At 42.1% G+C, this 555868-nt stretch overlaps 4 protein-coding genes and 3 long non-coding RNA genes across 17 annotated transcripts; 4 read left to right on the top strand and 3 right to left on the bottom strand.

The window, feature by feature from the left end:
* Nucleotides 1-57954: 57954 nt before the first annotated feature.
* LOC120368636 lies at nucleotides 57955-110334 on the bottom strand. The gene is made up of 3 exons (XR_005582701.1): nucleotides 110126-110334; nucleotides 61967-62024; nucleotides 57955-59766 (listed from the first exon to the last, which is right to left on the bottom strand). It is a non-coding gene; the product is annotated as an uncharacterized LOC120368636 (long non-coding RNA).
* Nucleotides 110335-119295: 8961 nt separating this feature from the next.
* On the top strand, nucleotides 119296-126065 carry LOC120368635 (histone-lysine N-methyltransferase SETMAR). Its single transcript, XM_039480908.1, has 2 exons — nucleotides 119296-119443; nucleotides 124246-126065. Exons 1-2 carry the CDS (start codon nucleotides 119360-119362, stop codon nucleotides 125062-125064), a joined length of 903 nt encoding a protein of 300 aa, XP_039336842.1. The 5' UTR covers nucleotides 119296-119359; the 3' UTR covers nucleotides 125065-126065.
* Nucleotides 126066-133268: 7203 nt separating this feature from the next.
* LOC120369262 lies at nucleotides 133269-144525 on the top strand. Its single transcript, XR_005583021.1, has 3 exons — nucleotides 133269-133324; nucleotides 143216-143294; nucleotides 144483-144525. It is a non-coding gene; the product is annotated as an uncharacterized LOC120369262 (long non-coding RNA).
* SUMF1 (sulfatase modifying factor 1) lies at nucleotides 133865-215047 on the bottom strand. Of its 3 annotated transcripts, none has more exons than XM_039482342.1 (9): nucleotides 214785-215047; nucleotides 201340-201513; nucleotides 195012-195086; nucleotides 178415-178497; nucleotides 176094-176216; nucleotides 174979-175093; nucleotides 173589-173702; nucleotides 149548-149607; nucleotides 133865-136333 (listed from the first exon to the last, which is right to left on the bottom strand). In XM_039482342.1, the coding sequence occupies exons 1-9, from the start codon at nucleotides 215040-215042 to the stop codon at nucleotides 136223-136225; spliced, it is 1113 nt and encodes a 370-aa protein (XP_039338276.1). In that variant the 5' UTR covers nucleotides 215043-215047; the 3' UTR covers nucleotides 133865-136222. The 3 variants fall into 3 exon arrangements, with proteins under 3 accessions (XP_039338276.1, XP_039338277.1, XP_039338278.1); XM_039482343.1 differs by lacking the exon at nucleotides 133865-136333 and adding an exon at nucleotides 140136-140549; XM_039482344.1 differs by lacking the exons at nucleotides 133865-136333; nucleotides 149548-149607 and adding an exon at nucleotides 165736-165921.
* A 6710-nt stretch (nucleotides 215048-221757) lies between these two features.
* On the top strand, nucleotides 221758-466560 carry ITPR1 (inositol 1,4,5-trisphosphate receptor type 1). 5 transcript variants are annotated; one of them, XM_039546362.1, is made up of 64 exons: nucleotides 221758-222067; nucleotides 239271-239365; nucleotides 239885-239992; nucleotides 241491-241532; nucleotides 242870-242947; nucleotides 243697-243767; nucleotides 296131-296246; nucleotides 299664-299750; nucleotides 302028-302186; nucleotides 303684-303782; nucleotides 305431-305514; nucleotides 305609-305755; nucleotides 307465-307560; nucleotides 313118-313272; nucleotides 315843-315942; nucleotides 316427-316587; nucleotides 320382-320523; nucleotides 321021-321179; nucleotides 321692-321864; nucleotides 322140-322259; nucleotides 324377-324571; nucleotides 326490-326741; nucleotides 327973-328114; nucleotides 330394-330547; nucleotides 330903-331090; nucleotides 333465-333603; nucleotides 335602-335674; nucleotides 336735-336900; nucleotides 336994-337164; nucleotides 341602-341667; nucleotides 342291-342428; nucleotides 344738-344863; nucleotides 345214-345414; nucleotides 348292-348543; nucleotides 349065-349190; nucleotides 349873-350001; nucleotides 353936-353962; nucleotides 354888-355008; nucleotides 355766-355950; nucleotides 360394-360542; nucleotides 361313-361424; nucleotides 367315-367347; nucleotides 377703-377738; nucleotides 379424-379471; nucleotides 384120-384252; nucleotides 385079-385269; nucleotides 403992-404172; nucleotides 404808-405061; nucleotides 412014-412214; nucleotides 414875-414985; nucleotides 416551-416646; nucleotides 417927-418049; nucleotides 419296-419400; nucleotides 420262-420454; nucleotides 424345-424467; nucleotides 431927-432102; nucleotides 433344-433508; nucleotides 435625-435820; nucleotides 437261-437362; nucleotides 439150-439292; nucleotides 443503-443668; nucleotides 444595-444755; nucleotides 457646-457807; nucleotides 465187-466560. In XM_039546362.1, exons 3-64 carry the CDS (start codon nucleotides 239901-239903, stop codon nucleotides 465271-465273), a joined length of 8379 nt encoding a protein of 2792 aa, XP_039402296.1. In that variant the 5' UTR covers nucleotides 221758-222067; nucleotides 239271-239365; nucleotides 239885-239900; the 3' UTR covers nucleotides 465274-466560. The 5 variants fall into 5 exon arrangements, with proteins under 5 accessions (XP_039402296.1, XP_039402299.1, XP_039402297.1 ...); XM_039546365.1 differs by lacking the exons at nucleotides 239271-239365; nucleotides 241491-241532; nucleotides 242870-242947; nucleotides 353936-353962 and having other exon boundaries at nucleotides 221759-222067; XM_039546363.1 differs by lacking the exons at nucleotides 239271-239365; nucleotides 367315-367347; nucleotides 377703-377738; nucleotides 379424-379471 and having other exon boundaries at nucleotides 221759-222067.
* LOC120409031 lies at nucleotides 443731-471010 on the bottom strand. Its single transcript, XR_005601061.1, has 3 exons — nucleotides 470641-471010; nucleotides 453845-454008; nucleotides 443731-444165 (listed from the first exon to the last, which is right to left on the bottom strand). It is a non-coding gene; the product is annotated as an uncharacterized LOC120409031 (long non-coding RNA).
* An 11390-nt stretch (nucleotides 471011-482400) lies between these two features.
* BHLHE40 (basic helix-loop-helix family member e40) lies at nucleotides 482401-536231 on the top strand. Of its 5 annotated transcripts, XM_039481130.1 has the most exons (7): nucleotides 482401-482511; nucleotides 523744-523996; nucleotides 530324-530616; nucleotides 530835-530904; nucleotides 531380-531487; nucleotides 532541-532664; nucleotides 533727-536231. In XM_039481130.1, exons 3-7 carry the CDS (start codon nucleotides 530537-530539, stop codon nucleotides 534584-534586), a joined length of 1242 nt encoding a protein of 413 aa, XP_039337064.1. In that variant the 5' UTR covers nucleotides 482401-482511; nucleotides 523744-523996; nucleotides 530324-530536; the 3' UTR covers nucleotides 534587-536231. The 5 variants fall into 5 exon arrangements, with proteins under 5 accessions (XP_039337064.1, XP_039337062.1, XP_039337065.1 ...); XM_039481128.1 differs by lacking the exons at nucleotides 482401-482511; nucleotides 523744-523996 and adding an exon at nucleotides 529333-529463; XM_039481131.1 differs by lacking the exons at nucleotides 482401-482511; nucleotides 523744-523996 and adding an exon at nucleotides 529338-529463 and having other exon boundaries at nucleotides 530339-530616.
* Nucleotides 536232-555868: the final 19637 nt, after the last annotated feature.

Here is a 555868-nt window from a genome sequence, read left to right as displayed (position 1 = left end):
CATAGATACCCTCCATTAATTTGACCTGAAGATGAGTTTCTTGCCACTATTGAGAAGAATCCAAGGAAACAGAACAGACCAGCCAATATCATCCACTAGAAGATAGTTCATAGAATCATAGACTATTAGGGTTGGAAGAGACCTCAGGAGGACATCTAGTCCAACCCCCTCCTCAAAGCAGGACCAACACCAAGTTCAAAGGTTGCCCCTACTTGAGTGCCTGATTCATCTCTTCAGTATGGCCCCAGCTTAATTTCTAATCACTAGGGATGTACCCTGAAACAGGTGCTCATTATAGGAACCTAACACTTCAATAATACCATGGTACCTAATAGCTAGAACCATTATCGTGCACACATTTGAGGTGACTGCATAAGCAAATTCAGTAATTGTGACCACCTGTTCATACAATCAGCCATATGTAGCACTGGAAAGATTAGATTTATCATCCGTATGTGTCAATTGCACTGTACACACATGCACTCTATTTTCATCAATAATCTAAAGTTACAATTAGGCAAAGAAAGAAAGGAGCTTCTGGAGAAGAGTCTCATTCAAAGTTTTAGCCTTAATATACAGTACATGATGTTGATTATTGGCGTTTTAACAGACATAAAGCTTGAACTTTTTGAATCAACTTTCACTGTCATTACATAAATTGTCTGACTCCCCCATGGTCTTACCTCCCCACCATTATTTCCTGCAACTGTGAATATTTAAAATCCATAAAAATAGGGAGAAAATGCTTTAAAATAAACATTGACCTCTGTCAAAATTATAACATAATAAAAATTTTAATTTTATCAAGCCTAGCCATATGTATGGAATCACCCAACTTGTGTACACAGGTATAATAATTACACACACACTAGGTGAACAACTGCATGCGTACTTGGTGAGTGCAAGCATGTATACAATCTCTGGTCCTAAGAATCTCAAGTCAGAATTCACTGGGCTCAGATACATTACCAGACAGCATTAAAAGGACTGTTGCAAAGGCAATGTGTTTATTAATAGTACACGTATTCAGTAGCACCCAGTGACTCTAATCAGGAACAGGACCTCTTGGATCTAGGCTAACACATGCAATGAAAAATGATCCTGTAGCAGAGTGCAGCAGCACCCCCTTGGCTCCTGCGTCTGCTAAGTCCACAGTCACTCTAAGACCCCGGGGTTAGTATCCACCGGTGCAGTTTATTCACAGGTTTGTTCCCACCACTGTTTCACCGTGTAGTTGGCCCTTCACTGTCTGCAGGCAGGGGGGGAGGGAAGCTTTCCTGCTTCCACTCCCTGCCTTTCCCCTCTCCCTCCCGGTGAGGCTTTTATACAGCCCCAGGCTAATTAGGCAGCAGCTGTCTTTGCTTCCCCAATTAGGGCCAGGTTATCTATCCCCCTAAATGGGAGCTGGCATGACCGAGGACTGAATCAGCAACCCTTTGCCCAGCACCCTGTCACAGGTCCCCACACCAAAGAGCTTGCCATCGAAAGCCCTGTCACTGCAGAGACTCATGCCTAAGTTTATGCAGAGACGACCATCTCACAGTGCATAAAGCTAAGCACATGTTTATATCTTTGCAGGATCTGGGCCTCAGTATGTGATGACAAGAAAATAAACATCTGGAAAGAGTAAAAAGCAACAGCAGCAAAGAATCCTGTGGCACCTTATAGACTAACAGACGTTTTGCAGCATGAGAGTGGACATTTCCAGGGGCAGGTGTATAAAAAGCAACAGTGAGAAAAAGAGCTACCTCACACGGCAAACACATTACACTGGAAATAGAACAAGCCAGAGAAACTAAATAAAAACGAGGCGATTTCACATATTTTTACCACTTTATGAGCAAAGATTTTATTTTGAGTATTTCTCTTGGGATGTTTATGACAGCTCCTCTGGGTTGTCCCAATAATGACCAAGTGTCACCTATTGATCAAGGGATCAATGTATTCCAGCAAGTCAAATTTACCATCAGACTGACAGCTCCACAAGGTTCTCTTACACAAATGCAAAAACAAAAAACAGGTTTTTGCTTGGCAGGAGGAGGAGAGGGGATGATTAAGAACAAGAAAGTGATCTTCAGGTTTGGGGGGACAGGCGGTGGAGAAGATGCAAAAAGCAATGAAAAGGCCGAAGAAACTATTTAAGTGTAGCTCTTTTTCCTACATCTGTACTGTGTGGATAAAAGGTCTATATTAGAGCCACAGTATATGTTCTACTCTGTGCAGCTGGAGAGTGGGACAACTCAAAGTCATTCCTGTACTGTCTCACAGAAAATACTCTGTCCTCTTCCCATATTTGGCATCAGGGTCTTTAACAAAGCACAGCAGTTGCTGGCACTCCTATGAATCAGCCTTCTGTGTACAGCTGTCTCTCTGAGCTTCGGGATGTTGGGCTCCAACACATTCAGACATTCACTGAATTTTCAACTACTCCACAACACCAAGTGAAAAATAAAAATAAAAATATAAAAAAGTCAAGCCAGGGTTTATGCTATTTCCGGTTCAGCCGATGGCCCGAGAGGGACAGGCAGCACTCCTGATCCCAGTGCAGCTTCTGTATACAAGGGAAAGATGAATCGTTCAGGAAGCATTTCCATAGCATGGCATTGCAAATTGTGAATTATGCCAGGATCATTATTAGCAACATTTCAGCTGAAAATATCCTAGCTTCATGCATAAAGCCCACATATTGGAGATCCTGATTAGCCATGTGGTATCCATTCTGGAGATACAGATCATTTATTCTGTATAAATTTTAGATTATTGTGGGAACTGAACTTATTCTTTTTATGAATAGATCTGTCTTCATCTTACTAGTGATAGTGATTATCTTTGGAGCCTTACTTAAAATCTCTCCCCCTTGCAAATCTGTACAATTCTGCACCAGAGAGATATAATAGGATTCAAAGAAAGTGCCTATTGATTGAAAAGACCTTTCAAATGGTTAATGAGGTTCAGATCCCAGTGCAGTGTGATGCCCTAGAGCTCTCTCCATGGAGAGCTGAAAGGAAAACGGTCCTTAAATGTAAAAAGTTGTCGTCCATGCCTCATAATTTGGATCACTGGAGACATTTCCATATTAGACAAGAGAGTTTAAGTGGTAAAGGTGAAGGCAGCAGCAAGACATATATTAAGGAGCTGAAAGGAAGGACATATCCTGCGACTGGAAAACCTCTATTTCTCCATTATAACTTTTCACTATAACAAATAAGATTTTGTTAGATGGAAACAGCATTTGTAAAGCTCTTTTCATTTTGGCTGATCTTGAGGAACTATCCAGGCTGGCCACATTTTTAAGAACCTGACTGTCTAAAAAGTAGACACCTAAATTCACATTTAGATACCAATCCAGCAATCAGATCAGCACGGGCAGAGTTTCTCGCACTCATGCAGACCCTCAATGATTTCAGTGGCAATCCGTGTAGATATAAAAGTATTCTCACATTCATCTGATGGCAGGATCACAACCTTAACAGTCAGCATCTCTGGTAGAGCTAGGCAAATTTTTTTTAGCACGTAGTAAATTTGCCAAAAAGTGCATTTTTCTGGGCACCAGAAACTATTTGCAAATTCAGCAAATAGTTTTGGCTGAACAAAATGAAGAGCTTCAGGAATGTCAAAGAGGGTTTCATTTCCTGCATTTTTTGGTTTACACACCCACACCCTAAATCTCTGTCAAGGAAACAAAAAAAGGACACTTTAGTTGCCTAATTATGGATTTAAGTATCCAGATCCAGAAACCCTGTCTAAGGGTGACATGTCACTTGAAAAGAGAACAGGGTCCAGTGAACCTGTGACTGATCATCTGCTGACCAAATGGTTTTAAGGGAAGGCACTTGGGACTTAAAGGAAGAGAGGAGAATTGCTTCTGAAAAGGCCCAGGAAGGAAGCAGCTGGAGGAGCAGGCTGAGAGTGCAGAAAACATAGCCCCAAGAACGGGGCCTGTGCAACCCTCCGACTTTATGGGGAGAGACTGAGTCAGCATAGCTTGGGAAGGGCTGATAATTGTGCTTAACAAAGAGGCTTAGAACCAGACAGTGTGACAGATTTCTGTTACCAATCTGCCCGGGGCGTCAGGTGATCAGGCTGAGGCCGCAGGATCTTTAGGGGAGGAGATGGAGGAGCACACCAAGTGACTGAATTTTAAAGCTTTATTCATAAAATAATAAAACAACAGCAGAGAATGCTGGGGATCCCCCACATCACTCAGAGGAAGGAAAAAAGCAAAGCATTAGTTCCTCAAGCCCTAACCCACTTTCATACTCACACCTGCACTACCTGAGGCTGGCCAAGCCTGGGTGTAACGTAAGAAGAAGGGGAGGGGTGGACGGGATTTCTTGTCCCATGCACGAGTCGTCCAGGGTCCACTGTTGATCTCCAACTTGCTTTGGCTCTTGGGAGGGTTTTTAAGTCCTGGATTCTTTTGGAGGTGTTTTGTTCAAGGACCCCTGCTCCTGGTGCTCTTTGTACCAGTCCAAACCAGCTTTCCCAAAACACACCGGCTCCAGGGACACGAAACCTTGTTCCCCTCCATCCCCTTGGCCTTTGCCGTCTTACTTGTTTTTGCACTCTTTGCAGTTCTGCTCAGCTTAGTTCTCCTGGCTGGCTGGGGTTGGGTAAAATGTGAATGCAGCTGCAGATTTCTCGCTGTGACCTTGGACCGGCACCCGCATCTTATCTTCAGACTAAGCTGAAGTGTCTCTTCCTCCCTCTCCCTTTGGCCTCTCACAACCTGCCAAAGAATCTTCCACTCCACAGTCTCCTCTTTAATCCTTCCCAAAATGCCTCGCGATGCTTGCAACAGCATTAGCAACATACAATGCTGACCTGTCTAAGGGAGGAGGCCATTGGGTTGTGACAACAGGGAGGCCTCAGGGAAGAGGTACTGTGCTCAGTGAGAGACGGGGGAAGAGACTATTTTGAAAAACTGGGAACCAGACAGACCTCGGAAGTGGGGCAGCTGCCCAGAGGGTGACAGGGGCAGAAGAGACTTTACTTTGGTTTATTAACATAAAATAAGCCCAAAGTAACATCAACACAGAAGTGGGGTTATTATTGGACATAAGCATCTATGGATTATTCCTAGGAATCGAGGCAGGATGCCACAGAGTTGCATCTAGCCAGCAGGGGGCACTACACGGAAAGCATGCCTTTGACATATCCACATTTGAATATCTTGGCGGGTGTATATACTGTATGTATAGGGATCTCTCACTCATAGCCAAAATATAGACATTTCTTGGGTGGTGGTCTTAGGTTATGTGCAACGCGCCTCAGGTGGCACACGACCAGGATTCATCACTGAATTGGGCTTGCTGGTTGGATCATTCGCGTCCCCGGCTCGGGCCGGGTACTGATGGGGAGTGTGATGTGAACACTGATCTACCAGTTATCCTGTCTCAACAACACTACACACATTTTTCAAAGAGAAGAATTAAAGAAATTTCTCCAATTGAAACGAGGTGGTGGGGGGGGAAGAAGGACAGATAATGTAGTATTCAGAATGTAAATTACTCCAAGGTTAACATCCATACTTATGCAAAAAGTTCCATGGGATCTTGATGACTAAGTACCCACGGGCTTCAGATATGCTCCATTAGAAAAATAACCTCGAACAAAACAGTATCTCCAAACATGAGTCTGGAACACCGGACTAAATAGAGAAAAAGTCTTATGCATTGAATCCCCAGTACCACTTCCTGAAACATCCTGGATCTTTTTTCCATAATCAGTCTGCCATACAAGGGGTCAAACCAAACCCAGGCTTGGTTATCTCAGAAACTCCAACAAAATTACCTTTTAGCTTTTACAACAGCAAGCATAAATTATTAAACGTCCCTTAAAGCCAATGGAAGGACAAGGAAGGGAATGAAAAAGAATGTCTTGAAACGATCTCTCTTCTTAAGAAACCTTTGTTTAGAGTGTGTGAAATGGAGCAAGTATGTATCAATCCTAATATGATGGTACAGCTGAAGAAAATGTCTTCTGATGCCATTAAAATACCAACCTGTAGAACAAGTGGCTCAGATCTCTATAATTTTCATGCTTACCAAAAGAACTTGTAGAGTTGCCAATATGGTGACTGATAGCAATATGGTGTAGATTAACACCAGTCTATAATATATCTGTGTAATTCTCTGGCACGTAGATTTCTTCCTGACTTAGTTTTCCTCATCATGAATGAGATCAGTTGACTTAAACACCGCATTTAGAAATGTATGGCCAAAACCTTGAAAACAACCACATGATTTTGGGTGCCCAACTAGGTGGCCACTAAAAGGGATTTTCAGAAGGTTGTAGTGTAACACTTCCTGAAAGTCAAGGCCTGTTTAATGCAACTCAAATTGGGGACCCCCCAAAAAAAATCACTAATCGCTCTGGAGAATCTTGGCCTACAGTTGTGCCCTTGACTGGCCAATCAGGAGGATAATAGATGTTGGATGAAAGAGCTACATATATGTAAACAATCACAATAGAAACCTTCCCATCCGTCCCACACACCCACACCCAAAGAGAAAAGGAGAAGCATTCAGGCTCTATACACACTAATTATAATATCAAACAAACAATAACCTTGTCCTGAACACTGCTAACCACCTGAAATCCCCTGTGAAGTCAGCAGCAGTTGTGGGTGCTCAGAAGCCCTCATGATCAGACCCTACAGTGAGCTAAAGTGTTCTGAGATCATCAAAAACTAACATGAAAGATGAGCAGGAAAATCAGAAGAAATACAGATTAACTGGTGGGGAGGAGGGAGGAGATGAAACCAGTCTGGTGGCTTTACCACAATGTTTACAAAACCACACTCCAAGACAACAAAATTTAAAAAGAGTCCCATCCTACCATTTTCCAAATGTTTTCCAATCATTGATCCTGACTTAGCACTCAACACCCTGAATTCTCACTCACCCGATCCCGCTCAAGTCAGTGGCTAAGCTCCCACTCAGTTCACTGGGAGTTGAAGGCTGTGAGTACAACAGCATAAAAATAAAAAGGTGGAGAGCCTGATTCTCTTCTCACGTACACTCATTTTATACTGAAGTAATCTCATTGACCTCATTGATTTGCTTTGAGGGAAGAGAGGATTAGACCCTAAATACTGGGAAACGTATGAGTGTTATCAATTTCCTTGATGCAATGCTTCTAACAAACAGAATGACACAAAAAACAGAGATCAAAGGTGTCCAAATACCCAGAAGTCTTATCCAACCAACTCTATAGGTTGGGTAACAAATGTAATGCAGACCATGGAGAATGTCATGCATTTTGCACTGTTTCACTTGTGCAGGACAGCAGTGATATCTCAATGTCTTCATCACAGGAAGTTTACAACATAGGCAACCACTTCTTCTGTGTGGTAACATTGTTTTGGAAATTGATCTAGCAAACACTGATTTTGTGGAGAAAAGCAGCCAATAGCAATAAAAGCAAAGGATTAAAAAAAAACAATAAAAAGACTGATTGTACCAATCACAGCAGCAACAAAGCATTACCTTGAAAGATGACAAGATTTATTAAATGGACAATATGTAAGGTATGTAACTTAACCAAATGGCATAGATTGATAAAGATAAAGACAGGATATGAACTTAATATGAACTTAAATGCCCTGAGTAAATCTCTAAGCAATTTTTTGTTGCTTATAGACATGAACACAGAGAAATACAGCTTCAATTTGAAGAATTAACAGGATTGATAAAAGCTTCCAAACTGTCAATAAAATTGTCCCCAAACCAGTAAAAGATCCATAGGATCATGTACCTATACATTTGCTTTGAATGGAAAAGTGCAGTGCAAATCATCATCCTGGAAAAAGAAATCAACTTCCTGTTATTTTCTGAAAGCATTTTCCCATATCAATGTTTCGTTTGCAGTTATTGCAAAGGCAGAAGCACATGCTTCATTTTACACCGTGGGCTGTCCCATTGAGGAAAGAGAAACTACTCCACAGTGCATAATATTAAAAAAAAGTGTGTGTGTAAAGCTTTGCAGGACTGGAGCTGTAGAGAACTAAGCACTCTCTGAAATCAAGAGGAACTATGGGATCTCTGCCTCTCTCATCGGGAGCTCAGCATCACTCAGTCATGCAAACAAAATATTGGGTCACAGGCTCAGATGGTGGAAATTGATGTAAAGTGTAAATACTTCCATCAAAGTAAACAGTGCTACAGGGATTTACAGCAGTAGTGGAGCTAGCCAATAATATAGCAATTTGTCAGTCTTCAGAGGGAGTCTACAATTCCTTATTCCAACATCACATGAGTCTACGTGGCATAGCTCTCTTATGCCACTACCAGTGCTACTGCAGCTTGCTATTTACATACAATAAGAGCTAACACAAGAAGGAGAATCACAATGTAACTGTTGTATCCTTTCAGTGCCAAATTATATGGTTATATTTTACTGAGCTCATTCTATTAAACTAACAATGGGTTCTAAAATGCATAGTAGATTCCACCAGCCCCCTCCCCCAAACAAAAGTATCTTGGATGTAGTTTCAAAACCAGTCATTTGTCCACTGTTGTAATTTAAAGATTTGTGATGAGAATGTGACACTCACAGCTGTGCTGGTAAAAGTTATTTCCAGGCTCCAGTCACAGGACATGGATGGAGTTTACAGAAAATTATACACCCCCATCATATGGAAGGAATCAGTATCCACTGACTTCGATGGTTAGCTCTTTCATTCAAGGGCTGATCTCAGAAACATTCTTGCTGGTGAAACTGCTTGTTAACCAATTAAACTGATTGGCTGCTTAACAGCATTCAGATCAAAGTGTAAGTCACATTTTTCCAATTAAAAAAAAACCTTCCTCCAGAATCAGTTTTTGAGACAGAGAGAGAAACAAACACTTTCTGACCCAGAAAAATATAAAGCTCTCAAGATAAACACCTTTCATTTATTCTGGACAGTTATGTAAAAAACCTTAGCTCTCAAGTTAATACTTCTCTTTCCTACATTCTTTTGTAACTTGTCCATTTTATTAAACCATGCAAAAGTTCACATCAGGTCACATCACAGCATAAAACTCCACGCTTGCAATATGTATATTGCAAATTTAGAGGCACTTTTGTTTGATGGACTTTGATGTGGATGTTTATCAATATCTGTACTCTTGTCAGCTGGACACACATCACTGGGAAAATGTCAATAATGCATATATCAAAAATAATTGATTTTAGAAGCAGCCTCTCAACAAAATACAATTTATAAAGTGTCACACAGAAATACTCCGGCTCTCGCAGGTCAGAACAACCACTCATGCCTGGCAAACTCCCACCCCTCCCTCACCCAAAGCAGATACTGTATACTCATTTTCTCTTAATGTGATACAAAGTGTGACACTGACCTAGAAGGGTTTAAGCACTAGCATACTAGGAGACAATGGATTGTATTTTTTGTGTGTTTACATATATATTGTTACAGGTTAACAATGTAACCAAACAGTTCCTATCTGTTTCTGTATTCTTTTAATTCAGAAATCAAAAGGAGATGTTAACATTTGTGAATGTAGTAATATCATGGTCTTGATTTGTCTTTGAAGTATGTAGTAAACTACCTGTAAGTGGCAGGAGATGGGCAGTTGCCTTATGCTAATCCATGCAACTAATTACAATGCTTAGGAAATAGAAGGTTTTACTGCAAAGCCGCAATGCTTCACCCAAGGAAGGGCTGCTCCCAAGAGGCTGCCAGAGAACTATAAAAAGAACTCTAGGGCCCTGATCCTGTTATCTCAGATCTGCTTGAAGCGTCATCAGGGGAAGTTTGAGTCACAAGCCTGAGGTCACCAGCTCCAGTCTGGATCACTCTGATATTGGACATTGGTCTATAACCTATGGAACTACTTCTGGAAAGGACTCTTTGCAACTCTAAAGCTCACCATTTCTACTATAAAAAGAACAGGAGGACTTGTGGCACCTTAGAGACTAACAAATTTGTTTGAGCATAAGCTTTTGTGGGCTACAGCCCACTTCATCAGATGCATAGAATGGAACATATAGTAAGAAGATATATATACATACGGAGAACATGAAAAAGTGGAAGTAGCCATATCAACTGTAAAGAGGCTAATTAATTAAAAATGAGCTATTAGCAGGAGGAAAAAAAACCTTTTGTAGTGATAATCAAGATGGCCCGTTTTAGACAGTTTGACAAGAAGGTGTGAGAATACTTAACATGGGGAAATAGATTTAATATGTGTAATGACCCAGCTACTCCCAGTCTCTATTCAAACCCAAGTTAATGGTATCTAGTTTGCATATTAATTCAAGCTCAGCAGTTTCTCGTTGGAGTCTGTTTTTGAAACTTTTCTGTTGCAAAATTGCCACTTTAAGTCTGTTACTGAGTGACCAGGGAGGTTGACGTGTTCTCCTACTGGTTTTTGAATATTATGATTCCTGATGTCAGATTTGTGTCCATTTATCCTTATGCGTAGAGACTGTCCAGTTTGGCCAATGTACATGGCAGAGGGGCATTGCTGGCACATCCTGGCCGCCGCTTCCCACAGCCCCATTGGCCTGGAGCGGTGCGCCACGGCCAGTGGGAGCCGCGATCGGCCGAACTTGCGGATGTGGCAGGTAAACAAACCAGCCCGCCCCGCCAGGGTTCTTACCCTGGCAAGCTGCATGCCAAAGGTTGCTGATCCCTGCTTTAAGGGACCTATGGTTTTGGCTTCTGGGTAACCTGTAAGGTATTGTAGAAGCTGTTTTGTTGCTGGCTTGGTGAATTTAAGTATTAGAATAACTGCCAGTTTTGGGGGTTGTCTGCCCCATTCTTTGCCGTTTGCCCTGATTAAGCAATCTCAGTGTGGCCCCTCAGGACCAGGTCACACAAGGGAACCACTAGCAATGCATGTGATGGGTTGCCCGGAGTAGAGCCTGGGAATGTGGGACCACTGTGCCCCCTTAACTCTCTCCAGCCTGAGCTGTCTCTCACAATGCTTTGCTAGTGACCAGCAGCAAACCCCTCCAGGCACTGTGATCACTCAGCACAACGGCACAGAGAGCCCCCACACCCAGCTAGATTGCATGAAAGCTTCCAGAGCCTCTCATGAATCACACAGAGAAAGGCACCAGAGCCAAATCCCCCCAGCTTCCAGCCTTGTACCTCAGGAACATACTGTCTTGCACTGCACTTGCCACACGCTTCATACAAACTCACTGGTAAAGATAAACAGTAAAAGAAGTTTATTGACTACAAAAGATAGATTTTAAGTGATATTAAGTAATAGGCAAAAAATCAGTTAGTTACAAAAAGAAAAGAAAATATAAGCACTCAGTCTAAACTCTCAACCCTATTAGACTTGGCAACATCTAGATTAAGCAGTTGCTCTCACCCGACATGATATTGCAGCCCATAGCTTACAGATTTCACCCTTGAAATCTGGGCCAGTCCCCTCAGTTGGAGTGTTCAGAGTGTCCTTGTTGCTTGCAGCATAGGTGGATGAAGGGGAAAAGGGCCCAGCATGTGGCCACTGTGTCTGTTTTATACCCTCAGTCCTATGTGCTTGGAAAACACAAGTCCAGGCATGTCTGGGTGGGCATTGCTGAGTCCCCAGGCAAGGTTGAGCAATTCCCCTGGTGTGGCCTCATGCAGGTGAGTCATTGAATTGTAGCTCCCTTGCTGGACAATGGCTGTTGATGGGTTGTTTCACACCCCACCTGGGCGTTGGTTACTTTCCTTGTGGTTTCCTCTGGGGGAGTTAATATCTGGCTAAATCCCCAACTTACAATACGTTTTAGTGACAACCATACAACACAATTCTCATAACTTAATATGTGTTAATGCTTTACATATATGGATAGAGAAATGACTTTCAGCAGATCATAACCTTTCCCCTGATACCTTACAAGGCATGCTTTATATGCAAGATCACAATCATATATAAATGAGGAATATGGCGGTTACAGGAGGCTCCTCCAAGGTACAGCATGTCACAATGTACACAAGTGTTCATTCCAGTAATTAATTTTAAATGATAAGATGACTATAATGCAGGGAGGAAGATGAGTCACACGGTAATATCAGCTCATGAGTCCATCTGTCACTATTATTCATTAACATTTACATTTCTAAGGCTATATCTACACTGCAGTTAGGCACCCACAGTTGGCCAGTGCCAGCTAACTCAGACTTGTGGGGCGTGGGCTGCAGGGCTGTTTAACTTCAGTGCAGACTTCCAGGCTTGGGCTGAAGGCCGGGCTCTAAGACCCTGTGAGGTGGAAGAGTCCCAGAGCCTGGAAGTCTTCACTGCAATTCAATAGCCCTGCAGTCCAAGCCCCGCAAGTCTGAGTCAGCTAGCATGGGCCGACTCTGGGTATCTAACAGCAGTGTAGTCATACCCTAAGAGCCCTCTAAGTTTCTGGTGGCCACAGTCTACAGCTAACATAACATGATTTTTCTCTGGAGACTACTGTGAGTACTTATGTTTTGGGAAATCAGTTTTCATTTCCTTGGCTGTTATTGATGGCAATCAATAGTACAAGGATGAGTAAGTGATCACCTAAAGTATATTCATTGATGGGAGTGCAATAGTAAATGCATCATTCCTGAAGGATTTGAGACCTTATTCCGAACAGAGGAATTATTTTTCAATCACTGAAATATTCATGAGACAGTTCTAGCCATTTAAAGCGTCCTTCCATTATTTCTCCATGCCCCATTTCCTTTAAGCATGGCAAATGCACAAGTTGATCACCTGTTCATGGCAGCCCAAAGAAAAAAAAACATTACTGTATCATCATACATTCTGGCCACATTTCATAATCTCAATGAAAAGAAGATTTAAGCAATTCTCAGCCTGCTCTGAAATGGGAAACTAGGTTTAGCATGTTCCACCCTTGGCCTGTATGAGTTACAAAAGGGGAGTCCAAAATAATAATCTCTCTTTAACAGGGTTGTGTGACAAAACATTAAAATGTATTCCATTGTACTGGACAGTTTTTAAATGACCATTTAAAAGGTTGGAGGCATAAATTCACGAAGATGCTAATTTACAGCACTTTTAGATTATTTAGCTCCAATGGCTGTTACAAGACATGTCAGTATGGCTATACCCAAGGAGAACTGGTTGTGATGTTACACCCCATATTCTTCATAGAAATATTGTTGTGATATGAATATGGCATAACTAAGATATGTCTTATGCAAGATTGGTCATGTGAAGTATCACTGAAAAGGTTATGATCTACTGAATGTGTTTATCCAATTCGTATACATGTATCATTTCTGTATCTGAAGATACGAATATTGACTATGTAACAATTACAACTGTGCGTGTACTGTCTGGTGGGAGAGTGCCAACCAGACAGTAGGCAATTAGCCTGAATGACCCATTTCAGAAGGACAATACAACTTTGAACATACTAATCTCCCACCATCCTGAGAGCTTCCTGGGATGTTGCTTTGACATTGCAGGGTCATCTGATGATGTCACCTGGTACGGAGTACGACCTTGAACATTGCTAGTATTTTTCCACTGGAAACAAAGGGTTCCTGCCTTATGCAGATTCTATTTAATGCTAGGGAATAAATCAATCAGCACTCTTCTCCATTGTTTTCTGGCCCAAGAAGGAAGGTTGCTAAAATCACCTGATGGGAAAGGCAGAGGCTGAGTCCAGGCGGAGAAATAACTGGAACTCGATGCTACAGAAACTGTGCAACCTGCCTAAAACAACACGCAAGGTGAGAAATTACATTTTGTAACCTGTTTCTTGAGTGTATTAGGCTTAGTTTTGGTTGATTTGCTCAGTCATCTGCTTTGTTCTGGTTGCTATCCCTTATAATCACTTAAAATTTACCTTTTGTAGTTAATAAATTTATTTCTTCTTTATTTCAGAACCTAGTTTGTGCCATTCATGGAAAGCTGTGCATGTCTCTCTCCACATTGAGGGAGAGGGTGAATTTTTAGGAGCTTGCACTGTGCAGAACTTTCTATACAGTGCAAGACCTTCTTCTTCTTCTTGGGTAGGCCATGGAGGAGAGTCCCATTTGCCCTCCTCCGGCCCTTAAATAAGATTTACATAATGCGGGAAACCTTTTGTTTCCCAAACTTGATCTCCCCCTCGTGAGAGTGGAAAATTACTAGAAGTTCAAAATAGTGTTTAGTACCAGATGTCAGGACCACCTGACCTAGTAGTGTCAGAGCTAGTCTCAGGATGACTCTCAGAAAGGAGAGAGATTAGTATCTTCACAGTCTCGTTGTTTCTTCCTAATGGGCCATCAGCCCTGTCTGACTTTTTCATTGTTATACCTGAAGGACTAGTTGTGGGTGACACCCAAAGTAGCACATTTGAAATACACATACATGGTCAATATTCCTAACTTCAGATATGATACAATGACACAAATTGGATAATTACATTCAGTAAATCATAACCTTTCCAATGATCTTACATAAGCCATCTTGCGTAAAGTAGATCTCAGTTATGTCATATCCATATCATCAGCATATTTGCATAAAGAATATGGAGCGTATCATCACAGTATTTACCTTCAATGTGTGACAGCCTTTAGGTTCACCTACAAGAATGAGTGGGATTCCCCATTCACTTAGAATTAGGCATGTGTTTAAATACCTTGATGTATCACACCTTTTATTTCCTTGTTGTATAAATCACGCAATGCAAAGGCCATCGATGAAAAAAGACAGACAACAAAGACTATGTCTTTGTAAATGCCTTAAGCAAGGGAATCATTTACTACATTATGCATCCACTTAACACATTTATTATGATGAGGCACAAAGAGAATAGCAAGCAGAAAATACTAAGCGAATTATTTGCATACCGTATATTGTAGCTATAATTACTGAAACCAGCGGGTTAATAAAACCTGTTTCGCAGTAATGGGAAACTAGTCTTTTATGGAAAAGGTCTGTAGAACACAATAGAAAGCGTTAGCTTTTCTATAGCCTATTTTTAAAGCATACTATAGACCTTAATACAAAATTGTACCCTGGCTATAGAATTAGGTTAGACAACCATATAGAAGGTATCGTTTTTGAGTAACATTCTACAGGTTTTGAGAGTTATTTTCTATAGAAAAGTTTTCATCCCTATTAAATTCTACAGGATTTCCCCCACAGAGATATTCATAAAATGGCAGCCTTCACATGGGTAAACATGGAGATCCAATACCCACCAGATTGCCTATAATCACAACAATCAGCTCAAATGTGTTCTTTATTATTATCATGCATAGCACCAAGTAACAGCAGCTGACAGCATCAGCAGGCAGCCAGACCATGTAACTGTGAAAGATTCATTGATATTGGGAATGCAGCCGAGAATCCTGGGAGAGATAAACCATAACTAGAGGTAAATCTGAGGGCATGAGGAAAAAAGAACACTCGCCTGCCTCAGATGTGAGTATTACACCACTTACACAATATCTAATAGTGCAGTAAGTGAGGTTTCAATTCCCATGCATGCCTCACAGCCCTGCAATGGTGTTTTCATTAAATGCTGAGTGTAATTACCCTGCTCTGAACACTCCTCCTGAAGCACCTGGTATCAGCCACAGTTGGAGACAGGACACTGGGCTAGAAGAACCATTGGTTTGACCTACTGTGACAGTTCTTATGTCCTTAAGCAGCACCACATCACAAGACAGGAGTCCCTTACACCCACATGCATTATCAACTTCTTTTTTCATCCTAATCAAAAGTGAGTCATACACGCTACCTGTCACCAACCCAACCTGTATATCCTGGAAAGAGAAATACCATCATTCAACCCGAAATCCAACATTTGCCGCACTCCCATTTGTGGAATTAAATCTCTCTCTAGTTGACAAGATGCTTTTGCCACAGGTTTCATAAATAACTGAATCAAAAGAAAAGAAATATAGCCAGTGACAAGCAAAAATAAATAAAAAATGGGACCCAAATGAAAGCAGTAAAAGTAGTAAGAAAGAGCTGAATAAGCTCTGATACACATTACTCTGATTTTTAGACAGCAGTTTTTGTTTTCACGGAAAGTAGGAATACAGGCAGCTAAATAATTCTAACCATTAATCTAATGCCTCCATACAAGGCAGTCAAATTTTGTTACTAGCTTTTATACTATACTTAACTTTCAATTTGTTGAAATGTCAATCTGGGAGGATTTGTTGGAAGCAATGAGGTGAGATGACTCCAGCAATTACCAGCAATAATGGATTACTGCATCTGACAAACCTGTAAACTAAAAATGCTTTTCTTTTCATTAGGAGAATGAGCTTTAGAGAAAACAATGCCCCAGTGACTAAATATCAGAGAAGCAAGTCATTCCTAATACCTATGGAAAATTTAAACAGCAGTCTTTCTGAAAGCCTGTGAAATAATCCCCCAACATGCATTGGTTAAAACAACTAGTCTACACAACTCCTTTCTAAAACAGATTTCATTCTATGCCCATGGAATTGTCTTTACGCACAGCTGGGTAAACAATTCACAAAGAATAAACCCAATTCATTTTACCTCTTCCTGTTCATGAATTGTCTATGAGTAGATGACAAGCTTCTCAAAGGTTTTCATTAGCTGACACCACTGTGTGAATCAGCTTGAATTAGCTCTTTTCTGAGCAGCTGGCTGGAAGGATTCAATATTTGAGATTATGCAGCCTGAGCAAAAACTGTTACAATCAGGTTTTTGGTGTGATTATTATTTATTTGCATTACAATAGTGCCTAGAAGCCTCAGCCAAGCTGAGGTCTGATCATGCTAGATAGATGCTTTACAGCTATATAGTGACAGTTCCCCCCCCCCCCCCCCCGCCCCGACAGTACAAATTCAGAATTTGTTTTCTGAAAGTATTCTACAATATTCACTTAAAATGTTGGTCATGGGGCAGCATTCCTATCCACAAGTTCATTTGCTAGATTCTAGTCACAGAAAGTTAACGCAAGAGAGGGGCGCAAAAACAGTCCAAGCAAATTTGTCTAAAAATGTAAACAGATACATACAGAAGTGGAGTGTGAGGAGGGGTTGTTTGTCTTGTTGGTTTAGTCTCACACTCCTCAGTATTTGCCATCACTGAGCTCCAGTCTTTCATAGCCTCAGTAGCCTTGCTTAAAACTAATACAATTCAGGGCTGAGACCGCTGGATAGCAAGATATTCCTCAAAACCTCTACTTATTTCTAAATCTCAAATTGATAAGATTTGCTTGGTGACAGATATGGCAATGTCCTGGACAAACCTTATTGAATCAAGTTAAACCTTGTTGATTTAAGTTTAAGTATCTCAGGAGCTCATTGTATTAAAAATGCAAATATTTATGTATGATTGTGGGATTCTGTGCACTGCTTCATTTGTGCCAGGGATTGCTGGGGCTGACCCCAGTACCTACAGGCTTGGCAGTTCATTGCCCTGGCACTTCTGGGCTCCTGGCCAGCAGCAGTACAAAAGTAAGGGTAGCAATACCATACTATACCACCCTTACTTCTGCCCTGCTGCTGGCAGCAGCGCTGCCTTCAAAGCTGGGTGCCCACCCAGCAGCGGGTGCTCTCCAGCTGCCCTGCCAGTGCTTAATTTGTGCCAGGTTTAGCCCCAGCAACTCTTTCATTCCAGATTGAGCACTGAGTATATGTAACATCTCTAGGGGGAAGACCTGACTAATGTAAACCCTGGGAAGTGTTATGAGCTTCAAAGGACTATTTGAAACAATGTGAACTTTTAAAGTTAAGGGGATTTCCCAGGAAAACTCTAGGGGAAGTGTATGCAAATACAACTCCTTCAGTTATGCAAAAACCAAGCCTTTTGATGCTATGCCTAGAGGAGAAACCCATTGTCTGTGAATTACCAATTCCCAGATCAAAGACCCAGGCTGTATAAAGGAGGAACTAAACTTTTCATGAAAGTTCTTGTTCTGATCTAACAGCTGCCATAACTTTGTGACCATAAAAAACCAGATGTGGGGTTTGTTCATCAGCCAGAGCCTTTGCTGGAGTTAGGGTGATCTCTGGTAAGCCTACTAACATGCACGTAGGTTCTTTTATTGTTTTTAATATGTTTTCACTTTAAGAATAAATGTGCTTGCTTAGAAAGAGCGGCGAAGTAGCTTAACTGTGGGCAGTTACACTGTTTATAGTCTCTGAGGAAGGCAGGCAAAGCAGGCCTGCGGAGGTAGTCTGAATTGCTGTGGAGTTCCCAGAGTAGGCAGGAAACTGTGCAGCCTGGAAATACCCCAGTCAGGAGGGAGAGAGAGACATGTCTACACCCAAAAAGAAGTGACATCTGGGGATCCAGAAGACTATGAGTGGGTGGCTCTGGTGACCCACAGAGGGGGAATACAGGTGCCCTGAACTATGACAATGCTATTGTAGTAAGAGAAGTAGTAGAAGGTAAAACCGTAAGTATTGCTGTACTACAGCAGAGCAGACATCCACCTAGTCCCATATCCTTTGCCTGAAGTGGTCAGCACCAGATGCTTCAGAGGAACGTGGAAGAAAATCCTGTGGCAGGTAACGACAAAATAACCTGCATTTAACCCACATCAGCAAGTGGTTCTCTTATGTCCTGATGCATGACGATTTGTGGACTTGATGCTACAGGGTGTTGAGCTCTCAGGCCCTGATCCAGCAAAGCACATGCTTAACTTCAACCCACTGACCACATTAACAACATATGCCAGTACAGTATCCTGAGTCACCTCCTTTTCACCCAAAAGAGAAATAACCTGGCTCCTGGAATCCAGGTCCTTCTGGACTACCTGAACGCAGGCCACTGTAGTTTGGGGTTATCCTAGCGCATTAGACTTCTCAAGTCCTACTGTGCACCCATAGAATCTGGTTAGGCATTACTACAGCTAGTCTATAAAGAATATGCAAGTCTAACTTTTTATGTGATGAGGCAAGAACAGGGTCTGTATCTGTTATTTCTTTAAGAGCAAAAAGGCTGTGCACTGGGGATGACCCTATAAATCCTTTTAAGTCACTCTGTGGCAGCCTCAAAAGCCCCACAGCTTCTGCACCCTTGCTATGCAGAAGATGGCAAATGGCTATGCACAGCCATGGAGATCCATTGCTCCTGTCCCATTCCCAGACACCCCTTTGGATCCACATGGCTCACGGAGGCATGCACTGCTGCACAGGACCCACATTCCACCAGAGGAATCCTGTTCGACTGCTGTTGAGGATTTGGGAAGTCAGGGTGGGAGGCAGGATTTCCACATTTTTATTTTCTTTCAAAGTGACCAAACCTGTTTGGAAAAAACAGCAAGTTTTAACTTGTCGGAAGTCCAATAAAGGAGCGTATTCTATCACAAATGGCTGAGTTTCATTAAAATCAGTGGAGTAAGTGGAATTAAACAAGAAAGAAGGGACTTTAATGGTCACTTGTCACATTTAAAATGGAAAAATGATGGTGCTTTACGGGCCGCAGAGCTTATATTCCATAAGCTTCCCTAATTTTTTTATTTATAGTCCACCAAGCAACTGTAGCATAGCAAAAAAAAAAAAAAATCTAGTATTCAGTGTAACCAGCTACCATTGCACCTTCATTTCCCTGTGCTAATAGACAACACAAATTCAGTGGAGCAATCATTTGAAGTCTAATTTATTCTGAAAAAGTTAGTTTTTTTAAACAAATATTTGCATTTTACCTTTTCTACTAATAAAATAGCCCTACAACTTCTCCCCCGTCCCATGCTCCAACATCACTTCTTCTATACAGAAACATGAGGAATGCAATCGTAATCATTGGAATTTATTTTAAAAGATTTAAACAAACAGAAGCACAGATGCCCACAACTGCACTGGGAAAATGTATCGTGTCAGAAGACTTGTTAGTATCCAGCATAAACAGGGATGTCATGTTTGAAAACACATTAGCTTGTCACAGGCAACCCCATTTAACATGTTTTTTAAATGTGATGGGCCTTGTTCTAATGCCAAAATTGTGTTGAACGTTATCTTAAGAAACATTATTAGCTACCAGGATGTGTTACTTCAGGACACAAGACTACTGAGATATCTGAATTCCTACTGAGCTACTTGTTTTTATGCAGTGGTATTGTAGCCTTACTGGTCCCAGGATATTTTAGAGATAAGGTGGGAGAGGTAATATCTTTTATTGTGAAAGAGACAAGCTCCCAAGCTTACATAGAGTTTACAGCTCTCTTTGCAGCCCAGGCTCCAGCCCAAGTGTCTACACCACAATTTTACAGTCCAAGCCGTGCAAGCCCAAGTCAGCTGACAGGTTTAACTGCAGTGTAGACATACCCAAAGTCTCACTCCTTCCGGGGGTTTCGCTTTGTTAACAAAGAAACTAACTTCACAACAAAGTTCAGCTCAAGACTTTTCCCCAGGCTTCCTCCTTCAGGACTGCTTGCTCCACAACCCTAGATCTATTCATTACCTTCCTTATATCCAGGTGGGGTAGCAGGCCACTTGGTTCAGTGAGTCAACACAATCCATTTAACCTTTTGCCAGTGGGATCACCACCTAATCACAGGAGTGCAATGTTTTCAGGTAAACAACTGCCAGTCAGTTATGGACACCTGTTCAGTAACTGCTAAACTTCAATAATATTTTACAAACCAGCAAATTACAATCCTCTGCCTTTGTTCTTAGATGCAAAGTTTTTCTAATCAATCCCACAGCTGGGCACAAAGCAGCCTACATGATTATTTCTCTGCATGCCCCAGGGAACCTATAATCTAATCTATAAACATCAGTTCAGCTACTAGAAGTTGCATTTGTGCTCCTTATAGAGCCAACAGTCAAGATTACAGGGTTTCCTTACTCATTACATTTCTTTTTACTCCTCTCACAAAACTAAGCTATACAAGGCACCTGATTTTTTTTATTGTAAGTTATCTTTGCACTTGAGTTCAACATGCGTAAGTTGTGTGAACAGCTTCCTAGGTCAAATAGGGTCAAACTTTCAAAAGTGGCCTCAGTGTCTTACCCATGATCACAATGAATAAATGGCAGAGGGTAGAATAGATTTGCTGACTTCCAGCAGGCTCTGAGGGGCCAACCTTGAATGAGAGAGCCTTCAGTTCCACTTGTAAAATTGGTCAAAAATACCTGTGTACAAAATTGTTAAGATTTTTCAGCCAGATGGAAAACTGGCTGTGGTGGTGCTGGGCTGTTTGCTAGTCTTTTGAAGTTTATACCAACATCTGAGTGCAATTTTTTCTTAGTTATGTGTATTAGCAGGTCGGTACTCAAAACAGCTTCACAATAGTTTAAGGAGACTGACATTTTTTGCGAGTGACTGAGAGAGAGAGAGAGAAAGAGAGAGAGAGAGAGTTTGTCACACAAATAAACCCCCACCAGAGACCAAACAGTTGGTAAATGTATTTAAATAGCTTGAATAGTATTTCTATAATTTTATAGTCTGATGATTACTGTCTGCAAAAATTCTTTTTTCAGCCAGTTTTTAAAGGTAGTGACCTAAAGTAATCCAGTATATCTTCCACTAACTCCCTCTTTTTCCATAATAAAAAATATAATTACCAGCAGTATTTTATGCTTGAGTACCTATAGTACCACTGCTCCTATGTTTATTTCCTGCCTTTATTTTCCTGTATGTATCATTAATCTGGTGGTTCTAAATAGAAATAATCCAGCCAGCAAACTCTAAAATCCATATCGGCATGTTGTTCTATATAAGCACTTAATCGATGCCATTTTAATATGCACTATAAACCTTTAAAACCAAGTTACCAAAGAAGTGGAGTGCTCGAATATGTGGAAAGATATAGAGGAGCGGTGAAGGACATTATCAGGTAAAGAACAAAAAAAAAATTCTGAATATAACTGGCAGGGAGACCCCACTGGAAAAAAAAATCTTTTTTTTTTTACTTTTAAAAATATTTTGATTTTATGTAAAATCCACTTCCATCTTAGGTCCCAAACCGCTTGTGATTTGAATAACTCCACTGACTCAATTTTCATTTCACACCTGCCTAATTACTCCTGATTTACCACTTTTGTATGTGCATTCGGAAACTGACCCACTGACTTTATTGTGATGGCTTCCGTAAGCAAGAATTTCTTACAGGATAATACCAAAGTCTCTAAATGCAGTGCTCAGACAAATGACTGTGATTCACCCCCTCAAATGGAGATGAATGAGGAGTTCAGTTATTACTTCAAAAATAGTGGCTTTTAAACTTGCTTTGGCTGATAAAAGATGGGAACATTAAAGAAAGTCGGTATACCCTTTAGAGATGGCATTTGAGCTATTGCCTTGTCCTTTCGCCAAGGCACGTATTATTAAAAATCACTGGCATCTGAAGGCTTCCAAAAGTTCATCAATCCAACACACACACAAAAATCTCGATTGTCACAACTCAGCCCCAAGTGTGAAATGTCCTATTTAAGGTTTATCAGGATGCATTAGCAGTGCTGCAGTTTGCTTTATATCATGTGAATGTTAACAACTGGCATGGGAATAAAATACAGAAAAATCTATATCCCCTCATTTCTTGCACTGTCATCTCTGATCTTTTGCCATAAAAGCTATTTGATTTAGATCCTTTTTCCTTTGAACACAGTTCTACCAAAAGAAAAATAAATAAAGGCTTGAGGAAAACGCATTGATCTTTTAGTGTCCAATCCTGCATGATGCCAAGTTGTTCCTGGTTGGCGCCCTCACCAGTCATTTAACTAAATTCCACCTAGCTCCTTGGGAGCTCTCCATACCTTGCAAGGATCTAGAGACAATTCCCAGAAAAGGAACCACACGAAGTGTCACTCATTGTTGGAGCCAAATTTGAGGCACGCTTTAAAGGTGCTGGATGTTCAGATGTTTATTTTCCCCCATATCAAATTTCTGGCCACCATATTAAAGAGATGTTTGGGGTTTCATCAGAGAATCTTTTACAGCAGGGTTCTATCCCAATATTTCAGATGAAAAGAGGTTTGGACAATCAGCATAAAAACATCCAAACTGAACCAGAACCTCAACTCTGAACCTCAAACTAATGCCCCAATCCAGCAGTGAGCTCCATGTGAGAGGAAAACTCTTTCCCCCTCACACAGCCTCATCTACTACATTGGGGTTTGACATGGGCATAAGGGTCTGCCACACAGAATTCAGTTCAAGATCAGGGCCTGAATGTGGTAACTACAATACACAAATCATGCATGCAAATACCCACCCATTCTTCTTCTAACATACAGACCTGCCTATTAGGACAGTTTAAATATGAAAATAGCAGAGCCAATGGTGTATAAAACAGATGGCTGCAAGATTTAGAAAACAGAAACAAAAGGAAACTAGCTATGGTGATCAAAACCAAACTGGAAATCCAACACACTAATACCTGGGTACTCTTTTTTAAAAGTTGGCAGCAAGTAGGTATAAAGGGTTGGGGAGAATTCTAAGAAGGAAAGAAGCTTTAAGAGTAAAGAGTTTTATTTATTTTATTACAGCTTTTTTAACCAATGAAAGGAAACAACTCTCTGTTCTTCAGCTTGTTTCCAACCCTAGTTCAACTGCTGTATAATCCTAGCAATGGTAGTCATACAACAGCCTTAGTGAAACCCATGGCACTGACTCTGTGGGTGCTCCGGGGCTGTAGCACCCCCAGGTAAAAAATGGTGGGTGCTAAACACCACCGGCAGCCCCCACATCTGCTCCCCCTACCTCCCCCAGCACCTCCCACCCACCAGTGGGCCCCACAGATCAGCACCTCCCCCTCCCTCTCTGTGCCTCCTGCCCACCACAATCAGCTATTTCGCAGCATGCAGGAGGGGAGTTGAAAAGGGGGGGGGGGAGCAAGGACGCAGCGTAACTGGGTGAGAAGAGGCAGGGGTCTTTGGGGGAAGGAGTGGAGTGGGGGCAGGGCCTAGGGCAGAGCCGGAGGTCAAGCAACCCCGGCATTTTGGAAAGTAGGTGCCTGTGGTGAAAACAGATTTTTCTGTAGAAAAGAATCCTAACATCTATCCGAAGTAGAGTTGGCTGGAAAATAGAAATCCCTTCCCATGAAACATTTTATTTCTGGAAAAAAAAAAATTGTCCAAAAAAATTCACAGGAAGGGACTTCAAGAAAAATTCTATTTTAGGAGTCATGGAAGGCTTTTGTTAATATTATTTTCTGCTTTCAGGCAGGCAGGCAGTCGACAGCTTGATTTTCCTAACAGAAAATCCAGGTTTGGGCAAAGCTCATTTTCCACAGGCAAATTCCCATTTGGTGAAAAGGGCATTTTCCATCAGAAATTCATTCCACTGAAAAATGTACTACGCGGGAGTTGACACCTTTGGGATTTCATATTCTGAATGCATCAAATGGACAAAAAACTCTCCTCTAATCCAGAAGATGACCAGATCTAGATAAGTGGTGAAATCAGTGACTTGTCTAGTCATTTGTAATATCCATTTTAATTATCATCTTTTGTTGTCAAATAATTCTTGTCATCCTGTGGCCCAGACATCTCCACATGCATCCTGCTGAAGTCCTCATGCTCCCGGATGCTATGCAGACAGGCCACTTCCTCCTGCAGCTCTCTTACCTACTTGTGTGTAGCAGTAGGAATGCATGGAGTTTTAAGAATAACACCGTTTTCCTTAATCTAATTAAGTTCCTTGTTCAGTGTTAGAACAAAGCAACACTTTTTTCAGATTCTAAACCCCAAGGGGAGCATTGTGATCATCTAGTCTGACCTTCTGTATAACTAAGGCCATAGGACTTCCCTGAATTCATTCCTCTTTGAACTGGAGTTGATCTTTTAGAAAAATATCCAGTCTGCATTTAATGTATATGGAGAAATGGGGAGGGGGAAGGGAGTGGGGAAAATGGAAAATTACCAACAACCCCTGGTCAAATCCAGTGGTTAATAACGTTCGCTGGTACATATGTGCACCTTATTTCCAAGTCTGAGTTGTCTAGCTTTAACTTCTAGTAGACAAAGGTATAACAAGGTCCAATAGCTAGAAGAGCCCTCTATTTCTATCACCGCTTTATGTGATTCTTTACCATTGCCATAGGAGAACACAAGTCAGGATTTTAAAGAGTTTGCTATGAGGGGCCTTACCTCTTTGACGAGACAGCCAACTGTATTCATTAAATGATTTCCAGGGGATAATTAGCCAGACCTCCTAATATGTGATGTCTCAGCAAGAATATTGGAGAATGAAATCACCCTGAAAGAACTTCAGAGAATCATTAAATGCCTCCAGGCAAATAAAACCCTAGTCCTGATGGTTTCTCTCTATTAATTTTTATCGATGTGTTTCTTAAAGAGCAGTTGTAATGTTAAGGAATATATTCAGTGAGATGACCACACTGCCAAACCATACATCAGCCCGTAACACCTACAAAGGGCCAAAAAGTGATATAGCTAAACATCCAGCATCTAGAGGGCAGTCTAACACCCATGCAGTCTCACCCTGGCAAGTCTAAAGAACATATCTAGTTAGACATATGTATTATGTTTATTGGGTTAGTGCCTTGTGACAACGGAGAATGGAGCCTCATTGTGCCAGGCACTGTACATGCAGAGTAGTAGACAGTCCATGGCCTGCAGAATTTATAATCTGGACAGAACAGACACAGGGGAAGAGAAAGAGATGGAACACAAGCAAAGTGAACAATGCACGGGCAGCATATGGCATATCAGTGCCAATTTTTAAAGAAAATCTTTCAGTGGGGCTTTGAGAAAAAAAAATTCACTAGAATGGAGTGAGTAAGGGTGCAGGGCAGGCAGGGCCGGCTCGACCCCAACGCGCCAAGCACGTGCTTGGGGTGGCACGCCGCGGGGGGTGCTCTGCCTGTCGCCGGGAGGGCGGCAGGCGGCTCTGGTGGACCTCCCACAGGCGTGCCTGCGGAGGGTCCGCTGGTCCTGCGACTTCAATGGAGCATCCGCAGGCATGCCTGCGGGAGATCCACCAGAGCCGCGGGACCAGCGGACCCTCCACAGGCATGTTTGCAGGAGGTCCACCGGAGCCGCGGGACCGGCGACCGCCCCCCACGGCGTGCCGCCGTGCTTGGGGCGGCGAAATTCCTAGAGCCGCCCCTGAGGGCGGGGGAGAAGAGGAGCAAGGGTGAGGTGAAGTGACTCTGAAAAGAGTGGGATGGGGGCGAAGCAAACATCTCACCAGCCCAGAAGAGAAAAACTCCACTCAAAACTGGAGCAGTCTCATGACATTAGCATCCACCGATTCCTATTGCAGAATTTGCTGAGGCTGTTTAGGGGTCTGCTCTTGCTGGCTTTGGTTTCTATGGCCCCTGGGACTGGCTTCTCCCTGGAATGTCTGTCTTCACAAAACTCATATGGCTCAGGAGTGGCACTTGGCACTGAATGGGTCTTAAAACCTCCATAGAGAAGGGTGCGGTCACCCTTCCCTATGCTGACTCATAGTAAAAGGCTAAGTGTCTAACATGCCTGGCATAATTACAGTTGCACCATTCTAGTGTCATCAAGAAGCCAGGAGACAGATAAGAATTAACCCAACCATCCCATTCAGAAGTCACAGCAGAACACAGCCACCTTTCATCACAGCATATAGGAGGGGAGAAACAACTTTAGCACCAGGCAGGATAAGTAGCACATACAGGAAGGGGTGCAGCAAAGTAAGGTTTTCTTATTCTTGAAGACAGGTTAGGGTGTGTTAAGTTGCAAGGGATTTCCACAATAGTGGAAACAGGTTGGTTGAAGAAACTACAGAAGGACTCTGCTCAAAGAGTGAAAAGCTCAGGCTTCTGAAATCATCTCTTTCACATTAGAAATGCTCCCAGACATTTCCACTGTCACTCCAATAGTAGCACTACAAGATAACTCCCCCTTGCAGAAAAAAGATCTGGTAAGAATTGGAGGAGATTCTTTAGCACGCAATCTAATGTAGAAAGGGAAGTCTCAGTGCATCAGGATGAGCTGACAGACTATGGTAGGTAAAGAATGAAGGCAAATGATTGGGGCATGGAAGGGGAGCCTTGATTTAGAGAGGGATGGGGCAATGAGGAGATCTTGTGGAATGTGGCATAATAGAAAGACAGCTTGAGAGATTGTTAGAGAGGGCTGAAAGAAGACATGAAAGATCAGTTTTGTTCTGCTGCAGTAAAGAATTGTCTGCTTTAGGGGAGCAAATGGGACATTTTGGTCTGTTATGAAATATTCGTACGTGTTTTTTTTCCAATACTGAGCTTCAGAGAGTTTTATTCGTATTTCGCCAGTTCGAGAGGGGAAAATTGTAAAATAATAATAATAATAATAATTTGACCTCCACTTAATTCATCTCAGGACACAGGTGATGATAAACCCAAAAGGACAAAAATGAAACCTGTACAGAAAATTAGCACAAACTTAACATTTATCCAATAAACACCTCACATTTCTAAATTAGAAGGTCAAAATCTTTAGCGGAAGAAATGAAACAATCATAATGAGCAGCCAAATTGCATTTTATACTCCAGTGATAATTCCCAGAAAAGTCAGCCATTACTAGCAATTACTGATCATTTATTTTTGTTAACAGACTGGGGAAAAAGAGAAATTGCAAATCAAGAGCCTGATTTAAAAAAAAATGTGGTGATAAAAAAAGTTTTCCAACAGATCTTGATAAGCAGAAGAAAGTCTGCATTTGACACCTAACTTGAAAGAAAAACGAGGACACTTCACAGGTGCTGGTACTGCAGATAAGCAAAGTATCGCATAAGATATCCCAAGGCTCTCTGTTTCTGTTTGAACTGCAATTATATACAATATGCACATGCAGCATATTGTGGCAAAGTCCCGTCTCAGTCTCCCCAGCCTCTGCTGTTTTTAGCTCTGGTGAGACTGGCTAGGGTAATGCAGTCCCCCTTAGGACTCAGGGGAAGTCTGTCCCCTGTCTTCTCACCAGTCTTAATTAAAGTATTTTTACCCTGTCTTGTAGGAGAGTGTCCTGCCGCTCTGCCTGGGAAGGCTTGCTGCTTCAATACTCCTGGTAGCCAGGCTCCTTCTCTCTCTGCTTTCGCCCCCCCTTCCTTCCTCCCAGGAAGGGGTTTAAAAAGGTCTCAGGCAGCTCCAAGTTGTAACCAGCTGATCCTAATTACCCTCAGGTAGCTCCCCTCAGCTGATTCTAATTTGCTACCTGGGTAACGCTTTCTCAGCTGAACCTGCTTGACCTGTGGTTGCTTCAGTTGATAAGGAGGAGGGCCTTTTAACCCTCTGGGACTGACTCCTCCCCCCCCTCTGGCAACTGTCTGTCCTGAGTTTATCACACATCCCCCCCCCCTGCTCAACACTACAGGGTTGGGCTACTTGGGTCGGCAAAACAGTGTACCCTTGAAAGGCCATCCGCGTTGCCATGCTTGATTCCAGACCTATGTTGTACTCTGAAGTGGAAGGGTTGTAGTGACAGGAACCACCTGGTCACTCTCGCATTTTTCTCTTTGTTTTGGTGCATCCACTTCAGGGGAGCATGGTCCGTGACAAGGGTAAACTTCCGTCCGAGTAGGTAATAGCGAAGACTTTCAATGGCCCACTTTACGGCCAGGCATTCCTTTTCAACTACGGCATATTTCCGTTCCTGGGCAGGAGTTTCCTACTGAGGAACAGGACGGGGTGTTCTTCCGCTCCAACCAGTTGTGAAAGTACCGCTCCCAACCCAACTTCTGAGGCATCCGTTTGCAAGATAAACTCCTTCTCCCAGTCTGGAGCTACCAGCACTGGGTCAGTGCAGAGCGCGGTCCGCAGATCTGCAAATGCCTCCTCAGCCGCGCTAGACCATTTCACTATATCTGGGCCACGGGCTTTCGTTAGGTCAGTTAGCGGGCATGCCCTGGTGGCGAAGTGGGGGATGAACCGCCTGTAGTACCCCACCAGCCCCAGGAATGCTCTGACCTGTTTCTTCCGGACAGGTCGGGGCCAATTCTGTATTGCCTCTAACTTGTTGAGTTGGGGCTTTACCACACCTCTCCCCACTATATATCCAAGGTATTTGGCTTCTGCTAGCCCAATTGCGCATTTGGAGGGATTTGCAGTCAGCCCTGCCTTCCTCAAGGTGTCCAGGACTGCTTCCACCTTCCCCAAGTGCGTCTCCCAATCCGGACTATGTATAATGACGTCATCAAGATAGGCAGCCGCATACCTGCCATGTGGGCGTAACAGTTTGTCCATGAGTCGTTGGAAGGTGGCAGGAGCCCCATGTAAACCGAACGGGAGAACAGTGTATTGATACAGTCCCTCTGGAGTTGAAAAGGCTGTCTTCTCTTTGTCGGCCCTAGCCAAGGGAATTTGCCAATAACCCTTAGTCAGGTCAAGGGTGGACAAAAATCGTGCTTTCCCCAGTCGGTCAATTAGCTCATCTATCCGGGTATAAGTACGCATCAAATTGGGACACCTCATTCAGTTTCCGGAAGTCATTGCAAAACCTCATACTGCCATCCGGCTTAGGTACTAGGACCACTGGGCTTGACCATTGGCTATGAGACTCTTCAATGACCCTAGCTTCAACATTTTCCTGACTTCTGACTTGATCTCTTCTCTTTTCGCCTCCGGGATCCGGTATGGCTTTACATTCACCTTCACTCCAGGCTCTGTGAGGATGTGATGGTGAACCTCAGTAGTCCGGCCTGGCTTTTCTGAGAACACGTCCTGGTTGCGTTCAATCATGTGGATCACCTCCGCTCGTTGGTCAGAGGTCAATTCGGGGGATATTCCCACTTGGCCAGGCAGGTTGCTCTCGGGAGGGTGACCCTATAGTGACCACATGCGCTTCTCTGTCTTGCCAAGGTTTCAACAGGTTCACATGATAGATTTGTTCCAGCTTCGGCGTCCGGGCTGTCGGACTTTGTAATCGACCTCTCCAACGGCTTCTATTACCTCGTATGGCCCCTGCCATCTGGCCAGGAGCTTGCTCTCTGCTGTGGGTACGAGTACCATCACCCGATCTCCCACCTGGAATTTTCGGGTCGTCGCCTGGCGATTGTAATATGTTTGTTGGGCCCCTTGTGCTCTCTCCATGTGTTCCCGCACTATGGGAGTGACTTGGGCTATCCTGTCTTTCATCTGCAACACATGCTCGATGACGTTTCTCCTGGGTTCGGCTGTTCTTCCCAACTTTCTTTGGCAATGTCCAATATGCCGCGGGGGTGGCGACCAAATAACAGTTCGGACGGGGAAAACCCCGTCGTAGTCTGAGGCCCCTCCCGGATCGCAAACATTAGGTACGGTAGCAGGGTGTCCCAGTTCCTCCCATCCCGGCTCACCACCTTCGTATCATGTTCTTCAACGTCCTATTAAACGCTCGGCGAGGCCATCGGTCTGCGGATGATAGACTGATGTCCTTAGTGTACTTTTGTGGAGCTTTGCACATTGATCCTTCATTAATTTAGACACAAAGGAGTTCCTTGATCTGTCAGGATCTCTTTGGGTATTCCCACTCTAGCGAAAATTTGGATTAATTCTTTAGCTATGGTCTTGGACGTAGTGTTCCGTAGGGGAATGGCCTCGGGGTATCGGGTGGCGTAATCTAGCACCACCAGTATGTGCTGATGGCCCCGGGCTGATCTTTCTAATGGCCCTACTAGGTCCATAGCTATCCGCTCAAAGGGGACTTCAATAATCGGGAGAGGTACCAAAGGTGCCCTTAGCGGGTCGGGGCCCGTGTAACTGGCATTCTGGACAGGAGGCACAATACCGTCGGACCGCTGCATATATTCCGGGCCAAAAAAACCTCTGTAGAATTCGGTCCAGGGTTTTATCTACCCCTAGATGTCCCCCGAACAAATGGCTGTGAGCTAGCTCCATCACGCCCCTCTGATGTTTCTGTGGTACTAGGAGCTGTTCCACGACTTGCTCTTGGATACGGACAACACGGTACAGCAGATCCTTCTTGATCATATAATACGGCCCGGGGCCCTTGGCTCTCCCTTCCACAGGGACCCCATTCACCTCCACTACTTCTTTGCGAATGTTCTGGTATACTGGATCATTGGCCTGATCCTGTCCAAAATTCTCTAGTGAAGTTCCAAGTTGCCCAAACTCAGAGGGTTCTATCTCCCCCTCCTCTTCAAGGGAGGTCCCTGGGAACTGGGCCCGGCTACTGGCTCCCCAACCTCCTGCCTAGTCCCCTCGTCTGTTGGGCCAACTCTCTCCCCTACAGTATAGGCTTCTGATTCTGGGCCAAGATGCTCGTTCCCTCCTCTTATCTGCCCTCCTTTCTCGCCGAGTCTTCCTGGTTTTCCCAGGGGCGAGAATAAGTCCTGGGCAAATTCTTGGAAGGCTGGGGTTGCTAACTATTGAGGCCACCCCATTGCTCTCTGGAGTGTTATCTACTTCTGACTCCTCTCCAGGAAGTAGACTGCCAAACCCTGGGAAGTCTCGTCCTATGAGGACTGGGTAGGGAGTTTGGGACCACCCCGCCATCACCTTAGTGGGGTTTCCTTGGACCTCTATTTTCACTCGGATGGTCGGATAGTAATTTACATCCCCATGGACACAGGATATCCTGTGCGCTTGGCCCGGGATAGTTGATCATACCCGACCAGCTTTCCCGAGACCAGCGTGACTGCACTTCCTGAGTCTACTAACGCGGTGGTCTTTATACCATTCATTTTAACTTGCCTAGTATATCTATGAGGACCATCGCTACTCCTACTAGGCTTATCAGGTCACATGACTCTTCTAGATTTCCCAGGTCGCATTGCATGGGCTCCTCTAGGTTTGGGCATTGGGCAGCTATATGCCCTATCTCTCCACATGCATAGCATCGGTACCCTCCTCGGGCAGCCCCTTAATTTTTGGGCTGTGGGGCCTTACCCCAGTCTCTCTCTCCCAGTCCCCAGGTCCCTCCGAGTACTTTGGCTGCTCTTCGTTCTCCTTCTTCCCTGCCATAGTTCGGCCTGGAGCTATGGCAACTCGGGCCCTTGGTACATAGCCTTGCCTCCTATCCTGGCGCCTCCCTTCCCCAGTGGTCCGAGAGAGTTCCTGTGCTGCTAGATGTCTCTCTACAAGGGCAACTAGCTCATCATAGGAGGAGGGATCATTTTGACTGACCCATCCTCGTATGTCCGGCGGTAGCCCTCTCATGTACCTGTCCACAACTAGGGTTTCCACGACTTCCTCCGGCCGGCGGGTCTCGGGGCACAGCCACTTCCGGGCCAGATGGATCAGGTCAAACAGCTGGGACCTCGGGGCTTTGTTGGCTCGGTATTTCCACTCATGGAACCTCTGCGCCCTTATAGCTGTCGTCACGCCAGACCTTGCCAGGATCTCCGCCTTTAGCTGGGAGTAATCGGAAGCTGCTTCTGTTGCCATATCAAAATACGCTTTCTGTGCCTCCCCACACAGAAAAGGTGCCAGGATACTGGCCCACTGGTCTTGGGGCCAGGCCTCCCGCCGGGCCGTCCTCTCAAACGCAAGGAGATACGCCTCCACGTCATCATCCACTGTCATCTTCTGTAAGTAGCGGCTGGCGTGCAGGGGCCGAGTCCCCTGGGGGCCGTGCGTTAGGGTGGTCAGGGCCTTTAGCTGGTTCACAACCTCCTGCAAGGTGGCTCGATCCTGAGCCGCTTGGCTCATCAGGAGTTGATTTGTCTCCTGCTGCATTCGTACCGCCTCCTGCTGGGCAGCCATCTGCACCCTGGTAGCTTCTTGCTGAGCCGCAGTGGCCTGCACCAGTGCCTTCACTACATCTTCCATTTTTTTTTTTTTTTTTTTTTTTTTTTGGGGGGTGCTTTTACCCTGCCCCGAGACGGTTTGCCGCAAAGTCTCACTCACATCCCACTTCTGACACCACGTGTGGCAAAGTCCCGTCTCAGTCTCCCCAGCCTCTGCTGTTTTTAGCTCTGGTGAGACTGGCTAGGGTAATGCAGTCCCCCTTAGGACTCAGGGGAAGTCTGTCCCCTGTCTTCTCACCAGTCTTAATTAAAGTATTTTTACCCTGTCTTGTAGGAGAGTGTCCTGCCGCTCTGCCTGGGAAGGCTTGCTGCTTCAATACTCCTGGTAGCCAGGCTCCTTCTCTCTCTGCTTTCGCCCCCCCTTCCTTCCTCCCAGGAAGGGGTTTAAAAAGGTCTCAGGCAGCTCCAAGTTGTAACCAGCTGATCCTAATTACCCTCAGGTAGCTCCCCTCAGCTGATTCTAATTTGCTACCTGGGTAACGCTTTCTCAGCTGAACCTGCTTGACCTGTGGTTGCTTCAGTTGATAAGGAGGAGGGCCTTTTAACCCTCTGGGACTGACTCCTCCCCCCCCTCTGGCAACTGTCTGTCCTGAGTTTATCACAATATATACTCCCACATCCGCACAGAGGAATACTGTGTCTAGCCAGGTGCTTTTATAGCCCTCATCACCACAGCACTCGAGTGCCTACAAGAAGTTAAAAATTCACCAATGCACTGACAACACCACCAAGAGGCAAACTTAGAGGTTTTGGTGGCATTGGGGTTTCTGTTTCTTAATGAACATGTGCGAGAGGGGTACCCACTGCAGAAATACTTGGGCCAGGGGTGGCCAACCTGTGGCTCCAGAGCCGCATGCGGCTCTTCAAAAGTTAATATGCGGCTCCTTGTATAGGCACCGACTCCGGGGCTGGAGCTACAGGTGCCAACCTTCCAATGATCACTGTTCAACCCCTGCCTCTGCCACAGGCCCTGCCTCCACTTCACCCCTTCCCCCAAGGTCCTGTCCCTTCCCACCCCCCCTTCCCCGAGCCCGCCATGCCCTCACTCTCTCCTCACCCACCAGAGCCTCCTGTATGTGGCACAGGGATGGAGGGGAGGCGCTGATCAGCAGGGCGGCTGGCAGGCAGAGTGGGGAAGCTGATGGGCACTGCTGATGTAATAGTGTGGCTCTTCGGCAATGTACATTGGCAAATTCCAACTCCTTCTCAGGCACAGGTTGGCCACCTCTGACTTGGGCTAAAAGGCCAGTCTTGGCTTTAGCTGAATGCAGTGAGGCTACATCAGGGCTGGGTCTAATGATCTAATGGTCAGAGCTGGAGTTGAGAGTCTGGCCAAGAGTCAGAGCTGGATTCAGAGGCCAGGGGCAAGGATCAGGAACAAGACAGGGAAATTAGGAGTCAGGCAAGAAGACAGGTTCTAATGTATCAGCTACAGCCAGGTGAAGCTCAGCTGTGGACAACTTCCTATGCCTCTCTTTGCATTTAAATAGGAAGCCCTGACCAATCAGAATTCACAGTGCTCCTCTAAACGCAAATGTGTGGTAGTGCCAACATAAAAAATGAAGGGGCAAAAAAATGACACGCTAAAGTTTAACGTTTGTAGAAGTAAACATCTTTCTAGGATGATCTGTAGATGTGAATAGTGACGTACGTTCCTAAATGTTATATGCTTTCAGTTTTATAAACTTATACAAAAATTTACAAAATGTATAAAAAAATAAATTTTAAAAATGTACAGAAAAATCTTAACTTTAAATGAACAAAAAAGTACTGTATTTTTTCACATTGTGAATATCAGGTCTAAAGAAGACCTCCCTTATTTAACTTTGGGTTTTATGGTCTCTCCTGCCCGGTTGGTTAGCAGCAAGCCGCTAGGGGGCAACTAGGAACAGTGTAGAAGTTCAAGATCCTCGGGGTCATGGCAGGCTGGTGGTTAATCATTTCTTCCTGACAAAGTTCCTTACCCTTAGTCCCTCTTTATTCCCTTCAACAGTTTTTGTGTTTGCAAGAGATACAGATGGCATGCATGTGTGCACCGCATGCCTGACACTAGATGATAAGATGATTCATTGTTCTTGAATACTTAGACAACAGACACAGTAAAATCCAATGTAATTTTTGGGACATAGAAGTAAAGCCACAGTGCCGGACACCTCTGCTATCGTGTAGCAAGGCTTTGTAGAAGGGCTGTATTTTGAAGCAATACAATGTTTTTAATGAGGCCCATCCACTGATTTTACAGTAGGAAGATCTCCCCATTTTCCAAACTGAACAAAAAAGGAAATAATTTTTCACAGTAATGAGTGACCTGTTGCTGTCTGGCAGTGATCCAATACACCAGGAGTTTAGTATTCATAGAAAAAAAAGTATTTGTAATAAAAGGATGGATCTGTAAAGGAATAAGCTTCAGGGAAATCTGGGTATTATACACTAGAAGCAACCAGATAGTGAGGGAAGATATGATTGACGTGCTTGTGCTTTTTAATTGTTTCATGACTTCTAAATGGCATCATTGCATCCTATCTGCATTATTTTGCACACTACAATATTACCTAAGATCAAATACAATTGCAAACGGAGGGGGATATAGGAGAAAGTATTTGCTATTCAATTTAATCTGGGTCAACCGAAGAAGGGGAGGAGGAAGTGAAAATCCTTCTATTCGCATTTTGCTTGGTTAGGCTCTAGTAAACAGTAAAATTCTTATAGGGAAACTGCTAAGAAGGGGCGTAGTGCTTTTTGTGACCCATGGAAATCTCAGTGGTTTGTGCCGTGCATATTTAGAAATGTGCCTCATACTGTCCAGCTGCAGATTGTGTTGGGGGAAAATTCTGAAAGGGATTTGAACCTGGTCTCTGTATCACAATGATTTGGTGCACACAGGATCCAACATATTCAAAGTGGATAGGCCTCTCTTTAGTCCCCAGACGGGTACAGCATGGACAGCAGCGACGCAACCTTCCCCTCGCTCTACATCTGATGTAGCTAAACTTTGACCCAAATGACCCACCGTCAGCAGTTTAATTGCCATGCCCATTTAATGTACAGCCTTCCTGCTCAGTCACCAACGAGGCCAATACGCTCTTATCATGATGGTGATTTTTAAGCTGAGGACGCCAGCCCACTGGAAAGTAGATTGAGCCCACCAACTTGTTTCTCATAGGCCACTGAGCATGGTCTTTGTTTTTCTTTCTTTAAATAGGCTCATTTTGTTATACAATGACACAACTGTATCTAATTTTTTACTCAGTCATTTTACTTAAACACCTAATTGCTGCAGAAGAGTGACCTAGTGGTGAAATAATCTATCCCTTTATCAGCGTGTGACCCCTCCCAGGGGTACCAGGGCTGTGAAGCACCTCGCTACCACCAGCTCTTAACATGAGGGAGCCTTGTCTGTGCCTGGCAGGGGTCAGCTCTCCCAGTAAGTCACGCAGGCAACACACTCCCCTCTCAGCCACTGCAGACTTCAATCTCCCCCATGAAAGCTAGTAATAGGCACTTGCGAACCCGAGTCCTCCTAATGTCCCCCTGTGGTGTCCAGCCCCGGGCCCACTGGACACTCACAGAATTACCAGGCACGCTGTTCCCAAAGGAACAACACACCACAGTTTAGTAGTTCACCTTAGAACACAGCTCCGCTTAACACACAGCACTTGGCTTTGTTTAGAGAGAAAACGAGCATAAAGTTTCGTTAACAAAAAACAGAGCAAACCAAATGATAGCAAACAAATACCGGAAACAAAAGGATTTGATTTTATATGTAACCCTCACATGCATTCTAGAGTCTAAATTCAACCAACTTGTCTAATAAGTTACCCCTACATCCTTCTCATAGCGTTCTTCAACCGGGAAGGCTGAGACCTTTCTTTCATGAAGCCAACCCTGCTGGCAGCTTGTCTCCCCTGGTGGAAGATAACTGTGGGGAGGGGGTTCAGCTGCACCCCAGATATGGTTCCAAAAGTCCTGTTCAGGTGTAAAGAGAATGAACAACCTCTGGTGTTATTGTTTTCTCCTTCAGCCTCCCCAGCACAACCTATTGATTAGCATTTTGCTCCGATAGTAACTGAGCATCCATTGTGAAGCACACAATGCTCAATTTGCACATGATCAGCCCAACAAAGAGAAGCATCACTTTCCCCCTGCCTGGCAGGAGTATGTGGTGTCCTGCCTTATATCACAGACCTAGAGAACTCCTCATTTTCCATACATACATCTCACAATGATTATGATGACCCATGTGATGCTGCCCTTCCCTTAGAGACCTTACGTGACATTCTTTGACTAACTAGTATGTAGTATTCAGACCCGGGGATCTCTGAAACCCTGATCACCCCGGGCCCTCTGCCAATTGGCACAAAGAAGTCCCTGTGTCACACAGTCCCCAAAGCCCGCTTTTCTTCCTCACAAAGCCATATAAATAGCAAAGGCCCTTGACTCAGCTGACTAGAGTCAGCACCAAACATTGTTACTGATTTCTTGGATGGCCATGTCAGGAACAGAGATGCTATAAGAATCAGGTTTAAACTGTCACAATATCAAAGGAGAGGAAGAGGCTTGAAAGCAGGTTTAAACAGAAGTAATCTAAGCAGCTAAAGGAACAGGATCAGTACCTAAGGCAATGGGGGGGAAGGAAGTAAAGCAAACAGTGTGCTCACTAGTCAACCGTACATCATAGACCTTAGGCTAACCAATAATACAGCTAATGACTGAGATTTTTGAACACGGGAGCATAAAGACAGTCCATGGGAATCTGTGTTTGGGCATATAAATAACCAACCTGATTTTCAAAACAGATGAGTACCTAACAACTCCCACCACAGTTAACAGTAGTCATTCCCCTGGGGGAAAAACCTACAGAATTTGGTATACAGACTGACCAATCTATGTTCTTACATAGGTTATTGAGTTGTGGAGATTCCAAATTCAAAGTCATTTCACAGCTACAGGATGTGATTAACAAAGAAATAGGCTCTAGACAGATGTATGCCTGAGTGGACAAACTAGCAAGGTCTGAAAGGCATCCAGGATGTGACAGAGATGCTGGACCACATATACCAGGTGACTTTTCAGTGGTATTTGTTTTTCAGCCCTCATGGTGAAGCACTAGAATGGGTTACCTACGGAGGTGGTGGAATCTGCTTCCTTAGAGGTTTTTAAGGTCAGGATGACAAAGCCCTGGCTGGGATAATTTAGTTGGAGGTTGGTCCTGCTTTGAGCAGGGGGTTGGACTAGATGACCTCCTGAGGTCCCTTCCAACCCTGATATTCTATAAAATACATACACCAGTTGAAGTTCCCAGGACTGTAAATATGATTTTGTTTGCAGTGCAACAGGACATTTCCCTATCATCATAATAATGGGGATTGTAGGAGCATATATCCCTGAAAGAACTCATGCATTAATATTCTGAAGATCAGATACAGGAAGGGAAGTGTTTTAATTTGGGATTTATCTCTCAGGTTATATGGGAGCTTCTCAAATCAAGACACTGAGGCATAAAATAGGTACAGAAAATAGGAACTTTATTGAGCATGTCTGTACTGCATGACTATTCTCAGAGCACAGATTAAGATCCCCATGACTCATGGGCTCATTTTAAATCCTGGGCTAAATTTTTAGGGGGCAGTCTCCTTCCGGTCTGTACTTCATTGCAAAGCACTGATGAGGAACTTGGAAAGAAAAACCCCAGCAATCATTCCGGAATAAAATGCTCTCTTTTTGCAATATCTAGCTTAATATTGGCAAGAATCTTTGTGGGAGGGGATGAGTGGGGGGTAAAATAGGCAACTCTTCCTAATCTTCTGTTGAGTAAATAGGGTAATAGCAAGTCTAAAGATCACATAAGAATGGCCATATTCATAGTTCCTCCTATGGAACCTCCTCCAATAGCTGCAAAGTAAAAGGAATGGTCTCTTTTCTTTTCTGGTGAGTGGAAGTAAATTGCTTATTTATGTCAAGAATAACTCTGTCAGTAATTCTGCACTTGATCTGTAATATCACCACATGCACCAGGGGAATTAATGTACAATAGAAGCACATACAGCACAGTAGCAAAGAATGATTTAGTGAAATCATTAGTGGAACGAATGTATTTAAGGGCCTGCTGTACCTCCCTCTTCCCCCGCACGCTTTCTGTAAAGTCTTTCAAATGCTAGATAAAGTGGAGTGTTGTGAATCTGGACACAAACTGAAAATCCTACGTAGCTTATCTTCAAATTCAGTCAGATTCTGCAAACTCCAAGTAAGTAAACAGACACAGAGGCAAGCATGGTTTCCGTTCTATTATAATTTCCTGGAATTACTGACTTATGATACAAATGTTTGCCCACAAGTGTAAGAAACAGCAGTCCTCCCCGTACTGCAAGTGCTTCTGACTAATGAAGACCTGCCATGGGAATCGACAGCATGGAGTGAAAATGACTATTACTCAGCTATGTTTCCATTTTTCTGTAATAACACTACATAAAAACAACATTTTTTAGCTGCTAGAACAGGTGGCATAAGAAGAAAACTAATTTAAGATCTTATTCATATGAATATTTGTAGTCCCTTTCTGCAATGATCTTCATTTCATATTAATGGAATGGATAATAAGTTGTGCTATTTTCCTATCCAAGTCCCCTGTTGTGTCTCAGAGGCACTCATACAGAGGGATAGGTATTCCTCACTCATTCTGGAATTCAAAGCACCAGGGGTGACTGTCAGATAAGTTCACTGACCACTGGGTTCCTCAAAAAGCAAGGGACTTAGATGTGGTCTCTGAAGATGCCTTTCAGCAGTGAATTTATGGCATGTATTTCAAGCTCCAAATGGCTCTTTGTAAACCTGTATATAGTTCCCTTCTCGGGTTTGGATAAGGAGTCCTGCAATAAGAGTAGGTGCCCTGGGAATATGAATGGCAATTAAATAAAAACAAAAATCTGTACAAAACAATGCCACTTAAACCAGACTGAACTGACCTGGAAACTGGATTGAATTGTATTTGCTTTAGCAGCCACATACAATGGGGGAAAAGTTAAAAATATATCCTTGGATCTTGACCCATTGGCCAGAGACTGCAGCAGTCCTCCTAGCAGCTGCTCCCTTCCTCTGAAGTCAATGTATTGCATGGACTGCACAGAAATCAGTGGCAATACAGCTGGGATGAATTTTGCCTGCTGAGTCTCAGGGAAAGGTTAGGCAAACCTCTCATGTATTCTTACAAGGCCAACCAGCAGGACTCACCCCAAAAGGCTCTCCACAATTATCTTCATTTCTCGGTGCACAAGAAGGAAACATTATTTCTTTCCAAGGCCAGCTCTGATCTGTGCACGCCCTGACTGCAGCCCTTCAGCGGAGGAAGGAACACATTCAAAATTATGCTTTTAATAAGTATGTCTACGTTTTTAATTACAGAAGAAAAATGACCCTGCAGTCTCAGAAGATATAGAAATATAAGCATTCCATCGTCGGAACTTTATTTTCACTTGGGCTGAAGATACCCAAAGGCAAAATAAGTAAGTTTTGTATATGTTGCATCTTTTGCTTTTTACCCAACAAAATATCTAGAAACCACATGGGGGCTCCAAAGAATCAGGCTTACTAAACATACACAAGCATGGAAGGCTTAACTCTGTATACAAATTATTCTGCCCTTTCTAAAGCAGAACCCAGTAAGCGCCACTAGAGGACTCAACTATTTAAAGGAATACTACACAATTTCTATACATCATAGTAAGCACCAGTTTAAACATTTGGATCCTGATTCTCCATTCTGATACTGAGCCTTGGTGCCAGTCTCTCAGTGGAAAGTGTCAAGGTTTAAGGCCAGAAGGGATCACCCAATCATCTAGTCTGACCTCCTGTGACTGGAAACCCAGTAGATCTGGCCAACTGGGAATGTTTCCTAGTTCAGGAAGAATTCTCAGGTGGCCTAGAGCTACTGTGCCCCAACCCCCCTGTAGCTTTTGGAATAGGGAGTAATGCAAATAGAATGGGGTACAGCTGTAATGTCTACATGGTCTATTCCTGGTGGCTGGAATAGCTGCTGGAGGCCTAGGGCACCTGGCTATAACATAAAAGCCACAGGCTGCTCTAACTTATACTAGGGGTTGAACCTACCTCCAACAAATCCAGAAGAGAGCCACAAAAGATAGCATAAAGCCAGATTAACACACCTCTCCTTCCATCCCCCAACCTCAGATTCTTCTCTGAGCACAACTGGACCAGACCCAAGGATCAAGATTTTTTTTTTTTAAATAAACACTAAAAACTAAATGTTACATACAAAATTACATTTATAATCCATAGTTTTTGTCCAAGGGTATGAGTCACAAAGCCAAGTTCATTCTTCATTCAATACTCTGCCCATCTCAGAAAAAAAGTTTACCCTTCTCAAATCCAGTTTCCTATTCTGACCATAATACTATATGTAATAGAAGATGACAAAAAGCCTTTGAGTGTAACTCTGAGGACTTTTCTGATAAAAGGACTAAATGTGGGAATTTGTTGTTAAAGACAGAAGTGTCTCTCTTTCTCACACACACACACACACACACACACACCCCAGTAAAGAGCCCAGCATTGCAGTTTCACTTATCTTATGGACCATTACCATAGAATACTCTGTGGTACACTTTTAAAAGGGAATTCAGGCATACCGCTCCTCACTAAACTAGGTTTCTTTACCCTGGCTTTTATTAGCAAGAGTAAAGAAATTACCCCACTGATTTCAGGTTGCTACTCTTCTGTCTATGGGTGGGAAGTCAGATCTACACATTTTTAATAACTGGAGTATGGCTAAAAAGCAAGAGGGTTTGAAGGGGAGGGGGGACATTGAAAATATTCACTTGTTGAAAATGTGAAATGGAAAACAGCATGAGAAGCAGATACAGAGCACTACAAAAAGAAAAGTGGTTTGGTGAAACACCGGTCAAAAAGGTTTTGATACAGAGAACCAAATTGCATAAAAAAACCATCCATTTGGCCAGTCCAGAAAGTGTTTAAATTATGCACTGATGCATGCAACACGGATCTCGGAGCTGTGGTTAGATTGAGATTTTCAACTCCAGCCTCCAAATCTATATGCCAAATTTTACACATTCAACTAGTTGTGCCTGCAAACTACACAATCATTTTGCGTATGCACTCAGCAAGTTGCCATCCTGACGACTTCATGAGCAGGGAATGCACGTGGACAGAGATATTTTGCACCACTTCTCAATTCCTGTTTGTGACTATTGCTGCCCAGTTGACATTTGTTATATCATGACAAACGTAGTGAAAAGGTGCTGTGTATCGTCTGGCCATCACTGTAGCACTGAACAGGTAAGTATTTGAGCATTGAACATGTAAATGAGATCCGTTGCAGGTGGCTATAGAAAGAATTATGGAATACTTTTTTTTTTTTTGCAGTATTGAAGCTTTTGATAGCAAGTGAGAGGATTCTCAGAGTAAGCAGCATATTACAAACTGTTTTTTGGGTGACTACATGCTACCAAAGCTGTAGTGTACTTCAGCAATCAAATCCAGATGAGACATGCAATTAACTTCACCAAGAAGAAAACCAAATATCAGAAAACTGCAATCTCTGCTCACACACTGTTCTAGTCACTTGTGATCGCTCCTACAGCAAATTTGAATAAAATTACATTCTCATTTATATAAGTAGCTTGCACTGAATTTTACTTCATTACTTTTAGTTAATCATCAGTATGACTTCTGTTACAAATAAAGGGACAACAAGGATTAGCATATTCTGTTCATTGTTTTAGATCTTCCTGAGAACACATGTTGTATTATGTCCATGACTGCTGGATGTTGCAACTAAATATTCAAGTCAGCTGTACATGTAAAAACAAAAAAAGCAGAAAGACCCCTAAACAGTGCTGTAATGAGCGTGTATTAGGCACAAGAAGTTTGTGCAGCCACATCCAATCTATATACGAGTTCAAGAATCTAAAATTCCACCTCGATGTTCTGAGGACATGAACAAAATCACCCAAGTTTTGGTTACATTGTAACAACTGTTTACCACTATTTTGTCCAGCTTGTAGTTAGTGGAGTCCTCTATTCCTGGTTATTAACTGCAACATCAGAGAATAAAAATAGTTATATTATCTACAGAATTATTTTCAATCCCTGTAGAAATTGTCTTTGGTCCCCCTGGTATGTTAATACCATAATTTATGGTCTTGGTGCAGGAACAGTGATTGTAACTTTCACTGGGTGAAATTCTATGGTGTTTGTTATGCAGGAGGTCAGACTAAAGTGATCATAATGGTCCCTTCTGGCCTTGAAAAGAAATTGATTACTGTTTACATTAAATAAAAACAAAGCATGCTGAATCTGGCAGAGACAATAACCACCTTCAATACAAAGAGCAGAATGGCTGAAAAATAGTGAACATTTTTCACAAAAGATTATCAACATTTTGACTAACCTCAAGCAACTCTAGTCGGTATGTTATGATTAGGACAGGTTCAACTTTTCATATCAGACAACGAGAACACAATAAAAGGTAACAAACGAGCTTAAAGGAAAGCAGGGAAAATTTAGATTAAGCATTAGGAAAGATAATAGGGGAACAGTTGGGCAAAGGGACAAGAAGCCTAGGAGAGTGGTTGAATCAGAAGCCTAGGAGAGTGGTTGAACCATCACCACCACAAAGCCAAACTAAGCAATTGTCTATAAGGACTGTTGAGAAATAATTGAATCCTGTATGGTGACCCAGTAGCAATCCCTTCCAACACAAACAATTCTGCGAAGAATCAAATGTGCATAGCAATAATAAAGCTCAGCACGTCATGAAAGTATTTTGCAAACTTTAACTATTTAGTGCTACCATCATCACCCCATGTGAGGCGGTAACAGTAGAAGCTATTACAAGGCAACATCCACAAACCAATACTATTCTGTTACCACACCTGTCTCCTTTGCTACATGTGTACAGTATGAGCACACCACTGTTTCTTCTTGATATATCTGTGTGGTAAGAAAAGGAGACAGTGTCAAGATTAGCAACCTCCTCTATTGTTAAAGACTACTAAGCCACACCTTCTTCTATACATAAGACAGACCAACTAATATTTGGATATCTCTGAGACAAACCATTTATATTTCTAATTGTGAGGGAAGCAGCTTCAGTGAAGATTATGTAATATATTATGATGTTTGGTTGCAGCATAAAGAAATCTTTCAATCTAGGTTTTTTGTTTTTTTGTTGTTGTTTTTTTAGGGGAGGTTAGAATCTATTTTATCTATGTGAATGTAAATGCCATCAAATGCCAGAAACCTTGATGCTGTTAGAGATAATCTACAATCTAGTGACCTTAAAATGATTTCTTTTGAAAGTATGGAAAATGAAATGGAAGATAGAATCCTTAAACATTCCCTTTTTGCAAACTACACCACAAATAATGAAAGCATTAAGGTAGAAAACATCAAAAGCCTTGTTCAGAACCATTCAAGGGGAAACATTTATGTGTTTTCACCACTGAAGGGAGGCACTGGTTTTGTTAAGCTAAAATGAGATCAGGCTGGCAGCTAACACTAAACGTTGGCGTTTTACCAACTGCCAGGAGTAGATCAATATTCAACTGATCACCTTAAATCTTAAATTAAAGCAAAAGAGCCTCAAAAGCGATTGCCAGTGACCTGAAATACGGCAGCAGGATACAAGAGTGAAACATTGTTCAAATACCAGGACTATAAAGTAGCCAGGGTGTCCTCCAGATGTCTAACATCACAGAACATATTTTGTTTTTAAATCCAACATGTTGTATTTTCATTGGGGTACCAGTGGAAAATAGCCAGGCCTTAGGGCTGTAGACTAGAATTTGGGAGACCTGGTGTCTATCTACTCATGACCCTGTACGTGGCAAGTCTTTTCACCTCTCTATACTTCATTTCCCCTCCAATCAGTGAAACAGAGACAATGACACGCGCATCCTCTGTAAAACACTTCACAATCTATGGATGAAAAGTGCAGTATAAGAGCTAGCTATTATGAATACACTAAAACAAGGTCAGAATTGTATTCCCTGTTTGCTCTACCAAGAAAGAGGAGATCTGATTAAAGTGCTGTATTACATTTTATAAAATTAACACACCATATCAGGAGTCGATGCAGTCACCAGTGTTTGCTGACAGACATTTGGTTTTTTTAAAGAATTGGTTTACTATTTACAATTGTATGAACCCCCCCCCTTTTTTTTTTAAAGCAAATTTCAGCTGATGGTCTGCTGGTACCTCATAGGCTATGGGAGGCTTGTTACAGATATTCATTTGGTATTGTTTCGTATTTGGTGGCGGAGTACTGCCCACCAGTTTGGAGTCGATCGTCACACACCAAACTGGTGGATATGCAGTTACATGCCACCATGCGCATCATCTCTGGCACCCTGCGTCCAACTCCACTCCCGTGGCTTCCCGTTCTGAGCAATATCACTCCTCCTCATATCAGAGGAGAGGCTGCCATTGGCAAGTTGCTGGAGAAAGTCCGCACCAAGTCAAGCCAGATGCTGCATAATGATCGTTTTAAACCACCAGTTGCACGTTTGCCATCACGTTGCCCATTATGGTCTAATCCAGCACACCAGGACATTAGGGCGGAAACACTCTGGCGAGAGGAATGGATCTGTTATAATCCCCAACCAGTCCCTCATCGCCGACCCCACAATTTGCCCACCTGGTTTTGACCTGCCCTGTCGCCAATGTTGCCCACTGAACAGGTTCCAGACAGGGCAAGGTCTCTGTGCAGCCAACCAGTATCGCTGGCGCCTTCGTGACAGTCCTTTGTGCAGCTGGGGTGCAACACAGATGATGCACATTGTCGATGAATGCCTGCTGACTCGGTTCGGCGGTGGCCTAGAAGAACTGCATCACACCACTAAAGATGCCATCGCTTGGCTAGACAACTACGCACAGGCTAAATAAATACATAAATTTGGTATCAGCTCGTACTTGATCTGAGCTGTGCGACTGGTCATGGAAGTCACGGTATTTCTTCTGCTCCCTTTTGGATGATGGTAAGTTTCATAACTCCTGAATTCAGAATCAAACACTTAGGTAATTACATGAGCAGAACTTTCCCCAAATGTTAACATGAACAAACCTGTGACTACCCATATGTCTCCAAGCATGGATAGTGGAGTCATGAATACCATTGTGTCAAATTCACTCGTGTTATTCACACAAACATTTGCAGATATTTTTCTACAGTATTCACTCAGCTCTGCCACCATCTGTGTTAACAGTCTGGCAAGCAATCTCAACAGAGCCAACGGATTTCCAAGGTAGGTAGTTTTATGCTGTCTCAACTCGTTATCAAAATTGACTTTGAGTTAGGTTCTTTGCTGTATGTACTATTTTGTTATAACAACAACACTTGTCCCTTTTTGTATGTTGCTGATTATTTCCTGAGGTCACCTACCTTTACACACAAATCACATTAGCCCTACCTAGCCTCAGGCCTATGAATATTTATAGCAAAATGCACAAGACCTAGTTGAAGGCACTGTAGCATTCTTGACGTGCTCTTGGCACAAAAAATTACTGAGTTAGACTGGAACGGTAGAGTTAGTTACTTTAATAAATATGGCTGACTTCTGTTAAAATCACTGTACCATGCGTACTTTTTAGCTAGTTATGATTATTTTGCCTGAGGTTCATGCAGCAAGCAGAGCAAAGAGAGGTTTGCTATTTGTGCTGACCTCCTTAGTTTATCCACATGTTGATGTATGCTCCCTCACCAACACTTTCCAGCTGGATACACTTCCGGGGAATTGTTTTCACTGATGCTTGTGCAATTAGAGTAAAAGCAGCTGGGCTGTGCAAGGTAAGAGCGCAAGCAGGTCTGTGCAAACTGGGAATCACACAACTAGTGCCAAGGGCAGACATAGCCTTAAAGAACTCTACCTTCAGGGAGTGCTTGCACAAGTGAAAATAGACAGTGAATAGACAGTGTAGCAGCTATACAGTCTATTCTAATAGAGTCAGCCTTAAACCATGCAGAAAAGCAGCAGCAGCATCTCCCATGCTTAAAAGCCCAGAAGTTACGCGGAAGAAAAACACCAGTGCAAGAACATGCCCCAGAAGAGGCTATATTAGAAGAGACACTTACTGTAGATCTGATGCAAGGCAGCAATTGTTACCATTGACTATCTGCAGGCTACTTCCCTAACATCACTCAGATCAGTGGTTCTCAACCCACAGCCTGTGGTCCACTTGTGGCCCAATCAGCACACAGCTGCGGCCCATGTGACATCCTCAAGGCCATACAGGTAGTGTGGGTGTGTGCAGAGCCCACATTACACAGAGCTGCATATGCAACCCACAATGGTAAATAGTTTGAGAACCTCTGATTCAGATCCTTTCTTAAAGTTCATTTTTTCCTAAATGCCTACAAGAGACTCTAAAGACCATGTTAAAGAAGTGGTCATTGGACCACTAGACGTGACTATAATTGCTAACAGCCATGAGACTGTACTACTGTAGCCATCAGTCTTCCTCACCTGTTCCTACTGCTACTTGTCATATAGTATTAACAATGAAACTGAAGCCTTGTCAGGGAAAAGACAGGCTCTTTATCTGTTTTGTAAAGCACCTAGCAGACTGTTGTGTGCCACAGTATAACAAACACACACAATGGTTATATTTTGGATGCATCTCCACAACAGTGCTTGGAGGTGCAGTGCAACAGGGCAGTAAAAGGCTGTCTAAAGCAATATACAGAGGGGTCCACACTAAGAAAAGAGGAAGGCAGAAAGGTAATAAAGCACCCAAGCGGTCACATGGACCATACCCTTGCAGAAGAGAAGAGTTTTAATAGGTCGGAAGGAGCTGAACATGGATGACAGGAGGGTAGGGACAGAAGGGGTGGTAAATTCCACATCCAGGGGCCTACCACTGCAGAAGGGCCATTGCCTGAAAAATTAAGGTGATTGGTAGGATCCCTAGCAGGTGGGTGCTTTGTGAATACACCAAAAGAGTCTTTCGGAGGAAGTACTAAATGTCGCCGGGGTAAATTGCAAAAGGTTTTTCAAAGCAGTCATGTAGTAGTGGTTCTGCTTCCTCATTTGATGATCAACTTAAAAAAAACAGGAGGCTAACAGAAAATAAACAGCCAGCCAAGAGCATCTGGTACAGATTTTTGGCTGAACCATCATTCATGCTAAAAGCCCCAAGACATCTGGAATTTGCGATCATTTTCACAAATAAACCAGCTGTCGTCCAAATACTCACGAATGATAAATTATATCACTTCCCATGCATAACTCTCCATAGTCATTTGCAAAGTCACTGACTAATCACCTTTTGTACTAGCTCTAAAGACTAGTGCATAATTCTGAATAATTGTAGTAGATTCTTTGCATTTGAGAGCCTGTGAAAAAATGCGTCCAAAATGAAAACATAGCTTCATAGATTTGCTTAATATTTTTGTTTATATTGTTTCAGTTGACTGGATAGTGGAATGATTTGTCCCATTGTTCATTTTATTTCTCTGTCCAAATTAATAAAGAGCTTTATGATACAATGCATGTAAGGCCAAACAGATAAGCCATTTATGACGTTGTACAACAATGGATTGTGGCTCTCTCTTTAGTACACACTTCACCTTACATAGTGAGTTGCTCTTATCAGTCTACTTAAATAGAGACTTGATTCATCCATGGATTATCTAAAAAGCAGGACTGCGTAAAGCTCTTTTAAAGAGACAAGATAGGTGAGGTCATCTCTTTTATTGGACACCTTCTGTTGGTGAGAGAGACAAGCTTTCGAGCTTACACAGAGCTCTTCTTCAGGTCTATCCAACCGAAGCTGGTTCCAATAAAAGATATTACCTCACCCACCTTGTCTCTCTAAAAGAGCTTTACACAGTCCTACTTTTCAGATAACCCATGGATGACATAGCTACAACACCACTGCATAAAGCTGCCTTTGTCATTAGATCAATGATCCCAAGAAAGAATAGGACAGAAAGGAGTTGGGGGAACTCAGTATGAAGGTGCTGAGGAAACAAGCAAATCATCGATCAGTTACATCCAGATGATATTTCTTCTCCTCTTCCTCTAAAGTTTACTTTCAGTTCTTGCAAATTAAGAAGACACCTCTCAAAAAGTGTCACCTTTCTCTACCACTAGCTGTTCTTGCATCTAAACCTTTAGCACAGGCTATCCATCAGATTGAGAGCATCCATCAGGCAGTGACGTAAGAGAAAAGCCCGTGTCTAAGCAATTCCAGTGCTCACACAAAATGGTAAAAGTGAGCCATATGCAAGAGCAACAGTGACCCACACCAGTCAGAGGGGCGTTTTGGATATTTTGGTACTTGATTAGTCTCCTTTAGCCATGCTAGTGATTCAGCAGCTGAGCCAGCCCAACCTATTTAAAAGTGTGAATGTCATCCTTGTAGAGATGACAACTCTTAACTCCTCCACCTTCTCTTCTAGTCCTCTTCCACAAGGTTCCAGACAGTCTAATTCTTTTCATCTCCACCCTATTTAAAAACCATGGTGCTTTGGCTAACAAGAGGGCACAGCAACAGGCATTTCTCTTCATAGTCCAAGACTCTGTTCACACACAGTGGTATAAAGCCAAACAGGAGGTCTGACCCCAACGAGGTAACATGCAGTTAGAAAAGCCCGGTGCATCCCAATTCTAAGGCAGCAATCCCAGAATGGTAAATGCAAGCTTCCCTCAGCAAGCAGGGACTTGCATCCTGAAACTAGCTTCCTGCTGAGATGGATCATGAGAACTCTTACCCACACAATCACCCTGCAAACTCCACATGCCTTCATTACATTTTTCCCCTTCAAGACTGATGTTCAAGAGCTCAACTTTGCACCTACAATTCATCCCAACTCCACAAGAAAGCAGGAGCAGGAGGGAGGTAGAATTCCAAGCGTACAGGTCACTAGGAAAGGGGAGAACAGGAGTTTTGAAAGATTGCCCTTATTTCACGAGTGAACTACTCATTGGTTTAGAGGGAATGGGGAGGGAGGGCTAAGAAACTGGAAAGGAAGCCAGAGACTGCTAGGGAGTGGGGGCTGGGAAAAGATGATTGGCTGGTGACGAGGACCTTAATATGTTTAAACTTTTTAAAAGAAAAGAAAAAAACACTTAGAAGTGCTAAGCTGCATCCCTATCATCACCCTGATCACACTGTCTGTATGATGCATCCTTTCCCCCACCCTCCATCAGTCATTTTAAATTATACCTTCCTTGGGGCCTGAACTGTCTGGAAAGCACCTAGAATATTTTGCACACTACCACAGTGCTACTATGTACATCAGCAGCAAAAAGTGGTGGATGGTTAATTTGATTTGAACCATAGTCTGGATTGGCCAGTTTTAGTCTACTGTGCTCATTTACTACTAGCAAAATGCTGTTTGCTTTTTAAAACATTTTTAATTGTATGGGGGTTTTTTCCTGTAAATTTTGTATTACAAACCAAAAAAAAACACAACCCCATTTGTTGTTCAAATCATTTGACACTGTCCCTTTAAAATTTAAGGACTAGGAAATACTTGGAATTAAGAACGTTTGTGCCCTAGACCAAATTGAACTTTTGCTTGATCTATCATTTTTTAAATAAGTTGTCCTTCCCAAGAACAGTTCCTTGTGTTATTGCCAAAAAGATCTGTTCTACAATTAACTCCAAGGTTATACTTCCCTCTGAAACCTCCAATAAAGCCAGAAGGAAAAGTAAATGGTTTAATTCCAAAACTTGAGTACCAAACATTACACCAAATCCTAATGCCTAGATCAGGGGTCAGCAACCTATCGGAAGTGGTGTGCCGAGTCTTAAATTCACTCTAATTTAAGGTTTCGCGTGCCAGTCATACATTTTAACGTTTTTAGAAGGTCTCTTTCTCTGAGTCTATAATATATAACTAAACTATTGTTGAATGTAAAGCAAATAAGGTTTTTAAAATGTTAAAGAAGCTTCATTTAAAGTTAAATTAAAATGCAGAGCCCCCTGGACCGGTGGCCAGGACCCAGGCAGTGTTAGTGCCACCGGTTGCCTACCCCTGGCCTAGTTCATAAAGAACAGAGCTAAGATATCAGGTAAAAGAAATGCATCTCCCAGCCTAAGACCGCTACAGAACAAATGTTGAGGTGCTGGACAAAGGAGGTTTTCTAAAAGATAAGGATTATTGCATGAAGTATCGTCAGGTATCCAAAACAAGGTCTGAGTAATGCCCAACAGCTCATAGGTACAAGGAAAACTAGATTATTAGTTTGGGCCATTTGCATAATGAAAGATCCAACAAAGCTTATCTTGGTAAAGAGCAACCTGTATGACTTTCCTCATGAGTGTTTTCAGAAATACCATTTGCGTTAGATCTGCAAGTTTTTCTAATCAAAAATAAAAAATTTCAACAGTCAATCTTGGTTTTTAGTGCCTTTAACATGCAAGTTTTATTGTTATAACTAAAATGCTTTAATAATAATAAAAAAATAAATACTTTGCTAAAATTAAGGGACTTGGTAACCTGCCAGGGGTTACTATGATAACTTTAGAATTATTTCTCAGTGGGTTATGTGTTTTGTTTAAGTCAGCTATAAAAAAAATTAGGCAAAAGTATATACGTTGGAGCAGTCCAAGAAAGCTTTTCTTTGGGCAAGGAGCTGACACCCCAAACTCCCCAGCAGGAAAGCAATTGGCTATCAACGACCTGCTGTAATTTACTCAAAACCATTTCAGACTTCCGTAATGATGTCTTGGAATGCTCTGAGCCCATTGCTAGAACACACACATATATAATGTGTGTGTGTGTGCGCACGCTTGAAACTAAACAAAAAGTAGTTTTAGGTAAAAGCACTCTGCTTTATATCAATCATATATCAGACAAAAAAAGCAGTGTCCCCGTTAATTTATCCCTGACACCGCCTTAAAAAAAAAAAAAAAAAAGCTATGTTACAACTGCTTTGGGTTCTAAAACCTTGGGTTACAGCAGCTCAGCTTTATAACAACTCTGTGAAGTACGTAAATATTATTACACCATTTACATGAGGAGACACAAAGTTACATGACTTGCCCAAGGTCACCCACTTATTGCAGGGGCTAGAACTACAACTCCCAATCCTTGGATCCAGACCAGTGTTCAAACCACTAGGCCACACTGCACCTCTAGTGTACGGTGCCATAAGTACGGACTGTGCCTCTTGTAGCATATGCCACATTGCCAAAATGACATAAATATCTGGGCAGAGGAAAAGAAAATATGATCGATGCCTATGCACAATGCACGCTGGTATATACTACAGTAAGCACATCTGAGTAACAGTTGTAGGAGAAATGTGACAATCTGTAGAAAAATTTTGAATATACAAACTGGTAAAACGCTATGTAGCTACAATCTCAAATCACTTCCACTTCACTCTGTAGTTAGGTGACACTATAAAATAGACCTTTATCTCCAGACTTAACTATCACTTGGATATCTCAAGCCATGTAGCTCAAAGATAAAATCCTGGGAGTTGACCACAGAGAACAGTGACAAGGAGGAATACACAAGGAATAACGAGGAGACCAGTCCATCTAAACCAGACATAGAATAAAGCTGCAGCATAAAGAATCAAGATGATCCCAGAGAGAACAAGAAGAGCACACTGCAGGTTTTGGATGCTAGATTGTTAGAAAATTTGAATGTTAGAATGCGGTGATATAATGTATATATTTTATGCTAGAGATTAATGCTCCTATCTAGTTTTTTAATTAAATAGAGATAGTAAATGCTTTCAAGATGAAAGATACTGCATACCTATATTATAATAATGATATTGTCTAAATGTTTGCATCTTAATCAGTTTCCAGTATATTTTTCATATAAATAATTCATATTATTTGACCACAAAAATATACAGTTGACTGAAACAAGAAGCGCTCAAAACACATTTGAAACCTACAAACATTTAAGTCTCAATCTATGCTGCACTGGTTAATATTCAGAATGAAAATCAGGAATGCTTGGGGGAGGGAGGCATGGGACAATTCTTTTTTTTACTATTGCATACTCCCCACAATGCCCTCTAATTAGTTTTTTTTGTCACAACAACCCTAACTACTGAGCTATTCCAGGCATTTTAATTATCTGGAACAAAAAAGGGGGCTACCTTGAAATGCACAGTGGAAACAGAAAAATGATGTTGGATACAATATTTGTATCATGAGGCTTTAGGGATGAACAATTCAAAAGAAAAAGAAGAGTAAACATATGTAATGGGGAGCAAGGTTATTTAAATGGGAAAGGATGTAAGTGGATAGATTTCCAAGGAAGGATCTGAATGAAGGAGTGAAAGAGAACACAAGGTTAGGTGCAAACAGTGGTAAGCAGAACAGGGGAAAAAAGGGTCAAAGTAACATCTGCACAACAGGGATGTGGCATTGCTATTGTCTACCCTGCAGCTGGCAGCATGCCTCCCAGCCCAGGTAGCCAAACATGCACTAACTCAGCTCAAACGAGCATGCTAAAGATAGCACTGTCGGCACTGCAGCCTGGGCTGTGAAACAGGCTAGCCAGCAGAGTACAAGCCTGCTCAGCTCCCTGGGTCCATACTTAGGGGTGTGTCTATGTTGTAACACTGGTGGTAACATGGGCTAGCCACCTAAATCCCATCTACACCATAACTATCATGGAGTTCTTCAGTTGTCACATCACACTAGCTTGAGTGTTGATGGTACCTAATATTTCCTCTCTAAACAAATTCACCAATCCCCACATTTCAGGCAACAGCAAGTTGAGCTAATTTACGGTTAGTCCAGGAGTTTGGATCATTGCTAATAGATTAGAAAATACAAATACTGACCCTTTCCTTTCATAAGTACTCACTTTCATCTATATATTTATCATTTTTGTCCACTGCCAGAGTCCACTTTTATTTTAGCAGATTTAATACAGGATTTCCGGATGAATTCTGTTATTAATGCAACTACAGAGACAGTAACTCATATTTCCCTTGGACAGGTGTCCAGTTTTCACAAGCTAGCATTCTGCTCCTTCCATTTTGCATCTTCCATTTGTTTGACTTCCAAGGTACTGGAATTCGTTAAGATGACTGAAAGTGTGTATATTCTTATAGGTCTTATACCATCATCCTCACAGACACGTTGAAGAGGATCAGGCTGTAATGAATCTAAGTACAGCAGACAACAGACACAATTATTAGATAGCAAAGAATCCTGTGGCACCTTATAGACTAACAGACGTTTTGCAGCATGAGCTTTCGTGGGTGAATACTTGCATGCTTGCATCCGAAGAAGTGGGTATTCACCCACGAAAGCTCATGCTGCAAAACGTCTGTTAGTCTATAAGGTGCCACAGGATTCTTTGCTGCTTCTACAGAACCAGACTAACACGGCTACCCCTCTGATAATTATTAGATAAATCACACAAACGCGGGGAGCTGGGACTAGAGCTCTAGCCCATTTGTTCTCAAAACACAGGCCTTCCTGCCACATTAAGTAACAATGGGTAATTACATAGAATAGCATGGTCCCAAACGCTTCTGGCCACAAGAGACCCCACCATACTTCGCATAAGAAGTGCTAACCTTCAGCCTGGCCAAATTTCAGCTCCAGTAATTATTTTCTGCCTGCTGTAAATTTCTCCCAATGGTTTCAACTTCCTGTCCACGACTGTTGCATTGCTTTGTACAGTTTCTTCAGCTACTATTAGAGTTCCTGAGAGGGTGTCAGGGGACAGCTGAGGTGCATCTGCTGCAGATTAGGGGAAGCATTGTTGGGAATAGCAGCCACACTCATGTATCTGCTATGGTTCTTGTCTCATCTCATTGATGTTTCATGGCCACATCCCAGCACTGAAGGTAGAGTCTGTAAAGACTCGTTCCAAAGTAATGCACTCGTGATGGTACCATGAACAGACCTAGTATTTGGGCTCATTTGTGTGAATGAGCAGAAGGTGTTTTAGAGGTGTGGAGGATGCTAAGTGCTGCAAGCAATTACTTTTTGCTCATGTTTAAGTATTTTGTCAATGTGCAACACTTAAGTCACCTCTGAACTGGGCCAAAACCATCTATTTCCCATTCCCTAAATTTCAGTAAAATGACTCCTTAAATAGCAATGCAATGTTTTAAAAATTCATCTAACCTGGTGTCTTGTTTTCAAGAATCTACATCATCTTCACCATTTTCAGACAAATTTAATTGACGCAACAGCTGTCCAAGTGGATTTCTTCCCAACACACTTGTCAGATACAATACAGCCATAGATAGCTTTGTTTTGTTCTTTTCCAGAAGGCTTCTAAAGCAGTGCTAAACCCTCGAACCTAATGAATAAAAGCGCTGAAAGGCAGATATCTAATCTTTATCTTATTAAACTCCCAGCAAAGAATACAGATTTCCCTCTTGGAAGCGAACTCATTCTTTGGCCTCAATCACGAGGATGTAAACACCTCAGATCTGTCTTTAAATCCCTAAATAGATGGAATTCTGAAGCTCATCAAGTGACTTATGACCATGAGCTCCCTTTTATTTAGAAAGCGAGTTAGGAAAATGTAGTCTGCAAAGACTGAAAGGTGCACATGTACACTGATTTAAGATCAGGGACAAACTTTGCAGCAATCCATTTTGTGCACATGGAAAGTGTATACTTGCCAGTGTGACACACCAGCAAAGGGTGGGTTCGCAAGAGGATAACAGCCCACCAGTGCCGCCAGCTGACAGAGATAGGTCTTTAGCTTGAGTAGTGGAGCTGCAGATCTCACATTCAAACCTTGCTGATGACCCATGTCAAAAGAGAGTCAATGCACAGGCAGGTAGATGAAAGTACCAATCAGATAGCCATGCACCTAATTGCCCAATTTACACATAATCACCTGTTTAATAAGTAAAGATACATGTTTTTTGCACACAAATCTGTGCATTGACAAAAGACAGGCCAGTTGACAAATTAGCTCATTGAAAGGGGTTAAGGTCCAGATTTTTAAGAGGTATTTAAGCAGTGTGGCAGTCAGCACTGCATCACCTAACTCTGTTAGGATCCCAAATCTCTTTTTCAAAGGGATTTAGGCATTTTAGGAGCCAAAATCCCATTGACCTTCAGTGAATTTTCCAACCATTAATTCTATCATATATTGTACAACATGAAAGAGTTAGAGCAAGAATAAGAGCTAAGTGCCTGCCTGGGTAATTCTCACCATGTCCACATACAGCACTTGCATGCTAAAGGGGAAGGAGCATTAGAAGTGCCAGTAGGTAAAGGTAAGATAGAACCTATGGTACACATTTGCTTTCTTTAAGGAGTTTAGAATGATTCCCCCTACTTGGGTAGTTTATACCTCTCTGGTCGCATACTTTGTGATTTACATATTGCAATACACATCTTTTTGTTACTCAACTGTTCTGCTAGAAGTGAGAGATGGAACTAGCTAACAAGATTGTAGACCAAATAGGGACACAGACTGTGAAGGAAGCCACTGTATGCCTACAGTGATCCGAAAAAAATGCTGAAGAACTTCACTTTTCAGTGGCACAGTGGAGAAGAGATAAGTGGCTAATGCTAGCCTTCCATTCCTGAAGGTCTGCCTTTAAATCCTGTTTAACCTAACAAGAAATTAGGGTTATTGTCGTTTTAGCCTAGTCCCAAGTGAATATCTGTCTGCATCTCTTTGCTACCACGTACTGTAACACAATAGGCAATCGATAGCCAAGCACCTTATGCCTGTTCTAGGTCTCTGTCTACATTACAGAGCCTGTGCTGGCATAGCTATGCCACCATAGCCCCACTAGTGTGGCAGAGCGAAGGCAGCGGGAGGATTTGTTCTGCCTGTGTAAGAACACCACCTCGCCGAATGACATTAGCTATACCAACAGCAGCACTCTTCTGTCGCCATAGCTGCACCTGCAGAGGGGCTTTTGTCAGCATTGCTATGTCAGTAGGGGCCGACCAGAGGCTGCTCAAGCCAATCTGCCGCTGCAGGCAAAACTTCAGTGGGCTGCCCCCACTCCAGAGAATCTGTATTGTGGGACAGAGAGGGTAGCCAGAGGATCCCCTTCTCCTGGGACCTGCAGGGGAGTGGGGCGGAGAGGAAACCACCACAGGCAGGGGTCCTGTCCGGTTGTGGCTTAGGCTGCTCTACGGTTTTGGCGGGAGGGGAATCTTCCCTGAGCTGCTGAGGTCCAGAGACTGTGAAAGGGGAGGGGGACCATAAAAGCAGAGCTGAACCCCTCCTTCCCCCCTGACAGGAGAGGGATAGCCCAGCCAGCTAAACCGGTAACACTGGGGAGAGCAAAGGCAGGGCATTGGGGGGTATCTGGGAGATGTGGGGTTGGCTCTAGATGCCTGCAGGAGGTCAAGTGGGATGTGCACAGGTCGGCGCTCGGTGCCTGCATAGAGGTTTACTCTCACCCCCTCCCATGCACATGTCTGTCAAGAGCAGGTACCAGGTGCCCAGCTGCCCATCGGAGACTCCACCCCACTGCTGCTTCCCTCCATCAAACTGGCCTCCCTACAACGCTCATCTGCAGGGGCCTCTCCAAGCAAAGCTTCGCTGCAGCCAGTGTGACCTGGACCTATCGCACCAACAGAGCACACTAGCAGGGTTTACACGGAGCAGTTAGAGCACTACATGTTAAAGCATTCTGCAAATCACACCCCGTAGACCAAGTCTGCAGCACTGTGTACAGTTGCTTCTCCCAGAAATCTGCCACTATAGGAAGTTACCTAGCTGCCTATAGCTAGAGTGGCTTCTGCCCCTGACAGACATAATACATGTACCAGCATAGCTAAGACCGAGAGGCCAGGCCAGGCCAAGAGACGGGTGTTAGCATAACTACGGGGAAGATGCTTGCAAAGCACTTACTCACACTACAGCATTTCTGGCTCCAAATAGTATTTTTGCTGCAGATTTCATGAGCACCAAATTCATGCTAATGTATCTGTCTAAACTTAAACTGGAATGGTGCATTTATAAATGTATATACATGTATCTGCCATATTAAAATTAGTCCTTTAGTGACTATCTTAATTAACATCTTACCTTGGTAAAACCAAATGTGCAAAGTTAAATCTAGAGGGTGCAGGCTCTTGCTTCATTGAAATGAACGTGAGTTGGGCCATTTATTTCTTCAAGAGCAGGATCACACTTTCATTGGTAAATGAATACATTTTCTTCCCCAATAGTAGTGAGCGAGAAACTCCATACAGTACCTGAATGCATCAATACATTTTTTTTTTTACTGCCACAGCAAATAATAATTGGTGTAACCAGAAGCAAGAATGATACATTTATCATGCTCACTGATGATATTGTTTGTAAAACTTTGGTTTATGCTGCAGGGTTCCCGCCCTCCCCCCCCCCCGCCCACACACACACACACACACACACACACACACACCAATTAAACTAAAAATGATAGTTAGGTTAAAATATTTTTATCGTTTATTCCTAATTTTAGGATAGTGCACCTTGGAATTTACATTTTAATGATGCTTTTACTACAGTTTGAGTGCTAATTCTCCATTTTTATTACTGTTTACTGCTTTTTAGTGATGTCCTCACAAAAACTTTTCTGGCTAAGAAATGCAGTTAATGCACAGTAAATGATGCAATGTGCATGTTAAAATTACAGGAAAACAAGCTAATCCTTTAGTTGATGAAGAAGAATATATTTATTCTACATTATAATCACCTTATTTATTAAATTCTTATTAATGTGCTAGGCATTTAAGTCCTGAGCAAGAGTATTTTTAATTCAAGACGCTATAAATGCATTTTCCATCTAAACAGAAAGTGGCAATTCAGTACAAAACTGCACTTGCATCATTTCTAATGGCATCTAACTTAATGTATCATTTAAACATGTGCAATACCCAACAGTGCCCCTTTTGTCCCAGTATCATGGCAGTAACAAAAATCAGATTAAGGTGCAGAGGGTCACATTTAGTGTTTTGGGCCAGGTAGTGATTCTAAGCGGGTTTCCAACAGTTGCCTGCAGGAGACAAGATGACAAATTTGCTCCCATTTTCTCTTTATAGTAATTGTCTTAAGGAGATTATTTTTCGGTCATGTTCTACTCATGCACGAAAAGCAGTTCCTATTCTACTAAGTCAATACCTGCAGCAGCTTGTTTAAAACACCGTAAAACCTGGCACTGCCTTTGAACGGCAACGAAGGCAAAGAATTTGGGAGCATAAGTAGTTATGTGTAGAATTCTGGTATGAGCAAAAGTTGAGAACCCTCAGTACTACAGATAAACTAATTTATATTAACGTAATGAACTGGCCACACACACAAAACTTTGTGATCGGTAGCCTTGACTCCATGGATTTAACTGTCATTTACGCAGATTGAAATCAGGACCTTTGACTCCTGAAGCGCAAGTCTCTGCCGCTTGAGCTAAAGGAGAATCTCTTTTCATTGTAATAGCGTACGGTATGGTGGCTTTTATCCACTGAATGCTGTGCTCATTAGACAGAGACATTATATAATCCTCTATCCAAGCACATTTGACTTTTTTACCCAGCAGGGGCAGTGGCGACACAATCTAATAAATTCCCAATTTCTCATCTTGTGACATTTTCCAAGCAGTTTCCTGTTTCACAGTAAGACATACCTCAGAAATTTGCTTTGAAGTCTGCAACATTTGCAGAGAAAGCCAACAACATTATTAGTGACCTGTAAAAAGATTAAGGCCAGCCAAGAATTTCAGTAGCAAATCAAAGGATCTCAAACCTCACAACTTCACCACCACACTTTTACTTGCTAAGGGAGAGAAGTTCCTGTTAAATACACTCCCTGATTCTCTTTCTTGTTTCATTGTTGTGTATGGCTTGAGAGGTTCCTAATGAGCTTTCTTTTATGTCCTCTGTTATAAGTCTAGGCCACGGTAGTCACAAGGATATTTTCATTTGGCATTATTTTATATTTCCTGTCACAAGCTTTGCAGCATGAGTGCAGGACAGTATCACATTGCAATGCATGATGCCTCTCATGAGACACTCCAGTGGAGTGCTGCTGGTACGACCTTTTCAATCTTTTCATTTTTTAAATGGGTATCATTCTATCCCTTTCTGCAGAACAAAGGTTAGTTAGGATGTGACCAAAGGCTCAGAGTGGGTAGAATATGTGAAATGTCAAAAATTCAGACTTTTCCTTTTCAGGGAGACCACCAACTTGAAAAGCCGAGCTTCTCCCTACTCCTGTCTTCACAGGGTTCCTCTGAGATAGGAAGAACAGTGAAGAGTTTGAAGCTTGCAGGGTAAACTCCATTGTACAGCACTATGTTACTGATAATACAAAAAAGGGAGATTTTTGTTAGAGCTCCAGGACCATATCATCATGACTTTTGTGTATCCTTCTTTGACAGGGCTGAGCGGCCTTGCACTGGTACCGCAGGGGTTAACCTTTCCTTCCTAGCAGAGGAAGCCATGCCCTGAAAGCTCTACTGGGCATGCTCCAACTGGAGAAGAGGTATAAAAGCCTGCAGAGCTGCTCAGTCTGGGCTGACCGCCAGAGGGGAAGGAGGTATGCTGCCAACTCCTGAGGAGGGACAGACGGTGCACCAGGATCCAGAGGCAAGTCAAGCTGGGATGCACCCTGATGTCCAGATGGAGTACGTCACAGGAGGGGAACAGACTGGAGGACCCCGTGAAGTGGAGAACCTGGCGTTTATGGTAGGAAGTGACCTAGGGGAACTTTAGAGGCAAACAGTGTTAGAGCCACACCTATGCTCAGCATGTTGCGGGTGGATCCCTGCTTAGCTGGTGGCAAGGGGAATTTGCCACTACCAAGGCCCTGTGTCAGGACCCAGTGGAGAGGGTGGGCCAAGGTCCCCTTACCACCTCCCTGCACACACCCCGGGAGTCCTATGGACTCAGGCTAATAGGCCACACTACCCTGCCTGAAAGGGGGTTTAGATGAGTGCTGGCCATTGGGCCACACTGCCCTGATACTTGGGGCGAGCTGCAAGGACTCCAGCCGCTAGGCTGTACAACCCAACTTGTGAGGGGGATTGCACAGACTCTGGCCATTAGGCCACACTGCTTCAATGTGGTGAGTGATTTATATGGACCCTGGCCATTGGGCCACACTGCCCTGACACTTGGGATGGGTTACTGGGACTCTGGCCGCACTACCCCCCCTGCAGGGGGGTGGTTATGGACTCTAGCCATTGGGCTGTACTGCTCCAATGCTGGGAGCGATTTACAGGACCTCTAGCTGTTAGGGCCCAGAAGCAGGCCATTAGGCCACATCAGGCCACCCACAGAGAGGAGAGCGCAAGAACTTGTGAGTGGCGAGGTTCTGACACCCCATCCCACCTCTGCCACAAAGGGGCGGGGCAGTGCCAGCTTGCCACACCTTCACATTAGTTATTCATTTATACTGCTTTTTGTGCTGGGCAGATATAGGATACATTTGTCAGCCTAGTCACACACTATGTGCAAATTACTCCTTAAGAATAGTCTCAAAAAGTCCCAACAAAACATTGATATTTATACAGCCAGAAATTAATGAAAACAGAAAATACCAATTTAGTGTAGTGGAGTGATGGGTGTTCGTCTCACCAGATAACCGTGTAGTTTTATGTTTTTACTGTAAAACATCACTTTAAAAAGTGATCTGGGAAACTTCAGCCATTCTGCATCAGACTAGGCTGACTTACCCACAGGGCGAGAGAGAGAGAGAGAGAAAGAAAGATTCCATAATGTTCCTGTTGTGCAACTTCTGCATCTGTTTTCAGGATTCATTTATTCCACCAGACAGGTGTGACACATCTCAGAGCCCTTTGAATACTTTGCATTCTGTAATCCTCTGCCTAAAACTGCCAACATACATATTTCACCTGAGGATATTCAACTGCTTCAAGGAACTGAAAATAGCCAGAAAGCTTTGCAAGAATTGTAAGAAAAGCCAAGACTCTGTTTTCTATTCCTGTTACACACACTGTGCATTTAAATAAGTGTAACCAAGAGTGGCACCAAGCGGATAAGAGAGCTTGTAGTCAGAGTGCATCTCATTTATCTCCACGATACCGAGGGAGATCATTGGTTGTTTGTTTTTTTAAATGCTTTAGTTTCTCTATGAATTCATGCAACACAGAACTAGTTTAGACCTTTAAGGTTTCAACAAAAGGTTCAACTTATCTATGTTTTTGTTTTTTATTCCTCTCCCTTAGCATCTCAAAAAACAGGCTCATAATTATCTTATCTAATAAGTCCCAGTATCGGAGAAGAAAATAGTTGCATAACAAGAGATAATTTCCCCCTTCCTCATGCTCAACTTCAGTGGCTTACAATTAGGTCCACTGAATATAACAGCTAAACAGGAGAGATGCCTAATGACATTCTTTCACCTTAAAATAAAGCTGTTCCACCCTATGTTAGGAAATCTCACTCAGCTTTGTGCAAAGAAACTGAAGTCAGGTAAAATATAAGCCTCTTGCAGCACATTAAAAATCAAGAATATTTTAACTAAATTTAATCTTACCGTTGGATATTCTTTTTTGGCAGGTAGCCTCAGCCCCCAGCTTCTCTTCTGAGCCATCCTTTAAAAAAAAATCAATCAGAAATATGTTAACAGGAAGTAGTAATAGTAAAATTTAGCCTCAGATAAGCAAATAAATGCTTTTAAGAAGGGACTCTAGTACAAAACAGATTGTTTTGGGATTTTAGTTTTGTTTTTTATTATCATAATTATATACAGCAGGGGGTTCTCAAATTTAATTGCACCGCGACTCCCTTCTGACAACAAAAATTGCTACATGACCCCGGGCGGGGGGGACACACCAAAGCCTGAGCAGCCCAAGGCCTGCCACCCTGAGGGGAGGAGTCAAAGACAAAGCCCCACTGCACCCCGGTGTGGGGAGCTGAAGCCCTCAGGCTTCGGCCCCAGACGGTGGGGCTTGGGCTTTGGCTTAGCCAGCTCTTGCAACCCCATTAAAACAGGGTTGCGACCCACTTTGGGGTCCCGACCCACAGTTTGAGAACCACTGATATACAGTGTTTCTCACCCAGGAGAATGCCCAATTTGCTTTTTTAAAAGTGTTTACGTTACTCTCATTTGAGGCAACGTTTGCTCATTGCCAAGCTTAACAACAAGTGCGTACACACTATATCACTTCAGAACAGGTGTCTATTAACAAATCATTATTGCATAATTAACTGCTACTGGGGGGGTGGTTTGTTTATTTATTTTTTGTTACTAGCACAAAAACTAGAAGTGATCTGGGGGACTTGAAAACTCCATCAATAGATCATTCTTCTTGGTCTATCATTTAAGGTTAGTTTCAGAGCGTTGAAATACAGGGTTAATTTAAGAGCAGTGGTTAATGTGCACCATACTGCAACCAGTTTTCAATTTTCATAAAACAGACACCAAATGTTACAGATTATTACTCTGGCTGTCTGTGTAAGAGACACAATCAAGATAAAGGCTGACAGAATACTTTGGCAGGAGAATACACAGAAGTTAACCTTATGCCTTCTTGCTCTATGGAAAAGTCCTGCAGTCTTCAACAGATGTAATAGGGTTCTATGAAATTTAACAGAAGCATTCTTTTCAATTGTTGAATTCTACAGGGCTTTCAATAAGGTTGATATACAGACACCAGGACTGAGAAATAAGTTTCTTGCATTTCCAAATCTTTTCAAGGTAAATTGTAATAAAAAGTAAATTAAGTGGAAATAAATGAATAAGATTGTATCAAAGTCACAAAATCATAGTTTAGAGATGGAATCTAGATACTTGTTAGTAGATCTAGTTGGAAAATGTTTTCTCCTTTCCAAAAAGACCTTTTTCTTTTTGACAAAATGAAAACAGTTGTCCAAAAATTGAAAAACTATTGAACGATATATAGATATATATGAATTTTTTGTAGGAAATTTTTTACAAAAAGTTTGATTTTTAGCAAACACACCAATTTCTGTCCAAAAATAGTTTTGATGGACCTTTTTTTTTTTGACCATCGCCACTTTTAATCCATCTCCTTGCCAGCACAGGATTGGTCCATTTATTAGGTGTTTTGTCCAATCTTGTTTAAAATGTGTCAAGCAGTGAGACTTCAGCTGCTCATAGGAAATTACTCCTCAGGATTCCACTAGGAAATTCTGCCTGTGTAGCAGAGCTTTTGTTAAACAAACAAACCAGTATTTCTGTACTGTAGCCCTAGTGTAGACATGGTGACACCTGCATAAGTGTCCTTTTGCCAGTAGAGTTTTTTTTGTTCAGGGAACCAGTAGAAACTTCACTGGCAAAACTTTTCTAGTGTTGACATGGCCTAATGGAGCTCACCCATCAAGAATATTTTCTTGATATCCAGCCTCAGTTATTGTTGTTTTTTTAAATCCCATTACTCATACTTGTACCACCTTTTTATAATAGCCAAATAATTCTTCTTCCTTCGAACTGTTCAGATATTTGGAAATTGTAAATTCCCTAGAGTGAGGAAGTGGGAATTGCCCATAATATTTTATGTCCCCCGAGTGTGCCCTGTATTTTGCATGGCAACCCAGTGTGGGGAGAGAAGGACTGTTTGCTCTCAGGCCAGGATAAGAGAATAGGCATGAATGTCATCTAGCTGTCTGAGCTTGAATGGGTCATTGAAAAAAAGACTGGTTGAGGCTGACCGCCTATCAGAGAGAGATGGATTTCCCCACCTCTCAGCAGGGAAGCCGAGCAAAAAAAATCCTAGCTTGAGAGCAAAGGACTGGGAAGAAGTGAGTGGGGTGGGGGGGGATGTGTGAAAGAGACAACTGCTACAAGGGAGTCATGGGCCCTCACCTGGGACCTGACCTAGGAGGTCGGACAGAACCCGAACATGGGCTTCGCTACAGTTGAGCAAGGCTCTCGGCTAACCAAAATGGCTTTGGATTATGCTTTAACGTTCATTTTTCTATGCTAATTTAAGGACTTCCTAGGCTGTGTTCCAGCTGACTGATAAACCTGACTGGTTTTGACAATGCTGTTTTGAGTGTCACTGCAAATGCTTGGTAACCCCTGAAGTGCCTACAGGCCTCTATCAGAAGTCGCTCTCAGTTGGACTCGCTGAACAGAGCTTCTGGTGTGAAGCAGAAATGTTGGCGCCCCAGAAGTTCAGCCTTAGGACGCTGTGAGGCCTACCCTGAAGGAAGAACGGGGCTCTGAAACACTGAAGGGGTTCCTCCTAGAGAGAGTGCCACAGCTGGGGGCATAGCACCAATCCTGTGCATCTGTGACACCTAGTTGTCATTTACTTAAACTATACATATTTGGCTCTTCTAATCATTCCCTGTAAGTCAGTCACCCAGTATCTCAACCATTCTTGTTGTTCTGTATTAAACTTCTTCCCAGTTTGTCACTCCTTCTGATCAGAACTGGAGTCCTGCACGAGATTTTTTTTTTTAAGCTCACTCCTATCCAGCCCTGCAATATCCACTCCCACAAGCCCCTGCATGGTTTCTTGCATTTTTATCCCACTCCCACCCCCAGAAACCTGAGATCCAACAAAACCCACAAGAAAGAGATTCTCCAGTGCTATTAAAAGGGTCCGTTTATGTAAGTATTTTTACAGGGCTTAAGCAAGATTTGTTTTATTCTTCTAGTGGTTAAAAACCAAATTCAGACCACTTTTACTACTAAAAGAATAAAACAAATCTTGCTTAAGCCCTGTAAAAATACTTCAATTCCTGTTATAATAAGCATCAAATCTCTCTTTCTATCCCTCGTTTAAATTTAAAGTTTTCCTGCAAATTAGCGCAGTCTGGTTTTTTTGCCCGCCCAATTCTGCCTGCAACCATGTACATTTTACCCACTCCCGCTATTGCGGCAGCAGGTCCCGCAGGGCCCGTGGGACACTAGTCCTGCTGCAGGGCTCTGCTCTGAACTAGAAACATTCCAGGCGGCATGGCCCCAAAACCGTGTAGAAAGGGCCCTAAATTCATTACCAGTTTTAAAGCATTGCATCTTCAGTGACAGATGGAGCTCGTTTACCTTTAGCAACAGCTCATGCAAAGTAAACATTTCTGTAATAATTTCAGAACACGAAGGAGGTCGACCAGCATTATAACTTATAAAATGAAGGCCAAGTCCTGTTCTCCTTTGCACTTTTGGAACTCCAGTGACTACAATAGGATTGCATTTTAAGAGGCCAGAATTTAACCTCAAATGTATTCACCAAGCATCCAATGGTTCAAATTCTCCCTTCTGACACACAATTAACTCCAATCAAAATCCATGAATGTTGCCCTCAAATAAGCAAGAGTGCAAGTTGGCTTGACTAATTAAAAACTAAGCTGTTTAAAAACTAAGAATAAAACCCAAAAGCATACAGAAAATAAGGTCTACATTCCAGCCTTCTGATTTCAGTGGAAGCCACGCACTTCCAAGAGCAGATTTTGGCTGCATGGTATTAGTTTTTAACTTGCTGAGCAGGTCTGTGAGAACAACCTTTGCCATCAAATCTAGACCCTGAAAGTCTGTTCTCCCTATGTTCATAGAATGCCCACTCATGTCAGAGTTCTGCCTTAAACTTGACTTATTGTAAGTTATTATATCTAATGACGCTCAGTGATTCCATTAAAGTATTGTGAAGATGGCAAGCAGTGATACATTCAGCGTGACTCACGCTGCACTTGGTTTAACAGCCAAACTTTCCCAAACAGCCAGCCATCAGCACACCGCAGCCATGAACTACTACCTCCCATCCCGCCAGTGTCCAACTCTACAATGGTCAGATAGGAGACATCTACAAAGGAAGCAAAGAAAGAGCTATAGGAGAGCTGGTTTCCTGAAATCTTGCCTCACAGTATCCCACTGTGGCCAGGAGGAGGAGTTGCAGCTTCTGCCTACTGCATGGGACACACAAGACTACATATAAAGTTCAAACAATTTAATTCAAGTAAATTAACTAAACAAAATTTACTTGTAAGATAAGTAATCACTCGAATCTTGACAGCCAGCCTTCAGAATTGCCATCGCTAGCTATGGACCAAGTTTACAGCCAGACTTAGACACTCAGTTCTTGGGATTCCTGGGTGTTTCTGCATAACACAAGAACATATTTGCACAGATAGCAAACAACAAGTGCACGCCGGGGTAATTGCACATGCTACTGACAATCCGCACAAACAGATTAGCATTTCTATCTGCAGTTCCCTGATCTGCAAATGTATATTTCAGCACAGAAATAGGCATATAAAGGCAAATTTCTAAAACTAGCAAACTGAATTCAACTTTCTTAGGGCTCAACTGACATTAATGGAGTTGGCATTGGTTAAACTGGAGTAGAAAGTTTGGTTAATAAAAGATGAAAAATAATCACAACACAGTAACATTTAACACTTTCTGTACCCTTTGAAGTGCAGTGGTTCTAAACCAGGGGTATGCATACCGCTGGGTATACGCGGAGATCTTCCAGGAGGTACATCAAGTCATCTAGATATTTGCCTAGTTTTACAACAGGCTACATAAAAAGCACTAGCAAAGTCAGTGCAACTAAAATTTCATACAGACAATAAACTTGTTTATACTGCGCTATATACTATACACTGAAATGTAAGTACAATATTTATATTCCAATTGATTTATTTTATAATTATATGGGGAAAATGCGAAAGGAAGCAATTTTTCAGTAATGGTGTGCTGTGACACTTGTCTTTTTATGTCTGATTTTGTAAGCAAGCAGTTTAAGTGAGGTTTAACTTGGAGGTGCGCAAGACAAATCAGACTCCTGAAAAGTGTATAGTAGTCTGGAAAGGTTGAGAGCCACTGCTGTACAATAGTCTCAGACAGACAGATCAAAATGCATTTGATTATCCAAAGTATCAAAAATGCTTCAGCCCACACAAGGATTCAGGAAATATCAGCAGAAGTTTGTTCTCCATGTGTTACGCTTCCACCATATTAGTTCATTTTGATGGAATACATGTCTCCCACCACCTCCCCCTGACCTCAGACTTTTTCAGGTTTTGTATTTGGTTCAGGTGTAGTCTCAAGAATGAGCAACATTTTGGATGGCTTCTTGTTTTAAGCTTAGCCCTTTCACCACTCCCTCATTACCAATCATTGTTCACCTTCACCTCCTCCTCTGTATTAATATTTAACTGTCATAAGAAAGGATTAACGTTTGGAAGTCTGCAAGCAGAAAACATATGTTAGCACCAACACTACTTGACACTTAGCTGATAACCAGGAGCTTGTGCAGCCAGACAGGCTCATGTAGCTGATTTGAAATTAAAGCACATTGGCCTGAAAACATTTCCTTCTGTATCCAAATGTCTCTCCCCTCTAGGACTTGTTTTAATTTTTTAAAATATCGAAGGATAACCCTTAGACACGTTTCATTAGTTACCCAAGAATTGTCTGCAGCACTTTTTAGTGCCTTTTTTACCCCCAAAGTACACTTTATCCTGCCAGCTACAAAATGAGTCAATAATTATATCCCTCTCAGGTATACAGTGCACATCACTGACACTTCTTAATTGCTTTGTGTGGAATCTTGTCATGAGAATAAATCACGCCAGCATAATTGGTTGCTTAGCAGCACAACCATCTCTCAACCAGTATCCTGCACCAGCTGCCTTTTCTCTCTTCTGAACATGCTACTTCATCATTTTGTGCTGACACACCACACTATGATGGGAATGGAGAGAGGCCTTGGGGCTCCTTGGACTCCATATCTGGAAACTCTCTCTTTCTCCACCTATGGTACAAGATTTATACTAGGAGAAAAAAGGAGGGTTTTTTTCTCCAAATAATTAATCCACTAACATGCAGAACAATATTGCAAAGCAGGGTTACTTTGAGCACCTTAGGCAAGGGACTACCTGCCTTCTTGAATGTCTAAGAAACATCTCATATGCTGTGGACACTTCCACAAATAGACAGATAGTTTGGGCAAGATTTCAGCAACATCCATGTGTATCAATTTCATACTGTAAAGGAACTTTTCCTTTTCTCTTTAAAATCATAACCATTCTCACCATTTTAACCACACTTGTCCAAAAAGCTATCAATGACCTAAAGATCTTCCTACACTATTATTTGTCCTCTAAAATATCACTGAAGATTTATATTGGCCCGTATAAACAGCAGCATGGATTAAATTCCTCTCTCTCTCAAGATCCTTTGTGTACAAGGTGCCTCTATGTAACTGTGCCTTTGCTCTCTAACCAAATTCCCAATAGTCCTGACACAGGGCTGGCTAAATCTATTAGAAATTAGCATCACTACGCTAATAGAAGTGTTATCCTGACGACTCCTGTTCTGTCCACTATTACTATATTCAGATGATCCAGAAAATATTTAACAGAGATTAAAACTCGATTGTTGTGTGCTAACTGATAAACTAAACAATACATCCTGTATGTATTTCTATTCCTGAAGCCAAGAGATTATAGGAGAGTAACGTGACATTAACCTTTGCAAAATCAGCTAATAGTAATGCAATATGCAATGACAATCTAATGGACAGTATTAAGTGTTGCACCATAGTTCCACACACTGCTTTTTGTATTTCATCCCATACCTCTACCACACTCATACGTTAGAAACACTGTACACTGCATAATAAAATTAAAAAGGAAGAAAACCCTGTGATGCACCAGAGAAAATGAAGACTTTCTAGATAGAAGTCAGCATTTGGTACTGCAGTCACAGCATGCTGAAGAATCAGAGAGAGCAGTGCAGAACAGGGAAGAAAACTGGCAGCATGTGACCTCCAGAAGAAGAAAGAGGAGAACCCATGTATCCCCAATGCAGAGAGATGTAAGAAACCATTTTCAGGCTCTCTGCACTGGTACTACAGTGGAGAATGGTTTGGAAGAGTCATATGAGGGAAGGGATCAGAAGGAGACCCTATTGACTGGAAGGCATGGGATGCATTGTCCTAGGTGGTTCCACAACCACCACTCCCAAGAGGAGGAGACAGGTGGTGGTGGTCGGGGACTCCCTCCTAAGGGGGACAGAGTTATCCATCTGCCGTCCAGACTGGGAAACTTGAGAAGTGTGCTGCTTGCCTGGAGCTAGAATTCAGAATGTGATGGAGTGTCTGCCAAGACTGAGCAAGCCCTCGGACCTCTACCCCTTCCTACTTCTCCACATAGGCACCAATGATATTGCCAAAAATGACATTGAGCAGGTCACTGGAGACCATGTGGCTCTGGGAAGAAGGATAAAGCAAGGTGCAAGTCGTGTTATCATCCATCCTCCCTGTTGAAGGAAAAGGGCCAGGTAGGGACCATCGAATTGTGGAGATAAATGCATGGTTACGCATGTGGTGTTGGAGAGAGGGCTTTGGATTCTTCGACCATGGGATGTTGTTCCAGGAAGAAGGATTGCTAGGAAGAAATGGGATCCACCTAACGAAGAGAGGGAAAATCATCTTTGCAGGCAGGCTTGCTAACCTAGTGCGGAGGGCTTTAAACTAGGTTTGCTGCGGGATGGTGACCTAAGCCCTGAGGTAACTGGGGAAGTGGGATACCATGAGGAAACACAAGGAGGAGGGTGCAACAGAGGAGACCTCCTGATTCATACTGAGAAACAAGGACAATCGGCTAGTTATCTTAGGTGCCTGTACATGAAGCCCGGGAAACAAGCAGAAGGAATTGGAAGTCCTGGCACAGTCAAGAAACAATGATGTGATTGGAATAACAGAGACTTGGTCAGATAACTCACATGACTGGAGCACTGTCATGGATGGGTATAAACCGTTCAGGAAGGACAGGTGAGGGAGAAAAGGTGGAGGAGTTGCACTGTATGTAAGAGAGCAGTATAATTACTCAGAGCTCCAGCATGAAACTGGAGAAAAACCTGCTGAGAGTCTTTAGGTTAAGTTTAGAGGCAAGAGCGACAAAGGTGGTGGACGTCTGCTATAGACCACGAGACCAGGAGGATGAGGTAGATGAGGCTGAGGCTTTCTTCAGACAACTAACAGAAGTTTCCAGATCACAGGCCCTGGTTCTCATGGGGGACTTCAATCACCGTGACATCTGCTGGGAGAGCAATACAGCAGTGCACAGACAATTCAGGAAGTTTTTGGAGAGTGTTGGGGACAACTCCCTGGTGCAAGTGCTGGAGGAACCAACTAGGGGCCATGTTCCTCTTGAACTGCTGATCACAAACAGGGAAGAATTGGTAGGGGAAGTAGAAATGGGTGGCAATCTGGGCAGCAGTGACCATGAGACGGTCGAGTTCAGGAGCCTGACAAAAGGAAGAAAGAAGAGCACCAGAATACGGACCCCTGACTTGAGAAAAGCAGACTTTGACTCCCTCAGAGAACTGATGGCAGGATCCCCTGGGAGGCTAATATGAAGGGGGAAGGAGTCCAGGAGAGCTGGCAGTATTTTACTGAGGACACAGGAACAAACCATCCCGATGTGCAGAAAGAATAGCAAATATGGCAGGTGACCAGCTTGATTTAACAGAGAAATCTTCGGTGAGCATAAAACACAAAAAGGAAGCTTACAAGAAGTGGAAACTCAGACAAATGATTGGAGAGGAGTATCAAAATATTGCTTGAGCATGCAGGGGTGTAATCAGGAAGGCCAAAGCACAACTGGAGTTGCAGCTAGCAAGGATGTGAAGGGTAACAAGGTGGCTTTCTACAGGTATATTAGCAACAAGGTGGTGGTGAGGGAAAAAGAGTGGGACCCTTATTGAACGGGGGAGGTAACCTAGTGACAGATGTGGAAAAAGCTGAAGTGCTCAATACTTTTTTTGCCTCTGTCTTCACAGACAAGGTCAGCTCCAAGACTGTTGCACTGGGCAGCACAGTATGGGGAGGAGGTGAGCAGCCCTCAGTGGTGAAAGAACAGGCTAAGGACTATTTAGAAAAGCTGGACATGCACAAGTCCATGGGGCCAGATGCAGTGTATCCAAGGGTGCTGAGGGAGTTGGCTGTTGTCAGTTGCAGAACCATTGGCCATTATCTTTGAAAGCTCGTGGCAATCGGGGGAGGTCCCGGATGACTGGAAAAAGGCAAATGTAGTGCCCATCTTTAGAAAAGGGAAGAAGAATCCAAGGAACTACAGACCAGTCAGCCTCACCTCAGTCCCTGGAAAAATCATGGAGCAGATCCTCAAGGACTCCATTTTGAAGCTCTTGGAGGAGAGAAAGGTGATCAGGGACAGTCAACATGGATTCACCAAGGGCAAGTCATGCCTGAGCAACCTGATTGCCTTCTGTGATGAGATAACTGGCTCTGTGGATATGGGGAAAGTGGTGGACGTGATATACCTTGACTTAAGCAAAGCTTTTGATATGGTCTCCCATCAGGCTTAACGGGTAGTGATCAACAGCTCGATGTCTCGTTGGCAGCCAGTATCAAGCAGAGTGCCCCAGGGGTCAGTCCTGGGGATAGTTTTGTTCAAAATTATCGTTAATGATCTGAATGATGGGATGGATTGCACCCTCAGCAAGTTCACGGATGACGCTAAGCTGGGGGGAAAGGTAGATACGCTGGAGGGTAGGGATAGGGTCCAGAGTGACCTAGACAAATTAGAGGATTGGGCCAAAAGAAATCTGAGATTCAACAAGGACAAGTGCAAAGTCCTGCACTTAGGATGGAAGAATCCCATGCACTGTTACCGGCTGAGGACTGACTGGCTAGGCAGCAGTTCTGCAGAAAAGGACCTAGGGGTTACAGTGGATGAGAAGCTGGATATGAGTCAACAGTGTGCCCTTGTTGCCAAGAAGTCTAACAGCATTTTGGGCTGCATTAGTAAGAGTATTGCCAGCAGGTCAAGAGAAGTGATTATTCCCTTCTGTTCGGCACTGGTGAGGCCACATCTGGAGCATTGCATCCAGTTTTGGGCACCCCTCCCCACTACAAAAAGGATGTGGACAAATTGGAGAGAGTCCAGCAGAGGGCAACGAAAATGATTAGGGGGCTGGGGCACATGACTTATGAGAAGAGGCTGAGGGAACTGGGCTTATTTAGTCTGCAGAAGAGAAGAGAGTGAGGCGGGATTTGATAGCAGCCTTCAATTACCTGAAGGTTCCAAAGAGGATGGAACTAGGCTGTTCTCAATGGTGGCAGATGACAGAACAAGGAGCAATGATCTCAAGTTGCAGCGGGGAAGGTCTAGGTTGGATATTAGGAAAACCCATTTCACTAGGAGGGTGGTGAAGCATTGGAATGGGTTACCTAGGGAGGTAGTGGAATTTCCATCCTTAGAGGTTTTTAAGGCCCGGCTTGACTTAGCCCTGGCTGGGATGATTTAGTTGGGGTTGGTCCTGCTTTGAGCAGGGGGTTGGACTAGATGACCTCCTGAGGTCTCTTCCAACCCTAATCTTCAATGATTCTATGAAAAATTGCATCTCTTGAGGCAAGCTTGCTGTAAGAACAAAAAAACAAAAATAAAACAAAACAGCTTATTGGCCAGGTCTCTCAGTTGTAATCAGCTTATATCTATTTTACTGACATTGTTGAGGGCAATAAATATATATCGTGTCATCTTTAAGAGATCAATGTTGTGTATTTGTTCATGTGGTGCTAATTCATCCTGCATGCAGTTTGAAAAGAAGTCATTAAACACTGTCAGGATCACAAGATACTTGATGGATAGCTTGAAGTTTGGCACTGAGTTGGGTATTGAGCCCATTGCACAAAGCCTAACATGTATCATGTCAAAGTGAAGGAGAAAGCAATAATGAACAGTGAGAAACTGCCACAAAAGCTTTGCAAATTCAAAGCATGCACAAAACTTGCTGCAGTAAAACAAGTTATTTTGCGGTTTCTCTAGCAGAAATTAAAATCATTAGAGCAATTTGGCTGCTGAAGTTACCTAATTCACAAATAAGAAAGCCTTGCCAGGTAAGCGTTCATGAACAAATGAGCACCATATGAAGCAGTGGCAGTTTCTGCCTACAGCACAAACAACAAATACTATGATGGATGAAAATGGAAAAGAATTCACAAAAAAATTAAAAGATATTCCCTCTCTGAAAACTCAATATAGCAATTTTCTTTCCCTATTGTCATCAAAATATACACATTGCCTTACAGGACATATAAAAATGTAAGATGCTTACCCTGGAGAGGTAACTCAGAGATATGATGCATATCACGGGTGTGAGGCTAGTGAATCAGTTCTTAGCACTATGCTATTTAACATTTTTATTAATGATCTGGGAAAAACATAAATCACTCAAAGTATGCAGATGACAGAAAAATTGTGGAAGTGGTAAATAACAAAGACGACAGGTCACTGATACAGAGCAATCTAGATCACTTGATAAACTGGGTGCAAGCAAACAATGTATGTTTTAATACAGCTAAACATAAATGTATACACCTAGGAACAAAGAATGTAGGCCATACTTACCGGATGGGAGACTATCTTGGGAAGCAGTGACTCTGAAAAAGAGTTGGGGATTGTGGATAATCAGCTGAATAGTGTGACGCTGTGGCCAAAAGGGCTAATGGGATCCTGGGATGGAGAGGTTATTTTACCTCTATATTTGGCACTGGGGTGACTGCTGCTGGAATACGGTGTCCAATTCTGGTGCCCACAATTCAAGAAGGATGTTGATAAATTGGAGAGGGTTTAGAGAAGAGCCACGAAAATGATTAAAGAACATGCCTTATAGTGATTTAGCTCTATCAATCTATGCAGTTTAAAGCTAAGGGGATGACTAGACTGCAGTCTAAGCACCTACCTGGGGAACAAATATTCAATAATGGGCTCTACAGTCTAGCAGAGAAAGGTGGGACACCATCCAGTGGCTGAAGCTAGATAAATTCAGACTAAAAATGTACACCTGATTTTCAACACTGAAAGTAATTTACAACTGGTACAATTTACCAGGGGCCATGGCAGATTCTCCATCCCTATTTCTAAATCAAGATTAGATTTTTGTTCTTCTAAAAGATATGATCTAGGAATTATTTTGGGGAAGTTCTATAGCCAGGGTTATACAAGAGGTCAGATTAGATGATCACAATGGTCCCTTCTGACCTTGGAATCTATGAATGTCAAAATCTGTGGTGAGATCTACAAGTGATGAGATCAGTGAAGGTAGTCTTAGAAAAGGATTTTAGTCCATTCAGGTTCTTATACTGAGCCCATCACTGCAGTAGCAGAGGTGAGAGGGGCAAAACATTTTCTATGAAGCTTCTCCCCCATTCTCTCTTGCAAAAAATGCAAATTCAGCAACACCAAAACGTTTCATGACTTTGTGTTGGTTTTGCCAAATAGGTTTGGTTGAAAAGAAAAAAAAATCCCCCAAAATCAAAAATGTTTTGTTTTGACATTAATTTTTACAGTTCAAAACAACCAATTCAAAAGTTTTTTTAAAATTTAATTTTAAAATAATTTTTTTTTAAAAATGCTTGAAATTAAAAACTGATTTTTTTATTTTTTACTTTCAGTTGTAGGCAAATCAAAAAAAGTTTTGGTTCAACCCAAATCTCCCCTGCCGCCCCTCCCTGTTTTTCAGAAGTGCCAATGCACTGACAAAAAAATCATCCTGTACCCAACTGCCTATATTTGAAGCAATATGAGGACATTTTTTGGTGCTTTTTGCAAAGAGAAAGGGAAGCTATTCCAAGTCTTAAGGTAGTATTAAAGAATGTGAAGCCAAGAATGGAAGGAGGGGGCACAAGGAGCTGTTGTAAGAAAATGCAGAGGAACAAGAGTGGGGGGAATAGCACTGGTAAACATTATCACCTCTGGAGTTATCTGCAACCAACAACACTGAGGGGTATTGGAGGTTGCTCAGCCACCACTGCATAAGGGTTTACGTGTACTACCCCATGGGCTCAAGAAAGAGGCAGAGACAATCAAGATGCACAGGGCTGCTTAGGAGAGGGCAATGACTTCGCTTGAGTTTCATACAGTTTCAATGAGGAAATTTTTTTAGGACAGTAGGAAAGGTCTGTCGGCTACCTGGGACGTATCCATGCCACTCATGGTCTGAAGGGCCAAAGCCCATTATTGAGACAATTATTGCTAGGTTACCAACTATCCTCAAATGTGTTATGGCATCATTCCTGCTCGAGAAGCCATTGTCTAACAGTAATCTAAAATAAGCAGGGGTTGTGTGTGTCAGAGGATAGTGGGCAGGAATATTTACACACTTCAGGTCCTATCAACAGGCCAGATAATGTATTAGTATGGGATGTGCAAGGCTCCCAAGTGTTGTGTAGGCTGCCTGCGTACAAAGCCAAGCAATCCAGAAGATGGTCAGCCTAGTGAACGGAGGATGAGGGAGTAAGGTAATCTACACCTGCTCCCTGATCAGATGTAGAGTTACTGAGGGGTGGGAAAGTCATGTCAATGAGCTATCCCACTCCCCCGGATGTTGTTACATGCATCCTGACCTCCTGCCCCAGAGAACGACCAGATGGGATGTCAGGGCAAAGAGAAAGAAACCTCAAACAGCTGCAGCCATGCCACATGTCTTATTTGTAGTGTAGATGTGCCGTAAGTGTTCTCTCCCTTTTGCCCTCTCAACACACATGCATGCACTCTAACCTGTATGGAAGCTTCTCAGATAATCTACATCTACCATTTCAACCCTCAGCAGCTACCAATGCTACCAACTAGTTCAATATACTTTCTTTCATCACCAGCATTCTGACACCTTTTTATGGATTACAGTACTATCCTGGAGAGACACCAGGTAACAAAGACTCTACACAATAACCCATTACCCTCCAAGAAGTCAGGGACTTACCAAAATAGGAAGGCCTTTCTCTCCTTCCACCATCCAAAGAACTTATTTTAAATTCCTTTTAGTCTTAGTCCCCTGAGACCCAGGAGAAAGTAGGAAGAAGCTCAGGGCACTGTCAGAGTCAAAGAACCCTAATCCTATTTATCTAGCTCGAGATTCCTGAGCTGGAACACAGTGGAGTGCATGGGCCTGGGTTCCCCTACCAACCCCCTGATAGACTTGGCAGTGAGAAAAGGGTTTTCAGACTCCTGAGAACCAGGAATGGACTGACAGCCCCACTAGCACCCTAGGGGCTGCACCACACTACACTGATGCCTCACAGGCTTATACAACTATTATAGGGAATTAGCCAGCCTTTCACTTCATCAGCTGGCATTACCACCCAGGGCCCTCAAAGGTTCTGGAACCTACCTTGCTTACAGACAGAAATGATCAATACACAAGTCAATTTTTCTTCAGAAACTAAGTGTTCCTGTTTGGGCAGTTCTATGGACCACCACTAGGTGGATCACAAAGATGCCTCTTAAATTTACTGTGAAGAATCATCAGAAGACAGTTATGCTAGTCTGGATGTGGTTAGCTTTCACAGAGCTGAGATTTTTTTTTCTGATCACAAATTCTCAAGAGGTCTGAAAGACAATAAAAACTTAGTTGCATGTAAATATCAGCCCATTGGTAGCTTTGGTGTGCCCACAGATAACATTGCTACTAGCAATGCATCCTTATTTCCCTTGTGCTTTCCTACTGCTTTCATTAGCTGTGTACTATAGCTTTCTTCAGCTAGCTGATTAGCGTCTAACTGTTTCTATGTTAATACTTGAATTCAGTTCATTTAAAAAAATCCAATAAGGAATCATGTTTCATTTTTTGAAATTGCGTAGTCTTCAGAGTCTGTGTGTTAATAGCAAACTTAATAATACTGTGTTGTAGAAGGAATTCTTGAAAAACACAAGTCTTTAAAAATATTTGCCTACCATATGTGCCAAAGTGAAATGGCACAGTTCCATGTCGTTCAAGACAATGGGCATCTGCTCAAACTGTATTAATTGCTTTTTAAAATGGAGGGTGAAGGAAGTGTCTTTGCACTTGCCTTTTTATAAATCACTCCTATATTGTTACCCAAAATGGTTCTCCATTCATAGCTGTGATCTCATCCAAGTTAGAGGCCTAGGACATGCTGGGAGAACTGGAAGTATTTTAGATGGCACCAGCAATCAAAAGATGATGCCAGGGGTTTGGAGGAGAATTACAGGCATAGCAGTGTTAAAAACCACACAACACATACTTGTATTATGGAAGAACTGGTGGAGAAAGATGGCTTTTACAGCTCTTAATGCCTTTGCCTGTTCTGGTGAAGAACTGTGTGAGGATCCAGCATATCAGTCAGTTCATCCTCTCCTGGGCTGTCCTCTCTGGACAGCTCCTTAGTAGCTTGCTATCAGGAGCTCCTTTCTCCAGCCTGCTCACTCCTCTTGTAGCTACCCCACCCATCTTCTTCCCAGCCCTTTTATCCTCCCAGCCTGTATTCACCCTTTGAGCGCTGGGGCAGCATGGGGTACATACAACTCACGGCAATGCCTCATGACTGCATCTAATGTTTCAAAGAGATGCACCAAAATGAGACATATAAGGGACTGAGGTAGATGAAGTGCTATTTTTGTATCCTATAATGTCCCCCCCCCATGCCCAGGAATGCAGTGGATACCCAGTGGGCATTTTCTTTTCAACATTACATTTTCCTATGACAACAACTTTATCCAAATGTTGTAGAATTAGAACATGGAAACCTGTTGCATTTGCAGTTTAGAAATACCCCAGTGAGGGAAGCTCCTGATAAAAATCTAGACCTGGAGTTGCCATAGTCAGATGAAAGTTTTAAGTGATCAGATTTGGAGGCTTTGAAGGTTGTCCCATAATGTTTCGTGAACCACCCAATGTATTAAGTGCACTTTGGCCAAGATTTTTTTTTTTTAATTAGTGCCTATATTTAGGCTCCAAAAATTGTGTCATGAAGGTTTCTTGGGCTGGGGATAGGAAGAGGAAGAGTTCCACCCCAAAATAACCAATAGCCCAGGGATTAGGAAATTTAGCTGGGTTGTGGGAGATTCAAGTCTCTGTTTTCCCTGATATTGGGGGTGGGAGCGTGGAAGATAGATGAGGGCTCAGTTTGGAATGCATCTATGTATACCATTAGCCAGCATTTCAAATATTCAGATGATAGTGCCTTTAGAAAAAGGATCACAACCTCCCAGTGTACAAATCCTTAGGATCTCCAAAATCAACACAGTAATAATCCTCAGAAAGGATTGTAGAAAGCTTGTAGAGTGGACAACATTGCTATTAGTCTAAGTTATTGCTACTACAACTTGGAAGATTATAGTTATTACTTTCTTCCGTTAGCCCCCATAACAACTAAGCTCGGAGTCCTCTTCCTCTGCTAATGTCTAATTATTGCCTAAGTGTCCCTTTTGGTGTCATTTGTACCAGACATGGTTAACAAACAGGATAGTTTCCAGAAATTACAAATTTTGGCCCATTCCACAGAAAGTTACAGCCATATCAAACCAAAAGAAGTGAAAATTGATTAAGCTTTAAGAACCTTCCCTTATAGCCTGGGTTTTGTTTTGATCATTTTTCCTCTTTACTGGCAACATGAACAGCCTGTAAATGTACAAAAATGAACCACTGTGCTGAGAGGTTGCTATTAAGAATTTAGTTTTTCAATTCTGTTAACTATATGAGCATGATTAGAAAAAACCCCAAATAGCAAAAACCACAACTGCATAATAGCTAGGATCCTGACAACCAGCTAACAAAAAGGACATATTTTTAATAAATATACCACCCTCCTGGCTCTGCCTTTTTTCTTGTATGCTCAGCTGTAGCAATTAGGAGACTAATCTATAGGAAGCCTATCCCAAAAGCCTCTCTCAGCTTTCTCCAGCTGTTTCCCCTCTTTTCATTGCCAGCAATCTCAAGCTCTGAAGACATGATTCGCCTCTGCAGGATTCCAAATGTCTGCTCTGGGGCCATCATCCTTGCTAGGTACTGGGAAATGGTCTTTATTTTTAAATAAATAAATAAATAATGGAGGCACTGGGACTAGGCTAAGCAAGCCTAGACTTTGCAGAATCCACATAATATGGGTCTGGTTTTAGTGACATTTCTAGACCTGGCTGATATTTTCCATTCAAAAATTTCATCCTCCTTCCTTAATCACCACTAATATTGCTTTACAGTTGCATAGGGCTTTCCAAATCAAGCATCTCACAGCACTTTTATAAGGGCAGGGAAACCTCTGCATCATTTTGGAAGTGAAGAAAGAAAGTGAGGACCCAGCACACAACACAACAAAACACCTATGAATTAGATTTCCTGACTCCCCCCCCTCCCTCCCAAGCCATGAATTTGCTCCACACAAGAAGAAGTTACACTGTGGATGGGGGGGGGGGGTGGGTTTGTGGCTGTGGATTCTGAGCTCTCTTTTCTACCATGGAAGGAAGTGTTCTCCAGCGATTAGGAGGGGGAGAAGGGGGGGGGTTATTCCCAAGTCTGGAGATGTCAGCTCAGTCTGCCTCTGCTGTGATGTATGGGAAATGGGGCACCTCACACCTCACTGGGATGGCCTTTAACTAAACTAATAAAGGGACAAATCACGTCTCCACTGCTGTGTTCACGACTGGTAGGGTTCTGATGTATGGGAGACAGGATTTGAAGATCCTGTGGAGATTAGCTATGGGGGTGGGGGGGTGGAACTGTGGAGGGGAGGGGAAAGTGTTGGAGACAGGACCAGGGTTCACAGTTTATACAGTTCTACCATCATAACATATGAGAGGGATGCTGCTCCACGGGGGAGTGGAGGAGGGGTGAGGGGGGGATAACTAATGTCCACTTGGGGAAAACCCAGATACTTGATTGCTGCAAAATCCACAGGGGAAGTGCGAAGTTATTATTATTGTCAGAAAAAGGAGCCTGCTGCCATACCTGTCAAGCTGCCCAAATGCAGGAGGCTGCATAGAAGAGACTCCCACAGTTACAACCATGCAACAGCTTTACATTGGTCTGGAATTCATTTGCTCAGCATAACATTTGTTTACAGTCTCAGCTTCATGAGTCAGCTTTTGAGAGTTAAAAACAGCAAATTTTTGTAGACTAGGAAGGGGTTGGCAGAAGGAATGGCCAGCTCCACAGTTACTGCTACCTCTTCCAGCCACAAGGAACAATAACCTAAGAACTGCAGAAAATACTGAGGAGTGCTTTTCTTGGTGTTCTGGACAGGGCAGCAAGCTACAGGCTTCTGTTATCAGAGGAAGACTAGTTTTTCAAATACTAACATAGGACACTTAATGAGCAAACAGGGCCCGGGTTCTGGGAAGCTCAGTCTGAATTTCATGAGCACCTAAATCCCATTTGGAATGGAGCCTCAACATTTGTCATGTTCATAAACAAAAGCAACAGAAGAGTACTTGAAAACAATCCATCCTTGTGACAAAGATTTCTTCAGTAGGAGAGCATGAGTTTGGAAATCAGTCCATTTCCATTGCATTTCCAATTGCTTACTAAACCGGAAAAGGGCCCCATGAAAGTGCTCTGGTCCACACAAAGGCATCATGACGAGTCTGCATATCAGGAGAATATGCAGAGCTAACATCAGGAAGAGGCCGTAGTCAAGGTTACTGTTTTGAGTGTCAGTGATTTTCCTCAGTATTAGGGCTGCATTTCATGCCTGTCAGAACCACAATCCAGTTTTTGCGCAGTTACAGTTGTGCAGACTGACCAAAGATCAGCAACATTAAAACAGCAAAAAGAGCTCACATGCAAATGTAACCCACACACCTCCTGGGGGTGGTGTTCTGTCCCATCTAGTGGCACCGAGACCACTTAGAGAGATAAAACGAGTCTGCTCTACAGCCTTAGCCAACAGCCAGTTGGCTTTTAGCTCATGTGGCAGAGGCTCATGTACTGAGGTCCCAAATTCGATCCCGCCCACCGACAACGTTACACAAACACAAAGGAAAACTTGTTGTATAAAAAGCAAACAATCCCTTTACACGTTGAGGCACACAAATAATCTTCACCTAAAGATGTCACGGGATGAGCTTACTTTCCCTTACAGGCCTTTTGTGTATTTATCACCTCAGATTACAAAACAAAGCCCATACACACAGAGAATGTATGTTATGATGCAGGAGATGCCCTACATCACATCTAAGTGTTTCACTACACAACGGATCGCTAGGCTAAAAAAAAAAAAAATTCCTTTCGGTGATCTAAAAATGTTTGTTTCACAGGTACAGAGTGCTTCTCTCTGCTCCTACGGTCTTCTGCTACTGTACTGATGTCAATATAAATGTTCACTGCTCTCTCACAGTCACTCTGCCAATGCTTGTAATAGCTTCCTTTGCCTCCTCTTGCTGAGATAACCAATCTTGTCACCACTCTGTAAGCAGCAGTGGTAAAACAGAGTGGAGCTCCAACATGCAAAGTCTCAGATTAGCAGCAGCTTGCAGCATATTAATATTACATGGAACAAAAGAGGGGAGGCAGGAGAGAGAGTGTGTGTGTTAGATTTGTTCAATTCCCTACATAGCTGTGGTCCATATAACAGGACATGAACCTACAAAGCTACGCTGCTGCTGTCTGTGTGTAATTCTGCCCAGACAGTAAGTCTTGATTAGAAAAGTACTTCACATTTTCTAATAAAGGAAATTGAGGAAAAAAGTCAGACCTATGCTTGTTCCGTATTTGTAAAGCACCTTACATAACACAGTCCTGGTCTGTGACTGGGCCTACTGCAAGACAAATACTAACATAATCCATTACTTTTAGACCTCCTGTGCTGAATCTGCAGTTCATAACAAGAGTCAACAAAGGCAACAAGTAACATTTTCCAACAGTGTCTAAGTGAGTGGGAAGCAGGGCCGGCTCCAGGCACCAGCTGAGCAAGCTCGTGCTTGGGGCGGCAGATTCCAAGGGGCAGCATTCTGGCCACCCTTTTTTTTTTTTTCTTTTTCTTTTTGGTTCCCTGCTCTGGCCGCCCTGTAGAGGGCAGCAACGCGGAGGAGGGGAGCACCCTGCAGCAAACTCAGCAGGACAGCCCCCCTTCTCTCTCTCCCCCTGCTCCATCCCCCTCTCTCTCCCCCTCCCCCCACTCGACCAGGCATGCACTTTGCTGCACCTCTGCAGCACAGGGAGTCCCCCTGCACCCTGGGTCCGGCCGCCCAGCAGGTTGGTTTTTTTTCCCCCCTGCTTTGCTGCTCTGGCTGCCCTGCGGGTTGTTGGTTTTTTGTTGTGGTTTTTTTTTTCCCCTCCTGCTTTGCCGCTCTGGCTGCCCCGAATTTATTTATTTTATTTTTTTTGCTTGGGACAGCAAAAAAGCCAGAGCCAGCCCTGGTGGGAGGTCTGAGGCCTATTGCTTTTCAACAGAATTTAGGCACTTTTGAAAAATTACCAAACCATGGCTGGGGAACAGTCAAAACACCTAGGCCCTATCTAACAGGACCTCAAAATGGGAAAAGCAAGATACCTTGAAAAAGTCTTGTCAGCAAACTGATTTGGTAATATAATTACTAAACTTCAAACAAAAGTCCCCTGATAACCCATTTTTGGAAAATAAAAGAATATGCTGTTGATAGAGCATTGGGTTCTCCATAACTTTCCTACTCAAATAAAAAATAAAGATTAATGAATAGTTTAGGATGACACACATGCAATGAACTATGGTACTAAAAGATGGAAAAACTATTAAAAATAATGGTAAAAATAAAGACAGAGTTTTGCTAAGTTAATGTTAATGGTTTGTGACAACGTATGTTGAACGGTGAAAGGATAATTGAGTTATGTTGATGCATTCCTACTGGTTTAACACAACACAAAATGGAGAATGAAAAACAAAGTTATGAAAGTTGAGGTAAATGTGTAACTGGGTATGTGGCATGACTGATGACACAGAAGTACAAATTCATGTATAAAAATCAAGTGACCACAGGCCCAAGTTGGAGAACTCCGGTTCAGAGACTGAGATGACCCTCATGAAGATGATCCTCTTGGTTCACCAAAACTCAGTTACTTGGTCCCCCTACCTGTTCTATCTTCTCGTGTCTCGTACGTACATGATCAGAAACTATAAGTGGCAATGACTGTCTAAATTTAATCAACTTTTCGACTTTATAAATTTTCAGATAAAGGTAGACTCATGCCTCAATGTCCTTACACCATTAAATCACAGCAGAGGAGACGTTGAGCTTCCATGGGGTCATCAAAAGAACAAGAGAAATATCCTCAGTTCCACTGAGGGCTGCCCCTGGCAGGTAATGCTCAAGTGCCTCACAGTAATGTGCAAACCATTTTTAAATGAGCGCTCACAGAATAATACACATTACAGATGGAAGCTAAGTCATCTTGTCCATCCCCTGACCCTATTTCTTCTACAGGCTGGGAAGGGAGAGAGACAGATTGGTCTTGGTATTTATACTTTAAGTACTTGGGAGGTGTCATCTGCAGCACATTAGTATTCTTGCCAAGTCAAGTTTTGATTGACTAGTAGTGACGTTTCTATCACTTCTCTTACTTAAATCTTTCAAGAGGAGAACAGGAATTTGCATAATGGGAACCACTAGCAACAACAAGACCATGCAGTCAAAGTTGCTGAGAAATCTATGTTGAACTTCCAGCTCCCACATTTTCCCAAGGCTTTGGAATCCTGGTGTGTATATTACCACAAAATATGACCCAAACCACTTGATTCATAGTTCGTGCCTATATACCACAAAGCAGGTTTGCATACAGCACCTGAGCCTTTGGGAGAGGGTCTGATCGCCTAGTTATAAACTGAATATTTAAAATGGACATTCACTCCATTAATCACTGTGCTTCAAGAGGGGCCAGAACATTGTATAAAACCAGGACTGTAGCCATTCTGGGACTTGGCTGGATTTGGTCAAAGCAGTTATAAAAAAAACAAAAAAAACCACACAGGCGTGATCCTGTTTATCACTGGAGAACATTACTGAATTATTCTGAGGTAATATATATATTGTTATAGTTTGGACATAGAGTTGCCAACTGTCTGCTCCAGGAGTGGGCAAACTTTTTGGCCCAGGGCCACATCTGGGTGGGGAAATTGTATGCAGGGCCATGAATGTAGAGCTGGGGCAGGCGGTTGGGGATGCGGGAGGAAGTGCGGGAGGGGGGTGCAGGAAGGGGCTCAGGGCAGGGGTTGGGGTGCAGGGGTGCGGGGTGTGGCAGGGGACTGAGGGCAGGGGATTGGGGGCTCAGGGCAGGGGTGCAGGAGGGGTGCGGCAGGGGGCTCAGGGCAGGGGGGTGGGGTGCCGGAGGGGTGCGGGGTGGGGCAGGGGATTGGGGGCTCAGGGCAGGGGTGCAGGAGGGGTGCGGCAGGGGGCTCAGGGCAGGGGGTTGGGGTGCAGGAGGGCTTTGGGGTGTGGCAGGGGGCTCAGGGCAGGGGGTTGGTGGCTCAGGGCAGGGGTTGGTGTGCAGGAGGGGTGCAGGGTGTGACAGGAGCCTCAGGGCAGGGGTCTCAGAGCAGGTGGTTGGGGTGCAGGAGGGCTTTGGGGTGTGGCAGGGGGCTCAGGGCAGGGGTTGGTGTGCAGGAGGGGCGCAGGGTGTGACAGGAGCCTCAGGGAAGGGGGCTCAGGGCAGGGGTCTCAGAGCAGGTGGTTGGGGTGCGGGAGGGCTTTGAGGTGTGGCAGGGGTCTCAGAGCAGGTGGTTGGGGTGCAGGAGGGCTTTGGGGTGTGGCAGGGGGCTCAGGGCAGGTGGTTGGGGGCTCAGGGCAGGGGTTGGTGTGTGGGAGGGGTGCGGCAGCAGCTCAGGTTAGGGGATTGGATGCAGGAGGGGTGCAGGGTGTGGCAGGGGGCTCAGGGCAGGGGGTTGGGGTGCAGGCAGGGTTCGGGGTACGGGCTCTAGCCCGGCACCCCTTACTTTGAGCAGCTCTGGGGTAGCAGCGGCGCACAGCAGTGCTAAGACGGCTCCCTCCCTGCTCTGGCCCCGTGCTGCTCCTGGAAGCAGCCGGCACCACGTCCCTGCGGCCCCTGGAGGGTGGGGCAAAGGGCTCCACGCGCTGCCCTTCGCGTGCTGCCGCAGTTCCCTGTTCACAGCCAATGGAAGCTGCAGAGTCAGCGCTCGGGGTGGGGGCAGTACGCAGAGACCCCTGGCCATGCCTCCTTCTAGGACCTGCTGCTGGATATGCCAGTCGCTTCTGGGAGAGACACGGAGCCAGGGCAGGTAGGGAGCCTGCCTTAGCCCCGCCAGACTTTTAGCAACCTAAAATCTCCCAGATTGGCTTCAGTAGCCTCTGGGATATCAAGCCCGATTCCGGGAGACCCCCAGCCAAACCTGGAGGATTGGCAACCCTAGTTGGGCATAACCAACACCCTTCATTTCAGCTAGTTGTAAGAAACTGTTAAGCTCCTTTATAAACTCTCTGGCTGAAACAATAGCAGCCTCCATCCAAAAAAAAAAAAAGCCAAAAAGCACATCTCGGCAGATAGCCAGTGAAATGTATTGTTTTGTTAAGTTTTGTATATCAGACCACGAGAGAGGAAAGAAGCAAGAATAGAAAAGCCAAGGACACAGCCTGAATAAGCAGTGGAAGCATGGCCCTGAGAAAAATCCCTAGAGAGAAGTTTAGGGCTGAGTGTAGCTTGGAGCTGCAAACAAATTGTCTCCTCTCTTTGATTCCTGGTGCATTCAGGGAAATGGGACTTTGTACATTCTTTGTAAATAAAACGGGAGTGCATCAAAGAAACATCTCGCCCCATCATCAATTTCTTCTCTTAATGGAAAAAAACCCACAACACCCTAAATTTGGCTAACTGCTTAGGTCAAAAAAGGAGTCACAATATTTTAGCCTTTGAAACCTCACACTTCTTACCTCAAAATGTGGCCTCCTTTAGCTGTCTGGAAGGGATACAATAGGCCAGTCAAGATCATGCCCATGCTCAGTCTCCCATTGAAGAGTATATTGCAACGAATCAGCTGGCTCATTACCAAGTACTGTGCTAACCTGCCCTGTGCAATATCCAGCCAGCAGAGAACTCCACAATCCCTCCAGCACCAAAAAAAAGGAAAAAATTCCCAGAATTCTAAGGGAGCAGGGGGAGCAGATGCAGGAAGTTGGTAGCGGATGGAAGGCCTGATAGCAGGCAGCCTAAGAGCTGGGCCAAGATACACCATGTTGCTGGTAGGGGGCCAGCAATAGAGACAGCAAAAAAGATACGGGCTGCAGGCACGAAGATGGTTCAAAGGGGTTCCACTAGGACAGGGGTGGCCAACCTGTGGCTCCGGAGCCACACGCGGCTCTTCAGAAATTAAATATGCGGCTCCTTGTATAGGCACCGACTCTAGTGCTGGAGCTACAGGCGCCAACTTTCCAATGTGCCGGGGGGCGGGGGTGCTCACTGCTCAACCCCTGGCTCTGCCACAGGCCCTGCCCCCACTCCACCCCTTCCCACCCCCTCTCCTGAGCCTGCTGTGCCCTCGCTCCTCCCCCCACCCCAGAGCCTCCTGCACACCACGAAACAGCTGATCGGGAGGTGGGGGACGTGCTGGGAGCAGGGGGGGAACTGATGGGGGGCTGCTGACATATTACTGTGGCTCTTTGGCAATGCAGATTGGTAAATTCTGGCTCCTTCTCAGGCTCAGGTTGGCCACCCCTGCACTAGGACTTTGGTACCTTTTACATCCCTGGAGGGGACAGCCCCCAGGGGCTAGGTTGATCTTTTTAGTCTACAACTTTTGAAGTCTTTGTGCAGTGTGCATAAGCAACTTGTGTTTTCTCTCATTCCTAGTCAAGCAGTGCTCTCTCTTATTTGACGTGAGCGAGTGCCTGGGAACTCACTGAGGGCTGCCCTGCCGAGAGCCCAGAGAGCCTTCTAACTCCCTCCTTGCTTGAGTACAGTACTACTCATCCAGGATGACCAGAGGCCTAGGGGGGGGGGGGGGGACAACACATAGCATAGCAACACTCTGCAGTGGGGTCAGTTACAATGTTCTCAGACAATTCCAAATTGGTCCCTTGGGGACCATTGTGTAGCCATTTTTTGCTCTTTTTCTTTAATTTTTTTTTTAAAAATTTTTTAAAAGTTTTTATTATTTTTTTAAAGTATCAGTTTCTGATAGGCAAATATATTCATAAACGTGGCACAACACACACACACTTTTTCTGCTCCTAAAGAAAGAGTGTAAGAAGTGAGAGAGTAAGGAGAAAGACACTGATCACCTGATCCTGCAATCCGCAGTCTCAGTCTCCTGAGTCAAGACATCGCTGCATGCACTGGTGCAGATCAATTGCAGATCAGATGTGCACTAGATGTAAGTAAACTTAAAGTAAAAGTGGTAAAAAAACAATCAAAAAAATGATGGTGTCAAATGCACAAAAAAATGCAAAAAAAAACTACTGACAAAAACTAGATATTATTATCTTAACTACTTTAAACACAGCTTACACAATGATTAATGGAAAAAGCTGTTCTAGTTGACAGTATCCCTTTAAATGACTCTACATTAGCTTTTAATTCTCCTTATCTCACCAATCTCTAAAATGTGAAGCTATGTTTTGTGAATGTACTCATTCAATACCATAATATCCTCATTTTCCAGTCTGTGTCATATATTACAGTTCATACAAGGAAGTTTAATTAGTCTCCTGTGACTACGACTCACTTCCTCTGGCAAATTCATTTAGATCAAACAGGAGGGAAGAGAGGCTGTTTTGTTGATGGCAAAAACATTTCAAATTCATTTCTTAACAGTCATTGTCTCTCTCAGCTGTATTTGCATATTGTTTCATTTCAGGGGAAGCATCCTTTGTTTAAAAAAGCTCTTCATTTTCCTCTTTTCATATGCCTTGATATTATTTTTAATTGTGCCACAATAAACCTACATCTAGAATCCCAGAGTCCAAGCTACAAGCTAGTTCATTTGAGCTTAATACAATCGAATACTTTTTAAAATGAAGGTCTATAAACATTTGCATTTTAGTGAAGTGTTTAAATGAGTACTCAGTTATGTTCCATGAGATACCCGGTATAAGACAAATACAGACAGGTAGCTGGTTTGCAAATTAACTATCTATTAGGTTCCTTACACACAGTTTACTGGTAGTCTCGGTTATCTCATTTAAGCCATCAGCAAGGTTTGAACTGGAACCTATAGTGCTAAAATGAGAGCCTCTCCTACTTGAGCTAGAGGACTAAGTCCTCAAGCTGGCCTCTGTAGCACTCATTTATCTCTTAAGTGTAGCAGCCACTAAAGGCAAATCCACACAAAGACACTGTGGGTATCTCTCACACGCACAAGTAACCGGGTATCAAAGGGGCTTTTGTCCCTCATCTAGTCTCCAGGCTCAGGCAGGGCTCTGCCTTCAGATAAGCTCTCAGAAGAATCTGCCCAGTCTGATAGCCAGTTCCAACACTCCCTTGTCACTCTGTTTTCTGCTTCAACCATACACTGGACAGAGCTACAGCAGAATCATTGTTTGCACTCTTAAAGAAGCATTATCCGGCAATTATGAAATGCTGCAAGTGCTTCAGTGCTGACGTGTAAGTTGGTTCCATTTCACTGCAGTTGAGGGTGGAACACTAATGAAACATTGAATCTACTACCTAAATTACCAAACCATCCCAACCTGGAAGCAGCTACACAAGCCATTTGCTGACTGAGAACAGACAGCAATTTACCTCACTAGCGGTTCCAGCTAAAGCAATGGCAGCATATCGGTGCGGTGGGTGGGTCCTGTCACTGCACATCTCCATCCTGGATGGCAAGTGTCTCGGATTTCACCATAGGACAATTTTTTTCCATATAAAGACAAACAGAATCCAAATACCAACCTGTAAAATCCTTAACTTCGCTGCTCAGAGCAACAGTTAAGACACATGGAGGGGAGAGAAAAGGGCTAAATAAAGCTCATTACTACAGAATATAAATTATTACCCAAAATACTCTTAGGTCATCTCTGCTGTGCTAGGAAACATGCATGCTCTGAACATGATGCTTATTAAAATACAAGGCATCTGACAGAATGTTGTCTCGACCAGGCAAGGTACTAACAAGCTTCAACAGGACTTTATTTTTACAGTGGAAACCACTTTGCCAAGCTGCTGCTGCACCCTCTGTAACTCTCACTCAGCCTCCTCAACTCCTCCCCACTCCTTCCTGTTTCCTGTCCTTCCAGACTCCCAAAAGCCAGTGCTCCCAGTTCTAATGATTAAAGCAGCATCTAAACACCACACAGAAGAGGCCTATTTTTATCTATGCTGAACCCTAGCGACTTTTCTGAAGCAGTTAAATCAAATTCATAATGCACATTAGGAAGAAGCTTACACCAAACAGAAGCCACCTCAGTAACAGCACCCTGAGCTCTGCCCTAAATAAGTGATATCACCACTACTACTGTCCTCCACACAGGAATGGGGGTGGGGGATTGGCCAAGTGCCCCTGGGACATGCCTGCCATCTTGGATGGGTGTGTACTCCGGTGGCTAGCCCTTCCTGCTGCTCTGCTATCACAGCTATACTCTATTTTACTGCGCTCGTTCTGATTGAACTAACTCAGGTATGACTCCTGGAGTTAGGAGTGTAGACGTGCCTCAAACACAATCACGCCTCACTCAGGAGTGTTAGCTTTTTACTTCACAGCAGCTCATGTGCCTCTCTTACTTCTAGGCATGTTGTTTTTAATGGCGTTGTTGAGTAGCTGGTAATTAACTTTTAACCTGTCTTGGCTACAGACCCTTTCCCAGGGTAAATGATGCAGAAAAATGGTTTTACCCATGACACTATTTAACCATGGTACCTAGTATCAAAAAAAAAAAAAGGGTGGGGTGTCTTTTTTACCATTCTGGGAGAATGAAGTTACTGAGGATGCTCAAAATAAAATAAAAAAAAACACTGCCTGTAGGTAAATGTGTGACTCCAGATTGTAAGTGTTTGCATAGAATTCTCTCCTGACATTTCTTTAAATGAATGTCTTTTACAAACTGCTAATTACTTGAGAAAAAACTCACAGCACATGGTCACACTGGTAGGTAAGTTTGATCTTTGTCTAAACTTAAATGCTGTTTATGTTTCTTTCTTGTTTCAAAAACCAAACAAAACTACATATTTTAAAATCTCAGTTTAATATACTATAATTAATAGACTCAAGTCTACATGGTATTTTCTGGTAATCTTTCACAAATAATTGTTGTTGTTTTTTAAATAAGCACTATTCTGTAGAACCTATAAGTCAGTTACTTATTTACTCTTGTTCATTCTACTAGCTCTATGAAAACATTTAACATTATTGGTTATCAATACTATGCGCGAGAAACAAAACTATGCACGTTCCTGCTGACATCTTCAGTAATACAGAGGTTCCATTGTAGCAACAAGTTAACAAACAAAGCAGAGCCACTGGTTTTCAGTGGAAGGTCATAGCGTTTCTGTAGTATCTCCCTCCTCATTATTCCCACAGGAGTCATCATAACTTTTGGCTTCCCCTCTGCTCTTAGGGACACAGGAAAGGAAAATTAACTATCGCAAAGAGATTTGGAGATATTGTACATACACTGGACATATAGTCGATGTGGAGTTAATCCTTTCAGAAAGAGAAAGGAAGATAGAGTAGTCTATCATAAAACCATCAGGCCTAACACTGCTCCAGCTGAAGTCATTGTCTGAGCTCCCAGTTCAATGGAGTGGGATGCTTATTTCAGTATTTTTGAAGCAATGGCACAAACCATTCAAAAGTCTATCTATCACTCATGTAACATCCACTCAGTACTGTAAAAATGCTAATTCCATTTTGGCTAGTTAATCACAAAAAGGGATAGAGGAAACACCAGGATCATCTCTAGATATTTTTGGAACATTCCCATGCCCCATTGCAATTCAAATCCGCAAAAACATCCAAAAGTAGGGTGACCAGATGTCCTATTTTTACAGGGAAAGTCCCATTTTTGGGGACTTTTTCTTACATAGGCGCCTATTACTCCCCAGCCCCTGTCCCACTTTTTTCCACAGTTGCTATCTGGTAACCCTACCAAAAAAGGTACTTTGAAGGTCACAGGCCTCAACAGCCTATTAAAAGCCACAGTTGTTATCCTGTTTAAACCAGATGTCAACAGGTTTTTCAATGTCTTTGTTTGTGAAATCTGTCTCTTTCTCTTGCAGAACAAAAGCTTAATAGAAGCTACACTGGACTGAACAAAAAAAATCACATGAGCATTAGATATTTGGATCATGGAGCAGTGGGGCTATATAATACTAAGAAAGGGCAGAGATATTTGAAAGTTCATTTTCAATAACACATAGAATATAAATTCAGTAGCTATGTTAGTGGTGTTTAGGGTACCTACACATCCCATCTGGTGATCATTGTCACAATAGTTAATGGCTGTGTATACTAGAGGGATCCTTATTCTGAGCATCAATGAAACAATAAACCATAACAGCTCCTTTAGAGCTGTTGCAATGTTTACTCGAGGAGTTTCAGTCTGCAGATTATGTCATGGGAGATGCCATTATGTTCTATCATGTCAATAAGAGTTGGCATATTTCAAAAATAATATGCTTAGAATCATCTTGCTCTACTTAATATGCAGAGTAAGCATGAATACTGAATTTTTTAAATCGAAGAGTAGTTAACACACCTGCACAGTCACACTGAGCTTAAAAAAAAAAAAAGCAGCATCAGCATTTCAATTTCTTCTTGGTTTAAATATTCAACGGTACTTATTCACATTACATTATGGAGTAGCAGCTTCAAAATTACCTCTTTTAAATGAGTCATTGGGGGACTACATGAACTTACTTGGGGTGGGGGAGAAATAAAATAAAATAACATCCAAATAAAATTCTGTTTTAAATTAATATTCACAGATTCTAAATCCGGATGGGACCATTTGTCAGACCTCCAGCATAATACCAACCATAGAACTTCTCCCAATTAATTCCTAGAGCATATTTGTATTTAGAAGTGGTCAGTGGAGAATCCGCCATCCTGGGTAAATTGCTCCAGTGATTAATTACTCTCACCATTAAGAATTTACACTTATATCCAGTCTGAATTTGTCTAGCTTCAGCCAGACCTTTTTCCAATATACTTAGGAGCCCATGATTAAATATCCCCCACACACACCATAGATACTGCTAGACTAATCATCCCTTAACCTTCTCTTCGGTATGCAAAACAGATTGAGCTCCTGGAGTCTCACAAAAAAAACATGTTTTCTAATCCTTTAATCATTCTCATGGCTCTTCTCTGAACTCTCTCCAATTTATCAATATCCTTCTTGAACTGCGGGCACCAGAACTGGACACAGTATTCCAGAAGCAGTCTCACCAGTGCCAAATACAGAGGTAAAATAGCCTCTACTAAGACTCAAGATTTCCCTGTGTATGCATCCCAGGATCCCATTAGTTCTTTTGGCCACAGCATCAGACTGGGAGCTCATGTTTAGCTGATTATCCACCATGACTCCAAATATTTTTGAGAGACAGTCACTTCTCAGGACAGAGTCCCCCATCCTGCAAATATGGTCTTACATTTAGACATATTAAAATGCATATTTGCTTGCATCCAGTTTACCAAGAGATCCAGATAGCTCTGACTCAGTGAGCTGTCCTCTTTGTTATTTACCACTTCACCAGTGTTTGTGTCATCAGCAAACTATCAGTGATTTAATATTTTCTACCAGCCCTGGCTGTGCCATTGTATTGCTGGACATATTACCCTTACGATGTTAAATCACAGGAGGAACCATACATCCCCAAAATGATAGATTACTGTAGACTCTAGTACATATGTTTAAACAATTACTGTTTGAAAATTGCTCAGAGACGTAATGTGCTTTTTAAATGTTGCAGGCTTTCCCATCCTCCCCCATAACTATTAGTTACATAACTATTCGTTATGAATTGAGAGGTTTTGATTAGCAATTGAATCAATCCTGAATTTCTATGAATGAATCCTTCAGTCAAGTATTAGCTAAAGAGTTTAGATAAATAATCTTTTGCGTATAGTGGATCACAAACTGTTTGCTTCAAGTATTTGTGGGGTGTAGTTGGTCATTTAAGTTGTGTGGTCTTTTTTCTACTTCTAACTGGGATAAAAAAAATTTTAAAGAATAAGGACAACACTAAAAAGTTTGGATAAATCATTCATTCCAAAACTTGTTAAAATTTGCAGATTTACAATTATTTTCCATAGATATTCAGCAGTTGTCCAGATCCTCAAATAACAAATAATACGATGCTGCTATGTCACAATAAAACAGAGCTGGAGGCAGATTCTCACCTAACGTAGATAGTCATAGCTCCATTGACTCAATGGAGCTGTGATAATTAACACCAGTGAGGATGTGCTCCTTGGTGCTTTTAGTCAGGAAAATGGTCACAAATGAATTTACTAGTCCACCAGCTCTATTTGAAAATGTTGTAATACTTTGGCCTCATTTCAGGTGTTGGGTTAGTGTGCAGGTGCTAGGTAGTGTTGGTGGCCTGAGATACACAGGAGGTAGATATAGACATAAATCTATGACTGTGAAATTCCCAGAGACAAAAAAATGGAAAAATATCTATACATTTTACAATGTATTACATGAACTACCTCTGAAAATTTGGATCCGTAAGTGACTAGTGATTTTTAGGTGCCTACCTTAAACTAGTCCATTTTTCAGAAAGTACTGAGCGCCCACCATCTCTAAAAATTAGTCCCCTTTGAGGGGTCTCAAGTTGCACCCCCCAGAAACTGATGCACTCAGAATCTCTAGTCATTTTTTAAGACAATGTATCCCATGGTACATTAGATTCACAGATTTTAAGACAGAAGACACCATTCAATGGATCATCTGATCTGACCTCCTGTCTATCAGAGAACATTTCACCCAATTACCCCTCTTTTGAGTCCAATAACTTGCATTTCACTTAAGCAGATCTTCCTGAAAGAAATCCAGTCTTGATCTGAAGACTTCAAGGAGATTAAGAATTTACCACTACCCTTGATAATATGTCCCAATGGTTAACTACCCTCCCTGTTAAAACTTTGTACCTTAGTTCTCTTTTGAATTTGTCTAGCTTTAACTTCCACCATAGAAGAGTTCTTTAGTACACAGTATTTTCTCCCCTTAAAAAGGTACTTATACACTGTAATCAAATCACCTCTGAGTTTTTTTGATACGCTGAATAGATTGATCTCCTTCAGTCTGTTCCCAAAAGGCATTTTCTCTCACTTTTTAATCATTTTTGTGATTCTTTTCTATACCCTCTCCCATTTTTCAACGTCCTTTTTCAAATATGAACACCAGAAGTGGATGCAGTATTCTAGTATCTGCCTCACCAACACCATATAGAAAAGTACAATCATCTCCTTACTTCTACTCACTACTCCCCTGTTTAGATCCTGAAGGTTTGCATTAGCTCTTCTTGCCACAGCCTTTCACTGGGAACTCATATTGAGTTATTTGTCTGCTATGACCCTTAGATCTTTTTGACAGCCAGTGCTTTCCAGACTACAGTGCTCCATTCTGTTGGTATGGCCTGCGTTCCTTGGTGCTCGATGTTGTACTCTGCATTTGGCTGTATTAAAATGCATTTTGTTGAATCGGCCCAGTTTACCAAGCAATCCAGATTGCTCTGGATAACGGCCCTGTCCTCATCATAATTAACCACTCTGCCAACCTTTGTGTCATCTCTAAAATGTATCAGCAGTGAATTTGTATTTCCTTCTAGGTCATTGATGAAAGATGTTAAAAAGCATTGGGCCTAGTACCAATCTCTACAGAACCCAACTAGAAACACTCCAATTTAATGATGATTCTCCAGGGACGTATACTTTTTGAGATCTGGCAGTTAGCCAGTCCTTAATCCATTTAGTGTGTATTTTATTAGTATTGCATAGTGCCAATTTTAAAAATCAAGTTTAGCAACGTGTTAGGTGATTTTGTTCTTTATTTTAAGGTTCCTTCTTACTAAATTGTATACAAAAATCACCTTTTGTGTATGGCAACACTTATCTCTGCATTAAGATGTTGGCTTCCATAGAATATTAGAAAAAAAATAAAGTATTCCCCCCTCCCATCAACTCTGAATTCCTTATGGTATAAAAGGTTCTTTGCTACTCTAATCAATACACAAAGAGGAATAAACAGTTGTTTGTTATTTCTATTGTCATTTGACCTAAATGCTGAGTCTTAGTCATCACTTAACTATTTCTGTGGTCTCGAAAGATAAGTGGTGACTGATTATTTATTTATTTTTTTTAAATAAAAAATTTCCAGAAGGCAGTTAGCAGTGGGTCTGGCTAGGTAATGCATATGCAAACATAAAGGATCAGCAGGGAGAACTAGAGCAACAGGTTTCCATGATGGAAAATAAATGCAAAAGTAGCATGGAACAAAAAAATAAAACTAAAATAAAGACAGCCTAGCATAAAGGGTAATTAAGGGCATTTTGACTGCCAGGAGTGGAGCAGCAGCTATGCTGAATGCTCCTTCAGGCCAGCAGATGCTCTAGTGTGACCACCATGCTTTTGGGATTCTGCCATAACTCGTAAGGATGGGCAGGAAGCAAGAAGAGGAGCCCAGAAGATAGCAGCTCTTCATGGTATGTTCTCCTCTGAAGATAGCAAACCTTATAATACAGTACAGATAATTACTGCAATCCTAGTTGCTTTAACAAATAATGGAGGGAACCTGGCAGGATGTTGGCCAGAGCCAGCATAATAAGGCTAAAAACTATGTCCCTTTTGCTGCAGGCAGCCTGGAGCATAGTGTAGATCAGAAGTAGGCAACCTATGGCACACGTGCCGAAGGCTGATTTTCAGTGGCACTCACACTGCCTGGGTCCTGGTCACCGGTCTGGGGGGGGGCGCCGCATTTTAATTTAATTTTAAATGAAGCTTCTTAAACATTTTTAAAACCTTATTTATTTACATACAACAATATTTTAGTTATATATTATAGACATAGAAAGAGACCATCTAAAAACGTTAAAATGTGTTACTGGCACACGAAACCTTAAATTAGAGTGACTAAATGAAGACTTGGCACACCACTTCTGAAAAGGTTGCCAATCCCTGGTGTAGATGGATCAAGTTCCACAAAAAACTGGTCCAGTGCCAGTCCCTGCCTTCCTTCCACCACAGTGGTGACCCCCCACCCCACTCCAGCTTTTGCATTCTGCTCTCTAGTGAGGGACAATGGGGTAGAGTGAAGGAGCCCAGGAATCACAGATGTGTTCCAGCCTTCTAATCTACGCAGGAGGGGGCTCCCCCAACACCTCACATCTGTTACCAATGACACTGATCATTAAAACCAAAATTTAAAATCCAGTTGATTTGTCACCATTTGTGGTGTCTGAAATGCAAATTAAAAAGTTAAACCTATATCAGTCATTCTCTCTTTTTGGGTCTAATCAGTTTCACTATCTGATTCTCAAGAACTAGCCCATGCACTAACACTGGCTATTTTGTTCAGACATATTACAGTGATAAGCAGGTATAAGAACCTATATGGAATAGAATTGTTTAGATTTCCAAAGCCACAAGGGAAAAGTGAAGGGGGAAAAAAAAAACCCACCCTTTTCCTTCTCCCTCTCTCGTCTCATGAAAACCTCTCTCTTCATATTAGATTTTACAAACTATTTCCACCTCTCCTCTTCCCCCCAAAAAGAGGCCCACTATATTTTGGGTTTGAATGACTTGACACTATTCCTTTAACACCGTCCATGCAGTTCAGGCAACCAGACTTCAAATCCTGGCCATAGGCACAAGTTCAAATGTGTTTCATAATCACTATCTTGTCTGTATTTCTTCACACATCATAAAGGCACCATAACATATGGCCTGATTTGGGACTCCCTTGAGGAGATACAGTGACTGGAATATCCAGGACTTTTACTTGGAGGCCAGGACTAAAATGTCTTGGCAAAACTGCAAGGGCTGGTTGGAGAGCATCTGCCCACATTGTGCCTGGCTCTAGTCAACACTATCAATCCCTTCACTGTCGTGAACTGGTAAATTCATTTCACATCTCTTAAAAATAAAAAGAGCCAGACTGCGATCTAAGTTTCGCTGAGAAACTCTGGATTGTCCTCAGCGTAAAGCAGTTCAGCTACTCTACATTTACACTACTGTGAGATCAGATGAGATTCTGGCCCACAATGAGGAGGGAGAAAAACATAGGAAGGAGAGTTTAAAAATATGTAGAAGTCTTCAGTAGGGTAGTATGGTAAAAAATGAAGCCAAGACATTCAAACTATATCAGAAACAACAACAAAAAAACCCATAAAAGAATACAATGTAAAACAATAGGAAGCAGAGCGGGAGGCTTGACCTGACATAATACAGATTGAATGAGAGCAATGTCACAAAATTCAGATAGAGACAGCCATGATGACGAGTAACTTCCATTCAAGAGAATGGACACATAGTTGATGAAGAAATATTTTCCATGCAAAATCTTGTCACTTTCTTTCCACAAAAGGACTTTTGACTTAAGAAAGAAAGGAAAGAAAGAAAGGAAATCCATGTCTCAGGAACCACAGCAGATGTCTATAGCAGAAATAATGTCAGCAGCACAGCCGGTCCCCAAACAGACTGGCAGACTATAAAACGTACCAGTAAGTTACCAGCTCTCCAAGCAGACCTCAGTGAAAGACAATGGAAGTGCTACAGATGAGGTGAACATATGGAAGGACAAAGCCAATCAGGGATCAAAATATGTACCTCCAGCAAAGAGAATCTTAGCCAGAGTGGATTTTGCCAGTTCGTTTTTCTGTAATTAGGTGAAATGAGCATTTAACCCTTAGTGAGCAGTCTTCACCGTTTTCACTTACGGCCCCCGTAACTGATCATAATAAATCGTGTCTGTGTGGAAAATGATTACAGAAAGAGAGATAAATAAAAGTCCAAATGAACTGTAAGAGACCTATAGATGAAGCAGTCTAGCAGATATACAAAGGTAGCTCCACCCAGTGTTTTTTTTGTTTTGTTTTGTTTTTAAAAGCACATCACAATTGGTGGCAGAGAAGTTGCAAATAGAACCCATCTCTCCCTGTGTCAGAGACTGGGACATGGATGGTTGTGTCTAGTGGTCAGAGCATAAGTCAGTAGTCAGTGGTGCGGGAACTCTTAGAATAGTGGGGGTGCTGAAAGCCAGCCCCTTCACCCCTGTCCACCCGACCCCGGCAGCTGGGACACAGGGGCCCAGGGTGCGGGCAGCGGAGCCCCGGCTAAAACCTGGGGGTGCAGCAGCACTCCCCACACCCCAGTTCCCACACCTATGTCAGTAGTCAGAAATCAGAGCCCAGGGTCAGAGCCAGAGGCGAGATGGCAGGAACTGAAGCCAAGAGCCAGGACTGGTTGCCTGAGTGAGGCAAGGCTGGGTCCAAGGCAGGAGCAAGAGCAGGAGCTGTTCCAGCCACGGAGGAATGCTTTGAGCAGCCGCTACACTGCGGCTGCTGGGCTTAAAAGCCAGTCTGCTGACTCTTCTAATTCTCAGGCAGCCTACTACAGGCCAGCTGCATTCATTGGGCAGCCTGGAGACTGGTGCTGCTTCAGGCCCTGATTCCTGACACTCTCTACAAATGGATGGAGTCACTGTTTGTTGGACATCAGTAAACATCTCACATGGAGAGTCACATATAGGGACTAAAGAAGCTTTATGAAGAGATACAACAGCCTCTGTTTGGTGCACTTCATGCAGAGTAGTCACAATGGACTTTGCAATGATCCTTGGTGATTTCACCCTCAGTTCTGATGACTCCTGTAGACCCCAGGGCCTTTTAGGGTAAGTCCAGGGTTAATAGAACTCGTTACCACTGGGTTTAAGCTAGGGCTTGAGCATTTACACATTTGTAGCCCAAGGTTAGGAATTGCTGAACCCTGGCTCCCAATCTGGACTCTAGGGATATGTCTACACTGTGATTAGACATCCACATCTGGCCTGTGCCAGCAGACTTGAGCTTATGGGTCTCGGGCTGCAGGACTCTAATTGCAGTGTAGACTTCCAGGCTTGGGCTGCAGTCCACTCTCTGGGACCCTCCCACCTCCAAACCCTGGGTTAGTGCTATTTGTGTGTAGACGGAAGGGGGGTTAGTCTTGACCCAGAGTTTGAACTCTGGGCTTACACTGCAATGTAGACATACCCTTACTTCCTATCAGAGTAACGTCCTTCTTTAACTTGATTTTGTGGATCAAATTCCCCCCATTCACCATCAGTGCTTCCATTAAATCAGTGACAACACAACTCCCTATAATGGAAGCAGAATCGGACCCAGGTATTAATTCTGCCATATGCTTTGCAAGGTAGCTACATGTTCCCCTCCCCACTCCATTTCGCAGTAAGAGAATCTGAGGAACAGCAAGATTAAGAGACTGTCCAAGGTCACAGAGCAAGTCAAACTCCAAGGCCCAGATCTGTGCTCTAACCATAGATAACACTATTCATGCTGACATTTGAAGTATTATTGCTAATATCAGGAACATAGTCACTGTTTTTTAAAATCACCCTAAATGTTTTGTGGTAATTAACAAGTGGTTGTTTCATGAGTATTTGCACACTCAAAAGAGAGCATCTCCACATAGATCCAAAAGCCTGGAAAATTGAGGTCTATATATGGTTATGTTAATACGATGCAAAGGACTGTGTATATAATGGTGTCTGAATTCCTTCTAGAAGACTGTTTGTTTGTTTTTCAGGACCCTGGAAGTCACATAGAACTCTGCAACCAAAGTTAATTTGTGATCACTGTAATAATCAAAGTTAGTTTGTCAGTACCACAGGCCAAAAGACCTTTGGGGATTTTAACAAATCTATTCAAAGCTATTCAAATAAGATTGGAGGCCCTAATAAGTGACTAGAACAGGGCACAAAAACACACCCTAAACTGCCACACTGTTCATAACCAAGGGATCCCAGACGCCACCAGTGCGGGGCCTCCATTTCTCTGTTTTCCCCCAATACATCCAGAATACTAGAGTGTTGTAATATTTTCAGCTGGGCAGGCAGACCTGATGAATTTTCACCCTAACACCCCCAGGGCGGAGGTATCGCAGCCCAGTGATGGTTCTGGATAAGCAATGGTTTATTCTGTATTTAAATCTGAATGCAGGCGGGCCATTTTAATGCAAGTTTCTACATGACAAGGCAATACACAAACAGGGCCGCCGGGGAGGGGGGAGGGGAAGTGGGGTAATTTGCCCCGGGCCCCACAAGCCCTCACCCGGCGACGGTCTGGGTCTTCGGCAGCATTTCGGCAGCTGGGGGCCCTTCAGTCACTCCGGGTCTTCGGCGGCATTTCAACGGCGGGGGGCCCTTCAGTGCTGCTGAAGACACGGAGCGACTGAAGGGTCCCCGCCACCAAAATGCCGCCAAAGACCCAGACCGCCGCCGGATGAGTACAAGCACCGCAGCTCCCCAGCTTTGCCCCAGGCCCCCTGAATCCTCTGGGCAGCCCTGTGCACAATGGCCTGGACCAGCTTTCAGGCAGAAAGAGACTCACTGAAGAACTGCATCTCAATCACTTCCAAGAAGTGAGAGGAAGAATTAGGTTAACGTTTGATTTAAAGCATTTCTATGATGCTCATCACTGTAGAATAAGTTTCCCCAAATAGAGGGCCTGATCTAAAGTCCATTTGAGTCAATGGAAAGGTCCTCATTCACTTCAGAGGTCTTTGGATCAGATCCAGAGGAAACAACCTCATATTCACACCTAACATGGCAACTTTAAAGCACAAATACAAGGTAAACCATGTCAGTAGACAGGCCTCCTTTCTCTAGTGAGGTAAACTGGACTATAACTCAGACCTGGGTTCTATTCCTAGCTCTCACTGGCCCACTGAGTGACTTTAGCAAGTTACTCTCTTCTCTGTGTCTCAGTTTTCATTATAAAATGAAGATAATGATACTGTAAAAGCAGCTGCTTTTACAGATCCAGACTAACATGGCTACCCCTCTGATAATGATACTAATCTGTTTTGTAAAGCCCTTTGAGATCCATTGATGAAGTAGCCTTGATGTTCTGCATTTGCAAAAACTGCATGGGTTTTGGAATAGGTTATGGTGCTAGTTCCCCCTGGAATTTGTTTAGCTCCTGTTCCTCAATTGTTTATCCTGTTGATCGAGCACATTGTCTTTTGGCCTAGGTGTCAACCATCTGTATTGTAACTGGAACTGGGACACAGCCCCACTGAGATGATGATTACAATCACAGCTTCATAGCAGTAGTAGTGCCAAGGTCAGCACCATGAAGGACAGCGTCGTTCTGGTCAGTCTTTAAAGTTATTTTTTAAACTATTGTTCACCCTTTGCAAGATTACTTGTTTTTTTGTTTCCATCAAAGGAAAAAAAAAAAAAAAGATACATGCCCTTGTCCGATACAGTACTTTAACTGTTTCAGATTTTTTTCAGATGAAATGCAAAATGTCTACATATGTATAGAACCTATTAAAGATAACAGATATTCATTCGGTATAAACCCTATATGCACTGAAAGGTACAAATTACAGAAGCTATGAAATTGGAAGAAGAATATAAAATATTGAGTATAGTAATAGGGGACATTACCTAGGAGTAACGGATTGTATTAAGAAAGTGAAAATTTAAGCTGAATATCAGGAAATTGTCCTGACAGAAAGATCTACTAGTCTGAGGAATAATATTCCAAGTGAAATGGAGGAAGCCCTATCACTTGGCACAGTTAAAATTATTTTGGACTGAACAAAAAGTGTATAATAGGACAAGGCAAATATCTCACACTGCCAGGGAAATTGAGTAGAATCTAACAGAGGCAAGTCTTTTCCATCTATAGAATACTACACAGTCAATATTGCCAAGTGTTCAAAAATCATGAGGCCGGGCCTAAGAAATCATGATGACATTTGCGTTAAAATCATGAAGTTAAAAAAAAAAAAAAAAAACCACTGTTGGAGTTCTTTTCATTTACTCTCTATTTTATGAACCTTTAAAAGTACACTTGAATCATGTCTTTAAGTTTTTCTGTATAACCACAAGGGCTTACAATTTTTAATTTATTTATTTTAAGTAAAAGATCAGATTCTCCAATGACTCCAGAAGCTGGGGCTTTAAGAAAAACATCAAATATTCTGAGCCTCACAATAAAGTCTCAAAATTTTGCAACACTGGGACTAGTCTCTGAAGTCCAAGAAGAGGACAATGCATTATAAATCACTGGCACAATGGGACAGAGTTGGGTCCAAGCTCTGACCCACAGGGGCTATATCATGAGTCCCGCTTCACAGGCCACTGCAGAAGAGAGAAATGTATCTATTAAGTTTTATTATAACTAACTTCTAGCCCACAGCACAGTAACCATAGCTTTCGGATTATTTGTGTGGAACAGGCAGGGAAAGATTATTTCCTGAGAGAGATTTTCTTGTGTGGGATCCAGCTACCGTTTTTGGATCATAGAATCATAGACTATTAGGATTGGAAGGGACCTCAGGAGATCATCTAGTCCAACCCCCTGCTCAAAGCAGGACCAATCCCCAAATGGCCCCCTCAAGGATTGAACTCACAACCCTGCGTTTAGCAGGCCAATGCTCAAACCACTGAGTTGTGAAGATGCACCTGTTCCTACCCCAGTGTAAGTTACAGCAGCCCCTAAACTGCTCTTACACCAGCTGTATATTGGCCTAAGCAACTGTAGGTTAGCTGACAGCAGAGAGGAGCTGTGCTTCACCCCACACCTTACTGCCCTCTCCCTCCTCATGTCTTCTGTGCCTAGGTGGGAGCTGAAGTGGTTCGTGCAAGGACCAGCTCTGCTGGCTGAAACCTCTCCTGGCTGGACAATTCTCCTCTGGCCAGTTACAGCCAGATTCCAACTCCTTTGCTGAGCTACTCGGGTAGAACAAAGGGGCTGGATCGCAGGAGGAATCTGCTGCACAGTGTTTTGTGAGGGTTTTCTTTTTGCTCTTGTGCTCCCTCTGTTGGCTCAGCCTGGAGCACAAATAAGAGACTAAAAAACCCCTCAGTGCTGCCGCTCCACTAAGTAAGAGAAGAGGCTCTGGACCGAGTTTGTGGCCAGCCTATGCACAAGGAGTTTTCCCAACACTTTCACTCCTCATGCAGACCCATCACAAGTGCTAGCCATAGCAGACCTCGCGGGAGGAGTGCAAAGGGCTACTAGCCTAACCAAATAGGCAGGAGAGACGGGGCCTGGCCCTACCCTGGCTGTCTGCACAGGGAAGTCATCAGCCCTCTGTCCTCCTCAGGAGTGATGCAGCCGACATGGTTCCCCAGGAGACATCATGGCTCTGATGAGCTCTTCTTGCCACAGGGTGGTGAGGCTCTGTGCCACCCCATGCTCAGGGCAGTGTCCTAAAAGGTACAGCCTGGTCTGCGGGGTTTGCCAACTGGAGAGGGAGTAAGAGCACGCGAGAAACACTTTGGGAGAGCACCATGCCCTTTAACAAATAGATAAGCTAAAAGACAGCACTGCCTGTTTAAAATGTTCATCATTATTGTTACTACACTATGTTTCCTCCGAGATCCCCAGATCCCAGAGCACATTTTTACGGGGACACAGGGAACACAGTGCAAGGGTAATGGTTAATTCATGGTCTCACAGAGGTCACCGCAAAAGTGAATTTCATAGAAGTAATCTCAGATTTTCAACAATAAACCATTTGGGGACCTTTTTACAGAGATTTGTTTTAAAGGGGCACTGTCAAGAGATGACCTTTTTTGGCTTGAAGCCTTTCCCCTGGAAGCAAATGCAGCAAGATTGTTCTAGTACAGAAAAGCCAAGTAATAACATGGGGGAGCCTAATTTTATTATCTGAATGCAGTGAAATGCATAAAATAAACAGTGTTAAAGAATTTTAATTCTGCATTCTGATGCCACCGTGAGGAACACAGAGAGGTCAAGATAGGATCACGGTATTTAATCAGATAGAACTAACACTAAGTGCTCACCACTCCTTTGGGTTTTTAACTCCTATACTGCAACTCCCGGTATCAACATACAAAAATCAAAAGACTGCACCGAACTAACATTACCACCTTTATTGGCATGACAAGCTATACAAGGGATGTCAAGCTATAAGAAAGACATATCCCTCAGGTGTCTGTCAGAGACTGACAAGACCCACCCAGAACAGAGTTACACACTGTTTGGGATACTAAGTTCTGTGTCCATTTGTTAGACCTGATAATCATTACATTTTCTTGTTAGCCCTATGATCCTTCATCCCACCTGTTGTGACAAATGCCTGGTGAGGGAGGAGAGAGAGACGGTGGGCTTTGCAGCATTAACAGTTGTGAGTTCCGGTGGACCAAGAATAATTGACTATATATTACTGGTTACTGAAGTCTGAGTCGTTTTTTAAATAACCATGTATCCCTGGCTACATTAAACACTGATTTCCACCATCTGAGTGTTGCACAATTAAAGTCAATGGACTGCCATGAGATGAAGATCTGGATGATGTTTTATTACCTTAACAACATTTCTTTCAGGTTTTTCTTCATTAACCAAAAAAAAAAAAAAAGTGAGAATGAATGAAGCAGGAAAAAAAAATACACTAGAAAGCAACTTTGTATGCCAGGTGGAAGTTATTAATGGAGGTCTAACATTAGTATGTGAATAAAAAGTGTTACAGAACAGACATCATCTGAATTATTTTAATTTCTGCATCATTTCTTGACCTGCAGCATATAGGAAGCAGATTCCTAAACACCCCAGTCTGCCCTAGGAACAGTTTCCAAGCAGCATTCTCAAGGAAGAAGGTTACTGGATTGTCATGGCAATCAGATTTTCCTTCCTAGAACCAGCATCTAGTGAACTGAACAGTATTTCACTGCCATCTCTTGGCAGATGTTCATATAACGCTTCAGCTCATTACAGAGTTAAGAATATTTCAGCACCAAAAGTCTTTCTTTAGAGAAAATTACATTTTTATGGGTCTCTTGCTAGACAACTGGAAATATATAAATTAAAGATGGGTCTAAATTTAGTCTGAATCCAAGCTTCCCTGAAGGGGATTTGGCCTGAAGTTCCAAGGGATTCAGATTGGATGGTGTGGATCAGACCCACATCTAATATAAATCATTTAAATAAATTTATAAAAAAAATTTAGACATCTATTAAATGCCAGAGCCTCAACATTTCTCATCTAGTATTGCTTCTTTCTCTTATTTGTATCGCAGTAACACGTAGAACTCCCCATCAGGGAATCACATCCCCAGTACGCTAGACTTCAACTCCTGTTCAAGACTGAACTCAGCATTGTGCAAAAAAAATTAGGCTCCTCTGTGGCCACAGATAGAGAAACCACAATAGAATAGGGATGAAGAGGCAAAATTGGGCTGAATAGAGCCTTGACTTATGCTGTGGTGGAAACAGCCCCCAGGGAGAGTAAAAAATAAAATTATTAACCTGATATTTGGCCAATAGCATGGGCAGAAGTCTGAAAAAAAAATCTTGAGTAGAGAATGATAAAACTGAGCAAAAGTTACTTTAAATGTGGTCAGCATTGCTTGGGATATTTTCCCCAAGTTTTTGATCATGAGCTGAACTTACACAAGTTGCCACCCTCTGCCTGGGATAAATTTAATTGTACTCGCTTACTTTAGATCTGAGTTTGGTCCAATTTCTCACATTGTGTTAGCATTGATCATTCACACTGAAGTTACAATAATATTTGAGAGAGTGATCTTTTGACTCCCTTCTCCAGATGCAAAGATGTTTTGTTATCGGTCCTTTCTCCTCATATATTTACCACATCGTAGCATCAAAATGTCAGAAGGTCTTTGGCCTCAAGAGCCGTAAAATGACTGCAATACAAGCTGCATATCAGATCCCTACAAAGCTAGGAGCATGGCATAGTGCCATCTTGTGGACACTACATATATCACAGCGGTTCTCAAACTGGGTCGCAATCCTGTTTTAATGGGGTCACCAGGGCTGGTGTTAGACTTGTAGGGGCCCAGGGCTGAAGCCCAATTCCCCCCTCCCCCAACCTGGAGACAAAGCCCTGGGTGGCAGGGCTGAGGTTACAGGCCCCCTGCTTGGGGCGGAGGGGCTTGGCCTTTAGCTTTGCCCCCCACCCCTCCCACCCCGTCCGCACTCGGGGCACCGGGAGATTGGCTCAGGCTTTGGTCCCTCCTCCTGGGGTCAGGTAGTAAATTTGCATTGTCAGAAGGGGGTTGTGGTGCAATGCAGTCTGAGAACTCCCATCTATCAGGAAGTACAGAGGCAAAAAGAAGTAGGCTAGATAAAGACTTGAAGTCATAGAGTTTAGGAATTCTCTGAATAAGACGACACTGAATCCAGTTTCATTCAGTATGTTACTGATGTAATGGTTAAGCTCAAAGCAGTCCACTGAAACCTGAGACTCCCTGCTTCCATGAAAAATACAACAAGAAGCTAGCCCTCTGCACCGTCACACAGAGACAACAGTCTCTTGCTCCTTGTATGCTTGGCCAAGGTACCAAGAGCAATTATTAGGGCCCTACCAAATTCAGAGCAGTGAAAAACATGTCACAGACCATGAAATCTGGTCTTCTGTGTGCTTTCACTCTATACTATACAGATTTCACGGGGGGAGACCAATCTTTCTCAAATTTGGGGTCCTGACCTAAAAGGGAGTTGCAGGGGGGTCGCAAGGTTATTTTAGGGGGGGTCACAGTATTGCCACCCTTACTTCCATGCTGCGTTCAGAGCTAGGTGGCTGGAGAGTGGCAGCTGTTGTCTGGTGCCCAGGTCTGATGACAGCGCCCCGCCAGAAGCAGCGCAGTCATAAGGGTGGCAAAACCATTCCATGCCACCCTTATTTCTGCGCTGCTTCTTTCAGAGCTGGGTGGCCAGAGAGTGGTGGCTGCTGACTAAGGGCCCAGCCAGCAGCAGCGCAGAAGTAAAAGGTAGCAATGCCATACCATGCCATCCTTACTTCTGAGCTGCCGCTGGCAATGGCTCTGCCTTCAGAGCTGGGCTCCCGGCCAGAAGCTGCTGCTCTCCAGCTGCTCAGCTCTGAAGGCAGCACCGCTACCAGCAGCTGAGCAGAAGGAAGGGTAGCAGTACCGCAACCCCACCTTCCCCCCTACAATAACCTCACCACAACTCCTTTTGGGGTCAGGACGCCTACAATTACAACACCGTGAAATTTCAGATTTAAAAAGCTGAAATCATGACATTTACAATTTTAAAAATCCTATGACCATAAAATTGACCAAAATGGACCGTGAGTTTGGTAGGGCCCTAACAATGATATAGACACCACACAGTGGGTGAAGAAGGGGGTTGTGCTGGGCAGTTTGCATGGAAGGGAAGTGGAGGAAGCATACACATTTCCTCTTGCAAGGATGTAGCAGATGCTGCAATGGTGCACACTCTTCTCAACAGCTTTGTACCAAATTCAAGAGGGATATAAATATCAGCACACCTTATTTGTTAGGGAATACAGGAGTGTGTGAGTGCATGCAAGAGTAACTCCCAGTCAGTGGGCATTACAGGTGCCCTTCTCTGCCACAGCAGGGACTGCAACCCTGGGGGAGTGCCTGGACCTAGAACTGCCCAGGAGAGACTACCAAGCTCTACTCTAGAGGTAATAGGACCCTGATGGTGTCTCCCCCATCAATGAGATCTTGAAGGGAAACTGCTGAGAGGAGCCTGCCAGACACACCAACTGTAGAAGCAGCCAAAGCAGGGATGTAGTTTTGACTGGACTTTCTCTGGCATTGGCTGTTTGCTCCAACCGTCCCCTTCCTGAATCTCTTCACTTCAGCTTTGCTACTCACCTGCGCACGTGCGCGCGCACACACACACATAACATTTTCAAGAGTGCCTATATAACTGCAAACCTAAGTCACAATGAAAGTCAGTGGAACTTAGGTATGGTTGAAATTTTTACCTGCTGTTATCTGGGCTCTGTCCCCAGGGTGCTGCCCTGTACAACAGTCAATGATTTAAAGTGACAATGTAACCCTCATTTAAACAGAATCTAGCAGTAAAACAAAAGGCATTGGCAGGTTCTCCAGCCATCATTCCCTAAGATCAAGTAATGAGGGCAGCTCCTTCCTTCAACTCTGAATACAGGGCCAGATCCTCCACTAGCACATTTTGTCATCGTCCTATTGAAGTGAAAGGAGCTATGCCACTCTACACCAGCTGGGAAGCTGGCCCCTAACTGTTAAAGATTCCAAAGATTAATTCTGAGAAAGATTTTTTTAAATAAAAGAATTCTGAAGTATCAAATATTAAGATAAGCAAGGACATTTGTCTCAGTGCATATGCCCCAGTTATTACAAACTTGACTATTTTTATAATAAATAGCAAATTTCAGTGAAAACAACCTTTCAGATGTAATGATACGGTGGGAAAGAGAGATCCCTCACTTCTTTTATATTAAGAAAATCCTGTGTCACAAGTTAAAGGTCATCAAACAGTCCTTTGAAAATGGGATTGCTTTTAATTTATTTTTCCACATTTCGTACATGTCATTCATGGGTGATCTCTCCAAAATATGCTGTACCACACAGCTGCCTTGCCATGTAAAAACTACATCAGTCAGGCCCCTCTCTTCAGCAAGAAGTTTAATTAGACCCCATTGTGCTAGGTGCTGTACAGACAGCCTCTCTCCCAAAGAGCTTCCATCTTGTCTCAACTTAGACTGTAATGTGAAGAGACAGAAGGGAAGACAAGAGTTAAAAAAATAAACACATCACACAGTTACATAGAGAGGAGTCTTCAAATTGTGCAATAGCCAAGGGCTCCAAGTGAAGGGGTTTTTTTCCCCTTCATTTGTATAATTTAAGCCTGCATAAAACTTAGATACATTGCCTCCTATACAAAACTTTTTCCATGAGCCACCTTCTCCCTAATAATAAACATAACAGCTACTGGCCAACGCAACACATCAAATAAGACCATATTCCAAAATCCATTCGTGGGTATGGGATTTAGTCCTTTTAGGTTTACAAAAAATACTTCCTTCTTGCTCATATTTACGTTATACGTGAAGTTTTTAAAGTTGTCTCATTTATCAGAGCAGAAGCCAACTTTTAATTTTTCTAAAGGAAGCTCCCCAAATTTTCCCACTTAATACTCACTATTTCTACAAGGGCCAATCCTACATCTCTTGCTCAGAAAATCTCCCATAGCTACAAACAAATATCCAGCTACTCTCCATCCCACCAAAGAAAAAACAAACATTTAGAATGTCACTTCCCACCACTCACGGCAGTGCTGCTTGCAGAAGTGCCCGTTAAGCACGGCAGAGCAGCACCAGCAATTAAAAATAAAGTACTGAAAAATCTATGGGTTTGATTGACACTAGTGTAAATGAGGAATAAGTTCAGTGAACACAACACAGGTATAAAACAGACTGTCCCCACCATCCCACATCTTGTGAAGCTATTTACACCAGTGCAAAGTGAGTGTAGAATGCTACCAAATTACACTGAGGGCATTTTACACCAGTGCAAAGTGAGTGTGAGTGAGAATCAGGCTCTGTGCAGATAGAGTTCCTTCTGCATTTGCCAGCTCAAAGTCAACATATAATCCTTTCTGATATATTCAGTTCGAGGTTAAAAAAACAAAACAATACCCAGTACACAAACAAAACTGTAACAACCACATTCTCTTTAGCAACAAGGTCCTTCTCAAAGCAGAACAATGCCACACAGAGGGAAACAGAATTCATAGACAGTCATCCAGTTTCTTTACTATTCCCTTAATAGCCTTTAACCCCAAGTTTCTCACTTTTTGTGTAATCATCTGAGCACTATATGAATCAACTCTATGGTCTCATCTACCATACATAGTGATACTGAAACCCCTTGTCATGTAACTGCAATATAAAATATTCTTTATATAAATTCTATAGTAAATGTGTCATTATTTGGCAGTACTTCAAGCTAGGAATTGGAAGAAGGGATAGAACATATTGATTCTTAACAGGGTTTGAGTGTATGTGGGGAGAAACAGCAAAATAGGGAACAAAACACTTTCACTCTTACTCTTCTTACTCTTACTGACCTGTAGGAAGTTTCCAACAAAGAAAAGAATTAAATCCCTTATTGAAATTAAGCTGTAAAAACTCTTAACTGCTAAACTACAGCTAGGCTGATGAGTTCCCTAAATAACAGCAATGTTGTCGCCACTTTTTACTGGGCTTGATAAGCTAATTAGTGGGAAGGCTCCACCTGTGTTCCCCCAGAAGCCTGCCTCTGAGAGAGTTAAGGTTATAAAAGGGGCATTAGTAGTCTGGGGGTGAAGAAGCAAATGTATATCGGTTCTGTAGGAACAGAAAGATGTCAGCTTGGCTGACTTCAAAGAAAACATTCTATAAATTGACCTGCTTGTTGTTTATCATTCCTGCACTTTTGTGTATTTTCACTAATAATCCATTTTTCACCTAATCAGTGTGTCTGCTGTAGATATATGTTTGTAGAAGATTATAATTTAGAGATGTTCCCTCAAACAGACAGTATTATGAACATAGGAACTTAGAGATGTGCCCTAAAGGCAGAGGTTGGGAACACCTTATGGCTGTAGGCAACACTTCAGAGATCCTCTGCAGTTTGTTTTATTAAAGTTTTATTCCTTTCTTATTCACTGGTTTGCTCCACAGGTGACCCCAGCAGTTACAGGCTGGTAAGCCTGACTTCAGTTGGCTTGAAACTGGTTGAAACTATAGTAAAGAACAAAATTGTCAGACCCATAGATGAACATAACTTTTAGCTGCTGTGAAAGAGCAAGAAGCATGCCACTGAGCAGAAGAGAGGGCCTGCTTGGTAATTACGTTTGAAGACTGATTGGTACTATACTGATTTCAATCCTCCTTCTCAGGGGAATACCCAGTTGTTTAGTCTTATATTCCCCAAAGCACCTCCCATAAAGAAGAACACTGTTGTTTCCCCATAAATTAACTCCATCTTCATCTAGTCTGTAAATTACATCTATAAGGGCCAGGGAAAGGAGGAGAAATTTCATTGTTATTATTTTGATTCTGTTCCTTATTTATACAGGCATTTGCTTGCCATACTACAGCCCAAGTCATGTAAGAGGCGCACAATACTGGGGTTTTAGTGACGAAGAGGGAAAAGTGCTCCAAACATTAATTTTTTCTTCCTCCTTTGAATGCCAGACAAATAAGGAAGCTTTATTAGCTCAAGTATAATTTGGTCCCAACCCTGATTTTTTTTTTATTTATTATGTGTATTATATTAGCTCCTGGAGACCCCAGCTGAAATCATGACCCCCTGGTACAGAGAGACAGCCCTGACCCTGGAGAGCTGACAATCCGGCCAGAACAGACAGTGTGTGGAAGGGGAGAACGGGGGGCAGAGTGAGGGGAAGTAGCTGGCCCACCGACACACAGCTGTCCAGGGGCTGAGCTGGGAAAAGAACCTGTATTTGCTGACTCCCAGTCTAGCCACCATTCCTCTGCATGGAGTTTGTGTACGTAAAACTTCCATGGACTTTGGCAGGAGTATGCAAGGAATGCAGAATTGGACCACTTGTCAGTAACAACATCAGGCTCAGTCCTCAGCCCCATCTTCCTCCCAATCTTAAAATGGGGTCCCTCAACAGTGACTCTTACTGCAAGAGCACCAGACATTGCTGCACCGGGGCTCCATTAGACAGGGCTGAGCAGAGCTGTTCAAATCCATGGACCAAGAGAGAGTGACTGACCGTGAAACAAGGAGCGGAACTGCACTGTTCAGTCTCAGAAACACCAGCCCCCAATTCCTGTTCCCTTTCTCAAAGACTTGGGGTAAGGGGCAGGGCCGGCTCCAGCATTTTTGCCGCCCCAAGCGGCAAAAAGAAAAAAGAAAAAAAGCGGCAGCTCTACCACGCCGCTTCATTCTTCGGCGGCAATTTGGCAGCCAGTCCTTCCCTCCGATAGGGACTGAGAGACCCACCGCTGAAGAGCCGGACATGCCACCCCTTTCTGTTGGCTGCCCCAAGCACCTGCTTACTGCGCTGGTGCCTGAAGCCGGCCTTGGTAAGGGGTTATATGGCCTAGCAGCCTTATAGGGGACACCATTAGCAGATGGATCAGTCTCTCAACATGTAATACCTTGTATTGAAGAGTCCAGTCCAGGAGCTGCAAAATGCAGTGATCCATGAGAACAATTAGTCCAAAATCTGTTCACTCCCCGAAAGGCTGGGATGACTCTATAGGGAATGCCACAAAGGTCACTCATATATATCCCAACTTAGACCCATCCCTGTCCCAAACACAGCAGCTGCTCATCCTGTGTCATGTGGTACAAATGAGCCAATCGCACATTCTCTTGGTATTTACAGGTACACTCATTTAGTCATGGAACACCACATGGCATATGTCACCAATCAAAAGTTAAAGTGGCAAAATGGCATTTTTGGAGGAATGTTGAAACAATGGCAATTTGAAGCAAAATGAAACATTGCACCAACAATTTTTAAAACTGAAGTTTCTCATCTCTTGAAAAATTCTAAGAAACTTTCTCTGAAACATTTTTTGGATTAAATTTTTCCTTTTGAAAAATGTTGACCCATTCGAGAAAGAAGATTTAGAAAAGCCTAAACGTTATGTGTTAGAGGCAAATTGGTTTTAAAGGTCATGATGCAAAACAGGTATCTCAGAGCTATGTGAGATAGGTTATTAGCTGCCCTACAAACATACTTGTTCAAAAACTTGTACATGTATTTTTGATGTAGGAAATTAATTTCCTACCAATGACATTAAATAAATACATAAATTCTTAGCTTTATACTGCTCCATCCCTTTTCAAAGTTTTTCTAGTTTGATTGCAGGCTATACCGAATTATTCAGTAATCATCAATTTTAGAGATTTATTTTACTGTCACAGGATGTATGGTAACACTATCCTGACTATAATTTCACCTTTGTTTTCTGTTATCATACCAACAAGAGAAAATTATGGATTTAATTAAACTACAATTCAGTGATATAGGAGCAAGACAAGATGAGAGTCTTTTTTATTCTTGCTAAAGACATACATTTCTTGATAGTGTAAATGAAAAAAATTGATATATGATCCTTTTGAAAGCATACATAGCACAGAATCATAATGTTCAAAGATTTGTAAAATATCAAGAAAGAGTTGCTTGAATGAATGACCCCATTTTTCTTTCTGTAAAATGATTCGACTACCATACTGTATATGATGTAGACCAAGGAGCTATGTGCTTCAAGAACTGGAAGGAAATGTAGCTCACTCTTCATCATGCATTATGGGTGTGATCCAACACCCAGGAAGAAATCCAGGGAGGCTAAAGAGACCTGGACCATGTAACTGGACCATGTAACTGAAGCTGCAAAAACAATACACAGCAAAGACTTGTTTGGCTAAAGAACAGCAAATTCACATGAATGTAATTCACATCCTCTTTCATTTGCTTTCTGTGAACATTCATAAGAGCAATTTTTAGATGGAACTAGGCCCAGATCCTCAAAGGTATTTACACATGAAATGCCCACTGCAATCAATGGAGCTACATGTGTAAATATCTTTGAGGATCTGGGCATTATTGATTGCAATCAATGAGAGTTAGGCACCTAAATACCTCTGTGGATTTGGGCCTTAGTCCTTTAGCTGAAACTGTAGAGGCATTTGCTATCAGTTATGAAAGTTCAAGATTCAAACCCCAGGATAGCTATATTCTTGCATTAATTTTGGATAACAAATACCATGGCAAATGTCAAAATCTGCTCCTGGATTGTTCACCAAATAAGGGTTAAGTTCATCAAATAAATTGTTCACTGCAAATATTTTGCTTCATTGTGGTATAACAGTGGGAAAGGCAATTCAAAATTATTTGTTCCTGGATACTGAATCTCCCCATTAAATGTATATAAATGTGTGGCGAGTGAGAGCACCCTGCACTACTTATTCAAACACATCTCATCCTTAAGCCAAAACAATCACACTTTATGCCAGAATTCTGGTCACCATATGAAGGATTTTGACTCAAATATTCTGCTTTTCCTATATGCACTGAACACCGTATAATGTCAGTTGGGATGATGTGCTGTGCACTAATGAGTTGATCTAACATGCTGCACTAAGTAAATGAACACCGGGACCGAAATGATTGGGCCAAATCTCGTTCTTACTCAGGCAGTGCTCTTACTGAAGTCAAGAACTGAATAAATGCTTGTAACTGTATTTACTTGACCTGTGGAAGACAAACTAGAGGTCACTGATTTCAAATGAAGTTTTCATATGCAGGATTTGGAGTACAGCACCAATTTGCACATCTAATGGAAGAATTTTCTCCAGACTGAACAATTCTATGTCTTGTTTAGTAATGACTTTCTTTAGAAGAAATATTGCTACACTGGAATCTATTTAACTGGAATGCTGATAAATAGCATGCTCAGTTAACAGGAATGTGGTGATATAGCAGGGAACAGATTCATTGCATCACATTATAACAACTCTACACAATGGGTAAATGACCTATCAAAGCCCTATAAGTGGCGCAGCTGGTGTTGTCAATCCACAGTAGTTTATAGGTGTGAATTTGTTCCTCTGACTTGCATCCTTAGAAAACTTTTCATCAAAATGAGTTGTTACAAATCAAGATGTAATTTATGTGCGATCTGAATGGTTGACAATCCTCAAAATCACAGTATTATTTGCTTCTAAGGAGACAAGTGATTATTTTTAAAAAAGTCATATGATTTAGTAAATTTCTAAGTCACGATTTTCTTCTTGGACAGACAGACTTACTATACATAATCCTCAGGATGATGGTCCATAGAACAGGACATGGTGACAGATGCCATGGAAAGCTCTATGATAAGAAGCCTGGACTCTCTTCCTGGCCTCTGCCATTGATGTTGAGTACGTCATTTCACCTCTTTCTACCTCATTTGTAAAATGAGGGACACAAGATGTATCTATCTTTGTAAAGCTCTTTGAGAACTACACAGTAAATGTGCTATATAAATGCAAAGTATTTTTCAAGCTTTATCATTGCTCCACAGCTAAGGTGAACTTAAATAAACAGATCTTCAATTTCTCCCTCCTTGACAAGATTTACAAATGTGATTACTATGTCTTTAGTTCCAGCATTCATTTATTTATGGCATATTTGGCCAGCTCATTAGCACACAGCAAGATATTGTTCACCATCCAAGATCCATGTGCTGAGAAATGACCTCAGAATTACTGCTGCTGAAGGCAGCGAAGGCCAGGTGTGACATAGACATAATGAGTTTAGCCTTGCAGAAAGAGGTCAGGTGCCAACTTGACTGCTCTGCGGAATTTCACAGCACCGTCATGGCAGGCAAGTCTGTAAAGCATTCTCTCATTATTTCAAACTCTCACTCCATAAAGCACTTTCAGATTCTTTGCAAGCTGTAAAAAACAAAGAAGACAAGCTGAGGAACTGACTGGAACAAACTTCCTGGCTGAGCAATTAATGAGCAACATGAATGCACTTTTAGAACAAGACAGCGTGTTCTCCCTTGCTGTTCTGGGGGGGATCACAAATACAGACAGTTAGAGAGAAGATCAGGGCAACTACCGTACAAGGGTACAAGTAACAGACCTTAGGATAACAGTGCTCCTTTGCCACGCACGGAGGCTCACATGGAGTATCCAGCAGACAAATATGTATTGTTTTTGACTCCCCAGCTCAGAATTAAGGCAGCGTTGTCTAGAGGGGAAGGAGGAGGAGCTTGGGAACAGGTTCAGTCTCTGCTCTCCAGATAATTGGGAGTCTGCTTTCTTGCTCATGAGGATGTCAGGCAGGTGGGGAGTGGACTGGGATGAGGAACCTCCAGAGGTAGCCATTTGATTCAGGTTGAAAGAGGCAAAATATCTGATCTTCAAGTTGCTGTCTTTTGAGACCTGCCAACTCTGGGATGTTAGGAGTGGTCCCAGTGTTCATGAGTTAGTGGGCAGAATGCAGGTGAGGCAGACAAGGTGCATAGTAAATGCACATGTTGCACACATGGGGTATATATTCTATACTGATAAAATCTGCAATTCACAATCTGGTGTTTCTGCATCTCTCTACAAGCATTTAATAGCTGACACTGTAATAAAATATCAGATTACTAAGATTTCATTATGGTTACTAAACACACTATAGTACAATTACAATTATACTATGGAGTAATATTATAGATAATCAACACTAAACTACAGTTGACAGGAGTAAATCAAAGTACATTTTGTGTTACTGGTGCTTTTTTAGATTCAGTCATTCAAAAGGGGTCTTCCAATCACAAATGCAAATAAATTAGGTCCTAATCTGTATGTGTGTATTTTTATCTCTCATCTATCTATGCGGCATAGTCTGTATGGAAAAAAAATTACATCTTTAGTTTCTGGACACCAACCCTGTGAATTTGACTTGCCTCAAAAACGCTGCTGTCACTAAACTTTTTTTAAATGGGATATTGATTTTTTTCTACTTCACTCTCTAGTGATCAATATTCTAAAGAGATGCACAGTAGACTGGCAGAGGGATAGAGAGTACCTGCACGCTAACCCAATGGACGTGATTATCCAGCAATCAAGGTCAAATCACAAAGCAAGATTAAAAGCTGGACTGAGAGGAATGGCAGAGCAGAGCAAAGAGGAGAAGAGAGAACTGTAAGCAAGGCAGTAAAAACAAAAAAAATCCAAGACGACAAACAGGAGGGAAAAGAGGAAAACACAATTCTGAAATTCAGAAATTGTGTTTTAAAGGGGCCACAGGCTGTAATGGGTTGCAAGCAGAAGTTCCAGTGTGCTTAAGCTGCAGTACCTTGTTACAGTGTAAAATATTAGCCAATGGAAATTCAGTGATGTAGTGAGAGAAAGACAGTTCGAAGCTGAACTCTATTCTGGACGCATTTAATCTTCTCATACTTCATTACCAGAAGGATATTAAATCGCAGAGCATGCACAGAACAGCTACAAAAATTATTAAGGAGCTGGAAGCGATTATTTGTAAGGAAAAAATTAAAAAGCTATGTATGTACTTGTTGATAAAATAATTCTGTAACTGCACCAGGAGCCTTGGCTCATCAATGCATAGTTCAGACTCCGTTCTTCACTTCAACTCCATTCTGTGCTTTCTGTCAACAATTGTTTTACAGTAGTTAAAATGCACTTCTGTCAGCCTCTCACCCACTCTGGACAACTTAAGACTTCAGCCCAGGGTATGGGACAGCATAACATGAGTATGTGGGGTAAGGAGGAGGAAGAGAGAACAGAGAGTTTTCCATGCTCCTGTGCTAATTGTTAACACCCTCTCCCCCATAGCTACAAGCAAATCTGTTTCTTGAGGAAAAGAATAATGACTCACCACTTTTGTTATTTAAACAAATGGAAAAAACTCCATCTGTTGCTGGGTGTTAGCAGCCAAATTGTATTTGTCTTAACCCAAAAGTCCATTTGATAATAATAAAAGTCCTGGAACTATATCAGTGATCACTCTACAATCAAACTTCCAGCTTGGGAATCTGATCCACCTCTCCAGGATGGAAGGTGTGGAAAAGGTAGATAAATGAATCCAAAAAGGGTGAGAGTTGGCAACATTCTGAAGAGAGGGAAGCTGGAGCTGAAAAGCATATTAAAATAGACCTGCTGCAAATACTTAAACTGTTGCCATTATCATCTCTTCAAAATATGGAGATATGGTAGTACAGATTTATTTCCCTAACATTCATGTCAGAATTGGGTGATTTAGAGATCACAGACGTGTTCGTAACTCTGGGTTTCTATAATCCATTGAAACCAAATAACGGTAACAGAAAAATTAGCAATAAAAACAAAGAATTTTTTACTAGCTGTTGTTTGTTTTATTACAGATTTCTATCAAAACATTTTTTGACAGAACATGGCTTTTTCAACAAAAAGGAAAGCTTTGTGAAAACATTCAGGTTTTTGTTGAAAAACTTGAAATCCTAAAAAATGGCAACCCAGCCACCCAATATTTCAACTTTAAACCAACAATGTAAATGGAAAACCAAACATTTTCCACAGAAATTTTTGAATTAAAAAATGAAAATAAAACAAAAATCTGTGAAAAATTTTGGTAGAAAAAAATCATTTCCCAACTAGCTCTAGGAAAAACCCATTTAATAGTCTGTGGAATTTCCAACAGATTCTACTTTATAAAACCAAAGAAGTAATAAGCAGTAGTGCCTATACAAGGTAGTGTCTTGTTGGCTCTTTGGACTCAGCCCTGCAGTTGAAGCAGCTGCAGGTGCAGTCATCGCCCATGTGGAAAGAGTTGCAAGAGCAAGGCCTGCCTTTATCTGCACAACTAGATGTAACAGGATGGCACCAATGTCAAGGTGCAACAGTACAGGACAGCAGCCCTCTCAAAGTGCTCCAACCTTGGCCTGAGCGCATGGAGGGATAATTCTGGTTCCAGGGCCAGTCACAGCTCCTCCTCAGTGTGCTAATGAGAGGGCCATCTATAGCAATTTGCTCTTCGAGATCAAGTGGTGCATCACCCTGTCCCAGTGCTTAAGTCCCCATGACATGGCACAATAGGACACTGTGTGGATGTAATAGTACGTGGCCTCTCTCAGCTGAACTCCTTGAGATGCTTTACAGTCATTTCACAAAGCCTCACAGGGCCTAGGAGAGGGAGGGGACATAACAAAAATAATAGTACTATGTAGGGAAGCAACAGCACCCTGTCAGGTTGTGCTGGGGCAACACCCACAATGTCATCACCTGTGTGTGAGAGAGTCTGTGTCTGTCTGACATGCACGTCACTGTGTGTGTGTGAAAGTCTGTCTGACATGCACAATGTCATTGTGTGTGTGACAGAGTCTGTGTCTGTCTGATATGCACAATGTCATTGTGTGTGTGACAGAGTCTGTGTCTGTCTGACACACACAATGTCATTTGTGTGAAAGAGGCTGTGTCTGTCCAACGCACACAATGTCATTGTGCGAGAGTGTGTCTGACTGACACACACAATGTCATTTGTGCGGGTGTGTCTCTTGTCACCCACACCGTGTCTGAGAGAATGCCTGTCTCTCACACACAATGCCATCATCTGTGTGTAGGTGTCTGTGTCTCACACGCACACAAAAATCTCTTCCTGTGTGTGTCAGATGGAAAGTCCCTCTCCCAGGGTCTGTTCCCCACCTGTGGTCCCTTTAAGCGAACGCACACTTCCGGGTCTCCGCCTGTGATGTCATTCATCTCGGCCAATCACACAAGGACATGTCGCTTGGGAGCCAATCCGAGGGGAGGGAAGTGGGGTTTGTTGCCATGGCGACAGCAGCCGGGCCTAGGCATGGCGGCGCGGGACCTGAGCCGGGGGCTGGAGAGCCTACCCGTGTCGGTGTGGCCGCCGTGCGAGGAACCCCCGGCTTTCCAGGTAGGCGGCGGCCGCGGCCCGACACCGAGCAGGAGCTGGGCCGCGCGGGTCCGAAGCATCCCGGGGAGCCGAGCGCGCCGGAAGCGCTGCTGCCGATGCCGAGGCGGCCCGGCGTGCTGGTGCCTGCAGGCCCGCTGGGCGGGGAGCCGCGAGCCCGGCCCTCCGGGTGCAGCGGGAGGATGGACCCGTGGCTGGGATGAGCAGGGCCCTGCTGGTCTCGCCTCACGCTGTCCAGTCTGAATTCACAGCAACGAGCTCGGGGCTCGGCGAGCCTTGCCCGAGTGTCACACCGCGTGGTGCTGGAGTAATTGGTGATCAGCCTTGGGACAGTGTGCGCTGCTGTGTCTTGTTCCAGCCCCCTCCTGCAGTATGCGCCGCATTGCATTAGCGGGCACTGTGGTCTCAGCCAAGAGCCCTCTCCTCGCAGGACACTTCAGCTGGTGACAGACACACTCACACACTCTCTGATTAAACAGATGCGTTCCCTGGCTGGGGTGAGGGAAAGACACGCTTAACTGTGTATAAAACGGTGCCTGTACAAACAGGTACCATTTCCACGTTCCATACATCTTTAATGGGTGCAAAGGAAGTTCTGATTGTTTGCCCCACTCCTGAAACTTTATACCCAGATTCGCGTTGGCATCCTCAGGAGGGATGTGGTTAGCAGTAGTAGGGAACTGGGTGCATGTAGTTGTAGGATAGGGGCCCTGAACGGGTAAACATTCTAACGTGTCCCTTCTGAAACAAATCAGGGCTTAGAAAATCCTCACTTATATCTTGAGATACAGGATGGGTGAGGCGATATCATTTATTGGACAACTTCAGGAAGTTTGAGTTCAAGAAGTTGTCCAATAAAAGATATTACCCCCACCCACCTTGTGTTTGTAATATCCTGGGACCAGCCAGGCTCCAACATCTTATATCTAGGAATAGAATGGTTTGATTTCCAGTAACCTGCAAAAATAAAACCCCACCAACCCCCTTGGCTCTTCCACTTCTGTTCAAAAAAGATTTTTAAAAAAGATTTTAAAATAGATAGAATAAAGCAGAGTACATGTATTTTACAATATCCTCTATTTGAATGCCCTGTTTATGTGTTTTTACCAATTTACATTATTTTGCTTTTCAGCAGCCACTTGGCCATTAAAAATAAAAAAAGTTATTTACATCCTGTACCTGCAAGACTCAGTAAATAAGCAAATAGTGACACAAACATTACTTTTAAAAAAGTAATGTTAGTACATCTTTTTTCTGCTATCTCTTTATAGATTAATTGGGAATCAAAGCACTAATTTCAGCTGGTCTCAGGTTAAAAATTACATTTTGCACAATTTTTTAAAAGGAAACATCCCAGATCTTAATGGAAAAGCTCTTCTCTCTAAAACATTTTCAATTGTACTACTTCCTTTTTCCTTACTGATGGTTTTTACAGATTTTAATCTTGAAGCCATATCTCACCTGCTGGTCTCCAGAAATAAAATATATTGCCATTGGTCAATTTATAGCCCAACCATTAAAACAAGTGCATTGCTAGCAGGGATTATAGTTAATTCTTCAGTAAAACAGAATCAAAGAAAGAACTTGGCAGGCACTTTAGAGTGCCACAGTGTGTGAGGTGGTTAATGTTTCAAAACTTTCATATATTTTATTGTGTTAACTGTCACTTTTCATCCTAACTAAGGATGAACTGATCCAACTCCTAATGTATCCAATCTCTTTTCTAAACTATTTATAGAGACTTACAAACAAATCCCCAGAGTTGTATGGCTAGTTAGGTTTTGATTAAATGGTGGATTCATAGGAAAACAGAATTTAAGAACCCTAATGAAAATGGAGCTGTGTATTGGACTAAACATTACATTCATGTTAAATGATGTGGGCTTGTGAAATTTTAGGAAAATAGAGAAACTTCTAGTTAGTGTATAAGGGAGTATCAAAGATAAGTGAATGTTAGAAAGATTCAGAACTTGCTCTGATTTAAATACAAGTGGCTGAGCAAGCTGCTAATTGAGGAAAAATAAACCTCTGAATGAACTGGTATGCTCCTGAGCATCCAGGCCCACTGTAACATTTTAATCACAGTATGTATTTTAGGTTTCTGGATAATATGCTCCCCTTCCCTCCTTCAAATGGAACATTATAAAGAAAACAAACATGCCTCTGGAGTATCTTGTTCTAAGTATCTATATTTTGACTCAAGAATTTAGCAAAATTTCAACCACCTTCCTTCATCATACGAATATTCACGCTCCTGGGCCTGCCAGGGATATTTGCGTAATTTTGAAAGCATGAATTCCAGCTTTGTGTTGTCTGAACTAAACCAAATCCCTTCCTTCAGTAGTAACCAGGTTGAAATGCAATCACCAACTCATTTTTTGTCCTCTGCGGACGCATCAGGATGCAGTTCTGAACACTTAGATACCTAACTCTGCAACAGACTTTCCTCCTGTGACAATTAAATCACTAGGACCAGGTCTCAATGTAACAAGATATCTACCATCTCAAAATGTAAAGCTTTTTGGATGATGAATATTAAAAATAAAAATGATGGCTAGAAATTATTTTCAAAGTCAAACACAGTTCTCACAGAAGAGCTTTTGAATTGGCCTAAGAGGTATTTGTTTGATAAAATAGTAATGCTCTGTTTAAATAATTTACTCAATCTCACAATGATTTATATATGTAGATTAACCAGGAAATTAACATCACCATCTGCTTGTCTTTCTATTATGTAAATAAATAGTAGCATATTGCATGCTTTTTCTATTTTAAAGAATTCTTTTGTTGCTCAAAATAATTAACTCATGTCTGCTCACTCTAGATAAAATTAGATGCATTAGTTTTGTGGGGGCTGGTGAGAATTTATCTCTAGTTTATCCAGTGGGCTGTTTTATGAATTAAATAATTAATGTAGCACTCTGCATATTCTCCTTAAATCCATGTGGACTAGGATTTGCATTTTAAAAACTGGTTTCAAAAGAGTTCATCTACATAATTAGCAAATAAGAATTAGAATGAAAACATATAAAGCTGTTTTTAATTGCCCACCCCCGCCTCTCCTAGCTAATTCACCTAGACACCAATCTTCACGTTTTTTTAAAAAAGTAATTGTTTCCAGATTTTGGCATATATCCAGGAAGAGATTTTTCTGGATCCATTTAGAAGTCTGCATTACAATTGTCTCCCTGTGGGCAGTCTTATCTGAAAAGTAGGGCCCTACCAAATTCCTGGCCATGAAAAATGTGTCACGGACTGTGAAATCTGTATAGAAAAGCACACTAAAGATCAGATTTAACAGGGGAGACAAGCGTTTCTCAAATTGGGGATCCTGACCTAAAAGGGAATTGCAGGGGGGGGTCACAAGGGTATTTGGGGGGAGGGGTCGCAGTACTGGTACCCTTACTTCTGAGCTGCCTTCAGAGATGTGTGGCTGGAGAGTGGCGGCTGCTGACTGAGAGCCCAGTTCTGCAGGCAGCAGTGCAGAAGTAAGGGTGGCAATACTATACCATGCCATCCTTACTTCTGTGCTGCTGCTGGAAGTGGCTTTGCCTTCAGAGCTGGGCTCCTGGCCAGCAGCCATCGCTCTCCAGCTGCTCTGAAGGCAGAGCTGCCGCCAGCAGCAGTGCAGAAATAAGGGCAGCAGTACTGCAAAGCTCCCTACAATAACAATGTGACCCCCTTTACAACTCCTTTATGGGTCAAGACCCCTAAAAATATAACACCGTGAAATTTCCGATTTAAATAGCTGTAATCATGAAATTTACAATTTTTCAAATCCTATGACCGTGAAATTGACCAATGTGGACTGTGAATTTGGCAGGGCCCTACTGATAGGCCAAGAAATGAAAGATGATGGAGACTGAACTGCCTTCTTATTCTGAAAGGACTGGGTTCTGTTGGTCCAGGGTTGAGATACAGTGGTGGGGCAGTGTAAGGGAAGCCAGCGTTGTCACTGCATCTGTGCCATGATCAAGGACTTACAGCTCCAGCACTGTTAATTATGTCTTTTGTTTCATGTTCACTTTTTTAAAAAGAGACATAAAAATACAGTAACCGGTAATGCTATTGTTAGGAACTGCACAGATGCAGCTGAGTACTGAAACTAAACTAAAACACATTTCTGCTTTCACAACAGTCTCATCATCACAGTCAGCATTGATAAAGAATGTTTGGTTTCTAACTTTAAATTGGCAAAACTTTGAAACAATTCCTCTCTGTAAAGATGAAATATGAAAAGATTCTAGGAGCTATTAATTTGCATACCAGATGCTTGAAGAAAAGTGGTCATTTGAAAGGCAGTTAGGTAATAAAAGGTAATAATTGGAGATATACCAATCTCCTAGAACTGGAAGGGACCTTGAAAGGTCATTAAGTCCAGCCTCCTGCCTTCACTAGCAGGACCAATTTTTGCCCCAGATCCCTAAGTGGCCCCCTCAAGGATTGAACTCACAACCCTGGGTTTAGCAGACCAATGCTCAAACCACTGAGCTATCCCTCCCCCCATCACTATTATGCACCTGGGAGATGTTAAACAAAAAAATAAGGCGTATTAATTTTTTTCCCTGTCTTTACAGGACACAGATCTCAGGAATGTTATATTGTAGTGACCTGATTAGTATGTGCTTTTTGGGGGGCCAGGTTTTCAAAAGTGTCCACTATCCATTAGTCTCACTGGAAGCTCCTGGGGGTCGAGTTCTTTTGAAAATCTGGCCCCTTTATTTTAATAAGAAAAGTTGTGCTTGTCTCTGTGAAGGGGAGTATAGTTATCAAAATGATTTTAATTTGTCATCATCTCTTTGCAGTATAGCCCAGAACACGTGGCGGGAGCAGGAGAAGACACTGACCCTTCTGAAATCACTTTTCCAGGATGTAATTGTCTTACTGCTTCCTGCGTGGCCAACACTTGTTCGTGTCTTCGCCATGGTGAAAACTATAACAGTTCATGCATCAAATACATAGGAAGTGAAGTAGACTATACTAAGCCTATTTTTGAATGCAATGCCATGTGCCGTTGTGGTGAGTTCTGTCAAAACAGGGTTATTCAGAGGGGTTTACAATTCAGACTTGAGGTGTTCAAGACTGTTAAGAAGGGTTGGGGTCTCCGCACACTGGAGTTCATACCTAAAGGAAGATTTGTGTGTGAATATGCTGGTGAAGTTCTCTGCTTCCGTGAGGCATGTAGAAGAATACAGGCACAGACACCAGAAGATTCAAACTATATTATAGCTGTGAGGGAACACTTGTATGATGGACAGATAATAGAGACATTTGTTGATCCTATGAATATAGGAAATGTAGGCAGGTTCCTGAACCATTCTTGTGAGCCAAATTTATTTATGGTTCCTGTCCGAATTGACTCTCTGGTGCCCAAACTGGCACTTTTTGCTGCTGCTGCTATCTCTGCTGGAGAAGAACTTTCATATGATTATTCGGGAAGATTTCTTAACATACCGCTAATCAAAAGAGAGCAGGAAATGTTAGAGGAAGATGATGTAATGAAAAAACCCTGTTACTGTGGTGCTAAATCATGTGTTGGTTTTTTACCGTATGATAGCTCTCTGTGCTATACACCAGGCAAACAAACTTTTGGCAAAGTTTCTCAAGGAAACAGCTGTGCATAGGGATTCAAAAAGATTGACAGCACTGAATATAGCATCTATTGTCAGATGTGCCTAGACAAAAATGGAATGAGATTCCTTTGCCCCACCACCCAAAAAAATAACCACAGATCCCGCTCCTCACATATACACACACCAACAGCTACAGCAAGGGTAGAAGTATAACGGCAAGATGTGGGAGGGGGAAATGGGAAATGCCACTCCACTTAGCTTCAAGTGAAAGGTTAAATGACTAATCAGGACTACAGGCAAAGTGTAGGAAGTAATTGTTATGTACACTATAATCTTAGGCAGTTAGAGGCATTTGGCCTTCATCTGTACATTTCCCAGTACGCCCAGGACACAGTGAACCCATAACCTTACATCTCAGTAAGGGTTAATACTCAACACATAGGTGAAGGAGAAGTCAAAGCAGAGGCACTGATGGTGCAAAATAAACAGAAGCTAAGGCAGGTGTAAAGTGCTGCAGATGAGTATGTTAGATAGTATATGCAAAAGGAAAAAATGCTGTTTTTAAGCGAGGAGATTGCAATCTGGCTTACTGCTCTGACTGTTAGAGCCAGCCTTGGACAAAAACCAAGACAGAGTTCCTGACAATATCCTCAAATAACACGCTGAACAATCTCCTGTACTCTCAACTTGATTCCAGGTTGATGATGCAAGAGATAGTTAAACGGGTGACCTGCTGCCACAGCTAACCTTTTCCTGTTAAAACAAGAAAGCTTATGATAAATTGCCACAGCTCAAAGGGCAGCTGAAGGTTTTGATATAAAGCCTGTTTCAATGGACAGTGAGGTATATAGAAACAGATTAAATTAGAATGGTAGGTGCAGAAAAGAGGGAATTTGGGGAGATGAATTTTTTTTCCTTATCTAACTCACTTGAGAACTAAAGCTTGAAAAAAAATCAAGGTGACAGGTGCAAATTAACAGTGGCATTTACAAAGTGGCACCCGTTTTTGTTTTTTTAAACTGTGTGCTATTAATAGCTCTTTCAAACTAAAACTATTTAAAACATGAATTGCCTTGCCTGGTCTGGAGCCTGTTTGAAAATTAGGAGTCACTTATAGCTATAGCTGAGCCCCTCCTATTTCATGACCAACTTTTACAGAAAAACATTAAGTAAAATGCATTCCCTCCTCCCCATCTTTTGCCAGCTCTTCCTACTCACCCCTCTTGACTATACCTGGCTACGAAGATAATTCTGTTTCATGAACACTTGCCGTTGCATTTTCTCCTCTGTTCCCTGAAATGGACTCTGTAGCCCAGGCCTTCTCTGTGATCATTCAAAAAAATTTTTTCTGAACTGGCTCCATCTCAAGGCATAGGCTCGGTTAGCCACAAGAGGGCACCAATGTAGATGTATAGTCATCTCTTCGAAATAGCATGCATCACCTCAGTGATGCTTCCAACTGATGTTGACAAAATAATGGAGGGAGTGGGCAGAAAATCTAAATTCCACTCTGTGGAGGAGCACAATACACTACCTGTGTGTCTGGCAAAACAGACGGAAGTGGTAGGTGCTAATATACAACACCTTTACGAACAAGCATCTGTTTCTGCACTGTTCAACAGATGGTAGAGAGAAGACAGGGTTTTGTTTTGTGTAATATTAGTCCTTTCAAGCATTTTTTTATGCAGTCAGATGTTTTATTGTTAGCCTCTTTTTTCCTCTCAAACCAAATTGGTTTCTACTTCTGATTACAAGGAACAGGGAAGCAGAGTTTTGCCATTGCAGATAGGAGGGATAGTGGAGCTTAAAAGATACATAAAGTAATCACTACACTTTACAACTAAAAAATACAAAATGTTTAGCAGTACGAGTTAAGAAAGTTGCTAGTTTTTGGCCAGTTGTTGTGAACAAGTGACTGTCACAAAACCAACCACTAGCGCTGTTACTGATTTTCATCAGTCCATAACCATCTGATGGTGTCAGAGTACCTCCTCCCTTTCGCCCTTAGAAATGATTGCTTCTGCTAGCAGTGTATGGTGGAGGTCTACATAAGAGAAACTTCCTATTTGTTGCTGAACTGAGTAAGCAAAGGGCTGCAAGGGTGGCAACTAACTCACCTATCTCTCTTAAGAGATGAAATGCACAATCACTTAGCACTTCATTTTGGGGGGGGGGGGGCAGAGGGAATCTTATTGTAAGCAAGCAGGATATTTCAATTTAATTTCTATCATATCTATTTCTTTAATTTTGAGATTAATATTTTTATGCATGAGGCATCTGCACAAAAGAACCACCCTTTCCCCTACCTAAAACTGATCTTAACTGGACATTCCAGATAGAAGGGTTGAAAATGTAGAACATGGAAGATGTATTAGAGCCCAGGAAAAGACCATACTTTGTTCTTCTCGGCAGTTAGGCCCCAATCAGGGCAGAGCTACTCACAGCCCCTAGTTTAGAAAAAGAAAAGCATCTCTTACTCCTTTCCTGTAATTCCATACAGTCTTTGGCTGTAGCATGCTTTAAGTACAGTCTGTTTCAGTTGGGCTAGTTTAAAGATTTAGTGTTCCCCTACACTATCTTCTACCCCCGTTTCCACTGTCTCCCCCCTAAGATTATACTACTGGGAAACAGACACTGCCTTGGTAGTAAAATTTGAAAGGCAAGTAGATTCATCTATGCACTGCTTAGTTCTGGCTGCTGGACTAGCTTACTGTTAATGTTTTGTTGTGCTGTTGAGTGGTGAGGTGGTACAACATATATTAATCAATTAAAGTCAATTTTTGAGACCAGGATGGATGGATCAGTTGCCAGTGGATCAAATTTAATTATACTTTTTAAAAAAATCTAAACCTGCATTTTACAACACAGAAAGATCCATTCAGTCCGTAAAAGTTATTTCAATGTACGCTTTCTGTAATACAGTATTTACTCTGTGGCTCCTTACTGTATTGTTCAACTTACTGAGTAGCTCATGTTAAATTCACTGTACTGTGCGTTTATTAAATATATAAAGTGTTCAAAACATACATATCTGTCCACTAACTTTGTAAACAAATCTGCTTTATTCAGGTACTTTGGAATAATCACTGGTAAAGTATTGCAATGGTGGAGCACCTTCAGCAAGGTGGCTACTGTTTACCACAGTGACTCGGAAGCAATATTGCACATTCACATTTTGATTTTCAGCAGTAAGAGGATGGCGTGAATGGTTCCACACCACACAAACATTTCAAGTAGGATAAGGAATACAATTCTGTGGAACTAGTTCCAGTTCCACATGCTGCTGCTTTTCTAACTGGAAAAGATGGTCAGTGACAACACCCTTCACAATCTGTTCCTGTAAGTCCTGGACATTTGAGAAACAACCAGTCGGGGCCACTTCTGCCAAACACTTAAGGAAAGAACACTAAGGGTAGATGTTATTAAAAGGTAGTTCTGGGTCTGTTGAATTTTTTGTTTTTATGTCCCCTGCTGCTGAGTGAGACACTATTGTACTTTTAAGTTTGTAAGAAGTATGTATTTCCAATCATACAACTTGTCCTGCTGGAGCAGTCAGCACCTAAACAGTTACTTTAAATACACATTCTAATCTGCTACCCTTGTTTTTCTGAAGGGTTTTGGCCAGATAGCACCTCCAGTGACAAAATGCACCTTCACTGTTTTCCAGCTGTTAGTTTGCAAAAGGAGTATCTCATCCACCCATCTTGGAAAGGGAAGAGCTTTGGTTTTGCTCGCTATTACTGAGGTGCTAGTCTTTCCCTACTTTCCCATTTTGACAACCCACATCCTCCCTAAAGCCCAATCAAGCCACCTACAATTTCACTTCTGTCAAAGACAGACAATTAGATCTTGTGCTAGGATGACATTTTTATGCAAAGTTTGGAGTAATGCACAGAAGACATCCAAGAGGAGGTAGGATTCAAAAAAATCGCATGCCTAAGGCCAAAAGATCCTATTGGTAGTACATTGTTTCAACTTTTTAAACAATGTTAAAAATAAAGTCCCAAAATTGTAAGTTTTATCAGTGTAGCTGTAAGTGACATGAATGTATCTTCTGTCCTCAACTATGAGTTGAGTGAATGTATTTTTGCATTTCTAAAGTGCCTTTCAGCCAAGGATACCCAAGCGTAAGGCTTCAAGTGTTGCCAAAGAGCACCCTATTGCCATAAGTCAGACCCCAAACAGAAGAAACACTGCACAAATGAGAAACAATGTGATCATTTTCCCCATTCACTAGCACTACTGGCTCTCTTGCTAGCTGCATACAAGACAATGAAACAAAATGTACAAGGGTGTTGCTATAGTTCCCAGAAAGTCAGCATGTGTTTGTTGTGTGTGTGGGGCAAGGGGTGTTTTGTTTTTGCACATTGCTGTCTTACTTGGCAGGACAGGTTTGGGAAAATCATGTACCACAACAGAAAGACTAAGGAGCTGTCTAATCTTATCATAACAGTGCAACCACTGCCTGTTTCAGAGCACTAGTTCAGTAAATGTGATATAGCAGACAGAGGAAGTGTCCTTTCATTTTATTTGTTACATGTCTCCACTGTTTTTCCTTATCAGAATTAGATCCCGTTACTTTAGCTAATAATGCTTTTCTGGGAGGGGACCACTTCCCAATTTAAATAAAAAAAAAGCCTTTGTAAGCATAGTAGAGCTTTTCTGTTTTGTGGGGAACTGGGTGTACACAGACAGCCAACAGTCGAGTAATATGAACTAATCACTCTAGGTCATCTTCCATACAGTTGAGGATTGATGTGTAAAGCTGCAGTTATGGAAAATACATAGACAGCCAATCTGATCAAGGAGAGATTTCTGTAATCTTGTCTATCAGATATATTACTTGCTAAATAAGATGGAATTAATGAGGACATGGATGCTTTAAAACAGAAGGCATTTGGTTTTGAGTTTTTCCCACCTTCAAGAAGAAAGATGTAGATAAGGCTTTGATGTAATTCATGAACATATTAAGCAGTAAACTATACTCTGTGCATGCTCAACTAGCCCTTGGTGTGTTTTGTCTCCACAATTTGACAGCCTATATTCATAACATTTGTGCATAGTGTACATACTACAAGCTGCCTATCTGAGGACAGATACATTAACTTCTATAAACCAACAGTGATGCTTTATTTTTCTTATGATGAGGACTTTGTTTTTGGAACTGAATCATTACTTGATGCTGATGAGGGGCCAAGGGAATTTGATTGCTCTTTGCTGGACTGTCTTCACACACATTTCACTGCTGGATTTTCATCTTAGTCTCACCCTATTCTATATCTCCCAACTTTGGTTGTGGGTTTTACATGTGAGTAGAATTACAACTGAAGCTAGAGACAGATTGGAGATCATATCTAATGATTCACTTTTGTCATTTTTATAGACATGTTAACCCTAAAAGCTCTGGTCTTAGATTTTGAGCTTATGGTTTTGCTCATGACTGGCACTCTGGTAACGGTGATTAATACCTTAATCTCTTAGTTGAATAAGGTCTGGATTTCTCTTAGGAAAAATCTACATAGTGAGAAGTTCCACAGATCCTGTATCCTCATCTGTAATATGGTTTCATCTAAATATTAAAAATACCACAGCACTTAAGACTTCAAGCGCTACTTTTTGGTGCAGAGAAGTCTCTCTTTTTCTCCTAAAATGGCATCATGCCTATCACTTTGTAGCTGGTATATTTGAACATCCAGATTAAAAGAAGGTCCAATCTACCTCCTATTCCTCACTGTAAACAACTTCTGTAATATTCTCATAGCACTGTATTTTCCATCCCTTAAGATTAGATGGGCTTTCAAGATCAATTGCACTGCTTCTAATTATTCTCTTGTGAATATATTTGGCAAGGCTCTAAGAACTTGGGAAAGCGTAAATTCAAAATGCATTACCGCCATATCAAATCTGCATTATTGGCACTGAACCAGAGGACATGGCTGAGTCTTGTACCTGCATGTGATTGTATTTCTATTTTCTTTTAGTCCTGGCCAGTTGTTCTTTGTTTCTGGTAAGAGTGACCCAGAGATTCAAGATATATACACAGTAACTCCTCACTTAAAGTCATCCTGCTTAATGTTGTTTCATTGTTACGTTGCTGATCCATTAGAGAACATGCTCGTTTAAAGTTGCGCAATGTTCCCTTACAACATTGTTTGGCAGCCGCCTGATTTGTCCACTGCTTGCAGAAAGAGCAGCCCATTGGAGCTAGCTGGTGGGGGCTTGGAACCAGGGTGGACTGGCAGCCCCCTCTCAACTCCCCGCTCCTTTAAGTTCCCTGTGTGGCAGACGCCCAGCAGGCTACCAATTGCTGGCAGTTCTGCTGTCCCTCCCCCCACTGACATGTGCTGCTCCTGTCCTCTGCCTTGGAGCTGCTCCTGGGAGCCTCCTGCTTGCTTTGGGGGGGAGGGGTGGTAGGGAAAAGAGGAGGAGGGCTAATGGCAGGGTGTCCCCCCTGCTCCTGCCCCCCGCTTACCCCATCTTCATAGGGCGGGGGGGACACAACAGGGCTCAGGCTGGAGGGGGCTTGCTGCCAACAGCTGCAGTCTCAACTTGATCTACTTAAAAAGGCAATGTACTTAGAGTGGGGTCACTGAACTTAAAGGGGCAATGTGCATCTCTCACACACACAGACACACAGTGTGTGTCTGTCTACCATGCTGTCTCCCCTCCCTCTATTACTGCTGCCTTGTTGAGTGTGAGGCTATATTAACAACAATGTGCTAACCCTTGAGGACTCAGCCAAGTGCTAGTTCATCATTTAGCAGTAAGGCATTCCCTGGGAAATATCCCACCCTCTGACTCCACCACCTCAACCAAGCTTCACAATCATCACTGCTGTGTACCACCGCCTCAACCAAGCTTTACAATCATCACTGCTGTGTGCAGTATTAAACTGTTTGTTTAAAATGTATAGTGTGTATATATAAATATATAATCTCGTCTGGTGAAAAACATTTCCCTGGAACCTAACCCCCCCCATTTACATTAATTCTTTTGGGGAAATTGGATTCGCTTAACATTATTCCGCTTAAAGTCGCATTTTTCAGGAACGTAACTACAATGTTAAGCGAGGAGTTACTGTACTTTCAAAAGAGTCAAAACTAAATAATTTGCTAGAACACTATCAATGCAGTAGATTGGCATTGGGTCCCAATAACTTTTATGGCAAGTAAGTGTTAAGTGTCAAAAACATAGATCTTTGCTGTACTACAGCACTGCAGCTGCCTTCCTTGATTGAATAAAGGCTACTAGAATGCTCGCTCTCTCAAGAAAAAAAGAAGAAAGATTTAAGTGCATTCTCCATCAGCTGCATCTCTACATAACAACTGCTAGAGAGTTTTCAGTCTAATCCTATGAATTGCATGTAAGGTCTTCAAATAGTAAATATCCAAGAAGTAAGATTTCTGAAGACTTTGTGTTATAAATCGTATCAATCTGTCCAAATAGAGCCTGTTCCTCCTAGGATTAGGCCCTCTACAAAATCTGATCTGCCAAGTCACAGTTCAATGTGGACTTTAATAATGGATCAAATCCAAACACCTCAAAAGGCCAAGAGTTTGGATTCCAACCCTTAGTGCAGTAATGCTCATCTGTAGTTTTAAGGAGCCCCATTATAGAGAGGAGGGGGTTGATACACAATTTTGGTTTTGGTTTGGGCTCAATCACAAATTCCTTCCTTTCAATAAGAAAACTTGTTACAGATTTTACATTTAGGGGCCCTATCTTGCAAACTCTGAGTGGGTGGGACACCTGTGCACTCACTGAATCCCATAAACTTCAATGGCCTTCACACAGGGGCTCCTTGCTGAGTCAGGATACTTTATTCTTACAGTTCTTTTAGAGAGCCTTAGTCAGATTCTGCAGACAAAGTGATACCATTTAGGCCATGATTCAGTAAAGCACTCAAAACATGTGCTTAATTTCTAGTACATGCTTAAGTTCCAATGAACTCACATGTGCTTTGCTGAATCAGGGCATTAATACTTCACTGATTTTTTTTTTTTTTTTTTTTAAAGAGACAGATTGCAACCCTCTGGGATTAATTCTTTCAGTTCTATAGCTGTAACTAGTATTTTTGTAGAATTGCTGATTGAAAGTTGGATGTTCTCATGATACTCTAAGGGGAAATTTTTTCAAACTTTTGCTAAACAAAGTTGTAAACAAATTTGGGAGATTTTAATCCCATGCAAAATATGGATGTAGCAGGAATAAAAAGGGGACATTTTGTACTATTATGTATTGTAGGAATAAGAACAAATATCAAAGAACATCAGAAGCAACAAATCTTTCAACTGCCTGCATGTGTCGTAATGTAAGAAATTCAGTTACAATGGATTCATTTAAAAGCTGTTTCCCCCCCACCTAAACTTATTTTTAAATCTTAAGAATGTGAATACTAGTGCCCCGCCATTGAAAAACAGCAAGCTATTGTTCACCAAACTTTTCCTGAAACGTCATCTGTAAACATGATAGAAGGGGCTAAAGAGATCTGAAAAAATAATAATACCTTTAGAGGATGCTACCCATATTCTTAATTTTTTACTAGTTTTAAATTAGATGCCTTAATATTGTACAGTACTTTAAACGTCTCACCTATTATTTGTGCCTAGGTAGTTTACTCTGATCTGTATTATGGAAATGTTAATCCAAGAAAGTTTTCCCACTTTCCATCGTCCAGCATAAAAAAGTTTTAGATATGGCATTGTTCTCTTTTGGTAGAAGGGGAAGGAAGTTTACCTTGTTTCTCTGAATACTGCTAGAGAGAGATCTGATTTGCCCAGTGACAAACCACATGCTTCGCAGATGGCTGAAGAGCGAAGTGAGATGAATAGTAATACAAAAACCTCAGTTGTTTACAGAATGCTCAGTTTAATCATTTTATCAAAGTGCTGATCGATTGCTGTAAAAGTGTAAAAAAAATGGGAACAGTTCAAGCTAATGCCTTTATATGAAACAAACAAGTTAAGCCATCAGAATGAAAGACCACCATAAGGAAGTTTGCAACTCGGGACAGTAAATCTTGACTGACATGCCCCACTTCTGAACAAGCATTACTCTGAAGCTGCCATTCAGAGACAGAAATTCCAATGATTTTTCAAAGCTTCAGAACCAGACACTTTTTTATATTATATATAAACAAACAGGTGTTCAACAATCACAATGCCTCAAACAAAAATTTTCACATACTTCCTTCCACAAAGGCAGACATGTCCTTATGATAGTGCAGGAAGTTTAAACTAAGATGGACAGCATTTTTCTCCCATTTGTTTCAGTGGATGCACTATTGTGAGCATTGTGTTTAGTATATACAACTGGTCAGTCAGTCTTTCCCAACAATTCCCAAGCAGTGGCTTTAGATACCACAGCTTTTTCCTATGATTACATGATATGTTTTAACACTTTTTGCACTGGCAAATGTTTATATTTTAATGGCTTTCACTGAATTTTAGTCTGTCATGTAAGTGTAACTTTAGTTCCTATGCCAAAGGGGTCCTATGCCAATGGGTGAATTGCACGGTCACTCCCATAGGAATACCCCTCTGTAGGGGCTTTCCATTTGGTGGGAAACTCACCATCCCAGGGCAGAAGTTGGCAACTAATGTCTTTGTATTTTAACGCTTACCTATCAAAATTATAGGCAAGAAGTGCTGGAAACAAGAGAACAATATGAATACAAAATATTGCTATTACAAAACACACGTACCCCATCTTATTCATAGATCTCAAAGCACTTTAAAATGGGAAATCAGGCTTACGTGCCTTTGTATAGATGGGGAGACTGAGGCACAAGACTTGTCCTAGATCACTGAGTCAGGGAACATCTGGGAATAGAACCCATGCATAAAGGATTGGCACTTTCAGGCTATGAGCTTCTTCTTAATAGTTAAGAAACAAAGTTTATTGATTAGATTAAAGTTAGAATAAAGAGTAAGTGGTTGACATGGAAACTTTTCCATCTGCCCCTAGGGCTGGGCCCCAGAGTCAACCACACTGTGCTGGTAAGAGTGAAGCACATTAGAGAAGAAAGATTCAAGTGTATTTTAACATGAAAAGCCCAAGTTGACTGAGTTAATTTACCAGCCACAACTACATTTACCTATCACTGAGGTTTTCAATACATTTTCAAACTTATTTAAGGACAACCTCAAGGTTTTCCCAATGAAGCCTATGAGAAACTTTCCATTCAGTTCAAATTTCCTGTCTTTTCATGCAAGCTTTCAAACAAGAAAAGCCATTCACCGTCAAAGAAAATTTTAAAACCACTAGTTCGAATAAATAACTTAAAGCCCCCCAAATCAGTCTACACAATGTTAGATAGACGTTAAAGGAAATCTCTGGTGTGTTTCTATCGCTACAAGTTTCCAGTGTAAAGGAAATAAATGTTCAATCCTTTATGGGACTATCATCCCTATTCTAAGAAAAGCTGCCATTTTCTAAAAAGGGAGAAAGTTACTACTCACGTGGGCAAGGGTCTTTTCTGAACACAATGTTCACGTGCAAAAGGAATGCAGTATAAGAGCTACACTACATTTTTACAAATGTAGGCTACCTACACATTTGTAGGTAGCCTAAATCTACAAAAGCATAGCCAATTGCCAATACAGGGTAATAGGTAATGTGGAGTGTTTTTCTTCTGTCCATGACCCTCAGTTATAATTGACAATATGTTTCCTATATTACTCAGGATGTAATAAGTAAATACCATGCTACAAAAGCTCAAATTTTCTTTAACTCCTCCCAAAGTTTGTAAAGCCTCCTTGAGGGTTTTGGATCACTAAGGTAAATCCATCATCAAATACTTACTCAGTACTGAAGAGCATCTTCTCTAGAGGAGATAAAAATAGTATCTGAAACAAAATATCCTTTTCAAAATGCGGTCAGGAAGGTTCTGGTTAGTTCCTATGCTGGTGTAAATCTGAAATATTTCTAATGAAATCAATAGCATTAACTCTATGTTTTCACCTGCACAGTTGATATGGGAATTCAACCCAACTTTTCCAAAGATTGGTTATAGAATTAAACTGGCATGGACTTATTTTGGAAGGCGATTTTCTCCAACGATGTCTTTTTTCAATTAGCTGGATATCTTGTTTTGTCTAACTAGAGACTCGTAACTGCAGAACATCTCAGCAGGCTGGAGCTCCCCAAAACTCCTCATGCTGGAGTGAAATTTTTAGTCCCCTGTGGCTTCAGAGCACAAGTAGTTCTGTCAGTGTAAAGCTGGCAGAGTGTCTGCCGCACAACGGAATCCCAGGTTTGAAGCAGAACTATCAGGAGTGTTTTGACTGCGGGCTGCACAACGATACCTGTAGCAATAGGACTAGAAAGCGAGAAAAAAAAAAAGAGTCACTTAAGCACATATTACAGCTTGTGTCTATGTCTACATAAGTAAGGGCTGGTTAGACTAATATCACAGAGCATTTCAATTGTTGCTGATGTTTGCTACTGATGGACAAAGATGACAGTCAAGCACCAAGCTGATGGGAAAAAGTTGGAAAAGCCTATTGGATGGAAGAGAGGAAACTCAAGGAGAAATTCTGACAGTTATTTGAACACTTGGTTACCCTTAATCCCACTCCACCTCCCTTCCTGCTCACCTCCCATCTTTTTATATTTTGTTGAAGTTCTTCAGGACAGGGAATTAATAAATTGAGTCTGTAATAAGATTGTACGTTACAAATGCATCAAGAGGTACAATGGGAACAATTACCTACCTCGGATGTGCTGAAAATGAAGGAAAGTTTGTAAACCACTCTGAAGATTAAAAACACTGTTAACTTATGCAGTACCACAGGAGGGTATGATGCTTTAGTCAGCAATATAGTGCTTGCAGATACAAGCTTAATGGGGTTCTCGCAACAAATTTTTTGGTGGCCTCAGAGTGCAGCCGCCAAACTCTTGCTGGTGGCCACTCTGACAATTTTTCCTAAAATACTGAATTAACTTTTGGAAAAATTAATAAATATGCACATATACATGTCAAATCATTGTAATTTATTTATGTAGGGTGTTTTTTTTTCAGACTCAATAATAAAAACAGTATACAGTTGTCTCTATTCTTTATTGAACCTAAACAGAATAGAAACACAAATAAGGCGCTTTGCACATTCTTGTCTTTTTTCTTGTTGTTTCTTTTGCTTTTTTTGATTGCCTTTTTTTTTTTAATAGACTTACTAACTACTAAGTCTGCTGTGAAAAGTGATATTAACAAACATACAAATATCACTTTTCACAGCAGACTTACCGAGTCCCAGCAAACCTGGGGACAAATCAAGTCCTGGATGGGAAGGTGGGTACGGAAGCAGCAGAGGCCGGAGCTATGGGGCACTGGGGAGGCAGCAGTGGTCAAAAACCAGACGCGTGGCAGCCCTAATTAATATTAGCTTATTGAGAACTGTAGTACATTGACTTTAGATGAAATACCTTAAACAGTAGTTGCACAAGTTTAAAGTACATATACATGAATATATTTAATGCAAGTCCATGTCAGAATGCAGTTCAGTGTGTATTCCAATATACTTTTTCTTGCACTTTTCAGTTGTTTCCAGTAGAGATAGCATTTACATTATTCTGCAGATTTTTAGTCAAAAAAATGAAAATCTGAAAAGATTAATAACTAAGAGATCTCTCCCTCTATTCCTCTTAAAAAAAACCTTCTGTATTCCATGCATTTGAAGAATTGAAAATTCTGATCTTGTGTGAAGATTTTATAGGTCAAATTTAGAATTGAATCCTGACTCACCCCAAACTTAATTTGCAACATAAGACTGAAACATACGTAATAAGGCACAGATTAGATTCTAGTGTAGTGCTTCATGGTTTGGACACTGAAACAGCTATAAGATCAGACATGAATATTTCTCAGTTTAACCCAATCAATGTAGCTATATTACATAATACTTGACAGCAAGAGTGCAGACTTTTCTCATTGTACAAGATTTGTCAGCAAGGCAGTCTATTATTCTGCTTTTTCTCTTTGTAGCGAATAAAACTCAGTTTCCTGATTTAATGGGGCAAAGGTTCTTGATACATAAGGAGGATCTGGAAGTGAAAGGTACTGACATCTGTCTAGAAGAATCCTATTGAACATGACAATGAAATCCTGAGGAAAAAAGACCAACTTATGTACCGGTATTCCTGCTGGTAGTCTTTTTAGGGATACCTATACTCTGATATAATCTATATAGGTGGCCACAAACATTTTCATTTAAAATGAAACCACTGGGATAGATGATTCAGCTGCCTGTCAGAAGTTCTTGGTAAGCAATTATTTTGTGCCGACAGTTTCCTTTCTTACTGGCTTGATTTCAGAATGGGCTGCAATTATGTGCAAGTTGCCCTTTAGCAAACTCAGAGGAGGAACTGCTATTTCAAATCTCCCTGATATGAGGGAGGCAGCACAGGATTATCCAACATGACCTACCCTCTTAGACTCTCTTTAATGTGGCCCCTCTGCTGGGACTGAGGCACATTGGTAAGGAATTGTCAAAAGCTTGCACTGTTAATTCTGTAACTGTTCTGTGCATAACAGATTTGAATCTTCAGTGGTGACAGTCAGGAATGGTTCACAAGCACTGAATAGTCAGCGGAGCAGATGCAAGGATTGCCACACATACACACAGTCCCGTCAGTTGTTTCCAGTGTAGATAACATTTGTGTTATTCTGCAGATATTTTAGTCCAAAAATGAAAATCTGAAAAGATTAGTAATTTATAGATCTGGTTTGTGTGAGCACTGCATGTCTCAACAACATATGCAGGCTTACCACACTTACAGTCCAACAAAAGGGATCAAATTCAAATTCACTCCACTAGCAGCAAAGATGAATTTGGCCTAGAGTTTTTAATGGAAGGGCCACCAGAAATTATTCAGAAAGAATTAAATGAACTTCATTCATTTTAGCCCCTAACATTGGACTACTGATTAAAAAAGCTAAACTTCCACTCCAATTAGTATTTTCAGTTAGGAGAGAGTAAGAAACTTGCAACAATTAGGATAACACAAGTTTGAATAAGTTGGAGAGATTTCATTTCAGCACCTTTCAGATTTCCAGCATGCAGTATTAAGTACCGTATATACTCGTTCATTAGCCCATTCGTTTATAAGCCCCCCACCCCCACCCCTCAAGATGGATAGGTAAAAAAGCAAAAAACCTGTATGACCCTTTTATAAGCCTACCCTGTATTTCAGGGGTTGGCAAACTTTGGCTCCTGATCTGTTAGGAAAAGCCACTAATGGGCCTGGACGTTTTGTTTACCTGAAGCGTTCGCAGGCACATAGTCCCTCAGCTCCCAGTGGACGCGGTTCGCCATTCCCAGCCAATGGGAGCTACAGGAAGTGGCACCACTTCCCGCAGCTCCCATTGGCTGGGAATGGCGAACCGCGGCCACAGGGAGCTGAGGGGCTCTATGCCTGCAGATGCTCCAGGTAAACAAAATGACAATGTATTAGATATTCAATTCAATGATTCCATAGAGTTTAAAATCATCAAATTTTGGTGTAGACCCATTTATAAGCTGATCCCGGCTCTTTGATGCTTCATTTATTTACCAAAAATATTTAGCTTAGGAACGAGTATATACAGTAATATGAAGTTTGCTTTATTTCAATTTAATAAACTGTAGGTACTGAAAAAAAAATTAGCTTTCCCTCTTCCACTACACCATTTATTGGACTTTGTATTTAGCTCCCTTTCAGAGAATGAATGATTAAAGGTGCAAAACTATGATGTTAACTTGGGACAGGCAAAAGGAGTTATTTGTAGGTCAATACAAAAGCTAGGGGTCTTTATCTACTTCTTCCTATCAAGTAGCACACTCCTCACTTTTTGGAAAAATTAACTCTGAAGTGACAAATATTCTAGAACCATCTGCAGAAAACAAAGGTAACTGGCTGTGTTTATATACAGACACTAACAATGGAATAGGATCTCTCCACCTCTCCCCTTGCAATGTTCAAATAGTGATAGCATTTCAAACATGAATGAAATATGCCTTAATATTGAATACTGAGGAGCCCACATTCATGAATTGCAATTTGCTTAGAACAGTTAATATTTTGCATTTACCATTGGAGATGCTAATGATTTTCCTACACGCACTAATTAAAAATGTGATTAAACTGGCAGGTGTTTAAAAGTGACATTATGGGATTCCTTTGTTCATCATCTTCCTTCCAGATCAAATGTGCTTGTTTACAAACATTTATAAGAGTTTTGATCCAAGTGGCTAGTTAAATTTTGGGGCCTTGGGGACATTTCAGTTAGGAGGAGAAATTGGCAATACTCATTTCTTTGATGCAATCTTGTTTATTTACAAGGAATGTATGAAGTCCTGGTCTCTGAAGACAGAAGGAATCAAATAGCAGAAAATATCTTTTTGCTCACAGAGCTAAGAGCAACCTTTTCACCTTGCACCCTCTCCCCAGGTGTCTTTCAGATCCTACACCATGCTTTCAGCTGCTCCTTTGGGCTGTCTGTATCCCTCTGGTCCTCTGTGTTCTGTCTTCCCTTCTTTTCCTCCCACACTCCTCTTTGCCTAAAACAATATTCAACAAAACTTCTTGGGCAGGTTCAGGCACTTCTTGTGTCCTAGGTGGGGGCTTATCCTTACAGTTATTTCAACTGCAAGGTGCATTCACACCTATCAATTTCAACGATGTTTTACCTCAACTTGTAGAAAAGGTTTCACCCAGCTCATAACAAAGATGTATTTTCTCCGCTGCAGTGCCAGCCCTGCAAACTCAAACTATCTTTTTTCCCCAGGCTCAACACCACCATCAGGAATGTAGGTTCCACAACTGGAATTTAGTTTGATCTAATGTGTGAGCCAAAAATAGAACCCAGTTCATGTCACCATATAGCCTCTCAATAAAAAGAATGAGTACTAAAAATGTATCCAAGAAGTTTAATTTCCCCCAAGAGACATGCCTACAATGAGAATCCTTTGATTCCCTGGAAAATGTCAGGCAGAAAAATTCAAGTTCTGTTGTACCTAACAGCATGCTTTTGCATTACCACTTGTGAGTTAGAGGGAAAGATTTTCATTGGTACAACCAGCAAGCCATCTAAAGGCTGCATAGCACTGTAGGACCCTGTATTGATGTACATAGCTCATGAAAGTACACAGAGTCATCCATTTACACTCCCACAGTTTCACAGGTGCAAATGGATTTTGCACAACTGACTTCTGAAGAGCTGGTTTATAAAGGCCATGATGTTAGAAATAGAATCAGAACTGGAAGGGACCTCGAGAGGTCATCTAATCCAGTCCCCTGCACTCGAGGCAGGACTAAGTATTATCTTCTAGATCTAGACCATCCCGGACAGGTGTTTGTCCAACTAGCTCTGAAAAATCCCCAATGATGTAGATTCCACAACCTCCCTAGGCAATTTATTCCAGTGCTTAACCACTCTGACAATTAGAAAGTTTTTCCTAATGTCCAACTTAAACTGCCCTTGCTGCAATTTAAGCCCATTGCTTCTTGTCCTATCCTCAGATGTTAAGGAGAACAATTTTTCTCACTTCTCCTTGTAACAACCTTTTATGTACTTGAAAACTTATGTCCCCTCTCAGTCTTCTCTTCCCCAGACTAAAGAAACCCATTTTTTTTAAAATCTTCCCTCATAGGTCATGTTTTCTAGACCTTTAATCATTTTTATTGCTCTTCTTTGGAGTTTCTCCAATTTGTTCACATCTTTCCTGAAATGTGGCATCCAGAACTGGACACAATACTCCAGCTGAGGCCTAATCAGCGCAGAGTAGAAGAATTACTTCTCGTTTTTGCTTACAATACTGCTGCTAATAGATCCCAGAATGATGTTTCCTTTTTTTGCAACAGTGTTACACTGTTGATTCATATCTAGCTTGTGATCCACTATGACCCCCAGATCCTTTTCCGCAGTGCCCCTTCCTAGGTAGTCATTTCCCATTTTGTATGCCTGCAACTGATTGTTCCTTCCATAGTGGAGCACTTTCCATTTGTCCTTATTGAATTTCATCCTATTTACTTCAGACTATTTCTCCAGTTTGTCGAGATCATTTCAAAATTTTAATCCTATCTTCAAAAGCACTTACAACCCCTTCCAGCTTGGTATCATCCACAAACTTTATAAGTGTACTCTATATGCCATTATCTAAATCATTTATCAAGATATTGAACAGAACCAGACCCAGAACTGATCCCCTGAGGGACCCCACTCGTTATGCCCTTCCAGCATGACTGTGAACCTCTGATAACTACTCTCTGGGTACGATTTTCCAAACAGTTATTTCCAACCAGATAATTTAACAGATTGCTCCATTTTCCTGTGAATGTTACATTTTGACAAAGTGAATTTGTACGGAGAGATTTTGCTATGTCAGACTTTGTTGCAGCACTTCCTAAAGGAACCACTGCAGAATCATTTATCTGCAAATAGCCCTTCTGAGGATAAAACCATCCCTACAGATTCCAGGGCACTTTTGGGGGGGAGGGGGGAGAGGGAAGGGAGGAGTAAGATGTTTACTGTAATGTTAGTTACCAACATTTCCCTACTCTTCTGCTGCTGTGCTGTAGGTTGTGTACCACTTGATACACTTACACCTCAGAGGTGGCTGCATTTCCTTGATACTGTATACAGGTCATTCGGGATCCTTTAGGATGAAGGATACATTTACTTGCCTATGAAGTCTGTAGAGGAGTTGTCATTCTGATAAGAATTTCTCATCAGAAAAACTCGCCCTCCTTCTCCCCATGCAGATCGTGGTCAACTAAAGCATTTAGCTAATTTACATCAAATATGCTGCATTTTTAATTTAAAATAAAAAAAAAAGGACTAAAAAAATCTGAAAAAAACCCAAACCATTTGAGTTTTTTATTTGAAATGTCAGTTTTGAAATTTACTTAAATTTTATTAAAATTAAAATACCCTAAAAATATATCAAACAAAACATTCTGGTATTTCAGAACAGCTGGAGAATTGGAAAAGAAATCAGTTATTCACACAGCTCTAATTCTGATACACTTGCTATGCAAACTCTGCTATACAAACTAATTTGTTGTGTTTTATTATCTGAGGAAAGTAAGTAATTTAAATATCCAACTCTCATTTGAATTTCTTTGGGATTTGGGCACCTAACTGCCTTGTAGTATATTGAAAACTGTGTTAAAATTATAAACGATCACTTTAAATTCTCAAGGGTTTTCCTGGTCCTTCTTTCAGGCTAGGTGCTCAGTCGGGAAACATGTGATCTGGATTTTCAGGCAGTCAGTCTGCAGAGCCAGTCTAGAATAAGATGGGGGTGAGTTGTGCTTCTCTGCTGTACGGGGCAGGCTGTTTTCCTCTCTGTGTTTTGGTTTGTGTGTTAAAGTTCTGGGTTTTAAGAAATCAGTAATATCCTGCCACATACTGAAGTGTCCATGTAGACCTTGCAGTCACACGCTAGAAGTTGTGTAGTGCATTTTGATCAACCCCACTTTGAAACGGGAGTAGATCAGAGCACAGCAAAGAACTTTTACTGTGTGGCTATGTCTAAACTTGCAGAGTTTTTGTGCTCTCAGTTTCAACGGTGATAGTGAACCAGTGAAAGAAAAGCGCTGGTTTGTGTACTCACTTACTTGCACAGGCATCAGAGTTTACATTTGCAGCACTTCCATCGCAGATGAGAGCAGTGCACTGAGGGCAGTTATTCCACAGGGCAGCTCTCTCCATTTTGAGGATAGGTCTTGTGTGGGGAGGAGAGAGAGAGAGAGTGTGAGTGTGTGTGTGGGGGGGGGGGGGGCGCATCCTGGGTCCCTGCACAGCCTCCTCTCCCCAAACACTGATCAGCTCCAGTAGCTCAACATTGCTCCAAGCAGGGGATCATTTGCTCCCTGGAGCAGGCATTGTCACCTGACCAGATAAGTGAGCACTTGCCAAGAAAACAGGAAGGAGAATTTCAAAGTTCCCAGGGCTTTACAGGGGATGTCTGTTTACCTGGCATCAGAGCAGCAGAGCTGCTGGACAGAGTGGTCACCTAGGCACTGTGGGATAGCCTCCGGAGATTAAAAGCTGTGTAAACAGGAAGAACGCGTCTTCCCTTGCACACCACCACAAAAGCATCACCAGTAAGAGCTGTACACCTCTCGTGGAGGTGGTTTTCTCTTTGCAGTGAGAGTTTCACTGCAAAAAGTCATTGGCAAGTGTAGACATACCCCGTGACAGCAGGGTCCACATGGACATTTATTACTTTGCAGCAGACTAGAGTAGATTTACACCCCTGCTTGCCACAAACTGTTTATGTAGACAAGCCCTCATTTGCAGGCTGTGAACATAATAATTGCTTAAGCTGCTCGTGAAATTCCAGCCCGAAGGTGTTTGTCTGTGCCATTCAAAACATTATGGCCCATCAGTTATCTGACATTATGAACATCTTCTTCAGATGTTGCATTGCTATAAAATAATCACTACTAGTTCTGAATTGAAATTCGATGTCTCTCTGCCTATGAAGGAAAGTCACAAGAACAAGGGAACGGGGACAGGCTGCCTTCTAGACAGGTAAATATATTTTACTACCTTGTAGTGGTTTATATTCTAGGCTCATAGGCTGAGTAGGGGATTCCTTTGTATAACCAAACTTCAGTGCATTCATGTTTTGCCCATTCAGTGTGGAGACAGTTCATTGGTGTTTACCTCCATTAACTGTCAAGTGCCTCCACCTCAGGAGAAATTTAATAAAATATGGAGATGTACCTATCTCATAGAACTGGAAGGGGCCTTGCAAGGTCACTGAGTCTAGTCCCCTGCCTTCACTAGCAGGACCAAGTATTGTCCCTGACAGATTTTGCCCTAGATCCCTAAATGGCCCCCTCAAGGATTGAACTCACAACCCTGGGTTTAGCAGGCCAATGCTCAAACCACTGAGTTATTCCTCCCCCACTAATTCAAGCTATAGTTCTTGATACAGGTACAAACTATGAACCCAGAGAACAGTTTCTGCCCTGAGCAAAAATACTGTGTACGGTAACTGCCATGCACGCTACAGAGGGCTCTGTGCAACTCATCATACTGCAAGAAGCAGCATCATACTAGATTTTACAAGACTATCTGCTTTGAAAATAAAGTGGTCATTTAGCAAAGTTCTCTCTCTCTCTCACACACACACACACCTGCCCACCCCCTTCTTTGCCAACTCTAAAGGGAGTAGAGGAATCAATTTAAATGGCTTTTATAAGGCATCTAATACAGAATCCTTTGTACTATACAATTTTTTGGTCTTAATACACAGCCTACTTTTAACACCTAAAAAAAGACTTGAATCTTTAAAAGCCTTTAAAATGGGTCACATTATTCATCAGTAAAGAAGATTCTATTCCAGTGTTAATTTAATCAAAGCTGCTAATTAACGTGTGACATTGATTTCACCTTACATTCTCACAGGAAATTTAATCTAATTATGAGGATGATTTACCAGCTCCAGGCTTTGAGAAGGAGAGGAATGGAATGGGTTTGTTTTTAATCTGAACAAATACACAAAGGAGGGACATATTTTTAGTATAACATGAACAGAGTTTGGGGCACAGCTGTTGTTCATGCCAGAAGCTGGGAGTTAAATCAATAAGACTTGAAGGGCTATTGTGGGACGGCAGTAATCAAACTCTTCAGAAATAAATTTCAAGTCTCTCACTGCTATCCAAGCTGAAAGCTCCATCTCTTACCAGTTTCTCTTCAACTACCCATCACCCCACACATTCCTGTTGGGTAAAGGAGCTTTCTCAAACTGAAAGTCACACTTGTCACAAATGGTGTACCGTGTATTTTTACAAGTGACAATGAAGATTACTAAAAATGAAAGTAGCAGAGGATGTATTTACACATCAGTTTTACTATCTGCATTTGTTAGTAGGTGGGGTGCAGTCAGTTTCACTATTTCCCTCTCTAGTCAGTTAACAAGAGAGAAAATGACTAATTGAAAAGACCCTTAGAAATAAAGTCTTTTCTGCTGTTTAAGAAAAAAAAGAAAAAGAAATCCATAAAGTTTCAGGACATGCTGCTAAAAGGAGGGCTCTATCAGAAAGTGATTTTTCTCATTAGTCTATTTTAAAATATTCAGTTTGATGACTCCCCTTTCACTCAGATAAGCCCTGGCATTACACCTTGTTGCTATTTATGAAGGAAGCAATATAAATACATTTGGTGTTATACAGGGTTGCAACTAGATTTCCATATGTTTGGCTTCTTAGTCTTACACTTTGATATACCCTTTTGTCCATATAAGTTTCCTCACAGGCCGAATAATTTTTCCTGGAAGTATACAGCATGTTGGTCAAACAGTAACTGAGTTATAGGTGATGAAAGTGTAATACGCAAGGTACTTCTTACAATGCAAACTTTGGAGAAAGACTAAAGTGGCTTGGCTTTAGAAGTTTGAACTCAGGCTCAATCCTTCATAACTAGCAGTGCACGGAGTATCAACATTGGTCTAAGATGGACACAGTGAAAATATTCATAAAACAGCTGGAGCATCAATCTATTTTATAGATTAAGAAAATATTTACAATAAGGTTCAATAAACGCAGCTACAGAATTCCAGAATGGGGTTTATCCAGTTTCAAAACTCAATTTGGGGGAGAGGGGAGGAGGAGGAGAGAGAGAGAGACTAGTTATTGCTTCCTGTTAAATTCTCTCTGCAAAGAGATGCAACATCACTGGACTGAATGTTTACATGAGATTGAGTAACATTTCAAAAAGGCTTTCATGTGGAATCAATTAATCCTTCACCACAGCATTCGTGAAATGTTAGTCTTTGGGAGGAAAGAACAAGCAATGAGTCCCATCGCTCAGACTAACAGCCCTCCCAAACTCTCTGAAGCTCTCTCAGTTTCTCCACTTGTCATATTCTTGCTTCCAAATCCTCTCAAAGCTTTTCTAGTTTTACTATTAGTAAGAAAATTAATACTTTATTAGCCCAAGCCCCTACTGGGACCATCTGCCTCCTCCCCTGTGTTCGTGTGAGGCTTGACCACTTCCCCTTTTGGGGAGCCTATCTAACACCAGGAAAGTTTTTTGCACCCATTCATCTCTGCAAGCATGGAGTCATTTCAGGATACTGACATAATCATAAGCTCCACAAGCATTCTTGCAGCTAACACGATTTACTGGCAAGGCAATGTGGTAGGACTCCAGGTGTACAAACTTGCAAAAGAGAGTTACGCTCAAGCTTCCTTCACATCAGCCTGGCTCAGCTGGCAGCACTCTTACCTCTGAACTTGTGAGTTCAGCTTCTAAACTAGAATTTAGACTTGAACAAGAAGTTAGTACAGCCCGAGGGAAAGCGCTTGTGGGGAGAGAAGATGGAGGTGCTACACTGCCATAGGGATTTGATCCTGACTAACTCCAGTCTCTGACAACTGTCCAGAAGCAATCTGAAGACTATATTGCAATTTACAAAATGAGTGAAGGATAAACCTATCTGATCGTTCCAATATTTCCTCTCTCTAATCTTGCATTCTAATCCACAACACTGTGTGCGAGCTACTGCAGTCTCTCCATAGCAGTCACTTTCACAAATTCAGTAATACTTGACATTTTTATATTTACCTACACAGTTCCTGCATCACCAGGATCTAACTAACAACTGTGCCTTGAGATGATTGGCATATGAAAGGTGCAGTGCAAAGCTATTCCTACCCCTTATTTTGCTGGATTTGGGCATATAACTACCCCATCAAGACAGAGGCAGGAGGGTGTTTAAAAACCAAGGATAATTTAGTTCTTGACAGTGAAATATGCCTATTCACTGTATATAACATAGTAAGGCACAGTTATACGTGTTCATTCCTTACACTAATTCCGATTTAAAACACAGTTTAAGTAGTACTATCCTGAACCAATTTAATCTGCAATTGTGGAGAACATGTTTTCAGATTAGGTAGAATAAATTTTTTTAAATTTTCCTATTTCACCAGTATTTAGTTGATTTAATGCTTACAGCTCCCAAAATGCAAGAAAACTACATGGTAGAGAACTACCTGCAAGAAAACTACAGAAAGAACACGAGCATTGGCTACATTCCGCAATTCTGGAAACATGAGTATTAAACTAAAAGGAATACTAGCTCCCTTCTCGAATACTGAATTTTTGGCTTTACAGCAAAAAAGGCAACACACTGAATTCTGGAGAATGTTATTTTACATATTTCCATGACTACTTGCTAATTTTAGCAACAACTAGAGTAATTTTGTGATCAAATGTCATCATCAGATATTGCTTAAATTACCATGCTTTATAAAATAAGTGGTTTTAACATAGGCACATTTACCTTTTTATAAAATGGAAACTCCAAAAAGTCCATGTTCTCTCAAAAGTCTTAAGAAATAAGATGTGCACTGTCAAAAGCCTTTGCATTTATAAGTACATCTGCTTTACCTGTAGAAGGTTCCTAAACATTAAGATGCTTTAGGAAAGGAGGAGAGAACAACTCCAGTTATTCTCATCTAATTGACTCCTGGGCACCACAAGGTTTTATTTAAGATCTGTTCTAAAAAGGAAGGGTTTGGTCAGAAAAAAAAACTGTATGGAAGCCCCCAAGATCTCTAGTAATATTTGCTATAATAAAAAGATAATCAACTCCCCCCACACACACCTCAACAAAACACTGAATACTATGTGTTGACTTCAAGAGTGCATACTGAAAATGGTTGAAAGCCATCCAAGAACCATAAATTACACCATCCTCTGGAAGAGAAGCTAGATTTCCTTTCCTCCAATGAGAACAATCATCAAGGTCTGGAATGGAATGGTAGAGGACAGGACATAGTACAATGGTGTCTCCAGAGTACCCAGGAGAGCACATATGATATGTGGGAAGTACCAGCAGTTGAGGACTTTTCCATCATTTACAGGACAATATTTGGTTGAGTGAAGTAACCATTAAAGACTCACATTGCAATAACTTAGCAAGCCTGGATCTGACAACATTTGCAAAAAGTACATTCTCTTTTTGACCGCTCTCATGTCAAACCAGGGTAAAATGGTACAATACAATATTGATTGGGTTAACTTTGTAAGAGAATGTTTGTTGCACTGAACAATGTGGAGCCTCTACAACCAAGTTAGCATCATGCCAAACCTAGATGTTGCTAGAAGTGGCATTAACTAGACCAATAGATGGAGATTAGTGGCAAAATTGGCTACTGTCTCCTATTGAGCCGGGACAGCTAAATTCTGAGATAATATCTCTAGATATGGAAAACTGGTACTTTATCACCTCTGGTAATATGGGAACATGACTTTGCTTCATTGAGATACTTAAAATATCCTTTCAACGGTATTACCATGATAATTATCTGAGCAATTCAAAAATGTAGCCATATAATGTTTACGCAGAATTTTTGAACTATTCCTGCGTAACATGTATCAGATTCCTATTATGTACTAATAGCCTAATATATTTATTTCAGCTTAGTCTCATTAGATAATCACAAATAAATGCAGCAAAAATTAGAAAGCAGTAATTACTAACAACAGCCTGACAGCTAAACCAGTGAGGTTTGCTGTAAGTCTTTTAGCTTTACCTTATGGCACATATAGGATCCACCTTTCTTCACTCTGTCTGTCCCTGATGAGGGCCCTTTCTGTGGATGGAAGGACACCAGTTAGTTACTTTTCATCTGAAAAAGAGCAACAGCCAATTACAAGGTAAAGGTACAAAGTTGTAAGAGCAGGACAATGGAAAAGGAATGACCATCAGCATTCAAAACAAAAACTGCTGCTGTTTCTGAAAACAGAGAAGCAATGTAATTATTTCAAGCAAGAGACTGGAAACCAGGACAGAGTAATTGTTCTGATTTCACCACTTCAAGTAATAAGTACTTGAAGTTCTAATAATTGTTCTACCTGTCAAGAGGGCAGTGTGCTATTCTTTAAAGAAGCTCATAATATACTGTAATAAGCAGAATGACAAGTGTGAAGAGTGATGTTGAAGATATGAAAAAAGCTTTGTTGCTGCAGAATTCTCATAAGAGACAAGATCAAACATTTTCACCTGTCATTCACACCGTACTGCATCTCTCCCCATCCACGTGTCACGTGGAAGCAGCTGAAGAGTTCAGTGCTTTCTGCGAGGCCCAGTGGGACCCTTGTGCAACTGTATGGGCCTGCAATTACAAGCATGTTTTGTGTGCACACATTTTAGGAAGATCAGGCCCATAACATCTCATGCAGACTTTAATTTTACAGTCCCTTATGAATGCCACCCCCAAAAAGGAAGAAGTGTTGCCTAGCCATTAGAACCAGGGCCGACTCTAGCAATTTCGCCGCCCCAAGCACGGCGGCACGCCGCGGGGAGCGCTCTGCCGCTCGTCGGTCCCGCGGCTCCGGTGGACCTCCCGCAGGCGTGCCTGCGGATGCCCCACCGGAGCCGCGGGACCGGCGGACCCTCCGCAGGCACGCCTGCAGGAGGTCCACTGGAGCCACCTGCCGCCCTCCCGGCGACCGGCAGAGCGCCCCCCGCAGCATGCCGCCCCAAGCACACGCTTGGCGCGCTGGGGTCTGGAGCCGGCCCTGATTAGAACGGGGCTGTAAGTCTGGAAACCCGAGTTCTACTAGTGGCTTCACTACATTCTCAATATGTGAATCTGGGCACATATGTGCTTGTTTCCCTTAGCTGTGAAATGGTTACCATACTGCTCACCTACTTTTCTAAGTATTAAGTAGCTAGTGCATGGGAAGCTCTTTGAAAACCTGGAAGAAAGGCATTACAAGATACAAGCTACCGCTGCATTTTATATTTGTCTGCACCACTGATTTATACATAGGCTACTTCTAAAGGGAAAATTTCCCACAAGAGTCCAAGTAAAAGTTGCTATCTCTCCTTCACATGAAACTCCACCTCTAGGCAGGAAGATCTTTACTATCACAAACTGGAATTGCGTGCAAGAGAGCATGTCTTGCTTACAAAAGCTATAAAAATTACCTTAAATAATATGCTATGGATTGTGTTGCTGGCATATTGGGCCTAAAATAATTATCAAAATGAAAAAAACTTACTTGGCCAGGGTAAATGAGCTCTGACAAATACAGGTATTCACATTTCTGTACCTACTGAACAATCATATATTCTGCAAATTACTTAAAACATTTCAGCCAAGTGTCTCAGTGAAAGTCTCACAGATAACTCCAAGTAAATGAAGAATTCCTTATGTGGCAGCAAAGAATTTAAAGTTGGCATGTCTAAAACAAGGTTCTGTATTTCTAAAGAGAAAAGACAGCGATATACTTAAAAATGGTATTTGTAAACAGGAGATTGATATTTCAATCTATGCTGCCTGTTTTTTAAATGAGGAGTAGGGTGACAAAGACCCCGCAGTAAATTCACCATAATTCTGTTACTCATTTTTATCCTTGCAACTACAGAGGTGGGGTGGGGGATTACTTCAGGGTGTTTTGCAATGTAGTAATTAAAGAGGTGATATACAAGCATTTTTCCAAATCTCTTACCAAACTATTCTGCAAGGGATGCCACAGTATGAAATCCAAATCCATCTGTTTCCTGGATTTGGCTTTATTACCAGATAAGGTACAACAATCAGCTCAGACCTCCTCCCCAGACTTGGCTGCTCTTAGGATTGCTCTGTCAGGACTCCTCAGCACACCCCCTAGATTTTCCCTTACCTGTGAGCCATTCCCACCTCCCTTTTAACCAGGATGAATTAGGAACCACCCACCTGCCTCAATACACCAATAGCACTCAACCTTTCTGAGCAGGAACACTGCCTACCAATAAGATGGGGTGTTTCAGGAACACTTCCAGCTTTCTCCACTGCAATTACAGAAATGATTCCCCTCTCTAGTACAGATACACTAAGTGTACAAAGCCATATTAGTCTTCATAACACACCTGAAAGTAGGCCCACATACCCTATGTCTTCAGGAGTTTACATTTCCCCTCAGCTTTTAAACTGTACAGTCTTCATGCTTATGAAAGATGCTCACCCCCGAAAATCAGTTCTCAGAACTATAGAACAGGTGTAAGAAAGATAATTCAGTCTCTCTGGCCTATTGAGTCCTAGACATCTCTGTTGAGGTGGTCAACAAGGACATCATTTAGTTTGAGGTAAGAGGAGGGAATCCCTTCCCCATGGACTGTGCCTTGACAATTCAAATAGACCTAGAAGAGAGATGATTATGCAAAGTGACCAACCTCAAGAAAGCTACTTCACTGAAGAATTTGTTCTCTCCAAAAATCCATCAGCAAAATTGGTATATGGCCTGTGCGACATAGTAAAAACATCTCAAGGAGCAGCAGTAGCTATGATGGTGGGAGAAGCTCTCCTGCCAACATAGCGCTGTGCACATTACCGTTTACATTGGTGAAACGGATGTCACTCAGAGATGTTTTTTCGTACCCCTGAGCGACAGAAGTTTTGCTGACATAAGTGATCATGTAGACACAGCCTTAAAGTATCGGCACTTAGTCATTCCACTGCTAAACCACCATCCAGCTGGTGTGCATCTCTCACAATTCCAGCTTACTTCCAAAAGGCAAAAATCACCACTGCCCCCTACCTAGCTGCCAAAACTCCCGGCTTCTCCACCATTCCTCAAGATACTTATGAAGCAAACATCTCTGCGGCATGTTGAAAAGAGCGGGAATACCCTAAAATAAATTTAATATAATAAGTAGACACTACAGAAGCTACTGTGTTGAATGTGCTATTTTTATCACTCTTTAATAATCTCCATTTTAGAAGTTTACCTGAAGTTGCCACACAGTTTCCAAACTACTGGTCTAGAGCACAATTTAATCATGGGTAAAGGAGGAGATTACAAGGCATCAGATGCAGCTGTGGATCCAATGAGTCAAAACAGACCACAATGGTGTCCATTACTTAATAAATGGGTGAGGTGGATCCCACTGACAAAATGGGATCACAGTTGTGCTTCCTCCACTCTTCCCCCACTACCATTCTTGGAAAGGTCTTTCTTTGGGGGAGAAAGACGACTACATTCTAGAAGGAGAATGCATGGTACCAAAGGTTTTCTTACAGCAGTACAGTACACCACCACTTAATTGTGCTGCAAAACAGGCAAGTACGTACTGCAGGTGAAAAATTATTAGTTCATCCTCTGTATATTATTGCATGATTTCTGCTCGTCATGGGAATTACTTATTCTCCATTTCCAAGGTCGGGGGAAACAGACTCTGTGACAGACAGACAATGGCTTGTAATGTACTGAACCAACCTCATGGAATTCAGCTAAGCTTTCTTGAGTTAACCCTAATTCGGTAATACTTAAGTTAATACCTGTGGGGTACATTGTATTAAAAATCCAACTGTGTATGTATTTTTGGGAACTGCATGTACCTTCACTAGTAGGGAGGGGGATGCTAATGAACTTCCTCAGTTATCAGCCTTTGAGCCCCCATCCTCCCCAGCATATACTAGTTCAAACTGGATTCTCCATAGACCCACAGACAGGAAGAAAGACTTTTGGATAAAAAGCCCAAGTTTAGGCTGACTGGGGGCCTTCTTCCTGACCCAGCAAACAGACAGGACTCCTGGTCTACAGGAGGCCCCAATTCTTAGGGGAGAACTGGAAGGACTTGGCCCAGTGAGGCCTCATAAGACTGGGTGCTTGTTCTGAACTGAAGCTCTGATGAACTTGTAACCACAAAGAAATCCCTAAGGTGGGGTGTTGAAAGACCGCTCTTGCCAGAGCCTATGACGAGTTGGGATGAACTCTGGTAAGCTTATTAGCATGCGTGTATGTTCTTTCATTGTTTTTAATAGGTTTTCTCTGTAGTGTTTTTACCTTAAAAATAAAAGTAGGCTTGCACAGCAAACTGTGTGGTAACACATCTGTAGTGAGCACTCTTATCAATCTCAGAGGAGAAAGCAATCAGGTCTATTTAGGCAGACTGTCTGCTGGGAAATACATAGTGAAGGCAGGGAGCGGTATAGCCCAGAAACACCCAGGTCAGAGAGAGAGAGATGCAGGTCACCAGTCCACCCAAAAGAGGCAACACTTTGGGAAATGGAAACCTGAGAGCGAGTACCCTTGCTGAACCCGAGGGGAGATATAGGTGCAGCTGCTCTGACAAAACCTTTGACGCAAATATGTTGCGTGTCTCACTGTAAAGATAAGCCATCCAAAGCACAAATGATGCATAAACAGCAAATTCATCTCATTTCAGGAGAAGCCAGCATGGAGCGCAGACAGAAAGCAGAACATTTGCCTATAAAAACAAGATCTGTGTGAAAACAAAAAACAAACTGATAGCAGGCTTCCCCACTTAAAATCAATAAAAAAAAAAATGAGCACAGAGTTCAGAGCAGTAGCCCTCTTGCTACCAGCTCAGAAGCAGCCCAGTTAAAACTAGAAAAAGCATGCTAATCTGGGATTAAAAGAAGTGTTTGTCCATCTACGTGATTGTTGTATGCCTCAGTAATTACAGAGGCAACTCCTGTTACTGATGTGCAGGTACAATTACCACTTTCTTTGGTTTAAGTCAGTCTTATTACAAAAATCCAGTTGCAGACAAAACTAAGCCTTAGAGGGCTATTTGTTACAAGGCATGAATTATATTGAAAATCCCAGCCTCTGAAATAGGATTAGAGCATAGAAATGCTTTATCCGACCACTTGAGCTGTAACAATGCCTCCCGACGTGACTCTCTCTTTAGAGATCTATTACATTATAGAACATCATCCTCTTAATGTATCCTTTCAAATCACTGAAGATAAAGAAGTTATTTTATAACAACTGAGAAAGCTCTCTGGGACGTAGAAAATGAGAGAAACGAGCTGGAGTTACACCCACTGCTTATTGGGCAATTATACTTGTTCTAACTTTGCTTCTCTTCCTCAAGGTTTGTTGCTGATATTTCCCCCAAATCTTGCATTGCAGCTCAGTTCATCAATAGGAGCACCACGCAGAAATGAAAGGGAGAGTTTAGGAGCCCTATTTCAGCCAGCCACATCCAAATGCACATGCAAAAACTGTCCATGCAAGTGGCCAACAAGTCCGATGGGCCCCAGGGTTAGCTTTGACTGAGGTTACTGTGAGCTGTGCAAATGCACACTTTACTCATGCCTGCATGCAAGTTGTGTTTTTTCAAAAAAAACCAAACAGATTTCCAACGTTCCTGAACTAAGTGAATTCCCTTCCCCTGCCCAATGTTAAAATTTAGTATACAAAAGCTCTCAAAAAAGCTCCTTTGTAACCTATTGAGTTAAAATTAGAATTGTACTAATGAACATAGACAGTGATTATATCTTCATACAGTATGCAGCTCGGCTTCTTTCTAAAAGGCTCCACATATCACTCAAGTCCTGAACAGTGGGTGCAGGCTGCTCTGAAAGAGATACAAGATAAATAGAAAAACAACACTCTTATTCCAGAATAAGAACGTCCCCACAGGACATAACTATTCGAGTATAATTCTGCCATGAAGTAAAGATCTCTATGAAGACTAGCTGTTTTTATTCAGACAGTACTCTGGTTTGGAAATGAACCCTGCAGAAGTTTGATGCAAAGTGGTGTAGCAGACTAAGCCTTGAGCTGGAAGCCAGGAACCAAGAGACCTGATCCCCCAGCTCTCCCACTTATGTAATCTATGGCCTCAGCAAGTCACTTTATCTCTCTGTATCTCAGATTCTCCATGTGTAAGACACTACAGCCCTTGTCACAAAGGAAGGCTTACTGTTTGTATGGCACTGAAGTGCTATGCATCCATAGGTTACAGTAAATATGACAACCTGCATTCAGAGAACAGAAACAAGTTCACAGTTCTCAGCACATGGATTCAATCCTACTGAATGTCATTTCAGCCACCATCTCTCCTACCCAGCAGCACCTACTACATTACATATCCCCCATCTCCAATTTTCAAGCCTTCTTAGTACAAACCCTGGGATGAAAACGCTGTAAAACTGCTTAAAAGAATCCAAAATCCTAGTTCTCACAGGTGCTTTTCTAGAACATGAACTCCTATCATAGATATCCATTGTATGAGCATATCCCATGTGAAAGGCTAAGGCATAAGCTTATTAGACTACCAAGCCTCTGTGTTGGAGACACGGATGGATATTTTTCCTCTCTCAAACACCCCACAATATCTTCCCTAAGGCAGCCTGAAATCAGAAGGATTTTCTTTTTCTTTTGCAGGTTGCACTTGACTGACTTTGCAGTCAAGTATTTCATAAAATTACCTGAGGCAACGTGCAGTTAAAGAATTTGGACAGGATCTCCTGTAAAATGCAGTATGGTAAGGGAAACCTTTCTGCAACAAGTTAGATTTAAAAATTTTATTAAAGCTAATGTTAAAAAAAAGTATATAATACATAGGTTGGGAAAAGAGTGTCTGTATATCTGGGTATAGTGCTTAGGTTATCCACAAATAAAGTTAGTTCTTAAAAGTAATATGATACATAGAGTACATAATCAGCAATAACCCAAAGTTAGGTGAATAGATTTAACAATACAGTTTAGATATTAGAATCCAAATACTCAGGTACATCAGTCATGAAGAGTTGTATGGAGATTTGGTTGTGGAAAACAAAATATATCAATGAGTGGAGATTCTCAATTACTGAGGGACAATTAGGTACGTTGTCCATTTAGAAAATTCAATCCATAGTTACACCTAAATGGGATGGATCTTGTTTAGAAAATAAAACCTTAGTGTATTACACAAGTTACACACTGGAAACTATTAACACCAGAAGACAATCAAGAAGGTTGTCAAGTACCAACGCTCACATTTAACAGCTTCTTGAGGATGCAAAAACGATGATGCTTAGTACAGAAGTTCCCTTAATCGGTTTATCAAAAAAGAATGTAGAATAGCACCTTTCGAAAGTCAGAGTTTCATTTCTTAGCATGAATTAATACAAAGCTCACTTATGACAAGCATCATCATTGGCTATTGCATACATCAGTTCTATTCACAATCTCTCTGGCAGGAACCCTTTAAAACTGTTGAGTCACCTCTTCCTTCTGTGGTCACCCTTCTTCATCAATCCTCTTCCTTGTTTTGCAGACAGTCGCAGCAGAGAGTGAAATGTCACTGTTGCAGAGTTAGCTGCACCTCTGTCCCCTGCGTACACCCCCTTAGGTCTGATGTCTTGTGCCAATCCCTGGGTAAAATTTTGCAATTTTCTCACTTTTAAACTGGGCCCTCGGCTACAGTACCCTGCATATAAATTGTTCCTATCCTGCAATTCCAAATGAGTTCTGGCACCTGTGGGTCTTCCCTTTGGGAGGCTGACCAGTGGTCTGTAATCAAACTGCCTTCTTAAAACAAAAGTAATTGTTTATTTTACCAGTAGGAACTAAGCTTTTAAAGAGGTTTTTAACATTCCACATCCATGTCTCTTACCTGATGGTAACCTAGGCAGGCCTAACTTCTTCAGACACCCTCAGCAGGTCCATATTTCAGTCTAGTTCCCCTGTACTACTACTGCATGAGGGAGAGACACTGACCCTTTTAAGTCCCACTATAGATCTTTTGTTGTTCTGTGTTCCCACACTTCAACACTTGTGGTCCAAATTAATTCTGTAGCCTCAACTGGAGATTAAGACAGTCCTGAAGCCAACAAATCTGGGATCATTCCTTAGCAATTCTCAAGTGTTTGAGAGGTGGCTTATCTTCATTCTTTTCCTTCCTGCCTGTTTTACCAGACAGACTCCTATCAAACTAAATCAATACAGTCACAAAGAAAACATCCCAATAACCAGGCAACATACAGTATTAATAAATTACAGAGCCACCATGCCATCTTTGTCTAAGCATTGGCTGACTGGGGCATATTAAAACAACTTTGATTACTCTGCAGAACTCAAACACAGCCCCATAGTAAAGTGCAACCTCTAAGTGTCTAAAAGTCATCCATGAAGCCAAGCCTCAATCATCAACGGCTTCACCAGGATGCTGCATACACCTAAGGGGGTTGTTATATCGTAAAGCAAGGCTATTACTTTGGCTAGAAGGCCCCATCTAATTTCAGATAACTTGTATTAAAAAGTGTAAGAGCACAAAAAGCCAATATTTGCTCATGCTTTTATTCTCCTTAATAGATGGAGAAAACCTGCTTGTTTTATCTCACTCATAACAGCCTGGAGCTGATCAGCTGTGCCCTCACCCTGTAGTTACAGAGAGAACCGTGACTGCAGGTCACATCTGATTCATGTGGGCACCTCTATAGCCTATTCCTTTCATTCCACTATCAGGCATTAGATAGTGCACAATTATCCCAGGAGCAGCAGCAACCATTGAGTGGAGCATGTGGTCTAAAAACAACTTATCAAAAGGGCAAGTCCAAGCCACATCTGTAAGCTAAAGAGTGATGGTTGTCAAGACTTTCATCCAAGATTCAACCTAGAGATTATTAAACTACCATAACACCACACTTTACTCAAATTGTGTATTTTGTTTTAACACACAACCTGCAGAAATCATATTAAGGGCTGGTTTCAGATCACAAATTGCTCGTTTGTACAGTTCATTTCTGTGATGAATTAAAAAAGAGACTCGAGATAACGCAGTCCTCATTACAGGAATATTAAAACATGCTGTAGAAATAAAATGTTTATTAAAGCAGTTCTATCAATAGTTCAGAGGCAAACTGAACTGTTCTCAAACCTTGAATGTGACCTTCCACACAGCACTAGTCATCCTCACTGCCACTCCATGCTGTGCTAAATTATGTCTTTAATACAAACTTGTAGGTCATCCAGTAACTATGCATTGTATACATGAGACAGAAATTTCTACAATTAAAGCAGTCTCCATGAAGGAATCGTGGTTTATTGATCAAACATACTCTCTGCTGCCCTTTGCAAGATGATCATTTACACGTCACAAAATAAGTTTGACATTGCTTGGTCCTGCATTCACACGCACTAGCAATGACTGCAAGCTGTGTTGGAGCAAAGACCAACCTTCCTGTGAATTTAGTTTGCCTTGCACTACTTTCTCACCCACAATCTTGACACTGTAGAAAACACAAGACAGTAAAGCAAGCAGTTAAAATCCCTTTTCAAAATTAAAAGACTAGTTTCCTCTGGCATTTCTGCTGCTGCTCCCTTCCCCCCACCCCCCTCCAAAAAAACACATTGCCAAAGCTGCAGTTAGGAGTAGGAAGTCAAAGTATCAGTTTTATGTTCTCTTCTCTATTAGATGGTATCTGCACTTCCCTCATCACAGTTTCACCATAGAAACAAATATCACTTGCAGTTACATGAATGGATTATTTTCCTTGCTTATCCTAAGAGGACCTGAAACTCAAGCCAAATCATTTCAAAAACAGAACATCTAGTTAACCACTTGGTATCCCAAAACCAGCTCCATCAGACAGCTCTCTTATTCAAAAGAGCCCCCAGAATGCATTGTTACATACCCTAGGTCAAGTTCTGTAGTCAAAGGGGTGGCACAATGCCAGGCAGAATTTGGCCCATTAAGTCTAACTGCAGTATCTGAATTTCTGCCTGTCTAAAAAGTATTTTTAAGGGATATTAAAAAATGACAAGTTTGCAGTAAGAGTCAAACTATAAATGAAGATGGGAGCCAGAAGAAAAGCAGTAGCATCACAATGGATAATTGAGAGAGTCTGTATTACTATGCACGACACACAATATGCCACTTGAAGTATATCCGATACAAATACACCTCTACCCCGATATAAACGCGGTCCGCGGGAGACAAAAAAAAAAATCTCACCGCATTATAGGTGAGACCACGTTATATCAAACTTGCTTTGCCCCTCCTACGCAAGCAGCCAACCAACATCACCAGACAGGCACTGCAGTGGAACCCCAAGGCCTTCAGGTTGATAGCGGAACCAGCTAGGAATGGCCCAGGATAGAAGACTATGGAGATCTGTTGTTGGCATGAATGAATGATGATTTGCCCCTCCCCCCATTCCTTGTTCCCTGACCGCCCCCTCCAGAGACCCCCATCCCTAATCACCCCCAGGATCCCACCCCCTACCCAAGCCCCCTGTCCCCTGACTGCTCTGACCCCTGTCCACCCCTCCCCGCCCCCTGACAAGCACTCACCGGCAGTGGCAGGAAGCGGAGCAGCCCAGCCCCGTTCCGCTCCATCCTGCCAGCTCCCAGCTAGGGCGCTCCACTTCCCGCTGTCGGTGAGTGCAGAGAGGTTGGGGAAAGGATGCCCCCACGCACTCACCTGCGGCAGGAAGCGGAGTGCTGTGGCTGGGAGCTGGCGGTGTGGAGCAGGCTGGGGCCGGGCTGCTCCGCTTCCGCCGTTGCTGATGAGAGCGGGGGGGATCCCTTCCCCCGAGCGACACAGCTGGGGCCGGGGCAAGGGAAGCAGAGCGGGCTGCTCCTGGCCCCCCGCTAATCCCCTGGGCCACTCTGGGACTGCGGGGCCCCAAGAAGTGCCCTCCCACAGCTTCTTCCCCCCAGACCCTGGGGGGGGGGGAAGCCCCTGACCGCCCCCAAGGCCCTCTGCCCCTTATCAAACCCCTCAGCCCTGGCCTAGCCCGACACCCTTAACACGCTGCTCAGAGCAGCATGTCAGAGCTTTACCGTGTTGTATGCGAACCTGCGTTCTATCGGGGTAGAGGTGTATATGAAAGCTTGACAATGCTTTAGTTTCCCTCTCAATTCATTGCTGAATCAGGTATTTTATGTTGTCCTGTTCTTATTCCTCCCTGTTTTGGATCCCTCATGTACATGTGAAAGTTTCACTGTGCTGGGCTGTTGCAATAGAAGGGAGGCTATTGCCTTGAACACTTGCTATTTGGACTGATAATTAAAAAGAAACGCTCTTTATCTCAAGTGAATTGAAAGCTCTGGTCCAAGTTCCGTTCAGTGTCTTCTAGACAAAAAGTCACATTTAGAAACATTTCATCTTCTTACTTACAATTACTGAATTTGTAACCTAAAACAGAATTACAAGATTCGTTTACCTGTTGCTTTCACACAGCTACCAAAGCTTTTCAAACTATCACTCTCTCTACTGATGCTGTGGAGGGTTAAATTAACAGCTTCCTTTTATTTGTTCAAGCCAAAATAAAAAGGGACATTTACAGTACATCAGACAAGAAATCTGTTAGGAACTGAAGCTGCTTGCTCCTCATGTCTCACAGAAAGAGCATTTTGTATAAGTCAGTTTTGTTCACCCCTATTCAAGTAACTAAATTGATGAGCAACTTATGTTTTCGATCAGAAAATCAGAGGTGACCATGGCACAAGAAAAGTTTACTCGTATTAGCTTTGGATGTTTAATGGCCATATACAAAAATGTGAGTAAGAGTCCAAATCCTTACTTCTCCTAGTTAGTGAAATGCTGAATTGTTTTGAAAATCAAAACCCCAATATGTGAAGTATAAAATTGTTCAAAGTGGCCAAATGATATTAGAATGATCTATCCAAATTAAACTTCATATTATTCATCACATTCATTGCTGAAGTAATTTTATATTGTATAGACTCTTGGTCTTGAGGATAGTATTAATCCTAGTCTACTGTAATTTTACAGTACAGTATATAACACACACACGCATCCTCCCAATTTAGACTTTTCCCATCTTCCCAAGTGCTACTTTTTGAGACCTGCACAGCAAACTTCCATTGAAAAATATTTGACAAAGATAAGAAATTTTGTGAAAGTAAGATTGTAATGACTGTTGTTGACCAAGCTCTACTCTTTTCTCTTTCTTGCAATTCCCTGATATTGCTCTCAGACTTGGACTGAATTTGTCTCCTGAAATCATTATTTTATAAAATGGAGTGTCGAGGGTGAGGAACAATTTGTTTAGAGAACTTAATATTTTAGTAACAGCAGCTATTTAGATTGAACTAAATTAAAAATACCTACAAAATACCCTTAGGTGCCCTAATTAAGACTTGCTTCCAATGATAGATAGATGCTATCCAGTAGCAAAGAAATAATCACACACACAATGAATTAACTCATCCAGCCAATTAATCAAAACGGTCATTTTAGCTCTTCCAGAAGAATCTTTCTCTAAGGACTGCATCTTGCTGTGGTGTGAATGCTTGTGTAGTCCAATGACCCTGTGAGCTATCCTGGCAAGAACTTTAGTTCCAAGTAGGGCCACTCAAGCTAGACAGGTCAAAAGTAGGGAGCAGATGGAAAGTACCAGTAGTTCATTTGTCCTCCAGGATGTGGGTTCAAGCCAACACCCTATCCTTGTAAAACCAAACAAATGGCAAATTACAGAAAAATTAGGTTACCATTCTATCAAACAACATGCTAGGGTGGAACCTTGTTTGTGCCCTAACCGATGTCTGAAAGCATGGGACGTATTCAGACTCAGAAGCATACACCAACCTTCCCGCAAAACCCTGTCAGATAAATGGCTTTGAAAACTTCAGGAGCTGAACTAGTCTTCACCCTTTCTGTATGTTCATCCCCATACTGTGATCCTCTCCTCCACACAAAACCCCTCATGCCTCAGACACTCTTGACTGCTAGCGGCTCCAGAGATTTATTTGAGTGCCTCAACAATGGCATCCAATGATTGACTGGTTAAGTTGACCCCAGGTTTGTGCTACTTGGTACTGGACTCTGTTATGAAATATCACTAGCAAAAAGGAAAGTAAGGGCCCCAACTCCCTGTCATTTGTAATGAGTGCCTAACTACTCTAGGGGTCTTTGAAAATCTCCCCCCAATTGTCTACAACTAATCAGGTGGACAATAAGCCTGTCATAGGTTTATTCCCCACTTTGAACTTTAGGGTTCACAAGATGGGGACCTGCATGGACTCCTCTAAACTAAATTCTAGTTTAGATCTGGTAAAAGCTGCCACCAGCCAAGTTTTTAGTGTCTGGCACACTCCCTGTTCCCCCAAACTTTCCCTGGGGAACACAGATCCAAACTCCTTGAATCTCAACACAAAGGGAAAAACTATTCCCCTCCACCTTCTTCCCCGCTCCCCTAGCCGTTAGGAGAGATCAACACAGATTCAAACTCCTTGAATCAAAACAAAGAGGGATTCACTTTCCCCCCCTCCCCTTCCCCTGAAAATCCAAACAAGGGAAGAAATCAATCAAGTTCTAAAAAGAAAAGATTTTATTAAAGAAAGAAAAAAGTACACTCTCTCTGTATTACCAGGATGCAAAAATACAGGGTCTAACTTAGACGCCTGGAGAGGCTTCCCCCCCCTCCTCCTGCCTCAGAATAATCAAAGTAAAAGCCAACAGAAATAAAGATATTTCTTCAGCAAACACACAATTGCAAATGTAGAAATCAATTATAAGACTAATTTGCCTTTCTAATACTCATTATACTGAATAGAAGAAAATACTTCAGGAAACTTTGGAGAACTTGAAGAATATGTCTGACCTCTCTTAAATCCAAAGAGAGAACGGCAATCCAAACAAAGGACACAGACAAAGCCTTCCCTCCACAGAGATTTGAAATTATCTTGTCCCTTGATTGGTCCTCTGGTCAGGTGTTCCTCAGGTTACTGAGCTTGTTAACCCTTTACAGGTAAAAGAGACCTTAACCCTTACTATCTGTTTATAACAAAGCCAAAGTGACAAGACAGTTTTTGAGAGCTACCCGAGAGTCATGGTGGTTGAACATGCATCTTCAAGACGGACAGCTGTACAGAGTGCCTTATGAGCCCTTGTTTGACTGCAGTTTTCAGTGGGCATCTCAAAATGACCTTGCAAACATTTTTTTCTTAAGCACCTGGACTCCAAAGTAAGAACCCTGTGGGATGATTTCAAGAGGCAACACACTGACTTCTTAGTTTATGGCAAACACCTAAATAGACGAGACAGCCTTTGGGAATACCTGTGTCATTGTCAGGACCTCCTTGAATTGTGCAGAGATATTTTCCTCATAGAATATCAGGATTGGAAGGGACCTCAGGAGGTCATCTAGTCCAACCCGCTGCTCAAAGCGGGACCAATCCCCAACTAAATCATCCCAGCCAGGGCTTTGTCAAACCTGAACTTAAAAAGCTCTAAAGAAGGAGATTCCACCACCTCTGTAGGTAACCCATTCCAGTGCTTCACCACCCTCCTGGTGAAAAAGTTTTTCCTAATATCCAACCTAAACCTCCTCCACTGCAACTTGAGCCCATTACTCCTTGTTCTGTCATCTGGTACCACTGAGAACAGTCTAGATCCATCCTCTTTGAAAGCAGCTATCAAATCCCCCCTCATTCTTCTCTTCTGCAGAATGAATAATCCCAGTTCCCTCAGCCTCTCCTCATAAATCACATGCTCCAGCCCCCTAATCATTTTTGTTGCTCTCCGCTGGACTCTTTCCAATTTTTCCACATCCTTCTTGTAGTGTGGGGCCCAAAACTGGACAGTTCTCCAGATGAGGCTTCACCAATCCAAATAGAGGGGAATGATCATGTCCCTCCATCTGCTAGCAATGCTCCTATTTATACAGCCCAAAATGCCGTTAGCCTTCTTGGCAACAAGGGCACACTGTTGATTCATATTCAGCTTCTCGTCCACTGTTACCCTTGGTCCTTTTCTGCAGAACTGCTGCCTAGCCACTCGGTCCCTAGTCTGTAGCAGGCCATGGGATTCTTCCATCCTAATTGCAGAACTCTGCAATTGTCCTTGTTGAACCCATCAGATTTCTTTTGGCCCAATCCTCTAATTTGTCTCAGTCCCTCTGTATCCTATCCCTACTCTCCAGCGTATCTACCACTCCTCCCAGTTTAGCGTCATCTGCAAACTTGCTGAGGGTGCAATCCACGCCATCCTCCAAAGCATTAAAGATATTGAATAAAACCGGCCCCAGGCCTGACCCTTGGAGCACTCCGCTTGATACCGGCTGCCAACTAGACATGGAGCCATTGATCACTACCCATTGAGCCCAATGATCTAGCCAGCTTTCTATCCACCTTACAGTACATTCATCCAGCCCATGCTTCTTTAACTTGCTGGCAAGAATACTGTGGGAGACTGTATCAAAAGCTTTTCTAAAGTCAAGGAATAACATGTCCACTGCTTGCCCCTCATCCACAGAGACAGTTATCTCGTCATAGAAGGCAATTAGGCTAGTCAGGCATGACATGCCCTTGGTGAATCCATGCTGACTGTTCCTGATCACTCTCCTCTCCTTTGAGAGCTTCAGAATTGATTCCCTGAGGACCTGCTCCAAGATTTTTCCAGGAGAGGCTGACTGGCCTGTAGTTCCCTGGATCTTCCTCCTTCCCTTTTTTAAAGATGGGCACTACATTAGCCTTTTTCCAGTCATCCGGGACCTCCCCCGATCACCATGAGTTTTCAAAGATAATGGCCAATGGCTCTGCCATCACATCCACCAACTGCTTTAGCAGCCTCAGATGCAGCGCATCTGGCCCCATGGACTTGTGCTTGTCCATCTTTTCTAAATAGTCCTGAATCACTTTTTTCTCCATAGAGGACTGGTTACCTCCTCCCCATACTGTGCTGCCCAGTGCCATAGTCTGGGAGCTGACCTTGTTTGTGAAGACAGAGGCAAAAAAAAGCATTGAGCACATTAGCTTTTTCCACATCCTCTGTCACTAGGTTGCCTCCCTCATTCTGTAAGGGGCCCACACTTTCCTTGACCACCTTCTTGTTGCTAACATACCTGAAGAAACCCTTCTTGTTACTCTTAACATCTCTTGCTAGCTGCAACTCCAAGTGTGATTTGGCTTTCCTGATTTATTCTCCATTCATTTTACACCACTATAAGCAGCATCCTTCATTTTTAGATCCAACCTTACCACCATCCCAGATAGACCTTTACTGTAAACTACTTACACCACAAAAGTTCAGTCATGAAGCTGAGATTATTAGAAATATTTTAGCATAAAATACACCTTGCATTGTTGAAAAACAACTTCTGCAGTTCCTTGTCTTTCAGGTTGACTGCGTGTTCAACCTTTAGCTTTGACTAGCATATTGATCTTCTCTTCCTTTTTCATTGGTTTTTTTTTGGCCACCACCAATGTTTTGTCTGCAACCAAAACAATATTGATGTCAAAGTCACATGAGTAATTACATCTATCAGACAGCTTTTCAAGGGCCATAGGCTCAAAACATTATATCTGACTGGTTCTCGTAGAACTGATGGTAACAATACAAGAACCTAGGAGAAATAGAACAGTTGCCAGAAAGGATGTGGTATCTTCAGACTCTGCCCACTGCACCTTATATTGTGTAGCAGAACACAACCAGTCACAGCGGAGGCTTCTTGCATGTTTTGTAAATAGCCTTGTAATGGGACAGAGGAGCCCTAATGCTATCTGATAAGATGGAGGTTAAGGTCCTGCCAACAATCCTTTCCCTCCTTCCCTGTAATATTCTCCAAAATAGAAGGGTCTCTCTTTTATCAAGCTGAATTGGTCTGACTCCTGATTCTCTTTCCACTTCCCATAGGTCAGGTTGAGGATGTACATCAACTAGCACTGAGGAAATGACAGAACTCTTGGATACCAGATTGGTGGTCTCTTTAAAAACATAGTACTGGGAAGGCACGCTACTTGCTCCCCAATTTGTTGCAATGTTTTAATTTGAAGCTTGACAAAAGTTCAAACCTGGACTGTGTTCTCTTGGCACTGTTGGAAGCTTAGGCTTTTCCTTGGATGTACAGCTGTGCTTTTAGTATGGACACTGAATTAGTCACATCATCTCTGCACCTTATTCAGCGTTTTTTCAGATTTCAATCACACAGACCATTGTAGGCTCTTTTAGGAAATTCTTTTCATTTCTCACCTTTAAGCAGACAGACCAGTTCCTGTATAGTTTAAGTTGATTATCTACAGCTCAGCAAATGGAGAGGCTTTAAAAAAAATAGCAGCATATTTGCCAGATTCCAGGTCATTTTTAATATCTTGGAAGTTGCTGCAGCCTAGCTATCTCAGAGTAATCCCCCCCACCCCACCCCTTATTATGGGGTTCAATTTGTGTATCCGCTGACTCAAAAAGCACTGCCAGACCTCACATTACAAATGCTGCTTCTTTAAAACTCTAACACCATTAACTTTCAAAATCTGTCTCTGGAGCAGTAAAATCTAAATTTAAAGTAATAAACATTTTCAAGTAAAATAGTGCATTGCTAAAACTTTATTTTCAGTACGTAGGGGGAAAATGTTTGGACTGAACTCAGAAGCTAAAGTTAAAGCAGTTATTAGTTTGCTTAGCAATCATACACGACCCTTGTATCTCAAGACCCTCAACTCAGTGCTGAAGCAGTGCTACACAGAAGTTGTAAATACAGCTGTGCAATTACAGTAGCATTTCTTCAAAGAAATCCTTCTAATGAGGGTGCTCTTCTCTTCAGCATCTCAAATCCTTTTTGAATTACTGAGATATCTGTTAGGAAACAGGCTCTTATTCCTAAAATCCAGACACGATGAGATGAGAAAAAGTTTAGGGTTGGAATCTGGGATCTATTGTAGTGCATCCACTCCACCAATGTGAATCTGACCTGCACTGCCATATCCTTCACATCTGATTAGCAATCAGCACTATAATCTTAGAAAGGGTTCACTTAAAAGTAACGAGGGTGATCTCGTGTCACTTGTGCAGATAACACACAAAATGAAGCATTTCATATGCATTGAACTGAAATATTTAGCACCAGAATTCTACTCTAGTGAAGGTGGAATTTTACAGAGAAACCTGCCAGTCTCTTAAAACTCTTTATTGTGAAGTGGATCGAGCACTCTGATGACATTGTGGTTTAAAAGTTTGGTATCCAATTTCTTTTGGCCTGACCACCTTATCCATTCAGTCCTTTAGATACAAAAGGTACTACTAAACTTGCAAATACTGAACAGGGAAAGGAAAACCCCAAACTCAACATTTTACTGTGTGCTTTTTTAGTATCCATTAAGAAAAACCACCACCAAGAAAACTCACACAGCACCTTGTGCTAGAGGTTTTTCAGGTTTTGCACCTGAATGTATGCATTGATGCAGCATGAGAGTATATGAGTGAATGAATGAGTGAGAGAGAGAGCAAAGAGGGTGGGGGAAACCGCAATAAAGGAAATAACTACATATGTAAAAGGAAGATGGCTTGGAAGGGGAATGGAGTCCTTCATTTCAAGATCTCTGGTTGAAGGATCTCTGGTTGAAATCTTGCCCACAGTTGTCACGCGATGACTGCTCACTGGCCTCTCTGATCCAAGTGGGTAACTTAGCCAGGGGCTTCATAGATAAAACTACAAAGCCACCACCACCACAGATACTAGTTCACCCCTTTGGCAGAAACAAGCAGTGAATGTAAACTGATCTCACTGCTCAACCCTACTGGAGGCCCTGTGGCTCCAGGCTGAAGCATGGTGACAGGACAGCATGGGATATGGTTACAGGACTACTAGATACACCCAAGCTGACTGACACCTTTCCCTCAGGAGAAAAATGGCTTCTAGAACCAAAACATAGAACATGTTCATCCGAAGTGCCCAGTGAGTCTTTTAAAAGAACATCGTAAGGAAAGGGAACTTAAATAGCAACGCTTGATGGCTTCTAGGTTTCTGGCTTTTTGTCTTGTGGCTAGACGTGTGAGGCCAAGCCTTATATCCAGCTGGGCTGTAATGTGCACACTTGGGTTGACATTTAGGCATCTGGAAATGAGTTTTGACCTCTATTTTTGATGCTTGGAATGTATGGTTACAGTTATTTCACATTTTACTATTAAAAATATATTATGCCCCTGAGCCTGATGTGGCTATGGGCATTGTTTATCATGTTCTCCCAGGAGAAGTTTTACCACAGACTTCAGATGGGAACAGAGTAAGAATTAGGTCAATGCTGGGCATTGCTGGGAAAAAAAATTGCATCATATGCAAATACAAACACTATATACAGATACAGACACCATAAGATGTCAGAATTTGCATGTCTGTTCAACACTTTTTATTTTCTATAAATTCTCACACAAGCTTCTATATAATTAAGTTTTAACTGCTGACTTTACAAAAGTGGCATAACTTTTTTTCCAGGCACTGACAGTTGTGAAAAGAGCCACAATTGGAACAAGTTTTCTAGCACCTTTGCTGCTGAAATATGAAGTTTCATATGTAGTTTAGATATTTGTTAGAGTAACCTGAATATATATTTACAGTATCAACTCAATAATCCACTCTTATGTTCAAAACAGACTATTCTAGGCCAATGGAATAAATAATAAGCACTGAAACTCCCTAAATATAGAGTTGCAACATTGATTTATATGGGGGCAAGTGTGAAGGTTTTCTTAAGTATGTGAGGAACTCAAATTCTGCGGATGCATTTGCTTTTTGAAAATATGGCCCAATTTTGTTCTGATTAATGGCATATGGAAGAAAGCAGCAGAGGAAAAAGTGACTCAAGCTCTTCCAGTCAGTCACATATTGGCGAGATGGCTGCAGTGCTAGCACCACATGTTCTGGCTGAAGACGAGACTCCTACAGACAGGAGCAGTATTATGAAGTGGTGAGCATGCCCAAAGGTCAAGCTATTGCTGGGTCCACAGGTAATGGAACAGTAAGGCAAAGCAGACATGGAAAGGGTCTTGTATTTGTTTGTTGGATTTTATTGTGTTTTTTTAAAATAAAAACTGAAAACAATTTTAAAAAAATATATACAGTGTGCAGCTAGCTTGTGCCAAAGGCAGTATGTGTGGTCTAGCAGTAAGATGTAGACTGGCAGTCAAGATTTCTGGGATTTATTCCCAGTACTACCACAATGACCTTGTGTGTCACTAACCACTCTGTGCCTCAGTTTACCCAGGGCCGGCTCCAGGCACCAGCCGAGCAAGCTGGTGCTTGTGGCAGCAGATTCCAAGGGGCGGCACTCCACCCAATCCTTTTTTTTTTTTTTGCGCTTCGCTGCTTCCGCCGCCCCTGCAGGATTTTTTCTTTTGGTTTGCTGCTCCTGCCACCCTGTAGGGGGTGGCGGCACAGAGGAGGGGAGCTGCTGGGAGCGGTGCCAGTTCTGCAGCAAGCCCAGCACAGCAGCCCGCGTCCCTCCCTGCCTGCCCCCCGGAGCGGCGCGGAGCCCTCCCAGCAGGCGGCACGGCAGGAGGGGCCGCATGACGAGCGCCTCGCTTAAGGAAGCCCTGGCCACCCCCTTCTCTCTCTCCCCCTCCCCCCCGCTAGCTGGGGTGTGCACTCCACTGCCCGGGGTCTGCAGGGCTGGGAGTTCCCCTGCACCCGCGCTCCCGTCGCCCCGCCGGTATTTTTTTTTCCTTTTTGTTTTTTTTTTTTTATTATTTTTTCTTCCCTTTGCCGCTCCGGCCAGCGGTTTGTTTCACGCCCCTCCCTGCCTTCATTGCTCCAACCGGCTGGCAGGTTTCCTGGAATTCCTGTCCCCCGCCTTTGCTGCTCCAGCCGGCAGGTAGGTTGGTTTCCTGTGCCGCCGCCCCCCCCCGTTTGCTGCTCCAGCTGGGCGGCAGGTTGGTTTCCCAACCCCCACCCGCCCTTCGCTGTTCCGGCCGCCACACAGGTTTTTTTGTTTTTTGTTTTTTTGCTTGGGGCAGCAAAAAAGCTAGAGCCGGCCCTGAGTTTACCCATCTAAAAATTAGGCTTAATGACATTGATATAATGGTGGTAGGTGCTTTAGAAAAGCATGCAATATGTATAAAAAAAAAGGATTGAAGAAGTGCCAAGTATTACTGCTATTCCCTTTATCTACCAAAAGAACTGACAGGGTCTCACACAGACATCACACAGCTCACCTATAGACACCATACATAGTGTTTTTATTTTGCAGAATGGAAAGAGGTGGCCTGATTGATCCAAGTGCCACTTTTAACTCCCTTGGTGATCCGTAATAGCAAGGAAGAAATGTCCTCAACAACTGATATTTGCTTGTTATGAGAGATCACAGTCCATTAAGCAAGATTAGCCTACCAATTCCTTGATAATGTATTTGCAGGAATTTAGGTTATTTCAGACATCCATAATGGAAAAGAACATAAATGACTAAAAATCAAAGCAACCACTCAACTAATAACAGATGAACAAGGATGGGAAGAGTCACATTGTGCCACAAACTGCTAGTCCTGGGTTCATTCCCATCTCTTTCCAAACACACAGATGTTATTTGTCTCTCAAAGTGAGAAAAAATATATCCTTATTCTCCCTCAAGAATAGAAATCACAGATCGGCATGCTTGGAGTCCATGCACTCTTCTGGGCCACTGAACGCAGTTCACAGTGTGGATAAAGAGGTTGGAAAGCTGTGCTTGGCCTTCAGTTTTACCCCTTCCAACTGACAGGAATTACTAGTCAGTCCATGCTTCATCCACCCATAAGGTGCCACAGGATTCTTTGCTGCTTCTACAAGATTTCTAATATTTCAGGAGAATTTTTTTTTTTTTTTTTTTTTTAGTTTTAAACTTTCTTCATCTGAAACTCCTCAAGTTCATCCTCTCCATGTCACTCCAAGGAGACAAACCTGGATTTAAAGCTAGCACTTCTAATACACTGTCAAAGGACTGGATCATAATTGTTAGGAGACCAGAAGTGAGACGGAAGGGAAACAGACACTGAAAGTGACAAGAGGAGAAGGGAAGATACCCTGCAATTCTACACAAGAAAAAAAAAGGGGAAAGAAATCTTGGCAATAAAATGAAGTAATATTAAAATGAATGCACACAACATTTGACTGTATACGCAGCCATGAGTCAGAATTAAAAATGCACTTGCAACTGCTTCCAGCAGATCCAAAGTTCATGCAGCACCACCCACGTGGACTCTATATGGTTGATCTGCTGAAGAACGGTCATCTGAAATCTCTGGTTACTAGGAAGTAACCTAGTTCTCATTTATACTCTAAGTATTCCCTGCACTAGTTCAGCGTGGCTGAAAATGCAGAGGTCTCTGTAGAGGACAAACAGCAAGGACATGAGGGGAAGAGAAAGGTCTTGGGCCAGCACCAGCCCAGTGAGAGCAATACCAGAATAGTTTACGAGTAACTCAAATCTATATCAAGCAAGAAAAACTGAAGGTTTAAAAATTACTCAGTAAAAGTTTTACATGCATTACACAAGGAAGAAGATTAGGCCACCTTCTGTCTTTTAGCCAATTACAAACAACCTGTATTGGACAACATGATTGTTATTAGTTAGGGGGTTTTGGCATATGCAGCCAAAAAAGTTGCCTCCTGGATACTTTGGAAGGCAACAGTGAACCCTATGCTCTGGAATGAGTCTGACTTCTCTTTGCTGGCAACATTCTCTTCTTGAAGAGGGCAGGACACAAGGATCTCTGCAATCTACTGAGAAGACTTCAGGGGAGGGATAGCTCAGGGGCTTGAGCACTGGCCTGCTAAACCCAGGGTTATGAGTTCAATCCTTGAGGGGGCCACTTAGGAGTCTGGGGCAAAATCAGTACTGGGTCCTGCTAGTGAAGGCAGGGAGCTGGACTCAATGACCTTTCAGGGTCCCTTCCAGTTTTATGAGAGAGGTCTATCTCCATATATTATTATATAAGCAGAAATTACGATTTGCTCATGTTGCCAGAAGTTACTGTTCTATGAGCAAGGGCTGTGATGATGTCAAGCACCAACTAAGGGAGATCATAATTATTATCATACATTGCAGTGTTAAACGCGTGTCAGAGGAGAGCACTGCAGTTCACTTCCTAGGTTTAGCTATCCTTGATCAGAGGAGAAGTCAAGGTATAATGCAGGAACTTGAGTCTGCTGAGAGAGACTGGAAGAAGAATCCACAGCACAAAAGCAGTCAGTCAGAGGGGCTCTCACAAAAAAGGTGGCATAGCCAATACTTATAAAATACTCCCAAAGAAAAGGAATGACTCATCCGTTCCAAATTAATATCCTGATTATGTGGAAGCTACTTCTCCTTCCAAAAATCTCATTTAATATTTGACTCAACCGGTACATCCAGGACTCAATACGCCTTAAAATCATGAAATGAAACTGTTTAATATATCAATCTACACAAGTAAGTTGTAACCTATGATTTGCAACTGCCAGTGCAATGAGTTCTGCCATTTTCTTGGATCACACATTTTTCTGTGCAGTTCTGTTACATCTTACTCTCTCTTGGGGTAACCAGGAAGTCATTGTTTTTAGTAATTCTGCACACTACTAAGTCTTAGGGTACATCTACACTACCCACTGGATCGGCGGGTAGCAATCAATCTATCGGGGATCGATTTATCGTGTGTAGTGTAGACGTGATAAATTGATCCCCGATCGCTCTCCCGTCGACTGCTGAACTCCAGCTCGGCGAGAGGTGAAGGCAAAGTCGACAGGGGTGCCGTGGCTGTCGATCCCGCGCCGCAAGGACGTGAAGTAATTCTAAGTCGATCTAAGATACGTCGACTTCAGCTACGCTATTCTCATAGCTGAAGTTGCGTATCTTAGATCGATCTCTCCCCCCGAGTGTAGACCAGGCCTTAGTGCTTACAAGTCTGACGCTAGGGTAAAAATATTCAATTCCCAGACCATGGATGGACTTGTAGAACTGACGTCACACTAATTAGAAAATGCTACAATGTCACTGTAGAAGGTAACAACTTGCAGAGGCGATATAGCCTGACTCACCAGAACCTGGCCAATCCCATGCATGGCATGGTGGAGGGAGCTAGAGGCTTTAATTGGAGATAAAGCAGAGTAGCAAAAAGGCATGTCACAGCACATCTTATATTAAAAAGAAAAATACTCACTGGGTTGCGAGTTTCACCCGCAGAATGATGAACAGCCCACCAGTCAGATGTCCACTCCCAGGCATTTCCCACTATGTTGTATAAGCCATAGCCATTTGGAGGAAATGCTGTAACCTGGAGTGGCGATAATGTTGAAAGATCATTTATTACAGTCTTGTGGCATGAAATAGCATTTAACTCCTGATGACCAACAAGTTAAAAATCCACTGACTACATGTTCCTGCTCTCAGATCTTTGAACCGGAAACTAGTGAGTTAACCAGGCAGAAATACAGAGGCTCAGGAACAAGAAAGCTGTTTTAATCAGGAGTTATACTCGGAGACAAGGGTTCAGTATTGTATCTACAAAAGGGCTGAACTATGAAAAACCTTTATTTTTTTTAAATAACAGTACAAATTCATCATTGTTATGGACAATGACAACATATTCTCAAGGTTTCCTCCCCCAACACTTACAGGTACTATTGTTAAACCATAAATTATCTTCTTGCTGACCCTGCTATTGTTAGAGCCAGTGATTTAATTACAAGATGACAAATTCCGACTAGCAGCTGTGAGCAGATGCTGGGATATTTTCTAATCTACATGCAGACACATAACTGCACTTTGCATTAATGGGAATTAGACTCCAGTGGATCATTGTAAGACTAGTTTACATCCCCATTTGTGAATGCCAGATTTCCCAACAAGAGAATGGAGAGTCTCCAAACTTCTGCCTGGGCTGACTTCCCTTCTAGTCACCACTTCTCTTAAACAAACTAGCATTCACAGAAGTCTACATATTTAGAAGACTACAGCAGGTATTTCCTTTGCGAGCATTAAAAACTTTGTGGCTTCCTTGCGATGAGACACTCCTAACCTTTATAAATGGAAGTTCACATCTTCCCCAATAAACAGAAAAAACACCATTCCAGAGGTCATGAAACTGAGTACCGGTATTTACCCAGACTGCTAGTCAAAGACCCTGCTATGTCAAAACCCATTTTGTTTATACAGGGCAAGTTATGCCATACTCATCATCCTGAAAGCATTAAGTATTTTTTGAGTCAAAGGCAGAGATATAGCTAACTTTAGTGAATCTAAAAAGTTAAATGCAAGTTATTTTTAGTCTCCATTTCACACTTTGTAGGAATAAATGTATAGTGCTTTTCTCCATTTTAAGAGTGGTGAGAACTCTGCATGATGGCAACCTTAAAAAGAGCCTTTTCCACTGTAACACCCAGGGCTGGAATTAAACATCTTGTAGCTTGAAAAGCTGAAATTGCGAGAAGTGTCCTTCCGGTGGCAGACACCTATTGAAAAACCTCATTACCCATCACACTGGGTGTACCCCTCAATTCGAAGAGGGTTAGTTTAGCTGTGGTGTTGCTAATGTACTCTGACACACTTACTGGTGCAGTTCCTTTATATCCGTCCTCTCCAGTATTGCTTATCGGGAACTCTCCCTGCCAGATATTGGCATAGTGCTGACCTTTTGGCTGAAGCTTATTGCCCCATGGGAAAAGTCTGTTGGAAGAAACACAAGAGACAAGCTGTCAGAAATCTGGCTAGCCTTTAGAGTTAGAGACAACATACGGGAAAAAGGGGACGGGAGAGGACTGCTACCAGTCTCAAAAACTATTTTGAATAGATTAATCAATGAAAAGCTGCCAATCTAGTTCATGTCGGGTACACAAAAATAGTCTGAGGAATGCAAGTGCTTGGTCAATGTTTTGGACTTATATGGTCGTCTAACTAGGTAGCACTACTGCTATAAAAAAAAAAAGTTAAACTATTTTAAGTAGAGTTGATCCTAGAAAATTAAACCTAATTTCCATCTTTGTCAGTTGTTTTTTTTAATTGGAGCTACAACAAGAAAAAATAGAAAGTAAATATTCTTTACATAGTTTACATTTGAGGAGCCGGACATATAGAACATATACAATCCGTGTTCCAACTCCATCTGTATAAACCCACAATGTTTAATAAGCCTTAAAAGGGATTATGGTTCTCGTATTGCAACTGAAGCTCTGCAGCACAATCTGCTGTTCTATGAGATAATGTTTTAGGTTTAGGATATACAAAATGACTGACATATGAACTGAGTAGTGTCTATGCAATGAAAGGAATTATGACTACTTGAGCTCTCATTCTCTCTACTCCCCTGCCCAGTCCTTTTTTCATCTCAAACTGGCTCTCTCTGACTCTTTGACCAATTTTGGGTCTGGCGGCAAGAGCCTTTTACATCACATCTCCCGTCACCTGCAACGGCATTCCTACATCTCAATCATAGCCTTGTTGCACTTTGTCTCTTAGTTATTATTTAATTCCAACCTTATATGCGACTGAAGCATTTTCTGGGATATGCTTTACACAAAGGATCTGTGTAAAATAAAATAGTGTTACATTTACTGCAAATGCATGTGCCTGTGCAAGAAAAATGTTAAGGACAATAAACACTGCTTTTCTCTGGATGATGAGATATCAGAATCTTATACATTCACGAGGGAAGAGTCTTGACAAGTACCTATTCTCAAGGCCTCCTCGACAGCTGTACTCCCATTCAGCTTCTGTGGGTAATCGTTTTCCCGCCCACGTGCAATACGCTACAGCATCATTCCAGGAGACATGAAGAACTGGGTGATCCATTCTGATGAGCAACAAAAGACACAGAATGAGGACATCACCACGGTCAACAGCTATACCCTGCAACAGTGCAAGCACCTTATGAAACCCTCCCCAGACCATGTCATTATTTAATACCATGGGCTGTAGACATGGAATATTTATATCCTTCATGCTAGACTTCAGTTCTCTCTGAACTGGGTGCAAAGGTTAGTTTTACAGAAAAGAAATTATTGAAGTAAATACCAGAGCAAGGCATTAATCAAGAACACCACATACCAAGTGAAGAACAGCAAGTGTCGGAATAAGGAATTGAGGTGGAGGTGGGGGAGAATTTGTATATAAAAACCCTTCGAGGCTGCAGTGTTAGCCCACATTTCTGTAGTAGTTTTAAGGGTAACTCATTAGAAAACAGAGTCAGAGGAAGAGCAGCCTCTGGGTGGGGCCGTTTAGGTTTGTAGAGTTAGATCATTTTTAAATCATTTTTGCTATTTATTTTAATTCTCTCTTTTCTTGCCCTTCCCCCCCCTCAAATCTGTTAAAGAAATTTACTTTGGGGAGGGGGAGAGAAAGGGGGGTAATGGCAGGAGAGAATACAGGCCAACCCCTCACGTCACCTCAATCCTCTTCAAACCTCACCATTTTGGAGCTGCAGTATTTGGTAACGGAAGCAGGACTTTTTAAATGCAAACTTTTACAAATGACTTCCATGTTTCCCCTGTTTTAATCCCTACACCGTCTTGCTTATACATTCCCAGCCCCTCCTACCCAAAAGGGACTGTTTCAGCCCTCTGAGACGGAAGGTCTCATTTATCTGGTCACAATACCCCTGCCCTCTCTCACCCCCCAACACACACATCCCTCTTCTGTCACAACCCTCTAGCAGAGGGAGCTACCACCCTGCTAGTAGGGGCTTCTGGTACAAGAGTTGAAGGCTCAAGGCTTCCGACTCACTGTATTAGTTATTGGTCTTCCTTTCACTTTTCCTACTCACTAATTCACATCTCCCAGCCTCCACTAATCTCCAATCTTGGTTTCTTTCTCTACCTTTTAGACTACTTCTCTGTGATGGGAAGTTTGGTCATTATACTAGGCCAGGCTCACAACCAACTCCTACAAAACGTAGGGCTCAGAGAGCACATTTCCAAAGCTGTTAACTGCTATGACCTAAATCTCTCTTCCTTATTTTTTTCTTGTCTCTTGATACCACCGCCTCTATTTTTTCTTCAGATAATTTCTCTTTATTCCCCCTTGGAGAGCAGATGATGTACACCAGCCATCAAATGATGTTAAAGAGATGCAGCCCCCGTCCTTAAGGGATCCAATACGTCAGCTTCCACAAGCCATAGGCTGAAAATAAATCGGCTTTTTTAAAAAGATAACCCTAAATAGATCAGTGAGATTGAAACTTTGACTAGTCTCTTAATGTGAAGTTACTGATCGTGTTTCATCATTATTTCTTTCACAATAATGACACCAAACACAAGCTCTTTAACAATAACAAGATTTACATCTACACAAGTGTATCACTCTGCAGCATTACACAAAGATCATCACTGAAGCATGTACCCTCATTTTCCTCACCCCAACAAACCCAGTGATAAAACTTATAGAAGGGCCTACTCTCAAGTCATTTAAGTCCCACTGACTTTCAGTGAGAATTAGGGTCCTAAATTGCTTAGACAGTTTTGAAAATTTTATTCCTCCCCCCCCCAATATTCTGAGCCGTTTTCTATAAAACGGATGGTATCAGAATTCCTGAGCCATGGAGCACACTCAGAAGATTCATTATAAAAGAGCTGTATGTAAGGTAAGGGGTGCAGCAGGGTTGGGAAGACAAATTAATCCCGAGCATCCTCTGCTGATCTCAGCCACAGTGCTCTCTCAAGTGGGCAGGTCCTAGACCATCAAAACGGAACATGACACCTAAAGTCTGATCAAGCTTAAAATCAATACAACGTGCCCAGCTAGTGTATTTTATCTAACCGTGACAGGGGTCATTAGTTCTTTCAAGTGTTAATGCTTCAACTGGAGCAAATGATTTAAAAGTCCCAATTATAATATTATATGCAAAAGAAAAAAATACCATCTATACACTGAGAAGCAATAGAAAGAACACAGCAAGAAGCCCATCTCTAATCATGCCTCCCACCTTCTGCGCTGAGTTTCTACAGACACAAAGTAAATACCACAGTTAAAACTGAAAGGCCATGTCTGGCTCACCTCTTTGAGATATTAGAATCTGGTCCCTCAGGTTGCCTCCAATTAGCTCCTTTAACAGGCATCCACCAGGGAGCAGCTGCAACCTGAAAACAGGCCAAGTAGAATCAAGAAGAATGTTGTAGGCCTTCTCAATTCCCAGTCAGAGGCTATTCCGGGAAACATCCATGTGACAACAGTGAAGAAGTGACTACACCTCATTTTTAAGCTCACAGCTCTGAAGCCTGTCTACTGTCTCCAAACCCTCTGTGCAGAAGATCATCTCTAACCAACTGAGAGCCATATGTTTAGTCTACAGTGTTAATGGCCAAACAAAAGCCAGTGCAAGTATGGAATAATACACTATGGAGAAGAGCAGCGGGGAAGTGAAGTAACTGAAGCTGCAAAGTTCTTTTAATGACTTCTTTTCACTAGTATTGACCTGCTTCAGATTTTGAAGGGATTGAGAGAAGTCCAGTGATTTCCCAAGTCTCTGATGTTCTGAACTGCAGCTCGTGTCCTGAAAACACAATCTTGAGCAGGCTATTCACATCTGACAGATCTGTCCTCTCACCAATTTCCAGTTGTAATATCTGAGTCCTGAAACTATTTGTGAAGCTTACCCAGGTTGTCTTACAGACTATTTTAGACTTTTTTGAGCACATCGTGTGGTAAGTCAGATGTCATCTAAGCATCACAGCAATCTCTTTGCAGTGCTATATGATACTATATCCTGTCCCAGGTATGGCTAAAGAGTTTATTTTTAACTCGTTCAGTTTGGTCTGGCAGCTTCTAACTCTAGAATCAATATTTTGGGGACAATTAAACACCCTGAGGACATCCCTCAATTAAGGTCAAGACTTCCATTTAGCACACTTGTCATTTTCCTTCCAGTTAATTAAACTCACTAGTCTGGATCAGCAGTATTTGCTATGGACTTCCAGTAGCTGGAGACAGACAAACCACAAAACAACCTCAATTTTAATATCTTGGCCAATGCAAACTTCATGACTGCAGTAGTTTGCAGTGTTTCTCTAAACACAGAGTGGTAAGTTGTTTCTTTAGTTATAGTTTAAGGACCATAAAATTGTTCTTACTTCAAAAACAGCTACGAACAATACACACAGAAGAGTTGTATTACAGTTTACATATAAGCTATTGCTTCCTACTTCAATGAAAGCACTTTGTGGCAAGTTGAGGCAAAAAGATAATGCCTGTTTAGGTCACAGAAAGTACAAGTGGCAGAGCTAAGTGAAATAACACAGACCTGCCCCAAAATGGGTTGGCATAATAGGCTTTAAAGAAAGATTATTACATATGCATATGAACAAGAACATCCACAGTTATATTAACTAGGATAAGGAAAATCATGATGTAAAACTCTCAATGCTTTAGTATGTAAGTAACCAGCAACTGCCTAGGGTGAGCGAAGGCAATGTAACCAGTGGACAGAGCATCAGACTAGGACTCAGGAGACAGGTTCTATTCTGCCATTGGCCTCTAATCATGACCTTGATTAAGTCATTTCACCTTTGTTCCTTAGTTTCAGATAACAATATTGACCTTTGTAAAGCTCTCTTAGATCTACTGATGAAAAGTGCTATATAAGGCCAAGGTAGTAATAATGAAAAACTTCCCTTATGAACAGTTTATTCTATGATTGTCCATCTTGGAGTTACTTCCTGTGAAGGATGTGCTACTGCCCCCACTCAGAGACAGGGCACTAGAGTAGGGGGATGAGTGGCCTGAACCAGTACAATCTGAAAGCTAGCAGCAGCTTCCCAGGAGAAACATGATGCCATTGATGCTACTTCCACCCATGGGGATTAGCAGTGAGGAGGGAAAGGTGTTTGAAAAGGATAATTAAATGTTTCAACCATATGTGCTCTATGGTCCCGACCCCTTGTCAGCATTGCTTAAATAGAAATTTCAGAAGCGGGAATAAACGGCAGTCTGACAAAAGGAAGTGGTTAATACATTGCAAAAGGCACATTGCTTACACTTGCAAGACCACCAAATAAATGAATCCTCACAAAAATGTGCAACATCGTTTTCCCCAACTAAAAGTGAGGTTTGAGCCCAAGGTTGATGGCTAAAGGTCTTGCCCTAAACCATATAATGAGTCAGTGGCAGAACTGGGATTTGCTGACTTCTAGCTCTGAGATCAACCCACCACACTACAGACCCTCTCCACTGAGGAGCCTCGGAATATTCTTGAGTTGTGCAAAAGAGCACTTGAACCCCTAGAACAGATGTTCTCAAACGTGGGGATAGGCCCCCCTGGGGGGCACGGAATGTATTCTGGGGGGAACAAGAAGCTTTGGAGGAGGACTTATTGCGCATATTTTACCCACAGCCATGAATAACTAGCAAAGCTGATTTCTCCAGACATATCAAGTCCTCAGCTGGCACTGTGCATTTGACGCTAGATGCTGCTGTGCACTGTGACAAATTTGTTAAACTTGCATGGTACGTTAATCCCTTTGTTTCGACAGGGTTTTAGTTGTAAGTATTGACCACAATTGCCGTTTTGCTTTTGCTCTTATTACAACAGGCTGTTGGCTCTGTTTGCATCAGTGCCTTACTGTTTTAATATTTAATGAGAGTTGCATGATTTTTTGGTAATCATATGTACTTGTGTGGCAGGAGGAAGGGGAGCATAAACTACTACATGATCAAATATGTTTGCGAATCACTGCCTTAGAGGCATGGTCAAATTCCAGCCAGAGAGATAAGACTAGAACTCTCTGTGGAAGGGAAGTGGTCACACATAGGTGCCTGAAACACTTTCCTTCAAAATGTGGGAATAGAAGATGTTTGCATTAAGTGCAGAAGAGACAAGGACAGTTCTCAGCAGCCTGGAGATCAAAGCTTCCTATTTCACAGAGTGGGTTCCATTTAAATGTGGCCTGTTTTTATATTATATAACAGAAGGCAAATCACATCTCTCAAAGAGCTTGTGTTCATTTCCCAGTCTGACAACTACAAAAAGGAAGCAGACACGCTAGTGCAGCTCAGACACGCTAGTGCTGTTCTCAGTCAGAGGCCCTGCCCTTTCTGAGAAGTGTAATAGCACACTCAGCCTCCCACTAAACTTGGTGACTCCCTTATGGAGGATTCCAATGTTCTCAGCTGGAGGAAAATCCTCCACTTTAGACCCCCAGTTCACTTTCCCCAGCACAGACTGGCTGTACGTTTCATTTACTAGTATCAGAATGAGCAAATTCCAAAACTGACACTATAGACTACATTTAGGCTAAAAGACTGATTGTATGCAACTTCCTTGCTGTTTTTCCTTGTCTCCTAAATTTTGGATCTTTGACTCATAGCTGGGCTTCAATCTTTTATACTATCTCCATTTAAGAACTGGTGGTTACTGAAAGTTAAAGGGCCGTTCACGTGCCAAGAGAACTTGACAGAACCGTACTTAGAGCTCATCAGTAGTTTCACAGGAACTGAAATGTGCATATTGTGACATTTTTCTAAGAAACTGCTAGCTTTAAAAAGATGAAGGTTGTAGTGGACTGTTGTATCCTTTGCCAAAACAAAAACTTGCACGTGACTAAGAAGCCACTTTGTGTTTCTTCATGCACAAATAGCAAAAACATGTTCTCAGTTTGAATGGTGTATGGTAACAGAGAAAGAAAAAAAAAAAGTCTCTCCACACAAAAGCACTGCATGTCTCTCTTCTGTTTCTGGTTGTGCTGAACTGAACACCAAAGGGCTGCCAGTTTTTGCAATCAGATTTTTCAAAGATATGCAGATGCAGTATGCAAACAGGATAACAACTATAGACTAAGTATACCACAATCTCCAGATTCACTTAATGATCATTTGGAAGCTAATCATGTATTGACATCATCAACTAATATGCATTAAGCTGCTCTTTCCAAAAAGAAAAAAAGTATATGCATTTCAAACTTCTTAGAATGCTTTAAAGCTTTTAATAGCTCTAATTCTAATCAGCACAAAGGCTAATTTGATAAGAGATACTACAACTCCCATCATTTAATACTGCAAACGTTCTCATACCACTAAGGAGCTTAATTGCTTTCATAATGCCTGACATTCTCATGCTTCAGACCTAGACATGTGTTCCATAGACTGGGTGACAGATTCAGTCTGCAAAAACAGAACATATGCTGCTGAACAATAAGTCCAGAAGGGATAATTAAAGACGATATCAACCATTTCACTTTGATTAACTCTTTAATCTGCAAGATAGACCACAGGCTCTCTATTAGCAAAAATTATTCTCTTTCTTAAAAAAAATAAAGACTAAGGGCACGTCTACACTGGCAAAGTTACAGCCCGGCAGTTATAGTGCCGCTCAGAGAGTGCCGAAGGAAGACTGCTATTGTGTGTTCACATTGACAGCTGCCTGTGCAATAGCGTGTTCACACTTGCGGCACTATTCAGAGCAGCGCACTCTGGGCAGCTAACCCACAGAGCTTCTCTTTCTCTTTTGCCGCTAAGACTTGTGGGAAGGCAGAAGGGGTCGCGGGGCATCCTGGGTCCTGTCCCAATGCCCTGCGATGCACTGCTTCATATCCCAGCAATCCCTGTGCTTCTGTCCACATTTGGCACCATCTTTCAATGGTTTGTGTACTGTGCACCCTGCCCTGCCTCTTTCTGGCTGCAGGAATGGATCCCGAGCTATTGAGAAGAATGCTGTTCGCACTGACCAACACATCACGAGTGGCAGTGGAGTTATTCCTTAAACTACAAAGGCAATAGGAGTGCGATATTGATCTCGCCACACGTAGTAGCTATGACATGAGAATGCATCATAACCTCCCCACACTTTCCACAGGAGGTGATTATGGAAGATATCTCACTGCTGAGGGTGAGCAGGGAATCAATGGAGGGTCTTCTCCAAGCCTGGAGCTTCCACCCTGGCCCCTATGTGGCTACCCTGGGGGCAGTTATGCGCCCCCCCCCCCGCGATGGCACAGTAGCACGGGAAAGTTACCATTAATGAGCCAAGAAACAAAGCAGCAGTATCTCCATGAGTGTTTCCTGGAGATCTCTGAAGGAGATTCACATGAAGTGAGGGAGTGTATCAATAGCTTGTTCCGCCGCTCAAACTAGGCATGAGGTGGGATACAAGCCTGCTTTCTGCAATCCTCCTTCCCTCCTATCCACAACAACTCGCTTCAGCAATTCCCAAAATCAGATCCACATACCAGGGGCCTCCTCTCCTGTTTGCGCTTCGCCAATATCCAACTGCTGTGACTGGCTAGGCTCCTCCAGGGTAGAAAAGAGCTCCTGACTGCATGCATCTCTGGCCTCCGAGTCATCCTCTGCCTCTTCATCCAAGATTGCCTCCTCCTGTGTCAGTCCACTCTCGACAGGCAACGAAGTATCCACAGGGGACTTCGCAGAGGAGGTGGGGCCACCACTGAGCACTGCATCCAGCTCTTTGTAGAACCGGCAGCTCTTGGGCGCAGCACCAGAGTGGCAGTTTGCCTCCTGCGCCTTGTGGTAAGCGTTCCACAACTCCTTCACTTTGAGCCCACACTGCAATGTGTCCTTGTCATGGCCCTCTTCATTCATGCATCTAGAAATCTGTCCATAAGTATCATAATTCCACGGCTGGAGTGCAGCAGGGACTGGGCAGCCTCCTCTCCCCAAACACCAATGAGGTCCAGCAGCATGGCATTGCTCCAAATGGGGGATCACCTGATGTGTGGGGAAGGCATGGCCCCCTAGAAAGATGCGCTGAGACTGCTGCATGCATCACTGAGCAAACAGGAAGGGGACTTTAAAATTTACAAAGGAATGTAGGGGTTGGGGATGACAGTTGGTCACCTGAGGGTAGGCAGCAGAGTTCAAACCGATGGCCAGAAAAGGGAGAACAGGCGTTGTGGGACACCTCCCAGAGGCCAATCACTGCGCTGTAATCACCATGTTGTCTACACTGGCACTGCAGCGCTGTAGCCACGGCTCAGAAAGCTCTACGCCTCTCATCGAAGTGGTTTTTTAGAGCGCAGTTTCTGCGCACTAAGTGGCTTGGCAGTGTGTACGCCTCGGGAGTTACAGCACTCAAAGCTGCTTTCCTGAGCACAAACTAGCCAGTGTAGATGGGCCTAAGAAAAGACACTTTTGTTGAAATGTTTGTTCAAGCAGTTTAAGTGGATAACAGCTCTGAAAACAGGACTACTATTTTGATAACTATAAGGATGTTGTTTTAGGAAGGCTCAACAGTATAATATTTTATATAGTTGGTTCAATCACCTGAATATTTACATTCCCCACACTCCCTGCTACAGAACTAAAATCTCTAAGAAACCAGAACGAAGGCTACAGTACACTCCTCCTGAAATTGTGCAGACAGGCGGACACCATTTAATCATACCGCAAAGAGAATAATTAACAACAAATTCACTCCTACAAGTTCTCCCACACGCATGGAGCAATTTGCAGAACTGAGGCCTAGTCACCTACTGCCACCTTCGATTAAAAATGAAAAAATTTCTCAGAGTCCAATTTACTTTTCCAGAAGTGTTTGCGATTCCCTTATTCCACCAATAACCTCACTGACTTCAGTGGGAAAAGTCAGCAAAAGCCAGGAGATGATTCTGGCCTTTGGCAATAATATTGTCTAGTGATCCATTCTCTTTAGGCAGGTTAGGGATTAGAAGAAATGCTGCATTACCAGGGTTGGAAACATTACAGGGGAAAGTTCGTTTGAAAAAAATCAAACATTCCCCTTGGGTTTCTTTAAATGATCATGAAAAGATTTCTATTCATCTTGGGTACGTAACAGTTTTAGAAAACTCATTTGCCCCAAATTTTGGCTGACTACATCCCTTCAAATAAAACCTGGTAACTTGCTTTATGGATAGTAACATGTAACTGAGTAACCCAGGTCTGGGCTTATGAAATCTCATTTCTCAGGAAGTGGTTCTTTAATCTGTTCTGTACATCAGTTTGCAACTGAGGCTGAATTTTTCATTTCATCCCAGATTCTAGTTCAGGGGTGGTCAAACTTACTGACCCTCCAAGTCGCATATAACAATCTTCAGAAGTTCAAGAGCTGGGGCAAGCTTACCAGGGCTCGGGGCATCAGCCCTGCTCCTGCTGAAGCCCCAAATCTCCCTCCCCATTGGGCAATAGCCAAAGGTGACATGTGGGACCTCTCCCAGGATTTGCTGGCCCAGCTCAGTCGCATGATGCTGGTGGTGGTGCTGCTGCTGGGCCCTCTCCCCACACCCCTGCACAGCAGCTGCTGGAGCCGGCAAGCTGGGAGCTGCGACTATGGAGAGAAGTAGTGAAAAGATCTGGGAGCTATAGGGAGGGGCCTCTGGGTAAGAAGATGGACATGCCTGGGGGAGCATGACTCAAGCTGTTGGGGAAGGGGGGGGGGGGGAAGACTGAATCTTTAAAATTGTGCCCCCACCCTCCAAACCCCCACTCTCAGCAGGCACCTGTCTCTGGCAGAAGCCCCTAGCTCTGCCACAGGGTGCGAGGCCTGAGTCTCCCTCCCCCCGCCTATGCAGGGGGGCACCGAGTTCAGTGCCTCCCTCTGCTTGGGATTCTCAGTTGAAAATCTCTCTTGCCATTAGGCTCCTGCACTGTTTTTTTGTTTGTTTGTTTTTGGGGGGGGGGGGGGCAGCACAAGAGGTGGCCTTGGAAGCACTGCAGTCCCATGCCAAGCATCTGGATCCCTCAGCACCAGAGCTGTGCCTCAACTGCAGGAAAGATAGGTGCTTCTTTAAGTCACCTGCCGACCCAGAGAGCATGTTCAGAGCTTGCCTACCAGATCAGGCCCCTACACATGAGCATGGGGTGGGGTGGGGACCAGAATGTCTCATAGCCCCAGTGGTTAGGGTACTAACCGGGGATGTGGGACAGCCCTAGTTCAAGTCCCTCCTCCACCTGAGGGGTAGAAGGGATTTGAACAGGGAGCTGCCACCTCACAGGTAAGTGCCCTAACCACTGGGCTATGAGATATTCAGGGCATTCTGCACAAGTGTGGAAGGTTCACCTCTCACAGGCGTCAGTAAGTGTAGCAGCCACTGTGTGCTCAACTGCACTCGCACAGCCCAGGCTGCTGGAATCAATGCTTATTAAGACTCCACTGTGGCTACCATATGTAGGCCAATGTGAATGGTTACTATTAGCTCCAAGCAAGATCCTGCCCCAGGTCAGAGCTCCAGTGTAGCGTAGTGTAGTGCAGTGCAGTGCCAAGGCTTGGCAACTAAAGTTGGAAGCAGCTTTTCCGATAGATAGACTAAGGATACACAGCCCTGGAATATTATAATTTCACCTGTTCTGCAAGGGATTTCCTTACCTAAAGGGTGTATTCCATTGAGCACAAAGATCCTGTCCTGTCTCTCTCGCAAATACATACGCACCCCTCTTTTCCTGTAGGACTGGGGGAATTTTAACAGGCTACAGTTGTACATGCGACCCCTATATTTAAAACAAGCCCCCACCCAAATCAAATGAAAGTCTTTAGATAAATGCACCTTCTCTCTTCACTTGAGCCAGACCTCTCCCCAGCTAGCCCTTTCTTTTCTATTAATACACTGAAAATGGCAAGGACATGACCTATTTCTATTCAACACACCATCTCCATAGCAACAGTCTTATGTTAAGTTGAAACAGATGTAACTGACTGCATGGAGACACATTACAATGTAAATAGTGTGAAACTGAATATTGCTTCAAGGCTCAAGACAAAGAAGAAGAGACCTTTTCTAGTCACCCTTCTGTCAGATACCAAGGTTGTCATAGTAGCTTCATGAAAGAGTCAATCTACAGATGTGATTGTTATTCTTGCTTTGTGTTTGCAAAATATTCTGCAACAAAGAGATGGAAACAAACACTCTATAATTATGCAAATAAATTATATTTCATTCTCATTCTTAAAACTAACTCCACCAAATATGAAATTAAATCAAGGTGGATAAAAATCAATGATAAAAAAAAATTAAAAAAATAGGATTTATTTTTATTTTAAATCAGGTTTTGATAAAATACTCTGAGGAAAAAATTAAAACTATCTTTAGGTAGGTTAAGATATCTTTGAACTATAATGTAACTCATTATGGAATAGGAATTATAAATTCTAATTTTATAGAATGAGACAATATAGTCATATAATGTAAGAAAAGTTTTGCAAATGAGTTCTAATAGTTCATGGATTAGAGACCCAATCTTATGGGGTTCCACAGGCTTCTGTATAGATTATTTGGGTTAAATCTTTCTAGCTATCCAATGGCAGTCAGTGCTCAGTCTAGAAGATACTAGCAGAGATGCCTGAAGTGGGTTCTAGCCCAGGAAAGCTTATGCCCAAATAAATTTGTTAGTCTAAGGTGCCACAAGGACTCCTCTTTGTTTTTGCTGATACGGATACCGCTCTGAAAACTGTGGATGTGTGTCTCCAAAGGTAACTTGCTTGTTAACAGCAAAAAAATGTTTTTAAATAATATATAGAGGTGAGAAATAACAGGCTTCAACTCTACTGCCACCTGCAAATTTGTGTACACAGAGTCAATCCCTTACCTCTCTTTAAAAAGGTGCAAAATTTCAAGAAGTTCAATGAATAGAAGATTGTTGGGGGCGGAATAGATCTGGACAAGGAGAACAAGTCTGGAGATAAATGTGAGAAATGAGGAACATATGCTTGTTTTGTTAAAATATTATATGTTTGCTGTTGAAGAAAAAAAGCCAGAATACATAATGTTGTTTTAGTTAAATAAAAACAATTTAAATGTCTGTCTGGTGACCTTCTCCTCCTAATACAGCATGGCAAGAAAATCCTCCAAATATTAATGATTAACTTGTTGAATAGGAGATATTTATGAAGTCATTGGGAGGTGAACTATCTGCTTCAATTACCTATGTTAAATGAAATAACCAAACAAACGACCATTCATTTTCTGATATACCTGTAAAACTAATCTGAAAAGATTTTTAAACAGTGATTTATTTTGAAATGTATAGTGTGTACCTTCTAAAAATGAAACCTACATCTATCTCCGAGTTGTGAAGAATATGTATTAAGGTTATAACAACCAACAAAAAAAGCACTTTTATGTAGAAAACATGATTAAAATCTAGCTTTCCTGACTAGTGATTTAAATCAATTTGATTTAAATCAAATCCACCCTGAATTAAATACATTCAAATTAGTGAATCAGAAAGTCACTTTTTTCTTCCAGCAGATAGCTCTCTCTCTTACATGGTGTTGCTGGCTCTTGCACTTCTATCACAACTCACAATATTGATTGTCTTGCTCAAAGCCCCAGCTACTCAAGTCCTCCGACTGCATGAGAATCTCAGCTTTCACTTACAAGAAAATAAGTAAGTTTCCAGCCTTCACCACTGGAGTAAAGCTTAGAAATGGGCCCTCTTACAGGCCACAAAACAAGACTGCAAATGAAAATCGTGGGACTTCAAAAATAATAGAATTTAAGAAAAGTCTCTTGATTTTTGAACAGCCAGTGTTTGCAATATGGGACAATTAAGAATTTTACAAGATGGGAATGTATATTTTAAATGATCAGTTAGGAAAGGGCTTAAGATTTAACTGAGAGCCAAAATTTTACTTTGATGCAGCTCCAAGAAAAGCAGACAAAGTTCACATTGCACTGAACCAATCAAAAACTCAGAATGTTCAAGTTCTGGAGGTCAGGAAGTTTTTTGGGTTAACTCTGCAACAAACAAAAGCCTTCTCTCTCTACAACAGCAGGACCACTGGCAAGACTACTACATTTTTGCTTTGCAATTTACCTTTGAGCTTGCTGGATGCATTTGAAGTGTCCTGCTCTTTGCTGCTCGTTGGCAACATATCTGGAACTCCAGAAAGACCTATGGGTTTCTATTTTTCCAGTGGTTCAGCAATCCCTGGTCATCCACAATCCCATGCAGTACAGATACACTGCGTGCTGACTGCGATTGAAGTAGTCAGACTCATCCTGCAACTTATTAACATCATAATCATACCATTTCTATAGAAAAAAGAATCAGGGGTATTGTCATCTTGTATCAGTAGACAGCTCTAAATGCTCCAATAATCTGCAACCAGCAGACTACTAATTCCAAAAGTATCCCAGAAGTGTGAATGCAACAGAGAAGGTCTTATAGGACATAACATTTAAGTAACCCATGGTTTAGTGACCTCATCTAGAAAGTATATTTGCCACACAAAAAAACCCCAACAAAATACCCAACCCTGCAAAGGCACTAAACTGTCCTCCTTAGCACTCACGTTTGACCCCCCCCTCCTCACTGGTACCTCCAAACACATCCCCTTAGGTGACAGGCCTCTTGCCTTCACCTTCCTCTGGGACAGAATCCAGCAATTCTCACTCGTAGGCTACAGCCTCCTGGAACCAACTGACTGCTCAGCAGGCCTGACTAGATTCAGCTGCCCTGCAAGACTTGCCTTACCTCAGATCAGCCTTTTCAAAGCAAAGTATTGTTTAATCTCAACAGTAGGAATACAGGCTAACAAGAGAAAAAAAGTGTTTAACACAATCAGTCTGTACATGCCCAAAACTCAGGCAGGCCCTGCTCAGCTGCCTTCCCCCTCCACCCCGCTTCTGGGTATGGGATTCAGTCTGATTCTCCACAGACCCCATCTCTCCCCCTGCATGTCACAGGCCCTCGATTTATTACACCCAAACTTCATTGTTCCCAGTTTCCAGCCTCTTTTTTTTCAGACCCTGAGGTTATGAGTAGGCCTCAGCATGGTGGAGCTAAAAACTTTGAAGAGATTGACACCTGCATTATCTTTAAAGTATCCCTTGTAGCCATACAGCAAACACAAACAAACATGTAATAATAATAAAAAACAGGCAGCTTCTACACCCTTCACAATGACCTCTCTGGCAATATGCAAGAACGCTTCAATGTCAGGACTGCTGCTTATTATTATACAAACAATTGTTTAATTATTACCTTGTCCTCCACATTTGTTTCAGCCTACGTTTAGATTCTAATTCTTCAGGGAAGGGAATAGGGATTTTTGTTATGTTCACACAGCGTCTAGCACAATAGGGCCTTGACTCACAAGAGGCACCTCTAAGATTAGAACTATCATAAGTTATAATAATATTGAACAGGTTTGTATACCAAGAGGGGAAGAGGGAAACAGAGTCTGATGGTCTAAAACTTGAGTCACAAATGGCAACATTCACCATAAAACTCCGCCCGAATATTTTACTCCTAGTGACAGGATAACCCCAGTTTGCAGTCATCGGTCCACTGACCTTTCCAGACCCAACAATAAATGCCTCCTAGAAAAAACGGAAAGCATACAAACCCATACATTTCAAATTTTATAGCTCCCTTGTTCTGAAACTGATTCACAAGTTTTCTTCTGACCCAAAAGAAGAAAAAAAATATCAGTGTGTCAGAGTTTATCTTCCCCAGACCTGGAATGACAAGCTCCCACTTCTTTCCAGTGAATACATTTAGGAACCCTTTGATTTACATTGTATTGAGAGAAGAGTACAAGGTGTCATACTTGTCACTTTCTTCACGGCAGCTGTATATAGAGCTGAAAGCTTGTGCATTTTCTCTTAAGAGCTTGCCAACCTCTTTATCGGAAAGTATGCCTCAGTATCTTTCCACTGAACAGCGACAATCCTTGTGCTTACTTGTTCTAATGCACATTTGTTAAAAATGACCCAGAAGTGGAGTAATAGCATCATGTAAACATCCCCCCATGCTGCTCTGCCAAGAGACCTCTATTCTGAACACCCCCCTCAACTACTGTAGAGTGAAATTAGACGATCACACCCCTTAACTGCATCTTTTATTTCACTCCCTCACCCACCCACACACACCAGCCCTGAGAACCCTGCAATTCTTTCCAGCCACACTCAGAAAACTGGGCTTTCAGGTGCTGTTATTTTTACTCAGGTGCTGTCACAACTGCATCAGTTCTGAAGACACGATGAACTCTAGACACCAACTCATTTCACTATGGCATGCAAGCAGTGGGATTACATTTGGTAAGGACAGTGCACCTGTACACTGGGTGGATGCCTATCTCCTGGGTAGGCCATGATCATTCCAAAGCTGCCTCCATTCTCTGCAGGGAAGGATCCAATGCTTGTGGTGCTCTGCCAGCCGATGGATCCTTTGGAGGGACCTGTACTGATTTCAGAAAAATCTGTACTAGATGAAAATCCAGCATCTGAGGTAACCAGCAAAACCACCAATGGGTCGATAGCCGATTTGAATAGAAAGTCAGCAACTCCAGCACTAGCAGGTCAGTCACTTCTGCTGCAAGAAACACAGCTACTTCACCACAACAAGACCACAGTACACATTTCCTGGCCACCTCTATTAGCTCCCCCACCCCTCAATGGCTTAAACCAGACTCAAAGCTTATTGCGCTCTATCTCACTTGGATAGTGAACAAAACAAAACCACTCCAAACTGAACACTATAGACATAGTGATACAGCAAAACAAATTTCTTATAAGCTCCTTCTACAGACTCAATGCCAATGAAGTACTCACAGACATGCCCAGCCCTTCTGAGTGCATCACCCATTTAGGATATTCCCCAGGCAGGCTCATTCTCTGTCTACACCAATGTAACTTGTCTAGCTGCATATGGGCAAGTCATAGGTGCTGGAACTAGGGGTGCAGGAGGTGCTGCCACACTCTCTGGCTTGAAGTGGTTTCCATCATATACAACATTTACAGTTTGGTTCAATGGCCTTCGCACCCCCACTATACAAATTGTTCCAGCACCCCTGCTGTAAGTCTGTGTTTAGGCAAATATAAGAAGATGCTCCTCCTCCTCCTCCCAACCCACATATAGTGCTTGTTCAAAACTACAGACATTTTCTTAACTTTCTTGTAACAGCACAACCAAGGCCTCACAGGAAATATCCTACTCTAGACTAAAAGTCCACAATTTCAAGCATGGTCCAATGGAGAGCGCGTTAGACTGGAACTTAGAGAGACCTTGGTTCTATTCCCAACTCTGCCGCTGTACAACTATAGACAAGTCATCTGCCTGTGACTGTTCCCTCTCTCACTTTCACTCCTGGAGCAGGGCCAGTCTCTCATTTGTATTGGAGCAGAATCTATCACAATAGGGCCCTGATCTTGGAAGGGTGTCACTGTCATACTAACAAAAAGTCACTATCACTGCTACTATATTCTCCTTTGTGATCAGGATTTCTTGATTTCCATCCAAACGGAAATCACCTGTTTAAAGCTGGATTCCTTACTATGCAGCTGATTTGAAGGTTGTGGGGGGGAAGAGAAGATCAAAAAGTTTCTTTTCCACTTTTTCCCCCCCTAGATCCCACACATTTTAGGGCATACTTTTGTCTAAACTAATAACTGCAGGCTTAAAAATTGCCAAACCACAAGGAAGGCCAGTCACTGCTCCCCTGGGCAGCTTGCCAATGTAATCAGCGCAATATCTTTTTCCATGCCAAACCCGAGGATGTTCTGCATGCCAGTGACTTAGAAGACATCCTAATAATAAATACTGAAAAACAAAAGGACAATCCTCTAAAAGTTACTCTAACCAAATACGGAAAATCTGTGTGGGGAAGCAGCAGAGAGGACCAGTTTGGGCTCCATGCCAGCTCTTCAGCACAACTCTGCTTCTATTAGCATTATGGCCAATACCCGACAGTTTGGATACAACATCAAGGCAAGTGGCTCCCACATACACAGTATTTGTTTATACAAAAAAGCCAAGGCTAGGCTACAAAAGCACTCACTTTAAAATACTATAGAATGAGGTTGGTTTGTTTAACCACAACCCGCTTTGTAGATTTCTGCAGCACAGCACTAGGAGGCCAGTGTGGATTTCACACAACTCTGGAACATTCCCTGCCAGCTTTTACATTTCCAGGTATACAAGTGATCCCAACCAGGATCCAGTGACTGTATTTCTTCCACCTTCAGCATTTGCACACATCATTACTTATGTACTGGAAGCTTCAGGGGTTTTTCGTTTTTTTAAACTTTATTAAAATTTAATATGGTTTAATACCCCACAATCCCCAAGCTCTGGCATGGCATTACAAGATGCCTAACAGCCCTACTCCAATCATATTTCTTTCCTTATATTAGTTAACAACAAAAAGCATAGGCTATCCTTCACTTTCAAGAATGATGGAACAAATTGCTGTTATGCCATTGGCAACCCATGAGATTCACATCTGTCAGGAAATGGAGTTTTCAAAACTATGGTTGAAAAGCCTCATAAGCTGGCCCCTTCCCTTTCATTTACAGGTTTTGCTTCTTCATATGGCAAGTAAAGCATGAAGTGTTTAATTTTACCTAGTGTTACCATTTCTGTAGTGCTCTATATAAGGTCCTTGCTCCCGGACATAGCATTTTCCCCTAAAAGCACACTATGCTCTTTGTAAGATGAATCACTTTTGTGAAAGTTAAGTGATTAGGTATTAATACCAAATCATTGTGTGTCTTTAAAAGTCTGCCAAAAGAAAAATCTAAAACCCTCACACGTGGTACCCTATGCAGTTTTAAAGGAAAATGTAATACTCTGATGCTCCTCTTAGCGCTATGCTGCTAAGGGGGAAAACTGTTCCACCTTAAGCAGAAAGGAAAGGTTGCAATCATCTATACAGCACCAGAACACTGCAGTAATATGCATCTCTTTTGGAGGCAGAGGGAGGAGCGGTAGCAAGCCACTTTGTAGAAGGGTTTTGTTTCTGCAAAAAAATCCCACATTGCTAAGTTCTGAACTGCTCATTTTTAGGGCGTCCTTGATTTTATTTTATTTTTTTTAAAAGGTGCAAGTTATTTATAATCACTGACCACCACTTGATCTTCTCCAGAGGATTGCCGCACATTTTTCAGGCATGAGGTAAACCTTACAAAACCTGATGGTAGGTATTATCCTTTTTACAGATGGGCAAACTGAGGCCCAAAAAAGGTGAACCGATTTATTCACAGCAGATCTAGGAACAAAAACTCAAGAATTCCCATTGCCAGTCCCACTGACTAGCGCATATTCCTCTATGACCTATAATCTAGAGAAAGGCCTTTTGTCACGGGAAGGCCTATTTTAAGTACGTGGATTAATTTTTAACCATTCCCTTCAATCAGTAACTTTAGGCTCCTCTCCAATCCACTTTGTTTCTGATAAATGGGGCTAGAGCCAGTGAAGTGTGGGCAGGTACTGTAATATATTAGACTGTGAGCTCTTTGGGGCAGGGACCACCTTTCTGTTCTCTGTACAACGTCTTGCACAATGGGGTCCTACTCCACGATGGGGCTCCTAGGCACAGCCACAATACAAATAATAATCTTGGCCTGAGTCACTGTTTAGTACAGTCTTATGTTTATATCAAAGCGCTGAGGGCAGTTGGAATTGGAGACCAAGCCATATGCACTTTTAAGGAATCATTTATTCCCAATTTGAAGCCCAGGTCACTGGAGGTGAAAGAGTACCACACTAATCCTCCATACTAACTAACCCTCAAAGCCTATTATTCTCCTCTTTGTCGTACTGCAATCCAAATCCTCATTGCAGATCCCAATATTCTTGTAAATGGATTAGGGTACACAGCACAGCTTAATACTACTGCCTCAAGTATTAAAACATCCCTCTTTGTGGTCACTAGTCAGGCTCTCTACCAGTTGTAAACCACATTACTCACTGCTTGCTGGATTTCAGTCTTCACTTGTTCACTCAACATACCCTCAAACACAAAGGAGTCTCCAAATTTCTCCGCCTAGAAGGAAAAAACAACAACATACTGAATTCAAGCAGATTGTAAGAGTCCATTGGAAGTGTTAAGAAAGCATCAAGTGGAACCATTAAGGAGATAATAGACTTAATTTAATTCTTTCTAATAGGAATTCTGAGTTTGCTTTAAAGCAAACAATAGACTAAGCAGAAGTACAGTGGATGAAAGGCCACATTACCCAGGGATATAGTTGTTCTTTAACAGTCACTGAGATAAAGTGCAGACTGACTGAATTAGTGGAACAGATGGCAGCTCAACGAAGTCCTGCAAACATTTCTACAGCTATTAATTGGAAAGCTTTCCAATTGTCCTGATTTGCTTTTAAAAAGCAATACTGCGATGTACATAATATTAATAGTAAGGAATCTATTCCATTAACCTTCCTTTACTTTGGAAGTCATACAAAATAATTAAGTGGCATGGTTTACTCATTCTCAAATACTCGCTGGCTCCACATACTCAGGTGTTGGCACAAAACCCATAGAGGACTATTTAACCCCATTTATCTTAACAGATTTAAAATTTTATTAAGAAATGTTTAAAAATAGATGATACAGAGTGTTGAAAATTCAGTTATTAGTCATCGGGGGTACCATACAGAGAATAGGGGGATGTTAGTATTTTGATATTGGATAGCGCATAACACATACAGTCTGCAGTATCCCCAATGGGGGGGGTTTAAGGTGGATGAATCAAGGTACAGTCAGCAAGCAGTGAGGGTACATCACTCATACAGGAATTACAGGCAATCATAGGTATAAATAAGTGGGCCAAGTAACGAGGATAGGATGACCCTCATGTGGTGGAGTTCAGTTCGGTTCGGTGGGTTCAGGGTTCTACAAAGCCACCTCATTTTCAGGAGGAAAAACAAAAGTGATTAGCCATACGTTCACCACTCAAAATCCAGATCATGCAGAGTTTGGACAAAATCCCTTCAGCCATTTGACTTAGAAACAAAAAAGGGGGCGGGATAAAAATCTCTTTTCCTCCCTCAATCCCTTTCCCATCTGAAGAATTTCTAGCCACTTTTTTCAGGGACAGGGCTCGAACTAGAGTGCCTGAAGTTTGATCTTGACAGAGGTCTTCACTGAGGACTAGTTTTGATTTAACAGGATTTATGAGCATCTGAAGATTGCAACTTGTGCATAAACAGAAAGTTACAGAAAATAATCACTACTGGCCATGCTGGAGCCCAAGCTAGCCTTTTGCTGGAGAAGAAGAACTAATTAAGCTAGTATTCTGTTTACCTGAGATAAATCAGTTATGCAGACAAATGTTTTTATAGACAACAGCTCGGCTGCTTCTCAAGAGCCTGTGGATTCAGTACTGTTTACTGTAGCTCTGAGTATATTTTTCCAAACCCCATGTACAAAGTGGCCTTGTGCCAGGGTGTTGAGTGGAACATCTAACCATTCCATTTGAAATCATCAAGCAGAGCCAGAAATAGATTTCATCCCACAAGATAATAATACAATGGGCACTGGAGTGTAAAGCACATTCCAGAAGCTGTTTGCAATGAAGATCCCGTGTTCAAACTTAAGGCGATTGACTTATACCTCAATTACTGAGCCAACAGCTCAATGAGTACAAATTGGTTCCACTGATACAAGAACAGCCCTCTGCCTGAACTTTATGCAAGAAGGGTGAAGGGATTATCATCCTCCAAACCAGTTTACCAATAAGATTCTGCTTCCAAGAGCGGGCCTCCTCTCAGGCCTGAATAGTTACTGATAACTTGATTTTGGCTAGATGGCTTACATGTATTACAGAAAGCACATCAGGCATGTCATCACAGCTTCTGAACTAACAGAAAAGATCTGGGCCTCCAGAGTGGGTTACTGTTTCTCAGAAGAGGAATGGATACCAAGCAACAAATCTTGTATTGCCCAGATTGCTAGAAAGCAGCTGTGTTTGGCCAGCCTGCTGTTTCTCCAGCTGTCTCACCATCTGGAGTACTGTGTCTTTGGGTACGTCTACACTACGGGACTATTCCGAATTTGCATAAACCGGTTTTGTAAAACAGATTTTATAAAATCCACACTAAACACATTAAATTATCCCATAGTTGTTGAGATCCCAGTGCCTGATGGGGCAAAAATCAGTGGTTCTCCTGACAGCGGCAGACAACCGCACAGCAAGCATGGACCCTGCTCAGCTCCATACCGCAATCGTGGATGTTTTAAACACCTCGCGCAGTATATGCTGAACCAGGACCTTGATGACAGTGATGAGGACGTGGACACAGAATTATCTCAAACGCTTTGGAGATCCTGATGGTAATGGGGCAGATTCTATCCATTGAGAAACAAGCACTGACTGGTGGGACCGCATTGTGTTGCAGGTGTGCACTTTCATGGAACTTTGTGACTTGCTTGCCCCTGCCCTGAAACGCCATAATACCAAGATGAGAGCAGCCCTCACAGTAGAGAAGCGAGTGGCGATAGCCCTGTGGAAGCTTGCAACACCAGACAGCTACCGGTCAGTCGGGAATCAATTTGGAGTTGGAAAATCTACTGTGGGGCTGCTGTGATGCAAGTAGCCAAAGCAATCACTAAGCTGCTGCTACGAAGGTTGTGACTCAGGCCATAGTGGATGGCTTTGCTGCAATGGGATTCCCTAACTGTAGATGGAACCCATATCCCTATCTTGGCACCGCAGCACCAGGGCATTTCAATGGTGCTGCAAGCACTGGTGGATCACAAGGACGTTCACAAACATCCACGTGGGATGGCCAGGAGGGTTCATGATGCTCGCGTATTCAGAAGCACTACTCTGTTTAAACGGCTGCAGCAAGGGACTTACTTCCCAGACCAGAAAATAACAGTTGGGGATGTTGAAATGCCTGTCGTTATCCTGGGGACCCAGCTGATGCCATGGCTCATGAAGCCATACACAGGCAGCCTGGACAGTGGTCAGGATCTGTTCAATTACAGGCTGAGCAAGTGCAGAATGGTGGTGGAATGTGCATTTGGCAGACCTCAGCCAAACCAATGTCCCCTATGTTATTGCTGCTTGCTGTATTCTCCACAATCTCTGTGAGAGTAAGGGGAGACCTTTATGGCGGGGTGGGAGGCTGAGGCAAATCACCTGGCCGCTGATTCAGACACCAGGGAGATTAGAAGAGCACACCAATCAGAGAAGCTTTTCATCAATGGCCAGGGTACAGTGTGACTGCTGTGTTTGTTGATGAACACCCAACCCCTTGATTGACTCAGTCCTCCCCTTCGAGTACAGCTTACTTATGCAAATAAAGTCACTCTCATTTAAAAGCATTAATTCTTTATTTTTTCATTATAAAAAGAGGAGAAGTAAGGGTGTGCTTTGGGAGGAGGAAAGGAGGGATGGAGAAGGCCATTAAAAAAATTCAGAGTAACGGCATCCTTCTGGTTGGGCTGTCCACGGGGTGGAGTGGGTGAGGAGGCTAAGGAACATGGTGAGGGGAGGGTGGTTATACAGGGCTGCAGCGGCACTCTGTGATCCTGCTGCCGTTCCTGAAGCTCCACAAGGCATGTCAGTTTGATCACGCAGCCCCAGAGTTGCATCCCGCCACCGCTGATCTTCCTGCCGCCACCGCTGATTTTCCTGCCGGTCTTCCTGCCGCCACCTCTCATCTCGGTTGTCCCTCCTGTCCTCACGTTCATCCCTCCTGTCCTCACGTTCACTGGCCTCTTTCCTGTAATTTGAAACCACGTCCTTCCACTCATTCAGATGAGCTCTTTCATTGCGTGTAACTTCCATAATATCTGAGAACATCTCATCTCGCGTCTTCTTTTCCTCCGCCTTATCTGTGCTAGCCTTTGGGATGGAGGAGGGAGCTGCATGAGGGAGATAAATATTTAGAAAGATACATTTTACAGAACAATGGTTATACTCTTTCACAGTGAAAAGCACTATTCACCTTACATAGCACATGTGATTTCTACAAGGTCGCATTGGTCATCTTAAGAGTGACGGCTTGCACCTCTGGGGTGACCGATCTCACAGACACAGGTCCAGGCATCAGGCCTCAGCGTGCATGCGGCCATGGTAAGCCACTGTCTCAGTGATTTACCCTCCCCAACGCATGGCTAATACCACGCTAGCTCCTGCTAATCAACAACCTTCCTCCCCACCCACTGCTTGTCCGGTAGCTTGTGACCAAACAGAAAAGATCATCGGCATTTCACCCTCCTCCCCGCTGCAGGAAAGTGTTTTTAAGCTGCTGCATTCCACGAACCCAGTAGAAAATGGCCACCCCCTTACTTAAATTCCTGATTTTTAACCAGGTTATCCTGAACGATATCACTTTGCTGAGGATAACAGAGCAAGATAAAGAGCGGATGCTTCTTGAATGCCAGCAGTCCCGGGACCATACGCTGCGATGCTTTGCCACGCAATGATACCTGATTACTTGCTACATGCATGGCATGGTAAAGTGTCCTACCACGGTGGGCAGAACAAGGATGCCTTGCCCAGAAACCTTCTGCAAAGGCTTCTGGAGTACCTACAGGAGCGCTTCATCGAGATGTCCCTGGAGGATTTCCTCTCAATCCCCGGACATGTTAACAAACTTTTCTAAGTAACTATACTGTCTGCGAATGCATCCCAAGTCCTCAGGGCAAATCAATCATTAAAAAAGGCTTGCTTAAAAAACACTGTTTGCTATTTGCAAAGGTACACTCACCAGAGCTCCCTTCCAGGGCGTCATTCTCTGCAATAGTTGCTTGGCTGGGAGCAGGGTAATTCCGTCAGGGTGATAAAAGCTCCTGGCTGCTGGGGGTCACGGAGTGCTGTGTGCTCTCTGTCTTCCTCTTCTTCTTCCTCTTCATCTTCCCGTCTGCATAATCCTCAGACATGGCAGAGATTACAACCCCACCTCGGAATCCACAGTCAGGGTGGGGTACAGCCCCTAAAATTGCATGCAGCTCAGCATAGAAGCGGCATGTTTTTCGACCTGCCCGGACCTTCCGTTTGCTTCTTTGGTTTTCTGGTAGGCTTGTCTGAGCTCCTTAACTTTCACTCTGCACTGCACGGAGTCCCTGCTGTGGCCTTTAGCAGTCATAGCCTTAGAAATTCTTTCAAATACTTTTTCATTTCGTCTTTTGGAACGCAGTTCTGTTAGCACTGAATCATCTCCCCATATAGCGATCAGATCCATTACCTCCCGAGCGGTCCATGCTGGGGCTCTTTTTCGATTCTCAGGAGACTGCATTGTTAACTGTGCTGATGAGCTGTGCGTGGTCACCTGTGATGATGAGCTCTCCACGCTGTCGAAGCAGGAAATGAATTTCAAAAGTTCCCGGGGCTTTTCCTGTCTACCTGGCCAGTGCATCCGAGTTGAGAATGCTGTCCAGAGCGGTCAGTGGTGCACTGTGGGATAGCTACACTAACCCTATTCCGATATGTTAATACCGATATTAGCGCTCTCCTCTCGTCGGGCAGGAGTACAGAAACCGATTTAAAGAGCCATTAAAATCGATATAAGGTGCCTCCTAGTGTGTGTAGACCAGGCCTTTAACTCCTCCCTAGACACATTAAGGTAGTTTGTTAAAAGCACACATTTAGCAATCTCAATCAGGGCCTGTCTATACCAAGGATATGTACTGGTATAGCTACGCTGGTCCTTACTCATGCTGATGAGCAGCACCAGTAAAAGTAGGGTTTGTAGTGGCATGCTTTGCTAGGTTAACCAGCACCAGCTCAGAACATATACACTGGGGGGTTGCCCTGCTACATCAGCCTAACTACACCAAGACACAATTATAGACAGGTACTTGGTTATCACCCTCACTCAGTCTTCACTGCTTTCCCCAAACTAAAGAAAGCCTGCCTGAATTCAGATACCTAGAGCCCTGCTGGAAATACAACACACCATATTCAGAATGCTACTGAAGTAAACGGAGTCACATCAGGCATGAGTTTGAGCCAAGGTATTCAGCATGTGCTGTCTGCAGTCCATTCAGTTTAAGATTATTTTCTCAGTTAAACCAACTAAATACTGTGTAAAAAAAAACATTTGCAGGGGGTCAACAGCCCCTTGGGGGAGAGGGGGCTCCCATCTAGAAGAGGTTAAAAGCAAAAAATGTTTCATCTTGCCACCAATTGGGGTATAATATATTTGTTTCCAGGGCCTGTAAATCTACAAGAAAAATGTATAATGTGGCCTCCTTTGGGAAAAGAGTTAAGCCTGAATTTCCCAGAAGGGTTCTCTGACATACACCTAATCCCACTGTAGAAGGTACAGTAGCTTTCCTCTTACCTCTGTAACATAGCCAGTGGCATTTACAAATTCCTCAAACTCCACATTGCTGACCTCGTACCGATCCATGTAGAACTGGCTAACATGGACTTTTCTAGCAGGCCATTCCCCATCTTGCTGTATTTCAGGTTCATCGGTACCCATTGTGAACATTCCTGTTGGAATAAGGGCCATCTGCAATGGAAACAGATAAAAATGACTGTAGATATTTTCAGTCCTAAATTAAGCAGAGTTTGCCATTGTTTTTCCATCATAGACTGGAGGAATGAGGGTCAACACCACCTTGAACACCACTTTCTTCATGGCTAGAATATAGTTCAGTGATTAACAATTATAATATCTGGAAGGCTCTAGGTTTAAAAGAAAAATAAGTTGAGATTGTCTCCAAGATGAAAAGTTCAGTTCTCAATCTACCCTACTCTCACAGCATTCCCAGGGATGTCAGACCACTGCTTAGGTCCAGACCCATCTCCACATGGGAGAGAAGGATGCCATTGTGATTATGCCTCCTTTTTGCAGTGAAGTCTAAAGAGGCCAACAATGAAAATTGCATCTTGCTCATTGCAAAAGGAAAAATCCTTATTCTTCAAACTGATGCAGAGAGAAAACTTGACATGTAGATAGACAGCATGAAGATGATGAAGTTGCAAAGTGTTCTTTTGAGGACAAAGCACAGCCTATATGTTCACATACTAAGTGTATATGGGATTTTATTTATGAATGAATATGTACAGCATTCCATCACTGCCTCAGGTAGAGACAGCGCCTGCATCTCAACATTGCATCAAAAAAGACATACGGTAAGTTTACAATCAATTAATGTTTCCAACTGTGCAAGGCTGGTCTGGAGCCATAGCATCAGGCTCAGGAAGTAAATACGCCATGAAGGAATGTCCCAACTCTATCTCAAGTTACAATGTCGCTTTATGGCTTCAGCCTGTTTTTAGGGAAAACACACTCAAGCTTCCCCCAGATGTGTGTCACTGCAAAGAGTCCACTGCTAAACCCCAGGCAGGCTCCAGTCAGTCCCTATTAACAAACTGACAAGAGATCAGATAGTCTCACCCAAGAGACCTTTCAAGCAGCATGCAGTCCTCAGCAAATGAAAAGCAGGCTAATTCCGCAGTTCTCCCACCACCACCTCCACCTGACTCTGGCAGGCTCTTGGCTCCGTTCCCCATGGGGATGAAACGAGAGAGAGTCCTTTTCCATCCCTCTGAGAGCCACCAAACCCTTCCTTTTCCTGTTTAAATACCTGCCTTGTTGAGTTCAGGGTGGAGGCTCTTTTGCTCCAGCTGGCCAGCGACACGGGTTGCAATACCAGGGCAGTAAGTCCCCCTGAAGTGAAGTAACCCCCTGATTTATAGATTCATAGACTTAAGGTCAGAAGGGACCACTATGGTCATCTAATCTGGATACATGCACTTCATCATATAAATCCTAGTTGCACCTAAGACTTTAAGTGGTGGGACTGGAGAACAGAATGAATTGATTTAAATCACGGTTTTCAATCAACACATAGGAACCTTGATTTAAAATCAGATTTTAATCTTAAGTTATTTTCCTAAAGAAAGTTATGACAATCACCAAGAAAATCTAACTATGACCTTTACACTATATGTACTTTTTTGCTAATCAGCAGATAAACTGTATCTATACACATTTATAGATGCAGTTATGTAGCTCAACATACATTTATTCTGATTCTTAGTTTTTAATTTATTACATTAGAAAATGGTGACTGATACTTTTTTTAATCAGCTAGATGATAATTTTTATTCATGATTTGTTTCAAGAAATTGTTTAATAGAAACTGATTATATTACAAATGCATAAAACCAGAATTAGTTTTTTTATTAATACAATAAAAAAAACTCAAATATGCTGGATACAGAGGGGGGAAAATTATCAAAACATGTTTGATTTAAAACTGATGTATTATAACCAAAAGACAGTATTAATAGTCAGTGTATTGATGGATTGTTTCTGGTCACCATGGACCAGACTGTCCAAGATATTTAGACAGGGGCAGATAGGTACTCAGTGGAATTTTCAAGAGTGTGTACGTCAGTTAGGTGCCTAACTACCACTGAGGTCAGCTCCCATTCACCTTTCAAAATCTGGCCCCATGTTCTTCAAGCTTTTAGCACTGGTAGATCCCATCTTCTCCCCTTCGTTTATATTCACAAACTGGACAAGGAAAACAAGCTTTCCTGCTTTTTCAAGATTTGTCTGTCAACTATTCCAAATGAAGAAAACATTCTCTCTGCATCTGCTAGGTTAAACTGAAACCAGAAGTAATTACAGTAAAAGTTTTCTGCATAACAGAAACTGAAAGTAATGATATTTGGAATAATGTAAATATCATCATTCCCTCCATTGTAGAGACTGGAAATAATCATAGAAATGTAGGGCTGGCTCGAGGTCAAATTCAGCCCCCTGCACTGAGGCAGGATCAAGTAAACCTGGACCATCCCTGACAGGTATTTGTCCAACCTGTTCTTAAATCTCCAGTGATGGGGATTCTTATTGCAGATACTCAATGCAGTACAGGAATTGTGACACATTTATAAAACCTAAACTGCTTCAAGAGTTAAAGATGTTTTTCCAAAATCCTGTATGTACATTAAAAAGCATCCTTTAACTCAATAAGATTATAGCCGCTTTCTTTATTTTAATATTAATAGATTACAGTAACACAGCTTATCATAACGTCACATTTTAAAAAGAAAAATGTATTTAATTTAAATTTAAGAAGTGTTCTTTGAGGGAAAAAACCAAACAACCCTTAATTTAGATCTACCCTGTTGAAGGAGGAGTGGATTCAATCAGTAGCCAGTTAGATCTGGAGAGGTAGGTTTAAATCTGAAGTTGCCACTGGATGTTTTTCTATGCACAACAGTGGTGGTGATGGCTCAGTAAGAAACCTGGGCTGGAATAGGGAGTTGCATCTCAGATTTATAACCCAATGGCAAAACTAATTGGGACAGTTGGCATCAGCCTTTGATAACAGGTCACTAAACCAAAAAAAAAAGTTACCCTACTTGTCAGCCTGTATGCAGGGTCTGGGGAAGAAGATTGCCTCCTTCCTCCCTCCATGATGTTCCTGAGCACATCAAGAGAGGCTCCCTTCGCTCCCTCACTGCTTCTAAGCACTATTCCCCTCCCCAATTAACTCCCATGACAAGTAGATGAGTGGATTTGTTGAGAGCTGACTTGCACAGTACTCACCCTCCCACCCAGTCAGGACTACAAGCTTTGTTTTCATTACATCTGAAAGTGATTGAGACTTGGGCCCCATCCTGTGACCACTCATGAAGAACTCACACTGGACTTAACAGTTCAATGGGAAAAACAACTGCAGAATTGGACCCCGAAAACCTAAACTAGCAGAGCCACCACAACAGAATCTAACAGGGGATGTATCTTCTTGAAACGAGCAGACAGCAGTTTTGATTCCCTCATGATTGATAACTCTTTGAAGTCTAAGAGGGCAAGGGATATAGATGCCCCTTCTCAGAGACAGTTCCTGAGATCTGTATACATAAGCCATACTTCTAGAGTGGCTGAGTTAGAACTACAGTAAGACGGAGAAAAGTCCATTGAATCTTAAATATACAGTTAAGATACAAAGAACCTTTCTCCACAATACCCATCATTATAAATTAGGCCCAATATGGACTTAAAGTGCTTAACTTTCTGTTTCCCCATTTTAAATGTTTCTTATTATTTACAAAAATGAATAGACTGATGCTTCACTGCAGAATAAATACCCAACAGCAGCTGTGGCCTTTTTAGGATATCCATCCTGCAGTATGACCTACGTTACAAGGGTAATTGTTACTGTAAAACACACACATAAAGGAAGCCATCAAGTTGTCTTTCACTTGTAATATCCATGGATACCCTTCTCAGACAGAAGCTTACCTGGGCTTCCATGTTGATGCACCATGAAGCTGAGAACATTGAGAATCGGTGGTCTTCCATTTCTGCAGAGTTCACAGTCTTCTACTGTTAGCTCACAGTGATGCTACTGGGTATAACCATTTGGACACAGTAATGGGCAATGGAGGAGTTTTAGGAATTGGATAGGGAACATATTTTTCTATTCTTTAGTTTATTTTGTTCATTTAACAGCACTGGGTCCAGCCAGCTTCACTGTTTCCCTTTGCTACAGTAGATTTCCACTTTTGTTTGGGTTCCTTCACAGCAACATTTAACATTTTTTACAAGATGCCTACTGCGTGGTTTTACAACTTCTGTCAAGGGGAACTCAAGGCCAACAGAGCACCTGAAATTACTTTTCAGCTGGCTGTTATTTTTTTTTAAACTGACTAAATTTGAAGGTGATCTTCCAGAAAGAAGTCTAAATGCTTAAGAATCATCTTCAACTCAACAACAGTCTGGGTGTTTGCACTTGTCTCACTGCAAGTGGGTTTCCGGATAAGAAGTTACTCCTAAATTTCCTGGGGATTTAAAGAATGCCGCAACGAGACAGGATTAGAGCTATGTAACTGCCTGCCTTCTAATCTCTTGCTGACTCACTGAAGCTAAAATAAGTACTCTGAGCAGGCTTGGGAGTCACAGATTTTGAGCTTGCTAGTCAGTTGTCAGTACATGAAAAACAAAGCCTTGTACTTTACTGCTCAATGATCATGTCACCCCACAATCTAAAGAATTTTGATAGATGCCCTGTTATCAATGCAGACTCTGATGTAGCCTTTAAAAGTCTTCCTTTTGAACCCAACATTTGCATATCATGCAGGCACTCACTTATCTATACACTATGTACCACAGACTTCTATCATGTACTCCAAGTCCAGTGCCCAACATGGGACTTTTGGAGTACACATTCTAACTGTAACAAGGAGTCCGGTGGCACCTTAAAGACTAACAGATTTATTTGGGCATAAGCTTTCGTGGGTAAAAAAAACTCATCCTAAGTGAGGTTTTTACCCACGAAAGCTTATGCCCAAATAAATCTGTTAGTCTTTAAGGTGCCACCAGACTCCTTGTTGTTTTTGTGGATACAGACTAATATGGCTACCCTTCTCCCCCTCCATACATTCTAATTATGACAACACCACTAATTTTAAGCAAGCTGCTGTTTTGGAATACAATCATCTTTGACAATGTCAAAGTGAAAAGTGGCCTCTTGGCACCCATTTGAACCAAGAAGTACTGACTGACAGTAAGCGTGGAGGTGTTCAGCACTGAAGGGAAACAGGTTCCTAAAATTAGTTAATGGATTCAAGAACACTGTTCATCTAATAACAAATAAAAATCTTAGCTTCTAACTTAAAAATGAAGATTGAACTTAGCATAACCAAGGTGAAGAAACATCCAAGTTTAACTACGGAGGCAGAAGTCCAGCAGCAGATCGATCAGGGTGAGGAGCGTCTAGTTGACTGCATTGAGTACAGCATGTACCAATACTTGTCTTCTGGCCAAGTGGCATATGCATATAAATCAGGGCTTCTCAAACTGGGGATCAGGACAACTTAGGGGGTTGTGAGGTCATTACATGAGGGGTTGCGAGCTGTCAACCTCCAACCCAAACCCCCGCTTGCCTCCAGCATTTATAATGGTGTTAAATATATTTAAAAGTGTGTTTAATTTATTGGGAGGGGGTCACACTCAGAGGTTTGTGATGTGAAAGGGGTCACCAGTAAAAAAAGTTTGAGACCCACTGACATAAATGGTGCTCACAGCTTGTTGTCCTCAAGAACCAATCAGAGCATCTTGAGACCAAGTCTGCTGAAGAGATGTCTGCAGTTATATTTATAGGGAGGACATATGAGAATATCTGTCAGACACCAGCCCCACCTCCAAACTAGCTGCCCCAATCTTACAATGGAGATGATCTCTTCCCATCACACATGTGGCTAAAATGGAACAGAGGGACCAACTCCCTCAGAAGGTACCACCTGCTGACAGAGTTTGATGAGGTCATCTATTCCTCAGGCATCAAGAATGTCCCCCTCCAGAAGAGAAATATTGAGTTTCAAAGCACAGACAAGCTATGGTGCGAATAGGAGATCTGATCTTTAGAAACATCTGTAGCTGGCTGCTGGGGCTGCCGACTGCCCCACCTCAGATACCAAGGTCAAAGAGTCATAATGCCTCCCACTGCTCTTTGGGATCCCACTTTTAGATTTCTTTCATTTTGATAAGAGCTCCTGAGATTTTATGAGACTTACAACAGGGCTTTGGGCTTTATTTTTTAACTATCCTGTGGATTATTTACGTGGTGACAGTCCACTTGACATTTTATTTTGTGTATTTCTTAAGCATTCCTCGATTGTTTCTTGGGCTGTGCAAGAGAACATCTTATTTCCACCCCCACCTCCTTCTCTTTAGTTTTTAGCTCAGTGCTTCCAAAGAACATCCAAGAAAAGGGTTCACCTACAGGAAAATTTGTAGTCTGGTTTTACAGTAAGTAGAAGTGATGGAGAAGCAAACCTTTCCCCCTTTATCATCATCAGCTGCATATTAGATTTAAATGTTGATTTAGATGTTGTCCATGCTGACAAAGTTTTGCTTTGCCCACTCATCTCCTGATCTATAACTCAAAACAATTTTGTCTTGCTCAGGTATTGCCATCACATTTCAATCAAGTCAACTAAGTTAATATCAGTGGTTTATAAAAACTACCTTCTCAGAAAAGAGCATTAAACACACGGGAAAACAAAATAAATGAACTACAGCATTAAGACCCCTGTAGGTGTTTTGATTAAGGATAACACAATTCTCACAGAAGACTTCAGGTCACTGAAGATAATATTAACTCATATAATGTTCAGGTATTGAGTCTTTTTGACCATTTTGATGACCCAGATCTCAGTTATAGACTTCCTTTATTGTTTGAAACAATTTTGGGATGAAATCTGAGCTCTCTTTGAAGTTCATTAAAGCATTTTGTACTCCATTTAGATTGTCTCTGCTAGCTTCTGCATTTTTGTCCCAAACATTATAGTTACTTTGAGGTCATTAACCCACATCCTTTATTTCTACATAGATAAGATCCTAAAGTAAATATATAATTTAAATTTACATATTTTCGTTCCATAGCTAGAGCTATACACATGAGCAGAAAGAAGTAGATATCAAGTGATTAAAAACCTCAAGTTTAGGCCTAACTGCCGCAGTTCTTTCCAACAAAAGCTTAGAAGGATGGCAGATGAGAAGCTAGCATTTTATTTTGCTTAAGCTAAAGCTTTTAAATTGCAATGAATAATGATAAAGAACAAAGTAATGCAGGACTAAAATTGATAAATCGTAAGGTAGAGTGTCCTTTCTGAATTCATTAAAACCACTGTATGTTAATATAACTGTATCTTTTAGTCTCCCTATACTGTAACAGGCTTTCCAACAGTTGTAGGAATATCAGGTAGCTGTCTTTTTTTCTAATATAGAAAATCATGTTTTCCCCAACAGGATTTGAGAACTTTTACTTGGCAAATGATGATTCTTTTAGCATTACCATTTCCTGTTTTATTTAGCCTTTATTATGGATAACTAATCAGTGAAATTATTATAACTGAGAAGAGTAAATAAAAATAGTCAGACAACAAATAGTACTATGTCCCCTCACCAGGAATGTGTTCAGTTCTATGCCCCATCTCTCAATAGGAATATAACAACAAACAGAAAGGACTTGGGGACAAACAATTAAAAGTTTAGAGGCATGATGAGACTTCCATATGAAGAGAGACTGAAGGGACAGTGTACATACAAACAGGGCCTACTTCTCAGCTTCATTACACCAGTTACACAGTGATGTAACTCCACTGGCATTACATTGTTATCCCAGGTCTATGACAGAGCGTAGAACAGTGGCTCTCAAACTTTTTTTTAACTGATGACCCCTTTCACATAGGGGTCAGACTCAGAGGCTTGCTCTTATAAATTAAAAACACTTTTTTATATATTTAACACCATTATAAATGCTGGAGGCAAAGCAGGATTTGGGGTGGAAGTGGACAGCTCACGACCCCCCATGTAATAATCTTGCAATCCCTTGAGGGGTCCCAACCCCCAGTTTGAGAACCCCTGATGTAGAAGCAGGACTACACTAGTACTGAGAACATGATCATCCTTCAGAAACATAAACTACAGCCCTCCACTAGGGAATCATCAACTCCAATAGCAGAAACCCCCCTACTGGTATTTACCCAAACAGATCCAATTTCATTCCATAGAAGTCATTGGCAAACATTCCCAATTCCATTCAATGGAAGGCATGGGAATGTGCCTACCAAAGACAAGAAATTACATATCAATTGGCACATCCCAGTGTTCCATAGGAAGGTGTTGCCAGAACAGGTGCAGGTTTGCGCAGAGAACACAATTATATAAAATGTAGTGTTTTGTTGAGAACGTGCATCTTCAATCTAGAGAATCCATGTTGGAATCGCTGAAAGATGTCATCCATATTGAAGTTTCTTTCGTTTTCATAAGGGATTGCTCAAGAGGTCCTCTTCTCCTCCTATTTATTCCTCACCTGAATGTGTGACAACCATTCATATAGTCACAAACTAAAGATCCTAGTCCATAGCACACCTGACAATTGAAAAAGGAGACTAATTTAAGTCCATATTTTCAAGTAAATGTTCTCAGTAATGAAGTTCAAGAAATACAAAAACTCTCATGATTAAAGTTTCTAAATGGAATTTTTTCTTCAATTTTATTGAAGAAAGTATGTCCGCAAGACAGAACTCTCCAGTCACTCCTGCTAAACCTGTCCCAGTTCTTCCACAGGAATGCCTCAAAGCTGTTAGTTGATCTAGGGGCTGATTCTTCAACTACATCTGCATGGGGTGACCTCTCACTCTGCTCAGAGCTCTCTTGGCTTCACTAGGACCCCCAGCAGGCACAAATGCAGCTGCAAGATGAGGGCACTAGTCTATCTCCATTATTGCAGCCCATGTCTCAGGCTTCAGAGACTCTGAAACACAACTGTAAGGCACTTAGTCAGTTGTGCAGTACTGCTACACAACTGGGAAGGGGTGGGGGGAAGTGATCAACCCCTGCTGATCAGTTTATAACCTGGTATATGAGGTTACATATAACTAAGTCTAAAAAACTAAGATAGTGACCCTGAGTGCCGGGTGTTAAAATGACATTATTGATATACTAGGTATCACAGAAACTTGGTGGAACGATAATAATCAATGGGACACAGTAATACCAGGGTACACAAGATATAAGAATGACAAGAGTAGATCATGCTGATGTGGGAGTGGCATTATATTGAAAGAAAGCATAAATATAATAAAAATCTTAAATGAATCCCACTATACCATAGAATCTCCATGGATAGAAATTCCATGCTTGAATAGTAAGAGTATAGCTGTATACTGACTGCCATGACCAAGATGGCGACTGATTTCTAATCTCCCTGAGCATTTTGCAAGGCTACAAAACCAGAAAACACAATTATAATGGGAGATTTCAACTACCCCCATATTGGCTTGGTAAATATAACCTCAGAATGGGATGCAGAGATAACATTTCTAGACATCGTTAATGAATGTTTTTTGGAGCAGCTAGTACTGGAACCCACAAGAGGAGAGGCAATTCTTGATTCAGTCTTAAGTAGAGCACACGCTCTGGTCCAAGAGGTGAATACAGGTGAACCACTCAGTAATAACAACCACACTGTAATTAAATTTAACATCCTTGTAGGGGGGAAAATACCAAAGAACCCCACTGTAGTAGCATTTAACTTCAAAAGGGGGAGAAAAAATTAGGAAGCTGGTTAAACAGATATTAAAAGGAACAGTAACAAGAATGAAATGTCTTCAAGCTGCATGGAAGCTTTTTAAAAAAAAGAAAAAAGACAAATAGAGGCTCAAACTAAATGTACACCTCAAACCAAAAAATAAAAATAAAAAAAGCCCAAAAAAACAATATTATGAGAACAAAAAAAAAAATGCCACCATGGCTAAACAGCATAAAGCAGACGGTTAGAAGCAAATAGTCAGCCTTTAAAAATTGGAAGTTAAATCCTGCTCAGGAAAATAGAAAGGCACATAAACTCTGGCAATTCAAGTGTAAAAATATAATTACGCAGGCCAAAAAAGAATCTAAAGAGCAACTAGCAAAAGACAAAAAAAAATTTGCTGTTTAGTTTTTTTAAGTACATCACACACAGGAAGCCTGCAAAATAATCAGCGTGGCCACAGAAGGTGAAGGTGCTCAAAGAACACTCAAGGAAGACAAGGCCATTGCAGAGTAACTAAATGAATTCTTTGCATCCGTTTTCACTGCAAAGGATGTGAAGGAGATTTCCCATTTGAGCCATTCTTTTTAGGTGACAAATGTGTCCCAGACTAAGATGTCAACAGAAGAGGTTTGGGAACAAACTGATAAACTAAACAGTAATAAGTCACCAGATAATATTCACCCAAGAGTTCTGAAGAAACTCAAATATGAAATTGGACAATTAACTCTAGCATGTAATCTATCACTTAAATCAGCCTCTGTAACAGATGACTGGAGGACTGCTAATGTAACACAGATTTCTAAAAGAGGCTCCTGAGGGGATCCTGGCAATTACAAGTCAGTAAGCATAACTTTAGTATCAGGTAAATTGGTTTAAACTGCAGTAGAAAAACAGAATTATCACCCACACAGATGAACACGATTTGTTGAAAGGAACATGGCTTTTGTAAAGGGAAATCATGCTTCACCAATCTATTAGAATTCTTGAGGGAGCAGGGCGCCTTAACAAACATGTGGACAAGGATGATCTAGTGGACTTTCAGAAAGCCTTTCACAAAGTCCCACACCAAAGGCTCTTCAACAAAGAAAGCAGTCATGTGATAAGAGGAAGATCCTCTCATGGATCAGTAACTGGTTAAAAGATAGGAAACAAAGGATAGGAATACATGGTCATTTTTCACAGTTCAAAGAGAGAAAAAGCAGGGTCTCCCAAGAATCTGTACTAGGGCCAGTGCTGCTCAACATTTGCATAAGTAACCTGGAAAAGGGGGTAAATAGTGAGGTGGCAAAAAAAGTCTGCAGATGATACAAAACTACTCAAGATAGTTAAGTCCAAAGCTGACTGTGAAGAGTTACAAAAGGGATCTTACCAAACTAGGTGATGGCAAGAAAATGGCAGATGAAATTCAATATTGATAAATGCAAAGTAATGTACATTGGAAAACATAATTCCAAATATACATACAAAAAGATGGTCTAAATTAGCCATTACCACTCAAGAAAGATCTTGGCATCATCGTGAATAGTTCTCTGAAAACACCTGCTCAATGTGCAGCAGCAGTCAGAAAAGCTGCCAGAATGTTAAGAACCACTAAGAAAGGATAAGACAGAAAATATCATGATGCCACTATATAAGTCCATAGTAGGCCTGACCTTGAATACTACATACAGTTCTGATCACCCCATCTCAAAAAAGATATTAGAATTGGAAAAGGTACAGAGAAAGGCAACAAAAATGGATTATGGATAGGGAACAACTTTCATATGAGGAAAGATTAAAAAAAACTGCGACTGTTCAGTTTAGGAAAGAGACGACTAAGGGAAAGGTCTACAAAATCATGAATGGTGTGGAGAAAGTGAATAAGGAAGTGTTATTTATCCCTTCACATAACACAAGAACCAGGGGTCACCTAATTAAATTAATAGGCAGCAGGTTTAAAACAAACATACGGATATACTTCTTCACACAACACAGGCAACTGTGGAACTCATTGCCAGAGAATGTTGTGAAGGCCAAAATTATACCTAGGTTCAAAAAAGACAAGTTAACAGAGGATAGGCTATTAACCAAGATGGTCAGGAATGCAAGCCCATGCTCTGGCTGTCCCTAAAAGTCTAAGTGACAGAAGTTGGGACTGGATGACAGGGGATGGATCACTTGAATAACTGCCCTATTCTGATCATTCCCATTCAAGCATCTGGCACTAGCCACTGTCAGAAGACAGGATACATAGCTAGATGGGCCACTGGTCTGACCCAGTATGGCCATTCTTATGGCAGATAGCTAGGTCAAAAAGATCAAGTAACAAAAATGTTAACGACCAGATCCTCAGCTAGCATCAATCAGCATAGTTCTTCTGAAATCAATCCAGTTACACTAGTTTCCAGCAATTCAGGATCTCACTCCAAGTGTTCATATGAACACATATTTCAGAATTTTGCAAAGCTACCTTACCTCATGATTGTCCCTAACAGAGAGTTCTGTAAGTTGATTATAACCTACAAAGGAGTTCTCCTTCTTATTTTTAGAATGTATTGCTTCTCTCTAGACTAAATAACTTGTTTAATAACATCCTTCTTACAGGAATATATTGCTATAGCCTCCAATACTAGTCAGTTTTCATTGCATTTTTCTGGAACAACTAGGTAGCATTTCGAAGAAAGCAACTACAGCCAAGTTGAGTATTTGAGTCAAAAGCACATAGCATACATACTGCTATTAACTTTTCTGTTCTCTTGTCTAACCTCTCAACAAAGAACAACATTCTAATCTAAATTCTAGACTGCTTTTACTCACCGATATACATTTCCATTAAGCTAGTCACATTACCCAGGCTGTTTACACTAAACTTCCCAGCTAAGTCAAAATCAACCCGGCCTCAAATCATACATAAGCGCTTGTCATCCTACATTGGATATCAATCAAGTGAAGAACATAGTGTGCTACTACAACAGGGGTTGGCAACCTTTCCAAAGTGGTGTGCCGAGTCTTCATTTATTCACTCTAATTTAAGGTTGCATGTGCCAGTAATACATTTTAATGTTTTTAGAAAGTCTCTTTCTATAAGTCTATAATATATATAACTAAACTAGTGTTGTATGTAAAGTAAATTAAGGTTTTTAAAATGTTTAAGAAGCATCATTTAAAATTAAATTAAAATGCAGAGCCCTCCCGGACTGGTGGCCAGAACCTGGGCAGCATGAGTGCCACTGAAAATCAGCTCGCGTGCCGCCTTCGGCACGCATGCTGCAGGTTGCCTACCCCTGTACTATAGCACGGCTCTGGTGATGGCGACACCTTTTACAAGCTACAGAAGAACTTGCTATGCAAGTCTAGCTACCCCTGCCCCAGCATTATTTATGGCCCATATTCTAGCCTAGGCGGTCACATCTGGACAGCCTATCATGTATTGTGGTCTTCTGCGCCGTATATTTTACATGATGTAGGAGCACTCATGTCTAAAATCCGCTGTTCTCCGGAAGTCAAGTAAATTAATAAAGGAAATTGCTTCGAGCACCCAGACATTTACAAGGCCCTTGTCACCCCAAACCAAACTCCTGGGAGCACTCCTACCTGGCAGAGCCAGGAGCCACTTCACTCCACATCGAGAGGAAGCCCTGGATTCAGCAGCAGCAGGCTCTAAACCACCCCCTCAGCCCCGGCCTCCCGCTCGCTCTGTCTCTCCCTCCCCCCACGGGCAGCTGTAGGCCTCGCCCACCTGACTGGGCGCTGCTGGCCCCTTGCGGGTGACGGGCCCCGCGGCCGGACTTGGGGCATTGGCCTCCGGGGAGTATCTCCGGGCCGCCTCCCCGCCGCTCCCCCGGCCCGAGCTGCAGCCGCACGTCCCCTTGGCGGCCGCCGCGCTGGAAGAGGAGGAGGCGCTCGCAGTCGCAGCCGCCCCGGGCACCGAGCCCAGCGCCAAGCCCAGCACCAGCACCCAGCTCGGGGCAGCCCGCCCTGCCCTGGGCGCAGCCATGTTGGCTGAGGCACCGCGTGACGTGCGCAGTCAGGTGACCGTCCCTGGCTTTAAAGGGACAGCGCCGGCTTCCGAACGGGCCGTGCGGGTCTGTGCCCCGCTCTAGCAGCGACTACCGGGGCCGCAGCTTCCCGCGCTGCCGCTGCCGCCGCCCAGCGTGACTCCATGCGGGGTCGTAGTGCTTAGACCCGCCGGGCGGCAATCTGGCCGCAAGGGTTCAACCCCCCTCTGCCACTGTCCTATCATCTGAGGCGCCCCACGACTCCTAAGAGCCTCAACTTCCCCGTCTGTAAAATGGGACGAATGCTACCGCTCTGCCTCAGAGATGTGTCAAAGCTAAACCGGCTAGTGCCTCCAAAGTGTTTTAAGCCCCTCCAGCAAAAGTGCTATAATATATTATTCAAAGTCCCGAGCCTTGGTTGTATACTGAATTTACCCAGATTAATGATGATAATAATGAATGTCTAGACCCAGATGATGATCCCAATGAAATCAACAGCAAAACTCCCATGGACCTTGGTGGGACTAGGAATTGGTCTATGGTGCAAGAGAGGTAAGCTCTTCAACATAGCTGTCTTCACTTTCTGCATTTCTGACAAGCAGGTGGCATTTTTTTGGAAGGGAGCAGAGGGAACATCAATCACTAGAGAATATGAACATATATTGCTATCAAGAGCATCCTCTCTGAGGAGTATTGCTACCTTGGAGCCTCTGTCTGGAGATAGCTTCTTACTGGAGTTTCTGCAGTGTGAAGTTTTCTATATTCTTAAAATAGCTTTTAATGCTGAAATAAACAAGACCAAAATAAAGCAATTTAGCCTGCATTTAAGCAGAGATCATATCCTGTGCACTGCTCTTAGAACATATTACTTAACTGTACACATTGTTTAGATTTATTTAAAATGGCTGTCTACTATCTATGATACCTATTATTCTTAATGAAATATACACAAAATTACATCACAAGGGTCTATATTGACAAAAATAATTTCCCAGCCATCCATAAATAAAATCCTCTTCTCTCAACTCATTCAATTCCCATACATCTTGTCTCCTCAGAAAAACCATGGGAAAAGCCAGAGACTGGATGATTACCAGTACATTATTTGACTATCTTTGTACCAAAGTGTGGGGGGGTCCAAATTGTTCTGCTGCTGGAATAATCATGCTGAAGAAGTGAGATTTGTCCCATTTGTCAATTCTTTTAAAACAGTTGCTAGTAACTGGTGTCAAAACATATGACAGGATATCTCCCTGGAGAAGTCAGTTTGCCTCTCACTTTCTCCATTTCTCACTGGTAAAGATAATGATACTTCTCCTTTGTAAAGTCCTTTCAGACTGATAGATGAAAAGCACTATAGAAGTGCTAAGTACTATCATTATATGTCTTACATTGGGGAATTGCATTCTCTGCCAATGTGAATGTTCTGGGCATGTGTGTGAGGCCTGGCATATCAATTACATTCACTACCTTTTCTTTTCAAATCACCTGTAAGAAATCACAGGCATAAGGATGAGTATCTACCATGATATTAATATCCGCGACTTATCCAAGATGCAGATAAAATTCCACATGGGAGAGCTATGGTCTGATCCTCCTCCTACCCAAAATCAATGGTAAAACTCACATTGATTTCAGCTGGAGAAAGTAGGGCCACTCTGACCAGAAAAAGAGCAGCATTTTTAACCACAACATCATTTTTAACAAGTACTGTTCAACACAGAGGGGTGGGCTTTACTACAAGCCCTGTGTATGGGGAAACATGTTAATGTGTCATCTCAGGAGCAGTGCAGAGATAGAGGCAGTTTCCTCCCTCATCACTCTGGGGAGAGGATGTAATTTATTGCTTCTATAAAAATGAAAATTACTTCCTCTGTGCTTGCAGGTGCTTTGAGATCAGACCCAAGGCTTAACCCAATCTCTGCCCTCCTGCTAGGGAGCTCGGGGAGCAGCAGGTGCCCAGTGCTGGTTTACTCCTATGCACAGGAACCCAGGGTCTTGTTACACACAGGGGCAAAAGACGTGGGTTTTAACCATCCCTTATACCCATATATGGGCAAGTCAGACTCTAACCCAGTAAAACCATAATCAGCTGTCCCAGTGCATCCAGTACTTTCATTGACACCAATGAGAGGTATTCTGGAGTCTATTAGGAATGCAGGATCATGTCCTAATAATAAAATAAATCTTTACTATAGTTAGATATTTACTATAGTTAAAAATATTTAATGTCATCTTGATCTGTACAGATTAGGATTGTGAAACAACAAGAAGCAGCCCCCTGAAGTCAGGGAGAAGGAATTTTTGTGTTGTCTTTAGGACTTGGATAGGAACACTACTAGATTTTATTCCCTAGCCTGAAAGTGTCCTCTGTGTTAAAATGACAGTGCTGGGAGTTTCCATTTATCAGTCATTTGTCCCTTTTGCCCTGTGATGTACTTAGACAAGCTACAGAGTGAAGGAAAAACAAATAAACACAAATTTAATTATAAAACCAATTTGCTTTTGAGGTCAGAAAATATAAATGTTTGTTTTATTTTTTAGTAATCATCTTTGCCCCATGCAATAATTATTCCCTATTTAAAATACAAAGGAATTACCAGCAACTTGCTTTCTTCCTCCCAATATCCAGTGCAGTGGTAACTATAGGACAATAGCTTGTTTTCAAAGTCAGACACTTATGAAATCAAAACAATCTGCTGAGCAATTTTCCTTTATTAAAACTGTGTTTTAAAATGTATCATTGTGGAGTTCACAAAAACGTCTCTTAGCCAATGAACATTATGCTTCTCTGGTGTATCCTGCTTGTTTGGTCTTATTGCTCCTTCTCCTGAGTTCTTTGGTGCAGTATTTCTACACTTTCATCAAATAAATTTGGGTTCTAATTCCCCCCTCCATGCCAGAGGGCTGGACTTAACAACAACAAAATGCAATTAGCTTCTGAGCAAACTCAGCTTTGGGTTTAAGTTCTGATGCTGTTTGAGTGCTTTTATTAGTTTATTTATTAGTAATGAATCTGCTGCTGAGTCAGCTGTAAATTCAAGACAGCCAATTTTTTTTTCCACTTAAGGCCTAATTGTGCATCTTCTTTACTCAGGGTGAGTAATACCTTACTCTAGGAATAATCCCACTGACTTAATTGCGACCATTCCTGCAGTAAGGTACTACTCAGCATGAGGAGGTAGGGCAGAATCAGGCTTTTGGTGAAGTATATGGGGAAGAGAATTAGGCTGTGCTACTTTTTCAGCATTCCTTGTCATTCCCCTTACCCTCCCAGCCTTCAGCAAATTTAAAGGTAATTAGGAGGGGAAAATTAGTAAATGTTTGTTTGTTTTATGATGTATAAAGCAAGACCAGAAGGCTTTGTTTTGTTTTTTATTTCAGAAATATCAAGCATGTTAAGTCTTGTTTTGCCTGTTTTACTGGAAGTCTCCTGTGGAGGACCTAGAGAAGTGGATTAGGAGCTTTCTCCGCCCTTAAACGAAGAAGCTGAGATATTGTCTCTTTTTTGCCTAGAATTCACAGTCTTTGTTTAATCCTGAGTTGATGGTGTCAAATTTGCAGATGAACTGAAGCATACAACCGCATCTGCTCCAACTCCTCAGACAGACACCAACACCTGCAAAAACTTCACCAAGCATTCTCAAAACTACAATACCCGCACGAGGAAATAAGGAAACAGATCAACAGAGCCAGACGTGTACCCAGAAGCCTCCTACTGCAAGACAAACCCAAGAAAGAAACCAACAGAACTCCACTGGCCATCACATATAGTCCCCAGCTAAAACCCCTCCAACGCATCATCAGGGATCTACAACCCATCCTAGACAATTATCCCTCACTTTCACAGGCCTTGGGTGGCAGGCCAGTCCTCGCCCACAGACAACCTGCCAACCTGAAGCATATTCTCACCAGTAACTGCACACCGCACCATAGTAACTCTAACTCAGGAACCAATCCATGCAACAAACCTCGATGCCAACTCTGCCCACATATCTACACCAGCGACACCATCACAAGACCTAACCAGATCAGCCACACCATCGCCGGTTCATTCACCTGCACGTCCACCAATGTAATATACGCCATCATATGCCAGCAATGCCCCTCTGCTAAGTACATTGGCCAAACTGGACAGTCCCTGCGGAAAAGGATAAATGGACACAAATCAGATATTAGGAATGGCAATATACAAAAACCTGTAGGAGAACACATCAATCTCCCTGGACACACAATAGCAGATTTAAAGGTAGCCATCCTGCAGCAAAAAAACTTCAGAACCAGACTTCAAAGAGAAACTGCTGAGCTTCAGTTCATCTGCAAATTTGATGCCATCGGCTCAGGATTAAACAAAGACTGTGAATGGCTAGCCAACTACAAAAGCAGTTTCTCCTCCCTTGGTTTTCACACCCCAACTGCTAGAAGAGGGCCACATCCTCCCTGATTGAACTAACCTCATTATCTCTAGCCTGCTTCTTGCTTGCATATATATGCCTGCCCCTGGAAATTTCCACTACATGCATCCGACAAAGTGGGTATTCACCCACGAAAGCTCGTGTTCCAATACGTCTGTTAGTCTATAAGGTGCTACAGGACTCTTTGCTGCTTTTACATTTTCTCTATAGTAATTTTTAACAATGCTTCATCTGCAACTTCCTGAGCAGTTCTTCTTTGTTACTCCATTCTGCACACCTGTGTCTGAGCTAACCTGGGAATTAACCCCTTGCTTGCTGGTGATTAGAAATAGAACTCTCCACCTCATCTCGGATACTGACCCTGAATGTACATTATTGCAGGTGACAGGGCAGTTGCAGTAGAATCAGTTTATCATAATTCTGAAGGTGAGCTTTCCTACATTGTTTTCAGGAAGCAACAAATTAGAAGTGAAATTCAGTAGTTAAAGCGTCTAGAGGGCTGCCAATTTAAATAGATTCCATTGCCAGATATGAAAGTGCGGTTATGGTCATTTATAGCAACATCATGCTCACTAGATCTACTGTATTTAGTCATGTCTATTGCCTTTACTGACCAGAATGCAGTTTTACTGCATCACAGAGCTAACTCAGCTGTTGGTGAGCAAGCGACATTCTATTCTGGTGTGCACTAACAGAAAATTGTTAAATTTCAGTTCCAGGTCTATATTGCACCCACATGGATGAGTTTTTCCTTTTCATAGAACATCAGGGTTGGAAGATTATCTCATCTAACCCCCTGCTCAAAGCAGGACTAATTCCCAGACAGATTTTTGCCCCAGATCCCTGAATGGCCCCCTTAAGGATTGAGCTCACAACTCTGGGTTTAACAGGCCAATACTCAAACCACTGAGCTATCCATGTAGTTCTAGGTACCATTGAGGGTAACATTTGGCCTGCAGAATCTTTATTTACTGATGAGGCTATACAAACCAGAAAGAACAGAGTTTACTTTTCAGGTCCTAGGGTAAGTTTGTAGGGCTCTTAGTTAGGGGAAAATCCATCTTTATAGCTGTGCAAAGTTAATGATGAAGAAAAATAAACAAGAAACTCCTGATTCAGGAAGCACTCATTGATAGATGTTTGGTTTGAATGGATAGAATTCACTAGGAGAATGCGTAGTTATCCTTCCGATATTGGGTAATGAGTTCTACCCTCACCAAGAAAAAACAAAAAACCACCACCAAAATTCAGAGAGCTTTTATCTATTTCTTGACTTGTGCATAAGCGTCAGAGTTCTGTACCTTGACTTCTAGATGTTCAGCTCAGTAGCAATAATGATGACTGGTACAGACTTATGTTTTTTATGAAGAATCCATATATTGATAAAATGGCAAACACTGGATTGTCATATTGTCATAATCAGTCCGCTGGCTCATCAACATTGGTGTCCTTTCTCCAGTAGTGGGCAAATACTGGCTGCTTTAGAGGAAGGCGAAAACAACCAAGCAAATGGGTAACAGCTATGAAATGCTCCGTGCCTTTTGTCTAATGCTGTACTTGGGGTGAGGAGGGCAAAGAAGGGGAAGTGCTTTCTTGAGTTTAATGCCAGTGAATGAGTTGCAGCCAACATACTGTGCAATATAACTTTGAGATGCCTCTGTCACTAACACTTAAGCTTAACAGTTTAAGCACAGCCTGTTAAATCCTTTACTCTTTCCAGGCTCTGTTAAATCCTTGCATTTGTTTTGTATTTATTTTTCTCACATTTGATTTTCTTGTGGTTTATTTGGCCGATCTAACATTATTAGGCTATGATTGTTTTTCTGCCGGCATGCCATTCTTTGGAGCCGTTATTACATACTTTTCCCTCTGTGACCCTCTAGCTAAAGCTCCGCAGATCCTCGGGCTTAACTATATTTTCTGTGCCTTAATCCTTTTTCCCACAACAGTGCATTTTTATGTCACAGATTTTTGAAATTCTTGGCTGCCGTGATGGGAGTTCAAATGGGATGTGACAGCCAATAGAAACCTCCATGCTAGAAAGCCCCAAAACCAAGTTCTAGCAGAAGCATCCCTCGGAAACAGAGACCGGAACATGTATTTTCAGGGTGAATTGCCTAAATTCGATTCCTCTTTTTCTTTCCTCGGCAGGGAGGGAGTCTTTGGACCGCACGCCCGAGGGGGCAGCTCAGCCAATGGCAGCTCGGGAAAGCGCTCTTGACTCCGCCGTGCGTTTACAAGAGATTCCTTCGATCTGACACGGAGTCACGTTTCCCCCTTGCAGAGTCTCTAGAAGCGGCGCCGCGCGGGGGCTTGCTGGGAGTTGTAGTGCGGCTTTTCCGCCTCCGTCCCCGGCACTGGGTGGCGTCCGGAGCCCGCCCGGGACTACATTACCCAGGGAGCCGCTCGGGCGTATTTAAGCCGCCGCGGAGCGACTCTCAAGTGCAGTAACCATGTGGATGTGCTGCTGAGCTTAGCCGTGGGCTGAGATTAACCCTCGTCAGCCTCCATCCCTAGCGGAGCTGCCTCGGGAACATGGGATTACAAAGCGACTGCTAACCCGCTCCGGGCTGCAGCGTCCAGGCGGGCGGAGCCGCGTGTGCCAGCAGGTAAACCAGGGGCAGGTTGCAGGGGAGTGACCTAGACCGGGGGCAGCTGAACTTTCTCGGGGGAGACCCATGAAGCGGCCCTGACCAGGGCTGCAGCTTTGTATTTCCTCCCCCTCCCCTTACTTTCATGGCAGGCTTCCATCCTGCGCCGTGTTCCGTGTCCTCTGATCAGCCTGGGGGCTGGGATGGAAGTAGTAACCGATCAGATAGCAACCCGCCGCCCCCCTTCCCTCCGCCGCCAAGTTTGGGACTGTGCAGCAGCAGGAAATAGTTTTGGGGGTGGGGGAAGCAATCCATCAGTCTACCTTGGAGACGATGGGTTTAAATGGACAAGAGGCCAAATTCATGTCTTCTGTTGCATGTAAAGCGGCGGGGTTGGGGAAGTGTGTATGTGTATATATACAGAGAGAGAGACATGGCTATTAAAAGGGAGCTTTAGAAGGGTGAAGGAAAGGGTGGTGGTAATAGGGAATAGCTGTAAACCAGTGTAGTCAGGTGTCTGGACTATAGAGTGGTGTTTTGTAAACTGCTGCTTAATGGAATGGCGAGCGGATCTGGATACATTCAGATTACCTTTTTTGGGCGGCTACAGGTCCTTATGCAAGTTGGCATTGGGTAGCAAACTTCTTAACTAGTCTTGCAGAAAATATGTGTTTAAGAGGTTAAGTGATTAGTCTGAGTGCTTTTGGTATTTTGAAAATCAGATGGAGCAGCTGCAGGCTGAAAATTGCTTTCTGTTCATGTGTAGCAACATGTGGAAATGTGTTTATCTTCCTGAAACTAACTTCTTTAATTTTTAGCAAGTTAACCTCTGTGACAGATGGGTTAAGAGTTCTGGTCATGATATCTGCTCTTTGCTTCCCAGCTTGGGAGTGCTGCAGGGCCGATCATTCAGCCTGACTTGACAGGTGGGCATGAGGACTTGGCAATATGGGCAGGTAACACTGGTCCCAAAAAGGACACCCAATCCCATCAGTGAGGAGAAAGGAGTGCATTGCTCCCAAGAGGTAACTCTTTCCCTTGGTTTAGAGGTATATGGATAATGGAGACTGGCTGTGTCCAATCCTTTTAGGCTGGAGAAAAGATTGCAAGAGTTGAGGGCCAGGGTGCCTGAGCATCCTTAAAGCATCAGCCCATGAAGACCAAACCAAAAAAAGCACTTAAATACATACCTGGAATGCAGGGCAGCTGTACTGAATGTAGTGTTGAAAGGCAGCATTGTTGTTTACTATTTACCATTTATATAAAGCATACTGGTTTACCTCTCAGGTGTGTTGTATTATTACTAGCTGCATTTCATAGATGTAGAAACTGAGGCACAGAAGTGAAGTGACTTGCACAGGGCTGAAGAGGGGGTCAGTGGCAGAGACAGGCTTGGAACTCCAGAGGTCCTGCTTCCCAGCCCCCTGATTAGCCCATAAAATTGCAGTCTCTGAATACCAGAAAACCATTTTATGTGATTAAACAATTGCTACTTTAAAGTTGTATTGAAATATTTGTTCTGAATAACAGTTTAGTTTAAGATGTGCAAGCTATGTCTGGTTGTTGGGGTTTATTCCTTCTAAAACCTGGAAGTTATTAGACAACAGTAACTTCTTGTTCTAGATGTCACTCAAATATGAGTGACACTTGGGCCTCTACAATGATGGTTTAAGGAGTGTGTGCGTGTCAGTTAAACTTTTCCTAGCTGTTTTTAAAAAAAAATAAATACTTGAGACATAATTATAGGGATGTTTGTATTATGTAAATACATGTGAATGCTGTTGCAGACTTGGCTATAGATCTTATTCTTAAATGGTCAAAATCTGGGCAATTGTGGGTGGATATTTCTGAGGGTTTGGTAACTAGTCTAACAGTCTAAATATTTAGCTGTTTCCTGGACTACAATAACTGGACTATATTTAAAAAAAAGTTAAATGCTTCACAGCTCTGTGCTGTTTGCATCCTGTTGATAAAAGTCTAATTATTGCTAGTTGCTTTGTACATTTTTTTAATATGGTTGTTTGTTTTTAAGTCTGTCTTATAGTTCATTTATTTGAATGTGTAAATATGTTACAGCTGGCATAATGCAATAGCTTGTGGTTTAACAGGAGGAAGTAAGGGGCCTTTCCTATAAAATATTATGTATGTAACAGTCCTCTTAGTGCAGCAATTAAGTTTAGCGGGCAGGCTCTTCCCTCTGATACATGCACAAACCTGTACATGCTCTTACTGATCTCTGTGGGATTTGTCTTCATATATTTGGGGATAGAATCTGGCTCCAGGTAGGAATAATGTTGAAAACAAAACTGTTCCAGTTGTTGCATCTAATGTGTCTTTTGTCACACAGTCCAACAGCCTGGATTTGTGCAGTCAACATTGAGTGGAATGTGTAGTAACAAATCTGAAAAGGAGGAACTTCTAATACAAGCCCAACCACAACAAACCTGCTGCTCCCTAAATTCAGGCATTGTTTGGCTTCAGTAGTTTGGCATAGCAAGCGTGTTTGTTAAATGTTGGTATTCCATCATGATCTCTTAAATCTCTGCTCAGAGCATATTGAACAAACTTCCCTTTTTCCCCTCCTCCCCCAATTGTTTTTGCTTAGGCAGCCGCATGAATGTGCACTTCACAGACAACTAAATGGCATAACTCTTGCCCCAAAGAGCCTACAGTCTAAATGCCCAATCTTGCATACTTGTGTGAATAAAGGCTACAAGATTGGGCTCTTAAGATTTACGGAAATGGTTCTCTTGGATAAGTTATAGAGGCCTTGTCCATTGTTTAAGGCCCCACTTTGCTCTAAACTAATTTCGAGATACAGAAAATCGTCCAGGTTCTAAGTAAATTGTCTAAAATGTCACCATTATTACAAGTATAAATTCTTTTGCTTCTGTTAATCTGACAGATAATGTGTTGAGCTGTTGTGCTCATAGTGCAGAGCTGGTGAACTAACACTAGCCTGACCACTACTGACAATTGGTGCTCCCATTGAAAGGTTTGGTGTGACGAGGCACTCTGTAAATTGCACTTGTTGTCAAAGAAAATATCGACATTAAAGTTCAGCTCAATAGAAAACTGGGCTTGGAAGGGGGTTTGCATATGTGGAAATCCATGCTTGTGAAATAGAAAAGGAGGCAGATTATGATTGAGAAAACTACTCAAGTGTTGTTCAGAACAAGATATTAAAGGATGACTATCTACTTGGTATATTCAAAATCTGACCTATTTCTAATAGGTTCTCTCTTGGGTGAATAATCCAGTTTGAAAAATAATGTTTTTCTGTTAAATCCACTGTTTTTTTCATTGAGATTAAAAACTGGTTTGGGAGGGGGTGTTGTTTTTTGGCTGCTGTTCAACAGTAGTCAATAACTATTGAAACACGGAGCTATCTTGACTCTTCTGATGCTGATGAAGTAAATAGTAAGATTGTCTCCTCTCATGTTTCCAAGGCAAACAGAAGGCAAAGTGTGGGAAATGGTGTCTTTTTAAAAATACCAGCAATGGAGGGTGAAAGAGAGCTCTAAAATAATGAACCCCTTGTCAGTGGGTGTCTTAAGTAACTAAGGCTGGAGACCTGCTTCTGGTTGGCAAGGTCATGCTGTCCTTGGGCAAACTCAATTCCGTGGCAAGCGTGCATTGAGACTAGTAAGTGGAATGTCGTGACTTGCAGTTATGGCCTGTGGACATAAGACTGGCAGATTCCTTCATCTTTATCTATAGCACTTGAGATCCTTTCAGATCCCATGAGCAAAGTAGGGCATTGCAAAGAACATTGAAAAGAGCATAGCAAGTGGTGTTGGCAGTGAATTCATCACTTCACCTTGTGATTCCTCAGAAACACCCTAGTATTCTAGGGCAGTGGTTCTCAAACAGGGGTCTGGGAGCAGACTTCAGGAGGTCCGCCAAGCAGGGCCAACGTTAGACTCGCTGGGGCCCAGAGCGTAAAGCTGAAACCCCACTGCATGGGTCTGAAGCCCAGTGCCCTGAACCCTGTCAAAGCCTGAGCAATGTAGCTTTGTGTGGGCAGACAGTTGCCCTGTTTGCTATCCCTTATGCTGGCCCTGGCTTTTATATGCAGAAAAAAACAGTTGTTGTGGCACACGTGGGCCATGGAGTTTTTATAGCATGTTGGGGGGGGGGGGGCGCTCAGAAAGAAAAAGGGTTGAGAACCTATGTTCTAGGGTGATCACCACAGATACTGAAGTAGCTCTACTGTATGATGTGATGTTTGCTATTGTAGTAGGTGTTTGGTGGTGGTGGCAGTTGTTTTTAAATAAGGGTGGTCCTGAACCATCCAACAGAATGGGAATGTGGGAGGAATAGCCATGGAAGTGCCTGCCATGTATAGTCACTTCATGTAAGCGGAGGGGTGCTAGCACAATTCCAACCTGGCTGATCTACCTCCTGCTGCTGCTGCTGCTTCTTATTTATTTTGTATTGCGATAGAATCTAGAGGCCCCAACTGAGATATGGGCACAATTGTTCTAGACACTGTACAAACACATCATATGAAACAATCCCTGTCTTGAAGAGCTGACAAACCAGAGTGGGAAGGGAAATGCAGGCACAGATAAGTAAAGTGACTTGCCAAATGTTGTAAAATCCAGAAGTTCAGGGCAATCGACTGGGATTCGAGCTGCTAGATCATGTTGTCTCTCATATATTTAAAGTGTTTCCCACAGCAGCTTCAGTTGAACACAACATTCTTCCTTTTCTGCTTAAAATTAGCATACGGTGTTGTATACTGGCTTCAGTCTCACCCCAGAGGAGGCTGCACCTCAGAGAGTGACATGAGCTTCATAGGTATAATTGATGTACTGATTTGCAAAGCACCCTGGGATCCTGTGGGATGGAAGGTGTCCTATAAATGTAAATATTGGTTCAGCTACGTTTTAAGGGCAGGAGGTATCTTGAGATCCCATGGGAAGTAGAGTGATGCTAATGCTTGTACTGTATCAGCTACTCCAGCTGGTGTTCATTATTAAAGGCTATGTGGGGGAGAGGAAGGAAAGGCAGTTTCACCAGATGAACTTATGGAAAGCAGAGAGGCCTACAGCTACGTAACATGCCAACAGCACCATCATTTTAGAAGTTTAACATTCCCATCATTTTTATATGGGCATAATGTTAATTCTCAACACTTTTGCAAGGAAGATCTTATGAAACCTGATTAGAGTCCCTATTGTACATGGGTATTAAAGACCATTCTTTAGAGAAGGTTGGCTAGCGTTTGTTGCTGCTGAAATGAGCTGTCGAACTGATTAGCTTTGATTATTCTTTTTGGCTGAAGCTTTTTCTGTGCTCTTGTGTTGGGTCACTTATAATGTGTGGCTGAGGAGATGGAGGCTGAGTCTATGACCAATGCCTAGAGCCGTCTTAGATGGTAGCGTACATTGTAGCATATGCTAGCTGGGTACCTTACCTCTAGGTTGCTAGGTCAAATCCTGTCTGGAGAACAGTAACTCACGGTAGATCTTTGGTGACATTAGTCTAGTTCCCAGTGGACTGGTGGGGTCACTACAAACCATCAGCACAACTGGCACTTAGTTTGCAGTCTCAGCAGAGGATGAGGCTTGACTGGGCATAGAGATAGAACTCCCTTCTCAACTTTACGGGTGGCTGCCTCTATTTCAGGGTTGAGGCATCTTGTCAGGACATCATGGGGAGGTGTTCTGCACCTGTTCTGTAGCTTCAGCTGCCTCGACTGCCCAGCTAGCGCCTTTTAAGAGACAAATTCATATGGGGAAAAATGAAGCTAATACAAGCAGATACAGGAGCTGCAATTAGAGCTGGGATGAAGCTGCAAAATTCATCTCTGGATTCTGAACACTTCGGTATTTCAGAATTTTCAGATCTGTGGTTTTGGTTTGAGCCCATCAAAAGTTACAATCAAACTAATTTCCCTTCAGTGGACAAATGCTTTGCAAATAAGATGTCACTGTAAGTCTAGGCAATGTTTCTCTTGTGCAAGAGGCAAATGCATCAGAAACTGTGCTTTGAAAGAATGCTGTTCTAGTTATCTTGTTTACAATTCACAGCAGTTGTGGTTATAGACCAGGATGCAGCTACATTAATATGTAGACTGTTGTAGAAAATTAAATGCTTATACCTCATGGACCATCTTATGGAACAGAACATCAAAGAACAGTAAACTGCTCCGAGAAGAGAGAGGGGGCCAAAATGAAGACACTGTCTGAGTTAAGAAATTACATGATTCTACTGCTTTTGAAATAAACTAAGTACTAGAGTGAGAACTTAAATGGTTCCGTTTGTCTTCTTCATCCAGCCTGGTGCAAGCCTGCAGCCAGAACTAAGTAATTTTTGTGTGTGAGCATCTAGAGGAATACAGATGACTACAGCATACCAAGAAATAGCCACTGCCTTTTTTTTGTATCTGAGATTTTTTACTGCAGTTTAATAGAAATACTAGTAAAATGCTGATGCTGTAGATTTTTAGATCCTGCACTATTGCATCTACAACTTGATAAAACTCTGAATTTCAGCAGAGATGTGATGATGAACCTGTCGTTGGGTTTGTATAAGCATGTCCTTATGTTCTGTTGAAGTCAAATAGCTCTGGTTGCAGCTGTGGGGCTAGTTATAGTAATAGGCTAGTGATTCTTGGCTTAAAGAGATGCCTGAACTTATCTTATTTAAATAACTTGATGGTGCTTGGTCACTGTTCAGGTGGCAAAGGTTAAGCAGATTCTGCTGCTAATGCTCTTTATGAGCTAAGTTGGTGGGGTATCTGGAAGAACCTTTGCTTAGAAGAAGAGCTCGGGCTTGCATTCTATAAAACAACAACTTGGAGTACAGTGGGAATCCAGCATGTACAAGTCAAAACAGGAACCGGAGCCTTCATCTGTAAATGAGTCCAACTGTATTGCTATTTTTATATTTGCAATTCTTTAAGTAGGTTCACTGGCTACCAGTGGTGCTCTGCAGAGCATGTGGTAGTCATGTGGCGCTAGCGACTCCTCCTCTACAGCTCTTTCTAACAGGTATCCAGGCTCTTCATTGCAGAGCCTGGATGCCTGCAGAAGCATCTATAAAAGAGACGCAGTAAGTTTCACCTTCCCTAGTGGCTGCTGCAGCTAGAGAAGACTACAAAGCCTTCAACAGGAAGAGAGCTGCTAGTGGAAGGAAAGAGTCAAGTGCATTGCCAGTGAGGACCCAAAGCTGCAAGGAGCTGTCCAGCTGTACCAGATCCCAGAGCTAGACCCAAGAGCTGCCAGAAGGACCGGAGCTTCCACAATGAGGTGCATTTGAAGGGAAAGAAGGCAGTGGGGAGCAGGGCAGGGAGGAGTATGAGATGAGAATGATGGAAGTATTGGGCAAGTAGGGCGAGATGAGTTGAAGCAAGGGGCATAAGAGGATTGTCGGGTTTGTTATGGAGGAAAGGAACATGTTCTGGATGTTAGAGGTTGTGTACATTCAGCAGGTATCATATTTGCCACAGAACTTAGATCATGTGAGGTACCAATTAGCTCAGGATTTTGGGGATGGGGGGGAAAGTCAAGAAGAGAGATTACTGGTGACGGTTTAGATGTGTAGAGAGGGTGAGATTAGAAACTGCCCTACTTTTTGCTCCCCTTGCTGGCCAGCTTTCTTCTTTGGCCAAGCTCTAGTAGACAATATACAGCAGGTTTTTTGTCACCTGCCACATTGGCTGCCTCTGGTTCCCTTGGCATAGTCCAACTCTCTTCTTTTAATATTAAAATACTCTGGATAACATTGTGTGCTTTGAGGCATCTAAGCTGCTTTCTCCCTTCTGTGTTAGAGCCAGTAGGTATCGACTTTACTAAGCACTTCTTACTCTTAATAGAATTAAAGAGACACTGTCAGGACATACTTGGTCCGAAAGTTTAAAAATGACTTTTTGGCCTGATAGGTGTCCCTCTAATGGGGATTCTTTCCTTTGAGCCTTCCACAGATGTCTGTCAATAAAGTCTGCTAGTTGCATTTCTTACAGTAGCCATCCAAATTGATATTCAAACTAACCTATCAAAACATAAGTTCTACTTCGCGCATTGTTACCATGGCTTGACTTTCAGCCTTGTTTTTCTGTAAGAGGAACAGATAATCCACATTGCTGTTTGACATGTTGTATATCCCTTCTGACTAGGCTGGGCTTGGCAAACCGAGAAAGGGGTGCAGATAAAGAAAAGGAAAGGGTGTAAGAGATTTTCTTGTCAGTGTTAATGACTTATTTGGGTTTACGTCAGTAAGATGATTAAATGTCTTATCTCTTTTTGTAAAGAACTCGAGCATCTGTATGATACCGTTGGTAAAGTATAATATTCAATTATATTTAAGTGATAAACTACATGAGTTCAGCATGCTGGAACTTCCTCACTTTTGAGCACGAAAAATACCTGCCAATGCCATACCCCTGTATCAACTTAGATTCTTGCTTTTAATTTCTTTGCTTCAAGAAAAGGGTGAGAACGAGCTGCTGACTGATAGGCTTCAGACTGAAGCCTATGTCTACCTGCGGAAGTTTTCGACAAAACTTTTTTGTCTTTCACAGGTACTTAACTTCCCCCCCCCCCCCCCGGAAAGACAAAAGTTTTGCTGATACAAGTGGCAGTGTGAACGCGGCTTTGTTAGCAGGAGCACTCTCCTGCCGACAAAGCTAATGCCGTTCGCAGGGCTGGAAGTATTTTGTCGGCAAAAGTGCCAACAAAGAGCGTTTCCACCCGCTGACTTTTAGCAACAAGGCTGTGTCGACACAGCCTTGTCGCTCTAAACTGCACGATGTAGACAAGCCCTCAAGGACACTCTTTTATCTTAATGAAAAAAGTCAAGGCAGTGTGATCTAGAGCTCAGGGCTCTGAGCTGGGAGTCAGGAGACCTGGGTTTTTAATCCTGGCTCTGACACTGACCTGCTGTGTGACCTTGAGCAAGTCATATCCCTTCTCTGTGCCTTTGTTTCCCTTCACATCCTCTGTCTGGTTGGGTTAGATTGCAAGTTTTTCAGGACACTCCCCTACTTCAGTGCAAATAATAATGGGGGGGGGAAAGTAATTTCTTGAAGGTGCAATGTGTTGTCTTTCTCACAAGCTGCCTTGCCAAATGGCAATTGTTATGCAGTCAGCATACTCCTGGACAGAGATGACTGCAGTAGGCGGAAGATGAAATCATACACTAGATAGTTATCCGGTGTTGATACCCTTTAATGTGTAATCACTCAAATATCTACATGTCTGATTCTGCAGTACAAAGCCTTATCAGAAAAGCTGACTACTCCCTGGCCCCTTCTAATGCCCTTTGAAAGTGTGTAAGAGACAGTGGCTGGACCTAACTCCGCTGGTATGTTGGATCCCAATGCTGCCAGCTCTGCGTACAGAAAGCTTGTATGTGAGCTAGTGCAAAAATTGACTCTAATGTGGACTTTGAGTGCCAGTCAAGTCAAGAGGCTATAGATGGCTGCTCAATGCATGGAAATGATTTTGACAGTCAAGAGGTATCCGCTTACACCGTGTTACCGTGAGCTCTGCACATTTAATCTTTCCATGTAGAATGCATACATGTGTGAAGCATCTTTGAACTTTAAGAACAAAATGTTTTCACATGTGCCAGACCTGGAGTTTATAAATGGAAACTCTCTTTTTTTGAGTTCTGAACCCCCACAAAAGAGTAGTTAGTTTAAAAACAAACAAAAAAACCTGGTGAATAAGCACTCCCTCCTCTTCCTTATCCCTCCTTTCCTTAGCTGTTTTCAGTGCAGAATGGAATTCTTAGTAATCTCTTCCTCACAGCCCCTGGCCAGGGAGGGAGTGAAGGAACCAACCTTTTCAGAACAAAGATGAGAAACGTCAGCTCTCGGTGTCCATTTCAGAAAAGCTGGATGTGCCATAGGGACTGATTCAGAATGTTGGGGACTCATCCAAAGACAATATCACAGAGGTCAATAGACTCCTTTTGACTTTGGGCTTTGAATCAGGCTATAGTTATTTTTCACTTTGCCTTTCTTTTCCCCAATGGAAACTCAAACTTTCTTCCATCAGAAACTAAGGTAAAACATGAACTTCCACTCCAGATTACTTGGCCTGTCTAATGGAATAAAGTCTACACAGTTAAGTATAGTTTAGGACTCTAATCTTATCTAGTTAAACTATGTAAGTAGTGAAAAAGACAGCAAAAACGCTCCCTGAAGTGCTTACCCTATTTCAGCAATGATGCAACTAAAATTGCCAATTTCTAGTTACTTTCGATGTGCTCTCTATTGCTCAATTATCCTAATAGCGAAATGAAAGGATCACTGGCATGCAAGGCACAGCAAGTAGCTTTTTAGCTCAAAACAAACATTGCTGGAACTGTATCTTTCAAAGATTAGGGCTCCTGTGTTGTTTTTTTTCTTTCTCTCTTCCCCCCCCCCCTCCACCAATCCAACCCAATTGCTGGAAATAAAAACACCACCAAAGAGGCTTGTTTAATTTTATTTATTTTATGAAAAGGATTTTTAGATGTAGGTTCAGGTATTTAAAATACCACACAAGGTAAACATGAGAGATCAGGTATCTGTAAAATACTGTGAAACACCCTTTTGGTGTTACATTGTTAGAGGAGAAGGATGGCAAACCACCAGCAATGTAGGGGTTTGGAGCAGCCCAGATGCTTCTTCTTATTCCGGGAAAGCAAATTTTCACCACTAGTTCAATGGCTCCATCACTTTTACAACTGAGTCTTCTAAACAGGAGTGAAAATCAGAAGAATTAAATGGTACAAATGCTTCTAAATCATTTGCACTCTCCTTTTCTTATTTTTTTAAACAGACATCTCCTTAAGGTAGCAGATACTTCTCATTTTGGCCCCCCACACTATTGTTCTAGTTCAGTTGTTAGGAATTGCACTTGCATAGGAAGATGCATGAAAGCCTCTTAACATGCAGAGCTTGAATTACAAAGTATCAGATTTATACTCCATTTGCTACAATCTTTTGAGGTCAAGGGGCTATGATTTGCTTTGAATCCGATCTTTAGGTCCAGTCCTCCTTCATATGAGACATCTCATTGAAGCCAGTGGGATAATGGCAGAGCTTCATCCTTTAGTTGCACAAGGTTATAGAAGTGGTATTGGCAATGCAAGAGTTAAATGTTTAACCCTGTTTGCAGAACCTTGTGTTCAGGATGATCATTTCTATGTCTGAATTTTACAGTTCTTCTAAGCTTTGTCTAGAAAGGCCAGTCTATAGTGACAGTATGCACAAGGTAATCGGCAACATTTGCATAAGCAGTTGAAAGTGCTCCATGTATCTCTTTGATGATGAAAGTTTTTGGACAAATAATTGCAAGGAAGTTTTCTGACACTGTTAAGAGCCTTTTTTTTTTTTGGACAAATGAAGGGTCACTCCCGTATCCCACTTCTCAGTAAGAATGTAGCGCACTCTGCTCCACAGTACTACACCTTGCATTACAGGCTGAAGTGCAGCTATGTACTCTATAGCCAGGGGACAGGTAGAAGGGCAAACTGAAACTTCCAGGAGAACAGGGAGTTCCTGTACAGATTAATTCACTGTCTGGATTCAGCTAACTGGTATTTTCAAGTCCATTACCTTAGAACAATAATGCTATAGAACTGCAAAATGACCTGCAAACCAGTGCTTTGGAATTCTCATGAGGCTGAAACAGGTTTCTGCATTTAATTATTTCAAGGCAACTTCTCAGAGAGAGTGAAACTTAATTCTTGCCTAATGAACAATACGCATTTAAAATAAAACATATTTAAAGAGACATTTAAAGGGGTTTTTTTAAGGTCCAAATCTCTAATTGAATTGATAACTGTAATAACGTTTAAGGTCATGACTGCACTTACAGGTTTACAGCTGTGCCGCTGTAAACGCAGCTACGCGAACACTCTATGCCGACAGGAGAGAGAGAGAGTTCTCCTGTCAACATAATAAAAACAGCTCAATGAGCGGTGGTAACTGTGCTGGCCGGAGGGTGTCTTCCCCCCTCCACACACCTGAGCGACAAAAGTTTTGTCAACGTAAGTTCTAATGTAGACATGGCCTAAGTCAAATGTTGCTAAGGAATTCTTTTGAAAAAAAAAGTTTAACCTTTTAATATTTTTAAGGATGTGTGTCGAAAAAAATATTCTGCCTAACAGTCCATGTCCATGTTTCATGCCTAACTTTTAAAAACTGGAAAGTTCATCTTTAAAACTTCCTTTCTCCCAGCCCAAATATAACATTTATCTCTAAATTAGATGCTTATGATTAGGAGGAAAAGAGCATCTTTATTTTTTAAGTTCCCTATTGATGCTGCCAGGGGCGGCTCTAGGAATTGCGCCACCCCAAACAGGGCGGCACGCCACGGGGGGCGCTCTGGCAGTCGCCGGTCCCGTGGCTCCGGTGGACCTCCTGCAGACGTGCCTGCAGAGGGTCTGCTGGTTCCGCGGCTCCGGTAGACCTCCCGCAGGCTTGGCGCACTGGGGTCTGGAGCCGGCCCTGGATGCTGCGGTTGTTGCTTCCACCTTGAGTTAAGCGTGTGAATGCAGGTTCAGAGGAAATGAGATTTTTGTTTGTACCTTACTATCATGTTTGCTCCTTCTGGGCCTTTGATGCTTTCAACATAGCTCAGGGCTCTGAATGTTATAACTGCCAAACTGCTGGTATCACCTTATGATTGGGTTTCATTATTGAAATCCAGCAGCTGAACCCAGAAAGAATCTTTGTTTTAATCTTCAGCTTAAACACTGGGAATACATTGTTTCATGACCTGGTGCGTGCCATGTTCTTTTTCTGATGTCTTCAGGTAACTTTTTTTTTCTCTTCTCTTATCCAGATTTTTGTGTGGTGGTGGTGGGGCAGGGGGATCACTGTTAAAAGACTCTGATTCTACTTGTTCTCAGGAGAAGGTGTGTGTGTGTGTGGGTGTGTTTTGGTCTTTTTTAAACTAGTTTTTGTTTACAGCATTAGTTGATTACTGAGTTGGCACTTGCATATCTAAAATAAACAAATTGCCAAACAGTTGTTCTGTTTAAAGTAGCCTAATTGCTTTTTGAGTTGAAAAGCATTTATACTTTTAACCACAAAAACTAGTTATTGTTCATGTGTGCAGGAGTTCCTCCCCCCCTTATAGAACTGTACAAACATTGTATTTTATGATGTCTAATATGCATCTTGAACTATTCCATTTATATGTGATGAGGAAGGGTTTTCTTGTGGACCTGGACACAGGGCAGCTGAGACATTGGCCACAAGACGAAAACCTTCTTGTTAGTCAGTGTGGTCTAAATGTGATATGAATCTGGGCCAAGACGTCCAAAAGCAATTAATGATTAAGTGTGTCAACTTCTGGGTGCCTGATTTGAGACAGTTTAAAGAGGCTTTACCCAGAGGGTGGGTGCTGATCACTCTGAAAATCAAGGCCCCTTTAAGATGTCTCAAGTTGGACACCCAAAGTTCCTATCTTGGCTTTGTTTTTTTTGTTTTGTTTTGTTTTTTAAATTGACAAGCCCTATGTCCAGTGAATCCAAATATAAGTTTGTGCTCCTTGATTCAAGCGGGGAGGGGGGGTCGGAAGCTCATTTCCTGGTAGATAGTCATTGTCAGCCTTCTTGAAACACAAATGCCTAATCAGTCAGGAGATGCTTGTTTTTTTTGTAGCTGTTCATAAGCCTCTGTCAGATCAGGAAACTAACTAGCTGGAAGCAAACTAAACTCACTCAGTAATTTTTCTCATTACCTGTAAATCTTAGATATGGGAAGGCCTGTTGGATAATTTAGTCCATCATTCCAGCTGCCAGTTCAGTATGTTCTTCAGTACTGTCCAATCTAAGAAATTGTGAGCACATGTTTAAGTTCAATGTCATACACGTTGTTTGGTAGTCCTTAGTTATACAAGAGTGTAACATAAGTAGACAGTGTTCAATTTCATCAGCTTCTACCTTCTCCCCCTTAGTGATAGGGAGGGTCTGATCTTGCACTGTTAAATTTGGGCTGTTGTGAAGACCTTGTTATTTAGTGTGCAAAGTTCATGACAGCTTCAGTGAAGTGACAGATGATAAAGGTCTATTCATAACAGAGACTCCCTGAATCTCTCTCCAGGGTTATAAATTACTTTATCAAGGGTAAATATGGTTAAATTTGAGTTTCCTTAAACATGTACACTTTTTTATATGGAAGACTGAATAATACCAGAGGTATGTTTGAAAGTTACTGTCCTGTTCTTAAGCCTGGCTTTGGACAGAGCATCTGGGATTTCAATTTTTCATATTCTGGATGCCCGAGAAAGACATTCTTCTTGTCTCTATTGGAAGTCGGTAGTTTTGACCTCTACATTCTCCAGCGTACAGCTGTGATGAACATTGATGCTTTTCTAAAGTAAAATGATCTTAAAGGCCTCTTCTCTAGGGAGATAACTAGTGCACTGCTGTGGGAAGAGTAGTTCACATCCTGTGTTATCCAGTTCCTGCTACCCAAGTCTGTCTTCTTCTCTGGACATGTGGGTTTTTTTGTTTTAAGAATTGAAAATTTTAGTGTGTGTGTATGGATACTCAAAACTACAATACAGTAAGGCTATGGTTTTTCAACCCTGACTACATAAAGTCAGGCTACTAAATCCATATTTAAGGACTGAAATACATGGCTGGATTTTTTGTTGTCCGTCCGTTGTTTCGGCCTCCCCCTCCTCCCCCCCCCCAGGTAGTGCTGAGTATCTGCAGCTCCCTCTGACTTCAGTGTTTTGCTCGGTAAATTTAAAGTGGTCCTAATTGTATGTGCTGGTGCGTATGTGTGTATGCCTACATAGGGACTAGGGAGCCTGACTTCAGGAACCCAGATCTGGAAATCTTGTCATAATGCTGAAGTCGGCAATTGAAATCCAACCGAGGAAAAGGGAAAGATAATATTTCTACTGACGCTAACTCAGCCACTTTGCATATCATGTATGTTTTTGGGCATCTGTTTTAAAACCTCAAAATCTTAAGCTCCACATCTGAGAAGAGAAACAAGAATGGACTATGCATCATGTATACACTGTGGCTGTATGAGTTAGTGTTGATGAAGGAGCCTTAAGCCAGCACACTGCCGCCATAAGCAGGCATAGCTTTATTGACTTCTGAGGAGTTGAACAATGTACGTGAGTTATGAACTTGGCCCCTTGATTTTAGCTGTGCTTGACTTTGATTTTTAATTCTGCAAATCACAGTGTATCTTCAAGGCACAAGAACCTTGATTTGGAGCATGGTAAAGGGATAGTTGGTTACAGTGTTTTAGGAGACTGTAATGGGTCGGACTCACCCCTGTGGCGCCTCCTGCTGGTGACTCAGGGGAATTAGCTCGGGTTCCAGCACGGAGCGCCCTCTGCAGGCCAGTGATCCACCTGTTCCCTGGCCCTGAGTCCCTCCCTGGACCCCGGTGCCCTTTCACATGGGGTGCTGCCCCCTGGCAGTAACCCCTTTCTGTCAGGGTCTCCTCTCCCCAGGGAACCCCCACCCTCTATCCCCACCTTGCCTCAGTATATGGCTACTGCCAGTCATCGTGTAGCCCCCCGTCCTGGGGCAGGCTGCAGTATCAGCCTATTCATCACTGGCAAGGAGGGTTTGGACCTGCTGCCTTAGCCTACCCCTGGGCTGCCCTCTGCAACCCCCAGTACCTGCTAGCCCTCTGCTAGGCAGCAGCCTGGGGCTTTCCAGGCTGGAGCTCCCCAGCTCCTCTGCCTTTCCCCAGCCCTGCTTCACCCAGGTACCTTATGTCCAGCTCCCTGCAGCCAGGCCCATCTCCCTCTATAGCTAGAGAGAGAGAGAGACACTCACTCTTGGGCTTCTGTCTCACAGCCTCTTATAGGGGCCAGCTGAGCCAGATTGGAGCATGGCCACAGCTGAGCCTACTTTCCCCAATCAGCCCAGGCTTCTTGCCCCAGCCTAAAGGCTGCTTCCTCCAGCCACAGCCCCTTCCCTGGGCTGTTTTTAACCCCTTCAGGGCAGGAGCAGGGGTCCACCCTGCTACAGAGACAAAACACAGTCTAGATTCACTGCTTCATATTATGCCTAGCAGTTGCTAATCCACCCCCTCCACAAATGTTCCTAACTCTGTGCTTGCTGAGCCCAGACCTTACTTAATATGCTTGAACCCTACCTCTGCAAGTAAACAAGTTAATGTTCAATGAAATGGGAATGCTTATCCCACTCACAATGTCAAGGCTGTGCTCTGTAATAAATATAATTTCCTGCTATTTAATTCTCCCTCCTGAAGGAGGACCACTTTTCTGTGCCTCTTACATGTCAGTTCTCAAGAACAATACTGCTGGTTAGTGAGGGTTGGGAGTATTTTTATTTGTTCTTTTAAAACTAAGGGCCCAACCCTGAGCACCCTTACCTAGGCACAGCTCCATTAAGCGTTCCAGAGTGCAGGATCAGGCTCCAAGGGCATATAAAATCAGCAGAGCTGTGTTACTACCTTCTTTCTGAAATCTGTCATTCAGGGTACTAATCCAAGAGTGACCCAACTGTTGAAAAACCATGAGTCAGGCACCACCCAACAACTGTCAGGCTGGCTAAAATTCATGAGATATGAACAAATATTAAATTAAGAGGGTTTTTTTATTTTCCCTCTGGTTTTTGAACTTTGAAACTCTTTTCTATGAGGCAGGGGTGCTGGAACAATTTGTATAGTGGGGGTGCCGAGGGCTATTGAACCAAACTGTAAACCCTGTATAGGATGGAAACCATTTCAAGGTAGGGAGTGCGGCAGCACCTCGTGCACCCCTAGTTCCAGCACCTATGCCACATGGGTTAGAAATGGGCCTTCATTTTTTTGAAAGTAACAGCTCAGACTCTCACATAATGGCATGAATCCAGGGGCCTGGGCTTTAAGAAGAAAACACCAGGTATCTGAGACTTGGGAGTAAAATGGTGAGAGTCAGCAACACTGAGTGGCTGTCTCTTAAACATGATTATGATTGTTTTGGCACTTTTTTGCACAGAACTGAATTTCATTTCATAGGGGGTTGACTTCCATGTTAAGTGTATATTTTAAAGTCTGTTTAATCACTTAGACTCCTGGAAAACCACAACTGGAATCTTTAGGTGGTTGCATGGAGAATCTGCTGCCAAACATCTACAATAACATTTCTCACAATGTCTTCATAAATGTTGTATTTCTGTTAAGATGGTAGCTACTTCCATATAGTGATGGAGCTGACAAAAATGCTTACAAACCATGCTAATACTTTTACATTAAAATTCCTTTGACCATCATTTCATTATATCCCAGGGCACTTTCAAATTGCTCCTGAATGCACTAAGTCTGATCTGGAACTAGCACACCTGGCTTACACAGAGAAATCTTTCCTGGTTTAGAACAGTACTGTAAGTAAAATGCCTTAAATTAAGGGCATCTGCTCCTTTCTTCCTTTTCTTTAACCCCGTTCTCCACCTGGTGAGAATGTGCCTGGCATGGAATCTTTTAAGTGAATATCTGTGTGATAAACTGGGTAAACAAAAATCATTGAATGGGACACTGTGGAGCTCAAGTTGTCTTTGCCCTGAGATACCTATCTAAGTTTTCACTGCAGCATGGGCTGGGAAATACTCTTCCAACTGTAGAAACTACAATCCAAACTTCCTGTCTCCAATACATCAACCTCCAGATCAAAGAGTTGTTCAGCTGGCCAGATGGTGACTAGACTCATGTATTTTTTTTTAATGCTTTTATCACTTTAAAGTCAGCACTTTCTTGGAATTGCATCAAGTGTTCACTCTTTGAATTTTTTTTTTAGGTTTTTTTTGTTTGTTTTTTGGCTTGTTGTCTATGGGGCTTTTACTCAGGGAATTCTTCTACCTAGTAAATACACTAACACTCCTTTTCCCTCTCTTTTTTTTTCCTAGGGCCAACAAGCCGGAAATGTCTGACAAGATGTCAAGCTTCCTTCATATTGGAGACATTTGCTCTCTATATGCAGAGGGCTCAACAAATGGATTTATCAGCACCTTGGGGTAAGGTCACCTGTTTGCTTGCATTGAAAGATGTCCTTAGCTGTGCAAAAGACCGACAAGGCTGAGCTAGTAATCCTGAGTCTAATGGATATGGGTATTTCCTGCACCCATAAATAATGGAATAAGTTGGAGTCTTCTGTAAAAACTTGTCATGTTTTGAAAATAGCTTTCTATCTGCTCTATTGCTTTGGGCTATCACTTGAGAGGACGGAGGAGATAGGAATGGAAATAGTATGGTTTTACCATGGGATGGGCAAACAGCTTGTCACGGTTAAGTTATGGGGGGAGGGATGTGAGGAAGGAGTTTGGGAAGGAGCAGGCCCCTTGGCATAATCTGCTGATGGAGGATGGAAGGCAGCTTAGGTAGACATTTTAAAAGAAAAGAGTAGGTCAAATCGCGTCTGTACCAGTACTTACCACTAATGACTGGTCCTACCTCTTCCGACATGCCTAAGATTTCTCATGTAAACAACATCACGCTTCTCCAACTCAAGGGTATTTACTTTTTTTGCTGCTGGGCTGCATCTCCAAGAACTGGAGCAGTAGCCCTGCCTCGCTTGCTCCTGTTGCTTGGTGCACTTTCTTTGGTGGCCTGTCCACCCTGACAAACACCATACTACATGCTTCCTGGTAGAGTAGCCATTCAGCAAGTCTTCTCAGAAACCAGTCCAGGTTGCTTCCTTAATCAACAAGTGTTAGGTGGCCACTCTTCTAGGGCAAGGAAGCTTTCCTCTGGTGAGTGTCATCAACTCCAGGAGAATCTAAGCTTTGACTAAAAAATGACACAAACCTGTTTAATTTCACTCTACTGCTGCTTGGGGACAGCTCTTCATATCAGAGACTGGCACTGGAGCTATTCACTGGGCAAAGCAGTAAAGGCTGGGAGAGGAGTAACAGCAGATACCTTCTCCTTACAGCAGTCGGAATGCTGAGGGAGGGCAGAGTAACTGGTAGACAGTTTACCATGGCCACCAGGAAGCTGGCTGAGCAGTAAAGTAACAGTCAGGAAGGTTGGTGGGATGAGGGCTAGAGAGACACACTTCTTCTCCCTTCCAGCAGTCATCGGGACCTGGGGATGGGTGAGGCAGTGATAGTGGCTGCAAATAATTCAGTTCCTACTGTCCAGATGCATATAAGAGATGAAGCTTCTGAGCAGGGGAAAGGGACATCATCCCCTCTCCCCACTTCCCAGCAGCTAGTGATGGTTGGCATCTTACCTGGATGTTGCCCCAGACGAACTTGTAGATTTAGTCCTCGAACTGTTAGGGTTCTAGAATAGCTGCTAGACTTTCTGAGTAGGTATGAGGATGTGGGTGCATGGAATCATCTGTTGGAGGGAGATGACAGAAAAGATAAGTACTTTATGGGGAGCCAGTGGGAAGGACTCAGAAGAAAGGAGTTAGGAAAATCGAGGATGTAGATTGCTACTGACGGGGGAAAGGGAAACTAGTGGGAGAGAAAGAAGCAAGCACTAAAGAAGCACCGTGATCTATTATAGGAAAAAGAAGAAAATGTGGGATGCTGCCAGAAGGGAAAGAAGGTATGATAAAAGCAAAGCATGTAGTGAGTAGGGTTGGTTGAATAGTATTTGGCAAACGTATTTGACAAATTTCCCAGGTGCTCATCAGATATGATTCATGGTCTTTGCAACATTCGACCAGCTGTATAACTGGCCAAATACTACTTGCTGAACATTGGTGAAGTTAATTGAAAAATATATTTAACTGTTTATTCTACTGTTAAAGTAACCCAAAGAGTAAATAACATTTAAAAAAACAAAGCAGGAAGTTGATTTGACTGTACATTTTAATTAAAATACAGTGCACAATAAACAACTGGCTATGGCTTTGAGGGCATTACTGAGCAGCTATTTTTCACCGTGGCTTCAAATTCATTCACAATATTTTAAGGTAATTGTACTGTAAAATGGTCATGTGTACTCTGAGCCAGATTTGAAATAGAAATCCCAATTGCTATGTGAAACATGAAATGTATTAGCATCTTAATATCCCTTCATAGTCAAATTATCTTTGTCCCATAGTTCACTTACTGTTTGACCTGAAGAAAATTAAAGCAGCTCAGGAAAAAAATCAATGTAATCATCCTCAGTTGTTATGATATAAGGCTATCAAAACTCCAAGTTATGCTGTGTGATGGCTTATGAATGCAGTTAATGAAGGATGGAAAACAAATACTGTTATAAACCCTAATGCTGTTCCATCCAAGTAAATCTATCTTTGAAGGATGTTCTTGCTTAATATTCCTGTGACGTGTCTTCACTGCTTAATCAGAACTTCCCTTTTGCTATTTTCCAAATTCAGTGTTCTGATTATTCTAATTACTATTTTATTATGTATATAAATCTCGTCTTGTGTGTTGCACACACTAAAAAAATATTTTCTTTATTGTGATAATCCACCATGTATAGATAGGAAGTTCACCTTCTCTTAAGTCCATGTAAACACCTTTGAATCAATTATTTTTCTATGCACTTCATGATTTTCCATAATTGTTGTCTCAAAGACATTCCCTGCATGTAACCAGCCTCTGCAAAGAACAGTTCTCATATTCTAGATCTCAAGCTGTTTTTCCCAGCTGTTACTATATGAGAATGGAGTGTCCCAAACCTTCAGGACATTGGGGAGAACTGTGCTTTATGCACATGTTGAAGGCCTCTTTGACAGGTCAGTGGAAAGATCTTAATTTGAGCTGAGAAAGTCAAACTAGATACTTTAAAATATTTGTTTACTGTATATGAAAAATAGAGGTGTTCAGCAAAAATATAGTTTAGACCATCTGGAACTATGTCCAAGGCATAAGACTTGTGACAGGTAACAGCAATATACTTACCTTGTTTCCTTCGTTCCCTGGGAGTAGACACGCCCCCATGTCTTTGCCAGTACATGCTCAGAGAAGAAGCTCTCTGTTGGAACTCTCTGATGGAACGCCTTACAGGTGCAGTTATCCAATTCTATCCCCTTCCTGGTAAAGCAGGAGGAGGTTAGATTGATCTTCTGTTGATACCAACCTTCACTGGACTATTGAAAAAAAAAAAGAAAAAAAAAACCCCACTCCTCCATAATTAAGCCAATTTTGACCTGACCCTGGCAGTTCTCTTCAGTGATGTATATTTGGCTATCTGGCTCCAAGGTGAAACCTTTACCTTTTGATGACTGGTAAGCAAGGATGCATCAGTTATGCCTTCCTCTCTCTTTCAGTAGTGTGTTTTTCCCTATGCTAATGTAGTTTGTTCCTGGCTTTTTGGACACTGAGGCTTCACTGGGGGTAATATGTGATCTGATGCATTCATCATTTTTCCCCCCTAGTTTGCTGCCCTTGTTTATTACATATTCTCAAACAGTGGTATCTGTCCAAGAGGTGACATTTGCAGTCTAGCCTTTGCTCATCTAATTAGAATATGGGCCAGTCTGAGTGTTTCCCCAGGAAGGGACGTGAGGAAGACGCAGGAGTGATAACTTCCTAATTGTCCTGCCCGTCCAGCAGTGTGGTTCTGGACAACACAAACAAATTAGCTGCATGCTTCATAGAAAGATTTGGCATGAGCTGGTTTCTGGGAATTGTCTGTCCTCCATTGAAGCGGCCAGCAGGATTGAGTATTGAAAGCAACCCACTTTGTGTCTGGTACCTAGGAAGTAGTAGTTGCAAGCAAAAACGTCTTACCTGAGTTGCTCATTTCTTTGCAGCCTTGTGGACGATAGATGTGTTGTGCAGCCGGAAGCAGGTGATCTTAATAACCCACCCAAAAAATTCAGAGGTAAGATTATAAGTTTACGTACGATCCTCTTTCAAATGTCTCCTTAAAACTCACCTTTGCTGTGATGTCTGCAAACGAACTTGGTAAGTGTTAGGTTGCTGATGGGCTGGTACCCCCCGCCTATCATGCTGACTAATGTTGTCTCATAGTTTTCTTGTACTCCTCCCTCTGTCTGTGTCTACCTGCTGCCTCTTGTTTTATACTTAGACTGTAAGCTCTCTTGAGCAGGGACTGTCTTTTGTTCTGTGTTTGTGCAGCGCTTAGCACAATGGGGTCCTGGTGTACTTATTACCCTAATAATTTAAAGCTCCCCTATCTCTGGTTCAGAACGATGGCTGCATATGTCATGTTTTAGAGGCTTTGCGCTAGTGGCCTTCTGTAGGGGATTTAGCATCTTCCTGTGAACCTTTCTTTTCCACTGGTGATGACTTAAACTTAGTCCCAATGTCTTTCATGGTGTGGAGACACATAGGTGCTCAACACATAAAACAGCAATTTCACAATTAGTTGGCTTGCATAGGTTTAAGAACACATTTTGGGTGTGTTTAGTTTAGGCTGGTTTTCTTATCGGTGCAAACAGGATGCAAACAGGTTTGTTTCATTTCCTTTTCTCCATGTTTAATTTGGCTCCTTTATGACATACAGAGAGCATAAATAGGTTTAGTATTGTATAGACAGAAAGTAACCCTAGGAAAGAAAATGAAAGGGAGTGAACCTGGTTCGACACAACAGCCCCTGTTTTGACCTCACCAAGTACTAATAAGTTTAAGTTTGCCCGCCTGCCCCGCACCATGAAATTAACCCTAAGAAAGATATGCTTGGTCACATGGGATAAAAGCCTTCCTCTTTCAGATCTTAGATAGGCAGTGGCAAAAGAAGACCATAGTGACTTCTCCTTGTTAAACTAATTTTTGAATGGGAAGGGAAGAAATGAATGTGGGTCCATTCTCAGTTAGTTTCTTAAATTTCTTCTCTGTGCCCCACTCATTTTTAGCGCCTGAAGTTCAAAGAAACCGAATAAAAGATTCATTTATCTTGTATTGCCTCCTAACCCTTGCTAAGAAACAGAAAATGAGCAAGCTGGTTAAAGAGTAGGTGTGTAAAATGTTTGCCCTCTCTTCACTGGGTGTATTCTGCAGCACGCTACCTTTAATGTGTGTTTGCTACCCTCTTGCTTTAGGTATGGAATGTCATTTTTTGAGACGTGTGGAGTGCCAACAATCTCACTGAACATCTGAGAGCTGCAGGTGATCAGCTCCTTTGAAAAGTCATGCACCCTCTCCATTGCTGTCTGGCTTTTATGACAGCTGCAGTTTTCCTTCCCTCACAATTCAGAACACTGATGAGATCACATTAATTAAAAACAGCCTGTAAAAAGGGAATTGGGATAAATGGGTTATTGCTGTTAGATCACTGTATCGTGCTCTCTTTTTCCTGGGTGCTTTAATACTAAATGGCTAATCGGTGTACTTATATGTAATGCGTTGACTATGCTGAAAAAGTGGTCTAGAGTAGTTTTAGCACTCAGTGTTAAATTAGCCAAGGAAAGTGGAGTGCTGCTGTTCTGGATGTTGTCTCATGAACTGGAATATATGATGCTAAACAAATTTTGATCTTAGCATAAAAGACTAAGGAGGAAAAAGAACAGACTTGACTAGGAAGAGCCAGGAAAGGTGAGAGGAAGAATAGAAAGACAATTATCACTCATGTAGCTTAGTGACTACAGCTAGGTACAAGTAGCTACCACACATTTGTCCAACATCTAAAACATTATGTTTGGAGGTTGCTTGTAAATTATTAAGGGAGAAATGAATAATCTGACAACCGTTTCAACCTGTGTAGAAGCAATTTCACCGAAGACTTCACAGGGAAGCCTATATGTTCTTTCCTTTAACAGTTAATGGCAATGGAAGGTATAAAACCTTAGCACAATGTTCTTTATATGTTAATTCCCCAAAAAGATCTTAAAAGTGTGTAACACCTCTTTGTCTATGTATTTTTATATGGCCTCCATCACCACTACATTGGAGCATCTCAGGTTGACTTCACCACCTTCTGTGCAGTAGGGAAGTATTTCCTCATGTATAGATTGTAAATAGAGGCACAGAGAGAGCAAGTTACCTGCCTGCGGTCATGCAAGAATTGGATGGCAGAGCCAGGAGTTCCATCCAGGTCTCCTGAGTGTCAGTCCAGTGTCTTAATGACAAAAGCGAGAATCCCAGCATAAGGGACACCGCTGCACACAGACACCTAGAGAAAGTCAGCCTCCTCTTGAGTGGAGGGCAACAGCAAACCAAGGGCTGTAGTTGCACAACAGGAGAAACTTTGGCTGAAGAGACACAGACACCACTTCAGCTTACAGGTTCTCTAAATAGCCGGTGATTTGATATATTTTAACATCTCTAAAGAAGGGCTCTCCTGAACTCTGCACGAGTGGCACCATCTGGTCCCAGAGTTTAGGCTGGTCAAAATTGAGGCTTAGGGCCCTGTGATGCTTTCTCAGAGCATCCTGAACTGTAAGCTGCCTTGTTACCCCTCTGCCTCAGTGAGAGAGATTTGCTGCTGCTAAACGGTACTTCAGCTCCCTGATGCTCCAGTCCATTAGCCAGCCCAACAAACTCTTCGGGACTTTGCCAATCCTAACTTTGCCTTGCAGGTTAACTCTTGGTGTACTTCAGTTCCTGAACTCTCCTGAAGTGTTCCCCTGCCGCATCCAGACTTGTCACTGGGCTCCCACAGAAATACCAAATTCATTGTCTCCAGAGAGACAGAATACACACCAGCCTGCTGGCACAGCCAAGAGTGCACGCTTCACTTAATAGAATAACACTGAGATGGATTTATAATAAAGCAAGAATAAGTTCAAAGTGATTCTACGCCGAGATAATAGAAACTGGTTACAAATAAAACAGAAGTATAACATGCTTCTAAGAGACTACATCTAACCTTAGCAGGTGTCAAGCTTTGTCTAAAACAGTTTTCTCACCTCCAGTTACTTTTCAGCATCACCACCTTACATAGTTGGGGATCAGTGTTGACCTCTTTGTTCCCTTAGTGATGGATCACAAGATGCCCTTTTGCTTCGCCTTTATATTCTCTAAGGTTCGTTGTGTTTTGTCTCGAGAGTCAGGCTGACCCCCTGGGGCTCTACATATGGTATTCTCCAGGGTGCTGATGCCAGGCAGCGTGTTCATCCTCCTGATAACTGATGTTTACCTTGGATGCAAATGAACTACCCATCGTCTGACATCCCTGTGCTCCATTTTCGCTATAGAAACCTGCAAATCAATACTGCTTTGTCTAGGACAAATGTGTTTATACAGTCTGCCTCTAAAACACGCTTTAGGAACATATTTCCAGCACACACACACACACACACACACACACACACACACACACACACACACACCTAATTCTGTGCACGCTGTCTGTACTTACGTCACACCATGATATTTTTGACAAGTGTCTCGCCAGTTTTCATTTGATAGGGCACTCTTTACAAATTACACCTAAATACTATGACAGTTATGTGTTTTAAGTATGTCTGGTCTGATGGAAATTCACAGAACAACGGGCCCACTGCCAATTGGCATTGAGAGGGTCTTAGGGTGACAGCTATGGTACGAGTGGCAGTTCACTTAGATATATCCATGCTGGCTGTAGTACCTCACTAAAAAATAGCTGTGAGGACTCTGCGGTGTGGGCTGCACAAGCCAGCTTGCCACACCCCGTCCCGCTGATATGTATTCACGTGTGCGGCTGGCACTGAAGACTGCTCCGTGGCATCCTTACTGCTATTTTTAATGAGCTAGCTAGGCTACAGTTAGTGTGAGAGTGTCTGCCTGAGCTGCAAATCATATCCCTGGATGCCACGTAAACATAACCTTTGTCCTCAAGCTATTCCCTCCAGCTAAAATATTGCAAAATCCTTCTGGATAGCATTGGGACTAAAACAGGTAGATAGCACAGATACCCTCAACCTATGGGTTGGGTCCAGTCCACAACAAGGTCTGTGGTCTCTCACATGTTCTAAAACTAGGGCTGTCAAACGATTTAAAAAAACTAATTGTTCTTAATCGCAGTTTTAAGTGCACTGTTAAACAGTAATAGAATACTAATTTAAATTTATTATACATATTTTGGATACTTTTCCTACTATTCAAATATATTGATTTCAGTTACAATGCAGAAAGCTAAGTGAAGAGTGCTCACTTTATATTATTTGTTACAAATATTTGCATTGTAAAAAAAGATAAACAAAGTAGTATTTTTCAATTCACCTCATACAAATACTGTAGTGCAATCTCTTTATCACGAAAGTGCAACTTACAAATGTAGAATATTTTTTTACATAACTGCACTCAAAAACAAAACAATGTAAAACTGTAGAGCCTGCAAGTCCACTCAGTCCTACTTCATGTTCAGCCAGTTGCTAAGACAAAACAAGTTGTTTGGTTTTTTTACAGTGCAAATATTTGTAATAAAAAATAATATAAAGTGAGCACTGTGCACTCTGTATTCTGTTGTAATTGAATTTGTGATAGTGATTTCACATGGTATTTGCTAGAACAAAGCATTAGGTGGGATCTGGTAGGCTGTAATGAGGCCTGCTCTCCCTGAGACTTAAAAGAAGAGATTATGACTATGCTGAAGTCTAATCTTAGCTTGACTTGTGGGAGCATTCAGAAAGCCTTGCTAGAAGTAAGTGAATGTGGTTAATTACATTCTAGGTTTCCATTAGAGTAGGAGCCCAGGTAATCAAAGCCCAGTGATTTAGCAGATAGCATGTCTTCACGAACAGAAAATGTTTACATGTTGTAAGCTGCTTTACATCTTTGTGTGAGAATCTGCTTTCAAATGAGCTGTGCTTTCAGCTGTGCAGATGTCAGTTAATACTTAAAATTCACCTTCTCAGTGGGAGATGTCAGAAACATGACTATGGATTTCACTTTGACGGCTGATGCTCTTTATAAGAAGTGCAGAAACCTGCTTGAGCTTCTGTGGTCAGAGGTAAACTTACAAAGGTATCTTTACTGCTGTATTAAAAGGTAGTGGTAAAGAGATGCCTAAGGCCAAATTCTCTGCTTGGATATGTATGCATGACTCTTATAGAAATCAAGGGAAAATGCATGCGTATATTTCCAGTGGCAGAATTTGGCCCTTCTGCTTTCACTTAACTATCAGTATTTCAGGATTAAAAAGTCTTGTTACGTAGATCAGTTAGTCGCATGTAGTGTGCTCTGAAAGCTCCACTGTCGGCATGGCGACTTTACCTTTGTTATTCTGATACATAGCTTTGACTTCACAACTTTTAGAATATATTCCGCTTTTGATGTGCGTAATGGTTCAGTTACTTGTATAATCTGTTTGCTGATGTAACTACTTCACACAAGTCTTTTTATAATAAATATCTCATAAGTATCATTAAGCACTAACAACACACTCCCTACATGAAAATGGCCCTTAGAACTAATTACCTTTTTGAAGGATTCTCTGTGTAGCTGAGAAGAGGAATAGTTCTTGGATGATTTTGCACGCTAATGATGCATTCCTTATAGTCAACATTAAAGAGATGAGTTTTGAGGGAAGAATTGGGTAAGCATGGGGCCTTAGTGACCCATGATACAGAAGGAGTTCCATCCCAAGGGGGAGATAGGAGTGGGAGAAGGAAATCTATTTAAGCTTTTGAGTTACTGTGGTCAGAAGTAAATTTGTAAAGGTACCATTTTGAGGGCCTCAGGGCTGGTTTTGTTGGGAGAGCAATGGAGAGTAGATTGAGATATTGGCTGATATAGTTGGTGCAGTGGAAAGAGGGGATGAAATAAGAGCTGAAGTTTCTGAGATGTGGGCTGAGACAGAATATTGCTGGGCTTTGAAGAAAAGGATAAGAAGCTTTAGTATGCTGCTGCGATAATTTAAAACATCAGATGGAAATGTGTGTCTGATGCAAGAAGCTCGTTTGCTTCCCAGAGCTTTGAGGAAGGTTGTTAGTTCAATTGTTTTGGTCCTAAGTCACTTTCAGTTTGGGTGCCAAGAGTTGTTTCATGTTTTGAACGCTGGCACACCTTTACATCCTTCACCTACAAAAAATGAAGTGGAAAATCTGCTAGAAGACTGATATTTTTCGTTGTTGTTTTATTGCAGAAGCAGTTGACGAGTGACCATAAGTTGGTGTTACAGCAGTTCCACGGCTGTGAGACTTGAGTAGTTTTTATACTCACATCTTGTATATGATTCTGCATCTCCCTCCCCCCACCATCTAAGAAGTGGTGTTTCCCTTCATAGTGGCATTTTCTGCTTCAGTTAAGCAAAAGTCCTACAGCAGAACAGCTTGTCTGCTTGAAAAACATTCTGAGACTTTAGGGGTAGATTCACTAGTGAATCTTTGTTTTTCCTCAGGACATCTACAACAAAATCTTTAAGAAACAGCGTTTTATTTACCTAGCTTGAATATAGTCTCGGTACAAATGATATCCGCAGTAATAAAATCCTAGTTTCACAATTCTTAAAACATAAGCCAAATCAGTAATCTGTGCTATTTTTGGATAGTAAAAACTATCCACTTAGGCCAGAGGTTTTCAAACTGTGGGTTGTACCTCCCCCCGAGGGAGGGTGGTGAGCAGCGATGCCAGGCGATGGTGGGGCTCAGGGTTTGGCAGCGCTCGGGCAGGGAGTACTACCTCCACCCCCGACTCACCTCTTTTTGTCGGGGGGAAGGACGGCACAACTAAAAATTGTAACTCAAAGCGAGAGCTCAGCTCAAAAAGATGATTTTTAAAAAGCTGGGATCACATTTTATTCATGCTATCAAGGCTGTTTGAATAGGATTGTGACTCTCATTGTAGACCAGGGGTAGGCAACCTATGACACACGTGCTGAAGGCGGCATGCGAGCTGATATTCAGTGCCACTCACACTGCCTGGGTCCTGGCCACTGGTCGGGGGGGCTCTGCATTTTAATTTAATTTTAAATGAAGCTTCTTAAACATGTTAAAAACCTTATTTACTTAACATACAACAATAGTTTAGTTATACATTATAGACTTATAGAAAGAGACCTGCTAAAAACATTAAAATTTGTTACTGGCAAAACCTTAAATTAGAGTGAATAAATTAAGACTCGGCATACCGCTTCTGAAAAGGTTGCCGACCCCTGTTGTAGACTCTTCCATGACACCTTTTTATATACACAGGTTTGTGCAGAACATACAGAAATAATTGCAGTTTAATCTCTTACTGGTGATAGAGGGCTGAAAGTAATGCTTGGAACTTGCATGATTCTCAGAAGTGAATATCTGTTTTACAGATGAGGAAAGGGAGGCACTGAGAGGCTAAGTGACTTGGCCAAGGTCAAACAGGCAGTGGGTAGCAGAGCTGGTAGCAGAACCTGGGTATAGGATCTTGCCAGTCTTGTGGCTTAACCCCTGGGTCATACTGTACAGACGTAATGTGCTTTTGCAGTCTTTTTTATAAGTGTGTTTGTTTCTCATCAGAATTTAGCAGTGCAGTAAACCTGTGTGTTAACATGATGGAAGACGTCAGGACTTGCCAAGTGGCCTCCCTCTATTGCTCAAATGTATTTGTTCAAGACATGGATCCTCTTGCAACCTCAAATGGACTGGATGGTTTGTAATAACTCCATTGCAGTATAGTGAAGAAGAAAATGTTCTTGTCGGGTTAATTTATCCAGCTGCCACCTCCTTCACAGAACATTGTTTTAGCTGTTGCTGGGCAACGCTTCTTTTTGGCAAAACATTCAAGGAATGAGCCGGTATCTCTCTTAGACTTAAAATGCCCTCATAGCAAAGCAGAAGATGAGAAGTTGAAATTCTGTTTCTTCTTTGGATCCTAATCCATGTTGTTTCTGAGTAATTGGTGTCATGAAGCATTTTATTGTGCTTATCTGGTAGTGTTAAGGCTAATGTTGAACATCTCAATCTTTGTAACTAGAGTGTGTATTTGAAATGAAGCTGGATAGTAGAGAGAATTTCTAGTATATATGCTGGCTGTCTTGATGGGATTCTCTTATGTTATGCTCCACATTCAGTTAGATCAATATTCATTCATTCATGCCCGTCACCCCAACCGGGGTATGGGCCGCCAACAACAGATCTCCATAGTCTTCTATCCTGGGCCATTCGCTCTAGCTGGTTCCAGGTATAGCCCATTTAGATCAATATACATCTTTTTAATACAGAGCTGAGGATTCTTAAGGATTCGCATTTCACACTTGCCACCAGGACTCAAAAGTTTGCATTCAAATGCTTTGTTTAATGTGAACCAGGTCACACCATGTACACAGGTTGTATAACTCCATAAACGGTAGCACTGCTGCACATTTCTTGACTGTATATTCCCACATATTGGAATGCTGAATATTTTGTCGCTGACTTGTTCAAAGCTCAGAATTAAGAGCTACAGTGAACTCACCTTTTAGTTCAAGTTTAGTATACCTGTCCTCAAAAATGTGGGCCGTTTGATATCTGTTTAGCTTCACTTAAAAAGAGTTTTGGAAAATTTCAGTGCTTGCAGGTATCTGTGCATAGGTTCTCCCCCCCACCACCACCACTCCGATGAGAGTAATCAGAGCAGTTTGGGTTGCTGTATATGATTTTTTTGCTCCAGAATAGCCTGCATTTGGTGATTATCTGGCTATGCTGCAGAGAGCATCTGTTTTGATAGGAGTCTGGCAGAGGATTGTTCATGGAATGATGGGGAGTAGAGGGGGTTATTGTTTTAATGTTCATATTAATTATATGGGTATCTAGAACTCACATGGGATTTTTTTTTCTTTCAATTTAAATTTATCTGGTAGTGGTTCAAACATATTTTGGTGACGGTGAATAAACAGATTAAACTAGTAGCACAGACTTTATGGATGGAGTATGCAGAAATTATTTCAGTCAGATTTACTGTACTGTAACTTTTGGAAAGTATTCTTCTCGTGGCTCTCACGGCCAGCATGGTGGTTTTGGATATTAGCAATGTGGCCCCATTTCAGTTTTGAAATTCATGGGTTAGATTGAGATGTGCTCATTGAGTATCTGAAGATTAAACAGGGTGAAGTCATAAACACCAGCTTATTACACTGGATTTTTCTTACCTGTCTGACTTACAACATTTTAATGCTGTCTCTTAGTCCTTCACAACATCTCTGCTGATGTCGTGGTCTCTTGTTAAACCAAGAAACTTTTTAAGAATGGAATTCTGTTCACATGACTGGGGGAAAACATTATACCAGGGATTTGGAGCAATCAAATTTTTGAATTGCTCCATTCCGGCTCCACTCCAGCTCCGGGCATAAAACCTACTGGTCCGCGCTCCGCTCCAAAGCCCTGCATTATACTAAACAATGACAAATTTAGGCGCTTAAGACTTTTGCACTTTTTTGCAACTTGCAAATTAGGTGATGTGCCAAAAAGGCCTTAGATTGTGAAAGGAAGCACCCATGGAGCACATTCTATGAGTGGATGTGGCATCTTCAAAAACGCTGATCACTTTGGACCATACTGGAACGACAATGGTTTGTTCTACCATTCCAGCTGATGGTATGCAGTTAAATTATGTATGCTATCTTCCTGAAATTTTGATCACTCAACCTGCAAGCCATCTGTTTATCCATGGTAGAATTTTATACAGCACTTATCACTCTGGCATCTAAGTGCTGACCAAATTAAAGGTTTCAAAAGTATAGTCTCATGAGCTAAAGCAGAAATGCATTTTTTAAATACACACCCAAATGTGAAAATGCTGCACTGGGCATATTGGAAAAGCCAAAAAGCACTCCTTTTAAACACCAGTGAAATGCACTAGACTGAGCTTTTGTGGGGAGAAATAGTAGATAAAACAGTACAGTGCTTGCATCTTTACAACATTTGACTGCGGTTGCCCCAGAGGAGTATCTCGGGCACTGCAGTTATATTTGTTACATGAATAGGAGTGTCCCTCAGATACTTCTGTGCCATAACTCACGATATATTTTGTTCTAATGAATGATGTCCAGTGTCTCTAGCTTCTTTTACCATTCAATGAAGAGGGGAGGACTTTGCTCCGTCTATGCAAACGTAGTTGGAATGTAGAGGTTATATACTAACTTCCATAGATATTAGGAGGTAAATTCTGCCTAAGAGCAGGGAGAATGAACTTGTATGAGACTTGAATGCAGCCATTGGAGAGCAGAATTTAACATCCGAACCAAGGCATTCTCATACTGAATTAGCCCCAAACTCCATCTAGCCCAGTAAACTGTCTCTAACAGTGCTTAGCACCAGATACTTTAGAGGAAGGTTGAAGGAAACCCCCCAATAAACAGTTGTGGGATAATCTGCCTCCCATGAAGCTCTTACCCTAATTTATAACATTTAGACTGACTTGAACCTTGAAGGATAAGATGGTATGTCCTCCTCAACATGTCTTTTTATTAGCATTAACTATTATAACACTAGGTATTCCTATAGGCTCCCAATACCTATTTGAACCCTTGAATTTTGTATTGAGGGGAGGGGGGAAATACTTTTATTTTGTGTTTTTGTTTTTTTGTTTTCCCCCATTCTGTTCTGTGGGAAGAAATGGATGCTTATTCACTATTGGCCTGTTTCTTAAGGCAGGCTGGCATTCTGTAGCTGGCTTGGTGACTTGCCGTGCAGCTGGAAATGGGAGTGACATTCAGTAACTTGTTTCCCGTCTTACTGGAGCTTGGGTACTTCGCTGAGATGGCTGCCTTGCCTGTAGGATATCTTAACAATGACTCTCTGCAATAGTGTTGCTGTATTTCTTGGAGAAGGACCACCAAGACGGTGGTGTTGGGGAAAGTACATGCTAAACAAATTGGTATGGACAGGCTGTACTCTCTATTGCAGGGGTAGGCAACCTATGGCACGCGTGCCGAAGGCGGCACGCGAGCTGATTTTCAGTGGCACTCACGCTACCCAGGTCCTGGCCACCAGTCTGGGGGCCTCTGCATTTTAATTTAATTTTAAATGAAGCTTCTTAAACATTTAAAAAACCTTATTTACTTTATATACAACAATAGTTTAGTTATATATTATAGACTTATAGAAAGAGACCTTCTAAAAACGTTAACATGTATTACTGGCACGCAAAACCTTAAATTAGAGTGAATAAATGAAGACTCGGCACACCACTTCTGAAAGGTTGCCAAGCCCTACTCTATTGTGTCTCCTTGCACAGGTAGAGGGAGGGAAAATGAGAGAGACCTCCCTGGCATACAGTGTGAATGCTGTGTGGATTGGCCAGGTTGAGCTCTCCCATTGATCTGCACTGGGACAGAGTATTGTGGTTAACGTGCAGCATTCAGCCAACTATGTTTTTTTGTTTGTTTTTCATTTTAGACATGCTCATGTTTTGCACCTAGATAAATGAAAACAGATGTAGTTTTATAAATGATGGAGCAAACATCCTCAGAATATACAGTGGGCATGAATATACACTGCTGGAACTTTACACGGGAGGAACGCTGGGCTCGTGGTTAAAGAACTAGATAGGAACTCAGAAAAAGCAGGCTCTGAGTTCCTGTCTTGGTGACACTCTGTGGCTTGGAGGAAGTCACTCGATCTCTCGGTCTCAATTTTCCATCTGAAAAATGTGGATAATCCCCTACTTAACAGGCAAACTGAGAGAATAAATTCATTTATATTAGTGACGTGGTTGGGGAAATGCCTTCACAAGTACCTTGGTGGTACTAAACAAGAAGTAACTGAAATGCTCACTAATTTAATTTTTTTTTGTATCATCTGGGTACTGTAAATATATTTAAACATTTTTTTCCTTGCTGAAAGTCCAGGAGAGTTCAGGTAGGACTGAGGGGGAGGCTTGCCAAAATCCAGAGTTGAGCTGTTAAGTGCAACAGTACTGTGAAAACCTAGTCCCAACCTTGTAGACAAAAGAATACTGTGCCTTTGTTGCCATAGTTTCAGTGCAAAATCTGACCTTCGCTACAATAACATTCGGTTAGAAAGAACTTAGCTAATCAGTTTTCTAAAATTAGTGTGTTCCCTAGTACATAAGCTGGTATGAACAGGATATTTAATGAAATATTATACTTAGTAACAAGAGCCCAAGGGAATGAAATGCCTTGATGAGTTGTGGGGGGGGGGGAGAGGGGGGACGGACGGACCAGATCAGTGCCTATCCCCCTTTTAATAAAATCAAACGTACTTTGTAGTTTGTGGCCTGCTTATTATATTTAAGGTAATTCTGTTGTTCAGTTCTCCTCTGCAGCTGGCCCTCCTCGCAAACACACTTAACTTTCTTCCTTAGTAAGCTTTCAGACTCTGCCCAAGTGAATAGGGGAACTTCTGAAAAGTCACTGAGGATGCTGATAAATCAAAACTGATGGCTCACATCCATACTGGGAGTATTAATATAAAACTTTTCAGAGGACTTCAAACAGTTACAGTAACCTAAAACAGCAACTTAGTGGTCTTCGTCCATGGGTCTCAAGCACTTTGTGAAGGGGTAGATATAACCTCTATTTTATATGCAAAGGTTGAGGGGAAGTACTGAGGCAGAGAAAAATTAAGTGCCCAAGGTCATATAGAGGTTGTTGGCAGAGATGGAAGTAGAACTTCCAGGTGTTAAACTCTACGTGTCTGCATTAACCAGTGGGATGTGCTGTCTCCAATTACACACCTGATTCTCCAAAGTGCTGAGAAATATGAAAATGAAATGGAGCTGGAGGGAGGCGCCTAGTATGCTAAAATATTGCATGTGGTATTTTTTTAAAAAACTTCTCCAAATTTTTCAGAGTTCTGAGATGCATAAAACTCTGTTGGATATGGAATAACTTGAGCTAGTGCATCTATGGTGTTCTGGGGAGATAGCCCCTGCTTCACTGACCAACCCTGGGATGGGATATATTTCTTCGTCTGGTCATGAAAGCTGTAGCTGAATGACCAGTCTGTTAGCAAACATGAAAGTGATTATGTATTTTGAACCTGTTTTGAACACACAGATGAATCTTACTGGAGCCCAAGGTGAACCTTGAAACCCTCAACCCTATCTTGTGTGAGTGTTTGGGCTTGGTAGGGGAGGGAGAGACAGACAGAGACCAAAATAAATGGGAACTGAGCTATTTTCTCCTGAATTTAAAGACTTGATGTTTCACTTGAACAGGAAATCAAATGCAAAGACTGAAAGAATGACAAAGAAAATTAGACTTCCCCTTGAAGGAGAGCTTGTTGGATTTGGGCCTGTTCTGCGTTGTTCATTCCTGTTCCAGCTCTTGTGCTCCGTTCCCCAACTGAAATCTCTGCTTCAGCATTACTGAATCCCTATCCATTTCTATTTTTTTCCCATTTAGGACTAGAGCAGTGCTGATTGGCAGCCCTAGACACTGAAGGCCCCTGTATGCACAAAAAATGCACAGCATGGGTAGTGGCAGTGCAAGCTTCCCAGCACTGCTGCACTAATGTGCCTCAAACTTGACCTTGAGAAGAACCATCTTGGAGGCAAAATTATCCACTCATTTTGGGAAGGAGGGTTTTAATATCAGTACAGGGAGTAGAACCTAGGTTTCTAGACTTGGTGCTCAGGACAATCTGCTGTATCACATTTCTCCCTCCCACCAGATAATGGTTTTTGACTGCTTGCTTTTTTATATGAGATCACAGTGTGATAGCAAACTTTTTTTTTGCGGGGTGCTTAGGGGATGACTCCACATGATTGATTGATACCCCACATGACCGATCCTCTGCTATGTACACCCTCCATTTGGTGACTCCATTTGGAAATGGTCTGGGCTCCTTCTGAATCAGTCACAGAGATTAGTGTGGAACTCTCCCCCTTCAGCTGATCCTAACTCTTCAGTTAGGGCAAGTTCATTGTTCTTGACCATTTTAAATGGCTAAATATGAATGTGAAGTAAGTCCACTGTTTAACCAATCCCCTGAAATTTTACTTTATCACATGTTAAAACTGTCATTCAATGGTGCCTGGAAGCAGAGGAGACAACAAATTGTAGGCAGTGCTAAGGAAAGCAGCTGTTATCACCAGAAACCTTCTCCTGTAATATCCTAGATGTTCTCTGACACTTAAATGAGTCAGCTGTCAAGAAACCGCTCCTATTGGCTCCTTCTTAGCTTTGCTTTTGCTAGACGCAGCTTGCAGTTCCTTAAGTAGCACATAGTTGCAAAAAGATGTGAACTACCCACTATTCAGTTCCAGTACAGCTAGTGTAATTCAGCATGACTATAAAACAAATGGTGAAATTGGTGTGCATGTCCTGCAGTTTTATTCCAGGCTTCTGATTTGTGAGCTCTGAATAGAAAATGGCAATTCACCGCCACGTGTCAGGAATGAGAGCCCATGTAAATTTGAATCATGTATTTCCCATGATCTGCTCTCAACCTGGTGAAGCTTACAGGATAGGGGGTGGCGATGAGGGTGCAATTGGTGTTCACACAACTCCTCTTTGGTGGAAGATGAGGAGAAAATTGCCTCTGGGTTTTTCTTTCCTCCATCCTCAAATACAAGATATGATTTTCTTTCTTTCTTCCACCCTGCCTTAATTTTTTACAATATGCCCATCTAGGCCTTTATGGGAAAAATACTGTTTAATGGGGATGAAAGCAATAGGTTCTATAGAAAAGCAGTAGGATTTAAATACTCTAAATGCCCATAGAAAACATTTCATTCTCTAGACAGTTCTGTAGTGGTTTTTAACCTTTCTATAGTAGAGACCTAACTTCCATTAAAAGGTTATTTTTGGACCACCTTTAACTTTGTATTAAATTCTATAGGACATAAAGCTCAAATGATAACCTTTTTAAAAATACAGTAGAACAGTAGAGTTACGAGCTGACCTGTCAACCACACAGCTCATTTGGAACCAGAAGTATGCAATCAGGCAGCAGCGAGGGTGTGTTTAAAAAAAAAAAAAAAAAAAAAAAAGAAATACTGTACAGTACTGTGTTAAACATAAACTACTAAAAAAAAGGAAAGTAAAAAAAATTTGACAAGGTAAAGAAACCGTTTCCGTGCTTGTTTCATTTAAATTAAGATGGTTAAAAGCAGCATTTTTCTTCTGCACAGTAAAGTTTCAAAGCTGTATTAAGTCAATGTTCAGTTGTAAACTTTTGAAAGAACAACCCTAACGTTTTGTTCAGTTAGAAATATTTCAGAGTTATGAACAACTTCCATTCCCGAGGTGTTCGTAACTCTGAGGTTCTACTGTAATGTCTACGTAAGCAGACTCAACCTAGGAATAAGCGGTTAAACACCTTGTCTTCACCCCTTAAGCTAAATCCTCAATGAGAAGGTTCCCCCTTGTACATGTGTGTGTGGAGTGGTTGTAGCAGAATAGGTACCCAGCATGGGTCACGCACAGGACACATTTTGCTCAGTGTACTCTGCCTGGAGCAGGGATGTGTAGTCTGCTCCTTCAGCCTATGGCCAGCAGTCCTGATCTTCTCAGGGCTGTCTTCACAGTCATATACAAGGGTAAGTACTCTTGTCTAAGCACAGGCACAGGAGCAAAGCATGATTCTGCACATAGATCCAGCAGTGCAAATACTGTTGTCATCACAGCAAAACATTGTCAGTTCTTTTTCATGATCTGTTTATGGGGCTTGTGAGCTCCAGCATTTGACATATTGCTGTCAATGGACTCCTTTATCCTTTCAGTTTGAGAATATGGCAGTTCCATTTCACTATGTTTTTCAAGGTAAACTAAGATATTTAACCTGCTAACATCTGAGTCTAGGGCTGATTTTTCTCCTTTGATTGTTGGTGCATCACTAGCATCTAAAGAAGTGCAGGGTGCTTCACTGGCTTGTGAGCAAAGGTCATGGTGCCAGCATTACTCTGTAAAGCACTGTGGTTTGAGTCCTGAATATATACAAGTCCTTCTGTTCTTCTCAGCAGCTGATCGCTGGAAGTATTTTTAAATTGTTAGGTGGGGACAAAGAAAAAAGGGCGGGGAGGTGTTGAGGATTCTTGACTGGTAATCCCTTCACTTTCTGGCAATCCAAAAGGGAACCTTTGGGCCCTCTATTTGCGTGTTCTTTTACCAGTGAAGGTCAGTAGATTTTCATAGGAGTTAACAGGAATATCATTGCGGTCTTCAAGGTCGCATTATAGAAAACTGAAATTACTCTGAGCATCCAGTCCTGAGCTGCTCAAACGCTCTTTTGCAAAACATACTATTTGTAAGGCCTTTCATTTTTCTGGATTATTTTTATTTATTTTTATTCTTGCTGAGAAATTCCTGTGTTTTGCAAATGCTATCGTGTGTGTGTGTGTGTGTGTGTGTGTGTGTGTGTGTGTGATGTTACCTTTCTTTTAGATTTTTTTTTCTTCCCTTCCCATAATCTGAAATTTGGATGCAGCTCAGTAACATAGGCAGACCCCTTGATCCCAACTCTGGCAGGAGAAAGGTGGTGGCTCAGTGACCTGGGTGGACCATAGGGGACCCCAGACCTGGCTCTGGAAGGAGAGATGGTGGCTTGGTAACTTGAGCTGCCCAGGTAACCAAACTGCCGTCTCTTCTGGAGTAGGACCGGAAGCAGAAGAGGTGGAGGAGGCAGCATGAGGATATGGTGCCCTTGCCTCTTCCACTTCTTCTGCTTCTGGGCCCGCTCTGGAAAGAGAGATGGTGGCTTGGATATTTGCACAGATCCCAATATTTTCCCAGAAAACTGTGAAGTTAATTTTTGGACCTATTTTTAATACCAATTAATTTGTGGGAAATTTAAAAACAATTATAAGACCCAAAAGTGAATGGTCTTGATTATCGGGTTTAGTTAAATTCTACACAGATTCTTTTTACATGGTTTTATTTGGCTCTTTAGCAGGTTATTCCTAAAGCATTGCACTTACCATTTAAACTTCAGTCCAGACTTATTGGTCATTAGGAAGGAGTAAGTCCAGACTTACTGTTCATAGGGAAGGATAAAACACAAATAAACCACTCTAAAGTTCTGAGTAGTTTCTGATTAGATTAAACTGGAGGGTTTCTCCAGGCTGGTGCTGGGGCCATGTGTATGTGCATTTACATCTGGCTGTACTCAGCTTAGTATAATTATGTCCAGATCTCCTCCCAAGCTAGTTTGCCAGGCCTTTCTTTAAATTCAGTGTTAATAATTTCTGGTAAAAGTTAAAGCCTGGCTCAGAGTGGTAATAAACTAGTGTGTTGTATGAACATTTCCAATAGTGACTATTAAAGAGTGTTGCGTCACCTTGGTGATAATAAGCATTGTATTTCTTCAGATCTTTATATCTCATGCATATAACTTGCACTGTCAAGTAAGAGATCTGTGAATTATGCACCAGGAGTGAGAAAACATCCAGTCATATGTGAAAGTAATTAGTGCAGAGTTCTCAATCTGAGCAATCATCTTCTGCTTAGACTTTACAATGTACAGAACTTGATTAGAAAGATAACTTCTTGTATTTTACTTTGAGTTATAATGTTTATTGTAGCTTTCAATCAGTTTCATAGAGCAAGCACTTGTCTTCCCCTAGATCTGCTGACAGCAGTAGGAAAGAGTTTGGCATCAAAAGAAATACAAAAGCAATAAGTATTTCTAGAATGCCATTACGATTCTCTCCTGTTTAATTGAAACAAATTATCTCTCAGATTTCAAAGTGCTGTTATTGCCAAGGGACTTTGGTAGCACTTACAGACCTTTTATTTAGTAAATAACGAAACCTTGATTGGTTGAGGTTAAAAATTATACAAGGGGAAAAAATAAATATAGAGCCATAGGCATGAGGCAGTCAGAAAACTGGATGAGAGGGAGCAGCACTCCTGTAGAGGAAAGAATTTTGGCCAGATCTACGGAAATCTTTTTCCTTTAGAGCAGTGTATGATCTGAGCCAACACCAGCTAACTTGAAACAAGTGAGGAGGCAGAGTTGGGGAGGGGAGTTATGGTCCGATAGTTTCTAGGATGAGGAAAGGTGTTCAGGGAGATAACTATACCTGGTCTTGTTAGTGATTCCAGTCATATCTGCTCAGTGTGCATTAAATTAAAGCTGTAGTGTGTTTTTTGAAGAAGCCAAGGATAAAGACAAGATGTTATCTGCTTTTTCATAGTACCACGCAGAAAGAATGCATATGCATTCACTCCTCCCCCAAGAAGTCTCCTGATTGGAATTCTTAGAACCTGAGTATTTGGGAGAAATTCCAACGTGGACTCTAGAAGCCAGGATTCCATTGAGCTGGGTTGTGAATTCACTGCTTTTCCTAGTAGCTTGCATCTTTTTTCTAGGATGAGAACATAGAAATGTATGGCAATTCCTACCATATTGGATCAGATCCATGATCCGTCCAGTGCAATCTCTGACATTGGTCAGCACCAGATGGTTCACAGGAAGGTGTAAAAAGTCCTGCAGTAGGCAGCTGTAGGGTAATCTGTCCCCTGGGGAACTGCCTCCTAACCCATAATAGAGAATGGTTTAAGTCCCAAGCGGGATATTTTCTCTTCTGAAACTTTTTTTAGTTTATAATTCTGGATATTCTTGTTAAATGTACAAGAATCCAATCCTTTTTTGAATCTTGCTATACTCTTGGCTTCAATAGCAAGCAAAGCTTTCATTTAAAAAACTATATCTATGTATATAAACATAACTCTTAGGGTTGCATAGAGAAATGTAAACTGATGCAGAAATGTCTGCATACTGTCTGGAACAGAAATCTCTGAGAGGTTCCTGTTCATTTTAATGGGTTTTTAACTCTGAAGCCTAGTAATGGAATCTAAATGTATAGGCTGTTAACTGTTTCACAGCTGATCACAGCATTCCTCTTCCCCCCAACCCTCCAAGCTATAAGATAAAGTTATGTACTGTTTCCTGTGAGTTCATCTTTGGCCTCATGAGTGGGTGGAGTTTGAGTAACACCAATCTGACACACCCCCCCACCACACACACACTTTTGGCACTGCTTTTTTTTTTCCTCCTCTTGATAAATTATCTACCTTTTAATCAAGTGCTAAAATAGGTTGTGGAAGGGTGGATCCACGTAATTCAAAGGTGTTTGTGACCTCATTAACTATCAAAGTAAGTGGGCTGACTTTGCTTGCAAGAACACATGGTGTATCCCACCTTTTGTTGCTGAGGAAGTTTTTGGCTTCACAAACTGGATGCTTCGAGTGTGCTCAGTACTGTGTGATGCATAAGAGAAGATGTCCCTGGTGCAAGGAAAGTAGAATCTCTTAATCAGAGCAACAACACCCTACAGAGGAGTTTTACTTTTAGATGCTTTAGGGGATGGAAGGTCAGCTCTGATGGCAGTGTAGATTTTAAAGATGATAATGGTTGGTTATCACTGAGATAAGATGAAGACTAAGAGTAAGAAAGGCGTAAATGCTTAAACAGTAGTTTGTCAGGTGGGTGACCTTGATAAAGAATGGCAGTGGGGGGGGGGAAGAGATCTCAAATGTAAACGGAAAGATTTAGTTCTATATTGATTCTCTTCCCCCCCCCCCAATACAGCCTCAGTTAGTAATTTTTGTTTTGTGTGTTGTTTGTCAATAGTTTTGATTTTCCAGTGATTTAAGATAAATATTTTTGGGAAGGTTAGCTTGAGTGGATGATTCCCTTACCTAGAAGGCAACCAGTCAACTCCAGGTATAATTCAAAGACAGATAAACCAGTTAGACTGCTAAATTCCTGTGAGCTCTCTACAGACACTCATTCTAATCCAAATGCAGAATTGTTTGTTATATAATATGTAGGGTTGCCAACTTTCTCTTTGCAGAAAATGGAACTTACTTCCCCTGCTGTGATGCTCTGTACTTCAGGGGAACACCCTACACCCCCATGTATCAGAGGGGTAGCCGTGTTAGTCTGGATCTGTAAAAGCAGCAAAGAGTCCTGTGGCACCTTATAAACAGACATATTGGAGCATCTGCTTTCATGGGTGAATACCCACTTCGTCGGATGCATGTAGTAGAAATGTCCAGAGGCAGGTATATATAAGCAAGCAAGAATCAGGCTAGAGATAACGAGGTTAGTTCAATCAGGGAGGATGAGGCCCTCTTCTAGCAGTTGATGTGTGAAAACCAAGGGAGGAGAAACTGCTTTTGTAGTTGGCTAGCCATTCACAGTCTGTTTAATCCTGAGCTGATGTCAAATTTGCAGATGAACTGAAGCTCAGCAGTTTCTCTTTGAAGTCTGGTCCTGAAGTTTTTTTGCTGCAGGATGGCTACCTTTAAATCTGCTATTGTGTGGCCAGGGAGGTTGAAGTGTTCTCCTACAGGTTTTTTATATTGCCATTCCTAATATCTGATTTGTGTCCATTTATCCTTATATGTTCATCTTTATAAAATGATTGTGTAGTATCCAATGCGAAGTTTGTCATGTCAGGTGTCTTGGGAAGGCTCATGATGTACTGAGCATTGTTGTTATAGTGATGTTATAGGTTATAATTTCATGTATATAGTTATGAGGCTGAAAATGTATCCTCATGGCTTAAAGCAAGCCCAGACAAAAACTCTCCAGAAGCAGAGGGGCAATTCAGACCTCATCAGGGCGTGGATGGGACAAACCCACAGGAACAAAGGGCACTAGCCTAGGCAACAACAAAAGAATGTGTTAGACTCTCAGAGGAGTCCCCCCTCTTCCTTTGGTCAGTTCGGAACTGCGATGAGGTAATGCTCACCTGACGCTGAAGGGCGGGGACAGACAAAGCCAAGAGGGAACCAAGGACATGATAAAAGGGAGAGACATGTGCCATGCTCTCTCTCTCTCTTCCACCTAAACCTACAGACACCACCAAGCAACTGAAACGTTGATCAAAGGGGAGAGCCTGGCTGAAGAGCAACCAGCCAGCCTGTGGTGAGAAGCATCTAAGTTTGTAAGGGCATTGAAAGTGTTAAGATCAGCTTAGAATGTGTTTTGCTTTTATTTCATTTGACCAAATCTAACTTATGTTTTGACTTATCACTTAAAATCTATGTTTATAGTTAATAAATCTGTTTTTGTTCTACATGAAGCAATGCGTTTGGTTTGAAGCCTGTCAGTGGCTCCCCTTGGGCTAACAAGCCTGGTACATATCAACTTCTTTGTTAAATTGATGAACTCATGTAAGCTTGCAGTGTCCAGCGGGCATAACTGGACACTGCAAGATGGAGGTTCCTAGGGTTATGTCTGGGACCAGAGATATTGGCTAGTGTCACTGTGGTTTGAGCACTGGCCTGCTAAACCCAGTTCAATCTTTGAGGGGGCCATTTAGGGTTCTGCAGCAAAAATCTGTCTGGGGATTGGTCCTGCTTTCAGCAGTGGGTTAGACTAATGACCTCCTGAGATCCCGTCCAACCCTGTCATTCTATGAACAATTGCAAGTAGCTGGGAGCAGCTTACATGCTAGAGGCTGTGCATGAACAGCCCAGGGGTGGGGGTTCTCACAGCAGAGCAGGGTAAGGCTGGCTCCCAGAGTCAAGGATTGGAGTGCGCTAGCAGCTCACCAGTCCAGATAACACTAGAGGGGAACGTCATAGTGGCACAGCAAGCAGAGTGTATGTGCAGCTTGTTACTCCAAGCGAAGTTCACACTTTAACACTGATATTTGTGATTTTAAGTGAGTCTTAAGTGCAGTGCCTAAGAACAGTCAGGAGGAGGTCACAGTTTTTGTTATTTTGTGTTTGCTTATTTTGGGAAAAGGAAGTAAGAACAGAAAAGCAGGAAAAATGAGTGAAAGCAGTGAAGCGATTGCAAAGCTGGAGCTTTTTAGGCTGCAGATTGCAGATAAGGAGAGGGAACACCAGAGATTATTGCAACTGAAAGAACTGGAGAAAAGAGAGTCAGCCAGAAAGGAGGCTGCAAACAGAAGGGCCATGGAAGAAAGGGGGGGGGGGGGAGAGAGAGAGAGAGAGGGAGAAAGAGAGCGAAAACACCAACTAGACCTGCTAGAGAAACAGAACCAGAACCCCCTGACCCCAACGACTCCCATCACTCCAAAAATCCCCAAATGGGAACACTTATGTCCAGCATACAGTGAAGGGGTTTATATTGCTGAATATCTGACTACTTTCGATAGGCTGTGTATAATACATGAAATCCCTGATGCTGAGAGTTCCTACCATGATTGTGAAATTAACTGGTAAAGCTCGAAATGTTTTCAATGAAATGCCTATTGAAGATGCTTTAGACTATTGTAAATATACTGTTTTGTGAAGTTTTCAGATGACCCCTGAAACATAGAGTTTAAATTTAGGAATCTTAAGAGGGATATTGGTATGAGTAATGGGGAAGATGTAAATAAAATGAAAGATTTGTTGGGAAAATGGGTGAGGGGTAGAGAAGTGGCAAGTTTTGAGAGAATGTTGGATCTTGTTGCTCAAGAGCATTTCCTAAGCATGTGTAAGGCTGATGTAAAGCAGTGTCTGTGGGACAAAGATGTAAAGTCTGTGGATGAGTTGGCTTATTTAGCTGATGCCTTCAAACAGAATCAGGCATCTATTGAGGGCAGGCCACAAACAGAGGGGTTTAAAACTGGTGGGAAGGGAGGATCTCATTTTGCCCCTGGGAAGAGAGAAGGGGGTTGGGAGCCTAAACATTCTCTTACCCAAAAACATTCCTCTAGTGGTAACTCCTGTAAAAGCAGAAGAGCCCAAAAGGTGCTATCAGTGTAATTCCACTGATCACCTGGGGAATAAATGGCCTGTGCTGGGAGGAAGCAGGCAACCAGTAGCTCATGTTAGTTCTGCTGTCCTCAACACAGAACCCCCCCAACCAACTGAAACCTGTCATATTGGTTCTGTGAGGTTAGCCTCTGCTGTCCAAATTGATGGCAGGGAATACTTGGGGCAGAGGGATACATAGGCCCAGATCTCTCTGGTTAAGCAGAGTGTGGTCCCTAAGGCCAATATGTTGCCTGGCCATATGGCAGAGATTGTGGAGGTGGGCGAAAGCAGATTTCTCATACCACCAGCTAAAATTCATGTTGTTCGGGAAGGTTTGGAAAGTGTTTTGTCTGTGGGGGTAATTAAGCACCTCCTATTCGACCTCCTTCTTAGTAATTACTTTTTCCATGTAGCTCAGGTTAAAGTATTTGCCTGCAGCAGGTAAGGTCTCAGGAACTACTGAGAGAATGAACGGGAGAGTCTCCTTGATTCTTCTGCAGCTGGGGGAAGCCACATGCTTCCAGGTGGGAGAGTGGTTGAGACCAACTCCTGCACTGCAGCAGGAGGCAACACCACATCAGGAAGGGACGGGGGTGTAATGCCTGCCAGGGAGAGAACTGTCCAGGTTGTTAGCTGCCAGCAGATCACAGCTGAACCAGAGGCAAAACCGGTTCTAGGGAGCAGAGAGCAATGTGTCCCAGAGGAGAGCCCAGGGAAGGGGCAGGGGATCTCAGAAACCACTGAGGTGGGTGAGGATTTCTGCGACTCTGTAACACAGGGAAGCAGGGTGCTTCCACGTATGGGAAGGTCTGAGACGAGCTCCTTTCCAGCAGAAGGCAACTTGCCCTCAGGTGCGGGGGCAGGAGAGGTGTTGTCAGGGATTAAGGAAATTATCCCAGTTGTTAGCTGGCAGAGTTCTGCAAATGAACAAGAGACTAAACCCCTCCTAGGGAACACAGACAAATGTGTCTTAGGAAGGGGCCCAGAGGAGGAAACTGGGGAAGGAATAGTGCGGGTACAGGAATGTCTCCTCACTAGCCACTTGGGGCAGGATGCCCAGGACACTAGTAGGATGGCTGGGTCAGCATCTGTGCACCCAGGCACTCAGCCTGTGACCCAGGTTTTGAGAAGGACCTGTGTACCTGACCACCTGGAGGGAAGCAGTCACATAGCTGACTTCTCAGGGACAGAGAAAGGGGTGGCAGAGGGTCCAGGTCACAATTTTTCAGGATGCTATTTCTAATAAGTTTTTGGAAAGTGTGTCTCTTTAAATCAAGATGCAGCTTCAATGCCTGTGATAACAGAGGAGTTGGGACCAGGAAATTGCCAGTTGGTAGTTTGCCAGAATACAAATGATGCAACTGACAGAGAAGGGGGGTGTTTTCCCCCAGGCTGGTGAGACACAGAGAGCAGTTATGGGAAAGCTATTGGAAAAAGGTGAATCTGATCGAAGGATAAACACACCTAGCCCAGAGAGCAAAAATCACAGCTTCTAAGGGGCAGGGAAGGACTCAGTGCTGGGAGGGGGTAACCCCAAAAGGGGAGCTGGATTTTCTGCATACGTACAATCCTGCGGTTGGGAGACCTCTCCCCAAAGGGCCAGCCAATGCGCAGGATCTCCCCGAACTCCTATCTTGCCATACCCTGAGGCACCAAAATTCCAAAAACATGATTAAATTAAGAGCCCACACAAAGGGAAACACTGAAGAGAAAGAAAAGCCAGTGACTGATTACATGGGAGAAAGTCAAAGGACACCATGGGAGGGGGTATGGGCTCTAGGCTGGGGGTGCAGGCTCTGGTATGGGGCTGGGGATGAGAGGTTTGGGGTGTAGAAGGGTGCTCCATGCTGGGGCTGAGGGGTTCAGCGTATCGGAGGGGGTGTGGGGTACAGGCTTGAGAAAAGAGTTTGGGTGCAGGAGGGGGTGAGAGAGGATGTGGGCTTCGGGTGGCACTGACCTCAGATGGCTCTCAGGAACTGGCAACATGTCCCTCCAGTTTCTAAGTGTGGAGCGACAAGGTGACTCCACACCCTGCCCCGGTCCATAGGCGCCGCCCCTACAGCTCCCATTGGCCATGGTTCCTGGCCAATGGGAGCTGAGGAGCTGGGGCGGGGGCAGCGCACATTGCCCCTGTGCCTACGAGCCACAGGGACATGTTGCAGCTTCCAGAAGCTGCACAGAGCCAGGTAGGGAGCCTGTCTGTCCCTCTGTGCTGCAACTGGACTTTTAACGGCCTGGTCACACCGGAACGCCAGGGTCCCTTTCTGACTGGCATTCTAGTCGAAAACCGGACGCCTGGCAACCCTAATAACATGTAGGATTAATGCTGTGTTCTGGAATTTACCGTATAAATGACTGGAGTATATTGGACGTAAATAAAGATGCCTCTCTTTTTACAGATAATGATGACTGGTCTGTCTGTATAATTGGACTAAATACAGTGGATTTTGTTGTTACACTTACATAAGTAATTTGTGACTTGTATTCCTAATAGTACTCAGCTGTGGCTTGCCTAGCTCTTCAGACTTTGGTGGACAAATATAATTTCTTTTGCTTAACTAAGGAAGAAAGCAACAGTTTTTTTGAGTCTTCAGCACAAATGGCCTTGAGGGGCCAGCAGCTATCACCACAGCTTTTTGCAATACTCCAGGCGTGGCTAAAACAGTAATTTGAGGCCTTGATAACCCAGTGGCAGCAAGAGAAGCTATAAAGCGCATCCAGATGGACATGAAGTTAAGGAGCAAAAACATGGACTTAAAACACTGTTAAAGATTCAATATTTATGCTTCGGGCCAAATCCTGCAGCCCTGTCTGAGGCAAAACTCCATTGCAGTTGATCTGAGTAAGGACTACAGAATGAGGCCTACAGGGCTTCAGTCACATCCATCATGCGTGAGAAACTAATGGTGTGACAGGACAGTTTTTCAAAGCTGGTGTAGGCCCTGGGATAGCAGGCCCACTGTCTGCTTCCAGAAAATGCTAGGAAGGCCCTGCTCTAGTACAAGTGATTTGGGTGGTGGTGGGGAGATGGAGAAGCAGAGGTGGCGGCTGAAAGGAAAGATTTTGGATTTGTTGGGCTGGACTGAAGCCTCTGTGTGTTTGTTGTAGTTTAGATAAGATCAGAACTTCTGACTGCTTGTCTGAACCCAGTAACCCCATTTTTTAGCTCTACTGCTTTAATAAAAAAAAAATGTTTGTATTTTCAAACTATCTCCCCACCCAACTTTTTCACAAAATCCCCAGGATTTTTAGGTCTTGTGGAAAAATTAGTACCTTTTTTTTCTCTAATATATTTTTTTTAATTATCAAAGTAGTATTGACATTTTTCACTTACTATAAGCCAGGTAGGTTTAAAAAAAATAATAATTGGGTGTGGGGGAATCAGGAAAATATTTGGAAAATGGAGGGAAAAACCCACAAGAATGGTATTGTTTCAGACACTTCGCAATAAAAAAAACTTTTTTTTTTTTGGTTCTGCTCTGCGTTAGAGCTTCCATGCTTCATGGAAATAAGGATGACCCTGGGGAATGATAGAAATTCAACAAGGACAAAAGCAAAGTACTCTATTTAGGAAGGAACAATCAATTGCATGCATACAAAATGGGAAATGACTGCCTAGGAAGGAGTACTGCGGAAAGGGATCTGGGAGTCATAGTGGACCACAAGCTAAATATGAGTCAACAGTGTAACTCTGTTGCAAAAAAATGGAAGGTCATTCTGGGATATATTCGCGGGAATGTTGTAAGCAAGACACGAGAAGTAATTCTTCCGCTCTACTCCAGGCTGATTAGGCCTCAACTGGAGTATTGTGTCCAGTTCTGGGTGCCACATTTCAGGAAGGATGTGAACAAATTGGAGAGAATCAAGAGAAGAGTGTCAAAAATGATTAAAGTCTAGAAAACATGACCTATGAAGGAAGATTGAAAAAATTGGGTTTCTTTAGTCTGGAAAAGAGAAGACTGACGGGGGACATAACAGTTTTCAAGTACATAAAAGGTTGTTAAAAGGAGGAGGGAGAAAAAATTGTTTTTCTTAATCTCTGATGATAGGACAAGAAGCAATGGGCCAAAATTGCACCAAGGGAGGTTTAGGTTGGACATTAGGAAAAACTTCCTAACAGGCAGGGTGGTTAAGCACTGGAATAAATTGCCTAGGGAGGTTGTGGAATCTCCATCATTGGAGATTTTTAAGAGCAGGTTAGACAAACACCTGTCGGGGATGGTCTAGATGATACTTAGTCCTGCCATGAGTGCAGGGGAGGGACTCAAGGTCCCTCTCAGTCCTATGATCCTGTGATTCATAGGTGGGATTTGCTGTGTTGAGGTAGAATCTGTGAATGCTTCTAAATCTACAATGCTGGAAGTGAACCCCAGATAACAAGCGCATTTTGTTAGGGAGCAGGGGCTTGTTGACCACATTCTCCTTGGCTTTTATGTTGGTGTGGGATGGTTTGCTGCATGTTGCTATACAGTGAGTGTTACTGTAATATTGTACCTGGGAGTTTGTGCTGCTTGTTCCTTGTATAGCCCTAGAAACAGGGCTATAACTATTTAAAGGGGAAGAGCAAAGGATTATTTCAATTTTATAATATGACATGGGAATGGGGGAAACTCAGAAATTACTGCTTTATGTTTACATGGGCAGCATGGGGAGATATATATATATATATATAGTGAGTGTACCTACCTCACTCTCTCTAACCCTTTATTTGTTTTTCCCCACCTGTTGTTGTGTTTTGTCCTGATCCTCAATTATGAGCTCTCTGGGGCAGAGACTCTTATTTGTCAATACATTGCCTAGCACAATGGGGCCTCTGATCCTTGATTGGGATCCCTAGCACTACTGTAATACTACTATGGCTAATTAATAATAATAAACTCTTAATTTAACCACAATTAAAGTGGATGGCAAAATATGCCAAAACCAAAGATCAGTCACACGAGTCCATCTCTAGTGATTGGGTTTCAAAAGAAATTTTTGAGTACTAAAACACAGTAACACCTTTTGAGCTTTTATTCTGTGTTATTTAACTGATAGTTGATTTCTGCTTGGAGCAAATATCAGTGCAGGATTTAAATTTCATCCTGTAGAGAATTCAAATTAAGTAACTTTTGACTGTGTTGGTAGCTAGACAGCCAAGTACTTGAGAAGTGGCAGTCTCAAACAAGTTTGCAGTCACATACTTAAAAACCAAGTACAGTAACTTTTATCTGTCAGAGACTTAAAATCTATCTGACACACAGTGCTCTTTTCCTGAAAACATGGTTAAAGGTTTATTTTAGAAACCCACAATGATCCAGCTACTTTGAATATCTCTTCCTTTAGTGAGCAGTTAGTGTTTATAGGGGACACTTTGACTGTTTTTTTACCCCTTCTGAAGGCTGTTGGTATTTAGGCTTCGCTCCTTTTGTGGTTTGAATATGGGACCCTTAAGGAAGCCCAGTGACAAATGTAAAGATGAAAAGGGACTTAATACATTTATATCAATGGTGATAGTACAGTTAAGTTTGTCTAGCTTTTTCATTTTGAAACATATTTGAGAGTGAGTGGTGTCTAATTGGATTGTAGCAGGGTATTGGGAGTCAGGACTCCTGGGTTAGGTTCCTATCTCTGCTAATGAACTGAAAACAAGTCACTTAATCACTTTGTGAGTCAAGCTGCCCGCTTGGGAAATTGTCATTATCTCCCAAGGTGAGACTTCATGATTATGAAGTGCTTTGTCCTGCTCAGATGCCTTAGCTAAATGGATCTATACGCAAGTGAATCAACATTCCACTGGCTTCCCTGCACCCAGTATATCAAGTTTTAATTTCTTACCAGTACGGTCCTTCACATCTCCACCTGAGCCAGATTTTCTCCTGTGCCGTTCCTACAAGTGTCAGGCTGCAACACACCCTTCATTGCCTTTTTCCACTGCTCTTCCAGTCTACACTTGGGCCTGGTCTACACTAAGAGGGGATGTGTGTGTTGAACTAGGGTATGCAAGTTCAGCTATGCGAATAGCGTAGCTGAACTCGAAGTACCCTAGTTCGACTGACTTACCCGTCCAGACGCGGCGGGGTCGAACTCCGCGGCTCCAAGGTTGACTCCGCCACCGCCGTTCGCGGTGGTGGAGTTCCGGAGTCGACCGGAGCGCGCGGGGAGTTCGAACTATCGTGTCTTGATTAGACGCAATAGTTCGAACTCTGAGAAGTCGAACTCACCGCGTCGACCCGCGAGGTGAGTATAGACCTGCCCTTTGAATGATGTATCTATCCCAGTCTTCTTTATTCTCCCTCACCTTATGGTGCAAAGGGTATCCTCCAGTTTCTATCATTTATTTCAGTCTAGTGTTGGTCTGTTTAGACTTCTGGGTGTCATATGGATGGATTTGACTGTCGATCGCTTGATTGATAACGGCAGCTGGTGTATGTTTGTTTTGTGTGATAAGGTTATCAGCCCCCTGGACAGCCTTAGGTCCACGGCTCGTTATTAATTATTTAGAGCTGTCCACATCTGGATTCCCCCCCCCCGCCATTCACTACCTGGCGGATGTGCTTGGTAGCTTCCTGTGCCCTATCCCAGTCTGCTAGCCCAAATTCAAATTCTTCCACTTCTTTAGAGAGGCCCAAATGAGAACAGATTAAGGAATATTAGAAAGGAACATGAAGGAAAAACTAAGGTAATTCCTTCTCATTCTCCCATTGTCTTTTATACTGTAAGCTCTTTGGGGGCAGCCTGCCTTGTTTGCTTTTCTACAGCCCTCAGCACATTGTCTGCATATAACAAATACTACCAATGGCAGTCGAGATGAGTTGACCATGGATAGACTCTTACTGAATAAATCAGGCTGACTAAGAAGCTCTGTTTATTTACGGTCTCCTTTATAGGGAACACAAATGACCTGGGACTGATTTAGGCGGGGAACAAACCTGAGTGGTGCTGGGACCCCAAAGGTTGCAGTCTTGTGGGGGACCCATAGGGGCTGGCAGGGGTCACCTCCCAGCAGTCAAGATGATGGGAGTCTGGGTAGGCCAAATTTCAGTGAGTAGCACTGTAACCCCATAAACCAGGTCACAACTCCACTCACACAAATTTGGTCCAGTGCCTGAGGCGGAGAGCCAGCCCTACAGCATAGGAGTTGCAGAAGCTGCCACTGTGGGGTGAGTGCTGAGCAAGACCCAATACCCCCCCCCCCCGGGGTTGGGGGCAGGACCTGACCACCCCAGGCCTCCACCCTCAGACTATTTACTGGGTCATGACAGTCCATAAGCACTTACAAATGGGTCCTGAGTCTAAAAAGATGGAGAACCACTGTCCTAAGGGACCATTCAAGGACTCTACCTTGAATGGTCTCTTAGAATATTTGCTAACTGCTTGTGCTAAACCATCTGTTCCATCTTGCATTCAGCTGTCTCGCTCTCAGTACCTTTCCCAGACATGAAGAAGAGATCTGTGTAAGCTAGAAAGATTCTTTCTCTCATCAGTGGAAGTTGATCCAATAAAATACATTACCTCATCCCCAGGGGCGGCTCTACAAATTTGGCCGCCCCAAGCAATCATGCCCGGGAGGCGCCCCCGAGCCGCGGAAGCAGCGGACCTCCTGCGGGCATGACTGCGGCGGAGGGTCCGCTGGTCGCGCGGTTCTGCTGGACCTCCCGCAGCTGCGGTCGGTTCGCTGGTCGGGCGGCTCCGCTTGAGCTGCCGCTGTCTTGCCTGCGGGTGGTCCTGCGGCGCCGCGGGACCAGCGAACCGTCCGCAGTCATGCCTGCGGCAGGTCCGGTCGTCCCCGGGCTCCGGTAGACCTCCCGCAGGCATGACTGCGGCAGGTCCGCCGGCCCAGCCTGCCGCCCTCCTGGGAAAGGGCTGCCCCAGGCGGGTGCTTGCCCCGCTGGGCTCTAGAGCCGCCCCTGCTCATCCCCCTTGTCTCTCTTGGGAAGGGGTAAAAGACCCATAGGTTAGGACAGGCTTTTTAAAACTACAGGGCCAGGCATCACCTAGAGAGGCCTGAAACTCTCTTATCTTTTCTTAACCTTATTTTAGGAGTCTGAACATTCAAAGGAAAATCCAGTCAATTGTGATTCCCTTTCTCTTCCAACTCCACCTGGAAGTCTGTCACATACCATCCTGGGTTGCCCAGACTAAGCACTGATTCCCCTGTGGTGACTCTTGGCCACCAGAGGCCACTGTGGTGTAGCACTGAGGCAGGGAGACAACTCTGATGCTCCATTCCCTGTGCTTCCCTGCTGATATCCAGTGATGCTTCAAGAAGGCGGTGGGGGTGGAGACTACACAGGAGCCAGTTGCTTTAGGGGAAATCTGGGGGCTGGCCAAGGGTTCAGGGAGGCACATAATGGTGGTGGGTTAGTGATTGAAAGGGGTGGTGGTAGAGGAGGATAATAGGAAGCAGGGACAGAATGCTTGAGGCTGCTTTAGGGTCCTCTACAAACAAGCTTGGGAGCTTCTTTATTGACAGGTTCTGTGCGTAGGCGCCAGGAATAGCTCTGAAGGTACCAGGGAAAGGGTGATTATTTGAAGAGGAAAGCAGAGATGATTGCCCCTCTCTCCTCTGGCCATTGCAACCCCTGAGCCTTTGTTTGTAGTCAAGAGAGCTGTGGCAATCTTGTAAACCTTTATGCGCTGTTTAAACAAATACTGCTTTTAATAACATAGCTCCTGTAGCAGGTGTGCTGTAGCTGCTTTGGGTTTTTTAAGATTGCTTTGTAAACATTTGGGCAGAGTTAGTACAATAAACTTATTGATACTGAGAGGAGAAATAGGTTAGTTAGGTAATCCTTTGATTGGAGTTTTCTTATCACTTGGCCAGCTGTATAAACCTCACTTTCTTCTATTTAATTACTTATTTGCTCATGTCTAATCTTTTGAACCTTCAATTATCTGTGCCTGTCACTCTGATTTGCTTATGTAGCTGTGCTGTTCATGGATAAGATTCTGTGTAGCTTTGGAAACAAAAACATTTATCAGCTGATCAAATCCGAACTAAAGCACAGCAAGATGTGACAGTGAAGTGTTTGGATGCCAGAGTGATAGATGCCATAAGAGCCTAGGTACCGTTAGCAGAATTGCAAGTCACAGATTTTGCATATGTTAGTTCATACTTTTAAAATTTCTGTGTAACTGATCTCAGGATAACTAAGCATACGTTCAAGCAAAGGATTCTGTCCCAAATGCGTTCCTCTTATACCCGTTAGGATTTGCTGCTCTTACTAAGCAGGAACAGGAGAGGTGTCCTTTCCATATTGCATGGACCCTTGAAAATATTAAATGGAAATTTGCAAGTCTTGAGGTGGGGGAGGGATAGCTCAGTGGTTTGAGCATTGGCCTGCTAAACCCAGGGTTGTGAGTCCAATCCTTGAGGGGGCCATTTAGGGATCGGGGTGGGAGGGAAATTGGGGATTGGTCCTGCTTTGAGAGCAGCGTGTTGGACTAGATGACCTCCTGAGGTCCCTTCCAACACTGATATTCTATGATTCTTTTTTGGTCATTCCTCCCAGTGGTTTCCAACAGCCTCCAATCTCCTTCTGAAATCTCACAACACTAAATATGTACAAAGTTCCCTATTAGAGTTGCAAGAATCATGTTACTCTCATCCCTGTATATGCCACGTTTGGTAGATCAATATGTCTTTGTTCAAAAATCGTATAGCAACCGTTGAGGCATATTTGTACAATCTCAGCCAACACCTTGGTTAACATGAGGCCTTTTACACAATTCTGCAGCAGTTTGGATATTTTCATTAGTATAAAGACAATATGATAAGGAAAGCAAATCTTATCCGGTGGAACAAGGTATCTTTTGAGGTAGTTGAGTATCCCAATAACTAGAGTATTTTCAAGTGCAGAAGGAAGGTTTATATAACTTCAGGGGGCTATGTTGTACCCCAGCCCAACACAATATAAGGAATTCCTACCTGAACAGATGGATAGTGGCATTGAAATCTTAAGTGGAAGGAACTATTTCAAATACAGGAAGCTTTTTTTTTCCCTAACATTGTTTTTTGGACAATATGTGGATTGTTGTCAGTGTTGCTTATTTGCACAATCATGCTAACAGAAAAAATTGAAACTAGCAATGGGTGGGATTATCTAGTGTGGTGAGTACAGGGCTCCTTTCTGGGAACTTGAGACTTCTATTCCTGACTCTCAGTGATTGTACTTTTGGCCAAGTCACTCAAACTTACTTGCACATCAGTTTCTGTTTGCTGCAGCCAGGTGTGGAGTGCAATCAGTTATCAGTTACATGTAGCCAAGCCCTAAGTTTGTTATCCTGTGTTGTAAAAGAGAGTGACTATCTGCATCTCATGGGGTAGCTCGTACACTAACTACTTACAGCTGTAAAGCACTAAATATTGCATGGGAATTCTGTAGGAGTTTCTGTAACTAGTTTATCTGTTTCTCTAAATGTTAAGCTCTTGTAACATTTTTGAACCATACCTTAAATGGTGCTTCACCCTGTAGAAGGTATGCTTGTCTGTTGATGAGAATTGAAGCACAGACCTCAGCCAGAGTTGATGTGATTAGAGAAAAATAAAGCATTCTCTTTAAATTGCTGGCTCCATTTTCCATGGTCAGGCCTGATATACTGTGGATTTTTTTTTTTGAAGTCTGCATATCAGAAATATTTCTTAAAATGCTGAATCATGCAAACTTAGGATCCCTAAGAAAAGTTTTTTTTGAACTTGCTTTAATCTTGTACAACGATTTTAGTGGAAAAACTTCCTTGTTCTTTAGCATCTTACTATAAACTGTTGTAAATATGTACAATACATCTGTCTTGCTATGACACTTCAGTGTGAAACAGATTTTGAGCACGCCTAATATAAGATCAGAAGGCAAAGTATGACTCAAGTGAGCTTCCTTTTCTAACTCTTTAACTGAAGCAATCCCTCCATTGTATAAAATGATTCGTTGATGTTTCCAGTATGGTTTTATATTGTAACTTTTGTTGTTGTTGTTGCTCTTTCTCTTCTTTTGCCCTGTCTTTCTTTTCTTTTTCTTTTCTTTAATGGAATTAAAAGCCCAGAATAGCAACAAAGAATCCTGTGGCACCTTATAGACTAACAGACGTTTTGCAGCATGAGCTTTCGTGGGTGAATACCCACTTCTTCGGATGCAAGTGAAGAAGAAGTGGGTATTCACCCACGAAAGCTCATGCTGCAAAACGTCTGTTAGTCTATAAGGTGCCACAGGATTCTTTGTTGCTTTTACAGATCCAGACTAACACGGCTACCCCTCTGATACTTAAGCCCAGAATAGTTAATTGGAACATTCTGGTTGAGGTTTTAAGTGCAAAATGGATATACCAATGACCGGAAAAACTTACAGTGAAACAGTAAATAAGCAATAAAGAAAAAAGTGACTTGGAGTGTGCTGTAACAAGCCAGTATCTTTTGCATATGACTAGATGTCCCCTCTTGTTTTAGGAAAGCTGCTCAGAGTTCAGCTTAATGTGATGTTTTTAGTCCTCCAAAGAGTCTACAGCAAAAAAACACGGAACTCCCACCTCAGTATTTCTAATGTGCAGGAAACGTATTTGAAAAGAAAAATGGCAGTTGTTGCTCCTTTTAGGATGCCTGCAAGAGTCATGTTCTTGGTATGGCTTATAGGCTTTTGCATTAATAAAGAGAAAAATGAGTTAAAAGTGTAGGCCCTTGCTTCTGGTGACTGCCCCTCCTTGCATCACGCTCTCACTGTCCAGCTATTGAGACTTCCACAGTTTAGTGAGCACACTGTATCCAGGCCACTTGTTGCTCCTGCAAAGCCCCCATTCTGCCCGGGTGTAAACAGCGTGCCTGCATATTGAAATTTCATGTTTCCAATTATAGATGGATTTGACTCTTTACTACTTTTGTCGCTTAGTTTTTGTTTTGGTACACTCAGTACGTATCAATATCTGTTCTACTAGAAATAGAATACTGGTCATAGAAGTTAGAGATCAGGAAGACTTAGTAGGACAATCCAGTCAATATATCTGGCAAGCTTCGTGACCTGAGACTTCAGGCAGTAGGAATATTTATACTCCTGTTCAGATGGAGTTCAGTATTAGGACCCTTTCTGCAAACCTGTAACTGGCCCAAGGTAGCGCCTAACATTTAAAGTGGCTTACTTTCTACAATAATATCTAGGATGCTTCAACTTATGTCTTGATTTTGCATCTTCACATGCCTAGTCCAGTAATGGTGTAGGTGTTTATTCATTAGTGCAATGGGTTACTGGCAAAAGCTTTCCTTCTTTCTTTCGTTTTCTCTTTTCTTTAAAAGCACGTGGTGACACTGAAGGGGTTAAAGGCCAAAATTACAGCATGTGGACTCTACAAGTAGGTATTAAAAAAGGGAGGGGGTAGTCATATGCTGATCTGTAATTTTGACATTTTTCCTTTCTAAGTGGAGAAATGAATATTCAAAGCATTGTTTCAAACCGTTGTAGGAGGGCTAGTATCAGATGGTGGCATTTAACGTTCTACTAGCTGTCAATGCCAAGCACTATTTTTTTTATGGCAGAGAACAGAAATTGGCACAGGAATGGGTGAAATGATCTATCAGATGTCACTGTTGATATAGTCCGGGTGGACTTGGAGTAGGCTTACGAGAAAACAGGAGGGCCTCAATCACTTTTAAACTGCTACTTTAACTCTGAGAAACCAGGCAAAGTCTAGTACGTGAGCATCATTTATCTTGTTTTTGTTTCCAACTCTTTTTCTCTTTCAGGGTTATTCTCCATTTCAGGCTGCAGTATAAGAGGAATCATTTTGTCTGACTAAACTGCCACTCTGTTTTATTCTACAAGGTGATCTTTGTAAATCAGTTGTACTATAGGTAGTGGATGCAGTCTTCTCATATTTAGACTGATGTGGATTTTGGGGGTAGAGGATGGGGTGATGGAAGAGAAGCATCCCAGGCTTGAGTTTTCAAGCAGTTACATTCCAAAAATAGAATTCAGTGATTTTGGAGCAAGCGAAACAAGAGCAGGCTATTTGTTTCAAGGGGTGGGGAAAACAGAGCTTTATTTTGGATGCTGAAAAAGATGTGCATGTGCTGCTCTGCACATTATTAGATTACTGTTACATCTGCCCTCCCTGGGAAGAGATGCATTCGCAGTGCAAAGGGGTTGTCACTGTTGATGCTTCTCCAGTGAGCTGGTGGGGAAGTTTTCAGAAAGTGGTACAGCTGGCACGGTTCTACTGTCTCCTAGCAGCCTATCCATAGTTTCTGAATCTGGTTCTCTTGCATACCATTTGGCACATGGCCATTATGTCAGTGGAGCAGCTGAAAGATCATTTTAAATAATGGAAACTGCTAATTCTTTTTCTCTGTGTAAAATTGGGGCTAGGGAAATAGGATTAAAACACGGTTGGAACCAGCTTTGTCAAATGACAAATGAATGTAGATGGATGTGCTTGAGTAAACGCTACCTTCTATAGGTTTATCAGAAATAGACCTAAGTTACCAATGTGTATAAATGCAAGTGTATTGGAGACTAAATATATTACCACTGTGGTACACAGGTTTATGTTGAAGGTCAAAGGGTAAGGTACATTGAGTTATGTCACTTTCTGTAGAGGATGCAACTTCTTCTTAGTGTATGTGCAACGTGTCTCAGGTGGCGCATGACTAGGATTCATCACCAAATGAGGTCTGTTGGTTGAATCATTAGCTTCCCGAGCCTGGGCCAAGTACGGATGGGGAGAACGACATGCCCCCCAAGGATGCAATTGTCCTGTGCTATCTTGTTACCTTTGTTTCATTAGAGTAACACTTTGCAGCACAAAGAGCAACCAAGAAAGCTTGAAAGAGCAGATTTTGGTTACAACCGTATGTTTTTCACTTAGTCCTGCCCACCACTATGCTTTTCAAGATGAAGGAAAAGGGAGGCATAAAAAAAAAAAACTTTATCTGATAGTAACAGTACATGGCTGTTTTGTCTGTGTAATGTTGCTGTTGAGTGGCATCCCACTTATGGATTTCAAACACCACACTAATGTGACTGTATTTCTGCAGCCTGCAGAAAAGTGTTTGAAGACCAGGATGGTGTGTGTAGGTATGAAATTCTGCTGGAAGGGGGAATAAACCTGATCTGGATTACTTCATGTAAGAAGGCAGCAAAAAATAAGGCTTTTAATTCAAAGGTTAGCAAACACTATGTTCTTCTAGAAGGCAAATACATTTAGGAAATAACCAGCCTGCAGAATTGAACACTTTATATTTGAAGTTGTGCCTATAGATTTTTCCCCCCGCCTGAATTACTGTATCTTGGTATAAAAGGTGGTATATTCCTGATGGTGCACTAAAGGAGATTCACCCTGGACATATGCTGTTCTTCCGATTGATAGATCGAAGAGTTTAAAGTCTGTTGCTTGCTCCTTCATATGCTACCATCCACTACTACTCACTCTTGGCTTTCTGCTTCGACTCGAGAAGATTCAGGGAAATAAGGCAGGCATTGCCACATTAATTTGTTGCACTCAGAGAACCATTAGGCATTTTGTTCACTTAATAGTTGGACAAAGAAGCTAAAAGAAAATTGACTGACACGTAAACGTTACCTCTAGACTTTTGCCACACCTCTGAGTTCTGCATATGATACTATCCATGTTGCATGACGCCATGGCCCATGTTTTTCATGAACACCTTCTCAGCCGTCACAAGCCCAGGGACCCCAAAACCTGCACTGTGCAATGTACATTGGCAAGAAGATCTTACAGTTAGCAGGAGGGAAAAAAATGTTAAGAAGCAGAATTGTCTCCTGCGTTAGGAGCAGAATTTGCAACTAATGCTCTGTGCTGTTAGCTGCAAAAGGCAGGAGTACATAAAAAGCAGTGCAGCTCCTGAAACCTGTGTAATGGGGTTGGCCAGAAGCTGTGAGGGAAATGATTAGTTTTGTCATGTATTTTGAGCATTTGCAAATTGCTCTTTCAAGGAAGGTGGAAACAACGCCAGCAAAGAAAAGAGAATTCTCTCCAGGGCTACTGATAATTAAAATGTTGGTGCTGACCTTGTTGTTTATTCTCTGAGATAGCTAAAAATGTAGTTTTGATACCTTCCCTTCCCCTTTGTAGACGAGAAAAGAGAAACTAAGGCTATAGCTACACAACTGCTTATGTGGGCAAAATTTCATTGCTTAGGGGTGTGGGGGAAACCTCTTCCACCCCCCGCCAAGCAACATAAATTTTGCCGGCATAAGTGGTAGGGTGCACGCGGGTATGTCGGCGGGAGAGCTTCTCCTGCTGACATATCCACCATTGCTCGTTTGAGGTAGTTTAATTATGTCAATGGGAGAGCTCTCTCCTGTCAGCATGGAGCCGCTATATGAGAGCTCTTACAGCAGCGCAGCTGCATAGGTACAGCTGTGCCGCTGTAAAGTCTCTAGTGTAGCCTAAAATAAGTTATCCAAGTCTGCTGTAATGGTTAAACCAGGGGTCGGCAACCTTTCAGAAGTGCTGTGCCGAGTCTTCATTTATTCACTCTCATTTAAGGTTTCGCGTGCCGGAAATACATTGTAATGTTTTTAGACGGTCTCTTTCTATAAGTCTAATATATAACTAAACTGTTGTTGTATGTAAAGTAAACAAGGTTTTTTAAATGTTTAAGAAGTTGAATTAAAAATTAAATTAAAATGCTGATCTTATCAGTTTAGTGCAGTGGTTCTTAACCTGGGGTGCACGCACCCCTTAGGGGTGTGAGACGCCCTTTCTGGGGGTGTGAGATGTGCGAGATTTTTTTAGAAGGTAAATCCTCGAAAACACAAATTAAGAACAGGCACATAAGTACAACTACTTTGTTTCATCAAACCTATGTATTTATTAACATTATTCATGTTTTAACGATGACTGTAGTGTACAAACAAAGTTTTTAGGTTTTCAATTTTTTAAACTAATTGTAGTGTAATTTTTTATAAGGGCTGCAGAGTGCTGGGACAAGGCCAGGAGCAGAGCCCTGGGCTGTCTGCCGGTACCTCAGGCCGACAGGAGGGCTGAGCAGGGCTGGAGATTCGGACCCTGGCTGGCAGGGGGCCGGGCGGCTGGAACCCTAGACCAGCAGCGAGGTGAGCGGGGCCGGCGGCTGGTATCCCAGGCCGGCAGCAGGCTGAGTGGGGCCGATGGCCAGGACCCTGGCTGGGAAGGGGCCGGCGGACAGAACCCCAGACTGGCGGGGAGCTGAGCGGCTCAGACCGCTGCTGGTCTGGGGTTCCGTTCGCCGGCTCCTGCCAGCCAGGGTCCTGGCTGCTGGCCCTGCTCAGCCTGATGCCGGCAGCGGGCTGGGCGGGGCCAGCAGCCGGGACCCCAGCTGGCAGCAGTATGCCAGTAAATATCGGCTCGTCCGCTGCCTTTGGCGTCCGTGCCACAGGTTGCTGACCCCTGGTTTAAACAAACAAAAAACCAAGAAATCCCTTGGTTTTTTAAATGGTAAGAATTTATTTCCATTGGTAAGTAACTCTATCTTAATATTGCACCTCCCTTGTCCAGTAGAATTTACACCATTTTGTGCAACAGTGTCAGTGTTCGGCAGTCCAGGATGCACAGTTCATCTTAGGCTGTGGCTACACTTAGCACTTCAAAGCGCTGCGGCGCGGCAGCGCGCAGCTGTAGTGTGTAGCACCACACCAGCGCTGAGAGAGCCCCAGCCCCCCCCTCTCCTCCCTGTGGGGGGGAATGGACAGCGCTGGGCCGGCACTCCCCAGCGCTGGGGCGCTGACCACACTAGCGCGCGCCGCCAGAGAGAGAGGGTGTTTTCACACGCTGCTGCGCTGCTGCAAAATTGCCTTAGACTTTTAGGGCTCACTCCTGTGAAGTGCTGAGTGCCTTGTCTAGGTTGCCAGGCACCCCGTGGCAGCTTCTTACAGGAGCAAGCCCCTGGTAACCTCATAGCCCACATCAGAAGATGATGATGGTGCACTGTTTAGATTGACAAGACTCAAAGAGACCACTGTAGTCATCTAGTCTCTCCTGTATATGGAGATATATTTATTTCATAGAGCTGGAAGGGACCCTGAAAGGTCATTGAGTCCAGCCATCTACCTTCACTAGCAGGACCCAGTACTGATTTTTGCCCCAGATCCCTAAGTGGCCCCCTCAAGGATTGAACTCAGAACCCTGGGTTTAGCAGGCCAATGCTCAAACCACTGAGCTATCCCTCCCTGCTCTTGTATAACACAGGCCATGGGCCTTCCCTGAATTAATTCCTGTTTGATCTAGAGATGTATTTAATTTTTTTTTTTTTTTTCAAAATTGAACTTTAATAAAAACATGGCTTAGACTCAGGCAGCCCGGGAGGAATGCCTTCTGGCCCCTGCTTGGCAGCCCTTGCTTCCGTTCATGGTTTCTGAACATTTGTTCTTCCCATTTGCAGTCCACTCTAGTTAAACTGGCGCATTCACATTTCTGTTATCCAGCTGTCTGACTTTTTTTTTGAAAGATACAACATGGGTCTGTTTTTTTTTCTGGCTTTTAGCTTTCACTTGCCTTATTTGGTAAAGCATTGCTTTTAGCTGTTCCTGGAAGGGGCTGTTTAACTAGTTTAGGGACTATTTTCCACTTTCGTTTTTGATCTCTAAAGCTATAGAACTTATTTCAGCTGCATCGAGGCCAGAATTTAACTCCTCATCGCTGTGAACCTGGGGTGCTGTGGATTATAGGAGTGCTTGGTATGAAGACCTTTTAAGTGTATACCATGCTACTTAGGCTGACACCACACAGCAGGGCTGATCTTTACAGTCAATACTTTTTAACATAAACTTCTTTCTGCCCTTTGGATGGAACACAATAGATTATTTTTTTTTAAGCTCTGAAACTACATAATGGGGGGGTTGGCCCAGGCTTAGTTACTTACATGTTCTAGTGGGCTCTTGGGTGCTCCATTCCTGAGAAGGGGAGTGGCTTGCACCCTTAAATGATCTTGGACCGAGCAGCAGCATCTGATAGGTTTCAGCAGGAGTATTTTCTCGTGCTCAGCCAAAAGAGTGCTGGTTGCTGGAGAGATTTTTGAGAGAGGTAGTTGGGCCTCCATGAAGGCTGTGGAAAACTCAAGCAGAGAATTGGCTTGGGGTCAGGGGTGGGGTGAAGGGCAAAGCTCTCCTTCTTTTTTTGTTTTTTCTACCTGTTGCTTTCCCAAGTCTAACACACAGCCCATTTTAGACTGAAGGTGCTAGTTTTGCTCCTTGTATGGAAGCATAGCACGGCGGAGTTCAGCAGCATTATTGTATTCCACTCACCTCCGGGCTGTCGTCTTCTAAAATTAAGCCAAGACTGTCCACATCTGGTATGTTTCCTCCTCTGCGCTGCTGGCATCTATCAAATGATGATGCTTGACTCTGTCCAAGATTATAGGATATATCTTTTTATCATAAACTTGTTGACATCTGTGCTGCACACACATCTTGCTGATGTTGTATTCTCCACCCTGTGAAGCATCGGGTGCCGTCTGTGGCATTGGTAGTGTAACTTCTTAGGACTGAAAGTCCTTTGTGGGCTGTGTGGAGGAGATGAGAAGTGGTGGTACAGGAGAAGTGATGTGGTTACCTTTAAAGAAGTAGTAGGAAGGCCATAAGCCACAAGTGTGGGGGACGGCACAGCCATGGAGAGGTGAAGGTTGTTTTGTTTCATGGGACACAATGAGGGGCACTTTAAACAACTCATATGGAAGGATGTCGTGCACCACAGTCACGTTAGATTTAGCAGTTATTAATGCATCTGATTCAGTTTCATCTTCTCTTAAGAAGTTCCTTTGTTTTCCTCCTTATTTCCATAATAATATGAGGTGTTTGAGTTCCCTCTATCTGTTTCTTTTTATTTTGTTGTAATGGCCGAATTCGTATCTTCAAAACAGAACTATTAAGCTAATTGTTGGAAATATTGGCCTTTGGTTTTCCACTATTCTTTTAGTAGTGGCGGCCCATCTTAGTTTCTTATGACTCACAACAAAGGACTCTTAAATAGACACAATTTTTATTACTGTGCTCAGTCACTTCAGCTCTGACCATCAATAACATAATGAGACTCTCTTTAAACTGCTTGAAAGGGACATGCTGTTAGGCTGCAATTGAGACTTGATCTACTTTTTCTTAATGTTCTTATAACCTCTCTGTAACAGCCCCCCTTTCCTCATCTAGTATAAACCCTCCCACTTCAGTGCTGTTTTTTAATTAAAGAATTCAGTGCCAGCACTGGTGAGCCAAAGGTCTGTAGCACAAGAGCAAGCAAAGTGGAGGAAGTAAAGTAAAGAATGAAATGTGAGACTGAAATCCAAGGGCCAGACAGTGAAAATTAAAGTGAAATAAGTAAATTAATTGGCTAATGCCCCTCCCTGTCAATCATCCCCCCCCCCGCCCCAAACCCTACAGTATGGATTGAACAAAAGACCTCCAAGGTGGTGAGAAAAGAATGTGCTCACCACAGCCTCGGTGCGGGCGGGTCCTTGTCCAGTTGGCCAGAAGAAAAGGGGTGTTGCCCTGTAAGTCCCCACCACACACACACACACAATGGGACAAGAGAGGGATTTGGGAGAAGTTCACAGGGATGGGCAGGAAGCAACTGGTGCCAGGTCGGGGAGGGTCATTGCCCCTCCCGCTGACCAGAAGAATAGGGGGAGGGGAGTATTTTATATCCTATCTCATAGAACTGGAAGGGACCCCGAAAGGTCACAGAGTCCAGGCCTTGCCTTCACTAGCAGGGCCAAGCACTATACAGCCCCCCAAGAAGCCCTCTTTTATAGGGACTGGGCCGACAGCACCTACCCACCCATGAAATTTACACAAGGAGCAGGTTTTCTCATGACCACTGTGGACATTACATGAGTCCCCTTTTACCTTGGAGGCTGGGAAGGAATTTTTCACTCATCGCCAGATTATCTGAGTGAGGGTGGGTTGGTATTCCCCCCCCCACCTTCCCCACAGCAGATCTGGAACCCTGTGGGGTGGGGCGGTTGTTAGGTTATACTGTCACAACTCGTGATAGATGTCCAATGCATATTCTCCTTATGTGGGGGATACGGTTACTAGATCAAATGAATTGGAAAAAGATTTGAAGGAAAGCATCCTGTAAGGAAACTGAGGAAGGGGAAGTTGGAACTCCTACGTCTGGAACAGCGGGGAGCTGACCACCCACCCCCTTTTTATAGCTCCTTTTCCCTTTATGCAAGGGGAGGGTGGTGAGGTCCCAACAACAGGATGGCTGGGACCAGGTTGGGGATTATGTGTAAATGAAAATGATGGTGACCTGCATCATAACATTTATTGCTGGTTACTCCCAGATATTGTAAATGAATAAAGCTGTGGCCCAATTAAACCACATCCATTGCATCTTGTCTTTCTTTTATTGTGGCTGGCCAGTGTTCCAAGGTTCATATTTAAGACTGGTGTCTTGTGCCTTGGAACGGCCTAGTTTATGAAAACGGTTACGTAGCAGCCTTCTTGACTGCCTAGGTAATGAAGGGCAACCTGAATTGTGAAATGGCAAAGTTAAGGTGATGACAGATGATGAAAACCAAGGAAAGTCCATTAAAGTACATGAAGTTGTGGAATCTGTCCATGAAACATCTACAATGCGATTCCCTTTTTTTTATGCCATGTTTATGCCAAAAACATACGTTGTTGATATGTTTTGATTAGGTATTTCAATGAATAATTTAGTTTAGTGAACAAACACAAAAACTGTAGGTTGTTTTTTGAGCAATTTATGGACAGGAGGAGACACCAAATTAGTCATTGTGAATTAGTCTTTTGGTTTTTGGTTTTAATAGCCATCTTTGTTCCTCACTTGCATTGGGCATTAGAAGGATCTATGGTAGTATTTTGCTTGACTTCCCAGATCCCTGAAGCTGGGGGGTTAACTTGAATCACTTTGACTGTTCTAATTTGATTTTGTGTAAACTACCTCCCACTGTTCAGTGTATGTTCTTAAGGGTATCTGGAATACTCATCATAACATCCTTTGTACTGGTTCTCAACAAGCCACATGCTGTGTTTTTGTTTCTTTATATAGCTTATGTTCCTCACTATGAAGTCACCAGTCTTAGATGACTTTGCTGTTTCTCAGTGTCCCTTTCGGTCCTACCTCTTGAAAACTGGTTGCCCTTGAGTCTGATTCTCTGTCAAGTTTTTCAAGTATGAATCAAGTATGTAGCCATGTTGGTCTGTATCCACAAAAACAAGGAGGAGTCCGGTGGCACCTTAAAGACAGATTTATTTGGGCATAAGCTTTCATGGGTTAAAAACCTACTTCATCAGATGCATGGAGTGAAAATTACAGAAGTGGGTTTTTTACCCACGGAAGCTTATGCCCAAATAAATCTGTTAGTCTTCAAGGTGCCACCGGACTCCTCTGTGTTTTTGTTTTTTGTTTTTTTTCAAGTATGAATAGATCAGTACTTGTTCTCCCTTCTGCTGACATTGCATCTGCTTATGTGTCTGGAGCTGCACGAATCACCTTCATTTGCCATCCTTCTCTTGTGATGGGACTCAAGCTGTTTGCCCTTTTCTATCCATGTTTTCTTTTGGGGCTGGTTTGAGTTCTCTCTCACCTCACGCTGTATCTCAGGTTACTAAATGATCCTCTGTCAAAGCAGAAACCAGTTAGCTGCTTGTGTGCCTCGTGGCCTTTATTCATAAGTAAAAATATTTACACACAATCTGCACTCAACTGCCTTGGGTTCTTCAGTACGTTTATTTTCATAGTTATTTCACGATGTCTCTTTTGTTGGAATCAGATTAGGGCCAAGGCCTTTGGCTAGCAGTTTTGCAGTGCCCTGTTGTTGCTGAGCTAACTTAGCGAGCATCCCAGGCTAGTATCTAGTATCTTCTAATCACTAACAGTTTACCACTTACCAACCATCTCCCAGGTGTGTCAAATTTCCTTATTGTCTGAACTGAGTCTGCTGCTGCCTTGCTCGTTTGAGCTCCAATACACCATCCAACAAAGTTGCTAATGCTAACAGTCTGGCTTCTACACTGGTAAGACTTCAAAAAATTAGGTGGCACCTTCCGTGAGCATAAACTGTGGCAGAGGAGAAATTGCATGAGGCTGGTTGCCTAGTGTCTCCTACATGTCCACTGTGGGCGGTTATCTCTGGCTTAGTTGTACGAAACAATTAAAATATGTTCTGGACATCCTTTATACAGTCTGTCAGTTGAACTATGGTGAAGAGGGGTATATGTTGGTGAGATGTATTACTTAGTGGTTTCCTTTAATTTAAAAGATCGAGTTGAAATCTCTGAAGCCATGCAAGATACTTAGCTGCTACATGCTGTTAAATAACATGGTTTTCAGAGCAGCATAAACACCTCATATATATTGTCATGTAATTAATGTAGCACTATTGAATTCTGAATGTTGGGTGATCTGGCAGTGACACAGGGAATTAAACTGCAGGTCCTCTGTGATGGGTTAGATCACAGAACCCCCCTTGGGAGCTGCCACCCGATGTGCCAAGACTACCTCTGCTCCTGTTTTCCCTGCCAGCTCAGGACTCCAGCACCCTGTCTTGCTGAGCCAGACACTCCCGTCCACTCCAACAAAGACCCAGGGTCGGAATTACTTGCCCCAAAGCTGCAGGTTTACCTGAAAGCAGCTCACAGAAGTGTGCTTGTCTTTAGCACTCAGATGCCCAACTCCCAATGGGGTCTAAACCCAAATAAATCCGTTTTACCCTGAATAAAGCTTATGCAGGGTAAACTCATAAATTGTTCGCCCTCTATAACACTGATAGAGAGAGATGCACAGTTGTTTGCTCCAAAGGTATTAATACATACTCTGAGTTAATTAATAAGTAAAAAGTGATTTCATTAAATACAGAAAGTAGGATTTAAGTGGTTCCAAGTAGTAACAGACAGAACAAAGTAAGTCACCAAGCAAAATAAATTAAAACACACAAATCTATGTCTAATCAAACTGAATACAGATAATCTCACCCTCAGAGATGTTTCAGTAAGTTTTTTCTTAGACTGGACACCTTCCAGGCCTGGGCACAATTCTTTCCCCAGTACAGCTCTTGTTCCAGCTCAGGTGGTAGCTAGGGGATTCTTCATGATGGCTCCTCTCCCCACTTTCTTCTGTTCCACCCCTTTATAGATCTTTTGCATAAGGCGAGAATCCTTTATCCCTCTCTGGGTTTCCACCCCCCCCCCCCCCTCACTGGAAAAGCACGAGGTTAAAGATGGATTCCAGTTCAGGTCACTGCAAGACTTCATTACCCACTTGCCAGCACACACCTATACAGGAAGACTCACAGGTAAAACACAGTCATCTGCAGACAATGGTCCTGGTTAATGGGAGTCATCAAGATTCCAAAGCACCATTAATGGCCCACACTTTGCATAATTACAATAGGCCCTCAGAATTATAGTTCATATTTCTAGTTTCAGCTACAAGAGTGGTACATGTATACGAATAGGATGATCGCACTCAGTAGATTATAAGCTTTGTAATGATACCTTACAAGAGACCTTTTCCATGAAGCACATTCCAGTTAATTATATTAATTCATTAGCATATTTTTATAAAACCATATAGACTGCACAGTGTCACATCCTCATCATTTAGAATATAAATATGCTTCCACTAGCCTGTATGTAAATTTTTTCGAGCCATTGCCTTGCCATTAGTGGGCTGGGATGCTGAGCATTTATTTTATTTATTTATTATTTTAATGCCTCCTAGGAAGAAAACATTTTTGAAATGTTTTGATGCCACCTTACTTGATAGAAAAGCTTGTTTTGGGGCATGCAACCCCAAACCAGCAAGGGAAAAGGCAAGTTTTCCCTTGACAAAGACAGTAATTCTTTCAGTGGAAGCAGATGTTTTTTCTGCATGGAAATCCATAAAAGATTAATACTTTGCATTTTTCTATAGCCCATTTTATGCTAAGTTCTCTGAAGGTCCTTGACTGATATAGAATCAATTCAAGTCTAGCAGGGCACAGGTATAGAAGTAGACAATGTGGTAATCAGGTCTGGGGTTTTTCAGAAGATGGAACTGATCTGAGGGTGAATAAGTTTTGTTCATTGGTTCTTAATGCTCCACTGCTTGAAAAGACTTTGCTTTCACTCAGAGGCCTTCATTCAGTGTTGAACATAAATGTATTTTTTTTTATCCGTTGATATGCTGTGTATATATTTAAGTTATGAAAATTTCACAGGCATGTAGTTTTGAGACTGTACACTTGCTTTCTGATTTGTCAACTTAAAATTTTCTACCTTCTTCCTTTTTAAAGTTTCTTTTTTCCTTTTAAAAAGACAAATTTACAGTTCTTTCAGTAATAGCTAGTGTGAATAAATTCTGGCCTCAGGAACTGAAGAGGGTGAAGGGGAACTGTTAGAATTCACTAGGGAACTATAAATTTTCTTTTAATTTTAGTAACTCTCCATAATAGGAGTTCAATTGATTTTTATCAAGAAACGAGGAAACAGCTATGTTGGTATGAAATGCTCAGCAATTCTGTAGCTGACTTACTCAAGTATTTCATAGAGTTCCTGTTTGAAAGACTTTTGAGATATATAATTTTTTTTTTGAGGGGAAGGAATAGTTTTTAGTTGCAGTAGTTTTTGGAGGGTATCCATTGCTACATAAAGGATCTTATGAAACACTTTCCTTTTGTCTTGGTCAAACTGTTTTGGGTGCTGTACTTCAAAATAATCAAGCAAACAATTAACAAAAATATGTAGAGATGGCCCCTTAAAAGCCTAAAGTAGTTGTGGCCATTTGCAAAAATGGCAAGAGGTAGTAAATATATACCCAGCCTGGGCCAAACTAAAATATTTCCATAATCTTCATGGAAGGGACATAGATTGAAACCCAGGGGAGCAGAATCCATGCCATTTGGGCCCACTAGCACTAAAACCTGACTGGTCCTTTACTGCTTGCCCTGGATCCACGCCATTCCCAAAAGACAGCATGTCCTTTGCGCGCTGCCCCCATCTCTAGCGCCGACTCTGCAGCTCCCATTGGCCAGGAACTGCGGCCAATGGGAGCTGCAAGCGTGGCGCTTGTAGGCACGGGCAGCATGCAGAGACCCCCTGTTCCCCTCAGGGTTCATAGAATCATAGAATTCAAGATCAGATTGTGCTGGTCGCTTATGGGAGCAGCACAGGGCCAGGGCAGGCAGGGAGCCTGCCTTAGCCCCGAAGTGCCGCCACCCAAGGTATGCGCCTCCTGGCCAGAGCCTACATCCTGCACCCTCTCCTGCACCCCTACCCCAGCCCGGATCCCCCTCCTGCACCCAAACTTCCTCCCAGAGCCCTCATCCCCACCCGTGCCCCAGCCTGGTGAAATTGAGTGAAGGTGGGGAGAGTGAGCGATGGAGAGAGGGGGGATGGAGTGAGCGGGGTGGGGCCTCAGGGCAGTGGGTGGGGGCAGGCGTCTTTGGGTTTGTGTGATTAGACAATTGGCAACCCTAGCTCAAGTGGATGAGGTCTACATCGTGGATCCAAGGTTCCAGCGCTGCCGATGAGCCATTTGGGTGGCAGTATGATGTCATGTGATTGAATTTATGTTTTCATTTGCTTTTTCAAAGGTGCAAAAAATTCCTAAGTTTAAAAGAAAATTATTAAGGCTCAAAGTCAAGCACTCAGAAGTTAGGAAATGCCAGAATTAAGGTTGCCTGTGCAACCTTACTTGGGTCTCTTTGTGCATATACATCAAGACAGTCTCTAATTACATGATCACATACTATTTTTCCTCTTGGTATGATGGGTGGCCATCTGGCCATTACCAAAAGGAGGTTGACAAGGAGCGCCTGCAACTCTGTGGGGACAGGGATGGAGTCTGCCAGGATCAGGAGGTGTGGGAAAAATTCAACCAGGACCTCAGTAAGAGGTACTGGAGGAGGGGCTGCAACCTGATGCACTCTATTTAGATGTGCATTAGGGTCTCCTTGGAACATGCGTAGTGAATGAAGTAGGGGATTGCAGGAAGAGAAAAGGATGGTCTCCTGGTTAAGACAGTTGAATGCTGTCCTGGGGAACTGGATTCTATCCTTGCCTCTGACAATCAGTTGTTGTGTGATGCTAGTCAGGTTGCTTAAATCAGTTGTTTCAGAGGTAGTTGCAAATTGTACGGTTCTCATTTTCTGAGTTTCTGACTTGAGACTCTATAGCCTGATTTGCAGAAGTGCTGAATGCTCACAACGGCAACTGAAATCAACGGGAGCTGTTCTCTGAACATATTAAGTGCTATATAATGCTGAATATTCACTCTGAAAAATCAGATCCTAGGCAGTTCAGACTGGACACCCAAATTTAGTGAATATTTTTTTACCTTTAATCTCTCTGTGCCTCCTTTCCACATGTATGATGTGAAAATAAATACATATTTGGGAAGAATTCAGATACTATCATGAGTGCTACTGAAAGGCCCATTAGGAAATTAATAATTCTGTTTTCAGAGCAGACATGGATGAATATGCCTAAAATTTTAGCAACAAACTAAACAAGGAGAAAACAAAATACTGAATAGCTGCTCATTAAATAAGTGCTGTCCTTTCTGAGCACTGAATGAGGCAGGGCTCCCGAGGGGCAGAGGGGGTGGGAATAGAATGTGGTCATGTAATTAAAACTATTGTGATGCATATGAACAAAGGGGAGAAGTGACTTAAGGTTGCACAGGTGACCTTAATTCTGGTATTTCCTAACTTTTGAGTGCTTGATTTTGCAACCTTATTGCTCTTTTAACATAATTTTGGTGTGTATTTATATTTATCACCAAGGCCAGCAGAGTAATCTAGTGAGAGGAAGTCAATATCTGGGAATGGTCATATCATCTTTTGGGGACATCGCTAAACGTGGAGGAAAGCATCACCAGAGAGTGCAACAATGCAAAACTCTCTCACCTGTCGCCCTTGCAGTGTTGGTATCCGCTGTGAAGGAATTTTTGGATCTGGAGAATTTCCACCCTCAGTCCCTGGAAAACCATAATCTTGCTGCTTCAACCTCTTAATTAGTGTCTCCCCTTCCACTGAGTCAGTTACAATCTCTTTGTTTTAGTCACCAACACAGGAAACTAACAGGTTTGGTTACTTAATAGAAGATTTTTTTTTTTCTCAGAATGACTCAAAGTATGATAAAAATTTATCCAAGGGGAAAGAGGGCTTTCTGTGGCAGGAAACTGGGAACTTCTGCTTAAGGATTCTGTTTTGACTTCTGCCAATAACTCAGGCTGTGTCCACATCTGGATCTGGGGTTTGCCTCCTAGCTTGCATAGGCGTACTCATGTTAGCTTTGATGTGAGCCTGCATGCTAAAAATAGTGGTGTAGCCATGGCAGCATAGGTAGCAGCAGCAGTGACAGGTGCTATCAGCCCTGAGGGTGTCCCATAGGCTTCAGGTGGGTTTTTACTCAGGGTGGCTTGCATCGTACCACCACTGCCCATGCTAGTATGGCTGTTTTTAGCATGCTAGCTCAGATGAGAAGTAGTGTGGCTATATCTACATGAGCTGGGAATCCTACCCCTAGTTCATAGTGTAGACAGCTCTTTGTGCCTCCATTTGTGGACCTTTAAAATGGATAGAATTGTCTGCCTTTCAGGAGTGTTGAGCTTTTAATTCTTTGACAAGTGTTTTGAGATCTTTGTTCCACAAACACTTGTACTGTAATGGATTGCATTGTGTTGAATACTGCCACAATCATAACTGCTCTTCTGTACTGTTAGCCATGACTGATGTACAGTTAGGAGGTAGAAGGTTCATAGGCTCATGCAGTTTAGAGATCCCAGGGCCATACAATCCATTAAGGTCAGGGTGTAATCCCTGGATAAGATACATCCATATTAGACTGATTTAGTATTTGGCTGGTGGTCGGCAAATAAGGCTATGTTTACTTCAAGCACTTAAGAATTAGATTTCACAAAACAAATAATCAAATTAAAAGCACTTGACCCTCTTATGTTTGCTTTAGTTTTCTAGCTTTTTAAATAGAGACAATGTGGGCAAACTATTTTGCATTATTTTCCCCTCCATTGCATCATGTGTTTTCTATTTCAGTGGACAAGGTCAAATGTTTCTTTTAAGAAACAGAAAACACTACCAGGGGATTTATTTTGCTGACATCCATTTTAAAGTTCAGCTTGACTTCAAAATACAACACTTCTGGCTTCAGAAATGCACTTACTCTGTGATTGAAGACAGTGTGTGATTAATTCTGCTGTGCAATGCTGTGTGTTAATTGCTGGCACTGTGTGAACTGGTGGCTTAAGCAGAAATAGAAATTCTTATTACAGGTGTGTTGCTTACAATGCATAGTTTTAGTTGAAAGTACCAACTTACAATGGCTTTTAAATCCTGTTCTCTGCTGTCAATCTCCATGAATCATTTTTATGTAAATTAAAAATGTAACTCTCTGGGAAATAACATAACTTGAAAGCTTCGGGCACACTGCATTTCTCACATTTGCTATGCATCTGAAGGCTATGAATCAATAGTTAAGTGGCCTTATGAATTGATGTACTTGAGTCCTTTCTAGTGCCCATATCAGCGCATATCCCCAAATTAGCTCAATATGACTCTACTTCATTTCTTATTATAACGAACCACCATTTGGCCGCCTAGTGTGTACCTTGGGTTCCAGCCTAGTTCTGAAAATTGGGTTCATTGTGTAGCCTTCCACTTGTGCTACTAGTTCTGTGTATTTCTTGAAGTTTCCTATTAATTTCATCCAGGTGTTGTATCTGCAGTGGCTATAAAAAATCTCAAATGAAGTTAAATGACTAAACTTGCAGTTGGTTTGTCTTCTTTCTCCAGGGGATTAGCTCACATATTCCATTAGGTTTCCTTGTGGAAATAGACTACATTCTACAGAATAGACTCTAAGATGGGTATTCCCTTAACTATCTAGCTTTCCAATTCCATTACGCTTCTGTATAAATACAATGGTTGCCTTTAAAATCGTTATATAACTAGCAGCCTCAAATTTTATTTCCACATAATTGCCAAAGAGATGCCAGGAACAGCTGTCTTTGCATTTGGCTATTAAACTTCTGTTACTTTACTTCAGGCACTAAATTTGAATAGCTTAATTTAATTTTTGCAGTGTCAGTTGCTAAGCAACTGACGAGAAAAAAGTGCAGCTAATTTAGTTCTTTTACTGATCAGTTAGCATCTCATTAATATAGAAACTTATTTGTAACATGGCTAATCAGCTGTCAGACCCAGTTTTTGCAAGACAAAATGTTTTCTAAACAGTGTCTAGGAAATTAATAAAAGATACTTCTCCTGTATGATCTGCAAGTTTCTTGCTTTGGTGCTCAGGTACCGGTGCTTCACTAGGAATGTTACACTCGGAATATCCAGACTGACACACACTGTTTTCCATGCCGTGGTCAAGAAGACAAGGCAGGGGACCGAATCTACTTGGCTCTGCTGCTGACGTGCTGTGACACCTTGGAAATGTCACTTCACTTGTCTTTTTGCCTCAGTTGCCCGAGCTGTGCAGTTCGCATAATGAAACTTATCCATCGTTGGAAAGCATTTTTTGATCCAAGGATCAAAAGTCCTGTTACGGAGAGGAGGTGTTGTTATTGTGAATGTTTAAGTATGGTAGCATTTTTGACAGGAATTGGTTAAGTTTCAGCTTTCTCTGGTCTTGCTTTACAAGTCTGGCAGCACCATTTTTATTTATTTATTTTAAACCATTCATGGGCCAACATTGCTGTCACCCAAAAAAGCGTTGCAGTCTGAGATTTAGAGCTTTCCTGGAATCTGTTTTGTAAACCTTTCCCTGTAGCTAAAATGTTTGGACAATATTAAAAGTAAAAAGGGGGGAAAATGGATAATTCTGAATGGCTAAAGCAGTCTATATTTTCGCAGATTGCCTGTTTAAGCTATGTCCTATGAACCGGTACTCTGCACAGAAGCAGTTCTGGAAAGCAGCAAAACCAGGAGCTAACAGCACTACAGATGCAGTGTTACTCAATAAACTACATGTAAGTATTAATGTTGGTAGGCTGCAGTGAAGTCAATGGAGCTATGGTAATTTACACCACCTGAGGATCTGGCCCATTAAGTTGAGTGGGACTGCTCATAGAATATTAGGGTTGGAAGGGACCTCAAGAAGTCATCTAGTCCAACCCCCTGCTCAAAGCAGCACCAATCCCCAGATTTTTACCCCAGTTCCCCAAGTGGCCCCCTTAAGGATTGAACTCACAACCCTGGGTTTAGCAGGCCAATGCTCAAACCACTGAGCTATTTCTCTACCCCCTCCTCTCTGCTGTGAGTATGGCTACAGAAGATTAATGAGATCCAGTCCCCTGTGTTGTTAGGCCCCAGATTTCATCTCCCATATGTGTTTGCAAACTATCTGTGATGGCTGCCCTTATTGAAACAAGCTTGCATGTGTATTCAGCAGTTAAAACCTGTTAAGAGAACAGTTTTCAGTTTTAAATTTCTAAGAAATTGCTTTGAGTAATTTTAACTACTGTATGTTGACAGCATCTGCTTTAGTGCTAAATAAACTATATTTACCTTAAAAATTATATGGCTGGAGCACTTCACGTTAAAATCACAAGTCCAAATATTTTTAGTCTATCAAAGCCCGTGTTAAGCCTACAGCACTCTAAACTATAAAGCCCCCCTGGAGGAAAATATCACTTGCAGAAAGCCATGTGGTGGCCCTACTCCTTTGTTGCACAAAGACCAAGTGTTTGCCTCAATTTTTTCTTAAAGCTATGATTTTAACTTTATGCTTGTAAAGTTGTTTGTAGAGTTAATACTTTATTTAGTTTGGGAGTGGGGTGGGATAATTGTAATCACAAGGGTAGAAGTCAGCTGTAAGTATAAAGTAACAAATGCTGCTGATTATTTTTCTAAAGCCCACAAAGTAAACAGATGGTATGTCCTAAACTGTAGTAGTGTAGAGGGAGAGAAAACCCTTGCAATGGTGCTAGGTAACTGTGAGCTGTCACTTTTTTGTGTCATAATTGATTTTCTTTCTTTAATATAATCAATTCAGATACTTAAGCCCTGATTCTATTCTTTTGAAACAGGCCAAAGTCCTTTTGTGGTCAGTCTCAATTCACCTGTCAAGTGAACTGGGGTAGTCTCTCAATGATAAATCACAGTGAAAAAACAGTGAATAGCCAAATTTTACTATTCCAGTATAAATAAAGAAAGATTTAATGGCTCATTTTGAATCACCATTACATGCTGGGTAAAGTACAGGCCATGTGCAAAATTGTCATCTTTTAAACCCACTCAATTTCACTGAAGAGTAGAATTTGGTCGTGTGTGTGTGTGTGATTCGTAATCCACAACTTAGTTCGCTCCCGACTGTATGCAACTCATGGGCACTTGTGTCAATTTACACATGTAATGAAAGCACAGAAGATACTGGAACAATTTTATTGTCCTAATATTGTTGCAGGGCAAAAAATATCTACGTTCAACTGCTGCCTTCCATTTCCTACTCTCTATTTTGGTCAGTTCATGGTCATCTTTAATGAAACATTCGTGACCCATGATTTATACTTAATCACTTGCCATTTTTGGCTTATATTTGTCCACTGTTGGAATTTATTATCAACTACTGTGGAGCATCCAATGCTGAGGTCAGGTTATTTTAAGTTAATACCATTTAAGGGATTTAGAAATCTGGGACACTTGACTTTGACTGATATCAAACATCAGTGCTATTTGAAAAGCTGACATCTAGTGGTCAGTAAATAAAATTTGTTCTTTCCAGTGTGTTGACATATGCAGTGTTCTGTTCACTTTAAGCTTTTGGAATATACTTGAACTTAACTTGAGTCTTCACTTGTACCTATATGCAATGGATCCCTTTGCTCTATTAATGTAAATGTAGGGACCAATTCAGCATGATACATGTCTTCCACTTCCATTGATATCCTCGGGAGTAGAGGGCTCTCGGGGCCTTGTGGAATTGGGCCCAAAGTTAATATCAGATTTCAAGAAACCTTTTCATTGTAGAATAATCTGAAATCTAGCAGTCCCAATGTTAGATCTTTAAGCATTTAAATTGTCCTGCATCATATTGTTTGTACCGAAATGTACAGTTACACATGGAGAAAGCCAGTTGTCCTGCTCAGCATATCTTCTAACAGAAATGGCTTAAGATGCATGGAGTTATAAAGAAGCAAAATTATTTTCTACCAACACATGGCTCACTGTTGCTCTTTGATATGCTGAAGCCTGTTGTCTCACATTGCATCGCCCACAGGTAACTGAGCACAAGTGAATTCTAGGGTGGTTGCAGAAGTTTTGAGAACTAAAATAGCTGATGCATAGACTTTCTAAATGCATGATACCTAGTTTCAAATCATCCTCTGACATCAGATTTAAATAAATTCTTCCCTATAATCTGTATTTTCTCTGGTCTTGGTGTAAGGTGACCCAGTACACCTTTACAAAACAAAGCGTCTTGAAAACAACATGGGATAAGTTGCTTAAGTCTGAAAATAAAATGAAAATGAAGAGGAAAGAAATAAGGTAGAGGACCAAACTAGGGCTTTCACAGGGTGGTAGCCTTAGAATTCAGATCCTTATCTGAGTAGGTTATAAATCAGGTTTGGTTTCCTCATATCTTCTTGTGGATGCTTCCATGTGGTTGAAATGTCTGTCTGGTAAAGAGAGACCTTGGATTAGATTATCATGAATACAGCAGGTTGAAATTGAAAGGCATTGCAGCAGAGCATGTCTGGGGAAGTTTTTTGTGCTGTGCCTGACTCTCTAGGAAGTACTGTCCTATCTCTTACTTTTCTGAACTCTGAACTTTCCCTTATTGAGAAGTTTAGAACTAGACAGTCCCTTCTTCCAGTGCTGTAAGTAAGTGTCTAAAGAAGCCTGTCGAATGAATAGGATGGCTATGGTCACCATGAAAACGTTTAATGGATGAGGCGTGAAGGGGGAGATTTGTCTTGGCAAAGTAAAATCTAAGTTTTTGGAAACTGCCTGATTAGAGAGATAGAGACCAAACCTGCAGTTCTTTAGTCCTCATCCTTTATTTTATATTAAAGTTGAGCAGGTGGAAGATTGAGTTGCCAGTTTGAATCCCCCTCTTCTCCATCTTTCCTTTTTACCTATTTTCTCATGGTTCAGTTTCCTTTGGAAATTTTTCATCTCATGTTTTATTCAGAAAGCTTCAGTCAGTTTGAAGTCAAAACATTGACTCTTCAGAGTTGCTGCTTCACTTCAGTATAGTTCAAATAGTACAGATTCAATCATTTTCCTTCTTGAAAATTGTGAAGGATGAAATCTGATTCTCAGCTTCAAATGGTTACTTCATACAGCTGGAACAAATGTACATTGATGTTTTATTACAGTAAGTAATTGCCAGCACTGTTTATAACAACACTTTTTATCTCCACAATTTCCTTCTTAAATTTCAGCATGCAGCAGATTTGGAGAAGAAACAGAATGAGACTGAAAACAGGAAACTGCTGGGAACGGTTATCCAGTATGGCAATGTTATCCAGGTATGCTGTGGCCCTGTTCACGCTGTCTGCTCTGTAAGACATAGCTCTGTAGGGTCTTACTTGAACCACCAAGGTACAATTATACTTCAAAATAGTGGAATTCCAGTGTCTGAGTGTGTTGTCTTGCAAGCCATGACTGGGTTACCCAGAAGCATGGTACTCTGAAGAAAGAACTACATTTCTGGTTTTGTGTGCTGTGAGAGATTCTAAAATGGAGGCATTTTTATCTTGCTATAAATGTTGCCTTTTTAAGAGCACCATCTGAATGCTTTAAACTAGAATACCCCCTATACAGTTGCCTGTCCTTGACCTGGCCATGTGGTAGATGGCAAATACACAGCAGTGTACAATTCTGTACAACGTCTTTCATTTTATCTTCACTTTATCCCCCAAATGTTGTACAGCACCATATAGTAAACCCAGTGCAAAACAGAAGAACCAAAATAATCAACTCACCAATACAACGATAGTCTACCCTGAACAAGGGATTTGGTGCAGTAGACCTCAGGCAAGTCACCCCCATTTGATGAAGATGGATTCCCAGCAAATGCAAAGAATAGCGATGAGTCGCAAACACCAAGAATAAGATGCTGGGGAAGTGTTGTAATAATAATCAAGGACAAGCCTTGTCATGCCTTAAATGCAGACAGTGAGGGACTTAGGACCACCACTAGTAGAGCATTCAGCAACTCAGGGTTCTCTGATCTCTTCTGGGGACTGAAAGCAGATCCACTTAATCTGATCACAACTGCCAGGTGGAGGTGTAGAGCAAGAGAACTGTAAACATTTGGATCTAAGATTATGTACGACGTCCTAAACAAATACTTTGAATTGTATCCTCTGACCGTACCATCAGCCAGAGTGGGATTGCAGGGAGCAAAGGTAACAGGGTTCCTCTCTCCCCTCTTGTAATGAGAAGGCAAGCAGTCCTGTTCTGCAGCTATTACAGCATTGGGAACAACCTCAAGAGAAGTCTTTTAAAGAATTCACTACAATAATTTAGCCTAAGTGTAACATTAGAATGATGAAAATCTTTGGCAATGTCTTCATCTAAGAGAGGGATCTGTCCGTTTTTCAGGTGAACAAGACATTGCAATAAGCATTTCTAACCAGTCAATGCTCCATACCAAGAGCAGTTGTGAGTAGGAGAGGAAGGATTAGATTTGTATTGGTAAATGTTGGTAAACATTGGCTTCACCATACACACCCAAACCAACCAAACTGTATTTCCATTGATGATAATTGAAATTTACAGATAGGCAAAGTAAGAAAAATGCTGCTAGAGAACTTATTCAAATTTGATTTAAGGTGATTCACTTTGTATGCTTTGATCTGTGATGTTGACAACTTTCACTGTTGTAAAGCTTTCATTCTTTGAATCTCAGTGTCTGCTGTTATTAAACAATTATTGTCTGACCTGCCCTGTAGTTTCCCCCACTGAGAGAATTTAAATAGATAGCAATGTTTAAGCATTTTCTTTTATTATTATTATCCATTGAAATGTATTTTTTAAAAAAAAAATTCTGCTCAGCCTAATTATGAGGAATACCCCAGTTCTGTAGGAGCCTTCCCAGTGGCAGATGTCTTCTGTGAATAATGGGCCAACAGGCAGCAAAAGGCTTCCAAACATCCAAAACTAAAATCATTATCTTGCTTTTGGTTAAGATTCAACCCTGCTATGTTTAATCCAATTCAACGTGTAAGCTAGACAATGGGGCTACTACGAGATGGTCCATTATATCCTATAGATTCATATCACCAGTGCAGTGAGGTTTATATGTGATGTCTCATGGCATATTGAAACAAAAGGATAAAACGGCACTTCATGGGGAGAGAAGAATTGTTCATAGATAACCTCATTAGTCTTCCATCTCAGAATGAGCACAGCCATTTGAGAGAAGCCTCACCCATTCCCGTGAAGGAAAACAGTTTTGTCACCAATATCTCATGGTCCTTGGTATCTGACTACTGAAACATAGAGAATAATTGGCAGAGGCAGTTCTCTGTTGTCTGTCATTAGTGTGATATGGACATTTACGCAAATGGAAGCTGTTCGGTGCCATGAACCAATCTAAAGCCTACTAAAAAATGTATTCAAAACAAGAAGTCCAGTTGTCTCTGGATTTGTTATGGACAGAACTATTCAATCTTAGCATCTGAAGTTAATTTCCATGTATTATGATCAGACTCTCAGACTATTATATAGTCTTTAGTCAGTGTTAATCAAAGGAAACATATGTCTGCCTTTACAGAAACAAATTGTAATTTTTGTTCTAGCTGCTGCACTTAAAAAGTAACAAATACTTGACAGTAAATAAGAGGCTTCCAGCTCTGCTAGAGAAGAATGCTATGAGGGTGACCCTGGATGAAGCTGGAAACGAGGGTTCCTGGTTCTATATTCAGCCTTTCTACAAATTGCGTTCCATAGGAGACAGTGTAAGTGCAGATGAGCATCAGAAGATGGTGCATTATTTGGTGTAAAATACAAAGAGCTTGTATCAGTTGCTTCCTTACTTTTGACTAGTTAAATGCCAGGTTTTTATAGCGTGTAATATTAACGGCCACAGCCCTTTTCCTGCACTGAACAGTGTGGGAGGAGAATCACTATGGTAACTACTGATCTGGAAATGAGGAACGATTAAGATTGGAAGGAATAAGGAATCTAAATACAGTAGCCTTCTAAATCCCCACCGAGTTCAAAATGGCATGAAATGTAAAGTCATTTGAGTAGCTTTAGAAGAAATATAATTAGTATGCTGGTTCATGGTGCTGTAGTTATGAGTCTTTCCAGTTCCATTATGAATATCTGTATCAAGAATTTTATCAGAATTAGACTAAATGGTTGCCTTGCTTGTGGGAGGTGTGGAAGGTTGGTTGATTGTGAGTTAATACCCTAGTTTTTAATTTCTGGAGATCTCCATTGTGTTCCAATGTTGGATACATAAGAATGAATGTGGTCGTCATTCCATAATCCCAGGTAAATGATTTTCTACCTCACGAAGCCATGATGGACTTTGGCATGACTCATCAGCCTAAACTCAAGAGAAGCCAAGGACTTCAGTATGCTGTGCAGTGCAGTCTGGTCCAACCTGATAGAGGGCACCTAGACAGAGTAGATTCCATGAAATTGAGCATATCCATATCCATGTATGTTCACTGTTCACTTCAATATAGTTATCCCACCACTACACGTAATACAGCCTTAACTGAATGTCCTTGTTTTTATTTCATTATTACAGGAATAGTACCTTGAAGATTAATGTAGTTTGTGTTCAGTTAATTTAAAAAGAAGAAACTTCATATACATTCAAGTAATGTTCTGCTTTCTCTGTATTGAGGGGAATTCAAGTCCCTCACCTAAGATTTTTGTTATGGATTGTTTTTTTGTGGGGTGGGAAGAGTGAAGGCTTCAAGTAAGATTGGGAGGCTTTGGATAAAAAACTGTCTTGGAAGGGAAGTATAGGATACATGGGATCTTCACCCTCCATGATAAAGTGCACTTAGCTTACCACACTTGATTGGACCTCATTAATTGAGAGTAAACATTGTAGGTTAGGACCCATCAACTTGTCATGGAGGAGGAGAATCTTTCTGATGACTTCTGGTTTTAGGAATTAATTGTTAGATGTTAGACACTGAAATGACTGTATAGAAGACAAAGACTTAGTCAGTGAAAATTGTAGTTTTCCTTTATATGCCACTCAGCCCAGTTGTGTAGGTGTCTTTAAACCTTAAATAACTCTGAATGTTTTAAACATCCATTTTCTTCTGAAGTTGTCAAAAAATTTTTTATAAAGATACCAGTGTCTTTCTCTTATTCTGCATGAAACATCTCTAAACTGTAAGCAAATGGCCTAACCTCATTGCTTGCACCCAGAAGAAGGTAACTCTGGGGACCATTTCTGAATCTGATTGCAAAGTACTTCTTTTCAGGTTGTCATTGGAGACAAGGTGGTCCTGAATCCTGTTAATGCTGGCCAGCCCCTTCATGCCAGTAGTCACCAACTGGTTGATAATCCTGGGTGCAATGAGGTAAGTGTAAAATAAATCAAAAGCTTGGCCTGTTAGTGAAGTGGTGACACAGAAATTTGGTGTAAATAGAGTTGGAAGGGGCCTTTGGAGTTCTTGGCTAAACTAAGGAGCACGCATGTTATGGAATTGCCATTTACCATGCTGGAGAGCATATACTGCATTGCTGTCCCATCCGGTTAGTGAAGTAGAAATACTACTAGCTCTGGAGACAATGTTTCTCACTTCCTTCCTAGTGGGCACACAGCTGGGCGGGGATTGATAAGAGCAGGTCTGTTAGGTAAATAACAGGCTATCTGGAACAAAGACGTGAGCGTTGCCTGTTCTGCCCAACTGCTTGGCTGTAAGAACAGAGATAAGTGAAATGTACTTTTTCTGCAAAATCTGCCATCCTCATGACTGGAGCTAGGTGAATAACTAACTGGTTTGGTTTTGTTTGCTGTCAGTTTGGTGGCAGTTTGAAAATTTTTAAAAAAATAGTTTTTGGTCAAACTAAGTCTGAAAATTCTGAAATGTCTTTGGTGAAATGACCCTGTTTAATCAATCTGAAAGAATGTTGAGAGCAGAGACCTGGGTTCAAATCCCTGCTCAGAGCAGAGATTCAAACCTGGGTCTTCTACATTCCAGGGGTGCCCTAACCACCAAGCCAGGGTATTCTGGGTCAGGTCAGGTCTCTCTCAATCTCTCCTGTTGAAGCTGGTTCACTAGTCATTGTGTCAGAGAGTGAGTAAGAATGGTTAGGGCACTTGCCTGGGATGTGGGAGACTCTAATTCAAGTTGTTGCTCAAATAATTACTTCCCTAGAATGGAACAGTTCAAGAGGACAGATTGCCTATAACAGTGGTCCCAAAACTGTGGGGCACCCCCCCCCCCAAGGTGCAAAGGGGCCTGGACCAGCCCCAATGAGGGGACAGGGAGGTAGTGCCACCAGCCTCACTCTGTCCCCAGCCCCTGCCCTGGCTGCAGCCCTGCTCTGGCCTTGGGCCCCTGCCCTCAGCCTACGACCCCCTGTTCTTGGCTCCCAGGCGGGGGGGTGTGGACATGGCCACATTCTGCTATTGGTAAGGGGGAGGTGAATGTGAGAGGATAAATTTGGGGACCACTGGCCTATGGTCTGGTCGTTAAAGCACTCAACTGGGAAAGGAGAGATTAAGGTTCAATTCACTGCTCCAGAGTGAGAATTTGAACCTGGGTCTCCTACATCCCAGGGAAGTGTCCTAGACAGTGAGCTAAAGGTGTACAAGGGGAGAACCACAGCCACTTCCTTTGTTTCTGTGATTCTAGCCTGATTTTTTTGTTCTCTTTCCCCCCCCCTTCCCCCCGGTCAAAATTATTTGGTTAATTGGTGTCAGATTTATGAATAGTTTTGGGTCAATCAAGACTGCCTTTTTTGGTGAATAAATTATTTGTCTGAAAAGTGTCACCCAGCTCTATTCTTGACATAGCCAGATGAGGTATCCACGTAAGAAGTTCTCTACCGCAGGGTTGAGTGCAGGCCACAGGCTTTGGATTGCTGTTTCATTTCATACAGTAATAAACAGGGATTGCAGTATGCTCTTCAGATTCTCTATCCACTGTAAAGAAAAGGGCATCACTTTGCAGTGTTTTATCATACGCCGAGTGTGACTAGTGATACTAGTCTTTGTTCTAGGTCAACTCTGTGAACTGCAACACGAGCTGGAAAATAGTCCTTTTCATGAAATGGAGCGATAACAAAGATGATATTTTAAAAGGGGTAAGTTTGGAAACTCATCTTGCTGCTGGCTTTTTAATAGTATGATGTCTGTATTGTCTAGTTCGTGTTGATCATTCTGTCTTGGCGTTGACAGGGAGATGTGGTAAGGTTGTTTCATGCGGAGCAGGAGAAGTTTCTGACTTGCGATGAGCACAGAAAGAAGCAGCATGTCTTCCTGAGAACTACGGGGAGACAGTCGGCCACTTCTGCAACTAGTTCAAAAGCACTGTGGGAAGTCGAGGTAAGGACAGCATCTCTGAGGCTGTACAAGTGGATTTATTGTAAGAATTGGTGCTTTTATTTAAAACCTTGCTCCACAAAATTTTTTTTTTTAAGTAAGACTTCTTTCCAGGTTTTGAAGTTTCAAGACCAAAAAATGCCCTTGTTTACTAGCATGTCTGCATTTATTTATTTATTTATTTATTTATTTTTACAATATAAAAACATGGTTTTGACTTTTTAACACTGCAGCAAGGTGCTTTCCAACTACCAGTTCCTGGCAATGTAGAAAAAAAGAATGAGAGGTGTCAATAAATGCCTTACTTACTCATAAGAACATAAGAATGGCCATACTGGATCAGACCAAAGGTTAGTCCAGCCCTGTATCCTGTCTACCAACAGTGTCCAATGCCAGATGCCCCAGAGGGAGTGAATCTAACAGGTAATGATGAAGTGATCTCTCTCCTGCCGTCCATCTCCACCCTCTGACAAACAAAGGCTCACCAACCATTCCTATTCTAACAAAGTACTAATTATTTCTACTGCCTTGCTGTATGTGCTGAACGCATCCATGTCCAGTGTGGAATACTGTAGGTACACATAACCTCCTCTGATGGGAGATTAAACCCGTTTGTTAGTCTCTGTCTCTGGAATCAAACCATCTCATTAGCGTCTTAATTTAAAAAAAAAAAGAGAGAAAGAAGGATGACTTCAATGTCTTGGCCAACGTTTCACCTATTAAACAAACAAACAAAACTTTGAGATGTTTAGGTTCTGGAAACAGATACATATGCTTACGATAATTTTTTTGTTTTAAAATGTAACTTTAAATGACATGCAGCCTGCCTGTGTGAACAGTACAAGTCCCTCTGAGTGGAGGACAGTTATTTTTCCCAGCAGTGCAGCCCCTTAATTCAAAGATTCTTTCAGCTGTGCTCCAGCTGGGAACCTGTCTAGAGTCCTAGTTCCATACTTTTTCTTGGGAGGAGCGTGAGCATTAATACGGAGATCTAGAAAACTCCCTTCTTTGGGAAAACGCTGTTAAGTTTGAAACAATTCTACTCTGTTTTGTTTTCCCTGATAGTCACTTTAGTCTCAAGAGAAAAAAAAAGAGAATCTTGCCTGACTTTTAGTAAGCTTGTTCAGTTCTTCTGGTTCAACCCAATACAAGCTTCCAAAAAAACCTCCTTTTACTACCTTTCTGCCAGTATATCCCATTAGCCCTTTGTCTTCATTCTCAGGAGGCTCAACATAGAGCACAAAACCATCGTCAGTTTGTTAGCCAACAAATCCAGCCACTTGGAGATAGCCATGAAAGTAGAACTTTAAAAATCCAGGTGTGCACCAGTGGCTGTGTTGGACATGCCCATTTGGGATGCATCCTAGGTGGTGGCCACCGTACCTGACTGGTAAATGGTATCTTTTTTTTTTTTTCTGAGCTCCGTCACATTCTGCCAGTGTGTGATGGTGTTCCTAGCATCTGTTAGCCAGAAGCTGGGAATGGGCAAGAGGAGATGGATTGCTTGATGATGATCTGTTCTGTTAATTCCCTCTGGGGCATCCGGCATTGGCCACTGTTGGAAGACAGGATACTGGGCTAGATGAACCTTTGGTCTGACCTAGTATGGCCGTTCTTGTGTTCTTACATGACTGAAAGTGAAGTACCTCAGTACTCACTTGAGGAGCAAGCCACTGAAATTCAGAATATGGCCCCTCTCTCTCTCTCTCCAGGTGGTGCAACATGACCCTTGTCGAGGTGGTGCAGGATATTGGAATAGCCTTTTCCGGTTCAAACATCTTGCTACTGGACACTACTTAGCAGCAGAGGTAAGTACCATGGGGAGGACCCATAAACTCTGCCTCTTCTCCTCTGGTGCTGTCTTACTTTATCCCTTCCCAAAAAACTGTGGTTGCCTAACTGAGGATTGAAAACAGATTAGTGAACGATTGCTATGTAGGATTAGTATCACTAAGGATGAAATTATGCAAGAGTAGGTAGTATCAAAGTGCCAGACCCATGAAACAAGATATTTTCTTGAAAGATGCTTGGAAAAAACACTGCACTACAAGAATGACCAAGTGTCTCTACCCTTTTTGTTCAGGATAGGTGGTGACTTCTTTTTGTTAAAAAGAGTAGACAATAAATGACACAATTTTATGTAAACAATTAAAATCAAGATGCGCTCATTAGTGGGAGAGTGAATTGTACTGTGAATGGCTGGAGAACCTGTTGCTACGTTTTGAGGGGAATAAATGAAACGCATTGTTGGATCGTCTGGATTTTTTGATTTCCAAACAGAACATAGAATTGTTCATAAAAGAGAAACTAAGAGTTATAGAAGCCTTCTAGGAATTGTCATGAACATTTACCTATCCAAGCATTTTGGAAGGTGAACTGTTAATACCTGTGAATACTCACTGAAACTAGCTTGACTCTGTTTCTTGAAACGTGTAAATGAAGACAAGCGTATTTGTAAAAATAAGATGCTGGGGATATGCCAGGGAGGTTAGAGTGAAGAAAGGCAATATAGCCCATCATGGTGAATGCATGAGTTCAGTTGAAATAATCCTGCTTTATGCTTTTCTAGTAAGCAGATTCCAAAATACTTGATTCATTTTGTACTTGGCAAAATGCTCCTAACAGGACCAGCGGATTATAGAGGTTGCTTAGCAAATCATGGGCTGGTTAATCAGCTGTGAAAACATGGAGACTCACTCATGCAAAGGTACAATGGGAGAAATTGGTGAATTCGTGCATATTATGGCAAAAATAGTTTTTATCAAAGGAACATTTCAAATGATGACATGATCAAGATTTTTCCCAACTTGTAGCAACTTCTAAATCTGGTTGAAATGTTTTGAAATTTAATTGTGATTTCAAAATTTCAAAGCTGTAAACAATTTTCACAAAATTTCCTTTCTTCCCAGCTTTAGTTATATCCTAGTTGAGTCTCTTTTGCAAGTTTGCTGATTGCTTAATTCTGTTCCTGGCTATACAACAGGATTCTGTTCCTGGTTTGTTTGTGTCTGTTTTTGTTTTTTTAAAAGTTGATTGCATTGTATATGTGTTTATAGATTCTGAGGCCTGAAGGGACCACTGGGGTAATCTAGTCTGATCTCCTGTATAACACAGGCTACAGAACTTCCTGAAAATCATTCCTAGAAAAACATACAATCTTGGTTAAAAAATTGTCACTGTCAGTCCACCGTAACCTTTAATAAATTGTTCCAGTGGTTAATTACCTTCACCGTTAAAAATGTCTGCATTATCTGCAGTCTGAATGTGTCTACCTTAAACTTCCAGCCATTGGACCTTGTTGTACTTTTGTCTGCTAGTCTGAAGAACCCAACATTGTGTATTTCTGTAGAAAAAGGTGCATCTGCTACAGAATAAGCTCAATCTCCTCGAGGAATTTTATACCGGGGTTGGGGGTGGAAAACTAAACTGTTGACTTGCCTGTGGTTGTGTTTCATCAGGTAAACCCTGACTATGAGGAAGATGGCCAGGAGTGTCAATCCTCAGTAAGTATAGGCAAGAGTACAGTTTTGCCCCTGATTAGGGAGGGTTGACTCAAACCCTGGTATCTGATTGGCAAGTGAACAGATGATACAAGGCATTTCTGCTACTAAAGAAAGTTGAAATTAAGCATAGATGGAAGGTATTGCATGCAGTGCTCTATCCTGAGACTGAGTACTGAAGATTGGTGTAGTAGGCTTTAGAGGATGTTGAAGAGCTGTGTACTTCTAGGTATCTTGATTCTTAAGTAGCTCCTATCAGAATAGCATCTGAACCATTTCTCAGAAGGCTGAACTCTTCACTTCTTTGATGCATTTTCTTTCTCCAAGTCTGAAGAGCAAATTTCTCAAGATGAGATCTGATACCAAATGTCCTGAATGCTGTCTTTGTCCCGGGGGCCAAATGAAATGGTTTATTTCACAAATGAAAGTTATCTCTAAGGAACAATTTCTCATATGTTAAATTATCATAGGAAAACTGTGATAAATAATGAGGCTATAAAACAAGAACTGTGCCCAACCAGTGGGCAGTTTTGATGTCATTGTTTTGTTTGTTTGTTGTTTTGAATTACCAGTAAAAGCGAGTGTGATGTCCTTTCCAATAAATGCTGTGGAGTTACACCACACTTGTTCAAGATACTGTTTGATTTACTTTATAGAGTATGAATTACCAGAAGCCTCCTATTGATGTGACTAGGGAAGGAGGCATACTTTACGGCCATTGTATTTTCAAATCAAAACTTTATTGGTGATAGCAGGTATAACTAAAACAGCCCTTTCCATTGTGGATTGTATTTTTCATTTGGATGAGACTGTAGGCTTATAATGCCATAACCTCTATTTCCTGATCAATGTCTGGCATAAGGGAAGATAGCTTTGTTTAGAAACAATGAAGAAAAGCTTGTATCCTTGAAGAGAAGAATGTATCTTGATCATGGAAGTGAGAAAAGCTCAAATTTTCTTTGTAGGAATATTAGTTGCCTTGTCACCTTGTTTATATATGAAAGTCATCTAAAGTGGTAGCTATTTAAAAGCCAACATTTGCCACGAGATACCCAAAAGTTACTCCAGTTATTTTCTGTTACAATTCATTTTCCTGTACTGCTTTGTAGCAAATGCTGACCTCCTAGTAACGCTATTTAGTACATATTCTGGATGGTGAAAACCAACTTATATCTTAACTTTCCAGGTAAACACTAATGGTTTCTAGTACCTCTTTGGAAATCAGAAAAGACTTCCATTTTTAACACTGTTGTTACACACAGGTCCCTCACTCCAAAATGAGCTCAGGGGTTGATGGAATCTTGGAGTAAAATCTGACAAGTGGTTTCTGGTTTTCTGCTTATACCTCTTCACCACCAGGTGGCGAAAATAGACCATAAACCAGGGGTCGGCAACCTTTCAGAAGTGGTGTGCCAAGTCTTCATTTATTCACTCTAATTTAAGGTTTCGCGTGCCAGTAATAAATGTTAACGTTTTTAAAAGGTCTCTTTCTATAAGTCTATAATATATAACTAAACTATAGTTGTATCTAAAGTAAATACGGTTTTTAAAATGTTTGTTTAAGAAGCTTCATTTAAAATTAAATTAAAATGCAGAGACCCTCAGACCGGTGGCCAGGACCCGGGCAGTGTGAGTGCCCCTGAAAATCAACTCACGTACCACCTTTGGCTCATGTGCCATAGGTTGCCTACCCCTGCCAGAAACAAATGACGAGCATATAATCTCTTTCTAACATACAAATATAGTTTAAACTCCTTTTAATTTAGAGATGGTGTTAGCAACCTAACCTTATTTGGGTACAGTAACTTTATTCAAGCCTAAACCATTCTCAAGACTGCAAGTTTTTCTGCACAGTATCTGCCCTGGCTTTCTTTCCTTATCCCTCAATTAATGATCAGTGCAGAGGTTTGATTTGAATGAGCATGAATAATATGTCCCAAAGTGCACCCTTCAACATTACAAGGGATCCATTGTATGAATTTTGCAATTATGCTTTTGTAGGTGAAACTTAAGTTCTGCAGGGATGTAACAATCTTATCTAAGATCTCTCACTTTCTATTGCCTATTGTTTGCTGCACCCTGGTTTGTAGCTTTGCCATAATCTCTAGAATTGGCTAATATATTGCCTCAGGTGCCAGAAAGATTGAAGTGTATGAACTTTCAGCATCTGCTATGTTTGGAGATCAACAAGAGGTTTGGTGAAGACAAATGAAGGTTTTGAGAATTCAGTACAAGTGTAGAGTAGATGGAGTCTCAACTGATAGTTTCCAAACAGACTGAGTATATAGCTGCATATTTTTTTAAATGCGAATCACCAATTTGCATGTCTAGTCCATATATTTACCGTCCTATTACTGAATGACAAATCAAAACTGTAAGTATCTCCACTTTGTAGCCAAGTTCACGTGCTACTAATAATCACAGAATATCCTGAAGTACATGTGTAACACTGTAAACATTCTGTAGCTTTCATACAATCCTAGCTCTTTCAATTCCTCAAGCTCAGATTTTCAAAAATAGATTATTTTAAGTTTAGGCTCCTAACTAACTGTTGAAGTCTCTGACTAAGTGGTCTGATGTTCGCCGGTACTGAGATCCCAACATTTCCCACTGAAATTCATAGGAGTTGTTGATTACTCTACTTGTCCCTGAATTTTGAAAGTCTTGGCTAACATCTTTACCTTGTTGATTGGAGATTCCTGCTGATGTCCCCAAGAAAGATCTTAAAGGAAGAGCGAACCACAGCTTTTCCTCATATATATATTTAAGGTTTCATATATATATAATTTTTCCCCCCTTGAGCTTCAGTTTTTCTGACTTTGCTACTTTATACTTTTCAGAGTGGGAGCCGTGTTAGTCTGTATTAGCAAAAACAACGAGGAGTCCTTGTGGCACCTTGGAGACTAACCAGTTTATTTGGGCATAAGCTTTCGTGGGCTAAGCGGGTTTTAGCCCACTAAAGTTTATGCCTAAATAAATTTGTTAGTCTCTAAGATGCCACAAGGGCTCTTTGTTGTTTCTACTTTATACTGTAGTCATCCAAGTTCTTGTTCATTTAACAAGTGTTGATGATTTCACGTCTCAATGCATTTATAACGCTGAATTCATTAATGAAAGTATTAACCTGGTCAACACTTAATATTGTGCTAGCAGATATTGTTGCCTTGTTTTTTTTTGTTGTGCATTGGACACATTTGAATGTGCAAGCATAAATGCCATGAACTGAGGTGAAGACTACCAGCTGGCTATCTTCTTGGTTACCTTTCTTTTTTTTTGTCAGTGACTGACAAGTATAATTCTGTTTCTGCTGTTGGAATCTATTAGATACAGTTGATATTGACAACTTGACTGGGAAATAGAATTGCCAGCAGTCATTTTTGCTGCTTACAAAATATTTATTTAAAGTTATAGTTATCAAGTAGACTTCTGGAGCCCTTCAGCAGCAGTCTCTAGGGTCAGGCTCTTCTGAGACATGGATCATCTGCAGCAGAGTCTGAGGCTAATCTGGGTTTTCAGTGCATTGTGAGGTGAATGTTTTGGCAATTTGAATGTATTTTCTGGCACTTACTGTAAAAAGATGTAGACACAGGATTACTTAGGAATTATTACATTATAACCCAGAGATGCTCAAAAGTTACCAACAGCAGACAAAGTGAAGAAATGTGTTTGGCAAAAGCAGTTAATTGTCACTTTTATTTCTGTCCTAAAGCACAGCTGGAGCTTCTGCCAGTACCAGCACTTGGAGAGGTTGATATTTGTGTGCACAAATTATGAAACACATTGATATAATGCTTGGCTTTTCACGCTCGTCTGACAGTTCCTGGGATAGCATTTCTGACTTCATTTGATTGGATTTTTTCCATAGACAGATCCTGACCAGGATGCATCCAGAAGAGGGTTGAATAATGCTCAGGAGAAGATGGCTTACTCTTTGGTGTCTGTACCTGAAGGAAACGATATCTCCTCTATCTTTGAGCTGGACCCCACCACTTTGCGAGGGGGAGATAGCCTTGTCCCGAGGTATGATATTAAATGCAACAGGTTCTCACTTCTTACAGGCTTATAGGAGTACCCAGTTTGAGTTGAATATTCTCCTTGGATGTTGTTTCTACTAGAACCACTAGCTGTTGAAAGATACAGACACTCTAACATTTATTTTTAAGATTACAGAAAATTTTTTCACTGTTTGTTTCTCTTTCAAGTTAATTAAAGGTATTAATAGTAATAATACCTAGCAGTTACATGGCACTTCATCAGTACATATCCAAGCAGTTTACAAAGGAGATGGCAAATCATTATCCCCACATTGCAGTGGGGGAAACTGAGGCACAGAATGGAAGTGATTTACCCAAGGTCCTGCAGCAGGCCAGGGCCAGAGCCAGGGATAGAACTCAAGTCTCCTGAATTCATGTTCACACTCTATCTATATTGCTAAAGAGTTAGGTGTGTGAATTCTGCATATTGCTCCTCAAACTCAACAGTGTTATTTTCTAGTAATCAAACATTTTAATGGCACTATTTATTCACTACATGCATTACAAACTTAGTTAAGACACATTGCATGCTCCAAAGGCCAAGTAATCTGCTTTTAAAAAAAAAAAATTGCATTTTGTCTAAACTGATTGATTGATTCTGACCCTGGAGAACAATGGACTCCACGTGTCCTATTTAGTAAACTAAATTGAGTTCCTTTCAGTGAGTGTCTTGTATGGCTTTCAGAAGTTGTACAGGTGCAGTTATGTGATGGCTAATACTTCCTTTGTAGCCATTCTCTTGCATTGTACTTTGTGTGGTAAATGCAAAGCAGAGATCCAGAGGAACCCAATAGGAGTAAAGCCTTTCTGAACCAACACTAGGGATAAAATTATTCCACGATGGTCATCCGTTGTCACAGACACGTGGAACTTAAAAACAGTGTCAACTTTTTTCTATGGTTAGGCTTCAGGGTCTCTTTGGCTAGGAAGTTTGTTGAGACGGTGTAAAAACTATTGATGTGACTCTGCCTTTAGGCATAAAACTTCTAGAGTATGTCTACACTGCAGCTGGGAGGTGTGGTTCCCAGCACAGGCAGGCAGACGCGTGCTAGCTCCTCCTTGAGTTAGCGCGCTAAAAATAGCAGTGTGGACATTGTGACCCAGGCCACCTGAGTCCAAACCTGATCCCCTGGGGTCTGAGCTCAGGTGGCTTGCCCACGCTGCTGCCCATGTCACAATGTCCAAACTGCTGGTCTTAGCATGCTAGTTTAAGAGGCGCTTGCACAAGTCTGCCTACCTGTGCTGGAAATCACACTGCTGAGCTGTGTGAGGAAACTTGAACTTGATTGTTTGTTTTACTGCAAATTATCGCAGAATATTAGTGTTAGTCACTAAAAGTGAGCCACCTTAACGGAGCTTGAGCATTTTGTGGCTAAGTTGAAATTCCAGCTCCAAAACAAAGGGAACAAAAAAAACTGTTCATGTAATCACAACTGCACATGGGTGCTGTGCATGCTTCCTACACACACAAATCAATGCTAGGCTAGCTTAATTCTTCCTGGTTTGCCCTGCTAGTCTAGTTCTTAGACTGTCAGTAGGTTGGCATGACGCCCCTGGTTGTGGTTTTCGGTCTGAGCTGTGGATTAGGTTGAGACCACCAAATTTATGGAAGCTTTTGACCTAACAGAAATGTAAACCAATGTCTTCTGAGGTGAAAGAACTACTGACTGTCTTCTAGTCAGGGGCGGCTCCAGGCCCCAGGACACCAAGCGCATGCTTGGGGTGGCATGCCGCGGGGGGTGCTTTGCCAGCACCGGGAGGGCGGCAGGCAGGCAGCCTTTGGCAGCATGCCTGCGGAGGGTCCGCTGGTCCCGTGGGACCAGCAGAGCGCCCCCCGCGGCATGCCGCCATGCTTGGTGCGGCGAAATGTCTAGAGCCGCCCCGCCTCTAGTCTTTGCTGCTTCATACTATTAAATGAAAATATTGGGCATAGAGTGTGTGTGTGTGTGTGTGTGTGTGTGTGTGTGTGTGTGTGTGTGTGTGTGTGTGTGTGTGTGTGTGTGTGTGTGTGTGTGTGTGTGTGTGTGTGTGTGTGTGTGTGTGTGTGTGTGTGTGTGTGTGTGTGTGTGTGTGTGTGTGTGTGTGTGTGTGAGAGAGAGAGAGAGGTAAGTGTGGCTGCTTTTTTTTTTTTTAATGGGAACGATTTCTTATTGTAACAAAGACTCTGCTAATTTACTTTCTGTGATACTTGAGCAGATTATAGATTGTGCATGGTAAGTAGTCAAATGGTTTTCAAAGAATAAGTACTGCTTTTGGGTAGCTTTTCCTTTCCCATTTATGCACAGGAATTGTTAGAAGTTGAGCTGCAGTGTGTTAAGATAGAGATGCGCTTTGGAGTTGAGTTCACAATATAGAACAAACTGAAGAGTTTTAACCTGTGTTGCTACTTTGAAAAGCTTTATTCTATTTATGGGACACTCTGTTTCTAGCAGAAAATAATCTGTCTCCTATTGGTCTTTCCTGCCAACGACTTGAAAGTTGTACACACCTAGGATAACTGGTCAATTACATGTCTTGGAAACTGTCTCATTGTTACAATTATTGACTGTGTTGTAGGAACTCCTATGTCAGGCTTAGACACCTGTGTACTAACACCTGGGTTCATAGCACCAATATCCCAATTGATAAAGAAGAAGAGAAACCTGTGATGCTTAAAGTAAGTCCTCTAACTTTAACAAATCCATCTTTTGTCTTCTGTGTTTTCATAAAAATACTTTCAATATTAAAAATCCTGAGTCCTTGAGGCATATTGTTCTGCTAAGTCAGTCAAATAACAAACAGTGCAATATTAATGAAGACGACCTGTACAGAGTATTGTAACGAAAAAGTTAAGCACTAACATTAGTTGAGTAATTGGGCTTTTTAGTTTTTGATATAATGTAATCATCAGGACCAGCATGTCTTATGGGTGTTTGTGGCAATGTTTTTGCATGCAAAAGTCTTGAATTGGAGAAGTATAGATTTGCATTGAAGTCTTTTGTTCTTAAACTTCATATTCTATCAAAAAATCTTCTACTGCTGTTTCTAATCTCAGCTGTTAGGACAGTGGTTTCTTTCATGTCTTAATATTACCGAGTTACTTTACTGCTGCTTTGCCCCTTTGTATCTTGGTGTGATACTAAAATTACCTTGGGTTTTAGATTGGTACCTCTCCAGTAAAAGAGGACAAAGAAGCTTTTGCTATAGTACCAGTTTCTCCTGCAGAAGTTCGGGACTTGGACTTTGCCAACGATGCAAGCAAGGTGTTGGGTTCCATTGCTGGCAAGTTGGAAAAGGGAACGATCACCCAGAACGAAAGAAGGTAGGAGACTCAAGAAGCAAGCCTCTTGTAGTGATAGGGCTGCTGCCTTTACTCATGTAAATCTGTCATAATCCCTATTCTGAAGTTAGTTTCTTCTTCCCCTTGTGATTGAAAGAACAAAGAGGACCTCAGGAAATACAGACCAGTCAGCCTAACTTTGATAACTGGAAAGACAGTGGAACAGATTATTAAAAATCATGTTGTAAGCACATGGATGATGATGATGGAATTATAAGGAGTAGCCAGCATGGATTTGTCAGGAACAAATCTTTGACAGGGTTATTGGCCTAGTGGCGGGAGGGAAGCAATAGATGTGATCTATCTTGATTTTAATAAGTCATTTGACACAGTCCCACATGAGTCTCATAAGCAAACTATGGAGATGTGGTCTACATGAAATTACTATAAGGTGGCTTTACAGCTGGTTGAAAGACCATACTCGTAGTTATCAACTACTAATTACCTGCTATAAAACTCTGCTTCCCCCACATGCCATCACAGTGGGGATGAACATTAGACTTGTGGGGAGTATCACCAATGAAAACAGGCACAATATAGATCACATGGACCAAAACCTCTGCATATAGAAAGCAGTGGACCCCATCCACGGCTGTTCATTATACCTGAAAACTGTCAAACTGGGAGGGTGTGTCTAGTAGGGTACCCCAGGGGTCAGTCCTGGGTTCGATGCCTTTCAGTATTTTCATTATAACATTTGCAGGTGACACCAAACTAGGAGGGGTTGCAAGAACTTTGGAAAACAGGCTTAGAATTCAAAACGCCCTTGACAAATTGGAGAATTGGTCTGAATTCAACAAGATGAAATTCAATAGCCTAGTGCAAAGTACTTCACTCAGGGAAGAAAAATCAAATGTACACCTACAAAATAGGGAATAACTGACTAGATGGTAGTACTGCTGAAAAGGATCTGGGGTTATAGTGAATTATAAATTGAATGAGTCAACAATGTGAAACAATTGCGAAAAAGGCTAATATCATTCTGGGGTTTATTAACAGGAGTCTCGTGTGTAAGAAATGGGAGGTTATTGTCCTCCTCTACTCAGCACTAGTGAGGCCTCAGCTGGATTACTGTGTCCAATTCTGGGCGCCACATTTTAGGAAATATGTGGACAAATTGGAGATACTCCAGAAGAGAACCAAAAAAATAAGAGGTTTAGAAAATGTGACTTGGAAGGAAATGTAAAAAAGCTGGTTATGTTTAGTCTTGTGAAGAGAAGACTGGGGGGGGGCGGGACTTGATAACACTCTGCAAATAAATTAAGGGCTGTTATAAACAGAACAGTGATCAGTTGCTCTCCATGTCCACTGAAGGTAGGATAAGAAGTAATGAACTTAATCTGCAGCAAGGAAGATTTAGGTTAGATATTAGAAAAACTTTCCAGCTATAGGGGTAGTTACACTCTGGAATAGGCCTCCAAGGGAGGTTATGGAAACCTCATCATTGTAGGTTTTTAAAAAGAGGTTGGACAAACATCTGTCAGGGAGATTTAGGTTTACGTGGTACTGGTGCAGCTCGGGGGGGCTGGATTTGATGATTGATTTCCACCTTACATTTCTATGATTCTGTGATATCAGAGGATCTCAATCTGTGTTCCCTGGAGCTCGCCTTGATTTTTTTTGTTTTTGTTTTTTGCAGAATTGAGAGCGTAGGAACTAGACAATAGACCTCAACTGTATTCAAGGTCTTAGAACAAATTTTGAAAGAGAGAGCAGTGAAGGACATAGAGGTAAACAGTAATTGTGATAAAATACAATGTGATTTTACAAAAGGTAGATTGAGTAAGACCTACCTGGTCTATTTCTTTGAGAAGATAACCAATTATGTAGGTAAATGAAATGCAGTTGATCTAATCTACCTGGATTTCAGTAAAGTAAATTGGAGAAGCTGGGGATTAATATGAGAATTAAAAAGTCGGTAAGGATCTGGTTAAAAGGGAGACGATAGTGAGTCATGCTGAAAGGTGAACTATCAGGCTGGAGTGGTTTTACTAGTGTAGTTCCTCAAGGATCAATTCTGGGACCAGTCTTCTTTAACATTTTCAGTAATGACCTTAGCGCACACTCACTTTTGGTGCCAATAAAATTTGCAGTTGATGCAAAGACAGAGGAGAACCAGAATATCATATGAGAAGATTGGGATGACCTTGAAAACTGGAGTAATAAAATGGGATGAAATTTAATAGTTATGCATTTAGAGACTAACAAGAATTTGAACTAACCATAAACTGGGTACTTACCATTTTGAAGTGACAGAGGAGGAGAAAGATCTGGGTGTATTTGTTGATCACAGGATGACTAAGAGTTACCAATGTGATGTGACCATGGGGAAAAAAAGCTAATATAATCCTAGGATGCATCAGATGAGGTATTTCCAGTAAAGCTAAGAAAGTGTTATTACCATTATACAAGGCACCGGTGAGACCTCATCTGTAATACTGTGTGCAATTCTGATCTTCCGTGTATGTTTAAGAAAGATGAATTCAGAATGGAACAGGGAGTGAGAAGGGCTACTTGGATGATCAGAGGAATGGAGAACCAGCTTAAGGAACTTGGCTTGTATAGCCTAACAAAGCAAAGGTTGAGGGGAGATATGATTGCTGTCCATAAGTACATCAGAAATATAAGCGCCAGGGAGGGAGAGAAGTTACTTAAGTTAAGGGCCAATGTTGGCACAAGAACAAATGGATATAAACTGGCCATCTGCACATTTAGATCTGAAATTAGGCAAAGGTTTCTAATCACTGAATGAAGTTCTGGAACAGCCTTTCAAGGGGAGTAGTTGTGGGGAAAAATCCTAACTTCTTTCAAGACTGAGCTTGATAAGTTTATTAAAGGGGGATGTAGGATGAGACTGCCTACAATGGCATATGGCCCATGTGCAACTGCTAATTTGAAATATCCCCAGCTGTGGACATGAGACACTAGAGGGGGAGGACTTTTTCCCAGGTGTCTGGCATGTTCAGGGTCTAACTGATGTGCTATATTTGGAGTCAGGAAGGAATTTGCCCCCAGGCCAACTTGGCAAAGAGACTGGATTTTTTTCACCTTCCTCTGCACGATGGGGCATGGGTCACGTGCTGGTTTAAACGAGAATAAATAGTGGATTCTCTGTAACTTAGTCTTTAAATAAAGACTTAACTCAGTAACTCAGCCAGAGGTTATGGACCTATTAAAGGAATGTGTGGGTGAGGTTCTGTGGCCTGCAAAGTGCAGGAGGTCAGACTAGAGATGATCATTATGGTCCCTTCTGGCCTTAAAGTCTATGAATCTGTATTCATTGTAGGGCTGGGAGGAATTGTCCATAGCGTGCCTATATTGAAACAGTCTGGAAAATGAATGTGGGAACATCTAATCTAACTTGCTTTGAGGGATGAACACATGACTTCTTGCAACCCCCTCCACTTCCTGCAGTGTCTGTAGAATTTGTGACTACATGTAATGAATGCAGGCAGCCTGGTACATAGAACTAAGGACCTTACGCTTCCAAAATGTAGACCTCTATTTGAGTTAAGAGGCTCTCCATCTGCTTATCTGGCCGTACAATAACACAAAAGCCAGTGTATGGGGTACTAAAGATATGGCATTTCCATTTCCTCTGTAAACCTACATCAACCAGGAAAACTAGTTTCCAATTAGCTGTTGATCCACTCCATATGCTCCTCCTTCTGGGTTATCTCCTTCTTAAAATAACATTTGAAACATTGCAGTCTTTGTTAATTCTTTTCACAACTGATGGTTCCAAGTCTGTATTGACACTTGTGGTTTTTATATAGGTCTGTTACCAAGCTGCTGGAGGATTTGGTTTACTTTGTTACCGGTGGAACTAATTCTGGGCAAGATGTGCTTGAAGTGGTATTTTCTAAACCAAATCGTGAGCGGCAAAAGCTGATGAGAGAGCAAAATATCCTAAAGCAGGTAAGAGTTTTTATCATGTGACAGAGATTCTGAGGAGAGAGTAGGTTCTCAGAATACAGAACAGTACAGGTTAGTTGGGATAAGGCAACTTCTGCCTCACTAGCTTTCAGCAGTCTTCTGGCAGTGTAGATCAGTGTAAAACTCTGGGTGTCCCATTACTGGAAGATACCACAAGAGGCAGAACCAATGGATAAAAGGAAAAGCGTCTAAGGTTGGACATAAGTGATCAGCCACATTCTCTTCAGAGACAGCTCCTTTGTCCAGACTGTGCAACTAGAAGAAGCTTTATGGAAGTTCAGGTGGGAGAAACTGACGGCCTTCAGAATTGACATGTGGCTGTGGTGATGTAGACAAGATTTAAACGATGCTCTGGTTCTGACAAGACAGAGGCCATAAAGTAGCAACAAGGGGGCGTGGGCATCTGTAGGTACATCCACTCACCTTCACTAAGCTTAGGTGGCATGTCTCAATCTCGATCTTCTAAAATAACCCCATAGATTTTCAAGCTGTTACAAGCACCGTTTACAGACTGTGGAGATGGGCCAATGCTGAGGCTGGAGGAGCTTGGGGACCAGCGTCATGCTCCTTTCAGACACATTTGCCGGCTCTGCTACAGGGTGCTGAGGCACTCGCAGCAAGATTACAGAAAGAATCAGGTTAGTTACGTGTTAGAACCTGTCTAACACAGGCTGGTGGCGTGGGTGTATGTGTTCGTTCATCCAAGATTGGGTACAGTTCAAGTAGTGTCATTACTTACAGGAATTTATGATTCATTGTTATTAACTCTGTCTAATCCAGGGGAAGACTGAGAATGTCATTGTTCTTTAATTTAAATTTTGAAGGCACATTGAGACTTCAATACATTCTACAACTTCTACCATCACTATCAAGCGGTTTAAAACCAAGTCTTATCAACGTTCTGAGAGTTTGAGCAGAGAAAAGGAGATAGGGCTGGGCGTGTCCTGCCCAGTAGCTGTGTAGACATAAAAACTATCCATTGCTGTTCTATGTTATGTTTTTTCCCTGCTTTTCAGCGTGGTCCTAAATCATAGAAACAATAGAACCTAACCAAGCTGTTCCTTTAGGATACTGATATAAGCAGCTAACTGTTTTTCCGTTTAAATTTCAAGTGAGATTAGAATACCTTGTTCTTCTTCTTCTTTCTCAGGAATACATAGCCAAGCAGTTCGGCTTCATGCAGAAACAAATTGGTTATGACGTTTTGGCGGAAGATACTATTACAGCGTTGCTTCATAACAATCGCAAACTGCTGGAGAAGCACATTACGGCTGCTGAGATTGATACTTTTGTTAGTCTTGTGAGGAAAAACAGGGAGCCCAGGTAAGTCGGATTGGTATTGGGACTTAGTTACCTTTTTCTCTTATTCATAATCTGAGAGATCTGTATCAGCTAACTTGTTTCTGTATTTAGGAAGCATGTTTAATCCACTCTTGCCTCTGAGCCAGACCATAACTTTCCACCAAGGCAATGGCCTCCCTTGCTTTGCAACGTTACTTGGTTGTCCAAATGCTTTTTCTCTTTATAAAATGTAGAATGAGTCAACTGAAGAACCATGACAGGGATTTAATGTTGTCTGTCTTTTTATTTCCAAATAGGTTTTTGGATTATCTCTCAGATTTGTGTGTTTCCATGAACAAGTCTATTCCAGTGACACAGGAACTGATTTGTAAAGCTGTGTTGAATCCAGCCAATGCAGACATACTCATTGAGACAAAGTAAGCTGAGACTTATTTATGAATAGCTTTCTAGTTGGTGTATAAGGAAGGTAGATCAGAGCATTGAGAACACTAGCTTCAAGACTACAGAGAGTACCAAACTTAGAATGTGTGAGGGCCTTCCTAAATACACAATAGGTGAGTGCTGGAGGCACCAAAATGACTGCCACATGGATTCCTAGGCCTATGTACTCTAGACATCTTTCAGATATTTAACATTTTCATCAGGTAGCTTGATAACACTGAGAGAAGCTGCAGTCTTATGTAACATTTTAAATCTTGAACCATTTTAAACTAAAGGTGCTAAAATGCTCTCTCATCTGAGCTGGATAAGCAGATATTCTGGGATTTGCATGTAGCAGACGTGTATAAGATGGTGTTCCCGGTCCCATGAGCCTGGTTGTTCTCCTGGCCCTTAGGTTTACCATGGTAGATTGACTGTAGTCAGCAGCACCTTTAGGAACTTAGAGCTCTCTGAAAAGTGAAAAACTCTTCCCATGAAAACTTTCACGTTTTTGAATTAAAAAAATTGTGCTGAACTGCAACAAAATATTTATAGCATAACATTCTTCCTCAGGAAAGCTTTTTAAGAAAAATTCGCTTTCAGAGGAATTGAAATGGATTTTTTTTGGCTTCCCTGTTGTCCACCCAGAAAGCTCTTGTTAGTTTCACAAATGAAATTAAAAGCGCCTTCTATCCTGGCTGTTTAATTCTCCGCTTGCAGTTCTGGGAGCCAGTCAGGAAGAGAGCCTGCCTCCTGTTGCAGATCTAGGAGCTAGAGAGGCAGAGAACCCACACATTCAGCTCCCCATTTCCCCCCTCCATCTCCAGGTGGCAGGGAGGAAGAGCATCCTGATGCTCAGCCTTAGAAGTCCTCCAGGAAAGGTTTTGTCTATTTCACATAGGGAATGTGAAATTGACAAGAGCCTGTCAGGTGGGGAGCCATCATTTTGATTTTCCTCAGGAAAAATCAGATTTTTGGCACCAAAGAAAAGGAAATAAATTTCTCACAGGAAATTTCAGTTTTGTGAAAAGGGCATTTTTAATCAGAAGAATCACTCTTAGAAATTTTGCACAGCAGTGGAAAAGCTGGTATTTTTATAGTTGCCTATTCCGCCTTGGGTCAAAATTTCAGTTTTCATCTCTTGGGAACAACTAAACAATGCATGTGTATCCATAACAGGCACCAACTTCCAACTAGCTTCAGTAAAGCTGGGTTTACTTGGCATGTGGAATTGAGAGAAGGTTAATATTGAAAAAAGAGGTCAAGAAGAGTAAAAGGTGTCTTTGCTAGATAATAAATTAAATCTAGGTAAACAGGAAAGACCTTGCAGGCACTATTTCTAGGTTTGACAAGATTAAAAATCTCGTTTCTTAATGTTTGTCTCTCTACCAAAATTCTGCCAGGTTTCAGTGTCTCTTGCTGATCGGTTTAATTTGTGCCTCTTGCTTATGTAGTTCGTGACCTTTCTTTTGGCCAGATGCTAAGAACCTTGATTACCATTTTAGGTATGAGGTCATTCTTCTAACTTAATTATGTTTCTGACACCCAAAGAGAATGAAATTTGTGGGATATCGAATAGATCAAAGTTTACTTGCGCAATCAAAGCGTTTGGGAGAATACATAAATTGATTGATCCTAGATGCTTTTTGAATCAATGCTTCCTACATAGAAGTCTTTTTGGACATTAATTTGTCTTGCCCTAGGTGATACCCTTGTTTCTTCAGCCATATAGACGGCCACAAAATTAAATTCCTTTTTATAACCAATCAAAAATATACAATATGTCTTTGTGGATAACTGTTCACATTGGATATTCAGTGCTTAGCTCTAACTGGGTTTTAATATGCTCATAACAATAGTATCTGAACACCTAAGGTCATCATGTAGTATAAGGAAATGTCTCTACTATTTTTCCTACATTATTTGGGATTTTTTGTGTGGCCATGTTGAGAAACAAAAGCTATGTATGGTACCATGAATGCAAGTCTCCTGAGTGACTATGCAAATCACTGTTACTGTACCCCTGTGCAACTCAGCAGTTGTCCTAAAACAAAATATTTTAAGATATCATGGACTGGATTATTTTGTTGTTTAACCTCTTTCATTCTGCCAGGTTGGTTCTTTCTCGGTTTGAGTTTGAAGAGGTATCGAGTGGAGAAAACACCTTGGAGGTTGGAGAAGATGAGGAAGAAGTTTGGCTATTCTGGCGAGACAGCAACAAGGAAATCCGCAGTAAGAGTGTCAGAGAGTTGGCTCAGGATGCTAAGGAAGGGCAGAAGGAAGATCGGGATATACTCAGCTATTACAGGTTAACACTGTGTGCAGTAGTTGGTTTTGATAGGGCAATAAGAACCGGATGGGTGAAGGCCTTTTCAGTATAATAAACAATTAGTTCCAAATAAAGACTTAGAACACTGGACTCAGTACCCAATAGAAAATGGTGTAAAGCTTTCTGTACATGGTAAATGCACTAGAAGCACAAAGTTGTGTTTTGATGTCAGATAGAAGTCCAAGTAATCAATGTGAGCACAATGAGAAAATGTAAGCGTAAATACAGAATAAGTGGGGTTCAAAGCGTGTAAGAGTTTGGTAGCATTTATATGCGAGGTAGCATATATCTGTGGTGAGTCTCCTCCTGACGGAGATGCTCATGAGTCCGGCTTTCTCCACAATAGTTTGATTTTCTTCATGGGGATCTTAACTTTAGCTTGTAAAATCTGAGCTGTAATAGGGGTTGTTGAAAGGAAGGTGAGATAACGCTCAGAGTAAAGGAAAGAGTTGGTTGTAACCTGCAAACAGCTCTTTTTCTAAGATGCCACCACAGTTCTATATCACTTCTAGAACTTTACTTGTGAGCTCCAGACTTAGTAGATGTCCTGAAGTTCTCACCAGGACACTATATGAACTTGCAAAAACCCCACAAGAAGTTTGGTTGGGTTTTTTTGTTCCCCCCCTCCCCTTTTTGCACTATTAAGCTATGCTTCTAATATGAGGCAGTGCTTCCAGATGACTTGGCTAGACACCAGTTACTTGGCACATTGTAATTCCAAGTTCCATCTCAGACCAAATTCCTGTGTCTGGGCTATAAACTTTTGAGAATAGTTTGACAGACCATTGGCTATTGTGGTGCAAAAAGTACCACCAGAATTCCTTTTTAACTACTTATCACTTTGGCCTTGCATATTGTGTTTAAAAACTTTAAATAGTTCATCCGGTAAACTTGTTAAAAGGGATTAGAATTGATGTTTTGGATTTGGACTGCTTAAGAGTTTCAGGCCCAAAGTGGACCTGTTCTAACTTTTTTTTCTCCTGTTTATCTGTTTGCAAAGTCCATGCATGTCTTATGAGTTCTTCCCAAAAAGAGTTGTTTAAATGCTCTTAACAGTAATTTCTTCTAACCTTTCAATAACAAACCAATGAGTGTATATATAATGAAGAGAGTAGGAAGCAATTCTGTAAGGAAAAATTCCATGGACTAGGATACAAAGAAATAAGATTCAATTAAATGCCTTGTAATCTTTTTATTGAAAAACCACCTTCTTTAGAGTTAAGGTCGGTAAGGACTATATGAACACTCATACTCTGCATGTGCTTTAAACTTTAGTTGCTGGGTTATAATAATTATTAGAGTCTGTTGTATTTGTATTAATTTCAATGCTAGGTGCCTGTTCTGTTCCTGTTGACTAGATCTTTTGGGAGCAGGAAAAAAAAGTACATGAATTCAATTGTTATATCTACCTGTGACTAATTGGTATGGAGACTGATGCCTCAGTTCAGTAGGATACTTAGGCATATGTCCAACTTTAATCAGTTTAATAGTCTCTTTGACTCCATTGCCTAAGCAATCAAGAGTAGCTTGAGAGCTGCCAGTGAGAAGTGTGCTAACTTCTAAAATGACTAGGCTGCTGTAATCTTTCTGTATTTAATAAGAAATAGCATTAGCAAAGAAAAAGCGAGTGCTGCTTAATTCTTCAAAATATGCAACACTGTGACAAACTAGGTGACTTTTGGAAAGCTGTTGTCCCGCCCCTCAGATGACAATTATGTTACCTTTATTTGTGTTGGGAAATGATTTATTCTATTTTTAGAGCATCTTGTACCTATTGATTAATAGCAGTAACATTTCTTTTTAACTAAAACATTAATTGCTAAACACTGTTAACATTTTTAGGTGCTTTCCTTATATTGATGTCTGGAAACTAAGGTGTAAGTTTCTTCTCTTACAGGTACCAGCTTAATCTTTTTGCTAGAATGTGCCTTGATCGACAGTATTTGGCCATAAATGAAATATCTGGCCAGTTGGATGTGGATCTCATTCTTCGTTGTATGTCTGACGAAAACCTACCGTATGATCTGAGAGCATCGTTCTGCCGGCTGATGCTGCATATGCATGTTGACCGTGATCCCCAAGAACAAGTAACGCCAGTGAAGTATGCTCGTTTGTGGTCTGAGATACCTTCTGAAATTGCTATTGATGAGTAAGTACTTGGAGAGGTATGAAAGAGCAGGAAATTAAATAATTTTTTTAATTTAAAAACAAACAAACCCTAAACTAAAAAGTCATCTTTTTTTACTTCTTTACTGGTGCTATCTTACTAACCTATTAGTATTGAAGCCTGGTGGTATTAAAAATGTGTCTGTGGAGACACTTACTGAGAAGAACTTCATTGAATAGAAAAGCTCAATTATTTTATATGGTTGCTGCATTTTATTTTCCCCAAGAAGCAACATGGTCCAGTGGATAGTGCACTGGGCTGGGATTTGAGACACCTGTGTTCTATTCCTGGCTTTACCAATAACTTGCTGTGTGACCTAGGCAAGTCACTTAAAATCTTTGTGCCTTTGTTTCCCCTCACATCTTGTGTGTCTTGTCTAATCAGGGTGTAAGCTCTGCGAGGCAGGGGACTATCTTTTGGTACAGGACCTAGCACAGAGGGATTCCGATCTTTCAGTTGTGGCCTCTAGTTACTATTGTAATAGAAATAATTTGTAAAATACTTTAATGTGTTCAGATGTTCCAAGCAAGATGATATTTACTTGATTTAAAATTAACTTGATTTTTATTAGTTTTAGTTTTTTCCAGTTCCAGAGAATAAACACTTCACGTTCTGTTCAGTTGGGGTCTCTAAATCTCTACTGCTTCATTGCAATACTTGACTGCTAAACTTTCCTCCCCCTAGGTTAATTTTCTGAAGGAAATCCAATAGAGCATCTTCAGATTTAAAAGCTAAAGGGAAAATAAGTGTTTAAGCCAGGCAAACTATTTCCAATAATACATAATTTTAAAAAAATATTTCCACTAACACCCATATTCCTAATTGTGGATTTTTCTTTAAAAACTGATCTAGAATGTTTTTTTACTTATAGAAAAAAATCCCATTTGTATCCGGAGTTAGCACGTCATGGTCACATCTGCTCTCTTGCTGCTGTATGTCACTTGTCACCGTTTCCATTAGAAAAATGTTTTCCCTCCTTTCTTTCTCTTTATTGGTACAAACCTTGCTTTTTCACATGTTTTAAAATAGTGCAAAGTGAGCATATGGGACAAAGCAGCAAAAGCCAGGAAATTATGGCCTCAGCTTCCTGTCTCCTTGATTTGGGATAAATTATTTAACAGCCTTAACCTTATTTAGATCTTGAAAAACTTGGATTTAAAAAAAAATCTATTTATGCGCATTTTAAATTCAAGTTTAATTTTTTCCCCTCCAGCTATGACAGCAGTGGAACTTCCAAAGATGAAATTAAGGAGAGATTTGCACAAACCATGGAATTTGTGGAGGAGTATTTAAGAGATGTGGTGTGTCAGAGGTTCCCTTTCTCTGATAAAGAGAAAAACAAACTCACTTTTGAGGTAACTATTCCATTTTTATTTTTAATCTCTTTTTCTAAAGTAAAACAACTTTGCCTTTAATACAAGGTGAATTGGAGGAAGTGTCATGTGAGTACTAACCTTCGGCAACTCCCTTCTTCTTGTGAGTAATTGTTACTCATGTAAACAACCCGTTGAAGTCAGTAGCTGTTTGCAAGAATAGGTGCTAATGTGGGATAAATAAATACTCACTTGTATTTTAAAAATAATTTGCAGCGGTTATGTTCACTTTTGTGCCCACTTCGGTTTGAAGGTCAGGTTTTGGTGGTGTAACCCTTCTGCCCCTCTGAGTTGGCAGCAACAAGGGCTGGGTTCAGTATCCAGGGGTTCCGTTTCAATAACACAATGCAAAACCAGCTCGAGCCCCCACCCAGTGACCTGGGACAATTACATACCACCCCCCGGGGGCCTGTAAGAGGCAGTACTTCCCCTCTCGCAAGCACACAGTCTGAGTGTAGCAAAATCCTTTTAATAAAGGAGGGAAACAATGCGGCATTATGTTGGGGAAACACCACAAACAGGATTCATAACACAAACTGTGAGCAAAAGACCCCTTTCCCCCCCAGTAAGTTTGACAGTATCCTTTTTCCCCTCAGGGTCTTAAGTCCAGCAACCCAAAAATCACCCAAAAGTCTCTGTCCCTGGTCAGTGCAGCCCCAGACTTCAAAAGTTTATCTGCAGAGTTTTATCTCCCAGCCGAGGAGGGGAGTGGCGGGGGGCGCAGCGGTGTTAAGGGGCACCTTACGTGGTCTGAGGCTGACTGCCCCTCCTCTCCATGGGGTTCTGCTATAGCCTTTGCCGTGAGCCGCTCCAGCCCTTCCGCGAACTGCTCCGCTCCGCCAGCTGTCCCGCAAGCCGCTCCAATCGTCTCACAAACTGCTCTACTTTGCCAGCTGCTCAGCAACATATCTTTAGGCCCCCCTCACAGCACTTAGTGATTTCAGCTCTCAATAATGTTAGCTCTTTAGTGATTTCAGCTTGTAGTAGGGGAGCCTCAGTGCTGGTGCACTATATTGGTCCAAAGTGAATTCAGCTCAGTAACCTGTAACTAGACTCCTAATGGAATTAAAACTAGCTCTGATATTCCACAGTAGAGAGAGGAGGAGGTGTAATTGGTATTTCAGGACCTCAAAGGGAGCCCATACCATCAGGTACAAATACCTACCCCGACCTCTCTCAATTCACTGGGCTTTGGAACCCATGTCCCTTGTCTAGCAAGTGCTACTTCATTGATGGTGAGTCCCTCTGTCATAAAACAGTTTCATTGTCCTTGATTCACATAATCAGGGTAACAACACTTTATTCTTCCTGCCCCAATAACAGAGAAACTGGGAATCCCACAGCAGACAAAGTGACCATTTGGGCTCATGCTAGATGGGGTGGGTGTGCCTATGCAAACAAGATCAGCCCCTGAAGTTCTTTTCCACAACTTGCCACAATTCACCACCAGATGTCAGGGTAGAGCTCATCCTGACTCTGCTTACATCTGAACCCAAACTTTGTTTGCATGCACAAGTATTTGTGCCTGAAGAAGTTGTACACTCATCCAGTAAGAGAACAGTAGAACATCAATCATATAGTTTACCTTACCAGTTACAACAAACAGCTTGAATAACCTGTCATGACTATGCAGGGCAATGTTTTGTAAATAATCCATAGCTAAAGAAATATCATTCAGTACTTTTGAACAACAAATATATTTGCTGGATTTGCTTCTTACTTGCAGAAAAAGAGGCTACATTAGGCATAGAAATTATTTGGTAAAAATTATTTGCACAGTTCAAGAAACAGTATATTTGTGGGTCTTGTGGGGAAATTCCAGTTCTTGGCAGTATTAAATATTTGACTAGATATGTGTTCCTCTGAAAACTCCCTCTGGTGAGAGTCCGTTTAATGGTTACCAATTGATGTAATAACTGTTATGTAAAATATGCATTTATAGGTCAAGCCCAAAGAAGCTCTATCTTACTTTATTTACTGCCACACATCAACAGATATAGCATGCTTTTTGCTATAGAATAGCTACAGTAGGTATCAGAAGTCTTGCAATCCTGGACATGTAAATATATCTGTAGATACATAGTAGCAAACTTGTTTTGATTTCTAGAATAAAAAACTATAAAACATAATGGAATTTGCTTATAAAGTGTGGGTCAGAAAAATGGTCAATTAAGGTCATAAATGCAACTAAAAGTCAAGAAACAAACGGAGTTTTTGTGCCTTAAAAAAAGGGTTTTAACCAATACTTTCATTTTTAATAGGTTGTGAACTTAGCCAGAAACCTGATATATTTTGGTTTCTACAACTTCTGTGACCTCCTAAGACTAACCAAAATCCTCCTGGCTATATTAGACTGTGTGCATATTGCCACTATCTTCCCCATTACCAAAATGGCAAAAGGAGAAGAAAGTAAAGGTAAGACTGAAAAAATGATATGGGGAACTCCTGAGTGGAAGTGGAGGATTTCTTGGCCACATTAATTTGATCTGAATACATGAAATGGGCATCAAAATTTTCCCTTTTATCCACTGAATTCGTGGTGGTTTCCTTTAAAAGCTAAGTGCTAATTGGGAGACTAATCTAAGGAGAAGATTTCCAAAGGAGATTAGGTGCCTCACTGTCCTTTGTGTCTTTTTGAAAATATTCCCTTTGTTTTGTATGAAGCCGGATTGTTTTTTCATGAGATGTGAAAGGCTGCTTATCTTCTTGGTGCATTCAAAGTGCAGTTATCTTATTCTTACTGTGTTTGTTTTTATCTGCCTCTCTGAAGGGAGCAATGTGATGAGATCAATTCATGGGGTTGGTGAGCTGATGACCCAGGTTGTACTCAGAGGTGGTGGATTCTTGCCCCTTACTCCACTTGCTACTGTTCCTGAGGGTAATGTCAAACAGAGTGAACCAGAGAAAGAAGATATCCTGGTAATGGACACCAAGCTGAAAATCATCGAAATACTTCAGGTACTAGAGATGAAGTGGAATGTAGAGTTAGGTGGGGTCTCAAATCCTTTGTTGTGATACTCGCATCTGACATTACATTTTAACTAGATGTTAAGGAGTGCTTAGGAGGAGACGGTCCCTTCCAGTCCATTGCTGCCAAGATAGTCTTCTCATACTTAGAAGGTGTTGCAGAGGCAAACACCTAACCCCATGAAACACTTTTTGCACAGAGATTGGCAGAGATTATCTTCTGGATGGGAGTTGCCAGTTGTGCACATGGGTGACTCCGAGCTGAACTAAAGGTCAATGTTCCATCTTTCTGGCATAGCAGGTCTTCAGTCACTTATCGTGCTATTTAACAGTTAATAATTTTTATCGGGCTGGATACCTTAAGAGGACAGTTAATATTCCCCCGGCCTGCCCCATCAAACAACTTCTTGTAATTTTCTAGGGTATCTTACTGTGGGTGGCTAGGTAAACTGCCTTTGATAACTCTACAGGAGGGGAAGTGTTCTGCATATAGAATAAAACACATTTGACTGGTCACTACGTTTTCCCAACAGTCTTGATTATAAGTTACTGATACCATGAAGCCATAAGGGTGATTTCAGCCCTCCCTCTGCCAGATATAATGTTGTGGTAATGATGATGCTCCAAAAGTGAGCAGAGGCCCTTTATAGACAGAAAGGAGAACAGGCCCCCTTATGATGATTTTACATAGGCCTAAATGCTGCTGGTACCCCCTGCTGGGTAAAAGAATGCCAAACAGCAGTAAAGCTACACATAAGGAGTTTTCATTGAGCTTGCCTGAGCCACCGGTGGTCCTTTGTGTAGCGAGGTGAGGGACTGGCTTTGTGTTTATATGGAAGAAACTGTGTGTACGGAAGGCTTGCAGTGGGATAAAATGAAACAACAATTTATAAACCTGATTAAAGATAAATATCACCTTTATGGGCTGGAATGGGGCATTTGATGGTAGATTCTCTTGTTACTTTAAGACAACATTATTGAAAAACATGGGTAACAAAATTTGACCCCATTTTTGCAGGAATTGTTAAAGCAGAGCAATATATTGGACATGATCAGAAAGATGCCGTCCGTCATAATAGAACAGGGAAATTAGAAACAGAGTTAAATTAATAAAAATCGTATAGAATTCTTGAATAAAATATATTATTATACAGGAAAGTAGATTACTTCTCATTCAGATCTTGAGGCAGAAAGTTTAGATGTCCAGACTCAAAGTTGTTCTGTTAATTTGGGGGATTTAATTTTTAAAGGTAGACTAATTTTATCAACTGGTTGAGGGGTTTAAAACATTTAAAAAGGCACAAGGAGAGGCTTTGACCTTTGTCACTTTTCCCTGTTAAAAGGGGAGGGGGAAAATCAAGGAAAATGTATCCATGCTTGTAAAGATTTATTAATGACTAAACAGTTGAGAAGACATAAATTTAAGGTTTTAAAATCAGAATTTATTAAATATGGGCAAATGTAGCAATATTTATCCCTGCCAAAATACATGATTAATGATGCAAGTAAATATATCTTCTTACGTTGGGATGATGCGAGACATTCGTTGGATGGTGCATCTCTCCCAAAGGGAGCAGCAAGATGTTAATGTTGTAAAACAGGATATCAAAGTTCATGTTTGCCTGTTTCCCTTAGTACTGACTGAACTCTTAACCAATAATTGGTTTATACTACATGTTTTATTTAAACCCTATGACACATCTACAAAGGAAGTATGGTACATTGATTAGGGCACTAACCTGAGTGTCAGAAGAACTGGGTTTGATTCCCTGCTCTGTCTTAAGCTTCCAGCGTGATCTTTGGCAATTTGGTTAGGCCCAGATTTTTAAAGCTATTTCAGTGTTGTTGTGCTCAGTTTCAGAATGCCTAACTGATTTAGGAGCCTACACTTCATTTTCCAAAGGAATTTTGGCACTTCAGAGTCTGAATTCCATTGACAGTCGATGGGGTTGAAACCAATGCTTATGCATCACAGGGGTGTTGTGAGGATAAATACATTAGGTTGTCAAGCACTCAGGTGCTCCTCCAGTAGTGGGCGGGAGGAAAGGGGTGCATAGAAGTACCCATTAAATCTTTCTTAGATATTTTTGCATTCATGGTTCTTTAAATTGACCTTATACATTTGGTTAGGCTTGCAGTAGAATCTTTTAAAATAGAAAAACCCAAAGTACTGAATTTTGGATTTACTTAAAAAGGGAATTTTGGTGCATTCCCCTCCCTTCATAGTAAAATCTGCAGTTTTCTGAGTATGTGGATCTCGGCTGTTAGTTTACACAGACTGCAGTGTTACAGTCTTGAGAGGTATAGAGACGTGATGTAAAAATAACATGTCTATTTCCATTTTTTTAAAACTTTGAATCATCAGTTTATTTTGAATGTGAGGTTGGATTACAGAATCTCGTGCCTACTGTGTATATTTAAACGCGAGTTCGATGAAAGCAATGCACAGACCTCTGAATCACCTACTGGAAGCAGTAACCAAGAGGCCCCAACTAATGTACCAGGTTAGTTATTTCATAAAAAGCTTTTTAAAGAAATGGTGGGGGTGCCTTAATGACTGAAGTCCTGATTCAGCAATGTACTCAAGCTCGTGCTTGACTTTAGGCACATGATGGCCCCACTGAAGGCAGGAACATTGCTAAATCAGGTTCTAAGTGTGACAATTACATTGAATATCTTTTCCACGTAGAGCAAAAACTAGGATTGTTGTCGCTCCCTCTTGTTGCCATGAATTAAGTCATTGTACCCGTCTCAGTCTCTAGGAGCATTACAAAATTCCTTTAAAATGCATTTTGAAAATTGATTTATCGTGGCCCCAAACAAGGACTTGCCTTGTTATTTTCAAACAAAGTTAAAGTGATACAATCTACCTGACCACTACCCCAGCAAAGTAGCCTCCAACCCAATCTACCTCCTCCCAAAACAAATCCTGGGAAAACAGGTGAGTCTTGCAGATTTTCCTAGAGGTCTCTAAATCTGAATTTTGGTGGACCAAAGTGGGAAAGAAGTTATACAGCAAAGGCCCCCCCAGTGGGTCTCTTTTGATTAAAACACAATGCTGAAAACTTGTGCCCCTCAGATGTTGCTAAACTGCTGTGATATCACCTAGGGAGAGAGGTGATGTCCTGTAGCCAGAATCTGGAACACTTAAGACTTGAGAAGTCCTAAACTAAAGTATTTATGTTTGATCTGTGTGACTTATAATGCTGAAAATCAACTTGAGGATCTGTTCTCTAGATGCCAGAGGGGTTTTAGATGTGTAACTTCTCCGCACCTCAAGAGAACAAATATTTTAGTTTCCACTCCAGTCTCTTGCTCTTATAGTGTCTCTTGCTCTTGGACTGGAGGGTAGAATGACAGGCTTCTGGTCTGGGCCTTTGTAGTCAGGCTGCTTAGAACGCCTCTAGAGTTGAAGCAGTGCAGATCTATGTACTTCAATGTGAATTTAAAGCGAGAGTGTAAATAGTTCTCAGACAGATGTATCTTCCCCTTGCTGTGCCCACTGCTCACAAGAGAGATTGAATCAGGGCTCTGTTATAATGCGGAACATGAATCTGGAGGCCAGAATTAAAGTAAGATGTCAAGGACCCTATCTTGCAAGATGCGGCGTTCCTTCAGCTCCTGCTGACATCAATGAGCTGTTAATGCTTAGCACCTCATAAATCCAGCCCTGTGCGAGCAAAATGGTTACCTGAGAGGAGGCTTCACAGGCAGTGGGGTCGGCTAGGTGATCTAATTGACATGCCCTCTAATTACTAAGATTCTAGCTAAAACTTTTTAGCTATTTCCTTGCCAAAAAGCAGGGACTGCCATTTACTCTGTATCTGTACCATGACTAGCACAATGGGACCTAGACCTGACTAAGCTTTCTAGGTATTCCCAGTCAGAAAAAGTGAGATTGGGGAATAGCAGAGAGGGGAAAAAAAGTCAATATTTATTTCCCAGAAAGCAGTGGTCAGTTGGGAAGCTTTCTTAGACTATGGCAGACATTGTTTGCCTCGTATCTTTTTATTCTAGAATAGTAATTCTTGTTAACCTTCTGGCACATACCTCCTGCTGTGAGGGGCAAAAGCCATGGTGGTGATAGAAAGTGATTTCTATCATCCAGGATTTAATTGCTTAAAGCTGTCAATTAATAACAGAAATGCAGGGCATTTCCTGGGGTCGATGGTGGCCCATCAAGTCAGACACTAATTCCCATCAATGCTTTGCTCTGAAGCAGCTACTGAAAGTATAAGCTAAAAATCAGTGATGGAGGAAGAAACATGGATATCTGTGAAGTGGTTCAGTAGTTTAATTGGTGAATAGAGATCATTAAGAAATGCCTTACATTAGTGTTTCAGACAGCATCAATCAGTTCTCAACATACTATTCAGCTCATATTGGTCCATTCTGCTACATTTGTGTTACCACTTACAACTTAAGATCTCTTTAGGCTGCCAAAACAGCTACAGTTTGTATCTCTGACACAATAATCTTATGTGCGTATTTCTACTTTCCAGGAGCCCTAGACTTTGAACATATTGAAGAACAAGCTGAAGGGATCTTTGGCGGAAGGAAAGTATCTCTTCATTAGTACGTCTATGGACATAGTTGCTTGAAAACTTTTGTTTTGACAGAATATCTTTGATGGAATTTAAGACTCTTCTCCAAAGAGGAATTTTTAAATGTAATTGTTCACCAATAGAAGTAAACATTTTAAATTTTCTGTTTTAAACATTTTTAATTGCATCTAGGCTCAGCATGTTCTGGAAATCAGACACTCAACGTAATCATACTTGTTTCCTATGTTTCCACCCAACTCACTTTTCTGTGACCTGTTTTCTTACATGTGAGGCTCTTCTGTTTGTTATATAGCCTGGAGTTTAAGTGCCAGGATACTCAACAGAATAAAGTTTAAGGTTTTGCAGCTTCATGTCCCCAGTGACAGAATGAGTGAGTGTTCCGATCACCTTTCTAAACCTGGGGGTACAAAAATCCATTGGATATAAAGGCGCTCTCTCGATTTAAACAGTAATGTCCTTTAGGATTAAAAGCCAAGGAAAGAGTTAAAGCCTTTCTTCAAGCTAGGAAAGCAAAGACATAACAAAGCAGGGATTTCTCCAAGTAGAAGATTTTCATGCAAGTGTTATCACTTCATGATTCTGCTCTGCGCATGCATGTGAGAGAGAGAGTGCTTGAGCACTAATGTGTAGATCTGAGGAGATGAATCTCTCAAGTCTTGAGTGTGAGACTTCTGATTCTACTGATATTTTGGCCACGTGCAACTAACTGCATATACACAGCATTCAGCACAGAATGTCCAGGACTTTGTGTTCCATTTAGCAGGGACTAGTAGTGTTGCTTATATCATCTCTTCAAGCCTCCTGCCGCTGGAGGGTAGATCAGTGACAAGCCGGAACACTTGAGCAGATCTGACATTCCATCCGACAGAGGATAGTGCTGCACACAGCACTGTTGTCCCTATCTTGTTCAAAGCCAACAGCAAATGAGAGCCCCAGGTTGCTCTCATTTTTGATGTGGTTTCCATAGCAAAATTATAAATGCAGCTGCAATAATTTCCTGTATACAAAAAGCTGGTTGTTTTACTGAGGCGGGGGAGAAGTGAGTTTACTCTGCATTTTGTTCTTTTCAGTGACGAGAACACCCCATTAGATTTGGATGATCATGGCGGCAGGACTTTCCTTAGAGTTTTGCTCCACTTAACCATGCACGATTACCCTCCACTGGTATCTGGGGCACTTCAGCTACTCTTCAGGCACTTTAGTCAAAGACAAGAAGTTCTTCAAGCATTTAAACAGGTATGTGTGGCTATTATGTGCACGTCCCCTTTCTGCCTGCATGTGTTGCAAGTTTAAAATCTCTGTGCAACTAATGGATTGCATTCATATAAGGTTCAACTGCTTGTTACCAGCCAAGATGTTGACAACTACAAGCAGATAAAACAAGATTTGGACCAACTGAGGTCCATTGTGGAAAAATCAGAACTTTGGGTTTACAAAGGCCAGGGTCCTGATGAGACACTGGATGGAGCACCAGGTGAAAATGAACACAAGAAAAAGGAGGTAAGCACTTGCATCTTGGTAGTCAATTTATGTGAGCTATTGGGCTATCCATTTGGGTAAATAATGTCTGTACCATATTTAAGAAGCAGTGTGGGGGCTGAGAACCAGGGCTCACAGCTCCCTGACCAGAGCCCAGCTGCACCCTGGCTCTTGCCTCTCCACTCCCAGCTGGGAGTGTGGGCGGGGGGCACTTCGGGCTTCTCGCCTCTGGTGGGAAGATCCACACCTGGAGTCCAGTCAGCTGCTGGGCTACAGAACTGGGAACCCAGTTTTCCAGTGGAGCCGTGAAATTGACAAGACAGCCAACAGCTGATGTAAGCAAGGCAACATCTACATGGAGACTGCATCGCCCTACCTCACCAATTGTAAGCCCTATGTCTCTCGTGGAGATGGAGTTATGTCAGTGTAGTAGGATGTTTACATCAGTGGAAGCAGGGCTGTAGTGTAGACACTGTCACAGTTAGGTTCACTTAACTCTGCTGTGTACAGCACGCCTGAGATTCAATCAAATATAAGGTTGAAGTGGGTGGTGATGGGAGTTAACAGTATGTGGATGTGAATAGCTATCTTTAGTGGTCAATAAGAATAAGTTACTCATTGCCTTTCATACAGATAGAACCCAAAATACGCTCTACAGAATTAATATAATTTCAGTTGAATAATAGTGGAGAGAGAGGTATGTGGTGGGGAATACATGATTGCAGACAAAGTGTGACAACTGATAAGGAGGGGAATAGGATGTTACTGTTTTGTAAAAACACTCTACCCTTGTACTCTGGCAGAGGGATTAGTGTGACTTAACACAAAAACACTTTTTAATACCCAGGGTATTAATCACTAGTCAGGAAGACTCGATTTAATCATGGATTTCTACATAAAAGTGCATTCTTGTTGGTTGGTGTAACCTTAATACATATTCTTCACAACTCAGAGATAGATGTACCTTCTAAAAGTGAAACCTACACACTACATTTTAAATGATTTATTTTGAAAACTTTTCAGATTAGTTTTACAGCTATATCAGAAAATGAATGATTGGTTATTTTATTTACCAAAGGTAATTGAAGCAGATATTTTTGAAGTCACTGGGAGGTGATCTATCTCCAATTCAACAGGATAATCATTAATATTTGGAGGATTTTCTTAGGAGGAGAGCATCACCAGACAGATATTTAAATTGTTTTATTTAACTAAAACAACAACGTTGTGTATTTTGGATTTTTTTTCTTCAACAGCAAACATAATATTTTAACAAAACAAGCATATGAATTTTTGTATTTAATTAAACATTCAAGTTTTTTAAAATAGCTTTGTTTTTGTTAAAATTGTTTTTAACTAAAATAGTGAAATGAAATATTAAAAAACAAAAATTAAGTCGAGTATGTCAGCCAGGTCAACGTGATAAACTTAAAATATTAGCTTCTGCAGCTAACTCAGTCATCACCTTCATTTTCCTGTTTGTTCATAATCTGGAAAAGAAAAACAAGCTTTCCTGCTTTTTCAGGTCCCAAACAATTTCTCAATTTGAAATGAATTAGTCCAAAAGAAGAAAATATTTTTTCTACACTGGCAGAAGAAGCTACTGCTGTGAAAAATGAGATTATCACTTCAACGGTCTCTGAATCCAAGTGCTTAAGTGACTTCCGCCAGTTCACTGGTGTGATTTTCTTTAAAACATCATCAGCAAACATATAGTTCTTGAATAGTTCACTCTTAGCTCTGAAGTTTATTATAGTTGGCATTATGGAGGGATGATTGCTGGATGTCCATGTCATAGCCAACTCCTCTTCTTCAGCAGTTAAGGTTTGACCCTGATACTGAGTACTGAGAATATTTGCAAGAAAGTGAGCTGGTGATAGTGCTTGTCCCATTCATTTTTTTTAATGTTTGTAATTTAAGTCTGTCATTGCATATTTCTCTTTTTAAGATCTCACTCAGTTCCTTCCAAATTTCAACAGCATCAGCAATAAAACCGCTATTTCCCTGCATTTTGTTCAGTGCTACAGAAATAGGCTTCAGGGTACTCAGCATGTGTTCAACATTTCTCTTAAGCCCAATGTTGAGAACTTTGGCTGTGACGGTGCCATCTATTTTTTCATGATTTTGTTCACAAACTATCATCAGATTAGGCAAATTCTTTATATAGTGCTCAAAACAGTCCACTACTGAGTTCCCTCGCACGTCTTGTGGGAGAGTTAGTTTGATTCCTCCCACTTTTTTCAGAACAGCTGCTGCAAAGTGGTTGTTATGGAAGTATTTTTCAATTTCAGCAACATTAGCCTTTATTTCTGAAGCAATAAATTCTTTGGCTAGGAGGTGCATCAAATGGGCACTGCAACCATATGTTGTTAGCTTGGGAATCTCTTCACTCTCTTCGAAATAATTTCTTCTCATCTTGGATATGTTTGCAGCATTGTCTGTGACCAAGCTGCATACTAGACATTTGATTTTTTTTTTCAGGGTGTTATAGCTTTTACTGCTGCTACTTGTATGTATTCTGCTGTGTGTGCATTTCCTGATGTATCAATTGTTTCTGCAAGGAAGACATTCCCTTCTTCTGTTGTCACACAGCACATACAACAGGATCATTGCGGACATTGCTTCACCCATCAAGATTCAGATTAACAATTTTACCCTCTAAGCCTTTTGCACACTGCTCAATTTCTCTTTCATACACTTTATCCAGCAATTTGCTTGCGACAGCTGCTCTGCTGGGTGGACTGTATCCTGGTCTTAATGACTGAACCATAAGGAAGGTGGAGAAAGGAGAGTTGGTTGCATAAACGAACTGGGGAATTTTTTCATCAGTTACCTCGTTTTGCAATCTGCTGGTTCTTATCACAAACTTATCTATGGCTGTTTCTGGATGATGGAGATGTTTTTTCTTTTTGCTACAGGTGATATACTGTGGCTATGTGACATACGTGATGGGACTGAAACACTATCATTGGCAGATAACTCTGAAACTATAGAAAATGATGGTGATCTTGAAGGTGGATAGTCTTCAGAATCCTGTATATTGAGGATGGATTCTCCTAAACAAAATAAATCAATGCAGTTATTTAATTATTATTACCATACTGCTCATTTAGTATTACTCATTGCATTCACTGACACTCAGAACTACTTTAAAGGTTAAATTGTAAAAGGAAGATCTGCCTATTTCAGCTACTTATTTTTTATCACAACTGCATCTAAAATGATAGTACCATAGAGTAACAACTATATTTTTTGCTCAACATGAGAATTCAAGAATAGTCCAGAAGGAAGACAGGCAGTCCTTATGAAAGAAATATGAAATAAAAAAGTTTTCCAACCTGAAGATCCTGCATGTTCAGACATGTTCCTTTCATCATCTTGAACGCAGCTTCCTTCTGAGAAGGAACACTTCTCGTGATGTTTTTTCGTTCGGGCAACCAGGCCTTGCATTTCTTTGTTGCGCTGTTTGCATTTTGCACGCATGCCTGTCTTACCCACAGGTAGAGGAACTTCATTAAAATATTCCCAAACTGGGTCTCTTTTACAGCCTGCTGCAATTATAGGTTTTCCCTTCTAGTGAGAGAATGGTATGGTAGGTCTCAAATCAGTGAAGGCTACACTCAGAAAGACCTCAAGACTTCTGGAATATGCTGCTCAAACAGTTTGACTTTTGTTACTACTGCCTGTCCCTCCCTTCTCACATTTATCTCCAGACTTCTCCTTGTCCAGATCTATTCCACCCCTAGCAATCTTCTGTTCATTGAACTTTTTGAAACTTTGCACTTTTAGAGAGAGGTAAGGGATTGACTCTGTGGACACACATTTGCAGGGGGCAATAGAGTTGAGGTCTGTTATTTCTCACCTCTTTATATTTATTTATTTAAAACATTTTTGCTGTTAACAAGCATGTTATCTCTGGAGACACAAATCCACAGTTTGCAAAACTAAGCCTCTCTGATAGTATCTTCTAGACTGAGCACTGAGTCCCATTGGTTAGAAAGATTAACCTATATAATCTATACAGAAGACCCTGGAACCCCATAGGATTGGGTCCCTAATCCATGAATTATTGGAACTCATTTACAAAACTTTTCTTAAACATTACATGAGTATATTGTCTCATACTATAGAATTAGAAGTTATAATCCCTATTCCATGATGAGATATCTTTGAACTATAACGTATCTTAATTAAAACCGTCTTTAGATAGTTTTTCCCCTCAAAGCATTTTATCAAAAAAATCCGATTTTAAATAAAACCTGATTTTTTTTAAATTTTTTTTTAAATCATTGATTTTTATCTACCCTGTTAGTACCCTCAATCTTGTCATGAAACTGTAAGGTGACAACTGTCAATTTTGGTCTTTGTAGATTCAGTTTAATACCCATATTTCTCAGCCATAGGAGCTATCAAAGAAAATACTCTAATCAATTAATAGATTATTGGTTTTGCCCCTAGGAAGGCCACAGCAAGTCACAAAAACATGAAAGTACTAGCAGCTATAATTACCGGGTGGTGAAGGAGGTAAGACTTGGTTTCTTTAAATTGAAGTATAAACTAATGGTGCAACTCAGATTTTAGTCTGAATTTAAAAAAACTGGAAAAACTGAGTCACATTTACACTGTGAAAATTACTTGCTGAGTTCTAATTTGCTGAGTGGTAGAATATCCCAACTCCAGTGAGACATCTGGAATATAGCCAACATGCGGGTTATGTATTTTCCACAAAAACAGATTATTCCAAAATTTAGCATTAATACTACTTATTTCAATGGGAACACAAATTTTTATCCTTATAAAGGATATAAAAAAAGCAGGAAAGTCTGGAAGCTCATTTAAATCTGTTCTCTTTCTTTAGGGACTTGTGCTCCATTGTATCGTCTAATACTTTTAAAAACTAATGTACAATGAGAAGCCAGTGTGTGGTGGCTTATAAGTGTTAGAAGATTCTAGGTTCAACTCCTAGCTGGCAAATGCCTGAATTAGTTTTAAATTGATTTTTTTCATGTCCTTTCCCCATTCACCCAGTCTCTGTCTGCTTGTCTGTCATTAAACTGTGAGTTGCTCAGGTCAGGGAAGTATCCATCTTAACATAATTTAAACCAAAACGAAAAATTGCAAGTTCTAAAGCAAATTTCTTCTCCCAGATTTTGCTTCGGCTTAGTAAGCTCTGTGTTCAGGAAAGTGCTTCGGTCAGGAAAAGCCGGAAGCAGCAGCAGAGATTGCTGCGGAACATGGGAGCTCACACCGTGGTTCTGGAGCTGCTGCAGATTCCATATGAGAAGGTGGGTTTTGCACACAGCTATTTCCTTACTTTACAGTTCTGCTGACTAATATTAAGAGCTCCCTGAGATCTCCTTAAACCTTAGTTCTTTCAGCTACCTTTGGCATCAAAGAAGCTATTGTAAATATTCATGCCTCTTTAGGAATAACTCATGGTTTATATAAGCCTTTGGTTAAGTGTGAAACTTCTGATGACAACAGACAAGATTCTGAGCTAATTGCTGAAGCACCAACTTCGTCCATTGCAGTTAGTCAGATCAAAAGCTTGTCTGTACTGGGGCAATCAAGAAAGTTCATTCAAATTAACTAAAGGTGTGAATTAAAAGTGGATAGTTAAAATGCATTAAACCCTGGTGTGGGCACACTCATTCAGAATTAAAGTGGTCTTAATTCAGTTTATCTTTAATTTTGAATGAGGGGTTAATACAGTTTAATTAATCCACTTTGAATTCTCACCTTCAGTTAATTTGGCTTAATTTTCCTTAGTGTCCCCAGATAGCCAAGCCCTGAAGCTTTGACCTCATTGCCAAAACCAGGTATGTGTTTACTGCAGGATAACTAACATGCATTAGATTCCCACTGTCCCTTATAGTTTGACAGAAGCTGGGAATGGGTAACAGGGGATGACTTGATGGTCATCTGTTATGTTCATTCCCTGGCATTGGTCACTATCAGAAGAGAGGATACTGGGTTAGATGGACCTTTGGTCTGACCCAGTATGGCTGTTCTTATGTATAGTGTTGATCTCACCTAGCTACCTTGTAGTAAAAATGACAGCAACTTCTCTCCAGCAAGATTTACAGCAGGATAGCTAACAAAAAGGAGTTATCCCATGGTGGTAAACCAAATACCTTTTCAGTAGTAAAGGCATAGCCTCAGAATTGTAAACTATTCCCTAAGACAGCACAAATATTTTAAGCACACGTGATAAATATCAGCTTTCTAGCGAAACAGTGACTGAGTGTAGAGACAGCTTAGCCCTCAGTGAGTGCTCTGCACTATTGAGTAGGTGACTGGAGTTTTATTCACAGCGTTCTTAGGCATATTAATACTGTGACTTTTTCCATCACATGCAGCTACTCCACTCAACTGCTGGCTAGAATCTTTTTCCTGCCTCCCCCTGGTGATTGTAGGTATGACAGAAATTAATGCCATGGTTTTGGGCATTCTTGGTATTGGAAGATAGTAGGTTGCCAGAGAGTGAGGTGAATGGCCTCTGAGAGATGGGAGATACAGAACGGAAGCGATCTTGAAAATCTTGCCCAATTTGAAAACAGAACAGATTATCTAGTGTGAAGCCCCCAAATTGGTTTGATGTGGGGGTAGGGGGTGTTTTTTCACATTTTGCCTTGGAAAAATAAATTGAGCATTAACTGTGTGAATTGTGAAATACGCTGGAGAATGAAACACGTAGGGGATGAAATCCCCTGTACTCAGAAGCAGCGTGAGCACTTGCATTGTGACTTTCCCTGCTGTCACAGAACCATAGAAATGTCCTAGTGCTCAACCTGGCTGTGGAAATAAATTGGTCTCCTTGGCGCCTCTGCTGAGCCAGCTGTTTATGCTGATAGGATTTTGTGAGATGAACTGCAGCATGACCTCAAACCACAAACATTTCCATCAGGGCACTGACCAACTGTTGGGTGCCAAATGCTTTTATCAAAGAAGTATGGCTCATTTTATTTCATTGACTATCTGTTACTCCCAGCTGAGATGCATTTATGTGTCAGTTAAGTCAGAGACATGGTTGCACCTTCTCAACTATTCTGCTGCTCAAACTTAAGTCACAGACATAGAGAGTACTTACTCCTGTGAACAGAAGCTGAATTTTGTTATTACATCAATATCTTCCTATCTCCTTCTTCGCCATCATCTTCAAGCTCCTCAATACTGAATTCCATATTAATGGACTTCATGGCAATCTTCCTATGAAGCCCAAAGGTATGGGAAAGAACCTGATGTGTGGTTTGCCCTATGTACTAGATATGTTTGGTTACCATTCATGGGGTTAAAGTGCATTATTGGCAAGCTTGAATGTTGCGTATTCAGATCTGAAAGACATAACTTATTTATATTGTGTTTTGTTCTCCACAACTTTTAAAATCGTAAAGGGGGCCAAGTTCTTATCTGATACCAGTGGATTAATTTGGTTGGAGGTCTATAGTGGAGAGAGGTTTGTTTTTCTGCTGAGAGAGATGTGACTCTGAAAATTCTGTGGAACAGGTGGTATCGTGGTCCACCCAAAGCTCACCTGAAAGTGAACTTTGGGGTTGTTTTTTAATCCCATCTTATTTGTGTCCTGCAATCACAGGCGGAAGATACAAGGATGCAGGAGATAATGAAACTTGCACATGCGTTTCTACAGAATTTTTGTGCTGGGAACCAACAGAACCAAGCATTGCTGCACAAGCACATAAACCTGTTCCTTAACCCAGGGGTAAGAAGTGATTAACTTAATACCATGTTTTTTTGTAGTAAGAAAGTGGAACAACCTGACCTCTGTCATGGCCTCTGGGCCAGTTCTTATGCAAAACTAGTTAAATGGATAGCACTTTGTTCTCATTAATGTTGGCAGGAGCAGCATCTGGTTAGTGCACTCAGTTATAATGCAAGGGGTGGAGGTGGATGGAGAACAGTATCCCTGATGGATACAAGTCTCTGTACTGAAATGCTGATTCCTCTGAGAAGTTCCTTCTTTGTATTGTCATGTTCCCTGCAAATTCATTGATGTTGTCCTGGCGTGTATGTGTGACTTTCTTTTTCTTTTCTTTTCTTCCCCCTCATTAGATCCTGGAGGCAGTAACAATGCAACATATTTTCATGAACAATTTCCAGCTTTGCAGTGAGATTAATGAGCGCGTCGTTCAGCACTTTGTCCACTGTATTGAAACTCATGGCAGAAATGTCCAGTACATCAAGTTCCTGCAGACAATTGTGAAGGCGGAAGGAAAGTTCATTAAGAAGTGCCAAGATATGGTTATGGCTGAGGTGAGAGATGCATATTTCTGTAAGCTCCTGGGCAAAAAAACACAACTGGCGTTCAGTAGAAAGTGACATATTTATCCTCTTGAGGATGCCGAGAAAGTGAAGGTCTCAACTGGGACAATATACAAGTGATAGCCAGTTATCACAGCGCACAAGGCTTTATTATGAGCACAAGCTGCTTCATCATGCTCCTCCCCCTTGGATGGGAAGGATGATATTTAGTGTATCTCAAAAGTTATCCTCCCTGGTGCCACAAAAAAAGTACACTTGTGCCACAGCCCTAGTCAAGCTCCCCCTGCTGCACACTCACCAGGCTGCTGTGTTTGCACCCTCAAGCTGGGCCCATGTGCTTTTATATGTCCCTTGGTCTGGATAGGCTCCAGCACAGTCTCTGGCCACGGTCTCTCTGCAAAATTTTTGGGCACAGAATTTCTGTCTGATACCCCTTCTGGAAGAGGGACCCTATAGCTCAGTTGCCCTAAGTCCCCAGGGCTAGTGCTGACCCCCAAAACACTTCAGTAGCTTAAGTAAACTATTTCCCAGAATTCCCTCATTCTGGGCACTCTGATTTATAGTTTATCCCTTTAGGGACACGTGATACTTGAAGCAAATAGAAATAGACTTTACAGAAGGATTTCTAAGGACAGTCACTCTTTACTTTAGAGTTCATGACATATACAGACATCTGCAAGAAACACTTAGATGCTATTCCCTGCCTCAGTTACGTCACCACTCCTGAGTGTTCTTTGAGATTTGGGTCCATGTCCTTTCAGGGTTCTAAGTCGCTCTGCTGGACTGCACTTCTCCAGCTTATGGCTGCTTCTGTGAATCGTTGATTCTCTCTGACCTGTGCAATCAGCTTCCTTCAGCTTTGTCTGGTCCCACAGTCCATAGGTCCCATCTCCTTCCTAAAGCCTGTCCCTTTTTGTTCCCCTCTCTGAGTCCCTCTGTGTTTTGAAAGGGCTGTACCAACACCTCTGTCTCTTTGTCCCCCTTTTAGGGGAATTCTGTTGCTGTTCTTCTCATTCCCTACAGCCAAGCTGGGTTGAACTGGGTCTCCTAGGGCCCAACCATCCCACTGTTTGAAGGTGTTCCCATTCGAATGAGAGCTATTCGGGTTAATAATTTTCCATTGTCCCTGGTTTGGGAGAGACATGTTACCAGCCCTGATGGGAGATCCCACATACAGTGATGCAGCACGTCTGTTAGTCTATAAGGTGCCACAGGATTCTTTGCTGTTTTTACAGATCCAGACTAACACGGCTACCCCTCTGATAAGTGATGCAGCAAATTCATAAAACCAAACAGAATTAATAAGTCGTACGTAGATTCCCCAACCTGTCACAAATGGGTTTGAGTCAAGGGAAGAACTATCTTTCTCCAGTAAAATCACTTAAAGGAAATGGGTGGCAGAGGGGAGGAAAATCCTTCCCTTTTATTAAACTTTTCCCATTCAGCCTGATGTGGGACTTACTCAGATGAGGAGTCTCTTCGGGCCTTAACCAGCTGAAAGTGTTGGAGCCTTGATGGGTGTTTAAAGTAGGAGAAGATTGTGTATCCACAGCAATTTGTTAGGGCCATAGTGAACTCAGGGAGGGAGGAGGGAAGGGAAGGATGGGGAGGTGTGGGAAATGATGGAACAAATTCCCTTTAATTTCAGTTGCAAAGGATCCATCTGTTTAAAAAGTGCATTTGCCTATTTGATGATTGGATGTTAATTAGCCTCCTCCTCTGGAGGAGCCTTGGGATCTGAAGTGTGGGTTTGTTTGTTTTTTAAGCTTCTGGCCTTAATGCATCAATTTCACTGGGACTTTTGACTCTGGATGTTGTTCCACATGCTGTAGTTAAACTTAAAACAGAGTGTCAGCTGTGCCGTGTGGACTTAGTCCTGCGAAGTGCTGAGCAACCCTCTTTCCTGTTGAAGTCAGTGAGTTGAGGGAGCTCTGCCCATTGCAGAGTCCAGCCCTGTGAAGTATGGCTTTGCATGTGAGTTTTGCTCTGTGTATTATGTTTGTGATAGACGCCTAGATGTGTCTGAAATCTGTAGGGCAGATTTTTAACAGTGCTCAACAGCTCCCTTTCTTTTCGGTTGCTATCCATCCTACTGTTCTCGATAGAGGCTGGTGGAGTGCTGAGCTGTTCTGAAAATGTTACTCTCTTCCCTCCCTCCAACCCCCAAAGTAATGTTATGTTGATGGAAGTCTGCCTCATGGGACTTAATCATGCCTCTAACTGCTTGTTGAAAATCATTGTGTAAGGAATGGGGAATTACTCAGCCTTGAGGTCCTACCACCCAGAGGTCTCGAAGGACTTTGCTCTGAACAGAATCTTGTGCCCCAAGCTAACACTACAGACAGATCAGCTGAGGCAATCTTCATGACATAACTACAGAAAAGTCAGAAGCTGCTTGAAAGAACTTTTATCTGACTAATGAGGCGCCAGTTGAACTGACATTGATGTTAAAGATTTTAAAAGTGATAAATTTCTAGGGCATAACATACTTAGAACAGAGGACTAGAGGAAGATGTCATACTTCAGAGAGATCATTTATAACTGTGGAAAGAGAGTGCAAGGTACAGAGCCTCAGATGGATCTGTGATCTGCAGTTTTACTGAACTCAAAAATAATTGCAAGAGAGCATAACATTCCAGTACACAGATAATATATAGCTTTAGATTAAAGGGGGGACCCTTCAGCCTGTTAGTAAAATGTTTAGAGGATGACGTTTGAGGTCCTCTGAAGAAAAGTGCTGGGTAAGTGGAAGATACGCATGCATGTGTGTGTACTAGAAATGGTCTGATTCTGGTAGAATCTCTTAAGTGGAGACATAACAGAATGGAACCCAAAAGAAAGCTGTTTGTTGTTTTGTTCTTTTTGTAGCTAGTCAATGCGGGAGAAGACGTCCTTGTGTTCTACAACGACAGAGCATCTTTCCAGACCTTGGTCCAAATGATGAGATCGGAGCGGGACAGGATGGATGAAAACAGCCCTCTGATGTACCATATCCATTTAGTAGAGCTGCTTGCTGTATGCACAGAGGGCAAAAATGTCTACACAGAAATCAAGTGCAACTCCCTCCTCCCATTAGATGACATTGTTAGAGTAGTAACTCATGAGGATTGCATACCTGAGGTGAGGTCTGATATTAAACATTGCCTACCTGCATGTGTAATGTATTAAAGTTAGTGGAGTGCGGTTTGTTTTTAATCACTCTGTTTTGGCCTGGAAAGAATGGCCTGTGGTAAGCAACAAGACTGTGAGCTGGAAGTAAGTGTGTGTGTGTGTGTGTGTGTGAATATCTCTTTCTCCGCCCCCCCCCCCCCATTTTAAAAATGAGGATGGTTACTCCCCAGGAGTGTTTGAGGCTGAGCACATTGGCAACATACCTTACATAGATCAATCTTGAATAGAAGTGCAAATTATTAACATTATGCTGAATTGTGGCTGCAATATTTCTGGCTTTTCCCTTTTCATTGCAGATGTCTTGCTATTTATGGGATTGGATTTCAGCAAGAGTTAAATGAAAACAATAGTTTCTGTAAATTCAGCTACACATTTTTAAAGCCGTTTTAATGTGATGACTTTGCATTGACTAAAATGCCCATTAGCTCTTTTTTTTTTTTAATTAACCATTTTGATTTCTCCATTTGTAGGTTAAAATTGCCTATATCAACTTCCTAAATCATTGCTATGTGGACACAGAAGTGGAAATGAAAGAGATTTACACCAGTAATCACATGTGGAAACTATTTGAGAACTTCCTGGTTGACATCTGTCGGGTAAGGATTTCTATACCTATACCTAAATCTAAAAGAGCAAATGGACGTCGTTGTGGTGAGCATTAGCAGAGGTTCGGAATAGTGCATCTTGAAGCTCTTTATTGGTTCCTCTCATTTCAAATTTATATTTGCCTGCTTCTCCATTTAGGCCATTGTGGACTTTTAGTTATGTTCCATGGAACATGTTGATCTTTTTTTTTTCCCCCTTAAAACAAAACAAACAAAACCCCTTGTTTCTGCATCATATGTCTCTTTCTATTCTGCCACTGGCTTGTTCACTCTGGCCAGGTCGTGTGGATCCTTCTCCAACTGCATTTGATGTATCTTAGCAGGTTTAGAGCAATTTTCCTGCGCTTGGCATTTATTTTTCCAAATGGCTTTGTGCCTGGGATACCAAGTATTTCCCCATAGGAAAACATTACATCTCATTCCTACCTATAAACACTGCATTCTTTGCTCTGAGGTATCCAGTTTTTCCCCTCCTATATATACTAGATGATGCACATTAAAAATGACAGTATAAGGCTTTTGGCTTTGTGTGTCCCAGCTATATGAGTGATTTTGGTTTACACAGAATACTGTGGCGGATAATCCATTCAGAACTAATGCTCCAAATCACAGCAGTTAAATGTTCATAGTTATCAGTTTAAGATGTGTTCTAAAAGGATGAATTATTTTGTAGACATGTAACAACACCAGTGACCGAAAGCACGCTGACTCCATCCTGGAGAAGTATGTCACAGAAATTGTGATGAGTATAGTCACCACCTTCTTCAGCTCCCCGTTCTCGGATCAGAGCACCACTCTGCAGGTAGGTGACAGTATAACAGGTTAAGGAAATGAGCTGCTTTATTCATGAAACCACAGTAATCCGACAGGATAAAAAGAAACAAGTCAGGAGTGGGAGGTTGCGGGGGGGGGTAAGAGAGAGAGAATAAATATTCAGAATAGCACAGAAGTATAAATATTTCCTCCTAGTACCTTACAGTTGAACACTCCGTTGCCTGTAGAAGGGACTCTGTGCTCTACATGTACAGAATTTTTTTCAACAAGTTCTGTAGAAGCTTAATTGTAAAATGACACTAACTCCATGATATTGGTGCTCAGTGCTGTTCCTGTCTCTCCAGGTTCGGCTTTCTTAAGGGAAATGATAAACAGCATTGCTGTGGCTCTGGCAGGGTACACTGCAAGTAGAGAGATGGTGATGGGGGTTGGTTCATGATGATTATTTTTAATTTGTATTGCAGTAGTGCTTATTAGCCCCAGTCATCTGCCAAGACCCCACTGTGCTAGGTAATGTATGACCAGAACAAGAAGACACCTACTGCATATACTACTAAGTGTAAGATGCGACAACAGATGGAGAAAGACATAGTACAAGGGAACAATCAGACAGCATTGGTCAGATGATAGCCTGTGGTCTCAAAACAACTTTATCTAACTCCTCTATTCTTGTTGTCCTGCTGCTGTAACTTTCCACCAAGGCAGCATAGGGATGATGTAACCCGACAGAAAGGTACAATGAGGAGGCTTTGTAGGTGTTTATGGGAGAAAGCACAAAGGTGCATGTCTGAAACTTTTTAATAGGTGGCTGATAAAAGCCGGCACCATGGACCAATTGGATTCAAACCTCGCTTCAGACAAACTGCATTTTAAGGACACTTTGCTTTCATTTCTCTAAAATGAATCTCACATTTTAAAAATGCTGCCACCTGTTTTCTTTTGTCATCCTGATTAAATCTCTGGACCTGTGTGGACTTGGGGAAAGTTGGAGCATGAGACTCAATACCTTTGTAAAGTGAAAGGAGATGGCTGTTCTCCTCTTCCACTGACAGCAGTGCCAAGATACCTGCCAAGATAATACCTGGATCACTGCTGCAGTGACACCGAGATAGTGGAGGCAGCCTCTTAAATAATAATCATCCTTTATGAAAGTTTTAAATAGCCTTTTGGGTACACGTGGGAGGGGTGGTCATGGGTCTGAATGGGTCTGCAGGAGCTTGGATATGATTTTCATTGAAACCTGGTGCAAATGCAGGTAAGCAGAAAAAACAATTGTGTGTAATTGAACACAACTGGCAGCAGGTTAGGAAGCAGCTGATTTCCATCTGTGGCAATAAAGGGCATCTGGGAATTTGCCTTTTCAGCCCCTCTTCAGGGAACTTGTACTAACCATTGTAGTGTGCTAACATTGTAGTGGCTTGCTATAGCATGTCCCACTCCAAGGAAAGTTTATGTAAAACAGCCTGCTGCCTGACCTTGCAATCGGTAAAGACTTAAAATTCTGAGCAGTTCAATTGGTTCCCCCTTTTCCCTGAACATAAGCAGTAGCCCTCACACACTTCTGGGTTTGATCAGCTCTATCCACATTTCTCTCATTGGGAGGGAGCTTGCCCTCCTTGAGTCTGGAAGAAAGACCATTTGTGGACCTGAGCCTATATTAAACAATGGACCTGCTCCTGTAATGCTTACTGAGGCAAGCAATCCTTATTCAGGCAAGTAAGTCGTCATACTGAGGATACTCTCATGAGTTAAAGGGCTTGAAGGATCGGTTCAGATAGGGTAAACTTGCCATCTGTGTGTATTGCCTATGAGGTAACCGTGGCAGCTATCTGCACTGTAATTTGGCCTGATTAGGGGCCTGAACCTTAACCCACACAAGCGCAGGATTGAGTAATCAGCTGTAAACGCTAATGTTCACTGCCTAATACTGTTTGATCTGCTTCTCATGTGACTTTGAAGTGAGAGTTGTTATTTTACTACCAGTTTGCGTGCAAATTTGTCAAAACGTATTGGGCAAAATAAGTCATGACTAATAATTTACCCTGACCCTGCATGGCTCTGTCCTTTGCCCTGTCTTCAGTTCCCTCTGTACCTTATCACTGTGTGACCTCAGTGCTTGTCATGCCTGTAATTGCCCTCTCTGTGCCAGCAACTTTTGAATCTACTTCTTTACCTCAAGACTTTCCCTATCTGTTAATTCATGCATCTGCAGTTCTCCTTCCAGCATCTCAAAGTCTGTCTAAACATAGCGAGACATAGTGGATCGGCGGGTGGCTATCGATCTATCGGGGATCAATTTATTATATCTCATCTAGATGCGATAAATTGATCCCTGCCGTGCTCCCTGTCAACTCCAGAACTCCACCAGGGCGAGAGGTGGAAGCGGAGTCGATGGGGCAGCCACGGCCGTCGATCCCTCACTGTGGAGATGGGGGAGGTAATTCGAAATAAGATGCGTCAACTTCAGCTACGCTATTCTCGTAGCTGAAGTTGCGTATCTTACATCGACACCCCCCCCCCCCAGTGTAGACCAGCCCAAAGCATCTCATTTCATCCTCCCTTCTCCATCATGGGGGTGATGGTTCCACAATCCTCTGGGTTGTCTTAGACTCCTCTCTCCTCAGCCCCTCACATCCACTCTGTTGCCAGATCTTCTTTCTTCCTCTGCCTCATGTCCACTATCTATCTGTTCTGTCTGTTGAAACTCTTGTCCATATCCTCAGACTCTTCCACCTTAAGTAACTTGCAGCCTTCCTTTGGCTGACCTAATTCCTGCTTTGCCTCCCTCCAGCCTATGCAAATTGCTGCTGTGAAAATGATTCAAGTCTCTGATGGCACGGGCACCCTTCCTCCTCCCACACGAACACGCACTGCTACCTCTTCACTGCCTTTGCAGCTCTTGCATCAAACTCAGGTTTTGTCTTCACTGTCAGTGCTCTACAGAACTCTTTGGCTTCCTACACCTAATCTCCAACCGCTGCCCCTCTGAGGCCCATATGCCTTGCCTTGCTTCTCCACTCCGTTCTATGGTCTCCTCCTAATGTCTCCATGCTTTCTCCTGCACTTGCACTGTGTAAACTTCAGCCCCCCTCCTTCCCTGATGTCCTCTCCTCCTGGGTCATGACTTACATTGTACTTCCCCGGGGCAGGTCCCTGCCTTGTGTGGCCATATACATAATACAAAACTAGATTCATAGATTCCAAGGCCATAAGGGACTGTTGTGATCATCTAGGCTGACCTGCTGTGTACCCAGCCCATAGAACTTCCCTCCCCCTAAAACTCAACCTAGACTTTATCTTTTAGAAAAACATCCAATTGTGATTAAAAAATTGCCAGTGATGGTGAATCCACCATGCCCCAATGGTTAATAACCCTCACAGTTAAAATTTTTGTCTTTTTTTCCAGTCTGAGTTTCTCTAGCATCAACTTGTAGCCATCTTGCATCTTTCTTTCTCTGCGGGACTGAAGAGTCCATTATCAAATATTTGTTCCCCATCTAGGTCCTTACAGACTAATCAAGTCACCCCTTAATCTTGGGGTAATGTACAGATTCCTTTCCAAACAAAAACTTCCCAAATAACTGCCTCCTCACTGTATTTATCTTGGCTTTCTTGCCTCCTATGGGTGCTACTGACCCAAACCTTACTTTACAAAGTTTAGAGTGGTTTTGATTTATTGACCTAGTTTAAGCAAATGGAACATCACTGAAGTTTTCAGACAGATAAATCTTTAAACATGTTCTGTAAGGAATGTATGAGTGGCTAGAGTCCAGAAACATAGGTAGTTTCAATGTCTGCAATATTTTGACATTTGGCTGTGTTGCTGGAAAAGCTGATGGGCATTTGCTGTTGTGCTACTCTAAGTAAACTCTGTTCCCCTTTGCCAACACATGGAGTTATTTCACAATTTGAGGAAAAAATATTTCCTTTTCTCTAATTCCAGCTCTTTTTTCTTATAACAGACATCAGTCTTGACCAGACTAACAGAGGTATTTTCCAGTAGTTCCTAAATCCACTGTGGGCTTTGCACTGAGGTGTGGTTGAGTTAAATTAAGCATTATGTACTGAATAGAAACAGACACATGGGTGTTGCCTCTCACTATAGGCAGACTTTTTAGTGTTGAAACAAGTTTGTCAGGACAGTTTTAAAAAAAATACTGTCAATCCAGTTTAAAAAAAATAAATTCTTACACTAAAAAACTGCTTACATAAAGCAAAACAGTGATTTGGTTTTGAAACTGTTTGGATGTATTTGCAGAGATAGCAGAGTACTCATGTGTGAGTATTTTGCCTCTTTGACGTGGGGATGTTGGCTTATCTATAGTGGAAAATCTTGCAAAAGGCCATATAGTTGACTTTTTTGACTCATCCATGGCAGCTGCAGCATTTATAAACTAACTGTGACCCATGTCCAAAATTACAGGTGTTCAAAACCCGTATCTGTAAACTAGAAGCCAACAAACTTCAGAAAAGGACCAGTTGATAATTATGGAGCTGAGTTGTAGTTTAGCAAGAGCAAAGCCCCATTTTCCTGTTGAGTGCCAAGCCACCCTCTGGTCAATCCCAAATGAGCAATCTCTGTATTTTAGGCTGCTGAAAACCCTCCCTCATACAAACTAAAGATTACTGCCTATTTCCTATGCTTAGTGATAGTGCGTTTAGTGGGACTTCATGCTCTAGGAGCCGTCTAGTTGACACTTCCCTATCTGCCCTGATACTCCCTCTTCTGTTAAACTGCTGCTTGTGTAGGAGATGTGCTGCCCAGAATATAAATGTTGCCTTACAAGTGGATGTGGACTGGTACCATTCAGTCGGTCTGCAAAGAATAATGACTGATGTAGTATCGAAGTAGCAGACAACCGAATCTCAAACATGAGATGATGTTTTTGATCTGGTTCTTTTCATGTGTTCTAGACTCGCCAGCCTGTGTTTGTACAACTGTTGCAAGGCGTGTTCAGGGTATACCACTGCAACTGGCTAATGCCAAGCCAAAAAGCGTCGGTGGAGAGCTGCATTAGGGTGCTCTCTGATGTAGGTAAGAAGTTAGATTTAACATGCACAAAATACTTCTGTCCAATGCTTCACCCTTATCTCAAAAACAAGATGTATTCTACCTCCAGCCGATGGTAGGATGTAGCTAACTCAGAGCTAAGGCGTGGAGCAAATTAAGCATTTCCCTCGTAGCTAAAGTCTGTTCTGTGGTTGCACAACAAATGTTTTCAATGTAAATGTGCGGTGAAACTGTAAACTATTTGATTAACTAGGGGCAGAAGTTCTGAAAGTACATCTTGGCATCTGAAGCTATGGGTTTTTACTGACCTAAATTCACTCTGTGGTTTCTGTTGAATGTGACGGTCACACTCCAATCTTAAACAATAAACTGCTGATTTGTGCTGTTAGATGTTAATTCCCAGAAGTTGCTGCATATTAGTGGCGAGGACAGTAAGCCTCGTGGACAAAGGACATACGGCCAAATTGTTCCATAGGATGCATGTGCACATCCTATTAACCTTAATGGGAGTTATGAAGGTGTATGTAAGGTCTTGCTCATACATTGTGAAGTTAGGAAAAAACTTTGAGTATGAAAAAGGCTGTATTAAACTTAAGGTATGACTGCCCCAACGGCGTCAGATTCATTACACTGTGGATTGAAAACAGCATCACATAAAATGTATTTAAAATATACAGAAAAGAGTATGAAAGAAGCACAGCTTGGGATTCCTCCTTGTTCTTTTATTGATTGCATGTAGGGGCTAAAGGAGTCCATTCTTATTACCTTTTGTCTGTTGCAGCGAAAAGTCGAACAATTGCAATACCTGTGGATTTGGACAGCCAGGTCAACAATCTCTTCCTAAAATCACACAACATAGTACAGAAAACTGCAATGAACTGGAGAATGACTGCAAGGAATGCTGCCCGTAGAGACTCAGTGCTTGCTGCTTCCAGAGACTATCGAAACATCATTGAAAGGTTGCAGGTGAATACAGAGTGCTGCATTAACAACTTACTACTTCCATCTTCGTAGCCACATATTTGCATATCGGCACAAAAAGGCAAACGTACTACTTCAGTTTGGGAGTTCTGAGTCAAAGTAAAAATGCCACATGTGATAACCAGAGCCAAAGCTAATTTAATACTGTATGTAAAATCAAATGTAAACCATTTATTGAAACAGGTAATGGAACATGCACAGCTAAAGCTTGTGGAAGTCTTATGGCTCTTGGAGAAGAAGTTACTTCAAAGCACGTTTGTCCAGTTCTGTGGTTCTTCCAACATTTTCATTCTGCCAGTACCAGTGGTTTCATTTCAAATGATCCTTGAGAGAGAGAGAGAGAGAGAGAGGGATCCTCTAATTTGTTGCATACTTCCAAGTCCCTGTAGTACTTGACTACTTGGTTATCGAAACATTTAATGTGATAAAAGGCTCCTGTCCTGGTCTGCACCCTCACTTGAAACTGAGGGGTTTCAAGTTGAGGACCAGCATGTATCCCCCCACCCTAAAATTCTAGGGTAGGTCCGGTTTTTGCTGCCTCCAGTCAGGTTAAAGTGTTTGACACACTGCCTGTCCCCCCAACTTTTTTTGGGGAACACAGATTCAATGTCCCTGAATCTTTACACACAGGGAAGCAGCCCACTTCCCCCCTCCCTCTCCTGAATTTTTACAAGAGAAGGAATTAACCAAGTCCAAAGAAAAGAAAAGAATTTATTAAAGAATAAAAAGAAAATACAGAATCTCTATGAGTCCAAGCTGGACACTCATAGGGTGTAACCTTGCTAAGTTCTGGAGAGAATTTTCTCTCCTTCCTTTTTCAGTAAAAGCAATATCAGCAAACAGGAATAAAGAATTTCCTTTAGCAAACACACAATTGCAAATATAGAAATTAAATTATAAGACTAATTCGCCTTTCTAATTAATACTTACTATTAAATAGTAGAAACTACTTCAGGAGAACTTGGAGACATGACTGACCTCTCTTAGATTCAAAAAGAGCTCTCTGAGCAAAACAGGGAACACAGACAAAGGCTTCCCTCCACAGAGATTTGAAAATAATCTGTTCCTTGATTGGTCCTCTGGTCAGGTGTTTCTCAGGTTACTGAGCTTGTTAACCCTTTCCAGGGAAAAGAGACCTTAACCCTGATCTGTTTATTTATGACACGCCCCCCAAATCGCAGACAGTGGGGGAACCACACTGGCGGTGATTTCCTTCTAGAACTTTAAAATAAACAGATTAACAAAACACATGCACTATTACATATACTACTAAGTATGTAAACAACAAGGTATTTGACATTGAAGAACACTTTTTATGCATTTGACCGGACATACTTGGCAACGTTCTTGCCCATCCCCTCCCAGTGGAAGGAATTTCCCAACCTGTCCTTGGTTATGTTTACCCCAGAATGACCACTGGGATGTTGTGGCCCAAGCTTAAGAGCTTTTACCGGTACTTAGTTGGAATTACCAACTGTTTTTGAGGATGCTGGCCTTTCTGGTGTCCACCAGAAAGAATCTTGTTATATAAAAGTTCTTGTTTTACAACAAACTGGGATGGATTAGAAGAGCTGAGAGGCGGTGGGTTGCTCCGTGCCGCCACCCAAGCTGTTTTAAGGCTGTCATCGGCTTCCTGCTCAGTCTGGAACTGTTCCCTTGAAGCTGGAGACACTAGTTCCTCCTTAGACTGTGGACTTGGGCTTGGTCCCTCTGGAAGCGATGTAGGTGATGAGGTTGTTTCCATTGACTGTGAACCGCTCTCCGCTGGTGCACAAGGTGATATTTCAGGCTCTGGCTGAGCCTCTTGGGTAGAGTTGTCTGCTGCTTTTGCCAGTTCAGGCCCGTTGGCGCCCCCTGGTGGTGGAGTTGCAAGCGCTGGCGTCAGGGCTGGCGCTGGTTCTGCCGCTGGTTGCTCTTCCAGTTCCGGTCCTGGAACTGGATGTACTATGGCTGCTGTAGTTGTTGGCATGGGATCCGGTTTCACCACCTCTGTCTGGGTCTCTGGTAACACAGACGGGGTCCTGGTGGATGGCTCAGGAACAGGGATGGGTGCAGCAGCTCGTCTGGCTTGGCTGCGTGTGACCACTCCCCCCCTCTTGGCCAGCTGCACATGGTTGGCCAAGTCTTCCCCCAGTAGCATGGGGATGGAATAATTGTTATAGACAGCAAAAGTCCACTTTCCTGACCTGTCCTTGTACTGGTCTTCAGGGATGCTGTACCCATGGCAGGCCCTTTTAAAATTTTTCAAGAAGGCCTGAGTGTCCTCACCTGCCATGTAGGTGGGAAATTTCTTGGGATGGGGAACAGTGCCTTCTGGTGCTGGCCACACCCCTCTGCAGTCAGGGAATTGGGTTGCTTGCTTCCCAATTCCTACCCTGTCTACTCGCGACTGAATAGAAAGAAACAAAAGCTTTTGATTTGCAAATGGTGTTTGCTTGTTTGCTGGCTTACAATCTGTTCCTTGATTGGTCCTCTGGTCAGGTGTTTCTCAGGTTACTGAGCTTGTTAACCCTTTCCAGGGAAAAGAGACCTTAACCCTGATCTGTTTATTTATAACAGCTCCATAGACCACAGTCTGGGAATTGTTGTAAAATTTACTGTTTGTTTGATTGATTGACTCTTAATGATCCCAAAGTTGTTGCTTCCTCAAATGAACAAAATAATCTGTCTGAAGCAGTACTACGTGTACAATTTCATGCTGATTTCTACTCAAAAGAAATTTAAACAATATACTCTGACTACTTGTGATGCTGGCAGACCAGGTCAGGTCAGGGTTTATACTGGAAATGCATTAATTACATCTTTATTCGGTACTAATATCAAGACCTGAGGGTGATTAAGTGTTCAGTAATAGGGCACTTTACTTTTTGTACTGAATAAATTTAAGTGCTTTAGATTATATCTTTATCCGTAAAGATTGGTTCAGTGGGGGAAAATGTTTTCCTGGTGTGCAGTTTTGGTTTAAATTGCTTGTGCCTAAATTGGATCTAAGTCAAAATACTGTCCAGTAAAGGTAGTCCAGTTCCTCTAGTCCCCTATTCTTCTTCTGTTTTCTGACCACTTAGGCATGTCAATTTGAATAAACATCCTCTCAGTAACTTTTTCTGCAGTTCTGTAACTTCTGCTCAATGAGATTGGGATGAATCTCTCTAGAATATATTTTCTGCAGAATATTCATGTATAAGAATGGTTGAAAAGGGGGGAAAATATGATTTATTTTTTTTTGCCTGATTTCAACCAGTTGTATTAATTTGTTGGTCCAAATCAGTAGGAAGCGTAGTGTTTTCTGATCATTATTGCAGAAGTTTGCAGTATAACAGAGAATCTGCATTTTCATTGGCTTTTCACTCCTTATAGGCAAGAGCCACCTACAGAAATGGGAAAATACCAAGTAATCTGAGGAGTCGCTGAAAATGATGGCACCAGTTGTAACATTCAGTGGCCAATAAAACGGGGATCTTGTTAGGCGAATGCTAATGTTTTGTAATCTGGTGGGTTTTTTAAACAGGGAAGTCTTCACTAGTCTGTCAAAACATTTCAGATTTGAGTATAACTTCTGAATGTTGTTTTCTAGGATACAGTTGTGACAGTTTCATGGAAATTGCACCTGTATCTACCCCTCCTTTTCCCCCCCGCTCTTGGTCCACTCCAGGAGTGCGTGGTCAGATTTCACGGTCTCTACCATCAGCTGCCTCTGAGTAGGGATCCCTGACCCACTTTCTTTGAGTCAGGGGTTTGAAGGTACCACCGCCCCTTGCCTTAGACAGATTGGCTTTTTGGGGGATATCCCATTGTAACAGCCAGCACTTGTGTGGTGTTTTCTGTCAGAGGGCTATGCACAGCATATTGCTGTCAGGTTACAAGTTACTGTACTACCCTCTCTAAGCTTTATTCTTACAGAAAAAAGCATTACAGAGAAAACAGAGTAAAAAGAATAAACAGATTTAAACGTACACTAAACATTCCAGGAGTCACCCATCAGTCTTACTGAGACCCTAATAGGCTGAAATCTTTCCAACCCTTCTTCAAGGATTGGGGTCCCTCTTGGACAGAAGGTTCTGTCCATTTGCTGGATCCGAAAGAAGGCCCTGAGTCCCTTTAAGCCCAGTCTTTTTTATATCCAAAGCCATTTCTTTATGTGTTGGTCTCTGGGAACCTAGTTTGAACTAGCATATACAAGCCTCCTTGGGGCTGATGTCTCTCTGGAGATGTTTACAACCTAAGTGACTCACTTTAATCACTGCATCCTCCTCCTCCACATGCACACACAGTTTCTGGTTCTTGGAGGAGTTGTGGTACTCCTTCCCTCTGGAGTTGTATACTGTCCCTGGCATGCAGTGATACATAAACCATTCATAAACTTTATAAAACATGGTCCCCAAAGATATTGCTTGGGATTGACAAAACCTGAATGTTGTTGTTTCCTAGGATATAGTATCAGCATTGGAAGATCGCTTACGCCCCCTAGTGCAGGCTGAATTGTCAGTGCTGGTAGATGTTCTTCATAGGCCAGAGCTGCTCTTCCCAGAGAACACAGATGCAAGGAGAAAATGTGAAAGTGGAGGCTTCATTTGCAAGTAAGTTGTTTCCTAATGCTCTCTGCAAGAGTGCTTTCCTTGTAGAGCAGTCCCCTGTGTTGTGTTGTGTTGTGTTAAACACAACTTGTCCTCAGGAAAATAAACTCATTTGTCTTCAGGAAGGAGTTGACAACAGCTGTCCATATTGGTCAATCTGTCCTTGCAGGTGATGCTTACAAATTCTGGAGCAGTGTATGGCCGGGGTGTACTGTAATACAAATGACTACACATGTTTTTAGAGTTATTCCTTATTAGTGAGTTTGGGGCCAGTTGACTCTAGTCCCAAGAGTGTGTTGACAAAACACTTGCCTTTATACCTCTTACCATTGGGGTAGTGAGTCAAAGTTGAAGTCTGTGTCATCGTATGGTTTCCAGTTGCCTTATCCAAGGTCCACATTCTTTTTTTCTTTAATGAAGAAATAGATGCACTATTTAGTGTCTCATTAATGTTACTGGTTTTTCATAGTGGACCTTCAATTTTTAATTTCCCCCACTCCTATATGATTTCTTGATTCCTATATATATATATAGATTTATTTTTGCCTGGCTGTTACTCAGGTGGGAATGCTTAAGTTCCCTTCATAGCTTCACTGGTATTCATGATAACTCTGCAAGTGTTACTATTAAGGGGGTATTCGACAGCTTAGTATATACTGGTCCTAACAAAACCACATTTTAATTAACTTCATGGTTGTAGCTTTGACCAATGCTGTCCTGATTTTTAGAAAAATTAGTACTAAAACAAACTATGATTAATTGGTTGTTTTCAGGTTAATAAAACACACTAAACAGCTGCTGGAGGAGAATGAGGAGAAACTATGTATTAAAGTATTACAGACACTCAGGGAAATGATGACCAAAGATAGAGGCTATGGAGAGAAGGTACTTAATTTACAATTTATCATTTTGCTTTTGTTCAACACTGTCTTTACTATTCAGAGAGAGAGGAAAATACAGTACTAAGCCTTTACATTTCTATTTATACTTCGGGTTAAGGATAAAACATTTCTAGTCAACTAATTGCTTTCAAGATCATGACATTAAATTGAAAGTTAGTTAATTACTCTGGCTTCTTATTTTAGAATATCAGCTTTATCTAATTTCTGCAATAGTTTGCATTCTGATCAGCAATGTAGAATCTGTTCCCTTTGGTTGTCATTATAGAAGATAGCCATATGTTATAGCTGCTTATAGGAGACTTGTCCATGCAGTCATGTGACCTGTCAATAAGAGGATTCTTTTGATAGCTTAATTTTGACTTTTATATGTAGCTGAGTTAGCTTCTCTCTATTGTGGTACTGAGGAATTTGAATTCTAGATTGGTTGGTATACAACCTTAATAGTTTTCCGTTAACATACTGTTCCTTTTTCCCATCAAGAAGGAGTCTCTCTTTCTGGAGCTATAGATCTCTCTGTGTCTGAATAATGTGCGTATCTCTCACACTTACACACCCAGTCTCATACTTTTACTCCTTTAAATATATTGATGCATATTTCAATTTGATTTAGCTGTATTGACACGCTGGGGTAGGTATCCCGTCTTTAGAGCATTGCTTCTATTGTCTCTTTATGAAGACATGGAAGATAAAAGAACCCAAAGCAGGGTGACAAGCGCTGAAAAGATTAGAGCATGATCTTTGGTGGATGAAAGGAGTTTAACAGGTACTATACATCTTAGGGACAGCTACAGAGAGAAGAACCATTATGTTTTCCATACACAGACTGAAATGTGCTTTGAATCTAGATGGCTTTCATTTTAAATTCAGGAAAACAGCAAGCAAAGAAAGAGCAAAGATAAAATCTGTGTGAGAGAAAATAGAGTGTCTCTAACTTGAGTCTCCAGCGTGAAATGCCTCATGGTCATGCCCTCTCGTAGACAGTTGGGACTCTTACATGTAAAAGCTGCAGTACACAAGAAACAGAATCATATCTCTGTAGCCCACAGAAACAACTGCCCATGAGCACTTGAGAGGCAACAATTACAAAGCAGGGAGGGAAGCAATTGAGTGGTTGAACAGAGTTGGTAGAAAAGGAAATCTCTGTGAGCAGTTTGCTTAGAGTTCTTTTATGCAGATGGACAATTGAATAGTTTTAGTAAGTGTTATAAATGAGGCTCTCTAATTAGAAGTTAATTGCAAGCTGGGTTTGAAGTCATGACCAAGTGCTAAGTTGGTCAGTCTTAGATGATGATTGAGGCAAAAATTTAAAGATTGGACAGCTTCTTTACAGACCCTTGTCTAAGGCCGTCCCTTCAGGGGAGGATGAGGAGTGCTGTCTGATGTAGGCAGTGGAAAGTGGAGAAACCACTAAGATGAGCTAGTTCAAGTTTGCCAATCTGAGGGTGATGCAGGCAGCCTTAGCCCACTCCAAGGTTAGTTGGATATGAGGCATGTCACTCCCCCCTTGGCAAACAGCAGGCTTGCGAAACCCAGGAGTGCAACAATCTCAAAGATAAACCCAGGCAAAGCGATGAGGATCCTTCTCCAATATGCCATGAGCATATTGGCTATTGCCAGCCACATGCCCTGCCGTGCACCCACGCAATACCGTAAATGAGCAGGAGACTCCCAGGAAAATACCCTGGAGGTGGGGATGGGCAATGCTACACTCCCTGTCTGATCTGGGAATGCCGCTTCTCGGTGTCACAACTTCCTCCCATGTCAGTGATCCAGCCCAACTCAGCACCTTTTGCCTAGCTCTGTGAAGTTGCTTGCTTTTAAGCCTTGCTTGCAAGCAGCAGTAATCATTCTTTTAAATAAAGTAACAATAACTGTGTGGCATGCCCTAACCCCCTGCAAGTAGGATTGGGGTGTTGGCAGCATCCTGCATGTAGATGTTTTAAACCTGCCTTCCAGTCTTGACAAGCTGACAGTAGTTTGTACTGAATATCACTCTAACCCGCTGCTGTTTGAGAGCCTTCAACTTCTCTCTGTCTGGCTCTAGCTTATTCACTTTTTACCTGCTTTCTAGCCTCATATGGAAGTCAACTAGGCAAAACCTGTAAAAGAGATAATGCTGCTCTAGCAAAGGGCTTAGGATGGTCCTTAGGTAGCCATGGCTCATTTCTGAGGATGCGTCTACACTGCAGTTGGAGATGTGATTGCAGCTCAGAAAGACATACCTGCACTAGTTTGGGCCACATCCACCCTGATTGAATTGGCCCTGTTAGCACTGACCCCCCACTTGGGAAGGCAACTCCCATCTTTTTATGTGCTGTATATTGATACCTGCCTACTGTATTTTTCACTCCATGCATCTGATGAAGTGGGTTATAGCCCACGAAAGCTTATGCCCAAATAAATGTGTTAGTCTCTAAGGTGCCGCAAGGACTCCTCATTGTTTTTGCTGATACAGACTAACACGGCCACCCCTCTGAAACCTAGCTTTAATCTAGTTAGCACAGCTGAAAGTAGCAGGAAAGATGTGGGAGCATGGGCTGTGCAAGCCCGCCTGGACCCTGAATTAGGTACCTATTTGTATCACTAGACCATGCTGGGATTTGTGCCATGATGTAGTCACTATTTTCAACTGTGCTAGCTAGATTAAAGCTAGCAAGATATGCCCACCCAAACCACAATCACACCTTTGATTAACGTAAATGTTGACTTCATGACTGAGAGGTGATATCTGCCACTACTCAAGAGCCAGCTTCTAGTGTACTTGGCATTACAAATAAACTACTTATACCTCAGGGTATATAGAGTTGGCTACTAAACTCTTTGGAGCATGTTCATCCTGAGTTTTTCCATTAAAACCAGTGTAAGGACATCACCAATCATGTCTAGCCTAAGGAATGTAAAATGAGATTGGGTGTGGCATATCTTGGAATCAACTGAACCAACCCAGTCTTTAAAAATAAGTAAATAAAAATCTGTTCCATCCATTGTATATCGTGACACTGATACCACTGGAAATTTTTTTCTTCAAGCAAACTTCATTTATCAGAGCTTTGCCAGGGTTTTGGTAAAATTGGGACTGCAGATATTGCCAGAGAACATACTGAAAATTAATTTTAAAACACTGATACCAAACTAAATTATGTTGTCTCCACAACTGGCCTGTAAAGCTCTACAAAATTCTAAACATCTTCCAAGTTAAAGATAAGCAAAGATGAAACATATCAACTTCTACCATAGTTGATCAGTTACATAATACATGCAGTACAAGAATAGAATAGCCCATGAAGCAGATTTCAGTAAGGGGAAAAGCTGTTTGCCAGCTATCAGCTGCTAGTTATAGATAAACTTCGACTGTCTGGCCTCAAGAAGTAGAATGATTCATTTTCTACCTGGTGACTACTCCTAACTGCATTTATTCACCACTTAAAGGCAACACACATTTCTTTAAAAGCTATTCTGAAGTAAAAATAATCTTGTGCTACCCTTGTTGAATTTAGGGTTCTTGAAGATACTCAAGGTAGATAGGGTTGCATCTGTTCAGGAGAACTCCTAATTTATTGTAAACCAATCTGAGAAGTGTGAGCAGTACTGTTGCAGATAAGGGCATTCAAATAATTCGTACTAGAATATATTGTGAATGCTAACAGCTACTTATTTTCTCCTTGATTCTTCTACATATTGTAAGAAATTTTAGCAACAAAGAGAGGCTACTTAAACCACTCTGTTTACCACTTCTTCTTCCCTTTCTTAAATATGGTTAACGACTTCATATCCCATTTTCATAAATGATCTCTGAACTTGCTAAACCAGCTCCATGTCAGGTTATGATTGAAATAAATTTAAAATGGTTATGACAAAGTTTCTGCATGCATGTACAGTTATGAGTGCCTGTTCATTTTTCCCCCACTCTTGTAAAACTTTACCTCGGCTTTTGTTCTGTTCAAGTATGAGAAAAGTTTATTTGGCAGAGCCAAAGTTCTTTTTAGTTCCATCCTGGGTAGGACTTCACTTATGCTATTCAGCAAAAGTCTAGTCCTCTCCCCTCTGCCCTATCCCCAATGCTCATCCCCACTTTAACCATGTGGTTTGTCATCTCCTATGGCATTTGGAGGCCTCCATTCTACATAACTTTGAATTACTATTATCTTAATCCCTAGTAGGCATTTGTTTACCTCTCTGCCACTATAATCTGCTAGAGCTGGTAGTTTTCTACTGTGGAATTGAGAGCTGCAGGTCAGACCTGAAGTAGAATTTAGCAAAAGAAGTGTAAGGACAGGTTCTGTCTAGTGTCTGATCTTGTTATATTGTATACTGCAGTGTATACTGTATAATAGTTGGGACCAGCCAGTCTGCTAATAGACAACCGATCTGTTTTTTAGAGGCATTGCCCTCCCTATAAACATGCCTGACCTCCTCCCCCCAATAAAAACCAGACACACCAGCATTATATTACCTGTGTACTTGTATTTTCACTCAGTCTCCCTCCCATCGAAGGGACATCTAGAGAAAATACAAGATTGTCTGGCTCCAGCAGCCAAGGCCTTTGTCAAAGGCTGTGCATGACTTCTGGTTCCATCCCAGACTGCCCACAGTACTGCTGTGATTCCTGTGCAACATACAAAGGACTTGATCAGAGCCCAGATGCTACTACTAAGATCCAGTGGGAGAAATGTTGGCTGCTGGCCTGTGGACTGAAAATCCAAGCTCAATACTCAATGCTTTTTCCCAGATGCTAGCCTGTTGTGCTACCGTTTGACTGCGGGAGTGGCCACAGTGTAATGCAGAATGTCTGTGATTCGTCCTCCTCCCATGCAACAAAGTATTTGTTACAAGAGTTATGGTTTTTTCACTTCAAAGGCTGACTTTTTTTTGTTGTGCTACGAATTAGTAGAGCTGTGCACACACTCCTCCCACACCTCTTTCCCATCATTTCATAGTTATCCCGTGTTACTTCCTGGATTTTCCCTTGATCTGAATTTAAAAAAAAAAAATCCAGTTGTACGTTTGTGGAATGCTTGAAACTACATATGGCTGAAGAGATTTCTTAGAGGGATAAGGTGGGTGAGGTATTATCTTTTATTGGGCAACTTCTGTGGGTGAGAGAGACTCTCTCTCTCTCTCTCTCTCTCTCATTAACAGAATTTTACCCAATAAAAGATATTACTTCACCCACCTTGTCTGTCTAATATCCTGGGACTGACACAGCTACAACTACTCTTTAAATCTTGGCATTTGCTCAGCGTTCTCAGTGATCAGTAGTACGCTGTGGTATTCCTAATGAGCTGAAAGCCATACTATGTTAGTAGCATAGAATAGGCCCAGACTGTGACTTTCACTGAAACACCTCGCTCGTACAAATGTTTTCTGATGAGTGGCAGCAGGTCTGTTAGGGTCCAGTTGTACCAACTCCGGTAACCCAGATTTTGAGACTTAACCTGGAATTCAGCTTCTCTGTCTTCTTGCTGCCGTTCTACCCAACTCTCTGTAAAGATACTAAGACGGGTATCTTGTGTTGCCAACTTGCTGACCACTCACACGCTGGAGCCTACTATTATGCCCAAGGGTGAAGTTCTTGGTGCTTGTGTAGCCGATCTGTATGGATTGACAGTTGGTATGTGAATAAAGCATGAGTGCATCCTGTCTGTTCAGTTCCATGGCAGAATATTTCCAGTAGAGCAGATGTCAGCTAAGAAGATGATAGTATCAGAGAGCCTTGCTCTAGCCTTAATGCCTCTCGTGATATTTTAGAATACCAAACTAGAGCACTGAAATGGTAAATAATATCAAAGTTCCTAATGCCGGATTTATCTGTAATTTCGCTTACTAATGTTTGCTTTCAACCTCTCCTTCTTCTCTCTTTTTTTCTTTTCCAGTTGATCACCATTGATGAATTGGATAATGCTGAGGTCTTAATTGTATTTTTCTTCCATGGCAGTGTTTCCATGATGTTTGTTTTATGAGTCGCAATGTGATCTGTCATGTTGTCTTTCCAGTGTTGAGCGTTCTGACTCCTGCACCTGTTTAGTGAATTAGTTGAGTTTAGTCTGCCATGTGTCTACATTGGTAGTTACCATAACTAATTCTGTCTGTCGTTATCCCCAAGTATTATCCCAAATGTAGTTGTAGTTTTGGCAAGCTGCAATCATCTGGTGGTATAATAGTACGCATACTGCTTAGGATCAGAGCTGAGTGCTTTTAGAATACTAGCTGCAGTCAGTACCATTAAAACATTAGCATTTGTCACTCCACAGTAATTATAGTACCACTGTATTGCCTAACTTACAATTTGGAAGATAGGGTGGTTAATCTAAATATCTGGAAAGGTTAATACTAAGTTTTAATGGCACCCATTTATACTTGGTGGGAAAGAATATGAGAAGCCAGTTGGGAGGAGACCCTAAATGAACTGTCTGTGCTTACTAACTATGAGCAATCATTCTCATTAATAATGTATTTGTGTAGCACACCTGAGACAATAGACGGGAATGGGCCCTTGCATAGGATCAGTGTGTTATTCTTTCCTATAAAGAGAGTAACTTGATGACTGTTGAGTTCAGCAGGATATATAGGTGTGGTCACAGTTTCTTCCTATTCGGGTTTGGCCTGTGAATATGTGGGAAAACGTAGGGGTTGTGAAAGCTACCTTGTGGCAAATCTCTGCCTAATCTTTGCCTGGCAAAGCAGCAGCCTAAAATAGGGTGTTTACACTGAATGCAGCACGCCTACGTTAAAGGCAAAGGGCCATGTTTGAGTGAGATCTTCCAGCTGGGGTAGCTAAATGTCCAAATGCTGTCACTTTTATATGCACCAACCATCCTATATGCCCAAAAAATGTGGGCACAAATTCAGAGACTGATCGTTTTTCTGTATACTTGTACAGTATATCTGTTGCCCAGCAAGTAGTTTACTTATTTAACAACTTCATTAAAAAGGGTCTTCTGCCCTTGCTTTGTTTCCTCTGTGCTGTTCCAGCCTTCTGTCTGGGGCGAAACGGATCCCCTTAAAATGCAAAACACTTATACTAGCTATTTTTTCAAATTAAAAAATATTCTAAACTGGCTTCCCCTGAAACATTTTCCTTTAACCCTAATCTAGTAATGATCTCAGTTATTATTTTTTTGGAACATCCATTATTTTGAGGAATAAATATAATCTTTTGGGAACCTGTCTGCCAAAATGGATTTGGAATCCTACCTGCCCATCTCATAATGCTCAATCTTGAACTGAGCTGTCTGTGTTTGTTTGCGGTTATAATCACTTAGTGCATATATTAATGGAAACTGTGTATGATATATTTAGACAATGAGGCTGATTTTCCTGTTACTCATTTCACACCATTTAAAGTCCCTTTACTCCAGTAGAGTTACTCCTCACCTTACGCTAATATGAGGAGACTCATGCACTATATCTTTCCAGGCTTCACAGGGGAGCTTAAAATAGTTGGCGGCAGAGTTTAATGTCAAACCTTGGATGTGATTTGTTTTTTCTTACTAATTAAGATTTCTCTCTAAGCTAGACTGCTCCACTGGAAATGGGCTCTGTTTTTGAGAAGTTAATTTATAACATATTAACATTTCAATCAGGTGCTAGACCCTTTAGCTTCTGTGGGGAGTGCAGCTTCCCCAAATGGTATGTATAATTTATCTTGGAGGAACTTCAGACAGAACTTGAGATTGTTTAATTGCAAATTAAAGTCATAAAATGAAACTCCCTCTTTCTTTCCTCTTAGTCTCTGGCCATAATGTTCCATCTCATTCCTCAATAAATCAGTTAGAGAGTGCAGACCCAATTTAGAACTTAGTCTTCTGGCTGAAAATAAGAGCTTTATTGCTCCCTTATGGAACAATTCCATGGATGGAGCAGGTGTGTTTATAAACACACAGGAAATGAACAGTGTCTGTTTATAAAGAGAGATGCTGGCAGTGGTTAGGATTTTTTGAGAATTCTCAAAGGAAGCTGTGATGTTTCCCATCATAGTTTCTGCTGGCAACTGTAAAAGTTGGGGTCAAAGAAAACAGAACTCCTTATTTTTAGTTTCTCCAGCTGCTAAGCTCTGAACAGTCTAGTTTTTCTGAATGGCTGAAATGGTTTTCCACTCACTCCTGCCCCTCAGAGTAGACCTTCTGTTGGCAAGGTAATATTGTTATTGTATTATGACATAATTCAGAGCTAATTTCACAGTCTTTCTGGCACTCTGAGTAGCTATCTTAAGATATTTTTGGCAAAGGATAGGTTCAAAATCTTGCCGTTCATTTGTTTAAAAAAAAAAGTGGGGGGGAGGGGAGAACCCTAAATGCCACAGTCACACCATTATTTATTACTTACACTTTCAGTAATGAGGAAACTCTAAACCAAAGTTGGTGGAGTCTCTCTCTTAAAATCCTTTCTGTCCTGTGGAAAGGGAGTGCCTTTGTTACTCAGTGAACAATGCTGGAATTCACCCTGTTGAGTAGGAAATCCCCTGCATAACAGGAAGAATTATAAAGGGTCATAATTGTGTGGTCATAACTGTTAGGCACAGCCGGAACGGTTATGGCACGGACACATTGTATGTTGATTAGCCTTTCAGATTATTGTTCTGAGACTTTTTTTTTTTTTTGCAATATCAAGGAACTGTGGTGTGAATTAAGAACAGAATAATGACTTTTACCCAATTTCTTTACATTAATCTGGTTCATTTGGTTTACATTCATGGATTTACTTTGAAAACTGTGGTGGAGTCACCATCTGCGAGGAGTGGAGGATAGGAGAGTGTTGTTGTTGGGTTGTTTGCGGGTTTTTTAAACCCTCCGTTAATATAGTCCTTGGTCCATGATCCATTTTGAACTAGACGTGCAAATGGAATGCTGTGGGATTTTACATGAACTGCTGTGCAACCGCCAATATCGTATCTGGGTTCAGTGAAAACTGCTTTACTTTCCAAGGGAGAGAATTCACAGTGCTGCAGGGTTGCGCGTTTCACAAGAAACGCGGGATCCAGTAAATTTGTAGTAGATCTCTTTTTTTTATGTGCACGAAATCCCACCAAAATAAGTGTACAGTACTAGAATTAGATGCATTAGAACTTTAGACTTATAAGTCTTACCTGACACACACATCCCTGAAAACTAGAGAACAAATAACCCCCAAGTGTCATTAAGGAGCTGGTTTTGATCTACAAAGGGCTTGGGACCTGTCTGCCTGGGACCACTTATCTTTCCTTGCCTTACTGCCATCGTAGTGAACAGCAGAAATCTTCAAGCTCATCCCTCCTCATTTAAAGGGAACCTTCGGCCCTCTTATAAGGATCCCTTTCCTCAAGATGGCTTTCTCCATAAGGACTAATGTAATCCGAATGTGTAGACTTTCCGGATGTGCTGCGAAGCTCACCTGTGTGAGTGAGCAAAAGGCTGAGGCCCAAGGTCTAAGGCCAAATGTATAGTAATGGAGGGTTTCAAGCAGTATTGGTCAGAGGATGTGTGGTTGGGTGGAAGGAAGAGGTGGTGCTGCTATGGTCAACTTTTACATTGTGTCTCCCTATGCTCTTCTGTATGTTGAGGGTGCCCAGAGTTTTGAATGGGTGCCCATTTAGAGGGAGTTCCTATAGAACCAAAATGTAAACGAAGACCAGCAGACGTGGCTTGAAAGATTGAGGGAAAGCCTGATTTCTAAAGAGAGCTCTAGTCCATGTCATTTCTTGTTTTGTTTTGTTTCCCTTTTAACAAAAAAAAGTGTGTCTACTGCTACTACTACTAGTAGTAGTAATACGAGTTAGTTCCCAGATCTGTTCAGAGTTTCTGGTTATTGCTCTTCGGTGCCTTCTTGAAGTAGGTGTTGATCTTTGCAGTCCTTTACACAGCACCAGATTGATCCCATGAGTTGAAGGTTATGACTTTCTAGGTGGAGAATATACTGACAAATATGGACTTTTTAACACGGGCCCTGTGCAAATCTTTCTAATAGTAAAGAAAATGGAAAATCCTGACATGAGACATGGACAAGAGTTCTCCCTAGAACTGCTGTGGGCATGACTCTTACCATTTACAGTACTTGCACTGTCTTGCATTGGTGTAACTCCATTGATTGAAGTGGAGTTGCTCCCAATTTGTACCAGCATCAGAAGAGAATTTGGTCTTCTGTCTACAGTTAATCAGGAGGCATCAAGGAAATCTTACCGCTTGTGACAGTACTAAACCCACTGCAGTAGTTCAGTGAAAAAAGTATGAAATTGTTGTTGTTTTTTTAAGCCCTCTCATTGTAGCCCAGGTACCATACATGATCAGAGCTGCTACGCTGAAAATGTAGGTCTGGGTGAATACTTGAATCTTGGGTTCACTGTGATTAAAGAGCATTAATGTATTGGCAAAGGGCTTTCAGAAGCTGTTTAATTTCAAACCCCTATTGCAGTCTGTCACTGGATTTTAACAGGTGCTAGAGACAAAGCAACCTGCTTTGCTATGTGAAGATAAGAGCTGCAATGAAAGTAGTGAGATACTGGGTAAGAGATTTATAAATCCCAGAACAAATTAATATGTATGGCAGGAGAAGAGCATTAAAGAGGGGAGAACTGTTAAACTTCACCTTAAGGGGGCGATCTGATGATGCTGAATGTAACAGAGAGATGTCCTACTTTTTTCTTTCTTTTTTTTTTTTTCCTCCCATATTGCGGTGAACTGCTCCATTGGGCACCTGCCAACATTCAAGCAGCAGTTACATAAGAGCAGCTTTTTTTCCTGGAATTCATGCTCGTTGCTGATGTGTGACCTTCAGCAGTAATTGCCAATAAATGTGGTGGAACTGTTTACTGTTAGTTCAGTCTGCACTGTCTGCGCCAGTGTCCGAGGCTACAGGAGCAGTTGCAGCAGCTATACAGTTGCTATTTCTTTTTACAGTAACGTTGCTCCAGAATGATTAGATCTAGTATCTTATTATTTAGGTAGGCTGTGTATTTGAAAGAGGTTCAGCAGAGTTCTCTGAATTTCTCTATCATTGATCAGTAAAGCTAATGTTTATATGTCCAAGAGTATTTGCACATAAGTTATGAAGCCCTGTTCAACACGTATCCCCAGCCACTCTTTCCTTGCATATAGTTAGCAAAGCAGAAAGGGACCAGATCTAACAAACTGCTAAGCACCCTCAACTTGCCTTGACGTTAATGGGTATTGAAGGCATTAAGCGGGTGAATTAAAGTAACTTCTAGTAAAATGTTGACATCAGTTCAATAAAAAGGATTTGTTCTCTTTATGTGGTTGATAAGCAAGCTCCAGAGAAATACACCAGCAAACCCATTCAATGTGGGTGGGGGCTTTTTTGGGTTTTCGAGGTTTCAAGTAGGTGAAAAGGGAACTGAAATCCTTGATTAAAAGGGATTGGCTGCAATAATCTTTGCAGTGATGTGTATCAATGATAAGCTGTAAAACTGCGTTGGCACAACTGGATGAAGTTCAGAATGTGTTGTTTCCAGATCTAAGATAGGAGATCAATTAACATGATAAATGCTAGTTAGATGCACTTTTAAAGATGAAATTATATCCCTCTTAGAGAGATCTCATGCCACAATCATTGCTGTTGTGTATTTTGTACTTAACGTTTGAATTGTATCTCAAGTAGAAGAAATTCAGTCTCTGGTTTCTGATCTGTTTTTTAAGCGGGTTCATTGGAGAGGCCTCAGAGACGTGCACATGGAACTGACCTTAGGGAGATGGAAGCAGGATTGTGGAAATCTTTGGGTGTTGTATCAGGAGTGACAAAGGTTGTAATCCTCTGTCTAAATAGTGTTGTGAAGAAGCTGGAATAAGCCAGCGTAGGCATCAGGAAGCTGAACACCAAGAAGTGTTTCAACTAGGTTATGCCATCTTCTGAATGCACTGTACGAGCAAAAACAACGAGGAGTCCTTGGGGCACCTTAGAGACTAACACATTTATTTGGGCATAAGCTTTCGTGGGCTAAAACCCACTTCAAAGCTTATGCTGGTGCCCCAAGGACTCCTCGTTGTTTTTGCTGATACAGACTAACATGGCTACCACTCGGAAACCTGGATGATCAAAGGTGACTTGAGGAGGACAAAATGGATTTGGCCTTATTTTTGCTTCTCTATAACCAAGACAGAACATTTTTGAAACTTGTAATTTTGACTTTGAAGGTGGAGGGAGGGGAAAGGATCAAATTCTTATTACAAATATGTCCCATTTCTTTTCATAGCAAAAGCCTGAAATGTTGTTGTCTCTCTTTCACATACATACACTCATTTAAAAAATATTTTTTTTCACCTGTTGTTTTTCTACCTTAGAAATGTCAAGAATATCAGGTCTTCTCTCCCCTATTTTGCTAGAGGGTCCATTTCAGGACTCAGTGAAATGAATTGGAAGCTCTCCCAGTATTTTGTTTGAAAGATTCACAAATCTTTAATAGAGATCTTTTGTTCTAGCTGTTTGCTAGGCATTTGAACTAAATAACATAGCAAAAAAGTAAAGAACTCCAGAGTTTTCAAGTCTGAAAAAAAAATATTTTCCTCTGCTGTGCAATTTTTATCTTCATTTTTATCTGCAATATCAATCACTTGCTAGTTTCCCCTAGTGACTGTAGTCTTCAGGAAAAACAGACTAGGCAAATTCTCAACTTCTCATGTAAAAAATCAATCAGATAAAAACCTTAAACTTTCAGGCCTTCTGCATAAAACAAAGACAAAAGAGGACCAAAAAATCAAACTATTCCCTTTTAGGTCAGCTTTGAAGTGATGTAATAAGTACACGCTTACTCAGTTAATTGGTTGTACCAACCACTGAAATGGGTACATTCACTTGAGTCAGATGAGTTGCTTTTGGGGAGATACCTATTCCATAAAAAATGAGACGTCACAGTTAGAAACATTCAGGACAACAATAGGTCAAAATAATAATAATTCTAGTATGGTTAATAATTTATTTGCCAAACTTGTAGGCGGGGCAGCTTCAAAGTAGCCTCTTCCTGTACAGTAAGTTGAATGGCACTTTCCTTTTTGTTAGTAGAAAGGAAATTTTCTACACTACTCTCCGACCTTGCCATCCATTCCATTTTTGTTTAACATTTTGAAGCTGAATGCTTTATCTCTGGTGCTTATATGGCACCCAGTACTGCAATATTTTAGTACTTTCTAATCTGGAATGCACTTATCCTCAACGTTTGCTCCATTTTAGAGATGAGAGCATAGACGCCGACTTCCCCTCTGCCCGATGGGTGCTCACCCTGCCTCTTCCTGCCCCTGCACCTCCCTCGCCCCACCCCCATTCCACTCCTTCTCCAAAGTCCCCGCCCCACCTTTTCCCACCCCAGCTCCGCCCCTGCCCCACCTCCTCCCCTGAGTGCGCCACATTCCCGCTCCTCCCTCTCCCTCCCGGAAACTCCTAAGCACTGCCAAACCGCTGTTAGGCGGCAGCGGGGGTAGGAGGCAGGAAGCACTGGAAGCGGGAGGAGCGGGGACGTGGCATGCTTGGGGAGGGGGAGGAGGAGGGAGCTTGGCTGCCGGTGGGTGCAGAGCACCCACTGATTTTTCCCCATGGGTGACCCAGCCCCGGATCACCCACGGAATCCACGCCTATGGATGAGAGAACCTGGGGCAAAGCGAGATTGTCATAACCAAGGTCATACAGGAAATCTATGGCAGAGCAGGGGATTACAGCTGGCTCCCAGGTTAACACTTCAACTGTTGGACCATACTTCTCTAAAGCCTAGGCTAATATTTTGTTTACCCTGCTAAACACTGCTAAGGATAGCATGACACCCCAACTCAACATTTCTTTGCTACTTTTAGTCTTGATTAAAACAATCCAGTCAATCTCATTATTCAGTTTTTAGTCTTACTGACTGATTGCTTAAGCCGTTACAGTTGCAGTATTACAGGTGAGCTGACCCTTAGGACTCCAGGAAGCTCTCATCATTTGAAGTTGCTGAACTCTTTCTGGGAGCAAGGTTTCCCCAACCCTTATGAGATTGGGCCCTAAAACCCTATATCCCTTTTCCTGTTTAATTTGGAAGACATGGGACTTTTCTGTCTCAAATACTTCCTCTTCCTAATTCCTGTAAATCACTTTGCTCTATGGGATCAAATTAACTTCTTTTGGATTCTTTATAGCTCTGGCAAATTTCAGTCCTAAAACATGCACATATCTGCTTGGTTAGTGTGTGGTAAGAGCACAAGACCAGGGTGTTCTAGTTCAGACTCTGACCCCCTCCGTAGCCTGGATCGGGACACTTAACCTTTCTGGTTCAGTTTCTCAGTCTTTGAAAAGAAGACAACACTTAATTCCCTTAACAGAGGGGTGTGCAGTTGAGCTTGTGTTATCGGTAAGGAGATTGATTACTACTTTATTAATAAGAGGGCCTTTTCACTTTGTTCTGAAGCAAGTTGCGTATTGGCTGCTGGTGTGGTCTGGATAAGGGATTCAGACTGATTACTGGTCTGGAACAGCAATTCCAATATTATTTGTTGAGCAACTAGAGTGTGCTTGGTAATGCGTACTAGGTAGATGAAGACAAAGTTCCTGCATAAATGAGGTTCTTCCTGTTTAACTTTTGTTCTCCTAACTTAAATACGCTAAACTCCCATTTGACCAAGACTTCAGTGGCCTATATGCTTGTTAAATTTCCAGAATACATAGTAATGACAATGCAAGGAAATAATGTACCCGAGAGGCATGTGAATCAGCCAGGAGGAACGTTGATTAGAAGAAATAAGGTGAATGGCTTTTCCTGATCATGGCATCCCTCCCCACTGAATGCCAAGGTGGAAAATGTCAGTTCCTCTGCCTCTTTCCTGAGCAGTGGGACCTCTCCACCTAGACTTCCTCAGCTTGGTCGCCTTCCTCTATTTTCCTGCCTGTTTTGTCCTACTCTATTGCTGATGTGGAGCTGATATTCTGAAAACTGATTCACCACAGTCACTCTGCTACTAGCTTACAGACTGAGAGTGTGTTGTGTGGTCTTGCAGTTAAGGCTCTGGACTGGCCCTGGGGAAATCTGGGTTCAAATCCTGGTTCTAGTACAGGTATCTGGTGTGACCTTAGGCAAGTCACTTAATCTGCTCATGCCTGTTTTTCATCTTTTAAAATTAGTGTGATGCCTCCTTTCTCCTACCCATTGTCTCATTTGTCGATTTAGGTTGTCAGCTCTTTGGGGCAGGGATTGACTGTTACGAGTGTGTACAGCACCTAGCACAGCAGGTCGCTGTTTGGCATCTCTAAATGCTCCTATTTCATAAATAGTCATAATTAGTTCTTAGTGTGTTTGCTTCAGAATATAAAATTAATTACCCATGTTAAAAAGGCTTTATAGGTCTCGAAAGTAAAATAATATAATAATATGTGGAGATATACTGATCTCATGGAGCTGGAGGAGACCCTGAGAAGTCGAGTCCAGCCCCCTGCTTTCACTAGCAGGACAAAGTACTGATTTTGCCCCAGATCCCTAAGTGGCCCCCTCAAGGACTGAACTCACAATGCTGGGTTTAGCAGGCCAATGCTCAAACCACTGAGCTATCCTTCCCCCCTGTATCTGTGCTGAATGTGTGTAAATTTTACTAGGTGATACGGGTAGACTCATCTTAATTTGTGTTATCATGTAGCATCACATTTTAAATGGAAAATCTGTTCATCCCCCTTTAGCTTCCTACTTGGTTGCTGATGTCCAACACTATAATGACATTGTTCTTTTTCTGAAATAAAAGAACGTTTATCTTATAAATGAAAATGCCCTTTCAGAATCCATATCCTAAAACAGATGTATGCTGCAAGTGGTATTCAGACAGTGATTTACCCCCAGTGGGGATTAAGCCACTACACTAAAATGTGTTAAACTCACCATGTATGTCAGTGTATATGTTTGGGGGCAGATTTTGGAAAGGCTGTGTTTGTGCATCCCCATGTTGCATGTGAGCTAATGCAGGCACGAAACCGCATGCACCAGTAAATCAGGGTATGTTTTTCTGCATTGATAGTTCATGTGAGCAAGTTGGGGACATGCAACTTTCGCAGGTGCGCTTTGGAAAACTTGGTCCCTTATCAGCAATATACATGTAAGCAGTAAACTTATTTCAGTATGTGTAGAAACCACAATTATGCCATAATTCAGCAAGATGATGCAGCTAAGGTCAAATGGGTGGCAGAAAATCCATGGAAAGTTTTTTTTTGTGCTTTTGTTTTGGTTGGTTTTTAAACTCCCCTCTCCCTAAGTGTTTACCATTAGATTTCTGTTTAGATGAAACATTCCTGAACTATGACTAATTATCTGCATTTTACTTTCAACTAGCTGCCGCAACCTCCAGAAACGGAAAGCTCTGTAGAGGTGTGTCGCCCACCTATATTTGTAAAACACACAAATATTGGTGTTTTGAAGTAGTCATGCTTAAATGTCTTGTTGGTCAAATCTCTGTTGTGTTTTATTGAATGATGTAGGCAGAGGGCCCTATGCAGCCCTGCTGAAATGGTTCAATCCAATATAAAATATTCTTGCCAATGGGGGAAAAATAGGTCTCTTACTAATTCAAAACTTGTTCTCATATTGTACCATTAAGAGCCCCAAAGGAGCAAAGACTGAAACTTTCGAAGCTGTGCAGGTAATTCAGCCACCCATCTTTAATGGAGGCACTACACTGAAAGTCTCAGCTCAGATCCCTTGTGTGAAAGAACTGGGCTTCATTCCTCTCACTTCACTAGGGGAAATCCGATCTGAAATCATTTTATCCTGCATGTTAAAAACAAAAGAGGTTGGGAGGTGAGGGGTGGGGTGGGGAGGAGTGAGAAAATAGTGGAACTTTACCCAAGTTCAACAAATCCAGAATAGTTGAATATTCCTGTTTTTAAAAAGATCCAGTGAAGTAGTAAAGTTGACCTTTCAATTGTCATCATTACACTACGGGGTTAACACCCATTAGGATGAATCAGTTCATATTCAACAGTTTATCCACCAAAAACATTTAGGACTAGAACTTTTATTTATTTATTTATGAATTTATGAAAGCTTGAATTCTTTTGAAACTAATGAAGCAACTAATGATGCGGTTGGCACAGAGCATACCACTGCCTACCAGATCAGTTTTACTTTTGATTAAAGCTATATGGAAGCTTAAGTCTAGCTTCTTTTCAGTTGCCTAGGCTATGTAAATAATTTTATGTGGCTAAACAGTATTATGGATTTGTTGTAAGTGATGAAGAGAAAAATGCAGTTTTCAGTATTTTGGAACTTTATTATAAGTAGCGTTTGTGGAGTAGTGTTTGAATGTCTGTCTTAAGCGCTCAGTGGTTACAGAATGAGTTCAATGAGACACGTGGGAAATAGCCTCTTAGCGTTAAATCAGTTCCTGAAAAATGATTGTCATGAATGATCCATGCTTTCGAAGACATTGTTCTGTTCTGAAAATCTGCCTTGTTCAAAGAGAAGAGCCATTTGGCTTTCACCATTATACCTGCCATAGTATTTACTCTGCACAGCAGAACAAAAATACGTTGAAAGCCTCAAACAGAACTGAGGCATTGACATTGGCATTATATGCCAAATGTCTTCCACATTCGCAAGAGACCGGACTTCCTAATTGGCCGGAGTGAGGTGTGTCAAAATAATGACATTTCCTCCAGAAATGGTGTGTGTTTGTGTGTGTATAAGTGTGTATGCATGGATGTAATGCACGTATGAGTTGCCAAGAACCTGGCCTTTTTTTTTTTTTTTTTTCCTTTCTGTTTTGTATTGAGTTACTGTGAAACTAGATGGAAACTGTGTGTGTTACTTTTACTTTTAAATATGTAAAAACATCTAGCAAACGTGCATGCCCTGTGTAGTTTGATGGAGAGCATCAAAGGTGTAGATAAGCCCTGAAACTCTTTAATAAGTTTGTCAGTCGACCAACGTCCCTCCCCCATTACTCTCAGTTGTATGACTTTCTTGAATTTTTCTACTGTTTAGTTATTGATGCTGAAGATATTAGTGTCTCTTTAGTATTGTACTTTACAACAGAATTTCTGCATGCTCAGCAGGAGCTTGATCAAAGTCTACTACAGAGGCAGCTGGAAGATCATAAAAGGGTATGTATAGTAGTCTGGTATATTTACTGCTAATTACCATTACACTTCCTTCCATCTCTCCTTTTTTCTTAAACAGTATATGCAGGCAGAAAAGTTCGTGTGAGAAATTTATTTGGCTGTTTTTAAAAGGGAACTTAGTGTCCATGTCTTTGAAAATCTCAAACTGGTATTTCTACCAGTTTCAACTGTAAAGTAGATGAAGGCATGTAAAACACGTCTTCAACTGAAATTAAATGGAAAATGTGTGTGTATGCTTCCTCGGTTGCTTTGGAATCTCCACCGCGAGGGCTTTCACACTACTGTAATTTGGGAGGAACTCCCTTGAAACTGGTGATGTCACCCCATTGTAAAGCCAGTCTGAAAGGATAATCAGGCCCACAGAGTTGACTTGCCTGGCCAAAAAGTGCCTCTTAGTTATAAAAGCTAAGCAGTCTTCAGAATCAGCACTGCTAGTAGTTCATTGTGGTGCTTCCCACTTTTGCCTGCTCCTCTAGTTAAGCTGCTGTTATTGTGGTACTTGCTTCTTAAGTGTATTACTGCCTTAATCTTGCATTTTAATTGAAGGATATATGTAAATGCACAATGTCTTACTGCCTAAAGGTTTTCTAACACTTTCTAATGTACACACAACACCCAATTCATCTATACTATGCCATTGACTACAATAATATTTGCATACCACTTATCTATTGCTTACCAATAGCCTAACTGGATGCTAAATACAGAGGAGACTGAATGTCACTGAACTTTTCTAGGTAGCATGTTTCATATTTCTTAATACAGCCAAACATCTGATATTTGTTTGCGTATTGTACGCATTGAAGTGCTGTATAATACTAACATTATAGTTAGAGAAGTGTTCTCAAGCCCATTGTTATAGCTGAACGAATGACAGTATTTGGGAAAATATTTTCTCTCCTCTTCTATTCCGATTACATTCTCATGTGCTTGTCAGTGCTTTTTAATAATTACATCAAGCAAATGATGAGGTTTTCCTTCCCAGTGTTCTTGAACTGCAGCTCCAAGTGGTATTGAAAGTGAAAACACCTCTCCAAGCTTGTGCAACTCTGGATGAGCATTTTACCAGAAATTGGAATCACTTGACATATGATCTCAGCTGCTTTCTCTTGCTGTCATACTCTTTTATGAGTGTCGCTATTTTAGATGTAGTCCAACAATAGCAAGAAGATGGTGGTACCACAACAGACGTACTCAGAAATTCCACTTGAGCTCTTCTCTTGCCTGAAATATTTTGACCACTAAACTTTAGTCATCAGATTTTTTTTTCCTTTCCGGTAGAAATAAAGGCAAACTACCTATAATCCAAAGAACAACCGTTAACCTTTAGAAGATGGCAGGGTGGGGAGAAGTTTATTGAACAATGATATTCATAGTGAATGTGTTTAAAGATCTTTCGTAGGTAGTAAAAAGTACCATTTTAAATGCCAGTTGCTGTGGCAACTGCTAGCTAATTTAACAGAAGAGAAAATGGTAATGTGAAAACCCCATTGTAACTTAATTTTGGCACAAAGGGTGTATAAATGTCAAGTTTCCCTTCTAATGAGTACACATGTAGAAGACAGCATAGTTTGTTTTTTTGCCTATTTGACCTTGTTCTGTCATGCACCGTTCATCGCCTGCAAAACTGAGAGCAGCAGGAGTGTTGTAAATCACTGCAGCGTGTACTAGAACGGTATCTTGTCATTGTCCGTCAAAACAGCTCACACGCAGTGTGGGGGGTTTTGTGGGGGGGGGGAGGGTTTAGAACTAGTCCCCAGCCTCTGTTATATTTTCACAGACCATCCCAATCAATGATCGAAAATACAGGCACCTTGGAAGTAATGATCTTTTTCCCAGTATCATTTTGCTAAGGAATTTGTGAGAGGAGTACCCCTGTGAGCCTTTTGTTATAATTTTGGGAGCACGTTGCTGTCAAGGCCTTATTTTAAGGTTTATTTTGAATCTTACCCCCTCATATGAAGCTGATTGCAGAAGAATAAAATAGGGATCCTATCTAGCATCTTTCATGTTAATAGTTAGGGCCCTGCCAAATTCACATCTGTGAAAAATGCATCAGGGACCGTGAAATCTGGTCTCCCTTGTGAAATTTGGCTGTTGTGGGGGAGTGGGGGGTCGCAGTATTGCCACCCTTACTTCTGCCCTGCCTTCAGAGCTGGGAAGCTGGAGAGTGGCGGCTTCTGGCCAGGCACCCAGCTCTGAAAGCAACACCACCGCTAGCAGCAGTGGAGAAGTAAAGGTGGCATGGTATGGGAGGGGACATCGCTTTTGTGGGGGCAGGTCCAGCCTTCCTTGTGGGCAACGTTGGTGACTACCCAGGGTGCTGTGCTATGGGGGGGTTCTGTGGTCACCCCTCCTCCCCCCACACACACAAACAGCCAGCCCAAGGCCCCTTTAACCTCTGAGCACTAGGCCTGGAGCTGGGGAGCAACAGGGCTGGAGGCATCCCAGCTGGGGGTTCCTACCATGTGCTGGGCTCCAGCTGCTAGTCCAAGCCGGGCTGGGAGGGACAGGACTACCTCTTTCCCTGCACAAGCTGCACCTAGGCTGGAACCTCCCGCAGTTGCAGGAACCTCCGTGGCTGTCGGCTGGGCACCCAGCTCTGAAGACAGCACCACTGCCAGCAGCAGGGCAGAAGTGAGGGTGGCATGGTATGGTATTGCCACCCTTACTTCTGCACTGCTGCTAGCAGCAGCCACTCTCTGGTTGCCCAGCTCTGAAGGCAGTGCTACCGAGAAGAAAGGGTGACAATACCACAACCACCCCTTGTCATAGCCTTTTGACACCCCCCCCCCATCTGCCTTTTGGGTTGGGACCCCCATGGTTACAACACCATTAAATTTAAGATATATACATTTTTGAATCCATGAAATGTAAGATGTTTTAAATCCTATGACTATAAAATTTACCAAAATGGACCAATAATTTGGTAGGGCCCTACTAATAGTATGTGGGAATAATTTTGAAGTCTGATGCTAGATGCACAATGACTAAGGCAAAGGGTGTAGCCATTATGCTTTCAACATAGGAATTCTCTTAGGAAAGGAGGCACTGTTCTCCAGCACACCGGGGATAGCCTATAACTTTCCAAAAGAGGTTACAGGATTTTTAACTTTCAGGTAAGCTGCCCCAATCACTTGTTAAAGAGAGCCCACTTTAAAGTGTTTCTCATACAAAAGTACAAATCACTCTTCTTTTTACACTCTCTGTATTTTAATGGGTCTATTTCATTATTTTTCATCTGTGTTTTAAAAATCACTTCTGAAGTTCTTAAACAAAGGCTTAACTTGTACAGCAGATGATGTCAAGCTACGTTGTTAAGGACATTTTGAATGGATCTGGCAAATTACATTATTTGGCGTATGAACTATAATACAATGTGCAAGGTGAATTTTGCCAGTGGAGCTCAAGGTCATTAAGATACTTTGTTTTGTTCCACCTTGGATTTTTTTTCCCCTCTTCCTAAAATCATTTTTTACTTGTCTCCTCATAACCCCATGTATTCTTAATTTTACAGTTACTTGTCTCTGTCTTTACCTATAAAGGTTTTAAAACACTCTCAAAATACCTGCTGTACCTGTTCATTGCTGGGCATGCTACCAACTCTTGTGTTACCAAAATAACCATGCAGCTTGCAGACATAGTGCTCCATTGTGGTCTCAGCTGTGTTCTTAATGACATCAGTGGAAGCAGTCTTGGGCCTACTAATGGTGGTTCAGATTCTGAGAGGTATCACAGGCTCTCATCTTCCACTGATGAGCTGCATGTGTTCAGGGCTTCTTACTCAGAGTAGAACGTTGCTTGTGGCCTTCTAACTTTGAATATAGTTGAGTGGCTACAGGTTATTGGAGGATTGGTGTCCTGGAAAATGTAAGATCTCATGTGCTAGGATGCTGACTGATCAAAATGACCCATCTGTATTTGCTGCAGGGAGATGCTGTGCTTTTTATTTACTAAAGAGTTGGAAAGCAGTTAAACCATTAATGGAGCTGAGATTACACACAGATGGGTAGTGTCAACTAACTTGAATTATTTGGGGATGGGAGGATGTTTCAGCTCTTTAATGTTCACAAAATGGAGTATGAAGAGGTGGGATTATTCTCATAACAACATGTTATCTTAAACCATGACTTCATTCTCTTTCTCTCTCTTCGTGCCCTTTTCCAGAGTTCTAACTGTCCCCTTAACAAATCCCCACTTTGTGCGGGTTGTGTGTGTGTGTGTTTTTTTTTTGTGTCACTCAATTTGCATGTCTGATTTTAAAGTTGAGCCCTGGGTCCTTTTTAATGGACACCGGTAAAAATGCACCTTTGGAATAAAATCTCAATATTACACAAGCTAGAATTTTTTAGCGTTGCATGTGAACTTTAGCTATTGCTGGTATTTGGTACCCATGATCTCAGGCGAGGCTTGTGGGATGGATATATATAGTGACTAGGCTGGTCTGAAAATATCGTAGGATGTTCAAGGAAGTTTTGTTTTGAAACATTCACGGTTTGAGTCCTTCCTTCCCCCACCACCTCTGGTGAAACTAGGCCAATTATAAGACCACTCCTGGTTCTCTTGATTGTTGTTCATTCATTTATGCATTAAACTCAAATACTGATTTCATTACCCTGTTTGAATTAAGGGTGAAGCACTCAGGCAAGTTTTGGTCAACCGTTACTATGGCAACGTCAGACCTGCAGGAAGAAGAGAGAGCCTTACAAGCTTTGGCAATGGCCCGTTGTCTCCTGGAGGCACTTGCAAAGCTGGGGGAGGAGGTAGGATGTGCTGCCTTCTAATTAGTGATTTGTATGACTCTAGCCTGCCATATTGTCTATGCTTGTTACTGCATAACAAACTGAAAATTTTACAGGTGAAGTAACTTTTTTTTATTTTTTTTCCCTTTGAGATGGCCCCCACTCACCCACCCCCATGACTTTCTGTGAGTCGCATAGAAAAGGACAACTTATTTCTATCTCTCAATGATAGGATTGGGAAGGAGTTTGTTCTTTTATGATGTAATGTTGGTTTCAGAAACCATCCTAATATTTTTTTTTTCCCGCTCCTCTGGATTGTTTTCACTTCACACTGTAAGGATGAGCGTAGTTTGCCTGTTCGATAATTCAAAATGTTTTTATTCATATGGACTCGAGGAGAAGTCAGCAAACGTCTAATTGACAAAATCAAATGCTGTTGTTGAAAGAGAATACATTAAAATTAAATGTATAAATGAACTTAACTTTTTTCTGAGCTGAGTGGCCTAACTTATGGGCCCCAGGCGGTGGGGCGTGGGCCCCAGGCTTCGGCCCTGGGTCCCAGCAAGTCTAACACCAGCCGTGGTGACCCAATTAAAATGGGGTTGCAACCCACTTTGGGGTCCCACAGTTTGAGAACCCCTTTTCTAGACTGTATAAGCTCTTCATGAGAGAACTTGTCATTGTCTTTTGTACAGAGTTAAGCATCTGATTGGCACTTTAAATTTTTCACAATGTTAATTTATTAGGCTATAACATTTTACTCTACTTTATTGGAGAATGAGTTCTGTCACCTGATAGAATGAAGGGGTGAGTGAGTCAAGCTAGTCATTGTGATTTACCTTTATAGGAGGAAGCTCCGGATCCAGTTCAATGAGTCGAGGTGAAATGAGTTTGGCCGATGTCCAGTGTCATCTGGATAAAGAAGGTGCATCCAACCTCGTCATAGACCTCATCATGAATGCCACCAGTGATAGAGTTTTTCATGAAAGTATTCTGCTAGCCATTGCCCTTCTGGAAGGTGGCAACACTACTATACAGGTAAGGAAATGGATAACAATGAGCTGATTGCTTAAAAACATCATCAATTGAAATTTCTTTTATAAAATCCCTGTTGCTTTGAGCTGTGACTAGATAATCTTAGGCCTAAAGTACTGGGTGCGTATTGTGTATTTTTGAGTACTGCAATATTTCAAGGTAATATGTCTTTACCCAGGTGTGTTAACTTAAAAGTAGCTAGGTATCACTGACTTCGAAACGTTGGCTTTGTGTGGAAGCTCGGATTTGAGGTTGTTAAGGCAGTATAGCAGAATGCAGTAGTCCGTGGGACTACTTGCATGAGTAAAATTAAGCAAGTGTGTAAGAGTTTTCAGGACTAAGCTTTTGTTTTTATCTGGCTTAAAATCAGAAGACACTTTACTTTGTGATAAGCCCCAGGTTGTAGTTAATTCCCTGGCAGTGTTGCTCTCATTGGCTTACATGTCTTTAAATTTAGTTTGGTTTTATTGACTGAAGTAGAAGTTTGTGCCAGATGGCTAGACCTACCAACCTACGGTTTGTATGCGGCTTGATGCGCCTACAATAAAAAAAAGCCATGTGTCAAAAGCACAATTACTTCTGTTCTTCCACACATGAACCAATGCATTGCTGTGGATAAACAGCCTACAAAGGCTATCACAGAATATGTGATGCCTTATTGACTCTACGCTTTAAGCAGGATCAGTCTGTGTAGGACTTAATGCACCTGTATTTGGGCATCTGAAAATTGCTTGGAAAGTGCAGAGTATTTTGAGAAATATTGGTATGTCTGTATATTGTATAAATAGTCCAGAGTGGGTTTTTCCCAATATGTACAATAATTTAATTTCTTTCTATTCTGTGTCCGAATAAAACTATCAGTAACTTGGTAGTGCAGTTATTTTTAAACAATATACTTCTTTTCTTTTAGAGAATTAAATATCAATTAAGTATTTCTCAACACTTAAGGTAATTGACATGTTTAGGTTTCTAGCTTAATGTCACAGCTGTAGTTCATGAATTTTAGAAATATTATCTCCAGAATGTTACATCCGCTCCCCCAACGTTTTGTCTGTCTATCTGCCTTATAGATTGTGAGATTTCCAGGACAGGGAATATTTTTTCTGTGTGTTTGCACAGGGCCCAGCACAATGGGGCCCTGATTCTGGTTGGGCCCTTTCAGCACTTCTTTAACTATTGCTTGATGATGATGATAGACAAGCTGACTTGTTATAATTCACACGCAAGTTTTCATATAATTCATTTGAATTCAGTGGAATTATATCAAGGTGAATTTAGCTCAGATTTTTGCGGATGGGGGGGTAGGAGAATATCAGGCTTTGCTAAAAGCCACAAGCTCTCAGGTTGTACAATAGACATCAGACTTTCTATGACCAGATTATCTAAAAGTGTTTATTTCCATTACTATTAACAAAAAGAATATGCACTTGTTACAGCATATGCTCTGGCAGGAAAAGAAATAGAATAAAGGACTCTAAAGGGCACTGGTGTCTGGGTGTTAGCAATTGTATTAAATCCTGAAGAACTAATGGTTATATCCATCATGTTATTGAGTCAGAGACCCACAACTCAGTGCGACGAAGTGATGTTGCTTTGTGATGTTACCTCACTATGTGATACTCAGCCAGCATCGTTATACACAATGTCACTGTGCAATGTCAACCTTCTAATATGGTATATTATAGTAGTATGGGGAGAACCTGCGTGGCTCCTTCCAAATGTCAGAATCCACACTCAGCGCTCTTTGCAAGAGGACATGGAGTGCGCTCTTGTGAGCAACATTTAGCTCACTCTGCCTGATAAAGATAAAGAGCCCCACACCAACTTAAATTTTTAATAACAGCAATACTATTGCAGGGTGAAATTTATCTTCTCAGGTGTTAAATCTGAGCCTTCATCTTCCTAGCAATGCGCAGGTATGTTCCCATGTCATATTGGCGGGTAAATCAAATTCTGTTCCAGTCCAGCAAGGATAAATCTATATTCCTTAGCTTATTCTGGAATTTGAAGCCTATGGACTGAATAGGACCACCTCCCAGTTTATTTTGACTAGATGATCCAAGGGATCCCTTTCTAACTCTGATTTACATATAGTAGGGAAATCTTCCATCCATCTCCAAGGACACATTTTTAACCAAAAAGGAAGACTCCCTAGTTTCCACTTGATGTGTATCACTGCACATGTGGGGGGATTGTAAATTAAGTATTTGCTGAGGAACAAGTTGTTGGCGTGCAGCAATTTTAGTAAATTGCACTAGCACTTTCACATCCGTACCTTACAACTCTGCCAATTTCTGTCGTGATCTTGCCTTTTAAGATGCTACTTCCAGCAAACTAGACTAACTTTTTCCATCCTCTCCAGCTCTACGAGTAAGTGTTCAGGGAGTGTCCCTTTAGGGAAATGATCTGTGTAGCCAACAGCGGTTCAGAGAGAGAGCATACGTGTGTCTACGTGCACCAATGCAACCATAGAAAATATCTCCTCTTAGTGGGGGTGCGGTTTGGCTTTCGGCTTTTTCTTTTTAGTTCAGATGAATTGATTCTAATTTCAGAATAACACTGAGGTTTTATGCACCAAATCATTCACTGAAACCTACAGCTAGTGCTGTACAGAATACACAGGCACGTCCAGGAGCTATTACTCATGCACCCAAACTATGCTGAAAGTACCCTGTGAAGTAGTTGTGCCACAGATGAACTACTCGCCAAGGATTCCCACAGCCCCAAAGGCAGAGTGCCAAAGTGCAGAATGTGGCAATGGATGCAAAGGTCCCCATCTTGGCAGTTCCCTCCCACCCCCACTTGTTAGTTTAGATTGTGAACTCTGTGGAGCAGGGAGTGTTCTTGCCTTGGTCAGTGCCTGGCACAATGGGGCTCTCTGATCAGGGCCTCAAAGTGCCGCTTCAGTGTACATAAAGAACAGCTGTACTTCAGCTCTTCCTAATCATTCAGCACTACCCGAGTCGTCAAAAATAAAGCATCAAAATTTAATGTAGAAAAATGCTGACGACGGAGCTTAATTTCTGGGAGACCAGCTGGCTCAGAATTTACAAATCAAAATGAACTTGAAAGTTGATGTAGTAAAATCATGATTTCACTTCTCCCTCCCACAAAGTAATGACTAAATTGTGGCTCAGTTAAATTGGTCTCCTTTCTGGGTGAGGTTAGTATAACCATGCTTCCCCTTCGCACCTGGGGACAATGTTGTATCTAGTTGCCTAGAAAACTACAAGGTTAAGGTGGTGAGCAGGTGAAACGAAGCTGCTTAAGACTGTTACAGAAGGCCAGCATTTGGTAGTCCATTCATCCCCACTGCTTTCAATTCACATTTTTAAAAAGAATCTCTCCCTTCTGCACAGGGAAGATTTAATAGCAGAGTATGGAAGTGTGACATTTCTTATTGCTAAGACTTCATTACTTCTACAAAACATGCTGCAGAACATTACTAGTCTATTATGAGGTATTATGAAAACCCAGATACACTTGTCAAAATGAACAAAGTACAGTTTGTGTTGCACTGTCTTTGCCACCCTCTGCTTTTTTATTCACTTCTTCAATTTTGCAAATTTAGGTGAGAAGTTCATAATAGGTCTCCCAGTCTTTAGTGTGGATTTACTGAGATCCTACTGGGATTTTAACAAACTGCCGTTAGAATAGTGAGTCTGAGCTTTGTTAATCTTATATCACAGACTATCGGTGCACATGTACTTCTAATTTTAACTTTCAGAAGCTCCACCTACCAAAAGTCTTTGCCTTGCAATTCTACACAAATTAATTATCTTCATTCATGGCAAATGTATATTTATTATTAGCAGCTCTTATTTAACTATGGTATTCTCAACAAGCTCCCACTACGCTGTGTATGTTTTTACTGCGTTGAAACTGAGAATGAGGAAGCTATTGGAATACTGGCAAAATGGGTTACGCAAAATGACTTTCTTGGCAATGAGATCTGAAATGCTTCGTTCTTGCATGGTATTTTCTTACCATAGGTTTTCACATTTGAAATGAGCAGAGAGTGCAGTGAAGCAAAATTTTCCACTGACACACAGGGACTTATGTGTGCTGATGCTCCTGTTAAAGTTAATAATGGGAGTTCTCTGGTAACTCCCATGTGCCTTAATGGGAGAAGAGATCACTGTGTTATTGGACAAGGATAACTTGAATAGTTTTTGCTGCTAAATCTTTGTTAGTAGATATCTGAGCACACTGGCTTCGGTGTTGCTGCATGTTTTATAATGGTGATGAATGTGACTGAGTGTTAATTATTTCATTATTATTCTAATAGGTTGTTTTAACTGTGGAAATGACTTTCTGTTTCATGGACGCATTAAACGATCAAGGTGGAATTTCCTAATCCAGATTAGGTTAGTTCTAATATCTAGAATACACGTGAGCATTTTCAGTATCTCTACTGCCAAGCAAGCTAATAGAAATGTCCAAGAAACTGTTTCTGTTGGAAATTAGTTTATTGTACCTATTGGAGTGAGAGCTCAAATTTGCTATGGAAGCTCACCCCGGATTTAGCACCTTGGCAATTTATAATAGCACAGACAAGTTTGAATCGAAGGGTCAGAAAAGGCAATAAATTAACTTGACAAATGTTACCGCTCACTGAACTGAAAATTATATAAGCTCCCTTATATTTTATGTAACTCCTAGTGTGTCAACCCACAGAAAGCTGGAACCAGTCATTCTCTCCTGGTGCTTTCCGAGAGATGGCAAAAACTCCTGAGAAATGCATGGATAGGTGTTGTTTCAGAAATCACCTTCAGAGCTGTGTAATGTAAAAGAACGATCATACACACACTTTCGGTATCAGAAGGGTAGCCGTGTTAGTCTGGATTTGTAAAAGCAGCAGAGAGTCCTGTGGCACATTATAGACTAACAAACGTATTGGAGCATGAGCTTTCGTGGGTGAATACCCACTTCGTCGGATGCATGCACTACTTTCGGTTGTGCTGCTGGCCTGTGTGTGGCACCTGTGCTACATACATTGTTTTCTTTGGCTTGCTTTGCACAATTTTGCTTTGTGATTTTGCTTGTAGGCAAGTTTAATTTAGAGCATACTTCTCTCCTTTAGAGCAGATCAGAGGGTAGTCTATTGCATATACTGTGAATTTGCTTCAGTTAACGTAAACTCGGCAAGTGAATGACAGTGGAGGAAATTGCTAAACATTTCTCCTATAGCATGTCTCTCGCCTGCCAAATAAAAATGTGCACCATATAGGCTGTTTCACCTCCTGGAGTTTCAGGTTTCCTGGATCTGTGAAAGTTAATAATGAGTAAACTCTCTTACATAACTTCCTGTTCTCCATGGCGATTTTGGTCAGCTCACTTAATTAGGGATCTTCTCAAAAGTTGAAAAATAGGTTTCCCACGGCCACTCCCAAGTAGTGTTGTCAAGATCAAATAAAGTGATGAGACTGGCTTCATTTTGGTGAAGTATGTACTAAAATCCCACAAGAGCTTAATATAGTACCAGTCCTCAGGACTAGTATATCTCTGTGTTTTATTGTATATACTCTTACAGGTGAAACAACCCCAAACCATAATTCTTCTTTTCCCAGGTATACCGCTCCTGATAAGGGTGCAGATAGAAATTACATGGCAAGGGGGATTGATAATCAAACCAAAGTTCATTATATGCAGATGAGAAGTTGACTCCCCACCTGCATTAAAGATCGCACTCTGAATATTACTTTTAATTTCTATTAGTCCCTGTCCCCTACTACTCATTTCTCAGTGGCTGCTTGCTTTTGGAATTGGAGGGGGTTGAATTGAGGCTACTTAGGAGAGGGGAAACGGGGTCCTTCTATGTCCCTGGCACTTTCAGGGGATCAAGAAGTCATCTTGCAGCGGAACTCTGTGCAGAACTCTTTGGTGGAGATGTGAGAGCCAGATCTGGGAAGAGAAGAGCAGGGAATATCCTCTAGCAACAGTACCCTGAAGAGCATGTGCTGTAGCGCCATAATACTAGCCCTGGGAGCCAGTGCCACAGTTGTGATTGCAGCATGCAGGCAAAAGTTAATGAAGCAGCAAGAATAAAAACTGCTCTGGGCCCAGGTCTGGAGCTTACAGCATAAGTGTGATTCTTCCCTGAAATGTGACTGTAAAAATGGCATTGTGGTGTTCCATATTTGTGTCTTAATTTCTATATCACATCAGCTCATTATACACGTAAAAGGTGCTAATTATATGTGCCAGCCCTGCAAAATTATCTGGGACCTGAGAGACTTCTTTCCTTCTTATGTATCCACACCAGCAAGAAAGATCCTTCAGGGCAGATTATGGTTTTGGACTGTGGTGTGTCCCATTGCCTTCAAAGGCAATGGAGAGGAGCTCAGTAAAAAATAGTGCACTCGATGCACAAGAAGGAGTAGTTGAGATCATTCTTTCTCAGCTGTGTTGGCAGTGCACAGGTGTAAAAAAAAATATTTAAAGAGAAAATGTTGGTGACATTAAAGTTGCAAGGACTTTGAATGCACAAGTGGAGCAGATCTGCTAAGTAAAAAGGTGCCATTTTGACATAGTTGGTATTAAGAGAAGAAAAACATTTAATGTCCTGGATCAGTGCTAAAAAGAACCAGTGGTAACCTTGAAAAATCACAGGTGCCAAATTCAAGAGTCATCTGATGTTTTAATTACCCAGGAGTTCAAAACATGGTAGGTGGCATACATTTAAAAACACACCATTCTGATCTACTACATTGCCTTTCCAATCTGTTGCTCCTTCAGTTCTAATTGACTTCTCAGGACAGTAGCCAACTAGGACTAGTAAATCTACACCCAAAAGGATGTGGGCATCCCAGCTATCAATAGCATTTGTTGGGTGGAGAGTCGTAGCTGTCTGTGAGATATTGGCAGTGCCCCTTGCAGACGTAAACAGATGTGGTCCCTGAGTCTGCAGACAACCTGAAATAGTAACTGTTAGAGATGTGAACTGCACCATTCATCCCACTGGGATGAATAACTTTGAAATGAAATGTCAGAAATCTACTTACTCTATGCTACTAAACCACTGTCCTCAGTTTCCTTAGTGCCAGAACCTCCAACTGTGTCCTACCCAACTGCCAAAACCTTCAGCTTCACAGCCATCATAATTGCTATTTATTTTCCATATAAAATTCTGCAGCATGCTGAAATGTACAAAATCAAGTGGTAGTGCAAAGTTGAGTTTAGTAACATATTTATAAGGTTAATCTTTCATATATACTTCAATGAAAAATTCCATCATCTAAATGTACTTGAAGCAGAGGTAGAATCTCTAGACAGCTGCTCTGGAATGCTGCAGGAGCCAGAGGCCTTGCTTGCAGAATTTTGGTCAACCTTGCTTCAGAGTGCACACCAGGTGGTTTGAAATTAACCCTGAAAATTGGTCAGAGTTCAGGCAGTGAAGGGATATGCAAAATCAGGACCTTTCTAAGGATTCTAGTGCCCTAAGCAAACTGCCATCCCTTCCCAGTCCACAGTGACTGGTTTGCTGCTCCTAATATTTTGCTACTCTAAGCAGCCACCTGTTCTGTACCTTCTGACTAAGAAGTACTGATCAGAGTGATGTGGATTTTTTAAAAACAGGCATTGTCCAGTTTATTAAAATATTAAAGATGTATTTTGTGTGTTTAAAAGCTACTATTACAAAACTACTCAACATTCAATTGCATGTGCAGACACAGAGTATCTAGGTGATACCAACTGCTTTGTGGTCCAGTGTCTTGAAAGTTGTCAAATGAAGTATGTTGGTGGACCATCACAAATGCTTTCTGGACCACTAAACTCTTGCAAGTAGGAATTGTCAGATTTCTCTTTCTGACCAACGGTTCAGGATCGCTTATGCTTTACCTGTAGAAAAACTGTTTGTTTTCTTTCTTCATATGTGTAGTATACATTTGTGTGTGTATATAAAATGTGTGTGGGGGGGTGTTTACATAAATCAATAACCAATTTTTTTTTTTGCTATAGGGTTAAATCTGAAAAATATTCTCAAGACAGATGTAACTTCTGTTTAGAAAACTAATACAATCATCCTGTGTTATTGTCCAACTCCGTACGAGCTGGTCATCTACATCTTTCATCATGAAATTATTAGAAACTTTTTCTAGGTACAGTACTCCAAAGAATGTCACTGTTAGCTTTGGTGACACGCCAAACAAAACTGCTGCTTCAAAACTTTCCCTGCAAAGAGAGGTAGCATAATTCTCAGCAAACATCCATGCCATCAATTGTAATCTCTTTAGGTCAGCAGTCTTGTCCTCCTCTTTGTCTATAATTCGTCTCTTATGCCAGTGAATACTATATCGATGATCTATGTATTGTGTAAATGTTGCAGGATGTATCCCAGTTGATCTGGTCACACTGTAAATCATCATTAAGTCAACACATATTGCAACAGATCCCTGATTATCATGTGGGCAAGGAGATTTTACATATACTATCTATCACACTGGGCCTTTAGACATCACTATAGTGTAAATGATAACTGATAACATTACTGCACTGGGAACTGACGATTGAATAGCTGCTACGAAATCATTCCTGCTCTTGTTTGATTAAAATAATTTCTTTATTGCTGGACGAGATAAAGCTACCAGAGAGGAGTCCCAGCTTGTGAACGGGGTGGGTAAGAAGGCAGTATAGCAATGGAAGAGAGCATTGAACTTGTGGACTCCACTCTGTTATTGATGTATTGTGTTTTGCAAGTAATCAGGGGGGATAGCTCAGTGGTTTGAGCATTGGCCTGCTAAATCCAGGGTTGTGAGTTCAGTCCTTGAGGGGGCCACCTAGGGATCTGGGGCAAAATCAGCACTTGGTCCCGCTAGTGAAGGCAAGGGGCTGGACTCAATGACCCTTCAGGGTCCCTTCCAGTTCTATGAGATAGGTATATCTCCATATATTATTAAACGTCAGTAATCAAGACAGCAGCTTCCTGGAACCTAGCATCACTGACTCTGCCCTTTGTAATATAGCATTTATGTGGGTGAAAAATGAAGATGGGGAACTATATCAGAGTCTGAATGTTAAATCTCCTCACCATGGTATGATCGCTGTAGACCTATATACTGTATTATTTAGAATTGCATGTTCTCATATATCTTACTTGGAAAAGCCCTGGGTCAGTTCAACAGTCAGTAGATGTCATTCTAAAATTATAAGGAATATAGAAAGTAACTCGCTAATGCTTAATATTTTGCCTATATTCCCCTGTCTGTGAAATCTATATCCTGTTGTTTAAACTTTTAAGATAATCCCTAACAGGATTAAAGTCCTCAGCAAGCAGGCAGAGGCAAGCTATTCAGAAAAACAAGGTCATGCTGCAGGGTTGTGTGTGTGTGTTTTTTTGGTAAGCACAGGAATCAACAAAGAGATGTTATATAACTTCTATTTATATCCTACTTGCTCACTAGCTGCAGGCATACAAGAGTAGCTGAGAAGGGAATTTAATGAGCTCTCAGGGCTTGCTCACCTTCCAGAGCGGGTAGGAGCCAGCTTGTTTTTGAAGTGCGTCAGCAAATGAAACTGGTGGTGGGTGGGTGGTTTGGGTAGGTGGACTGACTTGTTGCTATGGTTTTCTTTAATTCCCCTGTCTCTCAAGAAGAGCTTACACCTTCTTTGGAGTCTGTAGACTTCCGTGTTTCTCACACCTCCTCATGGCTCTCTAAGGAAGTGGGATACATGCTTTTCCATATAAGAGCTTTACATGGATCACATATGTGATCTGTTGTGTGCATGGGTGAATGCTCTTATGCATGTGGAGAGGAACTCAAATAAAAGCCCTGTGTCAAAAGCACGTCAGAGCCCCAAGTCTCCCACGCTTTTAGAGCCATCTGCTCCATGTTCGCAGGAATTTTAACCCCCAACTGAACAGGCACATGCCTACTGATGAGTCATCATTGTTGCTTTGTTGACTTCCCAGTTCACCTCATTGCCCCTGTGCTGCTTTTTACCTTAGTGTCTCGTGAGAATTATTTGCCAGTTTAAACTGGAGATTGTCAGGCTTTTAAATGCCGCATTTGGGAATGCTGTCTAATACAAGGGGTCTTCCAGAAACAAGTGGATTAGCTCTCCCACCTGATTTCATTGTAATGTTTGTGGGGGAAGAATATCATTAGTGGATCTGTTACTAAACAGTTAGGTCCCTCCCCGAGAGTCTCCTTAATCAGATTTGTTGTTAGGGGGACAATGTTTCCAGTTCAGCGTATAGCCCTGCAGGGGAGCATCAGTAACATAAGTGTGCTCTGCATGTGCATGTGTGTTTGCAGAATATGTAGCTTGGGTTGCTACTATGATGGTGTTCCCTCTGCACTTGCAGTGGTTAAAGGTGAAGTGTAAAGCTATGCTGAAAAATAGTGAGTTTGGGGCATTCAGCAGATATTCCTTATGGGCTTAATTCAGGCTACAGAACACATTCAACCCACATTTTAACTAACAAATGTTAGGTTCCATGGGACTAATGGTATTACTAAGGACACAGAATGATGGATTTTTAGCAAGCAAGGAAATACCAAAGGATTTCTTAGACGTATCAGAAAGAATTGTTTGTTTAAAAAAAACAAACAACTTTATTCTGTGCTGAAAGCCCTTGCAGCCTGGCTGGAGGGAACCTAAAGGGTTTGTTTCTGTATTTGACTCAGTGCTCATGTTAGCTTTGCAGTTTATTTTTAAAAGTGTGAAATATGGATGCCTTGAAGTACAGTCTGGCTAGATGAGGTGGGGGTGAGCTTTTTTGCAAGTACACCTTCATAAAACTAGCACAGGAGTTTTGTAATAGTTCATAGTGGTAGCCCACCAGGATAACCAAGACAAGCTAACTTCCACTTAGTCATTTCTCTCTGACATTGGAGTAAAAGATCTGCTGTTTCCAGGCCAGAGAGGTAATCTTTTTTTCTCAGTAGCTGAAGGGACTTTCCTTTTGGAAACATCCCTGCATGTCAAGTTCATCATTGAACAATTTCTCATGAAACCAGTCTTCATTGATTAACTTTTAGCTCTATATTGGGGTGGGTTAGTTTCTACCAGCTCAACGTAAGCCTTTGAGTTTTTGCCAGGTTTACTTTAAATTAACTGTTTGGTTCTTAAACCATGACTGTTTTCCTGAGAGATTCTCACCCTACTAATTAATGGGATCTCCCGGAGTTTATACTTGTAAATTTACTTGAGGAGGTCTGTCAAAACTGTGCTTTAAGGGTGTGGTCCAGAAAACATTTTGTCCTCCTAATGCCAAAGGCACTGTCTCGTTTGGATCTCCACCCACAGCTTTCTGTAATCAGATCACCCTTCCTTCAGAAAGGAGAGTGAGTTTGAACCAACACACTTCGCATACAGTGTTTGTTAAATAGGTTTTGATTATACTTCTTACCACATGAGCGTGCAAACAGAGTATATAATAGAGCCTATAATTATCAAGTCTGGGAACAGAAGCCAAGCTATTTGATGTGAGAAGCACGAATGTTCATCTTTCCGGTTTCTTGGTTAACAATACGAACAGCTGTGACTTCAGGGCAAGTCTGGTTAACAGTTAACTGAATAGATTAATGTGTTCCCAGAAAGAGTGACAAACATACACATAAAGACGTGAGCAAAACCTGATAAGCCTTTGAAAAGTGAGAACCAGACACAAACTGCCTTCAGCTGGTCCCTGGCATTCTAGGTTTTTCCACTTGGCAATCCTTTGTGCTGATTCAGTGTGCACAGGCCCATGTCGTTAAGCAGGTTATTGTGTTTAAGTTGACTGAGTCTTTACTGCCCTTTGTGATGCTGTAGTTCTTCAGTTTGCTCTAAAATAAGACATCAGTCAGTAAAGTTTACAACCTGCCATGTGATTCCGCATTAGTCTGCAAAGGGCAGATAGTTGGTTTAAATTGTTACCTAAGCTGCTTGCTACCCATTGCTGAGGCATAAACATATTAAGAACCGCTTGTACACACTATCACAGTTACCCTAGTTCTGTAATTCCATCTGTCTAAGCTTCTTCCATTTTGGCCAGCTGCATTTTGTACAGTTAGATTGCAGAGAATCCATCAGGCACTAAGATGCATCTAAGTTTCACCTCTCCTCAAGGTGCCTGAAATTGAATTAAACTATTAAGTTGTGAGAGTTGTGGGGAGAAGAGTGGGGTTGGGTTTGTTTGTTTGTTGCACACTAGGTGAATCATTCTGATAGTTTATTATTTATTATTATTATTCAATTCTGGGGTCCACATTTTTTAAAGAATGGTAAAAAATTGGAGAGGGTGCAAAAAAGAGCCACAAAAACTATTTGAGGGTTGAAGAAAATGCTTTATAGTGAAAGACTAAAGAGCTTGGTTTAGTTTATCAGAAAGAAAATTGAGAGGAGACATAAAGTGTGTAAGTACTTGCTTGGGGAGAAGATACCAGGTATCCGGGGCTCTTTAATGGAGCAGAGAAAGCGACAATAAAAATCCAGTTGTTGGAAACGGAAGCCAGACAAATTCAAATTAGAAATTAGACACAAATTTTTAACAGTGAGTGTGATTAACCACTGAAACAAACTACCAAAGGAAGTGGTGGATTCTCCATCTCTTGAAGTTTATCATCAGGTCAATATTGGATTCCTTTCTGGAAGTAATACTTCAGCCAAATATGAATTATTGGGCTTAATACATTTCACATAGTTACCCACGTAATAGCCTGTGCTATACAGGTGGTTAGACTAGATGATATAATGGTCCCTTCTGGTCTTAAATTCCGATGAATTATTGTTTGTACTCCAGTAGCACGTAGGAGGGGTAGTCTTGGGCCAGGACCCTATTGTGCTAGTATATTAGGTCATTTGGATGTGTCTTTAGTCCCTTTTGCCTGCAAAATGTTCACTAGAACATTCTATAGATAGTCATGGGGGGGAAACCACTGTTCTTTTAAGCCATTCGCTGTTAAACTGTTCACTAGCTATGTAATCCAAGCCTATTTTCACCAAATATAATTTGCATTAGTAGGGTTAAGGTGAAGGTGGGGTTCCCATTTGGTCAGTGGGTTCCTTGTTTCTTCTTAGTGTCTCGCAAAAGCAAGAGGAAACTACGCTTTTAGCAAAGATTTCACAGATTTTAGCAAAGATTTACTGAACACTTTCCCCTGTGACAGTTTTATATAGACTATTTGCATTAGCTTCAGACGAATCTATCAGGCTGATTCTCTTTGAATAAGGACGGTGACCTGTGCTGGATTCCTCTCCTTTCCAATCCTCTTGAAACTAACCCAGCCTCTTGCTGTGTGTCAAAGTGCAGTATACCATGGAGACAGCTGAAAGGTGCTGTGTTCTGTGTGGCTCGCTCAGCTCTGATACCTGCATGGAAACCATCTACTGCGGAAATAAAGATTTTCCTCAGTTCACTGCAGGAGTTTGGACTCGTGAACCTTTAGCTTCAAACCCTACAAGGGGGGGGGAAATGGGATTTTCCTTCTCCTTGTGTGTGTCTATATCATTTAACAGAAGCAGTCTCTAACTTTTCAGTTGGCTCAGTAAACGTTGAAAGTTAATTATGAATGGTTTGTGGCAGATGCTCAAAGGAAAGTCTCTCCATTGTCTTGTGTGGTGCAGCTGAATATCTCCTGTTGCAGATGTTAAATGTACGCAGTATATAAATATGTTGGGTTTCTTATTCATTCTGTGGCTATAGCAATTAATCACAATCAGGTTGCCTCTGGTGTCAAAGGAGTCGTGATTCAGTTAATTGTGTGGCCATGAGTGGCTGCATTTTGGGGATGTGTTGCATTTCATTGATGTAAATGTGCTTCTAAGGCTGTGTTTACTGAATCCAATGTTCATGAAACAAACCACATGACTCCCCTTCCCCCCCGTGTATCATATGATATTTCTTGTTTCATGGCAAATGACTGTTATGAAACAGAATACTGTCTGATCATCACTGAATTCTGCAGAAACGGACAGCTGATCCACTGTCAATATGCAGGTTTGGTAACAGACCCAATCCTTGTGACTGAGCATATTCTTGCAGCATGCTTGGCTTGAATATTTTATTTTGTAAGGAGCTCCTCCTACTAAAGGGCTAGAGATGCTTGTGCAACATGGTTAAAAACAGCAAACGTGCTTTTAAAAAAGCCTAGTTGACATTTGAAATAAAAGCAATTGAGGGGGACCACTGCTAGAAATGGAGAGAAGGAGGAAGTGGCATGGGAAGGAAATAAATATGGGGCAAACAGAGCACGTCTTAAAATGGGACAGGACGAGGAGCTTTTCTCAATATGCGGGCGAGGTGGGTTGATATGAGTATGAAAGGGGCACTCTAAGGTCCATCTCAAAGGCACAGCTGCTTGTCTCAGCAATTCAGATGTGCCCATGACCTTAAGATCTAGGTGCCAAATGCTACAAGGCAGTCACCTTCCAATCTAAGATACAGTAATGGGATTCCTAAACCGCAGGCGGGGTGCAAATGTAGATATGAGTCAAGAAAAATCTCACAAAGGAAGTCTAATATAGTTGTACGGTTATAGGTTTTGAAATCCAGCAGATGCCAGCTAATCTGCCCTTTGATAGTCGGACATGTGAAGGGCACAGGCTGGGGGTGATATGGACCCAGTGAGCTCACGTTTATGCAGGTGTGTGGACTGCCTAAATAATCTACCAAGTGTTACACTTGTGCCGACATGGGTCATCCAGACATAAGCTTCCAGGGTACTAATGGTGACTGAGTTCTCATCCCCACTTTGTCCCTAGAGTTTCAAAATATCCTACTGGAATATGCTCCCTTTTAATGGGAAAGGCCATAATACAGTACAGTCCACTGAACTCTATACTGTAGGTCACAGCTACCCACTCTGTTCTTCAATCAAGAGTCTACAGGTCCCAACTTTAAAATCCTGTCTCATTCTGAATAGTCTAGCAGACTGCCCAAGGTGAACTGTTACATGCTGGGAACTGTAGTTTGTGTGCTGCCCAGCCCTATCAAAGAAGAGGCTGGATGCAGTCTGTTCCCATTTATGAAAATTAAATGCAGCCCTTGAGCTCACAGCAAGTTGCCTATGTGGCCCTAAGTTGGGCAAATGGGGCTAAACTTTCCCTCACCTTGGCTGGAGAGAACACAGATGGATCCCATCACAGCCAAAGCTAGTGGTGCTTTTATGACCCTCAGGATGGCAATTCATTGTTTCTTATCCCAGAGCATTGTGCCTGAATGCCTTTGCCTGGCCAGCAGTCACAGTCCTCCTGTCTGCAAGTCAGAATGCTGGTGCTCTGCATCACCTGAAGGAAACCTTCATTTCTTTTAGAGGTGTTCCCATAACAATGTTAACTTTCTAACATAAGTTTGGGACTATATCTGTGAACAAGTTTTAGATTCTCCTCTCTTATAATAATCACAACTACCTGCTCCAGCACAACTTGCAAAATCACACCTCTTAAAATACAGTATCTTGGTAACTGAGCTGGCTTGGGGTTGACTCGTGTGTGTGAAGGTGATAGGTATTCTGACCTAAATGGAAACAATCATTTTGTGACAGCCATTAAATGCACACATGACATGCAAAAAATGCTTTATTGGAAATGTTCACCGGGCTAGGTTTTCTCGGACGTGCAATGGAAAATCTGTTAAAGCACCCGAACAAAAAAAGCAACACTTCTGAATCTGTCAGCAAATAACCATTACCAACATGCAAAATATTTATTTCATGCAGTTTATAGAGAAAAAAACTTTTTCTTCACCACTCCTTCGTGTTGAGGAGGCTTTTTCTGAAGTAGAAGGTGCTTTATACATGCGATCAACTAACACAAAACACCAGCGTAAGAGGCAGAAACTCTTGTTTCTCAAACAAATTTTGTAGACAACAGACACCCTTTCTAAAACTGATACTTCTATTGCTGTTAAAATTTCATTAGTAGTTTCTAGGTCTGATTCTTGCTTATTTGTATTAAAGTAGCATGTTGAACCCCCAACAAAGATCAAAGCTCTGGTGTGCTAGCCCCTACAGACACCTAGTAAGAGCCAGTGCCTGCTTCAAATGTTTACAGTCCAAATAATCAAGACAAAGGTATAGTATTCTTTGTATCTTGGACAAGTCCAAAAATCATTGTGAGGCAGGTCTTGCTTATCATTTTAACTGGACAGATCTCATTAAGCAGACCCATCTGATTGGTTAGTCCAAAATAACCAATCTAAAATTAATGTTACCTACATAAATACCTCTTCATTTAAACACGCAGTCTAGGTACATGTCCAGTGGAGGGCAGGGAAGGGGTAGCTTTAAAGTCTTTACTTTAACATTTAATACATGGCTCTTGGTCAGTGAATCATTCTGGAAATATCATTTGGGTTCATGTGTCAGTTAATGCGGTTCTTATCAAAAATAGCAAATTCAGAAATAATATCAAAATATGTATAAATCTCACCATTCCAAAGGATCCAAAATAATTCACATGCTGTCCCTGGGTTCATCACAGTGCCTCTGGAACAATGTGTACCTCATAATGTCACTAGATACTTGAAGTGTAATAGTCACTTGTATCATATCCTCTGCCCACCATCACTTACAGACTTTCTCATCATTACTGCTTTCCATGTTTCTCCCTGCCATTGAGTACCTAAGATCTTTCTTTTAATATTTCTCCCCAAAGATATTAGCATGCTTTTTTCCAGGCTGAGTGTCAATTTTCTCCCTATTTCTAATCTCTTTAGAGGCCTGTTGATTAATCCTGACTTACTTGTACTTAACACCTTCTATAATAATGTAATTTGCAAATATCATGAACATGTTGAGCTTTTTTCTAATGATCTGGAAAGGGAATACACCTTAAATGGGATGGAAGCTAAGACCAGTCCCTGTGGTTACCTGATTTCTCCATATGCAGCCCCAAGTTTTAAAGTTGGCTGTTCATCTTTCCCTTTGTTTATGTCCAGTTACTCAGCCTAAGATATTGTGTTGATGGTTCTGCAACTCTCCACTTCCTGTGTCCATCCCTAGTCCTTCCTTCATGTCTTAGATAAGTTAAACCCTATCCCCAGCAAAGATACTGATACTAATTAGCTGTTTACTATTATATTCAGCCTCTTGGCACTTACCACCAAATCTGAATGGTCATATGTAAAGATGGGAAACAATACTTTCAAAGCAAAGCCTGTCTAACAGAGGTGTTTAACACCAGTATATACTGTAATATACTATGCATGTGCTCAAGGACAGCATTTTAAAAAAGAAAACCACATCTCTCTAGATGGCTTTTTAAAAAAAAAAATATCTGTAAGTTAAAAACCTTCCTATGTGTTACTGAGGTTAATTGTCTGAGGCAATTGTTTTAACTGGTTTTCAGAATGTACTTCACAATTTCTCCCAGAGGTTTGCTTCTGTGTGGGATGGTCTGTATTGTCCTGTATTCCTGGTAGATTAATTCAGTGTAATGAAGTCAATATTATCTTAGTTTCTTATTTGTCCCCTTCTAGCAATTATTTGACAGCCCTATTGGTTATAGTTGAGTATAAAATCTGCCAAGTAAACTAAGATTTTGTACAGGTTTTTTGTTGTTTTATCCATTTTTTAAATTACTTTGTTCCATTTTTTTCTTGGCCCAATTAGCTAACTAGAGGTAATTAAGGCCTTCCTGGTTTGGTAGAGACTGCTCCAAATTTCATGGGGTCTCATGTAGGTATCAGCCATGAGGTTTAAATAGTAGCACTCCCACTCTTCCACGGTAATCAAAGAGGTAACATTATTATCTTTCAAAGTAAGTCCCTCTGCTACTGTTCTAACCAGAACTGCCAGGGAGTAATCAAAGACAGACATTCCAAGGATTGCCTTGTGTAGTCTGTTTCTCAGAGCAGCATGCAAGATATATTGGCATTCTCATTCGTAATTTTTTTTTCAATAAATCAGACTTCATCCCTATTCATCATGGGAAGCTGTTGGATCATGAGCCACTACAGAATGCTAACTAATGTCATAATACTCTGCTTAAGGTGACCCACTTACAAGTTCATCCTCCAGTCGTGCGTAAGCTCTGATCCTGATTTATGTAACAGCATATTGGTTTAATCAGAAATTGTCTGATCGCTTACTGTGTTGGCTCCTTGTGACCTGTATATGATTTGCATTCTCCTCAGTCTCAGGGAAAAATTTCGTCTTTCTACATGTATGGACAGAGAAACAAATTAACAACAAATATTAAAAACTGGTTAATACTTTGAGCTTTTTTGTTGCTTCTAAAGCTATGTTAGAGAGAGAATTAAGAATATATATAATCTGCAGCAGACAGATCAAAGCACAGAAACTCCAAATTAGGGGGAGGGGGAAACCTTTGTCTTGTTTGTACATTTTAGGGATCTGAGATTAGTGTTGAATGTTAAACCTATGAGCCACGATCATTTTGACTCTACAGGGAGAGCAGGAAGGACAGTGTTATCTGTATATTTCATTGCTAATGTTTGGCTTCGATGAGCTGAGACCCAAATATGTATAAAGATATTCCATTGTGCTGACCTGGAAGGTACAAGGAGAAGTGTATGATATAAATGTACCCGGGATAACATGATCAATTGCACTACCTTCTTTAAAAGTATATTTGGAAATATTAATGACAAAGCTAATGTAACTGAGACACATTTTTGGACTCTAGTCTTCGTTCCTCTAGAGTTCTGTCTGTGCTGAAAGCTAATTAAATTTTTAGTCCGTCAATCCATAGTGCACTGGATATAAGGGCAGGTGAAATAATTTCTTGACTCAAGCCTCTGTATGAAATATATACTTGTTCCATTTCTTTGGTAGCATTCGTTCTTCTGCCGACTAACAGAAGATAAGAAATCTGAAAAGTTCTTTAAGGTTTTCTATGACCGCATGAAGGTGGCACAACAAGAAATCAAGGCTACAGTCACAGTAAACACCAGTGACTTGGGAAATAAAAAGAAAGATGAGGACTCAGACAGAGATGCACCAGTTAGGAAAAGAGGTAAATCTCCGATTCTTTGCTTTGAAAAGTGACATGGGAGCAAGGCACTGTATTTATTGAACTCCTTGTGATTGATGCAGTAATGCTGTGATCCACAAAGCAAAGTTAAGAGCTCAGTGGTATCCTGCCTTGGGATTTCAAGAGCAGCATTCTCTCTCCATCCATTTGTGAGATTGTACTATTGAAATGATGAAATGTATTTGAGATGGGACTCTTCCAATTTGTCTAGCCTGAGATGCTGCCTAAATCTGATCGATAGTAATGACCCTGGACTGTAGGTTATGGTCAGTGACTTTCTAAAAATAACCCAGGACTGGAGAAATAGCTTCTTACACAACAGGTCTTCTTCTGAAACTCCTAATGGTGTTATGTGCCTGTGATCTGTTCCCTACTAGGTTAATGTAAGGATTAAAAACTTCACTGTGACTTTGTTGAAAAGGGTAACATGCTATCATCCTAAACCCAGCCTCTTTCATTGTACTAAACATACGTGTTGAAAAGGTTATGAAGGTGATTAGCTGGTCTGTGTGTGAAACTTTAATAGGAAATGTGTGAATAGATTTTTTTTCCCTAATCCTTTTGTTCAGATTACTAGGTGGAAGGTCTTTCATATGTTCCTTTCTCATGTATTCTAGTGAAAGAGCCCACAACACAAATTACAGAGGAAGTCCGGGATCAGTTGCTAGAGGCCTCTGCTGCTACAAGAAAGGCTTATAATACATACAGGAGGGAAGCTGATCCTGATGACCATTATTCAGCTGCGGATGGACCACAATCTGCACCAGACAAGAACAAAGATGACTTGGAGATGAGCGCTGTGATTACAATAATGCAGCCCATTCTCCGTTTCTTACAGCTACTCTGTGAAAACCACAACCGGGATCTACAGGTACCATAGGCAGATATGCATGTAGAGTTAAGTCATTGCTATCAGATCAACCTCTCTAATCTGTGCCACTTTCCCAGTACAGCGTCAGTTGACCTAAGAGAACCAGGCATGCCCTCATCTCTTTCAAATCCCAATGAACAGGATGTTTTGTGGATTGCTTGACAAAAACTGTGATGAAATGAAGTCTGTCTATGGCTACCATATATGGCGTGAAGGCACTTTCTCTTCTCTCCCTGGCTCTTTCTTGTCCCCAACCCTTAGTGTCCAACATTCACTGGTTTAAGGAAAAGCAGTCTTGAAATTGGGTCCAAAAAATAAACATCTCATGTAAAATTTAGAATATGTATTTAAACAGAGCAAGCAGTGATTCTAGGTCAGGGTTTATTGGTCTTTTTGTTTGAGAGGCGGGAGAAATGTAATGGGGAGATACGCATCCGGGAGAGCAATTAGACTGTTGAAACCCCGATCCAGCAAATTACTCAAGCATGTGCTTAATTTTCAGCATTTGAGTAATCTCATTGACTCCTATGGAATTATTCACATGCTTAAAGTTGAGCATGTGATTGAGTAATTTGCTGGAGTGGGTCTGAAACGCGTATGTTAGGAATCTTATCTAGTGCATCTAGTCCTACAGAGAGATGGTTCTTGTTTACAGACTGACTGACTGTAATTAACATGATTCTTGTACAGCATTGCTGCAACTAGTGGCTTAGACTTGAATGTAAGTCAGGATATAGTATATACTAATTGTCTTCATAAAGGACGAATAATTGCCTTGATTGCATTATTATTGTCCTCTATTCTAGAACTGTAAGTAATCTTGCATGGGTGCTTTTTAGACCTGCCAAATCAATTCCATTGAACTTGAATGCCTGGTTGCTGGCAATATTTTAAATCAAATCTGTTTGTTAATATTCCTATGATGTGATCTGCTATCCTTGAACGTTTTGTAGTTATGGTGGCTACATAAACCAGGCTGTTCCTTTATTTTTTTTTTCCCCAGTCTACTCCAGCTTTGTCTTGTAAAACAATTTCCTTACCTTTAGCAACCTTGGGGATAAGTAGGGTGGCAGTTTTATGGGGTAATAATCTAGCCCACACACAGGATCTCTTTTGTGCTACAGTCTTCCACTAGGCACTGAAAGCTATAGAAGAGAAATTGAGTGTGAGCCAATGCAGAAACTTTGGATGGTGCTGCCTGCATTGCTCACCATCCTGAACAATTGAATTCCATGAGCAGCAGGTAGTTGCATTCTGCTACAGGAGAGGGAATTAAATTACAGGTGAGAAAAGCACTATTTCAAATATTATCGTATTACTACTTAGCTGCCCCAATACTCCCCTTTCTCCCAGGGTCCCAAGGGGGTAGTTTATGCTGGTCTTGCTTTAAGAACTATCACAAATATAGACTATTGACAGAATGCCGTAACATGACTCCCTACTAATATTGCCAACTGGATGGCTCTTTACAGGAATAGTAACAAGGCTTTCATGTGTCCTCCATAAATCAATTTGTATGGGGCCTTTGAGTTTTAATACTTACAGCTTTACATCCAGCAGGTACCTACCAAACATTTTTCAAGCCCTTAACAAGTGAATGAGTCAATGATGAGCAAATATAGGAACTTGCAAGTCATTGCTGCTGCTGTTGTCCTTTGTGACCTAAGAAAATGCGTTGCTGTAAGGTTCTATAGAAGAGTGTGTTCTTCAAATTAGGAGGAAACCCTTGCAAAATGATCTATGGGATCCCATCGCTGCTCAGTCACTTATCAGTCTACTCATGGTTTGGGAAATAAAATTGCAGATTGTACCAAATTGTCCATATTTAGTCTCTTCCACTTGTACGCTCTTGAAGGTGCATCTATTGAATCCATCTGTAGTGTTCCATTCACAACAATGAGGGAGGAACTATTAATTGACTATATGTTTAACATGGCCTTGCTATCCATTTAAGACCCCGCAGGACTTGGTTGCCTGTGGCATGCTATGGATTACTTCTCATTTCTCTCCATTTTTCTTTCTGCACTCAAAAGTTATTGACGCACTTCTAAGATTTACTCTAGATTTCCAATTAGACCAGTTCTTTTTGGTATATCACTGAGCTCATGGTAAGAGCTCTGCCGTTTAAACAAAGTTGGAATAGCTTTGAATTGCTGAGCTGACTGGAGGCAGACTGTAATCTGTCTTTGGCTCAAGATCAAGACTATCTTTCAATTTTATTATAAGGGTAGCTCAAAAGTGAGGAGTCCCTGCTGTATCCTGTGCATCTGTTAATTTTGTATATTTTTGCTGAAGTTGAAAATGTAAAGATGTTTTAACTATTTCCCCTATCCCTGTATCGGAAGTGTCCTCTATTAAGCCATGCCATCACACTCACACCCTCTTTTTTTTTTTTGGTAAGGATTCTTTATTGAAAGGTTATATAACATGCTGGTTACAATTAGCATGGCCTGCATTATGGAGGGGAGATGTAAGTCAGTGGAATTTCCTTCATATATCTTTCTATATTTTCTCATCCTGCATAAAACTGCTACTTATAATTACTTTCATAAAATGAACACAGTGACAATATAAACAAAACATCATTCAGGGAACTTCTGACTATAAACAGAAGAAATGGTCATGCTCTCAAAAGTGAAGATCACCAGCAGTGGTGGCCTATTAAGGAGAGGGAAGAATCCCTCACTTCTGTGCAGACAGGCTGATCTTATCATATACAATCTTTAGATTTCAGCGCATTGGTTTAGAAACATCATCATTTTGAGAGAAATCTAGTATTACCTCTATCCATTTTGCTGTTATCAAGTCAGGTGGTTCTCTCCTGTGAGATTTAAATATTGCATTAATTGTTTTCTCTGGAGAGCCACACTCCGAGAGGGTTTGAGTCCATAGATTGAATGTTGCTTTTTCACAAAAAGCAGGAATAATTGTAACGTCCCCCCAAATATCCTTATTTTCTTACTCATTCCTAATCGTAGGAGGCATACCATAGGAACTGACTATTCCGTATAAGTTACACATGCTGCAGGATAGTAATGCAATAAATTTGCATAAGACATTACGACAGCATATAGATTCATAGGTTCCAAAAGCAATAAGGCACCATTGTGATCGTCTAGTCTGATCTATATAAGACAGGTCATCGAACTTCCCCTAAGTAATTCCTAGAGCATATCTAGGAGGCTGTCCAGGCTGATTTCCCCTCTCTGGCACTTTGAGTGCAGAAGGTGGGGCCTGCAAGGATTCTAAAAATTAATACTGGCCACTCCAGGCTGGTATTAAACTCCCAAGGTTACAGCTTCTCTCTGACCTTGGATGGGTAGACACTGCCACCACCCAAGTGCAAATAAAACCCCGTTGAACCCAGGAAGGTGCACTTGGGAATTCCTCCCTGTGGGGTACCCTCAAGCCCTCTCTCTCTCTCACACTCACACTCACACACACATGCTGAGAAAGAAAACAAAGGAAATCAGCTGTTGCCACCAGCTAATTAAACAACGGATGCACAGCCTCTTAGGACACAAAAACCCAATCCTGTTCTCAAAAAAGGTAAATTTTATTAAAAACAAAAAGAAAGAAAATACATCTGGAACTTAAGCTATTGCTAGATTTAAAAAGAGCAAATATAATAATTAAGCATCAAGAATGGTTTTCTTGAGGTCCAGATTACAAGCAAAGCAAAAGCACCAGGGGTTAGCACAGTGGAGTCCACAAGCCATAAAGAAATAAAAGAGAGAAAGCTAATCGCGTCTTCCTAAACATTTTGTAATCTAATCTGGGGTTTCAAATGAGGAGTTTCTAGCTACGATTTGATGATTTTTTTGGACCTGGCGCCAGCTCTTACAGCATAGTTCCAGCCCTGTCACTCATCTCTGGAAAAACAACCACAGACAGACAAAAGGGGAGTCTTGTTTCAATTTTAAAAAGTTCTAGCCTTCCCATTGGCTCATTTGGTCAGGTGCCCACTCACTTCCTTTTACCTATGCATGCAGTTAGACTTTTTAACCCTTTACAGGTCAAGCAAGTAGAGAACAGCTGCCAAGAGGGATTTTATAGCTAACTGGCTGGGTGGGTCCATAAAAGGGAGCTACCCACCCCCTTCATTTATCACAGAGGCACTTTAGCTATTTCATTCTTTAAGCAGTAGATGTATATTAGGATTAACTTTTATTTGATAGACTGAAAGCGGTCGTAAGTATCATATGAAGAACTGTGACTGTCATATCTGATTGCTAGCAGAGAAGACTCTGATCATTTCAAAAGGTGTCTTTCCTAGGAATAGTCTTTTTCCTTCTGTATTTTCCCATTATGAAGTTTGTCCTTCAGAGATCAGATGCTGTGTGTACACAAACATCCTGGATATTGCCCTAAATTTGGAAGCTTCAAAACTTCTCTTCTTTTATATGGTGCCTTCCAAGCCTTCAGTGTGCAACAGGCTTTATTCATCCTAGCTCAGAGGGAATAATTCTCAATGCAATACTCTGAAAATAGCTGAACTTGGCTTTTTTACTGTTAATACTTTCTCCAGGTCAGGTCCCATCTTGATTAAGAGGTCTGTATTTACAAACAAGATCTCTGACATCCTGGTATACATTTATGAGACTTTCGGAGGCAATTCCATACAGACACAGCTTAGCCAATCCACATTGCAACTACCCATCTCTATGTAGATATCCGTCCCAAAACTGGTGTATATGGTACTGCATAAAGTGTGTCATAAAATCAATTCAGTCTAAGCATCCAGTTGCAGAACTAGGTAAACCTTCAATGGTTAGTTCTGGGAGAGGGGTGATGAGGGGTGAGCTGGAAAAAACAAGGTCCTGTTCCTGTTGAATTCCCAAAGGAACACAGAAATCCCCTCTTCTAATATTTAAAGGTGCCCATCTTCTCCATGGCTTGCAGCATTCCCTGCTGGCCTCAGTAGTTGTGGGAGCTAATTATTTTGGCTTTTGGCTTCCTGCCATGGACGAAGTAGTGGGCTCATTTGTGTTAAATGCTCATGAGCAGGGGTTCTCAAGCTCGGGGTCGGGACCCCTCAGGGGGTTGCGAGCTGTCAGCCTCCATCCCAAACCCCGCTTTGCCTCCATCATTTATAATGGTGTTAAATATATAAACAAGTGTTTTTAATTTGTAAGGGGGGTCACACTCAGAGGCTTGCTATGTGAAAGTGGTCACCAGTACAAAAGTTTGAGAACCATTGCTCATGAGTAACTTTTTAAGGTGATTTGGATCCATGTCTCTGAAGACGACCAGATCTTTGCTGTCCATATCTTCAGGTAGCCTGACAGGAAGATTTTTTTTCGGGGGGGAAGGGGGTCCCAGTCTCATCCTTACCATCTGACAGTTACTGTTAACTCTTGGGTTAGCAAAGATGTTGTGTCCCCCACTTCTTGTATTCTGCCACCTATTTTAGCTCGTAGGTTAAAGACCTTGGCCTATAGATTGACTGAGATTTCTTGACCAGGCAATATTCCACTATGGCCATAGGAGTTTAGTCTTCCATAAGTTTGCATTCAACCTATATAATCATATATTGTTTTCTCTTCTGTTCCTAGTACTCTTGCTGTCTCTGGGCTAAAAATCCTGTAGAGACATTCTAATGCTATTAATAATCCAGCTTCTACAAAATGGAAGGTTTAAATCCCTTTCCACTGAGAGATTTTTCCTGCCAGTGGAAGTATTTGTTTCAGAGCTTTTTTTGGAAGCTCTGATCTCTGTAGCCTCCAACCTTTTTTCACTGCCTGGAAAACTAATCAAAAGTCAAGATACTAAGTGAGCAATCAGGTGAATACACTGAATCATTGTCACTTTTAATCCTCATTCATCTACAGTGCTTGCCTTTTTAGTTTAGCCTTCTGTTGAATCTGGCAACATCTCAGTCTCTTTGCCTTAAAAAGAAAAAAGTCATTGGACAATCACTAGAAGCAGTCAGTTAGCAACGGTGCTTTGCAAACTTGTAGGAAAGAGACCTTGCCTGTTCCAAAGTCCAATACGTTCTGTTCCTCTAATACCCTTTTTTTATTTTTTTGGGGGGGGGAGGAAGGGTGGCGTGTGTGGAGATTGGCCTTTGAAGTCAAGTTTTGTATAACTCATTAGAAGCAGGCTAGATGGAAGTGTCATGCTGAAACTTATAGGAAAAAACAGTGGGGTTGTCAGTTCCTCTTTACAGAATGCCACTGGGAATGTACTGACAAATAGTATTGAGTCACTGGGAAATTATTTTTCAGTAATTGGTCCTCTTCAATCAAGTATTTCCAAGGGGGAAGCCTTGGAATACATAAAAGATCAAGCATATTTAACCCATGCTGTTAAATGTGACATGTTATTGCAAGAACTGTTCCTAATCAACAGTTTCAAGCTATAATTACATTGGAAGAAGTGGAACTGAGAAAATTATATTTGAAGTTGCCTTTCTCCAGGAGATGCAGTCAGGTGTCTCTTTGACACTTGCATATGGTGATATGAAACCCAGAACTAGAGAATTGCTTTCTCTCCACTTCAGTGGAAGGTCTTTTGTGTGGAGAGACATTCTTCTCTGATTGTTGGGGGGAAATATGAATATGAATGCCAGTTTTCTTAGATTTGTATGGTCCATAGAATCAAGTGTATCCCACATTCTGTATTCTCTTCTAGCACATAACGCACATTACTCTGTTGCCAGCAGGCCATGAGAGAGAGTGTGAACGAGAGCAGTGCATTCAAAGAAAGTGAAAAAAGTTTTACAACAATTGTACAAGAAATAAAGCTTTCTTTAAATCCTAAAACATATTTTTTTCCCGAGGCATTTCTGTTATGCAACCATACTAAAAATTAGCACTAACATCACAAAGTGTAAACTTAAATCCAATGAATCTAGTCAAATATTACACTCTAAAGTTCATTTTCTATGTTGTTGTTTACACTCTAAAGTTCATTTTCTATGTTGTTGTTTGTCTTTGACACTTAACTACAGAACTTCCTACGCTGTCAAAACAACAAAACTAACTATAACTTGGTGTGTGAGACACTGCAGTTTCTGGACTGTATCTGTGGAAGCACGACTGGAGGACTGGGGCTTCTTGGTCTGTATATAAATGAGAAAAATGTAGCACTGATCAACCAGACACTGGAAAGTTTGACCGAGTACTGTCAGGGACCGTGCCATGAAAACCAGGTAATGTGGCCACAGCCATAGAAAGAATGACCCATCCTCCACACGCATGTGATGTTTGTGCTGCTGCATGTAGGCCCCCCCAAATCCATTACATGGGCTATAAATTCCATTGTGATGGCATTCATATTGCTCTCCTGACCATGGTGATATTTAACTGTATGATCTTATCAAGATTTATTTCTCTATGTACAGGGCTCACTGTCTTCTCCTCCTCCCTAGGAATAAAATAAAAATAAAACTCAGCATCCTTGTAGTAGATTAGGATTTGTGTTGCCTTATATAGGATATTTAGGCAAACTGGGCAACCTGAATCCTTTCCTAGCCAAGCTGCTGGTGTAGCAAAAGCCTATCACAGATTGTGGGGAAAGAAAGCTGGTGTCCTCCAGCACAAGTGGGGGAGAGGCTTGTGCTTTGGTGCTACAAGTCCTGGGTTTATCCCCACTGATGAGCAGTAGAGTTGTTGTGGAAATAGTAACCATTTGAGGATTTGAACTCCTGTGGACTTCAGAGGTGTTCTGTGACAGGAGGTGTGTGTGACGAGCTGCCTAACTGTGCTATGTCCCACTCTATTGGCTGAAGAGAAGTGCTTGCTACTACTATACTGCTGTCTAATGGCTTGTGTGTGTCCTAGGTTCTTCCTCACTGACACATGGCCTCATTATACTCGCATTACATATACACAGGTAATAGATGAGGTAAAGCTCTAGACAAACATCTGGCAGGGTGATAAGTGAAGCCCTCTTTAAACTCTGTGAAAGTGTGTTAAAATAATGTTTAAACATGGTACTGACTAATACCAGTATCATATGGACAGGGAACAACAGTAAATCAGGAATATGATATAACTGTGGTATGGTGTAGAGGTTTTTAATGGTCTCATTGTATATGAGTGGTGAAGCCACAAGTGAGTTATGCCAGTCATCCCATCACAGTTAAAAATAAATTAAAAAAAAAAATTCATGACCCAGGACCAAACCTTGCTCGTCCGATACCTCTGAGTTAAGATAATTTTGGGTGAAGGAGGAGAAGGAAAGATTTCTCTGGTAGCTTGATTTTGTTTGCTTAAATAGCAGGTGTTTGAAGCTACTTAGGGACAGAAATAATAAAATGCGTTCCAGGGGCACACGTTAGTGGGCAGAGGATAGGTGACTTAGTCAAAAGTGAATGATAAATATATCTCATAGCTCTGCTACTCCAGTTTACCACCTGGATATCAACATCCTTATATATGGTACAACTGTGTTTTAAAACCAAGCTACAAAGCAGCCCTGTCCCTCACCCTGATCTAAACATGGTTCTTGTTAACAGTTTCAGTGAACAGGATAAGGGGTAAATGTCTGGATTTATCCATGCTAAATGGATAGCTGCTGTAAGTGGATGCTGACTGTGTTAGCCAGGGAAGGCAAAATGTTTCAAACCCCAGCAGCTCTGTAGTATGCACTAACAACTAGTGCTTGTTAAATACACATTGCCAACAAAACGTACAGTGCAGGGTGTCATATTATACCAGACCAGTTGTCCAGCTGTGGATTCGACCAGCTTAGAAAACAAGATCTGTATATACAAATGTGGATGTCTGCTTCCTTTTCCAATTTAAATCTTATTGAAGCCTCTTGTCTGCACAGTGCAGAATGATCCATCAGGATGTATATGCCATCTCAAACTGTATAGGAAAGAAATATGGTCTTTTAAATATTTTCCTTCAAGGAAACCTGTGCACTGTATGCTATTAAAATAATGGATGGATAATTGCAGCTATGCTGAGAGCATAGCAGGGGGTAGTTTAATGAATATGCTTTTGTTCAGTACTACCGGATACTACTTATTCTCTTTTCATTAACATATGTAAAAGGCCATTAAAAATAGAAGCTGAATTGACCATGATTAAGTGGAAGGCTGTCACTTTAATAATATACTATATCATTTTTGTGCACATAAATGTAATTCACAGTAAAGCTAAACAAAACATACTGAGGGATAATTCAACAATAAAACAAAATTGCAGCTATGGGAAAGCATTCATGGAGCTCTACATGTAAGTTAATCATAATAGGAAAATATATCTCTGCAGAACAGGCTGCATATTAGGTGGAATAATTATCTTTGTACATCTTCGCAACTGGAAATAAACACCAAAACAGATTCAAAATTGTGAATCCAGCAAGCAGGTTGCCAAGTTTAAAAATCTGTATGAGTAAGATGCACAACATTTTAAGACCAAGCCTAGAAATTATGGAAACATATATTAGCTGTTTGAAAAGAACTTGGCATATGGGGGTTTAAAAAGAAAATAAACCTCCCATACCTTTATTAAAACAGTGTATTCTCCCTTAGCAGTAAGCTCTGTGTTCATGCCAAAGTGTGCTTGTTGGCTGTTAGTTTATCAGGTGCTATGCTGAGGGGCTTTTTCTCAGTCATTTTTGGTAGGTCATCACACAGATGATCGTAGTCACATTTGAAGCCAGATATTTTTAACCTTTTATATTGAACCATTTACTGAATTGAAAAATTCCATTCATCCATCTGACCTGTCTGAGGGGAGATGAGAAAAAGGTGACTCTTTTCTTTGGTTAGGGATAGTTGGGTAAACTGAGTTTAAAATTGTTGTTTAGCTAGGTTACTTTTCACTGTGGTTTACAATGATGATTTTCTCTGCACAGAACTGCATTGCTACTCATGAATCCAACGGTATTGATATCATCACAGCATTAATTCTCAATGACATCAACCCTTTGGGGAAAAAGAGGATGGACCTTGTATTAGAACTGAAGGCAAGTGGATACTTTACAATGAGCTGTACGTTGCCAATGGGATGAAGCAAGAGCCTGTAGCTGAAGCCAGATGGGGTTTTGAATGAAAAAAATATAAAAGATGAGTTTTAAGAGACAGATGTTTGTTTAACCCTTGCAGTAATACCAGTGCAATGTCCAATATAAACCCCCTAAATCTGAAAAATGTTTTCCCAGTCGAGAGAGCCGAAGCTAATTCCCATATTAGAAATACAATACTGTTGATAAATACCATACTAACTTTCTGTCAGACTGCCACAGGTATAAGGAAAATGCCATTCCCCTGCTACATATTTAGGTTCCTACTGCTTTGTTCCTATTGATACAAGTTTATATTGGTACTTACAGTCTCATGATCAAGAATTATTCAATGTTATTCATAGGCAGTTCCGACTTAATGCTGAAATAATTAAGAACTCCTATTGGATCAAAGTGTGCTATGAAGTTACCTTAAAGCTGGTATAGATACACAGTAGCTCTACTTCAACACGTTTCTGCAATATTTCCTGTTTTACTTCTGGTCCCTCGTTTATAATGCTATTTCTAGTTCTTTGCTTTGTGGACTCAAGCATTATTATGGGTACCATGGGTTTCCTCCTTCTTCTAAATAAAAAAGACTTGAAATTTAGAATCAGTTTACATCATTCTTTAAAATTTAAATACCTTTATTGCCATGTTGTTTTTTTAATATCAACTGTGATGGATTTGAGTCTTATTGTTCATATTCAAGTAGTCTGCCTTGTGGTGTTTTCTTATTTCCTCCCTGTATCACTTGGCATGACCGGGTTTCAGAATGATTTTCAGTTAAAAAGCAGTAAAGTAGATCTAATCTTCAATCTGGTTGTCTTTTGTCTTAACTTACAACAGTGTTTCTCAAACTGGGGCCGCCGCTTATGTAGGTAAAGCCCCTGGCGGACCAGGCCGGTTTGTTTACCTGCCCTGTCCTCAGGTCCGGCCGATCGTGGCTCCCACTGGCTGCGGTTCGCTGCTCCAGACCAATGGGGCTGCTGGAAGCGGCATGATTGTGGCTCCCACTGGCCATGGTTCGCTGCACCAAACCAATGGGAGCGCTGGAAGCGGTGGCCACGCATTGGCCTGGAGCAGCAAACCGCATCCAGTGGGAGCCACAATCGGCCGAACCTGTGGACGGGGCAGGTAAACAAACTGGCTTGGCCCGCCAGGGGCTTTCCCTACACAAGCGGCGGCCCCAGTTTGAGAAATACTGCCCTACAGCATCTTGACTAAATGCGAGGCCAGTGCTCATGAGTAGTAAAATCTACTAATGCTACAGTCACTTTAAAAGAAAACAACTCTGCAGTTCTAAAAATATTAGGAAACTGAAGCCAAAAGCTTTACTGAGTTCATTTGACTTCTCTTCACAGCGAGTACTGTCAATATTCTGTGTTGGGCAGGTTTTAGCTGTATGGGTGCTGTTGACCTTACTGGATGCTGGACTCAAAGGACTCTATTTTAGAGTTCAGGTGGCTTTTGCTGAGTTTTTTTGTCACCTGACAGTGACTGGCGTTTTTCTTCTTTCCTTCCACCAGAACAATGCCTCCAAATTGCTGTTGGCAATCATGGAGAGCAGGCATGACAGCGAGAACGCGGAGAGAATACTTTACAATATGAGACCAAAAGAACTGGTAAGTTCCTTATGCCACTCCTAAGCATCAGACATCCATAAAGTAGTTTGGAAGCATAGCAGGGACCCATTGTAGTGGCAGGTGGTTGATTAAGATTACAGGGCAAACTTTAGATCTTGTACCATAGGTCAGTAACAAGTGGTCTGTGCCATGGGTCACTAGCAATTTGGAAGAGCTTTCCAGGATTTGATGGAAAGGATAGCTATTGGTTCACAGGCCCATGTAGTTTGCCAGTAGCAGAAGTGGTTAAGGAGGCAACACTGACTACTGGAGAGAGAGCAATAGCTTCACCAGTGTATAATGAAAGGGAAGGACCATATGAATCTTTTATTCCAGGAAATTTACTGCTGTAAACCATCTGACTGAGAGAATGTCAAAGAATTACAATTTTATGATGGTATAAAAGCCGCTCAGTAAACTCTAGCAATCTCCCAGGGCTGTTTATATATTAACAGACAAAAACAAGCCAGAAAATTCAAAGTACAGTTGAAACTTTTAGATCAGAGCACAACACAACATACTGCGAGCACTGTATTATCCAGGAACAACGGGGTGAGTTGAGGATAAAGTTTCAGTTTTTACTTTGGTTTTCCTTCCATTGAGTCAAATGGATCTGATGTAGGCAAAAATTGACAGCAGATGCCAGCTGGAATATATTACATGAAAATGGGGGGAGATCTAAAATTCCTTTAGAGCAGTTAATTTACCCTTCAGAGATTGAGAGGGTCTAAGGATACAAAGCAGAGTTCATCAGTCTCCTGCTTCGAGTCTTGGCTTCCTGCTTTATGCTTGATGGCCACACACTGAGTGATGGGATGTGTATTTGGCCATACTGGGTCGGACCAAAGGTCCATCCAGCCCAGTATCTACCAACAGTGGCCAATGCCAGGTGCCCCAGAGGGAGTGAACCCAACAGGCAATGATCAAGTGATCTCTCTCCTGCAGTCCATCACCACCCTCTGACAAACAGAGGCTAGGGACATCATTCCTTACCCATCCTGGCTAATAGCCATTAATGGACTTAACCTCCATGAATTTATGACCCTGTTATAGTTATTTAAACCCTGTTATAGTCCTAGCCTCCATAACCTCCTCAGGCAAGGAGTTCCACAAGTTGACTTTGCGCTGTGTGAAGAACTTCCTTTTATTTGTTTTAAACCTGCAGCCCATTAAAGCTTCCATTGACTTCTGTGGGACTTCTGAATGGAGAGCTATTGGCTGAATATCGGAGTTGTTATTAAATCTCAGATTCCTGTGGCTTTCTCGCTTTTTCTTCTTAGGTGGAAGTGATAAAGAAGGCATATATGCAAGGTGAGGTAGAGTTTGAGGATGGAGAGAATGGTGAAGATCTTGCAGCATCTCCTAGGAATGTGGGGCACAACATTTACATACTAGCTCATCAGGTATAACTACATTTCTAGCAATGGCAGTGTCTAATGTGTACAAGAGTGAAGATTAGTAAGTAATCTAGTTTTTCTTAAGATTTGCTTTAATTTCCCAACTGATGTCTTTGTAGTTAGGACAGAATTCTTCTTCGAGAGGTGCATGGTGGAACTCAACACAGTATCCTTTTCTCTTCTTTCTATATCCCCATAATTCCCAATGGGAGTCAAACCTAATCTTTACCCTAACACATTCAAAAATGGAAATTCTGTGCATGTATAATAATGAGAGGAGCAGCTAAGGACTTTGTTCTTTTATGATGGGGAATTGCCAGCTTCTTTGTCCTTACTGATGACATTCCCAATAGCACGTTTCAAGATCTTGAAGGCCCTGGGATAATAAGTCTTACTTATTTATCATTTATGTCCAGTGCTTTAGTTTTATGTCTCATATGAAATTCTCATCACTGATACAATATTTAAATCAGGCAGTAGAATTCCATCCCTGCTTCTAATGTCCACAGCCACCGCTATCTGAACTGGTGGTACAATTTGGCCACATTCTTGAATTTGTTATTTTCTTTAAAAATATTACACAGGTTAGTCTCTGCTGTGGTCCCATCCAGTATTGCTGTGTTCCCATCCACTCTACTGGAGCCTGGTCCAAACACATTTGTTAATCCTGTTGTACTTTCCAAACACCAATACAAGACCACAGAAGGAGTAAGCAAGAGCTCATAGTATATTGGATATGCCCAGCAGGAATTTCTTGTTAGTGTTAGAGTAGATCAAACCACCATTCTGCTACCTTTAAAATGGTCTGAGTTTAAAGTTATGTAGTACCGTCTCGCTATTAATGCCACTACTATTGGTAGAAGCAAAATCTTCCACCATCCTTCCTTTAGGTACTTGAATTATTAGAGTCCTACCTGCACACATCTTGAGAGCTGACGTGTGTGGAAGGGTGGATTGTACCAGAATCCCCAAAGAACCTTTCTCAAGTCAGACAGGATAGTAGAGAGCTTGTGAAGGGAGGAATACAGCATGGATATCAAACAAAAAAGCCAACTCCTCTATCTCTATCAAACTCTATCTCCCAAAATAGATCTAAATGGTGCCTGGTTGAAATATAACAAACCTTCTGCCAACTTTGCTCTCTTCTTAGCAGCTGACTGTGTCCTGTTCCTTTTTTCCACCAAAAATTAGAAATTAATGTTAAAGAGAGACATCTTGTGTCTTCCACTCCCTTTGCCTTCCTTTATTTTAGTTGGCTCGTCATAACAAAGAGCTGCAGAACATGCTGAAGCCTGGAGGTCAGATAGAAGGAGACGAAGCTCTGGAGTTCTATGCCAAGCACACAGCACAGATTGAGGTAAAGAAGGAAATAGTAAATGCCAGTTCATGCTGCATTGAGTGTTCCTAAGGATGCAAAGAATCACTTTCCTGGGAGGAAGACTCCCCTTAAAACAGTTTCTCTGTTAAGTGCTTTTTGATTCCGGTGCTTGTCTTAAACTAGCTACCTAAGTGTGGATTATTCTGTCTTTCATGTGGGTGTAGGGCTTTTTTCCTGCTTCTTCCAGGGGAACTATTTTCGAACTGTCTGAGTGGACTCTGGCTCAGTTTTATAGCAGAACTACAGAGAAGCCCACTTGCAAATTGAAGTGCAACTTGAATCAAGAGAATATGGTTTGGCCAATACTATCACTGAATCCATAGGGAAAATTAGAGCATGTTTATAATACTTTTTTCCTACGAAATGAGATTTGACAGGCATTAAGCCAAACTAGAGTGTTTTTGAAAACTTAACTGGATGTCATGGGGTGATTTTTAGAAGCTTGTGTTCAAAAGTAGCTCCTATATATAAAAAAGTAGTTGATTTTGCTTGTACAGTGTGAGTGTGTTAGTATTTTCTATGGTGACTAAGTTAGACACCCAAATTCCATTGAAATTCAAAAGGAGATGAGTACTTAGCTCCTTTAGATCTTCTAAAAATCCTAGCTTAGAACAGTAATGCCATGTTAAGAGTATAAAAGATATTGTAATGCAAGGTCAATGGAAAGTAAGCAGTAAATTACTGTCATAATGTTCTGATAAACCACTGATCCAATAGTTTTGATATTTAAATTGCAGAATTTCAGTACATTTAAAAAGTATCTGATATTACCACATTCCCATTATTTTGAAACAATGCACAAAAAACAACTCTGCATATTCAAAAATCTGTATTGTCTAGATTGTTAGATTGGACCGTACAATGGAGCAAATAGTCTTCCCTGTGCCAAGTATATGTGAATTCCTCACCAAGGAATCTAAACTACGGATATACTACACCACAGAAAGAGATGAACAGGGCAGTAAGATCAATGATTTCTTCTTGAGATCAGAAGACCTCTTCAATGAAATGAACTGGCAAAAGAAATTGAGAGGTAGGTTGGAAATACTAACATCTCAGGCTGAAGAAAAGTTGTGTTTTATAATAAAGGTCTTCAGAATACTAAATCTTGATTTCCCCAGTGCGGTAGTGACACTGAATTGTATTTGAAATACCCAGCTCTTCTACGCTGTAACATGTTGCGACTCAATAGTGCTTTAAAAAAAAATGTTAAAAAGCAAGTATTCTCAAGTAGAGCTATTCCACAGTTGCACTGAGGTTAGTTTTACTATGTGATTTTCATACAAGACTAGAACATAATCTGTTTTCTTCCTCAACATTTTAAAATTCTAAACTAATATTTCTATTCGGATTATTTAAAACAAACATGCATTTCTGTCTGAGGCTCTTGTACAGTTGTCACCATTAAAAAGTCAGCATTTGCCAACAATGACACTGTCAGTATCAGAGAGAATGCAGTTATTTCCTATCAATGTGCTGGGAATAACTGTGGTATCTGTTGTCAAATGTTGCCCTCCTGGACTCTAGTTATTAATGCACTTGCTTAGAGTGCTCCAGAGTGCCCCTCTAAATGAAATATGTTGCTCTCTATGCTTACTATAGGAAATGTAGAATTGCATAGGCAGTGGAATTGTTTGCAGAATAAGTTGTACAACCGTAAACTATCACGGTCTGTCTGGAGCTCCAGAGAGACCCAAACCAGTTAAACTAATGTAATAACAATTGCTTTGCAAGACTTTCCCTTGACATCAACAGCCATAACTTGCCCTCAGACTTATGTGCAGAGCTCCCAAAGGAGTCAATGAAAGTTGAGCATCTTAAGCCCTAAAGGACTAATGAAAACTGAATATATGGTTCCAGCTGCTGGGATAAACTTAGAAAAGTGATTTTTCTAACAGATAAAAATAAACTATAATCTTGTTACGTGAAAGCATGAAAGTTTTATGTGTGGATCAAATACAGTCTAAAACTTATTCAAATCCCCTGAAATATATTTGACCTGTCTGGTGAATACTAAATGGAGTAGCTAGCTATTTCAACATTAACAATAGCCTTATAGTTTTGATAGACTTCCCAAAAGGACGTAAGCATCTTCCCAAAATGACTTAAGAATCATACAAGAAATGCACTGCTCTACATATAATGTAGTTAGCAATGCATAATATGAAACACTTTGGGGAAGTGGTCAACTTTATTTATTGACACAATCATCCAAATAAAGTTTGGTTGTGTTTTGTTTCTTGTCTGGTTGAAACCTAACTCTAGGTTTCCAATGAAAGAGTTTCATTAACATTGTAATTCCAGGCCTCTGAGGCCTTGTCTACACTACCGGGGTAAGTTGACCTAAATTACACTATGTGAATAACATAGCCGGAGTCAACGTAGCTTAGGTCAACTTACTGCGGTATCTACACTGAGCTGCGTTGACGGAGATGCTCTCCCGTCAATTTACCTTACTTCTCTCATTCTGGTGGCGTACTGGAGTCAACCAGAGAGCGTTGTGCAGTCAATTTTTGACTCACACTACATCGATCACAGCAGCGTCGATCCCAGTAAGTGTAGACGTGGCCTGAGCAGGGCCAGCTCCAGGGTTTTTGCCAACACAAGTGGCGGGGGAGGGAGGGAGCCATGATCGCAATTGGCAGCACTTCGGCAGCAGCTCCACGATGCTGCTTTCTTCTTTGGGAGTGCTTCGACGGCAGGTCCTTCCCTCTGAGAGGGACCGAGGGACCTGCTGCCGAATTGCCGTCAAAGAGCTGGACATGCTGCCCCTTCCCCTTGGCTGCCACAAGCAGCTGCTTGCTGCGCTGGTGTCTGGAGCCGGCCCTGGGCCTGAAAACCTTAGATCTGCCTTCTGATCTTTTAGAATTGCATATGCATCTTAGATGTAGGTGTGTTGGTTTGGTCCAGGGAGGGTAGGCACTGCTCAGTGTTCTACTCTTTCTGGAATAGTAAGATGTGTCCCCACATGAGCTGGTACCACAGGACATTAGCTCGTAGTACATTCAGCTTTGCAATAGATTTCAAAATCATTGATGGCAAAGCATCTATTTTCCCTTATGGTCAAGTAGCAAGTTACTAGCATTTTTTACAAGTCTCCCATTCTAGATTCAGTAAACACTCAAGCAAGCCTACCAAAACCAGGGTGAGATTCTCCACAGGGCAGAAAGCCTGTGCCACATCCTGAATGCAGGTGCAAGGTAGTGTTTGTGGCTCTGCGTGGACCCTCTGTACTGAATTTAATTCTGCACAAACAGGTTTCCAGCTGGTCACAAATGCCTTCCGTTTAAAGCATATTAAAACCAAAAAGAATATGGAGAACCATGCATCATATACCCAAAGTGTTGATGCATATAATTTCAGTGAGGTCTTGCATGTGTCTAGGTTTAGGTGCAATGAAGTTTGATATTTTTTTTGATGACTGTATACCTTACTATTTGCCATTCCTTAGCATTCGGCTCATCAACACATTTGCCTTTTATGTGCATTGCAGTTCAGTGTATAACGAGGCATTATATAATTTATTTACCCATGTTTAGCCTCTTAATAACATTGAGAATACCTGTTAAGAAGGTGAATGATTTGTTAGGGCTTAGGGAGAGATGGATGTTGTGAGGCTCTGGGTCTTTGCATTCATTAATTTATCCTCATATGTAACTCATGAGTTAGGCTTTTATTAACTCTCTTTCCTCAACTTTCCTGTGAGCTCCTTTCCTTTCACTGCACTATGACAGCTCTATGTATGTACTTTTCCTTTTTGGCAGGAGGATGCTTGACATGTTTCCCTTTAATGAGAGTATTTTTCTTAGATTGCAAGAACTACTGACTTCTGCAGAGCACCCACCACCAGGCAGTATGCCTGCAGTAGATAAAGTCCAGGGGATTTTAATTTGATGCAGATGGATTTATTGTAAGATAGCTTCTCGGAGTGCTCTCCTTTTCATTTTAATGGGTCCATGACCATTTCAGAAAATGACTCTCTTAGCTCTGATCTGTGCTTCTTAATTCTGGCTGTAGAGATTAGTATAATTAGGACTAGGGGTTGTTTTATTTTTTTGGCGGGGGAGAGTGTTTGTTTTTAGTGTTTTGTACACATTCTTAAATAAGAGCTTTTAAATGTGCAGCTGTTTAGTTACCAGCATAGTACTATGTAACTACATTTCTGGGAGAAAGTGTTTGCATCCTTGGCCTACAGTAGTGTAATAAATTAGACGCCCAATTGGCTGCTGTCTCATGTCTCTGGGGTACCATGGTGTTACGGCTGGTATGCTATGAAGCTGTATTATGTATTCAACATCTTGGTTAAATTTTTGTCCTACTGTAAGTGGACACCCTATATTTTGTACATTAATTCAGGGCTAGATGACACAGTAACTAAAACGCCAACAGCCAGTCTACACAGGCAATCCTACAATTGCTGCTCCCTTCTAGTGCAGTAAGCTGGGTAACATTTAGGAATGGTAGAAAGTCTAGTGTAGACAAGCCAGCGAATGAGAGCAGCTAGAACTGCACAGCAAAGAGGGATGCAGCCAGAATACTCTGACCCTTGCTAACGCATACGAACTTTCACCCTCCTGATCACCTGGAGGGTTTTGGATTTAGTGAGTGCAAACTATAATGGGGGAAAATGTAACTATTTTCTCTATGTGCAAGGATTTCTTGGGAGACAACCTATTCTTTGAAATCCTTCTCATGCCACTGCTAAAGTAATTTGTATACCGAAAGCTAGTGTCTGTTTTAACATTTGGTCCTTTGTCTGAAAGGCCAATCAAATAAACTTCAGAACAAGTGGTTGTTTTTTACTGCAGTTGCTCTTGTGCTTCTCTGCAAAGTGTAAATAAACAGGGCTTTGATGGAGATGTGCTGTCGTTCCACAGGCCTTGGATGTCTTTGAAACACTCATGTTCTTCTCTTCTTTCACAGCTCAACCTGTATTGTACTGGTGCTCTCGCAACATGTCCTTCTGGAGCAGTATTTCGTTTAACCTTGCGGTCCTTATGAATCTACTCGTAGCATTTTTCTATCCATTCAAAGGAGTCCGAGGAGGTACTAATATTTGAGACATTTTAAAAAAAAAATCTGAACAGATTAGGTGCAATGGGCCAAATTCTTCCCTTACTTACAGCGGTGTCACCCTGTTAACTTCAGTGAGGTTCAGTGGGTGTAAATGAGGGTGGAAATTGGCTTTTGAGGGGTGGGGGATATTTGTTAAAGTTGTGATCATTTTTTTCTGTTGTACAATTTTATTACTCCATTAATATTGCTTTAAATAATACTTGCAAGGGGGAAATGGTGGGGGTTGTAACAGGATTGAATTGCAGTGTTTTCTGTTTAATACAAACTACTTCGGAAATGTTTTGCAAGCAAAATATCGGGTCTGATTTCTGTCTAAGTGGAAAAATTACCCAAGAAAGAAATCAGCAATAATTAGGTGACTGTGCTGCTTTCAAGTTTCATTTCATAACTGTATATTTTGCTAAACAATATGAAGAGCATTTATTTTTTACTTTCCTCTAGCTCACATCTTAATAATATTCTTTCAACATAGCCCTGCAGTAGCTCTCAGTACTGTACAAAGGTGGGCAAGCAACATTATCCCCATTTTTACAGGTGGGGAAAGTGAGTCCCAGAGGAGTGAATTGCCCATTACCATATGATATGACAATGGAAGATCCAGAAATAGAGCCTAGGATTTATGTATGCCATTCTTTTGCCCCATCCACTGGGCTGCCTCTTCAACATACTGTAGTTGAGAAGTTGCCCAGAGGATTGAGGAAGAGCTTGCTTCCATAGTCTGCATCAACCCGTCATTCAGCCCACGTCACAGAACTTTAAAAGTTGTCCTGAAGCTCACTGTTATAGAAGAAGCTAGTGATGAGGTATGCAGATCCTGAGGGGATTGTGCGGTCCCTGCTGAATTGAACAGTGACCTAGGGTTGGGGTGATCATTTCTAGCCAGGGTTCAGAGCCATTTCAGGGAGATACTTCCAGCTGGGGCTTAATTGGATTCAGCTGACCATACTCGGGCTCAACACCTTACAGGAGTGGGTTACTCCCCAAGGGGAAGAGACACATGGCGTCATGTTAGCCAGAACACACAGCTGGAAGCTATGGGGAAACTGAAGGTGCCATGTTGGGTGTTTATTTTTTATAGAGAGGGTTCATTGCTTGTAAAACTGCATGGAAGAAATGTGCAGCTAGAGGCTTTTGCCACTCGTCTGTAGGATGGTGTGAACGAGAACCCCAGAAATAAAACCTCATCCAGGAGAGGGTGATTGATGAACAAACTTCTGCTTCCCTTTCTTTCATCATTCTGACACTGGCCCTGCTGCAATATCTAAGGCATAACGTACATATGAAATGGATCTAGGTAACATGCAGATATGTACTCTCTCCAACTGAGCTTTCCTTTCTAATCCATCTTGCCACTCCTCAGATCTCTTACTGGTGGTGTGGTGGGTTGTATGTTTCAAAGCTTCAGCTGAATACATCTCAACCATAGCCCAACTAAAGCCCAAAATCCAGTGAGCCCTGCCCTGTGAAATGAAAGCCACCAGAAGGAATGCCACAAAAATAGTAAAGGAATAAGGTGAACTACAGTTTAGAGGGCCTTAATTTATCAATTTAGTATTTGATGCTGAGCTACAGGAGCAGTGGGGTAAAGGCAGATGAGCACAGATAAGTTAAATGGGGATCTAAAATGATGTTTGTCTTCTCCAATGAGGGCGTTGAGACAGTATGTCCCATGTGACCAAGGTCTCTGACATTCTAGTGAGACAGATGTTTGGGAGAGAAGAGCTGGAATAAATTCTGGAATGTAGGATTCTTGTTTCTGCAGGAATTCTCTCTTCTGCCACAAGATATAGTAAAACGTTGTGCAATTATCTGGGTACTGGTCTCACCGGTGGTTGGAAAGATTTAGCAAGTGCAAGCAAACAGTCCCCAAATTTCTATGTCTACTTTCAAAGATCAGAAGTTATATTTTAAAAGTCTGATTGTATGGCTGTTAGCGTCATGTCTAATAAACAGTTTATGTGGGATTATGAGTTACACCCCTTTGATCGTAATGGAGAGGAACTCAAGGTTCTGAGTAAGATGAGAAAAGAAACAATCATTCTTCTTCCAGTGCTTGCTCATGTCGATTCCATTCTAGGTGTGTGCACACCCACGTGCACGGTCGTCAAAGATTTTTGCCTTAGTGGTATCTGGAGGGTTGGCTGTAGCTCTCTCTTGAGTGCCACGCTCATGCGTTGGTCTATTAGGTGATGCTGACCCTATGCCCTCTCCGTTCCTTTTTACCGCCCATGATGGTTGGTCAGAGCGCCTTGTCTTGCATCGCAAGAGCATTAGTGGTCCTTACACTCCATTGTTCTGTCTCCTTTGTTGTTAATTGATGGGTACTTAGTTAGACCTTTAGGTTTAGTGTTAGAGTAATTTAGGAGTTAGAGTCCCGGCTGGGACTTTGCCTCGGAACGGAGCATACCCCGTTCCCCAGGCTTTAAGTCATGTTCATTGTGCAGCTGGCTGATGCCCATTAATGACCCCCATGGGAGCTATTTGAAGTGTTTGGGAGAGTCCCACAGAAAGGATAAGTGCAGGATTTGCAAAAACTTTTGCCCTTGAACTCAGAACGAGCAGGATATCTGCTTGAGAGTCCTCCTCATGGAGGCTGCGCTTCATCCTATCTTGGAGCCCTCTTGATTGGAGTCTACACTTGGTACCTCGGCATCGGCGCGCAGCGCACTATTGGCACCCTCCTGGCATTGTTCCCTCTCCCTGGTGCCCAAGCAGTGGTTGAAGTTGACAGGCCCACTGGCACTACAGAAAAAGAGGGCTTTGGGCAAAGGACCTGTCTCAGGCTACATGCCCACCCCGGAGTTGCTCAGGGATACCGCTGTGGTCGGAACTCCTATTCCAGCCAGGGACCTGCCTCCAACTCCTGGGAGCGGTAGGGGGTCCTGGCCCCAACTAGGGTCATCTGTGTCTGAAGCAGGCCCAGTGGTCAAAGAGCAAGCAGGCAACTGGCACTGTAGACGCCAAGCCAGATGACGGACCCGGCCAAGGCCCCAGCATCTCCAGGCTAGCCAGTTATGGGACTGTCCCCTAAAGTAGCAGAGCGTCCCCAGATCACAGGCATCAGTCCCCGGCACTGCAGCCTCGGTCCTTGGTTAGAAGACGCATATCCCTGACACCAGGGTCTCCGCCTGCAAGGCACGGGACACCTGAGTCGCAACGCTGATCCCCGTACCCATGGTATCGTTGTGCCTCCTGCCAGAGTGTGCCACGGTGCAGATCAACATCACCTAGACAGTCTCCCAGGCATCAATTTTTTTCCCCTCTCCTCCCCCCAGCGTGGGATCATTCCTGGTCATGGCACTGGTCATCGCAAACGAGCACCCTCCCCACCCATGACTTCAAGGAGCACCAGGCCCTGCTCAAAAGGGTGGCTGGCTGCCAACCTGGACTTGAAGGTTGAGGAGCTAGCGGAGGAGTCCGACCTCTTTAATGTTATACTCTCCTCCACCCCAGCCTGGGTTGTGTTGCCTGTCCACCCAGGGGTCCTTAAAATTGCCAAGTCTGTGTGGTAGATCCCTTCTTCCATCCCACCTACTTCCAAGAAGGCGGAAGAGAAGTACTATGTCCCCCACAAAGGGGTTTGAGTACCTGTCACTCTCCCTCGAGCAAGATCCCCAGTTGTGTCCTCCGTCAACAAAAGGGCCAGGCAGGGACAGGCGAGCAGCACGCCAAAAAATAAAGATGCCAAGACTCTGGACTTGTTTGGATGGAAAATGTATTGGAAAGCCAGCCTGCAATTTTGGGTGTTTAACCAGCAGGCCTTGCTAGCCAGGTACAACTTCAACCTGTGGGACTCTATCAACAGGTTTAAGGAGGGCCTCCCACAGGACCAAGCCCAGGAGTTCGCTGTCTTGGTGGATGAGGGCAAAGCAGTGGCGAGAGGCACTTTCCAGATAGCCTGATAGCTATGGACTCAACAGCCACAGTAGTCATGAGGCACAGCTCCTGGTTCCGGTCCTCTGGACTGTCCGAGGAGATGCAGGGCCTCCCATTTGAGGGAGCAGAGCTGTTTTTGGAGCTGACAGACACACAACTCCCAGCCTCAAAGACTCCCATGCCACCCTCCATTCCTTGGGCCTTCACACCCCTCAGCAGGCTAGAATGCTTTTCCATCCCCTGCCACCTCCGTCAAGGTCCTGGAGTGCCCCCCAGTCCATCTTCTACAGAAAGGAGAGAGACAAAGGATTTAAATGACATCGCCCTTCGTCTTCCCATTCTTCCTCCCATCCTGGTTCTTCCAGAGGCCAAGGAAGCCAGAAGCAGGGGCTTTGAGGATGTGCCCTAGGATGGTGTCCCAGTACTTCCCAGGATCCACCTCCCTGCTCTTTCCTCAACCGCCTGTGCCCCTTCTGGTCGGCTTGGTCGTGGGTGAGCTCAGACTGTTGGGTGCTCCCCATATTATCTTCGGGCTATACCTTCAGTGCCTAATATACCAACACACGAGCATGGAACTCAAGAGGGCACTACAGCCCATGAATAGCCTATGAATACCGCTAAGGCAAAAATCTCCGACTATGCACGTGGGCACGCATGCACCTAGAATGGAATGGACATGAGCAGTATATCTTGAAAAACAACAGTTACGAACAGGCAGGTAACCATTTTTGGCCTTTTAACTTCTAGGAACTTCATCTTCCACATTCTCAACGCTTCATGAAGCATCTAATGCTTTTAAAAAACCTCTTATTGTTGTTTATATAAAATCATTTTAAACTCTTGATTAGTTAAACAGCTATAATCCTTTCAAAATGGATCATTTAGGGGAAAACTCTCATTTTCCCCAAATTAGCTGTTACTACTCAAGAAAGAGAGCTTGGAGTCATCGTGGGTAGTCCCTGAAAACATCTGCTCAATGAGATGAGGAAAAAGCTAACAGAATGCAAGAAACCATTAGGAAAGGGATAAATAAGACAGAAAATATCATAATGCCGCTATATAAATCCATGGTACGCCCACAACTTGAATACTGCATGCAGTTCTTGTCACCTCATCTCAAAAAAGATATATTAGAATTGGAAAAGGTCCAGAGAAGGGCAACAAAAGTGATTAGGGGCACAAAACAGTTTCCATATGAGGACAGATTAAAAATGACTGGGACTGGTTGGCTAAGAAAAGAGATGTCTAAGAGGGAATATGATAGAGGTCTACAAAATCATGAATGGTGTGGAGGAAGTGATTAGGGAAGCGTTATTTACCCCTTCACATAACACAAAAACCAGGGGTCACCTGATGAAATTAATAGGCAGCAGGTTTAAAAGAAACGTAAGGAAGTACTTCTTTGCACAATGCAGAGTCAGCCTATGGAACTTGTTGCCATGGGAAGTTGTAAAGACCAAAAGTACAACTGGATTCAAAAAAGAATTAGAGAAGTTCACGGAGGACAGGTCCATAAATGGCTATTGGCCAAGATGGTAAGGGACGCAACTTCAAGCTCCCTAAACCTCCAACTGCCAGAAGCTAGAACTGGATGACGGGGAATGGTTCATTCGAAGTTGCCCTGTTCTGTTTTTTCCCTCTGAAGCATCTGGCACAGAGACAGGATACTGGGCTAGATGGACCGTTGTTTTGACCTAGTATGGTCATTCTTATGGTGTCTCTACATGGTTCAGGCCAGCTGAACTCTGAGCTGCTAAGTGCATAATACTGTGAGATTTATCACAATGTGGAAGGCCAAAATTTGCAGACTTGAATGCCTATAATTAGGTACCTAAATCCATGTCTAAATAAGTCTCTGGAGTTTCCAAGATGCCGAGAATCTTCCATTGATCTCTGCAGGTGCATAGCACTTCTGAAAATGGATATGTCTGTCTTCCAGCAGATGTGCAACAGACTCCTGACACCTCTTCTGACTAGGAGTGTACATGTCTTCACTGAGAAGCACTCAGCTTTGGCCACAGATTGGTCATTCCCAACTTGGAACTCAGTTTTGCAGGGGCTAAAACATTGCGTGCGCTATGCTCCCAGCCCTTACTGTCTCTGGCAGCGAGGAATGAGTTTGTGACCTGAACTCTAATCTCTTTTCTATTCCCACACCACCCACTTTGAGAAGGCAGCAGAACAGGCTGCTGGGGCAGTCGTAAAAGTTCCCTTTAATAACAGCGTTCCATTCCACTTATTCTAATGCTGATGAGCAGCCTGTGGTGTGGCCTTTCAAAGCACGTACTGCAGGCAACCTTGAAGGTGTCTTTAATTCTAGCTAGATAGCAGGCCTGCTGTGAATGGCTGGAACTGAAGAGCGAGAAAATATTCATGTTTTAGATTTTATTATAACTGTCAGAATATTAACACTTAAACAGGTGACTAGATCCTTCTAAAAGTGCATTCTACCCTCTCACTGGAATTCCAATGCCGAGTATATTCATTACCTAAATGGTCTTTTGTACCTTCTCTCTGCTTTCCCTCCCTGTGGCATATGTCTCTTTCAAATATGATGCCTCTGTTTTGAGCATTGCACCTTTTGTTCCTTATGGCTCTGCCATGGCAGCCATTTTGTCCAAAGTTTTTGAACACAGTGCGCTGTCTCTGGGGAACATGGCTTTTGTACATTCTTCTGTTGTTTTTCATTAATCAAAAATAGTAATTCAGAATGAAAGTATATGGTTGCTCTTCCTTTATGGAAGAGCATAACTCTCCTTCTCTCCCCTCCCCAGTCTTGTTCGAAAAAGCCTTCGTTGTGCATGTATTGACGCGCTTACTGAGATGGAACAATCCCCTCAGTTCTGGCACAGGAGCTGCAGACTGTTACAAAGTTTAGGGAATCTCTCCCTGTAATCTGGTTCCTGCTGAGATACAAATGGTTTGCAAACATGCAAACTCTTTTTATATGTGGCCTTTGTCATGAAGAGATGGTTGTTCACGTTTGAAGTAGCCCCACAGTGTGCTAGTGTTGTAGGCCAGGGGTTTTTTTATGGCTTTTTAACTGAAGTGTATTTAGCCAGGCTGGCTGATGTTATATAACCAACCAGGCGCATGGGACGCTTCAAAGAGAACTAGAAATACCAGAGATGGCAAAAACTGGTAAAGCTTTTAGTTGGAAAAAAAAAATAATAGAAGGGTAGGATAGGAGTGACCAGCGTATTTGTGGTCACTCTTACCCTCCCATTCAGGGAAGCTAGTGAGTACATTAGAAAATCGGTCTTCTATGTTTTCAAATGATAATGTGTCTAAGTAACTCACAACAAAATGAAGACTCCTTTAATGATGATGCTCGACACATAATGCTTTACATGTTCAGGCAATATACTTAATTAAAATGTACCCGGGATGCTGTTACTCAGCTTCAACACTTATCAATCTGTAATGGCTGAACAGGTGGGTTAGTGATATTGCACAGTAATAACATTAAAATGGCATTTATCTGGCTAATCTTGGCTTTGTTATATTTGGTAGTTAGGAATATTTAATCTTCTTTTATTTTTTTCCATACTAGGTACACTAGAGCCCCACTTGTCGGGCTTACTCTGGACAGCTATGCTGATATCTTTGGCCATAGTTATAGCTCTTCCTAAGCCCCATGGTATCCGAGCTTTAATAGCTTCTACGATATTACGACTAATATTTTCAGTGGGTTTGCAGCCTACTTTATTTCTTCTGGGTGCATTCAATGTAAGTATCATGTAGATTTTCATTTAAATTCTCTTGCATTTTATCTTATCCACTCGTGAGAATACCAGACTCTAAATACTCAGTCCAGAACATTGTGGAGTAATTGGTGTAAAAAGTAATTCCCTAATTGGATTGGGGCTCGTCTTTAAAAATAGAATTGCTGTGCTGTGCTTCAGTTGGAAGTTTAAGAGCTCCAACGTGTCTCTCTGCTTTGACACAGTCTAGTGACAGCTCCCAGCTCAGCTCGAAATGTTAAGAAATCTCTGTGACCCGACAGTATTTTAAGTCATTTGCTCAAACCCTTCTCTTGTTCAGTTGCTAAGCTACAGAAGATCGGAGTTCATAAGATTTATCAAACAAGAAGTGTCCCAAATGCTTGTAGCTTACCTGCCAGTCAAAAGTAGGACATTGAGCAGTTTGCTGCAGCGCAAACATGCAAATTCAGCCACCAGAGAGAACTTCAGTAGGACTCAAATTCAAACATTTGTGGTCTGCAGGCAGGAGAGGTCTACCAAGTGAGCCAAAAGGAAGCTTCTCTTTGACTAAGCCAATAGGAGCTGTGCGAAGGTTGTATCTCCTGGATGTCTTTTGTGTATATATTACATAATTACCTTTAAAGTAGACAATTGAATTACATGTCTTGTTATCTAAATATGTTCACAGTGCCACATATATGCCAATATGTTAGCCAGTCGACAGTGGTATTATTATTATTTGTTGTGGTAATGCTTAACAGCTCCATTTGTGGTTTTGGAACCATTGATATTGGCATTGTTGTGTCCTGCTACACATAATTACTATATACCCAATCTAAAACTAGTTGGGTGATGGGAACCTGGATTATTTTCCTACTAACAAGTTACTGGAGGTGTCTCAGAAATGTAAGTGCTTCTGTTCCAAGGAGCTATTTGTTTTAGTGAGAACTTAGTTTTACCTCTTCCAACTGTATGATTTGTTTTTGCAATCTCAAATATGTAGACGTATTGAGTCACAGTTGAAAAGATTTCATGTGTACATTTTATAAGGGCCAGTATTTTTGCTCTTGGGTCAGTTTAGATTGGGCTGCATAGATAGACGTAACTGAGGGCAGAGTCTGACCCAAATGTGTAAATTGCGCAATCAGTCTACAAGTCCTTATTGCAGTTGTTGATAGAAACATGTTGCTGAATTGCTACTGACTTAGGGTCTGCAGTTGTCAGGCATGTGTTGCACGCTATAGCTAACCTTTACTGTCTCCTTAGGTTTGTAATAAAATAATTTTCCTGATGAGTTTTGTGGGTAACTGTGGAACATTCACTCGAGGATACAAGGCAATGATCCTGGACGTGGAATTCCTTTATCATCTGCTATACCTTCTTATTTGTGCTATGGGGCTCTTCGTACATGAATTTTTCTATAGTTTGTTGGTAGGTATTCATCTTCTCTTTTGGAGCGCTTGCTGTGTTTTTTTTCTAAAGCCACGATCGCAATAGTATCTGGAAGACCTAAATGTGTCACTGTACAATCTACCCAGAAATAGAACCTAGGTTTTCCATTTCCAGTGTGGCTGCTGTCCTTGGTGGGGTTGCTTTTTAGTGCTAGTCCTTTTCAGAGACGAACCTCATGCAGTTTTAGCTTGTGAGCTTACTGGGGGGGACTCACACTGCCCCTGTGCTACTCCAGCTCTCCTTACTTGAGAGATAAATGGAAGACTTGTAATTTCTTCTAATCCAGTACCATACACAAGCACTGCACATTGCTTTATTGTAATTAAAATGTGGGATTTATGAATGTGTACAATTGCAAAGAGGATTAATTTACAAGTACTTCCCCATTTCAGACCCCATTCCCAGACAACTAAAGTATTGGGGGAAGGATAAAAGCAGATTCCTTTGGCTAAATGTGCCATTTCTTAGCTTGCCTAGACTATATAATTTGTTTCTGGTTCGAAGGTTAGATAATAAATTGGCTTAAAATATTCGCAAAGTAACACTGATACTAAGTGAAGTATCCAAGTCTCAGCTAAGTCACCAGTGGGCGCTACCCAGATCAGAAAATTGGCTACAAAATCTGGCACAGATAGCACATAAATGGTAGCTACTTCAGGAGAAATCCTGGCGGGAACAAGAGGCAGATTGTTCTGCAAGGTGAGAGATGCTTCCCCAGTGTCAGAGGTTGTACCAGTGGCTTGCAGTGAGTTTAAGTGCTTAGTATATTTAGGAGCCTTTTTTTTAATCTCTGACCATGATTCCAAGCCCTGGGGAGTGACCAGGATCCCTTGCCTAAGCCTTCCCATTAGGTGCGGAGCCTACAATGCATGACGCAATACTATTCAAAGCGTGTCATGAACAAGTATGTCTATAGCAGGTGGGTGTCAATTTCTAAACAAAGCTCTACTTAGTTGCTGCTTGCTACATCATTCTGTATCTGTTTTCAGTTGTTTCCTTTATTCCATTATGGAAAAATTGGGAAATGTGGTTTTACTGCCACAAATGTGTCATCTGTGTATGACAGTTTACTCTTCTGGCATACAAATCTGCAATCTGATGACAAGGAAATGTATGAAAGGGACAGTAGCTTTCTGCAGACCTCATATGACCTCTCTTCAGTGTTCTTTAGAGGGATATGCTTAGTTGAAGCGGGTGGAGGGCGGGAGCTGGAGTGAAGTTTTTTTGCCATCTCATATTTTAACATTTATTTTGTCCCATCATTCAATAACTGACCGTTTCATGTCATGTCGGCGATAGCGTAGATTCAGAAGAATGGGAAGTGAAGGAAGTATTTATGTCCATAAGGAAACTAAGACAAAACCCAGAAAAGATTAACCCACCACCATAAATCCACCCTTTCCAAAAAACCCTTATTTTAAGCATGTCGTCTTTCGTTATTTTTTTAATTGAAGTTGAAAGAGACCTGCCAACTTTAACTTCTGAAGTAGGTTATACTTTTCAGTTTGGTGCTGAAAAGAGAGAAAGTGAAGCAGAGATAATGTTTGAGAAAAGAGAGCACACATTATCTGGTGTGCTTAATACTCAGTACAGTACAAGAATGCTTGATAAAGTGATAATACTTAACCAGTCAAAGATCCCAAAACATTTTACTAACATCAATCAGCATAGCTTCTTAGCACACCTATGTGGTAACCGAAATAGTAGTATCCCCATTTTACAGCTGAGGAAACTCAGGCACAAAGAGGCAGGTACCTGTGTACAAGTCACTAGCAGTCAGGATTACCACCAAAGTCTTCTGACCGCCAGCTCCTCTAATCCTTAACACATCATCAGTTAGATGGTTACTTCAAAAAAAAAAAAGTGTATTGGGAATGGATAATGTAAAATCAGTCGGGTGGTTGTGCCATTCCATTTAGTTAGTAGGTGATGCTCCAGAATTCTAAATTAACTATCTGCTTTAGAAAAGGGCAAACCTTAAAACATTGGAATTAGATTATTTCCATCCTTCTCTGCATTGCCCCAAAATGTAACATGCCATCAGTTTTGTTAGCAGTAAACTTGTGAAACAGCTTGACCTGCCCCTTTTTTCCAGCTTTTTGACTTGGTGTACAGAGAAGAGACCTTGCTGAATGTCATTAAAAGTGTCACTCGCAATGGACGTTCCATCATCCTGACTGCTGTTCTTGCTCTTATCTTGGTTTACCTGTTCTCGATAGTGGGGTACCTGTTCTTCAAAGATGACTTTATCCTGGAAGTAGATAAGCTGCCTAATGAAACATTATTGCCAGGTTGGTATTGGACATTTTAACTGTGCAAGGTTGAAAAGCATAAAGGGCTTGCCCCTGCACAGTTTGCAGGGGGGGTACTCGACACCTAATAGGATTGACTACAGATAGTTCCGGTAAAAGATGCTTTCCTTTCCAAACGAGAAATTGACTGATGCAAATAGCATTTTTAATGTTGTGTAAACTAATGCCAAGACCCCATCTCCCCCCAAAAAGGAGACAGCATTTAAACTTTCCCATTTGCATACATTAGAGATTTCTTACAGTGCGTGATATGACAGTCGAGATAATCCAATTCAGCTAAACGTAGCTTCTGACCTGACTTAATTGCAGGCATACTAGAGGCAGGGCAGTAGCTACATTTAGCTGAATTGGATTATCTCGACTATCATATCCCTCCATCTGTGAAGTTTACATCCTGCCTTGGTTAGGCAGAACCTAAATGTGTTTTGGCAAAAACCCACTTGTTCACCCAGGCTTTAACTGACGAGGTTGCTGGTTGCAAATACTGGGAGAGCTGCAAGTTAACTTGTGGGATTTGGACAGTTTATTTTTGCTTTTAATGATGGGTTTAATTCTACAACAATCAAAATAGAAACTTCAAAACAAAATAAACACAAATAAAAGGGAGTGCAGAGGTGCTCGTGTGAGCTCAAGCTGTATGCTTTTCCTCCATTCGTTTTCTCAGTTTGCATTCAGAATATTAACCTCCACCAAATACTTGCTTTAGGTTCAACTTGCTTTAGCAAGTTGTTTGTTTGTTTTCTGAATTAAGATTTGGTAAATTGCAAGTAAAATGTTGCTTTCCAATTAAACAGGCAGCTTAGTGATTGAGGAGTACAGATAGAACAGTAAATAACCTTATTAACAAGGCACTTCATTTTTTCCTCCAAAGCTTAAACTGTACAGAAAAGCATTGCTTGATCTTCTTGCTACCAGGCAATAATTTGTACCATTTATCAGATTAGAGGTCAAGAACTCAATGACACTTTGCTTCAACTTTTCCACACAGTTGATCTCAATGCCAGGGACATCTCATTATCTGTAACACCTGATAAACTAGCACTGCATGATGAATGCAGCTTTTTGAGACACCTTGAAACCATGTCTGCTGAACATAGCGTATCATAACAATTTCAACTACTTCTTGAACGTTGGGGCTCAGTACTGTGTACAATAATTGTATGGCATTTGGTCCTAGTGCACAGAAATGGAAAGCATTTTATTTTGTCCTTCATTTAAACGTTAAATAACTAGATGCAAGATTTTAATTGGACTCTAACCTTCAAATCTCAATGGAAAAATCTTTCCCAGGAATATACACGTTACTTAGTGCAGACTCAGTTCATACTACAGTGTGTGTTAACACCTGTGTATCAGTTATGTAAAAACTGAAGCAATGTTAAAGGACATTTCTTGACGCCACAACTTGCATTTTTGTAGACCATACAGAAGCTGGTGATACCATGACTGGTGAGTTCCTGTATTCAGATGTATGTAGAGCAGGTAATGGAGAAAACTGTTCTTCAGTCATTCCTTCAGAAGGTAGGTGTCTTTCACTACTGAACTCTTACACCACAACTTTAATTTTCACTCTGTTCTAGCCAAGTATCTTAAATTTAAAAAACTTGTGTAACTAAGTCGGGCAGAATAAAGATATCAGGGGCACATCTGATTTGAGGGAGGATTAACTTATCCCACCTTCCCATTAGTGTAAATATCTTTTGGTTCATGAAATACTGTGTGTAGGCTAGAAATACTTATTTTGTTGCAATGGGATTGCTTAGTACTGAACTGAATTGAAACGTGTTTTGAAATGCCTTGCCTTATGAGTTTGAGAGGGGAAAAAGTGATGCAGGAAAAAGTGATGTAAAATCCTGAAGTTTGCAACTACAGATCAACAATTCTGACATCAGAAGTTGGTCTCTGAATTTACGAGCATCTTCAAATGTTTAGTGTGATAAGATGCAGTCAAATATAAATGCATTGGTGATGACCGTATTCTAACTAGTGAAGGAATACATTTTTAATATTGTTTTGGACTATTAAGAAATAATCAACAGAATAAATACATTAAAATGTTTTTTTTTAAAAAAACATGTTGGGCATGAAATATATCAGTATGTTTGTCCAATCATATATAGTACAATGATCAGCCTTAAATTGAATCGTGAAATATTTTGTCTTATTTCCTACATGTTAAAATTACTTCCTTGCTGAGATTAATGGCGTTGGCTGTGAGATACAGACAATGTTGGTATTTTTTTATGTTTCAAAGGTCAATGATGGCCGAGAGCCCATCTTCTAAAGAGGAAATATCTGTTTGCTCCAATGTGCCCTATGATAAATTAAGTAACAGAACGGATACAAAAATAGTTCCTTCCATTCTTTCCTGGCTGTAGGAGGCAGGGGATGATTTTGGTGGCCTTCACATACTTTATTTGCAAAAAGACACAAGAAACTTGATAATGTCAGAGTTCAGGTTGATATCTGTTAATATCAATGCTTGTGTACAGCCAGAGGTGGATGTGATGCACAAATCTCTGATCACCTCCCTAATGTTTGGAGATGTCTGGACACAACATTTTGATTCAGACCCATCTTTAACATTTAATATTATAATAACTGCACATGCATTTTTATGGTCATAGCAAAGACGTGGAGGATTTTTTTAATAGTCTATTTTTGCAGAATACTCATAATTAGTTCTGGAGCTTCCAGAATCAAAATGCATGAATTAGGAATGCAAAGAGCAAACTCTGAAGTTATAGCCAATCTGGTAAAAGTTGGTGGAAAAAGACGTTTGTTCCTTTCAAATAAAATACGGTTTCCATAGTTAGTAATGGCACCTTAGCCATTTGAAGTGCAAGAGACAAAGCTTTCCTTTCAGAACATAGCTCAAGGCCTGTCCAGTCATTCCTCTGTCAAATACCAGGAGACAGTGTATGAATAAATACTTTGCCCTCGGAGCTGTCAAAAAGCCCTGATTCTATATAAACAGGTAATTAAAGTTGTGCATGGTAACAGAACAGGAAAGAGAATTAAGCCAACTCAGCACAAAACTAGAAACAGAATTTTTGGTGGTGGGAAGAGGAGAGAGACAATTGAGCCACCAGTGGAGACCAGCTGAACAGCTGCTGTTCAGTTCCTAGCTAACAAGTGCTGCTGTGGTGATTTACATGGTTTATTAGATACACATGGTTAGAGTCATATGATTGTTTTTAAAGGGAGAGAAGAAAACTCCCAGCAAGAGACGATTCACAAAATGAAGAGAATTATTTAAAACACATCTTCTTGCCTTTTAAACCTCTCTTTGCTTCCTATGTTAATAGAGCTGATACCTAAAGAAGAAATTGAGGAAGAGGATAAAGAGCATACGTGCGAGACATTGCTGATGTGCATTGTTACTGTACTGAGTCATGGGCTCAGGAGTGGGGGTGGAGTAGGAGATGTGCTCAGGAAACCATCCAAAGAGGTAAATTAACACTGCATGGGGGAGGAAAAGGGAGATCTGGTTTTATTGAAGAGACTGTTGTGTACAGTGTATTAAACATACTTTGCATATGTTACTAAATAGAAGGGACCACAGTTCCTTTCCATTTAATATGGTTAAATCTCTGCAATAACCAATAAGTCAAGCAATGGCACATCTGAAATGAGCTTCCAACTATTTGATCTGCATTATGATTATGGTGATTATTAATCATATTTTAGGGTAGTGCCTAAAGACCAACCAAAAATGGAGCCCCATTGTGCTAGGGGCAGTACTACCACAGAGTAGCAGAAAGTTCCTGCCCCGAAGAGCTTACAGTTTAAATAGACAAGACAGATTCAGGAGGAAAATGTAGAACCCACAACCAGAGTGAACAGTGTGATGGCAGCAAATGTTATGTTAGTTCCCATGGTTGTTTGGGGGAGGCGATTAGCTAAATTGAAAGAAGAGGGTGGAGAATCATCGTCTGTGATTCTATGGGATGATTTAATTGGGGGTTGGTCCTGCTTTGAGCATGGGGTTGGACTAGATGACCTCCTGAGCTCTCTTCCAACCCTAACCTTCTGTGATTCTATGGGACAGAGCAAGAGAGAAAAGAAGGTAAAAGAGGCAGGGAGCTCCAAGGCTAATGCTTTCCCTCTCCTGCCCTTACAAAAACAGCCAGTCAGCACAGGGCACAGAAAGTCCAATCAGAACTGCAGAAAGGGCTCTGAATTTCCAAAGGTCCCTGCTTTGGCTGCTTTGCAGCAGCTCCTAATAGCTGGAGTCTCTGGCCGGTTCCTTCCTACAGTTTTAAACTCCAGGCCACATGGTAGGGGGGAGAGAGGCACCACCTGTGTCCTAGTGACCCCAGAGTGGTAGGGGTTAGAGGCCTTCCTGTACTTTTCTGGACCCATGGGGGTGTTTGGAGAGGGGTGGCTGCCAACTGGACCCCGTTTCACTCCCGCTCCCCAGTGTAGCAGTCCCTGCTTTGTCTGTATCAGATGTCAGAGAACAGAACTATTTATTTACACAATATTTACTAACTGTCCCCTAGTGTTCAGCCTGATTTCAGGTACATTTTTCAAAACCTTTTAAGTCCTAAATAGAAGTTAAGCTCCTAAGTGATTTAGATCCTTTTGAAAAGGGGTAAACAGTGAGGTGGCAAAATGTTCAGATGATACAAAACTATTCAAGATAATTAAGTCCAAAGCTGTGTGTGAAGAGTTACAAAGGGGGCTCACAAAACTGGGCAAGAAATATATATCATATAAAATGATGAAGTCTAAATCAGTTATTATCACTTAAGAAAGAGATCTTGGAGTTATTGTAGATAGTTCTCTGAAAACATCCACTTAATGTGCAACGGCAGTAAAAAAAGCTAACAAATGTTGAGAAGTATTAGGAAAGGGACATAATAAGTCAGAAAATAACATACTGCCTCTCTCTAAATCCATGATATGCCCACATCATAAGTACTGCATGCAGATATGGTCTCCCCATCTCAAAAAAGATATATTGGAATTGGAATAGGTACAGAAAAGGGCAACAAAAATGATTAGGGGTATGGAACGGCTTCCATATGAGCAGAGATTAAGAAGACTGGAACTTTTCAGTTTGGAAAGGAGACAATGAGGAAGGATTGATAGAGGTCTATATAATTATGACTGATGTGGAGAAAATTAAAAAAGGAAGTGTTATTTACTCTTTCTCATAACACAAGAACTAAGGGTCACCAAATGAAATTAATAGGCCTCAGGTTTGAAACAAACAAAAGGAAGTATTTCTTCAGATAACACAGTCAGCCTGTGGAACTCTCTGACAGAGGATGTTGTGAAGTCTAAGATTATAACGGTTCAAAAAAGAACTAGATAAGTTCATGGAGGATAGGTCAGGATGGGCAGGAATGGTGTCCCTAGGCTCTGTTTGCCAGAAGCTGAGAATGGGTGATGGGATGTATCACTTGATTACCTGTTCTGTTCATTCCCTCTGAAGCACCTGGCATTGGTTACTGTCAGAAGACAAGATACTGGGCTAGGTGAACCTTTGGTCTGACCCAATATGGCTGTTCTTATGTTCTTAAAATGTGAGATAGGCATCTGTTTGAAGGCTAGAAGAGGTGTTTGTGAAAGACTTCTTTCAGGATGTGGTCCAAATTGAGCATGGGTTGTAGTTGTTTAATTATAACCCCTTTGAGTTCCAGTGTGGGGTGGTAGGTGACAACTAGGGGTGTGCAGTAGGAGGGTTTTTATTTCCGTATTGAAGTAGGTTCTCTCAGGGTATTTGGGTGGCCCATTCCATGATACAATTCAGTTCTCTGGTGGAGTGTCCTTTTTTGGTGATGATGGTTTGAAATGTATTAAGGTATATATCTTGGACTTGGAGCAAATTCCATTGTATCTGAGTGCTTGGCTATAGATAACAGATTTCTTGGTGTGTTTGGGGTGGTTACTGGATTTGTGAAGGTGGGTGTAGTGATCTGTGGGTTTCTTGTATATAGTTGTCTGTAGGATTCCATTGCTGAAGCTGATTGTTGGTATCCAGGAAGTTGATGCTGGTGTGGGAGTGTTCTAAAAAGAGTTTAATGGATGGGTGATGGTTGTTGAAGTTGTGGTTGAAATCTGTGAAGGCGTTTGTCATCTGTCCAGAGGATAAAAATATCATTAAAGTATCTCAGGTATATCATTGATTTTTGTGGTGCATTTGTCCAAAAATTCTTCCTCAAGGTGGCCCATGAAGAGGTTGGCATACTGAGGAACCAGCCTAATACCCATGGATGTTCCCATGGTTTGGACAAAGTGATTGTTGTTGAATGTAAAACTGTTATTGGTGAGGATGAAATGAATGAGTTTGGTAATGTGTTGGGGGTGGGTATCTGAGTGTTGTCCATGTCTTGTGGATATTTGAGGCAGGCAGTGATGTTGTCATTGTGAGGGATATTGGTGAATAGGGAAGTGACATCTATGGTGGAAAGGGCAGTGTTCTGAGGGAGGTTGTTAATGTTGTAGAATTTGTGGAAGAAGTTGGTTGTATCCTGGAGGAAGCTGCTGGTCGTTTTGTGTGCTGAGTGGTTTGAGGATGATTTCCATGAGTCCCAATATTCCTTCAGTAAGAGTGTGGTAGCCAGATACAACAGGCTGCCTGGGTTCCCCTGTTTGTGTATCTTGGGAAGCATGTAGAAGGACCCTGGGGGTAAGGGATGAGGTTGCAGAGTTTTTCTTGGAGTTGCTTGGGGAAAGATTTGATATCCTTAAATTCCTGGGTAAACTGTGGTGTGGGGTCGTCTTTGGGTTTTTTATAGTAAGTTGTGTCAGAGTTCAGGTTAGCTTAATTAAATTCCATGTGAATTAAAGTAAGCTGAATTAAGGCCACTTCAATTCTGAATCAGAGCAACCACACCAGGTTTTAATGCGGTTTAACTAACCCACTTTAAGTTTGTGCCTTCAGTTAATTCAGATTAATTTCCCTGAGTGGCCCCATGTAGACAAACCCATAGAGTACATCTGCGCTACAACAGAAGACCAATGGCATGGCCATGGCTGTCCCAGGTCAGCTGCCTCAGGCTGGAGCTGCAAAGCTATAAAATTGTGGTGCAGTTATTCAGGCTTAGGCTAGCGCCTGCGCTCCAGGACCCTGCTGCAAGGGGGGACCTAGCCTCTGAGATTCAGTGCCTTCATTTTTTGTTTTACCACAGTGTAGACATACCCTTAGATGCTTTTGAAAATTGTACTCTTCATCAGTAGTAAAACAGGCACTGGGGAGCCTAACAAAGCTTTATTCCTTGTTTTAGCTAATTAAGAGAATATATGTGGTTATTAGTATGTATAATAAACACAAGCTGTCAAAGGAATGTCAAGAGGTGATCAGGAATAGAAGGAATAAATGACAAGACATCGATGAGTATAGGGTAGATAACGAAGAGGGAAAAGAGACTTGCAGATAACGGGTAGGGGAGAACTGATCCCAGGGAGATCGTATCCTATCACTGACTAGTTTGATGTTTTTCTTGTTATTAATTTAGGATTTTTGTTTTATGGTAATAGAGAATTTAAAATATTAAATTTAATAATTGGAAGACTTCACAGAGTGGTGTTCTGAAGTAGGGAATCTCAAGAGGGAGATGGTGGATTGATACAATATTGGTGGCGAGCTGAACGAGAGAACTGTCATGGTAAATGTCAGGGTTAACTTTTTTAAAATATTTGTCTTACAGGAACCACTCTTTGCTGCTAGAGTGATATACGATCTCCTGTTCTTCTTCATGGTGATCATTATTGTCCTTAATCTGATTTTTGGTGTTATCATTGACACTTTTGCTGATTTAAGGAGTGAAAAGCAGAAGAAAGAAGAAATTTTAAAAACAACTTGCTTTATTTGTGGTAAGCATTTGCTTTAGAGCTAGCAGCTGATCTATCCGAACCCAAAGGTAGCTGCAGGCTAGCTTTCCCACCAAGTTATAAGGCTTTGGGAATCAGGAATCCTACAGTGCTGGTAGACCCTACATAGCGTTCTTCAACTAGCTGTCATTCTCGGCTACTTACACCTACTTCCTCTCTCAGGATCTGCTGAAAGCTCATCATTATCTCTTCTTAAAGTAGAGAATCCTGAATGAGAGCATCTTCTGTGTTGTCTTTGCTATTGGGAGGAGAATTTGTATTGCTTGTAGAGTTTGCGGAACTTGACGTAAGGAAAAGAGATTGGGAATAGGAGTATGCTGTTTATATCCCACTCTTCTTAAGTATACTTCATCTGGTTTGTTTCGTGTTTCACTTGTGTTTTAGACAAGAGTTTTATGTCGGAGCATTAGATAAACTAAAATGGATCACATTTCCAAAGATGCTGGATGGTTTCTGTAAAACACCTGGTTTTGAATGCACTGAAATGAAAAGTTAAACTATTGAGGCTGTGAGGCCAAAGTGGTTAAATTACATGGCAATACATAAATTACATAAATGTATATAGTGATGTATGAGTATCACTTAGAAATTTGTTCAAATTAGCTGCTGTGCTTTGCATAACTTTATTTCAGAAAGAGAATATTTTAATGAGATGTAGCAAAACCTGTTCATTGCATATCATACCTAGCTAGCTTCACCATGACTTTTCTAGTATGTGTAATAAACAGAAGTGGTACAATTCCTACTGAGCATTGTTTTCCCATATAATCCCAGTGACACTGTTCATTCAAGAATATATTTAATTGTTAATGCATAAATGCCCCAAACTGTGTGTTTCTTTCTACTCAGAACTCACGTTATGCAAGAGTTGCTAAACACCTAATAGGGATGTGCGATCTCTCTTCTAGGTTTGGAAAGAGACAAGTTTGATAACAAGACAGTCACGTTTGAAGAGCATATTAAAGAAGAGCACAATATGTGGCACTACTTGTGCTTTATCGTGTTAGTAAAAGTAAAAGATTCAACAGAGTATACTGGACCAGAAAGTTACGTGGCAGAAATGATCAAGGTGAGATTGAAGCATTTTCCCCAAATCAGATTAATGTGTATGGTCTATATTTGTTTAGTAAATACATGTAGTCTGCATATTTGTGTAAGAATTTGAGGAACAGAAGACTTGTCCTACCAAAACAGACTACTGTAATGCAGTATTTTACCTTCTAGAAATGTCCCCTTAATCAGAGAATATACCTGAAGCATAAGATAAAGATAGAGATTTTTGTAAGAGGATTAACTCCAAAGAAAGGTTTTGCTGAATGGACTACTGACTGCACCTCATTATGTGTATGGTAAATTGATGGTTAATACTAAAATTGTGCAGGCCGTGAGGCTTGGGGGTTTCTGGATGTGTGTGAACTGCAGCGCAGTAGTTACAAAATAGTCTGCATCTTCATACCTGTGGTTTCTAAGCTTCTAAAATATTCACATGAGTGCCAAGTGGATAGATGTAAATAGTAAAGTCTACCTAGTCTCTGTGGTTTAGACCAGTTGCCTAGGTTGAAGGGAAGACCATTCTGTTCTGAAACCTAATGTACCATAGTTTAAAAGAGAACATTTTCACCTCAGGTTGGGAGAACTGTCTTTAATGTAACATGCATGTAAAACCTGTCTCATAGCAAAGTATCCTGAACTGACCTCTAAGACTTGTTGTCTTCTAAGTTTAGTTATTAAAGTAATAAACCAAAATTAATGTCCGCTCATTTGCACAGCCTTGCCCTCTGTCTCTAAATTCTAATTACTGATTTGTCTCCCTGCACCTAACTGGTTAGCAAGAACTCTTGCTGATTTCTAAGGGTACAGTTAGTTATATTTCTTTACTTGTCTTCACCTTCATGAATTATTTTGGTGTATAGACAGTGCTGTGTGACTTGGGGTCTCATTTATTTTTACAGTCCTTTTTCCGTAAAGGTACAATATACCTTTAAATATAAAACCCACCAAGGTCTCTCTGAGGTGGTACATGTTACTTCAGGGTCACTGAAGTCTACATCCTACTTCTGGATTTCTCCCTCTGTAATGAGGGCTTAAAGAAATCTTGTGAGCAATCACCTGATCGAGGATTAGCACAGTGAGATAGCAGAACACTTCACGGCAGCTGTCAGAAGTCTGCTTTGATTATATTGTTCCCTTCATTTAGCTTACTACAATGTCTAGTACTTTAAGACAGTGTTGGTTTTAATTTTTCTGGTCACAAAGGAGTTTGTTAATATTATTTAGGGATTGTTAACATTATTAAAAAGTCCTTAAAGCTGATTGCACCAGTTGCTCAGAAGCTGCACCAATCATTTGGCAAAATTCTAGTGTTTAATCTCTGGTTGTCAAAATGGTGGCGACGATTTGTTTTACACGTACTGCACTGACATGCATGGAACCTGCATACCCCAGGAAGCAGTAATAGGTGCAGTTTGGGAACAGCTGGACCATTTTAAAAGCCTAGGATTTGCTGTTTAATCACTGCTTTTTTAATCAAAACTTACTAAACTCAACCAATAGTGGCAATAAGGCAGTTGTGGTGAAGTTCATTTTGATAGCCCAGAAGCAAGAACAGAGCTTTCCTTGTCCTCTTGCCTTGCTGCTTTCTGCCCACCTCGCCACCCCCCATGAAAAAAAGAAAAGGGGAACTCTCTGAGTGTATTGCTGGCTCAGCCTTATTTAAATGTTTCAATAAGAGATAGTTGAGGTGTGTGTACGAATGACTGGGGGGAGGGGAGACAAGGCGAGGCATGTTTTGTTTACCACCAAACTTCTTTGTCTTCATCATCACAAAACAAATTTAGGAGTGGCCCCGGGGGGAAGCCTTTACAACATGCCACCGATTCCAAGGTTTCAATTGATCCTGTTGGAGAGGCTGATTTATTTTCTTCGTTTGTATTGGGAACGGGTGACAATCTGAGATTGCTCAATGTCTGCAGCAGGCACATGCTCTTCCAAAGTCTCTGCTGATTTCACTGGCAGATTTAGAAGGGATTTTCCCCCACAATGTAAACAGACTGAAGGTGGCACTCTAACATCTTTGGTAGTGACACAAACTGGGCACTTTTATTTCCATAGGTTTCAATGTGCAATAGAAATATTTACTCAGCTATATTCGCTTGGACAGGAAGCAGGGATATGCTCAAAAATGGATTGAGGCTACAGATGCTAATCTACCTCAAAGATGTTTCACTCTCCTGCCCTGAGTCCCAACAGAGTAGCTTTGGACAATTCTTGAGTTTTTATCTTTCGGCAAAAGTTGAAATTTTGTACCTGCAATTTAGTATGTTTATTATTTCTACAGCACCATAGGTGTGCACAGAACATTACAAATACTGTTGTGAATCTACTACTTTGGAATTATATATGCTACCAACTTTTCAGTTAAGTCTAATGCTGGTTGGCCTTAACATGCAGTGAGTGCATTTAAGCATCATGAATAATTGACTTTATGCCAGTTACTGTATATTCAGACAACTTAATTCCTTTAAAGATGACCTCATCTCTTGATGTGTTAACTAAAAATAATCTCTGTGTGAAGCGGTGTGAATGGCAATTTTGATGCTACACTCTGTACTTGATTACCAAGGAGTTAAATCTTGGTTATACAACGTCTCTTGTGGTGGGTAGGGATTTGAGCCAGTGTTTTGTTTTAAAAAAAGAAAAAAAAAATCCCATCCTAATTGAGAACAAATCTATAAAACACACTGAATAGATGTGGTACTACATCGTTTCATGTGTAATGGCCAATTCAGTTACTACGCAATGTGCAGAAAAAAGTCAGCAGTTATACTTAGAAAACCAAATGTAAGATTCAAAAGGATTTAGAATATAAGTAGCCCTGCACAAATATATATCAAATGTACCATATTAATTTTTGATCAAACACAGTGAGTTGATGGATTATGAAGTCCAGTTCATTGCAATATTTTTTTTAACTTTAGTCTGTAATTGCTTTCATAAGGTTGTTCAAACCTCCAAGATAGGTCTTTTTCCATTATTTGTGGTTAATTCCCAGGTTTAGAAAAAGTGGTGCTGGAGTTCTGAGCTGTTCATCCATATGCTATGATTCTGTGTGGTAGTTTGATTGGTCTTGTAGCTAAAAATCAGGATTATGTGTTAAGAGACCTGGGTTCCAGTCCCATTACTGGTGTAAACTTCTTGTGTGAGTTCACTGTCTGTTTGCTCATCTGAAAAATGGGGATAATGATCCTCTACTTCAGCAATGGAGTTGTGAGATCCAGCGTAATGGTTCTAAAGCATTTTGAGATCCTCGGATAGAAGCTGCTGGAGAAGTACAAACTGGAAAAATGGAATTGCTTGTTCTCTTTGATGTATAAATAAATCATCTGGTGCCCTGAAGTCATTATGTGAGCACTGAAGGTGAGGAGAGTTTTACCTAAGTAAAGGCTTGTTATAGACTTCAGGAGTCAGCACGCAATGAAGGAAACGTGGTATGGAGCAGACCGCCTTGAATTGTTTTAAGGATAAATATTTCATAGTGCAGAAATTACCATAAAACAATGAGAAAATGGTTAGCAGTGCTCCACATGGACTTGAATTGTAAGCTGTTATAACCCGCCCTTGCTCCCTGCCCAAGGATCTAACTTCTGGGCATCTGGCTAAATCACTGCAGATGTTTAAGATAGACTTTTAAGTTAGATCAGTGTCTCTTCAAAAGCACTTTTATCTGGAAAGTATGCTAATTGTGCTACAAGGCAGATAGTCCAGTGCTCCTTGTGTTTCCCTGGAACAAAGGCATAGTTCACTCCCTATATTGCTTTATAGTCATCAAGGAAGATCAGGTGATGTCTGAATAATAGGGGTGGGGTAAGGGAGTGTCCACTTCTCCTGTTGGCCAGACATTGGATCCATTCCACACACAAATGACTAATACAAACTTGGTGCAACTCCTTACAAATTGTCTTATCTACCCGTTCTCTCAGTCTTGAGAGTTTGGTTGCTGCTTTTGCCTCCACTTACTCTAGCAGTCTCATTAATACTAGCCCCATTAGTATAGCTGTAGCTGTCAGTCAGCATCTGTCACAAACTGCTGTTTGTAGGCATTTGTAACTGGTCTGTACAAATGTGCCTTGCTCTGGAGTTTGAGGTATGTAGAACCACATTTTCACTGTTCATTTTTACTGTCTTCATTTTGTGCGCACAAACCACTTTATGCAGCTTCAGTGCACTGACAATTATATGTACAAATATTTGATGTGCTCCTTTGCTCTCTTTTTCCATGCACAAATGAACGTATCACATAAGCCTTCAAATACGTATTTGATTACTGTGAACAAGTGTTTGTGTGTGTGTGTGTGTGAGAGAGAGAGAGAGAAAGAACTGTACACACAGATGCACATTTTATTTTTAAAAGGGCCTCCTTCTGATCACAAAGATTCCCTAAATAATGCTTATCACTTGAATAGCACTTTTCATCCATAGATGTCAAAGCAGTGTACCAAGAAAAGTACGTTTCATTATCACCTTCTTGACAGAAGGAGAGAATGAGGCATAATTCAAATGAATTGCCCACAGTCACAGAGCAGGTCAGTGGAATGGCCAGGGATAGAACCAGGACTTTTGACTGCTAGTACAGTGCCCTGTCCATCCAGAAGTAAGCCATTCACAAATAGATGTGATCGAGCCAGCATGCTAAAAATAGTGTACCGACAGCAGCAGGAGGGGCTAACCACCCCAAGGATGTACCCATCTGAGACACTAAACCCCTCCTGTTGGTCATGCTGCTAAGGTTCCACTTTCTTATTAGGGCACTAGGTCAATCAGAACTAGCGCGGATATTTGTTCCCCAGCTGGGAATTCCACCCCCACCTTGAAGTGTAGCCGTATATCCAAACTGGGTTGAGGAACAGGGTATATGCTTCAGGGGAGACAGCCGTAGAGGTGGGTAGTCAGAATCAAACAAATCTTGTGACTACCCAGTAATGGGCTTGTGTCACCACTGCGTTACCCCAGTGTTTCACTGCTATAACTCCACTGGAGATCACTGAGACAACGAAGTAACATAAGCAAAAAAGAAAAATAGATAATATAGCGGTGAATCGTGACCAGCATATTTAGAAATTACTCCCTAAAGCCTGCATTTGTGAGTGACTGAAATTACCTTTCTGAAACCTAACTAATGTTACTTTTAAAAACTGTGCTCACATATAAATTTCCACCTGAAGATAATGCCAGTTGCACAGACAATCAACATAATTTTATATAGAAATGGCCAGTCTAACATCTAACTAGGTATTTGCACATACAGTTGGGCAAGCTGCCCATGCAAATTGTGCAGATGCAATTGTTCACCTATAACTTCAGAGTTCCGAGCCTCAGTTTGGCTAAGTGTTACAGTAGCAATTTAATGTCCAATCACGAGAGGAAGGCTGGCATTTGAATTAGTTTTATTCGGTGGAGTCTTCCATGCAAACCGTATCCCAAGATGCTTTAGAGAGTTAGCTAATGTAATTACATTGTTAGATAATAACTAATAGCCGTGGAAGTGAGGAGATAAAAGATATGTTTGGCAGAAGGCCACTGGCTGCTGTAAATAGTGTGTCGCAGGCGCACTGGTCTTGAGCTTTGGATTTAGCTAGTTAAGCTGTTTGTTCCATCATTAATTTAAGAGCTTGGGTGCACATCAGCAACTGCTGTGGAGGGAAGCAATTGCTCGACCTAATCATCCCCACAGAGGACTAATACATCCTGCCCTCTAGGAGATAAAACCAGCATGTGCCCTTCCGAGTGCTTCTGATGGAAATGCAGGTTGGCTTTTTTTGCCCGCACTTGGCTTACCCCCATTGATTTTCTTTTTTCTGCTTTGTGCGGTCGATCGTTTAGGCCTGGGTTTCAGCAGGGACAAGTTTTGCAGTGATTCTGCTTCTTTGTTGGAGGGAACAAAGGAGGAATAGCGGCAGTGGTGAGCTGCAGCCGGTTCACACCGGTTCGCGGGAACCGGTTGTTAAATTTAGAAGCCCTTTTAGAACCGGTTGTCCCGCGTGGGACAACTGGTTCTAAAAGGGCATTTAAATTTAACAAGCGCTCCCTGCTGCGGCCCCAGCTTACCTCAGCTCTGCCTCCACCTCCTGCCATGAATGCTCCGCCCTGCTTCTCCTCCCTCCCCTGCTTCCTGCGAATCAGCTGTTTGCGCGGGAAGCCTGGGAGGACTGAGAAGCAAGCAGGCTTCCTGCTCAGGAACAGGAAGACGATGCTGAGGTAGGGGTAGAGGGAATGAGGAGGGGCGTGCGCCCCGGCCGGTCTCCGGCCGCGGCCCTCCCCGGCCCCGCATCCCCGGCCGCCCGGCTCCGGCCGGGTCCCACCCCGGCGCTGCGTCCCACCCCGGCCCCGCGTCCCCGGGGGCAGCCGCGTCCCGCCGGAGTGCGGGTCCGGGCACGGCGGCGGCCGCGACCCCACCTACCCAGATGCGTGGCTCCGGACACGGCCCCGTGGCTCCAGCCGCCTGGCTCCTGCTGTTTTGCCACGCGGCCGGGCTCCGGCAGCGCGGGTCCAGGCGTGGCGGTGGCCCCAGCTGCCCGGCTCTGGCCACGGCCCTCCTCGGCTCTGGCCGGCCAGCTGCCTGGCTCCGGCCGCCCGGCTCCCGCCACATCCTCCGGCTCTGGCCGGCCAGCCGCCTGGCTCCGGCCGCCCGGCTCCCGCCACATCCTCCGGCTCCGGGCTCCGGCCCCGCGACTCCTGCCCCGGCCCCGCGTCCCGGGCTCCCAGCTCCAGCCGCGGCCGGACTGTAGCGCCGCCAGCCATGTCCAGGCAGCGCGGTAAGGGGGCAGGGAGGGGGTGTTGGAGAGAGGGCAGGGGAGTTCGGGGGTGGGAGGGTGAATGGGGTTGTGGGGGTCAGAGGGCAGGGAACAGGGGGATTGAATAGGGGCAAGGGTCCTGGTGGGGCCGTCATAAAGGAGCTGGGGGTGGAGGGGGCGGTGGGAGGCAGTCAGGGGCAGGGGTTCCAGGGGCTGTCAGGGGACAGAGAGAAGGGGTGGTTGGATGGGGCAGAGGTCCTGGGGGGCCATCAGGAATGAGAGTAGGGGTTGGATGGGGTGGCGGGGGGCAGTCAGGGTACAGGGAAGGTGGGTGGATGGGGCAGGGGTCCCTGGGGTGGGGGGGGGCATCAAGGAACGCGGGGGGTTGGATGGGGCAGGAGTCCCGGGGGGGTGGGCCATGATCCCTCCTGGGGTGAGGAGGGAACCGGTTGTTATGATTTTGGCAGCTCATCACTGAATAGCGGTGGTAATTAGATGTAGGGACCCTTCCTTACAGCTCTTTGTTCTATTAAATACAGAACATCCTCAAAGCAATCCTAGTCAAGGGGAAACGCAACTATGACCCTCTTCCGTTTACTGATCATTTTGTTTAGCATAACAAAGACATCAGTGCAAGTTTTATTTTCTCCCAATATTCTCCCTCCACCCCACTCACTCTCCAGGTGTCGGTCCTTTTTATTCCACTCTGCTTCCTCTTTCACTCTCTCGTCCTATTTTTTTGGATAGAAGGGCTCAGCAATCAGTGCCACTGCAAGAATCAGCCCGTTAGAGGCATTTGAGATTGCCATGCTTTAACATCTGGAACAATAAACCCAGAGCTTCACCTCTGCCAGATACGTGCCCATTCTTTGACAGGAAAAGTGATGTGAGGGGGCTGGGGAGCCTAAATTCAAGTCAGTGTAAAAGGTTAAGTTTTTGTGTAATACCCCAAACATTGATGGACGCCAAAGCACTTTGCAGACCGGGTGTGTGTTCTATACAGGAGCAACATCTTCTAGTGCTGAAATGCAGCCACCTCAGGGAAAGTTGGCAGCAGCTCTTTAACGGTGAGTGTTTTAAGAAGAGCTCAGGAGAAAGTGAGGAAGAATAACGTTACGTTGAATTTGAAACCAGTGGGAGAATTTAGGTAAGACAAATAAGCTACCCGATTGGGAATTTGTCCAGAACTCCAGGACCAACATCCCTATTGTTGGGAATAGTGCCATGGATTTTAATGACCATATCTGTTTTAGCAGCAAAGAGTCCTGTGGCACCTTATAGACTAACAGACGTATTGGAGCATGAGCTTTCGTGGGTGAATACCCACTTCGTCGGATGCATGTATTCACCCATGAAAACTCATGCTCCAATACGTCTGTTAGTCTATAAGGTGCCACAGGACTCTGCTGCTTTTACAGCTCCAGACTAACACGGCTACCCCTCTGATATGTAGAAGCAGCAAAGAATCCTGTGGCACCTTATAGACTAACAGATGTTTTGCAGCATGAGCTTTCGTGGGTGAATACCCACTTCTTCGGATGCAAGCAGATATGTCTGTTTTATATCCCATTTACAAATTTGGCAGCGCAGCACAGTACCTAATGCTCTGCTGAGGCACTGGTTCAAAGTCTATTGGGCTAGATCCTCTGCTGGGGATGCACACCAGCTGAGGACGTGGCCAGCTATCTGTAGTGCTCCTCCTACAAGCCTAAATTTGAGGTTAGAGAGCGACCTGCTGAGTCACCAATACCACTTCCTCCAGTCCACAAAATGACCATATACCACTTGACCCAGCATCACTTCAGAGACCAGCTGGTCTCTCTCACTGGATACATTTCACAAGAACTAGGTGGATTTCGTTACTATTAGCACATTGATGATCATTGTTCTAACGTGATCATCCGAGGGCAACCGTTTGCACAATCTTTGAACAATTAATTCTTCCATCCAGCCCAGCTGTTAATGATATAATGTGTCCTGGTTTACTTAAATTTATGGACTTAATTCATGGTGGTGAAGTCCATAAATGGCTATTAGCCAGGATGGGTAAAGAGTGGTGTCCCTAGCCTCTGTTCATCAGAGGATGGAGAGGATGGCAGGAGAGAGATCACTTGATCATTGCCTGTTAGGTTCACTCCCTCTGGGGTACCTGGCATTGGCCACTGTCGGTAGACAGATACTGGGCTAGATGGACCTTTGGTCTGACCCGGTACGGCCGTTCTTATGTTCTTAAATAATTTACAACGAAACAACTAGAACTAGGTGGATGGAAAGGGTGAACAAGGGAACCTCCTTTGGGCAATCCTACAGCAGCTCTTCATCATGGTTATTAAAACTGGATAGTGTTTGTCTAATGAAATTATCTCACCTGTGACAGCAATTGTCAGCCCTTTGACTGTTTTGAAGATACAGCAGTTGTGGTTATTTTATATTCAAGTGCTGTTTTACTTTGCCTCTGGGAATGGTGTCCATATATTGAGATCTCTGTAGTTGCTTTCTTCATGTGAACAGAAAAGGTAGCTAATTAGAAACCTACAGGAACAATGAAAAGTTAGTTTTTTAATGCCACAAGTCTGTTTTCACAGACAGGCTAAGTGTGAGGAAGGGGGGGGGGCACATTCCTCCCATTTTTGAAAAGGTAGACAATGTGAACTCCAAGTGGAGGGAATGTCATCTAGCCCATTACTGAAGGAAAAGTTAGCTTGATGTGAGGTGGAGAAAGAAACCATCTCACCCCACAAAAAACACATGCATCATGCTTTTCATTTTCAAAGCACTTTGCAATGTACCCGTCTATTTTATGGGCATGATTTTTGAAATGGCATACTGCAGAAATTCAGATGTTCTGCTTTTGCACTTCTTGGAAACCTTCAGACAGAAGGCTATAGTAATGCAATTTGCTTGACAAACAGTATTGAATTAACCCTCACAATAGCCCTAGAAGATGAGTAGGTCTTATGCCCAATATTCAGATGAGTAAATAGAGGCCCAGAGTAGTAGTAATGACTTCCCCAAGGCCACATAGCACATCAGTGGCAGACCTGAGGCTAGAACCCAGATTTCTGTGCCTCTATATCGTGCTTCCTTTGGAAAACATGATTCTTGAGGAACATGGTTCCTCCATCTTTAATTTATCAAAGGGTACCTTCTTTCTGCCCATGTTAACCATTGGCCATGTTTTTAACTGAGGTTGCGTTAGAAACCTTTCTTAGAACAGACTTTCAGTGGAAGCAAGGAAAAGCAACCACTTCTCAGAATGCATTACATCTGCATCATGCACTACAGCTTCCTCTTTTTTTTACATTTCCAATCATGGACATTTTAAGAGGCTGGTCAACATCGCCCCCATGTCTGAGATTGTAATGATATTTGCTTTACAGGGACTTTTCCAACTTTACCTAGAAAAGAGCTAATCTGAAACCCAGCATTGTGGTTAGCCAACTTCCGTCAGTGGCTTTAGTCAGTTCGTCTGTTTAAACAGAGGAAGCTGCTACTGTGACGGGAAGAGGGAGCTGACTGCACAGCCAGGATCGTGATGCTTCGGCTTGTAGGAGGACCACAGCAGACAGTACATAACAACCTTGGTATGCAGGATGCCAGTAGTAATGGGTGGGGGGCGTGGAGGCAGGGAAACAGATTAGGAGTGGAGCTTCAAGTTTATGGCTCACTTAGTGTATTTAAAACAATACCAAAACTTGTCACCAAACGATGTAAGGCTATGTCTTTAAAGAGACCGTGGTGCTTTGCTTAGAGTGCAACAGAAACTAGATCATCACGATAAAGCTTTTCTTCAACCTTGAATAGAATTTTTCTGTGCGAACGGGATCCTGCTGGGAGACGCACAGACTTTCACAGCCGTGACACAGGGATAGACTGCAGTATTCACAGACCCAGCAGGCTTGTCAGCAAATGGCCTTTTAACATTCCCCTTTTCGTTACTGATTCATTTTTCATAGTCTTAGTTTTAAGGTTTTAGTGTTTTTTGTTTAGTTTGTTTTAAAAAGCAAGAAATTGGGGCAAAATTCTAGATGAAACTGCCCTTATTCCCTTGCTTCTTTTTGTGGTGCTGGTTGTGTTTTTAAAAACAAAATTAAACTCATTCTGTTTTCTCTTAAGGTGGAATGGAGGGGATTAGAATTGTGTATGTATGTACACGTATTGGCTATTATGCCTTTAGCTCTTTATTTTAGTAAAGGGGTCTAGACAATTATATTGGGTTAAAAAAAGGTGTTGGGGGAGGGGGGTTGTAAGTGAAAGGGCCCATCCAACTTGCAATCACTATGCTTTACTGCAGGGGTTCTCAAACTGGGGGTCGGGACCCCTCAGCGGGTCACAGGGTTCTAACATGGGGGGTTGCGAGCTGTCAGCCTCCACCCCAACCCCTGCTTTGCCTCCAGCATTTCTAATGGTGTTAAATATATTTAAAAAAATTTAATTTATAAGGGGTGGGGTTGCTTTCTATGTGAAAGGGGTCACCAGTACAAAAGCTTGAGAACCGCTGCTTTACGGCATTATTTTGGCCCTTTAATCCTTCCCTGCTTGATACCTGCCCATCCCTTCAGCCAGACTTGTTGTTTGACTGGGCATTTCAGTTCAGTTACAGCGGGATGTTACCAGATAAACTTTGAGTGTTGGCCAGACATACAAGCTGTGTATAATGAAGCAGCAGTGAAGTGATTAAGCTATCTAAAATTGATTGGCAACATGTGGTACATACTGTCTTGTGGTAAAAATACCTCCATAAACAAAATTCCTACATAGCCTATTAACCCTTAGCAGAGATTTTTAAACTTTTCATAATAATTACGAATAGTACCCGGCTCTTCATCCACAGATCTCAAAGCACTGTACAAATGGAATCAATAGCATTATCCCCTTTTACCCTTGAGGGGAAACTGAGGCACAGAGGTGCCATGACTTGCCCAAGCTCACCCAGCAGCCCAGTGGTATCTCTCATACCAGTACCATCAACCCCAAGTGTTAAAATGCCATAGCCCCCAAACTCATGATATTTTGCAAAAGTGATACATTTTGGATTCTTTTTATTTGCAGTCTGTTTTCTGAGTGATCCATTAGGATGCCTGGAGGTCACATTTTCGGTCCTTCTCCACAATTATGAGGGCTAGAGTTTTTTTTGTTGTTTTTGTTTTGTTTTTCCCCCTTCTGGTTAGTGAAACCTGAAATTTTTGTGTTCTTTACATGCCTTCAGGAGTTAGGGCTTTAAGAAAACCACCAAATATCACAAGACTTATGATAAAATCATGAAAGTTGGCAACACTCTCATCCTGTCTCTCTCTCTTGGATCAGTTTTTCTACCTATTTCTGATCCCGCAGAGCACTTCCCTTTTCCCTAGTGATCAAATTACACCCCCATTGCTTATATTGCAAAAAATTTCAACCAAAATGTTTTGATTTTCAGCTGGGGCAGTATTTGGGTGTTTTCTCCAGAACGCAAGCACTTTGTGACAAGTCATTTTTTCCCTGTCAAATAAACAGTTTTGACAAAATTTTCCACAGCCCTAACTCTCAAACACGACCATTCAAGGCCACACCTAGCATGTTCATCTTGACTATGAGCTTTGAAAAGTTGTCATAATGGGAGACTGTAGCAATAAGGAAGCCAAAAGGATGTACTGGATGTCTTTGCAAAGCAGTATTTAAATACTTCATTTTTCCCTTGTGAAGCAGGTTTGGATTAAGCAGCCAATTTAGAGCTCAGTTATAGCAGTTCAAGGAAGAACTCCTGTATATCTGTGGACAGGAGACTGGATGTCAGTGGGCTCCAGAATTCTGACAGCTGATTTCTAACACTGGTTAATGCATCTTCAAGTAATAACTATGGCCAGTTTGTAGTAAAGGACTCGTATATTATGGTGGAATATACCTGCTCTTAAGGGTGGAGTACATTGACAGGAAAGGAGAAACATAGGCTACAAAACCTTTATCCCTCTTGCTCTTCAGTAGCTATTAAAACCTGCAATGCTGTCCTGTCTCTCCAGTGATAAAACTCTGTGGTGAAGCAGTTCTAGAAGCTTCCCAACAGGGTGCAAATAAAACTGAAAGTTTGAACTATTAAGAGCTTGTGACTGAAGATTTTCACACCCACAGCCACACATGCACAGTTTTGTCCTTGTCTAGCAATAATCATGTTCTTGTGTCTGAATTCCAGGAAAGAAACCTTGATTGGTTCCCTAGGATGCGCGCCATGTCTCTTGTAAGCAGCGATTCTGAAGGAGAACAGAATGAACTCAGGAACTTGCAGGAAAAGCTAGAATCTACCATGAAGCTGGTCACCAACCTCTCTGGCCAGCTGTCGGAGCTTAAAGATCAGGTAAGGAAGTTCTAGCAAAACACAAGTTGCAGTGAGGTGGATTAGCTACTGATAAACTTCAGTTAGATGGAGAGTACTGGGGCCTCCCAAAACATTTGGAAAATTAGGGGAATATACAATAACTTGCTGTAAAGCTGGGGATAGAACGGCATTTTGGATTAGAGAGTTTTTTGTAAAATCCGGATTGATCTGTATTGGGAATTGGATGTTTACAATTTAACTGACTATACAAACAATGTGCAGAGCTCATTGTTCATTGCTGCCACAATGAACTAGCTAGTTTAGAAGAATCACCAATCCAAATTCCAGTCATACAGCCGACGGGCCTGTCCAGTTCTAACAGAACTAAACATTTTCCGATTTACCCATCTTTTGAAAAGTCCGAAAAAACAAATCAAATTCATATTGTGAGCTGTGTATATGATGATTTCTTACCCTCAGAGTATAGATCAACCCCCCTAAATCCTGAAAATATCTTGTACGATACTGCCCATTGCCTTGTATAGTAAAAATTACCCACTGCAACTTCACTTTTGAGTCAATGTTACTCAGCAGACTTTGTTGTAATACACTGATTTCTAATTGGCAATAACTCTGCAGTGAGAACTCGAGGATTTGAATGTTAACTTTTGTTCTAGATCAGGAGTGGGCAAACTACGGCCTGCGGGCTGGATCTGGCCCATCAGGGCTTTGGATCCGGTCCACAGGATTGCCATCCCCATGACAGCACGGGGCCACTCCCAGAAGCAGCTAGCACCACATCCCTGCGGCCCCGGGGTGGGGGGCGGAGGGGCGAAGAGGGCTCCGCATGCTGCCCTCACCTCCAGACACCGCATCCCACAGCTCCCATTGGTTGGGAACAGGGAACCACAGCCAATGGGAGCTTCAGGGGAGGTACCCGCAGGGGTGGGCAGCGCACAGAGCCCTCTGCCCTCCTTCCCCCAGGGGCTGCAGGGACGTGGTGACGGCCGCTTCCAGAAGCGGTGCAGGGCCAGGACAAGCAGGGAGCTTGTCTTAGCCATGTTGCCACCCCAGAGCCACTCCAGGAAAGCAGCGCTGGGACGGAGCCCACACCCCGCACCCCTCCTGCACCCCAACCTCCTGCTCTGAGCCCTCTTGTACCCTGCAACCCTCCTGTACCCCAACACCCTGCCCTGAGCCCCCGCCACTCTGCACCCACTTCCACCCCAACCCCCTGCCCTGAGCCACCTCCTACACTCTGCACCCACTTCCACCCCAACCCCCTGCCCTGAGCCCCCTCATACATCCTGCACCCCTCCTGCATCCTGAGCCCCTTCCTGCACACCGCACTCCCTCCCACACCACAACCCCCTGCCCCAGCCCTACATTCATGGCCCTGCATGCAATTTCCCCACCCAGATGTGGCCCTCGGGCCAAAAAGTTTGCCCACCCCTGTTCTAGATCCTTCCTTTACATAGTTATTACAATGGTTCTTAAACATTTAAGGTTATAGTTCTTTTAGAAACATTACTCTTTCCTGTGATTGTGTGGCCTGGCAAACAATGAATATTTTATTACGGGTGACATCCCAAGGTGAAATGAAAGTTGTACAGAAAGTTACCCTTCATGCAATTTTTACTATAGTGGATTTTATTGTATTCTTGTCTTGGTGTGTGTGTGTTTTGTTGGAAGTCTGTACACTGCTAAATCCCAAAATATGCAGACATATCCACAAACTCTTATGCAACCTAGTGACCACTCTCATATTGTTACGTACTAGAGGTACTTGTGGCTACGCTATCTGTACGTGTGAGACAGCAAAGAAGGCAGCTCCAGCACTTAACCACATGCATCCAAAAAGGGAGTCTGATCATTTACTCTGTACTTCTGAATATTGCCCTAAAATAGCTTTTATTCGGTTTTCAACAGCAACATCCCTGTGAAGAGAAACTGAAGGAATGGCCCAAGCAACATAGTTCTTGGTGCTCTATTCCCATTTTCCTCTGTTTAAATGGACAGAGACCCTCAAAGAATCCTTTAAATAATTATTTAGACAGTATCTCTTCCCTTCTTATGCTACACTTCCTGTAGGCCTACAAATGGGAGATCTTGGCCCACATGGCAAAAATCCATGTTTTTGGGAGATACTACCTAGAGCCACTGCAGTCATGAGATCAGTACAGTTCAATCATAGGTGCTTCTTTACTATTTACTGTTAACAGCAGAAACAGCTTGGGGGAGGTTCTTTTGAACCATATTCATCTCAGAGATGGACCTCCCCAAGAAAGCCCAAGTGCCAAAGCCCTTTTCCATTTTGTGCTTGAAGTGTCCAACTGAAGATAAAGGGAGAAATGCTGTGGCTTGTCTGAAATTTTATATGGCACAAAATTACCTGAACCAGAAGAATACGCCGACGCCTTAATTAATTGAGTTTATAGATGTATACATTGGGTAAAATTCTTTGCTAATTTGCACCTCCTGGAATCCCAGAGCAGTTGATGGAGTTACACAAGCCACAAGTAGCCATTGAATTTAGCTCATTATCTCTTCAACTTCTGATTTTTTTTCCTATTGTAAAATGGTTGACAACTTTCTCCAATACTAAACTGATTGGTTGTTGCCACTGAGCCTCTTCCTAGGGATGTTTCTATTATTGTGATTCCCATTTTAAACTGGGATTAGTTCCACTTTGAATTAAATGAGATGCACCAGGCTGCAGGAAGCAACTATTATAATCCAAACCTAATCTATATTAGAAACAGAATGTTATCCTTCCGGAGATAATAGTTCACTAAAGACAAATACTACCTGCCTGGCACACATCTATAATCTGCACCATGCTTTTACACAGTCTTCCTATCTGGCAAAATTCCTGTTGTTCAGGTCTCCATGTACTGCAACTAGAGTTACAACTGAAGATTTTATGGTGCATGAGATATACTCTTGCCAGCAGGCTGGCTAGGAAAAACACCATGTAATTGAGCACAGAGTATGAAGTGAATTAAAATGGTGGTGGTTTTTAACTGAACTATTTTATTATATACTTGCTTTGTAGTTTCAAAGTACTACACTGTGCAAGCAGGATAGGAAAACTCAGCAAAGAAATCTACTATCATGAGTGTGTTTTCTGTGCTAGTAGATTTACATTGATAAAGTAGTTAGTCTCGGCAAGAGGGTATTGGCTGAGATGCTTGTCGTCCTTTTTTTCCACTCTGTGCTCTGCTCTTCTGGTGGTGAGAATCAGGTAAATGGAGGGGCGGTCAATAGGTGGACCCTGGGCCAAATCCAGACTGCCAGATGCTTTTGAATGTATTACCATACAGTAATATTCTTAATACAGTAGTTTAATACATTTTCACGTGGTGCCAAACATATATTTTCATCAGTTCATAATGTTGTGGCTAAGTCACATCTCCTTTTAACCTTGTGCTTGATGGAACCATTGGCACTGATCAAACTTCCTAGATACACATAAGATTCTACTTGTTCTGCCAACACTTTATTTATTATCCCTTTTCCAAGGTGCAACCACTTTTCGTGTGAGCATTTATTGTAAGTCCAAGTCGACTGCAACAGTTTTCCAAGGTAGCGAAGGATATTATCAGTTCAAATGTGTCTGCCAGTTGCACAACGTCATCTGCATAGGTTTACAAATTTAACTCTAGATCATCCAATCTCCAGCCCTCCAACTCATCTAACATTTAGTGTCCAGTTTAAGAACATGATGAAAAGTAATGGTGCTTCCATGCCCCCTTGTCTGACATCACACTTTGACTTGACCCAGTTGCTTAATTTTTCACCAATGATGGCACTGCAGAAGTCTTCATAAATAGCTTCTATAATTGCAATTATCTTATCTGGAGCTCCAGGATTTTGCTACTTTCCATAATGTTTCTCTCCAAACCAAATCCTCTCTTATCTAGGCCTTAATATACTCATTGGGTAGCTGTCATGCCACTTTGCCTGGAAACAATTATCTTAAACATGTGACGTAGGTCTTCCTGTTAGAGGGTCTGACTCATACCCATTGCAGTCAATAGGATTCTTTCCATCAATTTCAATCAGGCCTTGGATCATGCCCCAAATGTATTTATTTCTAAAGCTTGCAACTTTCCACTGCCCAAGCACTAAGAATCTTCCCTTGCTCTTTGTGAAAATGAGCTTTTAGATAGCTACTTCACTGCAAAGGCAGAAGAGGAAACCAGCTTTACTAATGTGATAGCTCTTAGGAATTCCCCTAAGTACTGTCGCTGAGATAACCCTGCTTAAGTTGCAGGATGCTCCAATTATGAGACAAAACCAGTACATCTCTCCATCATATTAGGAAGAACTGTCTCCAGGAAGAGGAGCTAGCTCAGGGATTGTTCAGAATCAAATAAAGGGCAAATCTTTCATTCATTTGCTTTGTGATCTGACTGATCCTACAAGTTTCTGGGAATTGTAATTGTCATTAAAACTGAAATTCTGTGTGTCCACTTTGAAAATGCCTTTGAAATAAAATAAAAATGCACCAGGAACAAATGAAAAGCTGACCGTTTTTAATTCATTACTGTAAATGAGTATGAAGCACTTTGAAAAGGCATTAAAGCAACAAGCTACAAAAGTAACTCATTCTCAGTTAAGTGTGATGATCAAGACAAAAATTGCTCCATGGGGTCTTTGACACTTGTAAACGTCATACTAGAACAATGTGATTCTGCATCTAGGTTTCATTTTGTTTTCAACTTGCATTTAGTCAGCTTACGCTTTCTTTAAAAACATAAATTCCTCTTCTTAACTAAACTTATATCAAAATTTAGCATTCTGCTTGTCAACTGCTATCCTTTCCTCATTATTTTACCATTTTGTGTGCCTCCTTCATAGCTAATTGTTTGAATCTAATTGCTACTCAAAACCTTGCCCCCTCTGAAAGCATATGTTTTATTAATTTGTCCAGTGGAAATAACAGAATAATGGAAATAAAACCTATAAATAGGTTTTCTCTGTTCGTATTAAGTAGTGAATTATATATTCAAAAATAACGCAAATTTCAAACCCCATATAGCAGTAGGAAATCTAGGGGTTAGAATAGGGGAACTGAGCTAGGGCTTGGGTGCTGCTCCACTCCTTTGGTGTGACGTTGAAAAAACTCCATTTGAATCCGTGTCCTTCCATAAAAGTAAGATTGAGACCTTTCCCCATTGGTTAAGGGAGCATATTTACAGATATGCACATCATAGAGGTGATTAGATTAATTAAGGGTGTTTAAAATGATTTTCAGTTCTCTAATGAAAGGTGGTAGTAAAAGGATCATTCCGAAGATTTTTCACAGCAATCCAGGCGGGTTGACTCATCTTGCCAAGGGAAACTCCAAACTTAATTATTCAATGCCTGACCTTAGAAAGGGAGAATTTATTCAGTCTCTGAACATACAGATTTTATGTAAATCTGTTCAAGTGTGTTTACTGTAGCTGAAAAGGCAAACAGGCTATCTGTTATCTTGGCATTGATTTACTCTATCAATTATGTTAGTTGGTATTTGGAGTGAAATGTCCCAAAAACGAAGAATTACACTGATTAGTAACCTTAGGTCCTTGCATGAATATAGATAGGACAGAAAAAGCACTATTTGGTTCAAATGAATTCCAAGCCAAAACAAGGGCCAATAACAATTCATCTGATATGAAAAATGGTGGAAATTCACATTGTAGCTCAACTTTTTAATGAAAAATTATTGTATAAGCTGTATCTGGTTCGGATGCTAAATTTTGGTAGAGCACTATCTAGAGACTGGTTTCTTACAACTTGCTATTCAATGTAAATGTTTATTATATTAAAGTAACTCCTAAAACAGAACAGAAGGAGTATTGATTAAAAAATTCTAAGTTGACAGATGCATGGTAGCCTGGCTCCATTTATTTTTATTAAGTCTCAGTATGCTCAGTCCAGGGGAAGAAGCAATAAAAATGGAACAAGATTGTGGCCCTTTTGTATGTCGACCAAGTAATGCCCTGGGGGATGAGCAGTAAGAAGGTTGGGTCTCGGCACTTTTATGTAAGTCTTGGAATTTGCAGCCATTGTGATGATAATGTGATGGAGGCTGAACCCTACCTATGTTATCAAAGGAAGAATCATCTGGTGTTAGATTGGAGTTGGGGAGCCCGAGTTCTACTCTCTGCCAAAGATATCCTGTGTGACTTTGGGCAAGTCACTTCAGGCCTGCTGTTCAGATGTGCTGAGCACTTACAACTCAGCACCTTTGAAAATCAAGCCCTCCGAGTTTGTCTACACTGCAATTAAAAATCCACAGCTGGCCAATGTCAGCTCGCGGGGCTCAGGCTAAGGGGTCTATTTAATTGCAGTGTAGATGTTTGGCCTGAACCCGAATCTTGCCAGCCCAAGTCACCTGACACAGCCAGCTGTGGGTTTTTAATTGCAGTTTAAACACACCCTATATCTTTCTGCTTCAGTTTCTGTAAAATGGAGATATTTACCTATTTCACAGGGGTGATGTGAGGATAAATTCATTAATGTTCATGAAATACTCATATACTAGGATAATGGGGACCACAGAAATGCCAGTGTTACTGATTAAATTGGTGTGTTGGTTCTCTCAGGCTTTCAGACCTTAGCAGATTTCTAACAAGGTGTTGGGAGGGGCTGAACGCAAAGAAACATGGATGATGGCTGCTTTGCAGTGCTCTGGATCACAATAATGAAGGGATATGCTTCTCTATTAGGAGTGTCACTCTCTTTAGATCATGTACCTTCTTCACTCTCAGATTTGTGGTGGTATTACATTTGATGTAAATTATTATTGGCAAACATCCAGAATTTTGGGACTGAGGTTACGGAAAATGTTTTGTGGAAAAATATATAGTTTTGCTCCTGTGTCCCTTATTTTGCATTATTGCCTCATATCTGGGCTTTGGCAAATCATGAGGGATGTTTGCATTCTTGTGACCCAAGAGCTGAGGTACTGAAGTGAATTTCCACAAACAGATATTTCCAGACTGAGATGGATTCTCCCAACATACAGTACCCCTACTTTCCCCAAATAGGTTGTGGAAATAGTGGGAAGTCTACAGAGAATTATCAACACAAGAAGTTTCTGAAAGCTACCATCTAGGTTTATTTTATGCCAGTAATGTGGCTCTTCATAGAACTTTTTTTTTTTTTTTTTTTTTGCAAAATAGCATCCGTCATCTCTGAATACTTAGTCACATGAGCAGGTTCACAGATATCCCTGCTGGGTTCACAAAACAGGGGCTATAATTGCCTTTTAATCCATTCATGTTTGGCATAGCAGCCGGAAGTGCATTATTTGTAGAAAGTGGGTTTCAGAATAAACCCTAACCACAAATACACCAATGGTTCATTCTGTGAGCTGACGTACAGGAAGTGTCTCGGTCTAATGAGCAAACTTTTTAATTTTCCAGATGACAGAACAGAGGAAGCAGAAACAGCGTATTGGTCTCCTAGGACATCCTCCTCCCGTGAATGTGAACCCACAGCAACCAGCATAAATCAAAAGGGTCGCATATCCCTCTCAAAACAACATGAATAATGCTAAACAAGAGTTCAGATTCAACCACTAAGGCTGCTTCTATGTATGATTAGTTCATTTTGTAAATACCCTGTTTTTATATGTATGTATATGACTGCTACTATAAAAATCTGGGCATATGTATTGTAATTAGATCTTGTTGGCATGTGATGGGGGTAATACTTGTGCCAAAAGTATGAAATTGCCTTTTATTGGAAGGACCATAGAGACCCCTTGAATTGCACTTGAAAAGGATTGACTAAAAAGTATGTGACTTGTATTTTGTATTTAAAAACGAGAATAGCTAGTATTTATGTTTTTATACAATTGTGCAATATTAAATATGCAATCACAATATACTGGTAACTCCTGAACATCCTAAAGGGAGTGCACATCTTTGAATCTGGTGTGTTAGTACAATGTAATAAATAGTTTAAAATTACACGTGTAAATGAGGCTGCTGCCAAACTGTATTCCTGGTGTTTCATACCCCTGGGCATTTTTGTACCATGTGTGTAAATATCCTGAAATGCCATATCTGGCTGCCTCTTCCTCCCAGGGTTAACATTGGGAATCTGAGCTGTTAAATTGGTATACATTGGAAAAAAAGAAAAAGAAAATTTGGTTCTTAAATATTCTTTGGAAGCCTCCAGATTATGAGGTGTATTTCAAGTGATTATTTCTTAAATACGGGGGGCCCCAGAAGCTCAAATGTTAGTTTTTGAAGAATTCAACAAATTTCTTAAAGGGAACTTTTTATGCAAAATTAAGTTTGGGATGAAAATACACTGCTGGTAAATCAGTGTAATTTCTTAGAGTTTTGTGCCATATCATTTAGAACCCATAAATGATGGTTTCTGAACTTAACATTCCCCATGTAGCCTTTTCTTCTTTGGTTTGTTCATTAGAGACGCACATTCCCATCCAGGAGTATTAACAAACATACATTGCACCACTGAAGTATGAACTATCCTATTTTAGGACTTGTAGTTGAGCACTGACATAGGTAGTACTTATGAAAGAGCCTCTTGTTTGGGGTTGAGTTTGTTTTTTCCCTCCATTTGGTCACTTTTGTTCCTGGTATGAAAAATCTGAAAGGAACCTCTTTTTTTTTATATCTGTCACCTAGTTTTGTACATGGACCTTCTTTTACAATAGCTAAAATTCCTCTGCAATAGTGTGTCAAACAGGAGAGTTATGGATGGAGAGCTACGAAAGTTTGTAAATGCATAAATAGAAATATTTAAATAAATGATGCAGAATAATACTGTACGTTTGACAGACTGCTGGTAGTTTGTTCCCTTCCCATGGAATTGTATTAGTTAAACCTGCTATCCTAATCCATGTTCCTTTTATTAGGCTAACATTCCTCTACATGAAAACCGCACAACTGGGTAGCTAGAATACTTTAAAAGGTAAGAATTTTCTTAGACTGCTGAAATGAGCCATTGAGGGGGTGATCTTTTATTAACAGAGCAAATAATTGGCCTTTGACAGTGGAAGCTACAATGTTCTATACATCTCTCTAGGGATGGTTCTCAGGCTTTTATGATAGATGCCTTAGCTCAGAGGCTCTTCATCAGAGCAAGGAGAGGGAGCCTATGTCCCAGCAATTGTTCTGTCCACCACGTGCAAGCTGAAACCTGCAACAGGGCTTAAAACGCATTCCAAACCCAAGCACTGTGCTCTCAAGAGCAATCACTACAGATCAGAGTGCACACACTTGACTGGGAGGCAGCAGGAACTAGCTGTGGTACAATTAATAGGTTCTTAATGTGGTAAAAAGATACAGTTGTCTGCAAAGGGTAGGAACCGCTGCTCAAAGTCATAATGAAATATAATTTGCAATGAATGGGGGGGCGAGGGAATCCTGATTAATACCACTTTAACCAGAAATATTTTTATTACTTGAATTTTTTTAATTTCTCAAGTATACCAACAGCTTCATTTTACTTTTTGCCCTTCATTCTCTCCTTGGCTCCCCCTACCCCCGCAAAATTAACACTGTCAGACTAAAGCTATTTTCTTTGAATGTTTAGTTTTGCAAATGAGCACTTGTTATGCACCAAGTCTTTTGATACTTTGGTTATTTATTGCTCTAGTGGATATTCCATCCAGTAATATTTGTCATTCTCCCCCACATCACCACTGAATCAATCAATGAAAGAATCAAGTTAGTCTTGTCTTGTGTTCCTTATTCTCTCACTTCTCCTGTGTGGGGGAAAAAAATTGAAGGGAAAAGGTCCCCTCCTTGATGTCAGTGGCAAAACTTCCATTGACTTCAGTGGTGCTGGATCCTGGCCATAACAATGACTGAGGCTTCTAGGCATTACCACAGTACAAATAAATAATAGAAATGGGACCAAAAAACCTCCCAGCTCCAATCACAGCCAAGTTTAAGGGGATTCCAACTCGTGATTCAAATTTTGCCGATCATGCCTACCTGAACTTCATAAAGAGACAAATTGAGAACCTTTAAGTGCAACATTTATGTGCTGTTAATCTTTTGTATCCCACAAAAGCCAATTGTGCAACTTACTAGAGCAGAGCTAAAGCACTGTTTGCATATCATGGACTGTAAACGATAAGGAAAAATTTCTCCAGCTCTAAAACCAGGTGCCATCAATGCTTTTAACCCAAGATGCTCGATCATATCTTTAATCCGGGATTCAGTGTTGGGATCCAAGGGGGGAGTGACAACTTCAAGACTCTAACATCTATACATTAGAAGACCTATGAGACCTACTGTCTAGCTTGTAAAAATTTTCTAACAGTATGATAAACCTTCCTAAAGACAGATCTGAAATGAACCAATATCTGGTATATGAAATCCTGGAAAAGGTGTGGAGTTGGTATGTAATTTTTTTTAACTCGGTGGAATAACTTAACAGCAAAAGGTAACGTCCAGGAATAAAACTAATACTAGCAGCAAAGAGTCTTGTGGCACCTTATAGACTAACAGACATTTTGGAGCATGAGCTTTCGTGGGTGAATGCCCACTTCGTCGGATGCATGATACTAAAACTAATACTGCCAAACCACAGCCCTAACATGAGTACAGAGTAAAGGACAGAGACTCTGCCTTCCTTCTTGATGTGTATAAGGCCAAACCTATGTTTTTCCTCAATGAGTAAATAATATGAGCCCCACAACTTAGTTTCCATCTCACTGACTGGTAGGTAATTGGGGAAGAGAGATGCTGTTTAAAACTTGAAATATTTCTATAGCAGTTTATATATATTTTATTTAGGACATTAGATGACACCAGACTTTCTAAGTATTTTTCAAACATATATATAAAAAAAAAACTTCTCCCCCCACTCAATCTATAGGAGAAATAACTTGACTAGTTTTATAGGAGTTCCATTTTGTTTGGGTGTGAACAACTTAATGAGGGAAAACCAAGAACGTGCAAGCTACTCCCCTCAACCCCTGTGAGAAGCAAGTATTAATCTCTCTACCTCACTTTCCATAGCTGAAAAGTAAGTGACCTGATGCAGCTTACAGAGGGTAGTTAGTTAAAGAATTAAGAACTCTCAAGTTCTAATCTGCCTCCCACAGATATGCACACCACATTTCTCAGATTCATAGGACTTTTTAAATGAGATTCCCATCTTTTAAACTTTGGGCATATAATAATTTGTCTTTGTCTGTGGCTAACCTGAACATGCTCTCCTGAAGAGGAACAAAGAATCTGCTCATTTTACCTCATCTCTATAACTTTCCATTATTAGTATCTCCACTTATTTTTCACTTTGCATCAATGGCTGAATTGCTGGTGGAGAATTTTCTTCACTAATGAAGCAGGTGACATGCTAATCAAGACAATGCAAAAATGTTTAGAAAATATAGTTGTAATGCAGTGGTCCTATGATTGCTACAAAGACAGTCTAGACTTGTCGTCATTTTACAGCAAATTGGCACAGAACAGGACAAAGAAACTTGGATTACGGTCTGTGTGCTCACTGCAGGGACTTTCAATAGAACTTGTGTGATGGATACCTTGTTATATAATGGAGTCTTGATTGATACTTTGTCAGTCAAGTCATAATATAGCTCCACATAACAATTCAACTTGTCTCCAAGACTGGGAAATGCTCCTACACACATACTTATAGGTTTTTTAAAATTGCCTATTGTATTTTTGAACAAGAGAAACTTATTTGGAGTACTTTTCCTTTTACATTTAAAAGATAAGCATCTGAAGACACTGCCTTGTGTTTTCTCTGTTCCATGGTCCTACTAACAATTCTTTAATTTTTCCAGACACTTATAACATGCCTAAAATGGTACATAAAAAGACTAATGCACAAAATGTATCACCTGCAAAAATGTCCAAAATGATCATTTAAAAGTAGCTGCAGCAGTATGATGCACGGAAACTTTGAAGATTCTAACATTGAATTTATTTTTTAAAATGAGGCTATGTTGTTTTGATCATCATGGGGCTGGTTTCCTAAACTCAGCAGTGTATACACCTTAACTTGTGTATTTTCTGACTTTTTTAAGTGCTTAACTGTACAACCTTAAATGCTTAACATCAAGTATTTGCATTTACAAATGAAATAACCATGTTGTTAATCTTTTAAAGATATGACTGATACTAAATCATGATAGGACGATTCTTAGAGTAGAAATACTCTACAAATGTGAAGCTGACATTTGTACTGGTGAAATAAGTGCTAAATATTGCAGGGAGGTGAGAGATCTTTGAGTCTGATATTTTAAACTACCTTATCCAGCTTTCTTCAGACTCAATATTGTAATTCAATAAATGTCAAACATGTCTAAAAGTAAACCGAACTGTGTTCTTGTCCCATGCAATAGTACAAAGCAGATTTGTTTTTAGCAACTAGCAAAGATGCTGGAAAACCCCTACAAAGATTTCATTTTAAACAAAAAGTACCAAAAACTCCACCAGTTTTGCATCACAAAGTAGTGGTTAAAGTAAAGATTTGAGTAAAGCAGCATGTTTGTGGTTTTTGTGGGTGGATGGATCTCAGAATGACTATCAATCTTTCAAAGGGGAGATCTGCATGTCATCTCTGCATATGACAAGCAAAATCTATAGTGACAAATATCTTTCCAACAGCAGTCTACAACATTAGCCACATAACCCTGTTGCTATACCCAGTACTCATCATGTCAGCACTTGGAGTATAAACCCCCTTTTTTCAGACACTTATAACCAACGGTGAGATAAACTTAGAAAGGAAAGTCAAGTATGGAAGTGATACTAAAGCTGCAATCAAATGGCACTGCAAACATGCTTAGTTATATAAGATTAAAACTGATACGTGTATAAGGGACACTATACGAAATAGCAGCATTTATTTATTTATCCTACTTTTATGATGTTCTCATGGGTACTTGTGGCACTCCTCTCTGTAGTATCTGAGCGCTTGAGTATTGACTACACACTGATGCTTGGAAGTGAAATTACGTCACACTCTGAGGAAAAAGAAAACTAAAACCACTTGAATAATTATGCCAAATCAAAGGAAGTCTCAGGCAATTTAAATGCAGTCACAATCCCAGGATGTAGTTAGTGTATGTGGAAACAAGCTGACAGCTGGCAAAAGCTCCGTTAAAGCATGTGCTTCTCCCCCTGCCCCTCCCCAAAAAAAACACAACACAAGCAAGAACACCAGAACTTAGTTCAAACCAGCTTTTACATTTGAACAGCCATCATCTGTCAGATCCCTCCTTAAAATTCACTCCTACCTCTTTAGCGTTCCATCACCCATTATCTCTGTGATGCTATCTGCTCCCACTCTGGCACCTGGTCCTTTCCCCCCCGCACCTCTGTTTAGTGAAAAAATGTTTAGTGCCTCTATCTCATTGAGGGATTGATTCTGCACTGTTCCTCCATGTTGAGTAGTACTTACTCATTGGCAATGGGACCACTAGCAAGGGGAAAGTGCTACTCTCTGCTAAAGAAAGGGTGCAGAATCCAGGCCCTTTGATTGTTAGCTCCTTGCTGCGGAGATTTTGTCTTCCTGTCTGTTTCCGCCTGTAGTGCTATATGAATAACATTTGTTGCCCCATATATTTAACTAACCATCCCAATCGCCTATGTATTAATTTTTTTTAAACAAAATACGGTGGCTGTAGCTTACATTGCAGTGTGAATCTTAAGTAATGTAGTGGAAATAATATAGTTGTGCATTTCATTAACCGTTGTGTTTTTCCATTTGTTTTTACATCACTGTCTTTAGATGAGACTTGCTGAAATATAATCCATTATCTCTATAGGAAACTATTTATGTATAGTATGAATGACAGAAGTAACAATGTACTCACAAATCATACTGCAAAAAATGATCTCTCTCATTGTTCTATTGTGGCTGACAAGTTCATAAATGTAGTTTTATTTAGACATCATACAGATTTAATCAACATGCAATTCATAAATTTTAAGGGACCATTATGATCATTTAGAGTAACTTTCTGCATAATATAAGCCATAGAATGTCACCTAATGATTCCTGCATCAAGCTTGATTACCTGTAATTGAACCTTCCCATATCTTTCAGAAAGATATCCAATTTTGGTTTAACAATTCCACTTGGTGGAGAATTTACTACAATCCTTTGTACTCTGTTTAAATGGTTAATTGATCTCACTGTTAAAAATGTATGTCTGATTTCCCATCTGATTTTTTCTAACCAACTTCCAGCCATTGAATCTCATTACGCAATTGTCTGCTAGACTATATAGCATCTAGTATCAAAGATTTTTTCCCTGTGGAAATACAATATTTTGTATAAAACAATGTAGGCTGTGTCCCCTTGGGCAAACCATTTGGTTAAATAAAATAAAATATTAATCTTAACAGTACTCTACAGAAAAGACATGCTCTTTCCTGAATTAAACACATCCTCACCCTAAGTATGTGTAGCCTGAATTGTGGTGCAAGATGATGAGCTGATTTTAAAATAACTAGAAAACTGTAGGATTATCATACACCATCCCTAACAAGAGCTGTGGCGAGGCAGATTTAAGAGGAGTTAATGATAATATGTTAATACAGATTAGATCCTTTTGTGGGTCTCTGAATAGGTGTTATAAAGTGGAAAAATAAATAGGCAACAACTTAAATTTTCCAGCTCTAAATGAGAGGCAATACATGAAACAGTGGCTTAGAGACATGGGTAGACAACATTAATCAGCACAACTGGTACCAACCTGGAGGAAAGTCCCATTCTGTATATATCATGGTTGTGAAGAATTACATTAAAGTGTGTCCAGTAGTATCACACCCCCACCTGTCTGAAAATACATAAATCAGTAACTAACTGGAAAGCATATGTCCAAAGTCCTCATCTGTTGGACTTTCCCTTGGGCTCAAACTTATTTGAAATTAATATTAAATAGGCTAAAATATAACCTGGTGCTAACTACTTCTAGACCCTTCAGTTCTATTGTATAGATTTCCACAGGACAGACCTATGTCTCACATGCATCAGGTATGAATAGGAGCTAGAGGTGGTATTACCATCTCCTGAAAACAAAAACACCCACTATCATTTAAAAACTAGTTCTCCGAGGTTGGCCAACAAAATGATGGAGGTCAACCGTTACTCGATACTCAGAAAAAGACAGCCCCTCAGTCCTCAAGACATATTTATTATCTCTATTTGTATGTTTAATTCAGCATTCTCTTTCTGCTGAATAGGCTAAGCTGTACACAGCTGGTGCCCTGACTGATAGTTAACTTAATGTTTGTACATCATTACTGTACTATAACTGCTGGATAACTAATACACCTCTATCTTGATATAACTCTGTCCTTGGGAGCCAAAAAATCTTACCGCGTTATAGGTGAAACTGTGTTATATCAAACTTGCTTTGATCCGCACGTGTGCGCAGTCCCCCCTCCGCCCCCGGAGCGGTGCTTTACCGCGTTATATCCGAATTCATGTTATATCGGCCCGCGTTATATTGGCATAGAGGTGTATATATGACTCTTGCTAGGCTTAATTATATTAGGATCATATGTTACATCATCTCTGCAATGTATTTTGTAAAATGCCACTAAAAATCAAGATGGAAACAATTGCAAGTCATTAGCCTTGTCTTGCTTAAAGAAACATGTGATTATCTTTTAACACATGCTGGTATGTGCATCTGAGCATTCCTCTATCCAGTAAAGGAAAAAGGCCTTTTCTGCTCTGTTCAGGGCTGTGAAGCTATAACATGCTGCTAAGCTGTTCATGAGGCTGCCCCCCTGTAAGAACACAGCCCATCAACGTAAAGCCTGCCACCAGACCATTGTACCCAGGAGCACTGGTTGGCTGGTCTTTGGAGACTTTGCCGCTCACCCTATGACAATGAAGTAATGTGTGTCACTTCTAGATCAGATAAATGCCAGTCATTTTATAACCACTACTACACATGCTACTGAGAAACAGGCAGGAAACAACAAAAAGTCCCACAACCAGTGCAACATAAATGCCAATCCTTAACTGGAATGCTCAATATTGTTTTTCTGGTGCTCATTACTACTTATGGAGTCACAAATCCTTGTTAGCCTTCTGTTAGGTATAGCTTACTTTTCAAATATTTTGTTCTATGCTGAGTCAAAACTCAACATAGCTTGGCACTCCTAATTGGGGGGCGAGGGGGAATCAAACTGTCAGAAAATCGATCCTTGTGGAGAGGGGGAAAGGAGTGTACGGTATAGAAATACCAGCATAGTTGAAGATGATTTGAAAATATACTCTTAAAATCCAGCAACTTCAGATCTGTGTGTTGCTGAAAGCACCAAATAACCAGGAAAAAGTTTAAGCTTATAATCTGGTTATCAAGAGATGCTGACCACACCCAGCTCTAATTAAAATGAATGAGAGGTGAAGGCACATCTCAAAAAAAAAAAAGGAGGTGAAATCCTGGCCCCATTGAAGACAATGGCAGAACTCCCATTGACTTCAATGGCACAAGGCCTTCCCTCTAGGTTCTTGTACTTCTCCAACTCCCTCTCCCATTTGAGCCCTATGACATCCACAGCCAGTGAAGATCACTGTATCATGGCCCAGCAAGGACAACACCACACCTCTTTTGGAAGCTGACTGCAACAACAGATTGAGAGCAGCACGATCTAGTGGTGTGAGCACAGGACAGGATTGCTGATCCTAACCCATACTCTAGGCATGATCTTGGATCAAATGGAACAAATGGATATAAATTGGCAGTCAGGAAGTTTAGGCTTGAAATTAGACGAAGGTTTCTAACCATCAGGGGAGTGAAATTCTGGAACAGCCTACCGAGGGAAACAGTGGGGGCGAAGGACCTCTCTGGCTTTAAGATTAAGCTTGATAAGTTTATGGAGGGAATGGTTTGATAGGATAACGTGATTTAGTCAATAGGTCAATAACGTGCGACCACTGGTAATTAGTACCGAGGGTCAATGTTGGGATATTGAAAATCTTTTTCCTGAGTGTCTGGCTGGAGAGTCTTGCCCGCATGCTCGGGGTTCAGCTGATCACCATATTTGGGGTCGGGAAGGAATTTTCCTCCAGGGTAGATTGGCAGTGGGCCTGGAGGTTTTTCGCCTTCCTCCGCAGCATGGGGCAGGGGTCGCTTGCTGGAGGATTATCTGCTACTTGAAGTCTTTAAATCAGGATTTGGGGACTTCAACAGCTGAGTCAAGGGAGTGAATTATTTCAGGAGTGGATGGGTCAGCTTTTGTGGCCTGCATCTTGCGGGAGGTCAAACTAGATGATCATAATGGTCCCTTCTGATCTTAAGTTCTATGATTCTATGATCTTGAGCTCTGTCTCCATTTCCCCTTTTGGAAAACAAAGTCAGTAATATTTACTTGCCTGTCTGTGGTGCTGTGAGGCTGAATTAGTTAATATTTGTACATGACTTTAAAAATGAAAAGTGTTATTATTCAAGAGTTGATCAGAGTAAGGTAAACCCTATCTCCTACATGTATGTAAAGTATATGTTACTTTTCAGTTTTAAAGAATGAACTCTGTTGAACAGAAAATAATGTTTAGAAAAACAGAACAATTTAAATCAGCACTGCCTTATTTTAAATTGGGAGGGAGTTCTATTTAAGAAACCAGATTTTGCTACTTTGCTTTCCTAATGGTTAGATTTTTGTACTCTACATTTTGTTGCAACTTTAATTCTAAAAAAGTTATAGGTTTGGGTTTTTTTAACTTTTACAAGATGTTGAAAGTTGCCAGGTGATTATGAATATAACATTTATTTTCTTGACTTGATATTTGTCACAGTAATTTCTGAAACCATGAATAAAAAATTTAAATAAAAAAATATACAAGTGTTTCTTCTAAATTAAAATCTCACCTGTATGGGCCATCCTCAAATCGGCATTGTGTGTGACATTCCACACACAATTCAAAAGCTGCTGGGCGTTTTTGTTGTTTTTTCTCATGTCTATTTGCAGGTCACATTTAAAATTAACTTTTTTTCCACTCTAGCTATAACTCAGCAGTATTAATTTGCATTAGTCTGACATTTTGCATATAAGTTGCTTATAAAATGGTTTAAACTGGAATGGTCACTCATTGTGGAGCTACTTTCATTATCCACTCCTCCCTATCCAGATTCCTTTCTGCATGTATTTTAGTGGGAAAGGATCATCCTGATCTAGGATATTTGGTCATATTAACATCTGTCATATTTCCACATTATAATCACCACTTCAACCCTTTCATTATTTGGAACTGCCCCATGTGCTAGAAACAAATTTCCCTACAAACCGTGCAGATATGTTGCTGATCCTCTTTCTGTCTATATATGGTTTAACCAACTAATGTTTATAAAAGCCAACAACCCCTAGAGAGAAAGCATCATACTCATGTGCATTTTTACATACACTGAATTTTTGTATTCTAACTTTTCCTAGTGTTGTTCTTTATCAGTATTTTAACTCATCTGGAAGATGATGGGGGATTATTCACACAAAGGTGCACACACAAAGCTCGTGTTGAATTTCAATGCATCGTTCCAGCAAAACTATGTAGTTAGCTACTCTTCCTCTTGGGTAAGCCACTATCACATAAGCTGCCAATGGTAGTTTGAGAAAACATAGTTAATGTGCAAAGGTTGCTGTCAGGAGGAATGAAATTAATACCAAGAAACTTAAATTAATGTAAAAAGGTCCACTGATGTTATGTGACTACTGTACTGAAACATTTTAAAAGAAAACAATTCTAAAGTTAGAACTCTCATGTCCCACAAAGCTTCCTTTTTTTTAGCATTGTGTCAAGAGGCTTGAAGTTTTTTGTCACTGACGAAGCATTCAAAACAAAACATTCCGTCCTAAACTGGCTTAATTTTATATACAACTTTTTAAAGCTTTTGGTAAAAACCAAAGTGATTGCATCTTTACCAGCCGTATTTACTTTAGTCATTCTTGTATTTTTAAATGGGACAAACTGGTTTTTATACAGGCTAATGCAATGCTAAGTAGCAACTTACAGAATTGGCTCTCCCACAACTACTCCTGAGGGAATTATGCATGACAGTGAGGTGCACAGGCCACTGGCTGCATTGAGGTGGGCGATCACCCTGCAGCCCCCCCTCCTCCCCGGGGACAGAAACTTGGCAGTGAGGCTGCACCTGACCCTCACACAGTGCAAGGGCTGAGCCTGCCGCAGAAACACCCCTGGGCCCTGCTCCTCTGTGCCAGGTGTACCAGGTGTGGGTGGGCAGGCTCAGCCCACCAGGATCCAAGCATGGAGGGGTTTAGTGTGGGGGATCCAGGGGTGGGGTGAGAGGTTTCGGGGGGGGGCAATCTGGGTGCAGGCAGCTCAGTGGGAGAGCTGGATGTACAGGGGCTTGTTGGGGGGTTCTGGGTGCAGGGGCAATGGGACTTTGCAGGGGATCCAGATAAAGGTGGTTGGGGCTCAGCGGGGGTGGAGGGGGGGTGTGGCTGGGGGTAGGGAGATGGGTTTCGGGGGTGGGGTCCAGGTGCTGGGGGAGTGGGGCTTGATGGGGTGGGGGTCTAGGTGCAGCTGCGTGGGGATCAGTAGGGTGGGGGTCTGGGTGTGGGGGACTCATGAGAGGGATCCAGCTGTCAGGGGTAGGGCGTATCCGGGTAAGGGTTCGATGGGCCTGCTTAATGGGGGAGCCCCAGCTGCTGCTGATGGGAAGCCGCAGGCCCAGCTCTCGCTTCCCCTTTGATCCCCTACCCCTTTCTTTTTCGTCCCCCTACCCTCACTCTCACATTCCCCTTCCCTATTCCACCCCCCTCCTTCCCCACAACCTCACCCTCCCTTTACCAAGCACCACCACCAGCATTCACTGTTGCACAGAAAACAGGAAGGCTCCCAGCACACAGAAGGGGAGCAAAACTGGCAATAGGACCCAGGCAGGGCGTTAGCAAGCAAGCAAAGACAAGGCAGCCTCCTTCAGCTGGGCAGTTCTGTGCTTGCAGAAACGGGAGGGGGGGGGCTGCGGCAGTGGCACATAACCCAGTGTACCCCCTCCACACCTAACCTGTTTGGATCTTGTTTGATCCCCCCAAAAAACTGCATCCATAGTCATCCCCCCATGTGGCTTCCCTTTGGTTCCCTGCCATTTTCTGCAGGGAAGCACAGGAATTCTGTGGGGGTGGGGGGCAGCATTTTCTGCAGGCACACAGTCACACAGGGCCAGCTATTCCCAGAGATGAAATGACGTTAGAAAGAACCCCAAAGGTCAGTTCCCTCAAAGTTCCTTCCTTTATTGAGTTGACAAGGTAAACCCACTCATGCAAAAACCAGCTTTAATAACTTTTAATAATTATTTGGAATGGGGAAAATGGATGATGACTCCACTCTCAAGCTCCCATGACTTTGTAATCATGTGAAACTGTTTAAGGGGGGGTGAGGGTGGAAATCTCTCCCCTTTTGACCTGGCAAAGTATATGCTTGAGTTACGATATGGCCAATGAGATTGCTGTTTATTTCATTTGATTTATACTGCCTACCACCTTTCCCTCACTATTGAAACACCAAACAAGAACATGTTTAAAATACAAGGCATAACTTTAGTTTCTATGACAGAAGTTTATTTTATCCTGCACTGTCAGTGCTGCAGGAAAAGTAATCATGAGCTGTACCTATTTGTATTTACTTAAAAAATTAAACAGACTTTTGTTACAGGATAATGCTGAGATGGTCAAGATACTTACAGAACTGTGGCAGTGAAACAAAGGCATTTGTTCTTTTCTTTCAAAAAGAAAAAAAAGGCATTGATCATGCACTGGTGCTAAATTATGACTATTTCTATTAAACTAAGTTACTCCAGCAACTGGGACAAATATATAACTAGTGTGGATTGGATCTAATGGAAGAGGGTCCCCTTGTTGTTATGCTTTAGTAGTGTACAAAAATCCCCAAGTGGGTTATGTACTGTTCAAAGCCATCGGAAGTCAATGGCATGCCAGGTAGGTGCAGCAGCATATAATGAAGTGCTGGAGAGAGGCCTAAATAACAGACCTTGTTGCTTTTTCCGTAAGTTTAAGGAGGGTGGTGGGGTTGTTGTTTAAGGCCTGGGCTACACTAGCGGAGGGGTTTGAACTAAAATACTTTGACTTACCTAGCCGTCTTTATGGCGGCGAGTTGACTGCCACAGCTCCCCCATCGACTCCACTTACTCCTCCTGCTGAGGTGGAGTATGGGCGTAGATTAGCGGATCAATTTATCACGTCCAGACGAGACGCGATAAATCGATCCCCAATACATCGAACACTACCTGCCAATCCGGCGGATAGTATAGACATACCCTAAGTATTGCATACTTTACAGTGTGAATGACCAACTTTTGAGTTTTAACTTTTTTTTTTTATATGAACAATAAAATGACAGTCTGTGCCATTATAGTGGTCAAAACATTTGTATATTATTCAAACATGCTTGGGACATTCGGAAAGAACAAGGGCCTGTCTACTTGAAATGTCTATCTGCTTCTTAAAATTTATGATTAATTAGTTTAGCAATAGGTGGCCTAAAGACTTCTAAAACTTTTTTTTAGGAATACCATACATTATAAAATAACCCATCTCCCTCAACTGTGCTCAGAATATTATGAATTAAAACTGGACTTTTGTTTGCTATTCTGTATATAACATGCACTCAGAGAGCTTGTTGCTGGATCTGCTGGTTTAACAAAGTCACAACCAGACACTTCCACCTCTTTACACTTTTGGTAAGGCCATTCCATAGTTTAACTCACTGTACAATTCTGAGTTCAGCTTTATTTTTTTCAACTAATGCTAAAAGATCAGCTAACAGAAAAACCTATTAAAGAGGCCCGAGAAGTCAGTTCTAATGTAAAGCTACCTGCTTAGTTTCTCACAAAAAACAGTCTGTTTGCAAGAGGTCATTTGAAATTTGTTTGTGATTCTTTGCTACAAAGGCTAACCACATCCTGGCACAACAAATGTTTGATAAACAGACAGTACACACAAACTTGCTGTCAGTCCAGCTGTTTTTTTCTGACTCTACACTTGAGCTGGCCCTATGATTTTTTCCAGATAACAGAAGTTTGATTTACACAACACCGTGCAAGTGCCTGGGTGTGGTCCGGGTTTTTTTCTACTATTACACTGAATTTGCAGTAAGTTCCTGCATTAAGCTTTGAAAATAGTAACTGGGAGAGAAAAGTGAGGTTTGGGACAATGAATGCACATAGACTTTTCCTCTAGGCATAAGGAAGCAAAAAGAATGCATTAAACAGATTTTTAAAAAATATTTCACAGGAATAACCTCCACAGAGGGTGTTTGGGGCCCGATCTTGCATTGTGTGTGCACCTGTAATGCTGACAGACCCCTGGTGATCAGCATCAAACCTGGGACCTCTGGAGCTTAGTGCATGAGCCTCTACTGCATGACCTAAAAGCCAACTGGCTCTTAGCTAAGGCTGTAGAACAGACTCATTTAACTCTCTCTAAGTGGTCTTGGTGCCACTAGATGGGACAGACCACCCCCCCCAGGAGGTGCATGGGTTACACACTCAGAATTCCCACTGCAGTTTAACAGACAACTTTAGTAGTCAAGGAATGAAGACCTGAGGTTGCAGCAGATAAGAACAGCACACATACACCATGAGTCCAACATAGTTATTACATAGCACTCCTTTCTTTCCCAGTCAATAATTGAACTAAAGGAACAGTTCCATTATTCAAAATAAAATAAAAATCCATGGACTTTGTACAACAGGATAGAAGGCATGACTGGAACTCACCATATTGTATCTGTCAATGTGTTCTGCCAGAAAAAGTAGCAGGCAGAGTCGCACAGATTTTAATATACAGTACTACATAAATTCAAGAGCAAGCTATCAGAAATGCTTGTGCGGTCTTATTTTAAAGTGACATTGAAAATAAAAACCCCAATGAAGGGAGATAATTATTGCGCCTGGAGAACCTACAGTGTTTCATAGAGGCAGTGTTCCTAATTATAAAACAATTTTAAGTTTCCCATATTTTTGTAGGCTCAAGCCTGGATTTGCAAGATTGAGCCCGATCTGGGAACATCACTCTACGATGCTTAGTTCAATGCTATCAACTATGATCTCTCTGGCTAGCACAATTGTCTTGAGAAGATGATCCACCTTTAGTTTTAGGATTATGATGATGCATACCATATTTTCCCCACTCTTTCACAGGGAGAGGTCATAAGATTATGGAGGGTGGGGAGGTACATATCCCTAGTTTACTTAGTCCGTTAGCAGCAAGAATGACTTAATGCAGCCAGAAAAGCGAGCCCAATTCTGTGCTTGAGCTGCTCTAAGTGCCTTTGAGTTGGACACAGGAGAGTCGGTGCATGCAGAGACATGTTTTACCTGTTAAAGCATGTTGGTGGTGGTGCTCAGGGAACCTTGAAAATCCCCAGGCAGAATCCGGGAGGGTGAGTTCCAAGTACACACTGGGGTTGGGGAGAAATGGGAACCCGGAGGAAGGAGAGCATGGGGAAAAGACAGAGACACAGACACAGGAGTAGGGGGAGACAGTGGAAAGGGGTAGTCGCATATGCACTGATGGAGAGAAAGAAAATGGATAGATCCCCAAACAGGAAAGGGCACGAGGGGCCAAAAACAGGGGCCCCCCACACAGGAAGTGGGACATGGAGGACACACTGGAGATGGGGGCCCCCCACACAGAAAGGGGTGCATGGAGGGATCACACTGGAGATGGGGGCCCCCACAGGAAGGGGTGCCTGGAGGAGACACACTCAGGGGGGACACTGACTGGGGGGGGTCCACATAGGAAGGGGTGCGTGAAGGGAAACATGGAGGAGACACACACAGGAAGAGGCGCATGGAGGGGACACTGGAGACAGGCCCCCCCCCATAGGAAGGCGTGCATGGAATGGGCATGGGGGGCCCCCCCCACAGGAAGGGGCACACGGAGGAAACACACTCAGGGGGGACATGGACTGGAGGGCCCATATAGGAAGGGGTGCCTGGAGGGGACACTGGAGACGGGGCCCCCACAGGAAGGGGTGCATGGAGGGGACATTGGGGACACCCCCCCACACAGGAAGGGATACAAGCAGGAAACACACTCAGGGGGACATGGATGGGGGGGCACATAGGAAGGGGTGCATGGAGGGGACAGACTGAAGATGGGGGCCCCCCCACACACAGAAAGGGGCGGGGAGGAGCAGCAGAGCAGGCCCCGGGCTGCGCCTCGGGAGGCGGGTTCGGCGCGGGGGAGGCGGCCGGGCTCGGGAATTGCCCGCCGGGCCCCGTGCGCGCCACCCCCGCCGTGACCTGGGAGCCCCGGCGCAGCCCGGGCGGCTGGAAGAGGCGGGAGCCCGAGCCGCGCCCGGCCCCGCTCCCGGTGCTTTCCGCTCCGGCGCAGCCAGACAGGCCGGGCCGCGCCGCACGCTGCTCGCCCCCGGGCCGGCGCGGGAGGGGGCGACCGAGCCAGCGGAGCTCGCCAAGCCCGGGGGCGCCCACAGGGCCGGGCCCGCCGTCACCCACTCGCTCAGCCGCCAATGGGAAGCCGAGCCGGGCGGCACGTCGGGCCCTGCAGACACGTAATTGTCTGGCTTTTACTTCCCACGGGCGAGCCGCCAGCTCCCGGCGCTGCCTGCCTGACCCCAGCCCGCCCTGGCTCCTGAGCCAGCCTCCCAGCGGCCTGCGCTGCCTGCCTGGCTTCGTGCAGCCTGCTGGGGTTTAGCTGACTTTAACTTTATTTACAGCCACGCTTTAGAGACCGGCAATAAATTACAACCTCAACACAACCAGCCAGGTGGGTCTTCTCTGCCGATGTTCCTGTTACCCCGCACCACCACCAATGCCCCCAGCTGGATCAGTGGCACATTCTGAATTTAAAGTTAGTGAGGGCCCACTTGACAGAAAGATTAATAACCATGAAATGGCTTGTGTTGGCTGGCTTCTAGCCCTGTGATATTTATAGTCACCTCACACTGTTTTTCTCAGCAGTAATCCTGGTCCCTCGTGACAAACCACTTGGCCTTCAGGCTACTAGTTCATCCCCTTGGGAACCAGATTACTACAGAGGAAAAAACGGTCAGGCTACTTACTTGCTGTTACCACTGCAAGGTGTTTGAAAAGTGAGTTTTACAGAGATTGTTCATTTAAATTGTAGAGACAACAGTCTGAGCAGGATGGGGGGTTTCTGTGCTTAGTCATCTTCTGGCAGCCACATCTTCTAAAGTCGATTTTTTTTTTGTATGCTTTGAAGTAAATTAATAGCTTGTGTTTATATAGTGCTCTTCACCACAAAACATTTAAAACCTGTACAGAGAACAAAAAGCAGATGGCTCTTTCCCCAAAGAGTTTACAATCTATGTTAGCCCTGGGCTACACTAGCAGGGGGGTTCGAACTAAGATGTGCAACTTCAGCTACGCTATTCGCGTAGCTGAAGTCGAAGTATCTTAGTTCGATTTACCTGGCCGTCCTCACGGCGGCAAGTCGACTGCCACGGCTCCACCATCAACGCCGCTTACTCTTCCTGCTGAGGTGGAGTATGGGCGTCGATTCACGGATCGATTTATCGCATCCATACGAGCCGCAATAAATCAATCCCCAATACATTGAACACTACCCAGATTGGCGGGTAGTATAGGCGTACCCTAAGAGATGAGATGAATAGTGCCAGACAGAAGGGTAGAAGGAAACAATAAGACAACATTGGTCTGAATGGTAGGCAGTGGTCTCAGCACACCGGTGGTCTAACAATTGCCAAGAGAGTTTTAAAGTGGGATTTGAAGGGAATAATGAGGTAGCTTTGTGGATGTATATAGGAGCACCCCCTGAGTGTTGAGAGGGCAGCATGGGAGAAAACAAAGAAAATGTTGGAAAATTTGGCTAGTAGGCGATGGAGGCTGGTAGCATGTAATATTGGCGGGATGCAAAGAAAGGTGTGACTTGGTCAAAGGAATGGGCAAAGCAAACATGTTTGTAGCAACAGTCTGAATGGGTGTGGGCAGGGCAAGATCACATTTCTCAATGCCAGAGAAAACAACGTCGCAATAATTGAGGCACTGACATGAGTACCTAGATAAGGGTTTAAGCCATGTGGATGAGTAGGAAAGGCTGTAGTTTAGGAATGCTATGCAGAAAGAATCTGCAAGAGTTAAAGGTAGCCTGGATGTAAGGATCTAGAGATAGGTCTGAGCTGAATATAACATCCAGATTACAGGCTTGAGTGACAGGCAGGATGGTGATGTTGTCCACAGTGATTGAGAAAGGAGGCAGTAGAGAGGGCTTGGGGGGAGGGAGATTAAGCACTGATGGCTGGACATCCATGAGGAGATGTCAGAGAGAGACAGGCTTTTTAATATGGACAAAAGGAGATAGTTCTGGAGAAGAAAGGTAGATTTGTGAGTCATCAGCATAGAGATGGTAGTTGAATTTGTGCTTGCTGTTGAGCTTGCTCAGAGATAAGGTGTAGTGGGAAAAGAGAAGGGGAACAAGGACAGAGTCCTGTGAGACAGAAGGATGGGAAGGGGAAGAGGAGGAACCAAAGGACATGCTGAAGGAGAAATTAGGGAAAGGCCCTACTTCTTCTAAACCTGTTCCCTTGCTCAAAATGTTCACTAGGTTTTCAGCGTGAAAGAATGCATTTATGTCACCTCCCTCCCAGTATAGTTTCTGTGTTTTACATTATCTTCTGCTAAATATGTTGTGAAATATTCACTTCAGAGAACTGTGTGTGTTTTCTCCCTTTACGAATCTTGCAAGTGAAACCCTGGGTCAGATAGAATGCACAGCAAGATTATTTCTTTGACCATTCAAAATGTAACTATTTAATAGTAGTGTGGTGAAAAATGGGTACTCTGCTCTGTCAGCCTCATCAGACAAAAATGATACATCCTACTTTACTGGATGAACTGTGGAAATCTTCTGGCCTCCATACCTGCAGTTGTCCTTAGGCAGGGGTTAAAGCAGTGATACCAGATGAACCCTTGCTAAAAAGGGCATCATGAAATTTCTGCAAAGGTATCATGGTTCCAGGGGAACAAAGTCTACTTTCTCTGCAGTGTCTTATGCTCCACTGAGTTTCTAGGCCTCACTCCCTGCTCCTCTTGCAATTTCCTGAACTTCCCTCACTGGAGAGCTATACAATAAGTTCTGTAAGGAGTTCAATGAATAGTTTCTTCTGCAGAGTTTTCCACAGAAAGAAAACATTGGCAGGCATGTTGCAGAGGTACCATATTATTGGGGTATGGAAAGTCAGAAGAACCCCATGGGTTGTGGTGGGTCACCTCCTTACAATGACTGGGAAATCAGACTAATTGGATCTCAAGTTTGGTGGCAGAATCCATAGGCTACCTCCAGCATATAACATCCTAATAGGTACTGTAATTGTAAACTTCTGCAGTGGATTCTTGGGAGCACAGACAGGGAGTCAAATACAGCAGAGCAGTTGTTCTTGCCATAATAGATGGGGACATCTGGCAGTGCGCAGATCTATCTGAAGGCACTATATTTTTATAAAGAAAGGAAAACACCTCTGGTTCATTTTGTAAATGAGAATGTGTAAAAGAGGAATTACATAAGCTTCTTTCTCCTGAGTGAGAGGAGGCAGAGAAATCAGTAGTACTAGTCAGCCATTGTGGAGAATAAAATAAGATTAGATTGTTTTTTAAGTAGAAAAACAAATAACATAGCAGGGACCAGACAGGGTCCTAGAAACTGAGGATACTAAAATTGGCAGGGCCTGGAACCCTGATTTTTATTGAACAAATAAAGAGGTGCCTACTGTCACATGCACAGCCGGGAAGGCTACATTAAGAGGAGAATCTCAGTATGGTCCTGAAACAATGCTCATTTAAGTTTGCAGAAGCCTTTCCTCTGACTTCCAGTGGCTTTGGATCGGGCCCTTAGTGAACATTTTGTAAAGGGTCAGTTATTTAGTGATTAGACTGGTATCCATGATGGGTCTGGAACCAGGGGTCAAAATATTCTTAGGATGTGTACATTAGTTATTAGATGATATAGAAATTATTTAATATAAACATCCTGGTTCAGTAAGAGGACAACCATGCCAACTCTGTGTGCGGGGACTTGGAGGAGAGTCTGCCTGCTAGAAGCTTTGAGATGCCTGTAAGAGAAATACGTGTGTAGGCGTGAACTCCCTTCAAAGGACAATATGGGACTGAGCGTAGGCATGACAGATGTCAGGGAGCCCAGGAACACTTGCAAAGGAGAGACAGGGAGCGAGGAGTTCATCTGCAAAGGGCGACACAGAGAGCTGTGTCAGCCCACCCCTATAAATAAAAGTTCTGTCAGTTGTATTTTTGAACTCTGCCCCCTCTCCATAGTCTCTTGTTTGCATGATAGACCTGCTCACTTGTCTTCACCTCAGTATATATCTAGCAGCAGGCGGTGATAATCTCAGGGCAGTTTTCTGTTCCTTTGACATCCCTTAATTAAACATTTGCTAAGTATAGAACAGAAAAATATCGGAGGAAAAAACCCTCTGCGCTCTCATTAGATCGCTGTATTTATGAGACTTTGGGTGCTGCGAAGGGGAATGATACAGAGGGTGATTTTTAATGAGATTTAATAGAGGTGCCCTTGATTTTAGTTTGTTCCCAATTGTTTTAGCCATGATTTTGTGAGAATTATTAGCATATACATTGTAAGGACGTGACAAATCCTATGTGTTTTTCTTTGGCATGGATTACAAGTTCTGAGCAAATTCTTGCTCAGGGAAAACTTGCACTGGTTCCAAAGGGAGTTTTACCTGAGTAAAGATAGAGTAAGGTCTTCAGGATTTGGCCCAGTATCTGCAATTAAGTTATGAATAATGAAGAAGCTGTATTCAAATGATGCGTGCCTTCTGTATCAGGACAGATGAGGTCAAATGGTAAGTAGATCAAAGTGTATATAGTGCTTAGGTACAGTACCATGGGGAGGAGTGCTCTGGAAATACATAAGATGTGTGCGGAGGGACTGGGGAATGTTCTGACTCCATGTACCAGTACAAACCCTCCACAGGGCATGAGTCTCATTAGCCAAGTCCCCACATGCAAACTTCTGAGCCGGGCTTGGTGGTGATTTGCATCCAAGCCAGCTGGCCCATCTGGGGGTATTGGCCAAAGCTCAAATGGTGCTTTCATTTGGGCTGGTAGCGCTCCCATTCTGCAGTGGGAACACAGGCTAAACCAGTGGTTCTCAAACTAGGGCCGTTGCTTGTTCAGGGAAAGCCCCTGGCGGGCCAGGCTGGTTTGTTTACCTGCCGCCTCCACAGGTTCGGCGGATCGCAGCTCCCAATGGCTGCAGACCAATGGGGGCGGTGGGAAGTGGCTGCCAGTACGTCCCTCAGCCCGCGCCGCTTCCTGCAGCTCCCATTGGCCGCTGGGAGCTGCGATTGGCCAAACCTGCAGAGGCAGCAGATAAACAAACTGGCCTGGTCTGCCAGGGGCTTTCCCTGAACAAGTGACAGCCGTAGTTTGAGAACCACTGGGCCAAACCACTCAAGTATTAATAGTCTTCTGATAACTTCCCTGTGTGCTCAGAAGGACAGACAAGTTCTTCTTTGAATGCTCCATGATAGGATGTGCAAGCACCTATGCATTCTTGATTAGGAGCCCCCAGCAGTACACTAGCCATATTTCATGGAGGAGACCACATTTCATGAGGGAGATCAGATTTCACTGTCTGTGATGTGTTTTTCACAGCCATGAATTTGGTAGAGCCCTACTGTTTGGTCCTTTTTCCTTAGCTTTCCTCCTTTTTCTCCAGCTACCTGCTCATTACTCTGCTTAAATTACCTCAGGAATAAATCACTGCCCCATGAAAAGTACATAATCAAATAGATAAGTCTTGCATTTCACTCTTGTCTCTTTCACTCCCACACATGACTTTGCATGTGAATGTCTAAGATCTGTATGCCCTATATTTTTTTATCTCTAATACTGCAATTAATCGCATTATATAACCAGCCTACTGCTGTTTCTAATTAAATAAAAAACCCTGCATTTAAATAATGTAAAGGGTCGGTCTTGAAATGACAATGCCTGGAAATTCAGAGGGAAGGCTCAGACTCCATCCTCCCTTCAGCTCCATGTTTCTAAGACTTGCAGCATATACGGGGTGTTATGTAATGTCGCACAATCATTTCTGATTCACACACACTTCCCTCGCAATGGAACAAGCTAAAATTACAGGTTCATTCTTAAATGTGCAAATCCTGGCTCTTCCTCAGTTCCAGGCAGACCCTTGATGAGATTTAAATATAGCAGTTTTTGTACATTGTTTCCTACTAAGAAATAAAAACAAAACCCTCATACAATTATTTATTTACTTATAATTTTATAGCATCTAAGATTGCACTAGGAGCTTCAAAAGACAGATAAAAACATGATCCCTTCCCTGTGGAGCTTACAAACTAATTTCAAACCTGATGCCATGGGAGGAAAAACTAGACAAGAGGGAGGGATCTGAGAGAGAGTAGAAGATAGTAAATTATTCCAATTCTACCACATTGGTCAGGAGCACACAAGCACCAACCCCAGTCTGGGGACAGAGAAATGGCACAGGGGGAACTGCTTCCTCTGCATGCTACAGACCTTTACTCTGCACCACTGTACAGGTGTGGTTCTGCAGACAGCTGGGGGAAGTGTGGTGTAGTGGCCAGTGCACCTGCAACAACTTGGGGATCCACTGGCCAAAAGACTGAAACAAAGCACAGGAGCCATGCATGCTAGTGTTGCTCTGAGGATAGAATCCCTCTGAATCTCAATGGCAGCTCAATCAAACAGCCACAGTTCTCCCTGTAGCCTGTCCTTGGGTTCCAGCTACTCTCCCAGCCTGACCTCATCCCTGGATCTCTGTGCTCTAAGACTCTGGGTCTTCCCCCACCTTCCCTCCTTGAATCCAGTATTCAGACCATCTGTTTGCTCTTCCTTCCACCTCATCTTTCCCAGCTGTTCTTGGCAACCATCCAAGTCTGCCACGGGGTTGGTGGGGTTTGCAAGGTTCCTGAATGGTCCCTTGGGTGGGCGCATGGTTCCCAGTAGCCAGCTGTGTCTAGAAGAGCATAGGGAGGGAGCTGATAAGTTATATTCCAAACTTATCTGAGTCATAATATGTCAGTTTGCAAGATAAAAAGCCCAAACCACCCACAACTGTAGAGCAGTTGAAATTTACATGAGTATTTCTCATCTACTATTTATGAATTTCAAATGGTATTTTAATGCATCTGTATCTCTCTACACAATGTTTGTTACACCAGTTTGCCATTTCTCAGGTGAGTCTTGCAGTATTTGCTGTGTTGTTTTTTTTAAAGTCCTTGTTCCTAGAGTTATGTAATTACTTGACAATCTCAGCCTTCATTTGAAAATAAAGTAAGTTTCTAGTCCTCCTGGTTGCTGAGAAAAGATTAAAAACATGACCCAAGTGCACTCTAAAGTCTCAAACACCTATAGGCAAATACAAGGAATCCACAATGTATTTTTTTTTTAAATCTCATGATTTTTAAGGCCTCTCACGATTTGGGGTGAGGGGCGGCTGACTGAATATCCAGGGTTGGTAACAGTGAAATCCCGGTGTTTTCTTTAACTCTTTTCAATCCATAAACTGTAGGATGAAGAATCTTCGTTCATTCATAAGGTTCACACTTCTCTTTTTGCTAATGCTATCATTGCCATCTTATTTAGTAGGGAAAAGTCTGACCGGCTTTGCAATGGTTGTGTTTTCAGTTGCATTTTTTTTTACTTAATCTAATGACATATTTTACTGTAAATTGCAGTTTAGTTTGATCTTTAAAAAAATCATTGTACAAAGTGAACTATTTTTCAACCAAAATGTTTGCTGCTCCTATCAAGTCAATTAGAACATGCTCTTTATTGTAGGTTTATCCTAATGCTATCATTTCTTAATCACAAACCCCTCTGCTTAAGGAGATTCGTGACAATCCATTGATCACTGAGCTAAACCCATAAAATGTTTGTGAGGCATTTTAATCAGGTTGATGCCAATATAGCCCATTTTTCTAAGCTATGTAAAGACTTGGCTTCTTTAACTTTCCATTTCAAACCAGGTGCACAGACACAAGCAGAGGAAGCTAATCCTGGGTGGCTTTTTAATTTTATTATCCATCCCTAGGCTGACCAGATAACAAGTGTCAAAAGTCGGGACAGGAGATGAGGTGGGGGTAATATGTGAGGAAAAGACCCAAAAATCAGGGCTGTCCCTATAAAATTAGGACATCTGGTCACCCTATCCATCCCTTGCAACAGCCACAAACTCAATCCTTATCTTGCAGCTGGGAGTACAGAAAACTTCCTTGGAGAAGCGCTGTGCAGTGTCATTCCAGAGTAAATTACTTGCAATGGATTAGAGTCTTTACTATCATGTGCAAAAACAGGGGTCTGAATAGAGCTGTCATGTTACCTTCCAGGGCAAAGTCTCCTCTTACATCCTACTTGCTTGCTCTGATTTTCCATAGCTAACTTTCAGAGAGTGAGCAATCCCATAGGTGCTAGAACTATGGTTGCTGTTGCATCCCCTGGCTTGAAGTAATAACCCAAATACTTAGTCTCTGCATTCAATGACCCCACTATAAATTTTTTTTCCAAAACCCCATAATCCCTGTGAGTTTAATGAGGTAGAAGTTTTATGGGTGACACTGACAGCAGACATTGGTTCTGTGTCTATCTCTGTTGTGCCTCCTGCAGCTGTTGTCAGATTGGCATCACCTGCTAGAAATTAAGCAGAAAGAAATGCATGCTGCAAGAGCCAAAGTGCAGCTGGGCCTTGCAGGGAATAAGACTCAGTGGAAGAAGAATGCAGGCTAAACTCTTGGGTAGGCGATTGGTCAAAATTCAGTGAGGAAAAAGGATGAAAGAAAGAGAAGACAGGGGATGGGCCTTTAGAAAAAAGGGGGAGGGGTTTTTTTAAGAGAAGAAGGAAGAAAATAATAAATTAAAGGGAGAGAGCAAAAGGAAAGAAGAAAATGAGAACAGAGGAAGAGAACAAAAGAAGAGAAAACAAAGTGAAGACATGGAGACCGGAGAAAAAAGCAAGTAAAGAGACTCAACCTCCAGGTTAATTAATTGTATTTCCATGACGAGTCCTACATCTCTGTAAAACTGCACAAAGGGCTGTGGCAGGATGTTGCTGCTTTGGGAGTTTGGGGCTTATTACTTCATCCTGGGAGTTTGGGGCAAGTGTCTCTCAGATTTATATGCTGCCCTGATATGTAATTCCTCCCTCAACAAATGTCAAGTCCTGGTTTTGGGGTTTCTAAATAATTACAAAGGAATGAAGTGGCCTCAAAGATGGAAATGGGAGTGGTTGGTGGTGGTGTATTCTCTCACTTCCTTAGATCTGGAGTCAGCTGGGTGGAGGGCGAGGCGCTAGGGAAAGAGGCCGTCTTCTGGCTACACACCTGCTCCATAGGCTAACCAAGGAACGGTGGCAATTTGAACTCTGCAGTGTCCCCATACTTAAGGTCCGGTTCTGTTACCTTCATTCACAGTGGGTCAGATTCTCCAGTCCTCAGAGTTCACTGTGCTGCCTTACAATGCAATAAAGTAACATTAGACCAGCTGGGGATTTCTACAGGATAATTTATTCTGGAAGGTGGAATCTCTTCTAGCATAAAACTGGCAGAGGTGGTGTAGTTACCTCCTGCGTCATCTGCTGTAGGGTGTTTAAAGTGGAAGGAGGAGCACGTTGGGGTAGGAGGATGTGTGAGCTGGACAATACCTGATCCTCAGTTTGTTATGGCGCTTACAGCAGTGTTGGAAATTAGAACAGAGCCCCTGGTGCTGTCACTTTCACTGGGGCAGGGCAGATGAGGATTAGAGAGCTCCCTGTGGCACTTGCTCTCACTATGGCTGAGCACAGTTTGGCCCTGGTGGAGAATCAGGGTCTCTGAGTCGTACCTTCTTGCACAAGTAGGCCCATTGATTCAGGCTGAATGTGCCAATATTCTGCCACCCGCCGTCACTCTTTTATAACCTACTCCATGAGTATCCGCACTGAAATTAGTGGAGCTTCTTGTAGAGAAGGGTACTACTCTGAGGGAATAAGAGTGGCAGAATCCAGCTCAGTGGGGCTGCTTGTTGAGTAAGCACTATTCAGAATAAGGAAGGGTGTCAGAACTCAATCCTCAGTGAGGGACTTCTTCCCAAATACAGGTGCCCCATCTGTTACGATATTGCACCACTATCCATGGGGTCACTCCTTTGGCCCTGAGGCACAATGCTACTGTATTAACAGAGCAGGAGACATTCACTGCTCTGCAGGCAGTGGTGGTTAGCAGGCCTCTTCACCGAGTGGCTGCATACCTCATTCCTTACAAAGTGGTTGTATTTGTTACTTGCCTGAAGCACCAAATGAGTAAATGCAAAACTCAATTTGGAGTAAGCAATTCTTAGAGTGGTGAGAGTGTCAAGAAATCAGTGCACTGAGGAAGATCACTTTGCTTTTTTCTACACTGTGAGCTAGGGTGACCAGACAACAAGTGTGAAAAATTGGGATGGGGTTGAGGGGTAATAGGAGCCTATATAAGAAAAAGCTCCAAATATCGGGACTGTCCCTATAAAATAGGACACCTGGTCACCCTAGTGTGAGCCCAAGCCAGGAGAGATTTTAGAGTTACCGGAGAGAAAAAATACCTTCAGAAACATGAGATTAAAAAGAGCAGGGAGACAAAAGCAAGGAAAGCCTTTTATTTTGTAATTGTCCAGTGAACTCTTTTTCTGATGAAGTTTGTTAGAATGCCCTATGGTGTGTTCTGAAGAGGGTGCAGATGTAGCATGGTACACAGGTGTTTGATTTCCTCCTTGGGAGCTATCCTGCAGCCAGCACGTTCTAGGGGATCACTCCCAACCATCGCAGAAAGAGAGTGGCCCACCCACATGATTTACCTTGAACTCATTGTTATCCACTGACTCTGAGCAGGGCCGGCTCCAGACCCCAGCGCGCCAAGCGCGCGCTTGGGGCGGCATTTTGCCGGCAGGGCGGCAGGCGGGTCTGGCGGACCTTCCGCAGTCATGCCTGCGGGAGGTCCATCGGAGCTGCGGGTCCACCGGGCCTCCCGCAGGCATGACTGCGGAGGGTCCGCTGGTCCCGCGGCTGCAGTCGACCTCCCGCAGGCATGACTGCAGACAGTTCGCTTGTCCCGCGGCTCCGGTGCACCTCCCGCAGGCATGACTGCTTGGGGTGGCCAAATTCCTAGAGCCGCCCCTGACTCTGAGGCATGTTCTGCTCTTGTCCTGCATGTGGAACTCCCATTAACATCAATGCATGAGTCTGCAACATCAGCTTGCACGGCTGCTTAGGAGATTGACTAGAATCAGATGGGTACCCATGGTGCCATAATGTTCAGTCTTTATGATGTGTAAAGCCTGGTGCTGCCATTTTTGTAGCTCTCACTAGAGCTTGGGAGAACAACAGTTTTGCCTGCCTAGACATTAATCCAGGATTGTGTCGTTTAGACACAGCCTGTGTTGGGGCAATATGGGGTGCTGCTGCTCTGTAGGGGGAGTTCTACCACAGGAAGGTAAGTTTCCCTCCCTAAGTTTCCTGGTTAGCAAAGGGAGTGGATCTACTCCTGTACCATTTCATGGGGGACACAGTACGACACCCCACTGGGAAAAATCATTTAGCATAACCCACTAACAGATCCCCGGATCTTTACGATGTAGAGGAGTTTTATTTCTCCAAGACTTCCTGATGTAGTGTGGAGCAATGAATCCAGGAGGATGCTCAGCAGTTTGCAAGAATTGCTTAGCTCCTTGCTGGATCAGGTTCTTTGTGTGCATATGGTATATGTACTGAAAACACCCAGGGGATAATACTGATTGCTCACTGCAGGAAGCCAAGGTTTGCATGTGACTGGGACTTTTACTCCTATGGCTGACTGGGATTGGGATCATCAAGAGAAAGAGATTCATCTTTTATTCTCTGGGACTCCATCATTGTTCAAGCAGCAGCTCCTCACATCAGCGAGTTCTACAGTAATATATGCATTATTGCTGTGGGGGTTAGCTATACAGCAGACTATACAAGTCTGCACTGGCAGAGTCTGTAATATAGGCAAGGCAATGTGGTTATAAGAAGTTAACTGGTTGAAGGGGTTGATGTTTGGCTCTGTCTCACCCTATTTTGTGCTCCATGGACTGGAAGGTTCTGGGATCATCAGCTGATGTTTTTACTGAGTGCAGTTTAGTTAAGCAGCACGATCAGACTTCAGTTTCTGGCTGGATAAATAAATTTGTAGACATTACTGTGAATAGAGGTCTTGTTATACTAAGAAGGAAAAAAAGGGCTACACGGTAGAAAAATGGCAGCAAAAGCCCCAGGACCCCATTTAGACTGAACCCAAATCCTAACTATGAGGAAATGAGGATTTCTTAGGAATGCAACCTTGGGGCAAGATTCTCTTCTCTGATCAGTACTATGGTTGATGGCCACAATGCCTTTTGCATAACGCTTGCATATTTTACACACACACATGCACGCACACAGAGCGCTCCCCTTGATGTCAATAGAACAAAGCAGTCTATGCTCTCGAGATCAGCACTGTGGAGCAAAGGGGAGGAGTTTGTTCCAGTAGTGTTATGTGGAAGATGGAAAGACCATTACCAGGTCCCTCATACCTGTCTCTGCCCCCACACACATTAAAGAAATGAAAAGGAAATGAATTATGCACGGATACTATCATTTCTAGTATGTTGGGGAAGGTTTCAGTACACCCACATTCACTCTCACCCTTCAAATAGTGCCCAAAGTGATAGGAGTAGAACCCCTGCTGACTTCTGCAATCTTGCTTCCGGACTTTCCCCTAAGATATCTGTAGTAACTCTACCGATACAATGCCATATATAATAATGTATAATCATACTGTCAGGAATGTGCCTGAGTGAACCCGTAAAAGAAGTGCACTTCCAAGTGACAGGGAGTGGATAAATGGAATCTGATTTATCTTAACTATGGGCAAATTAACTTTACAGAACAAATACCAAGATTTAAAAAGTACCTGGACTGCTCACCACATGTACGCAGAAGAAGCTTACCATAATGCAGGTCATCCAGGTTTCCTTTTTCACTGAAGGTCTCAGTTATGTAACATCTCATCTGAACATATAGGGCCCAAATAAAGTCAGCTGGGTCTGGAGGCAAATGAAGTCAGTGGAGTACTGAAGTCAGTGCAGTGACTCTGGATTTATAGTGGTATAACTGGAATCAGAATTTGGTCTTAATGGAGTTGGCTGCAATCAGGAGACTTACCCAGAGAAAATTTATGATAGGGATGATGAAATATCAGAATGCTGATTAGTTGAAAACTAAGATAAAAATTTCCAGAAAAACTTTATCCCATTTTTTTCATCACAATTAGTACTTTTGGGCGGGGGGGGGGGGGAAGGAGGGGAGAGTATCATAACTGGAAAATTTTCAACAGACCTTACTGATTATATTTACCCAATCACCCCAGTTTTGAAGATCCTGTATATTTATGAAAGTCTGAGGGGAATAGCTTTAATTCTCTCATTTTGAACAACTTTTTATGTGACAAAAGAAGGTGTTTTGAGGTTTAACCTTTCCTCTTCATTTAATCTAATCTATGATATTTTTAGGACACTTATCAGCTTTGCACATAAATGCCAAAATGACTCATGTTAAGAATATGAAGTATATATGAAGCCTAAAAATATTAATACAATATAATTGGAAATACAAAGTGCAAAGAAGAGTTTTCCTATCTTCTTTCCCAATGCTGTAGGGAGGGCATATGGCTATTTTAAAATGGGAGCCATTGATGAGGAAAGGCTTTATCAAAGAGGAGTGCTTTAACATTTCAGTCTTTCTAGTGGTGTCTCCTAATTGTGGTCTTGTCCCCTGTGCTTGAATGTTTTATCCCTGGTCTCTTTCTAGCTGTGTTGCTACTGAAGAACATGATTTTTGTGAGCAAGTAGATGCCTGCAGGTGATGAGGCAGCCTCTGAGCCTATTAAAAACCTTGTAGATTAAGAAGACCAAGCGTTTTTTTGCTGAACAAACACTGAGTCAATGGAGATCATGAAGTGATGTGATGTGTTCACATCAGCCTGTGTTACTTATGAGGTAGCCGCTGAGAGCTGCATGACTGGAAGCCTTTATGTGGTGGTTACACTCAACCTTGGTTAGAGCGAGTTGCAACAATCTAAACTGGGGCTGATGGCAGCATGGCTCACAGTGGCTAGGTTGTTATCTGACAGGAGAGGGTGTAGTTTCCTGGCCAGATAAAGCAACATAAGCATAAAGTATGTTCCCAGTCCAACTCGGAAGGGCTCTTTTTGTGCTGTGCTCTCACATGAAATGTGACTGTGAAAGATCCAAGAAGCTGGAAGAGGCTTGATACCACCAAATTCTCAGAGATTGGAAACTGGGCAGCTATTGGTGAGGTCACTGACCCAAAGGACTTCTTCAAGCTTGCCAAGCTGCTTTCTCTACGGTGGGTGATAGATTGCTTTCTTTGAAGGAGGCACTGATGATTTCAGTTATTTAGGGGATCCTTGGCTAGACTTTACCAGCCATGAGAGGCAGAGGTAACTCTTCCAGCTGATGAGGTGAACATTCCTCACAGCTCTGAAGGTTTCTGTGTGGCTGACTAGCCTACACTCCAACAAGGCTGATTGGATGGGCATTGCTTCCAGATCTGGCGTGCTTTCTGTGTCTCAGAGACACCCCTCTTTTGATTTTTTTTTTATTATTATTTTATTTTGTCCAAGAAGTAAAAAGAGGAGTTTCTGCATGAAGTGAAGCTTGGGTTTAGATGATCTAGGTCAGGGATTGGCAACCTTTGGCATGCGGCCCGCCAGGGCGGGCCGGGCTGGTTTGTTTACGTGCCGCGTCTGCAGGTTCAGTCAATCACGGCTCTCACTGGCCACGGTTCACTGTCTCAGGCCAATGGGGGCTGCAGGAAGCGGCGTGGGCCGAGGGATGTGCTGGCCACCGCTTCCCGCCAGTGGGAGCCGCGACTGGCCAAACCTGCAGATGCAGCAGGTAAACAAACTGGCCCGGCCTGCCAGGGTGCTTGCCCTGGCGAGCTGCATGCCAAAGGTTGCCGATCCCTGATCTAGGTCAATTAGCTAGTTTTACTGCTTGAAGCAGTTACTGGATGTGTCCAAATGTAACTGTGCCTTTGTGGGTCACAACTCAGAATACCAAATTCAGGACAAACAGCTCAGAAATCTGGCAGATACACCCCAAAACTGGTGACTATTCTCCCTTAACATGTACCACGCCAGCAACAAAAGTAAACTTCTGTTTCACCACACTGGCTAACGAGAAGTCAGAACAGCAGTTTCCTTAAGCATTCCGGTCCTTGTATTACCACCAAAAGCACTAGACTTTAAGATGAGTGGTTCTTTACAATCAGTTTAATGAAATGAAAGGTTCTTCCGATCCCAAAGGACCAGCCACACACCCAGATCAATATATAACTCCGATCTTACCCCAAAATCATGCTGTTGCCGGTCCTTTAGAATCTAAAGCTTTATTTATAGAAAGAAAGGAAGAAAGAAAAAGAAAGGTGAGAATTAAAATTGGTTAAAGGAATCAAATACATACAGTAATTGCAAAGTTTTTGGTTCAGGCTTGTAGCAGTGGTGGAATAAACTGCTGGCTTAAGTCAAGTCTCTGGTTGCTTCCAAATCATTGGACGGTCCTTATACTAATGGGAGCATTCTAACCAAGGGATTAAGTCCATAGTCCAGAAGTGTGAGCAGGAGAGAGGCAAAATGAAGATGTTTCCAGCACCTTTTATAGCTCCTCAAGTGAAGGGAATCCCATTGTTCTCACTGTGGAAAATTACAGGTAAAAGATGGATTTTGGAGTCACATGGGCAAGTCACATGTCCATGCATAATTTTGCTTAGTCATAGCAGGAAAGTCCATTATCAGTAGGTAGGTGTCTCCCATGGTCCACTGTGAGTTAAGTGTTCCTTGATGAGCCACTTAATTTGAATAGTTCCTTCAAGTTGTGCAGGCTAAATACCTTGTGGGCATTGCCCCAGGAGCAAACATTTGAAATCCAGGTAGAGAGCCAATACTCATAACTTCAAATGCAAAAATAATACATGCATACAAATAGCATAATCATATTCAGTGAATCGTAACCTTTCCATAGACACCTTACATGTCACATTTTGTACAAGATCTGTTGCAATTATATAACAGTGGTAGCAACAATGATCTACATGGTCATATTTAATCAGGTAACATCACACTAAGAGAGCTTTATTTTTTTATATATATATTTATATTTTTTGGCTAAAGCATATGTCAGCAGGTGGGCCTCAACCTATTCAGAAACTAAGTTATAGGAGGGGTTTGTACCACAGACATTCCAGCCTTCAACATTCATTCTTCATTTTAGATAGTTCATTAGAGAACCTGGTAATTTGTGGGTGCAAAGGGGGGGAGGGCTACTTTTGGGCTGGTTTCCTGGGGGTGTCCATCAGCAGTTGTTTGTAATGTAACACCAGGGCTTTAACGCCTTTATTGAGCTGAAGTATATTGAGCAATAAAAATGCATATGATAATAAAACAATTTTAGCATAAGAAAATTTGTCTTTTCCAACAGACAAGTTGTATATTTTATTTCTTGAAGGGGAAACTACACACTCCCTATGTCATTGGCCTCATAAAGATGATCCCATATCTAACTGTCATCTCCATTCAAGCCATGCCCTGGGAAGGGAATTGGCATATGTCACCTGGGTTCAGTCCATGTTTTGGAAGGAAGCTGGTGTGCTGTTGTCCTTGATGTCATCTGGTAAGGGTGAAAAACATGAATCAGACTGGATTTCGCCAATGAATTACTAGCCAGAGTCTTCAAATAAATATGTACTTTTGCATCATACCAGCTGTTGCCCTTTCTGCCAGTTCCTAATTCTCACTGTTATCGGTTTGGCTTTCAGCCATACTGCCGCCCATTATAAACAAATCCCACCCATGTTGTTATGCTTGTGAGATGAAAGCGGAGGTCCATGAACCAAACATCAAACAGGAGCTGGAGGATGTGGGATGCATGTTGGATAGTGTTGCTTAGCAATATGTTTAGGGCACAGTGATTGCATCCAGGGTGAGATCCACACCCACATGGAAATTGCACTGTTCATAATCACACACACGCACATGCCTTAGTAAGTGTGTTACAAAAGAACGACTTGAGCATTGTTGTTAACTTTGAGCAGTTGATGGTTGAAGTCAGGGTGCAAAATATTTTCTTGGCATAAGAGCAGAAGAAAATATGTATGATTTCATCTCTTGTTGTCATGGGGAAGGAAAATTTTGTCCCGCAAAGGGAAAATTATTTGTGTGTGTGTGTATCCCTGTTCACATACCAAGGATAATTATCTTGACTGAAAAGAAAGGGGTGAAAAGAGGATCCTGATTGTCATGTGTCTTGTGTAATTGAGGTCCTAGGTGCTTGACAGAAATCTTTGTCCCTTGTTGAGAGAGGTAAGTAATTAGTGCTCTGAGTAATAGCTGCTCCAAGGAAAGTGTCTGAAGTGAAAAGTATAAGACATGGAAAGGTGAGAGAGTGAACAGTGAATCAGGAAATGTCAGGCTGGCTATAGAACAAATGACTGATCATTTCTCTTGCTGTCATGAAGAAACTGGGTCGAGGAACTGTGGTGAGAGGAACTGTGTAGTGATTAATAATGGCCTCTCGCTTCTCTAGGATCAGCAGTGATGGAAGAGTTCTCTTCTCCAACTGTGTTTCTGCTCATATTTTAATAATTGTAAATAAATATTTGTACATGGTTTTGCCTCTTTTCTTCCCAACCTACTCAGTTTTTTTCACAGTAAGAACCTTTCAGTGGATTAAGTAAAAAAGAGAGGAAATACCCCTACTGGAATGCATCATTTAGTATTATGTTGGTGCTAACAAACGTATAAATTATCCATCTTTGATTTCAGTGTGCCTGTCTTCAGTGCTCATGAAACTGACATCACTGAGAACTGAAGTCACTTATATTTTTTAAGGATCTGATTCGCAAGCCTCTCCTCTTACTGTGAGGGACTTCTCTAGGTTTGGGAGGATTGTTTGATCTTTGTGGCACATCAATTCTTGGCTCATCCGCTTAGATTTCCAGCAAAGGTGCCAATAACTGACACTCCTGATGGTACTGTATTTGTGTATTTGCCTGTTCCCTTGGCACCAGGCCTGAGAGCATTTCCATTTTAACTCCCTTTTAAAAAAGCCTTTGTGTCTGAAACAGAACAATCCTGAACAATCAGATCATGTTGGCCGATTTGCCACAACGATTAGTTGCCGTGGAGAAACTCATAATGTCATCAACCGCTGATTCTGACCTCAGATGAGCAATAAAATCTTAAGAAATAAAAATGACAATTTCCAGGAAGTGTCTCTAGTAATTAAAAATAAGGGAAAAGAAAATATCAAACATACATACAAAAAATTGGCCCTAAATAGAATTTATTTAAGGGTGCCTACATTTTAGTTCTGATTTTCAGCCCGCTGTGGACTCTCCAGTGAGATTCACACCAGATACATCTTAATTCTATTGACTTGAAGAAATGCTGTGTTAAAACTGTGGCTGGTACAGAAGCACAATATTACTATTGTGTATTGGACACTTCATGACTGCCTGACCAAGGTAGGTACAGCCCATACGATATAAACCTTGAGAAAGGCTGTACAAACTAGGTTCATCTGAGCTTTCCACTCATTTGAAGACTTGTTCTCTTAAAACTAGCTGATACAGAAGTGCAGACTGGTAGCAGTTAATGGCATAAAGTATAATGGTTGCAAAATAGCTGTTTAGCTCATGTGTGAAAGAGAGTTACACAGACACACCCACACACACACTACAAGCCCATTCAAAGAAGAGTAATAGGCTTTTACAAATTATTTAGACCTTAAACTGTAGTTGTTATCCCTCTCCTGTTTCAACAAAAGTTAGCAATAGCCAACAAGTTTGCACTGTTAAATGCTGAGATAATTCAGCTGGTAGCAATATTCCCTTTGGATCAAAAGGTTATGGATTCAAACGCAGAGCGTGAGACTGTTATAGGTGCTATCCTTTGGAAAAGACAATCAAATCACATTTCTGACCATCGTTTGTGCTTGTCCAGATGGCAGCTATAGAACCCATGAATCTCTGTGAAGAAAATAGGAGAAATCTTGGTGTCCTTGACAACTTTCCCTCTCTGAGTAAAAGCTAGTTTTAACATCCAAACTTGTGTGAAAGCTATGGCAAGCATGTAATGGCCATCATGTTTGCTGACACTGTCACTGCATTCTCTGTATTTAATTTGTCTCCTTATCCAAAAGTTCTTAGAGATACCATGGCTATGACAACTATTGTGGGATACCAAATTTGTTTGTTTGAGAAGGGCGGTGTTTAGTAATAACTTTATTCTCTTTATGTACAAAGTAAGTGGTTTTTTAAATGGATACAGAGTAACTTTCTTCAGTTTATTATCGCGTAACTGGCTCAGAGGGAAACATGGACACTGTGATAAGTGGATGATATTCTACACTGGGGTGGCCAAACTGTGGCTCTTTTACCATTTGAGTGTGGCTCATGGAGCCCCCCAGCCTCCTCCCCCCATTCTCCACCTACCAGACTGGGGGCAGGGAGCTCAGGATCTCTGCCTTGCAGCAGGGTGGTGGGGTAGGGACGTCTGCCCAGCAGGGCACACCTGCTGGGCTCAGGGCTTCGTCAGGAGCGTGGCTGAAGCCCTGAGCCCTGGCAAGCGCCTCCCATGGGGCTGGAGTCCCAAAAGGTGTGCCCTGGCTCTCGAACTTCTGAAAATTATCATATGTGGCTTGGAGAGTCAGAAAGTTTGGCCACCCCTGTTCTACACAATCACTCTTTTTTCCAAAGAGCTCTTCTGTAATTTCAGATTGCACACACATGCTTTAGCCACAAAAAAAAAAAATCATGTGTTCTTAGCAACAGCAAAAAGTCCGGATTCTTCACTGATACCTGCACTTTAAAAGCTGTATCAAGAAGTCCTCCTCAGGTAAATCTCCTAGGGCTTCATCCAACTCTGATGCCAACTGGAGTCTTTCTATTGACATCAGTAGCAAATTCCCCTAAAATATACAACTTGTCTGTTGGAAAAGACAACAAAAACACTGTCAGTGAGAGTTTTGCCAGTATAATGGGTGCAGGATTAGGACTAACATATAATCCAGAGTAACTCGCATATCTAGGGCAACCTGTCCCTCTCAGCCTGATCCTGCAAGGTTCTGAGTGCCTCCCAGAAGGGCAGCGTGCCATCCGCCCCTGTTGATTTCACTATAATTAGTATTAGTAGCAGCATGTTTTAGATAAACTAATTATAATAAATTAGGACAATTGTTTAGCGTTTATGCAGAATATTATTTGCTTCACCTAAACACAATGTTTTATCTTTCAGAATCATACTGAATACATATGTAATGAAGGGATTGGTTTTGTCCTGGAGAGGGAGGATGGTCTAGTGGTTAGGGTGCTTGCTTGACACTTGAGATCCAGATTCAGCTCCCTGCTCTGTCACAAACTTTGGTGTGGCACTGGGAAAGTCACTTGGTCCTGCTGTGCCTCAGTTACCCATCTGCAAAATGGGTCTATAGCACTTCCCTACCTCCCAGGGGTGTTGGGAGAAAAAATGCATTAAAAAGATTGTGAAGCACTCAGATATTGTGGTGATGGGGACCATTTAATTACCTTAGCTATAAGGCCCTACTTGAATTGTGGGATGATTGTCAAAAAAATTGCGGATGAATCGTGGACAAGCCATGGAAAATTGCGGAAAAGTAATAATGGTCCTTATTATTTGTGGTAATAAAGTCCATTATTACTTTTCCATAATTTTCCACTGTCGGCAGCCCGGGGTGGCTGGGGCTCCCACTGTCAAAATTGTGGTGGAAGCCTAATATTGCGGAATCTGCAATATCGCAAATTAAGTAGGGTGTTACTTAGGTAATACCTAGCGCTTATGTATTTTTTCATCAGGAGATCTCATTTAGGTTAGAGTGAATTCTGGAGCTAAACCTGGATGTTCAATGATGCCCAGAGGTATGTGCTGGCTGGGTCCACTAACCAGACTGGGGAAGAGGGGATGGGCATTCAGTATATACATAATTTTAAAAAAATGATTCTTCTCCGTTGGATACAGCTTCACTAAAGACATCACAGGATGTATGATTCTGGAACACAAACAGTGGCCCGAGACTCAGGAAAAATTGGACCCAAATTCTGTCTCCATCTTACAGCTTGAGCATCTGTGCTGCATGCTGGGGCATTTCTTGAGGAGAGGGTGGAGCAACACAGTGATAAATGCACTGATCACACCCCCACCATTCTATTCCCTCCCGCCCCCTCCCCGCCCCCGCTGCTGACCCTCTGCACTCTGTGGTACGCACAGTGCAAGATCTCCAGAACAGACTCCCCTCCCCCTGGGCAGTAGCGTGACGGGTGGGGCAGGGGGGAATTATTTTCCAATTTTTGTTGGATGTTTTCAACTCAAAGTAGAACTATGTTGTTCCACTGTGATGCGGGCTCTCCACATCCCCCAAAGAGCATGCAAGACTTGTCCTATTATGCAACCTATAGGACTAATGGTACCAATAATAACACACAGTAGTGCATTCTTGGATATCTGTAGTGAGCCACTGGGAATTCACAGAGAGGAGGAAGCAGAATTCCAAAAAAGGTCAATTTAATCTAACTGCTGTGCTGAGTGCCTTCTGATCAGTCTGAATTTGGCACGCATTTCTGGGCTTCCTTTTCATTTTAGTTTGGCAGTTCCCTTATAGCAGAGTCAGAATCACAGAAAGCCCATTAATAAATATGATTGTTTGCATGCAAATGCATATCCTCCCATGTACTGCTTTGGCTATGTAGAATTTCTTTAATAGCCTAAAGTGTTACGTTTTTCTCTTATTAATTTTTAAGAAATGTGATGTACTTTTTTGTACCTATTGAGACGTGATGAGTCTCACTGGGTTTTTTTCCTCTCTCATTTGTTTCATTTTATGCTGTCAATAACTTTTCTCAGATATCTTTTCCAAACAGTTAATCTTTGAACAATGTCTGCCACCGGTGGGGAGAATGACCCTTTCAAAGAATCATTGACCTAAATTGCATTTTAATGCACATACCATGCTGTCCACACCACCTACGTGTCTCCAGGAATACTGGTAAATAACAAGCACTAAATGTTTAGTCATTTCCTGCATCACGTTTGCAGGAGTCAGTAGCTTTATGCTATTAGCATATGTAAGTGCATTGCAGTTCAAACAGTTGGTTTTCATATCAGCAGCTGCGTGGTTTTATCTCCATTTGGGAAAGTGCCACAGGGAGCATTTCAGTGAACCTCAGATTAATATTTCAGCTTGCTTTCCTCAACGAAGGGATGCAGTGACAGTATCACTGAAAAGTCACATCTTGAAAAATGTCTCTTTACTGTTTCTTTGGGGTTTTTTAATGCCTGCTGTGGGGGAAATCCAACTTTAAAATATAAGGGACTTTATATTTGAAATGTTATAAGAAATGTCTACAACAGAACTGCTAATTAGTTTTTTTTTATTTATTTATTTTTATAAAATGCTGTCGGTTTATGTATTGGATAGTAATTGCTCTAGGCAGGCATCATGAAAGTTTCCTCTACTCTATCAGCACACCTTAATCCTGAGATTCAATAACCCCTGCTATTGCAGTCCCGAGCTTCTACAGAAACTCATGCCAATCATGTGGAGCTGTACGGGAGTTTTCTCATATGCACATAGGGCAGCCCAACTGCCTCACTCCTTACCTAGGTTAGGACCTAACTCCCTGTTCTCCAGAAGTGAATGGGTAGCACAGAGAACCAGCCTTTGCTTATTTCCCTGTGTATCTGTATCACTGGATATGTGAACAGGAATGTATGGAATTCTGCAACCAGTGGGCCGCATTCTCCTCCCACCTACAGGAGGTTAAAGAAAAGGGTTTGGAGTATAAGTGTAAGCCAATAAGGACAGAATTTGGCCAGGTTTTCTGTCAAGTTACTGACACCAAAATGATGGCTGCTTCCTGTTTAATGCCTTGGTAACAGAAGGCCAGATTTAAGAGACAATCTATACATTCCATAGGGCATTCTTAACAATATAATTCTTTTGTTTGTTAGCCCCTCCCCAAGGACTCCTACAGATATTAGAGCACTTGAACACGAAGGGTTAGATTCTCCAGTCTAAGTCCTCTTTGTGCCATTTATGTGGCACAAAGTGGACATTAAGTGGCCAGAGGAGAATTCCCCCTGTGCAGTTTGGCCTGGGGGTTGAGAGGATGAAGGGAGAAGGGCAGAGCCAGAGCTAGGACACCCTTCACTGGTGTAATCTTCTGCTACTCCTCTGCAGCTCTAGCTTGCTCCTGGCCCGGATGGCTCAGGATCAGCGAACACAACCAGCTCCCTGCAGTTCTTCCTTTCTGGGCAGGGTGGAAAATCTGCCCTAAAGCATGTTTTAGCTGGGGTATATGGGAGGATCTTGAATTCATTTATATTTTCAGGACATAGCAAAGGCTTGTTCACTAGTGTGCACCTCCTATACTGCTCCCCATCATCTTATTAACAGAGGGAACAAACTGAAGTGTCAGAATTCTAGTAAGAGCATATGTTCTGGGAGACCTTGCTACATTGCACAAGCATTCCCATTAAAGGGATTTGGCTTTGTGAGCACAGCACATGAGTCAACAGCAGAGCTAGACTTATAACGTGGGAGTCACACCTACTCTTGGCTGCAGAATTATCCAGAGAAACAGAAGGTTAACAGGAACACAATAAAGACTAAGAAACCCTTAAAGGTTAGTTACAGGATTTGATTCAGTTGGCAAAGGAAAAAAAAATCAAAGAACAGGTCAAGCCAAGCAAGAGAGAGAATGGGAATGAAAAGCTACCATATCTGCTTCCGTATGAAAGACCAATCTGTTCAGATCAGTCAAAATCATGCTCAGTAAACACCATTTCTTCCTCATTAGCTGGTTCATGAAAGGGCCATTATTGATTAGTAAATGAAAGTCAGTTAACTAACGAAAGCATTATGCCATGTCTACACTACAGCGGCACATCTATGGTGCTGTAGCTGCACCGCTGTGGCACTGGAGTGTAGATGCTTCCTACATCGCCAGAAGGGAGTTTCCCATCAATATAGTTAATCCGTCTCTCCCAGAGGCAGTAGCTAGGTCCTCGGAAGAATTCTGTTGAACTGGCTGTGCCTATAATAGGAGCTACATCGACCTAACTACAGTGCCCAGGGTGCTAAATTTTTCACAGCCCTGAGCAACATAGCTAGGTCAAGCTAATTTTTTAAGACCAGAACTTAGTGGTGCAAGCTTCAGGGTATGTGAGAAACATTAGCTCCATATGAGTACTGTTCCCAAAGGCAGACAGTCACTCCGAAAGGATACAAATACAGGCAGCCCAGGCAGTTGCCCCAGAGAGGGAAATATTAGGGGCAGCAAAAGTCTTAATGATTGTTTCTTTGTTTTTGTCTTATCTTTAATTTTATTTTAAATTGAAATGTCTCAAATGTAAGCCTCAGCAATGAGCACCTCTAGCTAAGGTACTTCTGTAGCACCCATTACACTCATATCTGAGCTCCTTGCAAGTTTTGATTTACACCCATGTGTGGTAGGGAAGTAATATTATCCCATTTTATTATTAAGAACTGATGCACTGAGAAACTAAGTGACTTGACCAAGGTCACATATGGATGTCTGTGGCCAGTCTATGCATGCGGACCCTGAGGCAAAGCTCATTGTAGTCAATGAAAAGTATCCTAATGAGCTTTCAATCAGCCTCAGATCACAGAAAGAGCATGAGCAGAAGAGAGGTCATACTCAGGCTTGTCACTTCATAAAGACACACACAGTTAATCATTGATACTAAAACAATGAAGGCGAAATCCAAGTCCCATTTATATCAATAGGAGGGATCCCAATAGCTATAAGTGGAGTTGGATCAGGTCTCTCAAGAATGTTTTTGCCTTAGAAAGAAAATGAATGTAGGAAGTTGTTTAGTTTCCAGGGCGTTATTTTTTTTTTCCTGAGAAATTAACAAAAACTGCACATTGTGAAATAGCTCCCAGTCTTTCTCCATATGTAAGTTTCCTATTTATTGTTTATTGCGTGCCTGATTTCATGCTTTGGGAGGCTGGAATTATTAAAACTGTGGTGGTAAAAACCTTAGTGGATCATGTTCTGATCAGAGTTGTTAAGAAGGTACCCCACTGACTTTGATCTGGGTCTTACATCAGTTATATAATTTCTTTGGTTTCACTGAGTTTGGCTTCACTGGTGTAAGTGGAGCATGCCTGTTCTGCTAGGTGTTTGAAGACATTAAATTTCATGATGGTCTTGTGATGAAGACACAGGGCAAGGAGTCAGAAGATCTGGGTTGTTGTAAGGTTTAATTCCCCAATATGTCAGTGATATATTCTGAGATCCTTAGGCAGAAGGCATTAGAGAAGAGCAAAGAATGTCTTCTGTCACACTCTTAGCATTTGCAGTGTTGCTGTAGCCATGTTGGTCCCAGGATATGAGAGAGGCAGTTGCGGGTAAGGTAGTAATTTTTTATTGGACCCACGCTATGGGGCTCAAAAGCTTGTCTCTGTCACCAACAGAAGTTTGTCCAATAAAAGATATTCACTCACCCACCTTGTCTCTCTTACACCCTTAGCATATTTTTTATACAATTCTTATTGTATATTGGGTTGAATTAATGGGTTCAGTTAAATAATCTACAGGTGAAAAACTCAAAAGCAGTTGACATTTAGTTGGAGTATAAAATACGGGCATTAGATTAGGGGTGATGATGCTGCCTTCCTCACTGTGTTTGTGCAGGGTGCTGATGTAATTAGGTATTGTGATGGAAGGATGGCGTGGACTGCACCCTCGGCAAATTTGCAGATGACACTAAACTGGGAGGAGTGGTAGATATGCTGGAGGGTAGGGATAGGATACAGAGGGACTTAGACAAACTAGAGGACTGGGCCAAAAGAAATCTGATGAGGTTCAACAAGGACAAGTGAAGGTTCCTGCACTTAAGACAGAAGAATCCCATGCACTGCTACAGACTAGGGACCGAGTGGCTAGGCAGCAGTTCTGCAGAAAAGGACCCAGGGATTACAGTGGACAAGAAGCTGGATATGAGTCAACAGTGCCCTTGTTGCCAAGAAGGCTAACGGCATTTTGGTCTGTATAAGTAGGAGCATTGCCAGCAGATCGAGGGATGTGATCATTCCCCTCTATTCAGCGTTGGGGAGGCCTCATCTGGAGTACTGTGTCCAGTTTTGGACCTCACACTACAAGAAGGATATGGAAAAAATTGGAAAGAGTCCAGTGGAGGGCAACAAAAATGATTGGGGGGCTGGAGCACATGACTTATGAGGGGAGGCTGAGGGAACTGAGATTATTTAGTCTGTAGAAGAGAAGCATGAGGGGGGATTTGATAGCAGCCTTCAGCTACCTGAAGGGGGGTTCCAAAGAGGATGGAGCTAGGCTGTTCTCAGCAGTAGACCAGTTGTGGCAGATGACTGAACAATGGTCTCAAGTTGCAGTGCGGGAGGTTTAGGTTGGATATTAGGAAAAACTTTTTCACTAGGAGGATGGTGAAGCACTGGAATGGGTTACCTAGGGAGGTGGTGGAATCTCCTTCCTTAGAGGTTTTTAAGGTCAGGCTTGGCAAAGCCCTGGCTGGGATGATTTAGTTGGGGATTGGTCCTGCTTTGAGCAGGGAGTTGGATTAGATGACCGCCTGAGGTAATTTCCAGCCTTGATATTCTATGAAGACTGGCTTTGTTTTAAGATTTTTTTTTTTAAAGGGGTGTTTTTACCTCTGGTTAACTAACTAGCTGCCCAGTGGCTTGTTAAACTTGATGTTTTGCTGGTGTTTCACAGAAAATAAAAATGTTTTTTTTTAAATTGCATTTTGGGAGGTTTCTGTTAATGAAAAAGCTTTACATTTTCCAATTAAACTGTTATTTTTAAATGAGAAACCAAAATTTGTCAGGTTTTGGTTTTTCAAATTTTGTTCCCTCTGCACTTTCTCTGCCTCCCCCCTCTCCTTTTTCAGTGGCAAAAAGGGAAAAAGAGCGGGGGGGGGAATACATTTTCCTTTTCCATTGTTTTAGCTGAAAAACTGGAACATTTTGAAAAAAAACTTGCAGTAAATTTTTGTTTTTTAAGAAAAGGCCATTTTTAATCAAATAAAAACTCAAGTGAAAAATTTCAGCCACCTTGATGTGTAAGATTTGTGTAGCTGATTGCAACTGTCATATTTTCCTTCAGCTTTGGGCATAATTTTCCACAGGCCTTCCAATACAGTCTGATATAGAGCCTGCCAATTATTCTTGTTGCATTACAGAAATCCTCCTCATTGCTCTGCTGACTTGTAAGTGCAGTCATTGCTTTGAACAGTATTTTTGCTTTAGGGGCATTTGTCATTCTGCCCATCTGAAATGCACATGGCTGTTAAGCCCTTAGTCTCATGATTATTATTTTTTTTTAATTTCAGCCCTGTGATTTTCACTTTCACAGTTTCTAACTATTTTCCTGAGGCAGTTTAAGAGGTTGATGAGCCACACTGACTTTGTATTGCTGTGTTGCTTAGGGCATTACCAGCCATAATCAAACATTTAACTGATGAACCATTACAGGCTGGTGGGGGGGGGGGGGGAAATCAGATTTTATGAGGCATGATGGGAAATGTAGTCTTCCTAAAGAATCTGCATTTTCAATAAAACTAATAGCTACTTATTGCATTTTTTCTCTTTTCAAATACTGAACATCCATCAATCAACAGCAGTTCAACAGCAATAAAAATTACAGCATTGTATGCACTTGAGGGCAGTTGTTAAGACATTTTGGTGGAGTGCAAGAATGTACTTGAACAATGACAGGAAAAAAATTAAACCCTGGGCCATGCTGAGCTTTCAGAACTAAAGGGATTACATTATATCTGTGTTAGTTTTAATGTCACTGAGAGGATAATGATCTTAAACTTACATTGTGTCTTTCCTCATAAAAAAATCCCAGAGCACTCTACCAACTGAAGCCAATGTAAAAAACAGGATGAAACAAGACAGATGATTGACAGTACCAGGCAATAGGAAGTGAAGAAGAATCCCATATCCAGTTGAAACATTGGGAGTCTTTTAGATGGGCATAATATAATTACCCAAATTGGAATTTGGCCAAGATGTCAGTGCTAATACCCCTCCTCCTGCCAAGAAGGGTATGGGAACAAGAGCTCATCTTTATGTCTCATCTCAGAATAAGCACATAAATTCCTCCGCCCCACTTCTCTGACCTTATAATCACACCATCCTCTGCCAGTTGACTCCACTTCCCTAATTTTCACTTCCTCTCTTTGCTACTCCCCGCAGTTGGGGTGAAGAGTTTGCTCTTTCACTCATCCTGCCCTGATGGCCGGGAACTCTCCTCCACCCAAGCCAGTGAGTCACTTCCTCTCATTAAACGGTCACCTGCTAACCTTCCTCTGTAAGACTCTGACACTCAGAGTGACTGGAGTTCAGGAGAAAAACAGGGGTCCTGGTAGCAAGACACTAAAAGGTGAAGGTCAATATCCCTACTGCATATGCATATCCCTCATCATTACCACTACCTACACCCTCATGGCAGCCTCTGAGGCAGTAAAGAAAGGTTATTTCCCCTTAGAGGCACCTCAATTAATACCAAAGAACTGTATGTTGTGAGAGTTTCTACTGTCCATCCCTGTGCTCACAATACCAGCTCTTCTCCTCATTTTTCTTTCCTCTCTTCTTCATGCTCCAAGGGCCTGAAGCTGCTGGGGGTCATGAGTGCTCAGCACCTGTCAGGATCAGGGAAAAAGGCTGCTCAGGAATAGGACACCATTAGCTTATAGCACTAACCAGCCATGGCTGTTTGCTTCTCTCTGAATATGTGGCTGACTGTAAGAATCGAAATATTTTAAAAGTAAGGTAATTAGCAAATGTTGAAATAATTCTGCTCAGCACAGATCTGGTTTTGGAGAATGTTGGTAACATGATTCAAGGCTTTTTTTCTTGAGTGTAGCACTAAAACAAACATGCTGTGTGTTAATAGCCAGTGGTGAACGCCTTAATCCAGAATGACAACTCAGAAAGGCAATTGTGAATTTGCTGGTGTGAAGATGTGTGTTAGCTGCCTTCTCTTTTGGTACCAGGTGTTGCAATGTTACGAAGTGATCAGAAAGCCCCATGCAGCAGTTGAAACTTGCCGACTAGTTCTCAATGTTATCAAAATGCAAATTGCATTTAGCGGACTGCAAATGCAGCTGCCAGAATCGGGTTCTTGAAATTAGTTCTGACAGGCTGAAATATCTGTGGTCAGAGGGTGTGGGCATGTCTCATACATGCTCCCTCTGTACAGGAAGGTGCTAGGTGCAAGATGAGCTGTTCGGAGGAAATCTGTGTGCAATCAGTACAAAGCTACTAAGATGCCTCTCAAGCTGCCTGGGCTGCTTCAGGATGTTTCTCAGGCCTCAGCTGATAGATGAGATGATAGAACCCCTGCTAAACTCACCCCAAAGGAATGAACTTTGTTCTGCTTCAGAGCTGGTGCTTAGATGGAGCCCATCCTGCCTGTTTTCATTCATTTGTTTCTTGCTTTGGGGGTGCTGTTGGAGCCTCATACTAACCAGGGCTTCTCCTTCTGGGCTTGGGGAGTATTGCACATGCTGACCATGGTGGATGAGGCCAGGTTGGGCAACCAGGTGCTGTCCCACCAGCTGTGAGTTTGGCCTCAGGTTGCATAGGCGGTGAGTTATATGGGCCCATGGTGCCCATGCTCCACCAATATTCAGGAACTTGGGCCTGGCTCCACCAATGTTTGAGTTTATATTTTCAGAACTGTTTATAGGTACGGGACAGCTCTGCTTGGACCCGTTTTGGGCACCACCAAAAATTATACAAACCTGGCGCCCATGCCAGGTTGGCAACAGAGAATCTAGGATGGAGGGTCCTCTTGCTGTCTGTCAGGCTGGTAGGCTGGAAAGGAATGTCAGTTCTGCAACCTGAGACAGGCCAGGAGATGGAAAAGCATTGGCTTGGCCAGAGGGCTGTTACCTGCTGCTTCCCTTTTAGACTGCTTGGCCAGAGGGGTATGTGTATCTTTCTCCTTTGTCAAAAACAAAACCCTTGTGTTGCTTGAGGGTAGGAGCTTCTCCCACCATCCACAAACCAGGAAATGGCGGAGACTCAGTAAAAAGAGCTTTTGTAGTGCCCATTACCCTATATTAATGGGATAAAAGGCAGTGTTAGCATTACCATTCAGGAAATCAATATATCGGTAATATTATTCATTTTAATTGGACAATAATTGGACTGGTCAGCAATAAACAGCTGGAAAAGGTCATCACCATCATCTTGGGTTTAACATTTGCTGAGATTAAGTACAAAGAAGGGGGGCAGGTTTAATGTCTTACCTGTATAATTTAGGGACTAGTCCAGCACTTCCATGGATAATAAAGCAGGATGTGCAGCTGCTTTCATGAAACTTCCTCTGGCACTTTTCTTAATAAAACAGAAACACAAGCTCCTGCCAGGGAATTTCCCTTCCAAATTGTGAATTTTTGAATAGCGTGAGTGAAATGGCGGAAGTTTTTCATATAAAACCCCTTTTCTGCATAGACAGTTGTGTGTGATTTTGGTAATGGATGTGGTAACCTCTGGTGCTGTGGAACATCATACTTTTAGACGTTGCTATATGGTGAACAAAATGACAATTCAAGATGCTTCTGAGACAGATGTACAAATTATTCTGACGGAAATGCAAATATTACTTCAAAATCATGGTGTTTGTTGTTGTTTCTTCACTTTTTGTTACCAGCCAAATAATGCTTTTAAAACATCTTCTAAAGGTACAATAATGTTCTGAGTGAAATATGGATCAATTCTGGTTATGCATATGCTTTTGCATTTAAAACATGCAAAATGTATGTGTTTTGAAGGAGCAAATAGCTATGGAGATTGTGAAATCTCTATCATCTAGCCATAGAGTAAAATCTTGGATGTGTGACATTGTGCCAAACAGAACAGCATGCATTTCTCTCTCTCTCTCTCTCTCTCTCTCTCTCTCTCTCACACACACACACACTCTCACACACACACACACACATACACAAAATCTCTGAAGCACAAATTTTGAATTTTGCACAATTCTACTGAGGCTTTTTCAACATCCCTAATTCAGAATAAAACATCCTAATGTAAGAGCAGATCATGTGATAACTGCAACTAAATAGCAATGAAGGGGTCATTGGGCTCAACTGAACTGGCCCCATTAGTCAGCAGTCTGACATATGCTGTGACAGTGGTTGTGCTGGAAATCTGGAGGAGGTTTCATGATGGAAGATCAGGCTAAATAAAGGTTTCCCACCTCCATAGTTCCGGCAGCTGAATTTCAACAGTGTATCTAGTCACAATGTGACATCCTTATAAAAAAAAAAAATAACAAAAGCTATCCTCAAACCACTCTAATTTTGGTGTTGATATGGACTACTGTATGGCAGCCAAAATGACTAATGGAGTAATCTTTGCTGAGGTGAGGGGTTCCTAGGATAGTCTGTGGTCGATTTCCTTAGCAAATATCAATGAAGATAATCTGTAGAACAGCCCCTTCTTTAGTTGGTAGCGCTGCTGAAGTTCATCCATGGACTGGACTCCAGGAATTGCTTTTATTTGTATTCATCCCTGGGGGAAAAAACCTTGTAGCAAGGCCATAGCACCACAGAATATCAAGCTTGGCAGTGGTTAGTGTCAGCAAAACTGGGTTAGTAAAACTCTGAACATCCTGATCAAACCAAACTCCAGGCAGCTATAGCAAAAGTTGCCTCTCTTGGATAGCCAATAAAGTCAGTGAACTTATGTCTTCCCTCTGAAGAGTGTAAGGGGCATTCCTTAAAAAATGAAAGACATGAACTTAAAATATTAGTGATTAAATTTCTGTTGACTACATAATTATTTATTTGTATTACTGTAAGGCCTAGAAACCCTAGTCATGGACCAGAACCCCATTGTGCTAGGTACTGTACAAACACAGAACACAAAGCCAGTGCCTGCCCCAAAGAGCTCACAATCTAAGTCTAGGACAAGAGACAAAAAAGATGGAGGAATTACAATAAAACAATGAGGCAATATTGGTTAGCATCAGGGCAAAGGAGAGTTTTAAGGAGGATAATGAGGTAGCTTTGTCACTGTTCACTGGGAGCTCCTCCCAAACGTGAAGGTTCAGCATGGGAGAAAGCACCAGGGCCGCCCAGAGGATTCAGGGGGCAAAGCTGGGGAGCTGCGGCGCTTGTACTCACCCGGCGGCGGTCGGGGTCTTCGGTGGCGGGGGCCCTTCAGTCGCTCCGTGTCTTCGGCAGCACTGAAGACCCCCCCACCCCCCACCAAAATGCCACCGAAGACCTGGACTGCCGCCAGGCCAGGGCTCGTGGGGCCCCTGCGGGGCTCGGGGCCTGAGGCAAATTGACCCACTTGTCCCCCCCCTCTGGGCAACCCTGGATAGCTCTTGTCTGAAAATTAACAAGTGGTCAATGGATGCTGGCATCATGGGCCTCTCGGAGGTAGAAGTTGACATTTTGACACTGAATCAGAGATGAAAGGTAGGGTGGGGATGGGTCATGAAGGCCCTTAAAAGTGAAGACAAGTAGCTTATATTTGAAGTGACAAGAAGGGGGAGCCAGTGGGGAGATGTAAAGAGGGGGGGATGACTTGGTCAAAATGACGGGCTAGGAAAATGATCTTTGCAGCATCACTCTGAATGGGTCTGAGCAGGGCAAGACTGCATTTGTCAAGGCCAGAGAAAAGGCTGTTGTAGTAATCGAGACGTGAGATGACAAGAATCAGGATGAGCGTTTGAGTGGTGTGGATAAACAGGAAAGGCCGTATCTTAGAGATGTTCTGCAGAAAGAATTGGCAAGATTCAGACATAACTGAGATCTGAGGACCTAGAGAGAGATGCGATTAGAATCACACCCAAAACATGGGCCTGTGTGGCTTCATTGCAGCAGTGGATGAAAAAAAAGTGGTGTGAATTACCTTTTGCGAGTCTTCTGGATGATGGCTTAAATTTTCAAAATAGTTAGTTAAAAAATGTTTAGGGAATCAAACTGAGGCACTTTATAGGGGCCTGATTTCCAGAAAGTACTGAGCACCCACCTTCTGAAATTCTGGCTCTTCTTAATTGTCTCAAGTTGAGTATCCCCAAAATGAGGACTCCCTAAAAGCATTAGTCATTTTTGAAAATTTGGGGCTATGTAAAGTTAGCTGCTATTGCTCATTCTTTAAAAAAAAAAAAAAGTGCCATAATATTTTTGCTATAAATAGAAAATAATGGTTCAGACTTCAGTCCTGCAATTGGATTTGCATGGGCACAAGGGTCTGCCATTGTGGATCTGATTTCAAGATAGGGGGGCCTTTTGTACCATATTTGTGTAGTTACTGAGTAAACATACATGGCCACACATGGCTTGCAGATCTTTTGGAACCAGCTTAGACATTTATATAATTAATCAAAGTCGATTTAACTAAGTGCCATATCCTGTACCCATTTTAGTTAGTAAGTTACAGCAGATAAATGGTTCAGTGTGACATATGTTTCATTGCAGTATAACATATTTTATATATATTTAATTCCTGTTTATATTTGGTTGTGAAAGCATAATTCCTTTCTAAACATGTATTGTATCTTTGCTGGACACAATACTCCTGGAGTATTCTGCACAAAAATTTAAAAATTCTATGCACAATATTTTAAAATTCTTCATGTTTGTCAAAATAATGCAATATAATCACTCTGGTTTCAATTATTTTCAGTAATTTTATTTAAACTACAATACAAGGTATGGAGAATGGGAGTGGGGAGCATTGGAGGAAATCCTCAAGCCCCTTGCCTAATGGCAATGTAGCTAGGTTTGACCCTTTTTATTTCTGGTTATTAGTCAAAAAATATATGCAGCCACATGCTTGGTGTTACATCATAGGCAACTGAACAGCAAATGAGGGCTGGGGAATCAAACTCACAATTTATATTGACTACTGACCATCTCCATAATGGTCAGTAGCAAACAGTTCATGGAGCACATTTTGATAGGAAAAAATGTAGTCCAACCATTTAGACCAGTTCTAATCACTAAAGCACCATAAGCATTTATAAGGCCATATTGTCCTTTACACCACTCTTGCTATGTAAAAGAGCCTTACAACTTTTATACCTGTTTTATACTCCTGGAGGAATTCACAAAGACAATGGGAACAACTCACTAAGCAGGCAGGTGCTACATTCTGCTCTGCCTGTGGGGCCAGAGCCTGCCCCACACCTACCTCCTCAGAAACACCCCAAAGCCCTGCCCTTCCATGCCAAGCATGCTGCAATAGCGAGCAAGAGGGACAGTCAGTCTCTCTCTCTCCCCCGCCACGTATGACTGCCCAACCCCCTCCTGCCCCCCACCAGTGGTGATTTAAGTTTCAACGGACTGCTCTGGGTTTCTGAACCAAGCTGCCTGCGCTGACAGGGAGGGAGGGTGTGTGTGTGTGTGTGTGTCCACTCTCGGAGCTTCCCTTTGCTTCCTCGTCAGAAATCATTTTTCTGTTGGGAAATAAAGAAATCTGTGTGGGACAAATTCTGTGCACACACAATGACACAGAATTCCCCCAGAAGTAACATATGCATTACACCCAGGCCTGAATCGAATGGGGGGGAAGGTTAGATGCAAGTGTGCATGCTTTTTTATACACACACACACTGTTGCTAAAGAAAGATTTAGAAATAATTTAGTTTCATATTCTAGTAGGGAGTACTGGTGTAAAGAAATTTGCTCCAAAGCAGGAGTTATGGCCTGTGTTAGCAGGAGGTCATGTTAGATTATCATAATGGTCTCTTCTGGACTTAACCATTTATGAAATGTAAGTAAATAGGATGCTGCTTCCATGTGTGAAATCTGAGGGGGCCCATTTCCATGACAATGTATCATAAGGATGTGATTCAGCAGCTTTCTAGAAATGCCACAACCTGAAAGAGGCAAAGAAGGAAGTTTTTCCTTATGTTAAAAAGTTAAATGACTTTGGTTCTCCTTTCAGGGAAAACAGAAACTTGGTTTTAAAAGAGAAAACCCCACAGTCCTGCCGTGCTGCATCTCTGCACACTCTAGCCATGCATTTCACACGTTACACTTGACCTGTTTTGATACAATAAGGTATTTTCCCAAAAATGCTAGTCACAACTTTAGGAGTCAGCTGGCTGTAGCCAATCTGTCTCAAAGTAACTTGAAATGGGTAATATTTTATTTATATTTATATACATACCTACATATTCTTTAACATTCCTTTAAAAAATAAGTGAATTAATGTAGGAGACAGAAGCGCTCGGTTTGTGGAATGGGTGTGGCATGGACATCAGCAAGAACTGCTTCTCCCGTGCTGCTCCAAAACCCTGTCCTGGAGCAAACGTCCATACGGGTAGGAGGATCACTGAATCTCTATGTTTGTTCAATGGGTAAGGGTACTAAGTAGTCCAACCTCTAACAGCACATTTTGGGTTGTTTTTGCAATTCTTGTCATGAGGAGTTTGGGTACCACAGTGATTAGTGTGGTATAAAAAAATGCTGTGGGTACTGGATCCATTCTTATAGTTCACCCATTTTTATTCATGCTGAATGGCGTCACAGTTGAACTAGTGATGTACAGCTCTGTAGTTCACCTCCAATTCCTCAAGCCAGCGTTAATAGGCAGTTCCATCAAGAAGGAAAAATGGGTACAGTGGCCTTCTTGATCAGGTGTCCATTCCAGAGTCTTCTTGAGAAAAAGGGGGAAATAATGGTGCTTAGGATAACTTTAACTGTAAAATATTCTAGGCCTGTAGCAAATGCACAGATGAGCGAGTTTACAGTCACTGTGGGATCCAGAATGAAATGATGCCTGTCATCCATAATGTCTCAAGTAATTAGTACATGCTCTGCACCCTAATGAGAACCTGTTCCATTTTCTAATCACTCTACTTTGCTGCTCCTTCCCTCCTGCCTTCCTCTTCAGTGCTGTTCGTTAGAAAGTTTCTGACAAAGGGGCTGCAGTCTTTTGGGGCGGGGAAGTCATGAAGAATGACTTTGGAAACCTGAAATTTAGCTGTGTGGTGTTATGCTTATAATCTTCTAATTCGGTAATGAGCCTCCAATCTCATCCAGGTAGAATGACAAGCTAGAAACCTGCCTCTCTCCCCTAAGGGTTTCCAGATACAGCAGTTAGATCCTGATGGTCTCTTCATTTGTAAAGATGTTCCACAGGAAACTGCAACTGGAACATGTACTTTCCAGAAACAGCAGCAGCAAGCAGTATAATGAGAGTCTCCCTGCTAACATAAATATGAAATCAAATGCAAGGAAGCACAGCTCATAGGGAGCAGGAGCTTCGCTTTTTGCACTTTCTTTCCAGCAGGAGCCAACTCCCTGCACTTCTGAATGGAAAGCAAAGAAAAATTTTAACTGCCTCTTGACCAAGAAAAGAAATAATGCAAAGATTTGGAGCCAAAGCTCAAACTTAGCCTATGCTTCAGTGTGCAATGAAAAAGTGCTGTCTAGGAGAGGAGCCCTGAAAGGCAACCTTTGTCCCTGTACCCCACGACTCTGGGATGAGAGATTTACACCCAGCAGAATCTCCATGGCTCTGGCACTCTGGTCAGGGTCTAGTGCCGGGGAGCATGGTCTACGGGTTTCACTTAATACACCCTCTGAGCCAGCTACCCCACATCTTCCCCAGCCTATTGCAGAGCGCTCATGAATGAGACGGTGTTCAAGAGCCAGCAGGACTAGATTAAAGAAAGTGTACAGGGCCCTCATCTCAGAGGGGCCCCTGACCACTGGATCTGGGAGGGTGGCATTGCAACTGGCCAAACCTGAGTGGCGCTGGTACCCCATGTGCCAGGTAGCAATGTTACACATTCAAATTTGGCCCAACTATTTCCCCCACCAACCCCTAAGCCTAGGGTGACCAGATGTCCTGATTTTATAGGGACAGTTCTGATATTTGGGGCTTTTTCTTATAGAGACTCCTATTATCCCCCACCCCATCCTGATTTTTCACACTTGCTGTCTGGTCACCTAAGCCATGATGGAGGGGTGGCCAGGCCAAATTTGAGTGAGTGGCACTGTGACCTGGTGTGTGGGTTTGCAGTGCCATTCAGGTTTGGCCCAGGGCAGTGTGCGTGTGGGTTTTGACCAGGCCAAATCTGAGTGAGTGACATTGTGAGGTGGCGATGCCACTCACTGAAATTTGACCTTTGCCATGTGAGTGTGAGCTTGGTAATGGGAGTGAACAGAGCTGCTGGGCAGCCACGGTCAGGAGAAGCCACCCTCGCCTGGGATGGGAGCGGAACTCTGAGCCAGGGGGGCGTTGGTCAGCGGCTAGGAAGGTCCCGAGAGTAGTGTATGAGGGACTGGGGCGAGTTGGTGAACTATGGGGAGGGTGGGAAGTGTTGGAAGACTGTGGGGTGGAAGGTCAGGGGCAAGTGGGGCCACTAGGAGAAAGTGGGGATGGGGGCAGGAATGTTGGGGTCCGAGGGGTTGTGTCTGTGGTGAGCAGGATGTGTGTGTGGGGGCGTCAGGATAAGTGGGGGCCAGTGGAGGGTGGTTAAGGTATATATAGAGTGCAACAGGCATTAAGAGGTCTGTGTGTTGGCTGAAGTATGTATGGGGTTGGGGCACTTTACTGCTCATGCCATGCAAGTCTGGCAGCAGCTGAAGCAGTGAGGCTCAGGTTTGGCCTGAGCACTCCTCCATCATGATGGGTTGTGTTGTTTTTTTTTAATCCAGCACTGGAGCCAGATCCTCAACTGATGTACATGAGCATATTTCCACTGCCTTTAGTGGAGTTATGCCAATTTACACCTGCTGAGGGCCTGGCCCTGGGTCTTATTTACCCTGCTTGTGCACTGAAAATATTTAAAGTCTGAATTTAGGCCTAAAAGAGTAGGAAGCATCTGATCAGGTATTTGTGCTACACTACTGACTTCTCCCTTATCCCTTAAATGTTGCGCAGCATAGGGCTCTAACAAAGATTTTCCCCTTCTAGACTGTACCAAATCCAACATACTAGGGATGCATGTGCTTGAAGAGTATGTGAACATGTGTTTATTTAAAAATAAAGAAACAAAGAATGAGGAATTTATTTAAATAGAAAAACTAACTCAATCATAAAAACCTCAAGGAGATGACAAACTGATATGAAGTCGCATGTCACTAGAAATGTTTCTGTTCTGAAAGCTATACTGAAAATATTGGGCCAGAACCTGAACTGGTGTAAACTGGCATAGCTCTGCTGACTTCGGTACAGCTACACTGAGTTACCCCAGCTGAAGATCTGGCCTATTGACAATGGTGAAGATTAAGCTGTGGAATTTGAAAAGGCATATTGGGGCAACATTTTTATAAGGGGACGTAAGGGGTAGCCTGTCCTAGTATTGGTGTTTAGCATATCTACCATTTAGTACAAGCGTGCTCATTCTTAGGGCAAAATAGTTTCTCTTCAGGAGTATTTTGATAGTTTGTCTTTGGTGAAGGTGACTTAGAAGGATGCAGAGGAGAATGGTGCTCTTCCAGCATGTAACTGCAACATACCATGCTCTGCTCATCTTTGTTCAGACCTATCCTGCAGTATGAATTCTTCCATTTTTCCCTAGTCAATTTGAATTCTGAAAAGTAGTAAATAAGTGTAAATACACAGCTTGGTAAACACAGAATGGGGTACTGAACCACACCTTTAAATATATCTATTAAAAAAGTGCTAAAAAAACCCCATGATCATAGTAGCTAATTTTCTGAATTCTGCATGAACGAACAGCATGAACTTAGGCAGGAAAACAGCTGTTTGTCAGTTTGGTAGCGGTCAGACAAATATTAATTTCCACCCTCATGTGTCCTATTACAAAGATGGCATCTTTTTAAACCATGCTACCGTTACATAATTGTAAGTTGGTGGTTTCAGATGCAATACTATCAGTGACGCTTGGCACTGTAAGAGGAGCCAGTATTCAGCATTGCAGAAATTAGGTTGGAATGCATTTTGCCTAGGTTAGAAATGTAGTCTTAAATATTTAAGGCAAACTGTTCAAAGGGCTCCTAAATACATATTTTGGCTCCAGAGGGAGATTTTCAAAGGTAGGAAACACAGTTGCCCAGCTCCCAGTAAAAGTAAATGGAAACTAGGTGCTTCACTTCCATGTGTGCCATTTGAAAATCTTCCTTCTAATGCAGTGGCCTGATTTGCAGATGTACTAAGCACCTCAAGTTCCCATTGACTTAAGAAGGACTGATGGCTGCTCAGCAGATCAAACTTATATTTGGTCCAAAAATGATCCCTTAAAGGCACAGCCTTTCTCCTCTGACACGCATCCTGCACTGAGGACCAGGGAGGAGCTTGGTGTAAGTCTTTCTGACACCTCTAGCTGGCCAGGGAATCTTCTCACACAGGGGGCAGGCCCTGGAAGTGATTGCTGCCTTCTGGTTTAAGGATCCTTTATGCTACCAGAACATAAAGGGGCTTAAGCACAATGGAGAATTAGGCTGTCTATGCATAGTGCAAAATTATTATAAAAATGTAAACATGCTTATTATCTTCTTAATAATGGTAAAAGAAGGAACATCAGACCATCCTGAATTTATGATGGCTTTTATTGTGTTCTCACTGGCTCACAATTATACGAGTAACCTCCAAGCATGAAAAGCCAGAGAACAGAATCTAAAAGCAGAGTTTAAAAAGAGAGAGAAAAAGACAAAGCCATCACTAGACAAAGACTGTATAACTACGGGACACACACTCAGCACCTGGAGATCCATGGGAATAGTACAGTGTTTGTTCCAAAACCATGACAAGGTGGGAAAAGAGAATTACTGACGCAGAGGCTAATTGAATTCATATGTAGAAACCCTGGACACCAGATGGCCTCAATTAGATATTGGTCCTTAGCTGTTTCTTACCAGCTGGTTGCTCATTGTTACATTCTTAAAGCAAACAATCATTTTCATATCTGGGGACCCGAGGCACCTGATGCCATTTTTGCTCAATGCTTGTAAAATGAAACATCTGTTCTCCATTTTGGCATTAGGTGAGAATTTATGTGGGGACTTTTGCTCTGTAGATGGCACATCAGTACCAACTGCAGATACACTAAGATCCTTGGGACAGGGATTGTTCCACATTGGGTTCCACTCAAAAAGCTGTTAATATAGTTATGGCCAAACTATTTTAAAACTCCATTACATAAAGTGTGAGGGGCATCATGGGTGACACTTATCAACCATGAGTCCTTTTCTTAAGGAAACTGTGTATTAGGTTTATTTTTTTTCTTTTCCCTGTTTCAATTGGTTGTAATTTCTACTTAATTATGGATCTCTTCTCCTGTAGTTGGTAGTTAGATTATTCTCTTATTAGGAAACATGACTGCAGGATTTTAGCTACATCTGTATCTCAATACTATGAATTATAGTTTCACATATAAGGAAAATTATATGCAGTTTTGCTCACCATATTCAATATGCACAAACCCACCATGAATACTGCATACTCCATTTAGGTTCCTTTAATGTGTATTCCAGATGAATTTACAGAGACAGTTATGCCATCTCCACATCATGAGACACATCTGGTTCAGGATACAGATGGGCCATGCTGAAAATTCAAGGGGGTTCTGATACAGGGGGTTTGGTTTGTTATAGAAAAAATGACCTGTGATACTTGGATACAGATCCAAACTACTTCAGTGATGCCAGTGTGTTCAGATCCAGATTTTTTTAGTTGTTGGAGTGACCAGGAAACATTATAATTATGTGCATAGTTTGTCTGACCTATATCTTTGCAGGAAGGAGGCCATGCATTACTAAGCACAGACAGATAACACAACACACTGCCACACCTTTCTCCACTGCCTTTTTCTTCCTGCAACAGTTATGCTAAGTACCAGCAAATCTTTCTTTCCTCTTCCACAGACAACACTATAAATCAGTCACCCATGTGCATGCTTAGAAATAGTTCCCAGCACATCCGAACAATTGCAGCCTTCATTTATAAAATCTTTTATCTCCTTAATATTGGTGCTGCCTAAGGGACAGACAGCCCAGAAATCCTCTTGTAGAGAGAACACAGACACCTCATGTATACACCTACAAACAGCATGGAATGTTAAACAAGTCCATATAAATACTATGGGCTTGTTCTACTCTATTATTGCTGAGAGTAAAGGTCATCCTAGAATTCTGTTCCCTGTCCTCCAGTAACATCTCAAAAATGTGTCTATTCTTGCAGCACCCCCTATTTCGGTCCAATCAGCTTCATTCACAAATCTGCTTCTGTTTACCTTGGTGACAAACTATTACAAATAGTCCTTAATGTGTCCTTGATGTTAATGATATTCACAGTACAGGCAAGTTCCTCTGAACTGATTAGCAGTCATCCCTCACTTTGCTCAGGAGGCAGTGTCTGAGGTCAGGAGGGCAAGGTATGAGTGACCTGTGCCCTGGCATTCTTCTTCTTCTTAGCGTATGTGCAATGTGCCTCAGGTGGCACATGAGTAGGGTTTATCACCGAATTGGGTCTGCTGGTTGGATCATTAGGTTCCCCGGCTCAGACCGGATACCGACAGGGAGTGCGACATGAACACTGATCCGTGCCCCCCTACCCTGGCATTAACTGGAGGGAAAACACATTGTTCAGCTCTACTTGTTCCTTATTGGGTATACATCTATATATATTTACACAAGTAGCATGTTTTAAAGGCTTGCTTCAATGCTATAACCTAACCAAACTGGGACTGCAGTTGTGCTTACCTATGTCAAGTGGAAATAATAAAAAACACTCTGAGATAGTATCCATGCCTTATGGGGCCTCAATCCTGATTAGGACATTTGGATGCTACTAAAATAGAAAGACTAACGGTAATAAATGAGGTCCTATGTTTATCCATAGATCTCAAAGCACTTTGCAAAGTATCATCATTTCTGTTTTACAGATAGAGAAACTGAGACATGGAGATGTTTAAGTGACTTTGCCTAACATCAAAGAGGGAGATAGTGGCAGAACCAGGAATGTGATCCAGATCTCCTGACTCCCAGTATATGGCCTCTTCAATAGACCCCTCTGTCTCTCAGTGGGGAAAACAACTCATTCTCCAGAACAGGACAACATTCACAGCCACACCTGCCTAAGAGTACTGCTCCTCCCACCTACAGCCTTCCCTGCTTGAATCCTGAAGAATGATCCAAGTAAGTCCTAGCATTCCATTGCTTTCTTTGAAATATGAATGGGCCATCAGAGCAAGGGGGTAATACCTTGATGCTTGAGGCTATGGCTCTCAGATTCTGGTAATTCTAGTACAGGGATGGCCGAATTTACTGACCCTCCGAGCTGCATACAATAATCTTCAAAAGTTCAAGAGTCGGTGCTTGGAGCTTCTGCCCTGCAGGGCTGGGGGCGGGGGGTCTCAGAGTTTCTGCCCCTCAGGGTGCACCTGCTAGGGCAGGAGGCTTTAGCCCTGCTCCTGCTGAAGCCCCGAGCCCTGGCAGGTGCCTTCTGCAGGGCTGAAGCCCTAAGACCCCCTCCTTTCTGGGCAGAAGCTCCTAGCCCCACCGCAGGGCAGAAGCCCCAAGCTCTTCCAAGTAGTCTGGTAGGTGGAGAATAGGGAGGGCTCTGAGAGCTGCACTTTAATTGTAAAAGAGCCACATGTGGCTCACGAGCCATGGTTTGGCCATCCCTGTTCTACTACAATAAGACAGTGATGCGTGAGAAGTTACAGCATGAAGCCAGTTGTAGGAGCACTGCCAGTAGAGTGTGTGTGTGTGTGTGTGTGTGTGTGTGTGTACTGAATTTACTTCTCACAAGACAGTAGTCAGTCAGCAAAGAAATGGTTAAACAGAACAAGTTCTGTAGATCTCCATTGTTTCTTTGCTATATGGATTTGCCTTTTTTGGCACCAGGCTGGCCATAATGTTTCATTAAACCGTCTCAAAGTGGGCAAAAGTCTATTATGAATTCGTTTCCTCCCATATCACCTTCCACTAGCACATTCAGTGCTGGCAAACATCTTCAGACAAAGAGAAGAACAACTTTCACTTGATTCCACTTCATGTGTTTTACTAAATGATTTCAGCTTGGCATCCTCTAGCCAATGCATCACCAGCAGCAATCCACGGGTCCTTCTGGGGGAAGGATCCTGACCTAGGACATCAGAGTAGCCACAGATCTAAACCTCATCGGATTACTTTTTCAGCATTTTATCAAAGAACACAAATATCTCAGTGGTAACAGCTAGAACAATCTCATTGTATCCAAACCACAAATTAGATATGACAGTGATCAGTGCCATGGCAATCCCTATACATAAATAAAATGACACAAACTTTTTGGATGAATCTTTCGATCCTATATTCTGTCATACTCAGCCGTGCTATTGAGGTGGTGATCCACGTATAAATGAATCAAAAGGTGGGGGGGAAGGGATAGCTCAGTGGTTTGAGCACTGGCCTACTAAACCCAGCGTTGTGAGTTCAATCCTTGAAGGGGCAATTTGGGGATTGGTCCTGCTTTGAGCAGGAGGTTGGACTACATGATCTCTTGAGGTCCCTTCCAACCCTAATAATCTATATATTTGGTTGGGTTAAATCCAAACCTTGGTAAGTACCTGCAGATGTACCAAGCAGAACTAGATGAAGAACTGTATCCAATGTTCTATGTAGTTAACCCATGCATTGCAACCTTTTACACCCATCTTGTAGACTGATGAATATGGATTCTCAGAGACTCATCCATGACGATATTGAGAAATAACATTCCTAGGTCTCATTTAGAGATCAACTGAGTCACTGATCCTGAACACTCCTAAAAATGACATAATGAATGCTACATTTACCCAGGAGCATAACTATTGCACATTTTGTCTTTGGTTTCCAGTAAAGCTGTCAGTACTTGATGAATGATGCTGTGTTGTCTACCTGACAACTCCCTGTTGCCTCCCTTAGCCCTTTAACATTCTTCTCACTGCAAACACCGGAGCTGAGATCTGGGACCTGCCTGCCTTGGGAACAGAACTGCCGCACCTACTAACTAAAGACCAGCCAGAAAATAAGCCTAGCTTCTGCCACTCCTGTGTAATGCAGACAGGACTATCTGTTATGTTAGAATTAACCAGATCCCATATAAACCTTTACTCCTGCAGAAAGTAATGTATGCTAATTACACCGGCCTTTAGATTAGATCTATCATGTGCTGAGAGCTAGCCACTTCCATTCTCCCTCCCTCTAGTCTCCATACCCTTAGCAAAGGCTTTTGGTATTTGACGTGGCTGTTCTTTAACCTCCGGTGCCAGTAACCTGAAACGAGACTGCTGGAAATGAGAGAGGGAGAGTCAGTTATTTGATTACAGTCCATGGGCACATGCCTGGCCTTCATGGGTATATTAAGTAAGAGACATTTTAAAACAAAACCTCCCTTAGTAACTCTATCGCAGGCCTGAATCCACTGCCCATCTGTTAACTCCCTGGGCTCTTCACATATTCTTAAATCAGATATCAGTGCCAATGATTTGAAGAACTTTACTTTTTACCCAAAATTACCATTGCCATAATTATGGGGGGGGAAATGTTCCGGGGGTATAGCTCCATTAACTCAGTGCAGTTAGCCAGACCTCTGCACACCTGGGAAAACAAAAGCCAAACCCTTTCCTGCTAACACATCTGTAAATAACTACAAATCCCTGTTGGACACAAGTTGTTGTTATCCTATGACATTAAATGCTCTATAACTACCATTGGAAATGCCAGATTCTCCCTTAATAGCTCTAGAAAATAATGTCATTATTTTTAACATTTCATTATAGCTTCAATTGGGCATTGTGGAAAAAAAAATCTGCCATGGAGAAATGGCTCTGCAAACAAAATCAAGGTGACAAATTAATGATTGCATCAGCCTGTGAAACCTGTGCCAGGCACCTCAGGAAAGTGTAATTTAATTCTCCCTCAATCTAACTTGATCCCAAGAATGTAATAACTTAATTTGGACTCTCTTTTTAGGGGGGAATCCAAAATCCTTGGCAACCACTCTTAAGGTCATCGGTGAAATCTGACCTGGAGCATTGTTTGGCAAACATACCAATAGTAAAAGGGCTAAATAATGGGGGATTACCTCTGATCCTGATTTCTAGCTCACCATCCACTGCAGGAATGTACTGTCTCAAAGAACATACAAGAGTCAAACAACCAGTGGGCATGAACTAGTTCACATATATTTTTACTTTAAATTTAAACTTAGAGGAGGTGAAAAGTATCTGGCCCTGAACCAGAAAGCTAGAATTTTCCATTAGCAATCCCCTACCATAACCCTAATTATTTCTATTGTTTGATAAAGAGAAGTATGGAGAGGGGAATAAATGAAAGTATGCTAGCAGCTAAAAATTATATAGCTATATCTATATATGATTTTTAAATGCCCTTAACTGTGGTACAAATAACAGCTTAGAGCTTTAAAACAAAGGACTTTAAATGTCTAATTTATTTTTCCACTATTTATGCTATTTGTTTGCTTTACAAATCTCTGCTTTAGCAATTAACAAGTTAGTTTCACTTTTGTAATAATTATTGAATTTATTTAAGTAGCACTGTAGCTAACATTAATAAAGACAATTCCTGCTCTGAAGAGCTTTTGATCTAAGGCCCTGATCCTGCAGATGCTTATGCACATGCTTTCCTTTTTAGGCACAAGTAGTCCCTTTTGAAGTCAATGGGACTACTCATATACTTAAATTTGTAGGATCATGGATGAAGGGCCCAACCCTGCAGACACTTGAAATCAGTGGATTGATCATGATAGTGAATGCTATACTTGGTAGAAACTGCAGGGTTGGGCTGTAAAACACAGATGAGACAATACTCAGTGAGAGAATAGTTTAGCTTCATTTTGCGGTTCTCGGTCAGTAGCTATACTGTACTGTTTAGGCTGCAGACACCGCAGGGGAATTTTTCTTTCTTACAAGTAAGATTTTTACCAAACCTCTGTTTTGGGCCTACGTTGTCCTGATAGAGTTTCGTTAACTGAGTCACCTTCTAGTGTAACAAGTCTACAACTCTAAACCCTTTTAGCACTTCTGCCACCACACATGCATTCAAATGATGGTGTATTTGGAAATGAGCATGCCACCTTCTCTAGGACAAATGCTGTCTCCAGTCTCCAACAAAGTAATTGCTGACCTCAGGCTCCTTGCCACAAGACTCACAGAGGAGATGGGGAAATCTTTGACAAACCCTGGGTGCTAAAGTTCTGTTATTACCATATCTAGGTAAATATACCTTCTATTTGGTGATCTGGCCTCTCCTTGTTCAGCATGTAGCAGGGGAAATGACCGCATACCCCCAAAACAAAGGGTTTGCTTTGGCAGTTACTCCACTATAATCATCCTTAGCCTTTGCAGAACAGCTGGCAGCCAAGAGTCTCAACTGCTTAACAAAGATCAAAGAATTAAACTTCCCTTGACACCTACGAGATATAAAACAGTTATGCTATTACCTAGCTGGTCCAAGTTCCCTGTTATTCTGTTCCTGCTCTTGGGGAATTCAGAGGCTGTACAGGGCATTCCTGATTCCTTGTTTGAGGCCTCATCTATAGATAAAAGTGTTGCTGCTTTAAGTAGGCTTATTCTGATTCAGCAAAGTGAAATCAACTACACAGATAAGTGCTTTACAATGGGTCTACGCTAGGGCTTTTATTGGCATAAATATGTCAGTACAAAAATCATACATAGTTATGCTGGTAAAACTTTTTAAATGTAGATCAGGCCTAAATTACAGCAGCCTCCCCTGTAATTTACACTCTGATTCTCTGCCCCCCGTGTCCCCTCTCACATTACCAGTTGTCTTAAATCAGCCACTGACCTTGACAACTGCCCCAATGGGGCACACCACTAAATGTGGTTGTTGGCTACTCTGCCTTTGGCTCAGCTGCAGTCCCCTCAGCCTACATCATGCCTGAGTGCTACTCTGCTCATGGCTACAGTTCACACAAAGCCCTGCACTCCTAATATCAGTTACTCTCAGTGTCATTCTCAAGCCCTGACATTTGGGCTGGGTATTCCCCACTGACTGCAGAAACACACCTGGAAGATAGTGCAGTTTGTCAGATTCTGTGCTGCATTTTATCAAGCCATCAGCCACTGGATTACTACAAAATATAGACCTTTTTTAAAAAAAAACAGCTAAATTACCTGATGACAGATGTGGTATGTTCTGTGTCTATGCCTACTGGAAAGCTGCCATTATTATGTAATGGTTCAGCTGCAGTAGCCAGCGTCTTTCAGTGGGTGGCAAAGCATTTGCCTGTGGTGGCATCAGGGGCCGTGTGCCAGCCATCTCCCTGCTGCTTGCAGGGATTTTCAGTCAAAAGCACTCAGAAGCAGCATTTTTGGCATGTCATCTTCTGAATATCTCCCCCGTTTTAGCCCATTGAAGGTGGAGAATCAGTATGACACGCTGCAGTCAGGTGCAGCCGGCATGCTCTGCCGCTGCTGGTTTCCATGAACCTGGAGTGCTGCCCACACGGCTGGGAATAACACCGCTTCAGCGGGCGTTTACACGTACCGACTAATTAATCCAAACAACCCCTGTGACGTAGGGTTACCTTATTACCATCCCTTGTGCAGAGGGGGGAGCCGGAGCTTGAGTAGTGAAGTGACGTGCCCGAGGCCAAGTAAGTTGCCTGCTGAATAGAGACAGACATTGGGAGGGACGGGGGTGCCTGGTTCCCCTCAGACCAGGCACACCGCCCTCCCCTGTGAGCTCCCTGCCGTTCTGCCCCGGGCTGGCACTAGCCCCTCCCACACGCCACCCTCCTGTGTCCCTCATGCCCTCCGGGAGCAACAGCTCCCTCGGGAGACCCCCCGTCCCAGCGACCTGTGAAATCCCCAGGTGGGGGCCACGCAACCCGCCGGACTGACTCCTCCGCCCGTGTAAATCAGCCGGGCCAGCGGAGCGAGGGACAGGCGAGGCAGGGTCCCTGCGCGGGGGGCGGGGGAGTGGTGTCCCGCCGGGCCGGGCCGGACCGACCCCCCCCCCCTCCTCCTCCTCCTCCTCAGAGGCGGGCAGGAGAGCGCGGTGGCGGCGCACGAGCCCCCCCGCGCCCGCTCCTCCGGGGCATCCCGGGCCAGGTCCGCGCGCCGCTGGGGATGTTGCAGCCCGGGTGCGCGTGAGGGGAGACACCCCCCAGATGCGCGTGAGGGGAGAACCCTCCGAGTGCGCGCGAGGGGAGCCCCCCCGCCCCGCGCGCTCTGTCGGGCGGGAGAGCCCGGCCGGGCGGAGGTATCGCCCCGTCACGTTCCGGCTGCAGCCGCCGCCCGCCCGCCGTGTGTGGCTGGGAGCCGCTGGCGGCCGCGCGGAGCCGGGGGGAGGCAGGAAGGCGGGGGGTGGGGGGAGGCCAGAGCGTTGTCCGACACGTGAGGCTCATGTGATGGGGGAAGGCAGGGCTCTCCCTCCCCGGCACCGCCAGACGTGCCGGGAGTCACAGGGTGGAACACGTAGCGCCAGCCACCCACTCGCTCCCATTTAACCCAGCCTGCCGCCTCCCAGCGACTCCTCAGCTCGCGCCCTGCCCCGGCCGCGCGGAGATGAGCAGCGCGTCCTGAGCCCTCTGCAGCCCAGGAGCCGGTCCCGACGCCCGCGGTTCTGCGAGCCGCTCGCCGCGCACCCGGCGCTGCCTGACTTCGCTGCTTTCGGCGAGACTCAGTTTCAGCAGAGCCCCCACCCCGCAAAGCCTCCCAAGCTGAAATGGAAATGATCCCCAGCGCCCAGCCCCCTCCTGCCTGCCTGGGCAAGCTGCCTGCGCTGGAGAGCAACGAGATGCCAGGGTAAGATGCCGCCTCAGTGGTACGTTTCTTGGGGCCAGTGCGCCCAGTGCCCTCCCCACCAAATCCACGGGCGCAGTCTGGCCGCTGGCTTTGACTTGAGCTTCAGCTCCTTCACCCTGTGCCTGGTGGGATCGTTGTCAGACTCATTGGTGGCGTGTGGCTCGCTCGGTGTGCAGGAACTAATAATAACCCATTGCATTTTAATGTCATTTGTGCAGGCTGGCCTTTTCTCACATGTATCAAGTGTACAAGCCCAGGAGAGGGTTAAAAAAAAGTGAAGACAATAAGGTAAATGGAGGAATTGCGGAACCTTTGCATTCTTAGTTAACACCTGTCCGTTTAAAAAGTTGTATGCATTTGTGTCTGTTCTGATTTGTTTTAAACCTGTTTTGCATAGAGCTCAACTGAGATTCAACCATTATAAAATTTGCTGTGGGGTTTAGGAGGGGTTGTTTTAACATCAGACAGTTTGAATCAAAGTTGTTGGGGTGTTTTTTTTTTGCTCTGAGACTGTTGCACTTGTACCTCTTGTCCCCGAATCTGAGCTCAGAAGGTGGGAGGGGAATATATTTTTGCATCAATTTAATAATTCTTATGACAGAAAATCAGTCAGTTAGTAGCTGCTACACATAATACTTTTTGGGTACCAAAAAGCTTGAGATCTAGTTTTATCTCTAGATCATCTTTTACCTGTGTGTCTATCCATGGTGCTAGGAAGTCATGTCGTGTCTTGTCTGATATTCTCCTTTCCTTTGGCTTCCAGGAGACCTATAAATTGCCCCACAGACTGATAGAGAAGAAGAGACGTGATAGGATTAATGAGTGCATTGCCCAACTGAAAGATCTCTTACCAGAACATCTCAAACTTACAGTAAGTGAAAATCTGGCTAATATCCAAACTCCTCTTCGTTTTGGGGATGCGTGTTGGTTAATGGATTTCTGTGCAGGTAGATGTGCCATCTAGAGGTTTCCTTTGAGCACTGCAGATCAAAGTGGAAAAGGCTGCGATTTGGGCAGACTTGCCATTTTGATCAGTCTATTACTATTGGATTTCCTTCCAGACACTGTGAATTTCTAAACAGTTTATATCTGTGGTGGTGATGGGGTGATTATGACTTGAACTGCTGCAATGTTAAAATGAAACCTCATGTAAAAGTGATTATTGTGGACTTGATTTGAATGTGAGGGATTTGGGTTTTTCCATTTGAGCCACTGAAAAAGTTTCATGTTGCTCTTTCTGAAGTTTTACTGGATTCCATTTATAAGTTGATCCCTAATTTAAGTGAAAGTCAAGTCCTTTTAGAGTTTGTTTCCATGCTACCTGTTTTGGGTATTTCAAAGGATTCTCTGCGTTCTTGTTTTGCGACAGATGTTAATGACCACAACTTCTGCTTCTCTAGTGTGTGTGAGGTGCCTAGTTTTAAAAAGAATAAAGGCTTAGGTGCTTGATTAAAATTAAAAGAAAAAAATCCCTGCAGAAGCTTATGGGGAAAGCCTCCTTGGCTGACATCCTGCAGGACTCCCCTCTTCTGTCACCGTTCAAAAGAAACCCTTTGACTGGATTCCCCTGTATTAAGGTCACAATGCCCAGCAGGGGCAGCAGAACAGATAAAATAAAATACTTGTCTGAGAGCTATGCAGTTGGTCCTAAAATACCCATAGGATGTAACTATATCCTTCTCTGCAACCTTCCCTTTAATTTTTTTTTAGTTTACATAATGTGTGGATCGGACTTCAAATGTTAAGATTTTTGCTCAGAATCAATCAGAGTGATTTCATTGAATAAAGACAACATTTTTAACCTTGTCCCCCAAATTGCAACTGTTTTCCTTTTTTTCATTTCACAAGGAATTAGAAAACTTTTAAAATTCCTTGAAGTGTGGCCAGCTCTAGGATAAGTACTAACCTGCCCATTTGTTTCCAGACTTTAGGTCACTTGGAGAAGGCGGTGGTTCTTGAACTTACCTTGAAGCATGTGAAAGCACTAACTAATCTCATTGAGCAGCAGCAACAGAAAATAATTGCTTTACAGAATGGTTTACAAGCTGGTGAGTATTCAAGTCATGTTTGTATCATGTGAGAACCCTAGAATGTCTCGTGATCTTACTTTCAATATCTTTGAAATACTGGCTACTTACGACACTTAGTTTGGGAGGTGGGAGGAGTAAGTTTGTCTTTTTTCATTTTTATTTAGCATGCACACCCCACTTTATGTGCATGTGGATTTATGAAAAAGATGCCTTTCATCCCTCTATTTAGTTAATGTATAACTAGCTGTTAATTTAATATAGTTTTAAATTCAACCTGATTCTAGCTATTTTATAGTACAGTTTTTCTGTGAGGGCCTGATCCAAAGCCATGGGAGTCTTTCCATTGACTTCAGTGGGGTTTGGATCAGGTCCTGATTTTCTACCCCCCCTTAAAATATGAAAATATCACTCTTATGTGCTCTTTTTGGTTTCTCCATAAGCCAGTTAGCGCACGCTTTGCAGCCTGGGACTGTCTAAGGGCCCACAGTGTTTTACATCTGTTTCCTCCTCCTCCTCTCTTTGTGACACTTACTTGAGTCTGTCAGGTTAAAACCAGCTTTTCTAAAAAGGCTGCTACTGCTTTAACAGCCACTAGATATGCAGTAGAATTACACAGCCAAACTCAATGTCATTTCCCAAAGTTTAGACCTAATCCCCCTTGGGGTATGCAGTTAATGAGGGATAAATTGAGCCCCTTGTACCCAACTTTCATTAGCTGCAGAGGAGTCAGATTTGCAAGATGACTTTGGAACTGATGTCTTTCTTAGGAGATACCAGGGTTGATTCACTGTGCTGCCTTTTGCAATTTTCTCACTAAACTCTAGTGTCTGTTGTGGTTGCCACGTATAATGAGTATAGGATCAAAAACATGTTTAAAGACTCACTGTTAGAGGGAGGTTGTAAAAATGGGTGTTTAAAGTGACCGTATTGTACAGTAGAATTCACTTGTCTAGCTGTTTTGTAACAAATACTTAATATGGAGATAAAATTTCTTCCTCTCCCCAGTGCACCTTAATGATATTAATAAAAGTGTTTAGCTCTCTGTTAATTTTTAATTTCTTTCTGTTAATGTTCCCTCAGGTGACTTGTCATCGAGAAACCTTGATACCAGCCAGGAAATGTTTCGATCTGGTTTCCAGATGTGTGCCAAGGAAGTACTGCAATACCTGGGAAAGCATGAGAACACCAGGGATCTGAAAACTTCCCAGCTGGTCAGTCATCTGCACCGAATGGCCTCTGAGGTCCTCCAGGGCGGAGCCAGCCGAAAATCTGGAGATGCGCCCCCGAAAACGGTGGACTTGAAGGAAAAGTCTGGCTCTTTGCCCAGAACCACTGAGGGTTATGGCAAGAACTGCGTGCCTGTTATACAGAGGACTTTTGCACACTCCAGTGGAGAGCAGAGCGGGAGCGACACAGACACAGACAGTGGGTATGGAGGAGAGCTGGAGAAAAGTGACTCAAACGCCGATCAGCAGTATTTTCCAAAGGATACTGGACTCAACTATACCATGCAAGACAGAATAAGCTCTATTAAGCAAGAGACTGAGGACCCACCAGCCAAAAGGACCAGGATGGAAACTTCAGAAGACGAAGGCCATTTTAGCAGTGATCTGATTGGCTCTTCAAGTAGTTTTTTAGGCCCTCACCCTCACCAGCCTCCTTTGTGCCTGCCTTTTTATTTGATCCCACCATCTGCAACTGCCTATCTGCCTATGCTGGAGAAGTGTTGGTACCCGGCTTCCATGCCCGTCTTGTACCCAAGTCTCCCAGCCTCTGCTGCTGCACTTTCAGGGCTAATGAACCCAGATAAAATCTCTCCATCTCTTCTGATGCCTCAGAGACTTCCTTCTCCACTACCAGTCCATTCCCCTATCGACTCCTCAGCTCTGCTTCAAGCTTTAAAGCAGATTCCTCCTTTAAACTTGGAAACCAAAGACTAAGCACAGTGTGACCGTTTTCTTTTTCTTTTCTTTTTTTTAAGTTTGAGACTCTTTCAGTTTTATATACTGGCTGGACTGAGGTGTGGGGATAAGGTTCATTGAGAGTCGGAAGCGAAATCCACTTTTCTCTGACTTGTCTGATAGCGTGGGAAAGGATGAAGGAAGCACCCAGGTTAGCCATTTGGGGGAGTTTAAAAGGAAAAAAAGGTTTTCTTTGTGCTTTACCCTTTACCTTCCCCATCTACAGAGCAACAGCTGACTTTGTCAGTGAGGATTATATTTCAAAGCTGTGAAAAATATTCCATTAGGCAGATTTAGGTGTTAGGGTCTGTGAGTATAAAAATATGGTACTTCTTATGAGGGCTTTTCAAAGCAATGGCCCACCGCCAGATTTGTTGCCCCACCCAGTTGCCAGTATTTGAAATGATACACGCATGCACAGCAGTTGAAGCATTGGTGTTAGTCCCACTAAAACGATTCAGAGTAGCAATCACTGGTTGGTAATGCACAGTCAGTGGTTCAGGGAGAGTGAAGACAAGTTTCTCTCCACACCTCTGCTGAATGTTTAAAAATCAAAATGAATAAAATGTAGATGCTGCTTAGAAGCTTTACATGGTGTACTTCTAATTAATAAATTAACATGTATCCCTTTCTGTAACTCAAGCTGCTAGTTGGGGCAGGGGAAGAGAAAATATCCCCATGGATCCCTTTGCTTGTTGCACCTAACGCTAGACCTCTCTTTTACTGCTACTGTACAGGTGTCTCTGGGTCTAGTGTATCTGAAAGCAAACAATAGCCAGCAACTGATTGTTTCACTCCTGGGCCAAATCCAGATCTCTTGTAACAGGGTGAAATTCAGTTGGAGTCAACAGAGTTACACCCACTGAATTGGCCCCCTTGAGTGCCTTTGAGAATTCAAAGCTGTTTTTTTCCCAAAGGAACCTAATCCCAGTGGGATTTGGGTGCCCAAATCTCTTAGGATCCTCTGAAAACCCTAGTCCAAATTGCTATTTTAAGTAGAGTTAGAATTTGTGAAAATTTCCGTGTTAACAAATCTTAGAACTATTTGGGCCTGTGCACCACAGATTCAGTAGTTGCTTCAGTGATGAACACTGTGTCCAATTAGGCTTTAAAAGAAACTAACTGCAAAAAGCAGTCAGTTTTTTTTTTCTGTATTAATTTTGAGAAATTGTTTCCAGAGTAAATGTCACATAGATGCTCATTTCATTCTACCATTGCACCAGTTGTTAAGATGCACTGTGCTTGATTGCAGATTGTGTTCTCATGTTTATTTTATTGTTGTTTTTTTTGTTATACAGTTGTTGCCTTTATTTGTAAAATCTTGTTATAAATATATATGTATATATAAAATATATATTATATAAATATATTAAAGAGTTAAAACGTTTCAGAGGTCTATTATTTGTATAACTACTTGAGCATAAAGAAGTGAGAAATATGAATGTATTCCTGATTTAGGGTTTTTGTTTTTTGAAGAGATTTTGTTTTGTTTTGTTCTCTAGGAAGGGATACAGTGTTTATATTTTGGAGCCTTCTCAGAGGTGGGGTATTGTAAATATTTTTATCTTGAGTAAATGTTAAGTAGTTGTTTTTCAATACTTAATAAAATAATTATTTTCCTGTGGAAGATAAGGCTTTGCCTCTTGTTCTTTGAAATATTTGATCAATGTCGTTCCATGTGACCTGATCCAGCAATCAAAATAGCGTTCCGTGTGGGCTTAGCACTCTGCCTGTGGGGAAGAAGTTGTGGAATTAGGGTCTTAGTTATCCCCGGTACAACCTGCTGGAATCAATGCCCAAAGTCATCCAAGGGAAAAACGTGGTCCATTATTATTGTAGTATGGGATTTTTTGTTTAATTTATTGCATTTTATTTTTATCTCTTGACCTTTTTACCTTTAAAGAATGGCCTGCAAGGGAGACCATGTTGGGTTTGTACTTTTACTTCATTTAGGTTTGTTTCTTTGTGATGTATCTAGAAAGTCTGACAAGCTTTGGGTTTTATATATTTAAAAAAAAAAGTGGGGGAAGAGAGAGGATTCCTGTGCTTGTTATTCCATTAGAAATTCAGGTTTTGTCTACTCCAGCAAGATTCTATGGCAGCTAAAGAGCTATTGTAATCACAAGAGCCAGAGTATGAAACCCGAGCAATTGAGAAGGGCTGTTTAGTCAAACTGCTTAAAACTCTTTGTTCATCTTTTCTCAACACCTGTTTAACTCTAGTGCTAAGGGCCACATCTTCACTGAAGATCCAGGCAAAGGGGATCTTGTGTGTGAATCTCCCCCTTCCATCTGAAACATGCCCTCAGACATCTCCAGATCCCCTTGCCCCTCTCCTGGACGCAGTGTAGGAATCTCTCTGGTCTGTGTTGAAGGAAAGATTGCATCAGCCTTTGGTGAGGACTGTCTGGGACAGGAGTGTAGGCAGAGGATGGGTATAGGTTTCCCTACTCTAGCCCAATAGAAATTTAGTCTGGGGCTTTATTTTCTATCCACCTTTATTTTCTAAGCCTGCCCACTGCTAAAGGATTCCCCCCCCCACCCTGCAGCCTAAGGGGAGGATCTACAGGACCTGAAACTGTAGCTGTAGCCAGTGGGGCACCCAATGGAGCTGCTTGGCCAGGGAATTTCTGGGGTGGGGACCTACTGGGGCGATTGGCTAAAGCCACTGTGGAGGCACTAGGCCTACATGCAGATGGCTCTAGGCCTCTGCAGATCCCTTGGAAGTTAATTAGGTTTGGGGGCAGGCCCTGTGGCCTTTTCCACAGAAGGCAAACCCCACCATCTCAATGGAATGATGCAGGGCAGAATCTCTGCAAGGGGATCCTCAAGGAGATTTCTCGCCTCAAGTCCCCTCACATGGGTTTTTCTGCTGGAAAGGGGTGCTCTAGGCCTTAACAACCACATGAAAGAAGGATGATCCTGTTAAAGATTCAACACCCCCTTCAATTAGTGTGTGGGATATCACAATGAACCTCTCTGAGACATACCAGAAGTCCTCCAGCAAAACCAGGGCAGGCTAGAGTTGACCCATGTGATATTTCTAAGCTAAACAAGAGGAAAAAAAACAACACCACTGCTCCTTGGACCTTTATCTATTGTCAAGAAACCAAAAAAGGGCATAGCCCCAATTTTAAACAACTCCTTTGGAGGGGACCTTAAGCCTCATTAGAATATAGCAAACCGCTGAGTTTACCTTTCTGATTAGAACTAGCCTTAGCCCTGTGTTCGGCGCTCCATAAGGAAAAGAACCATACCATAGCCTGCCCCATGAGAGGAATGAGATACACACTCTGGTGCTGGTACTTCACCAGGAGTTTTGCTGTACGGATTTCCCATGATGGCCAAGCTAATGCTCCAAGGGACCCCTACGTTAAAAACAAAAGCGCTCTGTAGAATTGGTGTGAGCCACTATAGCTTTTAGTGTCTGGGCTATTCACGTAGCATATATGGCAGGCAGCTGCTCTTTTCAGTAAGTGCTAGTTGCTCACTTGGGTACTGATCCTGCGGCTGTTGGACATCAATGGCAAAACTCCCTTTGGCTTAAATGGGTGTAGGGTTGGTCCCTTGGTCAGGCTAAGGGCCGTATACATGTGTGCTGGCTTGGGAGCTAGCCCTGCCCGTTTTCTGTGTCCCTCCCTCATGTTGTGGTGCATGCCCCAGCATATTAGTTGGGTGTATCTGCTGGTGTGCTATGGAGGGATTCTGGCTGGCTGCTCAAATCTCACCCAAGGCTGCCTACGCTTGGTTTGTGGCTGCTACACCCATAACCCTGGCCCTGCTTTGCCTAGGGCCCAGGCTGGATCTGAACCCTGGAAGAAGGAGACACTTGCTTAATTTTGCCAAGAGTTTCATTGTTGTTTGAAATAGCTTTGTAGCTAACGCTGAAAAATCTGGTGAGTATTTTCTAATACCATCAAGTAAGTCTTGGCAGTCGAATTTATTTAAAACATGCACCTTTTGTTTACATCTCATGGCACATCAGCCACAGATAATAAATAATATATAAGGTTTGTTTGTTTTTTGCAAAATGAAGATGACATCAAACCTTTCCCAAAGGCAAACTGTTGAAGAAAGCAGATGGGCTTTGCACTAAAGGTTTGTTCTAGTGCGGGGGAGGGGAAGGGAAGGGAAGGGGTGGCTGAATGGCGGTAAGTACATGTACTAATGTAGAGTATGGGACCCTGGGCTAGGTCATTTACTGTCGGTCTTTAATTGCTTTGTGAACACTGGAAACAGGGCTAGCCCATCAGCTGGCAGAATCAACGGTGCTATGTCAATTTACACTGGCAGATGAGCCGGCCCAATTTCTCTAAGGGGTTTGTGGTATCCCATGCCATTCATTGTTGTAGGAAACCTTCAATAATTTACTTTGAAATGAACGTGTGTGTTAATGGTGAACTGGCGCATTGACATTCATGACTGAATGACAATTGTGTTGTATTTTTAAGGTACTGATCATGCAGGAGGACCAGGAAGGCTGGTGGATTTGTGAAGGCCCCAAACCGGGGTAGTGTGTAATAACCCTATCTCGCAGCATCCCCAACTGGGCCTCGAACGGTACAGGTCCCAAAGGTGAACAGTCAGGTAAATTATGGTGGTGCCTCTTTATCTATCTGGGGAACTCACACTCTCCACCACGTTTATTTGTTTTAATTAGAGACAAATCCTGCTCCTATTGTAGTCACCGACAAAATTCCCAATGGGAACACGGCTTGACCCTCAATATAATAAATTCTCAACACTTCAGTTTCTTGGTAGATTTACAGTTTATTTTCAAGGCTGTCACTTTGAACTTAGCCTTTTCTACCTTCTTTACCGTTTGCTGGTAGCAGGACACACAGAGACTTTCTCTGCAGCAAACAGGGACACAATGAGTATAAACATAGGTGCAAGATATGCCCTTTGATAGCAAGGACATGGCTGTTGTGGGGAAGTTTCCCTCCTGGTACAGGTCAAAGTCAAAAAAGCAAAACTGAGGGGGCAATATTCCATTGGTGGTGAAAGGTGCAAGAGTGTGGCCTAGTGGATAGTCCTTAGGCTGTAAGCACGTCAGGGCAGGGATTATGTCTGTCTCTATGGAGGTAAAGCATCTAGTACAATGGGGCCATGGTCCTGATCTGGGCCTCTGGGCACTACTCTTATAATAATAACAATGGTGAATTAGAGGTAGGTCTCCCGGCTTCAGTTCTTGTCCCTGCCACTGATTTTCTATATGATCTTGGGCAAATCACTTCAGCTGTGCCTGTTTCTCCGTCTGTAAAATGGAGGTGATAACACTGACCTCCCTCAGAAAAGTGGTGTTGAATGTGGCTGATGTTTATCAAGTGCTGGGAAACCCTGTGAACGTGAAAAGTGTTATGTAACTTACACTTCAAATGTATAAGCTAGATTGCCTTGGAGCTCCTGTATGTGCAGCATCCGTCACTTTGCTGCATCGTTCATCCAAGACGCCCCGAGGATAGGAGCAGACATTTCATCATGTTTCATTTCCATTTAAAAAAAACCCCAAACCCTACAACATTAAATTTTAATGGAAGAAAATCCTGGAGCAATCAAGGGGATACTGCAGCTGAGGCTACCAGACTATGGCGGGGTGCTTTGCTCAAGTCGCTGCACTCACACTGTTCAGACAGGGTGTGTTGAGTTCCCCTGACTTGTTTTCATGGTCTCACCCAACTCTGACCTGCCTCAAATGTTGACACAATGTCACGTTTCCGACTGCAGTCTTTCATGTGCAGCCTGAGGCTAAATACGGCTGCTGGTTCCTGGAAACAGACGTGCCTGGCACCCTTTCAGTAGAAACCCGATCCTCATGCAGGCTTGGCACAGCAGCTGAATAACACAGCAATAACTCTTTCAGCAGCATTTCAACCCATAAATAGGGCTTCCCAAGCAAACTCCTCGAAGTGCAGAAAGACATGAACAGGGATTTAAAAAATAAATCAAATAAAATCAGAGTGCATGAAAAGTGAATGCAGGGAAGAAGCCAGGATTAAAGTGTTAGAAGGAACCTGCAGAGATACAGAACCTGGTTTGATAAATATAACTGTAGGATTATCTCTTTGGTGTTAAAAAAAAGAAGCAAATTGTGTAGAATTTTATAATGTCCTGGTAACATTTTATTCTAACACTTTTGTAAAGGTAAACCAGTAATCTTCCTGAAAAGGAGATGTATTCCAATGCAGAGCAAGCTGGGATAATTGAGAGACACTCATAATTTTAGCTTTTCACCACCTGTTTGGAAAGCTACTATAACTGAATGCTCTGGGACTAGATTTTTAGAGGCATGTACTCTGGGAGCTGCTTATACTTCACATTGTGCATGGGCCATAGCCTAAAATAATCTGCAGCAATGCACATTATTTTGCTATGATTTCTTAGAATTCAGGTTTTTTAAAATCTGCTGTGACTTTTCAGGAATATGTGCGTTGAATAGTAAACAAGCCCCTTGTCCCTAGAATCAGCATCTCTGTCTCTCTCTTACACTGGGGTGGGGGGATTTATCTTCCCGCACAGGCTGTGGCATGGACACTGCAGTGCCCTTCTGCTTTGTCCTCTCTTTCATCTGTAAAGCGTGTCGCTGCATGTGTTTACAAATGCAAGGCATTGCAAGATCCCTTGAACTGTGTCCTAGTACAAAAGAGGCTTTGAAACAAGAAGCACGTTGTCATGGCATGTTCCAGGCCAACAGCACTAGACTGAACCAGATAATTGCTGTTTCTGCTTTAGCTGTTCCAAGAATGGTAGGTCGTGCAGCAAGCCTTTTTCACCTTAAGACTCTTGATGGGCTATTCTAACTTTAACCATCTGGGGTGGGAGAGGAATGCCCTGGAAATAGGTATGAGTGTGTGTAAGACCTTTTATTATATACTGCTAGTTCACTTCTAGCCCTGATCAGTTGTGACAGAAAACTGTCACCATCTCTGGGCTGTTGAGTGACTTACGTGAAATTAGTTTGTTGGTCCCAGGCCATGTAACTAGCTGTTGGAGCCAGTGGACCCCCCCAGCCATGTGACACAGGATATTAACTTTTTGTAACCCTGACTCATGTCATGTGACTGGAGCCAAGAAATCTCTTACCAGCCCACCTGTGTTTTATACCTTCATCACAGGCCAGCTTTGGCGAGCTAATCTCACTCTGTATTTGTTTTAATCACACTTCTTACCATAGTGCCTGAGTAATTCTCAGTGACAGGCAACTGCCTGAGTAAAATCACCAGACAGGTGTAGAGACTGACCAGCCCCCTCACGCTTAGAGCGCAGGGCTGAAGCACATTGACTAGAGCAGAGAGAGGAAGCTTGTATTGCAGCTGTCTACCCAGTACCTGTTCTGTGGGTTAATTCAGCCTTTCAGTCTTTATGGCCATCAAGCCAGCACTTTTTAGGGGCACTACATTCCTGTTTACCTTTTAAGAAAACAAAGAGTACTAGTCCTTTTTGCTTTTGTTTCTTTCTTTTTGTTTCTTTTCTTGGGTGCATTTTGCTTCCTGTCACTCCACAGAGCCAGTTAGTACACGTAGACACAATACATTTGGAAAGTCTGACACATAACAGTGTGTTTGGAAAGTACTTGCAGATATCTGCTTTATTAAAAAAGGAATTGCAAAAGGAGGCAAGCTAGTAAGGACCTAGCAGCACAGTCTGGCTGATGGAAAAGCAAGGCCTTTAAGGCTAGTTTGCCATAAGCAACTACAAGTGTTTTCCTAAAAAAGATATTGCAGCTTTTTGAAATTATAACCAAAGCAGCATAACCTGTAATCAGCTTGGTGGACTAACATTCTGTCCAGGATCTAGGCTGCTGAGAGTCTTACGATATGGCCTTGTTAAAGTTAGGGCTGACCTATCTATCTTTTCCTCCAGAATCTATTGAACTTCTGGATCATTTAGATCAGTCTGAGGATTGTTTGTTTGCCCAGGACTTTTTGAATTCACACACACCTCTGCAAAATGGGTGTAGAAGGCTACCACATCAGAATCCACTCACTTTGCACTGACTGCCTTTGGTGAAAAACACCGGAGACTGAGGCCCTAAATCTTGCAGAATTTGGGTTGCTGGGAAAGGTTTAATGCCACAGATTTGATCAACCTTCCTTGACCATCACTTCCCATTTGATTATTCAGTAAATGAAGCATAACCTGACATTTTATCATTTTCCAAACAACAGCTCCATGCAAATATGGTGACAAAAAGAATGCCTAGCATTTGTGGCCTTTGACCTCTTATTAACTACAGTGAATAAATACTATTCCCTGTGCAATCCAATTTTGCCTTTCCTCTAGGAATGGGCCTCAGTATATGACATTGTTGAAGATCTTGCAACCATCTACTTTACTAAGTTCAAGGGTTTAAACTTAATTATCATTGGCTCTGGTAGAGTGCCAGATATAGACAAAGAAAGATTTGTTCTAGTTTGAAAGTGACTGATGATGGCGAGAGCTGAAATATTATGTAGCTTTGTTACGGAGAATCCAGATGTGCTTAAGTTACATTGTTATATCAGTGACTGCTATTTGCACTTTGGTCTGAGAATGTACGTGATGCTAACATGTATCTGAGAATCTTTTAAAAGATGTAGCTCTTTTATTCTAGACGTCTAATCCTTAATTAGGTTGTGTTTATATTAAAGGTGTTTTCAAATTGCTGCATTGTTTAGAAACGAGACAGTCTACTTTACTTAAGATATTGATTTAGAGTACTATAAATGGTCCACAATGACACTCATCATTATTGTATAATATATAAAAGTAATTATGAAATTAGTGTCATTTGGTATTAGATGTGACCCACAGGCATATGTAACAAACAGCACTTTGACAGATCCTAGATGGATAAATAAGTGGGCAAATTTCCAAAAGTGCTGAGCATCCATCCAGCAAGACCCACTGACTTCAGCACATTTGAAATCCAAGTCACTTATTCAAGGCCCTAAATATAAATGTAAGGGCCTAATTTGAAGCTCCTAAGTGTTGAAAATCTTGACCAGAATTCACAGTCTAGGAGAATCTTCCAGGGGGAAACAGAAGGGAGAAGATTTGTGCTTTTCCTAAAGCTGGAGTTGAATTTCACCCGTAATCAAACAAGCATTTGAACCACAATCCAAGTAGAATGATTTCAGTGAAGACCGCCTTGCAGTCTCAACGTATGGAGTATTTAGTACACAGGAGGCTGCTGGAAAAGTCACGTCTAGCCTGAACTGGCTGGATTCTTCCTTTCATGTTAGCGAGATCTCTTGATGTACTTCAGCAGCCAGGCCAGTTCTCATTGTTTGTCTCCAGGGCGGCTGACTGAAGCCAGGATGACTCAAGGACTTCTTTCAGGAAGCACCCTGAAGAGAGAAGGCGGTTACCCCTCTGGGTTCTGCTTGGGAACTGAAACAATCTATCATGGAAAAACTGGTCTTTGTGGTAACTCAAATGGAAACTTACCAAGATGACTGTTTCCAAGATTTCCCCTTGAATCACTGTGACTCCAAAGAGCAGCTTTCTAAGATAATGCCCTTGGGAGAGCTCTTATTGGCCTCAGCCATGCCACTGTGTCCTCCTTTCTGATTCTCCTATCTCCTGTCTCCCAGTGTGATAACAGCAAATGTTCATTTACTTCAGGGGAGTTACTCCTGATTTTCACTGGTATGTGAGATGAGCAGAATCAGGCCCAGGGAAGCTGTGATCCCTGAAGGCCTGATTCTTTGTTACCTTGCACTCTGTGCCAGAGTCTTTGGCCTAACAAGTATAATAGCTGGAGATTGCCTCAGAAGAGGCAGGGATAACCTCTACTGGCATAAAGCTGGCAAAGGCAGCTCCTTTGCCTCCTAGATCTCCTCCTGTACCAGAACTGCACTGCCTGATGTCAAAGGCTGAAACAAAGGCAGGGCAGAACAAAGCTCCACTGCAGACAGTTGCCCACTGATCAAAAGTCCCTGAGGTCCCTTATATTAGAGCCAGGCAGCTGAGAATCAAAGAGCAGTGACTGACTGTCTCTCTCTCTCTCACACATACACACTGCACCTGAGCTCAACACAGTGGAGGATCTAGCCTCTTGTGTAAATATTTGCACCTGTGCATAGGATCATATCAGAATGGTAGCCTTTTGCCCCCCACTTTTCACTGATTACCTAAAGGCCAAGGGGAATCAGGTTCCTGCCCTACCTCTTGTACCAGAGCAAAGTGGGTGTAAAATCCTACTAAATGCCTGAGTCAAACCACTGCAGGAAAAGTTTGAAGATTTCCCCGCACGGTGCCTAAGACAACTGCTGGGGGGAATCTGGACCCATTAGGAGAGAACTGCCGCTCTAAAAGTGAAAACTACTTAACCCTTAAAATCATGTCTGAATCTAATGACAACAATGGGTACCTTATTAGCTGCAGAATGTTGTTTCATTAGGACAACAAGAGAAGAAGTGACGATTGGGCATTGGTACAGCAGCACTGAAAACAGCTTAACTGCGTCAGGGGAGGTTTGGTGGTAATTTGAGCAAGGAGCCCTGTCACACAGTCTAATATTACACTGTTCCTGTCTCTAGGGAGCCGAGGGCACTCTTGAAATGCATCTCTGAGAAACAGTGCAGCATGCTCTGCTCAGAGAGGTAAGGGAATTCCACCTCATGTATTAGTTACTGAGACTGTGATTCCCCACGTGAACCCTTTCAAACAAATGCAGCTGCTGGGTACTCAGCTTCCATGTGATGAGATGTTTCATAACCAATGTAACTGCTAGTGCTTCTGAGGGCCTGCGTGGGGTTTTGCTGCCTTGCACTTCATGTTTGCACCAGAGCAAAGTGCTACCAGCTCAGAATGGTAGCATTTCACAGCCACTTTGCACAGAGGTTGAAGGCAGTTGAGAATCAGACCAGGTCTACCCTACAGACCTATATTGATATAACTATGTCACTCAGGGATGTGAAAAATCCACACCCCTGAACGACACAATTATACCAACCTAACCTCCCGTGTAGACAGCGCTGTGCTTCTCCCACTGACATAGCTACCACCTCTAGGGGAGGTGGATGAACTACACCGATGGGAGACGCTCTCTCGTCTGTGTAGGAACGTCCTCACTAAAGCACTACAGTGCCACTGTAATGCTGTTCGTGAAGACAAGCCCTCAGGCTTCCACTCACTACCCCTGGGTTATGTGTGAGGTCAAAACTATCCGTGCAATTCCACACTGAGTCAATCAGAGCTTTAGGAGCTCAGCACATCTGAGAATCATGCCTCACACTGGGCATCCAGAAAATGGAGCCACTCAGTATGAGCCACTCAGTTACTATGGCGATGAGCACCATGGGAATCCCTAGAAGGAAGTGAAATAAACAAATACATTTGTTTATCAAAACAGAGTGCCTCACAAACGAACCTAAGCCTCACAGTTATTATCAACCTTTTGCAGATAGAGAGGCTGAGGCCAACGTTTTCAGAAACGGTCACTCATGCTGGGGGGGGTGTGCTCTATTTTTTGGATGCCCAAGTTGAGGCATGATTTTCAGATGTGCTGAGCACCTGACATGCTCATGGACTCAGAGAGGAATTGCAGGTACTCAGCATCTTTGAAAATCATGCCAGAGCAGGGGTCTTATTTTAGGCATCACAAAAATAAACACACCCAGAATTAATGATGACTTTTTAACATGCAGGCCTAAGTGGTCCTAGAGGAAGTCAGGCAGCACCAAAACCCCTCTCTCCTGACTCCCGACCCTGGGCTTTAATTACAAATCCAGCCCTATATCTCTGCGGGCTAGAGCAGCGGGGCTTCGACCTTCGTTTACACACTTAGTGTGCTTGCTGAGAGACACACCTGATGGCATTTATATCTTTGGAGAGGTCTGGAAATGTTCTACACGTTACAGGAAGGAGAATAGTCACTTTGGGGGAAATTCTTCCCCCACCCCGAAAACCCACAGAAAGCAGGATGGGTACATCACAAATTGCACCAGCCTGATGGCATAGGATCTGTATTGTCTCCTGTCTCCCCACCCCTTATGGAAGGGATTGGCAGCGGTCTAGCAAGAGCAGAGGGTTATGTCAGGTCCAACTGCGTGGAGCCCAAAGATCCACAGGAAAGGAAGCCCCAAACCTATGCATCAGAGTACTGCTGTGTGGAGACCCTGCCCAGCCTTGTGGCAGCACAGATGGCTCACTGCAGTGCTGCTGTTGGCTTCCCAATCAGGTCAGTGCTTTGCTTCCTTCTCTGAGGGTGGGAAAAGCCACCGAGAGAGAGAGTTAATGCTACAGTGAGCAGTGTTAACCTAAGCAGAAATTTGCCTCAGGGTTATGAATAGCTGCTGTGCCGAGTGACTGCTCCCTACCACCACCCTGCTTCTGCATGGCTGCCTCCCCTCCCAATGCACACATTCGAACGTGGGTGTGGCTGGCATGGAGGGACAGATGGCAGCTGTGCTGCAGGACCGTGTCTTTCTCCTTCCTGCGCACTCTGCTCTGCCCTGCCATATGTGAGGCAAGCAGGAGTCCTAGGGCCTGCTTCTTCTCTCACACTGGTATAAATCACAAAAAAGGACCTCCAGGGAAGTCAGTGGAGCTACCCTGAGGTACACAGGGTGAGGACTGCCCACTGGTGTAAGTGAGAGGAGAATCAGACCTCTAGTTTCTTGTTCCTGGCCCAGAGAGTGCTGTGTACTCAGCACACCCAGTCCCTGAGGAGGAGGAGGGAGTGCCTAATCTTGCTCAACAATGAGGCCCCAAAGGGAGGTCTGCCTATTCCTCCTTGGCTGGGAGGATGTGGTCTACAACATGGGCCTCCCTGAGTGGGCAGAGTTAATCACAGGGTGGGGAAGGACTGACTGTCTTGGGAAAGGGGGAGGGGGAAACAAAACCTCAGGCTTGGAATTGCAAAAGGAATCTTAGTGGTCAGCAGGGCATTTGTTCAGACTGAACCCAAAGACTACTTTGCATGTGACAGTTACAAGCCAGGGTTGTTATTTGCTGGTGAGGCATTAACCACAGAGGGGTTTTCCAGCTAGAGCAACCCTCTAGAGAACAGCCAACCATACCTGCAGTATACAAAGAAGCTGAACTTAGGCCTGCCTAAGTCAAAGGTATTTTAAAAGACATGAAGGTGAGTTGGCTCTTTTTTGCAGATTCAGAAGTAGGTTAGAAGGTAGATGACTATAAATTCCTAAGATTACTACAGCCAGTAGCCATCAGGCAATACCAACCAGCCCATAATCAGCAAAATCATTTGGATGCCTGACACCACTTGCAGTCTAATGCCTCACATGGGGAAATTTCTAACTGAAAAATATTTTACTGAAATAGTTATATAGAGATAGAGATTTTTTTTTCTTCCATGCAAACCAACCTGAAAGATTTCCATCTTGGAAACCTTTTGCATAGGATTAGGCCACTGAAAGTCAACCTAAACCCAGGCCTAATCCTGCTATGAACCTTCTATTTCTGATCTAACAGGGCGTTTTCACTGTGTTTGCTGAAGTCCCGCCTGTGACATTGCACCACCTCTAATGCTTAAATGATGCTGAGGGAGCATTTATGTGTCATGTCCTTCTAAACCAGTCTTCCCCAGCAGTCAGAATTGAGTGAAAATTGTGTACGAAGCCAGCAAAGGTCAGTAAGACACAGGCACTCACAGGAGGCAGGGCCGGCGCTTCCACTAGGCGACCCTAGGCAGTCCTCTAGGGCGGCAGGATTTGGGGGGGTGGGGGTGGAAATTCAGCGTTGGGTCCTTCCGCTCCAGGTCTTTGGCGGAAATTCGGCAGCGGGTCCTTCACTCGCTCCGGGACCTGCCGCCGAAATGCCCCAAAGATGTGGAGTGGAAGGACCTCAGCCGCCGAATGCTCAGAGGAGGAGCTGCCACCTAAGGTGGCAAAAACCCTGGCACCACGCCTGAGAAGGAGGCCGTTTGGAGCTGCATAGGAGTAGTGTACACATTACACCACACTTAGAAGGGCGTAGCCTGTGTTCTACTCTGCCATTAGCCTGCTCCAGACCACCTGTGCCCTCGTCCTCTTCACCAGCAGCACCCTGTGCAAGACACGGCAGGATTTCCCCCTGTGTGGTTCCCCATTAGGCACAGGAAGAATGACTGTAGAGTCGGGATCAGACCAAAGGATTTTTTTCACTCGTTCTCCTCTGCTCTGACCACTAAACCACATCCTTGTCTCCTAACAGTCTGAGACCAGAGCAATGAAACCAAAACTAGGTCACGGCTTCTCAGCCTTTATCCATGCACCCCTGAATTCTTTGCGCTGAGTGGTCGCAATGCATAGGAGGTGCAGGGGGTTCCACAGTACTTCAAAGGAGTATCTACAGGAACAGGCACAGTGGTTTATGGGATACTCTTGGCATCTAAGTAAGGTCAGTTGTAAGTGGCTGAGCAAAAGCACCTCAGCAGAAGATTGGAAAGAGGAAACGAAGGCATGATCGTGGCATCTTCCCCAACCTTAACCAATTAACTGCTTTTGGGGGCTGCCAACCACCAGTCAGGAGCTACTGAATTAGGTGGTCTTATTCAGATGTTATTGAGTGTAGTTGGAAGAACAGAGGTGTTCAGCCTTCTTACCCCCAGACCTTCTTACCACAGACCTCCCAAGGCTTCCGTCAAAGGATGACTGGCCATTGGTGAATAAGTGGCAACGCCACTGGAAATTCTGGTAACTAAATTTCATGTGCCAAGCACAACATCAGTGCTTAGCAAATACAAGTAATAATAAATAGTGACTTCATGGCAACGCATGCTGCCAACGTGGAGTAAGAAACAAAGTGGGAAGTGCGGTTGCTTTAGTCCTCACTCTACCAAAATAAGTCACCAAGTGACCGTGTGAGCTGAAAATCAGAAAGGAAATACTCAGCAATCACTTAGATAGCTTGGAGTGTGACCCCAGACCACTCTCAGCATCCGGAGACAGCACACAGCAGTTGTGCTCGCCCTACAGGAAGCCTCTCACGTGTAAGGAACAGACAGCAGCCTTATTGTTTTATTTTGCAAATCAAAGCCAGCAGGGAGTTTCTGGAGTGTCTGCCATCCCCACACAAAGCTGGTTAGTCATGCCGTGTGTGTGTACATGTGAGACAGGGTGGAAGGGAGGGAGTCTTTAGGGCTTTGCAAAGATTAAAGACTTATGCCGACCCCTGAATCTGATCCAAGGCTACCAATCTGCCCCTGCACCTATCTTACACTCAGGGTGGATCCATTTCACTTTCCTTTATAGCACTCCTGACTCATTCTCCACCCCAATTCCAGAGAAGCCCTGTGGGAATGGGGAGGACTAACAAGTTTCTTGTTTGGGTGTGCAGTTCCGCTCTGGACCTGCATTGGGTGCAGCCCATAAGGGAAGCCAGCATGGATAAGATATGGGTGAGCTGAATGCTTGGAAACCACTCCCAGCACAAGTTGAAGCAGTTTTAAATCAAGGTGGAGTGGCATACACAGGGCTGAGTGCTTGGCAGCTACACCCAGAATGAAGGAAGGGATTTAAATTCAAGGTGGTGCTGTAGGCAGAGCATCACGCATAATACTTTGGAAGCATATAGGTCAGTGGTTTGCCAATTCTTTTATCCTGTGGATCACTTCTTAAGAGAGAACCAAGTAGGGATTATTCAGTCTCCAGACCCGCCTCCCCCATCGTCTGCACAGCATTTTCTCTCTGTCCTGGGCTCACAAGATAGAACATGGGTGGTCCTGGGACCATCTGCTGAGAAGCACTGACAGGGGTCATGCCCACATCACTAGTTCTGCTCTGCCTTCTAGTTCTGAAGACATCCTATCCTCCACTCCACTCACACACCATCTGTGACCACCCTGAAATTTTCTTGGTAGCAGGTGGGTTTTTTTTTTAAAAAGATGAAAAATAAAGAGCGTAGGAAAACCCTTAAGTGACAGCTCTGGAGCCAGAATTCATCTTCTCTAGCCCCAGAATTAATTCCCCTCTATACAGCAGGAGCAGAGGCAGGTGCTTCCTCAACCATTCTTCAACAACGTGTCTCAAACTTGTTCTGGAGAGACCTCTGAGAATGAGAGAGTAGTTCAAGTCCTCATGCTAGTTCAGTCATTGACCTGGTTAGAACGGATAGCATTGGTGCCAACTGCACAAGCAGCTTTGGTGCTACAGACACCTGTTCAGCAGGAACTGAACTGAGGCCACTTGCTGAGTGCATACAGGCTATCAAACAGGCAAACATAGAATCATAGAATTGGAAGGGATCTTGAGAGGTCATCTAGTCCAGTCCCCTTCACTCAAGGCAGGACTAAGTATTATCTAGACCATCCCTGACAGGTGTTTGTCCAATCTGCTCTTAAAAATCCCCAGTGATGGAGATTCTACCACCTCCCTAGGCAATTTATTCCAGTGCTTAATCACTCTGACAGTTAGGAAGTTTTTCCTAATGTTCAACCTAAACTACCCTTGCTGCAATTTAAGCCCATTGCTTCTTGTCCTGTCCTCAGAGATTAAGAACAATTTTTCTCCCTCCTCCTTGTAACCGCCTTTTATGTACTTGAAAACTGTTATCATGTCCCCCCTCAGTCTTCTCTTCTCCAGACTAAACAAACCCAATTTTTTCAATCTTCCCTCATAGGTCATGTTTTCTAGACCTTTAATCATTTTTGTTCCTCTTCTCTGGACTTTCTCCAATTTGTCCACATCTTTCCTGAAATGTGGCGCCCAGAACTGGACACAATACTCCAGTTGAGGCCTAATCAGCTCGGAGTAGAGTGGAAGAATTACTTCTTGTGTCTTGCTTACAACACTCCTGATAATACATCCCAGAATGATGTTTGCTTTTTTTGCAACAGAGTTACACTGTTGACTCATATTTAGCTTGTGATCCACTATGACCCCCAGATCCCTTTCCACAGTACTCCTCCCTAGGCAGTCATTTCCCATTTTGTACACGTGCAACTGATCGTGCCTTCCTAAGTGGAGCACTTTGCATTTGTCTTTATTGAATTTCATCCTATTTACTTCACACCATTTCTCCAGTTTGTCCAGATCATTTCAAATTTTAATCCTATCCTCCAAAGCACTTGCAACCCCTCCCAGCTTGGTATCGTCCACAAACTTTATCGGTGTACTCTCTATGCCATTATCTAAATCACTGATTAAAATATTGAACAGAACCAGACCGATCCCTGCGGGACCCCACTTGTTATGTCCTTCCAACATATTCAGTCACTATGGACCTGAGCCACTTCTGAACTAGTGATCAAGGGCTGAAAGGCTCAGTGGATCCTATTTCAAATCCCCTGGCAAGTCCAGTTCCCCTGATAACACACACATGTGCAGAGTTGCTGAGCGCTGTTGGTCCCAGGGTATTAGAGATACATGGGCGGGGGAATCTTTTATTGGACCAGCTACTGTTGTTGAGAGGAAAAAGCTTACCGAGAGCTCTTCTTCGTCTTCCCTCCAGACCTGAAGAAGAGCTCTGTGTCAGAAGCTCACCCACCTTGTCTCTCTAACACACTGAGGTGTAAATATAGCAGTTGCAGAACTTTGTGCTTTTCTGCAGTGCCTCACTGCATATAAAAACGGGGCTAAAAAGGGTGAAATTTTGTTAGAAACACCCCTCTGCAACAGTTAAAGAGACATCTTGTCTTATTTTCAGTCTAAAATTGCAGTTCCTGTTAGTAAGGCCAGACGGGTTACAGGAAAAGTGTGGGTCATTTATTGCTGTTTCTGTCTTCGTGTGTCCCTCCTTCCTTCCTCCCTTCGGAGAAATAGGATGTAGAACATGGTTACTCCAGTCGGCAATATTTGTGAACAGTAGAGCTGGGCTTGTTTTGATCCCATCAAACAGCTGCCTTATGCCTTGGGTAACAAAAGACACCAGTCTCCTTACTTACGCCAATTACTCTTGATTTCTAGTTGCTACATGCTCTGAAAGGAAGGTGCTTATCTCATGCAAATTAAATGCTGTCTTAACACTGCCTCTTGCCTCTTACTTCCTTTCTCTTTCGTCAGACTTCTGGACTGCACCCTGCTATACTGGGGTGAAGGGTGGGTCAGGCTAGAGACTTCAGCTGAAGAAACTATGAGAATGATTTAGATCTGCCTAATCGCCCCTTTCCCTTATAGCTAATCAATGTCGCAGGGATAGAGTGGACTGAGCAGACCTGTATTTGATTGGAGCAGATCAGCCATATGAATCTTCCTAACTAGTAAAGCTAAGTACTAATTAGTCTGCTGTTTAATTTGTTGACACAGGTTCCAGGTCGTATATATTCCTCCTGTAAGATGGGGTCACTACATGTTGTGGAAGGAGAGTTATAGAGACAAATTCTGGCAGATGCCTAGAAACTCACCCCTCGCCATTCCCCATAAGGAAGACATAATTACAAGCTGGCAAGGGGGAAATCAGGAACTGCTGATGGGGGTTACTAGCCGAGGCACTGGGAAGTGGCTCTGGTATAGGGATTAGGCTGCTGCTGTTTATATGAAGTATACTCGAAGGGAAACATTCAGTGTTACTAGTATCTTTATGTTAAAGACTAATAGGGTAGGGTGTGTCTGGTGGGAAAGTGTGGTGGTGGGGTTTTAAGCTGTATGGGTCACATGCCTGGTGGTCAGCTGATGTGTGGCTGAGTGGGGGAAGGAATGCTGCTGCTAAGGATGATTTTTACTTTGTACCTTCTATGGGCTTGTGGTTTAAACTGTATGCTGAAGGCATTCAGAGTTCGGAATGGGCCCCCTTAGGGATGGAATTTGTTTAAGCCCACATTCTAAATAAATAAATATCTACACAAAATAATGTGGCCCAGGTGTTTTCAAAACTATCGTTCTACTTTGCAGGCCACATCTTAGTTGTTGCACATGCAGGCAACCGACTCAGTGAACAACTAGCCAATGGAGTGTGCCAATACTATGATGGCATGTGCCACCACAGTAATTTAGATAGAAACTGTGCACCCATGTGAGGTATACATAGGTGCACGTGCAGTTCTGAATAGGTGGGTCTACCTTGCAGCCTGTGATAACAAGGAATAATGGATCAAACTGTGCCCTTGTTTACAACCCAAGTGATTCCAATGCACAGGTTCAATTCCCATGTCTGTTACAGGCATCCTGTGTGACCTTGGATGAGTAGTTTATCTACCCTATTCCTTATCTGTAAAATGAAGATAGCAAAATGCTATCTCATGGGAGCCTGGGGAAGAATGAAAACTAGTAATGAGTGAGAGGGGCTCAGAAACTGTGGCAATTATGGCCATATAATTACCTTGGTGAATAAAATTTGTGAGGAGAATTGATGCAGCATGGTAGAAAGCAGGTCCACGCTATGCTGTCTAAGAGACTTTACTTTTGTTCTTTCTTCTTTTATTGTTTTTATGAATCTAGAATAAAAATTAATCAGACTGAAAGTATATGGCTGCTCTTTGTGTATGTAAGTACACAGCAAGATTCGGTGTTACTGTGCTGACACAGCCTATGCAGCAAGAAGAACCCAGAATGTCAGTGAGATGGCCTCTATTCTCAGTTGATTTAGCCAAGGAGAAGAGAGTTGTATAAATGGAGGAATAATCATTTGCCATGAAAGTAGATTTTAGCGTTAAGGTGCAATTCTCCACCAAAAAATGGATTGTTCAGAATGGTGTATTGGGTCTCCTTGCTTCCTGGGAAGACTGCCCACTGTAAAAGAAGAACTAGGCACACAAAGTTACTGAGAACCTGCTGGTAGGCTATATGCCACAAAGAATCAGAGATTAGAAACTTCCTCCTAAAGATGGTTCCCCAGAGGGAATGGTTTCATGGGCAGCCTCAGATATTAGGCATGTTCCTACAAGAACGCTGTTTACACAGTGTGGGGTTCAGATTGGGTTTGAGACAGTGGTTCAGATCTTTGATGCAAATTAGTGTAGCTCCATTGCCTTCACTACCATGACTGCAGTGGAACTAGGCAGATTTACGCAGCTGAGGCTTTTGGCCCAGAATGTTCATATCTGTAATGTAGGCTGTGGTACAAGGTGGAGGGGTGCAGCATCAGGAAACTGGTCACTGGCCCTACCCTCAGCTGGAGCAGCCTAAGGGACTCTTAGCTCAGGGAAGGATTGATGGAGTACAGGTCAACTCTACCACCCTCTCTGATGTATGCAGTGGTGGCTGGTGCAGTAACTGCCTCTGCTTGGTTTATGCCAATGGAGAGTTCCTCTTCACAAGGCAAATTATCTGCTGGACAGTTAGGGCTAGCATCCAGATCCTTTGCATCATCACAGTAGAGCATCTGGCCCAGAGATGGATCCATTAGTCCATTGTCTACTTTTAATAGCCCCATGTGCTTTTCCCTTGAGAAGCTAGTCCAGAAAGTAATACATCTGATGGTCAGGAACTTTCCCCTGATGATCAGCCTACATTTCCCCCTTATTAGTTTCATTCCCAAACTATGTACAGGTGGGATCACCTGAGCCTTGGGCCTCACACCTGAAGCAAGGCTCATACCAGTAATAAACAGTATATTTATATTGGGGTTATAGGCCAACAATCCACCTTTGGCTTTGCATGAGACGACACTATAAATACCTCGATACACAGACAGACCTTTCCTCTGTGACAGCTGAGCAATGAGTGACATTTCCTTGCATTCAGAGTTGTGGAACACCTTATCTTGTGGCCTAGCAGCTAGAGCAATGGGCTACGAATCAGAAGAGCTGCTCTGCTACTAGCCTGCTGAGTGACCTCAGGCAAGTCTCTGAGCCTTATTTTCCTCCTCTGTAAAATAAAGATAATGAAGCCTCCTTTGTAAAGCATTGTGAGACCTACGGATGAAAAGTGCTGTATAAGAGCTTAATATAAACCATAAATCTAGTGGTGTGTGGAATAAATGTCCCTCTGTTTCTTTCCCTTGTGTCAAAGCAACAATCATTTTCTTGAGTGACCTCCCCACCTGCTTATACATCATCTTTAAAAAAAAAAAGTCATGCTGAGCAGGTTGGAATTGACACGTAGACAAAATGTCATCATTGTATTCATTCCTCATTTGTTACCAACTCATTGTAGATCAAATAATTTGCTTTGCATTTATTATATGCATTAAAAGATAAGATTTGCTCAAGCACATGCTGGCACAGCATCATGCAGCAGGACATTGCACTGGTAGCCCAGGAGACCCAAAGTCACGAGTGAACCACGTTTCCGGATGAGATGAGGTGGTTTGTTTATAAGCTGGGAGGGGGAGGGGGAGGGGGGGAGAAGGGAAGGTGGACATGTGTGATGGAACTGCAGCCCCCTCTGCTGTACAACCCATGCAGAAACAGAAAACCACTTGAGTAACAGAAGTAAGAAAAGAAAGTGGGGAAGGA

This window comes from Mauremys reevesii, linkage group 7 (genome assembly GCF_016161935.1).
Source record: "Mauremys reevesii isolate NIE-2019 linkage group 7, ASM1616193v1, whole genome shotgun sequence".
Classification (NCBI taxonomy): Eukaryota; Metazoa; Chordata; order Testudines; family Geoemydidae; genus Mauremys; species Mauremys reevesii.
The sequence above is the reverse complement of the archived record's forward strand: the minus strand, read 5'-3'. Positions and strand labels throughout refer to the sequence as shown.

Excerpts from the sequence above, each read along its gene's own strand:
- LOC120368635 (XM_039480908.1), top strand. The coding sequence starts at position 119,360 with ATGGCGGCGCGGGACCTGAGCCGGGGGCTGGAGAGCCTACCCGTGTCG. Across the intron at positions 119,444-124,245 it reads AGGAACCCCCGGCTTTCCAG|TATAGCCCAGAACACGTGGC; the intron begins GTAGGCGGCGGC and ends ATCTCTTTGCAG.
- SUMF1 (XM_039482342.1), bottom strand. The coding sequence starts at position 215,042 with ATGGCTGCGCCCAGGGCAGGGCGGGCTGCCCCGAGCTGGGTGCTGGTG. Across the intron at positions 195,087-201,339 it reads CCACTGGCTATGTTACAGAG|GCGGAGAAATTTGGAGACTC; the intron begins GTAAGAGGAAAG and ends TTTTCCTTCTAG. Across the intron at positions 175,094-176,093 it reads CGAGGAGGCCTTGAGAATAG|ACTTTTCCCATGGGGCAATA; the intron begins GTACTTGTCAAG and ends TTCTTCCAACAG.
- ITPR1 (XM_039546362.1), top strand. The coding sequence starts at position 239,901 with ATGTCTGACAAGATGTCAAGCTTCCTTCATATTGGAGACATTTGCTCT. Across the intron at positions 239,993-241,490 it reads GGATTTATCAGCACCTTGGG|GAAAAAGAAGAAAATGTGGG; the intron begins GTAAGGTCACCT and ends GATCTATTATAG. Across the intron at positions 384,253-385,078 it reads TTGCAAAGCTGGGGGAGGAG|GAGGAAGCTCCGGATCCAGT; the intron begins GTAGGATGTGCT and ends TTACCTTTATAG.
- BHLHE40 (XM_039481130.1), top strand. The coding sequence starts at position 530,537 with ATGGAAATGATCCCCAGCGCCCAGCCCCCTCCTGCCTGCCTGGGCAAG. Across the intron at positions 530,905-531,379 it reads AAAAAAGTGAAGACAATAAG|GAGACCTATAAATTGCCCCA; the intron begins GTAAATGGAGGA and ends TTTGGCTTCCAG. Across the intron at positions 532,665-533,726 it reads ACAGAATGGTTTACAAGCTG|GTGACTTGTCATCGAGAAAC; the intron begins GTGAGTATTCAA and ends ATGTTCCCTCAG.